Source organism: Ursus americanus, chromosome 17, assembly GCF_024610735.1.
Source record: "Ursus americanus isolate L20-20 chromosome 17, mUrsAme1.1.p, whole genome shotgun sequence".
Taxonomy (NCBI): domain Eukaryota; kingdom Metazoa; phylum Chordata; class Mammalia; order Carnivora; family Ursidae; genus Ursus; species Ursus americanus.
In genome coordinates, this window is record NC_142143.1 from 20,388,174 (window position 1) to 20,819,235 (window position 431,062).

The 431,062-nt window shown below is 37.7% G+C and overlaps 6 protein-coding genes and 2 pseudogenes across 14 annotated transcripts; 3 read left to right on the top strand and 5 right to left on the bottom strand.

The window, feature by feature from the left end:
- Positions 1–1,201: 1,201 nt before the first annotated feature.
- On the bottom strand, positions 1,202–65,683 carry NR1H4 (nuclear receptor subfamily 1 group H member 4). 6 transcript variants are annotated; one of them, XM_087868830.1, is made up of 11 exons: positions 65,428–65,683; positions 50,990–51,119; positions 50,181–50,300; positions 34,116–34,481; positions 20,770–20,922; positions 18,734–18,867; positions 16,997–17,095; positions 16,567–16,666; positions 13,224–13,370; positions 3,286–3,399; positions 1,202–1,819 (listed from the first exon to the last, which is right to left on the bottom strand). In XM_087868830.1, the coding sequence occupies exons 3-11, from the start codon at positions 50,257–50,259 to the stop codon at positions 1,581–1,583; spliced, it is 1,431 nt and encodes a 476-aa protein (XP_087724956.1). In that variant the 5' UTR covers positions 50,260–50,300; positions 50,990–51,119; positions 65,428–65,683; the 3' UTR covers positions 1,202–1,580. The 6 variants fall into 6 exon arrangements, with proteins under 6 accessions (XP_087724956.1, XP_087724955.1, XP_087724953.1 ...); XM_087868829.1 differs by having other exon boundaries at positions 50,181–50,334; XM_087868827.1 differs by lacking the exon at positions 65,428–65,683 and adding an exon at positions 59,306–59,466 and having other exon boundaries at positions 50,181–50,334.
- A 42,707-nt stretch (positions 65,684–108,390) lies between these two features.
- SLC17A8 (solute carrier family 17 member 8) lies at positions 108,391–151,277 on the bottom strand. Its single transcript, XM_045780041.2, has 12 exons — positions 151,142–151,277; positions 140,335–140,587; positions 132,751–132,869; positions 130,847–130,961; positions 129,434–129,521; positions 125,408–125,494; positions 124,903–125,042; positions 124,633–124,782; positions 123,535–123,667; positions 116,579–116,689; positions 112,071–112,198; positions 108,391–110,668 (listed from the first exon to the last, which is right to left on the bottom strand). The coding sequence occupies exons 1-12, from the start codon at positions 151,240–151,242 to the stop codon at positions 110,324–110,326; spliced, it is 1,770 nt and encodes a 589-aa protein (XP_045635997.1). The 5' UTR covers positions 151,243–151,277; the 3' UTR covers positions 108,391–110,323.
- Positions 151,278–165,062: 13,785 nt separating this feature from the next.
- SCYL2 (SCY1 like pseudokinase 2) lies at positions 165,063–224,397 on the bottom strand. 2 transcript variants are annotated; one of them, XM_045779548.2, is made up of 18 exons: positions 224,191–224,396; positions 211,217–211,421; positions 202,560–202,717; positions 198,323–198,467; positions 192,533–192,682; positions 190,722–190,943; positions 190,157–190,273; positions 188,854–188,979; positions 187,727–187,903; positions 185,407–185,529; positions 181,567–181,680; positions 178,066–178,198; positions 176,082–176,200; positions 172,171–172,271; positions 170,349–170,415; positions 169,460–169,552; positions 168,368–168,487; positions 165,063–167,309 (listed from the first exon to the last, which is right to left on the bottom strand). In XM_045779548.2, the coding sequence occupies exons 2-18, from the start codon at positions 211,391–211,393 to the stop codon at positions 166,665–166,667; spliced, it is 2,787 nt and encodes a 928-aa protein (XP_045635504.1). In that variant the 5' UTR covers positions 211,394–211,421; positions 224,191–224,396; the 3' UTR covers positions 165,063–166,664. The 2 variants fall into 2 exon arrangements, with proteins under 2 accessions (XP_045635504.1, XP_045635505.1); XM_045779549.2 differs by lacking the exon at positions 168,368–168,487 and having other exon boundaries at positions 224,191–224,397.
- A 1,575-nt stretch (positions 224,398–225,972) lies between these two features.
- Positions 225,973–246,984, top strand: DEPDC4 (DEP domain containing 4). Its single transcript, XM_087869098.1, is given in 13 exon segments — positions 225,973–226,006; positions 226,115–226,523; positions 227,096–227,241; positions 233,202–233,248; positions 233,250–233,390; positions 235,608–235,822; positions 236,962–237,106; positions 237,195–237,320; positions 240,433–240,457; positions 240,460–240,510; positions 246,800–246,852; positions 246,854–246,940; positions 246,943–246,984. Coding segments are annotated over 13 exon segments (1,521 nt in total).
- A 5,628-nt stretch (positions 246,985–252,612) lies between these two features.
- ACTR6 (actin related protein 6) lies at positions 252,613–279,157 on the bottom strand. 3 transcript variants are annotated; one of them, XM_045779765.2, is made up of 11 exons: positions 279,008–279,157; positions 276,870–276,987; positions 276,390–276,458; positions 274,409–274,532; positions 272,995–273,127; positions 272,848–272,904; positions 262,551–262,649; positions 262,378–262,456; positions 256,855–257,026; positions 255,266–255,404; positions 252,613–253,487 (listed from the first exon to the last, which is right to left on the bottom strand). In XM_045779765.2, the coding sequence occupies exons 1-11, from the start codon at positions 279,073–279,075 to the stop codon at positions 253,358–253,360; spliced, it is 1,188 nt and encodes a 395-aa protein (XP_045635721.1). In that variant the 5' UTR covers positions 279,076–279,157; the 3' UTR covers positions 252,613–253,357. The 3 variants fall into 3 exon arrangements, with proteins under 3 accessions (XP_045635721.1, XP_045635720.1, XP_087724957.1); XM_045779764.2 differs by having other exon boundaries at positions 272,995–273,130; XM_087868831.1 differs by lacking the exon at positions 262,551–262,649 and having other exon boundaries at positions 272,995–273,130.
- Positions 279,158–285,670: 6,513 nt separating this feature from the next.
- Positions 285,671–404,067, top strand: BLTP3B (bridge-like lipid transfer protein family member 3B). The gene is made up of 21 exons (XM_045780137.2): positions 285,671–285,958; positions 319,630–319,792; positions 321,327–321,365; positions 322,690–322,781; positions 335,907–336,096; positions 336,717–336,857; positions 337,776–337,946; positions 341,972–342,152; positions 344,156–344,239; positions 350,562–350,744; positions 351,271–351,389; positions 358,945–359,086; positions 363,086–363,279; positions 364,900–366,398; positions 366,573–366,748; positions 371,017–371,156; positions 371,845–371,995; positions 375,435–375,688; positions 376,034–376,142; positions 390,774–390,967; positions 392,633–404,067. Exons 1-21 carry the CDS (start codon positions 285,915–285,917, stop codon positions 392,750–392,752), a joined length of 4,386 nt encoding a protein of 1,461 aa, XP_045636093.1. The 5' UTR covers positions 285,671–285,914; the 3' UTR covers positions 392,753–404,067.
- On the bottom strand, positions 318,101–318,529 carry LOC123780928 (large ribosomal subunit protein uL24 pseudogene; annotated as a pseudogene).
- LOC148108639 (T-complex protein 1 subunit zeta pseudogene) lies at positions 377,243–390,764 on the top strand (annotated as a pseudogene).
- Positions 404,068–431,062: the final 26,995 nt, after the last annotated feature.

Below are 431,062 nucleotides of genomic sequence, written 5' to 3' on the forward strand. Positions count from 1 at the left end.
TACTTGTGCTTTTTTTTTTTTTTTTTTTTTTGACAGAGACAGCCAGCGAGAGAGGGAACACGAGGTGGGGGGGGGAGAGGAAGAAGCAGGCTCCCTGCAGAGGAGCCTGATGTGAGGCTCGATCCCATAAGGCCGGGATCACGCCCTGAGCCAAAGGCCAGACGCTTACCGACTGCGCCCCCCAGGCGCCCCTACTTGTGCTTTGTTAACATCTGCACAACTCACCACCCTGTACTTTTGCTCCTGCCACTCCTTTCACCTTGAATCCCCTTCCCACTCACCCTCACCCAAGGAAGTTCTGGCTACCCTTCCAAGTCCAAGGGAAATGCCACCTCTTCCATGAGACCTGCCCAGTGACCCCATAGAACTTGCCTCTGCACTTCTTTGTAAACCCTCCCAGGCAGTTACTGTGTCCCTTTAGGGATCTTGTTCTTAGGATTCAAGTCTTCTTGTAGCATGTGGAATCCAACTAATGCTAGCCCCATCTCATTCCCTTTTCCACTATGCTTAGGACTTTGGGGTTGCTCTAATATTTTAATACAAAAAAACTTTGCATGCTAAGCAAGCTCCATTTTGTCTGACTTCAGGAGAAAGGGACATATAAGTCCATTACTTATAGAAGGTGTTTTATTGTATTCACCAAAGGATAATGGGGAGAAGAATGCAACAGTGTAACAATGAATGAAGGAAATGAACTAATTCCTGCTTTGGGGGAAGTATACAACAGCTGTGCACCCAGCTGTAGGAGTGTTTTCCAAAAGCAAAACAAAACAAACCAAAAAAAAAAAAAAAAAAGATTAATTATATGCACTGAAGCCAACAGTGCTTTTAAGAGAGAAAAGGGAATATCCCATCATGGAAGTTGTCTGCATTTGTAAATGCTGCTTCGAGACCCTAACTGTGAGACCCTAATTGCTTGAGAGAATACTTTACTTGAGAATCGTTAACTTTTCTATATGTTATCTCTTTGAACTTCAAAGAAAATAAATGATCCAAGGGCTATTACAAATAAATGAATATTCACCAGGGCTTCTTCAGGGATGAGAAAAACACCATTTGTGTTGTGAGAGTTCATCTTTTTTGTAAATTACCCATCACCCAACCCCCCCCCCCAACACACACACACCAGGCCCAATAGGGTGTCATTCACCATTTAAAGAAATAAGTTTGCATATTTTTCAAACTTTGCTCCAGAAGAAAATCCTGTTGCCTTTATGTTCAGTTTATTGCCAAAATTGAACACAACGCTTTGATATAATATATGCAATAAGGTAAGATGAAGAGCAAAATAGAAATCATCCCTATTTCAAGGAGAGAAGTGAAGAATGATCAATTTAATTAGGCAAACAGGGCATGCCAATTAGAATGAAAGAGTCCCTGAGGCCTTGTAAAATACAATGTAAAGAATGTAATCCTATCTAGCTCTATATTTACAACTGTGGAAGTTATGTAATTACTGCATAAATATTCATCAAAATTCTTTGTGAAACCAGGTACAAATGAAATAAAAGAAAGTTATACATCAGATTTATATTATGAGGAAAATAAAGAGCTAGATGCAGTTGCCCCTGCAAAGCTCATCACTGCACATCCCAGATTTCACAGAGAAGTGGGGTAAACTTGTGGTCATTTACTCTCCATGACATCAGCATCTCTGCATGGTGATGATTGAATGTCCGCAACTCAGTCAAGCGACCCAGGAGACAGGCGAAATGTTGAGGATTTTCAGGCTGATAAATCTTGCACAACTTTTGGAGCACATCAAGCAATGGTTCCTGAAGCTTCTCTACCGCCTCTCGGTCCTTTATGTATTGTCTGTCTGTTTTGAGGTTTCAAATAAAATGACAAAATTCAAAAGTGGAGAAGTATTTAATTTGGCATAATTATAGCAACAGTAACTTGCTTGCAATGTAACTTATAAATGTGCACTTTTAAATGTACAAATTGTTTAACTTGATGAATTTACACACACACACACGTGATCATGACTAGTTCAAGATATAAAACATTTACTACCCCCCTAGAAGTCTCCCCAAATTCTCCTTCCAATCTGTGCCCCTAAAGGTAACCCATATGGTGGACATAAGCATCATTTCTAGTGGGTTTCTTCTAAGTAGCAGACTTGCTGGGTCATAGAGTATATATGTGTGTAACTTTAGTATGTATGACCAAAAAGTTTTTCTTTATTTTAATTATTTGTTTGGTTTTATGGTAAAACAAATAAAGTAACAACTAGCTTCTGCTTCGGTATTATGTATAAAAATGGTTTAAGGCTAACACTGAAATTATGATTTATAAATCATGAATGTGGCATCACTCTCAGATAATTAAAATAATCCAAAAATATAAGCATATTTTATGCAAAGAGATATTCATTTTGACATTGTTTAAAACAACAACAACAAAAATGGGAACATCCTGGATATTCAAACATGGTAACAATTAAGTAAATGATTGTACGTCAATATGATGGATACATATATTTCAACAAACTTTTACTGATATAATTTTTTTTTGAAAGAGGGAGGGGGCATGCATGTGCACTAAATCGGGGAGGGACAGAGGAGGAGAGAGAATCTCAAGTAGGCTCCATGCTCGGTTCAGACCCTAACAGGGGCTTGATCTCACAACCTGGAGATCATGACCTGAGCTGAAATCAAGACTCAGGCGCTTAACGAACTGAGCCACCCAGGTGTCCCATTACTGATATAATTTTTTAATGACATGGAAAATAAACTTTAAGACTTCCTCCGCTCGTTCTCTATTCTGTTAAAAAAGTATGTAATTCCATTTAGGTCCCTGTTCAAATATCAACCCCTTGGAAAGCCTTTCCTGACCAGTAATTATAGTAACGTTCTGCTATCACTTTCTTTCCTTATATCCTCATCTCTATATTTTTCTTTTAGCATTACCACCTCCTGAAAATTATTTTTGTTTCCTCATTTCTCTTTCTCAACTACTGGATTGCAAGCTCCAAGAAGCTGTCTCCTGCCTGTTTCTTTACTGTTGTAACCCCCAATGTCAGGAACCATGTTTAGTGCATAGTAGGGGTTCAAAGTGCAATTATTCAATGAATGAGTGAGATGTTTAGAAAAAAGGCCAAGAAGAACTACACTGAAATATTAACAATGATTCCATTTGAGTGGTGGGATTACAGGCCATTTTACTTTTTCTTTGTGTTGCTGTGTCTTCCAGATTTTCTTTAAGAAACGTTATTACTATCATACTGGAGAGGGAGTAGAACAAACAAATGGCAGAAAAATAAAAATGCAGCCACGAAATTACCTGGAGAGAGGATAACAATTGCTGTAAGCAAAGCATACTCTTCCTGAGTCATCTTCAATTCTGCAATGCTTTTATAAAAGCTAAACATAGGTGCTATGTACTCATCTGAGATACCTATGGGGGAAAGATGAAAAATTGCAGAGACATAATCGAATTTCTGAATGACTGAAAAGTGTAAAACTACAAACACGTTGTACATACATGCACATGTTAATATTTATGCACAAATGCGTAAATAATGACTATATATTATGTGTCCAGTCAAAGGCAGGTCATTGTAAAGAAGGTCAGTTAACAAAACCCTCAAAATACCACCTCATCAGTGATTAGTGTGTCCCTGATTTCAGCAGTACCTTTGTTTCAGTCACTACAGTCCGACAATAAACGATAATGTTCTCAAATTGCCCAAAGAATCCCCCAACTTCACCATTTTCTACATGGGGTTTGGTTAATCTTTTTCATATTAATATCTATAACCAAGGTATAGGTAGCATCTTAAACAACCAACAAAAAATTATTGTTCTTAAGCCCAGAAGTATAAACATCTCCACTTAGTACATAAGCTAGGGTTCTTCTCAGAGTTCCATTGCCTACTAGGGCATAGGTAGTTGGCTGTTCTCTTCAAAGACAGTATGTCCAAAATCAAAAATACCATGTACAGAACTAAACTCCTCATCATCCTCCAAATCCATCCCTTTCCTGGTATTTCCGTTCTCAGCGACTGATGTCTTCACCCATCCAGCTGCCCCTGCCTGACAACGGAGACTTGTCCCCCTCTCTAACTCAGGCAGGTGCCGAGTCTTATCATTCAAACTGCTGCCTCGCCCTGGGTGCTCCCTCTCCTCTCCATGACATCCAGAATTGACTTCATCTAAGTCCTTATTTCTCTTCATCTGGATTACTACACTGTCTCCTCACTGGTTTTCCTGTCTTCAGTTCAGTCCCAGAATCACAAAATTCAAATCACACCCTGTCCCCCCAATTCTTACAAACCTTCAAAAACTCTCAGAGGCCTTTGTCATAAATGTCCCCTGCCTATCCCACCACCCACTACTTACCTACATGATAATAATAGTAGGACCCACATTTATTAAGCACTCATTATGTATTAGGCATTGTTCCAAGCACTTCTTATGCTATAATTCATTCAATCTTCCTAATACCCCATGAGATAAGCACCGAGAAGTTATATAATTTGCCCACAGACACACAGTTGGTGAGAGGTGGAAGCAGGATTCGAACCACAGCTAGCAGGCTCCAGAGTCCTGGCTCTTAGCTGTCACTAAGCTGCAGGACCTTACTATCACACAGCCTTTACTCCAGCCATGTTCAGCCACTTGGAGCTCCCTAAATAACTCACACTGCCCAGTTTTTATATTCTTTCTAGTTGGAATATCATCCTTCTCCTTTAATCTAGCTTGCACCTCTTCGTAATTTAAGACTCCTTTAAGACTTCCTCCACTCATTCAACAAATATTAATTTTGTGCCTGTTCTGTACGTGGCTCCACTCCAGAAGAGCTTTGACTAGGGAATTATAGAGAAAAGAAGGAGGAGAAGAAGGAGGAGGAAGAAGAAGAGGAGGGGAGGAGAAGGAGGAGAAGAAAAAGACCATGGGAATAATAAAAAAAAAAAAAGACTGTGATGTGATTTATGGATGAATTAAGATGAGGATGAATTTCCCAGAATTGATCTACACTAAAAAGACTGCTCTATTCTAATCCAGACCAGACCGAGAGCCGTACAGCTTTGGCCAAACCAAACTAGAATACAGTTGGATTCCAGAAATAAAGACAATTATCATCTAATATTATGCTTCACAGAATCAGAAAGCCTTCAGAATCAGACAGTCTAAATCCTTACCTTTAGAATAATCTAGAGTCTTCCCAAACTGAATCCCTGGCCTTTCTCTCTTTTAGTCAAAATACCACACTTTTCTTCCCCTTTGACTTTTGATCTTTTAATCAATCCCTGTGGGCTGTCTTAACAACAGTGTCTTTGTTCAGCAACTTGGGTGTTACATCATGTGGAAGAGTCCAGCTTTTACAGATTGAACTGAATACTCATGACTAAACTAGATACAACTTAAAAATGCAGAAGGTTGAAGTATATGAGCCTGGAAATACCGGTCCTGGTTCCCAAAAACATAGAGGTTAAGAGTTAGTGAGCTAGCTCTGAATTTGAAATCTGACCTATGACTTGATGTTGGTTACAGTATGTAAGCTTCCATAAGCCTCAGTTTCTTCATCTGTGAAATGTGAATTATATCAATAGCCTCACATGAGATAATTTATGTGGCATGCTTAGCATAATGCCTGGTTGATAGCAAACCCTCAATATATGTTACAGCAATACTATTATTGTTATTCAAGAAATTGGATCAATTTTAGTACATTAGTTCATTTTTATCTCAGGTCATCTTAATTTTAGTTAGATTAAACTCACTTACTTTTATGTTTACAAAGCTATGTTTTTGTTCTGTTTTTACATTCTGCACTTTCCTAGAGATGAATACAAATTGGCTGATCAGTGATTTGCCTCGGTATTTTTCTAGGTGTTAAAGCTAAACTAAGATCTATATTTTCCTGGTAAGGTTGTTCTTTTTCACTCTAAAGAAGAAAAATGGCAGTATCTGGGCTTTCCTCGGCATTCAGGGACTACACCCACCATCTGTGACTACCTGACATAATAACTCATGACCATGCTGGTTTTTAAAATAGTATACAAGGATCCGGCGATAATATTAAAGGCAGCTGATTTGAAAATATTTAATTTTTAGAAATCATCTTTGACTACCTAACTTCCTATTCTGTCTTTCTAAATCCCCATTAACCTTCCAAAAATGTTACCTCCATTAGCTATCTAATTATAGCCAATACTTTTCAGGAAAAAAGAGGTAAAGATATTTGTTATGATTGTTCATGTTGTATGTATTGTACAAGCTAACAGTGAACATAGTGAAAATGTAGAAAATAATAGAATTTTTAAAAAAATACATTTCCTACAGTATAGATCAAATATAAATCTGCTTTTAGAATTGGAGTTAATAATCAGAATTAACCACAGCACCATCAACAAAGGGGTGTTTTAAGTGTTTATAAACCAGCAATTTCTAACCTGAGAAATGTAACAATAATATCATTCCGAAGGGACAATCTTTTCTTGTTTCCCTCTCTCCTCCTTTCTGGAGATTTGCTTCAAGTTTTTCTTTTTTTTGCTCTTATGCCCAATTAGCTAATTTTTGGCCACAAGGGGGGGCTATTTTCTAACTTAACGGCAAAGACTACTGTGGGAAAGGGCAAAGTCGTAAAAAAATAAAGTATGTTTCTGCTCCTCTGTTTCTTGTTTTGTCTTTTTTAAAGAAAGAGGTATGTAACTGATAAATTGTTCAATAACCATAAATAGCCTTTGAAGGAAAAACTATTTGATAGAATTAACTCGATGCTATTTTAAGTTATTTTGAATGTAAATGTCTTTTGGTTCTTAATTAACTTCCAAGTTTTGATTGGGAACAAAAAATAAAGCAGAGGGATGTGTGTGTGAGATACAAGAATACATATTATATAAGACACCATTCCTGGTATTTTAAATACCTCTATCTGATTTATTATAATTGATGGGATCGAGATAGACCAAGAATCTTACTAAAAATGATCCTTTTTGCTCAAAATCACTTAATTTACATTTTCCTAGAAATGACACCACCTCATAGCATAGAAGTTAAGGTATAAGTCTCTGACATACCCTACAAAGCAATGTTTGCCTTCTGCTTTCCTTTCAAACTAAACTCTCTCCATCCCAGTAGTTTCCTTATGAGCTAATGACACCAACTCTTGCTTCCTGAAGCTGATTCACATCACTGTCTATACAACTTCTCTACCTCCCCCTCCTCCCCAGTCTCATGGCCAATGTACAATGCAGAGGCAGACTGAAGCTCCAGCCCATTTCTCTTGTCAGAGGTTGGTGTAGTCAGCGGCAGTACAATTCTGGCCAATGAGACAAAGGGGAATCTCCTCAGGAGGTCTCAAGGAAGATTTCTGTACTCAGGAAGTGGCCATTAAGTGTCTCCATTAAGTTTCTTTTTCTTTTGGCCACCGTTGCATCTGGATGTGATGCCTAGAAATGCTGTGGCCAGGAAGAGAATCAGCCTGAGGGTAAAGCCAATCCACCAAGGATAGCAGAGCAGAAATTTGAAAAAGACCTGTCTTTCTGATAATGTGTTGAGCTCCTTCATTAACCAATTCTGCCACCATCTTTCCTCTGGGTTTCTCATTTGAGCTAATGTCCTTACTTTTGAGGCCATATTGAATTGGATTTTCTGTAATCATCAGCCAAGGGTATCCTAACAGATAGTTCCTCTAACAAATAAGATACATTTTTTAAGTCTTCCTGCTTTTTGCCTGAAATATAAGGCAGAATCCCTGTTAGGCTAGGACACACCACCCATGTTTCAAGGCAACATTCAAATTTAGTTGTTTCCTTCTCTAGGTTCATTTCTGTTGCATCTATCACAATTCATATCTCTCACTCCCAATAGAGTGTGAAATACCAGAAAAAATTCTATGAGAACAGGAACCAACGCTGTATTCCCAGTGCCTGGCATACCGCTTGACCACTAAAAGGTGTCCATAGATGCTTCTCATTCATCTCTGTATCCTCAGTAACCAGCATGCTGCTGGAGACATGGTAGAGATTAGCAAATGTTTGTTAAATTGGGCAATATTCTGTTTTGCTAGTTCCCTGCAACAAAGGTGACATAGTTTTGAGACAGGATGGGGCAAGGGATGCCCTAAAGACAATGGAAACATTCTCATGGTATTAAGAGATTGGACCCTATCCTCTATTTCAACTGCTAAATCCTACCCAGTGAATCATTTGTGCCATACTGATGGCCTTAAGTAAAAAGCTGCCATCAAATTAGCAATTCAAAAAATAACTACTTATAATATAAAACATTTAATATGAAATATTTAATAAATACCATGCTTCCCGTTAGTCCTAGTGGCTAAAGGTTATGTGGCTAAATTAGATCTCACTGGTGTTTAGGAGTTGCCGGGGTTTGGATTGTCAAGTTCCAGATTCATCTCAACAAAATTCACCAATTTTTGTACCCCAACTGTGTCCCAGGCACTGTGATAATACTGGGAACAACATTCTAGCAGTCAACAGATTAATGGAAGAAACAGACACATAAATAAATACATATTGTCCAATACTGGGCAAGTATAAAAGGCTTAGGGAATACAGCTGAGAGCCAATGAAAATGCTAACTCCAATATTAATTTAATTCTTTCTTTTATTTTGAAAATGCCTTTTTCCTACACTTTGAACCTCAAATTTGTCTATGCCAAAATTACATGACCACTTTGAAAAGCCAAATGGTTAAGAACTCCAAATTTTGACTTATGCATTTGCTTCTCTTATAAATATTCTTTTTTCTTAACTTTTCCAACCCCTTTTTCAACGTCAGTATCTGAACTGATAATCAGCTTACATCAGCTTCTTTAGAAAAGTTAGTTCTTACAATTGTTTTCATTTGTTGCCAAAGCTAAAGCAATGAAATCGTGTATATTTAAAGAGCAGAAAAATAAGCACAGTATACGGCACCGAGTACATTGACCATGCGACTGTAAACTCGCTACAGCTCCATCATGCTAACAAGGGTCTCTCATTTCTCTGACCTCCCTGATTCTATTCACTTTATCATTTACCTAAAGCCAATTTCAAATAGCTATCTGCTCCTTACACGCTCTCTCTCAAAGGACAGGAACTGTGTATTACTAGGTCTTTGCATTCCCTACTAGCTGATAGTAGAGCAAATGTTAGACTACGGTGAGTGACAGGTGCAACGTATAGAAAGAACACCAGGCTTTGAGTTGGATCACCTGCGTTCATCTCCTGGCAATCTGCTGATTAGCTGTGTGACGTTGGGCAGGTCAATTAGCTTCTCTAAGCCTGTTTCCTTATCTATAACATAGGAGCATAACACCCACCTCTAGGGGCCATTGAGAATACAAACAAGATGATGTGTATAAAAGCAAACCATTGCACTGTCATCCTGATAAACACAACTGAATTGAATATTTCATTTATGTCTGTTATGGGAATCAAAAAAAGTCCAAAAAATATCATAAATTTCAGAGGTTATTTATATTTGAAGTTAACAGAACAAGTTGCATTGGTCTGTGAAGAGTTATTGTTCATTTCCTTAATGTTAAAATGTAAACTCATTCAATGTTAGCAATTTCAGTGCTGTCATATTTTATGGTATCATATGATTATTCCTAGTTTTAATAAATATTTAAGCTTTAAAACCTACTTTGCATAATAGTACATTAGGAATAATATAATTGAGGCACTAGAATTATATAGAAATAGCTCAACCACAGGTTATGTCAGACATAATGTTCTGAAGCCTCAATTAACATAAATAAACACTATAACCCTCATTAAGGAAATGTATCTCAGGAGACAGTACTTTTGTGTATGTAATTGGGATTTAATAATAGCAAACAAAAGACTATGAATTTGAAGAACAAGAAAGGAAATTTCACGTTATATTCTTTAAAGAGTTCTGTAGGCATAGACAGGACAAATTTGAGATGCTATGTTTCTCTAGAATTAAATGTACAATAGAAAGAAGAATGTGTTATATTTGCATAAGAATAAAAAGTTACTCTGAAAGGTCATCTTGCAAGATCAGGTTTTTATGTGGTGTGTGGAAGAGGCAATGTTCTGAAAATCCATTGGGAGAAGCAAATTCATAAATATTAATAAATGGAAGCATCATTATAGATAATAAAACACGAAGCAGCATGTGAGTTTGGATGGTTTTTATTGTCACAATATGTGGCTGATGTTTAGGTAAAGTAATGTACTTGCGAACTAGAGGCATGCATATTTATTTATACAGTTTGTATTCTGGAAAACTTCATTCTTGAACTTTTCTGCAACTTGCAAAATCGCAAGTTCTGAAACCTATGTTAATCAAGCAAGGGGTTTTTTTTTTTCTATTTTATTACCTGTATTTAACCTGCAAGACCCTCACCACTTCTCACCTAGTTATTGCATTGATTTCTTTATAGACTTGTCTCAATCCCTCTAAAACTCCCTTCATATTACTGCTTGAAAGACCTTTCTATAGTACTCCTAGGGTCATGTTACATCTGCTCAGTACATTACAAAGACTCCTCATTATACAAGAACTACATTAAACTATTTTTATGGTGTTCGATGTCCTTAAATATCTAGCATTTACTACATTTCACCTTCAGAAATACTATTTTTCAGCAATATCAAGGTATTTGTGAGTCCAACACATGGACGCTCTCTCGCATCTCCACCACTTTGCACCTGCAATTTCTATATTATTATTTAATGACTATAGCTCTTGGAGTGCCTTTCTCAGATTTTTGTGGCTTGACGAGGTCTTAACCATCCTCCATGATTCACTTGTCAACTTTGTAAGCCTTTTCTGACTCAGCAAGTAGACTCAGGGGAGGCAAACACATCTTTCTGCTTCAATTTCATTTCATAGTCCCTGTTACACTGTACATTGTTTTGGAAACCTTTGCTTATACCTCTTCCCCATTAGTCTGTAAGCTCCTGGGGGACAAAGATCCTATTTCCTCATCTCCATACCCTCAATTATTATACAGTGCTTGGCACAAATCAAGTATTCAATGTATATTTGTTGAACAGAAAGATTTCCTTTATTGTGCCTATTGATTAGTAACTCATTTCCCCCTCCTACTCAGTGGGCATAAAGTTTCAGTTAAGCAAGATGAATTATCTGCTATACAACATTGTTCCCTGTAGGCAACAATGCTGAATTGTACACTTAAAATTTTGCTAATAGTGTAGCTCTCGTGCTAAGTGTTCTTATCACAATAAAAATAAATCAAGATACTCTAGGAGCTGCCCAAGTGACTGGCTAAACCAGCAGTCAGAAAAATTGATTAGTTAAGAGAAGACAAGCAGTAAGACTAATAGAACTGAATGGTGCCTTTGAGGTTACCTGATTCAACCCTTCTCCCTCACCCCTAGCCTCCTGATGGATGGACAGATGAATGAACACACACACACACACACAACTATACATCCCAGAACATGTAAAATAAAATCTTGTCCAGAATAAGAATCCATATTTCTTGATAATATACTGTCTTTCAAAGGGTGAAAATCTCCAACAATATATTTCTCAGACTCTTTCCCTTCTTTCCATTTCTTCCGGGAGCATGTCCTTGAAACTGAGAGCTGTCTCCCATCCTGGCTTATCCTGACATTGTTGCAAGACTCGTAAAACATGACTGATGTTTTCCCTCCCTTGCTCAAAAATTTTCAGTGTTTCCCTATTTCTTAGAAAATAAAGAATAAAGCCTTTAGCCTAGAATTGAAGGCCCTCAACCATTTGATTCTGACTTTTAAAAAATTCTATTTCCCTTTGATGTAACCCTTAATCCAATCAAACAACTATTCATTCTTCTTTGTGTGCATAACCTGAGCTTTCTTGCCTCAGTCCTTTGTTTCTACTGGTCCTTCTCTCTCGTATCTCCACACTGAATATTCATACCTAATATCATTCAAGGCCCAGCTTGCCAATGAAATCTGTCCAGAGCCCTACCAACTAGAAGTCACCCCTACCTCATTTCTCTTCCACATTTTATTATAACTATTAATGTACAGTTCATGTCTTCCTACTAGACTATAAGCTTCCTAAGAGAAGGAGCATGCCTGATTCCTCTCTTTCACTACCTCCACAGTACCTTGCCCTTAAATATATGTTAAACTAATAAATCAATGGCTATATATGAATAATGCATCTTTTTTTAAAATGTGTATTCTTTAAATCTATCAATGATGATAATTATGCTGTCAGTGCTTATGAGAAGAAAACACAACAACTACGGGATGGCTGCTTTTAAAAAATAATTTCCAATTTTTCAATTATTTTCCTTATATTGCAAGTGCAGGACTTCCTAAAAACTTTCCATCCAATCTCTATTCTAAAACACTGATTTTATAAGTATTTAAAATTGTTCTAGTCATTCATGAAAGGATACTACTTTGGGAAGAAAGGAACCTGAGCCATCATTTCATCTCATTTCATCATTTCATCCCTCCCCTCGCAATCCATGTATACAGTATCTCAGGAAAGTAAAAACTTATCCTATTTTAAGACTCTTCTAAGGTAAATTACACAGAATTCCTGGAAATTTATTCCAATGTTTCCTAGCCCGTTCTGTCACAGTATTCCTTGATAATAAGTTCAACTCATACTACTATTTCATTTTGTCTCTTGAGAGGTCATGTAGCATAGCAGTGTAGACACACGGCTTCTGAAGTCAGACTTCCTGTCTGTCTCAGGGAAAGTTATTAACAACACCCTGTGTCAGTTTCCTCATCTATTAACTTTGAATAATAATAGTACTTATTTCATAGGACTTTGCAAGGATTTGAAGAAATCATATAGGTAAGGTATTTAGAACAGTGTCTAAAACCTAGTAAATGTTGTATAAATATTGCTATTAATAATTCATTTTATTTTACTTTGAATACAGAATGGATAATAGTTTGATCCATATTCATTCATACATGAAGGTTTTGAACAAATGAATTTTTTTGACTGAATAATCTTAGCTCCTGTGTACTATGTTTTTTATCAGACTAATTTTTCAAACTTTAAAAAATTCCTCCTTTTGCCCTTTATCTTAATATAGGGCAAAGAGTATTTTTGGTATTTTGCTAATACAACAAGGATTTTTGAACCAACCCTCTAAAGATCTCGTCTATTTAACACATAGCTTTTTAGAGCCGTTCTCCGTACTAGTCGCGATGGACACATAACCTTGCATAGGATAGGCAAGAAGCCTGCCTTCATGTCATGTACAAATTCTTACTTGCAGGAGCAAATTTCTTTACCATTAACCAAATCACTTACCACTCTTCCGAACTCTTTCTTCCAATAGGTCAGCATGTCCAGCTGGAAGTTTCTTATTGAAAATCTCAGCTGAACGGAGGCACATAGCTTCAACTGCAGACCCTTTCAGCAAAGCAATCTGATCTTCATGGTCCAAAGTCTGAAATCCTGGAGGAAGATGATAATCAAATCAGTATGAGGGAATTGTGAATTCTATATAACAATATTTCATCATCACTATCATCCCCATTGATAAAGCATTTCCATAAAGTGATTTTATAATTGTTTTAAGATTGGTCAGATCAACACCAAAAATACATATTATGGCAGAACAGTCTGATCCAGATGAAGCAACCCTCAGAAATTACAAGCAAATAGATTCTCTTTGAGCCATTATGTTAGTCACTTCTGGTGTCATAAGGTCAACTCTGCAGAATGGAAGCATCCACAAACCAGAAAAAAATCTTTACATGTATCCAGACATTCAATGGAATATTTGTCTGACTCATTAGTCAATCTGGAGAATGGGGGCATTAACAACAACAAAAAAAACAACACCAAACAAACAAGGTCATGTTAAGATGTCTGTTCTGAGCTCCGCACTGTATCACTCAGGGTAGAAAAAAATCAGAGAAATATGGGAATGAATTGATAACCTGAAGGAACATAACACCACTTGGAAAATCCAAAGTCCTTATCCTGGCTTATATACCACAGTCCCCAGCAGCCTCTCTGACATCATTTCTTCCTCGTCCTTCCCCTCACTCACTGTGCTCTAGCTACACTGACCCTTGACTCTGCTGTGAACATACAAGCTTGCTTTGGGGGTAAATGCCCTTCCCCAGCTGTCCCCATGTCTCACTCCCCCACTGTATGCAGATCTGTGCTTCAAGGTAATCCTACTAAAATAATACTCCCCAGAATTCACTGGTTCCTACCTGCTTTATTTTTTATTCATAGAATTTACCACTACCTGACATAATACATTTATTTGCATATTTGTTAATTTTCTGCCACATTGTCACATCTAATAGAGTATAAACTTCTTGGGGGGCAGAGACTGCCATTTTGTTCACTTTTGTAGCCCCAGTGCCTGGCACATAATTGATATCCAAGAATTATTTGTTGAATAATTGGATAACTGAATAAATGGGAAACAAACACAAGATCCTATGTACAGGTATACACACATGCATACAACACATTAAGGATAAACTAATACTATCAGGGTCCAAATGATTAGAAAAGTATTAAATAACAATGGGAGTTTAGAGAAGAGAGTAATGAGAAGGATTAAGAGCCTAATGGCTCCTGCAAGGTCTCCAGCACCCTGGACAGTGCCTGGCACAGCTCACCTCTTTCTTTCACAAACACCATTTCATTTTTGGAATTATAGCACTATTATTACTATTTATAATAATGTCATTTCCATTATTATTGTTAAAATATTAATTTTAACTATATTGTTAGTATTGTTAAAATTTCTTTCTCAGGAGTTTTGGGTCTTTGATTTCCTTCTGCATTTTAATTTTTTCCTTTTTAAAAGGTTTTTTTATTTTTTAAATTTTTTTAAAGTTTAGTTTTAAGTAATTTCTACTCCCAAAGTGAGGCTCGAACTCACAACCCCAAAATTAAGAGTCACATGCTCTCTCAACTGAGCCAGCCAAGTGCCCTTGCTTTACTCATTAAACACACATTAATTGTACTCTATCCTCCCCTCAGGAACTAGTCTAAGCATGGGGAAAAAAGAGGTGTGTCAGTTATTGCTGTTGCCTTCACATAAGCTACCTTTTATGAATAAGATTTTTTTTCTTCTATTATTTTGTGGTTCAAGACCAACAGACCATTTGAACTGAAAAACTCTCTTTTCACAAACAGCCAAAAACATCATATTTCTCCCTTTCCCAATTCCTCCTCCCACACTTTCCAGTCTTGTATAATCTTGTTTTTGATCAAGATTGCCTTAATTAGCATATAACAAATTAAATCCTCCTTTCATTGTTAATAAAGAAATGAGAGAATATTAATGTTAAAATGATAATGAGAACTTTCTCCTCACATTTTATGAGTTTTATGTAGGCTTATGTCTACCAATGACACTTTAATAAAATAACAGCCTAATGCCAGCCAAAGAAGACAAATCAACCTGTCTAATTAAAATCTTACATCAGAAGTCACCTTCTATAATTTAATATTATAGGGCTATGCTGTTGTACAAGATATTAATTATACTCTTCTAGATCATGGAATTCTATTTTTTAATATATTTTTTAAACACTGAAACAAATGTATTGGCTTAGATAGCATTGATAATGTAACTGGAAGAGTTGGGAAGCTGGGAGCTAAGAATCTTGAATTCTAGTTTCTGTACTGGCACCATCCAACTGACTATGGATAGGTTCCTCTCCCTCTTTCCACAAATATAATTGTTCATTAAGCCCTATCAATTTTTGAATCTCTCTTCATTATGTTTTCTTTTCAGTCTCCCACTGTTATTGTTTTATTTCAAGCCCTCTGCCTTGACTGTAACAGTAGCATCCTAACTGATCCCTCCTCTCTGGTCCCTCCCCATTCAAATCCATCTTATATAAAACTGACCAAGTCATATCTGTATAATATAAATCCATTACATCCCTGTCAACACAAACAACAACAAAGAGATACCAAAAGTTCTCTATCGTCCAGGAGATGATGATTAAATTCCTTAGTTAGTCCCTTATCAGTCTGGTACCAACTACCTATGTCTAACCAAGGAGCCCGCCACACGATGCTGCAGTCACATTGAATTTTCCTCTCTCATCTCTAATAATCCTATTTTTGTTAATGTCTTACATTTTACATTTTCACAAGCAGATCTCTCGACTTGGAAGGTGCCTTCTCTTCTGTACCACCAGGAAAATTGCTTTATCTTTTAGATCCAATTAAAATACTATTTTCTTTGAAGTCTCCCTGTCTTTCTCAGATACAATTAGCAACCACTTCCTCTCTGTCAAACAGCACTTTGTATATAATTTTTTTATTATAGCCTTTCTTTAATCAGTCCCCTTGAAGGTAATAGCTAGGTACTTAGTATGAAATAAGTATCAACAAATGTTTATTAAATGAATAAATGGATGAATGACAACATTGCAAAGCCTCGATTTCTTAGTCTATCAATTCAGAAGAACTATTATAAATGATTTCACATATCTTATCTGGTTCTAACATTTCATGTCTGTAGTAGTTAGACACATTAATTAATTTATTTTTTTAAATTTAAATCAGATGTAAAATAATCCCTGCTTTACAATGAACAGATCTGACTCTCTCAATGTCACAAGAATATCGCACAGTATAACAGAAAAGTATCTACATGTAAAAATACCTGGCAGTTTTTTTGTGAATTCTACGAGAATCTGTACATGACTAGTTGCCATTTCAGTTAAAATGAGAAAGTTTTCTTCTGCACTGAATTCTTCTTTTAACTAAATTTTAAGGGAAAAAAACCAAATGATTAATAAGTAGATAAAAGGATAAATCAGTACAAAATCATTAGACTAAAGAACCAGATTTGGATAATAAAATTTAAATTCCAGCTCATATCTTTTAAATCCTTGGAGAACAATTACTATAACCTAGATAGACATGAGACTTCTTATTCTTTAATGCTGCTAAAAGTTTAAATGTATAAACTAAATTCTCAGCTCTAATTATTTCAAAATAACAAATGCATATATGAATTCTACCACCCAGGTACTAAAAGCTCCAGAAAATATTAACTTTAAACCTATGTATTTTCAGATATTTGTACGTACAATTTTATTTGTTATTTCCTGAGGCATCTTCTGTTTGCTGTATGAATCCATAATATAATGCAGAAGATTCTGTTGATCTGGGGTGAGTTCAGTTTTCTCCTACACTGGCAAAAAAATACAAGGTGTTAGGGAAGATGGTTATTAGGCATTTTTTGTATATGTGCAAACTAATCTCAGAAATTATTGATAAAAGCCCTAAATACAGCAGGAACTATGCTCTCTGATATAATGTGTACCATAATCGCTTAATCTGGGTCCTTGGGCAAGCCATATCACATTTCACTAAATGTGTCCCAAGTTGTTCATTTTTCTATCTGTAAAATAGGGATAACAAAATATCCATTTCATGAACTTCTTGGGAATATATCATAGTCTGGATATGAAAGTCTATCAAGCCCATTCATACAGAAGTCCAGTGAAAGTTCAAGATTTAGTCACTAAGGAAAAGTTCCCACATTTAAGAGCATTCATACAGAGCCATCAAACTGTGGCCGTCAACCAAATCCACCTGGTTTTGTGACTCTCTTGGAACACAACCACACTCACTTGGTTATGTGTTTTCTGTGCTGCTTCTGCGCTAAAATGGCGGAGTTGAATAGTTGTCATGGAGACTTTGTGCCCAAAGCCTAAAATATGTGACCCTTTACAGAAGAAAGTGTTTGCCTAGCCCTGAAGTAGAGTCATCGGTCTGGACAATTCAGACCCTGAACATCACTCTCTCCCTTACTAGCACCATTTGAAGAGTGTAGATAATTGTGTCAACTCTTTGCTTCCTTACACCAAAGTGTGACTGATGAAGTACCATGGCAAGATAATACGAAATTATTTTTTTCTGAAATGAATGCAAAATACTATACTTAGAAAACTAAATGTGGATGAGGAGTTCCTGGTCAGTAGTATAATAAGTATTAAGAGGAGTGTGACTTAAACAATCATGGACTTTTGTTTTCTCAACTAACGGCAAATTAAAGTTCCTCTATATACCCTATAGCTTATCACCATGCGTTTAACCAATCATCCAAAATGCTGTTCCTCAGTTTTGTCTCGAGTTGTTCAAAGGATTTCTTGCATAATTTGTGAGCTCGATGGGACAGGCTTTTCTCTATTGTTCCACATGTGTAGCCACCCAATGTCACCCATTGATAGGGACTAATCCAAAAACCTTTACTGAATACACTTCTTTCCCACCTTACGCTTCTTTTCCTAATGACAGAAAAGAAAATGGTCATCAAAACTCAACCTGAGGGGCGCCTGGGGGGCTCAGTCGGTTAAGCATCTGCCTTTGGCTCAGGTCATGATCCCAGGGTCCTGGGATCCAGCCCCACATCTGGCTCCCGGCTCTGCAGGGAGCCTGCTTCTCCCTCTCCCTCTGCCTGCCACTCCCCCTGCTTGTACTGTTTCTCTCTCTCAAATAAATGAAATCTTTAAAAAAAAAAAAAAGCGTAACCTGAAAAATCCATTTTCTACACTGAGCTGTTTCTACTGGCAACCTCTTGGTAGTAGGAGTGGAATGGAGCCAGGGAGACAGAGAGCATTCATTTTGCTTTATTTACTGCTATTATTTGAATTTCTACACAGGCATTACTTCCTCAATTAAAAAGAAGAAACCCACTTAATGCACAACTGGAATGAAGTTCTGTTTATGGCGGCTCTAATTTTAAAGCCTCCCAGCCAGGTGACTACATGCCTAGAAGTTCAGCTGCTATGGGCTTTAGCGGACCCATTGCATGTGATTACCCTGCATGACTTGGTTGTCGAGGTCACTTGTCTCAAATCCCGACCTTCGCTGTCTTCATGAATGGTCTGATCTGCGTGCTGCTTCACGTTTTTTCTTAGTCGTTTAGATTTACACTGAATTTCAGTTAACAAGCCTGGAAAAATAAAACACAGAGATTTCACCCCAGAGTCCGAATGGGCCTGTGGTCGTGAGGCAGCTGAGGTGTGGCTGGCTCCCATCTACACAATTTGGCACAGAGCTAATTCTAGCCCTTCTGAATTCTGAGGCTCGGCCTTGAACAAGAAATTTATCCCTCTGTGAGTCTCAGTTTCTCCATTTATAAAATAGGAAAAATATCTACCTCAAAGAATTTTGTATAGATTAAGTATAACTGGGTCTTTTTTTTTTTAAATGTACTTTGTGTAAAGAATTTGCAATACCAAAGCATTGTACAAATGCAAGGTATTCAGTCAATAAAAAAGTGAATGACACTCTCCCCATTCCTGGTCTAGGGGACCCTGAAAGCTACTGTTTCACAACATAGTGTTAATATGATTTCTCATCCATGTTTACATAACTGTATCATAAAAAGTATATTCAATTTCACATTAAACACATAAGTAAACACATGCTGAGCAAAACAAATGTCAACCTCCTTTAGGGAAAATTCTAAATCTCCTTAATTTTCAGAACTGTATACATTATTGAGAACATAGAGATGAAAATAACTCAAAGGGACTTTGAAATTTCCTTTTGAAGAGTCATATAATATCATTCATTTACACTTAAACAAGCTATAAAAATAATGCAGAACAATCTTCCATATTCCCATTTAACATCCTTATTCTCTCAGTGTTAAAGAAACTAAGTTCCAGGAATTTCTTTGTCCAGGGAATTTATTTTATAAGATCACACGAAACCTCTGCTCTGTTCCCGGACAAGTTTGCATTAACAGTAGTATAGACTCTTGTAGGTGGAATCATGGAAAATGTCCTCAGTGCTCCCATTGGAAGTAGTTCATATTTAAGTGATGAGCAACACGAAACCCCCGCCCCCATCAAAGTAACGGTTTCCATTGCAAGATTGGATTCCAGCAGTAGTCCCTACTGCAGTCTCTTGTTTCATATGCTAAGAGGAGATAGTGATCACCGACCATAAAACTTTCATCCACCCAGAGCTGGATTATTTACACTGACCTATTTTTCCCCCTCCTGCACACATTATTTCTCTGGGTCCATCCCAGTCGCCCGTACAGTGTGGGAACAATAGAATTGGAGTCACCTTCCAAAGGCTTTTATTCCATGTGGCATTCCCTCCCTGAATGTTATCATCCCCTTGGTGACATTTGTTTGTCATTTGTGTTTTGAGGAGGAATAGGACATATCTCAAAATCTGAGTGGTCTGTAGAATTTGCAGAATGAAAAATTAATATGTTATATACTAGCATGCATTCCAAATTGATGAAGATTGGGTTCCTCACAAAACCAGCAGTTAATACAGTGTCTCTTTATCAGATCAGAGGGCCAAATTATATTAAAACCCACAGTAGTTAATTTCCTGTGTAAACCTATACAAATTGGTTCAAAGCTGCACTAAGAGAAGAAGGACTTCTAATAAAATGACTTGGTTTAAAACTCTATTTAGACAATTCAGAGGCAGTTATACCTTATAAAACATTCTTAATCTTTCCCACAACTGTGAATTTTTATGCAAATTAAATAATAAGAAAGATATTAAATCAAATTTGGAGAAAATTTTTAGGCTGTTGTCATTCTTGGTAGCTTATTAAAATGTGTTATTTTCACTGTAGATTAATGCCACTCCACATATGATTCCTTGCAACAATGAACAACAAAAGCTACTTCTTTCAGGGGAATAAAATGCTCTTTTGCTGACACTTTGGACAATTGCAGTAGTTTATTACCCTTTTCAAGAACTTCGATGGCTTAGTAAATCCCTTTTTTAGTATGTGAAGTACCATTCTAATCAGACGAGTTACCTGCCATCTGCCTCCTTAAGAGATTTTTAGTGGAATTTAATTGCTTGATGTGAATACCTGTATACATACATTCAGCCAACATTCCCATCTCTCTGCATTTCCTTAGGCGACACTCTTGGCACTTTCTTCGCATGTACATGTCCATCACACAGTTGCCCCCATTTTTACACTTGTACACGGCATTTTTGGTAATGCTTCTCCTGAAGAAACCTGTGGAAGAAACACAGAAAGGAGTAAAAGGGCTAACAACTGCTACTCAGAAAAACACATTAGAATTAAGTGATGCCGGAGCATTGTCTCAAGAGCCTCTGGAGAGCACCCAGACCATCCTTGAGTGTACAGGTGACAAAGGTACTTTCAACCTCACTGCGTCATCCAGAAGGCTGTTCTGTTCAATTTCTCTGTCAAAGATAAAGACACGTTTGACTTATAGCCTCTCTTAAGAAAAACATTAACTTTTGCAGGGGGTGGTTAAAGATTCATTTGTTTGTTTGAGAGAAAGAGCAGTAGGAGGGACAGAAGGAGAAGGAGAGAGAATCTCAAGCAGACTCCCTGCTGAACTCAGAGCCTAGCTGGGGCTCGGTCTCAGGACCCTGATATCATGACCTGAGCTGAAACCAAGAGTCCGTCACTTAACCCATTGCACCACCTAGGGGCCTCCTTACTTTGTTTTTTAAGATAGGTTACTTTCCTTATATCTTTATTGGGAGACAACTGCGTGCCAGGGAGCTGTCGGCAACGGAGGTACAGAGGCGGGTAAGTCGTCCCTGCCCTCTTAGTGTTTATAGCCTGGTTGAGGGCAAAGCCATGCAAACAACCGAACAAGTGGAATTAAGTGTTCCTGGGCTGGGCTAGGCTGAGCAGGGGAAGCAGGGAACCGGTCAGTTCTGGGTGAAGAGATCAGACTCGGAAGTAAGTGTTGAGCCAAGCCTTGCAAAACGAGTTGCTATTTACCAGGCGGACTGGGAGAGGTCACATTGAAGGTTTCAATTCAGTACTCGATATGCCCAGCCTAGTGTAATAATACAAATGTCAACCTTGATTTAAAAGCAAACACCTCCCCTGAGAGGGTGTAGCCACAGCAGAAGCCTGCTACAGTTAAGCCTCAGGCAGGAAGGAAACACAATGGCCATTCTTTCTCTTTTTCCCCACTTGCCACTTCCACTCTTTCTCCTCCACCTGGCTAACTGTGATTTCTGACACTTCCAGAGTCAAGGTGAAGTGGTGAATAAGGAAAGGATTGTGGGAGGCAAGGGGAAGAAGTAACCGGAAAGTGCTAAGATGCCTGTACTGTTAGAAGCTGGCTTGTGCCCAGCAAGTTTCTGAAATTGACTCTTTCTCTTTTGGGTTGGGTTCTTTAGAGAATGCCCATCACGGGGATTTGTTCCTTTGCAATTCCTTGATGGGGGCAGATACATCTCTATTCTAGCCCATGACTTGTACCCCCTTCTTTTGCATCCAGGAATTTGGCAATTCACCACCATCCTCTTTACTCTGAAGTCCCTCCATGTGGCCTTCTTGTCATGAGCTTAAGATAACCCTGTGCCTGCTTTCTCTGGTCCAGAAAATCGTGGGGAGGAGAAATCTCTCCCATTTTTCCATAAACAGCTACCATACCTCTTGCCCTCTCAGCTTCTCAGGTGCAAGTCCAATGCCAGTCTCCTGTGTCCCTCAGCTGTAGGGATACATATAAATCTCCTCAAGTGATCCTGAAGACCCTTTCATTGGGCTTGGGGCAGCAGGGCCTCCCTAGTGTATAGATTACACCTGGGATGGGGACACATTTTCCTAATCCTCACAAAATTACCATACTTTCAGTGGTGGTCCCCATGGAAGATACCTGCATCCCACACCCCTGCCCCTTTGCAATGGGGATATGGGATTTATAGCACACTGGTCACATGCTCCAAAATCTTTAAAGACTACTCTAGAATTTCCAACTCCTGACCACTTCATACCCTCAAAGTAGGTGAGGTTTTAACTATTTCTTAACTACCCACTGCAAGATGTGCTCACTTTGGATATAGCAACTAGTGTCTTCATGAATGTTGAAATTGAGACAGCAAGAGTCCCTTCCTATTTTAACAGCCTGTTGGAATAATAACCAACATTTATTAAATGCTCACTGGCTGTTGTTCTAACCAATTCACCTGCATTTAGTTGTTTAACCTTCATAACAATTTTAGGATGAAGATAGTATTATAGTCCCCGTATTATAGATGTGGAAGAGAGACACAGAGATTGAGCATCCTGGCCATGATCATATGGTTAATAAGTGGATTATGAGGATTCAAACTCAGCAATTTCATCACAGACCTGGAGATTTGCACATTTGTTATGACAGTTTTTCCAGAAGGCAATAAAAATTGTTCTAGTAAAATAAGTATAATATGACAATGTCCCAAAAGCTAAAAATTGAGTGTCTTGAGGAAAAGGCATTATATGGCTAGGAATGGCCCTGATTAATTCTGAGTAGGGGAAATCAGAGAGAACTTCATAAAGGAAGTAGAATTTAGCCAGGCATTAGAGAATAAGTAGGGTTTTGAAACATGGACTGTGAGGGAGGAAGGACATTCCAGGAAGTGAGAAAGTTATGGAAATGCCAAGGAAGGGTAGATGATCTATTTTGGTGGGAGGGTAGAGTATAGGGAGAATTAGTGGAAGGTGGGTAAGGGCATGTGGTGGGACAGAATACGTTTAATGACCTTTAACATGAGGCAAAAGCCGTTGAGTTTTTACCATGCAGAGAGAAGTCGTTAGAGGGTTTTGGCAGAAGAGGGTGTGACCTAACCTGCATCTTGGGAAGAATCCTTGGTGCAAGGTGAAAAAAAGTGGAACAGCCGAGAGGTGATTTTTGCCTGAACTGGATGGTAGAAGAGGGAGGAAGAAACAGGGGAACTCAGGACTTGGTAACTAACTCAACATAAAAACGGAGGCTGAAGAAAAAGTTAGAGAGAGCAAGGTTTAAAAAGTCATAGAGTTGCTTGTGAATCTGTCAGCTGGTATACCTTCAGTAGGAAAGATCTTACATTTTCCTAAATGTCAAATCCAACCACACAAAGTCTAAAAAAAGACTGTGCTTCAGATCAACACTGATACTGGGAATGCAAATACCAAAGCATGCATTTTGAAAGAGTCTCTAGGCAAGAAAAGGAAGGAAGGGAAGAAGGAAGGAAGGGAAGAAGGAAGGAAGGGAGGGAGGGAGGAAGGGAGGGAGGGAGGAGGGAAGAAAGAAAAAGGAAGGAAGGAAGGAAGAAAGGAAGGAAGGAAGGAAGGAAGGAAGGAAGGAAGGAAGGAAGGAAGGAAGGAAGTTTTTTTTCTTGTACGAAATCTATGAGCTCAGTGATGTTTCTTAGTCAACCTGAGTCAATCTTCACATGAATATTCAGCCCCTCCCACGAATGACTCCATTCAAAACCATCGTAGAGACTGATAGCTCAATAGTTAACAGAAATAAACCTCCTTATTCCAAGATGAATCAAAGGAACAGTGCTAGGACAATTCTGCTGGGGTTTTTTTTTTTTTTTAAACTCTGGTACTAACTGAGAAAGAAATCATTATCATCTCAATAGCTGAATTAATTAGCTTTCACTCTGAGATGGCAACACAATATTATCATTATATCACTTAAATGTGGGTACGGATACTGTATCTAAACTTATGCAAATCTATCCATACACCTAGCTCGGCCTCTATCTTGTGCATATTCAACAATGCTCAGAAAAGTCATTTGAAAATGAATGGAAAGGAAATTCACTGAGCAACAGACACTCCCCCGTAATGAAAGATGAGTAGATGAGGGCTGGCATTGCCATCTGAGGAAGGTGTAGCACTCGGGGAATTCCTGTGGTGGCAGGAGAATGCCTATAGGATAGGAAAATGGATCCTTCAAATATGCAGAATATTACACATCCTGTTTCTCTGCTTCTTTGTACAGATATAACTCACATATCTTACCCTACTCTCAATGCATATATACATACGTGTGTGTGCACACACATGCACATACAAGGATACATGCACGTGCACACATCAGACTCCAGTGACTGACAGTAACTACCCATTAATTTTAAATCAATAAAATATTGGTTGTTTAAAAATTTTCAGGGTCTTGGGATGCCTGTGTGGCTCAGTGGGTTAAGCATCAGACTCTTGATTTCTGCTCAGGTCATGATCTCAGGGTTCTCAGATCAAGCCCGGTGTCAGGCTCCGTGCTCAGCAGGGAGTCCACTTGAGATTTTCTCCCTCTTCCTCTGGCCCTCCCCTGCTTGCTCTCTCTCTCTCTCTCAAATAAATAAATAAATAAATCCTAAAAAAAAAAAAAAAAAAAACTTTCGGGGTCTCCATACTTTTTAAACAGCGACGAATGCACAGAGCTGAATAACTCTTTATAACCTCAATAGAGTCAGACTTTAGGTCTATCTCAACACATTGTCAAATAAAAAGGACTCCACCACCCACTTAAAAAGAACTTACTTTGTATCAGGCACTAAGTACTTTGCATATGGTGATTCATTTAATATTCATATCAATCCTATGAAGTAGATTCTATTATTATCTCCCTCTTACAGCTAAGGAGACTGAGTTACACAGAGATGAAACATTTTGCTCAAGGTCTCACAGATAATAAATGGTGGAGCTTTGATTTGAACCCTGATAGGCTCAGTTCCAAACTCTATGTTCTTTTTTATTTTTTTTAAGATTTTATTTTATTTATTTGACAGAGAGAGAGAGACAGCCAGCGAGAGAGGGAACACAGGCAGGGGGAGTGGGAGAGAAAGAAGCAGGCTCCCAGCAGAGGAGCCTGATGTGGGGCTCGATCCCAGAACGCCGGGATCACGCCCTGAGCCGAAGGAAGACGCTTAACGACTGCGCCACCCAGGCGCCCCCCAAACTCTATGCTCTTAATCAGTACATTAGGCTGTTCTTCTAGTAAGGAGCTTACATTGTTAAACATTGTCTGTAGACATTAATCTTTTCAGAACTTAATTACAGACTCCTGATCACCTGGCAGAAGCTGTTTCAGACTAATATTTTCGGAAAAGCAACCCTCAAACTTCTGAGATGAAGTTGATGGAAATTATTATTTTTTTAAACTTTCACTTTAATTAGAATTAGTTAACACAAGTGTTATATTAGTTTCAGGTGTACAATATAGTGAGTGATTCAACACTTCCATACAACACCTGGTGCTCATCTTAAGTCCACTCCCTAATCCCCATCCCCTATTTCACGCATCCCCCCAACCACTTTCCCTCTGGTGACCACCAGTTTGTTCCCTATGAGTCTATTTCTTGGTTTCTCTATTTATCTATCTCTCCCTCTCTCTCTTTTCCCTTTGATCATTTGTTTTGTTTCCTAAATTCCACATATGAGTGAAATCATATGGTATTTGTCTTTCTCTGACTTATTTTGCTTAGCATAATACTCTCTAGCTCCAGCCATGTCGTGCAAATGGCAAGATTTCATTCTTTTTATAGCTGAGTAATATTCCATTGTATATGTATACTGCATCTTCTTTATCCATTCATCTACCAATGGACATTTGGGCTGCTTCCATCTCTTGACTATTATAAATAATGCTACTATAAACATAGGGGTGCATGTATCCCTTTGAATTACCGTTTTAGTATTCTTTAGGTAAATACCCAGTAGTGCAATTACTGAATCACAGGGTAGTTCTATTTTCAACTTTTTGAGGAACCTCCATACTGTTTTCCACAGTGGCTGCACCAGTTTGCATTCCCACCAACAGCGCAAGAGGGTCCCATTTTCTCCACATTTCTCACCAACACCAGTTGTTACTTCTGATGAAAATTATTATTGACTATTTAGTGCCTGCTAATAATTTTGAGTTTTCCCCCTCTTTAACCTACTGGAGAGCCACAGACAGACAAAAAAAATTTCACCTGACTTTTCCAACCCTTTTACCAACTATAATCCCTATTGATTTTTTTTTCTTAAATACATTTTAAAAGAACTGACTTTGAACTATTTTGGGAAGTTGGCTAACATCCTTTCAAAGTAGACAAATCTACAAACAATTTAGTAGTCAAAGGGCATTCATCGAGCTTCTACACTCCCTTCTGTCAAAAAATACCACAAAATAAGAGAAAAGTTCATGGAAACAGCATAGTCTCTAAGAGTTAGAATACAAATCCTTCAGTGTATCAGAAATGTTGATGAAACTCTGGAAATTAGGAAACAGAGTAAACTTATGAAAAACATTGCCCAAAACAGGTGCAGAGAATGCAGGATTAGGAGCAATGGAGGAAACTCCAAGTTCAGATACAAGATGCTGACAGTCTACAAGTATTCATTCAGCGGAAGCACTGTGCTAAGCCAGGAGTTGGCTAACTACAACATGCAGGGCAAATTCTACCCTCTGCTGCTTATTTCTGCATGATCTGCAACCTAAGAGTGGTTTTTACATGTTTAGTGAGTGAAAAAAAGTCAATGGGTAATTATTTTGTGGTATGTAAAAGTTGTATGACATTCACATTTTAGTGTCCTTAAATCAAGTTTTATTGGAACACAGCCACACTCATTCATTTACATGCACGTCTGTTTTCACACTACAGTGGCAGTCAAATAGTTGTGACAGAGACCCTAATAGCTACAAAACCTAAAATATTAACTATCTGGCCCTTTACAAAAAGTTTGCCGTCCATCTAAGCCATGGAGAACAGTGTATTTGCATGCAGTCTTAAGCAATAAATATAAACCAGAGTGGAAAGGCAATGCCCAGCAGGAATGGGGAGTCCCCATGCCTAGAAGATAAGGACCAAAACATTCTATCCAACCACACATCTTGTCCTTCCTCCAGATCTAAAAGCAGGCTGCACAAACACAAAGAGCATCTCAGAGGGGTGAACAGGGAATCTTAGAGGCTACTTAACAAAACCATTCTCCTTTCTAAAGTCACTAGAGAATTGCGTTTGTGTGAGTTTGCCTGGGAGGCAACTCTCAGTCTATTCCTACTTTCACCTTAACTTATTAATACAAGGTTCAGGGTCAAAGTATAAGACATTGCAAGGTAAGTTCCCACAAAGGCAATTCTTTAATTATATATTCTAATGCTCATATGTATCACAATTAGAAATGAAGATACTTAGATGCCTCATTCTTTATTTTTAAAAGTGATATGACTAGTGGTTGTCATTTCTATGTGTGAAAGGGGCTGACAACCCTACTTAGTTATTAAAAAGATGGTCTATTTTGTACACACGTGAGTATTGTTCAATAATTTTTAGTTGTCTCCTGCTTTTGTAAAGTATGTTGGTAGAGAACACCAGGAGATCATTCTGTCAAACAACCAATGGGTTTGGATTCCCATCACCTAGATTTTGTTTGTTTTTCTCTTTGTTGGTGTATTTTTTCCCTAAACACAGAACCAACTTTTAAAACACTCATTTTCCTTGCATATGCTTTAATGCTGTCTTTGGAAAGTCATCGACAGAAGGATACAAGGAAAGACAGCACAGAGAATAAAGTATATCTCAGGAGTCCTGACGATTTGACAACAATTCTACTCCACTCTTTCATAGCTGTGAGACCTGGACAATTTTCTGCGTGTTGGTATCTTTATTTGCAAAAGGGAGATGATAATACCATCTACTGGAGCCATTGTAAGGATAAATGAAATAAACAGTCTATGGCAGGAATTGCTCTGCCCATAACAGAGAGTCATTACCTTCCCCAATTGTTTGAGTCCATGAATGTGTATTTTTTCAATAACTTTAGCAATGCTAATATGAAAGGATAATTTATTGAGTGATTCATGTATGCTTTGTTCTTTTTCCTACTGGTTTTTTTTTGGAGGGTTATCCTTTTCTTCCCACCCCACCCCCCTTTATTTTTTTTTGCTTTTCTTTCCCATCCCAAGAGGGTAGCCATTTTTCTATATTCACTTGATAAAACAAAAGCTAAAGTTGTCCATCTCTAAAAAGCGATAATTCTCACATAGGGCTTTGTTTTCAACCGCTCATCGAAAGGGTTATACTGGGTCATCTCAAAGATGATGGAGGTGGACGTCAATGCTTTTAGACTGGGAAAATGAGGGGAGGGGTAAAGATGCTCTGTGTGAGCTTGATTTTGCACATCTTCAAGAGCCATTCAGACTCCCAGGTGGGCAAACTCCCAGGAACTGGAGGCTTAGGCAAACTAGAGGGGTTTTAGTCACTACTTTCATATTTACATATTGCTTATATATTTAGTTTAAACATTTTTTCTTGTTTAAATGTAATTTTTACTGTCTTAGGTTTGTCTTGCCTCGTTGCTATATATTTCTTTGAAATTTCAGTTTTTACCCACTGGAAATCATCCTTTTACCATTTAATTTTTCTGTATGTTCTTTTTAATACCATTTCATTGCTTCTATATTTTTTAATCTTTTTTTTTTTTTTGGTCTTACTGTTTTCCCTTTTTGTCTATTTTAGGTCAGTTATATAAACTGTTTCCCTGCTTTGCTTTAAAATGGTGACTAAGAGAGCTGGAATTTTGTCTGTTTTGTTCACCACTGCATCTCCTAGGCTTAGAATAGTGCCTGGCATATGGTTGGTACCTAATAATAGTTGCTGGATAAAGAACTGAATTAATGAACTCAAACTCTCAGGAGCTGGAGGCTTACTTAATTAATAGGAAGAGAGAGAGTTTTGAAGACTGCGTAGGATCAAAGTTTGGGAGGCTGGATGAACAGAAGAATAACAACAATAAAATAATAAGAATTCACCAACAAAGCAGCAATAATAATGCTTATTGAGCATTCAAGTGTGCCAGGCATAGAGCTAGATGTTTCAAAAACAATGTCTCATTTTTTTCTTCACAACTATTCAATGATAATAGGAATAATAATGGACATTTTTTGACGGTTCACCATAGGCAAGTACTGTGTTAATTGCTTTACACACATTATCTTGTTTAATCCTCCCACTAAACCCTAGGTACCTACCTCAAAGGGTGGTCCTGAAGATTAAATGAGTTATTATGGGTAAAGTCCCAGATAAAGCCTACACATAATAATCGTTAGATATATCTTATCTATCAGCAGCATCACCATCATTCCTCCTCATCTTTATTACTATCGTCATGTTATAGGAGAAAAGTCTGAAGCCCAGGCACATTCAGTAACTTGAAACATCTGGGAAGAGAATCAGCGGTGGGGGAAGGGGGTGTTGAAATCTGGGTTGTCTGTCATCAGAATCTGATTCCTCTTGTGATTTTTATAACACTTATTACAAGAGGCTTCCAATGCAGTGAAATACTTTAAGCCTTACCCCCTTGCATCCCACTGTAAGATAATTTGACCAATAGAATTCAGTAGGATCATTATCAGATATTATAAAATCAGACCTCAAAATCAAATAGGATTTGAGGAAGTTTCTGTGGGAGTCAGGGCACCTCAGCCCTGACCCATAAACAAAGGGCCCATTGGAAACATTCTGCATGTACTCTACAAACCAGAATAGTTTCAACAACTATGGAGTCTTTTCTAAGACTTCAGAACTAAGTCAGAATATGTTCAAAAGGACAAGAGGTCACCCATTTACTCATAAAATGCCTTTTAAGAATTCTACCATTCTCTTGTTGATAGGTGAAGGCTCTCCCAGCCTGGAGATGGATGTGACTGACATTGACCTGTTTGGAAATGTGGCCATTTGAAATTTCCAGTCAGATGCAGATCAGTTTTGTTAGTTGAAGCTTGAAGTTTGAATCAAAATTCATCCACACTTGAACACATTTTCATATGCCCCGCTGAAAAGTGAGAGAAAAGAAAGCTCTTGGTGTAATCTGGTGCCGAGCAAACGGCAGTCGCTGTCAGTGCGTTATGCTTGTGTTCTTACAATTATTACTTTTAAAAATGTATTGAAATTTCTCTGATTGATGCCATAAATGTCGACAATAAAACATTCATTAAAATTAAAATATTTCTAACAGAAACAGATATGAGACCAATGAAATCAGGATGTCTAACCATGATCTTTGTTTTGTTTTTAAGTTTTAAAAAATTTTCGTGTGTGTGTGTGTCTGTGTGTCTGTGTGTCTGTATGTCTGTGTGTAAGTATCACAGGTCTGACAGACCCACAGTGAGATCCTAAAGCAAGAGAGCTGCCAGGACCTTTACATATAAAATTAAGTTAATTCTACAAAGACCCTGTGAAATAGATATTACCTTTTTTTGTAGTGTGGGGGCTCAGAGAAGCAAAATAATACTTAAACTAAGAATTGGCTGGCTGGATACCCATGGCACCTATTTCTACTCTAGTGTATGTTCTCTATTGTAAAGGCAGGAGAATTGGACACAATCTTTCCCAGACTCCCTTGCAGCTAACATTGTGGATATGATTTAGGCTCTGCAAGACAATAACCTTGTGAGACTGTTGTTTCTGCAGGCAAGCAGGGCTCTGGAATTGTGCTGTGGCAGCATCTTGGTTTCCAGGTGCTAGCTTCAAGGGCATCAAAAGGCAAGACACAGGGCATCCCTCATGTGTCTATTAGATTTAGCTGGCAGCCATTGCTTTAGAGCCAGTAATTATGGTGGAGGCAACTTTCCCATGCCTAGGTGGCAGCTAAGGTGGAGTCCTTCTGGAGCCAACAGCTCTGTGTTAGCTTCCTGTTTCCCCATCTTCTTGACTGTAGCAGCTCCCTGGAAGCCCACCTCTGGGGTGTGACCCCGAGCATCTTCTTGGAGACTCAGCATCAAACCTGCTCCTCCGCCCTTCCAACTTCTCTTGTATTAATTCCTAATTGCTTGAAATTTTGGTTTCTGTTTTATTTCACTGAACTCTGCCCAGTATATTAAGTGACATGCTTACTCAGCCAAGAATGACAGTCTAGATTCAATGCATGCCTGTGAAACCCCAAAGTCCGCACACTTCCTTTGACGGAAAGCTACAGAGTTAAGATTCATTTTGAATCTGGTAAGCACAGATATCCAAGGGGTGTGGATGGGGGACCAAGTTGGCTAAGCTGTTAGGCCTGCCTGGCATTGGGTACCGGTTCTTTCCCTTGTACTCTACCCTGTGCTCTGAACCTTCTCCCTATTCACTAAGCTAGGGTAATTTTCATTTGTTTCCTCAAGAGAACATATACAAAGCACAAAGGAGCTGATTATTGGCTTTTTAGTCACCAAAGCCTAAGCCTCAAGATCCCAGACACTAAATTTCCCCAAGTTGGGGGAGATAGACAAATAAAGAGAAAGTGAAAAGAGCCAAGACGTGTTAAGTGCATGAGAAGGCACTGAGCTCTGTCCTTCCCTCCTTCATGCCCAGACTGCACCCTGGGACACATGGATTGAAAGATGATAGAATCTTCACATCGTTCGGGAATCCCAGGACAGAAGAGTTCTTGTGTCCTTTCCTGGAGACACCTGGAGAGACACCTGGGGTTGCCTGCCCTCAGGGCGGCATAAGAGCAGATGAAACGGTGTCTCTGGGCAGCCAGGCAGGCCAGCACCACACTGGAGAAACATCAGGAACCCACCCACCTGAGCCGCGGGACAGCAGGCAGGCCAGACAGGAAGGAGAAGTGCGCTCAAGGCCCCAGAAGAAGCCTCAGAGACCCTTCCCACTGGCCACTGAAGACCAGAGAGAATAATGCCCAGCAGATGCTGCACTGTGTTAACAGAGCTCCACCCGCAGCGCCCAACCCCTGCGTGACACTGCATACCCGTGAAATTGAGACAAAACCCCAGAGAAAGGTGGAGTGTTTTCTGGGGGGCAGGGGTGAGCCGAATAATCCTGAATTGAATGAAATAGAGTTTCCATGAATTCAGTCCAGCTACACAATCCAGTCCAGCTACACAAAATGAGTTTACGTGTCTCATACCCATGCCCTGAGTGTTGTACTCTCTCGCTACCCAGCTTCCAGTTAATTCTCACACTCACCCTCCAGACTCATTGGTCTAGGACACGGTCAGCGAACTACAGCTAGGCCTATGGGCCATATTCAGCCGACTGCCTGTTTTTGTTGTTGTTGTTGTTTTGTTTTGTTTTTTTAATTTCCTTGCCTATTTTTGTAGGTTAAATAAAGCCACGGCTCTGCCCCTTCTTGATGTGGGTGTGTTTGCAGAGTTGAGTAATCACAACAGAAACCGGTACGGTGCAAAGCCTGAAATATTTACTCCTCACAGAAAAAAACACTGCCAACCCCTGATGTGGAACACAGGCTCTTGCTGGCTCCATCTCAACTTCTCCCTGCACTCTGGTCCTTTTGCTTCCACCATGGGGGCAAAGTCTCAAGTCAGAATCAATGAAAAAGCTCCTCCTTTCTCTGCTCTTAAAAATTATATTTATACCCACATCCAGCTTTTCCTTCCTGAATTACCCCCAAGGATGGTTCTCTCTTGAGCACTTTTCTGTTCCCTTGTGTCTGATGATCCTGCACTTTCCTAAGCCCCTCCCATCTCTGGCTTCCTTCTATATCCTTTAGGGGCGACTCTTTCCCTGCTTGCTTTTAAAGTTAATGCTTTTGGGGGTTGTCCTAGACACACTGGTTTCACTCCAGTCACCCCAGATGTCCCAGATTCTTTTCAGGAGGACCAGGTTTCACCAAATGTTCACCTGTAAGGAGGTGAGCGGGACCAGATTACTGACTTCAGGGATTTATTCCCTTGGCCCAGACAATACCAATACTTTGTCCATTGGTTTGGTCAATATTAGCCTGGAGCAAATAGCTCAAAGAGTAGAATGATCACTCAGTAGGCAAGGATTAAAAGACAGGGTAGTCTGGTGGTTAACCCCTGAGGCTCTGGAGTTAGACTATAAGCTGTAGATTTGAAGCTCTACCCCTAATTAGCTTGAGTAAGTTCATTAACCTCCTGTGTTGCACTTTTTTCATCTGTAAAATGGGAATGAAGTATTAGAACTAATAAGTTTACTACTGAGGTATAATAAATACATCACATAATAAAGTCTTATTCTCCTCGATCTCAGTTTTAAAAGAGATGAGTTCAACAGTTCCTCCTTCTTTTAAAAAACAACAGGGGTGCCTGGATGGTGCCGGATTCTTAATTTTGACTCAGGTCATGATCTCAGGGTTGTGGGATCAAGAACCACGTCAGGCTCTGTGCTGGGCGTGGAGCTTGCTTGGGGTTCTATCTCTCTCTCCCTCTCTAATTCTCTCTTTACCCTTCCCCCCGATCGCTTTCTCTCTCCCCAAAACAAACAAAAAACCCATAATCCATAAATTTTTTTTAACCATATGTGAGGTTGTAAATAGGCAACGGTTTACTTCTATATAAGCGAAATACACTAAAAGGGTTTTCCTAGAGATTTATAGCAGGTAGGAGTGGAGGAAGAGAAAATGAGAAGTTATCTGGGAAAAGGGAAGAATCCAGTCTGAGGGATGTCAACAACCAATACGGTAAAACCTCAAGGAGAAAATGGCCAACCAGAGATGCTTACCTTTGCACCCCTCACAGGTCAGCGCATTGTAATGGTACCCAGATGCTCTGTCTCCACAGACAACACACAGTTCATCCCCTTTTATTCTCCCTGCTGACGCACCCGTTCGGGCCTTTTTCGTTACAGGAATGTCTGCTACCTCAATCTGTCCCTGGTAGAGAGTCTCCGCTGGCATTCGCCTGAGTTCATACACTCCAGGAGAATACCACTCCTCAGGCTGCTGGGGGTAGAAGCCCAGGTTGGAGTAATAGGATGACGAGGAAATCTGTGGTTGAACTTGCGGAAAAGGAACATTGTTGTATTGTGGGTATGGTTCCACTTCTAGATTCTGTCCCAAAGGTCCTGCTGCTTGCTCTGTTAGGACACCTGAACAAGAGTAACAAAACTGGAATTAATGTCTAAGAAAAGATCAAAATCTAACGATATAAGAAATGACAACTTTTTTACAGCCAAAAAAACAAAAAACAAAAAACAAAACCCTTTAAAAAGAATTTAATGGTGAATTACAAGCTCAGAAAACTATCTGCAACATAAAGGACAGACCAAAGACTCATACTGTGGATAGGTAAAGAGTGCTTGCAAACCAATAAGAAAAATTACAACCTCATGGGAAAAAAAAGATAAAGGATATGAATGGGCAGTTTTTAGAAATACAAACGCAAAGTGTTTTATAAACATACAAAAATGCACTCACCTTTATCAACAATTAAATTTAAATTTAAACTGCAACATAAAATATGACCATGTTCATCCTCAAATGAGTAAAGATTAAAAATGCTAGATAGAACACCCTTGGAAAAGCAAACGTTCTCAGAGGACAATTTTTCAATATCTTTCAGCATTTGAAACTCAAATACTCTTTTAACCCAGCAATTAGATTGCAAGGAAATTTATTTTAGAGACAGGCATGTATCTGTGTGAAAGGCTTCTGTAAAGATGTCCATGTGTAGGAACATCTGTAAAAACTATAAATCAGAAACAATTTAACTATCCATCAATAGGAGTCTGGTTAAATAAATTACATTATGTCCACGCACTGAAATACTATGTAGATATGAAACAATGATTCACATCTCTATGTACTGGTAAAGAAAGGTTTCTATTATATGATGCTATTTGAAAATATTAAATTATAGAATAATGTATATATGGGGTATTTAAGGGTATTTAAAGAACGGTGTGTGTGTGTACACGCACGTGTGCAAGGCAAATTTCTGCATGATACAAAAGAAACTGGATGATGGTGACTGGAAAGTGAGATTGTTGCATTGTTTTCTGGGGTGGGAGGTTGCACAGCTTTTATGCTGTTTGTAACCTTGCCATGTAGATTAGTATTTTAATCATGATAAGACAAAGAAGGAGCTTTAAAAAAAAAAAGAATGCAGTGCCTGGAATTGTGAGTGTGGTTCAAATCCCAGTCCTATTACTTATTTTCTGTGTGTCTTGGCAATTTATTTAATGTCTTTAGGTATCAAATTTCTCTTCATGAAACAGGGAATAATAGCTACCTCATTAGGTTAATGTAAGAATTAAACAAGATAATGCGCACCAAGCACTTTCTAAATGTTTGGCATGCAAGGAGTGCCTGATCAATTATAGTTGCTATTAAAATAGTAGTAATAATTAGTATTCCTACTGCCATTATTACAAAATGAGCCTTTTATCTATAAAACCTCTAGGTATTAGAAAGCTATCAGGTTGTGAAAATGCTTCTATTTCCTAGAGGTACAAACAAAGACTCTTTAGAAAATAAAAATATTTAGGGGCTCCTGGGTGACACAGTCGTTAAGCGTCTGCCTTCGGCTTAGGGCATGATCCCAGAGTCCTGGGATCAAGCCCCGCATCAGGCTCCCTGCTCCACTAGGAAGCCTGCTTCTTCCTCTCCCACTCCCCTTGCTTGTGTTCCCTCTCTCGCTGGCTGTCTCTCTGTCAAATAAATAAATCTTTAAAATAAAAAAAAGAAAAGAAAAATATTTAAACTATGTAAAACACTAAAAAATTTAATAAACATAAAGAAGACCTAGGAGAGTATACAAATGTGTCTGATTCTTCAAAGCATAGTCAGGCAATGCTCGACTGAAATTCCAGCTCCACCTCCAATGAACAGTGGGACTTTGGGCAAATTACTGGAACTACGGATGAACCCCAGTTTTGGTGGCAGCAAGCCTGGGGTGAAAATATCTATATCAAGCGTTCTGCTGAGGACTGAATGCAATAATACATATTCACAGTTTCTCATCTGAAACCTTGGGGTCACATGTGTTTTAGAATTCAGAACTGATAGTTTGTGTTTTAGAGCAGAATGCAGTGTTATTTCTTCCCGCGAGGTCTGGGACAGAACTCAGAATCAAACACGGCAGCCTTTTCCATGGTGAAATGTATAAATATTCATACGACACGGAATAAATAAAGGCCATAAATATCCTCACATCCATTCAGGTCAGGTTTTGCCACCAGAGACGTTTGCGTCAAACTTTGGATAAAATGTTTAGTGTGTAGAGCTTTCGGAATTTCGACCTGTCCGTTAGGGACTGTGGATTTACACATCTGTCCATTTGCAGTGCCCCCAAAATGGTTGTGGTTGTCATTGTTGCTACCACTGCTGTCAGAAAACTTTTAGAGACTCCATCCTAGTGCCAGGTACTTGGGTATTTTCAACTCTTTCTCACAAAATCTTCGGAGGTGGCTAACATTCATTTCCTCATTTACAAAGGAGTAGCCTGAGGCACAGAGAAGTGAGGCAACTTTACTCCTACATAGCTAAGTAGCTGAGATTTGAACTTCGACAGTTGGACTTCAAAGCTATGTGCTGAATCACTCCTCTCTGGGATCATTTCAGATGAGTGATGCTTTAAAGCATGAGAGTAAGTGCTTTTCTCTTCCTCCCTCTGTTCTTTAGTCGCGGAGTCCCTTCCATGCCTCTGCTTGCAAGTAAGCTGCTACCAGGTGTGTGAGGCTCCACACGATCCTACCTTTTCTCTTCCAGCTCTTTCTCACGTTTTGACTTCTCTAATCCTCAAATGTGCGTTGTTGCCTCCAGACTCAGCTGCGCTGCTTCCTGAGCCTGGAACCTTAGCCATTCGCTCACAGAGCTTCATCTCACTATTCTCCCCTTACCTATCTCTAAGTTTCCTTTGAAGTATTGTTTCTCTTGGGAAGTCTTCCCTGATTCTAGGTCCCTGGGCATCCTGAATCTCGTTACATGGTCCCTACCTATCCTCCCTGGGCTGCCCTTTGCTCGTCCGTAAAGAAAAGACTTCCTGCTAGATGACTTACAATTCTTCTTCATATCTAAAATCTCCAGAAATATATGACCAATAGACTGCAGGCATGAGAATTCAGGGCTCTTGCACAATGGCAAAGTGGAATACATGCTCAACAAAAGTTTGTTGAAAAGAATGCTTTCTGCATTGATCCAGAAAAAGATTGTTGAAGCACCAAGTATGCATTATCTGGGCAGAAATTAACTTCCTGTCTTTTATGCCTGACTTCTCCATGTAAAACCAGCATCGAGTCAGTATATCTGACAGACATAGTTTTCGCAATGGTGCTTTGTCTTATTTCCACAAAAGGGAAGAATATGAAAAAATATGATTACAGCAAAAAGAAGAGATAAAATATAAGCAAAAGCCTGATCTATTTCATAACCACGTATGACTAAAATTTGTGGAGTGAATAGGTTTAAAAAGAATTGAAAAGCATTAAAAACATTAGTTTCACTTACACTTATTGCTGGATTTTATTCCCCAACTGATCTTACCCCATCAATTACCTGTTCCCACCCCCGGCCCCGGACTCTCTCTGCCTCCACATCCAGCAAGGTGAAGCAACTTCCTTGAGGTCAATTGGTGACAAAATCTGGATTTTACAAAATCCAGGGAAATGTGTAATTTTTTTCTCCTCACGTGACAATTCCCAGATCTCAAAGCATTGTTTCAATAACATTGGCATTCTTGTAATCAACAGACACAATGTAGTCCCAACTGAAGTCAGATCATGGTACCAATATCATATCGATCTTTGGAATCATTTCAAGCAAAATGGAAAGCTTCCGCAAAGACACTGATAGTATTCCATGAGAACAAGAAAACATGGTAAGAATATGAGAACAGCACATAGTATTATTAAAGAAGGCTTCTATCCTCAAAGCACACCCTCCTGTAGTACCTCAGTGTCCCCACCAAATCTCCAGAGCATGCAGGCAACTCGTAATAAAAAACCCAGCCTGGTCAGCATCACCCAAAATAGTGGGATCAGAACAACTTCCATCATGAACTATGAGACTTTGAACGACTGCCTAACATTTTTCTGTTTTAATTTCTTCTGTAAAATGGGACTTTTCAGCCTTGCTATCTGCTAAGGTAGTTCTGAATATAAAATAAAGTAGTTGAGAAAAGGTTTTGATAAGTTGGATGCCATAAAAAGACATGTTTGTTTCCTAAAGAACCTAGCAAAATCCTGATTTTAATAGTTAAATGATAGTTAATTAGTGATTATGAACACTTAAATACCGAGCCCAATGCAGGGCTCACTCTCACAACCCAGATATCATGACCTGAGCCAAAATCAAGAGTTGGACAATTAACCAGTGAGCCACCCAGGCACCCCTAGGAAGAGCTTTTATTTTTTTTTTTAAGATTTTATTTATTTATTTATTTATTTATTTATTTGACAGGGAGAGAGAGCACAAGCAGGGGAGAGGGAGAAGCATGCTCCCCACTGAGCAGGGAGTCCAATGCGGGGCTCGATCACAGGACCCTGGGATCATGACCTAAGCTGAAGGCAGTTGCTGAACCAACCGAGCCACCCAGGGGGCCGTAGGAAGAGCTTTTAAATGGGAACACATGATTGGACGGATACCTGGGAAGTCTGAGACCCCCTGCAAAGGAAAGCAAAATTCTTCTGGGCAGAGAGTATCTAGTATTCAGTAGTTTCTCTAAAGGAGTACCAACTAATGGAACTTTCTGAGGTGATAGAAATGTTCTATACCACCAATATGGTAGCCACTAACCATATGAGAATGTGGAACACTTCAAATGTGGCTAGCGATATTGAGAAACTGAGTTTGAAGTTTTAATTTTAAATAATCAAATTAAAAATTACACAGCCACATGTGGCTAATGACTACTATATTAAACAGTACAGCTCCAGGGAGTTTGTTATCAGAATCCCTATGTACCCAAATGCGAGAATCGGGTTCATGGAGTAATGAAGGCACTCTCCCATGATCTCACAGTTCGTTTCTGATGAGCGTGGCAAGGGTTTACATAATATCAATTTTTTTGCCCCTGGCACAATGCTGACCATAGTAAATGTTTCATGACCATTTGTTAAAATGTTTCATGAATGGAAAAACTGCCTTCTCTGCCTTCCTTTATTTCCTAATCCATGGTTTCTTTTTTTTTTTTTTTTTAAGATTTTATTTATTTATTTGACAGAGAGAGACAGCCAGCGAGAGAGGGAACACAGGCAGGGGGAGTGGGAGAGGAAGAAGCAGACTCTTAGTGGAGGAGCCTGATGTGGGGCTCGATCCCAGAACGCTGGGATCACGCCCTGAGCGTAAGGCAGATGCCCAACCGCTGTGCTACCCAGGCACCCCTAATCCATGGTTTCTTAACTAGGTGATATGGCTTCATTTGTAAGCTGTTTGCCATTCCTGCCCTTTTGATGTTGGTGCCCTTCCCTGGCTTGCCAGCTGACCACCTCCTCTGTGAGGCCTGTCCTAGCTCCCCTTGGTTGATCTCACCTACTCTCTGTCCACACCCCTACTACAGCACATAGAAGCATATACAATTGTTTGGTCTGTTGTCAGGCTTGCCTTCCAGGCTAAAGTCGAAGTGGTATGACACACTGGTTACAAGGGCCCTGCTGCATAGACAAATCTGGATTAAATTCACCTGCAACTTGCTAGATGAATGAACTTGGCAAAGACGCTGAACTTCTTTAAGCTTCTCTTCCTTCCTCTATAATGTGGAATAATATAGTACCTGGGTGAGAGGTTGTAGTACAGATAAGCTAAGGCAAAGAATGTAAACTGCACAGTGCTGGGCACAGCATGAACATTCAATGCATTTTTTTATTGTTGCAGTTAGCCTGTGCACTCTTTGGGGGATATATTAGGTTATACTCCCCTCCACGCTTTTTTTCCCCCATGCCTGGAGCCTTACACAAAGCCTGACACAGTGTGCTTAATAAATGTCTGTTAAATCAAAATGATGGAAAAATTTGCTTCTCTTGCCTTCCAACTAATTTCCTAAATACAGTGTCAGTCACTTTTAAACACCATATTTAAATTAAATAGTATGCTGCTAAGTCTATGATCAAAAATAGGTTCAAAATTATAATTATTGTAAAAATGATTAGAGTTTCTCTTTTAACTGAAAATTTAAAAGGTAAGATTCTGTTTTGAAAAAAATATTAAAATAGACAATATTACATTATATGGTCTATGTTTTAATTTTAATCTACATTTTACTTCAGAGAAAACAAACAGCCTAAACCTGAAGCTGAACTCTTTACTCATCTGATTTTCCATCGATTTGGGAGAAATCTGCTATGAAACTAGTTCAGTAAATCAGTGTTTCTCAACCTCTTTTTATTTTTCTTGCCACAACTGATAGTTTGAGATACATCTTATAACATAACTCCGGTATACACTTAAACATACGTAGAAGTAACTGAAACAAGATTTCCATGAAATAACACTTATCCTTACTTCTTAAAGTGCACTCTGACATTTCTATTCTACTCTACTCTACTCTATTCTATTCTGTTCTAGTTTTCTTTCTATTCTACTCTATTCTTTCTATTTCTTTCTATTCTACTCTATTCTATTCTATTCTAGTTTTCAATGGTGGTCATAAGCCACAAATAGACTTCATGACCCACTGGGATCTGAGACATGCCATTTTTAAAACTCTGTATTAAGTAAAGTACTTCAAAGTGTTTTTTCAAGTGTCTACAGGCATTAATGTTAGAATTGCCTAGTGTTTAACTTGAAAAAATCTTGCTAATTTTACATAATATTTAATGAAGAATTTTAGAGAAAACATACTTAGATTTTTATCTCAATAAGATACTCACCGGCCTTGAATCCTCAAAAATCACCCCACCCCAACTTCTCACCCCAGTCTTCCGGTTCTGACCGAGGCATCTTTGACAGAGATCTGTCTCTAAAATCTCAAACAAAAGCCCCCCCACTTCCTCCATCCAGTTGCAGAAGTTCGGCCAAGAGCACCTGTGAACTGTGTCTTACCTTTATCAGGCTTCATGCTCATCATTTCCATGATAAATCCTGATGATGTGTGCCTATGGTGAGGACTACTTTGAACTGGATTTTCTAACCCCTGAAACTGCATTACCATTCTTAGCTTACTCACAGCAACTGAAAATGAGACCAGGTAAGGAGCAAAGAGGCCAGAGGTTGTATGGTTTACTGATTAACTTCATTACAGAGCAGAATATTTGTAAATGTTTATGAGAAAAGTCCTCGATGCCAAGTTGCCTAGTAAGCTGGAAACCAGTCTCTTAGCTAAATATTTTTGGGGAGCACTTTCCAGTTTTAGAACTCAATATGTAGAGTAGATTTATGTTCAGTGGCTCTAAAAGTGGATTTGGGTCAAGCGTCATACTCTGTGTCTTGACATTTGTTCCTATCAAAAGGCTACAGAATAATATAATTTTGTTATGTCAGGAAGCATTAGAGCATAATGCTTAAAGATATAAGGCCAAATGATCTGGGTTTATAACTAATGTTAGAGGAATTGTATACCCCCCTCCAAATTGGTATGTTGAAGTTCTAACCCCCAGACCTCAGCATGTGACATATTTGGAGAGAGGGTTTTTATAAAGGTAATCAAGTTAAAATGAGGTCATGAGGGTGGTCCCTAATCCCATATAACTGGTGTCCTTATACAAATGGGAAATGGAGACACTGAGATAGACAGACATTAAGAGAAGATGATATAAAGAGATACAGGGAAAAGGCAGTTATCTAGAAGCAAGGAGGGGGCCAGGAATAGACACGTCCCCCACAGATTTCAGAAGGAATCAACCCACTAACCCCTTGATTTTGGACTTCTAGCCTCAAGAACAGTGAAACAGTCCATCTCTGTTCTTTAAACCACCCAGTCTTGTCCTTCATCACCACCTCCTTAGCAAACTAATATATCCAGACTCCCTTGGTACTCACTAGCCCTGTGGACATGGACAAATTCCTGAACCATTTCCTCACCTGTAAAATGGGCTGATAACCATACAACTTCATAGAGTTACTGTGAGCATTAAATAAGATAATATTTATAAAATGCTTAGCACAGTAGATGGCTACCCACCATCGTTACATTGATGTTATGATTATGCGGCTTTGGACTGAGGTTGTAGGGTGGTTTGCTTACTGAGTAGGAATGATTTCTGCAGCATAACCTGTGGATATCAAGCTTGTGACTGTTGGTTATTTTTTGGAAGAGAGGGCTTTAGAATAGGATTCGGTAGGCCCAGTGTTAAGCTCACACTTAATGCAACCAGACGCCCTGTATAACCTTAGGCCAGTCTCTCAGCTTCTGTGGGCCTCATTTGTCTACATCAACAGATGGTAAAGCATAGATAACAACTCTTGCCCTACTTCCCTCATGGATGTGTTATGAAGATAAAAACACAATAAATACGAAAGCAGTTTGAAAGGCAAAAGTGACCTATGTAAATGCAATCATCATAGCCAAGACATTCTACAGCATTCACACGTTCACAAGTGGTTCCATATGCATTACATCATTTGATCCTACTTGAGTCCTCTGAGGAAGGCATTATTTATGATGCCCCCTCTCTTCTACCGTATTTTACAGACTCTGCAAGGAAACTTAGTGACGCTAAGTGATTTGTCTAAAGTCACGCAGGTAGGGAGGCATTAAGTTAGAACTTTAACCCAGGTCTTCTGACTCAAACCCCGTGGTTGAAACACTAAGGCACACTTGCCCTCATTGCCAAGAAAAAGAAAAAGAATGATGGTCCACGGTTCTATTTCAGTTTGGATTGCTAAATCAAGACTTATCGTTTGCAAAGCTATTCTCAATCCTCAGTCTACTGCTGACCTCATTCTCTCCTCCTCACAACCCCAGAGCTAGCCTTGCCTTGAGAGGATCGTGGGTGGGAGATCTACCCAGAGGATGTAAACCAGGACAAACTCTCTCTGAATTTTCTATTTTTTTATAAAGATTTTATTTACTTATTCGACAGAGAGAGAGAGCACAGCAGAGGAGTGGCAGGCAGAGGGAGAGGAAGAAGCAGGCTCCCCACTGAGCAAGGAACCCAATGTGGGGCTCAATCATAGGACCCTGGGATCATGACCTGAGCCGAAGGCAGACGCTTAACCAACTGAATCACCCAGGTGCCCCAATAAATCTTTTTTTTTTTTCTAAAAAGAGAATTCTCTATTGACTTTCTCAATGGTCAAAGAAATGGGCCTCTTGCCCTCAGAAACTGCTATACTAACAAGGAAATGAGTAGGACAATTTAGCTGATCCACGAAACTGTTGTTGCTGAGTAAAGTTCGCACAGGATATTCTCATAAGACTGACTTGACCGCTTTGTTTCTCTCTCAGTGATGACCAACTGCCTCATGCTATTTTTTTTCTAAAAATACATTTTCCCCTGTTCTGTGCATTGACATACTGGCCACTAGCCATATATGGCTACTTAAATTTAAATTAATTTAATTAAATTAGAATAAATTCCTCAGTTATGCTAGTCTTATTTTAAGCGTTTGATAGCCACATGTGGATAGCGGCTACCACATTAGACAAAGCAGATCTAGAATATTTCATCACCACAGAAAGTTCTATCGGTCCTGTTGTATATGGTACTTGGGAGCAATGTGAATGACGTGTCATTCCTGGTAAGTGGGAGCATCAGCTATGAAGCCATGGAAAAAGGGAAGTCCCAGAACAAATATTGGCAATGCTTTTCTGAAAACTATCCTTGAGAAGAGAGTTGGCCAATAGACTTTGAGTGATATAATCTTATTGGAAAGTCTTTCTCCACTGAGAAGGTGAAGAAGAGTGTTCTCTTTGCCTGGATCCTTAACCATCCAATTCAAACTGCTTGTCCTGATTATATCTTTAGATGCCACATATTACCTATGGAACCTTAAGCAGATTATTGAACATCTTTGAATCTCTACTTTTTCACCAGTAAAAGGGGAATAATAATGGTATGTACCTCCCAGGAGTGTTGTGAGAATTAATATCAATGGCAGATAGCTATAGAGCATTTATGATGTGCCAGGCATTCTTCTGAGAACTTGATTAAATAAAGTAAGTCATTCACATAAAGTTAAGGAATTTGCCTAAGACCACATACCAGTAAATGACAGAGATGGACTTGAATGCAGGAAGTCTGCTAACAAATCTAAAATGTACGTAAGCATGATATTCTGACATATAGAAAGCACTCAAGAAATAGTAGCTGTTACCATTATCACAGTTTTTTTTTATCCCTCTAGATGTATAAATTTGCAATCTGATTTTATAGTCAACCTTTCTCAGCTTGGTTATTCTGAATGTCCTTGAGATCTGTTTCTTAGCCTGCAAGGTTGAGAGCAAGGCCCTGGATGGCAATGGAGTTGCCCACCAGCTGGCCACTTGTCTATAATTCTTCATCTCCCTCCATGCTTTTTCCAAACTATTCATGCCTTATCAAAAGAAGCAGTAATACATTTTGTCATAAGTCTCTGTCGATAGTTCTTTACCTTCTTCCATTTCTTAACTCCACTAACAAGGGTTACCAGATCTGAGATTCCTGGGAGAGCATAAACCAAGCCATAGTAAATTAATAAGAATCTTAGATTCTGCATAAATTTGTGAAAAATATTTGGGTAAGAAACACTATTTAAATTATGCTAAAACAAAGCTTCCATTTTGTCTGAGCCAATGGTATCTTTCCATCTTCCGGAAATTTTCTGCTGTGATTTACCCATTAGATCAGAACTACACTCACTTGTGTTAAACCCAGTGAGATAAACCCAGTGACTTCAGATACCTGAAGTCAAATTCAGAAACATTCCACAAAACTGCATCTCAAGACCTTTCATTGTATTTTAAAACATCTGGCTGATTCTGTAACATCTGAAAGATTCTTTTAATTTAAGCAAAAAACATGAGCAAGAATCAGATTCCAAAGTGAATACCTTCTAATAAAAATAAAGCTTTACCCAGAGAAAACAGGCATAAGCAGCTGAAAGAAGCACGAAGTAATGAAAAATAGCTAAAGGAAAGGGATAATGGGAGATAGGCCTCCTGCCACTTGCTGGGCCTCATTCAGAATGGGTCTTTGGAAAGACTATAGATATGCTAACAAAAAATAATACAAAAACATGGATTCCACAGCTATTGTTAGCAATGCCATAATACCAAGATGAGACAGAACATGGGTTTCCTTCCTTAGGGCACCCAGACATTTATTTCCATGCCATCGGTTTTTGTTGGCTCCATGAAGATTCCATGCATTCAACAGTGTTAAGATAAATAGAACTTCCTTCCCTTAATGAGTAGAGTGGTGCTTGTCGTTTCAACAATTTAAATAGTAACAGCAATGTTGCAAACTCTGGATCTGATGCCTTCAAATTTACGGAACACTTTCCCACACAGCCATTCAATTCTCCCAACAGACTGTGACGTGTCATCATTAACCCTGTTCACAAGAGACAAAACTAAACTTCAAAGTGTTTCCATGGCCTCCAAGACTATTTCTTTCAATTTCATTGCTTATTTCCACTCACATTCAGTGAACTTTTCCCAATATCACTGAGCTAAGAGAACCAGGACTCATTGCACTGGAACAATAGATATGGGAGCATAAGACAGTACATTCTCTTGCTTATTCTATCCTACTGTTAGAATGCGTTCCTGTGAGTCTGAAATTCTACAATTTTTTGAGTTCTTAAAGCACAATTTGCTAAAAGAATACACAGGTTGTATTTAATATACCATCTCCTACCCTATTCACCATACCAAACCGTGGGAAGCTGTGGACTTTGCCATTATTACCTTTTATTATACACTAATTTCATAAAGACCCTGCCTTCTTCACTCATCAGAGAAGCCTTTCTCAATTCACTAAATTAATCTTTGACCAAGTTTCCTTGCTTGCAAGATGTCCCAAAGGAAAAGAGACTTATCTCTTTTGGGTCACCATGTCCTTCCATGCCGAGTCCTGTGTGTGGATTGAGTTACCAATGAGCTAGATTCCCATCTGGATTTATCAGGGATGCGTGGCAGCAGAATAAATTAAAGGACCTCACGAGGTCATTCCAGCCCCATCTCTACAATTCCATTCTGTCTTAGGCTTCTTTCCTTCTTTTCTGCAAGGACCAGCCTAAGAAAACAGAACTATAAAGCAAATCTGCACCATACTCCCCTCAGAATTGGAGCCTTCCTTTAAGTATTTAAACTGATTTGGGGGGAAAATCCCATTTATATTGGGTGGCAAACCCCCCTGGTGGCAGTATCACATCCTTTGCTATGGCTACAGCTGAAATGAGGGGTGGGCTAAAGGATGTGATACTGCCACCAGCCCACCCCTCATTTCAGCTGTAGCCATAGCAAATGATCACACATGAGCTCAGACTCACTTCATACTCAGCCTGTCATTTCAGGAGCATGCCACACATCTTTTTGCCTTCTGCCCAAAACTTCTCCAACATCACAGGAGAGAGACCACTTGGCCTGATTCAACTGGGAGGAGTAAAAGCACAACCCAAATGTGCCGGAGAGCTCATACTCCCAGGGGTGACCTTCAACCTGTTAGTAACTGCCCCAGTCCCTGGTGCCTCAGAAGACAATTCTCTGTGCTACTCCCAGGGGAGTCAAGTCCCCCCGTCCGCAGCAGTGACCCTCATAACTCATCTCGTGTTGGTTTTCTTCTTTTCCTGTCTCATGACCCCGGTCTTCTGCTTCCAAAACCCATGGTCACCTCTTACATATATTGCCTGCATATAAGTTCTTGCTTCGGGCTCTTCTCTTCAAGGTAACCATTCATACATGTGGAGCTGCTTCTCCTTCACCTGAAGCAAAGCCTTCAGAGAGTGAGGGGTCCATAGCCAGCTCTGGAAGACACTGAAAGGCCTCACTCCAGAGGTCATCACTGTCTCTGGTGCCCATTAGTGAGTGCTCATTAGTATTTGCTGAATAATCTTCATATCACCTTCCCAATGTCCTAACATGGATTTCATTATGGCCCTTATAGTTACCTGCAGGGAGGAGGACCATAGCCAAGGCCACCTTAAAAGTCACATTGTGTGCCAGATGAGTGCCAGTGAGTTCAAATCACCACTTTCTGGCACAACTCCAGCAATCTGTGGACTCAAATGTTAAAACTAGACAGTGGTTCTAGAATTCCTAGTCTAATAATCTCCTTTTACTCATGCTGGTTAATGGGAATGCAAGGTCCGGAGCCAGTTCTCTAGACCCTTTCAACTGACCTAAATAAAAATGAAAAGACAAGGCCCTTCCGAGTCCATGCCAGACTTTGAGCTTTTGCATTTACTATTTCCTCCTACTATTACATTCCACCTAGAATGTTCTCCTTGGCTTCTTGCCTTTCAGTCTCAGCTCAGTCGTCAACTCCTCAGAGCTCTTCCCCAACCACACGAGTTAGAGCAGTTACTCTGATATCACCCTGTCTTGTTGTTTTCATAGCACTCACCACTACCTGATGTTATTTTGTTTATTTATTTACTTGCATGTTTATTGTGAGTCTACCCTCCACTAGGATCTTGCCTGTCTTATTCCCTGCTTTATTCCAATGCCCAGTATATAGTTGGTACTCAACCTTTGGGTGGAAGGAATGATAGCTATCCATATGCTATACCATAAACCTCACTCTCCTATGTTGTAACAACATGATAGCTGTTATTCATTACACAGACCATTAATCCCACTCTCCAGCTAGTTGAGCCCATGTGTTAACACTTCCAAGTCTCTGGCATAGCTCAAGATCCAGGAGTGGTGAGTTAGGCACTGCTGGTTACTCATCCATGGGCCACAGTGTTTTCCCCGGTGTTCTGCATTCTAAGCTCAGGGTGAGAAGCCCAAAGAATCCATCAGTGTCATCAGGACACAAAAGAAGATGGGGAGGAGGAATACGGAAATTGAAATGCACGTCTTCATCCACCCCTTTGGCATACCTTTAGCTCGGGTTTGTTAAGTAGAGCGAGACCAGGGGCCCGGGAGGAAAGAGATGTAATAAAAATGCTTACAGCTAGCTCTAGAATTTAATGCATAAAAGGAAAAGGTGTCCCAGTGATCACACCGGATATTAGTTTACCAGGAGAGAAGACCAGATGAAGATTCGAGGAAACTGCTCCAGCCAGGAATAACAGCTGTGCTTGCAGCTCATGCGGCTTGTATTTTCAGAAATCTTATAAATGACAGTGTCAGGAAACAAGATGAGAATGTGATCTAGCAAAGGAGAGCTGAGGGAAAAGCAACACTGAAAGCATGAGTCACAGTGCTTCCTTAAGCAATCATTCCCAGATGCTTCTAACTTGACAGCACCCCCACAACCTTTTCTCTATCTGTTCACATCTTTTTCACCTCATGGCTGATGAGGTCAGCCTTCGGTCTAACATGCTTGCTTGGAGATCTTACCATGTCATCATAAAATTTCAGTGAGGTGAAAAAAATAATCTTATATGAAATTTAGTCTATGATATGCACTCACAGTTCTAATTATCCTGTGAGTTCTGATTATTAGGCAAAAATTATGAATATGTGTATGCACTGATTATTTTAAGGACTAATAGAAGGGTAGACCAGAAGCAAGTGGTCAGGAAGCTAGACATGGAGGTAGGGCCAATTGGCCTTGAATGCACACACAGGATGAAGAAAAGCCAAATGGAAGAAATAAAACAAGTATGTCTGAGAACTGGCATTCCGTAAATAATTACTACTACTTTGGTCTCTCTGAGAGTTACTGATAAATATCTCTTTTTTCCCTTAAGCCTCTTTTCTCCTTCCCTTTTGTTATTTATTACTTGATTTTTATTTATCGAATGCAAACTAGGGTTAATAAAATATGGTCACTGCCCTTAAATGTTCTTACACTGCATGGGGCCGGTAGATATGTAAACAGGTAATACAAATAAAGACCTCTCCTTGGAAATGACCCACTAAACCATTACCCACTAAGATGCTAATGACCAGTTGGTAATAACATAAGCTATTAATTAATCTCTTTCAAGGATGTTTGCAACCAAATAGGGGATCATATCTTTAAACACTGAATTTTTTGGAATTTCAAATGTTTGCATTTTCACTATCATAGTCTACCATGGTCCATGCATTAATGGAGAGCAGAAAACTGGGAGCATCTAAGTCTCCCAGCAGGGCTATTATACAGAAGGGAATTATTTTACGAGTGGCAGAAGGCTCCCTGCCTTATCCCAAATACTGCTGCTGTTGAGTCTATGCTGATGTTCTCAACTGAAACTCTTTATAATGAGAAGTTTTTTCATAAATGCATAAAGTGAAGCAATATATCATTTTATGGTATCATCTAGTTACAGATCTACTGAAAACAACTTAGAACAGTTTGTCCTCAATCCAATTTAAATGACTAATCATGACACTGTGCCATATATCCCCCAGCAGGAGATGAAGAGTGGAAAGGAAAGTATAATCTAAGTAACCTCAGTCTTTTATAGGTATAATATTAAACCATAAGAAGCATGATTTCATACTTTAGTACATGCTATAATAATATCAGAATTAGCCTGTAACAGGAATCCATTTCTACTCCCAGCTCTGTTAATTATCTAGCCTCATGGCCTTGGGCAAGTCACAAAGCTCTCAGTCTTACAGTCCTCGTCTATAAAAAAGAAGACCATTAGGTTCAATAAATTCAAGGTCTGATCTACCTCTAACCTTGCATGGTAGCTAATGTTTATTGAGTACTTAGAAGGAACAAACACATTTGCCAGGCTCTGTTGGATTTATCATTTAGGCTTTTTTCTCCTATATTTCCAAGTTGCACTTTGTATTTACTTATATTCGAATGAACTTGACAACTTACCAAATAAATTGTCAGAAAGAGAAAATTCTTCTGTGACAGGTAAGTGGGAGTGTTCAGTGAGATTCATTTTTGATCCCATCCAAACTGTTCTATTTGAGAATGCCCCTTCGTTATGGTAGTCTTCAAAAAAACAAAAACAAAATACAAAAAAATTCTGAAAGACAAATAAATAAGTGGAGAGTTTGAGGAAGGGTTGGAGGTGTAGATAGTTGGTTAAGACAGAGGGGGAGGGAGGGAGCAAGCTTATACACAAAATAGCAAATAGATCCCTTTGTAGACATTTTGCCATAGCCTTTCTGTACAGATCTGTTTTCAATATTTATCATTTTTACACCTCACTTGGACTCACAAATGTCCAGGATATGTGCCTTCTCTAATGTATCTGGGGAAACACCATATGTTTTTACTTACATTTCAGCACTTGAGAAATTTGGGCAAGATTTGATGAAATTTTGGTTATGTCTTTATTTCTTTTACAAGTAGAAAAAAAGCCAGAAAGAAATAGGAAGGTATTGACTAAATATGGGATAAATCAATAACTTATTATCTTAAAACTTATTCCAAAGTTGAGCAGGTATTTACAAAGACATAAAAGTGATTTAAGACCACTTCCTGCTGGAATCTTCTTGAACAGGCACTATGTCAGCAAATCAAAAATTCAGAAAGTGTTGTCTCAAGATCTTAATTTTTGCTTTTTAGAGAAAATTTCAGGGGCTTGCATTTTCACTCTCAGGGTATACCATGGTCTTATATTTATGTGGGCTAAAAAAAAAAGTTACAGTAAAAAGAAAAATAATGGTAAATCTCACCAAAGTGTCTGAAGTTTCATCCTGAGGAAATGTCCAGAATGAATCCAAGAGCCCAAAGAAGCAATGTCCACTTTTAGTTAAATTTTTAGGTCTTCTTTTCCTCCTGCCTTCCAATATGTCTCCTACTTTCCTGAAGAGGTAATTTGAAAGGTCAAGTAATGAAAAGTTGTGTTATCAGAATCTCTTTTCCAAGGTTGTTTTCTGAGAATGATTTTCAAACCTTTTTATCCTGTCTCTACCAAGAAATCATTTTGTTTACAAATAACTATTTATATTTGCTATTCAGGAAGAGAATATAGGGCTTCTGTTGGACAAATATTTATTTCATTAGACTGTCCCTACTATTTATGTCTTTATTTCTTTCTCTTTCACTCAGCGGAATGTTCCAGTTCAAGCAGAAGTGAGTTTCGGACACACTGGGCTACTGGCAAGGTAGTTTATCAAACTATGCTGTTGCATTCATTCCTTTATTCACACTTTCAAAAAACATTTACTGAGAACTTATTCTGTACTAAGCTCTGGACTGGATCTTTGGAGATAAAACAGTAAAAGGAAAAAGAAATGTCCATGACCGATGACATCAATCTTAATAAAGAAGAGAGCACTAAAAAATAATCACATGTATGCACAGATGATTACAGACTGTCATTACATATGAAACTTAAGATTAGGGTGCTCTAACAGAGAGGTCTGGGTGTGAAAAGGAGTCAAGATAGGGAAATAGCTGATGAGGGATGTGGTTTGAAGGGCAATTTCTAAAGATGGTCAAGACCAGGGCACATCTGAATCGATGAGACGACACCAGAGAGGGAGTGGTTGAAGAAGCAAGAAAGAGAGAGAAACTCCTGCTACCGGATACAAACCATGCCCACTGTGGGAATGCAGACAAATTTGGGTCCATCTAGTGAACCAATGGCATGCCCCTACCGGAATCTATTCTCTGGGAAGCCAAGGGGCCTGTTGGGAGTAAACCCATTCGTTATAGCATCAGGTGGAGCCAAGAACCATGACCTTCACCCTAAAGCAAACCATAGTCATTTGAGAAATGTGTAATTCTCACTGTAGTACAGCGTTTGGCTCATACCTACTGGATTCGAAAGGCCCTCCTACCACCGTAAGGTGAGAGGGAAGGTGATAAATAAAAATGAAATCTAGAAGCATTGATGTATAAAGTAGAGGTAGATACTTCCAACAGAATACTTCCAACAAGTAGGAGAGAGTACTCATTTCAGCGCCACCCTCGCTCTCACACAACTCTGTCACATATCACAGTGGAACTTTGACCCCAAGAGGACCAGGGCCTTTCTGGGGCAATTGTGTAATAGTAGCAGCACGCTAGGTATCACCATAACGCATGGAGAAGCAGAGGAATCATGACCACTGGTCGGGCACTGTTCTCACTCATGGACACGAGAAATAATGGAAGCAGCAGCCAGAACAAACCTGATCATGAACAAACATGAGGATACTCTAAGCACTTCTGAAATGCTTGGACTTTGACAGAAAGCTAAAGGTCCTGAGGAATAAACCAGTGAAAGTTGAGTTGCTCCTGTCAATGAGACCTCATTCCTACCCACAAGCTGGTTGCAGACGAGGGAAATTCAACGTTCAATATGCGTACATGAATTATATAGGCATATATTCACTGTGTATATATTAATATATCAGTTAATTATGTATAATAATTGTGTATACATGTCTGCATATTGTATAATAAATGGGTTGAAAAGCCTCCCCAAAATTCAGACAGCTATTACTCTAAGTAGAGTTCCCCCTCTGGAATAGGAAGTTCCACAGTTTCCCATAATAATAATTTCCAGGAACCCACAATGTACATTCAAGAATTTTTCCTAATATTCAATCCAATTGTATATTCTGTAATGTAAGACCCATATCCTCTGGTCTTTTAAAAAAATAGGAGATTTTGGTTCTTTGACTCTTCCTTTGGGTTTTCTTCTGCGCTGACTTTTTCTCATATTTATCTTTTTAATCTTTAGTCATGTTCATCAAGCTCCCTATTGTTAACTAAGTAATATTATAGGCAAACTATGAATAAATGTAATGATTGCTTGGGAGTATAAACCTATTAATATACATCTCAAAATAGTAGGGTCTATTAGCAGCTCCTTAATAGGACTGATGACTTAAGCCTTACTTGGCTTGTCATTTAATGAGCACCTACCTTGTCCCAAGTATTTGACAAGTGTTTCCATATATATTATTTCTTTAATCAGGGTTACTTCTATGTCCTCCTTTCTCTAATATTCTTCACCCCTTTGTTGGGGGAAGAACTGCAAGGGAAGACTAACTCCCAGGAGACCCCATATGTTAGTTCTGGAGGCTTTTTCCCCCCTCAAATCTTCCCTTCCATATAAGGAGTCATTTTATAGGTTGAGAATAAGCAATGGGTATTCTCTACACTAGTGGCCTGTGAATAGTTTTGTTCATTTACTCCCTACAAAAACTTTGAAAACCAATGTACTCCATCAATACATTTTTGGGTTTATATCTATAGATTTTCATTTTTAAAAGTTGCAAAAAAATTAACTTCTGACATATTATAAAAACTGACATTTTACATGCTGTTACATTACTCTTAAATCTATTCAATTACTGTCCAATGTACTCTTAAATACCACAGCAAGTTAATAGCCTCCCTCATCCTTCAAAGAAATGCCAAAAAAATGTTCTTTAACATCTGGAAAAAATTTTTATCATTCCTATTCCTCTGTGAGTTCACATTTCATTCCACTTCACTGCAGAAGTTTAATATAGCACATTTTATTCCTTGAATGTCAATTTTTGATCATCATATCCTACTTTTCTACAACAAAAACATACACATAAATTTGGATTTTAAAAAAAGTCTATTAAGATTTTTAATGTTTAAATAAGAAAATATTCTGGCTTGAGTGTATTAATAATTATTATCAGTATCCATTTCATTGAAACTACACATTGCCCCTTAGGCTTTCTCTGTGAATAGCATGGATCATTCTCCTTGGTGTCAAAGAGCACAGGCAGAGAGAGCAGTCCGTTGTGGATGAGAGAGCATGCAGATGAGAAAGGAAGTCACCACTGTCAGGCACCAGCCATAGCCAGCGTTGACTAACTACATGCCCCAGAAGAAGAACATCTCCTTAGAAATACAGTCAAGAGGTTCTGTTTAAATACTGAACATTGAGACACTGCAGCCAGAGAGCCTAAAAATTCTCCAGAGTTAGTCATCGAAGCCCAGATCACAGAAAGCCATCATTTCTATTCAGATGAATTCATGTGTGTGTTAATACACAAAGTTTAGAATCAGAACAAAGGAAGAAAAATATCGAATTTGCACACAGACTTCCCCAGCTCATGCCCTGTTTTCCTGAAAAGTTGTTAAATTTTTAAATGAAACTAGCTTTAAAATAAAGAAAATTGCAGAAAATTCAGACAATGCAAAAAAGCATTAAAGAATGCCAAATTGCATTCTATAATTTTTTTTTTTCAATTTACACTCCCACCAGCATGGGATAAGGGTGCCTTTCTTACCACACTTTCTTTAGCATTACTTTCAATAATCTTCTCTAATTTCGTAGGTGACAAATCCTATCTTACTGTATTAAATTGCATTTCTTTGATTGCTAGTAAAGTCGAAAAAATTTTTTACATCTTTATTGCCTATAAGTGATAGTTTCTTCCCATTTTCTGTTTATGTCCTTTTTTTCCTACAGAAGTGTTCATCTTTTCTATTGACTTAGAAGAGTTCTTCATATATTGAATGTATTAGCATTCTGGAATATTTACTACAAACATTTTTATTTGTCTTTTAATTATCTTTACCCGAAAATTTTTTCATTGTAGTTAGTTAAATATATTCAATTTTTTTGAAGCTCATTTTTATTCTTTTTTTATTTTTAGTTTATGGTACAAGGTGAGTTTTGTCAGAATTGCTTGTGGAATACTTTTTCCCATTGATTTATGCTCCTTTTATTGACACTGAATTTAGTTTCCCACTGATCATACAGCTCTATCTTGTACCAATATCACCCTTCCCTATTATCATTCATTCTTCTTCAGTATTTCCTAAGATAGTCTCATCTTTTTATTCTCTGTAATAAATCATCACATCTTGTGTCACATTCTTTAAAAAAAAGGGGGGGTTCTTAAAAAAATTTCTTTAGGAGTTTGAGATGGTTCCAAACCTAAATATTTAGGTAGGAAGATTTACATCTTTATAATATGTGATTTTGCCTTTCGTGGGCAAGGTATGTCTCCATTTACTCAAATGTCCTCTTAGAGCTCTTAGTTCTGTAGATTTTTTTCCACGTCTGCCCCAACTTCTTCATGATGCTCCTCCATCATTTATCTTTCTCCTCCTCTGGTGGTAATTAATGATTTCACTACATCTGTCATCTTCCCCACTATAGCACCAGATTATAAATTTGAAGAAGACAGGAATCATAATTATTTATCATTAAGTATCATATGTTTCTTCTGAATCCCCTTATTACACCTGGCAGTGCTACACGTACACAGAAACAACAGCTGTGGTCTAGTAGAAATGTCATGGAGGATGAGACGTGAGATTAAGATAGAGAACTGTGCTGACCTTTCATAGCTTCATGGATGACCTAGGACTATTCACTTAACACTCCCGTCCCCATACTATATAAGTTTTTACACATTTGAACAGGTGACATGGACAAAAATGCTCACTGCATTGTTACCAATAGTAAAAAATTGGAAACAGTATAAATGCCCATCAACAAGACAATGGATACAATAAAGAAATAGTATATGCGTAATGTTCTAAGTATATTCATAAGTGTTATGCAGCGCTAAGTGAATGAAATAGGACTATATGTATTCATATGGATAAAATTAAAAACATCACATTGAGTAAAAGAATCAGGTTGCAGAAAAATACAAGCAGATTGATAAAATGTAACTTTAAAGATATACAAACAACACTACATATTACCATTGATACTGTAATACACGGGTCAGTAAACTCTGATTCATGAGCCAAATCCAGCCTGCCAAAGGCTAATTTCACCCTTTTGCTTAGATATCTATGGCTGTCTTCACCCAACAATAGCAGAGTTAAGTAGTTTCGACACAGTCCACACGGTCTGCAAAGCCTAAAATATTCACTAACTGGCCTTTATAGAAAACGCTTATGACCCCTGCTCTAACCTATAGAGACATATATGGAAGTGTTGAACCCACAATCTGAATAGTGCTGCAGAAGGACTGGGTGGGTATATAGGGAATTTCCATAGCATCTGTTATGCTCTCCTTCTTAAGCTGAAGGGTAAATACAAGGAGGTTGATGATACTACTCAATTTTTTTTGCATGTGGGAAATATTTCATGATGAAGAAGATTGAATGAAATTATACATGTAAAAGTCTTCCTCATCTGTAAAGTTGTACAAGTTCATACAGGATTCTGTCCTTCTTACACATTCTTAAGGCTCTTAATAATAAAATGAAGATTTTATTTATTTATTTATTTATTTATTTATTTATTTATTTATTTATTTATTATTTATTTGACAGAGAGACGGAGAGAGCACAAGCAGGGTGGAGGGAGGTGCAGAGAGAGAAGGAGAAGGAAGCTCCCCACTGAGCAGGGAGACCTACACAAGGCTCGATCTGGGATCATGACCTGAGCTGAAGGCAGACACTTAACTGACTGAGCCACCCAGGCACCCTGGAAGTATTCCTTTTCATAAAATGTTTGGGGACTCTAACAGTGGTCAATGAGGCACTACTAGAAATGTTTAGTGGCACAATGAGATCTATGTTCTAGAGTACTCTAGTGAGAAGATGGAACGGGGAGGGTAAGCAGTGAAAGGCGGAAATTCGTGGCTGAAGTGAGGGGATCTCATGATTTGCATGGTGGTATCTGAAGAGATGGAAAAGAGGAGCCTTGAATACAGTAGGCATAAAGAAGGAGGGCAGAAAGAAAGAAGCCTGGTGATTCATAGGTTTAAGCCCGGGGTATTGGTGGAAGCAGGAACAAAATGTTTATTTTACTTTATGTTTATTTGTATGATGCTGTAAGCTAAATCTTAACTTAAGGACCCAGGAATAGTTCAGAAATGGTACACACTGTTTGTTTTTAATGTGATAAGACACATAATGACTGGTAACTTAGACTCCCACTTTCTGATTATCAATTTTACTTGTTTAGATACTATGTGTCACTGGAAGTTCATGGTGTGTGGAGCTTCTCTGATGTAACATAAACTATTTGCAAATAGAGACCTTGGAAAGACCCTGTTCCAGTTAAACAGCTTTGACTCTGATTTAGAAAACATCTCAGTTCTCAGAAGATGAAGATAAAAACCAGTTATATGTGCTGGTTCTCTATAAACTCTTCACACCCAAGGACACCATCCTTGGTCACAGTTTTCTCAGATGAACCCAGTTGTTGATGACAAAGTTAAATATGTAAATGATTCTTAAAGAGCAGGAAACAAGTAGACTTTTTCTAGCTGTCATTTCACGCCCGGGGGAAGCTCTTGTTTCAGCCCAAAGTCTGGAAGAATGTTCTTAAGTGAAAAGAGAAAGTAACTCTTAAAAAAAAAAAAATTGGTCTTCCCAGAAGCACTCAAACTGAAGTAATTCTTTTCAGGGCAAAAATACAAATTTAGGGGCGCCTGGGTGGCACAGCGGTTAAGCGTCTGCCTTCGGCTCAGGGCGTGATCCCGGCGTTATAGGATCAAGCCCCACATCAGGCTCTTCCGCTATGAGCCTGCTTCTTCCTCTCCCACTCCCCCTGCTTGTGTTCCCTCTCTCGCTGGCTGTCTCTATCTCTGTCGAATGAATAAATAAATAAAATCTTTTAAAAAAATACAAATTTAAGGTACTTAAATCCTTCCCAAAGTCCAGAGAGATGTATAAGACAATGTTTGGCCAGTACCAACCACAGGTCAGCCAAGGTGACCACAAGCCAGTATGGTCACTGTGACCACATTACTCTGAGAGCGGTGTCCTATAGTAATCAGATATTATTTATTACTATCACAGTAACTAGTACATATTTTGGGGGAGATAGATTAAAATAAGATCTACCATTTTATGAGTCCTTACTATGTGACAGCATCCAGGCTACATTATCTCATTTAATCTGTAATAAGCCAAGTAGGTATTAACATACACACTTTATAGATAAGAAAACTGAGGTTCAAAGTGATTCAGCAAACTTCTCAAGGTCCCACTGCTGGTGAGAAGCAGCACAGGGATGTAAACCCACATCTAACTCTGAATTCATGCTCACTAATGCAGCTCTCCCACAGAGACTCTCACCAACCACTCACCAATCCCTAGTGAGGGTGAATTGGCAGTTCTGCAAGGTCACTTCTGCCTAAGGCAGTCAATGTGTTCCTATGCACAAATTAATTAAGCCTGTACAGGGTTTGCCTATTATATTATTTTGTTTCTTCTTTCGTGTTTCTCAAGTCTCCATTTAAAAGTCTATTATCTTCAGGCATTGTGAACCAAAAATACTTAAGCCAACCAGACCTCTACAAATCTTTGAGTTTCTGTGCGTGGGAGGTTACACAATGGGGCCTACAGAGTGGCTGAGCTTTATTTCCAACTGGATATAAAAGTTGAGGCCCCTCGGGCCATGGACCTAACAGTGAGTAATCCTTCTATTCTGTACTTGGTCTCTTGCTTGTCTTGCTCAAGTCCCACCCCAGCTTCTCAACCACCTTGACTAGGACTAACCTCCAGGAGGTTTTCATACCAATGGGCACCTCTTCTTATCACAGTTTTAATTCTATCTTTGTTTTTGTGGTGATTGGTTGTCTATCTCCCCCACTGGACCATCGCTCCAGAAGAACTCACACTGGATCTCCAGTGCCTACCAGACTTCCAGGCACACATTCTTCCTTTCTACACACCCTTTTGCAATGTGAGTTTGTCCCTACCCATCAATAGATGAAGTCTATTCCCCAGCCCTTGAATTTGAGCTGGTCTGGTAACTTCCTTGACAAGTAGAATGGTAGATGCAATGCTATGAGACATGTGAGTTAGGCCACAAGAGGCCTTGGAGCTTTGCCCTGATACTGACACACACCAAGACTTCAGACCTATTAGTAAGGCCATCTTGGACCTTCCATTCTAGTTGATATTCTATCTGAATAAGCCACATGAATGAGTCCATGCAAAACTAGTAGAGGGACTACTCAGCTGACTCATAGAAATATGAGGATTAATTACGAGTAATTATGAGAACTAATTATGAGTAATTATTCTTTTAAGTTATTATGCTTTGGGGTAGTTATTACAAAGTAAAAAATAACAGATATAGAAAGCAGTACCTGGGGGGCGCCTGGGTGGCACAGCGGTTAAGCGTCTGCCTTCGGCTCAGGGCGTGATCCCGGCGTTCCGGGATCGAGCCCCACATCAGGCTCCTCTGCTATGAGCCTGCTTCTTCCTCTCCCACTCCCCCTGCTTGTGTTCCCTCTCTCGCTGGCTGTCTCTATCTCTGTCAAATAAATAAATAAAATCTTTAAAAAAAAAAAAAGAAAGAAAGAAAGCAGTACCTGGAAGAGGGAGGATGTAAAAAAAAAAAAAAAAAAAAAAAAGCTAAAATATGGCCAAATGGTTTGGGGATTGGGAATTGGGCAGAGCCTGAAAGAGCAGTAAGGAGACTACTCTGGAAATTGGAAAAACAGTGAAGAAATTACTATAGGAAGCTGGAAAGGGGATGGGTCATATTTTGTAATCATGAAACAATTGGTAACACTATCACCTGTGGTAATTCAGAAGACGGAGAGTTTCCTAGTGAATTTGTGACCTGATTAAGGAGATTTCCAAGGAGCATAATGAGTGTGTCACTTGGTGTATTTAGCTGCACGTGATAAGCTCCATAAAGAAATAAATGAATTAAGGAAGACACAGTTCATTTTGCAAACAGAATTTAAAGTAAATATGAAGGGTTCAAGACATGCTAAGTTGAAAAGTAGTACTGTTTTGCATTTTTGGTCTCTCCATCTGGCAGAAGATTCTCAAGTAAGAAATAGCCCCAGGGTAAATATCACATCATGAGTGTGGCTATAAGGTCCTTTGCTAAGAGCTCAAAAGACTTAAGGAGGTGCCTAGTAGACATATGCATCCAGGTAAAAGGGCTTCTAAGAATGTCAGGGGCATTATCCCACAGCATTATTCCACAATAACTTGACATGTCCAAAGTAAAAAGGAGTCTGTCTCAAAATATTATGGATATAAGTTTTCAGGTACAGAGGGAGTCCTAAAAAGGTTCATAATAAATCCAGAAAGAGTTACACAAATTGTTCTAATGAGACCAATGCCATCTTGAACCAAAAGCTGACTTTGCAATTTTTCCCATTATGCAGGGAAGTCTCTTTCCCCACCCCTTTAATGAGTTATTATTATGACTTGCTTTGACCAACAGAGTTGTTCTACTTCTGAGGCTAAGCCTCCAGAAACCTGTGGCTTCTGTTTTCACCCTCTTGGATTGATGTCCTGAGACCATCATGCCATAAAGAGACCAGGAATGAAATACTCCAGGCAAAAGAGACTTAGCCATTCCAAGCATTCCAATCAACAGCAACATCAAGGACCCAGTCGTTGGAGTAAGATCTAGTTGATCCTCCAGGTGAAATCAGTTGTGTGATTGAGCCCAGGAAAAACCAGCAGAACCACCTAACCAACCCACAGAATTATAAGAAATGATACATCATTATCTTTTTAAGCCATTAAGTTTTGGGGTATCTAATAGTATTAGATAGTTGATTATAATCCCCCAAATGAACAATATAGCATGTTGGCTATTGTCTCACTGGAATCTAAAGAAAGTATTTTCTTTAAAGTAATATGTTTTACTCTTTAAAAATGGCATCTCAATGTTACTTTCCAATGTCATGCCAAGTGAATTCATTTATTCACTTATTTATTCAGCCAATATACATTTATTGACTCCGTGTCAGGCACCAGACATACAAAGACCAAAAAACCACGATCCTTCAAGAAGCTTAGTGGAAACATCTGGCAAGAAAAACCCAATTAAAGGGGCGCCTGGGTGGCACAGCGGTTAAGTGTCTGCCTTCGGCTCAGGGCGTGATCCCGGCGTTATGGGATCGAGCCCCACATCAGGCTCTTCCGCTATGAGCCTGCTTCTTCCTCTCCCACTCCCCCTGCTTGTGTTCCCTCTCTCGCTGGCTGTCTCTATCTCTGTCGAATAAATAAATAAAATCTTTAAAAAAAAAAAAGAAAGAAAAACCCAATTAAAGTAGTCTGGGGGTTGTGAAGACAGAGGTAAGCACAAGTCCCTTTAGGAGCATAACCAAGGACATTCATTCATTCAACATTCATTAATTCCCCACTATGTATCAGGCTTTGATCTAGATCTTGGAAATAGAGTGAGAGATGAGACAGAAAAAAAAATCACCTCTGTCTTCAGAGATTTACATTCTAGGGCAAGACATGGATAATTTGCAAATAAACAAAAAGTGAGATTTCCACTGGTGATAATAAGAAAATAAAGGGGGCAAGGGATAGAGTGATGCCATTGGACACTATTTGGGACGGAGTGAACCAGGAAGAGCTCTCTGAAGAGTGGACGTTTGAGCTGAGAAGTGGAGGATAAGGAGTAAGCCATGCAAGAGGGAAATAAGACCAAAGGCTGAGTGGTCAGCAAGTGCTAAGAGCCTGAGCTTGGAATACAGGAGGAACAGCAAAAGCGCAATGAGGCTGGAGATGAGGGAGCAAAGGGACGGTACAGGAGATGAGGCCTGAGAGAAGACAGCTTTCAGATGGCCTCGTTGACTGTGGGAAAGAGTTTTGGTTCTACTCTAAATGGACGTCATTGGTGGGTGTCAAGCATACATGTGACTAGGAAATCTACCTGAGAGTGGAGGGCTGCCTCTTGAATTTGACCTTGAGTAGGCATTAGACTAGGCAGAGAGCATGCATGGGGATGGCTATAGGAAGGGAAATAGTGTGCTGTGTTCTGAGAAGCCATATGTTGTTCTTTACACTGTACCTGGTGGATTCAGCAGGAGCTAGTGGGGGAAGGATGACCTATTCAAGAAATAGTGGCCAGAAAATTGACTATTCCCTTGAGGAGGAAAAAAAACTAAAGATGTTTATCTTACATCATTCTTGAAAATAAGTGTCAGGTGGATTAAAAATTTTAAAAATTATAAAATTATTGGGAGAAAATACAGGAAAACACATCCATGACCTTTGTGAATGAAGAGGTTAAGAAGAATTTCTTGAACAAGAAATAAATAGGAAAAGAATAAATTTGACTATATCAAAATCAAAAAGAAATCAAGACACCATAAACAGAGCTAAATATATGAAACAAACTGGGAGAAAATATTTACAACATAAATAGTAGCCAAAAATTAGTACAAACAATACATAAATAACTCCTATAAATAAAAACAGAAAGGATAAACAATCCAGGAAAGAAATTGGCAAAGGATATAAAGAGGAAAATTCACCGAAAGGAAAAGAAAAGTGGCCAATAAACATACAAAACATTTGAAACTAATTAGTAATCAGAAAAATGTAAATTAAGATAACTAGATACCATTTCCACCTATCAGATTATCAAAAGTTTTTTGCATGGTAATATCTATTCTCACATACTGCTAGTGGGGGCATAGTTTTTCGGCCTTCTGGAGGGCCCTTGAGCAGTGTGTATTAAAATAAAATGCAATTCTAACTCTTAAATATCATCCCTGGATAAACCTTGGCACATGTGCACAGGATGTTCACTGCAGCATTGATTCGATTTAGAGGAGGAAGTAAAATCTCAAAGTTTTATTAGGATTTTATCTTAAAAAATAAAAATTAATAAAATTTTATATTATATTCACGCATACTAATTTTAGTCACCAGAACTCTGTTGTAATACTTACATCTAACAAAGTAAAAATGTATTCCTTTTTCTGTGCAGTATTTCACTTCACAATCAAGTTGTGTTATATTAGCATTGTATTGACACAAACTTACAGAAAGGAGAGAAAGGAAGAATAGCAGACACTGCTTTATTACCAAAATTGGAAAGGGGCAAACTGAGGGAGAAAATAACTCCCTGTAGAGGGCACAGGGGTTAGGGAATTGCACAGTGGGATGAGAGAAGAGAGAGGGGGATGGATATTTTTATAAAAGGACAACTTTTGCCTCCCCATGCAGCTGGGTAACTAAGGACACGTGTATAGTGATACCTTGTAACCACAATTCCACTGGCAGTAAATAATACTGCAATAAGAAATACCTGGGAAGAAGAAAATTGTTCTTATTTCTCTTAGCCCCTTCATGAACTCTGTTGCTAGGATGAAAGAGGAAAATGACTTTTAGCCAAACGAAGGGGAAATTCTCCCTATCAAGAAAAGAACACGTACCTCCATGCTTTCCTTCATCCACCCACCTAAGGACACCGTGAGCCTTTTCAAATCAGTCACATGGTAATGTGTATTCTCCTGACTTTCATAACCCGCAGACTCTGTGAACCACAGCAGTGCTGAGCTCTTCCTGCACATCCCTAATCATAGCCCCACGGTGGGTTCATGGAGTTTTTCATTAAAATGTTCATAACTGAAGTCTCCCACCCGCACTCCCAGACTAATCTCCAGGTTAAAGCAAGTAGTGTTGAAAGTCTCCACTTTCCCTGCTCATGGCTCAGTCACTAGAAAATGCCCTATGAGGCTATAGGACTCTTCACCACTGGGCGAGGGCTTAACACATCACGCCGGCTGGCTGAAATGTTTGCAAGCTGCTCTCCCTGCTCTCGCATTAGCCCAGCCTGCAAGTTTGCCCAGCTCCCAGCAATGCAGGGGTAGCAAGGAAAGGACTTTGGAGCCAGAGAGACCTGCCCTCATGTTCAGAACCTGCTACTTCCTGACTGTGTGACCGTGGATAGGTCATTTGTCCTCTCTGAGGGGCGCCTGGCTGGCTCAGGAGGTAGAACCTTGACTCTTGATCTCAGGGTTGTGAAGTCCTAGCCCCACGTTGGGGGTAGAGTCTACTCAAAAAAAAAAAAAAAAAAAAAAGGTTGTCCTCTTTGAGCCTCTGTTTGCTCATCTGTCGAATGAATATTAAAAGAACTCCCAAGCAGGCTTATAGTGAAAGGAAACAGGCAGTGTAGGTAAAGCCTGTGGAACGTTAGCAGACGCTCGGATTCAGCGACCTCCATTACACACTCATGGACACACACATTTCTTTCCTTACAAAGTACTCAGGGCCTCACAACTGTTGGGTGTTCCATCACAATCTGGCCAGATTTGGGAGGTGTGGAAGGTGTGGGAAGACCAGAGTCCATTCCTTCCCCTCTCAGACTCAGAGAGAGGGCAGAGGAGCCCGAGGAACACACAGCCGCAGACACTGAGGAGGGGTCTCGGGCTGAGAGTGTATCGTCCCTGGCTGGTACTCCTCAGCACCTCCAAGTTACATCAGCCACATTGCAACATTCTCAGCAAAACAGGAAAGTCCACGGTGCAAATGGCACAGGTCCATCATTTGGAGGAGGGGGTGACTCGAAGATCAAAGTGTTTATTATTTCATAAAATCACAGCTAGAAACCCAGCGACGGCTCCCTCGGTATCTTTCTCCCCTTCTCTTGTCGATACTGCTGATGTCCCACTATCTGAGGCAGCACCCCTGGCAACATTAGATTTCTTTAAAACTCAGGTGAGTTTCCCTGAGAAAGAATCCAAAGTGAGTCATGTGTATCCCCTCCCCCCTTCTAAATAAAAGCTCGGTTAGGAGAAACAATCCAGGCTCACCTTGTAGTTAGTTGCCTAATTCACTACGGCAGTAAGCAGACAAGGTGGTGCCTTATCTGTAGATTCAGACCTTGGACAATTTTAATATCAAAGTTCTTCCTAACATTTTCCCATCTTTTCTTAGTATTTCCATCCGATATTAAAATGGTAAGTGGAAACCAAATTTACAACCGAACTCAAAAGAGAAAACTTTTTAAACCTACCCTGCTTCTAGGAAAAACTTTTATTTCAGTTATGCATGGCTTAAACGGTGTCCTGTCCCTAGGTCCCAAGTCATTTGCGATTAGCAGTATTCCCAAATTCATAGCAAGACTTGATAAATCACCAAAATAGAGCACACTGTTCAGGTCAAATTGTCTATGGAATCAGAACAGAGACATTTCTGAAATTCACTGTCTCTGGTGATTCTCTTGGGTAACCACAATGTTTAAAAGATATCCCTAAATAAATTGTCAAAAAGGTAAGCAACTGTTGGACCCATGAACTCCTGCTTCCTCTTGTTTATTTTTAGAGTTTCTTTCTTTTTCTTTCCATTCTTGTTTTCAGGCTTTTACATTAGACTCTACTAACTTCGAATTCATTCATTGACCAAACTTCCTGATGTTAAAGAGAAATTTTAAATGACAACTTCCCCTCTGCTGCCTTCAGATAGACACCCGGTCCCAGAGGAATTAGGTACTCACTTGGACTGTCTCAGGTTGGAGATGAACTGTCAAGGCCCTGGGGGGATTCTGAGTCCAGTCTTCCTCTCCAAATCACAGCAGTTTTGCTACAAATGCTCAGAACCTGGGTTTGCATTGGGGTGAGTCCAGGAGACGGTGGTGTGAGGAGGAGGAGGAGAGGGTGGAGGAGGAAGAGGAGGGAGTTCTAGTAAAAGCTGTGGATGATCACAGGCGGCCTTCCAGCTAAGCAACATCTCTTCCTTGGCTCCGTGCCTCATGAACGCAGATTAGTCATTAACAATCCTTTCCCCGATAAATGATATAAACATAGAAAGGAACCTCGGGAGGGCCTCGAGATTCCCAGGACAAACTCCCAGAGCCGCAGAGTAGGGAATGGGACCGGGCTGAGGAGCCCTGAAGCTCGCCTTTTACAGTACTTCTCCTCAGCCTCCTTGGTAGGGTTCTGAGTCCCCAGGTTTCCACAGGCATGCTCTGAAAATGAACCGTCCTCTCCCCTCCCCCCAATTTCTTTTAATAACTCCACCACCTCCCAGAGACTGAAGTTAGCAACCGAGCCTTCTTGACCCTTCCCTCTCCTGGGCCTCCTATAACAAGTAATAACAGATCCATGTGGATTCTATCTTTGGAATGTCTCTTATTTCCAACTCACCCTGTTCCTCTGCGAATTTGGGCCTACCACAGCCTCCTTTCTGAAGAACAGCATTGGCCCCATATCTCTTTTCTCTTTCCTTTTTTTTCCCCTCTGTTTTTGAAGTTGCATAGCAGTATAAAGTGTGGGCTCCAGTCACATGCCTGTTTGTTTGGCACAACCCTGGGCGAGACACATAGCCTCTCTGAGTCTTAGTTTCCTCCTCCATAGGGTGGAGATAGAGTATCTCATGGGCTGTGGTGAGAATTACATGCATAGTTAAAAATGTGTAAAATGCTTGGAAAGTGCCTGACCTACAGCAAGCACCCAATAAATTTCAGCCATTATTATTTCTTTGCTTTATCAATTGAACTAATATTGAATAGTCAGCTGCATACTATGTACCCAGCAAGCACCTTGCTAGATGCTGTCCTAATCAAAATCCCCCAGTGGGTTCCCACTGCTGAAAAATAAATTTAAAATGCTTTGGTCTGACATTTAGAACTCCTTCCACCCTCTGACCATCTAGCCCTAACCTGTCTTTCTAGCATTTTCTTAGATCTTGTCTCTTCAGAGATCCTAACCTCTTACCGATCTATGTCAAGCTCTCCTGGCTCCATGCCTTTGTATAAGTTCCTCCTTTTACTTAGATCACCTTCCTTTCATATCCTCAGGTCTGCCAGGCCCACCACAAGTGCCAAGCTCTTCCTGAAGCCAGCCCCATCACTCATCTGTCCCTATGCTGACCACCAACCCTCCTCATCCTTTATTTGTAGTTCTCTTATTGTCCCTTAATTCTTCTGACCTTGTATATTATAGTTACCTACTTACCTCTTTTATAAGAACAAAATTTCTGGAGGAAAAGCATGGTAGCAACTTGCCTTTGTGTCCATCCCTGGTCTTTGCATAGTTCCTCTCATAAAAAAACTATTGCATAACTATTTGTTAGCTAAATCAATGAGTGAGCTGAGAAAAGAACAACTTTCCAGAGTAGCATGTGCACGTGTGTGTGTGTGTGTGTGTGTGTGTGTGTGTGTGCATGTGTGCCCGTATATGTGCATGCACCAATATTCCCCATCGGGAAGTTAGTGGAAGGTCTACATTCAAATCTCTAATGAATGCTATATTTTACTTCTCTTATTAAATAGTCTGAAGGTCCTACAGACTCACACTCCCTATGCCTATGGGCTCCCTATATACTGAAGCACACCCCCAGACATAACCTTCATCACAAGGAAGAGGGGGAACCCAGGCTTGTAAATTCTCCCCTCCTATTTGAAGAGTCTGGGATGGCACTCACCCTGCTCTGCAGCTCTGGGATGCCTGACGGACTCCTGCATGACTCCCAGACCAATTCTTCTTCATTGGCAAGAGCAGTGGAAGGTGATGGGTGAGGACACAGACTCAGGAGCCTATCACTTGGGTTCAAATCTGAGCTCTGCCACATATAAGCTGAATGACCTTAGACCTTAGGATTTTACTTAACATCTCTACGTCTCCTGATCTGTAAAATGGACATATAATTACTACCTATTTCACAGGGTTATTTTAAAGATTAAATCAATTAATATGTGCAAAGTGCTGGTACATAGAGAGTATCCGATACATAGACATGCTATTTAAGCCTTAGCTACTACTGTTTTTTCCTGGGCACTTCACACTATCATATCTGCCTCACTAGACTAGATCTGAAGGATCTCAGGTATTGGGAGTGAAAGGTATCGAGGAGGAGAAAATTTCAGAGTAAGGAAAAGGCAACAGCAAAGGCTCTGAGCCAGGAGGTAGTTTGGAGAAACTCAGGAAGTAAAGAAGGCCAGTGTTTTTCAACTAAGAGCATGGAGGGGGTGTGAGGAAATAGGGGTAGGGAAGTAGGGACAGTGGTGTACTGGGGAAGGTTTAACAACCAGCTCTCAGAGAGGGGCTTACACACACACACACACACACACACACACACACACACGCAGGTTCACATGTTTCGACTTTTTAGATATTAGAGATGTGTAATATGTTTCACAAATAATAACAAAACACAAAGTTTTTGTGCATTGTAAATTCCACATAGCCAATTGACCCTCACAGAATGCTTTCATTTAGCTTTGCTGAACTCTTGTATCGCTAGCCGATTTTCAACCATGATTTGATCAATGGAACTGCATTCTGATCCACGAATACTTTTCCCCATACATTTGTCGTCATGAAGTCGCATGTGTGATATACTGTTGAACTGCTACCCTCACACAAGTTATATTCATTAAATCGCACCCTCTTTCAGTTCCAACATATATGTTGGAAATTCATGTATTAACCAGTGACACGAGCAGCTTCTTTGTTCAGACACTGGTGTAGGTGTTCCTGGCAATGCACAGCTACAAGCAGGACACGCTTCTAAGTTTAATCTTTATGATTAACATTTTCTCCACCACCTGGGCCAGAGATCGCAAACTTTTCTCTCAAGGGCCAAAAAATAAATACTGTAGGTTTTGCAGCCACATCTGGTCTCTGCCATATTTTACATCCTGTTAAAATGTAAAACCTCGTCTTAGTTTGTAGGCTGTACCAGAATATCCATGGGCCAAATTCTGTCTGCCAGCCCCGCCTGCCTTAGACAATCGACAAAGCAATAAATCAAATCCTGATTCATAGATTTTTGCTCATTTCTGTAGTGGAAATATTCTCATCATGGCCAAACTATCAACGAGATGTTACTTAACACAAGGTAGGGAAGAGACGTAGGGTGGTACACCATTACTTAGTATTTCCACCTTACGGATACAACAGATATGAATAATAACCACAGGAGCATAGATAATTGTAAAATACAGTAAGATAACTAGGAGGTGATGAATTTTGAATATTTATTACATCTTTTTAAAAAATGTATTTAGGGGCGCCTGGGTGACTCAGCAGTGAAGTGTCTGCCTTCGGCTCAGGTCATGATCCCAGGGTCCTGGGATCGAGTCTCGCTTTAGGCTCTCTGCTCAGCAGGGAGCCTGCTTCTCCCTCTCCCTCTGCCTGCCGCTCTGCCTGCTTGTGTTCTCTCTCTTTCTATCTGTGTGTGTCAAATAAATGAATAAATAAAATCTTTTTAAAAATGCGAGTATATATACTTTAATTTTTTAATGTGGCTATGTTTACCAACCCACTCAGAAGTTCCTGAATATTTAACAAATGGCTCTTGTGAGCAAGCCAACTCAGCACCCCACTGAGGTCATGAAGGCCTCTTCCATCTAGCCCTTACAAGTTAGAAGCTGGGAAGTATTATCTCCATTGTACAAATGAGGAAACCTAGACCTAGAAATCAGTGACTTGTCAAAGCAACAAAGCTTTAAACTTAGGTTTGTTTTCTCCAAAGCTAATATAGTTCGTCCTATACTTTATTCCACTAGTAAGCCAGGCAAAGTGAGATCGAAATATTTATGAAATGCTTACCAGTCCTGGGATATTTTAATTAACTGCTGAATCGGAGAGAGGTGACGAAAGTCATTCACATGCTGTTAGTGATCAACTCTAGTAGACTAGTAGATGTGTAGCATAAAAGCCACTCTGCCAAAAAAAAGATCACTATTCGTAGAAATTCATACTTTTGATTAATGCTTTGGCTTCTTTATCTTCTTGAGATTTCCTCCCTTTTTTAATTGAAAAGTTCCCCACCCACCCTGATGAATGAGTTCATCATAGATCAAAGACAATAAAAGATCCTGAAGCAAATGGGAAGCAGAACAGGTAAACTTTGAACGTTGGAATAGCAAAGGTGTGACCTAACCGAGGGGCAGGAGGTGTGGGTGACCACCATAGTCAGGGAACAGAGACAGGACATTCAGCTTCCCAGGGCAGTGGCCACAAGGGGGACCCTAAAATAGAAAGGGAGGGGAGGAAAGAAAGGAAATGTCCTATGAGATGCCTTTAGTCCTCACTTACCCTACCCAGTACTGAAGCAACATGGGTATTCAAGCAGTGTCTTTTGAACTGTGTGACATGGCTCATTAGTGGTTCATAAAATCAAGTTAGTGGGTCATGACTAGCATTTGTTTGTTTTCAATGAAATACTGTATGTTTTAAAATAGCATGGCAAATATTTCTGTTGTAAGTAGAAAGGTACGTACCAATTAATGGAGCTTTTGTTTTACTTACACATGTGTGTGTTGATGAGGCCTAGATTTCAATGTAACACAATATAACTCAGCACTGGTTAGATCTAGACTAAGCACTGCTTAGTCAAAAGATCATAGAACCCGGGCTGATGAGGCTTGGATTCAGGGCATAATTTGGTAGGGGAAGGAAGCCAGGGGAACATAGAAAGGACACACATCCCATTTATATTCCCTGGTAGGAAAATGCTATTGATGGAAATGTGACAGAACTCTCAAAGGTACACAAAATTAGCTACTTTCAAAAAGTATAACATAAGTCATGGTTTTAAGTAGGTGAAACTATAAACTTGAGGGTGTGACAAGAAATCGGTACCTCTCTTCTCCACGTATTTTAGGCACATTATGTCTATAGTTATAGATCTGCCTCGGCTTCTCCCTACCAGTCTTTGGAGGGCAACTCATCTAATCTCTCTAAGCCCCAGTTTCCCCACCTACAAAATGAGGGTGTCCACCCAGATGACAGCCAAGGTCCCTTCCACATCTGTGGCCCCAGGGGTCCGTGCTGTGCCTATCCATTGCTGATCCTTGCAGTCCATTAACAGGGCTATTTATGAGCATGCAACATTTGTGGTCACAAGGGGTCCCTCACTTAGAAGGCCCTGTGTTTGGCTGAATGCTCTATTGTCATTGTTTTGAAAATTCCTAATAATTTTTTAACAAAGGGTCTCCTATTTTCATTTTCCATGGAGCCCCACAAATCATGTAGCTGGTCCAGTCTATTAACTCAGACATGAAGTCTTCCTGATAGGAACATGGCATTCTTTCAACCTTGGTGGATAAAGTACGAGCTGCTTAGAGGGTTTATGACCTACACTGTCTCAAAAGTGCTATGCACTAGGAAAACACATAAGGGATGCTGTTTAGAACTTTTGTTCTGCCCAAGGCTTGCGTTCAATTGTTCTAGCCCCAGCTGGAGTGGATTGCCAAACTGCACTCAACTCTTATTTAAAAAAAAAAAAAAGTCTTAAAATAGGATGACCCATTTAATGCCATGTGATGCTATACGGGCTAATTGGATGTGAAACATTTGCAGCAGGTTCTCAATAAAAGATACAATAGAAAGATGAAGGTCAATGTTGGGCCTGAGGGTTATATCATGCCCAACTTGCATTTTAAACCCAAAGGCTGTTAAAAAGATTATTAATAGGTAGAGCAAAGAACACATTTGGGGACACGGCCCATTTTATATTTGAAAAGGCCCCCATCTGTTGGGGAAATTCAGCTGATTGCTCAATGATAACCTATCTTTCTTCAGTGGGGACAAGGCTACTTATCAACAAGAAGGCATATTTTCAGAGCTTTACAGTGGTGGTGATAATGTATTTACACTACTCCTTTTGTGTTTCAGGGGCTGAATATAGGCCCTAACTATGGAGCAGAATCAGATATGATGAAAATCACCATGATGGTCTCCTTAGAAATGATTCTGAAACACAGGAGCCAACCAGGTTCTGAAAACATCAGCCTTTACACATAGAACAATCATTTATTAAACACCTGCCACTCAAAGGCTTTGTGTACCCTTCGCAGAATTCCCTAATCAGCATGGTCGCTATGAATGTTATCTCTTCTCTGTACCCTCAAAGCACCCCATGTTCACCCCTCTCAACGTACTGTTTATTCATTATTGCAACTGTTCATTTCCTCGTGTGTGTCCTTCACTAGTTTGTAAGCTCCTTGAAGGCAAGTCCTGTGGTGGTAGTATTTTTAATCTCTTTATCTCCAGTCCTAGCACAGCACCAAGCCTATTATAGGTGTTCAAAAAATCTCTACGGGTAAGTAAAAGAATGAATGACATATAATATATGAAGAGCTCCTACGAGTCAATCAGGAAAATCAAGAAAAAGATTAACAACATGAAAGAAAAAGGGGTGAACACGTGCAAAGATGATACATAGAAAAGAATGTACACATGACCATTACACATATAAAAAGACACTGAAACTCAATCATAATAAGAACTGTAATAAAAGACAAAAAAGACATATAAATGGCCGATAACACATAAAAAGACACCCACACTCAGTCATAAAAAGAGAAATCCAAGCTACACTGAGATATCATTTTTCACCCATTAGACGGGCACAGATAAGTCTGCTAACATCGTACCGATGAGGATGAAGAAAGAAGCACCTCCATCTGTTGCTGATGGGGATGAAAATTGGTACAATCTCTAAAGAGGACAGATTGCAAGTGTGCATAACCTTTTGCCCAGTAATTCCATTTCCAGGAGTCTATCCTAAAAGATAGACACACGCATGTGTGAAATGACATTTGAACACAGAGCTGAATTCACCCGGTATGCTCCAGGTGTGCTGTACTGATTGTTAAAATATTGAAATTCTTCCTGATGTATTGGTAAACACAGCTGTCCTGAGCCCACCCAACACCCTACTGCTGCCCTGTCATCCAGCCCCTCCCCCCACACCCCCAGACCTTGCTGTGACCCGGCAACTCAAGAGGTCACGCCTGATACTGCAGGGGCCGCCAGGACCATGCTTCAGCACTGTGGCCAGCCTCATGCTGATTGAGCAGTGCTTGCGCTGTAAGGGCTGTCAGATACTTGGATCTCACTCCTATGTTCAAGGTTGTTCGCTGCTGCATAGAACCCAATAGCAAAACTTGGGAAACAACCTAATCAAAAGCTAACATTTATTGAGAGCTGACTATGTGCCACACACTGTTCTAAGCACTTTACATTGACTCTCATATTTAATCCTTACAACAGCCCTAGGGAGGAGCTACTATTGTAATTCCCATTGTACAGACAATAAAACTGAGTCACGGAGAAGTTAAATAATTTACCCAATATCATAAAGCTAATCAGTGATGAGCCAGAACTCTGTCAAGGTAGTCTGGTTCCAAAGATTATGCTCTTAGAACAAAACATGCTTCAGTAGAGACTGATGACATTAATTAGGGTCTATCCATGGAATGGAAACTTATACAGGCATTAAGAAGATGGGGAAGCTCTTTATGAACTCATAATGAAATGGCATCCAAGCTAAACTACTCATTGAAAAGAAAGTACAGAAAAATGTGTGTAGTAGTTATCCAGTTTGTGGATCTACACACGTGTGCACATATATGTATTTGTAAACATATGTATATGTGTGCATACACACACACACATAAAGTCACAAATTGGATACATAGGATGTGTCTGGAATGATATATAAGAAACTGGTAACACTGGTTGCCTACCTCTGGGGGACAAGGTATTAGGAAAAAATGTTTGTAGTATGTACCTTTTGAACCTTTTGAATCGTAGACTATGTGCACATACTGCCTTTTTTAAATATTAAACTACAAGTTAGCGCTTTAAATGAATGATATATACATAAAGATTCTGACGCAGAAAGTCAAAAGAGCTTATAGAGAAATACAAAAGGTGTACAGCTGGTCAGAGTTGAGTGAGAGTCCAACCTGCAGGTCATCAGGCAGAGCGGAGCCTTTAAAGAAAGGGGAAGTTGTGAGGATATTCAGAAAGCAGGGGAGGGCTCCCTGGGGGTGGGGCAGAGGTAAGGAGACCTTGATAAATTTTAGCATACAATGAAGTGGAGATCCCTGGAGGTCTGTGTGTCCTCTACGGTTGTGAATGCATGCACAGGAAGCCAAGATCTGGGTGTGGAGGGACTGGGAGGAGCCCCTGAGGTTGAATGCAGATTAGAAATCAGCCTTGCGATGCCCATTTTAGGGAAATTCAGAGGAACATAAATTAGAAGTGTCCGAACCTCATCCTGGCTCACATCCAGGGCTGGTAAGGAGTTAAGCTGTGGAGCCATTCTCAAAGGACTGAACAAGAAACAAAGAAGTAATTGAAGGGTTGGTGGAAAATGGGGCTGAGGAAAAATGGTTCAAGGAGCTGACATTGTTGGTTCTGAAGGAGGACAATTACTGTCCCCTACTTGTCAGCACATCATTGTCAGTGGGATGGTGACCAGCTGTTCTCTGCCGCCACAAAGGAGACAAAGAGGGAAAGGGCTTCAACTGCAGCATGAGCAATCTAAATTAGATTCAGAGAAAATCTTTTCTTCAGAAAAAAAAAATGAAGTTGTTAAACATTGAGGGAACAGACTCTGAGGGAAGATAAGGTATCACTATCCCTCCCTCTAAATTAGACCTGATGGTGTAGACACCAAGCTGCGTCCACCTTAGTCATCCTTTGTGTCTCCCACGGTCTTCATCTGAAGCTCTGGGCAATAACACCAACCTCATAAAGTTGTTTTAAAGGTGAAAAGAGAGCCTGTGTGTAAAGCATTTAGAACAGGGCAGTAAATTCTGAACAATAACAGCTATTGTCCTTTATGGTAAAATAGACAGTGTCTACTAACCATGAAGGTCTTCAGTGATTGCGATGATTACTTGGGATGGTCCCAGATGGTCTTTTTAATTCAAGCAAACATCCCAAGTACTTCACCAATAGTTTTATGTCCACAGCTTTATAAGGACATTCTAACTTTTCTGGAATAAATAGTAGACCATTCATCTCATCTGCTTTGGTTGTAAGGAGTTCTGATGTCAGCCATGTTCCTAGAAGTCACATTTCTAACAACCTTATTCTCTGGGAGAGTAGAGACAAGTTTTTCAAATATTTTTGGATTGCAACCCATGATAATAAATAAATTTCATACCACAACACAGTATACAAACGTACACACACACACATTCACACATGCGTAACTGAAATGAAAGTTCGCCAAAAAAAAATGCTTAGGCTTTCTATGTGTTATCTATTCTGATGTTTTCTATTTTATTTTATTCTAATTTTTAAAACACTGATCTTGATCCACTGGATTGATTTCATGACCCACCCACGGATTGTGACACATAGTTTGAAAAATTTATGTCAAGTCTAAGACCATTGGGCAAGCTCCTGACCTGCTCTGGAGTCTACTAGCACAACTGTAAAAAGGGGATTAAATTATCGGTATTTGGTGTCTTATGAAGTTTAATTTAGAACACCGAGTAACACTGGGCCTAACATTTATTTAATAGACCCTCCTCAATTAAAGTTGATTATGCCATTAAAAGGGCCGCCCTGAAGTCCCTGTGTTAAAGGTGGGCATAGGTCCTGGCCCAGAGACCATTTGCTGTTACTTGGTACGTATCCTCCCCAATAGAGGTGTTTGGTCTCCCCTCCAATAACAAATGCTCATCAGCAAACCTGAAAAGAATGTGACAGCAAGGTGAGAGGTAGTCACAAGGCAAGAAACGAAAGCCTTCCCCAAAACATGAACAGACTGTGCTTAATATTAAAGCCCAGGTGAGAATGAGTGTTCAAGAGCTGCAGGGAAAGGTAAATTATGTCCTCTTCTTCCATTTAAAAGGCAGGGTAGAGCAGAATATACTTTAGGGGAAAAAAATCTGTTCAAAGTGGCAAAAATACAAAAAATAACTAATATTTTGCTTCTTAAAGAGTACATCTTGGGTGCTGAAAAAATTAATGGAAAGAGCTCTTCCTTCAACTAAGACAAATGAAATAAATATCAGTATCATTTGAAATAAATTAACAGAAAGAAGAGATGGGCATTTCACCTGTAAACACAGCCCCCTTTAACTAGGCAGTTATAATTCCTTGCCTGGATCCCGAAAGAACTAAATACAAACAGTTTTCAAATTTTGCTTCTGTCATGATTATAACTTCTTACCATGACCAGTGAAGCAAGATATTAATGGAATGATCATTTGTGTGGGTTGTCACTCTATTCTCCGGTCCCTCCAGAAAAGCCGCCATTCTACTAAGGGAGATAGATCTCGTGCGTTTCCTTTTCTTTGCCTACCCACCCCCAAGCCCCCACACATCCAACTGAGAAGAAAGTAGAAAATTCCTGAAAGACCTCTTCAAAGAGATTTTAGTGGTAACCAGAAAGTAGAGAGAAGAGAAGTGGTTTCGGGGCAAGATTAAGAATTTTAGAGACCCTGACTAAGAGGAACACGGTGGCAACATTACCATCCTCCAAACATAAATCAAAATAGAAACAATACTAACCCATAACATCAATAAAAAGAAATACAATTGAATTTAGATTTCTTTTGACCAATAAAATGATTTTTTTGAAATGTCAGTTATTTTAAAAGTGTGTGTGTGTGTGTGTGTGTGTGTGTGTCTGAGCCCCTGCATTATGAGTGCCCTAATTGACTATTTATTCTACCTTTGGGTTTATCTAACCCTTAATACTTGAAAGGAAAGAAGCGGAAGATTAGTAAGAATGCCCACTCTGCCTTGGGTAGTAGGGGCACTTCCAAGGGAATGGCTCCAATGGATTTCTAGAAAGTTTGGGCTCTATGCCCAGGAGTTCCAAGGTGCCTGCTGCCAAAGATTCAGGCACCCTAAGTGTGGTGCAGAAACTAGGGAGCTGCAGAAAGGGCCCCTGCAGGCTGGGACAATGGGCAGCCCAGTGGTGAACACTGTGGATGGTGTCCCATGATGGATGAAATTTGACTGTGTATAAGAGCTTGACACAACACTGGAGTAGAGTCCCAATAATGACCAAGATTGAATATCTTTCCAGTGTGGCAGAATGGGAAATAGGTTATTTTCATACACTTGAGTTTCTGGCCAGCAATTTAAACTTGATCACTCCTGGACCTGACACTGTGGTGGGACTTCTGCAGATGTGGCTGAAATCTTCCTTCCTGGACCATGGAGCCTACAACCTTTGAGAACACTTCTTCTACTACATCAGGCAATTTTCTCCCTTGGTCCAGCTCAACCAATCAGACCTTATACCTTGGGTATAAGCTGTCAGGTTGGTGTCTTACAAGCAAGACTGGAGCAAAAGGCAAAGATAAGCTGAAAATCTATACCCATCTCTGGGATTTTACATTTCAGAAATAAACTCCTGTTCCTACAATAATACATCGTCATCCATTATATTAAGAGGATATAAGACAAGGTGACACTTTGGGGAGATACATCTCACTGCAAAATGATAAATTATTTCAGACATAAGATGTTGTCAGCCCATCCCCCTCTTTTCTGTTTGTAGGCAGAGGAAGAGAGTATGTCAGTATCAGATTTGGGGATCAGATATCACGGATGAAGCTGAAAAGAGTGAATGCTTTGTGACTTTAACAAAGCTCATTTTCAGAGCTTTGTCCCTCTCTGCTACTGTACTTATCAGAAAGAATCAGATTATCATCAGAATGAGGCCCAGCATAATTTTATAAAGAAAAATAGATCATTGCTCATTGGATTTTAATTACTAGGTTTAATTTTGTCAATGCCACCTCCTTTCACTTTTTTTCCTCCAAAACACATCCTTGGATGTTTCTCCCATCTTTTCTGATTTTATGATTTCCTATCTATGAGTATTAAATACCTGGTTTATTAACATTTTTCTTAATTGACTTTTAAAATTCAGTTCTAAGCATCAGTCCCTATGAATCACTTTGGTAATATCTTCTCTGTGAAGATAATGGATAGCTTGTTAAAGTATTGCTCCTATAGCATAATATTAACAATGACATAATATTACTATCCACAAATGTAGGCTTCCCTTGGCTTAATTGCTGAGTGCACTATATTGAAAAAGCAAAGCTACTATCTACTTGATAAAATGAGCAAAATGTATCTATAACAACCACATTTGAAATCTAAAGTTATAATCAGAGCTGGAGTTCCTCTTCTCGCTCCTAAAATGTAAAAGGAAGTAAGACAGAGAAGGTGATTATGAAAATCAAAGGATCTTCAGCAATAGTAGAAAAGAGAGCATATGAATATCACTCAGACCCATGAGGTCACAGGGAAGGTTCAGACCCCAATCCTCAGGCACATTGTGATATTAGAAGGATGTTTTCCAGATCAGAAGCCTTGATGCATGGTGTAATGAAGATGAGTGTAGTTATGGGCACAAGCACTCCCCACAGTACCCTAATTCATTCATTCACTCACTTAGTCAATCATTCATTCAAAACACATATATTGAACCCCTGCTCTGGGCCACTCAATGGGCACACAACAGTGCACAATAATGATGCATTTCCTGTCTTCATGAGACATATTATCCAGTAAACTCCAAACCTACTTTATATAAACAAACAACATGAAAACAATGTATAAACACACAAGCAACTGAAACAAATTTAGACGCCCATGGCTGCAAATAGGAATAAAAAAAGTACTGCACAATAATCATCATTTTCATTCTGTCCTGACCTGCCATTCTACATGTAATTAGCCTAATACTAAAAAAAGTTTCCAAAGTAGATCCTGTTACCTACTTTACAGCTAAGGAAGCTGAAGTTGGCTAAGTGGCTTGCTTAAAGCCAACAGCCAGAAAGTCCAAGTGGTGGGATTTGAACCAAGACTCATCGACCTTCCAATACCACTCTTTCCCTGTATAGGGATGTCTTCTGTAGGCGGAGGGCTTTTCCTCCAAGAACCAGAATCATCATATTAGAACAACAGAAAGAACCTACCTAGAGCAGATTAGCCTAGCTCTTTCTAGAAGTGCTTCATAAGGATTTATCATCTCTTCTAAAGACCATTAGAAAAATAACTTTCATATATAGACCACTTCTGTTTCTTCTAAAAACTGCGGTTGAAGGTATCATCATTTACATTTACCACTGTTATTAAGGTCCACACAATAACTTGTTTTGCCAAGCTTACATGCTTTCTTATGTTAGATATAGAATTCATTACGTTTCTCTTTTTGCTCTAGCTTCTAGGAAATTCTAAGCTTAGAATCTCTGATTTTACTTTAATTCACTCATTTGTTCATTCAAAAACATTTATGGAAAATGATTACTTTAGTGTGATTATTTTGTCCCTGTCTCAAAGGGCTTTTGATTTTCTTTTTATCTTTATTGCTATTATATGCTTATTATAATGTATTTTATTACATGGGTTTTTGGAAGTAGTCAGGAGAGTATAAAAATGTAAATGATAGACAACTAAAATGGTTTTACTGCAAAAATGATAGGATCTGGGATACACCGTAATAGCAGTGATGAGAGCACAGAGCTTATTATCGTGTAGACTCTGAGTTCAAATCTCGGTTCTGCCCCACTCACAGTGTAAACTGAAATAAATTACACTTCCTGAGCCTCTGTTTCGTAAAATGGGACTAAATATTCCCATACAAGATGTCTATAAAGATTAAATAAGGTATTATATATATATAAAGCATCTGGCATGGCCTAGCATATAGTAAGTGTTTAATAATTACTATTTGGGATTAAAGCAGGTAAATATACAACAAATAATTCAACCCATAAACACCCAGTCTCTGAGGTGGGGTGAGCCTGGTTTCTATGGAAAATAAACGGACATTTTTAAAACCTCAAAATTTAAATTAATTTTAAACTGCTTCCTTTTGGTCCTCTCCAAGATTCTCGGCAATGTTCCATCACCCCTGGTTGTTGAGCCCTCTTGTCTAATTATAAACTAAATTCTGGCTTGTTAGCAGAAAAGATTTTCTCAGGCTCTGTTCTATAAACAATACCAGAGAAATCACAGATGCTTTGAAAACTGAGAAGGCCCTCCTAGTCTGCACTTTTTTCATCTTAAAGACCCCACAAATGACTTTGGCTTTAAAAGTTGTATATTTGCTACCAACAAGCACAGCACCTTATGCTTTCCTCATTGATGACAGAATCACACTGTCCTACAGTTTATTTCCATGTCTGCCTCACCCATAGGAAACTTCTTGAGGCCTGGAGGTATTTTTCATTCCCATTCATCCCACTTCCTAGCCCAGTGGCAGGCATATAGTATGTGCTCAATAAATATTTGCTGAACCAGTGAATGAACTAATGAATTAATGAAAAGCTACATGAGGCCAAAGACCATATCTAATGCATTGTGGTATCTTCCCACAGCACCTATCCTAGTGAATGAATATTTAGCTGAGTCCACTTGAGACACAAAGAACTTTTTAAATAATAACAATTTAAATAGAATTTTTTTTAGCTTAAGTCACAAAATAATAACTTTTTTAAATCCAAGAGTCAATTTTTAGAGAACTTTCGAAGCCATGACCAGCATTTAAATTTGGATTTCTTTGTGACTATTTTCATCAAAATTCTCAAGCAAAGCTTGCGAAGTTTTCATAATGTTCTGGTGTGGAGTCTTGGTGTTGCACTATTTCTCTTAGTGATAGGGGAAGCTTGGACAGAGGTGGGTGAATGGACTCCCCCAAAATCAGACGGAGTTTAGCAAGGCCCCCAGGTGGAGGCCTGGGTTGTGTTCTTCCTAGAACTCAGATCTACTTCATGTCTAGAAGACGTGAAAGAGGCCTGCCGGGGGTTCAATAACTATGAACAGCCAGGAGACTCTGGGGAAATAACTCTTCAAAATTAGGTTCAAGGACACCAAGCCCATGGAAAGGTGTGTGTGTATGGGGGGGGGGGTGATGTTAAGTACTTCCATTCATGAACTGTTCGCTTTCTCAAGTGGTCTCTGTCATGCACAATAACAGCATGCACCTGAAACTCGGCCCCTTCTGGATTCCCACTCACACATAGACCCAGCCTCACAGAGCCTTTCTTTGAGTGGTGACCTGATCAAAGTTTGGGGAGTCTAGACTTGTCAAGTAACTTGGGACCCCTCCCTTTCTCTTCTTCCCAATACCTTCATTTACTTATGCAGAGAAATATCCAAACTCCTTTTATTCTACTTCTCTTCCTAGTCTTTGCCCTGATGCTTATATTTTCAAACTCAAATGACTCATGAAGATATTTCCCTAAACAAGGCACTTCCTTCCCTAAGAAGAATCTTGCACCAGCTGTTAAAGAATGATTTTCACCACTTGGGCAGAGTTGCCTAATTGTTTCCCAAAATCCAAGCTTTCATAAGCTTAAGATTAGAACTCCTGAATTTTAGCTGGGTACATGGACACCCAGAATAAAGACTTTCTCAGCCTCCTTTGCTGCCAGGTGTAGTCATGGAATATGAGCAGAATTAATATCAGCAACTTACTAGTATCTCCTTACAAAGAAGGAGCATGTCCTCCACTTCCTTTGTACCTGCTTCCTATTGGCTGAAATGTGGACATGATGGGAAACTTTGGAGCAGCCATCTTGGACCATGAGAGACGGTTGTGTGTTGAGAATGACAAAGCAACAGGATTGAAAGAGTCTGGGTCCCTGCCACCACACAGCTGCTACTTCTGTCCCAAACCACTTACACGCAGACTATTATGTGAAGAGCAAATAGACTTCTCTCTTATTTAAGCTACTTTTATTTTGGTTCTTTGTGACAGCCATTAAAACTATATCCTGCCTAATATACCTCTTTACACAGATATTGGCAAACATAAGCAGCATCAGTAAATACTGTGACAGGCATTCTAATTAGATTATCCATTAGAGTAAGCCCCACTCATTTCCTTTCTATTGCTTTTTTTGTTTTCCTTTTTCATGTAGAATCATTCTGCCAACACTTATCAGGTTGACAGATCTCTATTGTTTTATAAATAAAAAGTTTAGCATTTTATATGCAACAGGATTTTTTTTAAACATTTCCAATTAACACAGCATGCTTCTGAATTTAGGTTAAGTTTACATTTAAGTTAAATTTGAATTTTCTATTTAAATTTCTACTAAATTTTCTATTTACTTTCAGTAATCTTAAAATTTTTATTTCTTTCAAATTTTTTCTTCTATAAATGTTTTACTCTGAAATCTTCAATAATACACAGAAACAACATATTTTTAAAAAACCCCAAGAAATCACTAACAAATCATATTTAAGAAATCTTAAGGTTTTTTCAGACTTGGTTCACTTAAACTTTATGTATATTATTCTACAACTTGCTTTTTCATTCAACATTAGGCTCTAGTTCATTCATTTTCATTCTCTTTTCTAATTCTTCTGCAATGTATCCATTCTCCCATTGATGAATATTAAGGTTGTTTTCGATTTTTCACTATTCCAATCAATGCTGAAATGAACGTTCTCACATCCAACTCTGGGGGCACAGGTTCAAATGTTTTCTAGGATATATCCCTGAACTGAAATGGTAGCACTGTAGTGTATGCACAATTTCAACTTTAAATAGACTTTACAGAATTTCTCTCCAAACTTGTTCTACCAATTATAATTTCATTTCCCTACATCTTCACTAACATATCTTGTCAGCTTTCTTACTTTTTGCCAATACCATAAGATTGAAATGATATTTCATTTTAATTTGCATTTCCTTGATTACTGGTTAGGTTTATTTGCCATTCAGTTTTCCTATTCTGTGAGATGCCTCTTTATATTCTTTGCCCATTTTACTATTGGGTTGTTTGGATTTTTCATTGATTTATAGCTAAATCTTCACATATTTGCAATCTTAAATTTTTCTAGTTATATGCATTACAAATATGTTCTCTCTCTCTCTGCGCTTTTAACTTTCATGCACAGAATTTGAACATCGTAATGTCAGTTTTTTTCTCTATAAATTCTGCTTTTGTCTTAAGAAATCCTTTCCTACCTGAAACCATAAAAATATTCTTGAATATTTTATTACAATAATTTTGACGCTTTATTTTTCAAATAGAGGACTTTAATCCATGGAGAAGTAAACCTAAATTCAAACTTAAATGTTTTAAATTCTGGGAATACCCAGTTATAGCTTTTGTGACAATTGAAGGACTGGTGAAAGAAAAAAAAAATTGTGAGAAAGTAGAAAATACACCAAAAAGAGTCCAGAAAAAAGATGCAAGGTAGCTGAAAGAACTCTGTCACATGTATTTTTTTCTTTTTATGTCACTTTTAAAGTACTCTTCAGATTCTTTCGTCCATTTCTCGTACAACATATGATCCTCAGCTTATGGACTGAGCTCAGTTTATGCCCCACTCCAGATCTGCTCATCCTCACATATCCTGCAGCCTTGGCCACTTGCCTTTCTTCCCAGGCTGGAGCAATCCCAGACATGGCTCACATCCCAGCTGCTGCCACCATCACCTCATATCCTAACATCTCCAATTTCCTCAGCCTCCCTAGGGATGAGGGCTGGGCTTGGCCACAGATTCCTCTCTGCGCCAGCTGTGTGGGAACAGTAGCAGGTCCAGGGTGCACCCCCAACCTGGTTTTCCCAGCCAGGGGTTGCCCAAAAGGGCAACATCAGGCAAGTAAGGGAAACTCAGTGCCCTGTAGGGCAGGCTTTTCCCAATGAAGCAAAAGATGGAAATAGGCTTGCAAATAAATGCCTCTATTCTTCTTCTACAATGGACTGTTCTAAGAAGAGGGGAATCCATGTGGCCACTCAGGAGATGTTCCACATTAGCTAGCAATGTTTTCTTGAAAAGGTGTGCCTAAGTGTGGCAACATACCAACTTGTATTGCTTTCCCTCCTTCTCTGCATTATTCCCGTTTTTCCCTCCCTCTTGCATTCTTAGGACTGCATCCTTTTCTCCAATGAGCATTGCATGAAAACTTTGCTTCATACTCTCTTTTCCAGGGATCCTACACTAAGAGAGTTTGCTTAAATTTTTCAAACATGTATTATTCATCAGTAACTAAAATTCATAATTTTTATCAAAACCGGTAAGCAGTTTTGAATTTGCATATATGACCCATTTCTAAGGCGAGGGAAGTTTACTGGGGAACTTCTAGGAGGGTCTTTTTCCCCTGATAAAACAGAGAGCAGCATGAGAAGAAAGCTCTCTTCTGCCTTCAAACCCCCTTCCTTCCATTCCCGATGTGTTATGTGGGAACCTGACGCTTGGAGCTTCAGCTGCCATCTTGAAACTCTATGATGCCCTTGCAAATGGCAGAGCTGAGGAAAGAGTCTTTGTACCTGATGACACCTCTGAACCCCTAAACCAACCCTGGAACAGACTATCTCCAGACTTCTTAATTCCATGAGATGACACTTAAAGATCATCATTGTTAGGCCGTTACTGGGTATTCTGGTGTTTGCAGTGAAAGTCTCCCTAAATAACACAGATATCTGCACACCCATGGTAACTGGAGCCATAGAAGTGGATGAGACCAGCAGAGAAGGCTTGCGGCAGGACTCTGAAAAATGCCATTGTTAAAAGGACAGATAGGAGGGAAAGGAACCTACCAAGGGTTGTTAGAAGGACCAGCTCAGACGTGAACACTCTCAAATAACAAAGGCAACAGTACTCATAATCTAGCAGCACCACAAGGAAGAAATGTAACTGAAAACTGTCGCTTTAGCTCTTTAATTGCAAATCTGTTCAAATATTTGATCGAGATAAGATGGAAAACAGGAGCAACAGGTTTTTATCTAAATAAACATTGTGCTTTTTAAAAAAATTCAGATAACTTAATTCTTTTTTTTTCACTCCATTATCTCAATCAAGAACTAGTATGGAGTCATTCATTGATATATAAAGTGAACATCTTCAAATTCCTTGCTTAAGAGTTTCCTATGGTGTTGGGTCATGAAATTCACTTGGCCCTGGAGAAATCATTGCTTGTCAGCGTGAAGCCAGGCTGATGAATAATTCTGACAACATCACACACCAAATTAGCGAACTGGCCAACTTCAGATTTCTCGACTAGCTACTGTTTTTGCCAACTTTCTAATTGTGAATGGACATGATAAGGTTATCCCTCTTCCTTCACTTAGAATAAATATTTGTACACTCACTGACATTACCCTGTCCATATAATGCATTTATTCGGTCATTGTGTTATTGGTGGTTTAAGGGGATAATACTTTGCTAGACCATAGCATAAAAGATGAGGTCGGGAAATACTTTGTGGGAGATAATAGTGCAATTTTAGAAATGTTTAAGGTAAACTAATTTAGCCCTAGAAAGAAGAAAGGGCCTGGGAAAGAGTCAGGTCAGAGTTGCTGTTGAATTTCAGCCTGTCACTTAGAAACTGAGAAATTAAGCAAGTTGCTTAGACTCTCTGAATCTCAGTTTTTGCTCTGCCAGAGAGAGATAATAATACCAACTCCCTAGGGTTGTTCTGAGGACTAAATCATGTCTGGAAAGAACTAGCACAGTGCCTGGCTCATAGTCCATTTTAATAACTAACAGTCTTAAATCAAAAAAATTTACAGGTTGTTTTTAATATTGGAAAACATTATTGAGTCTAACTATTAACTACATGCAAAAACATTTTCCCAAGCATCCTAAAGTTTCTTAACTTCGTACATAGTGTTTTTCTTTGGGCAAAAAATTTCCACTTTTATGTAGTCCTGTCTGTCCATTTTTTTCTCTTTATGGCTTCTGTGTTTATGTCTTGCTTAGGAAAGCCATTCTCATCTTTAGGATTTAAATATGTTGCCCCTTATTTTGTCCTAATACTTTCTTAGTTACATATATGTAATAATCTGAGACTTTGTGTTAGATTATGATCTAACTTTATTTTTTTTCCAAATCAATATCCCGTAATCTTTTCTATTGAAATGACAACTTTACCATAGATTAACTTCTGTAAATGTATGCCTTCGTTTCTAAACTTTGTCTTCTGTTTCATTGATCAATTTATCTATTTCCACATAAGTACCACATTGTTTTCATTAATACTGCCTTATAGTATGTTTTAATATCTGGTAAGACAAGATCATCATTATTCTTTTTTCTCAAAATATTTTTTATTCTAGCCCAATTTTTTTCCATCAGATGAGCTTTGGAATCAGTTTATTAGTTTTCTTTCAAAAAAAAAAAATCCAGGTGTAAACATTATTGAGACTGGATTGAATTGCTATGTTTATGAAATTCAGTCTTCCCATACAGATCTATTCAAATGTCTTTTATGTTCTTTAAAAGAGCTTTCTGCACATTTCTATTACGTTTATTCATATATATATATATATATATATATATATAAACCCAAACCCGTATGTATGCGTGTGTGTGTGTGTGTGTATATATATATATATATATATATATATATATATATATATATATATATAGTTTTTAAAGTACAATTCTTGTTGGGTTTTTTTGATGTCCATTTTAGAGTTTTATCACTAAGATAAACAGGAGTTTTATTTTATACTTTCGAATTGGTCCTCACAGCTGTGGTTTCTAGCTTCTTGTGTGATCATGTGTGATCTTCTGAGTCTTCTTATTAGCCTGCCTAGTTTTTCCATTGGTTTTCTTGAATCTCTAAAAATAGAACATCAGATTTTTACAAAAAGTGACAATTTTATCTCTTCCAATCAAATGTTTATACTTTCTTCTTTTTGTCATTATATTGCATGTTTTAAACCTTCCAGAATAATGTTGAATAATAACAGTGATAATGGGCTTCCTTGTCTTGTTTCTGACAGTAGTAGGAATTTTTCTGATTTTCACCGTTAGGTACAGTGATTTTTTCCCAATCCTACTTTTGCTGAGTGAGTTGATGAGGTACACATGCACCGAGTTTCATCAAATGCCTTTTCAGTATCTGCTTCCACCTGTTTGTAAATAGTTTTTCAAATAGTGAAGCATCCTTGTATTCCTGGGATAAACCCTACTTTTCTGTGAAATATTATTTTTTCTACATTGCTGGATTTAATAGGCTTATGTTTTAAGTATTTTTCATCCCTCTATCAATGGTGGGTATAAATTTTCCTTTGTGTGTGTGCTCTCTGTAATAGTTGTTGAGTTATTGTCGCTCAGGTCCAAACTCACCCTTCTATACTTTGACTCACGGTGCTAGAACTCTGCAAAACACATTTCTGCTCTGCCAGCTGGCTTTTATTAGGCTCTGACTAACAAAGAAGACTGCAGGGCTAGAGAAGGAAGAGGGGATTTGCTCCTTCCTGACAGCTTGCTATGATCTTCCTGTTCGCTCCTCTTCCTGTGTGTGGTATCTGGGCAACGCTTCTTCACCCAGGCAGCAGCAGTTCCTTCCCTTAGCAACAGCTGAGTCCGGTTGGTGGTTTTCTTCAAGACTTGCAGAACCAGCCTCAACATGCTCCACACCCCCTCCCCCCACTATATTCCAGACACCAGCACAAGTGGGACAGCAGCATCTCTTGAGAGATCTGAATTTCGGTTCATGGGGACCCTCCTCTAAACTTCTCTATATTAATAAATTTAAGTTCTTGCCTTTATTTCTTCATGCCCTGGGGTGAAGAACCTGGTCTCTGCAGTTGCAACAATGCTGATACCTTAGAGTTCTCTTTCCATCCTTTCGGTTACCTGGGTAACAATTTCATATCTAGTTATCAATTCTTTCCTTTATTTTATCATTTTTCAATAACTGGCAAGTTTCCTATCTCCTGACTGGACCTTCGCTCATCCACTCTCCTGTCTGACTTTGGTAACAGGGTCCGGTAGCCTCTTTGATTGAGTTAGAAAGTTTTCCTTTTTTATATCTGTTCCTTGAAGTTTAATAAAACTCTCCTATAGATACTTCTGGGCCTGGTGCCTTTTAAGAGGTATATATTGAAATTAATTTTTAATTTCTTTTGTAAATATAATTCTATTCAATTTTTCTATTTCTTCTTGAGTCAATTTTGGGGATCTATATTTTCCAAGAAGAGTGCCCATTTCAACTTTCTTTTCAAATTCATTCCTATTAAGCTGTTCACAATAGTCTCTTAAAATTCTGTTATCACTCATATTTTAATTTGCCTGGGTATAGAATCTTAGATTCAAAACCAAATCCTTTCAGGCCTTTGAAAATTTGGTACATTGTCTTTCAGCTTTCTTCCAACGAGAAGTCTGTTACTACTCAGCTTCTATCCCTTTAGTAGAGAAAGTCTTCCTTTCTATTGTATTCTTTCTTCCTCTATAAAAGTTTCCTAATTTTTTTCTTTATTCTTTTAGAGTGAAGAAATTTCCCGAGATGAATTTTGTTACAAAAAAAATTTCTGCTTGTAACTCTCTGTAAGAACGTCTATTTCAATGTAACATGTCTATTCAGTTCTAGAATTTTTTTATTGCTTGATAATCTTTGATTATCTCTTTCTCTGTCTGGTAATCTTATCAGATGAATGTTGCACCAGCTTTCACTCCTGCCCATGATTGGATAACAGGACTGAATTTATGCTTTTGCCTTATATGACTAGAAAACTGGACAAAATATTAGAAATGATGGGTATTAGACATTAGATAGTAGAATTTTGGACCATCAATCCTGAGAAAAGTGAAACAAATGAAGTGACACTTAGAGTTGGACCAGCTTACTATTGGGAGGCAGTTTCCAGGCCATAATGCAGGGAGGCTGCTGCCAAACAGAGATCCCTTGGCAATTTTGTTGAGTTGAAGATATAGAAATCAGATTTTAGGGAGGTACCATTGCTCAGCTATCAGATGGACAAAAATTAAAAAGTATGACAGGACTGTGAGGTAACAGACACAGACACCCTCATACATGCTGGTGGGAGTGTAAACCGATAAAACTCTTCAGGAAGGAAATTTGACAATATATTACAAAACTACATGTGCACTTGCCTTTTGGACCAGCAATCTCACTTCTTGAAGATACATCTTCAGTTATATATATATATATATATATATATATATATATATATATATATATATATATATATATATATATATATATATTCACTGCATCATTGTTTACAACTACAAATATATGGAACAACCTAAATCCTCATATACAGGGGACTGGTTGGATAAACTATGATACAACCACACCACAGAGTAAAATGCCACTATAAATAAGAATGAGAAGATTTCTATGAGCTGATAGGGAGCAATCTCCAGGATATTGCCAACTGAAAAAAAAAAATCCAAGTACAAAGAGTGTATATAGTATTCTTCCTGTAAGAAAGAAAAGTATATAAGATAATACACATTTCTGCTCATCTGTGCAAAAGAAATGCAAGAAGGATTAACTAGAAACCAATGAGATTATTACCTGTGAGGAGTGGGTGAAAATGACATGGAAAGAATGGGGGAAGGGGAACGGGGTGGTAGGGATAAGAAGATTAATGACACTTCTCTGAATATACCTTTTGGATAGTCTTGACTCTTAGAATCATGGTCATGTTTCATATGCCAGAAGAGGAATAATCAATAATGCAGAGGAGAGGGGAAGAGGAGGACCCAAAATGGGATGTAAACAGTACAAGTGAACCTACCTATATTACATGTAAATAATAGAACCACATTTGCTGCACCACTGCAAAGTCAGATCAGAGTCCAAACCGTATAGCAAGGACCCACTGAACAAGCAATCATGAGACTGCCTCATAGCCAGAGACCTAACTTTGTTATGCTTTTTTGTGCCTGCACTTATGGAGCCCTCTAACTGTATTATTGGGTTTCCGTGCCTGCACTTATGGAGCCCTCTAACTGTATTATTGGGTTTCAGTTATTTGTCATCATCCTTACCAACAATGTCAGTTAGCATGTGAAGAAGCCATAGGTTTAGGAAAACGTTCATTATTTTTAGATTTGGCTCTTAGTTTTAGAAATATCTGCTATTGGGATCAGGACCATGCCCTGACAAATAGGGGGGAGAGAATGAAAGAGATTGACTGGCATGGGGTTGGTGAAAAAGGAAATTCTCCTTTTGTGAAATAAAGAGCATGATGTTGGGTGAAAAGATTTCATAATCATCAGTTTCTACATGACTTTAGAATGTTCTTCATGCTCATTAACAAAGAAAGATTAATTATAGTTAGCCTTTTCAGTTTAATCAAAATTGGAAGAGAAGTAGGCACAGGTTTTAAAAGCCTGGTGAGACACTGAGTAAGTGAGTGCTTAAATGACTCACTATTGGGGACCTTAACTCTCAGCTTATCATGATGTGTTAGGTAAAATGCTGAGAAATAATCAATAATCAAGAAGTTATTATTTTACCTTTAAAAATATTGACCTGCTGATTTTACACTCAACTATTTCTCACAAGGATATCATCAGAGACACGCACAAGTGTTTATGTACAAAGATTGCAGCATTATTTTTCATAGCAATAATGGAAGGTACCTAGATGTCCAACAATAGAGAAATGGCTAAGGACATTATGTTACAGCTATGCTGTGGTATATTACACATCTATTTAAAATGTTTTCCAAAAAGTAAAAAAATAAAGTGTTTTCCAAAACCATCTAATGACATGGGGAAATACTCAGAATATTAGAAAATAATGCTGCAGGGAAGTTTGCCTGCATAATACTGTCTGCTAGCAGAAAAATGTTGGGTATCAATAGCTCAGGGGTATTTTCATTATGTTTTTTTTTTAAAGCAGGATAAATATGTGTGTGTGTGTACTGGTTTATATATGTATTTATATATTTTTATAAATATGTGTACATACACACACAGAGAAAAACCTAGAACAATTAACAAGGAAGGAAACAATGACTAGATGAAAACCCCAAATGTAACAATGTTTATCTTTAGGTAATAGAAACTTTGGGTAATTGTTGTTTTCATACTTATATTTTAGATGTTTTCCAAATATTCTGCACTAAACATGAGTTACTTTTGATAATTTATTTTTCCGGTTGCTTAAGCCAATAATCTTGGAGCTATTTCAAACCTTTTTTCTGTAAGATCCCATATCCAATGCATTGGCAACCTGTCAACACTACCCTCAAAAGAGTTCTGAATCTATTCACTCACTTACTGCCTCCCCTTATTATGGTCCAAATCACTGTCATCTGGCACCTAAATTTCCGTCATAGCCTTCTTTCTGGTCTTTTGGTTTCCACATTTGCTCTCCACTTCCACCCCATCTCTAGAAGGACCAGAGGAGGGGTATCGAGAGAAAATTATGGGGAGTAAAACGGGGTTCCATTTACAGAACAACAAGCCAAAGTCTAAAGAGGAGCATTGCAGGAAAGCCTGATGCATTTCAAGGAATAGTAGAGTCTGACATTGCATATGAAGTTATGTTCCCACTCTGTGATTAAATCACACACACCATCTACCATTATCCATTGAAAACACACAGTGAAAATCTCTTATCCAGAGTAAGGTTGAGTTAGTGGTGCTTTGGGTTGCTTGTGATAAATCTATCCAGATCTCCACAGAGAAAGTAGGAGACAAGATGACAAATGAAGAGCACGAAAGAAACTGGTGTGAGAAGTGACAGCCAGGAATCTTCAGAAAGCACTGAAGTAGGGTACTAAATTTCCCACAGTACATGTGACAGAGGTTTGAGCCATTTTATTCCCACGTGAAGAGAAATGGGACTTCAAAAGTCTGGAGAACATGGGGCAGTTGGTTGAGTGCCCAACTCTTGGTTTCGGCTCAGGTCATGATCTCAGGTCATGAGATCAAGCCCCACATTGGGCTCTGTGTTCATCGAGGAGTCTGCTTGAGATTCTTTTTCCCTCTTCCTCTGCCCCTCCCGCTCTTGCTTTCTCTATCTAAGATAAATAAATAAATAAAGCTTAAAAAAAAAAAGTCCGGAAAACTTAAGTACATCCACTCAGGCAATTTCATTACATTAACACAGTATCAGGGAAAAAATGGGTTGGACAGATGCCATTTTCACATTGCTTTCTAATTGGCTTCATGTGGAAATCTCCTGAGCAGAGGCAGTGCCTCATTAATCTTCATATGCCTGACACCTACCACAGGACCTCCCAAAAAACGGTGTCAGAAAATAGTCATGAGGGGCGCCTGGGTAGCGCAGTCGTTAAAGCGTCTGCTTTCGGCTCAGGGCGTGATCCTGGCGTACCGGGATCGAGTCCCACATCAGGCTCCTCTGCTATGAGCCTGCTTCTTCCTCTCCCACTCCCCCTGCTTGTGTTCCCTCTCTCGCTGGCTGTCTCTCTCTGTCAAATAAATAAATAAAAAATCTTTAAAAAAAAAAAAAAAGAAAGAAAATAGTCATGAAATGAGTGGATTAGTGAATTAGGAAGGAAGAAGGAAGGGAAGGAAAGAAGAAAGAAGGAAGGTTGAAAGGAAGGAGAGAAAGAGGGGAGGGAGGGAGGGAAAGGAGGAAAGAAGAATGAATGAATGAATTTACAGATAACAATAAATGCCTAGTGCTTCTGGAGCATTTACTACACCAGGTGCTCTTCTTAGTACTTTTATGTATTAACTCGTTGACTCAGGATTAGAACTCAGTTCCCCCTGGCTTTATGTACTTTGTATATCTTCATTATCAGCTTCACCAATGATCAGATTCACGGTGCAAAGAACTCTCTAATGAGACTGACTTATAAGAAGCAGATGTCCTTAATTAAAAAGAGGATGCTCATCAAAGCTGTTCTTATGTAAGTTGTCCAGGTGCTGTTGGCCTATGAAAATGTGTATGAGCACCAGAGGCTAGAAATGCCGAGGGATGTCCTCATTATTCCATTATATGAGCAACGAGAATTGACAGACTAAGTCAAAACAAAGTAATTATGCTGTAAATTCAGGCCTCGCCAAAAGGTGCTGGTCCCGGCAGTTGTCTTAGTTCACTAATAACAAACCGAACATAGATTTGTTAATTTTTCCCAAGGGTCTTTGAGTACATTCCCTTTCATTTAGTCACTTAACAAGTATTTATTGAGCACCTACTATGCACAAGGCACCACTCTAAGTGCCTGGGTACAGTAATAATCCAAACACTGTCACGGCTCCATGGACTTCACATGACCTCACAACTGAGGCAGCAGGACAGTAATCCCCACTTCATAGATAAAGAAGTTGAGGCTCAGATTGCTTAAGAGACTCTAATCATGATCAGAGATAATGGCACTAGATTCTAAGTCTTGCTACTTAGAATTTCAAACGTGATAACTTGTATAGAGAGATCTCCTTATATAGAGTTGAAATAGTTTACAGTATTTTGATTTCCCCTCAGACTGTAGAATATTTTTGTGTCTCACACACAATGTGAAGGTTGAACCCTCCATTCCCTAGTGGCAGTATTGCTTGCAGAATTCAATGGGGAGACTCCTGGTGGGAAAGCTGTCGGCCCCCTTGATTCAGCTCTTTCTATCAAATCCCACAGCAAATCTTATCCAGAAGCCCGTCATTGCTACACTCTGGCCTAAGCCCTGTTCATCTCTTGTCTAGGTGTCTACCCTTCTTTTTCTCTTCACTTCTGTCACCACAATGGCCAGAAGGATCCTTTTAACATGTAAGTTGGATCTTGTCACTGCTCTGCCCAAAACTCTACAAAGACTCCCCCATTTCAGTGATAGTAAAAGCCAGCCAGCATCTTTAGAGTGGCTGACAAGGCCCTGCACAATCTGGCCCCCATTTCACCTGAACTCATCTCATTCATTCTCCTCTTTGACTCACACTGACCTTCTCACTGTTTCTCAAACCCACAGGGCATGTTTCCATCTCAGGGCATTTGCACCAGCTCTTCTCTCTGCCTCAAAGTTTCACCCTAGATATCTGCATCTTCAAGTCTTTGCTCAAGTATTATCTTCTTAGTGAAGGCTGCCCTGGGCACTCTATGTGAACTTGCCACACTCTCAGATACTTCCAGTCCCCCTTACCGTGCTCTATTCATTTTCCATGTCGCACTTACCACCTTCTAAAAAACTATATAAACTGTTTCTATATCATGATCATGGTCTTTCTTCTTCCACAAAGTCAGGAATCTCGCTTCCTTTTATTTTCTTATGTATTCCCAGAAACTAGAATAACATGTGGCATATTGTAGGGACCCAGCATGCATAATCATTATAGTAATAATTATTATTGCTATTATTTGTGAATGTCAAGGGGCAGGAACTATGAGACCTTTAGAGAAAGAGATTTTCTCACTTGGAGACCCTAGACTTCAGAGAAGGAGATGAAAAATTTTCATAGTCAAAGATAATTAGATTTGAATCCTAGATCTGCCATTTACTTGGGGGCTTCCACCAGTTACTCAGTGCCTGTGAGTTTCAAGTCTCTTGAATGTCAAAATGGAAAACTAATACTTACCTCACAAGGTTGCAGTACAGATGAAGTGATATGATATATAGCAAGTATCTGGTGGTGCAATCCAAGCATAATTAATACTAACTCTCTCAAACTAATACTCAAGTAGCAGTTTTGTTTTACTGTGGCCAGATTATTACTTAACAGCATGGCTTTGAACACATTCCTTCCCCTTTAGAGCCTCGGTCCATAGAGCTATGTAATGAAGGAGTTCATCGCCATGTTCTCTCAGTAGGAGCCCATGACCATGGTTTGGAGAGTTCCAAGGGGACTGGTGGGAACCTTGGGCCTCACAAGACATTGCTTCATCCTTTCCAGCGGGTTAGCTAATGTGCCTCTGTTCGTTACCCAGCCCTTTAAAAGTCAACAGATAATAACAGGAGATAAATAAAACCTTTGTCACTTATTGCTGCCTCAGTTTTATGCAAGTGATGCAAAAGGAGTTGCAATAGGAACCTTTGAACAGGAGACCAGTCAAATGGCACATGCTGATAAACGCTTAGAATGCAGTCCCCCCCCCCCCCCCGCCACTGGAATTTCTCAAAATTAACCAACTGCACTAACCAAGACCCTTCTAGACAGCTGTTTAGAGTAGCTACTCCCAAACTTCTTACCACTAGACATCCCCCTTTTTTTCCCCACAGCCTCCCCCACGTAAGCTCAGGTCTCTGAAGTTCTTTCTACCAAATAAATTGGTGTATCAAGTGATAATTCCTGTATTTTACATTAGTCAAATTAATGAGTATAGTCAAAGACTTATGCTCATTGGAGCTTCCAATCAGCATGAGGTAGACATACTGTCACACTGCATGGTTATCATTTGAGCCACAAACAAAGAAATATGATATTTTACACAGCCTAAGCAGCCTAACTGGAAGTATATTCATTCATTCAACATATATTTAATGAACACCTATTATCCGTCAGACACTATTCTAGATGCTACAGTAAAGCAGTGAACAAAATGCGCAAAAATTCCTATCCCTGTGGAGTTCACATTCTAATGAAGATAGACAATAAAGAAGAAAAATAAATAAACTATATAGATAGCATAAATGCTAAGGGAAACATAAAGCAGGAAGAAAATGGGATTCTCAAAACATGGTAGTGTTGTTCTTTTTAATGGCGAGGTTAGAAAAGTTCTGACTGAGAAGGTGACAATTGAAGAAAGATCTGGAGGATGTGATAGAGTGATCCCTTGAGACATATGAGAGAAGAGGAATAGCCCCTGAGGAGGAAGCATGCCCAGTATCTCTGGGGACAAACTAGAAGGCCAGGACAGCTGAGACAAAGGACAGAAGCAGGAGACACAGGAGAAGAGACCAAAGAAAAGTCTTGGAGTTTGTGCTCAGGATCAGTTTTACTATTAGTGAGAAGGGAGCCATTGAAGGCTTTTGAGAAAAGCAATGGCTTGATCTTCCATTTTAATGGCATCATTCTACCAGTTGTGTGAGACAATGGGGTGTTTCCAGTAGTACCCTTGAAATATTAAAAAGGGTGCAGGAGGGGTGCCTGGCTAGCTCAGTCAGTGGAGCATGTGACTCTTGATCTCAGGATTGTGAGTTCAAGCCCCACTTTGGGAGTAGAGATTACTTAAATATAAAATCTCTTGAATAAAAAATTCCAAAATCGCTTTGTTAAAAAAATTTAAATAAAAAGGGCTCATGAAAGTAGTAAAGGCTATCTCAAAGATGCAGAGCTTAAGCATTACTAATAGTATGCCCAAAAGTGAAAACAACCCAAATGTCCATCAACTGATGAACAGATAAACAATATGTGGTATAGCCATATAATGGAATATTATTCAGCCATAAAAAGGAATGAAGTACTGAAGCATAACCACAGGGTTGAACCTTGAAAGCATTATGCTAAATGAAAGAAGCCAGTCACATAAGCCATATATGATCCCATGTATATGAAATGTTCACAACAGGCAAATCTGCAGAGACAGAAAGTAGATTAATGGTTGCCAAGAAATGGGGAAGGGGGAATGACGAGCAACTGCTAATGGGTACGAGGTTCTTTTGGGGTGACAAAAGATGCTCTGGATTAGATGATGATGTTGGCTGCATAACTTTGTGAATATACTAAAAGCTACTGAATTGTACATTTTATTTATTTTTTTAATTATTTTTTAAAGATTTTATCTATTTATTTGACAGAGAGACAGCCAGTGAGAGAGGGAACACAAGCAGGGGGAGTGGGAGAGGGAGAAGCAGGCTCCTAGCAGAGGAGCCTGATGTGGGGCTCGATCCCAGGACTCCAGGATCATGACCTGAGCCGAAGGCAGACGCCCAACGAATGAGCCACCCAGGCGCCCCTGAATTGTACATTTTAAAAGAGTAAATTTTATGGTATGTGAATTAATCTCAATTTTTTAAATAAAAGATTTTGGTTTTTGGAAAGCGGTGCCAAGAAAATGACTTCTTCTCACTGCTCTCTGCCCAGTCACCCTTCTTCCCTCAGGAAACATGCACATTAAGTAAAGTCAATTCTGTGAAACTAGTCAATGCTCAGCCAGAATAATTTAATCCAGGGGAGTGGATTGTGATTGTGACTTGTTTCCTTCTTCCAAATGCCTCTCGCACCTATCCTTGACTATATGTCGCTGTCACCATGACCCTTATCTACTTCCCATGGATAAATGCATCAGCCTGGCTGTAGTACCTATCTCTTTTTTCTTCATATCTCTAATCTCCAATATGTTCTAACAGAACAATCACAAGACACTGCTTTCATCACCCCTGTGCCCCACTTAAGAATCCAAAGTTGCTTACTCACTGCATTTCCCATGTCAGAGAACATATTTTCTAAAGAAAACAAACAAACAAACAAACAAACAAAAAGATTTGTCGTTTAACTATGATTTTGTATTGCTTTTGCCTTAGAAATAGAGTTTGGATGCTAAAATGTTAAAGGATGTTTTATTGTTTTACATGGAAAATGGAATACAGTATTTCAAATCAGAGCTAGCTTAGAAAATTCAGGAAGAATGGTTGATGTACCAATGGTTTATTGAATCAAGTTTACCAGCCTATTCCTGGCATTTTTATTCTGCAACATCCATTTCCTTTCTTCCTTGCTCCTCTTATGTCTGCTCTGATTGGGAGGCCTTCTTCCTCCCTCCACTGTTCTAAATCTTCTTTATAAGACCCAGCCCTGGTTCCTACTGCTCCGTGAAGTTTTCAGGCCAGGCCAGTGGTCCTTCACTTTGGCTGTTCTTTGGGATATGCTGGCATTACCAGTTATCTCGAGTGTAGTCCGGGCATTACTCCATACCCTCTGGGTGGATTTCAACTGTAGCCAAGGTTGAAACTCATTACGCTAGGCATATTTTTATCCTGGTATATATAGGAATAAACAAGACAGACAAAGCCTTAACTCCCACAGAACTCATACTGCAGTGGGAAAATAGGCGTATTTTTTAAAAGTAAGGTAATTACAGAGAGTGATTTTAAAAAGAGATAAAAGCAAATAGGTAATAAAATAAAGAGTAGCTAAGAGAGTTGGAAGAGGCAACTTTAGACAGAGTAACTTTAAATATTATGAGAATTCTCACATGTGAAATCTAGAACAGTCACACTCAAAGAAGCAAGGGGTAAAATGGTGGTTACCAGGGACTGGGCCTGGTGGCAGGGAAAATAAGCAGGTGATGGTCAAAGGGTACAAAGTTTCAGTTATACAACATGAATACGTTCTGGAGATTACTATACAGCTTAGTGCCTACAACTAACAATACTGTACTGTATACTTAAAATTTGCTAACTGTAGATCGTATGTTAAGTGTTCCACACACTAATAATAATAATAAAAACAATAGGGGATGTGAGGAAATTTTTGGAGACGATGGACATGCCTTTGGTCTTATGGAGGTGATGGTTTCATGGATATATACCTATCCCCAAACTCATAGAGTTGTACATATTAAATATATACAGCTTTTTACATACCTCAATAAAGTGGTTTTAAGAAGAAAAAAGACGGGGCGCCTGGGTGGCACAGTGGTTAAGTGTCTGCCTTCGGCTCAGGGCGTGATCCCGGCGTTATGGGATCGAGCCCACATCAGGCTCCTCCGCTAGGAGCCTGCTTCTTCCTCTCCCACTCCCCCTGCTTGTGTTCCCTCTCTCGCTGGCTGTCTCTATCTCTGTTGAATAAATAAATAAAATCTTTAAAAAAAAAAAAAAAGAAGAAAAAAGACTTTCAGTGACATTTAACTGAGACACGAAAGATGGGAGGAGCAAAGATTTGAGGAAGGAGAAATTCAGAGAGAGAATAACAAAGTGAGGCAGTTTGAGTGAGAAAAGAGGGCAATAAACAAAGGGAAGCATGCAACAATATAAGATGGGTAAGGAAGGCAGATGATGTAGCAACTTGTAGTTCATGACAAAATCGTGGTTCTTATTCTAAATGTGATGAGAAGCTGTGGTAGATTGTTTGCAAAGATGACCACTATAATCCTTTCATCCCTATGTGGATGCACCCATGCAAAATGATTTGGAGACTCCTTTCATCAAGAGGCAAAGTCTACTTTCCCTCTTCTTGAAGTGAGGAGGCTGGTTCTGGATCCACGAGAATGTGGCAGAAATTACATTGTGGGACATCTGAGACTTGACCTCAAGAGACCCTGCAGCTTCCATCCTCTCCTCCTTATAATGCTGCCCTGAGTTCACCATGTAAAGAAGCCCAGACCAGCCAACTGGAAGATGAGTCCATCCAAACACCATCAAACACAAGATGGCTGAAGTCACATGAGTGACCCCAGGAAAGACCATCAGAAGAATCAACTGCCTGAGCCCAACCCAAACTGCTGATGCATAGAACTGTGGGCTGTTACATAGTTTTGTTTCAAAAACATAAAAATTTAGTGGTGGCTTTTCTGCAGTGATAGACAGGCACTACAGAAATATTTGGAGTTTTAAATGAGTGAAATCAAATTTTTATCATTTAAAAAACCAGTTTCATCCCGAATACACTGATGAATCCATATGTAAAAACCATGGTCTTTGGGGCTCCTGAGTGGCTCAGTCGGTTAAGCTTCCAACTCTTGATTTTGGCTCAGGTCACAATCTCAGGGTTGTGGGATTGAGACCCACATCAAGCCCCTCATGGGCTCCATGCTGGGCATGGAGCCTGCTTGAGATTCTCTCTCCCTCTCCTTCTGCCCCTCCCCCCTTGCTTGCACAGGCATGTGCTCTCTCTCCCTCTCAAAAAATAAATAAATAAAAATAAAAACAAATTTTTAAAAAACCATGGTCTTCAATCTTTCTTGAAAAGATAAAAATATTATGACCTTTATTAGAGAGAATGCCACTTACAGGTCTATGTTGGACCGCAGGGGCCTTAAACCCTTCTCTTCAAAATGAAATCTTATCCTCAAGCATATTAAAACCATGTGAAACCACAAACACTAGACAAAAAAAGGAGCCAAAAGTCATTTGACTCTTTACCCCATTTCAGCTAAGAATAGTATGAGAAAAATTCTGATGAAAACCAGGATAGCACTTTAGACCAGAATTCATTATGAAATGTGTTTCTGAAGAAGATTAAAAAGGAAGTACCCATGAACCCTAAAATGTGGAGTTTTGATTCCATGTTATGCTGAAATAATCAAGGAAACATTACATCATTCTTAAAAATGTGAAAGATTAAAAGATGATCTTTGAACGTACAATCTTGGAAACAACTTTAAAACAACCAGCACTCTTAAAATACAAAAAGCTATTTTGTGGAAAAATCCTGTAATTAGTAAAAGCCAAGATGCTTGCTCTTGCTGTGCATAATTATTTGATCTGCAGAGAAATGGGATTCACTTTCGTTATATTAATAGCATGATTTTGTAAATGGTTCTTTAAGTGATAATATTTAACCAAGCTTTCTGGCTATTTATTCACAGTACCTCATAGTATTTTCCATTAATTTCTCAAGGATGTTAACATTATCTTCCTGGGGTGTTCATCATCATGGTTGATCACATATTATGGTCAAATGGTATATGGGCTTGAAAGAAAACTATGCATAGTACTTTCAAAATGAGTTTACCTATTTAATTCCAATGTCTTATAATCATATCTTATAAGAAGAGTGGGAAAGGATGGGAGAGAAATAAATTAGAGAAGTTCTCACCTACCTGATCCCCCCACCACTCCAAGCCAAGCTCCCCCGCTCGGTCTGTGACAGCGAAGAAGAAAAGGAGTGTAGAAGCAGACAAAAATGAAGAAAGGAGAGCCCAAGTGAAGGAAGGACCTAGGGGGAAAGTGATAGAGAATCAACAAAGGAAGTTAGATGAGAAAAAGAGAAGGCGAGTCGCGGCCAGACGCTTGGGCCGGAGAACTCGGCTTTCACAAATGACATGTCAATTACAGCTACCGTGTAACTATTAGGTGCCTTCCATTTAGCACCTGTAGCTCGTTCTGGGCAAACCTTAGCCTCTTTTGGATCATGGAAAACTTTGAGAATATGATGACAGCTATAAAATATAGATAGATCCTCTTTCTGGGCAGAAGTGAACATAAACGTTTACTCACCATTTCCTTCATTTTTCTGGGGGTGTTCTATGAAATTTGGAGTTCTATCCCAAATCGAGAAGTTTCAAGGTCTCACAGCAAGGCACTCAGGTAGCTTCTCCCACAACAACATTATCCGGAACCACAGTGGCTTTACTTTGCTTCAGGATCCAACTGTAATTGCTCCTCTTTCCCTGCTGATACTCCCTTCATATGAAGTTTGTGGCAAGGTGAGCGTTTGGCCAGAAAAGCTCAGCCTCCTCCCCTCGTTTGGGTAAACACGGCTACTTCTGCTCTGCCACAAGTCATGGCTGAAAGGTGGTGCTATCCACCTTAATTAGAGGGATTGAAGGAAGAAAGGAAGCAGAGTCACCTGGCAGCACCTCTCAAGCCAGTCTGCAAATCCTACAGATGCTACCCCACAGATGGCCGAACGAGTTGGAAGTCTCTTAAGTTGGTGGTAGGTCTTCGTTATTTGACTGAACTCAAACTTTCTTTCAGAATCCAGACATTATGAGTGGATGTGTGTATGTGGAATAATAAAGTTAATTCATATATCAGGACCCACAAATGAAGGCTGCCCTAGTGGCCCGGCCCACACCGCAAATCTCAACCCAACCCGGCCTGCACATACAGAAACAGCATTTGTCAGGGCAACCTAACGCACACCGATCACAGTCCCGCAACTCAGCGTTAGCCAGCTTACCTGACCCTAGAAAATAGGGCCTGCACGCCTTGTAGGAAATCCCCGACTTCCTAGCCAATCATGCCCTATTTCCATGTTGCCTCTTCTAATGCTCCCTAAACCTCCTGCCTGCCCCAAACCCTTGGGAACAGTGTCCCAACCGCTTGCGGGCACTGTACTCCCCCAAGCCGTGTGTTGTTTTCCCTGGAAAAAGGGACACCAAACTCATTACTGAATTGTTTTAGTTTTTAAAAAGTTAAAAATAAAAGTAAATAAATTGCGTACTTTTGTCATCTGACAGGAGAGAGACTAAAGGGAAAGGGAGAGGAGGGGTGAAGAAGGAAAGGGAAGGGAGCGATGAGAGAAAAACACTATTACTCCACGCCATTCCTGTGTTTGAAGTACTTTCAGGCCCTGGAATTTTAATTAGCTAGTCTCTTCAAATATAACTATTATCATCTGTTCTGTCGTTGTTGTTAATAAGCTTAACTGGTTACTTATTAAATGATAAATAGAAATGGAAAGTCAGGTTAATTTTCCCTGGAAAATAGCTCTTACAGATGAAGTCAAGGATTTATAATCAAGAACTATTATTTAATAGTGAAAATTTAGAAATTGCCTAAAGCATTTAACAATTGGTCTAGGCACATAAGATGAAATAATGTCGATCAACCATTTTAAAAAATCATGTTTTGGGGGTGCCTGGGTGGCTCAGTTGGCTAAGCGTCTGCCTTCGGCTCAGGTCTTGATCCTGGGTCCTGGAATCGAGCCCCATGTCAGGCTTCCTGCTCGGCAGGGAGCCCGCTTCTCCCTCAACCTCTGCCTGCCACTCCCCCTGCTTGTGCTCTCTCTCTCTCTCTCTGTCAAATAAATAAATAAAATATTTTTAAAGTAAATAAATAAAATAATTTTAAAATCACGTTTTCATCTGCAAGGCTGTAGAGCAATGGGAACTTATATTTATAATGATGGGAAAGTAAAATGAAGTATCCATTGTGGAAAAGTATTTGGCAGCTTTTTACAAAGTTATACACCTACCCTATGACCCAGCAGTCCCACTTCTAGAGAAATAAAAACATATGTCTACAAAAAACCAAGAATGTTTATAGCAGCTTTATTCACAGTAACCCCTTCCCTCTGAATTGGAAACAATCCAAATGGCCATCAATAGGAGAATGGATTAAAAAAAATTGTTATATCCATACAATATAGTATTACACACCAATTTAAAAAAGGGAACTACTGATAAACACAGTAACGTATATCAATTTTTAAAATATTATTCTAAGGGAAAGAAGTAAGATTCAAAAGAGTTGATTCTATATGGTTCCATTTATACAAAACTCAAAAACAGGTAAAATTAATCCACAATAATAGAAATCAGAATAGTGATTACCAGTAGGGGTAGTACTCAGGTGTATGTATACATAATAAAAATCTGTCGATGTGTAAACCTAAGACTTGTGCATTTTTCTCTGTGTAAAGTGTATCTCCGTGATTATTTTAAAATCATGTTCTCAAAGAATATTTAAAGACACAGGAATTTATTAAATAAGGTTAAGTGCAAAAAGCAGGACACAAAACTGTGTATTGAAGTATGATCCCAATTTGTTCAAAAATACGTATGTGTAGAGAAAAGACGGGGCCCATGTGCTGAATGGCAAGAATAATTAAATCTGCTATAGTATTAGGGTGATTTTTATTCCCTTCAATACATTTTTCTGTGTTTTTAAATGTTTCTACAAGGAGCGGATATTATATTTTTTAGGGAAAAAACTTTTTTAAATATTCTGTAACTGCCCTCCCCTCCCCCATCTCCATTGCTCCAATCCTGGCTCTGCCCTCATTTCTAAATTATTATAGCAGTCTCCTAACTGATGTCCCAGACTCAAGAGTTTATCTAGTCCAATCTGCTTCTCCGGATATTTCTTCCTTTTTAAAAAATAGAATTCTATTTTTGTGTCATGCATGCAATATTTTTTCTTCGCTTTTAGATTAAGATTTATTCTAATCCCTGCATAGACAATAAAAACCCACCCTTTATTTAACCCATCCACCCAGGATTTTGTCATTACCATGACATTGAAACTGCTCTAGTCAAGGTCACCAATGATCTTCATGTTGCTAAATTCAATCATCCATTATCAGTCCTCATCTTCCTTGACCCTCCTTTGACACAACTGATCGTGTCCTAACCCTATGTCCCCCTCTGAGACATGCTTTCTTCACTTGGCCACTAGGTTCCTCAGCCCACCCTCCCAACTCCCCTCTATCCCCCATTTTCCCATCTCTTCTGCTGATTCCTTTTCATCTTCCTGATCTCTCTATGGTGGAGCGTCCCCCCGGGCTCAGTCATGTTCGAATCTTGATGCTCTCATCTGGTCTCGTGCCTTTAATTACCACTGTGTGATGTGATGACTCACGAGTACACAGCTTCAGATCTGACCTCTGCCCTGAATCCCAGACTCTTTCCACTGTCCACCTCATATTGACACATAGATATCAATAGGCAAGTAAGATTCCAAAATCAAGCATGCCCCACTTCCTGATCCCTTCCTCACCAATCCTAATCCTCCCTAGTCCTGCCTCCCAGTAAATGTCCCATCTTCCTTCAAAATATGTCCAGTACTTCAAGGAACTGATGTTCTTTGAATATGCCAAGTGTGTTCCCCCTTGAGGGCCTTTCTACTTGCTTTTTCCTATTCCTGAAACTTTCTGCCCAAATATGTTCTGCCTTATTCCCTCACTGCCTCTCTTTCTCTGCTCAAAGTTCATTTTATCCCTGAACACTCAACGTAACCCAACAACTCCCATACTCCCTATCCCCCTTACCCTGTTTTATGTTTGTTATTAGCATTTATCACCCTCTGATATACTGTGTACTTGATTTACTCATCAACCTGCTTATTTTTTGTGTCTGCCCCCTAGAATACAAGCTCCATAAGAACAGATACTTATTTCGTTAACTTATTTTCTATCCCTAATTTCTGGACCATTGTAGGTACTCAATAATTGAGGTACTTTTTATCAGTGCTAAATAATTGTAGGATGAATGAATGAATGAATGAATGATGGGATTTCTATTCCCATGGCAGGACTCAGTGGATGGCCTCCACAGGGAGTGATTGGGTGGTTATTTTGATGGGGAAACAAGTCCCCAGATGTCAATGGCGGTAAGCCTTTCTCTTAGTGAGTTCTCACCCCTCACCCTGGGATTCCTCCAATCTCTTGCCTAGGGGATATAAACCTGACCACCTGCGTTCTGGAAGTTCCGCTCACAAAGGCAGTTGAAAGCTCTCAGTGTTCATTATGCAAACTGTTAATTAACTTCCCTGTGTTTAGTAAGGTTCATTCATTTATTCATTAGGCAAATATTTACCAAGCGACTATTAAAGCCAGGCACTGTTCTAGGTACTTGAGATCTATCGGCAACCACAACAGATGAAAATCTCTCTCTTTTGGAGCTTATTTTGAGCTATGACAGGTGTTCTTGAGTCCAGAGATCTCCTGTCCAGAAGATAAACCTCCTGTTTCCCACCAGGTATGGAGAGAAGCAGTTCTTCGTTTGAGCTGGTCAGGGACAGACTCTGGGGTTGTAACTGCCCCTTATATGTACTTTCAGCAGGATTGGGAAATCTGGCAACTCTCACTTTCAACCAGTCCTTGTCCTTTCAGGCCCCTTCCTCTGATCTCACTCTACCCCCACCCCCACCCCGTCCTCCAGAGGTACCTAGTGCTGGTGTCTTCAATTCTTCAGCTTCTGTGAGTGCAGTAACTTAAAACAGCTTCCTTTTTTTTCACTCAGTTCTGCTGAGGTCGTTAAGACTGATGTATCCCTATTCAACTTCCTAAATGCAATTTTCACCTCCTTTCTTTTGTGCTTGTGTTTCCATACCTGGGGTGCCTGGGAGAAATTCAGTCTTCTGGAACCTGCCCCCACCCCACTCCCCAAGACACATACCCAGTAAGCATTGGGTTCAAACTTTGCATGTTACTATTTGTGTAGTTAGGGAAATAGGGAAAAGACAAGGGTCTCTGGTTCTTAATCTCACTTTAGTCCACCAGTTGGTGAGAAGAGGGATCTCACCTGTTCATCTGCTGTTTCACCTGTCCCTGTGAATGGGCCTAGACTAAACTACCAGGGCTCATTCCATCAGCTGGCTCCTGCCTCGCTGAAATAACTGGGACCCTCTCCTGACTTTGAGAATCACCATTTTCTGGAATTACCGCAGCCAGGAGAAGCAGCGGAGAACAGATTAAAAATTAAGATTAAAATATGGCCACTAGAGTCTTGCATTTAAGTTCTGCTCTGAAATACCATTTATTTATTAATAAATGTTTGAAAATGAATAGTTGAACCTTCCTCACGGGGTTGCCATGAAAATTAAATGATCATGTATGGAAAGGCCTTAGCATAAGGTCTGGGACATAGTAACACATGAAATCTAAAGAAAGGCTTAGTTTTCCTTGTCCTTCAAATAGGTCCATGTGGTAATTAACTCAGGTTTGAATCAGGCCAGAATCTAATGAATTGGCATTTTTGTGGTCTGTCCTGGAGGGGGCTCAAAGCTCCCTCCCATACAAAATTTGCTCCCTATAACCTAGTTCAGATCTTCCAGAATGCCACAAAGCAGAGTCACATTATTTATGGCACTTGGAGTCAGGGGACTAATTCAACATGCCAAGTGAAAGTTCAAAAGAGCCTGAAGCTAGGCTAGAGCTGAATGGCAGATGTAATTAGCGTTCACTCTAGGGATCCACAGGCTCCCTTCATTCTGTAGCCCCCTCTGAAGTCAGGTTGGGACTATATGGCTAGTGTAGGTCGATGGACTAGAAGCAGAAATGACAGTGTCATTTCCAAGTGAGGCAGTGAAAAGCCAGTGTGCCTCCTTCCCCTTTGCATGGTGATATCTGAGATCATATGTCCTGAATGGTGAACTATAAGATGTGAGTGGAGAAAAAAACAAATCCTAGATACCTGAGTGACTGTCTGAAACAAGCTTCCAGGCCACCTAACTCAACCCACACTTGATTAGTAACATAAGAGAGAAATCAACATTTGCTGTATTAAGCCACTGAGATTTGAGGTTTATTACCACACTATCTCAAGGGATATAAATCCGTTCAAGATAACTTGTGAAAATAAAATTAAAAGGGACTTCAGTGTCCATTAATGACAGGTTACATAATTCAGGTGAACCTTCACACTAGAGAAGCTGAACAAAAAAAAAAAATTTTTTTAAATGTGTATTTAACAGCGTTGAGAGTTAGCATGGGAGTAAAGAGTTACCTGGCTACCATCTGGCCATCTGGGTGAGGATAAAAATCCAGAGAAGTGAGCCTGACATTTGAGGCCACCTTTCTCCTGGGAGCATTTGTTAATTATAACAAAGCCAGTGTTTGATAGCTGAGCAGTCTGATGGCTAGGTATGGAGACAAAAGTTGGACTCCTCTGATAAAGCACAGTCGTGTGGGTTGGGAGCCAGAAGTGCTGCACTCCAGGAATAAAGCTGAATTGAAAGTATAAGAGCCTTCATGCTGCCTGTAGCCCAGCTTTGAGTCATCTGGGTGGCCCAGAAGATCTCAGACTTAGCAACTGGAAAGTCTTTGGCCTCTGAGAAAAAGCAAACAAAAATCCTTTCTGGAGAAAGAGCGGAAAGAAGGCATTATTTTAAACCTAAAACCATTTCTACAAACAATTTTTCTTTTTTTTTTTTTTTAGATTTATTTCTTTATTTATTTGAGAGGGAAAGAGTAAGACCAAGCATGAACAGGCGGAAGGGCAGAGGGAGAGGGAGAGAGAAAATCTCAAGGAGACTCCCTGTGGAGCCTGACAACAAGAGCCAATCTCATGACCCTGAGATCATAACCTGAGCCAAAACCAAGAGTCGGACGCTTAACTGACTGAGACAACCCAGGTGTGCCTCTACAAACAATTTTTCAAATACAATTTTGGATACAGAGAAAACCAACTACAGACCGAGATACGATAATGTGAACAAGAATCAGCAAAACCCACAGAAAATAGAAACAGAATGATATGGTCTTCAGATATTGGCACTGATCAGACTTTAAAATAATTTGCTTACTGTGTTCCAGGAAATAAAATACCAGATTGACAATTTCAGCAGAGAACTGGAAACATTTTTTTAAAAGACATAGCAGAATTTTAAAAGAATCAATAAAAGTTCTCAAAGTGAAAAGACAATAACTGAAATTAACAACACAATGGATGGATTTTTTTTTTTACCAGATTAGATCTTGCTGAAGAGAGAAGTAAAGAACTTAAAAAAAATCAAAAGAAGATATCCAGAATGAAACAGAAAGAGGAAAAACCCTGGAAAATGTAGAAAATGTAGAAGAGATATGGAAGAGACTGCCCCACACACTGTCCAGCATCCATTTAACTGGACTCTTAGAAATTGCACAGAGATGAAGCAAAAGCAGAAGAAATAACAGCTTAAATTTTTCCAAAACCAATGTAAGACATTGATCCACAGACTGAAAATAAAGTTAAATAGATTTGGCAGGGAAGAGAAAGGGAAAGGATTACTTTTTTAGAAGTCAAAGTTGACCCCAAGATTTCTAGCTCTAGGAGTAGAGTGAGGTGATTAGCTGAGATAAGAGACAGAGGAGGAAGAACAGGTGTTCTTGGCGTCAGGAGGAGGCAAAGTGAAAGAGAACAGTACCTTCCAGTTTTTATGTGTTGAACTTAACATCCACGCTGGGATAGCAAACGTGCATGATTTCTTGAATAATTTTTGGGGGGGGATCATATTTAGAAGTCTCCAAGACTTGCATTCTTTAAAAGAGCTAGTCAAACCTTTCTTGTCTCAAGAATCCAACACTTTCAGGCTTTCCCTTCCCTTCTGCTGAATCTATGGTTTCCCTCCAAGAGGTGGCCTACAAGTGGATATTTGCTGCAAAACATAAATGGACTTGAAAACTGCATCTGCCTGGTGTTCAAATGTGATTATCTGTGCGAAGCAACCTTTGCAAAACCCATCACAACAACATAATGTGTTTTCGTTTTCAACACCATGATCCAGTGCTCCATTCTTTTTTCTTTCTTTAATATTAGAAGGGCAAGTTACAGGCACCTTAAATGCTTTGATTTCTGCATATGACATTGACTTTAAATGATGGAGTAAATACAACTTTGCATTGCAATCTACAATATTACCTTAAGGATCATGAGGTTTTTTTTAATGGTTATTTGGCTTTATTAACAGAAAAAAAAAACAAAACACTGACTACCATAAATTTCTCTCTCTCTCTTTTTTTTTTTTTTACTTAGAAAACAGCATAACCTTCATAATAAATTCTATGGCTAATGGATGAAAAGTAAATAGCATGCTTTCTTTTCAACTGAAAAGTTCCCAGAAAGGTTGCAAGATGATAATGATGATGATAGCTAATGTTTATTGAGCACTTTTTACATGCCAGGAAATGTTCATGGGATTTACATGCATTCACTCATTAAAGAGATCTAAAGATATAGGATAACATAAATTACATACCAATGACATATAGGATATTATTTACTAGAGAGTCAGGCAATTCTTTTTTTCTCTCAAAATTATTCTTTTTTAAAAATACACTGCAACTCTGCTGGTACAATTAGGGACAAGAAATGTATATGGGAGAACTTACAAAAAACACTTTATAATAAGCTATACAAGTAAATCTATAATTTTTCTTTGACATTATATTTTTCTTCTGAAAGTAGAAATAAAATTTTCAAAACCAATGAACAGGAAAATAATTTTATTTTCAAGCAACCCTTTACATGCCAACTTTAAATTTTAAAATATCATTAGACTTTAAAATATATCCAGAGAGTATCCATGTTATTGCCATTTGCGATCAAAGATGAATTCTTCAACATTAGCTATGGGTCTAGTTGTCACAGCTGCTTTCATTCATGCTTTCATGTCATTTCCCTGTATAGTTACTACTATATTATTGTGGTTTTCCCCAATAACATTCCAAATACGATCATTAGGAATACTTCAACCATAGTTGATCAAACTTCCAAATATCACTAGCAGAAATGGCTAAAGACAAACATTGTTTAAAACAGAAGACTCTTCCAAGAGAATTTTACCAAATAAAACATACGAACCAACTTCTTAAATTACTAAATGTCTTAAAGATGTAGAAGTAATTTAGGGCATTGTTTATTTGACTATATTCTTAATAACATGAAGCATCAAAATTTAGCCAAGCCCTTGCTTACCCCTCAGCCATTCTGGATATCAGATTCCTAAAAATCTAGCTATCTTACTTAGCTTTTTTCCTTTTTTTTTCTTTTCATTCTTTTTTTTTTTTCCCTTTTCCTTCTCCTTTCTTTTCTTTGTTGTTTTAACCTCTCAAACCCAGGATCCTTGAATCCAGCCCCTCATACAGTGGCAATGCTTTCACACCAACCCAGATGTTTCCCATCCCCCATGCCTGCCAAAATAGGGAATTCGCCCCAAGACAACCCTCTCCAGTTTCAGTTTTCACTACTTAAAAAAAAAAAAAAAAAAAAAAAAGTCTTCTCTACATTGAGGTGAAAACTTCTTCCCCAAAACTGCCACCTATTTTGGACCCCACCAATCTCAACCCTGGCCCTTGGGCAAACCAATATCTTGTTGCTTTAGCTTCCTTAGTTGTAAAATGAAGACAAGAAATGTATGTGATAGCGGCGTGGAAATGAAATGAGAATGTTTATAAGGCACCTGGCACAATGCAGGGCCTCCATGAGCAGTAGCCTCTCCTGGAATAGGAAACCCTGCTCTGCACGGCTGCCCTCAGAAATGTAGTGGCAGCTACTGTTTTCTCTGCTCCAGGCCAAATATGCCCAGTTCCTTCGGTTTTTCTTTGAACAGCATGGTACTGTCTCCCTTATTTTTCTGGTCATTCCTTTCTGAATAAGTTCAGTTTTTTGAGAACTGAACTCTGAGAACACTTCTTTGAGAAGAGTCAACTGCCAGTCCAAAAAAATTATATATTTATCCCCATTTTGTCAACTGAGAGCGAGCTCCAGACCCTGAAGTGTCATAGCAAGATAGTATTTTCCCTTTCTTTCTCTATTGCTGATTATATTTCCTCTCCACCCCCCTCCTACCTCCAGTGTCACTGTATTTGACCCTCTGGCAAGCCGGGTTATGGGGAAGGCAATAGGTATGGATACTTTCTGGCTCTACGTAAGAAGACGGAAGTGCCCCTCAGACATTAGGCTGTGTCTGAGAAGTTTCCCTCTTCATTCTGGTAGGATGTCAACTCTTCCTCATCGAGGGTCACGCCCCTCTGTCCTCTCCATTTCTGCTTCTGGACTTCACAATTCTGGGTGGTGGCACCGTAAGACATCTTCTTTTGGGGACTTGCAAAACTCTCGTGGTTGAGTTCTGTCTCCTCGGCTAATTCGTCTTGGTCAATGATTCCACACTTCTCCTCAGAGAGATTCTCAGGGTCAGCCCACTCCTGCTTCTCCCCTGAAGCAAAGATTCCATAGAAGATCACACCGCTGTAGTGCACCAGGGCAGCTATAAGGAACACATTCTGCCATTCCTCACGGGTCTAGACAAGGAAATATAGTACCAATTAATGGGGGTTAACAGTTTGTTCTAGAGGCTTCCACTGGGATAAAAATCTCCTGCCCACACCTAAAGGCAATGCTGTGCTTCTAGGGAAGGTAAGTGTCAGATGCATTCCCGGGAGCCAAACAGACTTGGAGTGTTTAAAAAATGAAAGTTAACACTACAGTGAATATAAAAATCAGAGACTACAATGAATGTGTGTTCTTTTAATTGAGGAAACTATTTTTTTAAATAAACAATATGTACCATTTCACGGGTCTTTTAAATATACAAATGGGGTTTCCATACAAATGGTAGGTTACATTAAACTCTCTTTAGGAACCCACCATTTTAAATATCAGAGGTCTACTTCTTGCTTGCTGTAGGATACATAACAATATTTGAACCATGAAAATGCTCACTCTTGACTGTCAAAAGCTTATTTATAATCCTATTATCTGTGAAAAATACGGTAAATCAAAAAATAATAGGAATTTGTGTTTAAAGTTAGGTGAAGTCAATATCTGAGATTTAGCGGTCATGTTACCTGCCCCGTCATCTCATGAGCAGAGAGGGAAAACATAGATCTTCTGCCTATAAAATCCCCAAATGCCACCTTCTTTTCTATAAAAATTAAATAAATAAATAAATAAATAAATAAATAAGAAAAGTTAACCTACAGTTTTTTCTCCAAGAAGCTGGGAGACTTTCTGAAATCATATTAATAATAGGCAATCTAAGAAAATAGTAGGGTAAAAACTCCATAGAATCAAAAAATTCTTATTTGTGGAAAGCAGCATCCTAAAACCTTTTCAATGACAGAGATGAAGAAAAACCACGTGGCCTGTGGTTGAACTCTGGGGAGGTCTGGGATCCCCTCATCTAAACACACGAAGGCTCAGTAATGGCTAAGTGCCCCACCCTCGTAGATTCTGAGGTAAGGCCATTAATGTATTGTTCATTTTCTTCATAATAAGGAAGTCTAACAGCACTAATATCTTTACACTGGAACATGCTAAGTAATAGGTGGAAACAGGCTATAAAGTTTAATTACTTAGAATTATAAAACAATCTTGGGTAAATTATTTATCCTGAGTTGATCACCTCAGTTTCTTCTATGTGTCTCTAAGTAGTCCCTAAGGTGTTCATTTCCCTTCCCCCACAACACACACCCCTTTCACTTCTCAGTTGAGGAAATGTGGAACCGAACATCGATCAGCCCTGTTGCTGTCAATAAACAATGATTTTTTTAAAAAAAAAGAAGGAAGAAAAAAGTTCAAATGACTCGGCCAAGGTCGAAGACATACACATTTACAGACTGGGGCAGGGCCTTGACATCTCAAGTTTGCACAGTAATTCAGTCCTCTGATACTGCAACCCAGAGCCCCAAAGGAGACCATTACCTTGTGCTTGGTCATTGCACCGACGATGAGGGGACAGACCATTCCAGAGAGGGTCCCCACTCCATTTGAGATCCCCATGAGAATGCTGGCATAGCGGGGGGCAATGTCCAGGTGGTTGACGTTAAAACCTACAGTGAAGCCAAAAAAACCTCAAAATCAGAGTCGAGAACATTTTGGGAACTACACTGCTTTTCCCAACTCTCCTCAATCTATTTGGTTTCCTCTACCATAGGGACTAATGGACACCTCTCCCAAGACAGCTGGGTTGAGGATTGTCAGGCTGTGTCTGCACATAGCAGAAAAACGTGCTGTGATTGATCAGCAATGGCTACCATGGGTCCTCTGCAGGGAGAATTACGACACCTGTGCTCCTAGGTAGACTCTAAAATAACGGTGTTTTGGGGCAATACTGAAAAAATCGAAAGGATCACATTTACCCAGAGTAAACAATCACACTGATTGTTTACAGTGTGATTAGAACCAAACGTGGCCTCAGAATACCCTCCCTCCCAGTCCTCAGCTCACTCCCGAAACGGCAACTGAGGTAAGCCTGTCTTAGTGGCCACATGGCACAAAATGGAAAAGGTCCTTTTTTGATAACAAATATTTGCACAAACATTGGCAGGATTCTCTGTAACTTACAAAAGACTTCCCCATAGGTACTTGATTTCGAGTCTGAGGATCTGGATTCGAATCTTATTTCCACCACTTACGTAAGTTTTAGGCCTTCGTTTTCTCCTCTCTAATGTGGGGCTAAAATGACTACTTAACTCCTAAAAATGCTGTGAGATGAGCCTCGGGGAACTGTGTATGCAAGAGCCCTTGACAAGCAGCTGAGCTCTGCTAACCAGCACTACTAAAACCACCAGGACACGGCCGCGGCAGCTGCCGGGCTGAGCCTCCCCCTCCCTTTGAGGTCTTCTACGGGATGGTAATACTGCTGCGAGTGGTAAACTAAGTTGCCGACCCCTCACTATTCATCAAGAGAGAAGAATGCATGTGTGGCTCAGTAAGGTTAAGGTTAAGCATCTGCCTTGAGCTCATGATCCCAGGATCCTGGGATGAAGCCCCTGCCTCGGGCTCCCTGCTCAGTGGGGAGCCTGCATCTCCCTCGCCCTCCGCCACTCCCCCTGCTCACGCTCTCTCTCTCAAATAAATAAATTACATCTTTTAAAAAATGAATGAATGGAGTGAAGGGGGGAGGAGCGAAGGCAGGGGAAGGGGCTAGGCTCTGAAAGAGGAGGTCACTGGCCCTGAGAACCAACTCGACCAGTGTTGCCCAGGCAAACATTCTAGAGCAGACAGACCTGCCTCTGGCAGCTTCACTGAGATGCAAACATGGACAAAGGATTTAAACAACGTCGGAAGCTCTGCTTCTTCATCAATAAGGTAGCATAACCATTCTTATAAAATTATTGTAAGAATTAAGTTAAATAATGTATGTTAAGGACGTGGCACATAGAAGTGAAAACCAACAGGAATGTTCTTTATGGCTGGTTATTCATTGGTCTTGTTTACCACTATCTTCCCTGAACTGGCAAAGAGTCCGGTGCATAGTACGCACTTGATAAATAACTGTTTAATTACGCATTTGAGCCGCTGAAATTACAGCAGGGGATTGTAGGTGTTGTTTATTCATGTTTTTGTTTTCGTTTGCGTTGCGTTTTAATTCTCTATTCTGTGCAAAGAACCTGAAAATAGGATTTAAAAAAAAAATTTTTTTTTCCCTAATCTAGCACATTGGTTGTTTTTCCCTACCTCCAATTCAGGGAGAATTTTGAGAAAACCTTTTTTGTAATAAATATACCTTCTCTTTCAGATCCAAGTGGCAGACAATCAGAATATAAAACACCTGCAAGATTAACTAATCTTACTGTTGATTTGAAAGCGATAAACACTTTATTAGGAAAGAACCCAGAGATAAGAAGCAATTAGTATGATCGTTGAGTATTATATTCTGATACAAAGCTGAGGCATCTGCGTTCAGCTAAAGATAATGTGAGAAAAGCCATTTAGATTTCTAGCTGCACAATCCTGGTGTTTAGGCGAAAAAAAATCATTAAGAAACTCAGATACTGATAGATTTTTTTGTAGTAGATACAAAAAAAAAAATGCATACAAGCTAGGAGAGTCTGTCTTCTCTACGTAGGACATTTCTCAAAGTAAGCATCACCCATCCCTCTATCTTCCTAATCTCACCTGTGTCAGCTCTCTTGTTGATAATCAGTTCCAAATGGTACCAGTCTTCCCTGACATCCCTATGAACTCCTTATGAAGTCAGCAGACAGCAGATCCTGAGAAATCATTGCCCCCAGGGCACTTGTCCCTCCCACAGTGTCACTGCTGGGTCAGGTAAACCTTTTTTCCAATCCCAGCCACTCAACTTACGTGGGCAAGTTAAGTCACATTTCTAAGCCCTAGTGTCCTCAGTGGTAAAATGGATATAGCAATATCCTTCTCATTGGGTTGGCAGGAGGATTATACGAGATCATGTCAAAAAGTCGCTAGCATTGAGTAAGTGCTTAAAAAAAAAAAAGGCAGGTGCTATTTTTTGGTATATTGGGTTTCTCTCCTTCCGATCATGGTGGAATTGGCAATCCAGGAACAATGTGAGCCTCCATATTTCGTTATCTCTGGAGACAGGATATGAATCCCTTTTGCATCACAGAGCTATCAGAGGAAGGTGTTCCACGTCGACTGGAAACAAGTCATGATTGCTTTATCTCTGCTCCTCAAAGTAGAGACCACAGATCAGCAGCGTCAGCAGCACTGGGGAGCTTGCTGGAAATGCTGAAACTGGGGCCCCACGGCGAAGCTGCTGAATCGGAATCCGCATTTGGCAAGATCCTGGGGTGATGTGTATGGACACCAGAGTCTGAGAAGCCCGGGGGCTAAAGTGAATAACAACTGAACAACACAATTCACAATAGTGAATACTTCCTAATTTTGTTGTGCATCTGGCTCTGGGCTAAGGGTTTCAAAGGCTTTATTTCTACTAGAATGTAAGCTTTATGAGGACACCATCTGGTTTTTTTTCCGCTGTAACATCCCTCCTGCTGCAAACAGCTGCTAGCTCACAGGAAATGTGAGCGAAGGCATGAGTTATCTCAAGTTCATGGCCATCTCCCAACCACCCTGTGAGGCTGCCATTCATTGTACCTCTCCAATTTCTAGGTGAGGAAACCAGGGCTTGAGAATTGAAATAACTTAGCATTTTTTCTTTTATAAATAGCAAATAATAAAGAGAGGCCTCAAAATCAGGTCTATGCATTTCTAAACCCAAGTTCTTAGTAGCTGCATGCTACTTTTAAAGTAGACCCCCCCCCCCCCGCCAATTTCACTATCCTACAGCTCTGTTTATTTTGAAAAGATCAAGGCTTTATTTTAGGGTGGTTTAAAAAAGTATCAGAGGTTCCATATTTTTCTGTCCTGGGATATTCTTACTCTGATCTTTCAGGCAGCCTAGAACAGTAGAAAGGGCACAGGCGTGGAGCCAGCCAGAACTGTGCTTTACTTCTTCCTTTGCCACCAATTGCATGACCGTAGAAAAATTTCTGATTTTTCTGAGTTTTAGGTACCTCATCAGTAAACTAGTGATGTTACCCACTTGCTTCACAGTGCTGTGAGATACACGCACTATATGTAAACTGTCCAGGAGGTGATCGTTGGCAGGTGGCAGTCTGGTTTAAAGGCAGGAGAACTAAATTTTGCTTTTTCGTCTGTTGTGCCTAGGGCGCGTCGGAAGCCCAAAGACCTGCTATGACAGCGCCCTGGGCTCTCACACACAGTAGGAGACTGGTCTCCGCTCCCGTGAAATGGGGAGACTGCTGCCACCTCGGGTAGTGGGAGAATTCCACAGAGGGCTTTGAGCGGTTCTAGGCACAGAGTCTGTGCTTGGTCAAGGTCAGCTCTCACTAGCACCATTATTATTCTTACTATCTGCTCTCCCGGTTGGGGAGGTCACTTGCCCTCTCTGGACCTGAGTTTCCTTCTTCAGAAAATGGAAGCCATGGAGAAGACAAAATTTAAAGCAACTTTCCACTCTAAAAAAAAACTTCAGATTTTATGACACAATGTCAAATGACCTCATCACATGACTTTTGAGCTAATAATAGCCATTCTCTAGTTGGAGGTGAGGATCGAAAATGTCACAAGAGCCTCTGTGACACCCAGCCCAGGCAGGTGACCTGGTCCTGAAGTATGAAAGGGCCACTTCACCCGGGACATGGGCTTGTGCCTCTGCCCATGGCTCAGGGGGACTGTCTGTACTTTGTGTCTTTTTCCAAGCAGGGAAGTAGGGACAATTCGAGCTCGACTGGGCTCCTAAGCCTAGTCCTCAGTGATCTTAGAGAGTCATGCCCACATGATGAAACTCTCTAGCCAGGAGCCTGTTCCCTGGGAATGGCCTGGCTACTAAAGGAAAGTGATACAATACTCCCTTTTCCTTCCTTCCTCCTAAGACTCGCTGAATCTGTAGGAAAGATTTGGAAAACCAAAGGACACCTCACCTGAAATAGCAAAGCCGCTAAATCCTACAGCAAGCACCAGAAAGGAGATGGCCACCCCTTTGGTATGGGAAAAGCCAACCACCAGGAGCAAGGTCGCCTCCATGCCAAAACCTGCAAATGGAAACAGCAGGAAAAATAGATATATTGTTTTCGTGTCAGTCAGCTCAGTTCATGCATTTATCAAATAAGAATCTATTCCTACTTCCACAGACCTAGGTTTTTAGTATCTACATTCGGGCCCATTGCTTACAACATTACCTGGGTGCTTCGTGACGACATGACTATGCTAATATTTCCCAGGGCTTCTGTGAGCCTTCCAACGTATACCCTGGTGCACTCTGAATACTGAAAGGTTCCAGCAGGTTCCAATGATAGCCCTGGGATGGGGAATGTTTATTATCAGTTGCTTCACGGGTAGTTGCCCTGCCATTTCTAGATACTAAAACTCTCTTCTATACTGTCAGTGATCCCCCTTTGATTATAAAGTCATGGCCTCTCACAGAAAGACAAAATGACAACACTCTAATACATATTGCCAGAAATGACCAGAAAGCTGTAGTGAGTATCTGAAACAAAAAGCAGCACCTCACTTCTTGTAAAGCACAAGGCAAAATTCTTCCCTTTCAGAAGTTGGCCAAGCTCTCAGGCCTCTTCATAAAAGCCATGAGATATTTGCACAGAAGTACATCAGGACAAAAGTACTTTCTGTTCCTTTCATTCTGAATAAGTGAATCCAGTACAATAAAAAAAAAAGGATGAGGAAATTATGAAGATGTTCCTTCTCACAAAACACACACACACACACACACACACACACACACACACGAGCTCAGTCAACAGCAGAGAGAAAGAAGATATAAGTACCATTTCCAGGTATATGAAGTGTCCTGGGAGGTAGAAGACAATGATGCTTCATTCTGGAGACTGTCTGCTGATTCCAGACATCACTGACTGTTCTGTAGTTACCTCAAAGACTACACACTCACATCAAATCTCTGTCCCCCTGTTTTTTACTTCTACACAAAGAACACCACCACCATATCACCTCCACCATGCTCTCTCTTCCTCTCTGAATTAATCTGTCCACCTGTGTTTAGAACCCAGACTTTAGAGTCAGACAAGCCTGGGCTCAGATTTCACAACACATCACGAATTATGTGACCCTGGACAAGTCACCCAACCCCTAATAATACAACCTTGTAGGATGCTGGAAGACAAAATGAAATTGAGTATATAAGGCATCGAGTACAGTGCCTGTCACATGAGCATAGCTCAAAGGTCAACCAAAAGTGGGGCACCTGGCTGGCTCCGTCAATGGAGCACGCAACTCTTGATCTTGGGGTTGTGAGTTCAAGTCCCACATCGAGTGTAGAGATTACTTAAAAAAATAATAATAATATCTTAAAAAGAAACAAGCCAGAGAAGTCAAATGTACAAATCTCAGAATCATCTTGGATATTTCTCACTCTTCCTCAGCTTTCACAGACAAATCTATGGGTGTCAGATCTGACCTCTGCTTTCTCCTCTGCCACTTCTTGTCCTGGTCCCATTACCTGTCACCTAGACAACTTCAACAGCTCCTTTTAGTCTCCCCATCTCTTCCTCCTCTGACCCATTCTCCACATCCTCTCTCTCTAAACCACAAATCTAGTCCATTGCCCCTTTGCTCAAATAAAACTTTTCGTCAAGGGTTCCACATTATCGGTGTAGTGCATATAATAAGCTTTTCCTGCTGCCCCACCTGCCAATCCTCACCTCCCTGCCCCCAGGCCATATAAAGCCCTCTGTTGTAGTCAAGCAGATCCATGAGCCATTTCCTACTCAAAACACTTGATTCATGCCCCTAACGTATTTTCACAGGCTCTTCCTTTGCCCAGGATACTCTTCTCTGGCCACTTACTTCTCTTTTTCTAGAGAAACCTCACTACCCTTTAAAGTCCAATTCAAACATTGCCTCTTCTAGGAAGCTTCCCCAACAACCCTGCCCTTCCCCCATGAGTGAAGCTGACATCTCTTTCTTCTTACTCATTTTACAGAACTTTTCAACGTTGCTTTGTAAGACACCAAGTATATAGCACAGAGCCTGACTAGCATGTAGTTGGCACTCAGTAAATAAGATTTCAAGATATTCATTTCATAATGCAAAGGAAAGAAAATAGGACTCAGGATCAAGATAGTTAGGTTGAAATACAAGCTAAAACACTTTTGTAGACCTTGGTAAATTGCTTACCTTCTGAGCTCATTTTCTGAAAACTATCAAAGAAACAGGGCAAGCATTGGTAATTGTTTTAGATGGTCATTAAAAGAGAATCAGATGATGGGGCGCCTGGATGGCTCAGTCAGTTAAGCTTGCAGCTCTTGATTTCAGCTCAGATCATAATCTCAGGGTCATGAGATGGAGCCCCACATTGGACTCCATGCTGGGTGTGGAGCCTGCTTAAAATTCTCTCTCTCCCTCTGCCTCTGCCCCTCTCCCTGCTTTCACACCCTCTAAATAATAAATAAATAAATAAATAAATAAATAAATAAATAAATAAATAAATCTTTTAATAAAAATCTTTAAAAGAGAATCACATGAAATGGAAACAGTGGTGTTTCTCAACTGTGGGCTTTATACCACTGCTACCTGTTATCAACTTTGTTTCAACATTTTAAATTAAATACAAGGGAAAATTGCTAGTGTTTTATACAATAACTATATGTGCTTTAGAAGTGCCCTGTCTTAAATAACAAGGCATCTGGCTGAAACTTCTTTTATCTTAATCTAGACAAAGTTGTGCCAAAAAATTAATTCCTCCAAACAACTAGAATGGAGACACTTTGTGAAGAATAAAACTTACAAATGACACATGAGTTCATCTGTAAGGGAAAAAAATGATCTTTGCCAAATAGGAGATTTCCAAAGGGAGGGGAAAAAAACCATTTAAGAGCTTAAATTGTTCCTAGTGAAAAAATGCTAGAGATAGAACTATATATTTCAGGATCTTGAGGAAAAAACTTGAACTTCAGAAGTGAACAAGAGACCTTGAAAGTGAACCTATCAGAGCTGACAAGAGAAACAGAACTAGGATTTAAAGGTCAGAGGAAAATGTTCATTTCATATTAAACAATCTGAACTTCACACAGGCAACTGATTCAGCCAGACTAGAATTTTTTTACCTCAGTCATGCTTTCCATGTACTATAGAGGGAAGTACACGGATTTGACATCTGTTTTTAAGGACCGTGGAAATGTGCCCCGACTGAGAATGAACTAGAACAGAGCTTCATGTCTTAGGTGATCTGTTTGCTTTAAATGATTCTAGCAGCAAACATCCCTTGCCTATGGAAAGAAAAGAAGGTGACAGACTCTAGGAAATGTGTGATCCTTTTCAGATGAGAAATGTCCTCTATATTTCCTCTTAGCGAACATGAAACCAACTAAATTCATGCAACTAAAGACATGCAAGTGCTTCATTATGTCCAAATCAATCTGGCCTCTTCAGTGATGGCACAAAATTTTCTCTTCATGTATTTATCTCTACTCTAGCATCTTTGTATATAAGCAAAATAGGACTACCATTTTTAAAAACATACAATGTAGAACTGCTATTTCAAAATATAAAATGACATGAAAAGATATGTGAGGAGGTTTGGGTTGGTTTTTGTAATTGTTGCTGTTTTGTTTGTTTGGTTTTTTTTAAGATGGGAGAGAGGCTAGGGAGATTCAATGTTTACGTTCTAGTTTCTGGAACAACAACAACAAAAAGATTTATTCTCAATAGTCACTTTGTTAGCACTTTAAAATCTTTGAGAATTCTCACCACCACCACCACCCAACACCAACACTATTGGTTACGGAGGAACAATGGCTGAAGTGACTGGGGCAAAATTAAACACGAACAAGACAGTCCCATAAAATATGTTCAGAGTCTTCAAGGCATGCAGCTTGAGAAGCGGTTGTGCAAATGGGGTTGAAATCCAGAATTTTCTTTCAAGTTCCAGGTTAAGAGGTTGCCTGTTTTTGGCTATGGGAAATACATTTGAATAGCAGACAGTTATCGAATGCCTCCTTAGAAAAACTTCTGTTTTGTCAGTGTCTTAAACACAGGAGAGGAAAAAGGCATTGACATATGTTGAGAACTTTTATAGGTGGGACCCATGCTAGGTGCATTTGTACCTTGTCCCATTTAACATCCATAACAATCATTGGAAGTAAATACCATTATTCAAATTTTAAAGAAGAAAGTTAGGCTCAGAGAATTTAGAAACCCATCCCACTCTCTCTACCTCCAATGATAACACTTTAGTTCAAGACATGATATTCTCTCAGCAGAATAACTGAAAAAGCGTTCTAGCTGGTCTCCCTTCTTTCATTCTTATGTTCTATGTTTTATTCTTCAGATTTAAAAACATAAATCAAATCATATCACTTTCTCTGCTTTAAACCCTCTATTTGCTTCCCAGGGCATTTCAAGTAAAATCCAAGCTCTGTGCATATCTACAAAGCCTCCCAAGATCTGGGCCCAGTCGAGCATTCTGGTCCCATCTCCTGTCACTCTCCATCTCACGTCTTAAGCTCCAACCATTCTGACTTTCCTTCCTTCTGCTCTCTGACATACCACATTCATGCCTGCCTCAGGGCCATCGCTCATGCTTTCCTTCTGCCTAAAACACTTTTCTGCAAGAGCTATAATTAGGTGGTACGTGATGAGTTACGACCCATGTGTATGCACAGGAAGGGCAGTCGCTGAAGGTTGATGTTGACTTCATAAGAGGCAAGATGAACCCATGTGGAAGGACATGTGGTGAGGACTAGCGTGAGAGGTGAAAGAGGACAGAACTCACAGTAAAGAGCAAGGGAGTGAGCAAACTCAGAGATGGAAAGAGATATCCAGGGCCTGGTATGAAGTGGGTTATTCAGCTGGGACAGAACGTGATAATCAGAGGACAGGAATTGGGCTCCTGTATTAGTTTCTGATTGCCGTAACAAATTATCACAAATGTGGTGGCTTAAAACAACAAAAACTTACTATCGTACAGAGCAGGAAGTCAGAAGTCCAAAATAGGTCCTATGAGCTAAAATCAGGATGCTGGGAGCTGTGTTCATTCTGGAGGCTCTAGGGAAACTCCGTTCTTGCTTTTTCCAGCTCTGGAGCCTGTCTGCATTCCTTGGCTTGTGGCTGTATCACTCTGACATTTGCCTCAACCATCACATCTCCTTCCCTGACTCTGACTCTCCTGCCTTGTGATTACATTGGGTTCACCCAGATAATCCAAGATAATCTCCCCATCTCAAGAACCATAATTTAAATACAGCTGTAAAGTTCTTTTTGCCATGTAGGGAAACATAAGCATACATTCTGGGAATTCAAATTTGAACATTTGCGGGGGGCCATCAATCTTTCTACCTCAGCTTCCATAAACGCAGTGCCCCACGGCTTCACCTCTCACCCACCAGAGAGCAGGTCCACACCTGCCAACCTTCAGTCTCCTGTAAAAAAGTTCCTTCAGTGTCAGGGTCAAACATCTCTGCCGGGGCCAGCAGTCAAACTGCTGGGACACCTGATGCCAACAGATTATTCCCAAACTCCCTGGTCAGACTTATACCTGAAATACTGTGGGATCAGATTATGTCTGCTCTTGTGCAACCTCCATATAATCTTCACTTCTGAGTAGCCTTGACCCATCTCATCTAGAGTGACAGTCCACCCGTTCCCTCCTTTCCAACGGACTAGCTGTTGTGACTTTTTACCCATAGATGGCGCTGTTCTCTGCCTCCTGCCTGCCCACCCTGCTCACCTGAGGACACCACCATTACCACCACAACCACCCCCCACCCCCCCACCACCCCCTCCACCCCCAGCCCCAGTCTCGTGGAGGAGTAGCAGCAGTGACTGGGACAATGGCAATGAGCTCAGACAGACTTGGGATCTTGCACAGCATCTGCCCCTTGAGGAAGTCACTTGATTTTACCCCTGTTTCCTCACTATAAACCACAGTGTGGTTATGACTAAATAAGATAATGTGTATAAAAGATGTCGCTTAGTGTCTCACACAGAAAGCATCCAATAAATGCTAATTTAAAACACAAAAACAAAAAGAGACAAGGAAAAAGTGGAAGGTTTAAAAAGGTGAGCAGTCATAAATATGGCAAGTGTTCACGATTACTTTTACCTACCTCTTTCGGAAAATCACCCAGCTTCCTTGTCTTTGCAAAAATCAAAACATAAAGCAGGTACTAAATAAAAGCAGAAAAGAGGATGGTGTGCGTGCGCGTGTGTGTGTGTGTGCACTCCATATACAAGCATAGGCTGAGAGGAAAGAAGACTATTCAGAGGAAATACTTTTCTTGTGTTTCTTACCAAAACCTGTATGTGTAGAAAGGGAAAAGGATAAGGGGATACACTACAGAAGCAAAGGATTATGTGTATGGGAGAAGGTGTGGGAAGGATAAACGATAAAGACATGTCACAGGAAATCAGTTTTGGCTTAAGAGTAGATGAGAGAAGCATTTCTGCAGTTGGGGGTGTGTACTGATTACCAACTAAGTTGTCCTATCTCAGGTTGCACCAGTATGGGCTGGAGGACCAGTTGGCAGGACTATGATGGACACTCGAGGATCCGCTGGACGAGGGATTTAGGGGCCTTTAAGATCCTTTCTTTCTTTCTTTTTTTTTTTTTAAGATTTATTCATTTATTTGAGAGAGAGTGTAAGCAGGGAGGAGGGACAGAGGGAGAGAGAGAGGGAGAGGAGCAGACTCCCTACTGACATGGAGCCTGACACAGGGCTTGATCCCACAACCCTGAGATCATAACCTGAGCCGAAATCAAGAGTCAGCCTCCCACCCGACTGAGCTGCCAAGGTGCCCCCAGATCCTTTCTCGTGGGTAGACATGACCTCCAAACTATGTTCTGCAGCTCAGTTTCATCTCATTCTGTAAAGGCTGCGTAAGCCACCTGTGAAATCCACAGTACCTCCACAGTTCATGATTTTTCTGACAGCCGTTGTGGTCAAAATTTTTCTGCTTCTTAAATAATCAGCCAATTGTCCTCCAATAGGCACAATGATGGTCATAACCATGTGTGGGACTGCTGACAGGAGACCCACCTGGAATGAAAAGAAACAATGAGCTATTTTTCGCTGCTTTGGAGAGATGCACTTCCCTAATTCCTTGCCTCCCCTCTCCCCCATCACCAAGTTTAATCATCTAACTACCTGGGACCCAGATGGGCCTGAATTTTGTAATAAATTATGAATGCATGAATGATTTTAAGTATAGCCCTGTCTCTCCCACCAGACTGGAAGCTCCTTGAGGACAGACACGGCTCATATTCAACACAGAGGCCCCAGCACCCGCCGTAGCGCCCGGCACCTGCTAGTCAAACACTTGGCGCAGAGTGAGTGCTTCGCTGACGGGAACCACTGTGCCTCGACTATGCTAGCTCCTCCAAGGTCACTTCAGACCGTACCTGGAGCTATGCAGACAATCGACCTCTATGAGGCCACTGTTCTTTCCCTTGTAGAAAGGAGGTTACGTCTTTCATGGTTTATGTTCCACCATCTAGGTCTTTCCTCCTAAAACACGGACAACCTAAGGACAATGGCTGGGGACACTGAAAGAGGTTCTTTGTCAACTGTACAAGGCAATGGCTGTTATTGCTAAAGCTACCATTACAGCAAGAGGAGTAGTCTGCAGAATGAGCTTTAAGGCTCTTACTGCTACTCACTGGGTAATTAAAGGGGGGAAAAACCCACAAAAACCTCTTACCTTCAAATCTTTTTATCCTCACCTAATATGCAGTCCTTGAATTTAGCTTCAAAACCACTTTGAGATCGAAGAGAACAAAAATCTTTAAAAGCAGCTTAATACAGCTCTGATCCTTATGAAGAAGAAATTGAATAGCTATGTATACCATGCCCAAAATGTAGAGCTTGTCTGACCTCTAGGGTACTAGGAGTCACAGAACTGTTATGAATTCTGACCAGCAATTTAATTATTTCATCATGCAAAGATTTTCTCAGTAGAAGCGAGATTTAAAGTTCAAGAACATTTGAAGCATCTCTGTGTTTACCTTACTTATTGCAAATCCAAAGACCTCTTCGAAGTAAGCAGGCTGACTTATTAACAGCAAATAAAAAGTCCAGCTTCTGCAAAAATTTGCCACAATGATTGCATAAACCGGCAATGATGTAAAAAACCTTTTCCACGGTGTGTTAAATTTCTAGAGAGTAAAAATACCATGAGATTTTTAGTGACTATATTGACATATTACTTTTCTTAAGAGGACAACACAGTCACTAAGAGAAATAGAAAAGAGACAAGTCTTTCCATCTATACTTACACTGAGGCTAACCACGTTGGCTCCTTCTCCTATACTTGTCTCTATGTAGGTCCTCTCCTCACTGGATATTGTTGGGTGAGCAGCTGGGCACTCATAGGCCTGCAATAGCCAAAACGTGTACCAAATAATCCCAAACATGCCTGCAGTAAAAAACAAAAGGCTTAATCATATGGTTTCCTTGTTTTCCGTCTCTCAATATTCCAGTTCTCAAAATATTCCCAGATGGCACGGTGTTCATCTAGGAGAAAGTATTTTGTTGCTTTTCCTATTATTGTTGTTGTTGTCGTTAACTGGTATTTAAAGAAAGATAATATTGTTCTCATTAAGAAACTCAACTTTAATAGAAGCATTAAAAAATCCTAAGTAGACAAGTATTCCATTTACATGATAAGCTTGTTTTAATAATCTCTATTTTCATATAGTAAATTCTTAGTCAACCTCATTATACAGTAAAATACCATCTCTATGAGTCATCCATGGGAACTCATGAAGTCAGATTACTCACCATAAATATAAAAGACAGAGGCCCATCCAATGTACTGTACCAACACCCCAGCCAGAGGCATGGCAATCACAGCCCCTGCATAGGAACCTAGAACAAGAAAACACGGAGGAAACTTGACAACGGCCACACAGGCCCCTCCCACCCATCTAGAGTTCCTGTTGTAGAGATGAAGATGAACCAAACTAAGAAGAGCCAAATGCCTCCCTGCAGAGGGACGAACTCCCAGCATGTCTTAAAATAAGGCTTCCAGGAGAGAAAGGTCACTGGATGCCCTTTAACTTTATCCAGGTACCATGGAGGGAAGGGACAAAGATTACTCAGGCACAGCAATTTCAAATCACATGAAAGAATAGGACAAAAAGAGGAGGAAAAATCTAAGAGAAATGGGAAAAATTCAACCAGGTAGAGTGTTAGGGGCTGAAGAGAGCAAACAATGGAGCAAATGATTTTCCTTTCAGAGCTCACAGTTCCGAAGAATTATCACCTCGGTCTTTAAATGAGGGACCTCAAACTATTAAGAAATCATACTTTTCAGAGTCTTGATTTCCCTTAAAAAATCAGGAAACAGTTCTATTCTAGGATGGCAGAATGAATGGGAAGGCTGGTCTCTCCACCTACCTCTGGAATGGGCCCATTTTTAAGTGTATTTCTTTGTAAAAACACTTAGCCTTGTAAATACTTACTTACGTGTGGATATTTAACTTGTCTAGACAAGATCACGAAGGCTAGAGGCAGTGGCCTGGTCTCCACCATCCCCTACAACTTCGTGATAATCTGCTATAGAAACACGAGCCCTAAAAACTCCCAATCTGTATTAACTCTATCCAAAAAAATTACTACCTGAAATTCTCTCTGGGCTGGGAATGAAAAAAATTCTTGGTCAGAAAAAGTGAGTAGCAACAGGAAATTCTGTATTGCAGACTCCAGTGCTAAGGAGACCTTCAAGAAATGGGAGTTTGGGAATCTTCCAGAGAAAGAGATGAAATCCCAAGTTTCCAAGCTGGGCCTGACTGGCCATGAAAGGCGCATCCTGGAATCTCAAATCTGAACCTCATGACACCTGAAGGAGTCTCTCAGTCACTCAGAATCATTATCCTCGGATAGAAGATGGGAATGACATCTCTATGTCAAAGAGAGGTTTTGAGAATCAAATATGTCCGTGAAGATGTTTTGTAAGCTGTAATTAGTGCCGTACAAACCCCAACAATCACATGACTGTAATGTACAGAATGACAATGCATTTTTCTTTCAGCCTCAGACTTCCTCAAACCAGTAAGACAAGCATTCCAAGGCATATTGTTTAGAAAGAGCTACAGGCCTGACTCTGCTGTGGGTGTGGAGAAGGTGGTCTTCTCTGGGCCAAATTTCCTAGAAGTGAGAGGTAGGGGAATGCCCGGGGCAGGGAGGGTCCAGGGATAACTCCCCCACCTAAGATGCACTGGGTGCTTTTTGTGTGCTCACTACTCTGTTGAGGATTCCAGAGCCATGATTTTAGTTAACCCTTTTTTCAACTAACCCTTTTTTCAACCTCTTCGTGGTGGTACCAATATCATCCTCATTTATAGGGGAAATCAAGGCTGGGGGAGGGGAGATATATTGCGTGAGGTCACACTGACAGGAACCAGGTCTGTAGGAAATCCAGAGCCTTTATCCGTAACTATTTAATAATTTGGTTCTGCCTCCTCCATTCCAAAACAGCCCGTTAATTCTTCCTAGTAGGAAACATTCTCTCACTGAGGAAATTTTATACTTGAAACTGTCCTTCCCTGTCTAGCAGACAAACTCTCCCTCATCCTTCCAGACACAGCCGAGTGTAATCTCCTGTCACACCCACAGCCCCTGAACATACCTCAGTGGGGCGTGCCACCCAGACTGCCCTGGGGGAGCTCTCTGCCCCTTGATCCCTCCCTCCGTGGGCAGACGGTGGAGGACAGAGGAGCCCTCCAATGCTTGTTGAATGGCGTGAGGAGGGGGAGTAGCTATTAGGAGTGGACGCATCCCCAGGTCTGTCCTCACTAGCTGGGAAAACTTGATCGGATATTTCCTAATGTCCCTGCCAACTCCAACATTTTTCGTGTAAGAACAGATTAACCCCAAATATGGGTTTCCTTCTAATGACATTTTTCCTTGGCTGTTCTTTCAAACCAAGGCCACACACCTTAGCTGGGAAAAGTAATAAAGCCTATGACTTTGATCAGGTAACGTTCCTTGAGAGTCAGCCATTTTTTAAACCAGCCCTTGAAGGGTTATAAAGACACTAAGAATGGGCACGGCAGCCAGTCATTCTCGCTTTGCTGGCAAATCAAAATGCAAAGCCTTATAAATAAACCATCCAAAGAAAATAAGATCAAGGATCTGACAGTTTGTAGGTTGGAATCTTATATTTTTCTAGAGTTGGCGCAAGGTCAGTAGTGAGGTGGAGATGATCTTGAACTACAAACAAGAGGACAGAAATGGTTTCTACGGACAAGAGGGGCTAAAGATTCAAAGGCATCTCAACTGAGCACGCCGTTCCAAGCTAGGCGTAAAATAGGCACATTGGTGAATACGTCACACCAGAGTCCCAGGGATTCTATATTATTATAATAATTATTATCATTATTATGCAAGGAGGTAAAGAGAAAGAGCAAGGGAGAAAGAAATTAAAATATTCACAGAAATTAAGAGGAAGCTTTATCTCTCCCTTTCTCTAAGAAATACATGTTGGTTTTTCCTAGGAAAGACATACTAGCTTAAAACACTAGGCAGAGCTGAATTCTGATCCTAATTTTGCCCAGTCCCCATTATGACTTTCATGGCCTTAAGGCACTTTTATCTCCCTGGGCCCCTTCCCCAATAAAAAAAATATTGGAAAATATATTTTACAACTGTGTTGATGGGGTCAGCATGCACTGTCCTTGTTAAATTATTGTTTGGTATCTAGGTACACCCTTCAAACACTGATTATTCTGGAGATACATAGAGGGCCAGTCCCACAGAGTAAGACAATTTTAACAAGGCGAAGTTTGGTGACCTAGGAATTAAAGTCACTTCACTACTTAAGGACCATTAATATACTTTCAGGTAAGATGGATGGCCTCCATTTTCATCTGGAATATAATGGCAAAAATTAATCAAAAATCTATATGACAATATGTACATAGTAGTGTGTAGTGGGGAAAGTTCTGAATTAAGAATCAGGTGGTCTAGGGGCACCTGGGTGGCTCAGTCAGTTAAGCATCTGTCTTCAGCTCAGGTCATGATTCCAGCTGGGATCAAGGCCCTCATGGAACTCCCTGCTCAGCGGGGAGTCTCCTTCTCCTTCTGCCCCTGCTCTCTCTCTCTCTCTAATAAATAAAGGGAAAAAAAAAAAAGAATCAGGTGGTCTACCTTCTGTTCCATGCCCAGTGTGACCTTGGACCTTGATTTCCATTCAATAAAACTCAACTTTAAACTTAGTTTCAGTTTCTCTGTCTATAAAAAGAAGAGAAGCAAAAGGCTTCGTGATTCTCTCTTTTCTGCTTTTGACCTCGGCAAATATCATTTGTTGGCTAATTCAACCACCACTTCCAACCCCTGCTTTCTGACCGTTCTCTACTAACGGTGCCGGGAAAGTTAGCACTTGGTTTCCTAGCTGCTTCTGCAGTTGGTAAAGCATCTGACACAATTAGGGCCAAGGAAATATGTGGAAGCCTGCTAAGGAGTTTCGGGAAAGCTTTTGCTTTGCTGATAAAAGGAACAGATGTGGTTAGGACAACCATTTCCACTTCTTCCTGCCTGGAATGTGGGCTTGATGCCTGGAGCTGTAACAGCCATCTTGTGAACCTGAGGAACAAGTGTGAGAGTAAAGAGCTATCACTTCTATGATAGTGGAACAGAAAGTCAGAACATGCTCAGGCCCTGATGGATCGCTGAGCAGTAAAACCAACATCAGCAATCACTCACCTTTGGACTTCTGTTACGAGAAAAAAATAAATCCTACATAGTAGGGTCTTCACTTAAAGACAAAGCATTCTTAAGTAAAACTTATGATTCTAATACACTTACCACAAAAAGAGGTTGTGGCCAGTCGGCTTCTCTCCAAAGGTGGTGCCCACTTACTCCACATTCCATGGCAGGCTGGGTAGGTCACACCCTGGCAAAACGGTTGAAAATAGATTATTTGATTTGACTCCAGTTTCTGTTTGTGTTTAAAACATGGATCCTGCTTCTTTAAGAGAGGCTACAAGATAAAAACCCAACTCATAAATACCAAGTAGCCTGTGTCAGCTATTTTAACTCACAGTACAGATGCTGCAATTTGAATATCAGTTCCAGTGTAAGGATGGTGGGGAATGGGGAAGGGGTCTTTATATTTCATATTATTATAGGATATTGGTGTAGAAAGGGATTTCTGCAATCAGCTGACCCTTCCCCTCATTTCCAGATACAGAACCTGAGGCTAAGAGCCATTAAGTGACCACATTCTAGTCTTTATGGCTGTTAATAGCATTGTTTTCCACCCACCAGTATTTTCCGAAGTCCAGTATATGTCCCTCTAGTGGAATGAGAGTTGGATTTGAGTTCCTACAACAAATGACATTTTTTTATCATAATTGGTGCATATATATTCGAATAGGCCTTAGAAAACACTGTAACTGACGCATGAAACCCATGATTTCAAAGATATTGTTGCTTACGATGAGATTCGTGTGTGTGTGTGTGTGTGTGTGTGTGTGTGTGTGTGTGTGTTTAATGAATTGATCTAGGGAAAAACTGTAGGTAAATTACAGTACAAATTGTACATGGATATGACAGAAGTGCTGGAGGTTAGAGGGGAATGACCGAGCTTGGGAAACAGTGGTCTACATCGGGGCTTGGGAAACTATGGCCTGATTTAGCTCACCATCTGTTTTTGTACTGCTCTTGAGGAAGGACTGGTTTTTACATTTTTTCCTAGACTCACATTTTTATTTTCTTCTTAAGTTTTTTTTTAATTCCAGTATAGTTAATACACAGTGTATATTAGTTTCAGGTGTACAATATAGTGATTGGACAATTCTCTGAGTTAAATCTCTGTGTAACACTACACCCTGGACATTTACAGATTTATTAATAAATCCATTTAAATTGCTTTAGTAGAAAGGGACACTGCTGTGTGAACTATAGGATTCGGGCTTCAGTTTCATTGTTTATTAAATGACTGGGTTTGGATTAGATTATCTAATCTAAGATCATTCCAGGCTCATGTGAAATTCTGCACTCTATGAAATGGTACTTTATTGTGTAGACGTTTGTAATCACACAGGCATTCTAATTAAAGTATTCATAATTGTAGGTAAAACCAGAGAGTGGGAAATAGCAGGACAAAGTGGAAGATCAGAAAACTAAGTGAAGCAGGTTTTCTTCAGAAGCTGGATTATCTAAAGGACCACACTGTATCTAGCAGTAGCAAAAGCCATGAAGGAAAGAATCTCCTACCTCCACGAGACCTTGCAAGATTCTGACGCACATGACACAGCCGTAATGCACTCTGGCCGCAGAAGGGATGAACATGTTCAAGGTTGATGTTAAGAAGATGGCAGCTCCAAAGACCCTGAGGGACCAAAACACTGTGTTAGGGGGCAGGCCCACCTGTGGATGTGGCACTTCAGTTAGACATTAGGAATGAACCTCAGCTTTCACGGACAAACCACCATGGAAATTAATAAAAAGAGAAATAGATGTTGTGTTAGGGTCTGGTGTATCCCAAGCTAGACTGTTGGGCGGCTTTGAATCCTCAGCCCGTCCCTGGACCAATTGTACAGGCAGGTCGTTGGCAATACAGGAATGTCCTTCCTGAATGAGGTCCCAAAGCTAGAGACTGACCAACGTGAGGTGAGCTTGCTGGAGATGCACCATTCTGCTTGGTTCTACCCAGCTGACTCATTCGATCACCACATGACATCAGCGCATTTGCATTATGTCTCCCGCTTCACAGTTCTGCTGTCACTTTACCAGAAGGCCATACTCTCTGAAAGCAGGCTGTGTCCTGGGACCGGCCAAGCATAAAATCAACTGTGTACCTGTCTGAGCCCCCAGCTCGCTCCCCAGTGCCCCATGCCTTCTCCTGCCTGCCTGGACCAGAGTGTTCTGGGAAAAGAGAGCAGGCAGCATTTTCTTCTTCTCTCACACATTAATGATGTTTCAGCCCTTTCAACATGATGGGAAACATTATGTGTGATTTTCTTTTATGGCAGAAGTGTAAGCAGTACCCCCAGAGACCAGGTGAGCCAGTATTTTATCACTTTTGAAAAAAATACAATAGGTAAGTGATAATAAATAAAGGATACAAATTAGACAAGAACGTAAGTAAGTAAAGTCATGCTTGTATATATTTGGATCTTATGGTATTGACTTTCAAACTTAAATAAAACAAAATATATTTTATATTGCAACTCAATACATAATCACACACTCAAATGTAACCAAGTTTCAAAAACCAATACTAAAGTGTGCAATGAATTAAGATATTTTCTATTCTATTTTATTCTATTTGATTATCCTCTCTTCTATTTTTCTCTCTTTTTTTAATAAAATGCTCATTGGTAAGTCACTATGTTGATTCCATTACCATCTAATGAGTTGTGTTTTGGAGTTTGAGAAACACAGCTCTATAAAATGTATGGCTCATGAAGTCCATACGTATACAGTGACACAGGACATACAACTGGAAGGAAACCAAAGACATTTGGTACACTCCTTTTCTGCCACATATACATCCTACATATCTTCCAAGTGGCTACCTTCTTCTGCTTGAATGCCTCTAGTGACAGAGAACTCCACTGCTCCTTGAGGCAGCTCATTGTCTTGGATACTTCTAATTGCTCAAACACCTACTGTAGAATTTCAAGGGCATTAAAGACATCTTACACTCTAGAGGCAAACCCCTACTACTCACATGACAAAATCTGTATGATACTGGACTGTACTAATATAGTACATAGAATGTCACTTGTCAAAGGAAACTCAAACATAATCTAAACCACGCTTTATTTCACAGATGAAGAAACAGACCCAGAGAAGGGGAAAAAAAAAAAAAGTGACTCAGTAGAGGTCACCAAGTAAGTTATTTAGGGTCCAGGAACTATTTCTTCTGATTCAGATTCAATTGCTCTTTTAGTGATTACTAAAAGAATTGCAAGATAAATTAAGTTAGGCAAAAAAGTAAATAAAAAGAGACTTTTAAGAACAGAATCATATCAATATCTGGGAATCACATCTATTGGAATGGCTCTTGTCTTTCATTCTGCATCTCTAAATTGAGAGCGAACTCTGAGATTTTATAAAAATACGAAACCGTGTTATGATCTGTACCACATTCATGCTATTTCAGTTCTCCTTACCTGTTAGCAGCAAACTTATTTGAAATGAAACCACCTGGAATTTGTGTCACGATATAACCCCAGAAAAAAGATCCATGGATAAGGCCCACTGTCTCTGGATCCCAGTTAAACTGTGCTGTCTGAAATGAAAAATCAGATATAGTTGTGTTTGTAAGAAAACACTTGACCACCATTTTTCACTGATGACCCTACATAACAACCCCACAAGGTCCTTCTTTCCTTCCTTTACTCGACAAATATTTGTGGAGGGCTTCTTGTATGTTTGGGATGTAGCAACAGACACGACAAAGTCCCTGCTGTCGTTGAGCTTGCCTTCTAGTGAGAGCAAGGAGAGATTATGAACAAACTTAAATACATACATATGTATGTACTATGTATTATGTAATACATACATATGTATGCATGTATTAAATATAAAAATATGTATTTAATAATGATGCAACTCTTTTTTTTTTAAGATTTTATTTATTTATTCGACAGAGATAGAGACAGCCAGCGAGAGAGGGAACACAGGCAGGGAAAGTGGGAGAGGAAGAAGCAGGCTCATAGCGGAGGAGCCTGATGTGGGGCTCGATCCCATAACGCCAGAATCACGCCCTGAGCCGAAGGCAGACGCTTAACCGCTGTGCCACCCAGGCGCCCCAATAATGATACAACTCTTAAGCCATTGAAAATGTGATTCTCCAAACCTAGACCCCCTTTCCTCCCTCTCTTAGCAAAGCAATTCATTCTGTTCAGACTCCTTGCAAATGTTCCTTCCTCTGAGGAAGCTCCCCAACTCCCTTTTTTTTTTTTTAAAGATTTTATTTATTTATTCGACAGAGATAGAGACAGCCAGCAAGAGAGGGAACACAAGCAGGGGGAGAGGAAGAAGCAGGCTCATAGCAGAGGAGCCTGATGTGGGGCTCGATCCCACAACGCCGGGATCACGCCCTGAGCCGAAGGCAGACGCTTAACCGCTGTGCCACCCAGGCGCCCCCCCAACTCCCTTTTGAAGTGGTCACTTTTTCCTGTACTTGTCCCACAGGCCTCTGTCCTTAACAGTCATGGCCCCTGCCTGGTGCTGTTCTCAAACTAGCCATTCACATGTCCATTTCCCACACTGGTGGAAAGCAACCCTAAGGTGGCAGCCATGTCCCTTTGACTTTATAGCCTGAGTACCTAAAATAAATTTCTGAAACATAGAAGGTGCAAGTATATATTTGCCAAAGGAATGAACACATGAATGGCTTTGTAAAGGACTGGGCCACCTGGCTGGCTCAGTCCCTAGTACACGCAACTCTTGATCTCAGGGTCGTAAGCTCGAGCCCCACATTGGGTGTAGCGATTCTGCCTGAATACCTCTAGTAGCAGAGAACTCAACTGCTCCCTGATGCAGCTCATTCTGCCTTGGATACTTCTAATTGCTCACACATCTACTATAGAATTTCAAGGGCATTAAAGACATCTTGGAATCTAGAGACAAGCCCCTACTACTCACATGGCAAAACCCATATGGTACTGGACTATATTAACATAGTCCATTAAAATAAGTCCATGTTACCATAGTCCATTAAAAATAAAATCTCTTAAAAAAAAAAAACAACAATGATATCGAAATGGAAGGTGTTCCTGTTATGGAGGAAGGGTTCTTAATTATCAACATATTATGCCTTCTCAACTTTTGTCGGTTTATTTTGCCATCAGAAGTTGTTACATATTTATTTGCTCATTTATTCAACATTCACCTAGTGCCTCCTGTGTGCCAGGTCAGGTGCTAGACAATGCAAATACTAACTCAAACAAGAATTACCTCTGTGTTCTAGGAGATCACAGTCCATGTAACATTGGCCTGTCCTCTATACCACATTTCCCATTTTACCAATTAGGAAATTGAAGTTTAAGAGTAAAATGAAACTGGGGTGTCTGGCTGGCTCAATTGGCAGAACATGCGACTCTTGATCTCAGGGTCATGAGTTCAAGCCCCAGGTTAGGTAGAGATAACTCAAAAAAAAAAAAAAGAGTAAAATGAAACTAACAATCATTCATTGAAATCAGCTCACCAAATTTTTATTTTGTGCTACTACGTGCCACATATTGTTCTAGGCACTGGGGATACAACAGTGAACAGAACAACAGTAATTGCTGTCTTCACAAAGATGCTGCCTTCACAACAGGGCAGCAGATAGGCAACACGTACAGACCGTGTTAGACAGTGATCAGGGATAAGGAGAAAAAATAAAGCAGGGAAGGGGTCAGGAAGTGCTGGATAGGAGTGAGGTAGAGTGCAATTTTAGAGAAGGAAGTCTTCATTGAGGAGGTGATTTTCGAGTAAAGACCTAAAGAAAAGAAGGAAACAAATCTTGCTGGTCATTATCTGAGAGAACTTTCAAGCAGAGAAATAGCAAGTGTGAAGGCCCTGAGGTTGGAGGAACAGCAAGATGTCAGGATAGCTGGAAGGTAATGAGTGAAGGACACGAGAATAGGAGTTAAAGTAAGAGAGGTTCAAATGTCACCAAGGACCTTGGCTTTTACTCAGAGAGGCAGAAACCATTGGAAGCCTGGAGCAAAAGAGGGACATAATTTTGTTAAGGCACTGTCCATATATTTCCTCCCTTAATTCTTATAACACCTAGAGGTAATTATTGGTTCTTCTTTTGTAGATGAGGAAAATAAGGCTTAGAGAGATTAATTTACTTGCCCAAGGTCATACAACTAGTTACAAGGAGAGCCAAGATCAAGATCTCATATCAGCTTGATCCAAAAAACTACATTCTTTGCACTGCTTGTAGAAATTTGACTTTCTTATTAAGAAAGAGAGACTAGACACCTTTGCCTTGAGTCACAGAATGACCCAAGGAACCAAAGATCCAAGGCAGAGGGATCCACTTCATCCCAAGGCTAATTAGCGATCACAATGTCCCTTGCTCATACTTTTTTCTCTGAGGGGATGGTGCTTCCAGGTATTCTCTGAAAGAGATGATACAGGACAAAGAGCACTTGGGCCTGCTGAGAACTGACCTTCATCATCACTTGAGGGGCATTAGAATCATAATGGCCCCATGAAGGTGCCATTACTATAGGCCAACCACTGTGTCAGGTACTGTGTTGGGTGAAGAACGGCCCCCAAAAGATTTACACACACAATCTGGAATCTCTGAATGCTGCCTTATTTGGGAAAAGGGTTTTGTTGATGTGATAAAATCAAGGATCTTGAGATGAGTTATCCTGCATTATCTGGCTGGGCCCTAAATCCAATGATATGTGTTCTTGTAAGAGAAAGGCAGAGAGAGATTTGGGACAGAAGAGGAGAAGGCACACAGAGAGGAGAAGCTCATGTGAAGACAGAGATAGAGATTGGGGTTATGCTGCCACAAGCCAAGGAACACTGGGAGCCACCAAAGCTGGAAAAGGCAAGGAAGGATTCTTCTGTAGAGCCTTCAGGGTGGCCCTACTGAAACTATCTCAAGTTTCTGGTCTCCACAACTGTGCGAGAATAAATTTCAGTTTTTTTAAGCCACCATGTTTGAGGGAATTAGTTACCACAGCCTTAGGAAACTAATATAGATACTTAATATATTAGCACCAAATTATCTCCTTTGATCTGCAAAGCAGGCCTTTTATTCCTATTTTACAATAAGGGCAACGAGGGTCAGCAAAGAATTGCTAGAAATGCTGGTTCCTGCCTCCCTGGTCACGTTTTCTTCAGAAAGCATTCCCCACCCTCACCCTGGGTCTCTCCCCTGCTGACTGGACATCTGGCCAATCAGGCTTTCTCTGTCTCTGTCTCTCTCTTTCTCTCTCTCCAACCTGAACCCAGATATCGTACTTAGACAGGACTGAACACTTGAACTGAAACAAGTCCCCTTTTAGTCAGCTCCCGAGCAAGACACTTCATCTTTGGAGGGCAATGAGAAGGAAAGAAAACAGTCCGTGGAGAGACCTGGGACAGTGGAGCATACTCAGAGAGAAGCAGATGAGGGACCGTGGGGAGCAAGGAAGCTTAAGGATTAGGACGTTAAGGCTTAAGGACGTTAGCTAAGGATTTCCTACTTCCCAGGAGGGCCAGCTCCACTCTGCCCTTCCTGGCAGAGCCTCTGTTTATGCCTTGAAAAGAATTAGGTAAAGACTCCTTTTCCACCCCTCATGGAGTACAGCCAGGATTTCAGTCCCACCGCAGGCTGGGCTCCCCACTGCCCAGGGCACAGACTGCACATCAGACCTGCTTTCTGCCCTTCACTCTCATGAGATCCCCTGTAGCCCCACCATAATTCCCTTTTTAACTTGACCTGGGTTCATTGCATTTCTCTTCCTTGCAACCAGCAATCCCTGACCAGGACGTAAGGACAACTTGTTCAAGGTCCCAGAGCTAATAAACAAAAGAAGTCAAGTGTGAAACCAGGTCTGGCCAATTCAAAAGCCCATCCTCTTAACTGGACAAGACTCATGATTCATGAGAAGGAGTTTGGACTTTTCCTGAAGGTAAAAAGAGATCATCGCAAAGTTTCTTAAACATCAGTCATTTATTGCTTGCCATATGCCAGATGATGTTCTAAATGGTTCACGTGTTTTAAAATTTATAATTATTAAACTAAAAATGAGTATTCACACATCAGCTAAAACTACTCTGTATACCACTAGTAGAGTATAAGCCAAATATTTGTAAGACCTACATATTCATACTGCTTACTTCTCTCCCTCTTTGGAAAAGGAGGATTTCAAAATATCTCAGGGAAAACTATCTAGATTCCCCCCCTAAAATGAAAAACCAAATAAACAAAAATACCAGTCATTCAGAGACTTAATACGCAGTTAGTGAAATCCTTGTCATCACGTTAAACAGATCAGCTGATAGGTAAGCTTTGTTCTATTTGAGGAAGAGAGAAGTGGCCTGCTATAAATTGGAGCTGTCCTGGAGCTTCTGAAAGGCTCCCAAACTCCTATTTTTGAGACCAGAAGAAATGATGCAAAGCATACTTCGAATCTCAATCAGCTTCTCTAAGACTCCAAAGGGAAAACCACAGAAACTGGAGAGCACGCACTAGCATTGTTCCTTAGGTTTATCAGAATGTCTTTTCCATATGCCTCCAAGCAGACTCTGTTGACCTAGGCCTATCTTTCCAGCCAACAAACAAATGCAAACCAGCATCTCATTTTGATCTGGGCCTTGGCAGACAAGGTTTAATTAGCTGGCCCTGCTCACAAAAGGCTGGGAGAATGCATGCGATACACATCTGAAACCTCACTAATATACATCATTCTTTATTTAAAAAATACATGGCTTGCCCCATCACACCTCTCCTGCCCTCCCTCCCCACCAACAAATAAACAACTAGCATATCCCTTTAGAACAAATTCAGCTGCGGCATCAAAAAGAGGCTCGAAGACTCTCCATTGTGCTCTTTTCATCTGTCAGAATAATCTCTTAGCTAAAGGGGAAGCAAAAAAAAAAAAAAAAAGCCTGCAGGGGCCAACTAAAGACTCCTTTTTAATGGATCAAAATCAAATTTTCCCAAACCAGTGCTGGGCAGGAACTGTTCCAGGTAACGCTAATAGATGTGGCATGAAAGAAAGTGTTCTACAATGAAGTCCGGGAAATAATGCATACCACAGCCCCTTCTTGGAGACTCTCACAGGACACAGCACAATGAAAGCTCCCATTTCCTACAACACCTTCTTCCTAGCACAGCCGACAGAACAGTGATGGGCCAAACACCAGCTTGAGAAACTCTGATGTGAATGTGTCTCCACATATGGGCAGGGACCAGAGGACCACTAGAGACTGTGCAATCCACATGTTCCTCCACACGAGTCATTCCCATGCGTGTGTTCGATGCAATGAAACTGTATCCACGGGGCGTCCACTGGGCGTACGTTTTTGGTTTTTTCCCCATAGCCTCCGTACTTCTCTAGGCCTACCATGTAAGAAACAAGCCAGATTTTATCTTCCCAGTGATCCATAAAAACAATGCTTTTTCTTTTATTTAAATTCAATTAGCCAGCATCTAGTACAGCATTCGTTTTTGATGTAATGTTCAATGATTCATTAGTTACGTATAACACCCAGTGCTCATCTTACCACGTGCCCTCCTCCATGCTTTCAAGTCACCATCAGAGTATGCTTGCTTTAGGACCACAACGGCCTTTGAACTGGGGCTCCTGCTTCCACTTGCTTCAATCCCAATCCCCTGGGAGACCACTGGCTTGATAGCGATCATTGTGGAACAGATTTGATCATACGGCCACTCTGCACAAAGCCCACCCAGGGCTCCCGACATGGTTTACCAGGCTTTACCTGGCCTAACCCCTATTTACCCTGGTGTCTCCTTCTCTTGATGCTCATTCATGCTCTACTCTCTTACAGGGGTTTTCAGCCTGGAGTCCAAGGATGGGATCCTGTGGAACTGTTGAACTTTGATGGGGAAAACCATCATTTTTATTTTCACTAACTGCTAGCTGAAATTTAGCATTTCCTCTGATTTTGAATGTAGGCAACAAACTACGGTAATATTATCAGTACCTGTGGTTCCATCACTAGTGGAAATTATAAATCTGTTCATATGACGGTTCTCACCACTATCTTAAACTATGGTTTATACTTCAAACTTACAGTAATTTTATTTTATTTTATTTTTTAAAGATTTTATTTATTTATTTATTTGTTAGGAAGAGAGCAAGAGAGCACGAGCAAGGGGAGCAGCAGGCAGAGGGAGAAGCAGGCTCCCCACTGAGCAAGGAGTCAAATGTGGGACTCAATCCCAGGACCCTGGGATCATGACCTGAGCTGAAGGCAGACACAACTGACAGAGCCACCCAGGAGCCCCAAAGTTACAGTAATTTTAGACTCGTTAAATTTTGTCATCTGATGTGTTCATAAAGAAGCCCATATGTTTCTACATCATTAATTTCATTTTTAAATACTTTGACATCTGTATTCCAATATAATTGGTTTCCTTTATAATCCCGTGCATTTTATTTTAAGAATTCAAAACATTGTTTTGACAAAGGGTTCCTAAGTCTACAGCAGGTTGCCAAAGGGGTCCATGGCTCAGAAAAGATGAACTCCTATCTCAGTTCCTAAACACGTAATTTTCTCTCTCTTCCCCTCCCTCTCCCTCCTTCTCTTTCTCTTTCTCTCTCTCTCTCTCCTTCTCTTTCCCTCCCTCCCCTTCTCTCCTACAGTCTTTCATACAAGATGTTCCTTTTTCTTCAAACACTCTTCTTCCCACCTCACCAAAACACCCTTTGTCTGTCAATTCCTCCTTATCTTTCGGAACCAGCCATCCCTTTCTCTGGGAATTCTTTCACGATATCAAAGTCTGGTCCAGCATTTTCCTATAGGACCCCAAGCATCTGAACACCTCCAACACAGCACCTACAACCGTGAATTATGCTCACTTACTTGTCCATCTCTATGACGACAAGGGCCCAGCCTGTGCTTTTCATCATTCTATTCCCTTAACCTTGCACCGTGCCTGGCACATCGTAGCCATTCTACATTTTTGCCACATCAATGGAAGAGGTGTGGTGCTTTCTTTCCTACAACAAAGTATTTGCACAGCTGTGGCCAAAAGAGCTCCCACCCAACCCAACGAGAACACTGACCTGAATTTCTGGTTTTCCATCAACATATACAGTGCTGTTGTTGACCATTTCCACAATGGCAACTCCAAGATTGCACCGTATCCCAAAGGAAATGCAGAATCCCAGCCCACTCATCATGGCAATGATGTAACGCTTGGGGAGGCCACAGCAGTGACAGTTGCAGAGTGGGGGCCTCTGCCTGGAGGTCTGCACTGGCCTTCCTTCTTCATTCAGCTCAGTGCTGTCTTCTTCCTCATTGGTCCCATCAATTTTTCTATAGTGGAAGAAAAATGGTTAGAGAAGAAAGGCCAGGATTAGAGAAAAAAGGAAATATATGAGGCAAAAAGAAAAGGTGTATGGAAGAAGAAAAAGGGAAACCCAAAGTAGGATGCAGACTGCCTTTTAAAAAGTTATTGTCATGACAATAAATAATAACGGCTAAAATTACTGATATTCTGGATATCATATTGCACTTTTATAGGCATTAGGTCATTTAAAGCTCACAACTCCATGGCATAGATGGTGTTATCTTGCCATTATGTAGATCAGGAAACTAAGTCATCTGAGGTGGGATGCAAGTCCAAGTCCAAGTCTGTGTCCTCAGCAATACGCTTTACTGAATTTCCTGCTGGAAGAGTATTGACAGACTTCATCCACATTGCATGACCTAGCTGACTATTGCACTTGACCTTGATTTTAGTATCATCTGGAGCTTGCTAAAAAGATACACAGTAGAAAATCAATCCATTTGCAGATTCTTCCTCTTTATCTAAATCTTGACAAAATATTAGGTAGAGGTAGGGAGGCACATCTTCTATCACAGCACATACCCAGTTGGTTGTATATCCTTTCTTCCTAGGTGGTTCTTCTAAGGAGGTGATCTGATCCTTTGGCACCTTTTAACCAGATGCTAGGATTTTTCATTGACTTCTATAGGTTCAGATTACGTATGTCAATTACAGTGAATTTACCCTTTTTTAAAAAAAATAAAAAGGAATTGGACAAATTGAACGCTGTCAATTAAACATCTCACATATTGTAACCCTTCTGAGGATGTTGCTATGGCCCAGTTAAGGTCCAAGTTTTTGTAAAAATGAGCAAAACTTCTAAGTTTTCATGAATATTGAATTCAGTAATAAATAGCTAATACGATGATTAACAGAATAGCTTGAAGCGCAAATAATCTGCCCAACCAATCCGTAGAGAACATGATATTGGTAGCTTCTTAAGACTCAAGCAAAATCAGGTTTAAAGTATATGTATAGAGATTCAATTCAAGTATACTAGATTCAATTCAATCATCAAATATTTATTGAGTGCATGCTGTATGGCAGGCACTGTACCAAGTGTTCGGGAGCAATAAAGAATGTGACATGTTCTCTGCCTCCCTTCAGCTCTTAGCTGGTGAGGAAGAAAGAAAAGGAGCCATAATTACTGCATGATTCAGGTTTTGTTGAAATCGAAGTGAAGAGCAATGATAAAACAAGGGAAGGAGATTTCAATATTTAACTGAGCTCAGAGCGGTAGCTTAATAAATGGGTGAGCACACTGAAGTAACCAGAAGAGAACTTCAGCAACTTCTCAACGTACCTAGCTACCCACCTGCACTTATGCTGATGCATTCTACCTTTTCTTTGGTAATTGTCCACACTTCTACCCAAAGCCAACCTCTCTTCAGATCTCACCCCCTCTCATCTACTCAAGGATATTGTTCCAGAAATTCCCACTCCCATAATTCATCAATTATTTTCTCCTCTCTACTGGATCATTCCTGTTGTCTACAAATATGTTCTTATTTCTCCTACATCAAAATTTAAAATAAAACACTTTCTTCTCCAGCTACCCCCATTCTCATCTTCTCTTTTTTTTACAAAATTCGGAAGTCACTTTCTTCAATTTCCCACCTCCCATTCTCTCTTGGACCCATTCCAACCGGGTATCCCCCAACCTGTCCATCAAAATTGCTTTTCTTAAGGTCATCAATGCTTTCCATTGACCTTTGGCTCAATCCAATGGTCATCTTAGGTCTTCATGTAATCAGCCTATCAACACTTAACACAACTGATCACTCTTTCTTCCTTTATTTTCTCCCAAGAAACAACACTCATGTGCTCTTCCTCCTAATTCTCTGACCACACTTTCCATTTTGTCTCTTAAGCTAATTCCCTATTCCCTTGACCTGTTAACACTGGGATGCCCAGGACTCAGCTCACAGATCTCTTTTATTTTCTATCTACACTCTGTAGGTGATCTAATCCCATCTGTGGGCTTTAGATACAGATTCCAATTTTCATAAATAGACTTATTTGACATCTCCTTCAGCACACAATCAGCATCTCAAACTTAAAATATCCAAACTGAGTTTCCCTAAAAAAATTTAATTTCTGAAATCTTTCCCATCCTAAGTAATGATAATTTTGTTCCTCTGGTTGCTCAGGCAAAAACCTTGAAGTCATCATCCGATGCTTTGTTTCTTCTCCACCCTATACCCAAACTAGGAGCCAGTGTGACTTAGTATGAATGTTTACTCTTCCACTTATTTAGCTGTGTGACTTTGGCCTAGTTAACCTCTCTGGGCTTCTGTTTCTTCATCTGTAACCTAGGAATTATAAAAGTAGTTTCTTCTTCGTGAGGTTCTTCTCAGGATTATCATAAGTGGATTATTATAGTTAGACCATTTGGAACAGAACTTAACACACGTTAAAAACTCAATATATACCAGCTACTTTTATTACATTAATCCCCACAATCGCTTAATGAGTCCATTGTGTTAAACTGAGCATTGATGCCATGTATTGTCACTTATATTGATGTTCAAGAACCATTTGGATCACAGGACTATTTATAATTTGTAGCCCTGGTGGTCTACTGTTGCCCTTGTAAACTTCCTAGTACTGGGTGTAGTCTGAGACTCTTCCTACCAAAATCTTTCCCTTTCTCCTATACAGATAACATCACAGTCCCATTATTTTCCCAGCCCCCTCAGCTCTTTCCCCATTTTCCCTCAATAAATCTTTTATGCAACTGTCCCTGTCTGTGTGCATGATGCCATCTGGGACATCCTGACAGTGTCCAGAAGAAGGACACAACGGTATGGGGGGCAGAGAGAAAGGAAAGAGTAGTTTGATAAAAAGGAAGATAAACCCCAAGGAAGGAGGTACGGGCTCCCCAAGCAGCAGGACCTACAGCCTCCTGACCTTGAGCACTTCCTACAGCACTCCCCAAGTTGGAGATAGGATGTGGGGAGCTGTGAAGAGGAGGCTTGGGCACTGGGTTGCAATTTTCCTTGCCCCAAGTGCTAGTAAAGTCACCAGACTTCAAGCCACCATGCAACCAGGAGCAAACATGGATCAACCACTACAGGGACCCCCTGAGTTGTTTGTGTGTCCCTTGCACAACCTAGTTGTGGCAGGAAGTGCCCACACACATCATCTGAAAGTTCATTTCCATCAGGCTGGGGCTCAGAGTCAGATTTGATTTAAGAACAGTAAAGTAGGGACACCTGGGTGGCTCAGTCAGTTATGTGGCTGTCTTCGACTCAGGTCATGATGTCCTGGGATCGAGTCCCAGCTCCTTGCTCAGCAGAGAGCCTGCTTCTCCCTCTGCCTGCTGCTCTCCCTGCTTGTGCTCTCTCTCTAACAAATAAATAAAATTTTTAAAAAATAAAATAAAAACAGTAAAATAGTGGAACATTTCTTGTAGAGCCAAGCTCAGAGAGGAAGATTCTGAACCCCCTCCCCCTGTATGATGGGACAAGTCAGGCTTCACTGCCATCAGTCAACCCAGGTTTGATAGCCAGCTCTGCCACTTATTGTCCAGTACCAGCTGTGCGACTCTGGGCAAGGGAAGTTGGCCATTCTGAAACTCACTTTTCCTCATCTGTAAAATGAATGCGATATTTATCTCACAGAGCTGTTGTTGAGATTAAATGAGCCTACACAACAATGAGTAAAACACTACCACCACAAATGAGTGGCAGTTGATTCAGTGTTAGTGCCTACACCATCCCTGATGTGTCCTAGGTCCTGGACACATTCCTCAGCTGGACCATTTATCACATTGAGTTAGTTATTTGCTTCCATCAGCATAGTAGGTGTTGAGTAAATATTTGTTGATCTGAGAATGTGAATGAGTGAGTGAATGCCTCCCCAGGAGACATGAGCATGTTGAAGGCAGGAACCATTTCTGACTCATCTTTATTCCCAGGGCCCAGCGTACGGCCTGGACATAATTAATCCCTATTCAACTGAATGGAATTGGTGGGTCAATTCCAGACTTCACTCCTGATTTGAAGCACTTACACCTAGAGGTAAAGATCTGTTCACCCCTGCCCAGAAACAAGTTTGTTTGTTTGTTTGTTTGTTTGTTTGTTTGTTTGTTTTTCTGAAGAGGGTTGGGGTCATAAGGAGAAAAGGCGACTCCTTTCTTAAGAAGTGGAGGGCTTTAATTATCCAAAAGAGCTGTTCATCATATTAGGTGTTTTGGTGTTTGCCTGCACTTGGCCTATAAGATCAGAGAGCGTCATTCTTGCCAGCGTAACATCTGTCTTGTTTCTCCAAACGCAGAGAGCTGCAGTCTGTGGGCTGCTGGCCCTTTACACACTAGGAAAGTACAAGCCCATTGTTCACAAACACAATTGTCCAGTAAACATTTCAGCCCCAGGAGTCTAATTGCTGACGATGTGCTCACTAGCCTTTAGGCACTTACAGAACTACTTACTTACTTCGAAGTACCCAGTAATTGTGGAGCAGGTTTGGTTTGGTTTTGTAGGCAATAAGGTCAACATTTGGAGCACAAAGTGAGCAGAACTTACGGATCATTTTGTGGCTTTTTAAAATCCATTCACTTGCTCACTTATGGTAAGTATTTATTATGAGCTGAATTGTGTCCCCACTGTTCCCACCCTACATTCTTACTTTGAAGCCTTAACCCTCAGGACCTCAGAATGTATTGGGACAAAGGGCCTTAAAGAGCAATTAAATGAAATTATATGGCTGGGCCCTAATGCAGTAAGACCAGCGTCCTTATAGGAAGAAATTTGGGCACACAGACATCAGGACTGCATGTCCACAGAGGAAAGACCATGTGAAGACCCAGCGAGTAGGTGGCCTTTAGGAGAAAGCAAACTGTCGACACCTTGATGTTGGACTTCGAGTCTCCAGAACTGTGAGAAAATAAATTTCTGCTAAGTTTCCCGGTCTCTGGTACTTTGTGACAGCAACTCAAGCAGACTGATACAGTATTCTAACTGACCTTCCAGAAGAAGGTCATTTACATATATATATATATATATATATATATATATATATATATATATATATATATATATATATATAATCATACTCTTCAATAAATAGGTCTCCCTTTAGCTGGTTTTGTTGTTGTTGTTGTTGTTGTTTTAAGAGAGATGCCTGAACTATTATGGCAGATTATAGAAAAAGTAGATGTGCTATATGGATTTACTAAATAAGGCAGAAAACCCATAAGCTAAATATATTCCTTAGGAAGCCTGAGGAATCACACTCCTTTACCAAGACAGTGAGGAATGGGGCCACCAGCACCACTGAGCCTCTCAGCAGTGGCTGTCCCAGGCAGATCCCATCTGACAGCAGGAGGTGCTATTCCAGAACTGGGCTCCCAGTGGCCGTCAGAAGCTAGAAGTCTGGAGTGGCAGAGGCCAGTGGCAGGACTTCAAGATCAGAGACAAGGGCAGTGAGGTCAGAATGGCATTTGAAGGATCTGCCTCACAGAACTGACAGCCATGAGATTGAACACAGAGCATGGACACAGAGTGTGAGATCGTGGGGTTGCTCATGAACACATACCAGAGAGCTTCCACTTGGAAAGAGGCACTAAACAGCCAGTGGATGGCTGGCTTGGCTGGTGGGTGGTGGCCAGCTTCTGCTCTCAGCCACCCAGGCCTGGAGCAGTGGCACGTGGGGTAGCCGTGGGAGCAGAGACAGAAGGAATGTCTGGGATCCCACTCACCATGACTGATGCAGCTACCACTGCTGTCAGCCACCAAACTAATGCTGAGCCCCTGATACGGGACGGTCCCTGAGGAGACAAACCAGCCTCATGGTGCCAAATTGTTTATATCAGACTCCTTCCATCTTGGAAAGGGTAGCAGTTCATCCTGACCGGGGCTGACATATATTCCACACATAAGCCTGCAAGTCTTGGCTAGCATCACCGCCTGAGGATTTGCAGAATCCTGATTAGCCAACATGGGATCCCACATAACATCACCTAAGACCCAAACACTCAGTTTATGGCAAAGGAGGTACAGCAGGGGGCACATGACAGTGGGATCCACTGGTCCAACCACGAGCCGCACAGTGCAGGAGCTGCGCCTACCAGAGCAAAGGAAGCCTCTTCAAGATGCAGCAGAGGCATTAGCTCAGAGAGGAATCCCCATGAAGATAGGGTGCCGTCCTTCAGGATGCAGTATGTTCCATAAACCAACAGTTATTATAATGGTGTTATGGCCCCAATAGGCTGAATACATTGTCTGAGAAACACAGGGTGGAAGTGGGAGTAGACCACTTACCATCATGCCCAGTAACTCACTTATGGACTATCTCATCTCTTCAACTTTAGGCTCTGTGGGTCTAGGAGTCTTGATGCCCAAGGAAGAATTCTTCCTCTTGGGAATACAATGAAAATCCCATTAAATATAGCTACAACTGCTGCCCAGTCATGTTGGGGTCCTCATACCAAGACCAAAAGGCAAGGCCATGGGTCACCATAGTGGCGAGGCTGGTTGGTCCTGAATTGGTCCTGATCCTTAGCAGGGGCAGCCTACAGTCAATGACTCACTGATGCACAGACATGAAAGACTCGCCCCTTTGCTTAAAGGGACAGCTCAGTGCCAGTGATGCCCCAGACCCTCCCACTGTGATCTGGCCCCTGTGCATACCTGAGATCACATCTTTGCTTGGTTTTCTCCTTTCCGATCTTGCTTTACTCCCTGCCTCGCAATTTCCGCCTCTGTAAATCACATCCTAGGCTCTCCAAATCCCTGTCTCAGGGTCTACTTTTAGGGAACCCTAGCTAAGATAGAAGTGGGGTAAAATGAAGCAGGGAAGAGAGATAGGGCGTGGGTGGGGGAGGGGGAGAAGGAGAGCTTTCTCTTTAAATAGGATGGTCAGAAAAGTCCTCCCTGGGAGAATAAGCCATCAGGCAATTAGAGAAAAAACTTTCAGGGTGAAAAACTAGATGCAAAAGCTGGCAAAGGCGTGGGTCTGGGGAGTTCCCATAAGAGTGCAGAGTGTGGCTGGAGTGGGGTGAGGCAGGAAAAGAAGGCCAGAGATGAAGTCAGAGTTCTCAAGTTCCCACAGATCAGGTAGGGCCTTAAAAGCCATTGAAAGGACGCTGGCTTTAATTCTGAGAGAGGTGAGAAACCGTTGGGAGGTTTTGAGCAAGGGAGAGATGTGACCTGACTTTGCTTTACTAGCCTTACCCTGGCAAGTTGGAAGCCAAGTTGCCTGAAGTTGTCCAGGCAGAAAGTAAATGCTGTCACAGCCATTAGAACCCAGGCTCACCTGACCGCAGAGCCCACTCTCACACACTTGCATTTGTCAATGGAGTAGACAGTGCATGCCTGGCACATAAGTTGAACACACAGTCACTGAATGCTGAGGAGGGACAAAACACACAGAGATTGACTCCATCTCTTTAAAGAGAAGATATAAATACAAGGAGACCAGGCACCCCTTCAGTTCCCTTGGGAAATCTTCAATACTACAACTCCCTAAACCTAAATGAGTCATTAAGTTTCAACACAGTTAAGTGGGAAGAGCAAAGACACTTAGGTAGAGAGGTCACACAGTGTAATGACAAAAGTGGGCAGAGAACATCTGGTCTGAAACCCAACTCTGCCACTTACAAGCTGTGTGACCTTGGGTAACTTACTTAACCTCTCTGTGCCTCAGCTTTCTCAACTAAAATGGTCCTTAACTGCAATAGTCCCCACCCCATGGGGTTTAATGGAATTTAATGTGTTTACAGCGCCAGGAACAGATAATGTTTTCCATTAGTATTTTATTATACATAAGCAATTAGAGGACATCCATATTGCATGTAAGTTGAATAAATCTACATGTCAATTTCTAGGTATCAACTTCCAAATTTAATGCCTTTTATGTCATCTGTTCCAATACTGGACTATACATGAACATATTCTTTCTTCCTATACTTCCGAAATATTATTGTACTTTTAGCTGATGAAATTGTTCAGCTGCTTTTTATCCATGACTCTTCTCCAGAAAGGCTAATAATGCCTGACTGTAATCAGCCCCATGTATGCACTTCAAAAGCTTCCCTATGCATCTGCCACTCCCCTGACCATGAGGAATGCTCAGTAATTAAAAAGCATCCCAAGAGGGGTACCTGAGTGGCTCAGCTGGTTAAGCATTCAACTCTTGGTTTCCGCTCAGGTCACGATCTCTGGGTGGTGAGACCAAGTGTTGAGTAGGGCTCTGCGGTCAGCGTGGAGTCTGCTTGAGATTCTCCCTTGCCCTCCCCCTCTGCTCCTCTCTCCGCAATGCATGCGTGTACTCTCTCTCCCTCAAATAAACAAATAAAATCTTTCTTTAAAAAGACACCCCAGGAATTCCAATTAGATGATGATTTCAGTATCAAGTATTACAAGACATCGGTGATTGACACTGCTTGCTTAAGTTCTAACTTCTGAATGTTCCTCTGCCTTACAAAACAGAAAACGTTTTTTTTCCGATTTTTTTTCCATTGGATTCTGCCAATTGGTTTTAGGTGAAAAATCAGCAAGGGGAGGGAATGTTCATTGTATACCGGGCTCTGGACAAGGCACCTGATATATAAATATCTTACAGACAAGGTGAACACCAAGTGTGTGTCAGAGTTGGTCTCACTGGAGGAACCGTAATTCTGCAGCTCTGCCCAAAGACTGTCAGAGCTTAGGGTCAACTTGGATTGCTAGTCAATTAGTGCCTTTTTTTTAACCTTCCTCTACCAATAATTTCCTTCAGGATCATGGAAGGAAGGGGTTCAAGTTTGGCTCTATTTTTTCTCAAGTCATTCTATTATTAAGCCAACAGCGATAACATCTAACATGCGTTTAGTGCATTCTGCTTCCCAAGTCCTGTTAGCCATTTTTCTATTGTATTGTGATTCACTTCCAAGGAAACCATTCAGAGTCCTAAACACATAGCTCAGTTTTGGGTTGAGGTCGTACAACTTGGAAATTGTGAATTTTGTTATATTCCTAAGCAAACCAATCTGGCAAACAAAAGAATTTTCAAGTGGATCATCTAATCAAACATTGCAAAAACCAGCTCTTACAGTAAGTCTCTTACCGAAGAAAGTGATTCAATTTCAAAAAAGCAATTCAACTTAATGTTGGAAAGAAAATTCCTAACTGCTTCCTTGTCCAATATTGTATAAACTAAGGCAGAGTTTGATGATTATAATGGTGGCTGTAGTCGACTATAGTCCAGAGTCACGGTTTTTGTTCCTGGCTTTATCAGATTCCTTTGTCATCATAGTTGAATATGCCAATCAAGCCATTATGCCTCCTTTTTCGTTTTTAATCAAATGAACACCACCACAGTAAGACGGATGTTACCTGGGGAGTGCGCAACACAAGGCTAAAACATTCTTAACATTATAATCACTTCCTATGTTTGGCTGGTTTATCCTGCTGTCAGCTAGGTTTTTATCTATACATGATAATTCAGTGTGGGTCTAATTGAACCTTTTTGTTTTTAACATTTAAATTAATAAAGGGCTGAACCCAGTTCTCTTACTATGAAAGTTCGTCAAGAGTGATACAGTGGAAATGTCACACTGACAGGAGCCCCTGTGTTATAAAACCCAAGGAATGGAATGAATCTGTGTGCCTAGAAACAGTCCTTTGCATGCTGAAGTTTTTTTAATTTAAGGGATATCATAAAAAGTTAAAAGGTGATGCCAGATGGCATTTTCACTCATCAGGATGAGAAATAGTCATTCAAACATATAAAAATATTATCAAGAGTATTTTTCACATTTATTTATATCAGAGGGTTTTAAAAAAATCACCTTACCTTGTACATAAGGACTGCTTACAAATTCATCTATAAAACCTAGAAAGGCTATGTCTATAAAAAATCACAAATTACAATGTCACATCAATTCATTCATTTGTGGCAAACTCTCCTAATAATAATGCATTTCACTTTAAAAAAAGATTTATTTTTTGGTTTGGACAAAAACATTCATTTTAATGATGGTACATAGTATTTTCTCACTGTAACCATGTAAGGTTTCTTTTTACTTAAATACTAATTTTTAAACATACTTTCTTCAAACTATTGTGTAACTATTCTCTTCTTTCAAAACCAATCAGCAACCACCTTATATAGTTTATATAACAAGATGAACATATATCTAATTTTCATTTGTAGTGAAAAATTCTTAAAAATTATTTCAAAAGCATAACCATGTAACAGGGTTCCTGATTTTGTCATTATTATTGAATTAACAGGAAATATTATCTCCCTATATCTTTTCTAATTCAATGCCGAACACACAATATGCAACATCACCATCTCCGGCAAGTACTAATACTGCCATATAAGCAGAATGCCTGTCTTGCTATTTTCCTAATTCAATCCTATATTTTTGATACATCTTTTTTTTTTCCTCCAGGCTTAGTGTGTTGGAGCTAGAAGGGGCTCCAGAAGCCATCTAATCTGACCTACCACTCCTTTTTTAAAAGGTGGCTTTTAAAATATGAAGCAAAGCCTTTCAAACATTGGCAATGTGAAACTACCCAGACATAAACCCAAAGTTTGCATTCAAACTTTACCTTTGTAAAATCCCCAACGAATCTCCCACGGCGTTCTTCACTCCTTCCTTTCCAGGTTTCAGAATTTTTTCTTTGAAGGTATCAAATGCTTTAAAAGGCATTTTGAATGGGTGAGGGGGACCTCCAAGCACTAACAGTTAAGTCTCACAAACTGTCATCGTTTTTCATTTCCAGCGTGGGGACCACTCTGCTCTCCTCGAGGAGTAGCCTGAAGTCAGTTCTCATGGAGGTAACTACTTAACATCAAAAAGGAGATGAAATCCAGCCCAGCTCTTCCAAGATGAGACACCCCTCCCAAATCCCCCCCCAACAGAGGCCAAGTAATGTCTGGCTGGGAGTTCAGTCCCTTGAAAGCTACAAGCTCAGCAGTGCCTGTGGCACTGTCTCAGGCAGCCACTCTCGGGCTGAGCGCAGCCTCACTCCCTCCCTGGGGCTGCAGCTGGAGAGGCTCAAGTGGGCTCCAGCCCACGAGGTGTCCTGAGACCAGCAACAGCAACTGCAGCCTCTCTCCAGCCCCTCCTGCTGCTTCTGACCGCATCCCCCTCCTGCCTCACTCAGCCCGAAGCTCTCACTGAGTGATCCTTTCCAAGGTGATGCTATAGTAACCAGCACAATACCTGCCCCTCAGCCGCTGGGGCTTATTAATGGGCTGTCAGCCAGAGCAGACACCCGGGGTGAAGTGAATGAAGCATTTGCAAGTCCTCTGCTTCTCTGAGGTCTAGCCTTACAGACAGGCTCTCAGCCACCACATTATGCCTCATGTGCCCCTCGTGGGAGCCATGAAACAGTTTTTCCCCCAGACACTAGTGTGGATGTGGTCCTTGGAGGAACACTTGCACTCCAGGGTGCTAAATGCAAGTACCTAGGAAGAAATTTATTTGCTCCTGATCAACAGAGCAGTATCTCTCAAGGTGTAGTGTGGAGATGTCATCGGGGCCGCCTAACTGGAGGTATCTGAGCTGGTCCTAGTACTCACTTAGACCTCTTCCCTGGTCCTCACTGTCCTCAGGAGAAATCCAACTTCTTTATCATTTATCATGGCTCACAGGCCCTCCATGGGACCCCAGCCTTGTTTCTTGTCACTCTGCTCTTCAGAGCAGCCCTTCACTGAATTCATCAAGCTCCATACGGCCTCTGGGGTTTGCTCAAGCTGTACCCTCTGCCTGGGTAACTCTCCACACCCTTCATCTGGGAAATGTCAGGGGATTCTTAAGTCTCACCAAGACATCTCTTCCTCTAGTACCCCTCATAGACAAGGTGTCCCTCCTCCATGCCCCCCAATCACCTGTGCTCTGCCCCAGTAGGACCTGGAAGATAGTGGGGTAAAACCTAAAGGGTTGTTGGACTGGGGTTAAAACATCACATGTTGCTCCCACGTTTATAGGCAGCAGGTGACACCTCTGTAAACGATGCTGCCATGAAGAAGCAGCTTTTATCTGCAAAGCTCCCGTGCTCCAATCTCCCAGCCTGCATGTGCCTGACAGATGCTGTGCTGTAGGCTCTCAAATTCCCCAAAAGTCATGTCCACAGGACTGGTCACTGCCATTTGCAAGCTGCAGTCCCATTCTTCAAGATTTGACTTAAGTTACCTAAATCAGAGCTGGATCCTTGGTAGATTCATAATAATAATATAATTAATATAATAATTATTATTATTATGGCTAATATTTTATCGAGCTCTCTCTATAGTATAAATTCTGTTAAGCAGACTTCATGTATGATCACAATCTTCCCAACACTGCTTTGTGATTAATAACTGATTTTTCCCGATTTCACTAACAGGTAACTAAGGCAAAGAGGTTAGACTCACCAGGTTTCAGACCCAAACAGCCTGGATCCAGCTGTTCTTACCTGTCTCTGTGTCTCTCTCTCCTCCCCGTCATACCCTCCACATAGCCTCCTCTGACTTTACTAAGGTATATTTTGTATATTATATGGTTCATCCATTTCAAGTGGACAATGATCTTCAGTAAATTCACCAAACTGTGCAATATGGTGGTTATTGTGTGCTTACACTAAAGCACAAAGCAGATAGAATGTGTCTATCACCCCAAAAACATCCCTTATATTCACTGTTAATCCCCATCTCCCACCCCCACTCCCAGTCCCAGGCAACCATTAATTTACGTTCTATCTCTATAGATTTGTCTTTTATGGACACTTCATATAAATGGAATCATACAATATATGCTCTCCTACGTCTGGCTTCTTCCACTTAGTATAGTAATTTTGAGGTCTGTCCAAGTCACATTCATATCAGTAGTTGTTCCTTCTTTTCTGTGCAATATTTCAGTATATGGACTTACCACATGATTGTTGACTTACCTATCCATTGACCTGTTGATGGACATTTAGGTTGTTTCCAATTTTGGGTCATTATGTACAAAACTGTTAAGAACATACCCGTGTAAGTCTTTGCATGGACACATCTCTTCATTTCTCTTGGGTAAATACCAGCAGTGAAATTGCTGGGTCATATCATAGGTATATGTTTAACTTTTTTGGAAGCTGCCAAATTATTTTCCAAAGTTGCTGCATTATTTTACATGCCCACCAGCGTGTATGAGGGCTCCCACTTCTGCACATCCTCACCAATATTTGCTATCTTTTTTAGTATAACCCTTCTAGTGTGTATGAAATGATATCTCATTGTTTTAATTTGCATTACCCTGATGACTAAATGACATTGACCGCCTTTCCATGTGCTTATTAGCCATTTTTATGTCTTTTTTGGTGAAATTTCTGTTCAAGTATGTTCACCATTTTTTAAATGAGATTTTTGTCTTATTATCGAAGTGTCTATGTTTTTGATCCTTTTTCAGCATATGTGTTTTGCAAATATTTTTTCTTGGTCTGCCATTTGCCTTTCCATTTTCTTCATGCTATATTTTGAAGTACAAAAAATGTTTAATTTTGATGAGCTCAAATTTCCATTTTTTCTTTTATAGACTGTGCTTTTGTTTATATACCTAAGTAATCTTCGACTAACCTGAAGTCTTCAAGATTTTCTCCTATTTTTTCCTCTACAAGTTTCATTGTTTCAGCTCTTACATTTAAGTCCATGATCATTCTGAGTTCATTTTTATATATGGTGTGAGGTACACAACTAAATTCATCATTTTTCATGTGGATATCCACTTGTCCCAGCACCATTTGTTAGAAAATCTATCCTGGATTAATTGCCTTGGCACCTTTGTCAAAAAACCACTTGAACATAAAGATCTATTTCTTGACCTTCAATTCTTTCTATTGATCTTCATGTCCGTCCTTATTCCAGTATCACACTGCCCTAACTGTAGTTTAATAAAAGTGTTGAAATTCAGGAATGAAAGTCCTTATTCTTTTTTTTTAAATTGTTTTGGTTATTCTAAGTCTTTTACATTTCCATATAAATTTTAGAAGCAGCCTGTCAGTTTCCACAAAAATTCCTGTCAGTCCTGTGCTCTTAAAAGGACAGTTTCTGGCCACCAACCTTGCCACCCACAAACCGTCAAGGCTGAGAATGCTAAGACCCCAGGACATCACACATCCGATCACCCCACCAAGTTTCCAAAAAAAGCTTGCTCATGCATCAAAAGCAAATATAATCACAATATGATAAGCACACTCTCTCGCTACAGAAAGCATCCACTGGTAGAACTTCTAACCCACTTCTCAGTCCCTAGATACTCTTAGAGTACGTATCTCTTAGAGCACACCATGGAAGCAGTACCAGACAGAGACCACATAAACACCTTTCTGAAAACACTAACCACACCTAAAGAATTGGCTTTCATGTTGTTCATGGAACACAGAGAAGTCTACAAAAGTTTCTTGGTGGTGATTTAGATGGTTGATAATGGTAATAACGAACCTTTCTGGGGTAGTTTCTAGTAGTAGTAGTAGTAGTTTCAGACTTTAAGCACTCAACTCATGTAACCCCCACAATGACCCTCTGAGGGAGGTACCATTACTGTGCCATCTACAGATGAGGAAACAGAGGCACAGAGAGGTCAGGTAAACTTGCTCAAGAGCACACAACAAAGAAACTAAGCAGAGATGGGAGATGAACCGAGGAAGTCTGGCATCAGAGCCTGTACTTTTAGCTTCCACACTAGAACTGTTGATAATAGAGACAAGAGAACATAAAGCCAGGCTTTAAAGAACTGAGGCTCATTTTATTTATTTGTTGTTTTTCTTGAAGGCCTACTACGTGGCAGGCCCTTTTGAGGCACTGTGAAAGGCTGAAATGTGAAACGCCTCTTGAAGGAACAAACCAACCAGGAAATGAGTCCGTGCAGCATAGTGAGTGCCATGTATGGAGTTATGGGAGCACAGGCAAGGACACCTCACTTGGCTTGCCAATGGGGAGTGAGAGAGGGCTTCCTAGATGAGGGAGGTGGTAGTGTTACTTTTCACGGATGAGAAAGTGAGGCAAACAAGAGAAAAAAATGTAGGAGCAAAGAGAGAGAAAATGGCATCTGAGAAAATGGCATCCCAACTTTCAGAATTGGGTGAGTGTGTCATGTGGTGGAAAACAGAGCCAGAGTGACGATCTTGAACTTTATATAATTCAGGTGTTAAACATTGGATCCCCATCTCAAATAGCAAATAGTGTAAAAATACAAGAAATGATGTGTAGAACAGAACCCCCTGAGGGCCACGAAACAAAAGCTTTGGTTTGTTTTGGGATATGTAGACTGAATGTTTATTAGAAAAGATTCCAGCCATCGGCATGTATTAGATGACTTCCTGGCATCATCCTGTACCAAACAAGTCTCTTCCCTTAAAGAAAATATTAACTAAGATCTCTTTAGAAATACTTGCCCAGATAATGGCAATTCCTCATTCTCAGGGAACTTTGGCCCCTTTTATGGTGCTAGGCCTCTGTATACTCTATAATGTTTCCTATCTCCCCTGACCACTGCTGGCTCCTAAGCCAAACTGAGGTGGTCAGATGCCAGATTCTCCTGGTAATTTAACTTGGGAATTGAAAGACTGCTAGTTCATTGTGCAGGACCCCAGGGCTGTAACTATGGAGTGGCTACATTCACCTGTGGACTGGAGATGCAGAGAACACTGGTCTGGCAAAGAGAGGAATGAAACAGAATGAAATTTTGCCAGGGAATGTCTCTGCTTGTAATGGCCTTCCAGTTCCTGTCTGTCTAGACCCAGCTGTCCTTCTACTCTTGGGTTTCATGAAATACCCATACCCTTATAACAAATTGACCTTTTGCAACATACTCTAGTTAAGACAGCTTCTGCTCCTCATGGATAAAGAATTTTGACTATTGCAATGCCTTAAAACCCAAATCCTATAATGCTAAGACTGCCTCTACCTACACCCTACAGGCAAGCCTGACTGTCCAGTGTAATGACAGGTAGGATTTCTAGTCCCCCACAGTGAAAAGAGTAGAGCTCATGGGCTGCTTATGAGCCAACATTCCAAACTACCTGGGATGGGGGGGAGGGGTAAGCAAACAAATGTCAAACAATCTGAAGAGAATTATTCAAGAACATAATTCCATCAAATCCAATCAAAGTGTTAGGTGGAGAATTTTAACCAGGCTTAGAGCTAATAACCAAGTTATTCACCTTTTCAGATAAGAAACTTTATAAGGTCATCAAAAACTAATGATGTACTGTATGGTGACTAACACAACATAAAGAAAAATAATAATAATAAAATAAAAAAGAAAACAGAAAAGAAACCTCATAAGGAAACAAAGGTAATGAAGAAAACTAATCATCTTGAGGTCCCTTCTCTCCTGAATTCTGTGCCAGCTTGTCCCGCCAATAATCCCTTTCTCTACTCCAACTTCACATTCCTCCTACCCATCCTCCATTACATACTGAGACCAGCATAAAAATTTCTATTTTTTCCAGGACTTCTCTCAACCTTTTACAATTTAAAACTATATTGTTGATAACTATCAGTACTAATCAGAATGTATATAAAATGATTTTTTATCACACTTCCATATTTAACATTCATTCTTTTATTAATAGTCAAGGTTATATACAAAGCAATTTCAAGTATCTCATTTGATTCTCACAACAGCCCTGTGGTACACATATGGATATCAAGACTCAGTTTTGCCCAAGGCAACCTGACTAGTAAAATGTGGAGATCTGGGGGTAGGTCCTTACACCCATTTCCTAAGCTTGTAATACCACAGTACACAGTACAGTGTGATCCTATAACCCTACTATGGATACTGAAGACTGCCTTTAACTTAACTCAGGAAACGTGTACTCAAAATCCTTGTACCTTTAAAATGTCATTGAGGGGTGCCTGGGTGGCTCAGTCCGCAAAGCGTCAGACTCTTGATTTCTGCTCGGGTCACTAGCTCAAGGTCTTGACAGCAAGCCCCGAGTCAGGCTCTACACTGAGCATGGAGCCTACTTAGGATTCGCTCTCTCCCTCTCCCTCTGCCCCTCCCCCACCTTGTGCTCTCTCTAAAAAAATATAAATTCTACCTCTGAAACTCATAATCTACTATATATTAAATTGAATGTAAATAAAAAATTAAAGGGGTGCCTGGGTGGCTCAGTCGGTTAAGTGCTGGCCTTCAACTCAAGTCATGATCCTGGGGTCCTGGGATTGAGCCCCACATTGGGCTCCCTGCTCAGTGGGAAGCCTGCTTCTCCCTCTCCCCCTGTCCACCCACCCCCCCCCCCCCCGCTCATACTCTTGTGCATACTCTCTTTCTCTCAAATCCTTTTTTAAAAAGTTAATTAATTAAAAATAAAGAAATAAATACATCATTGAGCACCTAACTATAGGTAAGCTTTGCTCAGCTACTGTGGAAATTTTAGAAATAAATAAAACTAGGTGCTGATTTTTGAAATTACACACTCAGCTGTTGGCTTTCACTAAAAGGTTCCACCAAAAAGTAGGGCCAACCAATAGTGAAATCAAGAGAAATTGACATAGAAACACCGATGTTCTAGCCCCTGGATTAAGACTGCCACTGTCCACCCAAGTGTGGTAAGATATCCTTTCTAAGGTTAATGGGAACCTTTAGCCCATTCTATAGTAATTGCTTCCTTATCTGACTTTCTGACTTGAGTTTCTTGATATCATTTTATTCTCACAAAGTAGAACGATACAGTATATACACAAAGTAGAATGGCCAAATAGATATTATCTCCATTTTACAAGTCAGGAAACTGAGGCTGAAACTCAATTAACTTGTTCAAAGTTACAGTTTGTGGTGGAGCCAGGATTTAAACCTATCTGATTAAAAATGTTCATTAGGCCCTGCTGCTTCAGGTCCATCAATAAAGCATTGTTGGTCCCGTTATTTCAGCTCATTGTGAGTTGGGTACTAGAAGTCAATTAATTTGGCTCTATGTTCGTAATTTATAGGAATATAATTTTATAACATTATAAAATAAAATACATCTCCATATACTTTGCTACTACATGGACACCCTGGAAACATATCCAATTCTATTTTTGGTTCATCATTGCAACTGCCTAAGTATTAGGTGTCATTAATTTTTTCCCCAATTAATGAAAATTTAAAAGAAGGTCAAATAATCAAAATATAGAAAGGCAGGATGTCCACATAGCATGGAATAATTTCTAAGTGTTTCACATTTTTCATAGAAGAATTTACTCATGACAATTCCTTATATTTATGAAGCACTTTTAACTTCATTCTTAACTGCTTCTTTGATCCCTGTAACTACCTAGAGGACCAGGTTGAGCAGACTAACCCACTTTACTATTGAAGCCAACAGCACGGAGAAGATCAATGACGTACTTAGCTCTTTTGAGGTACTGGGCAGAATTGCACTAGAAATCATACTCATATATTCATCTGCCGGCTGTCACTGGATGCCTTTAACAAATTATTTATCATTTCATCTCGGAGAATCCCATTCCCCACAGCCCCCAGCACAAGACACTTAATTATCAACTCTCAAGTCAGTTTTCTGGCTATAAAGATAATTTGTTTTTCTTTAACATGTGCTATTGTCTGGACACTCCTGAGTATATATTGGTTCAGACTCAGTCCGATGTCCCCATTTGTAAGTAATTAGGGAAATACTGGTTCATTTCATCCATGGAAACACTTTCCAACTCTGCCTTACACACAATGAATGGTGACTTGAAAAAAAGATTCAATACCTTAGGTCGTGTCCCAACGCCAAAATAACCTAGACAATCTGATAAATTAGCAAATGCAGTTGCATCATACTAAGACGACCTGAAAATGTGAGCAGAAATCAAGATCAGAGAGGATATTTTGAAGAATTTTTCACCACCTTCACTTTTCAAGTACAGATGGAACCCAGAGTGTCCACATAATTTCAATAAATGGAGTGGCTAACAGGGTTCATACTTAGGGCATAAAGAATCAAGATGAAACAAACCTACAAACCTTGGATGCGTACTTCTTGTGAGGTCCTATCCTTCTCATAAATTCAATACTAGAAGACAAATATTCTTATCAATCTATCACAGCCTGCTGGTGTTCAAAAAAACGTACCTGCAAAAGTGTCAATGGAATAGACCATTAATTGGGAGACAGTGACATCTTCTGGTAGTTTATAGACTAAATACATTTTTGCCAGACATTTTTTTCCCCCCTGGAAACCAGCCACTGTAATTTTAAAGGAATAGATTTACTTACCTATTTGGTATACCTTTATTGTACCCACAAGTACAAATTCTTAAATTTCTGAAATGAATGAAACATAAATTAGCCAAAAAGGTTATTAAAGCTCACTTACTTGCTCCTTGCCCTGTCATCCCTGGGTTCATCTAATATGGAAGGTTTTAAGCAGCCAATGTTAATTCCACTTTTCCTGGTAATCAAAGTCATTTAATCAGACTTTCCATAATTCAAGCATTTTCATAGAATCCTAAAATTCCAAAAACCCTGCTCACTATTCCCCTCTTCAGTGTACACAACTTAATTTGGGGAAATGTGATCCCTAAAGTAATCATATGATAACATCAAAAACAATTTTAAAAAGGTGGCATAAATAAATCACTGCAAGCACTGTTGGGGGAAAAAAAAGGGGGTGCATGCAAGGCTGACTTCATGTCCTATCTCTTGAGGAAGGCTTCCACACTCCTAGTCTAGGTTGGACTTGTCTCCTATGTAGATCTGTCACGTTACTGTCCTGTAATGGTCTGCTTACTCAGCTATCTTTATAACTACAGTGCAAACTCCTTGAGAGCAAGGCCTATATCTCATTGTATTTGTGTCCCAGAAATCTCACTTTGCCAAACCTATAACCTATTTTTTGGCTTATTTTTTGAAGGCTGTATTGAAACCATGCTAGGCAAGGTCTCTGTTCTTCATCAAACAAATATTATTTTAGAAGCCTATGTCCATCATTAGGAAAATGAGGAATAGCACCTACTACGTGCCTGGAGTCTTGCCAGGTACTTCACACACATTTACTTCATTTAATCCTAATAAGCCTGTAAAGCATGATCCTCGTTTTATGGCTGGGAAAACTTATTGTGGTCAGCTAGTAAAAGAGACAATATTTAAACTCATTCATTCCATATAGTTATTTATACACTTATTCCAAAATGAGAATTTCTAAAGAAATGATACAAAACTGCAAAGGAAAAAAAAAAGGAAATCAGAACAAAGGAGAAAGAAGAATTTAAAAAATCAGGTAGAACCAGAAAGCAAACACTAAACAGTGCATACTATTAATATACTATACATTTGCTACAAGTAGACTGCAAATTTGGCGGAACTTCCTAGCTGTTAATATGTGATTTGTTACATTATTCAGAAACATTCTTTCAAAGATAAGCACAAACCAGTTACTTAGAAGCTCATTTACTCCTGAACTGAAACCTGAAATTTCTCCTATGGGTTCTCAAAGAAGCTATTATATCTTAGAGTGAACCAGTGTCATCTCTGGCATGAATTTAAGTTTCACAATACAGTCCAAAGCTAAGTGTGGTAAAGGAACTTGATGTGTAGCCAAAGGTGCCCCAGACACAAAGGTCTCCATAGAGGGCTTAATTTCATTCACAATTTCTAGAGAAATGGACCTAGATTCCTCAATTTTTTGGCCTCTTCCATAAACATTTCTCAAAAATGAGATTCTGAACGTTGGGCAATAGAGTTAGAGGTTGTTCTCTGACAAGCACCTGGGGCACGGATATTTTTGCTGATTAAGGGCATGTGCATATATAATCAATGGTCCTGGGGGAGAGAGGACATCCCTTCTGAAAGTGAACACTCTAATGAGGCTACTGCTTCAGGGAGAGGCCTTTCCCCCTCTTCACAATAGTGATCATAAGAGTAGCTACTGTTAGAGACAAGATTTTCTTAAAACAAGTATGGATCTGTTTCAACACATGAACAAATGTATAAATCACGCCACCTCCATACAGCATGAATGCTATTGTTTTAGCTTGAAATTTTTTAAAAAGCGTACCCCAAAATACCCCAACTTTATCTGGCTCCAAAGTCCTATGCACTCTGTATGCTCCTAGTGTGCCCCTGAAAATGCCCTGAATTGGACTTTCATTTGATCATTGCATTTAGAAAAACTGGCAAGCTTAAGGACAGAGACTTAGAAGAGACCTGTATGAATGTTGATTCCTACCTTCAAACCCTAGACATTAAAGTCCCAGTCTCACTGACTTATTTATATGGAAGCCAAACGCTGACTCTCCTACCAGCCTAGGCCACCAACAAAGGAACATAAACAAAAAGAAGAAGGAAAAAGATAAAAATTGGAACTGCATCAAATAGGTATAATTAAAGTAGCTAAACTATATTTCCACTATGAGCACATTTCAAAAGAACTTTTAGGAAGGGAAGTTTTAATACAGGCTAGGTATATATAATCAAACCCATTATCACTTTTGCTAGCAGCATAAATATATAACATATGGCCCCATTTTTAAATGGCTTAGTAACAACAGTTGTCAAATCACTAAGTTGTATACCTGAAACTAATGTAACATTGGGTCAACTTCATAGTTCAATAAAAAAAATTGAATATTTTAAAATTTTAAAATAAAATGGCATAGATTCAGGAGTCCATCAGTGAGGGTGAGGTCAGGAGAGAATCCACACCAGGTATTTGAATGGGGAAATTTTAAAAATAATTGTTACATAGCAGAAGGTGGTTAGCTTATTAAAGGGATACAAGAGAACTCTAACCTTAGAATACAGAAGTAGCAGTTGCAGAAAAAAAGCAGCTACTACCTCTAGGCTGAGAGAAAGTGAAAAAAATAAGGAACTAAAGAGAGCTGCCTGAGGGAATGGCTGAGCTGTCACAGAAGCAGCCCACTGGAGCTGCTCCAAAGGGACAGTAAGGTTGGGAGAGCCTCACTGGGACACAGCTGGAACTCTCCTGCTGGGGCTGCTGAGCTCCTATTGTGAATTAAAACCGAGAACTTGGACCCAGAAGTGAAGTGTCTTCTTGCTGCTCTTGCTTTGCAGTGTTACTTCAGGGCCCTCTATCAATGAAGCCTAATGTTCTGCTAAGCTGTCGAAAGACACAAGTTTATCAGGTCCGGCTGCAGCATCGCAAAGCAGGGCAGAAAAGGATGGGTTTGGAGCTGGGAGATAGTTAAGCTAACTGCCATGGTTCACTCTTATGGCTACTTAGCTTCTATATACACCTACACTATGTAATACAGTTGCAACTAGCAACACATAGCTACTAAGTACCTGAAATGTAACTAGCCTGAATTGAGACGTGCTCAGTGTAAAATACATACTGGAGCTCAAAGACTAGGTACAAAACAAAACATAAAATAGCTCATTAAATTTTCTATCAATTCTATGTAGAAATACTTTGGCTCTATTCAGTTACAGTATATTATCAACAATTTCACCTATTTTTTTTAATGAGGTTACTACAAGATTTTAAATTACATACATGGCTTGCACCCTCTCTTGGGTAGCTGGAGACACTTGGCTGCTTTGGACAGAAAAGGTTTCTAATATCCAACACACTCCATTTCGGTGAAATGGTTTTTCCCACTACACCCCCCCTCCTCAAGGTTATGTACTTTAATTCTGCTACATATCTGGGTACTGCAAGCACTGCTAACCCGGCTCCCCCAGCCCTCCTCACCCACAATTCAGAGAAGGAGAGGCTGATTTTGACAGAACATTTGTCATCTCCTTCTTGTTCAGTGCCAGTTTTTTTCCACCATAAATAAACTTACGATTTCAAATGAGTACTGAACACATACTTGCTACACAGAATAGTCTCAACAAAAGCAATTCCAGAAGAATTCGTACAATAAAGGATATAAAGGATGCAACATGGTATAGAGCATCAGATCGCAGGTTAGGGAAAAAAAAAATCTAGCTTCTATTCCTGGCTCTGACCTCCTTGGGTTAGGCCATATAAGTATCTGGTCCTCTATTTCTACAACTGCTTGGAAAAAGGGCTGAATTATTCATTTTATTCAAACTACATCATGAAATTTTTTTAGAGATTGTAAAGATTTGTGGGGGGGGTTTCTTTGATGAACAGGACAGAATAAAAAAAATCAGAATACGTCACATGTATTAAAGACGTTTTCTGAAACTTTTGTTTCAGGTACGTTTTCTATACTGGTTTGCAGCGTAAGATATTTAGTTTGAAAGCCACCAACATAGAGGATCTCTTAAAATCCTACATAGTTTAAATTCTTACAGATTCATTTTGCTCAAAAATTATTTCAAGATCAGTAAATCACAAAGCATAAATCACAACTTAATATGGAGATTTTTATCAAAGCTAAAATTTATTTGGTGCATACTCTGTGCCTCTATCAGGTATTTTCACATATACCTTTTCTTTTAATCTTGTAAAAGCAACCACGTGAGGTATTTTACAGGTCAAAAAAATAAAACCTACTTCCTCAACTTGTTCAGGTGAAAAGGTGAGTTATAAGCATTCCAAAATAATAACAAAAACCAGCCAATACACAGTCCATTTTCCATCTCCTTTCATACATCTTCTCACACATCTCAGCATTAGAATAAGGAACCAACCCAAATAAAGGGAATCTTTCTTGTCATTTTTGTCCATAGGTACTTTTTAACCCACCAACTTTCTACTCTAAGCACAAGGGCTTAAATGCTGTCAATACCTGAAATAATTTTAAAGTGATCTAATATTTTGAAAATTTTGTTCACATAGAAATACAAGCCTAAAAATGGCACTATATTTCTTTCAGATGTAATTTCTTTCCCTTCCTTTCTTCCTTTCTCCCTCCCTCCCTCACTCCTTTCTTTCTCTTTCTTTTCTTTTTTCTCTTTTCTTCCCTTTTCTTCTTTTTCTTTTCTTTTTTCTTTCTTACTCTTCTCTTTTTTTTTTTAAAGTAAGCTGTATGCCCAATGTGGGGCTCAAACTCACAACCCTGAGATTAACAGTCAGCCAGGCACCCCTCAGATGTAATTTTTCAACAAGCAATGGTAACAGTTCAACTGATGGAAATGATTTAGATAAAACATCTTCAAGAAAACAGAAAACATGTAGGAAAAAAATTCTAAAAATGTAGCACCATTACCTCAGTGAATTAGCAAATTTCAAGATGTGAAAATTACCTAAGAATTATGTATTTTTCAAATAATCTATCTTTATATTTAGAAGTTCAAATTATATGTTGTTACATTCAGCTTTCCTTCTAATTAGGAGCTCAACACTGACATCCAGTTATTTTACAAAATAAAAAGCAATTTCCTAATAAACAGTGACTACTAAATTGTTACTAAGGAAATTCTTCGACCTTAGGCATTTATTCCATATGTGAACTTTTCTCAAGAGAAATATTAATATTGTGTTACAAACAAGACAGATAATCTGGTCAAGGTGTGAATGTATTTGACAGAAACATTTGCTTTTCTTAGTGCCTTTCATTTCTTAGATAAGTTTCGTCAACATTCCTATGAATCTTTTTTCTAAAACCATATAAATAACAAAGTACAGCTCATACAGAAAGCAGATGTTAAAGCTAAACTTTTATTTTTTTAAAGTACCCCCTTACTGAATAATGCCAGCAATACTATCACCAAATTACATTTTATAATCAAGTAATGTATATTCAATGTATGTTTTTAGTGTGTGTGTGTGTGTGTGTGTGTGTGTGTGTATATATATATATATATATATATATATCAATGACACACTAAACTTCATATGATTTATTTTAAATGATTGCTGGTTTCAGAGATTTAAAAACCACAAACTCTATGGCAGCAATTATAATGTATATATAGTTCTCTGAAAGATCATTTTTAAGTTATCACATAATGGTAGAATATAATTTAAACAAAATACAAGTGACATTTACAGCATAAGGCTCTGTGGTTGAACAATCAGCACATCAAAGAAAATGTATCAGAGAAAGGCTTTAAAAAATTAAGCATGTTCCCTGTTAGAAGAATTTTGTCTTTCTTTCCTAAAAATGGCTAATTGTGGACACAAAAATGTTCAAACAAAAGGTTCCTAAAACGTCTAGAAAACAATTAAACTTGAGTTGCAGTAATTGATGAGGTCAGACTTTTACCATGATAAACTGAAAATTAATCTGTTGGTAGCGAGAAGATACAACTGCTCATTTTTAGAGAAGTAAAGTTTATTACATTTGAAACAATACAGCAGAAATTTCAAAAGTTTACTCATTAAATATAGTTTCTTACAAATATCCTTTTGAAAATGCAATTCATATGTGCGGCTACCTCAGAAGTTTGAATTCCAAATGAAATATGAAGGCAAGAGTCAGGGAAATCATGTCAGAGGGCTTTGTCAAATATCTGTACAAATCAGTACATATTCTTCTGTCTGTGATACAGTAGGAAAGAAAGTGATTCTAAATATATCCAAATAAATGCAGAAAAATACATTACTATTTGAGGCAGACCATGCTAAAATATAATTTACAATGATTAGTTTGCATTTAAGATGGTTAATAATGTCTTCAGTTTGAACCAATGAAATCAACATTAAAGTAAAATTTTGCAGTATTTGCTCAGTCTTTTGTATTGAACATTAGTTCATCTGAGAAGTAAATAAGATTGGAAAAAGCAAGTGACCTGATCCTTTTCATTAAGTTTATCATTACCTCAGTCATACTAAATGCAAACAAATCAACAGCATCAAGATTTTTCACACATTAAAATGAAGACTAATGACTTGTAAAGGCAGACTGTGTACCATGTAGTATTTAACATATGAAACTTGCATTAACCAACTCAATTTTTTAAATAAACCAAGATTTACAAGCTAAAATAAACATTTGATTAAAAAATTCTGCTATTCAAGATACTCAGGTGTCTTTTTTCTCTTCGAGATTGGTACGGGTTGGGTCTTTTAAAAACTTGAAGAGGAGATGGTAAGAGGAAAAAAATCCTCAATGCTTTTAAAAACTCAGCTGTTAGGAGTCCATACAACTACTATGCTGGCATGGAAACAAGGTGTTTTCTGTCACAGAACCATTCACTTCCCCATAGAAGTAGTTCCTCCAAGCCAACTATATAAAGATGTAAATCAGCTCACCCATGATTAAAATTGAAGTAATTCTTCAAAAATAGAGCAAGACACCTCACCCAAAAAGATCTTTTAAATCATTGCTAGCTGAACTGCTATTGGTCATAGTAGTTGGTGGCTGTGCAAAGTTCTGTGGGTTAAAGAAAGGATTAGCCTGCATACCGAAGGCAGACTGTCCCATCATGTTCATCTGTGTTCCCATAACTGAACTGCCCATACCTGGAGACCCTTGCGGAGGTACAAATTGATTAAGCCACTGATTTGGTTTCTGTTGTGACAACTGGTTCATGCTAACTTTGGGTTTCTGAGGGCCAAAGAGATTATTAAGAGCAGACATATCTGTGGGTCTTTGTTGAGCAGGCTTTGCACCAGCAGGAGGAACACTCACAGCACTGAAGTTTGGCAAAGTGGAAGGTGTTCCCAGTGTCATCTTGGTCACTCCAGGTGTGCTTGGACTACCGAATAAGTTCTGATTTGTATTAACCGGCATGTTGAATCCTGAAGTCTGAAAGCCCATGTTAGCATTTAAGCCGTTGGTCAAATTTCTCTTGGTATTATCAATTGGTGTAGAAAACATCATGCCAAGCCCCATGGAAGGAACAGAAGTGAAGGTACTTGAAGCAGAAATTTTAGGGGTACTAACAGAAAGGCTGGTCAAGGATGACATGTTATCCATCAACGTGTCTGTCAAGTCCTTAGTCTGAAAAATATGAGGGAATTACTTTATCTCCAAGATTTCTAAATTAGTTAAAGTCAATAAATGACAAGTTAGAATTAAGCTCAACAATCTATATCAAGTTAGCAAACCACAACCCAAAGGCCAAATCCAGTTGGCCACATATCTTTACAAAATGGTTTTTACAGATGAACATTGAATTGAACATGAACACTGAACATGAAACGGAACTGCAACCAATTTGATGACAGGGAACACTAAATTTGAATTCCAATTAAACAAAATCCTGGCCTCCCCCACCGTTCCCCAAAATAGAAATGTGTTCTTCTCATCCATAGATCTGTATTACAAAAAGGATACTCTTTATATTTTGAATTGTATCACAATTTTATAGAAATTTGTTTTCTCTATTCTTATATAAGTACCTACAAAATATTTTTTATTTTGCCTCTTGGCCACTAAGATTTTTCTTGGAAAAAGAATTTTAGTGATTAGGAAATAACAAAAAATAATTTAAAGAAAGCTTTTAAGATAAAGTTATTTCTGCAGCCAGTAAGAGTGTAAACTCTCTACAAGCAGGACCCTAAAACAGTGCCTGAAACATAACAGGAAATAAATACTGGTCAGGACATATAGGGTAAGTATTCCTAAATCAAGTTACAGACCTGACTATAACTGCTTTTGCTCAAAAATATATAAATGCATGAACATAATATTCCTGATCATTTCAAGGTGAACAGAAGAGAGGTACTTAGTACTATTAAACGTAATATTTTTAAAGAAACCCTTCTATTCATTGGTAGTGGTTGGTAACAACCACTCACTATCACTATCATTGATAACAATCACTATCATAAAACATTATACATTAGGCAGGCTACTGAGTTGTTGGAAAATCCTTTTGCCCATACCTCTTAGAAACTGCATTATTGAAGTAGTCTTTGAAATACATTTTTACTCAAACACTAGTAGGTAGAATAAGTTATATACTTACTTCTTCAGTACAGTATGCTTGAAATTATACAAAAGTATAACCTGAAAGTAAGTATGTTTGAAATTATGCAAATGAAATGAATTCTGACCTGTTTGACTGGAGCAACAGGTGTGTGTACTTGGGGTTTAAGAGGCTGTTGGCTTTTCAACTTCTGTGCCTGCTCCTGTTCTTTTGCTAATTTTTGTTTTTCTTCAAGTGTAAGTGATGCCTCAAAACAAAACAAAATATCAACTTGCAACTTCATAATTCCACATGTAAAACAGAAGATGTCTTTTTTGGTAAAGTATGTCTTGGTATATTTGACAATACCAAGTAGTTTGCAAACTACTCCTGTGTTGGTGATTGCCACAGGTAAATTATATTCTGAATTATTATAAGATTTAACTTTAGTTAGAAACTCATAAAATCTCTGCTAAAATACTTTCAGTATAAAAACAGTTATTGTTTTAAAACCACTCATCAGATTGACCTTTTCCCGGACAAGGGAAATATGATTTGGTGATTTCATTTTATACATTTGGGAGACCTTGTTCAACTCTATCTCACTCCAAAAATATTTTAGGAACTCAACAAAAAGCTAAGGAAAACATAAACAGCTTCTTTCACTGCTAATGACTGAATCAAATTTGACATTTATCTTTTTATCAACCTTGCTAAACTATAAGTTCGCAGTATGTTCTTACAATTTTGTAAACCCAATGCCCAGTAGCTCCTGGCTTTGCAAATATAGGTACTAGTATTTGTCAAATGAACAGAAGAAAAATTGCCCTCAGCAGAAATTCAAATTTGACATATTTATTGCATTGAATACTAGCCAATATTTCAAATGGAAAGTATCACTTTATAATTTATCACTCAAAATCAGAAGCAGAGAAGAGACACAGTGGAATTTATCAAGAGATGTGACTGGCAAAGTGCAACAGAAAGGACCAAGAAGGCAGGCAATCTAGAAATGTTACCACATGGAAGGCTGAGTAGTAAAGGAAGTTAAATTCCCAAGCCTGTTTATTCTCAATGTGAGTGAGGTCATGCTCCCACGGTAATTTTTAAACTTCATAAAGATTATTAAAGCATGCTTCTTGTTAAGATGCTAAACAGTAGTACTTCCCAACAAAAATCTATAGTTTACAGTAAGTCCTATAAAATAAATCAGTGCATAAGAACAAGTAAAGAAACTTACTCTTTTATGCTTATTCTGTAACCCATCCTCTTTGTTTTCTGATTCACTGCCAGTCAGAAAGTCTGCTCCAATGTTGTTAAAGACTTTGTCAATCTGCCGAAAAAGAAAAATGTCAACCACCTGAATGACATCAAAAAATTGTGATTTTACTGCTTAAAGAGCAAAAGCCCCTCAAATGAAGCACATTGTCGAACTCTTTTTACAAAAATTAAAATGATCTAAATAAACTACCTTGTGACCCAGCAATTGCACTACTAGGTATTTATCCAAAGAACATAAAAATACTGATTTGAAGGAGCACATGCACCCCAATGTTTATAGCAGCACTATCAACAATAGCCAAATTATAGAAAGAGCCCAAACATCCATCAACTGATGGATAAAAAAAGAGGTGGCATATATATACAATGGAATATTGCTCAGCCCTAAAAAAAAAAAAAAAAAAAAAAGAAATCTTGCCACCTGTGATGACGTGGCTGGAACTAGAGTATATTATGCTAAGAGAATTAAGTCAGAGAAAGAACTACCATATGCTTTCACTCATATGTGGAATTTAAGAAACAAAACAGATGAATATAGGGGAAGGGAAAGAAAAATAAGTAAAAACAGAGGGAGACAAACCATAAGAGACTCTTAACTACAGAGAACAAACTGAGGGTTGCTGGGGGGGGGGGGAGGTGTTAAATGGGTGATGGGCATTAAGGAAGGTACTTAATGTAATAAGCACTGGGTGTTAATATGCAACTGTTGAATCACTAAATTTTACTCCTGAAACCAATACTACACTATATGTTAACTAACTCGATTAAATAAAATCTTGGAAGAAAATAGATAGATAGATAGATAGATAGATAGATAGATAGATAGATAGATAATCTAAATATCTTACCTGAGATCCAACATTTGTAACTTTTGCCTCCTCAGAAGCATTCATTTGATTTCCTATATCCAAAGATCTGCAGGAGAGTTGAATTATGACAAAGCCAATAAAAAGAAATGCTTACTTTGGAAATACTAATGCTAAAAATAGTTCATCCCCATGGGGTTTATGAGAACTTAAACAAACTGCAACTTTATTCTTTAAGGACCATCATAATCTTTTTTATTATTTACTACAATTAATGTCTGCTTACCCCCAAAAGTAACATTGCATATACAAGTCTTCTTTTTTTAACTCAGTATTTGAAATTTACTGGAAAATTTACTCAGTATGTCATAAAACTGGGCAAGCATGATTCTTACTGTCAGAGAGCTTATGTGATTAAATTCAGAATCTGATTTTCACAATAAATGCTATAATCACTATGATGAGCCAGATCTATGCCTTGAAAAATAGGTAAGATTTAGATAGGAGAAAAAAGGTTCATTTACACCTCAAGTATAAATACTAGATATTAAAATTTTCTCATAAATTAAATAATTAAAATAATTAAATAATTAAAAATTATTTTTCAGGGTTCTTATGTTAATAATCAATCCATCAAACAACATAAACGTATACATCACAGAATACATACAAAGGGCTATTTCATGTCATTCTACACCTGGTATGTTTATTTCCATCAGCCTTCATCTCACACTGGAACAGAAGCTACAAAATTTCTATCTGGGAACCTTGCTCATAATTGGTATCAATTTTACTGATTCTCTGATACTTTTTTTTTTTTGAGAGAGAGAGGGGGAGTTAGAGAGAGAAAGAGAGGCAAGGCAGAGGGAGAGGGAGAACCTTAGGCAGGCTCCACACTCAGCACAGAGCTCGATGTGGGTAGGGCTCAATCTCACAACCCTGAGATCATGAACTGAGCTGAAATCAACAGATGCTTTATCGACTGAGCCACCCAGGCACCCCTGATGCCTCTTTTTACTGATGTTTTTTGGCTCAGCATTTAACAGGCATCCTAAAATCATGTGTTTTTCTCTGGGAAACAAATATAGTGGAAATTTTATTTTAGTAAACTGGAGTTTAATAAACTCCAGTAATTTTCACTTTTCCCTTCTTCCTTTGAATACTAGTATTTTGCAAATAACGTAGAAAATCCTCCCTTACAGAAAAAAAGAAGTGGATGTTGTGGAATTAAATATGAAATGAGTGCTCTACAAATGTTTCTGGCATCAGGGAAAAGAAAAAGGGAGAAATCAAAACATCAGGGTTTCAAAGACTTGAAAAATATATTTAAGTGGTGCTCTTAGCAATCACCCTGAATTTACACCTCTAGTAGCTAATGCTAACAAGAGACTTTCTCAGAAATAGAATTTTCCCTATGTATAGAAAATGCTAAGATTATATCATATTACACTTTTGTACACAGAAATGACATTAATTTTCTACAACATTCTATTTTCATTCAGTTCAAGTTAACATATTGGAAATTTTTTTAATGTTTTACTTGTGATCAAACTGAAATCTATCAATTTTCACTAAGCAGAACAAACTGATGGTCACCAGAGGGGAGGTGGGTGGAGGGATAGGTGAAAACAGGTGAAGGGGATTAATGATGAACACTGAATAATGATGTATAGAATTGCTGAGTCATTACACTGTACACCAGAAACTAATACAACACTATACATTAACTATACTGGAATTAAAATAGTAAACTTGATCTAAAAAAAAAATCCATCAATTTTTCTAGTCCTTGTTCCAGAAAATCAATCATGAGGTAACTAATCTCACTCTGGGGCCACATACAATTCATATGCAACCTACTTACTTCTGCTGTTCCTGCATTATATGAAGTTGTTCCAGTTTAGTCTTATGTTCAGACTCCAATCTGTTAAGCATCTCTTTTATGACGGAAATGAAAGAATTGAACTGGTACAATAAGAAATTGAGACAGTTATAATGTTTCGAATTCGCAGCAAATGTAATCTAATAAAACAATTCAACAAGTTAATCATAATATTCCCTATTTTTACCAGAATATGACCCACTCATAGTAGTGATGTCACAAGAATAGTATATTTAAACTCAGCATATCACAGCAAGCTTTTACAGTATTTCTGAATTTGGTGAGAAAGTTGATGAGGATTTTAAGTTCCAGAAAATATGTCTCAATTAGTTTTTTAGCTTGATTTCTCTAACAGATATTATTCAGGGGTCTTATAAATTTAACCCCAGCAGTTTTTACATATTGATATTCCTAGAATAGTCCAAAATTGACCATCTGAATTTGTACATATCTGGAAACAACCCATTTAATAATGCATAACAAAATCAGTTTATTCAGATTGTTATAAAAATGACATGTTTGGCTAAAATAAATCTGTTTTCTAAAGTTAGTAGAAATATTAAATGTATACAGTTTAACTTTCAAATAATTATAGTTCCTAAAGTATATCTAATACTATGTCATACTGTAGTTTAAGCTTTGGGTAAATGATGATTCTTAGGGTACCTTAGATCGTCATGAACAATTTATTTAACAATACCATACATTACAGGAAGAATCTAGAAACTGCTTTCTTTCCCTCCCAAATCTTCTTTTTGTACTGGGTGCTTATACAAGTCTTCATTGTAGGTTTATTAATATTTCTATACCATAAATGAGGAAATTATGGCTCAGGGAGAGAGAAAGCAACTTAGTAAGAGCTACTAAATACATATGGTAGCATGAGAATTCATGTAAGTCTGTCTTCAGAGCTTCCTGCTCATTTCTACTTGACACTGCTTCTCACCATGCTCAATCGTCCCTTGTCTTACCATGAGAGTAACAAAAGGCATTATTTCCTTAGCAATTTACCTGGCAGGACACTCTGATCAGTTTTTTTTTTAAACTTTGTAATGAAGTATAACATGCGAACAGAGAAGTACACATATATAAGCACACATATCAAAAAATTCAAATTGAATTTAGCCAGTAGTCAGATGCAGAAAAAGAATACTGGCAGCACCCCACAAGCTTCCCTGTGCCCCCTTCTAGCTTCTTCCCACCCCCCTTATCCTATGAGTAAACACTAGTCTGACTTCTGGAAGTGTAGTTTTGACTGTTTTTGTACTTCATATAAATGGAATCATTCAGTAGATCTTCTGTGTCTGGTTTTACTTGCTCAACATTGTGAGATTTATCCAAATGTTGCATGTAGTTGGTTCAGAAGAATTAACACAGTGGGCCTGGACTGCTACCTTGAAAAGGCCTGCTTGCAAGGCTGGCCCTGGGCCGGTGTCCAGGAACTCAGATTTTAGGAGAGTTCCCGCCATTAGCTCATGAGAGTGGCTCACTAACCTGTACAAAGACTGTTTAATGCTAAACATCTGCTTTCCTTCTGGAAGTCTGGAATTTGAGTACATGACAGGCAGATGGAGCTACAACACTTCACATTTACTGTCACAACGCATTACCAGGGAGAGTAAGTTCGCTAAGGAGATGACTCGAAACTTGCATCTGGTTTCCTCCAGACTTTGCCCTATAAGCCTTCTCCCTTTGCTGATTTTGTTTTATGTCCTTTCGCCATAAAAAAATCATAGCCATGAATACAACTATGTGCTGAGGCCTGTGACTCCTAGTGAGTGAATCACTGAATCTAGAAGTGGTCTTCGGAACCCTCACCCAACACAAGTTGTGATATGTTTTGATTGCTACTTAGTATTTCCTGTTTTATAATCAAATGCAAAAAAATGTACTTTCTTAAATCAAGTTATCTTTTTCCATAATGCAAAATATACTTAGATTACTTTAAATCAGAACTGACAGAAGAGGGCAGTCTTAAATTAGGAACCCTCTCCATGAAGTGAATAGGAAAGCAGACCACACCCATGTTAACTACTGTAAAATACTAGAAAATATGAATCAAAGTACTTCTGTTGATGAAAATAGGCCCCTAAAAAAATCAACCATAAAGCTGAAGAAAACCAACACCACATTTCAAATGAAATTATATATTCTGAAATAAACATTTGGGAATATTTAAAAACATCCTAAATCATAAATAAGAACAGAAATGACTAAAAGTTGGACTCAGGCATATCATCATCCTATTTTTCCCCAATATTCACTGTTTCCCTTTTTGCCAATTGTAACCTCAACCCTGCCACCCAAGATATGAAGAAACTATCAAGCCAAAAATTGAAATTTAGGGACACAAACTTTCAGAGGCTTACCCTACCACTTCAAATGAAAGTTGGGGTCTGATTTTATAAATTTCTCTAACTCCAAAACTCCATTCATTCAGCTCTCTCCCTTAAGGCCAAAAGCTTCCTTAACTCTCAGCTTTCTGCTTCCTTAATTGCTCTAATTCACTTTCACTACTTAATTCCCAATCTTGTCTGCCATTCCATTTCTGACACTCCTTGGTTAACAGTAATCAACCAATCCCAGTCTTTCTTCCATTTTACTCCATTAAACACCAGTTCTACAGTGAACAAAATGACTTGTCATTACTCTAACTCAAATTTTCTCTCAGTTCAATAAACATTTTTGGTTTTAGCACTGTACTAAGTGCTGGGGATATAATAATGTATAAGGTATAATAACCAGCCTGGTGGGAAAGGCAGACACCTAAGTACATACCTGTGATAACTACACTGATAGAGCTATGCAGATAGATAATTGTATAATAATCTTTGATCAAATGTTTACCACATCTTGAAATTTCAAATACCTAAACCAGTACACCTGAAACTAATATAACACTGTATGCTAACTATACTGGAATTAAAAAAAATAACACAACAACAACAAAAAAGCAAATACCTAAATCAGACAGCAATTTAAAGTCTACCTATACTAGTCTCAATTTCTCTCTCTCCCATTACGCCCCTACTGTATTATAGGTATCTCTCAGTCAAACTGGATTATTCATTTCCTATGGCAGATAGGCTCTAAACTGGTTGCCAATTATCTCCTCGTTCTGCTGCTCAGGCCCTTGTGTAACTCCCTATCTTTGAGAGTGGGCAGGAGCTGTGACTTGCTGGTAACCAATAGAATTCAGCAAAGGTAATGGATGTCATTTCCTTAATTACACTACAGGATGCTGTAACTTCCATCTTTCTAGCAGATTCTCTTTCCCACTTTGATGAAACAAGTTGCCATGTTGGAAGGCTCATGAGGAAAAGAACTGACAGTGCATCCAGCTAACAGAGAGTTCGGAACTGAAGTCCTCAGTCCAGCAACCTAAAAGGAACTGAATCCTGCCAACAGCCATTAAGTAGCTTAGAAGCAGATCCTTCTTTTCCCCGATTGAGCCTTCAGATGAGACCCCAGCATTTGATGGTAGCATTGTGAAAACTCTGAACAGAGAATCCATGCCCTGGCTTGGCTGACCCACAGAAACGATGAAATAACCATCTAGTGTTTGGTGATTTGTTCTGTAGCAATAAATAACAGATATACACCCCTGACACATTACATTGATTTTTTTTTCTTTGTTCATGTCAACTTCCCAGCCCCAAATCTGAAGTAGCCAAAAATCCTACATATCTTTCAATGTTCTAGTCATTTACTATCTCCCAATGAGACCTTCAATAATCCTTCCAACTCACATCTCCTTACCTTGAATCCACAAACTTTCTTTATTGAACTCTTTGGCATATTTTTCCTTGTTTTAGCAACACTTAAATGTAATGCATTCATACCAAGAAAACAGTAAGCTGGATAAACTGAATAAAGCACAAAACTATTCCTACCTGATTGAGATTAAGATTATTTTCAATACTCAGGGGAATCAGATGAGGCAATACTTTTCCAGCCAACTGCTCTTTGGTGATTCCCAACTTCTTATGAGTAAAAGTACATTTGTAAATACCTGATAGAAAAGAATGAGACAAATTTTATAGCTCAATACCACACATTAACAGACATTAGGAAAATAGTATATCTACATGAAATCTCTTGATAATTAATATAATTACAAATTTTTCCTTGTCAGTGCCTAGAACGAGGATGTTCTTACATATGGATCAGAATGATTTCAGCTTTATCACCAGTTTAGATTTAAATACCATGACATATTTATCCTGAATTCTTTTGGCTTCAGAGCACACTTAATGTTAGCATAACATTAAAAGCCTTACCACACTGCAGCAGCAAGGTTACAGAATGACTCTCTATCCTGAAAACACCTGAATATATAGTTCAGACTTCTCACTCAAACTTGAGACACCTATTTCACAAGTGTGTGAGTATAGGTCTTACACCTTTATTCACTTCTTTAACTAATCGGACTTAACATGTTTGAAACTTTACTAATTTAACTCAACTCCACACAATCCTTCCCCATAGTCTCACCTATTTACTGGAACTTTAACACCCTGCTTATTACACCTATTCCACAAAGCCTTCATTTGGTAAACTGAGCACATTTGTTTCCCATTCTCTGAATGCTTTTGTTGTGTTTTGTATATAATCCATAGCCTTAGAACACATCATATCTTATCATTTTGCTGTTAAGGTACACTTCACTTATACACTCAAAGAGTAACTTTATGGAACACCTACTAAATGCTTATTCGCTAGGCACTTAATTGCTAAGCCCGTTACTTTTCCCTTTCCATTTTCTCACTGAATTCTCATGAGACTCCCATAATGATGCATTTCATCCTCATCTGATAGATGAAGCAACTTTTCAAAGTCATTCCAGAACTGACACAGCCAAGACTGGAGCTAGGGCTCTTTCCACTATGCCAAACTCTTTCTCTTAAGAAGACTAATTTCTTTGAGGCCAAAAGTTTCATACCATATCCCATGCCTACAGAGGTCCACAATAAATTATTTGCTGACCATTCCTACAAATATTTACTGAGGGCTTTCTATAGACCAGGCACTATAGTAGGTGTTAAAAATACATAGCTGAGTAATTTGGTTTTTCTTCAAAATAAACTTTAAAATTAGTAAAAAGTAAACTTGTTAATGATTTTGTGATTCTACAATTATCTCTGTTTCCATGAGTATAACAGAACATCAGCATTTCCAGACTGGACCATCAAAGCTTTAACTAATAACAAACAATTTCAGAGTTTCTTGACAGAGTAATTTGTAATTACGCTGATAGAATAGAATGTGCTGTAAGGCTAATATGCTTCATAAGCACATCACTTAACAGTGAAACACACTGGTTAAGATTTGAACATATATAAATTAAAAACCAGCTCTACCATTTATCAGTTGTGTTATCCTGGATAACTTACTTAAACTTTGGGCCTCAATTTCCTTACTGTAAAACAGAAATAACAGTACCCATCTCATTGGAATTTGGAGAGGACAAAATGAGATAATGCAGAGAAAATACTCAGCATAGCACCTTTTACAAATTGGGTACCAAATAACCATCAAGTATTACTATTAAGACTGGTATCATATCAGCCTTCCAAGCAGCTTTGTTTTCCTCTCTTATTTGGTATCATTTTACAGAGAAAACTACACGTGATCATGATATTTGTGAAGCTAGGATTCCCAAATGTCTAATGCTTTTGTAAACGTCAAGGAAGGCTCTACAGTTTTGCTAAAATTAACACACAAAAAAGTTATATCATGGTATTTATCCCACCATTCCTCAATTACTGAATGCTATATACTTGAAAAAAGGATACAAAGGTTTTGTAATTTGGAAGATTCATTTGCATGACTATAATACAATAAAGTAGCATCAAATGACATTAAATTTTCAGCTACCTAAAATTCCCATGAGGACTGCGGGTTCCTTGGATGGAATTTGTTGTAAGAAGGGCAGGATATCATCAAGTACAAACCACTTATCCAAGTATTCCAAAATCTTTCCTAAGCACACTAATGAATTTACACGAACCTATTAAAAGAGGTAAATTGCATTAGTCATTTAAAGTCTTTGCAATCTAGAACAAAATATTAACTATAAATTTAATCTTCATATAGATATGTTAAAATCTCAAGAATAAAAGTAGGTTTAAAAGCTTTCATCCTTTAATAATATAGGAAATCCGTGTATTTACTAACTCCCCTGGACTTGTTTCAGAAAGACTTCATGATTGCTTTACCAGGACACTAGTTAGCTAAAGGTAAGGAATGACTTCAATTTTGTATCCTTCTAAATGAAGTGATTAGGATTTGAGCAGCTTTATTATACGTGTGTTTACTAACAATATTTCTTCGGGGACATCGGAATTATAAAAAGGACTACATTCTCCTACCAAGTGATCAATTTTACTAGGCTTCCAGTACTTTTCTCTAACTCAGGCTTAATTCATTCTTAAATTAAATATTTCAACAACATGTAAAAACTATATTTTATCCTACATAAAGTTTCCTATTTCTAAATATATCTTTAACACAGATACTAAAACCTGATACTTAGGAGCGCTTTTATCAAAATTTTATCTATATTCGCTTGACAATTTTGATAAATATTTCACACCCTATTTTTTTAGCTTAAATATGTTAAGATAGAATATTTTCAGAAAAAAGGCAAAGCAAAAAAAAATATACAGCAGACTGTTAAGTACAAAAAATTGGTGGTTGCCAAAGGGGACGTGGGTAGGGGGCTGGGTGAAATAAAGGGGATTAAGAGTATACTTATCATGATGAGCACTGACGAAGGTACAGAATTATTCAATTATTATACTACACATCTGAAACTAACACTGTATGGTAATTATATTTCAGTTTTTTAAAAAAGAATACTTTGAGTCAGGATCCTATCAACAGAACTCTAGTTTCAAAAAAAACCAAAACAAAACACTAAGAAAAGCAGAAAATAATTTAGCTGGTTAAAAAAAGCACGTATTTCTACAAGAAAGATGGAAGAAATTTTCTGAAAAATAAGGTGTTAATTGTTTCCTGAAATTCAAACATAAGGGATACTACAAATTCAATTAATTTGCTCTTAGAATCAGTGTTACAAAAGGAATTGCTATATTTTTTATATGTGTGTGCATGTGTGTCAAGAGAAGCTAGAAATACTAGTTTAATTTTATTTTTAATATAAAATATTAGTCATGTAAGTCATGAAGAAATAGAACTCTTGGAGCATTTCACCTACCTCTGTGTAGAATTTATTTTTCTTTATTTTCAGGAAACAGTATTAAAATACAATTCTAACTCACAACTTATGTTTCACTCATTTCCCAGTTAGAATTTTTTAACCCTAAAGGTCTATGTCTATGAATGCAATTCAGAATTCACATTTGCCCCTCTGAAGATAGGAGCACTGTGCGTGGTATATAAAATGCAAATCCAGGGGCGCCTGGGTGGCACAGCGGTTGAGCGTCTGCCTTCGGCTCAGGGTGTGATCCCGGCGTTCTGGGATCGAGCCCCACATCAGGCTCCTCTGCTATGAGCCTGCTTCTTCCTCTCCCACTCCCCCTGCTTGTGTTCCCTCTCTCGCTGGCTGTCTCTATCTCTGTCAAATAAATAAATAAAATCTTTAAAATAAATAAATAAATAAATAAATAAATAAATAAATAAATAAATAAAATAAAATAAAATAAAATAAAATGCAAATCCATTCCAGAGTTACTGTTCTAAATACATTCATTATAAGTCTTTGCAATCATGTCTTTAATGGCTCAGTTGGCATCTTAAAAAGAGATATAAACATCCCCAGGTATTAATACAGATCATTTCAGTATCAATGCTTCTCACCTCACTCTGCATAAATACTTAGAACTGAACTAGAACATGTACTTTGACAAAATGTATGCTAAAATAGGTCTATGCTGCCATAAAATACAGTGTGACTTACATGATTTTTATTTTCTTTTTTTCTAAAGATTTCATTTATTTTACTTTCAGTAATCTCTACACCCAACGTGGGGCTTGAACTTACAACTCCAAGATCAAGAGTCACATGCTCTATGACTAAGCCAGCCAGGAGCCTGCAGATTTTTAAAGGGCATTTTGAAAATAAAATTTTTAGCTGCATATTACTACCATCTGTTTTGAAAATTCACTCATAAAATTTAGAAAATTTCAGAGAAAAGAACTGGATTTCAAATCTTTTTAATATTTATGAAAAAAAAAAGACTCAGAGGGGTACATTAACTTGCCCGATGGCACAGGACGGTTAGTAGTAGTGTCAGAATAAGAACTCGGGTTTCTGACTGCATTTCATCCTTGTTAATTTTGGTAAACAATGACATTTTTTCCTATTTTGGTGCTGTTTTCCATCTCAGGGCCTTTATACCAAAAAAAAAAAAAAAAAAAAACAAAAACAAAAAAACAAAAAAACAAAAAAACCCACCCATGAACTAAAATGGATTGGATCACTGTAAGGTAAAATCATATCATTTAAATTATTTTTCCCTTAAGCAAAAGCTTAAGCTACAAATGCTTATATTTATTTAAATTTACATTTCACCTAATAAAGATGGAAAAGTTCTCCAAAGAACTATATTTACAAAATGCAAATTTAATAACATGACCATTATCAAACATCAATATAAAGAACTGATCAGCTGAACGAAGGACATTTCTCCCTCATTTCTAAAGCTGCTGTTTGAAGAGATTATTCAATGTTACTTCTATAAAGAATTATCTGTGGGATAAATTCTTATGATCTACTGAGAAAAGGAGTTGGGAATATATATTTCTCCCAATATGAAATAATAAGAACTGTTATTTACTGCTATTTACTACTTCCTTGACTATCAACTGTGTTAAGATTCTGTATTCAAAGGAATCAGCTGCCTTTGACCTAGATTTTTGAGTACAACTATTTCCCCCACTTGTGTTCTTATTAATGTATTATTTTACTGTACCCTTAATTTTTTTTGAAAGTAAGCAAGTTGTAGATACAAAAATATAGACAGATGACTAAAAGTAAAGGCAGTTTATAAGAGGAAGCTGTTCAAAAAGTTTTTAGGTTTAAACACCAAGTTAAACTTTCATGTTTATTTTAAAACTACCAACAAAATAAATTGTGAATTAAAGCAGAAAAGTATTAAGAAAGAAAAATTACTCAAATTTTCTATTGAAGCGCTCAAAGTCAGGGGATGGGAGTAAGGTCAGGGATGTAATACTGCAAAATTATGTATCTGGGAAAACTACAGCTATTGATCACTTTTATAGCACTATATACGGGTTACCTATAGCCAACATGAAATATATGAACAAACTATAAAAAGGTAACTTAACAATAAGAAAATAATTTAAAACAATGAGAAGTTAAAGAAAAGCAAAAATTAATATGCAGTTACTTACGGCAAGGGAAGATGTTTGCAGACATGCATTTTTAATTCTTGGTATCAAAGCATTTTTCATAGATGGGTAGTCTATAAGATTTGCAAAGGTTGGAATGATGTTTAAACAGAGTTCCTATTAAGAAAATACACTGATTCAATCCTAGGGAAAGATTCTCTTCACCTTTTCTCTCACATATTAAAAAACATTTTGCATTTGCATGGCTAATTTGTCACACTGTTTCAAATAAACTTTCATGTATGTTATATCATTTGATCCTTTCAACAACTATTTGAAAGAAGAACAGTTATCACTAGTTTTCAATTTTACAGATGAGGAAACAGACTCAAAAGACCTTCCTCAAAATCATGCAAGGTCATGTAACCTAACATATGGTAACAACATTCCTTGGTCTCATAACCAATTTCTTTCCCTGACAACACAATTCATCATTTATTAAAGAATGGGAACATCTAAGATGTGCTATCCTTCACAATGAGTGAAAATCAAGTACGAAGTGACATAAAACTATTCATCTTAAATAAGGGATTTCTTAGCTGTTACATATATCCTTATGACAGACTATAACACAAACATTTTCTTTAATATATTTTAAAAGATTAATAATACCAGGGAGAAAATGCAGTAACACACTATTATACAATCCCAATTTTTAAACTGTGTAGATACATGTGTTTGTCTAAAGACTTATGGAAAAAGACATTAGGATAGATACGGAAATGTTAACTCTGGGCATCTCTAAGAGAGGATTTTAATTTTCTTTATATTTTTAAGAACTTTCAAATTCTGAAACTTAAGCAAGTATAACCCATAGAAACAGGAAAAAAAATTTTAAAACACTGTTAACTAATGCTGGCCATAATGTAAATGATTGTAACTGGGAACTCTAAATGAGGCTAACAGAGGAAAAGGGGGGATGACTAGGGAAAAGAGAACTAAATGAGTTAAGGAAAAGAACAAAAAATGGCTTGAGAACTGACTGACTGAAGAACATACATCTCAGATACCTTATAAGGGCAGAATGATCCTTGTAGCAAAGCATAGAAGGGATTACTGAAGAAAATGGAGGCATAAATGTGTATCAGGGAAGGAGTTAATATTTGGTATACTTAAAGATATTCATCTGTAATTAGCAGATAGAAATGAATTAACCACTAAGAATTTGTTATTAAAACAATGGTCACGTATTTTATTTGCTTTATTCCCAGATTTCCAAAAGGCAGATATGAGTTATATGTTTATATCCACTCAGAACTATAATAAATAAGTGGGTGACATAAATCGAGGATAAGAAGTACAAGCTACATTCAAGGGGCCATTTTCCACAGATGGAAGAGAATAGACAAGGGTGAGCAGTTCATGAGACACTACGCTCCTGTTACCAGAGGGCGCCTCCCTAGGGAAGGTCAACCTTTAATTCAAGAGAGTGAGCGTGCACATGCATTGTACTGTATAGCCTAGCAGTAGGTTAAAGACGCAAACCTTATTTTTTTTTTTAAGATTTTATTTATTTATTTATTTGACAGAGAGAGAGACAGCCAGCAAGAGAGGGAACACAAGCAGGGGGAGTGGGAGAGGAAGAAGCAGGCTCCCAGCAGAGGAGCCTGATGCGGGGCTCGATCCCAGAACACTGGGATCACACCCTGAGCCGAAGGCAGACGCTTAACGACTGAACCACCCAGGCGCCCCTAAAGACGCAAATCTTAAATTATGTCTAAATCATACAGCTAAAGGTAGGGAGGAAGAGCTTTTTCCTGAAGAGGAAATATGATGAAGAACTTAAAAACAGGAGACCAAAACTCAAGGAAGTCATTAGCTCATTCTCAGGAACTTCTGCCTCTTAGTTTATACAAGTAACTGGTGATGGAGAGGGGAGAATAAACATAGCCTCTATGTTTAATTTTAAAGATAAAATTTTTTTAAATTGGTTCACATACATATTTCTATTCATTCCTCTAAGCATCCTAACTTTTGTAAACCATCTTCTACTTTTCCAGGTATTTTTCTAAACTCTTTAGACTCTTAAATATTTTTAATCAAACTTCACTTTAAAAATATCACTCCAAAAATGAATTTCAGAAGTTACTTTCCAGCCTTCTACTTGCATGACACTTGAAAAGATTTTTGTTTCTTGCTCTTGCTCTAGTACTCTCCCAAAGCTTAGACAGTCTTTTAACTTTATTGGACTCTACCAAGCGATGCTGATACTAATTAATTGGACTGGTGACTAAAGACTTATATTGAATGATACAAGAAATGTTGGTTTATAAAATTCAGCAAAGCTGCACAGGTCAATCTGGATTAAATATTAACTATTTGAATAAATACTTATTGGCTAAATGAACCCCCTTAGGAAGAAAAATGGGCTTTCATGTCACTCAACCTTTTCTAATCTCAGGGACTATAAACCCAGGTTGGCTACACAGGGCCTGTGGGATATGTTTTAAGAAGCTATAATTCACAACTCCTTTGGAAAGGGCTAGAAAAAAGAAATAAGTACATCGTCCCCAATCATCCCATGTCATTTGGACAAAGGCAGCATATCCTCACCTTTAAGAAGGTTATCACCTTATAAGGACAAAACTTAACATCAACTTCACAACTTTGAGTAAACAAAAGAACTTAGACAAAGACTAAAATGAGCCAAAAAGTGACCTTATACATGTGGTACTAGGTTCACATCACTTAATTTTTAAGTAATCTCTACACCCAATGTGGGGTTCAAACTCCCAACCCTGCAATCAAGAGTCAGTCACATGCTCTACTGACTGAGCCAGCCAAGCGCCCCCGATATGAGGTTCACATCAGGAAAAAGACAGTTTTGGTCAATAACTTTTAAAAATTAAAGTTCTGAGGACACCTGGGTGGTTCAGTCGATTAAGCTTCTACTTTTGGCTCAGGTCATGATCCCAGGGTCCTGGAATGGAGTCCTGCATCGGGCTCCCTGCTCAGCGAGGAGCCTGCTTCTCCCTCTGCCTGCTGCTCCCCCTGCTTGTGCTTGCTCCCTCTCTCTCTGACAAATAAATAAATAAAATCTTTAAAAAAAACAATTAAAGTTCTGTTTTTCTTTACTAGAATTTCTATACTGGCAAAGAAACATTAAACATAAAACCATTTATGCAGTGAGATGTTCTTAACATAAGTACTTATTTTCCAAAGTAAAAAATCAAAAAAATAAATTACACTTTTAACAATGATCCAAAATTTTTTTCCAGGCAGCCCTACAGAACCAAATTTTTAATAGCAAAGCCAAAGAACTTAAAGTTTGGCAAAGTACATGTTTTAACATCACCTTTCTGACACACAAGCATGACTATAAATGCATTAGGAATGGTCACACTAAGTTACTGTCTGGTTTTCTATCTACTTGCTACACGAATTAACTTAAATAAGAAGGAACGCTTAGAAGACTGAGTTAGCAAGCATAAAAGAAAATTTTGAGTATGGGAGTACCTACTTAATGTTTTTATAAGAAAAAGGCATATGTATCTGACATTTTCACTCCCATGTTACTCACTCATTCAGAAAGAAGATATACTGATCCAAACTACAATAAATCAAATCTTCCAGAACAGAACATTTTTCATAAATAAAAGTAATGAATAATTTTACTTCGTTAATATAGTTATTTGTCAATTGATTCTTTAAATTATTTGGGAGCAGACACATTTTAGTAACAGTATACAATCCAATTCAATGGATTAATATATATCACTATTGAGTTTTATAGAAAAGATTTTACAACTCAAACCCAAAATGTACTTCTTTCTTTTGTTTTAAAAATAAAAATTTTTTTAAAAATTAAAATCATTATTAAAGAAAAAAAATCAAATATTATACCTGGATCTGAATGGAAGGAGCCTCTAGCGCTCTGTAAACCATTGGTAGGACACTGTTCTTTATCTCATCAGGAGGAGTTTTGGTTAGTAGCAAATCCATTTTTTGTAAGAAAATTAACAAAATCTGTGTAAAAAAGAGGAACAATGTATGAAAATTTAGAATCTTCATAAGATTTCACATATGACAAAATTTAAAGTATCTTCAAAAGAGTAAGTTCTATATTTTGACACTCACCATGTTGCTAGCCTGAAGGCATGGAAGACAAAAACATACAAATCAAGTTTCTTACATTTCCAGAAGCACAATATTTAATATTTGCTCTCAATTTAAATATTTAAATTAAGACTAATTTCCTAACTCTCATACATCTTTGGTAATGCATCACTCACCCATAATTACCACTATCTGGAAACCTACTGAATTGGGGGGGGGAAGCCTGAAAATAGCAAAGTCAGAGATCCCAAAGTAGTAAATTCACTTGGCTTCTAAGTTTAAGAGTAGAAGAAAAGGTACAGAAATGAAAGGGATTCCATTCCCCTTTGTTTTATTTCTTAAATTTCACATATGAGTGAAACCATATGCTAATTGTCTTTCTCTGAATGACCTATTTCGCTTAGCATACCCTCCAGTTCCAGCCACATCGTTGTAAATGGTAAGATTTCATCCTTTTTGATGGCTGAGTAGTATTCCATTTTATATATATGTATACACACACACTCACATACACATACATACATATATACACACATTTTCTTTATTCATTCGTCGACGGACATCTGAGCTCTTTCCATGGTTTGGCTATTGTGGACACTGCTGCTATAAACATTGAGGTGCAGGTGCCCCTTGGGATCACGACGTTTGTAGCCTTTGGGTAAATACCTAGTAGTGCAATAGCTGGGTCATAGGGTAGTGCTATTTTTAACTTCTTGAGGAACCTCCATACTGTTTTCTAGAGTGACTATACTAACTTGCATTGCCACGAACTGTGTAAGAGGGTTCTCAGAAAGGGAGACAAACCCTAAAAGACTATTAACTCTAGGAAACAAATTGAGGGCTGCTGGAGGGGGATGGGCAACTGGGTGATGGGCATTAAGGAGGGCACTTGATGGAATGAGCACTGGGTGTTATATACAACTGATAAATAACTGAACTCTACATCTGAAACTAATGATACACTATATGTTAATTAACAGAATTTATTAAAATAAGATTTAAAAAAAAGAAATGAAAAGGACTGTCACAAAAAATTCTAGAAAGAAACATTTTCAATTGTCCCAGATCATTTGTTTTCTCACCTAACTGCCTCACACCTACACTACAAGGAACAAACTGTGCCTTCTATTCACACAGAATACTGAGTGAACATGTGCCTCCACCACTTTGCCTCCTAACATCTTGACCATGTTTGGGAAACTCTGTTTCCCTCAGCTGCCCTTTCTTAGCCAAAGGAACTATTGCTTTACCACCACAGACTTCCTTTTGTTCCCCTCCTTTCAAAGGAAGGACCACAAATAGCCTGACATAAAACCATTAAATCAAGTAGTTGATTGTTTACTAATAAACCACTGCCATGTAGTGGCAGAAACATGTAATAATATTTACTATGTATCTAGAAATTTCATTTAATCTCAATAACCATTTTGTTTCAGAAATGAGCAAACAGAGGCTTTAAATGAGTAATGACTTGTTCAAGTCGTACTTCTGTTAAGGATGAAGATTAGATTCAAGCCCAAGTGTATAACCCTGCAGCTCTTAAATCCAAGACTACCTTGAGTCTGACAAATAAATATTATAATAGAGTCTACCTCAGAAACTAATTACATTTTCACTTACAATACACACACATATTACTTCTGCGGTGCTGTAAGCATTTTCCCTCTTCTGGTGAAACTATTTATTACCAGTAAAATAAAGAGAAACAACTGGATTAACTATCTACAAATTAAAGATCCTAAATAACAAAATAAACAAAAAGCAAATACTTAAAAGTGCAGAAGAAAAAGAAATACTTTTCCCAAACCTTTATCTTTTAATAAGGCCAATAAGCAGTATAACACATGCCAAATTTCTTACATTTTCTGAGATGGTAAGTTATGGAGAGTTATAGATACTTACTTGCAAAGTTTAATTATACTTTTAGGAATGGTTCACTTCAAACATATGCAAAACAGGTTCTGACTTGTGGAAAAGAAAGTCTCTTATACTTACCTCAATTTTTAAAAAGTTGCATATCCATTCCTTTAATCCTCAATGATAGTCATCATTAACTAACATCATTAAATAACAGCAGATAAATAGGAAAGAGCATCTATACACATACCTGGATTGGCTCCTGCTGTTTAAAGACAGGGCCAAGTTCAGGTAGAATTAATTTGACATATTCTTCTTTGGTGCATTCTTCGGCAATCAGTAGAACATTGGGCAAAACAAAAGGTACCATATCAGGGTTTACAAATTCTGAAGTCAAACAAGGCAAAATTCTCTGCACAATGACACGCTGAAAGGCAAAAATGTTTTCATAAAACTAAATTTAACTTTAGTCTTTAGTACAGTCTTAAATTACAGTCTTAAAGTTACAGTCTTAAACCTCCAATCCCCTTGGGGAAGATGACCTTATAATTTATGGTTGAAATTGGGACATTTTTGAGAGTAAAATGGGGTGCTCCTGCTATGTCAGGACAAAAGGAATAACGCGAGAATGTTACAGATAAGGGACGTATGGTCACCATTCCTTTAGAAATCCTTCCCTCACTAGTCGTCACTAAGATGTTTCTCTTCTTCATTACTTATGATTCATACCACACAACTTAAACTTACTACTTAAACTTAATACTTCAACTTATATACTGTTCTGTATTGTTAATTCTTGTTTCATGCATGTTACACATACTCTAAGAATCTTGACAGCAAGAACAATATTTTATGTTCCCTTTTATCTCCATAGCATCTAAGTAAAGGGTTAGACAAACAGTCCATAATCAATGAGTATCTGACAGATTAAACACTGGAGATATTTTTGTAACCAGGAATCACAAGTTTTCAACCACTGACTTCTAAAGCATTCGCCAACATTTTTTAGACTATATTACACTCATGATTTAATAAGCCAGAGAGGGGAGTTAAAGGAGTCGGAGAGGCTAGTATCAATACAGATGCATCCCCTTAATTGCTGGTGAGGCGATGATCTCCACGATGACAGTTTATGGACTTCTCTTCTGACATTTCATGTCCAGGTGCTACCTTTCCATAGGTAGTATTCTTCTAATTTTTTATCTAATTTATTAAATTATTTTTGGACTCTGTGAAAAAGGTCCACTAAACTTTCAGCTTCAGTCTGCAGCCTTCTATAGTCATTTATGCCCCTAAGGCAAAGTTACATTTATTTCTCTGGAAGAGTTATTACAGTAAATAAAAAACCTGACTATAATAAAGAACTGAACAACAAACCTTGGGCAGTTTTGGTAGAACTTTTGGCAGTCCTTTGAAAAACTGTGATTTCTGAAGATTATCTCTTTGGAATAAGGTATCAAAATACTGCAGCGTTACTGCACCAACATCATCAAAGAAGGGAATCTAAAAAGAGGAAAATAAAATTATTTTGAGAAATATTAAAGTACTTCTCATACCTGAAACTGCCATAATACAGTGAAAAAAAATTCAGAAACATTTAGCAAAATGTTTTTTGCTAGGTCACTTAATAGGTCACTTAATAATTCTAATTATAAAAATCAAAATAAGGAAGTAATAACCAAATTTCTTTTCAAGTTCAAATTTTCAGTCCCTACCTATAAAGTTAGCTGGGCAGTAACATTTTCTTTATCTAACTAGTAAATACTGAAAAATTAAGTAAAATATCTTGAAAGCAAAATGAGTACCATTTATCTATTAAAATCCACTTAATGAGTAAATTAGAGGGCCATGAATTCTTGTGTCCAGAATTTCTACACCTACATGACTGTTAAGACTCTGATTATTTGAGTGAAGAGAAGGGCCATATGCACCCCAATGTTCATAGCAGCATTGTCCACAATAGCTAAATCGTGGAAGGAGCCAAGATGCCCTTCAACAGATGAATGGATTAAGAAGCTGTGGTCCATATATACAATGGAATATTACTCAGCTATCAGAAAGAATGAATTCTCAACATTTGCTGCAACATGGACGGCACTGGAGGACATAATGCTAAGTGAAATAAGTCAAGCAGAGAAAGACAATTATCATATGATTTCTCTCATCTATGGAACATAAGAACTAGGATGATCGGTAGGGGAAGAAAGGGATAAAGAAAGGGGGGGTAATCAGAAGGGGGAATGAAACATGAGAGACTATGGACTATGAGAAACAAACTGAGGGCCTCAGAGGGGAGGGGGGTGGGGGACTGGGATAGACCAGTGATGGGTAGTAAGGAGGGCACGTATTGCATGGTGCACTGGGTGTTATACGCAACTAATGAAGCATCGAACTTTACATCGGAATCCGGGGATGTACTGTATGGTGACTAACACAATATAATAAAAAATCATTTAAAAAAAAAAAAGACTCTGATTATTTGAAATCTTAATTTTATATGAGAGCATTTACATACATAAATTATTTAACTGTTTAAGATTAAAAGAAGCTGAATATTTAACACATTCAAGGATAGAGATGCTATTTGGGGACTCCATCTGATTAAATCTTGCTTTAGAAGAACTTAATCTACTTTAACTCATTGTCCCTCCACCTAAGGCAGGAACTCATGTGTACTTACCTTTGTCATTTGATCTGCATCTGGTCTTACAGTTGGAGTGACATTTAACAGTAGTTTTACATGTTCACGGACTTCCTCAGGTATGTTTGAAAGTGAACTAGATCCTAAACGACTCAACTATATTTAAAGAAGTGATAATATTAAATATGAACATAAAATATTCAAAAAGACAATGCATTTATAGTCAATAGTCTATTTAAAAAACCTTTTTGAAATTTACTCAAAAATATATGTTAGAATGAACAAACTGCTAATTCTACTGTGGCAAGATAATTAAGACACTTATCTTCAACACCCGAAATTGCTTCTAACACTGAAACAAATGCCCAGCATTTTAGATCATATTTCAGTATTCACTCTAGTAAATAAATGCCACGATTAAAGTTGTGGTAACAAGCTTTAATCCTCATTATTTACAGAACTACTTTTGTTAAGTCAATTTTATGCAAACTTGAAATATGAGACATTATCTCATTTTAGAGAATTTTCTGAACACATTTTTTTAAATCAAAGAAACATTTAATACTTTTAATGCAAGCAATTATTTATATATAAGGTAAATTACCTGATCCAACTGCCTACTAAAACTCTTATAAATATCTTGCTTGTTAACTTCAAATATGGGTTTCCCTTTATTAAATACAGCATACATGACAGTTCCTAGTGAGTACATATCACTGGCTGTTTCGCAGCTCACAGAAAGTATGTATTCAGGAGCCAAATATTCAGGATTTGGAAGACACAATGATGGTAAATTTGGGTCCCACTCTTTACAAGGAAACTTAGGCTATAAGAAAACAGAAAAGAGTTTATATAGATTAAATATTTCAAATTAAAGTAAAAAACACTATCAAGCAGTAGCAACCTAGTTTTAAATTCATACTCAGTCATGTAAGTAAAAATATCATCACCACCTTCAATCCTGAAGTTCCAAATTCTCAAATATGGAAAGGGCACTAAACAAACTAAGAGATATGAATAAGAACTCTTGCAACCTGGGTGCCTGGGTGGCTCAGTCAGTTGAGCGTCTGACTCTTGATTTTGGCTCAGGTCGTGATCTCAGGGTCCTGAGTCAAGCACCACAATGGGTTCCGTGCTGGCCATAGAGCCTGCTTGGGATTGATTCTCTCCCTCTCCCTCTGCCTCTGCCCTTGCCCTCCTGCTCACTCACTCTCTCTCAAAATAAATAAATAAAATATTAAAAAAAAAAAAGAACTCTTACCACCTTCAAATTATTAGAGCTCTCTCCCAGAAGACAAATTATCACTCTAAGATGCAGTATGGATATGAAAAGGTATAGCCTATGTTCTATGATACACAGGCTTCAAGTCTTATGGACTCAGATTATTATTTGGAACCTTGTTCTTTCACTAACTGATTTAGTGGATTAACTGATTTAGTTAATAGGTTCAAAAGGTTGTTGTAAGATTAAACAAATATATGGGAAAAAATGGACCTAACACATTGTCAAGCAATACTCTTTCTGCTTCCCTTAAAAGTATTTACTTAAATTACAAATCTATTTTAGGTCAAATCATGGTGCTTTTAACAACTACATATATACAAAATATGCCCCTCCCTCTCTCTATATTAAAAAAATTTGAAATATTGCATTTTTTTCCTAAGTATAAATAGGTAGATAACAGTAATCACTACGTAACAGGTGCTTTGGAACCAGAGAGAACATGTTCAAATTCCACCTCTACCACTTAACCACCTGCCTAAACTTAGGTACATTATTTTATTCTATGAGCCTAACTTACCCATCTGTATTATTCCCATATCGCACAGACTGTGGTAAGGATTAAATAAGTAAACACATTAAAAAGTTCTTTGTTAGAAAAGTACTTCAATAAATGTTAGCTCTTATTATCACTGATACTGTTGTTATCATGCTCCCTTAAAGAAGATTCTGTGGTCTAATGTTGGGAAAACACTGTTAGAGATTCACAATGTTTGTTAGTATATTTGATATCAGGAGGAAAAAAGCCTCCTTAACCCAACAGTTCTCAAATTTGTTTAACTCTAGCATCCTTTACTCAAGTAACACTACTGTGGAATTAACGAGCTGAAGAATATCTTAGGTAAAATGAACATGAGAAATTTTCTATAAAGCTGTACATTTAAACAAACGTTGTACCACGTAGCCTATTTCTACACATTTATCAGACTTGCAAATTCTCCAGTCCAATCTGGATGCATCACAAATTTCCACAGCTTTAAAAATACTAGAAGACTGGGGCACCTGGCTGGCTCAGTCGGCAGAGCATGCAACTCTTGATCTCATGTTTGTGAGTTCAAGCCCCACGTTGGCTGTAGAGATTACTTAAAATCTTAAAAAAAAAAAAAAATTACAAGACTTAAAACCTTCATTACCTCTTGTTCAGAAGGATTGGTTGATGATACACAAAAATCAAAGCCCATTATTTTCCAGGCTCCACTTTTATTCAAAATTATATTTTCAGGTGTAATATTTCCATGGACCATTTTCACACTGCTATGCAAAAATGACAATCCTTCAGAAACCTGTAAATGGGGGGGGGAGACACTTTGACATTAAACAAAACTCCTTTCAATTACAATAATAAAATATCTCTTAAAAATCATAATTGTTGGGGCGCCTGGGTGGCTCAGTCAGTTAAGTGTCTGCCTTCAGCTCAGGTCATGATCCCAGCATCCTGGGATCGAGCCCTGTGTCAGGCTCTCTGCTACGCCAGGAGCCTGCTTCTCCCTCTGCCCCTTCCCCTGGTTGTGCGTGCGCTCTCTCTCTCTCTTTGTGTCAGATGAATAAATAAAATATTTTTAAAAAATCGTAATCGCTGTTTCTCCCAATAAAAGATTTTTTTACATGTCAGGGAACAATTAATTTTCATCATGAATGCAGAGTAGATACTCTCAGTTGCCACAACAATCCAAGCATTAGTGGGAAAAACCCAGTTAAAAAACCAGACTACAACTCTTTATTAAAGTTCCTTTCCATATGCATATAAGCAAAATCGAAGATAATTTAAAACCACTTTTCTACCCAAATTTATTCAGTTTCTGTGTTTGAAACGTGAAAGAATCTTCAATTCCCAAGTTACAGATAGTAAATATCAAGGGACTCTTTGTCAAGTTGATTCATATTCATAACAGTTTTATATATTTACACTTCATATTGAAATTCAGTTTTTCTAAATCGTACTATGCTCAGTTTTCATATATTAATTGATGTTCACGCATTCTCAAATTGGATTAATATTTGGTAATTTTTATATCTGTACCTGAGACTATCATGGAATTTGTTAACCAAAAATGAAGACCGATTTCTGTTTCCAGGAGTAGATTTTGGCAAACTAACACTCCCTGACTTCCAGAACACCACTCTCCCAGGCTTTCCCCCAACTCCACTGGTCACTGCTTTTCAGTCTATTGATTCTGCTGGTTCCTCCTCAGTACCCCAACCTCCTGGACTCGGTGTGTGGACAGCTGAAGTTTCCATCTACTCTTTCTCAGTGTTCTCAGAGGTTGACTGTTCCCAAATTATCTCCAGGCTGGGCCTCTTCTAAAGTCCAGACTTGATTATCTGACTGCCTTCTTGACTTCTCTCCCCTTGAATGTTTTATAAGCATCTCATTCTTAGAAGAATCAAAAACTGAGCTTCCCCTACAATTCAGTTCTTTCCTCCTGTGGTCTTTTCCCCATATCAGTTAATGGCCACTTCACTTTTCCATTTTTCAAAAACCTTTGAGTTATCCTGCACTACTCTATTTTTTCTTATGTAACAAAGCCATCTGCAAATTCCAATACCTTCACCATCAAAATGATGAAATCTGATCCTGTCTTACCACCTTCCCGACCCTGGACCATCCTCACCTCTGGCCTGTACAACTATAGCAGCCACCTACTTCACCTCTTTGTTTCTGCTCATCCCCTTCTACATAATTTAATTCTCAATAAGCAGCTACCAGATCATGTCACTTTCCTGCTCAAAGCCTTTCAGAAGCCTTTCCTTTCTCTCAGAGTAAAATTCAAAGTATTTCTCTGGCTTTCACGGCCTAACAGGACTTAACCACTCATTAACTCCCTGACCTTGTCTCCTCCTACTCATCTTACTAACTCCTTTCCACCACTCCAGGTATTTCACTATTCCTTGAACAAGTCATGCATGATTCTGTTTCAGGAACTTTGCACTTGCTGTTTTTTCTGCCTCGACCATTCTTTCCCTAGGTATCTAGATGGTTCACTTCTTTGCTTTTTTTCAGATCTTTACTCACATGTCCCCTTTTCAGTTACAGATTTCCTGACTACCCCATTCAAAAGTGCAACCTTTTCCTCCCCATCCAAACTACCTTTCTTCCTCCTCCCCTTATTTTCTCCACATGCATTTATCATAATCTAATATGCTATATATTTACTTATTTTATTGTCTTTCTTCCCCCATAAGAATATAAATTCTAAAAGGCAGGATTTTGTGTCCGTTTCTTCCCCTGGCCTATCTTCAGCATCCAGAACTGTGCCAGACATGCTATCCAATAAATATACGCTTAATGAATGGATATGAGAATAAATTCTCTCTAAAAAAACACACACACACACACACAAAACACAAAACCTTACAGTTTCAACATCAAGTTAAGTCAACAGTAAAGAATGTAAAGAGTACTGTTTTGGAAAATATCTGGATTCCTGTCCCAACTTTATTACTTACTAGCCTTGCAACTTTGAGCAAGGCAACTGAACCCATGTAGGTCCCAGCTGGTGAATTACTTCAAACGATGGTATATTAACCTCTTAATAAATGTAGGAAATCATATTAGATTCCACACCACTTCCAATTCCCATCCCCATAGTCAGTCAAAAGGGCCTATTTTAACCGCATAACTTCATTCCATCCCTCTAATACTTCCTATGATTTTTGAGCAAGACTTTTTAACTATCATTAACTATTTTTACATGCAGGCACTATGCTAAGTACTTATAAATTTACACATTTGATTCCAAAAATAACCCTACATAGTAGTGATTATTTCTCATACATTTCCCCTATGCCCAAGTTCCACTCTTCTAGAATGACACTTCTAAAATGCATATCAGACCAGGTCATTTACTCTGCTTAAAACCCTCCAGTGTTCTTTTTCTATCTTTCCAGTTTCATTTTTCACCACACCTTGAGATGCAATGTGCTACTTCTAACTGCCTGAATATTTATCCTCAGTGACTAATATAATAAGCAATTAGGGGCTTAATATTTCTCAAATGAATGTTCTCCAGTTCTAACACACTGGAACCTATGAAATTCATGTAAGATCTGCCTTTTTAAAAAGCTTATTCTGCAAATATAATTTATAAAATACACAAAGTTTTTCAAATCTAGAAAAGTCAAATGATTTTTGACAAAGGTACCAACACCATTCAATGGGGAAAGGATGGAAGTTTTAACAAAGGGTGCTGAGAAAATTGGACATCCATAGGCAAAACAATGAGGTTGGACCCTTACCTTAAACCATACGTAAAAATCAATTCAAATCAAACGCCTAAATATAAGCCTAAAACTATAAAACTCTTAGGAGAAAACATAGAGGAAAGCTTCATGACACTGGATATGGCAAAGACTTCTTAGATATGACACCAAATGCACAGGCAACAAAAGAAAAAATAAATTGGATATATCAAAATAAAAACTTCTATTCATCAAAGGACAAAATCAACAGAGTGAAAAGGCAATCCACAGAATGGGAGAAAATATTTGCCAATCATATATCTGATTATATATTGAGGTTAATATCTGGACTATATAATAAACACCTACAATTCAACAACAACAAACAAACAACCTGATTAAAAGACGGTCAAAGGACTTGCATAGATATTTTTTCAAAGAAGATATACAAATGGACAAGAAGTACATGAAAAGATGCTTAAATTCACTAACTCCTAAAATGCAAATCAAAACCACAACGATCTACCACCTCAACCCCATTAGGATGGCTACTATCAAAAACTAGAAAATAATAAATGTTGGTGAGGACAAGAAGAAATTAGAACTCTGTGCTGCATTACTGGTATAAATATAAAATGGGATAGCCACTATGGAAAAAAGTACACTAGTTCCTCAAAAAATAAAAAATAGAATTACTATATGATCCAGCAATTCCACTTCTGGGTACATCCCCAAAATAACTAAAAGCAGGATCTTGAAGAGACACTTCTACACCCATGTTCAGAGCAGTTATTACTCACAAGAGCCAAGATCTGGAAGCAACCCAAGTGTCCACAGACAAATGAATAAACATAACGTGGTAAATACATGCAATGGATTATTCAGCCTTAAAAAGGAAATTCTGACACATGCTACAACATGGATAAACCTCAAGAACATCATAATAAGTGAAATAAACCACAAAAGGAAAAATAACATATGATTCCACTTATATGAGGCACCTAAAGTAGTCAAATCATAGAGAATCAAAGTAGAATGGTTGCCAGGGGCTGGGGAGTGGTGAGGATGGGTATAGAGAGCTATTGTTTAATGGATACAGCTTCAGTTTTGCAAGGTGAGAAGAGTTCTGGAGATGGATGGTGGTATGGCTGCACAACAATATAAATGTACTGAACGCCCCTGAACTGTACACTCAAAAATGGTAAGATGGTAAATTTTATGTTATGCATATTTTACCACAATTTAAAATATATATACTGTTAAAAGAATAAGATAAACCAGACACTAGGAGAAAATATTTGTAAATCATGTATCTGACATAAGATTTGTGTCCACAGTATACAAAGAAATCTCAAAATTTAATAATAAAAAACAACCCATCCAAAAAATGGGGAAAAGAGCTGAACAGATATTTCACCAAAAAAATATTCAAGTGTATGAAAAGGTGTTCAACATCATTCTTCATCAGGGAAATGCAAATTAAAACTCCAACAAAATAACACTGCATACCAATTAGAATAGCTAAAATTAAAAAGACCAACCATACCAACTTTTGGCAAATATGTGGAAAAAACAGAACTCTCAGACATTGCAATAGGAATGTAAAATGGTATTACCGCTTTAGAAAAGTTTGTTGTTTCCAAAGAACCAAAATACATACATGCCATTTGATCTAGCCATTCCACTCCTAGGTATTTAACCAAGAGAAATTAAACCATGTGTATATACAAAAACTCATACATGAGTGTTCACGGCAGCCGTATTTGCAACAACCCCAAACTAGAAACACCCCAAATGATCAACAGATTACGGATAAACAAACTACGGTATATCCATATAATGGACTATAATTCAGCAATAAAAAAAAGGATTGATACACACAATATGGATGAATCTCAAAAGAATTAAGTGAAAGAAGTCAGTAAGAAAAACAGTATATTTTGCATGACTCTAATTATAAAATTGTAGAAAATACAAACCAATTCATAGTGACAGAAAGCAGGTCAGTGGTTTCCTGGGACAAGAGATATAAAGATGGAAAGCAAGAAGTAGGAAGGAGGGATTACAGTGGGTATAAAAAACACCTGAGGGGGGTCATGAATATTTGCATTATTCTGATTATAATGATGGTTTCACCAGTATACATGTCAAATTTATAAAATCATATCGTATTTCGAATATGTGAGGTTTATTGTATGCCAATTAATAATAAAGCTGTTAAAAAATAGTAAATAAAATGATCTCTGTCTCCAAGGAACTAAAAACCCACTGTATAAATTTACTCTATAGATCCAAGGATATTTTGGTAGGCAGGGAAAGGAAAAGTGGACATATATGAAAAGTCTAATAAGATCTCTTGATACCTATTAAATAATTAAATAAAATTAAATAAAAGATGTGACTTTTAATTTTTATTAAATACTTCAGTACTTCAACTAAATATTTTGTTTATGAAATGCATTCACAAGGTTTAGCACTCAAAAAAATCAAAAGGGAACCAACCCATCAACCAGTCAATAAGTACCCTTCTACAAAAGTTACCAATGTTTGTTTCATAAATTTAAAATATAATTTAAACCTAACAATAAACTGTAGAAAAACTGCAGAACATAAAAATAATTTTTAAATTACTGAGAGGATCCAAAGGTTTACATAACGCAGTTGATATTGCTAAGAAGTTTTAAATAGCCAAAAACAATTTGGAAGGATAAAACTCTTTACAGATGATGAATAAAAATACATACCTGAAGCAAACCATATTTAGTTTCTACATCATAAAGGTTATAATCCTTAATGTCTGGTGATACAGGGGAAGGTAGATTTTCCCAGTTACCTAAAACATTGGCTAAACTGGCAAAAACCGGTTCTGTACAAAATGCCAAGCAATCCCTGTTTTAAAATAGAAAAAGAGTTATATACTATCATTTTTTCTCCACATTATCAAAGTCAAATATACATAAAATATTAGTGGTCAACAAGAAGGTAGACTTAGATTTGTTTTCAGCATTCATATAACATTTAAGCCACCATTTTCAGAATATGCTCAAAGGAACCTGCAGATTTCCCAGACCCCTCTGGAGCAAAAGGAGTCAGAAAGAGACACAGAGCACGCTCCAGGTCCCCTGTAACTACTTCAATCAGAGCAGCTTTGCTTTTACCCTATTTTAGATATAATTTTAAAAGGTGTTGGGGGCGCCTGGGTGGCGCAGTCATTAAGCGTCTGCCTTCAGCTCAGGGCGTGATCCCGGAGTTCTGGGATCGAGCCCCATATCGGGCTTCTCCACTAGGAGCCTGCTTCTTCCTCTCCTGCTCCCCCTGCTTGTGTTCCCTCTCTCGCTGGCTGGCTCTCTCTGTCAAATAAATAAATAAAATCTTTAAAAAAAAAAAAAGGTGTCACAATTTTTAAATTTTTAAGTTACTGCTCTTTGATGTTTAAGAATATTTAGAAATTTAGAAAATGTTAGATATTAACATTCAGTAGGCTTTATGGAGTAATCATAAAGAGCTCAGGCTTTGAAGACAAATACCCAACTTCAAGTCCCAGCATCCCTACTCCCTGACTAGGTGACTTGGACACCTCGGCTCTGAGCCTCACTTTGTCCATTTGTAAAATGGTGATTAAAAAAACCAACTTAAAGGGTTACTGTGAAGATCAAAGGAGATAATGAATGTAAAGCACATAGCAGAGTCACTAGCATGTAAACTTAATAAATCTTTACTACTGCTATTATAATTACCAAGTGTTTGACACTCAAGTCCTAACATTTTATGCCTTGGGCTTATTTAGGCTCTGGCAATGAAGAACTACATACACGGGACTGTGGTAACAAAGCCAGACCAAGCCTCTGCACCTGGACTGTAACTGTTTAATGGCAAGTACACATTTTGCTGTTTCATCTGTCCACTATACCTGTGTAACTTTTCTTTCACCCTGAACCCATTTTTCAAATGAAAGCATATGCAGAAGCTTAAATATACATGAAAGATTAAGCCAGAGCTGCTTAGGCTGAGGAAGAGAGTTATTACACCTGCTCAGTTACCAACAAAGATGTTGCCTTGTTCTTTACTCTCTCACCAAGCTCATAAACACGGTGGACACCAGGTTTCCATTTCCTGAACTGTACTGGAGGAAAACATCAAATACTCTAAAGTCTTTTCTACAATTCTCTGTAATTCCCAAGTTTCACGTATTTGAGCTACTCCTATTTGTTTCCTCTCTGTCTTGACCCCAGTATCATCCATGACCCGTCATGGCCACATGACCATCCGTATGATTATTCCTCCAGCTGGAAGCCCTCTTATCTTTCATGAATATTACTTCCATCATCATTACAAAGAGTCACATACCAGAAGGGCTACATCCTCTTCTCAAGAACCACTTCCCCAACCACAGCTACTTACTAGCCATTATCTCCTACTCCTTTACTACCTCCACCAAATCTAGCTCCCCAACACCTTTATTAACCAAATTCAAAGTGTTCAGTCCTGACCATACATATTTGATTCCTTTCTTTCTCCCAACTATCACAATAACCTATCACCCAAATTACCCTTTACTGAGCAAACCTCTATTAACCCTGTAAAAATCACTACAAGTTTCTTTTACCCTCTTGCTTATATCGTAAGCACAAGAATAGAAAGCCCAAATCTTTTTAAAACACAGTGTTAAGTCACTAGTATACTTTAACATTGCTCTTTTTTTTTTCAACATTCAAGAACATTCCTTTATAGTCCTCTTCTTAGCTCCTCATTCCATGGCCCCCTTTACCCACTACTCACCTATTACCCACTTTCTACTTAAAAAAAGTATAAAGTTCATTCTAACATGAATGACCTCATTTCCCTAAACTTCACCTCAGTATTAGTGATTAAACTGTCATCCTAAAATTTCCTTTGAGTTCCTCCTCTGGGACTTTATTCACATAATGAAGTCTTCTCTGCTGGGCTCCTCAGTATCTATTTTCTAGCTTACAAACCACCATCCTACTACTGATGTTACTGAAGATCAGTAACAAACTCTCACTAGTCAAATGTAACAAACTCTTCTCCGTCCTTATTTTCCTTTTTCTCAGTGGTCCTTAGTGTTGGTGGTCCCTTCTCCCCTCTTTTAGCTTCCATGACATTCAGCTGCCTGTTTTTCTCCTGCCATGTAACAGTGATCGCTCGTTTCTTTTCCTGGCTCTTCTTTTTCCCCTACATTTCAAGTTCTATCCTCAGTACTCTGCTCTTTCGACTCATGCTCTTGAAAAATTCTTTTCTTCATGGTTTTAATTACTGCCTCCACGTTACCCTCAATACACATCACCAACTCTGAGCTTTCACCTGGATGACTTTACTATAGCACATTTCTTTTGGATAATTCCAGTGTTATTTCTACATTATTAATTCATTAAAAACTGGAAGTCATTTTTCCTTCCCTAAAGCTGTCCTATTTCTATCAATTTTACAGTTTTACAATTTAACAATGAAGATGCCTTAAAGTCATCTTTGAATTGTCTCTCTTAATGATTGCCAACAAATCCCTAGTTCCATAATATTTAAATCACTATAAAAGAAGCTGCAGGGACAGCTTCTGCCCTCAAGAGACGTGAAATGTAATGAGGAAATATAAGACACATTGATACAAGTTAAAATAACAAAGATGGTAGGATTCTGATAGGTGACATAGTAGACACTGAGAGAAAACACCCCAAAGGAAACAGCATCATTCAGAAAGCTCAGGACAAGTGTGGCAAACGAAACATCCCCTTCGGGATAGAGAGTTCACAATAGTGAATGTTACATAAGGGTCAACAACTATATTCATGGCTCTTCATGGAAAGAAGAGCAATACAAATATTATCATCACAAGAGATATACGGGCATATTTCTGGGGAGGCACACCATGATATAGTGGAATAAAGAAAACATGGGCTCAGGAATCAAGGCATCATAACTATGTGGCTTAAGTAATGTCTCTGATCCTCAGTTCTCCCATGTAATTGTGAGAACTGAATGAGTTAAACGTAAAGCATTAATGCAGTTTTCACAGTAAATATTAGGGTTTCTTTTCTTTTAGGTTGAAAGAAAGTACCTTGTGATCCTGGGGGAGAGGGATAAGTGACAGTGGGTTACTGAAGATTCCAAAGTAAGAATTATACAGAAATCCAATACATAAAAAGATAAAAGTAAAAGTGTCCCGGCTGAAGGGAGACTAGAAGCCTGGAATCTTGCCAGCTCTGTTTCTTCGCCTATCTGTTCTTCCCCTATCCTTAAAATTCTAGGGTCCACCGAACACAAATGGCAAACCATTTCGTTAAGATCTTCTGGATTAAGAGAGAGGAATACAGTCTGCTAAGTAGGAAGGAAGAAAGAAGGAAATTAGGGGTTATGAGTAATGTGGAAAAAGTTTACATAGCTAGGGTATCTAATGGACTATTAAAAGCACCACAGGCTTCAGGATCCAGTTAGGATTACACAATATAAATTTCATATTCTTGTCATTCTCAGCAACAGTTCCCAAGCTCATCCTTGAGAAAAATAAATGGTAGAGTAACTGCTGGCTATGGACTGACATGCTGAGCGTATCAGAAGGTTAAATGCGTAGAAGAGTACCGGAAACACACATAAAAAAAGCCCGCTGATATGTAATCAATGTACAGGGTAGAAAATAGTCCAGCAAGTTAACCAGGAGAGGTACTTCCAGATGGGGACTGTATGCTACACTTCTGCAGCTTCTACTTTGACTACTGTAGTGCTCAGCATAGAGTAAGCAAATATACACCGATGGCACATGTGAAGAAAGCTTTTACTAATATTTTAAAAAGAGGCAACTACATAGTATATACAAATAAATTTTACAGAAATAATAATCCATAAGAATTCAACACTCAGTTTCTAAGAATTTTTCACTGACAGCATGCTCCATGGTCAGAACTTTAACATACAATTATTAACTATTTGTTCAACAAGTCTTTTATGTAAGTTTCTCTAAAAATTTACCTGGATTCTTCTAAAGGATGCTGGACAGTAAGAAGTCGAGGGTGTCGTAGTCGAGTTAACTGTTGGACTCCTCGTTTTAGAGAATCAATGATTTGATCCTTTTCAAATTTTTGATATTTGTCAATCAGCTTTTTATCAAAGACAAAAACAGCCACTTCCTAATGAAAGAAATGTGCATCTAATTTTAATCAAGAATATACAAAAGCAATAAATTGTATTCAAGTGTCACAACAGTCTACAAACAGAAATAACCAAAATCTAATGTCATGGAAATTATAGCACCATTGTAATACTTTTCTGCTATCAAAAAGTTGGTCTCTTCATGATTAGTAAATCGAAATATTTTTAAAAGTATGAGACCTAGAATCCTATCTAAGGAGAACATAGGAAAATCTCCATCTTTGAACTCTGATACACACAAGGTGTATGTAAAGTGCTGTAGCCTATGTAGTTATCTTATTTAACCAGAATTCAAATAAAAGTTAAAATGTTTAAAAATTCAAAATGTGATATATAATGATAACCCTGGATAACCTGATCACCCTACAAAAATCTTGAATCATTCTTTGAAAGAAAAGTTGTGTATGTCAAGGAGTAACTTGTTTATACAAAAACCCATTTTGTAAGCAACTTTCGCATATGAATAACTTATACTCACTCTTTCCTTTCAGCCTATCCCTATCTCATTATGGGCAGTAACTGGAAATGAATGGTACCAGTACAAGAAGCTGCTCTCCCACTGTCTCTCTTTAAGATTATTCACAGCTTATTTATACTACTAAAAGCATACATTGCCCTTAACTACCTTCTTCCTTTCCTTTTCTGTTACCCACAGAAAAATAGTTCCGGTCCAGTTACCCAATCTTAACAAATCAATCAAAACTGTATTGATAGCTGATGTATTACCACTATGCAACACATCAGAGATGCTAGATCTTCATCATAAATGCAAAGAAAAATGATAAAGCCGGAAGCAAAAGAATCAATGCTAGCCTTCCAAAATTCCTAGACAGATTTTGAATGACTTTCAGAATTTTTATAAAAGTATCTTTCAAAAGCCTCTAATTCAAACTTACTACTACTAAACTATCAATATCCAAGACAGTATTTTTCCATTTTATTGTTCTCTTATTATTTCTGCCACATTAGAATCACTGTTTTTCACAAGTTAGCCTGGCAACCTAATTACCTAACAGAGATTCACTGCAGAATCCCAAACCAATAAATTTCTCAAACACAACTTGTTTTAAGGCTCCTTATATGTATAGAAGTTAAGGATTTTAGGGGATTGATCTCTGAAAAGTGACAACAAAGGGACTATCTAGTAACTCAAATTCAACATCCTATTCCCAAAGCATTTGTGTATTTTTAAGGAATTATTTCATTCCTCACAGCAATCCTACAAGACAAGATATTATCATCATTTAAGAGATGAGGACACTGTGGAGAAGGTGTATGTATTATCTAAAATCTCACAGCTGATGAGATCAAGATTCAAATCCGGTCATTTTAACTCTGAGGACCACATGCTTAGCCACTACACCATTCTGTCTCCCCAGAAATAATACAGGGACAACAAATACAAAGCACCACAGTAAAACATAACATATGTCTTCAGGAAAACAGTCATTTGAGAGATTTAAATAGCACCCATGTATAAATATATAATCTTAGCTTTTTTTTTCATAATCTTAGCTCTTTTGATCCTTTATGAGACGCAGGACTATCAAGAGCTAAGAGTGTTATGTAATATTAATTTGAACTAAAAACAAATGACCTAGAAGTTCAAGTTCCTATCTCACTATTCATGTGCACAATCTTATTTTAGTAAGTGTTCTGCCACAACACATTTTATAAATGCATCTAATTTAAATGTGTTTATTTTTTCAAGATGTTTTAAGTCCTTAAAAAAAAAAATTACATGAAATGGCTCTTGAGCTCTTGCAATTTCACCACTCTTAAGGAAAAATACTATAGTTCATAAAGAAAAAGAAACAACACAAAATTCTCTCTCAGATATTCATTTATTATTTTAAGTCACAGATAAAAAATTTCTACATAGATCAGAATAGATTATCAACCGTCTTAAAAAGATTTTCTCTTTGTTCTAATCAGTTTAATTAAAATTAACCAATTTCAACAAAGTTGTGACTAACTAACCCTCAGACCTCATACTGATTTCCTAAAAACTCTTAGTCTGCATCTCAACACTTTCTTCAGAACAGACTATCATCTTTAAATTTATGTTTTCCTTCTACTACTTCACTACCCACTCTGTTAACACATACCACTTATGTAAAAGTCCTGTCACCTTACGCATATTACAAGCTTCTTAAAAAAAGAAACCATGCCCCCCCAAAAAAAACAACAAAACGAACAAAGAAACCATGACTTAAGTGTCTCTGTATCCACTACAGGATCTACACCCAGATGACAGTCAGATCTTTTTTGCCTACAAGTCAATAAAAACAAGCAGTTACTGGAAGCTTTCCATTATCACCCTGAATTAAAACCTTTTTTGACTCTTTATTATGAAGATTTTCAAATATACAGAAAAGATGAGGTACTGCAATTACCCAAAATAGCTTCCACTTAAGAGTCAACTGTTAATTCTAATTAAATTTGGAGTCTCTTTTTTATACAAAAATTACTAAAACAAAATGTAAGCGTATTTGGCACTCTATTGTTCTTTTAGTCACTTCATAGTCTTTAAAATACACTGGCAAAGGAAGTTACCTACTAAAAAGTATTTTTTCTCAATAGCCTATCTTTAAATAAAAATGGCTACAAAATAAATCATTCTAAAAACTAATACTGGTCAAAATGGAGGCTACCTTTTGATACAAGTATAATTTATAACTTTTTAAAGCTACTTTGCTTACTACAAAGTTAAACTCTTGCTGAAAACAAGACAGTTTAAGTAATAAAATCTAAGTAGATATGTACCAATGTGTCTAGGATTCCCTAATAGTAATCATGACCTCCACTAACCTATCCCTCAAAGCCACCAGGGATGGTTTCTGAGACACGGATATTCCCTGTGAACTCTATTTTATAGACCTTTCATAACTGATCAGTGATGACTGACAACCATCATACTCTTCTTCATTTTTCATGTGATTTCAGGGCAAAGTTTCTTTTTAAAAACAATAAAACAAAATCAAATTTTTACTTAGATTAAGTTAAAACAACTTGATATTTGAGAAGACTGAGAGGTAAACAAGATATACTCCTTAAAATTATTAAAGATAGTCTATGATCATTATTGACCTAAGCAACTTGACTAACATTCAGCTTTCCACAGTGGTTTCTTTTATTTAAAACTTTTAATTTATTATACTCCAGCTTGTCATAATAATTTAATTATGCCTTTGCCTACACAATATCAGCAAGCCTCATCCATGAATACTCGCATTTGGATAACACAATGTAGATTTTGTAGTAAGTAAGGGGTATGTCCAAGCCTATATCTGGTAGAGTGGCTATAATAATGAATATCAGTTAAATATTTATTACATGATTTTAAAAATCAATCTATCTTCATTATCTTCATAGGAACAGTCATTGAACTAGGGGTGTTTTAAAGCTTATGCAGTAGTTAGAGCAAAAGAAACAAGCCAGCAAATGTGACTTTTAAGCCAAAATAAGACTAAAGCTGCCCTATTTAAGAAAAAAAAAAAGTCTATTTTAAAATAACTGGATAAAAACATAATCATAAATACGGAACACTAACTAGAAGACTACTAATAAATGTTATATTATTCATTTGAAGAGCAGTTACCTGGCAACAGACTCTTGTGTCAAGATAAATAGAAATACTTAATATAATAAATAAATGTTTGGATAGTAAACACACCCACACATATGCTCTTTTTTTAAAACATCTTCTCCCAAAATAAATCTCTTAACTTGACATAGAGTTGAAAGGTAGGTGTACAGATGGAACAGAAACTATATTTATGTAGTGCTTTCTTACAAATTACTTAAACATATTAGCAGCCTTGATAGTTACAATATTCCTATCTAATAAATAAGGTGATGGCACTTCAATTTTTAAAGGACATATATAAACAAAGCAACCATTTCTCACTTATGATTGATATATATAGACAGACAGTTTGGCCAAAAATTTCAATTTAAGAGCTTGTTTAAATTAAGTATAACTTAAAAATTAGAAAAGCTAATGAAATCCAATTGAGGACATTTATGTCAGAAATCTCTCTAAAGTAAATAATCTTTACAGTGGAAATAAGAATATGCCTAAAAAGAACGCCTATGTTTAGATACCATTTTAATCCTAAACATGCTACTCTGTAGAAAGACCTATGTCAGTTATAAAGCTATAACAGAAACACAGCAGTATAAATTCTGTGCCCAGCAATTAATTACCTACCAGACATTATAAAAGCTTCGGAGGTAGAGGAGTAAGGAGTATTTCACTGAATTTTCAAAAATTAAATAGACCCTGAGATCGTGCCATTTGCAACAACATGGATGGACCTAGCGGGTATTATGGCAAGGGAAATAAGTCAGACAGGGAAAGACAAATAACATATGATTTTACTTATATGTGGAATCTAAAAAACAAAACGAATAAACACACAAAAAAACAGAAACAGACCCCAAAATAAAGAGAACAAACTGATGGCCGGAGAGATGGGCAAAATGGGTGAAGGGGAGTGGGAGGTATAGTTATAGAATGAATAAATCGTGGGGATAAAAGGTACAGTTATAGAATGAATAAATCACGGGGATAAAAGGTACAGCATAGGGAATACAGTCAATGGTATAACAGTGGTGAGCATAGCATAATGTATAGACTTGTCAAACCACTATGTAGTACCCCTGAAACTAACACTGTGTATCAATTATACTTCAATAAAAAACAAAAAATAAGTCAAAGGAGAACCTCTGCTCAGGATGCCTAAATTTAAAAAGACTGACTATAAAAAGGGTTGGCAGGAATGTGAAGAAACTGTAACTGCTGATGGAAGTATACATTCATACAACCACTCTGGAAAAACTGGCACTGAACAAATACAAACACTATTACCCAAGCAATTCCATGTCTAGATAATGTGTCATATATGCCAACAGCACGTACAATAATGTTCATAGCAGTACCCTATATTTTAATGAAAAGAAAAACCGCTATGTTCAGCAACACAGATGTATCCCATGAACATACATCTAAGGAAAAGGAGGCAAACACAGGAGCACATACCACGATTCCATTTAAATAAAGTTCAAAAACAAACAAGCAACACAAACACACACACACACACACACACACACACACACACACACAGAAAACAAACAAAAAAAACTAAAGTTCAAAAATAGGAAAAATTACTCTAAAGAGTCAGAGGACGGGGCAGCAGGTACCACTGGAGAGAAGGTGGGGAGAGGTAATGACTATGAAAAGGCATGATGAATATGAGCAATGTTTCCTTGATCTGGATGTTGGTCACTGGTGTTCTCACTGTGCACACTCATCAAGCTGTACACTCATGATTTGTGCACTATTCCACAATAGTGGAATATAAGATGTGCTTATAAGCTTATATTTTAAAAAAACTAAATAGACACAATTTTTATTCCCTAAATGTCATCCTGAAATGTCTTACAACATTCTACTGAAATTCTAAAGAGTAATGGTTAGGAACTGAGAGCTGCCTCTAAATGAACACTCAAAAGGAAACTAAGTAATACACAAGCCTAAATAGTAGCTTCAAATGCTAATAGGCTATAATTAATGATCTCTCCATTTCAACATGTTTACATGTTGTGTTAAGTTTACCCAAATAATAACTTTTAAAAATCTTAATTCTGTATACAAAACTGGCCTAAACACCCTATTTAACTGTAAAAAATCAACTTTAAATTTTTCTTGAAGACTCTTAGGAATTCTTAATTGCACTTTCATAAATTACTCACTAGAATTTTCTTCAAAGAATGTCTTTCAAAAACAAAAACAAAGAACAACAGAAACTGGTTTCTAGAAGCATAAACCCAGAATAATAATAATACAGATGTCCAATCAGGTACAATGATGTTACCAGGCACACAAGTAAATTTTTATTTACCAATTCTTTTTATCTTGCTATACTCCAGGTCTCATAAATACGTACTTTTTTCAACTGTTCTGTAGGTGTTTTATTACTACTCCACTCCTCTCAGAGGCTTTCAAACATTTACATTAAAAAGGAAAAGTTGTACATGATCTGAAAATTTTAATTCTTCATGTACTACTGTGAACTTGAAATAACCCTAGCAAAAAAGTACACAGAGAGAATCTCCTACCCCTACATCCCTAACCTGATGTTACCTCAAAGTCAGATTTAAGATCATATAATCTGCTATAAAACACAAATGCAATCCAGTACACTGTATGCTAGATCAAGAAAGGCTGGGAGGGTTAAGAAAAATGCTCTCAGTGTCCCTTTATGCAAGGGGGAAAAAAAAGACCAAGAATATCCTTTTCCATGATATTTCTCCTGGTTCCTCTAAGATCAGTAGTGTCGTACAGAACTTTCAGCGATGATCAAAAGTTCTTTATGTGCATTGTCCAGTATGGTATATGTAGCTTGTGGTTACCATAGTGGATAGCACAGATCTAGATTATCTATCTTCTATGATTCCCTTTTATTAAAAAATGAGATAACTGAAAAAGAATTAAAACTACAATTAAGGGAAAAATTAAAATGAGGCTTCAAATGCCAAGGTGCTTAAAGACTTGGCTATTCTTTAAGGAATTAGCCAGTAGTCCAGATAGGATACTCAGGTCAAACACCTTAGGTTTGAAAGAAACAAAGAAAGAAGATTCAAAACTGTATCCACAGAAAGCACGGATATATTCCAAAACTATCTTTTTCCACAAAGCAATAAATTTGAGGGGGAAAATGTAGTAGTCCTAAGAGAACCCAATTCTGGCATTCAGCAGTTGAGAACTGGTGTATTATTGTGCAACATCTAATCAATTACCTATTATTTATCCCTGGTTTTCATGTCCTATGAACAGCAACAGAAGCTTCAACATTATCAGAGAATATGGACTTCTGATATAAACACAAACAACTAGAACTCTTCTGGCTAAGCACAAAGACACTATTATGTTACATCCTTAATAAATAATGTAAAATTTAGTACATTTGGTGTTCTTTCATTTTCCCCTTATATAATTGATTATAAAAGCTAGTGTTAGAGGTTGGTCATTTACATAATTCATGGCCTCATTACTAGCTTTTTAAGCATTCAATACTCAAGAAGCTACTTATTTTTTGAGCTCTTGAAAAAATGATAGAGAAAACAATGTTCAAAAAAGACAAATCAATCAGCATTTAAAATACAGATCAGCTCTGGACTTAAAAGACTTCCAACCAAATGGCAATAAAAACAAGATTTACAGGTCAGGTACAAACCACACACCAGCAATCTATCACAAGACCAAGATTCCTACTTCATAAAAGGATAAGCAAAGCCAATTCCGTCTTTAATATACTTGCTGTTTTGGGAAATAAGCTGACTTTGGAAAAGTCACAAATAATGCATATCCACAAGCATATGACTGGGACAGAGTCACTGGAAAATATGTGTAATTAATCCCAAACATCTTATAATCCGTATGTTTCACTTGTAGAGAAATAAATGTACTTTTGGAAACAGTGACTTTTCCTTTTAAAGAACCTATTTCTACAGAGGTTTTAAACCTGGAGGTTTTTCAATTCTTCAACAATTCCAACAGAAAACTGTTAGTGAAACTTAACACTAACAATCCTCCACATTTCTAAGAACCATCTGTTGGTCTCTTAAGTCAAATTTAAAAAATAAAAATAAAAATACAACTCATTCAAATGACTCTACGGAAGGAACAGTTAGTTTTAAAATAACTTTGAGATCAATATATTGTAAAACACATTACTGACTATTCCACAAATGTACTTCCTTCTGATAATAAAAACTATCAAGTTAAACACAAAAGAATGTTACATAAGTCTATTTTTCAGAAGGCTATAAAATAAAAGGGGAAAAAGAATGCACTAAATAAGAATGCATTTAATGTTGGAAAAATTTAATGGAGTATTTTGCCAATAGTTTATTGACAAATTTGAAAAGGAACACAATTTTTATTCTAAAAGAAACTTTTCTAAAAATCTAATATGCAGGACACGTGGATGGCTCAGTCAGTTAAGTGTCTGCCTTCGGCTCAGGTCATGATCCCAGGGCCCTGGGATCGAGCCCGGCATTGGGTTTCTTGCTCAGTGGGGAGTTTCCCCCTCCCTCTGCCTGCTGCTCCCTCTGCTTGTGCACTCTCCCTCTCTCTCTCTGACAAATAAATAAAATCTATTAAAAAAATTTTAATTTTTTAATTTAAAAAATAAAAATCTAATATGCTTCTTTGCTCAACAGATACATTAATTTTATTAAGTAAACAAAATTAAATTACAAGATGCAATGATATATCAAACAATATATTTGTAACCAGGAGATTCAGGGCATGCTGAAAAGCATTTATTTTTGTATGACTTCATTAGACAGAAATGAGAAGTAAAGAACTCATTACTTTTGGCATTTCTTAACATAAAAATGCATATGCACATTATGGTACTTAATTAGCATGTGTGTTTTTGCCAAATGGACTCTGAATCAAAACTTACCTGTTTTGTTGACTTTTTTGTGCCATTGAAAATCTTCCAAGCTAGCCCATTGCCACCACTGGCAATATGTCGACCAACATCAAATTCTCTAGTGACAGGATTTCCCATTACAGCACTAGTGACATCAGCTGTTACTTTTGTAACAGTACTCTTTAACTTATTAAGCATGGACTCCATGGCTGCAATATTGAGTAGTTATGGTTACCTAGAAACACAGGGGGGACAGGGAAGCACTGATCATTTGTTTTTAATTGCTTAAGCACTTAACATTCCTTATTTAATCTGAAAAAGTTAATATACCACAAGCAGTGAACGAAACAATCCTATAGAGACAAAAGCTACATACTAGTTTTGTCTTCAAAGAACCCAACACACCTGAATGCAAATTTAAACCTAGGAACCAAATTGTTCTTTTCAACCTCAGTTATTATAGACCATGAAAAGATATATTCACACTTGACACTGACATGAATGTTGTTCAACTACATGGACCCTCAAGACTTCAGTGGTGTAGAGGGTCTAAATCTTTCCTCACACTAAAAACAACCATATAAAACCTGAAAGGAGCAGGATGCCTCACTCAGTAGGTTAAGCATCCGCCTTTGGCTCAGATCGTGATTGCCAGGTCTTGGGATCGAGCCCCACATTGAGCTCCTTGCTCAGCAGGGAGCCTGCCTCTCCCCTGCCTGCCACCACCCCCTACTTGTGCATGCATGTGCGCTCTCTCTCTGACAAATAAATAACTAAAATTTTATTAAAAAACCTGAAAGGAGCTAATGCTATACTCAACAATAAATTAGTATTTTATAAAAGTTTTATTCACTACTAAAATAATTAATAATTGATTGGGGGCACCTGGCTGTTCCACACTTCCAGGCATGATGCAGAAACAAAGACTTAAATTTATCCTCTCACTTTGAACAACTAGAAGCTGGACAAATATCTGAAACAAATGTTTTCAGACACTGAACAGGCAGCATAGGCATATAAGCCCAGTGAGAAAGCAAACTAACACGGTGAACCCTACAAGTGCCCCAGCTTTCTGCCTAGAGGTACACTGCAAACCACAGAGCAGACAGCAGAATTCCAAGCAGCAGTCTAGCTGAGTTAAAGAGTTGAGAAGACCAATTGGAATTCAAGGATGCAGAGGTGGCTACAAGTTCTGGGATAGAATTTCAAGGAGAAGAGGGAAAATCAGAGAGAAAAAGTCAGTGATTAAGAGACAGAACTATGCCGAAGAAGAGCTCCAGAAACTTTCACAGAAATCTGATGCTTTGTTGAACACTAAGATGCCCATACATGGTGTGAAACTCAACCAGGTCAGTCAAGGACCAACTTGAGCGATAAGCTGAATAGTTCAAGTTTGCACTGGGCTGCAAATCACTTAATTTCTCACACGCTAGACTGGAGAGTCCTCATTGATTACTAAAGGCATTTAGCAGAAACCCCATAAGGACAATGCCATAATAGTAGGATAACTGTTCTCAGTGTAAAATATACTCTAAAGCTGCCCTAACAAACGAAAAGCAAGCCTCAAATGATCAAACTAATCATAAATTACTTAACTGCCTACCAGAATGAAACCTAATACTCATGAAAGACAAAAAAAATTCAGTTATCTAACAATGTAACATTCACAATGTTCAGCATGCAGTCAATAATTATTAGACATGCCAAGAAACAAGAATATGTGCTCATAATCAAGACCAAAATCAATAAAGACTCCAAAACAATAGATTATAGACACTAAAAAGCTTTCATATATCTATGTATTTCAAGGAAAGTATGAACATAATGAAAGAAAATGGAATACTATTTAAAAATCCTAATGAAAATTCTAGAGATGAAAAATAAAATATCTCATATAAAAAATTCAGAGGATATGATTAACAAATTAGACAAAGTAGGAAAAAAAAAAAGAGTAAAATCATGGGGGGCTGGGTGGATCAGTTGGTTGAGCATCCAACTCACCTCAGGTCTTGATCAAGTCATGAATTCAAGCCAAATATTGAGCTCCATGCTGGGTGTGGAGCCTACTTTAAAAAAAAAAATCAGTAAAACCTGAAGATAGAGTAAAAAGCTAGGGAAAAAAAATGAGCAAAGTCTCAGTGACTTGTGGGACAATATCACAGTCTAACATATATAAATGAATCCCAAAAATGAGAAGGAAAAAGGAGAAATAATATTTGAAAAGATAATGGCCAAATATTCCTGAATTTGATGAAAACTATACAAGTTGTCAAGAAATTCGATGAACCACAAACAGGATAAACACAAAGAAAACCATTCTTAGACATGTCATCAGTAGCTGAAAGTCAGTGATTAAGAGAAAAATCTTAAAAACAGCCAGAGAAAACAGGAAAATTACATATAGAGGAAAAAAAGATAAGAATTTTCCCCAGACTTCTCATCAGAAACTACAGAAGTCAGGCAAATAAATGGATGTCTCTAAAGTGCTAAAACAAAAATAAAACAAAAAACAATCAATCAAAACTTATCAACCTAGAATTCTACAAGCCATGGGGAAAAAATTTCAAAAATAAATGTGAGGGGCTCCTGGATGGCTCAGCTGGTTAAGCTTAAGCGTCTGCCTTCACTCAGGTCATGGTCCCCGGGGTCCTGGGATGGAGCCCAACGCCTGGCTCCCTGCTGAGCAGGGAGCCTGCTTCTCCCTCTCCTGCCACTCCCCCTGCTTGTGCTCTCTCACTCTCTCTCTCTCTCTGTCAAATAAATAAATAAAATCTTTAAAAATAAGAAAATAAAATAAATGTAAAATAGTTTCTCAGGAAAACAAAATCTAAGAGAATTTGTTGCCAACAGATATTCACTACAAGAGGTATTAAAAGAAGTCCTTCAAACAGAAGGAAAAAGACACAAGATGGAAATGTGAATCCACAAAAAGAATGGAGGACACTAGAAATAAAAATTATGCAGGCATATAAAAAAACTTCTCATGTTGTCTTAAAAGGATAACTGATTACTTAAAACAAAAATAACAAAAATATATTGACATATGAAAAAGTAAAAAAATATGACAAACCCTGAAGGACAGGAGAGGGGGAAATGGAAGTATATTTTTGAAAGATTCTTATATTGTATGTTAGGTAGTATAATATCAATTGAAAATAGATCATAGCAAATTAAAGACATAGAATAAATCCTAGACTAATAAGTAAAATAAGAGACAACTAAAAGGTCAATAATGGAAATAAAGGACTCCTAAAGTAAAATGAATACAAAAAGTAGGAAAAGAGGAAGAAAGGAACAAAGAATAATTGTGACAAGCAAGATAGTAGACTTAAATCCAACCCTATAAATAATTACATTAAGTGCAAATGATTTAAAATTCCAATTAAAAGGCAGAGATTGTCAAACTAGATTATAAAGCAAGACCCAATTATATGCTGCTTTCAAGAAATCCACTTTAAATCCACTTTACAAGATGACTTAAAACTAAAAGAACATGAAAATATACCAAGCTAGATGGCCATATTAATAACAAACAGAATAGGCAACATTTCATAACAAAGATGTCATTCATCAAGAAAACATAAAATCCTAAGTGTGTATATACTGAATAAAAGCTTTAAAATAAACACAGCAGGGACGCCTGGGTAGCACAGTCGTTAGGCGTCTGCCTTCGGCTCAGGGCGTGATCCCGGCGTTGCGGGATCGAGTCCCACATCGGGCTCCTCGGCTGGGAGCCTGCTTCTCCCTCTCCCCTGCTGTGTTCCCTCTCTCGCTGGCTGTCTCTCTATCACATAAATAAATAAAATCTTTAAAAAAATAAAATAAAATAAAATAAATAAAATAAAATAAACACAGCAAAAAATGACTGAAAGACAAATCTACAATTATAGTTGGACACTTCAAGGATCCTCTTTCAGTAACAGATGGACATAGACTGAGTAGACAAAAAAATCAGTTAAGGATATAGAAGACCTGAACAACACTATGAAACAACATGACCCAAAACATCCCACTTGACAACAGCAGAATGCATTTTGTTTTCATGTGTATATGGAACACTCAGTAAGACTGACTATATTCTTCCAGGCCATAAGACAAATCTGAACATATTTAAAACTACTGAAATATAAAACATGTTCTTGGACCACAATGAAATTAAACTAGAAATGAGTAATAGAGAAATATCTAGAAGAAATGCAAATATTTGGTAATTAAACACTTCTCAATAACCCAATGGCTAAAATAAATAAATCACAGAAAAATTTTAAATACTTTGAGGTGACTGAAAATGAAATATCTGTGGGATGTAGGTAAAGCAGTAAATAGTGGAAAATGTACAGCTTTAAATGTTTATATGAGGGGGGATATGCCATAATCAGTGGTGTCACCTTCCATCTTAGGAAGCTAGGGGAAAAAAAAAGAAACCTAAATGCAAAATAAGTACAAAAAAGGAAATAAAGAGTAGAAATCAATGAAGCAGACTGAATTTAACATAATACTCTATTTAGTAGAGAAATGAAAAAGAAAAATCAAAGAAGCCAAAAACTGTGTTTTTTAAAAAGATAAGCCTCTAGCTACATTAAGAAAAAATTTAGAAGACACAAACGGTCATTATCAGAAATACAGGAAATCCTACAGATTTTAATCCTATTTAAATCCCATAGATTTTAAGCAGTAAGGTATGCTATAAATTATCTTATGCCAATTAATTCAAGAACTTGAATGAAATGGAGAGAATCCTTGAAAGCCAAAACTACCAAAATTGACTCAAGAAGGAACAGAAAATCAGAATAGCCCTATAAAAAAGAAATCAAATTCATAACTACAATCTTTACTACAAAATAAACTCCAGGTTCAAATGACTTCACTGTTGAATTCTATCAAACATTTAAAGAAGAAATAATAACCAGGTCTGTATAAGCTCTTCCAGAACACAGAAGAGAACACATTCCATTTCACGTTATATAGTTAGTATTGCCCTAACACCAACAACAAATAACACAAAAGAAAACTGCATACCAATATACTTCATCAACAAGTAAAAATCCTTAACAAAATACTAGTACATCAAGTCCAATAAATCCATTAAATCCGATGACCAAGAGGGATTTATCCCAGGAATGCAAAGTTGATTTAACACTTAAAAACAAATTCAGGGGCGCCTGGGTGGCACAGTGGTTAAGCGTCTGCCTTCGGCTCAGGGCGTGATCCCGGCGTTATGGGATCAAGCCCCACATCAGGCTCCTCCACTATGAGCCTGCTTCTTCCTCTCCCACTCCCCCTGCTTGTGTTCCCTCTCTCGCTGGCTGTCTATCTCTGTCGAATAAATAAATAAATAAATCTTTTAAAAAATAAAAATAAAAACAAATTCATGTAATTTGCCATAATAACTGAATAATGGAGGAGGGACATATAATCATCTCAATAACAGCAGAAAAAAATTCTGACAAAATTCAATACCCATTCACAATAAAAACTCTCGGCAAACTAAGAACAGAAAGGAACTTCAGGGTACCTGGCTGGCTCAGTGGATCAAGCACATGACTCTTAATTTGAGTCTGTGAGTTCAAGCCCCACACTGGATATGGAGCCTACAAGGAAGGAAGGAAGGAAGAAAGGAACGAAGGGAGGAGGAAGGAAGGAAAGGAGGAAGGAAGGGAATGAGAGAGAAAGAGCGAGTGAGCAAGGAAGAGAGAGGGAAGGGAAGAAAGAACTTCCTCAACCTGATAAATGGAATTTTTGAATACCTACAGCCAATATTATACTTAAAAATTTAAAAACTGATCACTTTTTCCCTATGTTTGGGAACAAAGTAAAAATATCTACTTTTACCACTTTAATTCAATATTCTCATGGAAGTCCTAGCCAAAGCAATTAAGAAAACAAAAGAAAAGGTATGCACATCATGTACACAGAAAGGCAGATGGAATCTACAAAAAAAACTACTAGAACATGAGTTTAGCATTACAGAATACAAGAACAGAACATTTAAAAGAAGATTATTTAGATATACTAGAAACAAACACTGAAATTTCAAAAATACCATTTCAAGGACATGAAATACCTATGGATAAATTTAACAAGATATACAAGACTTGTACAATAAAAACAACAAAAAAATTGCTGAGAAAAACTGACAAAGACGTAAAAGGAAAGATTGTGTTCATGAATTGGAAGACTCAATACTGTTAAGATACCAATTTCCCCACTGATCTATGGACTCGATACAATCAAATCAGAATCCCAGAGGCTGTTGCAGAAATTGACAAGCTGATCCTAAAATATTACTACGAGGGGTCCACAGGTTTCACTAGATTATGAAGGGTCCATGGCACAAAAAGAGGTCTAAAACCCTCTCACTCTTCAAATCTTCCACTTCCATGTTTACTCCCTCCTAAAATCGATTTGTCTGACAAAGTCTGTGTCCTACAAATCTTCCTTAATCAACTCTTTCCTCACAATTTTTTCCCACTTGACCAAAGAAAAGTATTTTTCTCTGCCATCACAATCTTATTACACGGCATTATTCTTGGATATAAAAAAAACTTTGAATGGGGTAAATGCAATTTAGGAATGTATTAATACTGAAACTCTCTTAAGAATAAAGCAAAAAGAGAGGTGCTGAGTGGCTCATTCGGTTAAGCATCTGTCTTCAGCTCAGGTCATGATCCAAGGGTCCTGGGATCAAGTCCTAAGTAGTGTCCTTGCTCAGTGAGGACCCTGCTTTTCCCTCTCCCTCTGCCCCTCCCCCTGCTTGAGTTCTTTCGTGCTCCTGTGCACTCTCTCTGTGTCAAATAAATAAATAAAACCTTAAAAAAAAAAAAAAGAATAAAGCAAAAAGAAATTTGGAAAAAAATACTGAAAGAGGCTGTGCTTTATTTCTTCCAGGCCAGATATTAACAGCAAGACCCCATGCCTTATCTATCACAGAATAACAATTAAGAAATAAGTTGCCTGTCATATGGATATATAAGAACAAGTTTATTTCAGTTAATAAGCAAAAACTCCAAGGTTTTGATAAAAGTAAAACATAATCACAATATGCAACAACCTAGAAATTACATCCTTTTTAACTATCAAAACTCTTGGCAAAAAGTTCAGATACCATCAACTTAAAAACATGTAAAGGAGTACAATGTTTCTCAAAATTATTTAGAGAACACACAAGTAAAAGTATTTGGAAGGCCACTGGACTAAGGTAGCACTAGTTTGTATCCAGTTTTCTGTTAATTAAATTATATTTATGTAAATATGATCTTTCTTCTATGAAAGATTTGAACTGTCTGTAAACAGAAATAGAGACTCTCTTTCCCTTTTTAATTTATTGCTGCATTTCTGTGAGCAGTTAGAAAATGTTGCTATTGGCATCATGAAAATATTTATTGCTATGCCAAGTTGTTCTCTATAAACATCTGCTGCTGATTTTGATGGGGGACGTGAAGGGACATAAAAACCCTATTTAAAACCTACATATCCATTCCTCTAATTCTGCCTGAGTAGTTACATATTATGTGCCATGCACTAGTTATACATTGGGAATACAGATGTAAATGGAAACATTTCTGCTCTTTAGGGACTTAATCTGTAGCCAGTGGACTCAGACCTGCAAAGGTTTACAGCAATTAACAGAGAGGTACATACCATGCTACAGTAGGGGAGAAAGACCATGATGTGATTTGAGACCTACAAGTAGCTCAGTATGAAAACAAAGGATACTTTCAGAGGTAATACTCAAATTTGAGAAGTTCATCCATTATCTAAATAGAGCCAACAGTAGGGTACACATGGTAGGAATAGACATGGAAAGTCACCTGGTAAATTATTTAATATTTATTGAGTACCCACTGTGTACCTGATACTATATAAGAAACTGGGAGAAAGAAGGAAAAATTCGCCACGAAAGATCTTACCATCAAAGGGGCAAGAGACAGAGAAGTAAACCAACCATAGCATGAGCCCACAGCAATAAAATCTACAAAATATACATACAAAGTCTTATAGGAACAACAACAAAAAAAAACAAAAACAAAAAAACAAAAACAAAACAAGGAACAGAGGGAAAAAGGTTTTAGCGAAACAGTAATGCTAGAGATGTCTCTAAAGGTGAACAGGAATGAACTAGACAGAGAAAGGGAGAAGTATAGAAGTAAAGACAATGTAACAACAAACCAGTTCTGATAAAAGCTGGAGGAAACAGGGAAATACAGCAAAACAGGCCAGATCACCAAGAGCAATTAGTGGACATGTTGAAGTTGAGTTGCCTGAATGACATTCACATGGAGATATATCTAGTAGGTTTTTAGATACACAGGGCAAACACCTAGGAAAAAAAGTCTTGGTTGAAGACAAAACTTTGGGTACCATGAGCTTAGAAGCAGTACGGCAGTTAAGTCTGTAACCTTGAAAAAGGTTAGCCAAAGGGACCCAAGAATATCATGAGAGTAAAAGAAGGCTAAAGACAGATGAACTGAAAGAACTTTTAAAAGAAGACCTGAACTTAAATGAGATTTTGAATTATTAGCAACATCCCTTTGACATATAAGGAACCTAGAGTCCAAATACCTCTTCTTAAAATTATAAGCTTTTCAAATTTTCACTTGATTTGTTGAAGAAAAAAGTCCATCTTTCCCAAAGACAAAGTTATAAATGACAGAAATGTCCATTCGGATAAGCCATTTCCCCTTGTACACCATTTAGCAGAATTCACTTGAAACTCAATCATCTTTCCCTCCTAAATCTGTCAAAATAAGATTTGGGACAATTTAATTATGATTCCAAGACTATATCTCTCTACTATCTGGCTCAGCCATCACTTGGTTCTTTGTAGAACCAGAAGGTAAATCTGATGCAATACTAGATTTTACATGCACCTGCCAGAAGGTGGGTTGACTGTTACGGCACCTGATGGCAGGTAGCTGAAAGGAACTGGCAATTCCTTCAGTTCCGCCTACTCATAAACTCTAGAGATAGCAGGAATATAGTCGGTAAAATTAGATTTATGCTAAAAAAAAATTCCTGCATTTTCAAGTAACACAACTGCAAAGAGTCCCTTACTTCACCAAAAATAAAATATTAAAAAGTAGAATTCGCTTGCATTTATGTATTTATGTATTATGGAAATACTGTCATGCAAATAAAATAGTTACTATAGTTACATCTGATAATGAAATTATGTTTAGTACTTGTTAGTTTCATGGCACCTAGAAGAAACTAGTCTTTCAATAAGCACAAAATAATACATACTGACCACTAATGAACAATACAAATAAGTACCAGTGAATTCAAAATAGTTTGTTTTATTCCTTAAAGAGGCACAAGTGTCTTGAGATCTCTTCCTATGTAAATGTCTGAAAATAAAAGAATACCAATTTTTTTTTAAGATTTTATTTATTTGACAGAGAGATAGCCAGCGAGAGAGGAAACAGCAGGGGAGTGGGAGAGGAAGAAGCAGGCTCCCAGCAGAGAAGCCTGATGTGGCACTCGATCCTGGAACGCCAGGATCACGCCCCGAGCCCAAGGCAGATGCTCAACCACTGCGCTACCCAGGCGCCCCCTAAGAATACCAATTTATACAGTGACTTATATAGTTAAGTATTCATAAAATGAAATTTTGTGATTCAAAATAAGAATTACATTAACATAACACTTTACTTTTGGTAAAGTGATTCATAAAATTTGGGGAAAATGTCGTACCTTACACTCCCATATGCAGTGCTTATCTATTTACATCTAAAGTAAGATGATTCTGAAATATATTCTTGAAATTTTTTTTTTCTTGTGAGAGCACTCAGAGATTACTATAAGCTTTAAAAAGATATAGTTTTCAAAAAAAAAATGGTTAAGAGTATTCTTTGGCCTTTCCATCATGTTTAACTTATTTAGAGAACAAAGATTAAACCACCGGAGTACAATCATTCTCTTTACAACTACAAAAAGTATCTAATAATTACCAGTTGAGCTAGAACAGATTACTTACAGGAGACAAACCGATTTAAGAAAAACATAAAGCACTAAAGAGCCTCAGGAATGAACAGTGATGCACACATGTGTTCAACAAATTATTGGTTACCTACTACGTGGAAAGCACCATACGAGGTGCAGTAGGAGAAACAAGAAGTAAAACATTCCATCACTATTTACAAACTTAAGACCATTGTACCACTAGAGTTAAAAAGCAACATGAGAAATTATAAGGCAACATATGCTCAAATATCAAACTAGTAATCTGAACAATAAGATCTGAGGAGAGATCACATACAACTCGTCTGAAGGCACTTCAAGCCCAAGTACTTAGCGTAGTTTTTACTACAGGAACTCAATCAGATTCTTAAAATTACCATAATTTCAAAAAAGTAGCAGCATTGGGGTGGAATCTCACTATTCAGCCCCTTCAGCTGGAGAAGGAGGAGAAGGAATAACTGGGTAGGAAATAAGACTGACCAATAAGCTCCCTTCCTTAGGTCTACAGCTCTTCCTGGCTTTAACAACATACAAAATCTGAAATACAGTGAAGTAAAATGTGTGGAAACTCAAACTCATAAAGTACTGAACTGTTTAAGGCAATGGTTTTCAAACACTGATGAACATCTAATAACACCCAAATGACTGGCTAACTTGATAATCACATAGATGCCTACCTACTATCTCAAACCTTTGGAATCAGAATCTATAAAGTATGTCAGCGGATTTGTATTTTGAGCAGCTCCCCAGGTGTTCTGATGCACAGTGTGTGAATTAAATGTTATGCTATTAACTACACGATCTTCAGTGCCAAGAAAACCTGAGTTCAAATACCTGTTCTGATACTTAACTAGCACTGGGACCACCAACTACCTCCCTAACACTATTTCTAATCCATAAGAAGGGGGACATGCCACCCAAATATATCAAGTGGCTATTCAGAGGATTAAAGATGATGACACATAAAATGCTTAATATAATTCCTGGCACATTTCATAAGCACTGAACGAATTCATTCATTTAACAAACATTGATTTAGGACTTACACAGTATCACATGAGAAACATCTCATTAATTTATTAAGTATTAATAAATATGGCAACTCTACAAATGGTGTCATGTGAACAAAATTATGGGACTCTATCTTAACTAGGAAAGTCTTCCCTGAACTGAGCTGAACATGCAGTAGTAACTGAATGAAAAGGAAAAGAAGTGCATTTCCAGGCAGAGGAAGTATCATAAATAACCAAAAGCCATGTACTTGAAGCAGAACAGAAAGAGTGACTAGGGGAGAAAGCAATGCCAGAACACACTGAAGATGAGGTTGGAAAGGTAACCAGGGACCCAAACAGGTTTTTAAGGATATTAGCTTCTCTTAAGAACAAGGAAAGTCACTGAAGGGCTTTACACATGAAGACAATGTGATTAGATCTGAGTTTTGAAAAAGTCACTGAATCTGGTGTGGAAAACTACAGATCCAGCCACAGTAAATGCAAGTAGGCCATAATTAGGAAGCTAATTATCATTAGAAAGAGTGGACATATTTAAGAGGCCAAATTAATAGACTTCAAGAAAGATTAATATGAGTCATGCAAGACAGGAAGATGTCACACTTCTATAGAAAGGGCTGATGAAGCTAGTCACTTGAGTTAAACACAGTAAGAGGACCTATTTGGGGGTGGGGGTAAATAGTGAACTTCAAAAATGAGTACAGTAGTTATTCCCAATTATTGGGTTGAATTGTTCAGAAGTATTCTATTGTATGAAGTACAATCTGTCTGTTTTTAATGGGTGTTTATGGATCTCACAGACAAAAGAATAGGTTTGGCATGTGTGTAAAGTGGATCTGAACAGAATGAAGGTCCTTACCTTCCATTAGGCTCCTTTCCTTTACACAATCCTCCAAAAGCGCCTTTTATGACTAATTTAATACTGTCTCAAGAATTCTACTTATACACTCAGCTGATAAACCATTTTTAAGCTTTAACATTAATATTTATATTAAAGAGTAAGACAGGAAGCCAAACAAAAAAAAACCCTGCAAAGTCTAGAAGGAAGCTTCAAGTACCTGACTTTCAAGCCATGATCAGGTTTTAAAGTGACAGGCAGGTCTGGAGCATTCTCCTTAATTTTCCAGAATGGATAGGCGTGCGACACTACTTAGAAAACTTACTATTCACAGAACCCAATTTGTTAAAAAAAAAAAAAAAAAAGTCATCATGCAAATAATGCCTGAATTTGATCTACAAAAACTAGTTTGCACTTACAATTTTAAGTCACTACTGACATGGCACTTTTTAAGTCGCTTGAGTCCAGTCTCATTGAAGACTGTTATAGGGGTTGACATGATACTATTGGTCTCCTTAATTAGTGATCAGAGGTATGTATTTAGTCGGATCCCAAGAAGTTTTGCAAGCTTTATCGGTCTAAACCTTCCTCCACCCTTTCATTCCAGCTTAGAAAAACAAGTGTGGAGGAGCCACCGAGGGGGGTGTTAGTCTTCACAAAACATCTGCCCCACCCACCTCACACACAATAACCTTCCGTCCCAAAACTATAGCTACTGTCTGAAAAGGACGCCTGGCGGTAGGGCGCTGTTCGGTAACCCAGGTAATCAGGCGCAGACCTCAGAACTGACTGGCGCTGTCTCGCCCAGTCGCGGAGTAGTGTCAAATTTCCCAAAAGGGAACCAAGATCTCCACCGCGGAAACCGGAGCTCCAGGGCCTGAGAGAGGGGCTCTCCCTCCCGCAGATGACTCCGGCCCTGCTCTCCCGTCGCCTCAAGGCCTTTTCGGGGGACTCGGGCCTCTCGGATCTGCTCCCCGGAGCTCCCCGCTCCCCCAGCCCGGCTTCGCGCGGGCGCCCACCATCCCGACCCGCAGCCGGCAGGCCCGTCACCAGGCAACAGTCACCAGCTCTAAGGGCCTTGGGAAGGCCTACTCTGGGTGCGAGTCCTTCCACATTCCTTCCTCGCTAGCCTAAGAGCCCAGAAGGGAGTGTGGCAGGTGAAGGAGATCACCCTGTGCCCGTGGGCGGTCACTCACCTCTTCCCCTCTTTCCCGGGAGGGGCGGTGCTGGGGCTCGTTTCCCCCGCCCCCCCAAATGCCTCCTGGCTGCTCCTGCTCAGCCTCAGAGCCTGGCCCCTGCCGCCGGTTTACTCCATAACCTCCTCCAGCCGTGCGGCCTCAAAGGCTGGAGCCGGAGGAGGGAAGGGGGAGGGGAGGGGAGGGACTGGGGAAGAAGAGTACGGGAGGGGGAAGAAGACCGAAAGACCGACTGGCCAGGGCATGACGTCACTTCCGGCAGGTTCGGAAGGGGCGGGGCCTAGGTTCCCTGGGCCCCGCCCCAACCTGCCGCTCGGGGGCGGGGTTACGAGCCAGGGGAGGAACCGGAGCGGGAGCTGGTGGCGGTTCTTTTGACCCCGCGGTTCGGTATCCTTGGCAGCCAGAGCCGGCTTCCTAGGCCAGGACCGAGCGGGCCGAGTTTTGTGAGCCCTAACGGTGCCTTCTGCCGGAAAAGGAGGACCGAGAGCCCTATAGATCCTAACCAAATGTGTACTGAAGGGAAGGGCAGCTGAGAGGAGCCTCCCCTTTCCCAGCCCACCTGCCCTCTCTGGTCCTGGGTGAAGAATCCTGACTTCGTTAAAATGCAGTTTGGATTCAGGAATAGGGTCTGATACTCTGCATTTCTAGTAAGTGCCCAGATGACGCCAATGCTGCTGGTCAGCAGGCTACACTTAGAACAACAAAGGGTTAAAATACTAGATGGCAAGCATGAGAATCTTGTCCTTAACCCAGCCTACTTGCTTAATGAAGGTTAGAGAGACAGATGGTTATACCCTTGTCTGCACCGATCATAGACTCCTAGCCTTTTCCACCCCACTCCACCCTACCCTCTTACCTACTCGCTCATCACTCCCTCCTCTCCTCCCCTAATTCCTCCCTTTTCACTCCTCACCCCTTACTCCTGTCTCCGCACTATCCTCAGGGTCTTGGGCTAATATTTCAAGGATAAACAGATGGACAGTTTCTGTTATAAAAGACGTTTGAAGGTGATGGGGCTTTTATTTCTGTCATTCTGTTATAAACATCAGACTATTATGTAAAATTAAGAAGTTCACAAATATATAGAATAAAAAGTGAACACAAAGGTTAATTGTTTGAAGGTTAGCCTTCTAGACCTTTCTATTTATTTACATATATTTGTGTGTAATTCAGGAATTTATTTCTATATAACTAAGATGATAGTGTACACATTTTCTACTTGCTTTTCATTTTTGTTTTGTTTTTCCTACTTAATGAAATCCTTCCAAGATTTCATTCTTCCAAAAAAACTCATTCTTCCAAATTAGCTATTTAATATTTCACAGGAAGTCTATGACATAATTTATTTAAATGTTCCCCAGATGATGAACATTTTTATTGTTCTCAGGTTTTCATTATTCCTCACAAACTTTTTCTTACAGAACAACTGGCAGATAAACTGATTAGTTTTGTTCAGCTCCTTGGCCTAGATCTCTTTCATGAAGAGCTTGCCATTGGTCAAGAAAGGCAAAAAGAAGAAAGAAGAAGCAAAGAGCCTCATGAAGCCACAGCTCTAATAATCAAGACTCCAATGTGTGTGTACATTCCTTTTAAATATGCTCTAAAATAATATTCTTCAAGATTAAGTGTAGCTAGTAGTTAATCGAGTAACACTAAGGGTATATAAATTCACACAATAATATATTTCATATCAGTAAAACAAGTTCCTGGGTTTACTCTGTTTTTATTGGCAGACAAACAAACATGGTGCAGTCTTAGTAAATAGATTATTGTTTACATAAGATGGGAGGAGAAGAACAACTTAAGAGAGACGCTGGCAGCGGATATGCCATATAAAAGCATAAGGTTGTCAAACCTGGGAAACTTACAGATTTTTGTGTAATCTAAATTTGTAAGAAACATGTTTAGTTTTTTTTCTTTTCAGGATGCTGTGGTCCTTTTCAATCTACTCAGCTATGGGATGGTATTATTCATTCCCTTCAGACTCAAGTCGAAATAAAAAGGAGACATCATTTATGAACATACAAAGACTGTTTTACTGATTCTGTTGCTGTTGATGTAATATTAAGTCATCTTATTTAAAATACGTGTCTAAGTAGTAATGACACCTCTCTTCTTAAAGGAGCTTGTCTTTGCCATGTTCTAATGAATCATAAAGTATTTGAACCAGTAGGAATGAAGCTATTAAAAAATGAAAAGGAATTAGAATTTGAAGTTTCAAACAGTAGTCTCTACAGGTTTCTAGGCAATAAATCATCTTATATTTTTTGCGAAAGAAGAAAAGGATTCTGGGAATGGGTTAACTGATGAAATAAAAGCAAGGAATCTTTAAGGTTAGTGTTAGCCAATATACCGTAATATCTTGTGTTTAGACTCTTGACAGAACAGACTTCACGGAGCTCAACTTAAATGTTAAGCTTTCAGTTTTATTCAGAAGCCAATAAAAGAAAAGCCATGTGAAAATTAATCCATGTCTGTGTTTGCTGTAAAACCGCTATGAAAGACATTACCACATAAATTTTTTCAGAATTTATACAAGGAAAAATTTGTATCTTCTTTGATGAATTATATGCTTTACAATTTTGAAAAGTGACTTAACCAAAGTAAAAAGAGCCAAGGTTATCTGGAAACGCACAGTAAAAATTTTCTATTACATCATATTAATCATGTTAACTTTAGAATTAGTATATATTCTTTCTCTTTATTTACAATATTAATTAGTCCTCTTTTGGTGACATTCTATTATCTAATAAATTTATTACTTGTGTTTTTTATTGTGAGCTCCCTGAAATCCTTTTTGGAAATAAGGAATGTCTAAATAGGTTTTAATAAGTTAAAATGTATATTTGAAATTTTGATCCCACATAAAATATAATAGAAAAGTCCACATATTATTTCTTAACAGACCAGAAGATGAAATGATTTCAAATCCTCTAGCACAAGAGATTAGTGAGGAAAGAATAGAGGAATCTATTCATACAATGAGTGGAAATACGGCTTTACCTCCAAATATCATAGTTGACAAACCTATTCTTTCACTTTCAAAAGAAGGTAATTTCAGTTTTCATTATCTTTTTCCAGAAGCTTGTAAGGAAAAACTGATTTTTTAAATTAATTTTTAGAACAGTTTTGTGTTCACAAAAAAAATTGAGCAGAAAGTAGAGTCCCCAAGTATCGACACCTGCCCCCATAGGTATTAACATCCTGTACCAAAGTGATATATTTGTTACAATCTGTGAACCTACTTTGATACATCATTAGCACCCAAAGCTTATAGTTTACATTAGAGTTCACTCTTTGTGTTGTATACATTATACAGATTTTGACAAATGTATAATGGCATGTACCCACCATTATGGAATCAAACAGAAGAGTTTAATTGCTCTAAATACCCTCTCTGGTTCACCTATTCATCTTTCCCTTCCCCCAAACTTCTGGTAACCACTGATCTTTTTGCTGTCTCCAAGAATTGACTTTTCAAATATGATAAAAGTAGTATGTTTGGTGTATTGATTCTCTGCTCCTTTATTAGAGTTTCCTTCTACATAGCAATTACATCAGACGAGACAGGTGGGGGCACATAGATCCAATAACATTTATTTTTTACAATGACCACTATCAGGTTAACTGAGGTGCTACACTCCATACTACCAGAAAAAAAGACATGTAGACTCACTACCAGTCATTACTATTTATAATTTATAGACCATCTTCTACGAGCGTATCCTTTTTCCATTGTATAAACCCTTCCCAAACATCTCCCTACCCTTTATCCTTCAGGACAAACTAAGCAACCTGTTGCTCAACTCCTCTTTACCATTTGCTTCATCTATTTGTGGTTTTCTCCTTATGATGCCACTAAAGGTCTCAAGAAGAGCCCCATACCCAGGGCAGTTGAGAGGGATGCATACATAATTCATTAATGTTTACATCTTTTACTACATTTGGTCAAACTATTACAGAAGCAAGGCAAGAATGATTTGCACCTTGGAGGAGCAAAAGATAACAATAATTAGGAGAAGTGTGATACGGGAAAGACAAGGTGCCCAAAGAAAGGGCAGTAAGAAGAGAAGTGGGACTAGAAGAGAACTCTGAAGAAAACTAGTGGACCCTCAGAAGAAGAGGAGCCAAGCAAAAGTGATTCTTATCTACTACAAATAAAAACACAAGTTGTCCCATCATTTCCCCTTGAGGATATAGGGTACCTCTAGAAATTCCTAACTAAAGATGGGTGTAATTTATCAGTAAATATGCTAATAAAAAAATAGTTTCCAGTTATTGGGCCTTTCCCTTGCTAAACAATCTGTTATGCATTTTGTGTGTATTATTTATAATCTAACAATAGGCTTGTAAAGTAAGGGTTAAAACTCCCATTTTTATAGTTGGGGAAACTGAGATTCAGAAGGATAAATAAATACATAAGACACAGTAGGAAAGGAAAACTGGCATTCTGATGAACTTTTAAAAATGTTATTATTATTGAATGCAAAACATTCAAATAGTCCTTCAGATTTTATTAACAAAAACTAGGAGTTCCCTACCCTTCTCCTCTCACTCATTTCCCCCTCCCCAGAGAAAACCATTTGCAACTTGTAACTCGTATTTCTAAATAGCATGCTTATAATTCCATCTCATGATCTTTCAGTTTTAGGTACATCTATTAATTTTTTACAGAAGAGAATAGTGTTTTATGTCTCTTCCCTCCCTGATATCTATCTCCCAAACACTTTTTTTTTGAAGATTTTATTTATTTTAGAGAGAGTGAGAGCACAAATGGTGGAAGGAGCAGATGAAAAGGGAGAGAATCTCAAGCAGACTTGGCACTGAGTGTGGAGCCCACTCAATCCCACGACTGTGAGATCACGACCAAGAGTCAGACTCTCAACCAACTGAGCCACCCAGCTCCCCCCAAAATACTTTAAGTGGTACATATGTTTTTATATACTCTTTGATGTGTGATATATTTAACAGAAAATGTTAGGTGAAATTAGGAGGAATATATGTAGATTTAATACTATTGCATTTAGCCAGAAATTTTAAATATTAAGTAACAAAAGAATAAACTATCAAGTTTTGAAAAAAGAGTTTTTGTGTTAAAACAAAAATCAGCCAAGTCTGGGAACCACTGTTTTAGTTTAGACTGATTTTTTTTTTTTAAAGATTTTATTTATTTATGTGACAGAGAGACAGCCAGCGAGAGAGGGAACACAGCAGGGGGAGTGGGAGAGGAAGAAGCAGGCTCCCAGCAGAGGAGCCTGACACGGGACTCGATCCCGGAACGCCAGGATCACGGCCCCGAGCCGAAGGCAGACGCTTTAACGACTGCGCTACCCAGGCGCCCCATAGACTGATTATTTTATAGACAAAAAAACAGACTTAGAGAAATTAGATAATTTGCCAAGTTTCCACACTTAACTAATGGCATCAAGATTCAGACTTAGATTTCCGTACTTTTATCAGTGTCTTATCATTATTGTTGCAGCAAAGTATTGCTAACTCATGAAATGAGAATGAGTGAAACATATTTGGTATGTTTGCTCTTTGTCTCAACTGAATGTGTCAGCCTTCGGAATAAAGAAACAAAAATAATTTTAGTTGTTCTTTCTAACAAAAGCAGAGTTTTCAGAGGAGTTTTTAACAGGTTACTAGTAAGAAATCTCTTCATCTTCAAAAGCCTTTTAAATCTAGTAGTTTGCAGGGTTTTTTGTTCTTTGTTTTTGTTTGTAAAAAGGTTTGCAAAAGAGACCTAACTTTAAAATCGACTGACTGCTCTTATATTTAATGCAAAAAAAAAAAAATCACTTGCTTAGAAGATAAGTTTCCAAACCAAAATTTTTTGGAGAAAGCGCATTGGGAAGTTTCTTCAATTTCGAACAAATCAGGCATGAATGGGGTTTTTGCTGTTGTTGTTATCCGCTGAAATCTGATTTTTCTGTGATCCTCAAGCACAAAACGACCCCATCAGACATATTAACAGACATAAAATTAGGAATAAAACAATACAGACACTATCTGGTTTTATAAAAGTAAATAATTATCTGGCCAACAAGAACATTTAAGCCACTTTCTGTTTGGCAAAACATGGCTGATTAGAGGTCCAGGCTGGCCCAGTTGGTAGAGCATGTGACTCTTTTTTTTATGTTTCAAGTTTTTATTTAAATTCTAGTTAGTTAACCTATAGTATATTAGTTTCAGAGAAGAATTTAGTGTTTCAACACTCACTTAACACCCAGTGCTCATCACAATAAGTGCCCTCCTTAATATCCATCACACATTTAGCCCATCGCCCCCACCCACCTCCCCTCCAGCAACTCTCAGTTTGTTCTCCATAGTTAAGAGTCTCTTATGGTTTACCTCTCTCTCTGTTTTTCCCCCCATGTTCATCTGTTTTGTTTCTTAAATTTCACATATGAGTGAAATCATATGGTATTTGTCTTATTCTGACTCATTTCACCTTAGCATAATACTCTCTAGCTCCATTCACACTTTGCAAATGGCAAGATTTCATTCTTTTTGATGGCTGAGTAATATTCCATTGCCTATGTATACCACCTCTTCTTTATCCACTCATCTATCAATGGACATTTGGGTTCTTTCCATAATTTGACTATTGTTGATAAGAGCATGTGATTTTTGGGGTGCCTGGGTGGCTCAGTTGGTTAAGCATCTGCCTTCAGCTCAGGTCATGATCCTGGGGTCTTGGGATAGAGCCCCGCCCCTATTGGGCACCCTGCTCAGTGGGGAGTCTGCTTCTCTCTCTCCCTCTGACCCTCCCCCCTACTCATGCTCTCACTCCTGCTCACTCGCTCTCTCAAATGAATAAATAAAAAACCTAAATAAATAAATAAATAAATAAATAAATAAATAAATAAAGCATGTGACTCTTGATCTCGGGGTTGTTAAGTTCAAGCCCCACGTTGGGTGTAGAACTTACTTTAAAAAAAAAAAAAGGCTGGGGCACCTGGGTGGCACAGCGGTTAAGCGTCTGCCTTCGGCTCAGGGCGTGATCCCAGCGTTCTGGGATCAAGCCCCACATCAGGCTCCTCCGCTGTGAGCCTGCTTCTTCCTCTCCCACTCCCCCTGCTTGTGTTCCCTCTCTCACTGGCTGTCTCTATCTCTGTCAAATAAATGAATAAAATCTTTAAAAAAAAAAAAAAAAGGCTGTTTAAACGTATGCAATTGGCAACACATCTATATAAATTTCATCCAGGAAATAGAAGTATTAGTTCCTCTATTTTTGAGAAAAGCCATTTCTTAATTTCAATAAACTACAAAACCTGCTTCAGTTGAGTTGAGAACTCTGCCAGCAGTGGTAAAGCAGTGGGATCACTGCAGGCTTCATTGCAAATTTGCATTCGTTTGGCACAAAGAGTTAAGGTGAACCACCTTTGCTTTTTACAGTTATTTCGTTTTTTACTAATAATATCACGACTAATATTTCAAAAATATATGTGTGTTGTTTTAGAAATGTTAGGGTGCAGGGGCGCCTGGGTAGCGCAGTCGTTAAAGCGTCTGCCTTCGGCTCAGGGTGTGATCCCGGTGTGCCGGGATCGAGTCCCACATCGGGGTCCTCCGCTATGAGCCTGCTTCTTCCTCTCCCACTCCCCCTGCTGTGTTCCCTCTCTCGCTGGCTGTCTCTCTGTCACATAAATATAAATAAAATCTTTAAAAAAAAAAAAAAAGAAAGAAATGTTAGGGTGCAGAATACAACCTCTCCCTCATCTCTGTGGGGTAGGTCTCAGGAATGCCTCTATCAGCTAGAGCAACTCCACTGTTAATGTTTTACTTGACTTCCAGAATATGTTTGGACGTAGGTTTTCTCAGTGGAAACAAAGTTTGCATCCTACTGAACACACTGTACTCAGCTATTTTTCCTTTTCCCACTTAACACAGAGATATAAATATGTATAAGGAAATTGATTTTTACTAGAGCTAAGCCAACAGGACAGTATCAAGAAAATGGTAACTGAGACCCTGCCACACTGTTTGGGGTACAATGGAGTGATAGGATTTGTGGTGAACTGGAAATGACATGCCAGTCCAAAGAGAGTGTCCACTAATTCATACTAAATCTCTGTGATCAGGCATTTGAATTCAAGTCCAGTGCTTTATGAGATCTTGTGATTTTTTTACAGGGAAGCTTGAAACCCAGAATTTTACATGAAATCTGTCATTTTTATACAAGTTAATTTTATTCAAAATACTTTATAACCAAACAAACCATAGCTATGATCCAAATTTAATGCATAGGCTACCAGCTTGGGAGCTCTGCAAGAGATTTACTATAGCTACTCTTTTCATAATTTTGTTTGATTTAAAGGATAAACAAAACATTAATTATGACATCATGATTAGGATAATGAAAAATTTCATTAGCTCTTAACAGGAATAACCAAAAACCCAAGTTAAGATCAACCTAATACTATATTTTAATTTAAAAATAAGAAATATGGTCAACTGTGCTGCTTGAATAAAATTATAATTGGTAATTTCATATTCTCTCAGATGTGTACAATAATTCATAAGCTTGACTAGCAGTTTTTTATATTTGGAATTAACCTATTGTTGGCTTTAAACGCTAGATCAGGGACATCTGGGTGGCTCACTCAGTTAAGCAGCCAACTTTTGATCTCAAGGTTATGAAATCAAGCACCATGTTGGGCTCCATACTGGGCATGCAGCCTACTTTAAAAATATATAAAGGAATAAATAAATAAGTAAATAAATAAACAACTAAATAAATACAAGCTAGATCTTATCATTTTATAATCAATGTTAGCAGAAAATAAAATCAACATAGCTCATGACTTTAATGTCTATTTAAAGGTTAATTTTGAAAAGAAAAATTGTAATTCAGTAAATTTAAATTACACTAGCATTAAATTCATTCATTATATCACATTAAGGTAACTTTTCTTTTATATTATTTAGATATGGAAGAATTTTATAATATTGGTTGAATGTGTATAAGTTATTTATCAATTTGGTGGTTACTTACTTTTGTTTCTAAGCTGTGGAAGGTGCTTGGAAACAGCAGACATTGCTATGTATTTTTTTAACTGATTCACCTTCCATTCTTGGAAAATATTTTGGAGCCTCCTGTTAAAACACAAAATCTTCAATTAAGTAAAGCGGAGGATCTTATTCTCTCAAACACTTGTCTGGACAAAGAGGTTATTCCAAGATTATGTCTACCTGAGTAAGTGGTCATTTTGATTGTTAAATAATTTATAACTAAAGAATCCTTTCACATATTTTTCCCTTGGTATGTTAAGTTGTAAGAACATATCCATACATATAAGCTGACATCTCTTTTATAAATTAATTATTGTGAATTCTCATTTGATCTAACATAGAAAATCACTGGTTATGACCTGTGGGAAGATCATTGAAAATCAGAGTGGTTTCAGTCATATGAATTTAGTAATGATTTGTCAATCATCCATTCCCTGCACCACGCTGTTTTCCAAAGTTCTATCATTTATTTTATGACCCTAAAATAATATAACCATCACAGTTTCTACCAGTTTGTTTATCCCTGCCCTAAAAGAATCTATCATCTAGTAGGGGAGGTATTCATGGAACAAAACATTACAGCCTAGAGGGTATTATGCTAAGCGAAATAAGTCAATCGGAGAAAGACAGTTATCATATGATCTCACTCATGTGGAATTTAAGAAACAAGGCAGAGGATCATAGGGGAAGAGAGGAAAAAATGAAACAAGAGGAAACCAGAGAGGGAGACAAACCATAAGAGACTCTTAATCTCAGGAAACAAACTGAGGGTTGCTGGAGGGGAGGGCGACGGGGGAATGGAGTGGCTGGGTGATGAACATTGGAGGGTATGTGTTGTGGTGAGTGCTGTGTATTGTGTAAGACTGATGAATCACAGATCTGTACCCCTGAAACAAATAATACAATATATGTTAATAATAAAATAATATTAATTAATTTAATTTTTTTTAAAGTACAGTCCAATGAGATAAGCCCTATCATAAAATCAGCCTCATTTGTGAAGATATTCAGGGAACCATATAACCTGCATGAGATTCCCTTCTCCTTCCCCCATCACTCCTGAATAAACCAGCATCTAGGAACTATAAGTATAAAACCTTGGGTACTGTTGGAATTCCAGCAGGGAGACACTGATATATGATGCTTTTTCCCATATGGGCCAAACAAGAAAAGAACATTATATTCCAAGGCTGAGAGCCAGAAAGCTTCAGATCCTGAGAGGAGTTTGGTGACTGGGGACCTGTGGACCCACTTAGATTGTCACCTGTGGTCTATTTGCACACAGTTGGCTTCCTTAATTCATAATGGGCCAAGAAAGACCCAAACAAACGGCTGAGTCTTCTCCAGCCCTTGAGACAGGGAGAGTGTAGGGATATCATCAGCCAGTAGGCCTTATATCACTTGGCATTTCCAGGCAAAAAGGGTAGGCTATCTGCACGAGAAAAATAATTCAAAAGCCATCAATCTTTTCATCTGCACCATGAGGGTCTACAAGATAACTAGTCACACCTAAGAAAATATTTGAGGAAAGATTTCAATCAGATTACAAAGAATAGCTGGATGGAGACAGATGGAGAAGGAAGAAAACAGTGTAGGCAATGAACTCTGATCTGTGACCGCCTACTATTTTCTCTTCTCTCTGATTGTGCATCCGCATGCGGTATGTACACACACACACACACACACACACACACACGCACGCACGTATTGATTCCTAGTTGACACGGTAAGACTTTGGGAGGATGTATAAAATGTAAGGGCTAAATCAGAAGCCAAAACAAAATGGACCCAGTATTAAAGGAAATTAGAATAAATACCAACCTGTCTCTACAAAACCTGGGTGTTCAGATGGCAGTCCGTGAGGAAAAGGAGGAATTACAGACATCACTGAAGAGAGGGAGGAGTGAAAGGATCCTCAATTTCTTGTTTTACTCGGGTAGGGAGATAAGAAAGAGAAAACAGTGTGGGGAATAGAAGTGCATCTTGATTGGGGAAATATTTGGTATCTTTTTTCAAATAATGATAGAACCACATGCACCTAATTATTGGAGTGGGAAAAGCAAGGGAATCACTCATGGAATGGAACAGTGCAGATGAACTCCTCTGAACAAAATCTAAGAAAACTAGGAAAAAATGAAAAGGTGGCAAAAAATATCTTAATTCCTTGAATATAAAGGTACAGAAAGCCGTGGTGGTATTTGGTGAAGAAAAATGCTATTCCCTTTAATTTACTCCTGTAATCATCCAGCAAAAATTATTAAAATTATTCTCTCAAAATTAGTCTCTTTAGATTTGGTTAAATATAACCTAGACTGTTATATTTTATCAAACGGTGTTTTAGGTAGTTAAATGGAAATGCTAACTATTAATTTGTTTTGTCGTTGTTTTTTTTTATCTCTGGTGCTGACAACTGGTTTATTAATGCAGCAATTAAATGTTTGGATACTTCCCTGACTAATTATAGTTGCAGTTAATCAGCAGTGTACAAAACAGAAAAGACAAGATTGAGTATACAGAAGATACTCTTTGATGTCATAGTAAAATACTGTAATCAAGAGAGAGATTGCCTATTCACCGATGAGTAGTCTGACATTCAGTCAGGAATCATTGAACTTTTAGGAAAAAGAAGATATTTAAACTTTAGTTCTTTCTATAATAAAATATTTTAAAAGATTTTATTTATTTTAGAGATACAGAGAGCGGGGGTGGGGGAAGGAGCAAAGGGAGAGGGACGACAGGCTCAATCTCATGACTCTGAGATCATGACCTGAGCTGAAACCAAGAGTCGGACCCTGAACTGACTGCGCCACCCAGTCACCCCTAAAATATTTTTTAAAGATACAAGTTTCATGGGGCACCTGGCTGGCTAAGTTGGTGGAGCATATGAATCTTGATCTCAGGGTCATGAGTTCAAGCCCCACATTGGGTGTAGAGCTTACTTAAAAAAAAATAGCAGAATATTTAATAAACTGAGTATCACATTTTAATATTTTTCTTCAGTGGTGTCAAAGTACTTCATGAAGTATTTTTTCACTTCACTATACCTGCATGTAAATTGTACTATCAAATGTAACGGACGTAGTAGAGGACATTAGATCAAAGGTAACTATATCACAGGGGCATTGTAAGAAACACATTTTAATATAGTATAGGATTAGAGAGCTGAGATATCTGGAAATATTAATTTCTGATGTATTAATCTGGCAATCTTTTACCAAAATAAAAATTGAGTGTCATAAATCATGTCACTTTTTAGCTACGTTGGTAGCCATATAATTTCATGTTTAAAACAAAATACTATTTGATAATGCTGGATGTAATTATGCAGGTGTTTGGCATATAGAACTATAAAGATTAATTCATTTTTTATTTGAGAGAGAGAGAAGAGATAGAGTATGTGGGCACGTGTGAGAGCGGGGATTGGGGGCAGAGGGGGAGAGAGGGGAAGAGAGAAAGAATTCCAGGCAGACTTCTCGCCTAGCTCCTGCCCAGCAGGGAGCTTGATCCCATGACCCGTGTGATCATGACCTGTGAGATCGTGACCTGAGCTGAAACCAAGAGTCAACCACTCAACCAACTGAGCCACCCAGACACCCCTGGCCTATAGAATTATAAAAATAATTTCCTGTGTGTTTGAAATATTTCACCCTAAAAACGTTTTAGTGTAAAAAGAATCCACAAACCAAATAAAGCATCATAGCGTTATAACTGACTACCAAGTATTACAATCTCCATTTTTTTTGTAACCCATGTTACAGAAAATGAGAAAAGAACAGAAGCATTTGGAGCAACATAACTGTATCTAAGATTGTTACTGCACAACATTAGAGAAGCGTTATGATAGCCACTTACCTTTATGGCTACTGTATCAGAACCTAACACCCACAAGTTACAAAAACAGGTGAAAAAAATTACAATAACAGTTTTACAATTTTCTGGTCTTTTTAAAAAAAAATCATTCAAGCTAAGGTTAATCTTTCTGTTTACAGTATGATAACAAAACAGTGGTCCTGAAAACTCTTATCAAAGCAGTTTTGCAAATGAGATCATTACTAAAAGTATGGACAGAACAACTAGTTCGGTTTTTACTGGAGTATCACTCTGAGCTATTCAAGGTATCTCTGGCGTTTTGCCTGGGCACATTTATTACTAAGCTATTTGCGTCCAGCAAAAAGGCAAGTCATTCGCTTAATAAAAAATTTACTGAGTACCTGTAATGTGCAAAGTTTGAAGGAATGCTGTTTTCCTATACCCGCTAAAAAGAAGGAAGCAGCCTTAGAACAATGTCAATATTTGCAAGCATATTGATTCTTTTCTTCAACCCATTTCTGGTGCATTGCTATGTGCCAGACGCTGTAATAGGTGGTTAGAATCCATCAGCATACAAAACAGTGATGCCGGTCCTTGAGGAGCTTATACCCAAGTGAGGGACAACAGACAATAGAAAAAAAATACACACAATAAATCATCAAATCATATGGTTTGGTAAAAGGCAATACTTGCAATACTTGCAATAAAAAGGGGAAAAGAGCTAGTTAAGGGGATTTAGGGTGCTAGGGTGAGGGTGAACACACAGTATTAAGGTGGCCAAGACTGGCCTCACTAAGAAAGTAAGAGTTGAGCAAAGACTGGAAGGGGGAGAGAGAATCAGCCAAAGGGCTGTGAGGGTAGGATAGTGGTATTGGGCAGAGAATGGTTCCTAGTGCAGATGACCTAGGGGTGATGCATGCCTGGGTGCTGAGGAAGAGCAAGAAGTGGTGAGCAGAGGGGAGAGTAGTAGGAGATGAGGTCAGAGAGGTGGGGGCCATTGTAAGCCATTGGAGAGACATTTTTTCTGGTTGGAATAAAATGGGGAATCACTGGAGGGTTTGAGGAGAACAGTAGCCTGATTTGACTGACATTTATAAAGATAATCCTATCTTTTGTGTTGAGAATGGGTTGTACAAGGACAAAGGTAGAAACGGAAACACCTTTTCCAAGGCTCTTGAAATAATCTGGGCAAGAGATACGGTGACCTGAAGCAGAGGAGTAGCAATAGAATTAGTAAGATAGGCTCCGATTCTTGATTATCTTTTGAAATATCTTAGAAAAAGATTGTCTTTCAGCCTCACTCTGTATTTTAGTACCAGGCAGTGACACTTTTAGTGGTGTTATTTCTCTTAAAGCCTCTACAAAGAATTGTTCCTTCTTCAATTTCTTTGTTTAAAAAAAAATTCTGATGTCACAAGAAACATATTAGCTCAAATTTTGTAGTGGTTCTTTCAACCTTAACTGAAGCTTCTTTTCCATTATTTCAGAGAAAAAGATGGTATTAAGTAATACTTAATAGAAAAAGATGGTATTAAGTATTAAGTAGTCCCCCATTTATGAATTTTGTTGTTTTAAGTAAATGCTACACCCAGTGCGGGCCTCGAACTCATGACCCTGAGGCCAAGAATCGCATGCTCTGCTGACTGAGCCAGCCGGGTGCCCCATAGCCATTTATGAATTTTGAATGGAGTATATTCTAAAAGCCCGTTTTTAAGTCAGTTGTTATTCTGCACCTAGGTTTTCATCAAAATAGTAAAATAATAAAGGGAGGTTAGGGCCCAGTTTGCATAAATCTTTAATTTTACAGTCACTAAATGAAAATTCAGGCGTATGATTGTAAAAGAGCCCCCAGATTTCAACCAGGAATTGAGAATGAACATTTCCTCTGTCCCCCTCTTCCTTACCACTCAACTTCTGCACATTCTTCTTTCTCACCCTGCCTCCTCCTCCGGGTAAATAAACTATCTTTCCTACCTATAGCCGAGAAGTTAGAAAGAAGTTTCTCATTTTTTTACCTCCTGTCACGTCAGAACTAGTAGTGTCATAGAGAAACTCACTGGTTCGAATTTTGTAACAAACCACAAAAGAACTTGACACAGGCTGGAGGAAGTGGGGGTGGGATTCAGGAAGCAGGGGGAAGGGCTTCTGGAGACCGGGGTTGGGGTATTTCAGGAACGCTGAGATAGGGCTATTTATGACAGGGGCTTTCAAACATGCTAAACTTTTCCCTGATACACGGTTTACCTATCATGTCTACTGTCTGTCTGGAACATTTTTCTCCCAAACCTTATGGCTTATTTACTTCACATCTGTTAAGGTCTCTGCTTAAAATGTTACCCTCTCAGAAACACAGAAGCCTTCCCTAAGAGAGCTACCCATCTTCTTTGCTCTCATCTCTTACCCAGCTTTATGCTTTCTTGATGGCACTTAACCCTGCCTGAAATTATATTAAAAAAAGAAGAGAAGCCTCTACCCACGTGTTGTCTCTCTCAAATAAGTAAATAAAATCTTAAAAAAATAATAAAAAATAAAATAACATTCATGAATTTAAGTAATCAATTCAAGTATAGGGAAAAGAGTGTACAACATAAAACAGAAAGACAGTTTAAAAATTCAAGCTACAAGAGAATTTTTAAAATTCTCTTTATCTCACAGGAGAATGTAAGTTTCAGGAATTCAGAAACTTTTCCTTTTTTCTTCTTCTTCTTTTTTTTTTTTTAACTTCAGAAACTTGGTCTGTTTATTCATCACTTAGGACAGTGCCTAGAACACAGCAATCACTCACTAAATTTTCACTGAATGACAGAACAAATTAATAGGAACAGCTCCATGACTGGAAATTGGCAGGACACTTGAAGCTAATGGAAGTATCCCAGGGTCCGGGATAAAAGAGCTGCATGCACATGGAGGTTCAGAATTAGTATGTCTAGGGAGTGCCCTGTATAACAACATTAGCTGATGGATTACTTACCCAAGATACATATAGGAATCTGGGATTACCCAAACTGGAAAAGGATATTTATCTTTTTTAAGATTATAAAGTTTTAATGTATTTTAAAGCAACTATTTATATACAGACCATGTAATTACAGTGTAAGATTATTTAGACCACTGTTTTTATGGAAGTACAAATAATTTTCATTATAGGAGAGCATTACACTAAGGATTGGTTAACCTAGTTTCAGTTAAAGTACATACATGAAAGTAGAAAATAGAATTTGAAGAATACTAAAAAAGAATCAAGGATTTTTACCCTTTATAATTCAGAGGCCTTCTGTTACCCGCCCCCTCTCCCCATCTGCAATCCTCTTCCCCTACTCATTGGTCCAAAATATTGAGAGGTTTTTTTTTATGTTGGATTCCTGGCTAGAAAAAAAAATTCATATTAAATATTTGAAAATACCTGTTTTTATGTAGACTCCAGTTACTTTACTGGATCTGGTTGTAAGAAACCTAAGAAGCTTCTACATGCAGAAGATCCAGATGCCATATGAGGTATCGATTCAAATTTGTTCCTTCTTTATCATTAAGAGACTATTACAGCCGAGTAAGTTGGAAAGGAGCCAAGGGTGAGTATGTAATAAATATATAATGTTATAAAAGGTAGTTGCGTGAAGGTTATTTTTTTGATCCCCAGAGCAAGTTCTTCTGTAGTTCTTTTTGAAAGCCCTTTGTCTGATTAACTTTCATCTAAAAAGGCAAAAATTTTCTCTCTCAATGCTGCTTCCAAGTCTTGCCTCCCCTTCTGCCTATTACCTACCTGCCTGCTTCCTTGCTCCTGTGCTCTCTTCTCTTTGTCTGACTCTCTCAGATTCTTTCTCTTGTGTGTCATTCTCTCTCTCCCCTTCCCTACTCTTTTCTAGGAAATGACCTAGTTTTAGAGGGACCTGACCTTCCCGGCTGAATAGATGCCATGAATTGTTTCACTCAATGTCTTCTGGCAATCGATCAAATTCCTTAGTTTAGATTTTCTTTTAAACTATCAAATATTTTCAATATAAATTTCATAAGATTGTCATGCAAGAGACAAAATAACATAATAGATCTAAATGTAGGTGCCGGGGCCAAATTGCCCAGGAACGTCACTTAACCTCCTTGTGCTTCAGCTTCCTCGTTGACGAAATGGGAATAATAATGGCATCTACCCCACTGGGTAATTATTAAATATTTAATATTTATACTCAATACTAATATCGTAAATTAAAAATATTACCAATATTTAAATTGTATTATTATTATTTAAATATTAAATGCTACTAACATTTACTAGTACTTGATAATAATATTGAGCCCTACTATGTGTCAGACACTGTGCTGAGCACTAACATGGATTTATAGAATTATTTCTTCTACACAATATTTTTTGTAGGCATTAATATTATCCCATTTTATAGGTAAGGTAACTGAAGCTTTAGAGAGAAGTTAATTAACTTGGCTAACTAGAAAAGTAGGTGATAGTTTTTTCCTTAAATAAAAGTTTCTAAGGCATTACTAATTTTTAGAAAAACATTCATAGAGTAGGACATAAATTTATTTGTCGGACTTACTTGGAACTTTTCAGCTAATAGATTTTCTCTCATTCTCTTCTTTGAACACAAAGTATATGGCAACAGGTATGTTGCCACATGTATCCTGTCCGTTGGAGGCAGTTAAACAGCAATACTAATGAAGTATTCTGAACTCAGCATCTGGAATCTTTTCGGATTAATTCAACCATAGCTTACTAAACTTCATTTGGCTGCCATTACTACATTAGCTTTTTACATTCAATTTCTCATTACTTTTGGCTTTTGAGGGAAGTGGAGGAGTTGTAGGCATTTAATATTTTTTTCTGTTCAACAACATGCTTTAAAGAGAGATAATGAATATTAAGTGCTTGCACAGTGCTATGTCCTGCAAGCATTTGGAATGTGAAAAATGATCTCATAATATTTTCCCCTAAATAGCTTAACTATTTTTTCTCTTCTTGAAGTTTATCCCTCATTGAGTAAAACTTTCAGATTATATCATTATACAATTTAATTGAATTTTTTAAAGATTTTATTTATTTGTCAGAGAGAGAGAGCACAAGCAAGGGGAATGGCAGGCAGATGGAGAAGCAGACACCCCACTGAGCAAGGAACCCAATGTGGGACTCGATCCCAGGACGCTGGGATCATGACCTGAGCCTAAGGCAGGTGCTTAACCGACTGAGCCACCCAGGTAGCTTGAATTTTTAAACTGTCTTTCTGTTTTATGTTGTATGTTCTTTTCCCTATACTTGAATTGATTACTTAAATTCATGAATGTTATTTTTTTATTTTTTATTTTTTTTTAAGATTTTATTTACTTATTTGAGAGAGACAACATGTGGGTAGAGGGGCAGAGGGAGAAACAGACTCCCCACCGAGCAGGGAGTCCAACACAGGACTCGATCCCAGGCCCCTGGGATCATGACCTGAGCCAAAGGCAGAGGAGGCAGATGCTTAACTGACTGAGCCACCCAGGCACCCCAGGAGTGTTGTTTTAAAATGCTCATGATATCAAATATTCACACATCCATCTATTCAATTATTCACTAAACATTTTTTGAATATCTGTTATGTACCAGACTTGTATAAGCATCAAAAAATACAAAGATGTATAAGATAATGTCCCTGCTTTCAATAAGCTCATGTACCATTGTTCAAAGTAACTGACACATAGTAGATACTCAATAGGTATTTGTCGAATAAATTAATTCAGTGAAAGAATTGATGTATGAGAGAGATAACCATTATAAATCAATCATAATAAAATACAATAGGGATATGTTCAAACCAGAGGAAGTCATGGAAGACTGGAGGAAGATTATCTCACCTAGTTTGAGGGGATCAGGCTAAGTTTGTGGAAGAGAAAGTGCCTAGTAGGAGTCTTAAATAATTAGATGTTAGCTAAACCAAAAGAGTAGAGAAGGGAAGGATACTCTGGACAAAGGAACATTGTGAACAAAAATAGATAAGTGCTAGAAACCACAGTCAAGGGGTGGCAAGAACTGAAGCTAGAGAAATAGATAGATGTCAGATCTTGAAGGGCCTCATTTAGCAATGAAGAAAATCACTAGGCAGTTGGGGAGGCACTGAAACTTATTTTCGTTTTAAAAATTTTATTTATTTATTCATTTGACAGAGAGAGCACAAGCAGGGGGAGCGACAGGCAGTGAGAGAGGGAGAAGAAGAAGCAGGCTTCCCGCTGAGCAGGGAGCCCGATGTGGGGCTCCATCCCAGGACCCTGAGATCATAACCGGAGCCAAACACAGATGCCCAACTGACTGAGCCACCCAGGTGCCCCAAAACTTACTTTTAAGACAGTGATACGGCTAGCAGGGCTCGAGTGGTTCAGTTGGTTAAGCGTCTGACTCTTGATTTCAGCTCAGGTCATGATCTCACCATCGTGGGACAGAGCCCCATGAGGGCTCTGCACTGGGCATAGAGCCTGCTTAAGATTCTCTCTCTTTCAAGGGGTACCCTCTTACACTGTTGGTGGGAATGCAAACTGGTATAGCCACTGTGGAAAACAGTATGGAGTTTCCTCAAGAAGTTAAAAATAGAGTTACCCTACAACCCAACAATTGCACTACTAGGTATTTACCCCAAAGATACAAATATGATAATTCGAAGAGGTGCATGCACCCCAATGTTTATAGTAGCCTTGTCCATAAGAGCCAAACTATGGAAAGAGCTGAGATGTCCATTGACAGGTGAATGGATAAAGAAGATGTGGTATATGTATATAATGGAATATTGCTCAGCCATCAAAAAGAATGAAATCTTACCATTTACATCGACATGGATGGAACTAGAGGGTATTACGCTGAGTGAAATAAGTCAATCAGAGAAAGACAATTATCATATGGTTTCACTTATATGTGGAATTTAAGAAGGGAAAGAATAGGATCATAGGGGAAGGGAGAGAAAAATAAAATAAGATGAAATTAGAGAGAGAGACAAACCATAAGAGACTCCTAACTCCAGGAAACAAACTGAAGGTTGCTGAAGGGGCGGAGGATGAGGGGATGGGGTAACTGGGTGTGGGCATTAAGGAAGGCATGTGATGTAATGAGCACTGGGTGTTATATACAACTGATGAATTATTGAATTCTACATCTGAATCTAATGATGTTGGCTAATTGAAATTAAATTTAAAAAAAAAAGATTCTCTCTCTCTCCCTCTCCTGCTGCCCTCCCCCCACTTGCACATGCACTCTCTCTCTAAAAAAAAGAGAGAGAGAGAGACAGACAGTGATATGGCTAGATTTATATTTCAGATAGAGCATGCTTAGTATGTACAATGGGTTGAAAGCATTCTTAGAAGATATTACAGTAGTCTAAGTGAGAAATGATGTAGTCTTGTACTATGGTAGAGGCAAAAGGGATGGAGAGGAGGGGAGAGGTTTGAGAAATATTTGGGAAATATAATTGGCAACACTTGACTGCTTCTGGCAGTCAAAGAGAAAGGTGATTCAAAGCTGACTCTCAAGTTTCAGGTGGGCTGACTACTGCCATTCCAGACAGAAAAACAGGAAGAAGAACATGTTAGGGAGATGATCGAATCTGGTTTGGCCTTTTGATTTAAGATACGTATGGGACATCCTAGTTGATCTGTTCAGCAGGGCAGCTGGATGCGCACCACTGAAGCTCGGTGGGGAGGTATGAGCTAAAACTAAGTATCTGGGAGCGCGTGGAAATTGAGGTCATTTGGAGTACAGCGGGTAAAATAGGAGATCCAAGAACAAAACATGAAGGAACACCAGTAGTCAAGGGGCGAGTAAAGAGGAACCTATGAATGAGACAGAGAAGCAATGTGAGGAGGGGAATGAGGTAAAGTCCTGCCCATAAGGCCAAGGAGATGTAGCATTTTAAGGAGGAGGGCTCTGTGGCGGATCAGGACTGCACCGACTCTCTGGAGCCAGCTAGTGAGAGCTAATTCAGCAGTTTGAGAGGCAAAAACCAGGTTGCAGGGGGTTGAAAGGGAATGAATGGGTAAAGAAATTAAGAGTGGGTGTACGATAAGGGGAAGAGAGAAAAATGGGCAATAATTGGGGTGGTGCTGAGTCAAGCCAGAGGTTCCAGCATACTGATCCACTCAGAGGAGAGCAGAGGACATGTCCTCAAGGGCAGAGACCAAGGGTTTGCCTGGCCCACGAGGAGGGATATTGGAATAAAGATGACAGTGTGCGTAGATGTAAATGAATGTGTAGGTTCAAGGTGGAAAGTTGAGAGAGATCGTCAAGTGATGCACTCATTTTCCTTGACGAAGTAGGAAGAGGAGATATTGTCTGAGGAGTTGGACCAACAAATGGATCACGTGAGAAGAGGGGGATAGTTTGAAATAGACAGTGAGGGGAATGGGAAAAGCAGCTGAGAAAGGACATGTAAATGGATTGATGAGGAATTCTAAGCACCCGGATGACGTCAATAAATTTTAGTGGTGCTGGCTTGTTAGCCATGTGGTCCAAGCTTTTGTTCCTTTATCAGTAAGGTAGGGCTGATACTAATAATACCTACACATCTAGACCTGAGGTTACTGAAGACTTAATGTGGAAAAAACACAAAAAGTTTGGTACATGGTATGCACTCATTTTTAGCTACCACTATATTGTTATTTGAAGGATAGTAGATTCTGTATAAAGAGTTGGGTGCAGAAGTTTACATTTTCCAAGGCAGTATAATTCCAGGGTATCACCATAGGTGTGTTTAAGTAAAAGCCATTATAGTGAAGATAGACAAAAACCCTAAAACTGATGGCCTTCAGGATTTCAAGGGCTACTCTGATTGAGAATTGCTTTGGTGTACGTGGAGGCCAAGCCAGGTCTTCATCTGTAGACGAGCATTGGGAGAGGCTTAGTTGTACGTGCTAAGACAGCTCACAGAACAGTGAAAAAAGCACTGCTCGTGTTCATGAAATTGTGTTGTGGACATGCCTCTGATGGGGTTCATGACATGCCACCCCAAAATACAGCATTTGGCATATTGAATACTTTAAGCTGAAAGAGTCTGAGAAGATGGCAGAAGCAGGAAGTCACCGTGACCTCCTCCCCCTTGCCCGTCTTCCCTGATAAAGGCCATAAAACTGTCCTGTTAGAGGTGCCCTCCTTACACTCAAGGTCGGGCGCATCTTTATCTCTGAAAACAAAGGGACACCAAGAAGAGTCGGGACAAACAGGCCTTGCTAAGTTTTCCCCAGTTTATTACAACTACCTAATACTCAACCTATTATATTCTTTCACAACTGTCCCCTCGTCATCAAACCTAGCCAAAAAGTACAGAGGACTATTTCTTTGAGTTTTCATTTTCTTATGAAGGTTCCTGTGGCACACAAAACTTAATTTGTATGCTTTTCTCCCCTTCATCTGTCTTTACCAGTTTACTTCTGAGACCTCGCCAGGGACCCTAAGAGCATCAAGGAAACTTTTTCCTCCCTTATCCCTCCAGTTTATTAGCCATATCACTTAAATCCCTTGTATATTCGCCTTGAAACTGGGATGGGAGTTCCTTGCTTCTCCTACTTCATGGGGACATTTTGAAGATCAAATGAAATAATGAATGTAAAATAAGATAGTATGCGTTTTGCTACGGAGATCTTTGTAAAGAAGCAGTTTTATTACTCGGAGACAAAGAAAATATGAGCATAAGTAATATCATCCACCATATTCTGGGAAAAAAAGAAGGGGAAAAAAGGCCAGTTTGGATATGTACATTTCAGGTGTTTTTTTTGTTGTTGTTGTTTACTTGCTTTTCCAACTTTTTTTTTTTTTTTTTTACAGGTTTCACCTTTTGCCAACACTTGACAAGGAGTTTGGAGAAAAAAGGAAAGGACAATGAGGACAGTTCAGTATCTTCACCAGCTGGCTCTTCAGATTAATAGTAACCTCAGCATCTCTTTGCAACAAACAAACAAACAAATCAACTAAGGAATTTCAAAAAACACCCTCCAGAAGCTTTACATTAACACTGCTGGGGGCAAGAAACTACAATTTGTAAATACAAACAGCTCTCTGGTGGTTTTCTCAAATTGCGATACTTAGACTTCAGAGGGTAGCCTGAAGATTGTACGTGGGATTATGCTTAAAATACGTTAAGGAAGGTGGGCAAAAGGTACACACTTCTGCTTGTATAAATCACAGGGATATAATATAGAGCATGGTGATGTAGTTAATAATACTGTATTGCGTATTTGAGAGTTGCTGAGAGAATATACCCTTTAAAAGTTAAGAAAGTTTTTAACTTTACAAGGGAATACAAATTAAGTTAATATATGCTGATTCACTTAATTATTATGCCATTAAAATCACTTACTAAATGTGCTATTTTGGGGGATCTGGTACAGTTAATTTTCTTAATTTTTTTCCCACAGAAAAGGAACATTCATGCACTTGTTCTCTGAAGAAAGCATGCACTTTCCTTAGTAGGTATTATTGTTAAGTTACTCTCTTAGGCTACTGTGAAACATCTAAGTAGGGTAAGATTTTTTTAAGTAGAATATTTTAAGTCACAAGTTTAAAATTCTTTAATATCTAAAACCATGATTTTGCCTTCTTTCTCTAATTCTTCATTATGAAAAGTTTCCAGAGGGCTGAAATACAGTGTATTTTCTAAATTCATGTGCAATTTTTTTGTGTATATGTGCTTATGGTATTTTTCTAGGAAGTAATCCAGAGCCTCACTAGATTCTCAAAAGGTATTATGATCTAAGCACATTAAGAACCACCGAATTAGAGAATTAACATTATTGATTCAGTCTTCAGAGAATATACTAAAGGCCTTCACTGATGTGTATTTATATGTTTTCCAAATTTTGCCTTTACTTTGTGGATTAACTATTATTCTCAATGTTCAGATATTATGTTAAAATAAGGGTATTAGCTGGATGAATTCTAAGTTCCTGCCCATTTAAAACAGAACAAAAAACAAAGCAAAATAATTTTATGACACTGTAAGATGTAGCTACCCCAATCTGTGTATGGTTCTTTTGACTTGAGGAGGAAATTAATATACCTCCAGTAGAAGAGCTGAAAGGGTGGTTCTAGAGAGATCAGGAAGACACTGGAAACATGCAGCCAAATGCTCTTTATTGGAGGGGGTGCTGGGGAAAGTCTCATTAGGAAAGTCGCCATTTTAATGTTCTATGTGAATCAGGTGGGGGGATTGCTCACCATCACTGTGAAAGGCTGGCACTTCGAGAAACGCATGAAGGATATTGCCATGTCCTTGAATCTGTTGCTCAGAACATTATATACAACCTTAAGGAAACATTTTCCCTCTGAGCCTGTTTTGTTTTTAATTTCTAGAATAAAAAGGTACATGCATAGATTTGTATTTCTAAGATTGGACCAGAAATATCAAAGATACAAAGGCGAGTGTGTGGTATGTAGGTAACACGAGGAAATGGGCTCTGGTGTCAAGGACCTTGATTTACTACTTGACCTGTTTGAGTTCAGAAGGGAAAATGCTAGCAAGCGAGCACCCTGGATTTAGGTGAAATCCAATTTTGAATTAGTAGAATTACTAAGAGTTGTTCAGCAATGCGTGAAATGTTTTACTATTGTATAAAGTGAATGAAAATTTCTTATAACACTCCCTAATAAAGCTTACTTTGGTCAACATATATACTACTACTCAATTAAACTTGTTTACAAAGAAAAATTGACTTCTACTGAATGGTTTTTGGAGGTTCTGAGGCATGAATTCCTAACCCAACAGCTCCACTCCACCTAGTGACAACTCCACAAATTACAGTTACCCTGCTTAAGAATTCCCAAGGGTTTTCTCACTCATTTTTTTTAGGTTAAACTTTTTTTCCTTTTTGAGTGAGGACTTAGAAACAAAGTTTTTTTTTTTTTTTTGGCCTCTATAAATAAAGTCCAGCTCCAATTATCGAAAAGATTACCTCCTGTTAGAATATTCAGTAAATTTCTGTGGAAATTAACAGCCTGATTCATTAGTGCTTAAGACTCTGCTTAAACTTCTTATGCACAATCTCAGGTATTACCAAGGTAAATGAAGATTTTTTATTTTTTATTTATTTATTTATTTTTTTTTGGTGCTTGGGTGGCTTAGTCAGTTAAGCATTTGACTCTTGGTTTTGGCTCAGGTCATGGTCTCAAGATCGTGAGATGGAGCCCCACGTTGAGCTCTGTGCTCCTGCTTGGGATTGGTTGGCTTGATTGCTGCTTGGCTCCATGCTGCTTCTCTGTGGAGCCTGCTCGGGATTTTCTCTTCCTCTCCCTGTGCCCCTCCCCTGCTCCCTCTCTCAAAAAAAAAAAAAAAAAAAAAAAAGAAAGAAAAAGAAAAAAAAAGATTTCTAACTCCAAGAAATAAATGTTGAGACAAAACATACATAAGGAATGTTCAAGACTGAAAGGCATTCTTGAAACCTTCTTCTCTGGCATTCTTTTCTTCCCTGTACTCTTTACAAGTGTTTTTGGAAGTGTTTTTAGTACACGATTGCTAATGTGCTAGGAAGATTTTTGACTATAACATCCAAAAAGTTAGCATGGCAGTCCCGGCTCTTGTCACTTGACTCTGACCAGTGATATTAGGCAACACTTTGGTTGCCTGATTTATTCATGAGTGTAATAATTCAATAATTGATCTGTGCCAGCACTCTCTTTCTGGCTGGGACCAGCCATACCACAAGTAACCACCTGCAAACCAGGTTTGAATTTTTTCTCTGGTATTAGGTAGCCTCCATAAGGTCACAGAGGTGGGCTGAGGGAAGGTAAACAGTGTTTGCAGTGAAAGTGCTCTGAGCCTGAGCTCATGGAATTTACTTGTCCTGAGTTCAGTCTCGTAGAGACCTCTTCTGCTTGACGTGCTGCTGTGCATGCCTAACCTGCGGCGGGGAAGGCAAAATGCTCCCAGGCACCAGAACCAAGAACAGCCTTTCTTGTTCAATTTGCATGAATATATGGATGGAAGTGATGGCGAATGGTCTGACCAGACCATCAGAGACTAGAAAACTACAAGAAACCTGGGAACTAGAAACTTTAGGAAAGAAATACATGGATGGATGTCTCAGAATAGTCCCCAAGTGTGAGGACATTTGTGTTTTATGTGAAAGCTTGTCAAAAGGCCTTGCTGTAGGGAAGGTTCTTAGTATCAGGTGGACAACATAGCCCACACTGTGAACACTTGTCCCAGCCATCCTAGCGCTTGCTCAGTTGTGCTACATCTGGGAAAATTCCCTCAGTTTCTTCTCAGTCTTTAGTAGCGTCCATTCTGCTATTCAGCCCGCCAATTAAGCATAAGTAATCCTATTTTTTAATTGCTAGGGTCTGTCTTTGTTATAGTAACCTGTTGTGATAGATACAATTGCCTCATTAGTCTTTTAGAGAATACTACTTATAAAGTTTACTTTATTCCCTTAGGGGTTCGTTCTTGTTGGATTTAGTGCACCTCTTGTGGTGTTTTAAGTATCCCTCAAATGTTTGATTGTCCTTTTTCATTCTTTTACAAATTCCTGTTTACCTGTTGAATCGAAGTTCGAATTATGGTGCCTTTCCTCAGCAGGAGCACCTACGTGGCTAAGTGTCCCAGGGTCCTGCCCTGTCAGAATTCTAATGAAGTCTGAGCTCTTATCTTTAGCCTGAGATCAATGCCACAATCAGCTGTTCCGTTTAAGATTTTTTTTTCCTCTGATGTCTTTAGTGGATATAAAACTATTTTAGATTGTTTTCCTGTTCCACCGTTGCACTTCAACTTTCTGCTGAGCCTCAATTCCGAGAAAGCGAGCAAGGCTCAGCTGTTCCAATTCATTCTTTTAATGGCTCATCCATGATCTATTCTCTGCATTTGTCCTAAGATTAAAATATCTCTGCGATTGTTATGTATTTAGTAGTTTTCTCCTGCCCTGATCTGGGACATGGGTTTTCTTGTTCTTGATTCTCTAACAATCTAACCTTTATTTTTCATCTTTTAGACGTTCCTCCACTTTTGTTCATCAATAGCACCCTTGTGTTTCCTATCCAAATACAGTGTGAACCATGGCACGCACAGTAGAGATTCTACTGCATTGAACACCCACGTACCCACCACCCAGCTTAAGAAATGGCACCGAAATGTTCCCTGTGTAGTCCTCCCTGATTTCATTTACTTTCCTCCCTTCTCCACTAGAGATGTTTAATGGGATTTGGACATGAAGTAGGTGAACATGATTAGTTTGCTATGCCAAGCCAAACACCATCGAATTAAAAATTTCAAAACCAAGACAGAAAAGCGTTGACTGTTCTATCTTAATTAATCATTGATGTAAATCTTAATTCTTTACTGTCTTAAGGGGTCTACGACACGTGGCCAACACTGGAATGTGTTATTTCCACGCATGCAATTTGCAATAAAAAATTATGAACTCTAATGTGGCTAAGTTCTCATCCTACTTTTAGTGAATTTTAAATTAGCCCTTTATTAGTATCTTTCCAAAATAACTGATATCTTTAATGTATCACTTCAATGTTATTATTTAGAACTAATGGTAAATGTTCTATTTGAAGTCAACTTACTGCATAATATTAAAATAAAATCTCTAGCAATAAAGTTTCTAAATTAGGTGTTGAAATGGATGGGAGTTTTAATGCTCTAGAGATAGAGGATTAAGGTCTATGTTCATTAATTTCAGAAATGAATGTTTAGTGTCTCAAAGATGACCACTATGAGATGCACACCGCATACAGAAATTAGTTTACTGTAGCAACATTCTCAGCAAAACGTAACAGAAGGCTTCAAGGCCAGGACATGTTACGGGAATGCAGCTTTGAAGAATGCTTGTTCCTCACAGGAAAAACACCTGGTTGGTGATGATTAAGTATTCCTTCTGTCCAACATGCGGTGCTGACAAGTCAAGGAGAGCCCTTTAAATGGGGACTTACCTTTTTACCTCCAACCACATCATCTTGAAATTCTAACAGTTGCACTGAATGGCTGCCAAACCTTATTGTATGCTACCAGCACCTTCTTGCTACACTGTCCACAGATTGAGTGCTAGTAACCGGGTAACGCACAATTAATTTGCAACTTCCAGCCTAAGTCTAGGAAGCACTGACCAGGTCCTAACCCAAAAAAATCCAAGTAAAATTGTAGTGGACAGCTCTGATTAGCATCTGTCTCTTCACCTTAATTTTCCTTTAGGAAACTACCTACTTTTACTCTGTGCTATTTTAGTAGTACTGTCAAAGTCCCTGAAGGCATAGGGTAAATGCATGATCCTAACTAGGATAAAGAAACTGGTAGGAATTTGATTCATGAACATAATGACATCAAGATAGAAAACAGAGAAGCTGAGATATTTTGATGGCAGGGCTCTAAAAGGATTGTTTCTCAATTTCTGTAACCTAGATTCCTAAGGTTATCCTGGTTTTTTATCGTAAGGCTGTTGGTCCAGTTTTTGTGTTTTATTTTTCATTTTACAAAACTCTGTCCTACTGATAAATTTTGTTTTGCTTAGGATAGCCCAAATGAGTTTCTACTGTTTGCAAGCAAAGAAGCCTACCTGCTCCACTCATTAATGTCATTGCCAGCTGTTTCCTTAAATTGGAACTCTGTAGCTTTTAACACCTTAATATTTCCACTGTGAATTATATGAGGTTTTTTTTTTTTTTTTTGCACCCCTATGTAGGAGTTTTTAAAACAAACCACTAACATTTGTTTCAAGAGTTTTTGACCAACCCTGAGTTAACTTCAAATTTCTTTTCATCCTAAAAAATGGTATTTTTATGAATGAAATAATATATTTCTGCCAACACAGCACTGATCAAAAAGCACTTTAATAAATTGGTTTTAGTTTTCACCCTTTCCAACTTACTCTAAATAAAAAATAAGTGTAAAACACAAATAAGATTAGTCTTCCCAACTTTGGTATGTATAAATAAAAATGACAATTTTTAGATAAAATACTTAGTTCTATAAGAGAAATTATATCAGCCAGAAAACACGTTAGCCAATCCCTCCCTACTTATAGTCACACAAAACAGACTTCCAAAGAAAACTGACCAGTGAGATGGTTACGTTTGTGCTCTCAGCTATAAAGAATTAAATTTAAAATGCATTCACTCTTCCATCTTCTGATGAAAGATAACCTATTCTCAGGAACAGTGTGAGCACTGTTATGGTAGTCTAACTCTTAAGTGGAAATACGAGCTGAGATACAGTTTACTGTAATAACGTAGCTAAGAAACCTTTGAAAATTAGCCAAGGATCAAAGTATTTACGTAAGTTCAAGATCTTATCTTAGGATGAAAGGTAACACGCGTCCTTAACATACTTTTAAAAGAACATTGAAATTAAACCTTTCAGTCACAACCAGTCAAAACTTTAATTCAGAATGTTTCTTAAATATCAAATTTCTCTTCACAGACGCTATGTCCATTTTCTTCATAATCTTCTCTTGTTACTACCATGTCTTCAAAATCGTCATTCTCGGATATCAATTTCCCACCTTCCCAGGCATAAGTAATAGGGCTACAAATAAAGTTGAAGTAAGTGAACCCAGATGATTTTACAGAACTGAAATGCCAGAAAACATCCATTAGTAACTAAAACGTGGCAATCTCTACCCAACCTGATTTAACAGAAAATCACTTAAAGTGTGAAAATAAGCATAAGCTTCATAGGAATAAGGTAAACTAAAAAAGAAAAGAACCTTGGTCACCAGTACATCTAAGTGTTCTTTTTTTCCCCTGTGCCCTGAATTTATAGACCCTCCACCTCCAATAAAAAAACAAGAATACAAAAGGTCAAAAATGCATAAAAGGAAAAACACTGTCATAACTGGATCTAAATTCTGTATGTGGCAAAGATATGTCATCTATTTTGCACAACAACCCATGAAACAACTATTCTAACTCTCATTTTACATATTTGGAAAATGAGATTCAGGGAGGTTAAGTGTGGGACTACAATTTAACCCAGAACTACTTTAGTCTGTGCTTTTGCTGCTACACTGTTACTTCTAATAAATGAAACACTTACATGATAGGACATGGTAAGCAAAGCTGGAACACATAAAACATTTAGTTTGGCTTATCTTCAACCAAGGTTATACTTTGTGTTATGATGCAATTCTATTTCTACTGTTCCTCTCCCCCAAATCAGTTTAAAATCTCAAAAATGATGAAAAGTTAATAAATGTTTTTCGTATTCATTGTATTTCCTAACCTTTAAATATATATTTAGCTACATACATATAACATACATACATATATAAAACAGATGTACGATAGAGATTTGATGAATAAAAACTATTTCTGTGGATCCCTTGGCCTATAATATATGCATGACTTGCATTTCAAATGCAGGATAAAAAGCGCGTGGGGGGTAAAAACAAAACAAAACAAAAAAAAAGTGTGGGGAATAAAGAAACATGGTAGAAAAAATAATAATAAAATAAACACACAGGATAAAAATCCAGTATGCTTCACATTCTATAAAGTATATGAACATTAATGCGATAAAAATCATTCCAATACCCAACAACTGTTTATTCTTTAATCTGATAGCTATAAATTAAGTGAGGAGATGAAGGCCTTTATTCACTGCTATTGCTTTAGAAAAATTCTACTTTACTTTAAAACAAAACTCTAAAATAAGAGTCAGGTATACTAGGGGCGCCTGGGTGGCTCAGTCAGTTAAGAGTCTGACTCTTGATTTTGGCTCAGGTCATGATCTCAGAGTCATGGGATCAAGCCCTGGGTCAGGCTCTGTGCTGGCTGTGGAGTCTGTTTAAGATTCTCCCTCTCTCTCTGCCTCTCCCCCCAACCTCTCCTTGCTCTCTCTTAAAAAAAGTCAGGTATATGGGGTATTATTTGCAACTCTGCCACTTAAGACTGGGACAGCAGTGAGAAAGTGTTATTTAGACATATATTTGGTAAGAGACATGTATTTGTTCCCAACTCAAGATAAAGAGAACTAAGTTTTAGCCTGGTCACTGCTATTAACTTACTATAAGGCCTTTGCCAAGTCATGAGCCCTTGTTTCTATATTTACAAACTAAAAACGTTGAACAGAATGTGGCCCCACTAAGCTCCTTCCCAAGGAACAACATTCAGTATCTTCGCATCAAGCTGCCATAGCCCACTGAAATGTCAAGTTTATTATTTTAACTTTTGAGAAAGGGAAAATGAGGATTCCAAAGGTGAAATAAACCTGCTAGAACCAGACTTTAAGCTCAAGTCTACCTATTGACTGTTTTATCTACAAAATGATTTGTATGTTTTATTTCTATCGCAGCCAACACTTACTTTTCAGGCAGCACAACTGAAACATCGTAATCTGTTGGAGTGAGACATCGAACTTCTGAGTAAACCCGATCTCTAAATCCTGGGAAAAGGGAATTTCCTCCTGTTAAAACAATGTTCTTAAAAAAATGCGGCTGCATTTCTTTAAGAGGGGGGAAAAAAAAAGAAGAAAAGGCATCAGAAAACCTGTCTCCTTATCTTTCCAGAAAGACAGATATGAGGGCTTAGGCAAGAGCAAACAGTTACAGTTACTGGTTGGGAAACTATATAATTTTTTAATAACCATAAAAATTATTTAAAATTTATAAGATTTTATAATGAAGTTAAACTTTACACAAATTGACCCATTAAACAGAGTGAAATATGACCTCATATATCTTTAAAAGAAAGACTAACGTGAAGAGGCTGAACTACTGACTACTTGTATCCATATGTAAGCTAATACATAAATGAGTAACATTCCAGCAGCAGACGTTTAGTAATTATATTTGTCCTTCCCTAAAATGGAGGAGGTCTTTATGTAGGCTGCGACTGTGAGCTAGGGTAAGGCTAAAAAGGAGGGCCTTCAAGGCATTTTAACTTGGAAGCCCAAACTTCCATGTTATCTGAGACAGACCTATTTATTGTACAACATTTACATTTGATAGTGAAAAATACTCATGATCCATAATAAAGGATCTTATGTTCTATAGTCATTAAAGTTGCATGATCACAAACCTTATTAGGTGCCATATGGTTAGCTGGAGTTAAAAGCCACCATGGGGAAATCTATGAGGAATTAATAAATAATGGGCACCACACCTATGGCTTCCATTCACAATAGAGGCACAGGGTTCCCTTATACTGACACTGAGTCTCATGACATTAAAGCAGTGTAGTGTAAAATGCTGTATAACACTACCTTCAACTTTATATAAAACGTGAAATTGAGACATTAATATGAAAACAGCTGTGAAATAACTACATTAAGGTGATGGCATTACGTGATTTTTTCTTTTTCTTTTTTTTTTAAAAGGGAGGAAAGGACATTAAAGGAGCTAGATTTTCTCCAAAGCCTGGACTGTTCCTTATGAACTGGGAACACACTTTCAAGATATAAAAGTCCTCTTTAAAACTCTAGAAAATTATTTAGGTGAATTCTGCTTCAGGAAAACCCACACATCACTGGGAAGCACCATACTTCAGCTTTATTAAAATTAACTTCCTGTATATTAGTCCAAATAAAACTGAAAGGACAAACCAGTCCCATCAATAGCTAAAAACCATCACTTTGTTAAATTGTAAATTTCTGTTCTGTGTAAATCTGAGTTAAATTAAAACTTTTCTAAAACAGGTACAGCACTTTAATAGTCATGAAGAGATTAATTTCTTCAAGTTTAAGCAGACCATAACTTTTCCTGTATCAAATTTCTAATCTAGGACTAATAAAGAATTATTCAAGTGCATTATGGGATCTGGAAATCTCTGCAAATAAAAACAGGTTTGCCACTTGCCCGAAATTACTTAGAAACCTCAGATGATTTCTCTATAGTTCACAGAGCGTCTGATTTTTTTTAGAAATATCATTACCATTCAATACTTTAGTTATGTACCTTCAGGTAAGTTCTGAATTGAATAGACAATAGCTTCTGGAATACCCATTTCTTGAATGCCTATATCAGAAGGATTAAACAGTATTTCTGGAACAGCAAATCTCTCATTGGCCAGACGAAGAATTTGTTCCCCAGATTTATATTTTCCACTTAACACCATCTCCTCCCGTGGCTTAAAGAAAAATAAGATAAAAAAGTTTAAGCTACATTATCTAGTCCATATGACTAAGAACATTTAGTAACATGTTATTACTAATACAATAACCATGTTCTTGGAAGTTTCAGGATTCTCAAAAGTTAGAAAAATGCAGCCCCTCTCTGTTACCTAAACCACACAAATAAATAATTGCTCACTCTAAATGTAGCTATTCCCCCAAAGATGATCTCGCCTTACTCCTTTTTTTTTTCAAGATTTTTATTTATTTATTTATTTGACAGAGAGAAAGAGAGAGAGCACAAGCAGGGGGAGGCGCAGGCAGAGGGAGAGGGAGAAGCAGGCTCCCCGCAGAGCAGGGGGAGTCCGATGTGGGACTCGATCCCAGGACCCCAGGATCATGACCTGAGCCGAAGGCAGTAGCTTAACCAACTGAGCCACCCAGGCGCCCTGGCCTTATTCCTTACATTTTAAAACAGAAAGAAAGAAAAGAAGAGAGAGGGGACTTCTTAACCTGCCTATAATAACAGACTGACTTCAGTTCCTGGAGAACAAAGAACATACTCTAAAAAACATGTAGTGTGTCTTACGTTTTTATCACTACTACCTACTTTCACTCTCCCATGTATGCATGTATGTATGTACGTATGTATTTTTAAGTAAGCTCTACGCCCAACATGAGGCTTCAACTCATGACCCCGAGATCAAAAGCTGCATACTTTACAGACTGAGCTAGCCAGGCACCCCCACTCTCCTGTTCTAGATGTTTATTGGACGTTGTGGATGTATTCTATCAAGATTTCCCCTTTCCCAGGCAACCCCCTGAAGTCCCCTCCCTTCTTGGGAGCTCTGTACTATCACTTTGCTATCACTCAATAAACCTTGCTTTGCTGCCCCCCCAAAAAAAGATTTCCCCTTTCCCTTGCACAAAAAACCCTAAATATTTAAATTCATGTATTCAATCTTCGATTTAAAAATCTATGGACTTCATCAATGAAATTTTTTTGTTATTTATTTTCCACTGAGCTATGTTCCTGAAGGGGCCAGAAAAAATCACCTTCCATAACATTCTACATCATTAAAATAATGGTCCTTCCAATTTTACTAAAAATCATCAGCTCTTCTAGATTCACTTATAGACATTCGTGTGCAATTATATCTGCAATTTTCCTCCAAAACAGGGCATAACCCAATCTTTTATATAAGTAAAAAATACTTAAAACATATAAAAATATTAATAATTACTAAAGAGTAACGTATTTAAACAATATTATAGATCCCTTAATATAATCAGTCATCTGTTCTCTGTTCAGATTTCTGCTTCCTCAAAAAGGCTTTTTCTGACTTCCAAATAAAAGGTCCTTCCATTAGTCTCCACTATCGTTCTATATTATCCTTCATAGTTTATATTATTCACCATCATATACCTACTACCTAGCCCATAATGAGTATTCAATAAATTCTTAAACAACAGCATGCAAGTCAACAATGTGCCATTCATTGTATTAGGCATTTTATATACATTATCCCATTGAACTCTCACATAACCCCATGAGGTAGGCACATTTTCCTTTTATCAATGATGTAATTGGGTTTGGCAAGGTTACATGATTCGATCAAGATCATTCATCTAATAACCAAAAGCACATACAATATATTCCTTCCACTACATTGCCTCTCTTAACCTGGATATAATTCTGAATTCTATCATTTGGAATTTGGAAATTCCAAGTTCGAAACATTATTCTTAAATAAGAATATCCAAAAATTACACAATTTTCACAATACTTTAGAAAGAGAAAGGAAAACTCGAATCACTTTTAACCCAATAAACTACTGTTAAAGTAGCAAAGAGGAAAGCATCGTCTCAGAGTATTCTTCCTTCTTGGGCAGAAAGGAAAGTATCTCCTATAAATTTATAAATTCACTTAAAAGTGACACTGACTTGAGTTTAAAGGATATAACTCACTTTGTCAACACTTGAAATAAGCTGAAACAGACACAGACCTGGGAGAAATTCAGTTGACAAAACACTAGTGAGTATGTAGTCCATTACCCAGATTTTACAGAAGAGGATCATGTGATTGTCCCAGGCTCAGATATCTAAACTAGTGGAAAGAGCCAGAACTAGATATCCTTGTTGAATGTTGGCTCTAAAACCATTAATCATCAGTATGTAATATGGAACTACAAGTAGTTACTGTTTTAAGAATACAACTCCGAAAAAGATTTTTTTAGACATAGACAAAAGAAGGAATTTATAAGGGTTGCTTTGAGTTGCTATTTTAGTCAATGTAGGCCATGATTACTACACAGCCTCATAAATTTTGTTCTGAAAATGTAAAAGAAATGAGCAGTTTAAATTACAATGGCTCTGCAGAAACTGTTACTGTAATCATTAATCATGAGCCAGATTTTCTCAATTTAAGTCCATCAAGTACATTACATTTCAGGAGGCATCCCCTTTCTGATAAGAGATAAAACTGGAATTTGTGTCAGCTGTAATCAGTAACAATATTACATAGCTTATTATTGTTATTGTTACTATCATAAGTACTAGAAAAGGAAGATTGTACCTTTTCCCAGTTATTCAAAAATATTCTTGAATAAACTATCAAAGTCCAAGTTTTAACAATATCCTAAGTATAAGGGCTTTCAAATAATCATAATTTTTTTTCATTTTATGTAGTTATTGCTTTCCTAATTTCATAAACATATATCAACTTTCATCAAAGTTGTCGCATATCAGGTAACAATGAAGTTAACTAAGTACTAAATACAAAATATCATTTCTTTTTTTACTCTCCTGAAAATAACACATTTTAGGATTAATCCTAACATATACTAAACAAAATTGTTTCTAAATCTTAAAATTATTAAGATATACACATGATTTTTTTTGTTTGTACTTTTTGGTTATTTTTTGGTCTTTTCTTTTTCAATATACACATGGTTTAACATGTACAGGTGGCTCTTGAACATGGGTTTGAACTACATGGGTCCACTTACATGGGAGATTTTTTTACAATATGGTACTGTAAATGTATTTTCTTTTTCTTATGACTTTCTTAACATTTTTTCTCTAGTTTACTTTATTGCAAGAATATAGTATATAATGCATATAACACACAAAATATGTGTTAATCAACTTTATGTTATCAGTAAGGCTTCCAGTCATCAGTAGGCTAGTGGTAGTTAAGTTTTTTTGGGGGGGGGAAGGGAATGTCAAGGTATTCACAGGTTTTCAACTGCATGGGGGAGGGGGATGTCGGTTGGCACCCCTAACCCCCACATTGTTCAAGGGTCAACTATACTGTGAAAAAATTATAAATTTTAACATTAATTGAAAGTGAAGATTAAACTATTATTTTTGAAATAAAAATTCAATGTAACATTCCATCATCTGGCAAAAGTCCAGGCCAACTGACTCTGTCCACTCAATTGATAACAAGGAGTCTACACTGAGTTAAAGAAGCTTAGCCTATAACCAGATACTGATCACAAAGCCAAAGGCCAATAAAAGAGCTGCAAACAATATTATGTGGCTTCTGCCTTATTTTCTCCAAAGATGAGTAGTAAAACAATGGTCACTTGGAGAAATAACCACATCCCTATTGGCTCACTATGTAAGGTATGGGTTTGAGAAAACAGGGCTTATAATCTGGCAAGGAGAAAACTGGCTACGTTTAGTCTAGTAAATTGATAGGTGTCATTTGCAGGGCAGGAGAGAATTACATTAAAACAAATTTTTCCCCCCCAAAATTTTTTTTTCCAGACTTAGCTGACAGTGCAATCATCTGGAAGAGATTTTTAAGATTAAGTTTTCAAACACGGATTTCCAGGGACAGGAACTGAGAACATAGATACAGATTACTTTTCAAATGCCCTGGGTGATTCCAATGATCAGTCAAGTTTGGAGAAATTGGGAATCACTGAGACTTTACTCAGGGCCCATCCCTGTGAAATACAGATTACTTTACCACCATTAATTCTAGAAAATGCTGTAAATTATCCGTAAAGTATTTTCTATAACTGGAGTGTTTTAATGAGCAATAATATACAAAGATGGTGTTATCTATATATTTGCAGTTTTCGTTGTCCACAGGAAAAAATACACTTTCGATATCCTAAAGTGTGAGCTTCCAGTTCATGAAAAAGCAACCTGATCTCATAATCTGTCCCAACTCCCACTTTGGGAAGCCAACCTAGGTCCTTCCATAAGTATCTGTCTCTAAGAACATTACAAAGTGATTTCAATTTTATGAGGCCTCCTCAGAATTCTGATTTGTATTTCACCTCAATAATATGTTCAAAAAAATTTTTTTTAATTTCAGGCATATAAGGAAGTATAATTAAAATAAGCACAAAATTAAAGAAGTATAAAGCCCATATATCCATCTAGTTTGATACAACTTTATAAATTAACACTCCCCTTTTTAATTTGGTGTTATCACTTACATACAGTTTTATACTTCTACTTCATACTTACGTATTTCTAAGCAACATAAATTACTCCACACAGCCTGAAAATATACAGATCTTCCTAAAACTTGCTTAAAGACATTATCATATCTTTGATGTTTTATACAGAAACATGTTTTTGAGCTGTACACTTGATTATCATGTAGCTCCACTTCATTTTCACTACTGCTTATTTTATAAAACGAATATATTAAAATTTATTTATTTTCCTCCATTAGTGGATATTTGGGCTCTTCTCAATTTTTCACTCTTTTAAAGTATACTGCAATGAATGGTATCATACACATTTCCTTACGGAAACATGCTTACATTTCTGACCAAAGATTTTTAACTTCCCAACAGTCCTCCATCAAGCCCGCTAAAAGGGCAACCTTTACATTTACCGAAACAGAACTGATAGTTTACCTGAGCTGTTTAAGGAAAGGGGAAATTATTTTGACATCCAAGATAAACTGCTTCTCAACACTTTCAAAGTGCAACAGATTTTGCCCTTTTCAACTACAACCTGATCATATCAGACCAAACAAGTAAAATTCAGCCATGTCGGCTATATCAATAACTTTCACAACTGGCAAATAACCAACTTCTAACTGGATTTAAACTAATTCTTAAGAAAATAGAAAAGGGTTAACCAGAATATAAATAACGATACTATCTATCTCCGGATTTTTCCCATTTGCTATCATTCAGCTGACGGTTCTTTCTCTAAATAACTTTAAATGAGATATTTATTAATCATTTGTACACTTATGTCTACAGAAACAAACAGTCAGCAGAAGACCAGTTATCAACAACTCTGTAAGACTCTACCAAATCCAGCTAGATGTTTTTCAAATCTGACTGAGGTGGTCACGTCAAGCAATGTCATTGAGGATTTGAAAAATTACCTTACAAAAGCCCTTTTTAATTGTACTGAAGTCAGGCAAAACATAGTCTATCATTACTGTATTTTCTTCTCCTTTCAACCTAGAAAACAAAATAGGGACTTGTGAAAAAATTAACTACGTATAACATTACCCAAGAATCAACTTTCTAATTCTTAGATTACTATTATACATACTTTGCAATATCCATATCTCTATAAAAATCCTGAGACACATAGCACACATCTTCTTTCACTTGATTAATCACATGTGTTTCATCCATAACATGTAGCTGCCTAAACAGAAATAAAAACTGTAAAATTTGAAATGGAAAAATTAAGTATAATTTACAATTACTTAAAATATTTTTTCTGGAATTAAATCTTTGGGTAACTGATTTTTTTTAAATATTAAATTTTTGAATGTGTAAAATATTTACAACTTTATAGAATAATCATACTTCCATTATATTTAATCTCCACATTATCCCTCTGAGGGCAAATATTAGTCCAGTTTGCAGAAAGAAACTGAAAACAAAGGCTTTAAATTAGGTAACATCTATTAGAGAGCAAACTTTTTCCTCCTTCAACCATTCTGAATAAAATCTTGCTAAAATGACTTAACCCTCTGCACTTTCTTTTCTGATCAGAGTAGTGAGTTAGCATGCAGTACCTAACACAGTAGATGTTTAATAAATATTTGATGAGTGAACCCAAGAAACACAGGCTTAATGAAGAAAACAAAGATGCTTTTAAAAACAAACCTGAAGACAAAAACAAATGGAAAGATATTCCATGCTCATGGCTTAGAACAATTAATGTTTTTAAAATGTCCATACTACCCAAAGCAATCTACAGATTCAATGTAATCCCTATCAAAATGCCAATAGTATATTTCAGAGAACTAGGACAGATAATCCTAAAATTCACATGCAGCAACAAAAGATTCTGAATAGCCAAAGCAATCTTGAAAAAGAACAAAGCTGGAGGTATCATAATCCCAGATTTTAAGATTACTAAAAAGCTACAGTAATCAAAACAGTATGGTACTGGCAGAAAAATAGACACATAGATTAATGAAACAGCACAGAGGCCAGAAATAAATCCAGGCTTATAATAATCTATGGCAAAGGAGCAAGAATATATAACAGGGAAAAGAAAGTCTCTTCAATAAAGGGTGCTGGGAAAACTCACTCCGTACATAAAAACAAACTGAAAAATGGATTAAAGACCTAAATGTGAGATCTGAAACCATAAAACTCCTTAAAGAAAACATAAGCAGTAATCTTTTGGACACTGACTTTAGCAACATTTTTATAAATATGTGTCCTCACATAAAGGAAATGAAAGCGAAAATAAACTATTGGGAGTACACTGAAATAAAAGTCTTTCACACAGTGAAGGAAACCATTAACAAAATGAAAAGACAACCTACTGAATGGGAGAAGATATTTTGGATATCTTGGATATATTTGGATATATTGGAAATGATCTACCTGTAAGGAGTTAATATTCAAAATACATAAAGAAATTTTAGAACCCAACACCAAAAAAACAAATAATCTGATTAAAATGGGCAGAGCACCTGAATAGACATTTTACCAAAGACAACATAGAGATGGCCAGCAGACCCCTGAAAAGATCTCAACATCACTATTATCAGGGAAATGCAAATCAAAACAATGAGATATCACCTCACATCTGTCAGAATGGCTAGAATCAAAAAGAGAAGAAGTTACAAGTGTTGACAACAACATAGAAAAAGAGAAACTCATGCATTGTTGGTGGGAATGCAAACTGGTGTAATCACTGTGGAAAACAGTATGGAGGTTCCTCAAAAAAACTGAAAATAGGGGCGCCTGGGTGGCACAGCAGTTAAGCATCTGCTTTCGGCTCAGGGCGTGATCCCGGCGTTCTGGGATCGAGCCCCACATCAGGCTCCTCCGCTAGGAGCCTGCTTCTTCCTCTCCCACTCCCCCTGCTTGTGTTCCCTCTCTCGCTGGCTGTCTCTATCTCTGTCGAATAAATAAATAAAATCTTAAAAAAAAAAACAAAATAGAAATATCATATCATCCAGTAAAAAATTCCACTATCGGGTATTACCCAAAGAAAACAAAAACACTAATTTGAAAAAAATATATGCACCCCTGTTTATTGCAGCATTATTTATCACAGCCAAAATATGGAAGCAACTCAAGTGTCCAATGATAGGTAAATGAATAAAGAAAATGTGATATGTATACACACACACACATACACACACTGGAATATTAAGCAGCCATAAAAAGAATGAGATCTTACCATTTGTGATAACATGGATGAACACAAAAGGTTTTACACAAAATGAATAAGTCAGAGAAAGACAAATACCATACAATTTCACTTATATGTGGAATCTAAAGAACAAAACAAACCAAAAACAGACCCATACATACAGAGAACTGGTGGTTGCCGGAGGAGACGGGGAGGGGGGTGGGCAAAATAGGTGAAGGGGAGCGGGAGGTACAGGCTTCCAGTTACAGAATGAATAAGTCACAGGGATGAGAGGTACAGCATAGGGAATATAGTCTACGTACTGTCATAGCATTCTATGGTGACAGATGGTAGTTACATTTATAGCAAGCACAGGAGTTGTCAAATTCCTATGTTGTACACCTGAAACTAATGTAACATTGTGTCAACTATACTAAAATAGAAAACATACAAAAAAAAGATGTAACAAAAATGTGAAGTTATTTCCTTTGAATATTTATCTCTACACATATGTACTACATACGCTTTCCGTTTTAGACTAAACATAATCTCCATTTTCTTATGCTATCGTTCTTTAAAAATACGGTTATTTACTGCCCCATAATATTTATTAGAGGGAACTATTAAAATGTATTTATTAATGTTCCTAGTGTTGGAAGTTTAGATCAGGGAGGAAAGATACTTGTATGTTTATAAACGTGGACTTTGGTTTTGTTGTGTTTTGGTTATTTTTAGGTAGGCTCTCTGCTCAACATGGGGCTTGAACTCATGAGCCCACGATCAAGAGTCACATGCTCTATCAACTGAGCCAGCCAGGTGCCCCAAAGACTTTGGCTGAATCACAACTTAGCAACCAAGTTACTTTACCTCTTTGGGACTCAATCTCTTCAATCTAAAAGGGTAATAATAGTAAGATCACCAACTTAACACATCTGTAAAAAGTAAATGATTCTAATTATACATGTAAAGTGTTTAGCACAGTCCTTATACTCAATAAGTAAAAAACATTATTATTGCTTCCTTTTGCTTTTTGTTATCTTCATATACACCATATTCTACCTTCTTTAAAATTCACTGTTGCACCAATGAGAAGAAAAGATAATTAAACTATGACACTTCTAAGGTACCAACAATGGGAAGATGCATCCCAACTAGACATGTGAGAAAAGCGTAACTCAAAATTGATGCAATATAGGTATTTTTATCTGTATCGCAGATTATCTCATTATTCATACTCTAGGACACAGAATTTGAAATACTGTTAGTATCTTGGTGTATTGCCAAATTGTTTACCAGAGAAGTTATTTCAAGTTATGCTCTGATCATTAGCAGCCAGCACCACAATCTGCAACATCTTTTTCTTTTTTTGGAATATCACCTTTTGAAAAAAATTCTATTAATTTGAATTGTAAAAGTTGTGGTATTTTAATTTGCATTTTTCTACTAGGAAGTGCCATGAAAAAGAGGAATTCTTATTTGTTAACTCATACAACCCAATCTCCTAAATAAATGCTCGATAAATATTTTAACTGAACTTGTAATTCCTACAGATGTTTAACATTTTTTATGTCTGAGAATTATCCATTTATATCCTTTGACTGTATGTAATTCTAATGATTATCTGTGCCACTGATCATTTGTTTTCTGAGAATCATCTAGTAGCCATTTTATACCAAGGTAGTGCTTTTCATTTTCTAATTTTTATTTATTTATTTATTTATTTTAAGGTAGTGCTTTTCTTAAGGATTGATAAGAGCCCTCAGTATATTAAGGATAACAACCCGGCATCAAACTTGTTTCAAGTTTATTTCTCAGGCTTACATTTATATTAGTTGTGTTTACCATCAGTGGTTTTCCAGACTAGAAGAGGACAAAGAGGGATTAGAGTGCTGGTAATATTCTGCCTGAGCTGTGTTCTGGTTACTTGGGTATATTCTGTTTTTAAAAATTCACTGAGTTGTACATTCAAGGTTTGTAAACTTTTCTATATGTGTTTTACCTTGATAAATTTTTCTTTTTAAGTTGTATGTCGGGGGCACCTGAGTGCCTCAGTTGGTTGAGCATCTGACTCGGTTTTGGCTCAGGTCATGATCTCAGGGTCGTGAGATCGAGCCTCACATTGGGCTCTGTGCTCAGCACAGAGTCTGCTTGAGATTCTCTGCCTCTCCCCACCGTTGCCACTCTCTCTCTCTCAAATAATAAAACAAATAAATAAAATCTTTTTTTTTAAAGATTTTTAAAATTTTTATTTGAGAGAGAGAAAGAGAATGAGCAGAGGGGAAAGGCAGAGGGAGAGGGAGAAGCAGGCTCCCTGCTCAGCAGGGAGACTGACATGGGGCTGTATCCTAGGATCCCGGGGGTCATGACCTGAGCCAAAGGCAGATTTAAACAACTGAGCCATCCAGGCATCCCTAAATAAATAAAATCTTAAAAAAAAAAAAGATGTAGGAAAATTATATCCTTTATTATTTCTTCTACTATTTTTATTCTTAACAACTCAATTAAATATTTTCTTGTTGTGGTTTTATTTTTATATTTAAGCCTTAAATGCATTTGGACCTTAGTGTATGAGGCAAAGGAAAATTCTTCTCTAAACAGCCAACTTTCCCTGTATCCTTTCCTGAATAATCAATAGTATATATTACTTTTTCCTTTTATAATGTTTGAGTCAGAATTAACTATTCAGTCTCTTTGATCTACCATTTAATTCTCATCTAAGTATCACAATTTAAAATGCTTTATCATCTACTAGAGAAAGCCTCCTTTCACTATTCTTTCCCATAACTATTTCTTTTTTTTAACTTTTTATTTTTATTTTTTTAGAGAGAGCGTGAGTGTGTGAGTGGTGGGGGGGAGGGGCAAAGGGAGAGGGAGACAGAGAATCTTAAGCAGTCTCCACACTCAGCACAGAGCCTGCCACAGGGCTCAACATGGGGCTTGATCTCAAGACCCCCGAGATCATGACCTGAGCTGAAATCAAGAGCCGGACACACTTAACTGTAACTGACTAAGCCACCTAGGCGCCCCTCCCAAAACTATTTCTAAATATTTTTGCCCAGTTGTTCTTTCCAAATTCATCTTCAACAGCCTTCCTTTTTAAAATTCACGAAATTTTTTTCAGTCAGCATGGAGGAATGATTTAATACACAAGCCCTGGACTCAAACTGCCTGGGTTCTGGTTAATGTCCTCATCTGTCTCAACTTTCTCTGCCCTTCAAATTTGCTGCTTCTAATCTGATGGGGATAGGGGAACTAAATATCTAAACCTTTTGAAACTGAGTCCAATTCTGTTTGGTTCTACAATGAATAACATTCATATAACCTTAACATGTATATGCTATTTATGAGTCCTCCATTTTTAGAATTAATGTTAAGCAAGGCAAGAAGACTTAACTACAGTAAAAAATCACACATAAATGTTATCTTAATAATTAAGAAGAAATGATATAGCATTATGTTTAATGAAAAAAGTCACTGTCTAAAGGTTACACACTATAGGATTCTGTTTCTTGAAATAACGAAACTATAGAAGTGGAAAACAAATTAGAGATTGCTAGGGGAGAGGGACACGGTAGGGAAGCAAATACAAACGGGTAGCACAAAGGAGATCCTTGGGAGTGATGGAAGAGTTCTACATCTTGACTGTGGTGATGTTTACATGAAGCTATACATGGGATAAAGTCGCACAGAAATACACACAAATGCATGTAAAAAATGGTGAAAACTGGAAACAATATTGTACTAGTGTCAATTTTATCATTTTGATACTGTAGTAGTTATATAAGATGTTACTAAGGTCACACAAGGCTCTCTGTACTATTCTACAACTTCCTGAGTCTGTAATTATTTCAAAATAAAAGTTTACAAATGTGCTACAGCTGGGTAGATTGGATAAGGGGAGTGGGTCTCTCCTGGGAGTAATGAAAATGTTCTAAAAATGTTCTAATACATTAAAAACCATTGAAAATGTATACTTTAAATGGGTGAATTGTGTGGATATTTATTATCTCTCAATAAAGTTGTTTAAAAAATAATGGTATATCTGACAGAAGAAGGAAAACGTGGGAGGAAAGGAGGAAGGAAATGCAGATTCACTTATTTTCTCATATGACATAGAGGGGAGGTAAGAGATATTGACGGTGTCATACCAGCCAAAGTTAATGTAGTGAGAAATTGAAATTTAAGAATTCTATTTATAAAACAAAAAATCCCACTTAAGTTTTTAAACAAAATAAAATTAAAAATAATACCATAAATAAAATTTAGGAAAGGGAGAGGAGTTAGCATGCGGCTAAGTACACTAATTCCTCATCTTTGAATGATGGATAGTCAACTAATATTGGTTAATTCACAAATATCAATATATTATTAAGGCTCATAGAGACTAAAAATATAAAAGCTAAATACAGTTTAAAGACCATACTTTGCAACAGGACTAGAAGCTGGTTCTTGGAGAGAATCAATAAAATTGACAGACCACTGGCAAGACTTATCCAAAAGAAAAGAGAAAGGACCCAGATTATTAAAATTATGAATGAAAAAGGAGAGGTCACGACGAACACCATTGAAATTGGAAGGATTATTAGAAATTTTTATCAACAGCTATATGCCAATAAACTAAGCAATCTGGAAGAGATGGAATCCTTCCTGGAAACCTATAAACTACCAAGATTGAAACCGGAAGAAATTGATTTCTTAAACAGGCCAATTAATTATGAAGAAATTGAGTCAGTGATAAACAACCTTCCAAATAACAAAACTCCAGGCCCGGACGGTTTTCCTGGGGAATTCTACCAAACATTCAAAGAAGAAATAATACCTATTCTCCTAAAGCTTTTTCAAAAAATAGAAACAGAAGGAAAGCTACCAAACTCATTCTATGAGGCCAATATTACATTGATCCCCAAACCAGGCAAAGACCCCCTCAAAAAGGAGAATTACAGACCGATTTCCCTAATGAATATGGACGCCAAAATCCTCAACAAGATACTTGCTAATAGAATCCAACAGTTCATTAAAAGGATTATCCACCACGATCAAGTGGGATTCATACCTGGGATGCAAGCGTGGTTCAATATTCGCAAATCAATCAGCGTGATACATCATATCAACAAGAAAAGACTCAAGAACCATATGATCCTCTCAATCGATGCCGAAAAAGCATTTGACAAAATACAGCATCCTTTCCTGATTAAAACCCTTCAGAGTGTAGGAATAGAAGGTACATTTCTCAATCTCATAAAAGCCATCTATGAAAAGCCTACTGCAAATATTATTCTCAATGGGGAAAAGCTGGAAGCCTTTCCCTTAAGATCAGGAACACGACAAGGATGCCCACTCTCGCCACTATTATTCAACATAGTACTAGAAGTCCTTGCAACAGCAATCAGACAACAAAAAGGGATCAAAGGTATTCAAATCGGCAAAGAAGAAGTCAAAATGTCTCTCTTCGCAGACGACATGATACTCTATATGGAAAACCCAAAAGAAGCCACTCCCAAACTATTAGAAGTTATAGAGCAATTCAGTAACGTGGCGGGATACAAAATCAATGCTCAGAAATCAGTTGCATTTCTGTACACGAATAACGAGAACGAAGAAAGAGAAATCAGGGAATCCATCCCATTTACAATAGCACCAAAAACCATACGTTACCTTGGAATTAACTTAACCAGAGATGTAAAGGACCTTTATTCTAGAAACTATAAATCACTCTTAAAAGACATTGAGGAAGACATAAAAAGATGGAAAGATATTCCATGCTCATGGATCGGAAGAATTAACATAGTTAAAATGTCCATGCTACCCAGAGCAATCTACACTTTCAATGCTATCCCGATCAAAATACCGAGAACGTTTTTCAAAGAACTGGAACAAATAGTCCTTAAATTTGTATGGAACCAGAAAAGACCCCGAATCTCCAAGGAACTGTTGAAAAGGAAAAACAAAGCTGGGGGCATCACAATGCCGGATTTCGAGCTGTACTACAAAGCTGTGATCACAAAGACAGCATGGTACTGGCACAAAAACAGACACATAGACCAATGGAACAGAATAGAGAGCCCAGAAATGGACCCTCAGCTCTTTGGGCAACTAATATTTGATAAAGCAGGAAAAAACATCCGGTGGGAAAAAGACAGTCTCTTCAATAAATGGTGCTGGGAAAATTGGACAGCTACGTGCAAAAGAATGAAACTTGACCACTATCTCACACCATACACAAAAATAAACTCCAAATGGATGAAAGACCTCGATGTGAGACAGGAATCCATCAAAATTCTAGAGGAGAACATAGGCAGCAACCTCTACGACATCAGCCTAAGCAACCTTTTTCATGACACATCCCCAAAGGCAAAAGAAACAAAAGATAAAATGAATTTATGGGACTTCATCAAGATTAAAAGTTTCTGCACATCCAAGGAAACAGTCAGAAAAACTAAGAGGCAGCCCACGGAATGGGAGAATATATTTGCAAATGACACTACAGATAAAGGACTGGTATCCAAGATCTACAAAGAACTTCTCAAACTCAATACACGAGAAACAAATAAACAAATCAAAAAATGGGCAGAAGATATGAACAGACACTTTTCCAATGAAGACATACAAATGGCTAACAGACACATGAAAAAATGTTCAAAATCATTAGCCATCAAGGAAATTCAAATCAAAACCACACTGAGATACCACCTTACGCCAGTTAGAATGGCAAAAATAGACAAGGCAAGAAACAACAATTGTTGGAGAGGATGTGGAGAAAGGGGATCCCTCCTACATTGTTGGTGGGAATGCAAGTTGGTACAGCCACTCTGGAAAACCGTGTGGAGGTCCCTTAAAAAGTTAAAAATTGAGCTACCCTATGATCCAGCCATTGCACTACTGGGTGTTTACCCCAAAGATACAGACGTAGTGAAGAGAAGGGCCATATGCACCCCAATGTTCATAGCAGCAATGTCCACAATAGCTAAATCGTGGAAGGAGCCGAGATGCCCTTCAACAGATGACTGGATTAAGAAGTTGTGGTCCATATATACAATGGAATATTACTCAGCAATCAGAAAGAATGAGTTCTCAACATCTGCTACAACATGGACGGCACTGGAGGAGATAATGCTTAGTGAAATAAGTCAAGCAGAGAAAGACAACTATCATATGATTTCTCTCATCTATGGAACATAAGAACTAGAATGATCAGTAGGGGAAGAAAGGGATAAAGAAAGGGGGGGTAATCAGAAGGGGGAATGAAACATGAGAGACTATGGACTATGAGAAACAAACTGAGGGCTACAGAGGGGAGGGGGGTGGGGGAATGGGATAGACCGGTGATGGGTAGTAAGGAGGGCACATATTGCATGGTGCACTGGGTGTTATACACAACTAATGAATCATCGAGCCTTACATCGAAAACCGGGGATGTACTGTATGGTGACTAACATAATATAATAAAAAATCATTATTAATAATAAAAAAAAAAAAAAAAAAAAAAAAAATAAAGACCATACTTTGTGTGGAATGGAATTGACATGAGAGACAGAAAGGGGAAGTAGAGATTTATTTTCCTTTGAAACGCTTATTTCCTTAAATGCATTTTTAATTTGTTTTATAATGTGTAACATTTATAACTTCTTATAACTTCTAAAATTTTAAAATATTAAACTCCCTAGAATTTGGAAATATCCAAATTTTGATGGACACTAGCATTTTAAATGCTAGGAAGTTTTCTTTCTTCTTTTTTTTTTTAAAAAGATATTTACTTATTTGTTTCACAGAGCGAGAGAGAGAGAACACAAGCAGGCAGAGTGGCAGGCAGAGAGAGAGGGAGAAGCAGGCTCCCCGCTGAGCAGGGAGCCCGACGTGGGGCTTCATCCCAAGACCCTGAGATCATGACCCGAGCCGAAGGCAGATGCTTAACCGACTGAGCCACCCAGGTGCCCCAGCTTTTTTTTTTTTCTTTCTCTCTCTCTTATTAATGAGCTCTACACCCACTGTATGGCTTGGACTCATGACCCAGAAATCAAGAGCTGCATGCTCCACTGACTGAGCCAGCCAGGCGCCCCACTAGAAAGCTTTTCAATTTGAACATTATTTGTATTTATATATGTGATATAGTTTTCAAAGCAATAATACAAAATTGTCACCTGAAGTTACAATTAATGGTTAGAGAATAATTTTAAATTACTTTAAAAAATTCAGCAGCAGCAGCTGCCCCCCCCCCAGCACAAAAATTAAAGCTAAGTATTACCTGTAAGATATGATCTCCTTTAGATGATTGGTTAGGAGTTTTCCTCCCACATTTATCCTAAAAAGGGAGAATCAAATTTGGTTCAGTTTATCACACATTTCATTTGGTATTAACCTAAGAAAAACATGAAAATTGAATGCAACTCACCGAATAATTGCTTCTTTTTTCTTTTTACTTCTACAGTAAGGAACTATATGTGTAAAGGAATATCCACTATCTACAATGATACAGCATAACTCGGAAGGATTATCTCGAAAATACCTATGTGCACTGAGAGCACCTGCTATTTAGAAAAAGATTAAAGAAAAAAGTGCATTAAATAAAAATGTACTTAAAGCAATAAAGAAAGGCAACAAATTAAGGCAAACACAAAGACAAAAACTTTCCTTTATTTCTAAATGCTAATTTAAAATAATATTCATAATTGTCACAAGCCCTCTGCAGAATTTAAGCTAAAACATCACAGTTTTGTGGTAAATGTGATTAAAAAATTTTTGTCATCTATTTTTAAAGGTAAATATTCATGACTTAATTATTTTAACATCATAACTTAATTATGAGCATTTATTACACACTGGGCACTATTCTAAGAACTCCATGAGTATTTGTGTTTTAATCCTCACAATTCCATTTTATGGATGAAGAAACTAAAGCACAGAGAAGTTAAATAATATACCTAATGTCATACAATTAGAAAGTTACAGAGCCAAGATTCAAACCTGGGCAGTGTGATTCTAGAGTAAGGTTTCTCAACCTCAAAACTACTGGCATTTTGGGCCAGGTAATTCCTTGTTGTTGGAGGCTTTCCTGTTCATTTTAAGATGTTTGGCAGTATCTGTGTCCTCTACCCACTAGATGCCAATAGCACCCTCCCAGTTGTGACAACCAAAATGTCTCCAGACATTGCCAAATGTCCCCAAGGAGCAAAATCACCCTTGAAGAACACTGTTCTAGAGACTGTGCTCTTAACCATTATAGCATAATATCACTCACATAGACTTAAATTATCCAAGCTAAGTACTTTCATTGTACAGTCATGTAATATAATTCTAGCCTTTCATAAATTTACTTCCAGAGATATTTTCAGATTGTTTTCCCACATATTGGCAGGCTGAGCTATTAACATTATTTCAATCAATAATAATAATGATAGCAAACATATCAGTGGCAGAAAAGGTAACTACCCCAGAAACAATAATCTTTTAGAAATTAAAAATATGTGGCTAGTGGGGCACCTGGCAGGTTCAGTCAGTACAGCATGTGACTCCTGACCTCAGGGTTCTAAGTTTGAGCCCCATGCCACAAACAGAGATCACTTAAAAAAAAAAAAAAATGTGGCTAGTAACTTCATTAGGGAGAAAATACTGTATTAGTAAAAAGATGAAGTGAGGAAAGTCTGATTGGATAATCTCTAAGAGTCCATCTAATTTTTAAATTCCAAGTTTTATTTTCTTCAAATCTAAAAGAATGTCACCCCATTTTCTTGAATTTTAAGTGTTTCTCTTTACCCTATTCATATCTATATTCCCATTACTTAATTCCAATCAAAACTTTAACTCACCATTTACTCTTAAGACTGCTTGGAACTGATATTCTTCAAATAGGATTTCATTCATTGATTCTTGAATTGAAGTGAAGTTAAAGTATGGTTCTGTAATAATAATGTTGGTATCTAAAAAATCAACCTATGAGAGAAAAAAAATCCCACAAGTTTTATAATTTTGTAGTTATAAACACTTGTTTCACATATATAAACAAACGTATTAAATCTTCGCAATAATCCTAGAAGACAAGTCTTACTACTAACCCCATTTAATTGGCAAACTGAGGTACAAAAGAGTTGAGTAAGTTACCAAGGTTCATCTAACTAGTTAGGGACATAGCTAGGATTTAAGTCCAGAAGTCTGATTACAGAATTCATGCACTTTGTTTTTTATTAAATTATTTAATTTTACCTCTCTTAATGGCAGCATTAATAAAATGGTACTATCAAATTGTTTGAAGATCAGTATGCAAACAAAATGAACAATATAACTACAAGCATTAGATACTTTGTTTTCAAAGTTAAAAGGCCAGAAGCTTTAGCATATTTAATGTTTACATAATTCTCTCCCACACTCTTAAGAAGCATTAAAAACGAGTATTTGCTCACTATACCTAAAATTACACTACAGACATTAAAAGCACAAAATTCTCACATAATAGTCACAATTCAGGTATGTGGGCAAAAATATTTTATAGTGAAAATAAAAATGAGATAGTGAATTGGTCTAATAATAGTAGACATGTGAAAATCTTGAGTTTCATACAGACTCTCTTAACTGCAAATTCAACTTCTATTCATTTATACTTACTTAATATTTAAAAAATCAAAACTAAGAACAGTGTATTAGTGACTTAAATGTATACTAGAAACATAATCAAAAGTTAAAGCTAGACACCTCAATTACCTTCAACCCCAATCCCAGACTTATTCTCTAGAATCTGCCCTTGGTCTTTCCTCTCTACTGATACTGCCTTATCTCGCATGTGAAATAACGACACTGCCTTCGCAATGCCCTTTCTGCCCTGGTTCTCTTTTCATCCTGCTCTGTCTTCTGTACTGCTAGCATAATTATCAGCAAATATTTTTCTAATCAGAAATCTGATCATCCTCCCCAAATGTAGTTTTCACCACAGAAGTCTTCCCTTCTACGACTTGACATTGCCTATGAAATAATGTCCATACATTTGCAACCTCATCACTCCCTTCAATCCATCTTTTTTTTTTTTTTTAAGATTTTATTTATTTATTTGACAGAGAGAGAGATAGCCAGCGAAAGAGGGAACACAAGCAGGGGGACTGGGAGAGGAAGAAGCAGGCTCCCAGCAGAGGAGGGAGCTGGATGCGGGGCTTGATCCCAACACCCTGGGATCAGGCCCTGGGCCAAAGGCAGAGGCTTAACGACTGAGCCACCCAGGCGCTCCCCCCACCTTCAACCCATCTTACAGTGTATGCTGGTAAATGCTCAAGAACCAGATCTCTGAGGTGGGGCGGGGGGTGGGGGGAAGCCCTGATCTGTAGGGCTTACCACTTTCTGTGTTATAAATACTGTCATAATGGCTGATTTCCAGCTATCCTGAAGTCACCAAACTCTGAACACAGAGTTGGGAAGAGATGCACATAATTGGTTCTCATGAGCCAGTATGACCCAACTTTCAGCACGAGACTATTCAGTAAAAATTCTGAGTCTATTCATTTTCACACCATGCACTCTTCCCTACCAGATTTTAGCACAAGTAATCTCAAGTCTGTGTTACTATTCATATACATGCATATTTTGGCAGTATACATAATTTTTAAAAGTTAAAAATACGACTGATATAAATACACAGTGAACATGTGCAACAGATTTATTTAAGTCATATTAAGGCATAAGCTAGCTTTATATCCTATCATGTTGGTTCTTGCACTAACATGAGTTAATAATTCTTATTGCGGTAATTTTTCATTTGAGTAAGACATGGAAATAGAAATTTGAATACATACTCCAATTTGTTACCTGATACATTTCTTTTCCAAAAAGGTAATCCCAAACTTGTCTTTGAACATCCCAATTCACCAAATAGCCCTAAAAAAAATTCTTTCATAAATTATCACAAATATTTGAATAATTTTTAAAAATCATATTAATATATTCTAAACCATTAATTTTTCTTTATGGTTACTTACACTACTCAAACATCATTTAAGGAGATGCCCAACTCCATACTTACTTTTTTTTAATGTGTTCATCTCATTTAGCTTTAACATAAACAAGTAAAATTCAGTACCTACAATCAGTAACTAAGTCATGGCCATTTATTGCTAACAAGACAATTTAATTTCAATTTTTGGTTTTAATAAGATCTTATTTAAAATTTAAATACTTTTTCTTAGAGATCTAAAAATATTTCCATACATACAAAATCTTAATTATACATTTAAAAATTGTCTTTACATTTAGGTCTATATTGCTAGAAATGACATATAATTGAATTACCTTCTGAAAAGGAAGGATGTAAAAAAGTCCAGAAGGGTCCTTTATTTCATCTATCTGGTTAGCAGTAAAAGTTTTAAGACGTGCTGTTTTTGACCTGAACTGACAGTTAGGAATTACCCTATAAACAAAGAAATAATATAATTATTCCCTAAATACTCACTTCCAAAAAATACAATGACCTTAACTACCCCCGTCTGTGACAAAAAAATATCCACAACCAGTGGATTTTGTCTTCGAATAATAAAAAAATGTCTTTTTTTTAAGTTCTAATATGCACTAGACTCTACACTGGACCCTTTATCTTTCTCAAGTAACCCTTAAAAAAATCCTTCCAGGTGGGTATTGATCCTGCCACCACACAGATGACAGTCAGGGCTTAGGTAAAGTTCTTGGTCTTTCTGGCTTTAATGTGGAAATCTTTTTCTTTTCTTTTCTTTTCTTTTTTTTTTTTAAGATTTATTTGTTTATTTGAGAGAGAGTGCAAGCACACAGGAGAGGGAGAAGCAGACTCCCCACCCAGGAGGGGGAATCCCAGGACCCCAGGATCATGACCTGAGCTGAAGGCAGACACTTAACTGAATGAGCCACCCAGGCACCCTTTTAATGCGGAAATCTTAATATCATTCTGGTAAAAGATTTACAGGTTCAAAACTCTTGCCATTAAAACTAAGTCTCTAGGATGCCAAAGATTTTCGATTAGCAAGATGCTATAGGGTACACAAGTAGGAAGTAGTTTTAAATATGGTTGCTGCCCACCACAGGCTTACAGTCTGGTTAGGAAGATAAACTAGAGTCATCAGCAACCATACATGTATACGCATGTATGTGTGTGTGTGGAGGGAAGGAGGGGGGAGAGACGGAGGAGGGACGAACGGCGGGAGGGAGGGAGAGAGGAGGAGAGGGGGAGAGAGAGAGGGAAAGTATATTGGGATAATAGTGTAAAAATGTTTTGTTTCTGCTTATTTCATTTACTATGCTGTCATTTTCTCTCTGTTTAAATATTCTTTGAGGACATGATTTTTTTCTTTAAAGATTTATTTTAGAGAGAGTGCGCGAGAGAGTGCAGGGGCGAGGGGACTTAAGGTAGAGGGAAAGAGAGAATCTCAAGCCAACTCCCCTTTGAGCGCAGAGACCAACCGGACTCAATCCCTGACTCTGACATCATGACCTGAGCCGAAATCAAGAGTCTGATGCTCAAAGTACTGAGCCATCCAGGCGACGGGAGGACGTCATTTTTAAAAACTACACTGTAGTCAATCTTATGGTTATATCATAATTTTAGTCAATTTTCTATTCTTGAGTATTCGGCTTGCTTTCTTTCTTCCTTTTTTTTTTTTTTTTTTTACCATACACAATGTCTATAGTATAGAGCATCCTGTATTTACTCTTATCAAACACTTCTAACTTATTCCTTAGGTAACTGATAACAGACTTAACTGTGTCAAAGGATAAAAACAACGATACACATCGCCAAAACATTTTCCAGTAGACTAACAATTTACATTCCTGCGCGGTTTGTCCACTTTAAAAAAGAAAAAAAGGAAAGGAGGAAGCGGGGGAAATTCTCTGTAAACATTAGAGAAGAGCATCTTTTCTTCTCTCTATATACATATATAACTATATATTTTATGAATGCCATTGTAGTAATTTTGTTAAATCAACTCTATCAATCAGCCAAAGAGCACTACGAAGGGCATAGACACGAAGCCTTCGTCTCCAATCAGTACGACAACTGTTTTAAACTTTTTTGGGGTCACAGAACCCATTGAGGATCTGATGGAAGCCATAATTGCGCTCTCAAGAATATGCATATACACATAAATGTCCACGATGCCTGAGGGCTTATGAACGCTGTACGCATCCCTCCATCAGGAACCGCTTCTCTAGAAGCCTATTTTCCTGAGCTATTTCCTGTTACGAAAGGAAACGCACGTCCCACTTCCGGGGCCGCGTAGCCTAAATTAACACCAAAATACCAGTTCAAAGCATCCCAGTCGGTCAGCTCCAACCAGAACATCCTTCTGACGCAGGTTAGGGCCACGTAGGGGCATTTGCAGTTTACTGTGACACTGAGATGAACCGGAGTCTGTGAAACCACTACGCGTCTGTCTTGTCCTAAGAACCGAGAGAACACTTACGACACATTTTCATGGCTGTAACCGATTTTGGCATGGTAGGCTCCGTTATCCAGCACTAAAGTCGTCATTTTAACGTGAACCACACGGCCACCGCTTTCTTCTCCTGACACTTCGGCTCCCGCTTTTTCCGGTACTCTATGGTTTGCGTAGCGGAGCGCAAGGGCGCTTCCGGTCTCCCTTAGCAACTGAGGACGCCGGAAGCCGGAGACTGCGCTCCCTGCCTGCGGGTCAGGGAGTTGTGCAGTTCTCAGCCTAGCGGGTTTATTTACGTCAGGGCGAGATCCAACAAGGGTGGAAATGGCTCAGTGCTTTTTCGCCCATTGCACTGCGTATTTGTCCTCTACTTCGCATATTGACTCGCTCCTACAAGTTTCTTCTAATCCCTGTAGTGAACCTATAGCTTTGTACCTGTGTGTGTTCTCTAGTAGTATTGTTCAGTGACATTTCCTAAGGAATAAAGTGCAAAACCATACACAGCATGGAATTGGATATGAAGTCTCTTCAGCCTCATTCCCGACAATGCCCATTTGACTGTAGGGTCCAACCACCCTTCAATACAATCATGCTGTTCCGTCAACTGTCTTGCTTTTCTACTCATTCATATTCTTCCCCTGCCTACTTGTACTTCATAACACAGCTCCGTCGTTCCTATCTAAAAAGGTTTCTTGACATCTCACGCTACTCTGTCCTCTCTGCTCTTAAATTTAGGAGCTCCTATGTGTTCTTGTAATGCCTCGGGCTAACTCCTGTATATAATAATGGATTAGAGAATGAATTTTGTATTAGAATTCACACTCCACCACAAAATGGCTGTGTAACCTTGCCCGATGAAGATGATAATGTTTAACACAAAGTGCTTAATACCTGAGAATAAACTTTCTAAGACGTTTATACGTATATTGACTAACTTAATCTTTAAATTTATGAGTTATTATTGAAATCAAAGACTGATTAATAGTGCAGTCTCTGCATTCAAACTCCTGGGCCAAATGCTGGCTCTTACTAGATGCTGTGGACAGGATAGTTCATCTCTCCATGCCTTAGTTTCCTCATCTGTAAAGTAGAGTAATATTAATAACACTCCCTTGCAGAATTGTTTTATGAAGAGTAAATGACAAAAGCCAAGTACCTGGTGGTAGTAATCATATCATCATTATCATCTTTTTGTCATATAATCATTCTCCTTTTTTAAAGATTTTGTTTAAGTAATCTTTACACCCAGGGTGAGGCTGGAACTCACAACCCCAAGATCAAGAGTCACATGTTCCATCGACTGAGCCAGCCACCCCATATAATCAGTCTCTTAACTTGCACAGATGGCAAACTCCTTGAAATCAGGCACTCTATTCTGTTGGTGTTTATATCCTTTGTATCAAAAAGTCATTGAATGTCCAAAGTTAATTATGTCCAATTTTAGTCATTGTATTTTCTCTTATTTTTAAATTGATAAGATCTCTCACTACGAACATGTAAAGAATGTTTTATAAAACTTACATCATAGAGCTTCCATCATTTCTATTCATCTCTCATCTTTTAAAATATGCTCTTTCCTTCTGGTTATCAGCCCTTTCTCATTTAAGCTTCTCTTTTTGCTTTCCTCAACATTTACATGCTCCTTGATCAAGATCATTTTTGTTCTTGGTTTCAGCTGCCATTAAAGAATGATAAATCCTAAAGCAGAATTTCCACCCTCAACTGTAAACTGAATGTTTCTACCCAAGTATCCTAAGATAACTTTAATAGCAACATATACAAAACTGAATTTTTTCTCCAAAATGTCTTGTTCCACCTAATTACTTATCTATATTAATGGTGTGTCCCAAGCCCCAAGTTAGATACCTCAATTATCTTCAACACCAATCCCTCACTCTCTCGAATCTGCCCTTGGCCTTTCCACTCTACTGATACTGCCTTATCTCTCACGTGAAATAATGCCACTGCCTTCTCAATGTCCTTTCTGCCTCTGTTCTCCTCTCATTCTGCTCTGTCTTCTGTACTGCTAGCATAATTATCAGCAAATATTTTTCTAAATCAGAAATAATGTCCATACACATTTGCAATCTCATCCCCCCTTCATCCCATCTTACAGTGTGTGCTGGTAAATGTTCAACAACCAGATCTCTGGTGGGGGGGGGCTGATTTGTAGGGCTTACCATTTTCTGTGTTATAAATACTGTCACAATGGCTGATTTCCAGCTATCCTGAAGTCACCAAACTCGGAAAAGATGCAGATAATTGGTTCTCATGAGCCAGTATGAGCCAACTTTCAGCGCAAGACTATTCAGTAAAAATTCGGAGTCTAATTGCCTTCACACCATGCACTCTTCCCTACCAGATTTTAGCACAAGTAATCTCAAGCCTGTATTACTTTTGTTAAAATACAATTCAACTGAGTAAATTTGAAGATTTAATTGGCTTCCCCCCCGCCAAAAATTGGCTTTCCTGAAAGATTCATAAAACAGGCAGCATCTAATCCAGCAACTAGAGGGGAACTCCAGGGAGAGGACTTGTACAGAAATGGAAGGTTTTTATAGGAAGAAGCGTGGGGCAAGAAGTTATTAGCGAAGGAAAAGAAAGGATCGTTTTAGGCAGGGTCAAGTGTCCTAAAGGGGAGGGGCATGGGGTCTTATTAGGTGGATTACCTCATGTAACTTTTGGGAAAATGGAGAGGGCCCTTGTGACAGATTACCTCATTGGTGCTGATCAAAAAACTCCTAACAGTTAAGACTGCATTTCCGAGGGAGGTTGAAACTTTAATTAGGTTAGTTATTGAGTATCAGTTTTGTGACGTGGCCTAGCATAAATGACTTCATTTGGTGCTTCACTTTTCATATAACATATATATTTTGGCAATGTATAATTGTTACGTGAAACTGGGTTTGCCTCTTGGTAGGTGTTGAGCCAAAAGAGGCAATCAGGCCAAAAAATAGGAAAGGAAACGTTTTACTTAACAACAACTGAAGGAGAACACCAGGGATCTTTCCCAAAGCAGTGTCTCTGAACAACAAAATTGGGGAATTTGTAAGCTAAGTGTACATACGTATCCACGAAGGGGCTTGTGCAATGGGGAATATTGAATGGAATTGGAGCAAAAGTTATTTTAAGGTTATAAAAGGTTATTTTAAGATTTTCAGGTCAAAGTGTAAAGGGAGGCAAGGGTCAGCATCATCAATGCTCTGGCTGTACTTGGTCTGGTGTACAGGTGCTCAAAGGAGCTTAGAGCGTGCAAAGATGACTCAAGTGTATGAATCAGGTGAATCTTTACTTTTTCATTTTTTTTAATTTTTAATTTTTTAAGATTTTATTTATTTATTTATTTACTTGAGAGAAAGAGAGAGAGCCATGTGCAGGAAGGGGCAGAGGGAGAGGGAGACAATCTCAAGCGGACTCCCTGCTGAGCAGGAGACTAATGCAGGGTTCCATCTCATGGCCCTGAGATCGTGACCTGAGCCAAAATCAAGAGTCAGACACTTAATGGACATCTAACAAACCTTTGGTTTGTTTTTGTTGTTGTTTTTAAGATTTAATTTATTTATTTGAGAGAAAGAGAGTCAGTCTTCACTTTTGAATATGATTAGGCTATCTCCTTGCCTAATAGTGGCTATTTGTTCTCACATTCTTTCAGAAGATGGCTGGGGGCCTAAAATGATTCTTTCTTTCTCTCTTTCTTTCTTTCTTTCTTTCTTTCTTTCTTTCTTTCTCTCTCTCTCTCTCTCTCCCTTTCTTTCTTTCTTTCTTTCTTTCTTTCTTTCTTTCTTTCTTTCTTTCTTTCTTTCTTTCCTTCTTTCTAGTAGATGGAGGTCAGTGAAGGGCTTGAACTCAGGACCCTAAGATCAAGACCTCACCTGAGATTACGAGTCAGATACTTAAAAGACTGAGCCACCCACGTGCCCGCTAAAATGACTTTTCTTATGTGAAGGGAGTGATGTCTGTCTTTTTCCAGGGACCCTTAACTCCTTCTGCTTATATAATTTTAAAAGAGTTAAAAATATGACTCTGCTGTGAGTACATAATAAACAAGTGCAACAGATTTATTTAAGTCACTTTAATGAGTAAACTAGCTCTATATCCTATTTTGTTGGCTTTTGCATTAATATGAGTTGATAGATCTCTGGTGCGCATTCATTAAAAATCTGTAAGACAGTCATGTTGTTAACTTTTTGGAAATTATACTTTGATAATTAAATAACAATTAAGAAAAATGTAAAGGGGCACCTGGGTGGCTCAGTTGGTTAAGCAACTGACTTTGGTCCAAGTTATGATCTCAGGGTCCTGGGATTGAGCCCTGTGTCAGGCTCCCTGATCAGCAGGGAGTCTGCTTGTCCCTCTCCCTTTGCCCCTCATACTCTCTGTCTCAAATAAGTAAATAAAATCTTGAAAAAAAAGAAAAATGTAAATTAATTTAAAACACTGATTTTATAGTGGTTTTGACATATGTTCCCCTAAACCACAGAGAGAAAAATTGAAAATGTATTTTCTCAGTAAAAAGATATTGGTAAAAACCAGTAAAATCTACGGGCTCAGGGTAGAGTCAGTTGCCCACAGGAAACCAAGACTTAATTGCAGTTTTGCAGTTTCAACCTCTCTAGGTGTGGAGTTTTAAGCCAATGAGCCTGGAATTCTCTGGTGTGCACCAATGAGGTAATCTATCACATGGTCCCTCCTCATCTGAGGCATGCTCCCCACAAAGGATAAGGTAATCCACCTAAGAGGACTCTCGGCCTTTCCCTCTAAAGGAAGTTGACCTTGCCCCTTGCGTGAAAAAATCTTTTCTCTCTTTCTTTTTAAGCTAATAACTTCCTGTAAATTCCTTCCTATAAATACTTTCCATTTTGCACAACTCCTTTCTTGGGAGCTCCCCTCTATTCGCTATGTGGGATGATCTCAAATTCATGAATTGCTTAATAAAGCCAATTTAATTTTCAGATTTGCTCAGTTGAGTTTTAAAAAACTATTCCTCAACTATAATTATTAAGCCGTGAGATTCTTTAATACTTACTACCCTGAAAAGGAATCCATGTTTTCTTCTAGTCACAACATTAGGCCACTTTATAAGCCATGAACTTTGACAATTCCACCTGCCAGGAACATCTTCTTCTGGCTAGTGAATTAATAATAATAGCTTCCATGCTATTGTCTGGCACTCTCTTAAGTACTTACCTAACCTTCATTAGTTTGGTTAATCCTTTCAACAACCATCATGGAGGCTGAGAGGTTCCATGATTTTCTTATGATCACATAGCTAAAAACCTGCAGAGCTAGGTTTTATATCCAAATCTTGGACTTTAAGGTCAGTTCTAGTAACACATTAAGCTGATTTAGTCTCTATGAAATAACATCTCCACTGTAAATCTGTCTTTGACTTAAGGTGGAACGAATCACTCCTTCCTTTGTGTTCTCATAACAATTGGCGTCTGTTTTCAACAATGCTAATGATAATAATAGCATTTATTAAGAGCACTTTGTTGAAAACTTTATATGAATAATCTCACTTAGACCTCACAAAATTCTGAGTTAGAAACTATTATCTCCAGTAGATGAGGTACCTGAGGCTGACAGATTAAATAACTTGCCCAAGTTTACCCAGCCACAAAATGGCTGAGGTAGCATTTGACCCAGAGTCTAATGACATAGTTCAAGGTCTTAGCACTAAGAGACTACCTTCCTTGCTAAGCTGTGAACTCTTTGATGACAGAACAGGTTTTTGTTTTTATTTAGGCAACCCTAGATATTTGAATAGTGCCTAACTTATAGTGCATGAAGAATGGTAAGTGAGAAGTTAAAGCACTATCAACTTTCCTTTCTACAAAAAGAGCCAGATTGTTGGACTATATGTGAACTACCTCCTCTCTCCCACCCATAACCACAGTCTTCCTGATACATCCCTCAGAGGTAGTGTAATTTCTTTTCCTCCTTTAGACATCATTGGGTGGTCATTTTCACCTCTGAAAATGTTGGTTTGGGGCTGGGTGAGGTGGAGCTTCAAGCTGTAATAGTTCTATTTCAAGAATTTCCTTCCTTTTTTATAGAACCTTTCAAGTGAAATTTTACATTCTTATTTCCTTAGCTACAACAACTTAGAGAAGTGGGTAAAGAATACATTATTAACCTATTTCATAGGCTAAAACTAAGGACATTATTTTCTAGAGGTTAACACAGCTAGAATACAATACAGCCAGGACTTGAGTTTAGGACTTCTAATTCCCAGGTCCTGGACTCTTTTAAGACACGTTGTCAACTTCCACTTCCCTTACGATTGCAATCACCAGAAGAAAGATTAAATCTTAGCACTTGGTGGCGATGGGGGAGCAGCATATCTTAGAAAAGGAGAAGAAATTGAGGCAAAAATATAAAGAAAGCTGAAGTAGGGAGCAAAGCAAGCAGTTTGTGCAGCAAATTTTGAAAAATGAAAAACAAGTAGGATGTGGAAGGAGCACTCAGTGATGGACATCGGAACAAGACCAGAGTGGAGAGAGAGGATTACAAAGCACAAGAAGGTCCTGGGATTGGGAATCAAAGCACCCAGTAGCGCCAGGGCGGCGAAGGACACGCCACGGCCCGGGACAAGGGTGGCGGGGAAGCACACCTCCCGCGCGGGTCGGAGCCTGCGTTGCCCCGCCCCACGCCGAGTCCGCGCCGCCCCGCCCCGCCCTCCCCCAGGTCTCTTAGGTGATGCTGCAGCCAAGATGGCGCCGGCGGCGGCCAAGGCGGCCTGAGAGCGATGCGTCGGGTCCTCGGCAGCAGCGGCGGCGGCTGTGGCCTCGGCCGGGGCCTCCGGTCTCTCCCGGGCGTGAGCGCTCAGGCGACTCTCCTCCGGCCGGGTTAGTCCGGACAACGAGGAGGAGGCCACGAAGAGAGGAGGCAGGGAGAAACGCGGAGAGAGCGCGACGCCTCCTGCCGCGGCACCATGGCTGGGCTCATCAAGAAACAGATCCTGAAGCACCTCTCCAGGTCAGCTAGAGCCTCGGGCGTGGGAGGCCAGTCCGCCTCCGCCCTAGCTCGCCCGGGAGGCTGCTTGCAGCCTCGGGGGCGGAGGGACTGGCAGCCGTGCGGAAGGCGACTCGGGCTGCCAGGTCTAGCAGGGGCAGGGGTCGCGGCCCGGGTCTCCCGTCGCCTGTGGCTTCCGGCTCTGGCCTCAAGCGTCGGCCCCCTGGACGGGTTCTCCCCCAGCCGGCTCGCGGAGCAGCGCGGAGGGTGGCGGGGGGAGGAAGCGCGCTGAGATCGCTCCCCGACGCGGCGTCTGGGGGCGTCCCGGCGACCCCGCTTGGGCGGTCCTTTGCGGAGGCTGGGGATGGTTTATGTGGCAGGGTGAATCCGAGCTCCGTGCTTGCCTCGGTTCGGATCAGAGCGGTTCCGCTAACCGAGGGCATTTGGAGCAGTGTGGACTCTTAGGGCCGAGGCTTATCTTCTCCGTGAAATGTTAACCTTGTTATTTTCTGAACTCACCTCCACCTCGCCGTTCCCACTTTGATGCATTAGAGGGTGTGCCTGTTTGCACAGTTAGGATTTGTTTTAGGTAAATAGCCAGAGTTCCCAGCTTTGGCAAGTTCTTTCTGGAGTCGTTATAGTTCCACATCATTCTGGTAAAACAGTTTTTTGCTTTTTAAAATTTGAGATCCATAAATTAAGGTAGTCAACATCTGTGGCGATAAACACAATACTTGTCATTCTTTCCATTTCATAACGCGGTTTAGTCAGAAACATGACTCAGTAAAGCTGGCAGTTTGTTACTTCTGACTTCTCCATATTTGTCTCAAGACAGGCTAAATGTGGGATCTTGTTTCCGACTTGTTAACAGCGAATTCAAAGCACTTGGTTATGACCCTTTTCTCTGGTTTTTGTAAGTTAATGATATTAGGAAAAAACTTGGGTATACTGGTATGTTTATATGGTAAAAACATTTCCTTATTCTCCAGATCATTGAGTACCACAGGTTGTACATTGGGGAACAAAATCAATATTTCTGTGAATCAGCAAATATTATCTAAACTTAAAACATTAAGCTATAACATCTTTTTAAAAAAGTAGCAAATTATAGCAGCATTTATGAATATACATTTCTTAATATCACCAATTGGAAAGTTTTAATATTTAATATATGGTCCAATACTGAATTATCTTATTTTGGAAAAAAAACTTATCTTTTAAATTATTATTTAGGTAATATCTGACTTAATCAATGGTCCTCTCGCCTCTCTCATACTCCATTCCGTAAGAAAATTGAGACCTAAAGAAAACGATTTGACTGTTTTTCTTCCGAGGATGATGGTATATGACTAGTTCCATTCCAGATGCTTGGGTGGAAAGTAATTCAATCAATGATTGCCTTAGGGTGTTAGTTTAATTCTCTTGTAGAACTTCATTTGGGAAAGACTCTTAAAAATTAATAGCAAAGGTGATGACCTATTTCACAAAAGAGACCACAACTACATATTCAGAATTGAGTCCTTAGGAGTAGTTTTTAATCTGTATGATTTCTAATACCTTTGTGGTAAATAGTAATGAGGATTTTTGTTTTTGCACCTTTGGCCATTGGTATGCTTGTTTGCTTGCTTGCTTGCTTTCTATTGACTTACAGTTGTTACACAATGTGAACATTAGTTTCAGGTCTGTAACATAGTAATTTAACAGCTCTATGGGTTATACTGTGCTCACCAGAAGTGTAGCTACCAACTGTCACCATACAATGCTATTACAGTACCATTGTCTGAATTCCCTAATGCTGTACCTTTCATCCCTGTGACTTAATCATTACATACTGGAAACCTTTACCTCTCACTTTCCTTCACCCATTTTGACCATTCCTCACCGTTCACTCTGCCAACCATGAGTTTGTTTGTATTTATGAATCTGTTTCTGCTTTTTGTTTGTTTCCTCCTTTAGATTCCATATATAAGTGAAATCATATGGTATTTGTCTTTCTCTGTGTGACTTATTTCACTCAGCATAAAACCTGGTAGGTCCATCCATGTTGTTGCAAATGGCAAGATCTCATTCTTTTTTATGGCTGAGTATAGAGGTGAGTTTTTGAAAACACTAGAATCTTTAGTTATTTCATATTTCAAAACAACTCAGGTGATTTAAGAGTGTCAAATTCATATTCTTGGTTAATATATTAATCTTACTGTTATTGCTGTCAGCTCCTAAGAAAAATAGTTATTTATAAATGTAAAGGACAACAATAGATGAAACAAGGTGGGTGTTGTGATAAATTACAGTTATTGAAGTAAGGGTGAACTTTTGAAATTACCTGGGGTTAAGCTTAATTTTACAAATTATCCAGTAATAAAGATGTCTCTATACTGCAGTAATCATCTGGAGGACAATTTAGTAATTTTTAACAGGAAATACTTAGAACACATTATCTTGCAATAATAGACATTTCTTACGGCCAGTGGATGCCACTCATGACACCTCAAAGGAGGCCTTACCTGACAACCCTCTTCATCCTTCTCTGCTTGTTGTCTTCTTCACTTGAATGTAAACTACATGATGGCAGGGATTTTGTTTTGAGTCAAGCATAATGTAGGCACTCAACAACTATTTTTTTTTTTTAATGAATGGCACCAAAGGGTTGACTTTCCCTCACATTTTCTTAACTGAGGGAAGACTATATGCCACCAGTATTATCACGGGATATTGGGTATGACCAGTTTCCCTGTGGTTTTAGGAAAGTAACTGAATCATTGAATAAATGAGCCTTGTTGTCTTGTAAAGGAAAGACTAGGAAAATGACCCTTTCTATATGGGGGTCTTCCAGTAAGGAAGAAGACTTTATAGGAACCAACAGGAGTAAGAGAATGCTTACTCTGAGCCTTGAGGTTGAAGTATGGTGCAACTGTAACATTAAAACCAGTGTTAGGCAGGTATAGGGGCTTGAGAAACTGGTGTAGTGGAAAAGTATAAAAGAAATTCTTAAGAGATTAGTACTTTAAGTAAATGCTGAACTATTTGAGAAGTGTAAATCTGTATACTTGTTCCCTGCCTAATTGTTGTTTAGTTTGTATCCTAAGCATCTGTTGCATTATTAATAAAAATAGTTTGCGTACTTGGAACTGATCTGAAACTGAACAGGGAGGGAGGGAGAGAGAGGGAGCAGAGCTGGGTGGATTGGGCAAGGGGGCAGGGCAAGAGGGTGAAGGGAGTGTGTGTGTGGTGAGGGTGGAGGTTGGACTACTTACATTTTAAGAGAAGTGAAACAGGAAAAGCCTTTGAAGAGAAATTACTCTAATCTTTCATACTATAACCAGCACAGAATATGTTTTGGAGTCTTCTCCAGGAGAGTATTTTTTCACAAAGGAATGGAGAGTTCTAAAGAAAAGTTAAAACAAATGTAAGAAAGGAAATAAGAACAGGAGCTACCTTTCAAGGCCTCATGTTACTGTGGCATTTGTACTTGAGTGCTGGAGCAAAGGAGAAGAGGAGGAAAATAGAAAGTGGAAGATAGAGTATATTTAAGCCAGGACCTGAAAAGGAGTAAGAAAGATTCAGATACAAGTGCTTCCTCTTCCCTTCCCCCCATGCTTTCCCTTTGGCTCATACATACTATGCTGGATGCAGGGTTAACTAGAGGTGGGAGCTGGCAGGACAGACATTCACCACACCTGGGTGGAGTCTTTGTATAGTTTAAAATCCTGTTTTTTCCATCAGAGGTGATTTTGCCCCTTAGGGGACATTTGGCAACGTCTGGGTACATTTCCAATTGTCACAACTTGTGGGGCGGGGACAGAGGCTAGGAATGCTGCTAAACATGCTGCGTACACAGCACAGTCTGCCACAACAAGTAATTATATTGCCCTCATGTTAGTAGTTTTGAGATTGAGAAACTGGTTTGAAGTATACAAGCATGTCAGACGATTGAACTAGGGTACTGTGCTACTTAAGGTTATTTTGTCTGCAAACAACAAAAATCTCTGTTTAACTTAGGTAATAGGAGAAATGTGATAAAGCTGTTGGGGTGGGTCACCAAATCTGGGGAAGGGCAGGACCTAACCACCTCCTAAAACCTCATTGGACAAGATAATTCTTTTTTTTTTTTTTTTTAAAGATTTTATTTATTTATTTGACAGAGATAGAGACAGCCAGCGAGAGAGGGAACACAAGCAGGGGGAGTGGGAGAGGAAGAAGCAGGCTCCTAGCGGAGGAGCCTGATGTGGGGCTCGATCCCATAACGCCGGGATCACGCCCCGAGCTGAAGGCAGACGCTTAACCGCTATGCCACCCAGGCACCCCTGGACAAGATAATTCTTTATTGTGAAGCCCTGCTCTGTGTTTGTGGGATGTTTAGCAGCATCTCTGGTCTCTACCCACTAGATGCCGGTAGCGCTCCAGGTATTGCCAAATGTCCCCTGAGAGTAAAATCTCTCTTGGTCGAGAACCACTGCTTCCACCTCTCACAACTCCCAGTCTGTGGTCTTTCCTATCAATTTTGAGATTCCTGGGGGAGAGAACCTGTTTGGTCCAGTTCTGCTTACCAACATGGATCAGTTAACAATGGCAAAAGGTCCTAAAGCAAAGATATGGTCATAGGGAGAACTGTTTTGAGTGTGGCTTGCTCTTCCATTTGGTGTCTTTAATAGGCACTGAACTAAATTAGATTGCAGAGGGCCTCATTTGCTACATTAAAGAAATTGAACTTCATCTCGGGAGGTGACTGCTAATAAGGAATTCCAGACAGAAGAGGGACATGATCTTTAAAGATGCTTGGTTATCAGTTTGGTTTTGGAATCCAGGGTTCAGGAGCAGTCACTGTGGTAGAAATGTAAAGTCTACAGAGGGTCTCTGATTAACTTAAATAGAAAAGTAATGTACTGTAAAGATATCATCCTGCAGAGTTTATGGAAGGTTAGGGGACCATACTTGGAAAGGGATCGGATCCAGGCCAGTTTTAATGATCTAGGTAGGAGAAACCACTTGACAGTCTCAACAAGATATGGTCCCTAACCTGAAGGAAAAAATAGGGAGGGTGGCTTGAGAAGACTGTTGGATATTTGGAATATTTGTTAGGGAGATTAGAAATGGTTGAACACTTGCCAGGTCTTGTGACTGAATGGCAAAGTGATAGAGAGTTTAGGGTGCCTCATGGTGTGTTCATGGAATAGTTTACCCTGTGCAAGGAAGAAAAGGGGGGAACAGCAGCTGATAGGCTGGAAAGAACCATCAAAGGATTGGAAATTTTATCTGGGTGGGAGAGCAATTGAGAAAAACAAATGAGAGAACTGGAAGGATTGGAAGTTTTGTCTAAAAGTATTAAAGTTTAAAATTTCAAAGGAGAATTAGGCCTAATTTAGGGCAAGGTATCCATTAAGACCATGGAACTAAATTGCTGAAGAGAAGTTAAGGTGCATATAATCTTCTGGAGTGAGGAGTGAAGTAAGTAGAGGAAGATGAGATCAAAGAGAAAACCGGGCCAGACCTTGTGGGGCCTTGTAATGACTAGGTCTATAATCATTCCTGAATTAAACATTCTTAAAAGGAAACACAATATGATTTAGACCGCCAGGAATTATTTTTTCAAATGATAATTTTGTATAATTTTTGATAGGCTAATTACTTAATCTTTCACTTTTATGGTAAAGCTCAATAAATAATTTTGAGAGTTTATGTTTATCAGGTTCTTGACCACTGGACATTGGAGATACAAAGATGGGTAAGACATGATCTCAGCTCTTGGGAAACTTCAGTTATTCCTATTGTGGCATAGCAAGCATGAGTAGGATCACTAAATGTAACCTATTTCTAGGAATATACTGCCATATGAAGTTTGTGAGATTTTGATTTACTTGGGTTGGGCAACTGGGAAAAAATCAAGTTAATTATTACCTTTTAGGAATAGAAATAAATTTACTTTTGTAAATTTGGGAATTCTTTAAAAGTAATTTTTAGTTACTTAAATTGACAGTATTCTTTTTAAAATAACCCCCCAAAACTGTTGATTTTGACACTAGATACATAACATTTATTTAACAACTGTTTACTGATTGCTACTTTGTACCATGCACCAGTCCATAGTGCTGTGGCAAGAATCCCTGCCCTCAGTGGAATTTACCTTTTTTTTTTTTTTAAAGATTTTATTTATTTATTTGACAGAGATAGAGACAGCCAGCGAGAGAGGGAACACAAGCAGGGGGAGTGGGAGAGGAAGAAGCAGGCTCATAGTGGAGGAGCCTGATGTGGGGCTCGATCCTATAACGCCGGGATCACGCCCTGAGCCGAAGGCAGACGCTTAACCGCTGTGCCACCCAGGCGCCCCTGGAATTTACATTTTTAGTCAAAGGAGGCTGATAGTAAAAGAATGAAGTACATTATATCAGTCTGTGGTAAGTGCTATTAAAAATACAACAGGGAAAGGGATAGGAAGTGCAGGGAGGTAAGGGTGGAGTTTACAGTTTTCAATCTGGTGACAAAGGCCTAATTGAGAAGGTACTATTAGAGAACAGATATGAAAGAGGCAGTGGAAATAAATGCAAAGATCCAGAAGTGGAAGCTTGCTTGTCATTTTTGAAATATATGAAGGCCACCAGCATGAGTGGAGTGAGGAGTGAAGTAAGTAGAGGAGGATGCATCAAAGAGAAAAGAGGGCCAGACCTTGTGGGGCCTTGTAATGACATCAGCTTTCACCCTGAGTGAGACTGGAAGCCCCTGCAAGGCTTTGAGCCAAGGATTACTCTGCAGCCATGTGGGAAATAAATAATAGGAGGACAAGGGCAGAAGCAGGAGCCCAATTAAAAGTGTTAACTCTCCAGATGAGAAAGGTTTTGGCTTGGACCTAGGTTGATGCAGTGGACTTGTTGAGATATAGTCAGGTTCTAGATGTATCTCAAAGGTAGAAAACCACAGGATTTGTTGACAGGTAAGATGTGGATTGAGAGAGAAAGAACATCATGGCATAAGCAACTGAGAAGATGGAGTTGCTATTAACTACGTGGAAGACTGCAGGAGAGGCAGGCTTACGGTAGAGAGATAAGGAGTTTGGTTTTTGAATGTATTAATTTGGATGCCTGTTAGATATCTGAATGGAGATCCCTTTTATTTGTGAACTAATTTAGACTACACATTTTAGTCTGCTGTTCTGTGAAATGCAAGTGTATGCAAAGCAACCTTCAAGGGCCTAAGGAACCATGACTGAAGAAAAACACCAAGTTCAACTAGATGAGAAATGGTTTTGTAAGGGGACTTACGGGTAGAAGCCTGTCTTGGGGGGCTGCAAAGCGGGTAGATCTCCACAACCCTGCCTCTTCTGAAATCTGCTTTTATGGCTCTAGGGGCTGGGGAGTACATGCTAGGAGACCACCAGGGAGGGGCATGTTTGAGACTAGGAAGTATCATAGTCATATCTCCAGAGCAGATCCAGAATGTTACACCCCAAGGGTGTACTTAAGGGTGCTGTTAAAAAAAAAAAGAAAAGAATGGGAATGGGGGCTGTATTCAAGATGTCAGGGGCACCTGGGTGGCACAGCGGTTAAGCGTCTGCCTTCGGCTCAGGGCGTGATCCCGGCGTTATGGGATCGAGCCCCACATCAGGCTCCTCTGCTAGGAGCCTGCTTCTTCCTCTCCCACTCCCCCTGCTTGTGTTCCCTCTCTCGCTGGCTGTCTCTATCTCTGTCAAATAAATAAATAAAATCTTAAAAAAAAAAAAAAAAGACTTCAGATCACAGAGTAGCCATCATGGTGTTAGTCTGGTTCACATGTCTGGCAGCACCATTGTCAGGTGTTTTGGGTGTGCTTATCCTTTGGTTTATGCAGTACATAATTACAGCAAAGTGAATTGTGAGATGAATTTTAAGGGGTGTGCTTTATAGTGTTATATTTTTTGCTATTAAGTATACTATGTAGAGGTATCAAGCAGGTGCCCATTTCTTTCACACTAATTTCCAACTAAAACCAGATATTGAATCTTAAGAAGTTAGTTTCAGGAGATTGATTAGTACACTTTAGTTGAAAGGGGACTTGGATGCTTGGGCCATCGGATGTTGTAATATTTCCATTCTAGAATCAGAAGGGATTTATTCCAGTCTCTGAGAAGGAAATTATTAAAACGTTAAGATTTGTGACTTGCCCAAGGTTTGACAGGTAGTGTTGAGTGGTTAAGTCACTGATCCAGTACTTTTTTTTTTTAAAGATTTTATTTATTTATTTGACAGAGATAGAGACAGCCAGCGAGAGAGGGAACACAAGCAGGGGGAGTGGGAGAGGAAGAAGCAGGCTCCTAGCAGAGGAGCCTGATGTGGGTCTCAATCCCATAATGCCGGGATCACGCCCTGAGCCGAAGGCAGACGCTTGACCGCTGTGCCACCCAGGCGCCCCACCAGTACTTTTTTAATATGATTATTCAATGCTGCCTACTCCGGCTATTGTTCCTACCTAACAGTTTGCTTTTCTTTTACTCTATTTTCAGCATTTATTTATTATAAAATTTCAGTCTTACTACTCTTTCATGGTATTTCACCATCCTGTTGCATGCAGTATCCCTTAGGAGATTCTTTTATTATATGGAAATCCTTTGACTCTGTAGTCCTCTGAAGCTTGGGAAACATAGCCTTCTGACTTAGCAATTCTGTGAAGTTGGGAAAGCACAATTTCTCCTTTTCTTTATACTTGTATAATTTTTTTGCAATATTGCACTTTGCCTTAATACTGCAGTTGCCAATCTAAATATTTCCTCAGTAGATCTCTTATCAGTTATATATGTTCTAAACGCTGCACATTATTTTGCATATATTAGGATGAATAATTTAATATTTCTGTTAAATATTGGCATTTAACTAGTTGTTATTAGTGACTGGAGCTCAGATTAAATGTAAGTTATAGGTGTAACTTTATGACTGTTTCCATGAGTGACATATGAGCAGTTATCACATCAGGACCAAGTTATTAAAACAAAATTGAGAGCTGCAGCAAATATGATTCAGGATATAATAGTTATTTTTTTTTTCAGACATTAGATTTACTTTAGTCTGTCTGATAATTCATTGACTTATTTTGAAACTTCTCCCAGCCAAAATGAATGTTACACATAAATTTTGAATCTCTAGGTGAGTCCCTTCTTTAAGACTTAATTTTAGCTGTATGTGTATGTACTCTTTTCTACCCAAAAATACCATTAAGAGAGAGCTCTCCGGCTTCTTTTTGCCACTGCTAGCATGACATCAAGTGTTGTTTACCTCTACTGTTGTCTGTTTGTTAAACCTTTTGTTTGTAATTTTATTGTTAGGAATTAATATTTAGAGAGAAACTTAAAAATACCAGAAAATTCAGTCATTTAAAAATTTGCTGAAACTATGTTGTTAGATATTAAATTCAGTTCCTTTTCCAAAGTTTTCTTCTGCTGTGATGGAATTTATATATAAATGAACTATACTATAAAAAGGGACATTATAAATCTAAGATTTATATTATCTTTAAGGAGTATTATAAGTATGATTATTCCCATTGATAAATCATTTATCCTTTCCACCAATACTTACAGAAGATCTATAAGATATATAAATGAACTTAAGAACTATAAATGCCTTCTGAAAACCGTATGGTAGATAATTAGATATCAGGATAAAATGTAGGTCTTAAGAGATAGGCACAAAGTACCATATGCAACTTTAATGGAAGTAGAGACACTGAGACAGAGATGGTCTAAGTCCAGAGAAACTGTAAAGAAGTAATGAAATAAAAATACATAAACAACAGTTTATGTGATATAAAATGGATAGTTATTAAATCTCTTTGCTTGAACAGTGGCATGCATACCAAGGGAATATTTAAAGTGGTTATTTAGAGAAGTTAGGGATACTCAACTTTTTTAAAATTTAAAAAGATATCTGTATTTACCCTAGAGAGACAGCGAGAGTGTAGACACACGAGTGGGAGGAGGGCAGAGGGAGAGGGAGAGGATCCGCAAGCTGGTTCCCCAAGGTCAGTGGGGGAATTGGGCTCCATCTCAGGGCCCTGAGATCATGACCTGAGCCGAAACCAAGAGTCAGACACTTAACTGAGCCACCCAGGTGCCCCATTAAGGATACTTTAGATCCTAGAAACTTGGCTGCAGTTTTTTCCCCACTGTTTTCCAATGCTACACTTTCTGTCCTTTTTTCGGTTTTCGCCCATCTTTTGTTGTCTTATTACGGTAGCCAGATTGTCTACGTTCCTTCTTGCCAGTTCATCCTCTCGGGCTTCATTTTGCTTGCACATCTTACATAGGCAGCTTTAACTAAGTAGGCTAGTCTTCATTGGTCTTCATTTTTTAATTCCTTTAGGTCTTAAAATATTTTATTACAACAAAAATTTCATGTTTTTAGTCCTATAGATTGTCGTCTCTTTTTTTCTTTTTTCTTTTCTTTTCTTTTCTTTTCTTTCCTTTTCCTTTCTTTTCTCTTTTCTTTTCTTTCCTTTTCTTTTCTTTTCTTTTCTTTTCCTTTTCTTTTCTTTTCTTTCTTTTGTAGGCTCCATGCCTAACTTAAGCCTTGAACTCATGAGTGTAGGACTTGAACTTGTGAACGCCGTGCTCCACAGACTGAGCCAGCCAGGTGCCCTCTAGATTGTCAGCTCTTTAAGGACAGAATCACTCTGACAGACTGCGTTCTGAAGGCAGTGATTGTGTTTATCTTGTTCACTGTTGTACCTTTAGCATCTGGCACATTATTGTTACACGTAGTAGTTGTTCAGAAACATTTTCAGCTGACTAGAGACTGGATTAACTTTGGCCTTTATAGAATATATAGGATATAAATTGGTTGCCCTGAATACATTTTTGGCAGATGACTCATATCCAAGAAATTTAGATTAAAAACTTTTTGTTTTGATAAATACTCTAGTTCTCTGATTTGCTTTTGTATATATAGATATAATTTATTGCTGGATCTCTCTTTGGTTTGTGGGTTACTTTTCATAGCTAATTTACTTTTTAGTATTCTCCATAAAATGAATTGAAGATTACAGTTTTAAATGGGCTTTTTAGCAGTTAAACTAATTTGATAATTTTTATTTGTAAATCACTTGTCTTTTAGAGTGTTTGTCCTATTTGATTTGATTTAATGTTGAATTACAGTAAAGTCTTCGTGTAACTTGTATAACAGAGCTATCTCATTTTTGTTAATGTTTTTAATATAAACATTTTTTAAAATATTGTTGGAGTAGTAGTAATACCAGTGGTAGAGAGAGAATGAGGGAAAGCACAAATGATTAATTTATCTTAGAATTTAAGCAGTATTTGCCTTTAGTTATTCCAGTGTGAAATACAACTGTATTTTTTTAAGTGCATCACAGCTAAATATTTTTATCATATCATTCCTTTCCTCTTCCTTCCCTTAAACTTGCTCCCTCCTATGTCCCCTGTGTACCCATTCCCTGCAGCGATCCCTGCTGGCTGTGGTGGAGATTGGTGTGCTGTGAATTTCATAATCAAGGAGTCTAAGAAACCCTGGCAACTGACTACTTGCTTTCACCAGGAATTAGGGACCTTTTGTCTGAATTTCCTGCCCTCAGGTAATACTTCTATTCCCCATCGTTTTGGGTTTCTTTTTCTTTCTTTTTACATATGCAAGCACTTATTTTGCCCCACATAAAGATACTTTGAGAATATTTTTTAATTCTTACTGTATTAGTCAGATACTGATTTCTTTTTCTTATTCCTTTTTTTTTGTTTTGTTTTGTTTACCGTAGCTACAGGCTCATGCAGTTCCTCTCTTAGAGTGTCTTTTCTAATATGTAAGGTTTGGCAATGCACTTAAAGTTATAACCAACTCTTTCTGTTGTTAAAAGAGTTTTATAACTTACAGTCAGCTATTTGGAAATAGTAATTAGCATTTGATCTACTCTTTAATGAGTAAGAGTTCATCGTCTAATGTAATTAATGAGGTATGAAGGCTCTTTTGATAAAGAAAATGTTTTCATCACTTCTCATTGAAGGACTTAAGAGTTTATTTTGTGTATTTAATGTTAGTTATAATATTTATCAAAGATATTGAAGTGATTCTTATGAACAGTAGTGAAAATAGAGTTGAGGAATACAGGACTTGCCACCCCATTTATTACTTCTCCTTACCCCTTTTAAAAATTCATTATCAGGGAAAGTAATTATGTTATAAAACCAGATTCAAGGAAATGACACTGAATTTCTTTCAAGTTGGACTTAATGAAAAACCTAGAAACTTATTGAACACTTGTAGTGCTTGGGAAATTTATCTGCATAAATACTTTGAACCTATTCTAAAAGTCTAGTGAGAAATTGGTAATTAAAGATTAACCATGATTGGGGCACCTGGCTGGCTCAGTTGGTGGAGCATGTGACTCTTGATCTGGGGTTGTGAATTCAAGCCCCATGTTAGGTATAGAGATTACTTAAAAAAAAAAAAAAAAAGTCCTAAAAAAATGATTAACCATGAGCAGAATTATGCAACTCATTACAGAGGAGTAATGTGACCTTTGATAAACTTCCTGGCCATATGTTAGCAATTGTGTAGATATGATCAATTAAATATTGTTTTCCAGTATTCTTGTCTGCCTTGATTCTTTGCTATCATTTGGGTGTCTGGGTCTAAACCACAATTGCCAAGGGAAAGATGCCAAGCTTTAACCTTAGGTAGACCATTAGGGAAACCTTTGAGATTATCTTTAGGATATTGGTAGTTAAGAATGTTGTTTATAAAGGCATTCAAAGATGGTTCTGGTTTTGTATATACCTCTAGTAAATCCTCTGGGACCTTTGCCCCTGAAGTATAGCCATAGTTGTAATCCTTTGCTTTTTTTAGATTACACTTCCTTAACATACCTTTATTTGGCTTGGTTTGTGCTTAGCTTATTGAAGATGAGGTGTTACAGTTTTATTCTTAGTTTAAACCACAGCTATCCATTTGCTTATTCAAGTCACCTACGAAACTTAATTCCTTTTCTCTCTTTATCTTCTCATTTTATTCAATTATGATACCTTTTTATTTAAATAACTCTTAAATTTATCTTCCTTTTCCTGAACCTAGCACATAGCAGACTTCTTGGCATAATGTAGACATCAGTAAGACTTGAATATCTCTGTTGTCATGACCCAGATTTAACTTATCATTTCTTGTGTTACTCTTGCAAATAAACATTCTCATTTCCTTCTGGTCTCATACTTTTTTATTCTATCCTTGGCACTGTTACTGGAGAGATCTGTTCAAAATGCTAATCTTACCATTTAACTTCTTGGTAAAAATCTTTTTTTTTTAATTGAAGTATAATTGACACACAGTATCCCATTAATTCCATGTGTACATCATAGTAATTATTATTATTATTTTTTAAAGATTTTATTTATTTATTTATTCGACGGAGACAGAGACAGCCAGCGAGAGAGGGAACACAAGCAGGGGGAGTGGGCGAGGAAGAAGCAGGCTCACAGCGGAGGAGCCTGATGTGGGGCTCGATCCCAGAACGCCGGGATCACGCCCTGAGCCGAAGGCAGACGCTTAACCGCTGTGCCACCCAGGTGCCCCCATAGTAATTATTTTTTAAATTTTATTTATTCGTAGAGAGAGAGAGCACAAGTAGGGGGAGCAGCAGGCAAGGGAGAGGGAGAAGCAGGCTTCCCGCCAAGCAGGGAGCCTGATGCGGGGCTCGATCCCAGGATCCTGGGATAATGACCTGAGCTGAAGGTAGACGCTTAATGACTGAGCCACCCAGGCACCCCCATAGTGATTTTTTTTAAAAAAAGTTCTTTTATTTATTCATTTGAGAGAGAGAGTGAGCTAGAGCCCAAGCAGGGGGAGGGTCAAAGAGAGAGGGAGAAGCAGACTCCTCTGCTGAATAGGGAGCCTGACTCGGGGCTCAATCCCAGGACACTGGGATCACAACCTGAGCCAAGGGCAGATGCCCAACTGACTGAGCCACTCAGGAGCCCCCATAGTGATGTATTATTTTTAAAGATTTATTTATTTATTTTAGGGGGAGAGAGAGAGAGAGAGAGAGTGAAGGGGAGAAGGAGAGAGAAACCCAAGCTCTACTGAGCGCAGAGCCCAGATGCAGAGCTCAGTCTCATGACCCCGAGATAATGACCGGTGCTGAAACCAATTGCTGAAATCAAGAATTGAATGCTTAACGGACTGAGCCACCCAGGTGCCTCATCATAGTGATGTTTTTATACATTACAAAATGAACCCCACAATAAGTCTAGTTACCATCTGTCACCATACAAAATTGTTACACTATTGTTGGCTGTAGTACCTATGCAGTACATATATCCTCATGACTTAATTATGTTATAACTGGAAATTTGTGCCTCTTAATCCCCTTCATCTATTTTGCCCAGCCCCCAACCCCTCCCCAGTCTGGTAGCCAATAGTTGCTTCTTATATCCGTGAGTCTCTTTTTGTTTTGTTTGTTCATTTGCTTTTTTTTTTTTTTAGATTACACATATAAGTGAAATCATATGGTATTTGTTATTGTCTGATTTATTTCATTTAGCATACAACCCTCTAGGTCTATCCATGTTGCAAATGGCAAGAGTTCATTCTTTTTTATGGCCAAGTAATTTACATTATGTATTTATACCACATCTTTATCCATTCATCTATTGATGGATAATTAGATGGCTTCCATATCTTGGCTATTGTAAATAGTGCTACAGTGAACCTAGGTGTGCATCTATCTCTTTGAATTGGTGGGTTTTTTTTTTTGTTGTTGTTTTGTTTTCTTTGTTTTTTGGTTATATACCTAGAGGTATAATTGATGGATTGTGTGGTAGTTCTAATTTTAATTTTTTGAGGTTCGTTCGTTTTCTTTTTCTCTTTCTTTCTTATTTTAATTAATTAATTAATTAATTAATTAATTAATTTGACAGACAGCCAGCAAGAGAGGGAACACAAACAGGGGGAGTGGGAGAGGAAGAAGCAGGCTCCCAGTGGAGGAGCCCGATGCGGGGCTCGATCCTAGGACCCTGGGATCACGCCCTGAGGCGAAGGCAGACACTTAACGACTGAGCCACCCAGGTGCCCCTTGAGGTGTTTTTATATTGTTTTCCGTAGTGGCTGCACCACTTTACATTCCCATCAACAGTGTATGAAGGTTCCCTTTTTCCACACCTCACCAACGCCTGTTATTTTTTGTCCTTTTGATAATAGCCAATCTGACCGGTGTGAGGTGGTATCTCTTTGTGGTTTTGATTTGCATTTCCCTGATGATTAGTGATGTTGAGCATCTTTTCATGTGTCCATTGGCCTTCTGTATGTCTTCCTTGGGAAACTGTTTATTCACATCCTCTCCTCATTTTTAAATAGTATTTGTTTTTTTGTTTTGTTTTGTTTTTTGTTTTAAAAGATTTTATTCATTTATTCGACAGAGATAGAGACAGCCAGCGAGAGAGGGAGGGAACACAAACAGGGGGAGTGGGAGAGGAAGAAGCAGGCTCATAGCGGAGGAGCCTGATGTGGGGCTCGATCCCATAATGCCGGGATCACACCCTGAGCCGAAGGCAGATGCTTAACCGCTGTGCCACCCAGGCACCCCTGTTTTGTTTTTTTTATATATTAAGTTGTATAAGTTTATTATGTATTTTGGATATTCACCTCTTACCAGATACATGATTTGCAAATACCTTCTTTCGTTCAGTTAGGTTGCTTTTTCATTTTGTTGATGGTTTCTTCAGCTATGCAAAAGCTTGTAGTTTGATGTAATGCCACTTATTTATTTTACCTTTGTTGCCCTTGCCTAGGAAGACTGGTTCAAAAAAAAAATATGGCTAAGACCTGTGTCAAAGATTACTCTCTGGGGGCGCCTGGGTGGCTCAGTCGTTAAGCCTCTGCCTTCGGCTCAGGGCGTGATCCCGGCGTTCTGGGATCGAGCCCCACATCAGGCTCCTATGCTGGGAGCCTGCTTCTTCCTCTCCCACTCCCCCTGCCTGTGTTCCCTGTCTCACTGGCTGTCTCTCTCTCTGTCAAATAAATAAATAAATAAAATCTTTAAAAAAAAAAAAGATTACTCTCTGTTTTTTTTCTAGGAGTTTCATAGTTTCTGGCTTCACATTCAAGTTCTTAATTCATTTTGAGTTTATTTTTGTAAATGGTATAAGATAGTGGCCCAGTTACATTTTTTTTACATGTAGCTGTCCAGTTTTCCCAACACCATTTATTGAAGAGAACTGTTTTTCCCCCATTGTGTATTCTTTCCTTCTTTGTCATAGATTAATTGAACATATATGTATGGGTTTATTTCTGGGGGTCTCTTTTCTATTCCATTGATACATTTGTCTAAGTTTTCATGCCAGGACCATACTTTTTTGATTACTTACAGTTTTGTAGTATTTGAAATCAGGAAGCATGATAACCTCCAGCTTTGTTTTTTCTCCAGATTGCTTTTGCTGTTCAGGGTCTTTTCATGGATCCAGGCAGGTTTTGGGATTCTTTGTTTTAGTTCTGTGAAAAATGCCATTGATGTTTTGATGGGGATTGCATTGAATCTGTAGATTACTTTGGGTAGTATGGACATTTTAACAATATTTTTTCATTCCATGAGCACAGAATATCTTTCCATTTATTTGTGCTGTCTTCAATTTCTTTTATCGGTTTCTTACGGAGTATATAGGTCTTTCACTCTCTGGTCAGATTTATTCCTAGATCTTTTATTCTTTTTGGTGCAGTTGTAAATGGGATTGTTTTCTTAACTTCTTTCTGATAACTCATTATTGTGCAGCCCATTTCTGTATGTTAATTTTGTATCTTGTAACTTTATTGAATTCATTTGTTCTTATTAGTTTTTTGGTGGAGTCTTTGGAATTTCCTATATATTGTATTATATCATCTACAAATTGACAGTTTTATTTCTTCCTTTCTAATTTGGATTCCTTTTATTTCTTCTTCTTGCCTAATTGCTCTGGCTAGGACTTCCAGTACTGTGTTGAATTAAAGTGGTAAGTGTGAGCATCCTTGTCTTGCCCCTGATCTTGGAGGAAAATCCTTCAGCTTTTCACTGTTGAGTATAATGTTAGCTGTGGATTTGTCTTTGGGCCTTTATTATGTTGAGGGGTACATTTCTTCAATATCCACTTTGTTGAGAATTTTTATCGTAAATAGGTGTTGAATTTTTCACATGCTTTTTCAGTGTCTATTGAAATGATCGTATGATATTTATCCTTTGTTTTGTTAATGTGGTGTATCATGTAAAGATTGGTAGAAAATTTTTAATGGCTTATGTTCAAGCTTTTTAAAAAAATAAATTTCTTTATAACAGTAGAAATTTTGTCCAAAGAAATATTAAAATAGAACTTAATTGCATAAGATAGGCAGAAAGTAGGGCTCCTTGTTAATGGAACAAAGACCATCTAGCTCATAAATTACCTTTTAGTAATTTGGTTGAATCAGTAATTAGGGTGATCAGCTATTACATCTTTTCCCTTTTTATTTCTTCTCCCAGCTACGTTGAATCATGAGTCTTCTTAGGAGCATTGTGGGAACAATACAGATGTGTAGGATGAAACCTACATTCCTTGGCATGGGATGCAAGAGTCCTTCATGATCTTCAGTCCATCTTTCAAAGTCATTCCGTTTTTTAACAAACTACCCAATGCCTTATATTTCATCCATGCCTACTGTATGTGATCCTGTAACCTTGAACATGCTGTTGCTGTGCCTAAAATGTCCTCCTCTCCCCTATTCACCTGGCAGAAACTTAACTCTTAAAAAACATAGCTCAAGTTTGGCCTCCTCCATGAAGCCTTCCCTAAACAGTGTTTTTAACAGATGATCACTATTTCTCGTGTACCTCCATCTTATCCTATTCTCATTTTTATTGTAATATCTGTCACACAGTGCTTTGCACATTATAAAACTATAATGTACTGCCATGATTTGTTTATGTGCTTGTAGACTATGAGGTTTTTGAAAGCAGTAATTATGTCTTATTTGTGTAAGTTACCCAAGAGCCTAATCATTGCTCAGTTTTTGCCATGAAGGATGCATGTGTAGTTGTGTCAGATCTTCCAATATTTCAACAAAATTAGGAAACCCAGATTTTAATACGGGGTCTACTCATTTTAAATGTTAGCCACCCATTTAGGTTTTTTAAAACACTGTGCAGACAGACAAAATGTATTTGTGGGTAAAACAAAGCTCATAGGCTGCCAGCTTATAACCTCTTCCATTTTTTAAAACTTTCAGTTCTTTAAATGTGAAAAAACTGGCTAGACAAGATTGGTTGATTTCCTTACATGTATATTATAAAAACAACCAAGCCAAACAAACTCTGTAAATTGAGAATACTAATATATGTGTATATATATATATATATGTGTGTGTGTGTGTGTATGTATAGAACATAACTTGATTCTTATTCTATTAACACTATCATTTTCTTTGAAGAAAATAACATTTATGCCTTAAATATTTAAAATGCCTCAAATTGACATTGAAAGCTCCTTTAAGATAAGAATTGCCATATACTCCTATAATGCCCAGGAAATGTTTATTAAATATTGTTGAATTGAAAATCAATCAGTATGATAATGAAATAGTAATTAATCTTGAAATACCTTGTAAGTTAAAATTATACAAATTTGATTATAGTCTTGGCTCTGCCTTGGTATGACCTTAGCAGTTGACTTAAACCCTTTTGGGCTTCACATTTTACACTATAAGATGAAGCCTGGATTAGTGGAACTTTTCAGGTGCTAAAATTCTAAAATTATTTGATATTTTTTCATAGTATAAAGGCTACTTATTGATCTACTCGGTTTTTAATTTTTTAATTTTTATTTTTTTAAAGATTTATTTATTTATTTTGAGAGAAAAAGAGGGAGAGAACACAAGTAGGAGGGGCAGAAGGAGAGGGAGAGAGAATCCCAAGCACACTCCGTGCTGCGTGATCTACTGTTTTTTAACTTGGCCTAAAATTGCTTCTCATATCTTCAGATGACAAATTACGAATGGTTTTCAAAACCCACGGTTCATATATCTTAAAAATTCTGATTTCCTTATATTTTATTAAGTAACTAGTCCATTTTCTTTTTTATTAGGAAGTATATATCCACCAGTATACGTAGGGTTGGAGGTGTGTGTGTGTGAGAGAGAGAGAGAGAGAGAGAGAGAGAAGGTGTGCTCGTGATAAATTACCTTCTTTATTGAGCATTCTCAATTTATAGTTTGTTTAGCTTGATTATTTTTTTAATATATAAGTAAAGAAAATCATTCTTGTATAAGCATTTTTTATATATGACTTAAACAGCTTTATTGAAATATATTTGGTTTATATATAGTGAACTGTACATATTTAAGGTATACAGTTTGATGAAATTTTGACATATGTCCTTAAGTTTCCTCATGTCTGTTTGTAATCCTCTCCTTCCTCCCCTCCTGCCACATCCTTTATTATTATATGATCTACTTTATTTCACTTAGATTAGTTTGTATTTTCTAGAATTTTATATAAATGAATCATATACCTTCTTTTGGCCTCTTTCCCTCAGTATAATTATTTTGCAATTAATATGTTTTGTTGTATGCATTCTCTCTTTACTGCTGAGTATATTCCATTGTGAATATTCCATAATGTGTTTATCCATTCGCCTGATGATGGTCATTTAGATTGTTTCCAGTTTTTGACTATTATAAACAAAGCTGGTGTAAACATTATACAATGTAAACATTTGTGAGGACACATGCTTTTCATTTCTCTTGGGTAAATGCCTAGGAGTAGGTTGATTGGGTTATACGTGGGTACATACATAAGTGTTTAAGAAACTGGTAAACGGCATTCTGAAGTGTACGTTTTATATTCTCACCAGTAGTGTGAGATTTCCAGTTGCTCCGTATCTTCAACAGTCTTTTAATTTTCTCATTTTAGTGGGTAAATGGTGGAGTGGTTTTAATTGCAATTCCCTGTTAACTGGCTATATTGTACATCTTTTCATGTGCTTATCTGCCATCTGTATGTCTTCTTTGGTTTGGGAGTCTGAATCTTTTGCTTATTAATGAGTTGTCTTATTTTTGAATTATAAGAGTTCTTTATATATTGTAAGTAAAAGTCTTTTTTCAAACATGTTTTGTAAATATATTTCCTCCCCCTCTGTGGCTTCTCCTTTAGTAACAGTGTCTTTTGATGGGTGGGGTTTTTAATTTTGATAAAACATAATTTATTGGTTTTTTGCTTTTATGATTTGTGCATTTTTGTTTTGTTAAATCTTTGCTAGGGTCTGGGAGCCTGTGTGGCTCAGTTGGTTAAGCATCTGCCTTTGGCTCAGGTCATGATCTCACTGTCCTGGGATTGAACCCTGAATCAGGCTCCCTGCTCAGCAGGGAGTCTGCTTCTCCCTCTCCCACTCCCTCTCTGCCTCTCCCCCGCCCCCTGCTCGTGCTCTCCCCCCCCACCAAATAAATAAATAAATAAATAAAATATTGAAAAAAAGAAAAAAAGGATATCTTTGTCAGGCTCTAGATCACCAATATTTTCTCCTCTATTTTCTTAAAGCGATTTTATGGATTCAGTTTTTAGATTTTGGTCTGTGGTCTATTTAAATACATGTTTATGGTGTGAGGTAAGTATCAAGGTTCTTTTTTTTTTCTTGGCAGTGCCTATACAGTTGTTCCAACACAATTTATTGAAAATAGTATTTTTTTTTTTTAAATCTACACGCGGTCTTAAGCTCACAACCCTGAGATCAAAACCTGAGCTGAGATCAAGACTGAGCCACCCAGGCACCCCTATTTTTTTCTCATTGATTTGCTTTTGCACCTTTGTTGAAAATCCCCTTACTATAAATTTGTTTCTATTTTGGGACTTTCTATTTTGTTCCGTTGTTCACGGGTCTGTCTTTACACCAATCTTAACTATCTTGAATACTATAATTGTTTTTTTTTTTTTTTAAACTAAGCACTGTGCCCAATGTGGGGGTTGAACTCATGACCCTGAGATCAAGTTTCATGCTCTACCTACTGAACCAGCCACGTGCCCCACTGTAACTTTTTTTTATATATATATTTTTAAAGATTTTATTTAATTGTTTGAGAGAGGAGAGAGTAAATGAGAGAGAAGGAGCAGGGGTTGGGGGAGGGGCAGAGGGAAAGGGAAAAGCAGACTTCCCGCTGAGCAGGGAGGCCGATACTTGGTTCATCCCAGGACCCTGGGATCATGACCTGACGCTTGGTTCATCCTAGGACCCTGGGCTCATGACCTGAGCCGAAGGCAGACGCTACACCGACTGAACCACCCAGGCGCCCCCCACTGTAGCTTTTTAAGAAGTCTTGAAGTACAAGGCCTCCCAGCTCTGTTCATCTTTTTCAAAGTTAGTTTGATATTCCACATCTTGTATATTTATATAAATTCCAGAATCAACCTGTTTCTCCCAAAAAGCCTGCTGGAGTATTTGCTCAGTATCTATAAATCTATTTGAGGAGAACTGACATCTTAAAAAATATTGAGCCTTTTGATTTACTTATGTGTTTCTCTATTTATTTATGTCTTAAAATTTCATCAACATTTTATGGTTTTCACTATATAGGTCTTGCATACCTTTTGTCAGATTTATCCCTAAAAATTTCATACTTGTCATGCTAGTGTAAATGGTACTTTAAAATTTTTAGTTTCCTATTGTTGCTAGGATATGGAAACAATTGATATTTTTATTGCAATAACTTTTTAAAATGAAATTTACATACAGCAAAATGGATAAATCTTCCATATGACGCTCAAATGATTTTTTTAAATATGATTTTTTGGTGGGGAATACTTTTAGGTTTATAGGAAGGCAGTAAGTATAGTATAAAGAGTGTTCATATACCTCACATCCCATCTCCCCTATTATTTGTGTGTGTGTGTATGTGTGTCTGAGAGAGAGATTTCCTTTATTATAGATCTTTTTATTTTTGTAGAAGGATTACCATGTAATTCAGTAAAACACTGTTCATACATCTCATTTTACTAGGGTATACTGGTCAGCTTCTCTATTGAAAGTCTCTATTAAAAATATCTTTCTGTGGAAAAAGAAAATAGGCTTTGGATTTCTTGTTTGTATTCACTCTGTAAAAATCAGTACCAGGTTGTCAGGTTTGGAAGTATTTACTTTGGGTAGCAGTTTTGAGGCAGTCATGTATTCCCCTGCACAATGCTCTCTGCTAAGTTACTAATAACAAAAATCTGGATATAAGAAATTCTGAAAAATTTTATGAATCAAGAAATAATATTGGTTGAGAGACCTCTAGCAAAGATTTTTATTAGGCTTCTCATAGTCTTAATAAGAATTTACTCCTGTATTATGCTTTGGGTTTATGCTCTCAAACACTTTTCATGAATCATTTACCCCTTTGAAATAAGGTATGCATGACAGATTTTCTATGGTTGAGAAAAACAGATTTTAAGAATTAGCTATTCATGGACTATTTGAAAAAGTTGAAAAGGACACAGTTCACTAGCATTGGAGTCCATCCCTTATTAATATGTTACATAGTATGGTACATTTGTCACAATTAATGAACCAGTATTTATAAATTATTATTAACTATAGCCTATACTTTGTTCACATTTCCTTAGTTTTTTTTTTTACCTAATTTCCTTTTTTAGTTCTAGGATCTCATTGTGAATATCACATATTTTGTTATCATTTTGTTTTAGACTCCTCCTGACTATGACAGTTTCTCAGACTTTCCTTCTTTTTGATCTTGAGAGTTTTCCGTAGTATTGGTTAGATATTTTGTTCAGTGTCTCTCAGTCAGTATTTGTATAATGTTTTTCTCATGATTAGAATGGGTTATGGCTTTTAGGCAAGAAGACCACAGAGGTAAAATGCCATTTTTAGTATTTCATATCAAAGATACATACTATCAACGTGTCTTTTTGTTGATGTTGGCCTTTGTCAGATTCTCCACTGTACCGTTACTCTTTTGCCCACTTTCATACTGTATATTTTGGAAAGAAAAGCAGCCACAGAAAGGAATGAGGGGTTATGTTCCATTTCCCTGAGGTTGGAATAGAGAAAACCTACGTTATTTGGAAATTTTCTGTATGGAAGATTTATCTCTTCTCTCCCAGTTATTTATTCAATCATGTATTTGTATCTATATATACTCATGTATATTTATTTTATATTTTGAGTTATAATCTGATAATTTATTTTGTTGCCAAATTGTTCCAGCTTTAGCCATTGGGAGTGCTTTCATTTGGTTCCTGTGTCCCTCCAACTGATTTCCTTTTTTATATTGTTCATCTATCCTATAACCTCGCTACACTCATTTATTAGTTCTGGTAGCTTTTTTAAAGGATTCTGTGTGGTTTTCTATATAGATGATCATGTCGTTGGGGAAAAAAGGCAGCTTTATTCCTTTCTAAACAGAATGTCTTATTTTTTTCTTGCCTTATGCTAGAACCTCCAATACAGTGCTGAATAGAAGTGGTAAGAGCAGATATCCTTGTCTTGTCTCTGTCTTAGCGACAAAGCATTTTAGTCTTCCATCTTTAAGTATGATTTTAGCTGTAGGATTTTCATAGATGTCCTTTGTAGTTTGGAGGAAGTTTTCTTCTGCTTCCAGTTTGTTGAGAGTTATCTTCCCATGTATGGTGTTGACTTTTGTCAAGTGCTTTTTTATGTCTCTATTGAGATCATCATGCGATTTTACTTTTTAATATGGTGTATTATACTGGTTGATATTTGAATGTTCATCTGGTCTTCATACTCGGTCATGATGTACTTATATATTTTTTTATTAAGCTGGGAGTTATAGCTTACTTTGTGAAGTCTGTGTGGTATGTTGTAATTTTATTTTATTTTATTATTTTATTTTATTTTATTTTATTTTATTTTATTTTATTTTTTGAAGATTTGTTTGAGAGAGAGTGAGAGAGTGCATGCACATGTGTTGGTGGTGGGGAAGGTGTGGAGGGAGAGAGAGCCTGACATGGGTCTTAATCTCACAACCCTGAGATCATGACCTGAGTTGAAATCAAGAGTCTGCCGCTTGACTGACTGAGCCACCCAGGTTCCTTGGGATCACTATTTTAAAAGAATGAAATAGAATAGAAAATACCAGACTGTATTAAACTATTGTTCTGTGAAATTTTCATCTTAATTGTGTGTGTGTGTGTTTCTGTATGTACTAGGCTGTAACAAAGTATTTCTTGACCTAGCTTATGTCAACATTTTAAAAAGTAACTAGTTCACTTTTTGACCCTGAAGTTAATATGGCATAGAGTAGGGCAAGGAAGCAAGTAGCCCCAAGAAGAGAGTGCCAGATTAAAAGAGGTACAACTGGGGTGAAAAAATGTGGGCTTAGATAATGGAGAAAATGAGGAAATATGGGTTTCTTTAGAAAAGCCTCATCCATTTCTTTCTTTCTTTCTTTCTTTCTTTCTTTCTTTCTTTCTTTCTTTCTTTCTTTTTTAAGATTTATTTATTTATTTGAAAGAGAGAGAGGAACGAGCAGGAGGGGCAGATGGGGAGGGAGAATCTCAAGCAGACTCCATGCTGAGTGTGGAGCCCAATGCGGGATCAGTTCTGGGACACTGAGGTCATGACCTGAGCCGAAATCAAGAGTTGGATGCTTAACCAATTGAGACACCCAGGTGCCCCTGTTTCTTAGTTTTGAGTGGAGTGATCTTTATGTCTGCATGATGAAACCCATGGACTATAAAAGGATGTGATTAGTTGCAGGTTAATAATTTAATGTTCCTAGCCAAAGGACTTGGTAGTCTTTCAGATTTTGGGAAACATCCTCTTTTATTTGACTCTCTTATATGCTTAAGGTACTTTGTTCTCTTCTAGAAATACTGTTTTGAATAAAATCAAGCAAAAGCTGTTAAATTTGCCTAAACAAAGATAATTGGTTCTTATAATATCTCTTCATATACAGTGAGAATTTAATCCTTATAGGGATGCACAGTTTTGAGATACTAGCTAGTGATTTCAATTACTAGTTCATTTCATAGGTTTGAATTGGGCCCAATTTAGGAGAATGGAGCGGTGATGGGAAAAGAATCTTTATGGTCTCTTTAAGTTCTAAAGTATTGGATCTGTGTTTGTCTGGCAGTCATATTCCTTTATTATTTGTCATCTTGATACTAAGATAGTGTTGTAGTTTCAAATTTCTGTAGGAAAGAATCTGATTAAATAGCCTAGATGCCTTTTCAACTTCTAGATCAATCAGCTGTACACAAGGAAGTATGTCTTAGGTGTGCACTTTTCTCCTGTATTTACAGCCTTTCTCTGGAAAGATGGAATCAGTGGTAGCTGAGTAGCCATCCTAAAAGGGGTTTGTTAATAAGTTAATTATATTAAATAATAACAGTATTGAAAATCACCTTATAATACTGAAGTAATTTATTTATTTTTAATGGTTAAAATTAATCCTTTTTCTTTAAGTCAATGGTTCTTTTTTTTTTTTTTTAAAAGACTTTATTTATTTATTTATTCGACAGAGATAGAGACAGCCAGCGAGAGAGGGAACACAAACAGGGGGATTGGGAGAGGAAGAAGCAGGCTCGTAGCGGAGGAGCCTGATGTGGGGCTCGATCCCATGACGCTGGGATCACGCCCTGAGCTGAAGGTAGACGCTTAACTGCTGTGCCACCCAGGCGCCCCTAAGTCAATGGTTCTTAATTAGCCTTTTTTGTTCCTAAAAGCCCCATTTGAAAATAGGATAAAATATCTTGGACCCCTTGAAGTCTATCCAGGAACTTCATATTACGAGTGCCTACTTTAATTTTCATAATCAAACAGTTTAACATGCGTTGTTAAATTCCTTGTAAAATCTAGTTGTTCAAGCTATAGCATGAAATATCACAGAATAGAAATGATTATTTCTAGTTACAGCTGTTATTTGAGAAAATAATTATCAAGTAGCAGAGCCAGTTATTAAATTTAGAAGAATAGTAGGCACTGATGTGAATCTTTAATAACATGTACAATAACAGGAACCATAAACAATTTCAGGACAAGGTGAATAACTCAAGAAATGCATATTTACTGATGAGGTTTGAAAAGAATTTCCCAGGGTTTTAGTATTTGAATGCAAAGAAGTAAGTGTAGAAGAAGGATGGTAACTAGGTCAGAAAAGGGTCTATAACTGTGTTAAGATTCTTCTGAGCACTAAGATTTTATGATTCTACCTCCAAATAAGTGTATTTAGCCTGAATATGGTACATTTGAGAAGTCTGTTTCAGGTTGCTATAGCAAATAAAACAACTGTATTATCTTTGTTTTTATGATGTAGCTATAGAATGGATCTGATGAAAGTTCAAGTAAATCATGACTAAAATTTATAGTAACATTAGATATAAAATTTATGCTTTTTGATTTATGATCTGCATACTTAGTGTTTTATCAAGACCCCCAGTTTTTGGGGGGGGGGTAAAATTTCACCACCGGTTATATCAGGTCTCTGTGTTCATATTCCTATTTAACTTGTGTCTTTGTATTAGTAATAGCTAACACTGAGTTTTCCTGTGTATTAGGACAGTTCCTAGCATTTTACATATTCTAACCCAGTTACTCATCAAAACAGCCCTGTAGAAGCAGGTATTATTTTGTTATCTCCATTTCACAGACAAGGAAACTGAGGCATAGAGAGGTTGAGTAGTAAGCGGCATTTTTATTCTTGCAGAGCTGGAATTCTTAACTTTTTGTGCATTTGTAGCCTGTTACCTTAAGCAAATTATAAATCTTTGATTATGGACCTACTTTCTTTGTTTTGCCGTAAGTGTCTACTTAGCACAGTGCTTTGCATGTAATTTAGACTCTAATAATTATGTATTAATTATAAAATGCATAATCTAAGTCAAACGCGTTCTTTCCATTTGCTTGAAATTTTTATTCCTCTAGTTAGCTATTTCTGTTGTTAATACTGAAAAAAACTAGTAAGTGTATTTTCATGTATTATGTGTAATTAAAGAAGATTTTGGATAAAATGGAAGCCTGTTTTCATATTTTATATGTTTTCAAATTGTTACATTGTTAAAAAGATGGTAAAAGTTAACTAATAAAATATACACATTCACATTAAAATTTATTTCACAGGATACTAGAGTGAAGGATACGTTTATTTTAAAATAAACCTCTTTGCATGCCATAATGTACATAGTAATGAGTGTGTTTCTTAATTTTAAAAATGAAAAAAAATCAGTAAAAGTTGTGCCCTTTTTACATATCGCATGACTTTCTTCTGTGCTGTTGTGACTTTGATATATTCAGGTCAATCAGCTTTCTCCTTTATCCTCGTTTTGAGTCTTCATTAACAGCTACTTTGGTTTTATATATATGCTGTGCTTCATTTCTCCCACCCCTCCCTTTTATCTTAAGTAAAAAAAATAATTATTCAGAAGTTTAAATTCATTGACTTAAATTTCTGCCCTATTTTTAAAAGTTTGGTTTTAAAATGTTTGTATAACTCTTTAGAGCTTTAAATGGTTCTTCAGGGAGTGGAAGTGGTTTATTTCAGATAACAATTTATTCTCTTTAGGATCAGACCCTTCTCAATTATAATATTCAGTAGAGTAATACAATTATCTGGGGATTTCAGATGGCAATTAATTTGAAGAGCTGGAGCAACACTTGGAAAAAGTAGAAAAGGTAGAAAAAGGTAGAAAAATACCTCTTCCAAGCCTTAATGTTCTTTTGTGAGTTTCCCTCCCTTTGTTTGCCTAGTATACACTTAAAGTCTGCTTTTCCTTTATCAGTTAAATTATGAAAAATGTGGGGGCGCCTGGGTGGCTCAGTCAGTTAAGTGTCTGCCTTCGGCTCAGGTCATGGTACCAGGGTCCTGGGGTCGAGCCCCGTATTGGGCTCCCTGCTCAGTGGGGAGCCTGCTTCTCCTTCTCCCTCTGCTGCTCATGCTCTCTCTCACTCACTCTTTCTCTCATATAAATAAATAAGATCTTTAAAAAAAATAAATTATGGGGGCGCCTGGGTGGCACAGCGGTTAAGCGTCTGGCTTTGGCTCAGGGCGTGATCCCGGCGTTCTGGGATCGAGCCCCACATCAGGCTCCTCCGCTATGAGCCTGCTTCTTCCTCTCCCACTCCCCCTGCTTGTGTTCCCTCTCTCACTGGCTGTCTCCATCTCTGTCAAATAAATAAATAAAATCTTAAAAAAAAAAATAAATTATGAAAGATGTGGCTGAACAATCATTCTCCAGTTTCTGTTTTTGGAAGAAACATATTAGTAAATGATTGGGACACATTTGTGGAAAACTAAAATATGTGTAAATTAAAGCCTAACATGAATAATGGAAGATAAATAATTTGATATATACACTTTTTACCCAATGTAGGGAACAAGATGTTTAATAGCTGTGAATGTAAGTTACCAATATATCTTCTGCTTTCTAATTAAAATAGTTCAGTGATGAGCAGTATTAATTTAATATATTTTCCAGATTAGCTCTACAGCTTGACCATTTTGAAGTCCTTTTTGGATAAGCATGAACTTTTGATATTGCTTTAGCTAAAACTATAATCATTGTGTCCATGATTTAAATAAAAAGAGGGAAGGAAAAAGAGAACTCTTAATGAATATCTGTTTTGTACCAGATGCTTTACATATTATCTTTAATCCTCACTAAAAATTTTTTGAGATTGGTATTATTTCCCCCATTTTATAGATGAGCAAACTGAGACACAGAGGTACCACAATAAGTAGCTAATCAAGAATTCAGACTTGTGTGACTATTTAAGGCCCATGCTCTTTGCAGATGTTGTCCCTTTGGTATGAACTAAATTGAAGGTAGAATTTCTTGTTAATGACATGTCTTTTAATCTTTCCATCTTTCACTTTTACTCTTGCTAGGCCTGTCTTTTTGGGTTCTTGATGAACTTTTGTCTTTATAAAAGTGATATATGCTCCTTATTAAAACATTAAACAGACAGGAAAGTATTAAGACAGATCTAAAATTTTACCAACCATAGGTATAGGTACTCTTGATAGTTGACATTTTATAATGTATTTTTTACATAATTGAAGTCACAGTATGTAATTTTAAACCTCAAATTTTCACAGTATATAAGCATTTTCTTTATATGGTTGGCAACACATATTACTTAATATGTATGTAGCATGATATAATTAAAGGGATTGTTTCCGTTTGGACATTTAAGTGCTTTCACTTTTTTCCCTTTGTAAAGGTCATTGAGATGAACATTCTTGTATATACCGGGTCAAGATGTTGCTTGATTTCTTCACTAACCCCTCCCACATGCACACACATACCCTTACATCCCTTCTTGCCCAGCACTAAGGATATATAGTCAAATGTTGTTACTCAGATTAGTCTTTGCCCATCTGTCCCTCTGTCTGTCCTTCCTCTCTTCCTCTTTCCCCTTAAATATGCTTATAGTATTTCTGAAGTATAATTAGGTTCATTTGTTTCAGTTTGCTTTCTGTTTTAGGTGCTTCCCCTCTTCTCATTCTTTCTCATTTTAGTTTTTACATATATAGAGTATTAACATGCTTTCTGATGTCAGAACTAGTCAAGACCAACCTCTCCTCGTGTATACTGCATCTGCTGTCTTCTGATCATGGATTTTGCTCTAGCAGTTGTCTGTCCTTACTGTACCATCAGTAGTTTTCATTTTTCTGCATCATTGTCACCAGTTTATAAGCTTCCTGAGTTCTCTTACCTTATAAAGAAAACAAAACTCGAGAGCAACCTGGTTTCTCTCCTGCCTTACTGGTTCTTTTTAAATCTCCTTTATTGGTTTCTTTCACATTTCTTGGCTTCTTAGTGGTCTCTGACCATAGTCCTTGACCTATTGGATTTTCTGTCTCCATCTTGCAACCACAGATGCCATCTATAACATTGGTGATTACCAAATTTGTATCTGCAGCTGCTGAATGAGATTTGAATTTTTACCTAATTGGCATCGCTTCTTGGATATGTAATGGACATCTCTTAATTAAACTATTCAAAGCCTAAATTCTGATCCTTAATCTCAAACTAATTTCTCCCTCTATTTCTTTACCCTGATAAATGGTAACTCTGTCCTTCCATTTACTCAGACTAAAAACCTTGGAAGTCATCCTTGACGTCATTCTGTACAATTAAATCATGTTGGCTTTACTTTCAGAATATATCTCGACTGTTTCCTTTTTATCACTTCTTACTCTTTTTTTTTTTTAAAGATTTTATTTATTTATTTGACAGAGACAGCCAGCGAGGGAGGGAACAGAAGCGAGGGGAGTGCGAGAGGAAGAAGTAGGCTCCCAGCAGAGGAGCCTGATGTGGGGCTTGATCCCAGAATGTTGGGATCACGCCCTGAGCCGAAGGCAGACGCTTAACGACTGTGCCACCCAGGCGCCCCTCACTTTTTACTCTTCCATCTTGATCCAGGGCAGCATCTTTTCTTACCTGGATTATTTCAGTAGCTGCCTATCTGGGCTGCCTGCTTCTGTCCACGTCCTACCTTTCATATATTCTCAATGGAGTGAACCTTTGAAAATTAAAGTTTCCAAGGGCGCCTGGGTGGCTGAGTTGGCTGAGCATCTGACTCTTGATTTCAGCTCAGGTCATGCTATCAGGGTTTGGGATCAAACCCTGCCTTGGGCTCTGCACTCAGTATGGAGTCTGCTTGAGATTCTCTCTCCCTCTGCCCCTCCTCCCTGTGCTCATGTACACACACTCTCTCTCCCCTTCAAATAAAAAATGAATAAATCTTAAAAAAAAAAAAAAGAAAAGTTTCCTATTTTAGTCAAAACCATCTCCAGTCACTCTCATTTTTACTCAGAGTAAAAGCCAGAGTCCTCAGAGTGGTTTTAAAGATCCTGTGTGATCTGGCCCCTATTATTTCTCTAACTTAATCTCATTTCCTTGTACTCTTGCCTTTCTGCTCACTTCCTCCAGCCGCATTGACTTTCTTGCTGTTCCTAGACATGCCAAGCATTTTCCCACCTCAAGTTTTTACCCTTGCTTTTCCTTGGCCTAGAGCATTCTTCCTCTAGATATTTGTATAGCTTCTTCCTTCACTTCCTTCAGATCTTTGCCCAAATGTCATCTTTTCACTGAGGGTTTTCCTGTCCATCCTTTTAAAAATTAAAAGGTCCTCTGCTTATGCGTGCTATCTTACTATTTTGCTTTTTTTTTCCTCCATAGTCAGAATCTGACTTACTGTGAATTTAACTTATTTTTTTTTCATTCTCCACGAAACTCTGTCCCCTTAAGCCCCATGAAAGCAGAGATTTTTTTTATGTTTTGTTTAGTATCATATCTCCACTGTCTGTTAATTTATAAGTATCAATTAAGATTTATTAAATGAATGATTGAATGAAATGGTGAAGGCCTTGTGGAATCAGTCCCTTCTTTGTCCCTTCTGATTTATCTTCTACTCTTTTTGTCCTCTTGCAGCTCTATGTTATACCATGCTCCCTCCAGACTGAGAACTTTTCTTTGTGTTTTATTCCCTCTACTTGAAATACTCTTTCTTCCTGTCTCCCTTCTTTTCCTTGCCTAGTTAACTTCTACTACTCATTCTCAGATATCATCTCAAAAGTCCCTGTTTTCAGTGAAGCTCTAGATTAAATCCCTGTACTGTATTCTCTCTTAGTCATGCTTTTTGGTCTTCTGTCTACCAGCTGAACTGAGAACCGCACAAAGGCAGGGACTCCTTGAGTGTACTCCTTGTCAGTTTATGTGTCTGAATAGTGAATTCTCAGCAAGTACTTACTGAATGCTCCCTTCTGCCTCTAATAATCTGCCTTGAGGTAGTGGCAGGCCATTCCTATATGATTAGGGAAAGCCTGTCAGGAAACATCATAGTATTAAACCAGACATGATTGGTGGTCAGTATAATACAACCCAGCATCACTGGTCAAATATGGGTTAAATGCAAATTCTGTGACAAGATATGAATCCTGATAAAATACGGCTCAAGAAATTCTGGTGTCGAGTCAGTGGGAAGCATGAAATGAAGCATGTGTATATTGATATTCTTGTTGATGTGTAGGGCTTGTAAATAACCAGTACATTTTGTTACTGTAATAGTTTCAAAAAAAGTGAAAGACTGACTGATCACTCTTGTTAGCTGGTAGTTAATTTTGTCAGTAGTTTCATTTTCGAAAAAAGTACTTCCTCGGCAGAGTGAGCATTTTTTCATTTTTGTAGGGTTATTTTATGTATTTATGGTTTTCATTTGAACAGTTTTTATTTAAAGTCATATATTATAACATTACTTTATTCCTGCATCTTCTCAATTGTTTCTTCCTTATATTTGCCCTTTTCTTTCCTACTTGGCAAGTTTTGGGCTTATGTTCAAGGATCTTTTTGTAGTCTTCATCCAGTGATAACCACCTTGCTGGGGTGAGTGGCCACATGGACAGTTGTGCTGTTCGCCTTCTCTCACTATACTTGTTCAGTGTAGGTGACGTATTTCTTCCTGTAAACCCGGACTACTCTGCCAATCTGCTGACCTTTGTAGTGTCCTTGCACAACCTGTACTTCATTCTCCTTTTGGATGGGCATGCATCGAACGTTGTACTTCTGTCTCAGCTCTTTGGAAAGAGGGGAAGACATAACCTTCCTGTGAATGTGGGAAGGCGCATTGAAATGTCTTTTATGGTTCTTGCTCTGCTCAGAAGTCACAAAGGGATTGAACTTCATTTTGGCTGCTGTTCCTGCAGTAATGGCTGCAAAAGGAAAGAACTAAGATTGCTGTAAGGATCAAATAAAGTGATACCTATGAAAGTACTTTAATGTATATGCATTATTTATTATTATTACTGTTATTGTCTTTATTAGTTGTGATATTGGGCAAGTAAGTTAGTTTCTCATTATGTTTACTTATCAAAACAGTGGGAATAAAAATAGTATTGACCTTAATGGTTTATCATAGGAATTAGATGAAGTAGTAATGCTTGCATTCAGAGAACCTGGTACACGGTAAACCCTTGGAAAATGTCCAGTATTGTTTTAATTATTATCGTTATTTCCAGTCTCTTTTCTTAAATTTAAGAATTTTCATTTTTAATTCATCAGAGAGAATCTGTGTTCTTTAATTAGAATTTAGGGTCCAGTCTCCCATGTGACTTTTGCTACTTTCACTAAGCCCTTTATACTTCATTTATCTTAACTCCTACAGAAAGGATAAATGGTATTTGTACAGCCAATTTAGGATTATAAGTAATCAGTATTTTTAAGTCTCACATAGAAAACACCAAAATTGGCTTTCAAGTAGAGTTGCATAATCCCCTTCCTGAGAGACCTTTTAGAAGAAGATTTGTGTACTTTAATTTATTCCTGAATTATTTGGGTCAGTTTCTGAAGCTGGGAATCTCTGGATGATTCTAAAAGGAGTGCTAATATCCTTTGATATTGTTCTTGGGATGATGAGTGGGTAGCAGCTGCTATTGCTACTTCTAAAGGGCCCCCTTATTCCCTTAACCTTCCTTGTAGGTTGGTTAGTAAAATAGGAATATCCTTTTCTGTGATGTGGTCTGTAGCAAAGAGTTTTATATATGTGGAAATATGATATTCAAATATATGCTAAAAACACTGTAGGCTTTGTGTAAGAGAGCTATGTTAAGAGAGATCAAAACAATAATAACAAAACCTCATTGAAGAACATGGATTAAAGTAGAGCCTGTCACTGAAGTTTTGTGTTTCTTTGTGCTGCCGTTACATTTTTAATGCCCTGTATATTTGCAGGAATGACTGGGGTACAGTAAGTGACACTAAAATGAATATCAATGTATATTCTCTTTCAGATTTACTAAAAATTTATCTCCTGACAAGATAAATCTAAGTACCCTCAAAGGAGAAGGTGAACTGAAGAATTTGGAGTTGGATGAAGAGGTGCTCCAGAACATGTTGGATTTGCCAACGTGGCTTGCTATCAACAAAGTTTTTTGTAATAAAGCATCTATTAGGGTGAGACTTTGATACCTGTGGAAAGCATTTTCTGTTTTCATTTTTTATTTCATTCCTATCTCTTAAATATTTTGTTTTAGATAGTTCTATAAAAAAGTATTTTCATTAACATAATTTAAAAAGACAAATACCTGTGTCTCAGTAATTGCATCAGTGTGTGCCGGATAAATTTAACTGAAGTCATATACTAATATATTATTAATTTATAGTTTAATGTTTGCTTAAAGTTTAATATTAACATTTAAATAAAATATTGGCAGTTATTAATAAAATAATTGGTTAAATTTGGCACATATTCAAAGATATTTTTCATAGAATTTATTGTTAATAGAGACAATTTAAATTTGTAGTAAGTAAACAAAGACATGAAACTATAAATCCTTATCTTACTCTGTACATTATGCTTTTATTTGAAATTTTCTTTTCCTCATTTGTTTCTTCCTCAAGGATTTTTAAGTTTTCTATCATCATTATTATTATTATTATTCCTCCTTATTAAAATTTATTCCTGTGTACCTTTAACTCTAATTGTATGTCATATCACTTCTTGTTTTTGAAGACCAGTCTTTTTGAGAGTCTGCTCAGTAGAAATACTGCATGAGTAATCTGTTTCATAAAATTAAAATTGGACTCCAAAGAAAAAATTGTGAAAGGTTCCTATATTGTTCAATGGTCACCTTTAACCCAAATATCTATAAATATGTGACTTTTTAGTGTATGTTTGAACATTATTATTTGATATTGCCTACATTTTACATGAGTGGCCTTACCTTTGTATTTTTCATGACTATCTACAAAAAGATTGGTCAGAATTTTATTTTATTTTATTTTATTTTATTTTATTTTATTTTATTTTATTTTATTTTATTTTATTTTATTTTATTTTATTTTATTTTATTTTATTTTATTTTATTTAAAAACATTTTTTTAAAGATTTTATTTTTAAGTAATCTCACACCCAGCATGGGGCTTGGACTCATGATGCTGAGATCAAGAGTCATATGTTCTTCTAAGACTGAGCTAGCCAGGTGCCCCATGGTCAGAATTTTAGACTTTAAAAAACTTCAATGAGTAAAAGACTGATTATGCTTTGCTGGGAAATCTTAGTTTAAACTACAAAGTTAAGGGGCGCCTGGCTGGCTCAGTCCGAAGAGCATGTGGCTCTTAATCTCAGGGTGGTGACTTCAAGCCTCACGTTGGGCATGGAGCCTACTTAAAATTAAATCAATCAATCACGAAGTTAAAATGTATTTTAAGGTTTAGGAAAATAGAAACTTATGAGGACCTAAAATTCTTATTTTAAAAGATGACTAAGAAAATATGATTAGTAGTCTTATACAAAATAGGTACATCCGATTTCTAGAGTCTAAAAGAGTTGCTCAATTTATTACTTTGCATTTGAAAAAAAGTCATAAAATTTGGTATGTCTGTCACTATATTTAGAGAGCATCTGTGTTGATTACTGTTTTAAATTATTTTTTAATGATTTTAAAGAAAAAAAATTTTGTTTGTTGTTTTTTTTTTTTTTTGGTAGATTCCATGGACAAAATTGAAAACACATCCCATCTGTTTGGTGAGTCTGACTTGCCTCAGAAATAAGCATTTATATGTGCATATGATCTAACTACTCGCTAATATTAATTCTTTGTTTCATAAAAACACAATCTTCTGGCTTTTCTACAAATTGGCTTTCATTTTATTTGGATGGTACTTAGTTTTGTCAGCCCTTAAGTGAGAAGTTTGAACTTTAAAATGGGAGGGTCTTTAAAATTTTTCAGGTGTATTATGTTCTAAGTTGGTATATTTTTATTGTATCATCTAGCTCTTTATTGTCATACAATGACAGTTTTAGTAACATTTAATTCAAACTTTCTGTGTTTCTGATTTTATTGATCTACTAAATTAAATGAGTAATATGCACCTGAATATACTTTCCTGGTTTTTTTAAGATTTTATTATTTATTTATTTGAGAGAGAGAGCACACACATACAAATACACAAGAGTGGGGTGTGGAAGGGGAGAGGGAGAGGGATAAGCAGACTACCTGCTGAGCAGGGAGCCCAAGGGGCTGATCATAGGACCCTGGGATCATGACATGAGGCAAAGGCAGATGCTTAATTGCCTGAGCCATCCAGGCGCCCCAGCATACTTTCCTTTTTTAAGGAAAATTGAAGAAAGATTGGTCATTTGGTCATTTATTGATTCATTCATTCCATAAATATTTATTGAGCACCTACCCTGTGCCCTGAGGGAGCTTAATATTTTTGTAGAGGAGACCAACAACAAATAAGTATACAAGATAATTTCAGATAATAAATGCTATATTAAAGTAGAGAATGAAGAGTGACTGAGTTGTGTTAGTGATGACTACTAAGGACATTTGATCTTCAGGCAAAACTATTATCTTGAAAGAAAGTTTTTCATTATGGCAGTGTTTATTTTTTCACATTTCTTGCATATTTCATATTTTTCATTGTTGTATGTCTTAAATCTCAAGTCTTAGATTGGGATAAACTTTTATAGCTGCTTAAATCCCATTCTCTAACATATAATCTCATTTAGCAGTTAATAATATCCTACATTCTGAGATTAGAGATTGCGCTTCTGTAAAATCTGATGATTTCAGCAGCATATGGCTACTTGTAGTTTTTTTGTCTCTTACTCCTATATGCCCATAGCTTTTTTGTCAGATAGTAAGTGCTTTGAGAAAGGACTGAGCACATTTTCTGTTTTGGTATTTGTCTTTTTAGACTTTTAGAGAGACATTTAAAGTGACTCTGCTTACTTACTGTTTACATTGTTCCTAAAGAAATGAAAGAGAAAGTAGTGTTACATGATATTTTCATAAAATACATAAAATAACTAATTTTTTACATTTTTAATGGATTTTTATTAGTCCCTGGATAAAGTAATAATGGAAATGAGTACATGTGAAGAACCACGAAATCCTAATGGCCCATCACCAATTGCAACTGCTTCAGGACAAAGGTAAGCTATATCCATTAATCTGCATGACTTGCAAAGGGAGTTCTTTTCTGTAGTCACTCTGTTATCTGTAGTAATGGAACATAAAATAAAATTTCCTAACCTCACACAGTTTCTATTTTAGTCACCTTTTCCCATCAGACGTTTTGCAGTTTTGGTATTATGTTACCAAAGTAGTAGAATTGATTTTTAGCCTCTTTTATTCATCTTGCTTTCCTTGATATTAAATAGTAATGATCAACCAAAAGCATTCTATAAATCAGATAGTCTCTTAGTCTCTGAATAGTTTCTTTGCCTATCATTTATTCTATGCATCAGTGGAACTTTTATGACTCTTAAGGGTTAAAAGTTGATGCCTTAGAAAATTATAAGCCTTTTGGATTACTCTAAAATTCATGAAATATAGAATGTTCACACTTTATATAAATTGGATTTTGATAGATAAAAATCAGATGCTAATAAAGTAGAAGCATGGGGGCCATTTTGCAAAGTCTTCTTGAGAAGTTAGATCTTAGAAGAATAGATCTTTTTTTTTTTTTTTTAAGATTTTATTTATTTATTTGAGAGAGAGAGCACCAGGGCACAGGCAGGGGGAGGGAAGAGGGACAAGCAGACTCCCGGCTGAGTGGGAAGCTTGATGCAGTGCTGGATCCCGGGACTCCACGATCATGACCTGAGGTGAAGTCAAACACTTAACCAACTGAGCCACCCAGGTGCCCCTTAAAAAATAGATCTTTAAAAAATTGCCTGTTTATTATTGCATTCAGTAAATTTGGCTCTCATACTGTATATCATTTCTTTAAGGCAGGATTTCTGTACTAATTTTTGTCTATGCACCTATTCATGGAAAATGTTCACTTAGATTTTAATGTGATTAGTTCCTGATCAAGTTGTAGAACACAGCAGCCCTGAACATTTTATAGTATTCCAGGTGCTGTGTCAGACCAATGATAAAACTCTAATTTGGAATGAACGTATATGGGGTGCCTGGCTGGCTCAGTTGGTAGAGCATGTGACTGTTGATCTTGGGGTTGTAAGTTTGAGCCCCATGTTGGATGTAGAAATTACTTAAAAATGAAATATTTAAAAAGATAAAAAATAAAAAAGAGAAAGAACGTGCACATCAGATACACAGACACCCCCCCTCCACGCTCATTTCTACCTTCCCCTTTCACCAGGGTTGAACCACCTTTACATTAGTGCTTTCTCCGAGAATACCTACAGCCTGATCAGTAGAGTTCCAGAGGAATCTGATGGTGATCCATCAATCCACTGCTAAGAGTTGACTGAAGGCCAGATTTATCAGATGTACAGTTTATATTTGGCCTAGTGACTGGGAAAAGAGCTTTCACATTAACTTCTTTGTAGTTTATACATCATCCCGCAATTTGAGATTTTAAAGTTTTTTATTTCATCTGTGATAGAGTAGATTGGAGCAATTGGTCAAGTTGGGTAGAGTCAGAAAATTGGTGAAAAAGTAGAGATGTTTATAAGATTATTGAAAGTGGAAAAGAAGATCAGGAAAATTGCTGTTGTTGATAATGTTCTTCCTAACTCATGTTTTTATAGTATCAATAAGCTTTATAATTTTGGCTTTGTAATCATGTGATGATAATCCTTATATTTTTATGTATGGCAGTATGGTTAATCTATTTCCACATTTTCCAGACTTGCCTGATTATAGCAATCACTTAGGATGCTTATTAAATCTATATTCTTCTAGGTTCCTTTTTTTGAAATTATGATTCTTGCAGTCTAGAATGGTTATCTAGAATGTGACTATGTATTGTTAACAATTCTTTATACTTATACAACTTGGAGAAACACTGATTTATTTGATTTTGTCTCTACGAGATTAAAATACAGGGATATTAATATTTAACAGGCTGGCCTTACCTTCTGTGCAGGACCTGTGAGTTGATTATGTTCCCATAGATTAATGATTTAGTAAGTTTGTAAGTTCAGAAATTTGACTTTATCACTTCGTATAGAGGAGATCTACATCTATGTGAAGATTAATCAAACTTAGAATAGACTTGTTTGAAAACGGGAATTTCACCTTTTTAATTGATAATGGATGACATAGCCAGAAACTTGTAGACTTTAGTCATTGATTCAGTCTTCACCCCTTTGGTGATAAATCCTCCAATACAATTGTAACACTTTTTAATGCACAAGTTAGAACAGATGAGGTTGGATATTCCAAAGGGCACTGCCAGATAATTATTACAGAATAATATATTCTTTCCAACTCCAGGAATATTTCTAGCCAAGTGACCAAGTATTTGTCTTTGGGATTAAAGAAGCTTCTCCCTAGGATGCTGATGAGTTCTTCCTCTTTAGTTCTCAATAATACTGTAAATAATAGTTATATTTCATAAAATATCATCAATCAAGAGATGGGCTGTTTGGTTCATATGCATTATTTCATGTAACCCACATGTAACCTGCAAAGTATTACCTGATTTAAATGATAGGTCATCTGTGGATTAGGACGTTTAGGTAATTTATTCAGTAAGATAGTAAATCAAGAAGTTTAGCAGCAGGTATAGGAGAAGGATGTATATGATCGATAAAAATGATGGGTTCACTTTTATACATGTTGGCTTTGAAATGTATGGAGGCAGCCTGGTGAAAATATCTGCTGGGCATTTGAATTTTAACACTCTGAAGTTCTAGGGAGAGATCTGGATAGAGATAGATTTAGGAATAATGGTCATAGTGGTAATAATTGAAGTAATGTGTTGTTTGGACAAACTTTTACTACCCTTCCTGCCAAAATATATTGATAGTCTATATTCCATTCATACTGTACTACTCATTATTCTCAAAATGTGACCTCTTCTTTCCTACTTTTCTGTGCCTTTGCTTGTATTTTTCCCTAATATAAGATTTCCCTTCTTCCCATCACCCCCTGTAGAAAATACATTTTTCTTTCCTGGATAGATTCCCCAACGATGAACAATTTCTTCCTCTACCAAGTGTAGCGATGATTCCTTTTTTAAAGCACTAAATTACAGACTGCCTAATGTTTCAATTCCTAGGGTGTATGTGTTTTTCCTCTCCAAGTAACTAGTGAGCCCTAGAATACCACAACTGTATTTTGGTTTTCCTTATGTCCCAGCATTATGCACATGGTAGATTCTCACTAAATATTTGCTGAATTGGATTAGAGAATGTGAACTTTTTCTGACTTTATTCCCGAATTTGAGATTATATCATAGTTATAGTCTATAGCCTTCTTTGTGTCAGGAATTTAGTTCTCTTATTTACTTTATAGATTCCAGTTGTTTGAACATCTGACAACTTGAGTGTAGGCAGTTTTGATAGTGATTACAGTAACCTAATCTGAAGAGTAACCTTTCAGAGGGGCCTGGGTCACTCAGTTGGTTAGTGTCCAACTCTTCTTTTTTTTTTTAATGTTTTTTTATTATATTTTGTTAGTCACCATACAGTACATCTCTGGTTTTTGATGCAAAGTTCGATGATTCATTAGTTGTGTATAACACCCAGTGCACCATGCAATACGTGCCCTCCCTACTACCCATCACCAGCCTATCCCATTCCCCCACCCCCTCCCCTCTGAAGCCCTCAGTTTGTTTCTCAGAGTCCATAGTCTCTCATGCTTCATTCCCCCTTCTGATTACCCCCCTTTCTCTATCCCTTTCTTCTCCTACCGATCTTCCTAGTTCTTATGTTCCATAGATGAGAGAAATCACATGGTAATTGTCTTTCTCTGCTTGACTTATTTCACGTAGCATTATCTCCTCCAGTGCCGTCCATGTTGCAGCAAATGTTGAGAACTCGTTCTTTCTGATAGCTGAGTAATATTCCATTGTATATATGGACCACAAATTTTTAATCCAGTCATCTGTTGAAGGGCATCTTGGTTCCTTCCATGATTTAGCTATTGTGGACAATGCTGCTATGAACATTGGGGTGTGTATGGCCCTTCTCTTCACTACATCTGTATATTTGGAGTAAATACCCAGTAGTGCAATGGCTGGGTCATAGGGTGGCTCAATTTTTAACTTTTTAAGCGACCTCCACACTGTTTTCCAGAGTGGCTGCACCAACTTGCATTCCCACCAACAATGTAGGAGGGATCCCCTTTCTCCACATCCTCTCCAGCAATTGCTGTTTCCTGCCTTGTTAATTTTTGCCATTTTAACTGGCGTCAGATGGTATCTTAGTGTGATTTTGATTTGAATTTCCCTGATGGCTAATGATTTTGAACGTTTTTTCATGTGTCTGTTAGCCATTTGTATGTCCTCATTGGAAAAGTGTCTGTTCATATCTTCTGCCCATTTTATGATTTGTTTATTTGTTTCTCATGTATTGAGTCTGAGAAGTTCTTTGTAGATCTTGGATACCAGTCTTTTATCTGTAGCATCATTTGCAAATATATTCTCCCATTCTGTAGGCTGCCTCTTAGTTTTTTTGACTGTTTCCTTGGCTGTGCAGAAGCTTTTTATCTTGATGAAGTCCCACAAGTTCATTTTATCTTTTGTTTCTCTTGCCTTTGGAGATGTGTCATGAAAAAGGTTGCTTTGGCCGATGTCCTAGAGGTTGCTACCTATGTTTTCCTCTAGGATTTTGATGTATTCCTGTCTCACATCGAGGTCTTTCATCCATTTAGAGTTTATCTTTGTGTATGGTGTGAGAGAGTGGTCAAGTTTCATTCTTTTGCATGTAGCTGTCCAATTTTCCCAGCACCATTTATTGAAGAGACTTGTCTTTTTTCCACCGGATGTTTTTTCCTGCTTTATCAAAGATTAGTTGCCCAAAGAGCCGAGGGTCCATTTTTGGGTTCTTTATTCTGTTCCATTGGTCTTTGTGTCTGTTTTTGTGCCAGTACCATGCTGTCTTTGTGATCACAGCTTTGTAGTACAGCTCGAAATCCAGCATTGTGATGCCCCCAGCTTTGTTTTTCCTTTTCAACAGTTCCTTGGGGATTCGGGGCCTTTTCTGGTTCCATACAAATTTAAGGACTATTTGTTCCAGTTCTTTGAAAAACGTTCTCGGTATTTTGATCGGGATAGCATTGAAAGTGTAGATTGCTCTGGGTAGCATGGACATTTTAACTATGTTAATTCTTCCGATCCATGAGCATGGAATATCTTTCCATCTTTTTATGTCTTCCTCAATGTCTTTTAAGAGTGATTTATAGTTTCTAGAATAAAGGTCCTTTACGTCTCTGGTTAAGTTAATTCCAAGGTAACGTATGGTTTTTGGTGCTATTGTAAATGGGATGGATTCCCTGATTTCTCTTTCTTCGTTCTCGTTATTCGTGTACAGAAATGCAACTGATTTCTGAGCATTGATTTTGTATCCCACCACGTTACTGAATTGCTCTATAACTTCTAATAGTTTGGGAGTGGATTCTTTTCGGTTTTCCATATAGAGTATCATGTCATCTGCGAAGAGAGACAGTTTGACTTCTTCTTTGCTGATTTGGATACCTTTTATCCCTTTTTGTTGTCTGATTGCTGTTGCAAGGACTTCTAGTACTATGTTGAATAATAGTGGCGAGAGTGGGCATCCTTGTCGTGTTCCTGATCTTAAGGGAAAGGCTTCCAGCTTTTCCCCATTGAGAATGATATTTGCTGTAGGCTTTTCATAGATGGTTTTTATGAGATTGAGGAATGTACCCCCTATCCCTACACTCTGAAGGGTTTTAATCAGGAAAGGATGCTGTATTTTGTCAAATGCTTTTTCTGCATCTATTGAGAGAATCATATGATATTTGAATTTTTCCTTTTGAATAAAATCTAAGACACCGATTGATTTGCGAATGTTGAACCACCCTTGCATCCCAGGGATGAATCCCACTTGGTCATGATGGATAATTCTTTTTTTTTTTTTTTTTTTGTAACATAACATGTAATATACAGAAGTACACACAGACACACACGTGTGTGTGTGTGTGTGTGTGTGTGTGTGTGTGTGCATGCTGTGTATGCACGTGCACCGAGATAATGAGGGAAGGATCACTTTTCTTTTTTTTTTTTTTTTTCGATGTAAGGCTCGATGATTCATTAGTTGTGTATAACACCCAGTGCACCATGCAATATGTGCCCTCCTTACTACCCATCACCGGTCTATCCCATTCCCCCACCCCCCTCCCCTCTGTAGCCCTCAGTTTGTTTCTCATAGTCCATAGTCTTTCATGTTTCATTCCCCCTTCTGATTACCCCCCCTTTCTTTATCCCTTTCTTCCCCTACTGATCATTCTAGTTCTTATGTTCCATAGATGAGAGAAATCATATGATAGTTGTCTTTCTCTGCTTGACTTATTTCACTAAGCATTATCTCCTCCAGTGCCGTCCATGTTGTAGCAAATGTTGAGAACTCATTCTTTCTGATTGCTGAGTAATATTCCATTGTATATATGGACCACAACTTCTTAATCCAGTCATCTGTTGCAGGGCATCTCGGCTCCTTCCACGATTTAGCTATTGTGGACATTGCTGCTATGAACATTGGGGTGCATATGGCCCTTCTCTTCACTACGTCTGTATCTTTGGGGTAAACACCCAGTAGTGCAATGGCTGGATCATAGGGTAGCTCAATTTTTAACTTTTTAAGGGACCTCCACACGGTTTTCCAGAGTGGCTGTACCAACTTGCATTCCCACCAACAATGTAGGAGGGATCCCCTTTCTCCACATCCTCTCCAACAATTGTTGTTTCTTGCCTTGTCTATTTTTGCCATTCTAACTGGCGTAAGGTGGTATCTCAGTGTGGTTTTGATTTGAATTTCCTTGATGGCTAATGATTTTGAACATTTTTTCATGTGTCTGTTAGCCATTTGTATGTCTTCATTGGAAAAGTGTCTGTTCATATCTTCTGCCCATTTTTTGATTTGTTTATTTGTTTCTCGTGTATTGAGTTTGAGAAGTTCTTTGTAGATCTTGGATACCAGTCCTTTATCTGTAGTGTCATTTGCAAATATCTTCTCCCATTCCGTGGGCTGCCTCTTAGTTTTTCTGACTGTTTCCTTGGATGTGCAGAAACTTTTAATCTTGATGAAGTCCCATAAATTCATTTTATCTTTTGTTTCTCTTGCCTTTGGGGATGTGTCATGAAAAAGGTTGCTTTGGCTGATGTCGTAGAGGTTGCTGCCTATGTTCTCCTCTAGAATTTTGATGGATTCCTGTCTCACATCGAGGTCTTTCATCCATTTGGAGTTTATTTTTGTGTATGGTGTGAGATAGTGGTCAAGTTTCATTCTTTTGCATGTAGCTGTCCAATTTTCCCAGCACCATTTATTGAAGAGACTGTCTTTTTCCCACCGGATGTTTTTTCCTGCTTTATCAAATATTAGTTGCCCAAAGAGCCGAGGGTCCATTTCTGGGCTCTCTATTCTGTTCCATTGGTCTATGTGTCTGTTTTTGTGCCAGTACCATGCTGTCTTTGTGATCACAGCTTTGTAGTACAGCTCGAAATCCGGCATTGTGATGCCCCCAGCTTTGTTTTTCCTTTTCAACAGTTCCTTGGAGATTCGGGGTCTTTTCTGGTTCCATACAAATTTAAGGACTATTTGTTCCAGTTCTTTGAAAAACGTTCTCGGTATTTTGATCGGGATAGCATTGAAAGTGTAGATTGCTCTGGGTAGCATGGACATTTTAACTATGTTAATTCTTCCGATCCATGAGCATGGAATATCTTTCCATCTTTTTATGTCTTCCTCAATGTCTTTTAAGAGTGATTTATAGTTTCTAGAATAAAGGTCCTTTACGTCTCTGGTTAAGTTAATTCCAAGGTAACGTATGGTTTTTGGTGCTATTGTAAATGGGATGGATTCCCTGATTTCTCTTTCTTCGTTCTCGTTATTCGTGTACAGAAATGCAACTGATTTCTGAGCATTGATTTTGTATCCCACCACGTTACTGAATTGCTCTATAACTTCTAATAGTTTGGGAGTGGATTCTTTTCGGTTTTCCATATAGAGTATCATGTCATCTGCGAAGAGAGACAGTTTGACTTCTTCTTTGCTGATTTGGATACCTTTTATCCCTTTTTGTTGTCTGATTGCTGTTGCAAGGACTTCTAGTACTATGTTGAATAATAGTGGCGAGAGTGGGCATCCTTGTCGTGTTCCTGATCTTAAGGGAAAGGCTTCCAGCTTTTCCCCATTGAGAATGATATTTGCTGTAGGCTTTTCATAGATGGTTTTTATGAGATTGAGGAATGTACCCCCTATCCCTACACTCTGAAGGGTTTTAATCAGGAAAGGATGCTGTATTTTGTCAAATGCTTTTTCTGCATCTATTGAGAGAATCATATGATATTTGAATTTTTCCTTTTGAATAAAATCTAAGACACCGATTGATTTGCGAATGTTGAACCACCCTTGCATCCCAGGGATGAATCCCACTTGGTCATGATGGATAATTCTTTTAATGTACTGTTGGATTCTATTAGCCAGGATCTTGTTGAGGATTTTGGCATCCATATTCATTAGGGAAATCGGTCTGTAATTCTCCTTTTTGATGGGGTCTTTGCCTGGTTTGGGGATCAAGGTAATATTGGCCTCATAGAATGAGTTTGGTAGCTTTCCTTCTGTTTCTATTTTTTGAAATAGCTTTAGGAGAATAGATATTATTTCTTCTTTGAATGTTTGGTAGAATTCCCCAGGAAAACCGCCTGGTCCTGGAGTTTTGTTTTTTGGAAGGTTGTTTATCACTGTTTCAATCTCTTCATAATTAATTGGCCTGTTTAAAAAATCAATTTCTTCCTGTTTCAGTCTTGGTAGTTTATAGGTTTCCAGGAAGGCCTCCATCTCTTCCAGATTGCTTAATTTATTGGCATAAAGCTGTTGATAAAAGTTTCTAATAATTCTTCCAATTTCATTGGTGTTGGTTGTGACCTCTCCTTTTTCATTCATAATTTTATTAATTTGGGTCCTTTCTCTATTCTTTTGGATAAGTCTTGCCAGTGGTCTGTCAGTTTTATTAATTCTCTCAAATAACCAGCTTCTAGTTCTGTTGATCTGCTCTACTGTACTCCTGGTTCTAATTCATTGATTTCTGCTCTAATTTTGGTCAACTGCTTCCTCGTGCGTGGATTAGGCCTGTCCCTCTGTTGCTGTTCCAGCTTCTTGAGGTGAGAATATAAAAACTGCATTTTAGATTTTTCTATTCTTTTGAGTGAGGTTTGGATGGCTATGTATATTCCCCTTAGGACTGCCTTTGCAGTATCCCATAGGTTTTGGACCGTTGTTTTCATTCTCGTTGGTCTCCATAAATTGTTTAAATTGATTTTTTGATTTTCTGGTTTATTGAATCATTCCTGAGCAGGATGGTTCTTAGTCTCCAAGTGTTTGAGTTTCTTCCAAATTTTTCACTGTGGTTGAGTTCCAATTTCAAAGCGTTGTGGTCTGAGAATATGCAGGGAATAATTTCAGCCTTTTGGTATAGGTTGAGACCTGTTTTGTGACCCAGAACATGGTCTATTCTTGAGAATGTTCCATGGCATTAGAATAGAATGAGTATTCTTTGGTTCTGGGATGTAGTGTTCTCTATATATCTATGAGGTGCAACCCGTTGAGTATGGCATTCAAAGCTCTTGTTTCTTTGTTGATTTCTTGCTTAGGTGTTCTTGTCTATTGCTGATAGTGGAGTGTTGAGGTCCCCTACTATTAATGTATTTTTATCTATGTGTCTCTTTATTGTGGTTAAGATTTGGCTTGTGTATCTTGCTGCTCCCCTGTTGGGAGCATATATATTTATAATTGTCATATGCACTTGTTGGATACATCCTTTAAGAAGAATATAGTGCCCTTCTGTGTCTCTAACTATAGTCTTTAGTTTAAAATCGAATCTGTCTGATATGAGAATTGGTACCCCAGCTTTCTTTTGAGGTCCATTGGCGTGAAAGATGGTATTCCATCCCTTTACTTTCAGTCTGAATGTATCTTTGGGTTCAAAATGAGTCTCTTGTAGACAGCAAATGGATGGGTTATGTCTTTTTATCCAATCTACCACCCTGTGGCGTTATGGGAGCATTTAGGCCATTTACATTGAGACTGATTATTGAGAGAGATGATTTTAATGATGCCATGTTGCCAGTAAAGTCTTTGTTTCTATCGATTGTGACTTTCTGTTCTGTATCACTCTTGGGGCCTTTTTACTTTTATAGAACCCCCCTTAATATCTCCTGTAGGGCTGGTTTCGTGGTTATGAAATTAGTCAATGACTGGCTATCCTGGAAGGTCTTTATCTCTCCATCAATTCTGAATGACAGCCTTGCTGAATAAAGGATCCTTGGCTCCGTGTTTTTCTCTGAAAGAGCTTTAAAAATGCCCCCCCCCAACCCTTTCTCTCATTCCAGGTCTGTGTAGACAGGTCTGACATAATTCTGATACCTTTGCCTTGGTACGTGAGAAATTTCTTTGCCCTGGCTGCTTTGAATACTGTATCCTTGGATCTAATATTTGCAAAATGCACTATGACGTGACGTGGCGTAGATTTGTCGTGGTTGAGCTTGGGAGGTGTCCTCTCTGCCTCTTGGATGCGAATGCTTGTTTCCTTTGATGCTAGATTAGGGAAATTTTCAGCTACAATTTGTTCAAATATCTCTTCTAGACCTCTGTTTTTCTCCACCCCCTCAGGGATGCCGATGATTCTGACATTGGAACGTTTCATTGAGTCAGTAATCTCCTGTAACCTACATTCTTGAGAATGGATTTTTTTTGAGCCCTGATTCTATTTTAGCTTTCTCTTCTACTAACCCATCCTCCAATTCCCTGATACGTTGTTCTGCCTCATTCACCCTGGCCGTCAAAGCCTCTAGTTTTGACTGCATTTGGCTCATAGAATTTTTAATTTCTGCCAGATTCACTCTCATTTCCGCCCTTAGAGATTCTGTATTCTCATTAACATTTCATTAATACTTTTTTCAAGTCTGCACATCATCTTGAACATTGTTACTCTGAATTCCATTTCTGATAATTTGGTTATATCCATATCCATTAATTCTGTGGCAGAGGCCACAGACTCATTGTCTTTTCTTTGCTGGGGGGGATTTCTCCTTCTCATCATTCTGATGAGGGGAGGTTGCGGGGTTGTCCAGAGCCCAAATTATTGACCGGGACCCAGGCAGTGCACACTTTTTTTGTAGGGATCTTAGGGATGTGGGCTTCTTGATTTTTCGGCCTGCCTTCTGGGGGCGGGGCCTGCGCGCTGATACTTGGGCAACCCTGTTTGGGTAGAGTCACCGTGTCCCCTGCGAGGGGGGATGGGGATGGGCACCCTGTGAGCTGGTATTTACAGGCTTTTGTTCTCTGGTGGCTTTCCCTGGCGGTTTGCTGTGCCTCTTCTGAGAGTCAAAGCAGCAGTGGCCGAATCTCAGCCTCTGTCTCAGAACAGAGGGATTGCGGACCGTTCTCCACTGATGTTCTGGCCACTTAATTCTGTTTCTGTTGGTGCTGCTCAACCCTGCAGCGTCCTGGGATGTCTGCCCCACACCCGGCGTCCCAGCCCTCACTTCTAGGGCCGGTGCGTCTCTGTCCTTTGTGTTTCTAACACTGCCCGCCACCAGCCACCAGCCACCAGCTGCTCCCGCGCGCTCCGGAGCTCCCGGTCTCAGTCTGGTTCCAGTGAGCGCACTGGAGCTCCGTTTCAGTCTGGGTGCGCGCGTTCCCCGGCTCACCGGTCTCAGTCCGCTTTCTCGCAGGTGCCGGTCCGCGAGTCCGCCCGCTCCCCTGTGCAGGTGGCTACCGCTTCCTGGCGCCCGAACGCGGCGGCTCCCCCCCCCTTCCGTTTATCTTCCGATATCTGTGCGTGGTTTCACGGCTCCCCGCTTCGTACCTCAATACTCAGCGCTGGAGATGTTCATTTGTAGAGATCCAGATGTATCTTCTTGCGTCTCATGCTGATTCCGTGGATGTTCAGGATGTTCTGGTACCTATCCAACTCGACTCAGGGGACCGGCTGAAAAAGGGGTCCCCTACTCCTCCGCCATCTTAACTGTAATCTAAGTGTCCAACTCTTGATTTCTGCTCAGGTCATGATCTCAGGGTCATGAGATGGAGCCCCGCATCGGTCTTCTTGCTGGGCATGGGACCTGCTTAAGATTCTCTCTCCCTCTGCCCCTTCCCCTGCTCATGCATGCCTACCCTCTCTCTCAAAATAAATAAATAAAAAGTAACCTTCACTTACACCTATCAAGATGGCTACAATCAAAACCGCAAGGAACAAGTGTTAGTGAGGATGTGGGGGAAAAGGAACACTTTGTGCACTGTTGGAAGGAATGCAAACTGGTGAGGCCACTGTGGAAAACAGTATGGAGGTTCCTCAAAAAATTAGACATAGAATCACCCCTATGATCCAGTAATTGCACTACTGAATACAGCAACACTGGATACTACTGAATTGCACGAAAGAATACAACACCACCAATTAGAAAGGATACCTGCACCCCTATGCTTATTGGGGTATTATTTATAATAGTCACGATATGGGAGCAGCCCGAGTGTCCGTTGATTGATGAATGCATAAAGAAAAAGTGGTGTGTATCTACAATGCAGTATTGTTCAGCCATAAAAAGAAAATGAAATCTTGCCATTTGGAAGGACATGGATATATCTAGAGCATATAATGCTAAGCAAGATAAGTCAATCAGAGAAAGACAAATACCATATGATTTTGGAATTTAAGAAACCAAATGAGCAAAGGGGAAAAAAAGAGAAACAAACCAAGAAACAGACTCTTAAGTATAGAGAACAAACTAATGGGTACCAGAAGGGAGGGGTGGGCAAAATAGATGATAGAGATTAAAGAGTACACTTATAGTGAGCACTGAATAGTGTATAGAATTGTTAGATCACTATTGCACACCTGAAAGTAATATATTACTATATATTAACTACACTGGAAATAAAATTTAAAACTTACAAAATAAACAGTAACCTTAAATTTTAAAAACCTGTTATCATTTTGAGAATAACATTTTCATAATTTACATGTAATCGGCCTAGATTATTGTTTTAACCAAAAATTTTTTTACATAAAAATGAATAATATAATGTCCGTTTGTTCACGTATGTGAGAATATTAACAGGTAACCTTTTAATGATTTATTTTGGCTTTAGTGCATTATATTTTGTTTTGGTTTGTTTTTCCAGTGAATATGGCTTTGCTGAGAAAGTAGTTGAGGGAATTACTGTTTCTGTGAATTCCATTGTTATCCGCATTGGAGCAAAAGCTTTCAACGCATCCTTTGAACTTTCCCAGCTAAGGATCTATAGTGTAAATGCAAACTGGGAACATGGAGATTTAAGATTTACACGTATTCAAGATCCACAGAGAGGAGAGGTAAACATTTTTTTTCATTCTTTGTTTAAAAAATCTTTTAGTTACTAATAAATAAAAGAGGACATTTTAAAATAACTACTTCTTGTAGTTACCTAGATTCACATATTACATTTACTCTTGCCTTTTAACTATACTTTTCTCTGTATTTCTCTTAGTTATTTAATTTAAAAAGTGCATATTTTAGTGTTTTTACTGTAATGTTTCAATTTATAGAGTTAATGAACCCCATTTTTAATGAACCCCATTTTAACTTCTCAGCTACTCAGAATTGAATTTTAAATTTACAAAAATACACAAAACTAAACATACAAAATATACAAAACTAAACTGTTGTTTATATTTTTCTTGTTCACATTCAAATGCTCTTTGTACTTTATATCAAAATTAAAATAATTTTATAAATAATGACTATGATTGAAGATATGTTACTGAATTTGTGGTAACTATACAATTTTAAAAAATAAGAACATAGTGAATATATCTAGAGTGTCATAAGAAAATTAGTAAAGACACAAAATTTTATTTAGCTTCTTTATTTAGCTTTTTTGTTTTTACAAATCTACGTGTCTTTCATTCTGTTTTGCTTGAGTAACTGAAGCTAATCTCTTTGTTCTCCTTAGGTTTTGACGTTTAAAGAAATAAATTGGCAGATGATTCGAATAGAGGCAGATGCTACTCAGAGTTCACATCTTGAAATTATGTGTGCTCCTGTTCGACTAATAACCAACCAATCGAAAATCAGAGTCACACTTAAAAGAAGAGTAAGTCAGCAGGGTTACCTTTTTGGTTCATGTGATAATTGAGAGGAAATTTTAAATAATTTTCAGGTGAAACATTGGAATATTAAAGGAAAATAAAAGGAAATATAGTGCCTAAAGCAGTATTTGAAGAAATCTAGTGTAATAACGTTTTTCAGTTTTCTAGATTTAATACTTAGATTTTTACTTTTGGTAAATTTAATAGTTTCTCCATTGCCAAATATTTTTGAACATTAACTGTCTTATAATTTCATTTCTTCTATTGAATTTTATTTAGGAATGTGTAAACAGCAAAACCTCTATTATCAGTAGCCAAACTACTAGCTTTTAGAAGGTTATTAAGATATGAATGGTAATTTAGATAAATAAGGAAGATAGTTACTTGAAGATATCAGAAGTCAAGAGTTCACCATAGATTGTAATGAAATTTAATGAGGGAGTAATGACTTTTTAAAACATGGCTCAATTAAAGTCTCAACAATATGTTTTATATCATTAGACACAAATAAATATTCTAAATTGAAAAAATTTTTTTCAGAGTATAATGCTTAATACAGTATTGTGGAAATGTGGTTAAAATAGCATTTCAGTTTTTAATTTTTGTGCTTTCTGTACTAGAATTAGCACAATTAATATAGGTAATTTTATGATTTATTAGTTATAAATGCAGAATTAAATTATATAAGTACCTGTACCTGTATAATGTCCATCTGTTAAGGTACAGGAATTTATTAGTCTTTTTTACCACTGTATCTCCAATACAAGGAGATATTCCTTCTATAGGATAGGAGCACAATAAATATTTGGTGAATGAAGGAAGGATCCATATTTAATTTCATTCAGACATTTTAAATATTTTTAAAACAGTGCATTGTAAGTTTTATGTCTTGGCTTAATTTTATTAATCATTTTCTCTGACAGTTAAAGGACTGTAATGTTATTGCAACAAAGTTAGTTCTAATATTGGATGACTTGTTATGGGTTTTAACGGATTCCCAGTTGAAGGCTATGGTACAATATGCAAAATCTCTTAGCGAAGCAATAGAAAAATCAACAGAACAAAGGAAGAGTATGGCTCCTGAACCTACGCAGGTATGCTTTTAAGAGGAAAAACGCTTAATATGTAAATGGTTTAAAAATCAGAACGGTTTGTTGTTTTCTGTGTGAAACAGATTGTAAGACTTTGAGTCCAAGAATCTCTTATCTAGATATCTTACTGCATAATTTTCTACACATGGAATCTATATGGAAACATATATTAAGTGTGTTTCTGTCTATATCATGCTTATTTTGTTTGGAGTTCTGTACTAGGCACCATTGTTAATGATAACATAAAAGTATTTGATGTTATAAATACTTCTTTTCAGGAAGTAAAATACAACTTAAACTTACTAAAGTAAGGGCAAAAGGAAAAAACCTGGGTATAGTCAAGGGAGAAATGTGAGAATTAATATTGCAGAAAGTGTAAAACCCTGGGGAATTGCTGAAGTTCAGCACAAAACTGTTAGCATTGTATCTGTTTTTAATAAAAACAAAGGATATTGTGAAATCCTATTTCTACGAAGCTATTTCTTTGGAAACAGAGTAATATATCTGAGATATATAACTTGTTGGTGATCTGGTTTGGTACATGGAAGTAGCATACATTTTAGGCTTTCCTATGACTATTGAATTGGCATTAGTTACTATCTAGTTACTATTTAGGTAGGAACTCAGGGCTAGACACTGTAGATGTAAAAATGAATATTATCTGAACCTGTCCTCAAGAATCTCAGAGTATAATGGGAAGTCAAATATAAAACAAGTCATTGTAGTTCATCTTAAATACTAGAGTGCAAATAAAAAGGGGAGTGAAGGAACCATGGAAGCATAGAGAAGTTGTAGTCAACTGCCTGCATAGTTTGGAAAGGTTTCACAAAGAAGATAATGAAACTAAGTCTTAAGAATGAGAAGGTCACAGTGAGGGAAGGGGTATGTCAGATGAGGGAATGGAATCTGCAAAAGTATATTGTTAAAGAGCATGGTATTTTCTGATAAAAATTAGTTTAGCGTTACTAGAGAAGTCTTTTTGAGAGTTACATACACATGCCTCTCGGATGTACACCTTTCCAGGTTTTAAGGAAACTTATACTACTCTTCTCCTACTTGACGAATGAAAGGCCTTCTTACTTCTTACTCATTTTTACTATGATGGATTTGTCCAAGAATAGGGGGAGAAAAAACTAAAAAAGCTTGGGGTGACAAGATGGAGGTTATTTGAAATACTTTTATTCATATTGGAAGTCAGTGACTAATGACAAAGTAAAAAGTCAGATGGTTTCTACTTCCACTCTTTTGCTTTCAGTACATTAAAAAAATTTTTTTTTAAAAGATTTTATTTCTTTGAGAGAGAGTGAGTGACAGAGAGAGAGAGTATGAGTGGGGGAAGGTCAGAACGAGAAGCAGACTCTCCGCTGAGCGGTGAACTTGATGCAGGTCTCCATCTCAGAATTCCAGGGTCATGACCTGAGTCAAAGGCAGACGCATAACTGACTGAGCCACCCAGGTGCCCCTGCTTTCAACACATTTGAAGGAGGATTTATACATATCAGCTACTAGATTATTAAAAATAATTTTTAAAAAATCATTTCATGAATCCTGGCATGTTACTTGAAGGAATTCAAAGAATCACATCATATTGCTAAAATAAAATTTTCATTCCAGTTTACCTATTTATATGAATAATTTTCTAGAGCTTTTAGCCATAAAAAGAAATAAAGAATTAATGGTGAACCTTGTATCATTCTACCAATAAATAATATTTATCCAATGAGATATCTTTATAGTTCTCTGGGGGAACCTGATTTTTTTAAATTAATTAATTAATTAATTTATTTTTAATAATATTTATTTTGTTATATTAGTCACCATACAGTACATCCCCAGTTCTTGATGCAATGGGGAACCTGATTTTAAAAGTTTGATGAGCAGGGGCGCCTGGGTGGCTCAGTCGTTGAGCGTCTGCCTTTGGCTCAGGGCGTGATCCCGGCATTATGGGATCGAGCCCCACATCAGGCTCCTCCCCTGGGAGCCTGCTTCTTCCTCTCCCACTCCCCCTGCTTGTGTTCCCTCTCTCGCTGGCTGTCTCTCTCTGTCAAATAAATACATAAAATCTTAAAAAAAAAAAAAAAAAAAAGAAAGAAAGAGAAAGAAAAGTGTAGAGAGATTGATGTTTATGTTTTCGTTTATATCAGTATTTTTGTGGATAAAGAAGATAGAAAACATGGTTAAAGAAATACAGGAGAATTTTTTCCTTCAAAATAGTACAGTCATAAATATAAATAGTAGTCTGTTAAAACTTTGAAAGTAGAAGAACATAATAAGTGATTTGTCTTGGGGCACCTGGGTGCATCAGTTGGGTAAGTGTCTGACTCTTGTTCTCAGCTCAGGTCTTGATTCACAGAATTTAAACCCTGTGTTGGGCTCCATGGGGGGCTTGGCGCCTACTGAAAAAAAAACCTAAAAACAAAAATAAATGATTTGTCTTATGGAAATTACTTTGACAATTAGTAAAAAAAATTTTCTCAAGCCCTTAGAATTTAAGCCTTCACAATTATATTTCATCTTTCCTTTTCTTTAATTACTGTGGGTCTTGATCATTTTCTTTGAGAAATTCTCATTTACTGAGTATACTTTGAAATTCGTTTACAGGTAGTTCTTAATAGATAATGTGTATATATGTGTACGTACAAAATATATATACTTTAATTTTCCATACATCACTAACTGTGCATTTATTAATGAATTGTTCTTAATTAGAAACTTTTTAATATTTTTTGATGAAAAATTTGGTCTCTATTTTGTTAATTATTACCAAAGTTTCATGTACAGTTCTATAGCTTATATAACAGATGATCTTACAGTATGCTTACATATATAGAATCATTTTAGGCTGTTAGGTTCACATCAGTCTTTATAGTTCAGCAGTATCTATGCTTCTTCATTTTTTTTGTTGTTAAGATTTTATTTACTTATTTGACAGACAGAGAGACAGCCAGCGAGAGAGGGAACACAAGCAGGGGGGGTGGGAGAGGAAGAAGCAGGCTCCCAGCAGAGCAGCTGGGAGCCTAACGCAGGGCTCAGTCTCAGGACCCTGGGATCACGCCCCGAGCCGAAGGCAGATGCCTAACAACTGAGCCACCCAGGCGCCCCGATGCTTCTTCACTTCGGGGAGAAAAGAATTTGACTTCAGAGTCTATTATAAATCTCTTCTGCTTTCTGGCTGCTTCAGATATCCACATTCAAAGGACATGCTGCATCTCTTATGAGCGCTTACAGTACCAAACAGTATCACAAGCACTTTAAAAGAAGTAATTTATTTTTGCAGGATATATAACAGTTTGTACAGCTGATGTATACAGGGCTCACATTTGTTTCTCTTTTCTTTCTTTTTTTTAAAGATTTATTTATTTATTTATTTGACAGTGGGGGGTTGGGGGGCGCTGTACATGGTGTGGGAGGGATAGAGGGAGGGAATCTTCAAGGGGACTGTCTGCTGACTCCACACCTGATGCCAGGTTCCATGTCAGGACAGGTGAGATCATGACCTGAGCTGAAACCAAGAAATGGAAATGTTAAACCAAAATAACAAAATGAGGGATCCAGGTTAAGTAATAAGCAAAAGAATAGAGAAAAGTGTCTTCTAAGCTTTTTTACATTTCTTACTCTTTATACTCCCTCATAGAATAAGCTGAATTATGTTATTTAAGGGGAAAACTCCTCCACTGACTGAGCTACCCAGGCGCCCCTGTTTCTCTTCTATTATGTAGAACTGATATTATTTGAATAAGCTGCCTTTAATAGTTAATAAATATATTTTCTAGAATAAGGGCTATCAATATAACTATTCAGGTATTTATTAAAATACATTGGTTTCATATTCGAATTGTATAGTTCTCCAGTTTTTAGATTTAACTTTATTCTCATATAATTCAGAAAATATTTGGAGGAATTAAGTTATTGATAGAAAATATATTAGCTTATTTTTCACGACTTCATTACTACAGATGTTTAAGTTTTCTTGCTTGTGGAATTTCAAATATTTAACTTGAAGTGATAAGGCAGTTCAAATCTTTTAGAGCTCTACGGTAGCCCCATCTGCCCAACAAGTGAAGACACCACAGGCCTCAAACGCTCCTGATCTAAATGATGCAATTGTGAAACTATTCAGTGACTTTGACGTTAGAGAAACCTCTCATCACTTGGTGATTTCTCATCTAGATCTACACATATGTGATGATATTCATGCTAAAGAAAAAGGTAATAAAAGCTGCTTATTGCAAACTACTTTGGTTTTTCTCGGATTTCCTACAACACTGGATTGTTTATCATGTGTAATATATAGTATGTCTGGTATGATAACTGGTCATAATTTTATCATTTATATGAGACACATAGAAGAAAGTTGTAATTTTAAGCAATATGTATTGGTATGAAATTTTATTTTGCTGTAGTACTTAGCATGTCAGCACAATTAATTGTTAACTAGTATTTCACCAGATACTACCAGTAAAATTAGGTTTAAAAAAAAATCAAGGACTAAATAGATGACATCCTTGGAGGATGATGAAATATTAGACTTGCCTTTGAATTAACTTTTTCATAATTTTGAAATTGTCTATAAATTAAATTTGAGTCCATACTCAATTCATAATTATTTGTACACATGTTTTCCCATGGTGGTCTGTCTGCATTTTTCTGACCCCATGTACATGTAAACACAGCTGTGTGGCTGTTTACCATTTCTTGTGTCTCTTCGCCAGTAATCCTCCCAAAATTTGCCTAGGAAGCTAAATTCCAGTTAGTAAGTTTTTTTTCTTTACTTTTAGCTTTTGTTTTTCTTATTCTTCCTTATTTAGTAGACACAGGTAATGGAGTAAATGGGAAGCTGCTGTTGGTCGCTTTGAAAATCTGTGCTTCCGTAATATAGGCACTAGGCATTTCTGTTTCTCCATTGGAGAGTGTTCCTGCTCCATAGTGTTGGGAGGACTCATCAAATGGGCCCTCTCCTAGGACAGTAGTTCTCAGACTTTGGTGAGCTTGAGGATCAAGCTGAGGATCTCTTTAAAACCAGGATATTTATATCTGACTAGTCTACCTCAGACCTGATTCTCAGTCTGTATCTGTGACAATTGTTGCTCTATATTTTTAAAGTTGAAAGAGTAAATATTGAGACTGATCTGGATATTTAGCAGAAGTTACCCTGCCTTCATCAGATAAGGCAGCCAGATATCAGTGACTAGATGAAAGAGTGGAACAAATAGGTGAGGAAGGTTTGGAGTTTAGAGAAGGATTTGGTCTCTTTTCTTTTGTGTACCTTTGTGTCACTTGGCTTAAAGTTGTCATCTTCTGCTTTAGTTAGGTGAAAGGAAAATGGAAAAATTAAAATAATCCAAAATAATAAAATGAGGGGTCAAGGTTAAGTAATAAGCAAAAGAATAAAGTGTCTTCTAAGCTTTTTTTTACATTTCTCACTCTTTATAGTCCTTCATAGAATAAGCTGAATTATGTTATGTTTCCCAAGGGGAAAACTCCACCAAAATATTTCCCTTGTCATACAGCTCTGTTCTAAAATCCAGAAAGTTCTGAAATGAATTATATTCATTTGTACTTAGTTGTATATTAATTTGTATTTTCCTTACTTCCAGTTGACTTATTCATGCTGTTTTAAAACTTGATTTTTATGTTGGAGTCACACTGAGTTGTGATCCTCTTCTAATCATCATATAGCTGTGTTAATTTGGACAGTTTACCTAACCCAATGGGCTAAATTCCCCCTCAGTGAGAGATAGGATGATATGGTATAGTGGTTAATATTTCCTGGGTTCCAAACCAGCTCTATATTTCTTGGTTAGTATGACCTTGGTCTATTTAATTACCCTCTTTGTGTCTCAATTTACTTATCTAGAAAATGGGGATGACAATGATAATAATAATAGTATCTATCTCAGGGTTGTAAGGAAGAGTAAATGAGCAAGTATGCTTAAAGTATTTAAAACAATGCTTGGCATATGGTTAGGGCTGTAAATATAGAAGTTCTGCTCTTTTTGTATCCTCACCTTTTGGCTTGGTACCTTGCAAATAATAGGGGCTTAATAAACACTGATTTGATTGAATTGCATTTCCTGAAATCCTTAATGTATTATCTATGATAACGGAGAGACAGTTAACCACTGCTTAGACTGTGAATATGATAAATGAAGTGTTTCTGATACTTGCTTAATGTTTCTTTCTCTCAATTCCATTTTTTTTTCTTTTTCCAGAGTCAAATAGACGTATTACTGGAGGGGCTATGCAACTGTCTTTTACACAGCTAACTATAGATTATTACCCTTATCACAAAGCAGGTATGTATAACAATTTCTTTAACAGACGTAAATCTTGCTTACAAGTTATATAGACAGTTTCTCTCATTTCCTTTTGTATTTATTATTTGTCTTAATGTAATTAATTTCATTTTGTATTTTGTTATTTCGTTTTAATTTAATGTATATTTTTATTTTTTATTATTTTAATTCCAGTTAGGTAAGATACCGTATTATATTAGTTTCAGGTGTACAGTATAGTGATTCAGCAATTGCATACATCACTCAGTACTTATCACAACAACTGCATTCTTCAATCCCCATCACCTATTTCACCTAACCACCATCCACCCCCCTCCCATCAGTTTGTTCTCTATAATTAAGAGTCCGTTTCCTAATTTGTCCCTCTTTTTTTCCCCTTTGCTCTTTTGTTTTGTTTCTTCAATACCACAAGTAAAATCATATGGTATTTGTCTTTCCCTGACTTATTTTGCTTAGCATTATACTCTCCAGCTCCATCCATGTCCTTGCAATTGACAAGATTTCATTCTTTTTTATGGCTGATAATAGTCTTGGGCTGCTCCTACATCGTGGCTATTGTAAATAATGCCGTAATAAACTTAGGGTGCATATATCCCTTTGAATTAGTGTTTTTGTATTCTTTGGGTAAATACTCAGTAGTGCAATTGCTGGAGCATAGGGTAGTTCTATTTTTAACTTTTTGAGGAACCTCCATACTATTTTCCAGAGTGGCTTCACCAGTTTGCATTCCCACCAATAGTGCAAAGGGTTCCCCTTTCTCCACATCCTTGCCAATACATGTTGTTTCTTGTGTTATTGATTTTAACCATTCTGACAGGAATGAAGTGCTATCTCATTGTAGTTTTGATTTACATTTCCCAGATGATGAGTGATGTTGAACATCTTTCATGTGTCTGTTGGCCATCTGATGTCTTCTTTGGAAAAATGTCTGTTCGTGTCTTCTGCCCATTTTTTAATTGGATTACTTGGTTTTTGGGTGTTGAGTTCTATCAGTTCTTTATATATTTTGGATACTAACCCTTTATTGGATAGGTCATTTGCAGATATCTTCTCCCATTCCATAGGAATTGCTTTTAGTTTTGTTGATTGTTTGCTGTGCAAAATTTTTTATTTTGATGTAGTCGCAGTAGTTTATTTTTGCCTGTTTCCCTTTCTTCGGGAGACATATCTAGAAAAAAGTAGCTATGGCTGTTGTCAAAGTGGTTACTGCCTGTTCTTTTCTAGAATTTTTATGGTTTCAGGTCTCACATTTAGGTCTTTAATCCATTTTGAATTATTTTTGTGTTTGGTTTAAGAAAGTGGTCCAGTTTGTTTCCTTTGCCCGTTGCTGTCCAGTTTTCTCAACAACATTTGTTTGAAGAGACTGTTTCTTTCCCATTGGATAGTCATTCCTCTTTTGTCAAAAATTAATTGACTGTATAGTTATGGGTTTATTTCTAGGGGTTTTCTGTTCTATCGATCTATGTATCTGTTTTTGTGCAAATACCATACTGTCTTGATGATTACAGCTTTGTTATATAACTTGAAGTTCAGAGTTGTGATGCCTCCAGCTTTGCTTTTCTTTTTCAAGATTGCTTTGCCTATTCGAGGTCTTTTGTGGTTCCATATAAATTTTAGGATTGTTTGTTCTAGTTCTGAGAAAAATACCTTTGGTATTTTGACAGGGATTGCATTAAATGTGTAGGCTTTGGATAGTATAGACATTTTAACAGTACTCTTCTAATCCATGAACATGAAATGTCTTTCCATTTCTTTGTGTCTTCTTCAGTTTCTTTAATTAGCGTTTTATAGTTTTCAGAGTATAGGTCCTTTGCCTCTTTGGTTAAGTTTATTCCTAAGTATCTTATGGTTTTTGGGGCAATTGTAAATGGGATTGATTCTTTTATTTCTCTTTCTGCTGTTTTGTTATTGGTGTATAGAAATGCAACAGATTTCTATACATTGATATTCTATCCTGTGACTACTGAATTCGTTTATCAGTTGTAGCAGTTTTTTGCTGGAGTCTTTCAGGTTTTCTATATATAATATCATGTCATCTGCAAATTGTGGAAGTTTCACATCCTCCTTGCTGATTTGGATGCCCTGTATTTCTTTTTATTGTCTGATTGTTGTGCCTAGGAATTGCAGTACTATGTTGAATAAAAGTGGTGAGAGTGGATATCCTTGATTTGTTCCTGACCTTAGTTAGGGGAAAAGCTCTCAGTTTTTCCCCATTAAAGATGATGTTGTTCACTGTGGGTTTTTCATGTGTGGCCTGTATTATCTTGACGTATGTTCCCTCCAAACCTACTTTGATGAGGGCATTTATAATGAATGGATGTTGTACTTTGTCAGATGCTTTTTTTGCACCCGTTGAAATGATCATATGGGTCTTAACCTTTCTCTTTTTAATGTGATATATCACATTGATTGATTTGCAAATATTGAACCACCGTTGCAACCCAGGAATGAATCCCCACTTGTTCACAGTGAGTGATTTTTCTAATGTGTTGTTGAATTCAGTTTGCTAGTATTTTGTTGAGGATTTTTGCATCTGTGTTCATCAGGGGTATTGGTTTGTAGTTCTCTTTTTCAGTGGTATCTTTACCTGGTTTTGGTATCAAGGTAATGCTGGCCTCATAGAATGAATTTGGAAGTTTTCTTTCCTTTTCTATTTTTTTGGAATAGTTTGGAGAACAATAGGTATTAACTCTTCTTTAAATGTTTGGTAGAATTTGCCTGTGAAACCATCTAGTCCTAGGCTTTTGTTTGTTGGGAGTTTTTTGATTACTGATTCAGTTTTGTTGTTGCTTATCAGTCTGTTCAAATTTTCTTTTCCTGTTTCAGTTTTAGCAGTTTATATGTTTCTAGGAATCTATCCATTTCTTCTAGGTTGTCTGATTTGTTGGCATATAGTGTTTCATAGTATTCTCTTATAATTGTATTTCTGTGGTCTTGGTGGTTATTTCTCCTCTCTCATTTGTGATTTCTCCCTCTCCTCTCCTCCCCTTCCCTCCCCTCCCCTCTCCTCCCTTTCCTTCTCTTCTCCTCTCTTCTTTTCTCCTCCCTCCTTTTCTCTTCTTTCTTTCTTTCTTTCTTTCTTTCTTTCTTTCTTTCTTTCTTTCTTTTCTTTTCTTTTCTTTTCTTTTCTTTTCTTTTCTTTTTTCTTTTCTTTCTTGGCAGCAAATCAGAGTTTATTGAGTGCTAGTAAAGTTTATTGAATGATAGAATATAAAGCTCCCGAAGAAAGAGGGACCCAAAAGCATTGCCCTCTTTTATTTCTTCAAATGAATTTCCTGCCTCCATTTCTATCTCTTCTTTTTCTGTGACTCCTATAATATTATGTTTGATGTTACTATGTTTGATGGAATCACTGAGTTCCCTAAGTCTATTCTCATCTTGCATAAATTTTTTCTCTCTCTTTTGTTCAGTTTGATTACTTTTCATTAATCTGTCTTCTAGGTCACTAATTTGTTCCTCTGCTTCTTCCATCCTGCTGCACATTCTACCAGGTGTGTTTCTCATTTCATTCATTGAGCCTTTTATCTCTGCTATGTCATTCCTTATCTCTGTGTGAAGGGTCTCACTCATGTCTTCCACTCTCTTCTCAAGTCCAGTGAATACCCTTATAATCATTACTTTAAATTCTCTGTCAGTCATGTAACTTATATTTGTTTCGCTTAGCTGTCAGGCCATGCCCTTGTCCTGTTCTTTTACTTGAGATAAATTTCTCTATCTTTTCATTTTATCTAAGTCTCTGTGCCTGTTTCTCTGTGTTAGGAAAGTCAACTATGTCTCCTGTTCTTGAGGGTAATGGTCTTATGTAAAAGAGGTCCTGGAGTGCTCTGCTTTCTGGTGTTCCCTGTTCGCCAGGTCCTGGTGCTTCTGGGAGTGCTCTCTTGTTGTTTCCTGGTTGCTTTATCCATCAGGCCAGTTGTCTGCTGAGGCTCTCTTTTCCTGTTTTTGGCAGTGTTTTGTCCCTGGCCTGAATATGGAGCATTTTAGCTAGGTATGCTCTGGTCTGCTTGTGAAACAAGACCTGTTGCCATGACTGCCAGAACAGAGGCTCTTCAAAACTCCCATTTAGGGAGATGCAGTGTGAGCAGGGGTTTGGGCGGGTCTTCTGGGGAAGGGGGTCCACTGCACTGGGACTGAGGCAAGTATGAGTGAGAGGGGCAGTTCCACTGGAGTGTGTGGAGCAAGGTTTGATGTAAGCAAGTTGGGTAGTGAACGTCCACACTAAGCTGATTCCTGCAGGTTACCCTGTGCTTATGCTGAGCAGTGTGGGAGGGAAGTGGTGCTTGCCCGTTCTTTGTTCCCAGAGGGGTCTCTCCATGAATGCTTTCTCTCCAGGACGCAATCCAAGATGAGTGAATAACTTCTCTAACGTATGCTTCAGGTGCTCTTCAGATTGCTGTTTCCATGCTATATGTTTGTGGGTTCTTTGCCTGCCTTCTTCACAAGAGCTGCTTCAGTGTCCTCCGAGCTTTCCCACAGCCAGGCATGCTGACCTTCAGAACTCCAGGCTTTAAGCCTTGTTGGTTGCTAGAAGTCATGAAATTCGGCCCCTCTTGCTTTCCAAGTCAGCTGCTTATGGGGATTCATTTTTCCCATGTGCTCCCCTGTGTGGTTTGTATCTCACCTGTCTCTGTGACTGTGGCTCCCTCCCCAACACAGCAGCCACGATCTGTTTCTCTCCCAAACCCTGTCACCTCACTTTGTACCTTCTTCAATGTGGCCTCTTCTCTGCCTTTACTGTGGCATTCTGCCAGTCTTGAGGTCAATTTCTGGGGTATTTAGGATGATTTGATAGTAATCGAATTGTATTCATGGGTTGAGGTGAGCCTAGAGTTCTACTCTACTGCCATTTCTCTCTTTAATTTAATTTTTTAAGGAAAGAGACCAAGACATTTGTTTTTTATCTCCAGTAATATCTTAGCAAGAAGATATAAATGCCATAGAAAATATTTATGCATTTTATAGAGTTTTATGTGATTATTAGAAAGTTAATTGTTAGCATTTGTCAGTATTCTAAATAATTGATTAAAAACTTAAAATCAGACTATGGAAGACATCTTTTGTGCTATTTTATTCTGTTCATTGTGGGAAAAGTAAGTTATTAATATGTTTTGAATTTTAAAAATTAGTTTATTATTAGTATATTTAAAAAATCAAGAAAGAATATAAAGTAAAAGGATAACAATGATTTTAGCTACATTGTAAGATTCCTGGAACGTTTTTTTAACTTTACTATATTTTCTAAGTTTCATTAATAGATTTTTTACACTTGATTTTAGTGAAAAGCCTGAGAAGTAATACGTAATATACTTTTGAATAGTTGAATATTGGTAGGTTTTTTCTTCCAAATAATAAAATCAAAACGTATATATATTTATGGCCAAATTAAGTAATTTGACCATATGCCAATCTGCATTTGATGATATGTGGCTTTTTTTTTTTAATTCACAAAAATAAGAACAAGTATAATGAATTTTTCAGGACTTTACGAAAGTGATAAAAGTTTCTGTTCATGAATTTCCATCTCCTACTCTTTGTTATTTCTGTATCTGTACCTGACAGAATTTAAAGCTTTAACTATTTGTTTTGATTTTTGTTGGAAGACTTTGTTGTATATTCTGTTCTCCTAATTTGTGAGTTACTTACATATACATTAAGTATTTTTTAACTACAGAAATAATTCATATATTGGAAGGTAAAACTCTTAGTCATGAAGATTTTATTTTCTTAGCCCTTTTACGTACATATTACTTTTCTCAGTTTTTGCTGCAGAGAAGCCTAATAATCCTGATTTTTTATTTTTCCTCCAAAAAAATCTATATAGGTATAGATATATCTATATCTTTATGACTAATGTCTATCTTGAGATATTTTATTTGAGATATTTATTTAGTGTTTTAATAATATTCATCTTACCATTTTAAGGATAGGGTTTATTAGCCACTTTGTAATAAATCTTTGATGAAAGGACTTTTTTCTGTGATAGTATTTTCTGGGGTTCTTTGTAACGGAGGTATACCAGGTGGTTGAATATTCAGTGAAGGTTAACCAGTGGTGCTGTTTGTAATTGAAACTTTGAGTGATGTTCTACCAATGGTGGGTCTTGATAGAAACCTTTTAGATAATTTGCTTTTGACATTCTTTCCCTGTATTCTAAATGTTTTGCTCATATTTTCTGGGTAGGTTAAAAGCTCTTGTAGGTGACAGGTGCTCCCTTGAGAAAGACTCCCTTGGAAAATGAATAAATCTCATTAGAAGCAGTTCTATAATAAAACAAATGAAAAGTGTGCATTTTCCAGTGAAATACCTGTCATTCATTTTACAGGAGATAGTTGTAATCATTGGATGTATTTTAGTGATGCAACCAAAACAAAAAATGGATGGGCCAACGAGTTGTTACATGAATTTGAGTGCAACGTTGAAATGCTTAAGCAGGCTGTAAAGGATCATAATGTAGGTTCACCTCCTAAATCCCCAACTCATGCCTCTCCCCAGCACACACAAACAGGTATTTTACCTATAACAACATTATGGCATTCCCCTGGTATTAAGTGTCTGTGTGTGTGTTTGTGTGTGTGTGATCATAATATGATATTTTTTGTGGATAAGTATTATGTTTAATTCATATCTGAAACTTCTGAACTTTATTCGGAACATAGGATTATAGACCAAAGCACTTTTTAAATTAATATGACCAATAAGAATATTATCCAGATAGAATATCTGAGACTGTTAAATGGCTAATAGGTCTCTTTTTTTACCAAGAATTTCAGGTAAAGATTACTGTACAAGAATATCTTAAATGTGATGTAAGTATGATTCATGTTTAAGGAATAATCACACACAAGAAAGAGGAATCATTGCAATAACTTACATTCCTACATCAGTTTATATATAAAGTATTTTCACAGGTATTATCTTATTTGACAAATTATGAGTTCATGTATATTTCTAATAGCTGTCTTAATAATAAAAAAGTGACTGTTATAAAAATAATTTTGCAATAAATTGAAAGGTTTTTTCATTTCCCACAGAGAAAGACTCAGCTCTGAAAGGGACTTCCAGAACACCTTCAGTATTATCTCAACAATCCAAAGCTAAGTTAATGTCTAGTTCTGTTGTGGTTAGACTTGCAGATTTCAATATATACCAGGTATGCTTTATTTTTTAATTAGATCTTCTGATAAACACCTTCTGCTGGCATCTCTTATAAATTCATGCCACCATTTTATTTAAAAATATCTCGACTGGGGGCACCTTGGGTGGGTTAGTTGGTCAAGCGTTCTTCTCTTGATCTCAGGGTTATGAGTTCAAGCCTTGCATTGGGCTCTATGCTGGGTGTGGAGCCTACTTAAAAATTAAAAAACAAACAAAAACCCCACATCTTGACCAGTTTTATGAAATAGCTAAACTATACAGAAAATTTCAGTTCATTAATTTTTGTTTGTATGGTTGCGCAGAATTAACCAAACTGTGAGGTTAAGAGCGTAGTCCTGGAGACTGCCAAATTTGCACAAGCCTTCTTATAACAATTGCGAGTTCAGGAGTCTCCTCTAAACTACCTGTAGATTCAAGAATTAGAATAACTCGCAGAACTCACTGAAATTAATTATACAAAGAAGCACATTTATACTAAGAATTATTATTACAGGGAAAGGATATAAATTAGATTTAACCAAGAAAGAGAACCTGAATAGGGCTGGGAAGGTTCCAAATTGAAACTTCGTTCTCCTCAGGACATGTTAGCTTCCTGGCATGGATGTGTAACAATATGCATTAAGTATTACCCTCGTAGATGAACTCAGTCTCTACGTAGATTAATACCAGGTTACCCAAAGCCCCCACCCCCTAAAAACTACTAAGATTATCAAGTCTGGCCAGCCCCACTTACAGTCATCATTGTAAGCATAAACTATCAGTTGAATTTAGAATTACCTCCCAGCAGCAGGGATAAAGGCCAGACCTCTCTTTAGAAGGCCAAGTTCCTTATTACACAATGCTCTCAGTGGAAGAAACTAAAATACTTTTTTTGTCTTACTGAACTACCAAGTATTGGCTATTTTGTGAACATAACTTCATGGCTAAGACCTCTGTCCCATTTATATTCTTCAGGCTGTTATCATAAAACATGGTCTAATATTGCGATCCTTGATACCAACAATAGAATATATAACATTCTTAAGTAAACAATTTCAGATAATGTGTTCTCATCTGTGAATTGTTGTGGTTCATTTTGATAAATTTATTTTTATTTTACTCTGGTTTTCATCTGGGGCTGATTTTACCCCCTGGGGACCTTTGGCCATTTCTGAAAACAGTTTTGGTTGTCATAACCAGAGGGGGTTGCTGCTGATATTTGGTGGGTAGAGAGCAGTGATGCTGCTAAACATATTAACAAGGCACTGGGCATTGTTAGCAGTGCCCACAACAAAGAATTATCTGGCCCAAAATGTCAATAATGCCAATTTTGGGAAAACTCAGACAGTTTTTTTTTCTTGTTGTACAGTTGCTTCTTGTTTTACATTCCATGTATACTGCATCTTATTTGAAGCTAACTTTAAATTATAAGATATAAATAAATACATATGAAATTGGAGAGGGGAATCACCCATAATCCAAAGTAGTTGAGGATGAAATACAGTAAAGAAATCCCACACATACAAATACACCAAAACAAAATAAATAAAAATAACTGGAAGAAAATAGAATGTTTATCCCAATTTGAATAACTTTTTATCTGTTGAAGGAAACAGGAAGTAAGCTATTATCTATTACAATAAGATGTACTTTGAGTTGAAAAGGATTCGTTTCCATATATGCAGAGAAGAGCTTCTTAATTAGATAATGCAAGGAACTGACTTAAATTTATAAAGACTGTATAAGTATTCAAAAGGTTTATAAGCAGTTTAGCCAACATGAAATATAAACTGTTGAAAAACTATTCTACTTCATATGAGGAATATACATGTTTGTTGAATAAATGAAAAAAATTAACCTTGAATTACATCGCTGGGTATATACTAAATAAGTACAAATAAATGAAATTAATAAAACTATTGGTTGAACTTTGGGGAAATTGGTATGTACATTTTGTATGTAAATTTGCTGTTTTGTGGGAGAGAGTGAAAAAGTGCAATAAGAACCTTAAAACTTGTAGTCTTTTTATTTTTTATTTTTTTATTTTTATTTTTTTAAAGATTTTATTTATTTATTCGACAGAGATAGAGCCAGCCAGCGAGAGAGGGAACACAAGCAGGGGGAGTGGGAGAGGAAGAAGCAGGCTCATAGAGGAGGAGCCTGATGTGGGGCTCGATCCCATAACGTGGGGATCACGCCCTGAGCCAAAGGCAGACGCTTAACTGCTGTGCCACCCAGGCACCCCAGAACTTGTAGTCTTTTTAGAAAAAAAAGAGATGAAACTATTTGACAGAAGCATTTCGAGTTGTATTATAAGTTAATTTTTATTGTAGTAAAATATGCATAACATAAAATTTACCATTTTAACCATTTTTTAAGTTGAATTATAATTGAGAGGAGGGAGGCAAGATGGTGGAAGAGTAGGGGACCTCATTTCATCTGGTGCCTTGAATTTAGCTAGATAACTATCAAATCATTCTAAGCACCTATGAATTCAACCTGAGATGTAAGAGAAGAATTGCTGGAATTCTGCAAATAGAAAAGCCACCACTTTTTGCAAGGTAGGAGGTGCAGAGAAGTGAATCTGAGGTGGGGGGTGGGGAGGGGTTGGGTAGGGGAGGAAGAAGCTTCCATCAGTGGGCTGCCGGAAAGTGATGTAGCAGCAGAGCACAAAATCAGAACTTTTAGAGGTCTGCTCCAGTGAGAGATGTCCCTGCCTGAAAGGTGCTCAGTTGGTGAAGCAGGGCAGAATCCTAGATTGGACAGTATATTCTCAGGATCCCTGGGGTCACAGAAAGAACGGTAGGAGTGTGTGTGTGTGTGTGTGTGTGTGTGTGTGTGTGTGTGTGCCTGAGCCAGAAGATTTCCCAAGCACTGGAGCAGGAAACCGGCTACAGTCAGTGAACCTGGGAGTGGGCTCTCAGCTTGGTTTGCCATAAACCTTGAATAGTGGCTCCACAGGTCCAGTGCTTTCCATGCCAGGGCCCTGCAAAGGGCAGAAACGCAGCAACCCTCTGCTTCCCCCCAGAGGGGTGGCACTGGTGCACACATGATCTGGCAACCACTCTCCATGCAAGGCCCTGCAAGCGACAAGCCTGTTGGAACCCTCCTCCCTTTCTAGGGGATCAGTGCAGGTGCACACCACAGGAGTCTGCAGAGTTTGGTGCACACAAAAGTGAAGAGACTTTTCCCTGACGGTTTACTAAAGAGAGGAGGCAGCTATCATTGAGCTCTGGCCCTGGAGATCCAGGCGCGGCCATTTTTATTTTCATCCTCTAATGCGTCATAGAAATCCTTCAGGGGAGCAAAAGCCACATAGAGCAACCCAAAGCAGCTTAACATTGAGCCTGGCCCTCCCCCCACCCCCCGCAAGGGGCGGTGCAACTCCTCCCCAACAATGACACCTGAGAATCTGCTCAGCAGTCTTCTCTCACAGAAGACCAGCTGGAACATCAGGCGAATACCAAGTTTCCGAGAGCACACAGAACTGCAAAACTCCAGCACTAGGGGAAAATAGTACATACAATTTGAAGTTTCTTCTCCTGATTCTTTTATCTTTCTGTTTAAAATTTTCCTTTTCAGCTAGTTTCTTATTTTACCAATTCTGTTTTTAAGTCTTTTTTTAACTTTCATTTTTACATTTACATTTTATAGATATATTCTTCATTTTGGTTTCCTTTCACTGTATTCAATTTTATTCTTGTATATATATGTGTGTGTGTGTGTGTGCGTATGTATGTAAAGATACAATTTTGGAATTTAGTGTCTTCTAACAAACAGACTAAAATACACCCAGGACCAATCGGATCGCCCTGTTTTGTCCACCTGGGAGATTATATTCTCACTTTTCCCCCTTTTATTTCCTTTCTCTTTTCGTTTTTGGTTTCTGACCTCTTTGAATTTGTCTAGCGTGTATTTCACTTGGGCCATGATTGATATCTTTGGTTTTGTTATCACATTCATCCATTCGTGTCTGGGAAAAAATGGCTAGGAGGAGGAATTCACAACAAAGGAAAGAACGAGAGGTAATACTCTCTGCCACAGATCTAATTGATATGGATATAAATAAAATGTCAGAGGTGGAATTCAGGATAATGATTATAAAGTTACTAGCTGGGCTTGAAAAAAGCGTAAAAGACACCAGAGAATCTCTTAATGCAGAGATAAAATCCAATATTATGAACAACTGTATGCCAGTAAATTAGGCAATCTGGAAGAAATGGATGCATTCCTAGAGATGTATAAAGTACCAAACCTGAAACAGGAAGAACTAGAACACCTGAACAGATCCATAACCATCAAGGAAATTGAAGCAGTAAGCAAAAATCTCCCAACAAACAAGAGCTCAGGGCTGGATGGCTTCTCAGGGGAATTATACCAAACTTTAAAGAAGAAGTAATACCTATTTTTTGAAGCTGTTTCAAAAAAATAGAAACAGAAGGAAAACTTCCCAACTCTTTCTATGAGACCAGCACCACCTTGATGCCAAAACCAGCCAAAGACCCCATCAAAAAAGACAGTTACAGACCAATATCCCTGATGAACATGGATGCCAACATTCTCACCAAGATACAAGCCGATAGGATCCAACAGTACATTAAAAGGATTCTTCACCGTGACCAAGTAGGATTTATTCCTGGGCTGAACAGGTGGTTCAGCATTTGCAAATCAATCAGCATGATACATCACATTAATAAAAGAAAGGACAAGAATGATATGATCCTCTCATTAGATGCAGAAAAAACATTTGACAAAATACAGCATCCTTTCTTGATTAAAACTCTGCACAGTGTAGGGATAGAGGGAATGTACCTCAGTATCGTAAAAGCCACCTACGAAAAGCCCATAGCAGATACCATTCTCAATGGGGAAAACCTCAGAGCTTTTCCCTTAAGGTCAGGAACGTGGCAGGGATGTCCACTGTCACCACTGTTGTTCAACATAGTACCAGAAATCCTAGCCTCAGCAATCAGACAACAAAAAGAAAAGGCATTCAAATTGGCAAAGAAGTCAAGCTCTCAGTCGTCACAGATGACATGGTATTCTGTGTGGAAAACCCAAAAGACTCCACTCCAAAATTGCTAGAACTCATACAGGAATTCAGCAACATGGCAGGATACAAAATCAATGCACAGAAATCAGTTGTGTTTCTATACACTAACAATGAGAAAAAAGAGAAATTGAGGAGTCAGTCCCATTTACAGTTGCACCCAAAACCACGATACCTAGGAATATTCCTAACCAAAGAGGTAAAGGATCCATAATCTAAAAACTACAGAACTCCTATGAAAGAAATTGAGGAGGACACAAAGAAATGGAAAAACATTCCATGCTCATGGATTGGAAGAAAAGTATTGTTAAAATGTCTCTGCTTACCCAGCACAATCTACACATTCAATGTAATCCCTACCAAACTACCATAGACATTTTTCACAGGGCTGGAACAAACAATTCTAAAATCTGTATGGAACGAGAAGAGATCCCAAATCACCAGGGGAATGTTGAAAAAGTAAACCAAAGCCGGCAGCATTATGACGCTGGATGTCAAACTGTGTTACAAAACTGTAATCATCAAGACAGTATGGTACTGGCACAAAAACAGACATATAGATTAATGGAACATAATAGAGAACCCAGAAATAGGCCCTCAACTCTATGGTCAACTGATTTTCGACAAAGCAGGAAAAAAGATCCAATAGAAAAGGACAATCTCTTTAATAAATGGTGCTTGGAAAATTGGACAGCCACATGTGGAAGAATGAAATTGGACCATTCTGTTACACCATACACAAAGATAAACCCAAAATGGATGAAAGACCTCAGTGTGAGACAGAAATCCATCAAAACCCTAGAGAACCACAGGCATCAATCTCTTCGGCCTCAGCTGCAGCAACTTCTTACTAGACACGTCTCCAAAGGCAAGGGAAACAAAAGCAAAAATGAACTATTGGGACTTCATCAAGATAAAAAGCTTTTGCACAGCAAAGGAAAGTCGACAAAACCAAAACTGACAGAATGGGAGAAGATATTTGCAAATGACCTATCAGAGAAAGGGCTAGGATCCAAGATCTATAAAGAACTTATCAAACTGAACACCCAAAGAACAAATAATCCAGTCAAGAAATGGGCAGAAGACATAAACAGACATTGCTTCAAAGAAGACATCAGATGGTCAACAGACACATGAAAAAATGCTCCACATCACTCGGCATCAGAGAAATACAAATCAAAACCACGATGAGATACCACCTTACACCAGTCAGAATGGCTAAAATTAACAAGTCAGGAAATGACAGATGTTGGTGAGGATATGGAGAAAGGGGAACCCTCTTAATACCGTTGGTGCGAGTGCAAGCTGCTGTAGCCACCCTGCAAAACAGTATAGAGGTTCCTCAAGAAGTTAAAAAAAGAGCTACCCTACAGCCCGGCAATTGCACTACTGGATATTTACCCCAAAGATACAAATGTAGTGATCTGAAGGAGCAAATGCACCCCAGTGTTCATAGCAGTGTCCACAATTGCCAAACTCTCAAAAGAGCTAAGAAGTCCATCGACAGATGAGTTTATAAAGAAGAGGTAGTGTATGTATACAGTGGAATATGACTCAGCCATCAGAAAGGATGAATATTTACCATTTATATCGACGTAGATGGAACTGGAGGGTATTATGCTGAGGGAAGTAAGTCAGTCAGAAAAAGACCATTATCATATGGTTTCACTCACATGTGGAATATACGAAATAGAACAGAGGTTCATAGGGGAAAGGAGGGAAAACTGAATGGCAAGTCATCAGAGATGGAGACAAACCATGAGAGACTCTTAACTCTAGTAAACAAACTGTTGGTTGCTGGAGGGGAGGTGGGTGGGGGATGGTTATTAGGTGATGGGCATCAAGGAGGGCACATGATGTGATGAGCACTGAGTGTTATACACAACTGATGAATTATTGAACTCTACCTAGGAAACTAGTGATGTACTATATGTTGGCTAATTGAATTTAAATGAAAAAAATGAGCTATAATTGACATGTAACATTATATTAGTTTCAAGTATACAGCGTAATGTTTTGATAGCATTTCACTATTTTTAAGTGTTGCATTCATTGGCATTATTTATTCACAGAGTTGTACAGCCATCATCACATCATCACATCATCCATCGCCATAATTTTATTATCCCAGCTTGAAACTCTGTATATAGCTATATTATTTTTCATAATAATAAGTTGTGATAAAGTATTAATGTAAATACACACCAGGGAAGCAGTCTGTTCTTGTGGACTGTGTCGTTTACTTATTTCTGTTTTAGAAATATTCTTGTATTTTACGGCTCAAAATAATAAGTTTGCAAGGACTATTGTAAAGAGTTGATATGATAAGCCTTTAAAGAGGTAATAGTTTTCTGAATAGTTGGTATTATTAAAAATAACTTAATATGAAATTAAATATAAAAGTTTGCATTGGAAATTAACTATTAATTATTTGAAGTAGTTTTAGGAGTTTTATGTGGCATAAATTGTTTGGAAAGGGCTTTATTCAGTGTTACTTCAATACGCTTAATTATTTTTTCAGGTCTCTACAGCAGAACAATGTCGTTCTTCCCCCAAGAGTATGATTTCTTGCAATAAGAAATCCCTGTATCTTCCACAAGAAATGTCAGCTGTCTATATAGAATTCACAGAATATTACTATCCAGATGGAAAGGATTTTCCAAGTAAGAGAGTTTCCTGCTCTTTTATTACTTGTCCATTACTTGGGAAGTTGTTTTTTTTTTCTTCCTAAGTTTTTGAGCTTTATAAATGTGAAAAAAGAAAAGTCCATTGCTCTTTACTTGTCATTGTACTTAGTATATAACTATAGTATAGCTTTTTTTAAGATTTTATTTGTTTGAGAGAGAGAGCGAGCAAAAGAGTGAAAGAAAGAGAACACAAGCAGGGGGAGCAGCAGAGGAAGAAGCAGACTCCCTGCTGAGCAGGGAGCCCAACACAGGGCTTGATCCCAGGACCCCCGGATCATGACCTGAGCCGAAGGCAGAGGCTTAACAGACTGAGCCACCCAGGCGCCTGTATAGTATAGCATTTTTTACATACTCTGATTATTCATATTTTTTTCTCACTAGCTTGTAGCATCCTTTTTTTAAAAAAATCTTTTTAAAAAATATTTATTTGAGAGAGTGAGAGACAGAGAGAGGGATCGCATGAAGAGTGGGGAGGGGCAGAGGGAGAGGAGAAGCAGACTCTCCACTGAGCAGGGAGCCTGATGGGTGGCTCCATCCCAGGACCCTAGGATCATGACCTGAGCTGAAGGCAGATGCTTAACCAACTTAGCCACCCAGGTGCCCCAGGCTGTAACATCCTTAATGTTGGGAATCACGTAGTAGTCATGCTTCAATTTATCCCTGAGGTTTGACTCATTTCTTTACTTAGTAGCTGTTTGTTAAATGAAAGAATTGATGAAAGTTAGGTTATTTGTAGAATAAGGTCATTTTTTTCCCTTTAGTAAAAGCCTATTTATTTATTTATTTATTTATTTATTTTTTAAAAGATTTTATTTATTTATTTGACAGAGATAGAGACAGCCAGCGAGAGAGGGAACACAAGCAGGGGGAGTGGGAGAGGAAGAGGCAGGCTCTTAGCAGAGGAGCCTGATGTGGGCTCTATCCCATAACGCCGGGATCACGCCCTGAGCCGAAGGCAGACACTTAACCGCTCTGCCACCCAGGCACCCCTAAAAGCCTATTTATATTTCAGTTATATAAAACTATATTTCATTGAAAAATTAATGGAGTTATTCTTTTAGCTATAGAGAAATTTTTGCTTTTTTTTTTTTGTGCAGAAATGTATACTTTGGACAACCTTTGGCCCTTGTCTTTAGTTAGAAACATTGAGTTACATGGATTTTTATTTGTAAGCTATTTTGGGGTCCTAAAGTTAAAATAATTATACATTTGTGTTCTTTGAATGGTATATTTCTATACTATTGTCTCAGTTCATGCAGGAGTTCTGCAAAGTAAAATTCGCCTTTGTTTATGTGGTACCTTTTTGTTTAACTGTTTAAGCATTTAATCCTAGCTTGTTCCAAAGTTTTTGGATCTAATTCTCACCATCTTCATGCTTTTCAGCAGTCTTTTGTGTATTTCTCATTTGTTTCTCTTTTCTACCTTCCTGACTAAAACAATGAGGAAATTAAGACATTTGTTCAGCACCTTAGTAAGATGGCACAGCGGAAACTCAAGCATGGGTCATCTAAATCAAAATTAATTGTGTGTCTTCCATCCAGTCCCCAGCTATATCACACTGCCTTCCTAGGATATTCACCACCATTTGTCTATAATTGGAGAACCCCATTGTTTCCGGCCGTCCTCACCCCTCACAAATAATTGTTTTCTCTAAGTAATGCATTACTGAACTAGTAATTCTTCAGAGTTAAGACTAGTTTCCGGGATTTCTGATTTCTAATCTAGGTTTATTTATTTCTATCAGTTTTATTAACATGTGCCAAAGGAATATAATCTCATTTTATAATATATATATTTTTTCTGATAAAAATATAAAATTCCTTCTCAGCAATTTAAACCCTAGCCCCATAGATACTTAGGAGTGGAATTGCTAGGTTATGTTTAACTGTGTCTAACTGTTCATTATCAAAAACATACAGAACAATAGAGTACATTGAATCCCCATGTACAAAGATCCATTTTCAGTCCTTACATTTCATCTCTTTGTTAAGCAATCCAAATTTTAAAATATATCACTTTTTAAATATTGTAAATGTAATATATGTTATTTTTTTTTAAATGCCAAAAATAAAATATTGCTCAGAAGCCTACAATTTAGAGATGACTTCTGCTATAACATAAGTATATAAATTTGCTAGGGCTGTCATAACAAAGTACCACAGGCTGGGTGATTGAAACAAAAGAAACATATTTCCTCATAATTCTTGAGGCTAGAAGTTTTAGATCAAGTGTCAGCAGGGTCGTTTCTTCAAAGACCTCTCCTTGGCTTGTAGATTTCTCTTTTCACATGGTCTTTCCCCTGTGTGTGTTTCCTAATGATCCCATCATATTGGACTAGGGCCCACCCATATGAACTCATTTTTACTGTGATTGCCTCTTTAAAAGTTCTGTCTCCAAATACAGTCACATTCTGAGATGCCTTGAGTTAGAACTTTATTAGCATATCAATTTTGAGGGGACATGGTTCAGATCATAACCATAAGTATAGTGTTCCCTGTCCTGTTTTTAATATATTTCTATTATATATTTTATATACATCCTGTCATTTCCCCTTGATGATATGAGCATATTCCAGGTTTCTACAGGTTTATTTTAAACATCTTTAATAACTATAATAATCTATTTCCCCTCTTAGATACTGTGTAGATTTTTCTACTGCTTAGTACACCAGGTCTCTTTCTCTGTCCCAGATCTGCAGAGCCCAGGTTCTTCTTTTCTTCTGTACTGTAGCCTTGGGGACTGCATTTGCTTTCTAGTCCTCTCTGTAGGTGTCATCATCACTCAGTGTATACTTAGAGGCCTTCTTCCTTCTTTCCTTCCTTCTAGAGTGCGATGTGATCTCCTCAGCATCCCGCTGCCTTTCTATTTTCAAATACAAGTAATTGGCTGTCTCTGTTCGACTTGAATTACAATTTTTCTACCTCTGTGTCTGTCTTGAATAAAAACCTACACATTTTTTATTACTTTGTGCTTAATACCATACACAAAATGTAGTTGGTGTTCAGTGAATCTTTGTTGAAAGAAAATGAATGATGGAATGAATGAACAAACAGTCCATGAATGCCAAAAATGTTCTATTCAGGACATTATTATAATGCTCTTTACTGATATCCTGTACCTTGGGTTTATTTTCCTAAATTACTATTATCAAAAAGTTCTAGATGTGCATGCTATTTGCTTTACTAGAAGTAAATATGTCTGAATGTTTGGAATAAAAGATTTTTTATAAATAAAAAATGCTCTGTAATATTAATAAAAAATGACCTGAAAATAATAATGGCTTTCATGGTATAAACAAAAGGATTTCAGGAAGTGATGTATCCTATAATTGTGAATATTTGTTTAATATAAATTAGCACTAAGATTTATCCAGCCCCTAAGCATTCTAATATTTGGGAGGAGCTATAAAAAAGAGTATGTTCCTTTTATTATTTACTTGAGTTTTTATTTTGCACCAAGCACTATTTCTAGGGTTAGGATTAAGTGGAGAGTAAAGTGAATGGCCTCTCAAGGAGATCTGCCTTGTTTACTACTTTCATAAGATATTAGTCATTAGACTTGGTTCTCTTATTTTAGAGGATTCGGATTGCATGCATGTATTAAAAGTCCTTATAGAACTATCTGATTAAGGGCCACAGCTTTGATGTGATACTTCATCAAGAAGGTAAGTTTTTTTGAAGTTTGCTTCTTGGTGACTATAACATTAGGAAAAGAGATCTAAATAGTACTTCCTATTCATACAGATAGTTTTAGATTAAGTAATATATTTTCAGTTAGTTAAGCATGGAAAAATCTTGTTTTGTCTATCTAAAAGTGTTTGCAGTCATCCACATGTCACTTTAATTTTGTAAATAAAATTTCAAAACCTTATTATCTTAAAAAGAATAAAAGTTGTTAAAAATGTTTTCTCTTGGGGAAGTTATAGACTATCTGTTCATTAAAAATTAAAAAAAAAAATTTTTTTTTTCTCTACAGTTCCATCTGCCAACCTTTATAGCCAACTGAATGCACTACAGTTTACTGTGGATGAAAGAAGTATTCTATGGTTAAATCAATTTCTGTTGGATTTAAAACAGAGTCTTAATCAATTTATGGCTGTATACAAGTTGAATGACAATTCAAAATCTGATGAGCACGTTGATATTCGAGTTGATGGCTTAATGCTAAAGGTACCATATAAGCAAGTGGCTGTAACAACAAAACCGTTTTTCGTTTCTTTTTTTCTTAGATATTTACTTATTTACTTGAGATAGAGAGAGGTGGGGGCAGGGGCAGAGGGAGAGTGTCAAGCCATCTGTGTGCTGGGTGCAGAGCCCAATGTGGAGCTTGATCTCATGACCCTGAGGTCAGGATCTGAGCTGAAAACAAGAGTTGGATGCTTAACTCACTGTGCCACCCAGGCACCCCCCAAAACTGTTTTTAGAGAAGTTAATGGCATTAGAATTTCGAGGATTTAAGATGGGTACTCAAATATAAATCAACTTTATTGTAATCTTAATTTTGATTTTGAAATTTCAGCTTTAGATTTAAAAAGCTTTAAGAGACTGTTTCCCCCCCCTTCTTTCTCTACCTTCCTTTTATTTTATTTTGTCATGCTCATCCATTTGGAGGTAAGTAGAAATAAAATTTAAATCAGTCATTTTTTTTCCTACTTCTTACCAGACTGGATAAAATTTTTCTTTCAAAAGTGGTAATTAATACAAAGAAACTATTAAGTTAGATCTGGGTTTTATTTGTCCACAGTTATTCTGTTACTTATATCCAAAGATAATAGAAAGTTGCTTTGTATTATAGCCAAGTAGTTGATAATCTGAATCCCATGGATATTTAAACTCTAAAGGAGGGAAGTTTTTAAAAACAAAAGAAAAACAAAGATAAAAACAAAAACAAACCCAGCTACTATAGTGTAGTACATAGAATAAGACTTGGACATGGATGAAAAGTTTCAGTTTCTAGGTGTGTTGCTGGTACTCTGAATTTCTATACCTTTAATTTCTTCTCTGTAAAATGAGGTTATGAATAAAACTCATACATTGCAGAAATGTTTTAAAGATCTTCTCAAAGATCTTACTATATTCAATATAAAAAGACACATTTTTTTGAAAAAGACACATTTTATAACATTTACAGTTATACTTTAAGACAGTTATGTAATGATCTTTAAACTTTCTCAAAATGCACAGTTTAAAAACCAGTCATTTTGAACTCTTTGATGTGAATATTTTGAGGACTGAGGTTAATTATTTCTGAAAAATTATTTTAGTAAATAGTTTGACCTATACTCTTAACTTTATTTTCTTAATAGTTTTATCCCAGAAAAGTCATTCTAATGACATCTATCCAGTCATTCCATTTACCCATCCAGTCATCCTCCAAATCTCTTGGATTTAAAATATCCTAAGAAAAAGTTCCTTTTTCCAAACTTAGCACTTATGTACTTCGGGTATAGTAAGCTTTTAGTAATACTGATTTAATTTAGTTTAATTTTGTTGTTGTTGTTTGTTTTGTTTTGTGTTATGTTATATGCAAATATGCATATACGTTATGTTCACTATTATTTATGGTTTAAAAAAAATTTTTTTTTCTTGGTGGTTAATCAGTTAAGTCCCTTTTACTTGATTAATAAAAATACTTGGGGGGAGAGAGTTAGTATTTTATGTCTGGATAGAAAAGTAATGTTTTTGGGGGAAACACCAAAAAGAATTCCTGAGCTAAATTATGTTTCTGATTATTTTATCTTCAGGATGTATATGGATTTGTAAGTTAGATTAATGTTTCTTCTCTTGTAGTTTGTCATTCCTTCGGAAATGAAATCTGAATGTCATCAAGATCAACCACATGCAGTTTCTATTCAGAGTTCTGAAATGATTGCCACAAATACAAGGCATTGTCCAAATTGTCGGCATTCTGATCTAGAAGCTTTGTTTCAAGACTTTAAAGATTGTGATTTTTTCAGTAAAGCATATACCAGCTTCCCCAAATCTGGTGACAATTTTAATCTTTTGCATCCAATCTTCCAGAGGCATGCTCATGAACAAGATACTAAAATGCATGAAGTTTATAAAGGAAATATTACTCCCAAGTTGAATAAACACACTCTTAAAACTTCTGCTGCCACAGATGTTTGGGCTGTGTACTTTTCTCAATTTTGGGTAGATTATGAAGGGACAAAGAGTGGAAAAGGGCGACCAATAAATTTTGTAGACTCTTTCCCTCTTTCCATCTGGATTTGCCAACCAACAAGGTATGCAGTGTCGCAAAAAGAGCTATACTCTTGTAACCAAGTATCTCTGAATACATCACAAAGCGAATCTAGTGATCTGACTGGCCGACTGAAGCGAAAGAAGCTCTTGAAAGAGTATTACAGTACAGAGTCTGAGCCCTTGACCAATGGTAGTCAGAAACCTTCAGATACATTTTTAAGATTTTCCTCTTCATCGTCAGATGCAGATGTTCATGTCCTGATTCACATTCATAAACATGTCAGTATGCAGATCAATCACTACCAGTATCTGCTTTTGCTTTTCCTCCATGAGTCACTTATTCTGCTTTTGGAGAACTTAAGGAAAGATGTAGAAGCTGTGACTGGCACTCCTGCTAGTCAGGCATCCATTTGTATTGGAATTTTACTTAAAAGTGCAGAAGTGGCTCTTTTGCTACATCCAGTAGATCAAGGAAATACTCTTAAGTCTCCTGTTGCTGAAAGTGTGAGCCCAACGGTTCCTGATTATTTGCCTACAGAAAATGGAGAATTTTTGTCTTCCAAAAGGAAACAAGTTAGTAGTAGTATAAATCAAATTAGAAGTGTAACTGTTAATCACATGTCAGACAACAGGTCTATGAGTGTTGACCTAAGCCATGTGCCTTCGAAGGATCCTTTGCTTTTTAAATCAGCTAGTGATACAAATCTGCAAAAAGGTATTTCTTTTCCGGATTCTTTATCAGATAAAAATTTAGGGAAAATAAGTGAAGATGAAAGCAGTGGAATTGTCTGCAAAAGTGGATCAGGAGAAATTGGATCAGAAACAAGTGACAAAAAGGATTCATCTTATACAGATTCAAATAGTGTCTTAAACCACAGAGAAGATTCAAATTTGCTGTCCTTTGATAATGCTGGTAATCAAAATATACTTTCTAATAGTTTTAGTAGTGGAGGACATGAAACCATAGAATCAGTCTTTAAAGCTGAAGATTTGCTTCCAGAAACAGCGTCACTCTCTGAGAACCTAGAAATTAATCAAGAAGAAGCACCGACAGTTAGGACACTTACATCTCAGTCATCTTTAAGGTAACAACATATGATTGGAATTTGGGGGGTTTTTGGTTTTCTGCACGTATGTGTGTGGTGAGGGGCATATTTTGTTTTTTGGGCAGAAAACCTCATGACAAAATAAGGCATTGTTAGAGTTAATACATAGAAAAATAGGTTTTATGTGATGTTTTTCTAATAATTTTTTAACAGTGGAAAGCCTAAGGAACGTATCCCACCCAACCTGGCTCCACTCTGTGTTTCTTATAAGAACATGAAGAGAAGCTCCTCACAAACCTCATTGGATACCATTTCACTTGACAGTATGATATTGGAAGAACAATTGTTAGAAAGTGATGGAATTGATACTCATATATTTTTGGAAAAAGGTAAAGCAATACAAGTTTAAGAATTCATATTAAGTATACAAATCTTAGAAGTGATGTTTGAGTATTTTTAATTCTGTTCAGTAATAAATTATAGCCCCCAAAAGACTTATTTTATTTACATGCATACATACATATATAATACAAAGAGCATTGTACCTAACTTTCTAATGATTGTTCTGTTGCTTCTTTTCTATGGCCACGTCCAGCAATTATTTGTATATAGTCATTTAGAATGTAAACCAAACCACGTGAATGCTATTAGCCTCTTGTCATAGAGACGCCTTTATGTGAAATTTTGGTTAGGTGGGCTTAATTTGCTTGATGAATTCTCAATTATGTTGGTCCTATGACTGGAATTTTTCCAGACTGGATCTACTTATCTCCATAACCAGGATTCTGTCATGTACACAATTATGAATGATGGAACTACATGATTCCCCCATTTTACTCAGAGGCAACTAATGCTACAGTAAAGACTATTAGGAATGACTTGGAAAGTATTAAATGCATTCCCATCACTAAGACATTGGGGACTTTGTGAACAGGAATGAAAGCATGGGCCATAGCTAGAGATTAGTTGCCAGACACTGAAGTAGAAGAGACCAGAGGTAAATGCATATTACTTTATGAATGCAAGATAATAAGCCTATTGTTGATTATGTTGAAAACAGTTTAGGGTAAGGAAGTGCTCATAGCTTCAGAAACTGAAGCTTAGAGAAATTAGTATACAGTCAGGAAGTAATAGGGGCAGTTTTGGAACTCAGCTAGATGGACCCAAGAGCCTAAGATTTTAACCAACCAGTATGTTATACTAGATCCCCACACTTGGGAAATGATTACCACATGTGTAGAAGAGGTACCGATATGGGTCATAGAACTCTATTCTAGATTCACAGATAGCTCTGTTGCCTAGTTCCTCAGCCCCCTTAATGGTTTAAAATCCTGCCTTTGCAGATTTCTGCTTTATGATCAAAATATACTTTAAAAACAATGTTCCTATAGAAAATATCCCTAATTGTTCTCAAAAAGCATCAGTGATTTCCTTATTATTATTTCTAAAAATTAAATAATAAAAGTGACTACCACTCAATATAGAAAACTTGGAAAATATATACAGACAACTACAATTTGGAAAATAAAATAACCCAATGTCCCACAATTAAAGATACCATCATTTATTCTATGACTTTGTGTATGTATCATATATGTATGTATTTGGTGTCATACTATATATATATATATATATATATATATATATATATATATATATATGGTTTTTTAATCTGCTTTTTATCACTTGTAATCATTTCCTAAACTATTTAAACTCCTTTGAAAATGTTTTTAAAGTCTATATTAAATTGACATGAAAATGTACCATGACTTTTTTTTTTAAAGATTGTATTTATTTATTTACTGAGAGAGAGCAAAAGGAAGGGGCAAAAGGAGAGGGAGAGAGAGAAAGACAGAATCCCAAGCATGCTCCACCCCCGGCATGCAGCCCAGGGTGGGGCTCCAGACAGGCTCGATCCCATGAGTCCGAGATCATGACCCCAGCCAAAATCAAGAACTGAGCCACCCAGGCACCCCTGTACCATGACCTTTTAATAATTTCCCTGATAGTGAATGTTTAGATTGTTTATAGTTTTCTGTGGTTATAAAAATGCTGTAATTAATACCATTGTTCACAAATTTTTGCATTTCTAATTGCTGCCTTTGAATAGATCCAGCAGTGGACTGTTTTTTGGGTCTTCAAAATATAAGGGGATTGATTCTGTGTGTAACATTTATTACTTAGAGAGCGAAAGAGTGGGGAAGGAGAGGGAGGGAAAGAGAATCCCGAGCAGATTCAGCGCTGAGCACGGAGCCAGTCGCGGGGCTTAATTCCACCCCCTGACTGAGATCACAACCTGAGCTAAAACTGAGTCACTTAACCGACTGAGCCACCCAGGCGCCCCTGTGTGTAATAGTTAAATGATATTAACTATAAATTCCTAGTTCTCCTGAACCATAATGATTTTCTTTATGTCAGAGGAATTGATTTGCATTAGGAAAAGACTCTTGTTTTTTGTATTCTTTTGTTTTATTTTTATAAGAAATATATGAATACTTTCTCATTATAAAGAAATCAGGTATTATGGAAATATCTGGAATAAAAGTTGAAAGTGTCACTTTAATACCACCCTTACTATTCCCCACTCTAGAAATAACTGCCATCAACTTTTTGTGTATATATATTTCCAGACATTTTCCTTGTGTTTTTATATACATATATGTATGTTTATATATGTACACACCACACATATGTGTACAGATATACAGTACATATGATGCGTATACATGTTTTTGAATATATATATATATATATATATATATATATATATATATATATATATTCATGGACAAACATGTAGTTGGGCTGCCATCCCACCACAGGCTCCTAACTATCTTCCCATTTCTGTTCTTGTCAATTTCCAATTCATTCTTCGTTCCATAGGCACAGTACTCTTAAGAATGTAATTATCACGGCGCCTGGCTGACTCAGTCCGTAGACCATGTGACTGTGGATCTCAGGGTTGTGAGTTCAAGCCCCATGTTGGGTGTAGAGCTTACTTCAAACAAACAAACAAAAGTGTAAATACTATTACATTGATCCCCATTTTAATCCTGATAACTTCTCACTGCTATAAGACTATTAAGTTTAAAAATCATAACATTACTGACAATGCTCTGTGTGATATGGCCCCAGCTTAACTGGTTCTGCTGTTTACCCGTGTGTTTGCTATACTTCAGGTATACTATAGTACATATTACTCCTCTAAATTCACTCTTCACAGGTTCTTCACTGTGACAAACATTTTTCTACCTCAGTGTCTTTGTACCTGTGCCTAGAATGCTCTTTTTCACTTCAGTTTATATATTGTTTCATCAGGGAAGCCTTCTGAACCTCTAGAGCCCCCTGTGAAATGGGAATTGTATTTATATGTATCTTCCCTGGCCCCTAAACCATTGTTTTCTTTCATTCAGTAGATGAAAGATGGAAACTGTGTTTCCAGGCACTGGGTTAGAAGCTAAATGTATAGTCGTAAATGCAGTCGACCCTTGAACAACATGGGTTTGAATTGCACAGGTCCACTTATATATGGATTTTTTTTTCGATAAATTCAGTACAGTACTGTAAATGTAGTTTCCTTGTGATATTTTTTAATAACGTTTTCTTTCTTCTAGCTTTTTTTATTGTAAGAATTCAGTATATAATGCATGCAAAAGATGGTAATTGACTGTTTATGTTATCATTAAGACTTCAGTCAATAGTAGACTGTTAGTAATTAAGTTTTTGGGGAGTCAGAAGTTATATGTGGATTTTTTTTTTTTAAGATTTTATTTATTTATTCGACAGAGATAGAGACAGCCAGTGAGAGAGGGAACACAAGCATGGGGAGTGGGAAAGGATGAAGCACGCTCATAGTGGAAGAGCTTGATGTGGAGCTCGATCCCATAACGCCAGGATCACTCCCTGAGCCGAAGGCAGGCGCCCAACTGCTGTGCCACTCAGGCGCCCCTATATGTGGATTTTTGACTGCATGGGAGGCCAGCACCCCTAGCCTTCACACTGTTCAAGGGTTAACTATAATAATTTAAAAACTGAGGCTGTGGCATGACTTGGGCTTTTCTAATCCACTTTTTCAAGTAATTCATTTTTATGATTTTTTTTTTTAAAGTATTGGTCTGTGAGGGCACAGAATTTTTTAAAGATTGTCTTTGACCACAGAGTTTGAGAAATAATGAAATACAGCACACTGAGAAATTAAGGCAGGTAGGTAAGAATAGAGGATGATCACATTGGTAGTAGTGGCATTAATGTCATGTAGATGATAATTAGAAGTTACTGTAGGCTACTGAAAGGGGAAATGAAGTGGTTACACTGGGACTATTCAAAGTAGGATAGCATAGAGGGAGGCAAAAGCTGGTTGACCAGGAGCCTGCTGCCCTAGCACTGGACCGGCAATGAGGAAGCTGTGGTCAGCGTTGTAGATTTCTTTTCATACTAAGTTTAGGGCTTTAGTCTCTCTAACATTTTATTGTGGATGTTATTTCTTAATATTTGCTAGCTAATCTGATTTTAATTTTTCTTTGCTTATTGTCTTTTAAACAAGCCTTTGCTTGAGAAAGAGTGAAGGGATGTCCCATATTGGTTAGATAAATGTGACATTGTTGGATCACGTGTAAAACTGATTTTAATTTGTTAGTTTATTTCTTTATTACTTCAGGTATTAAAAAGAATGTGACTACAAATTACCCGAGCCTTGCAGAGAGTGCAAATGCCAGTGCAAATCTACAGAATTTTGGTGAAACCTCTCCAGATGCCATCAGTACAAATTCAGAGGGTGCTCAAGAAAATCAAGACCTGGTAATCATTTCAGAGAGATTCTGTGAAGAGAAATGCCAGCCACAAGGCTGTTTTACCTTTATTTCATATTTAATATGGGCACATTTTATGACATATATAAAGTGAATTGCGATAGTAGTGAGTGATTCATTTTGCTCTTTCTGCTCTTGAAACTTCTTCCTTCCCTCTTATTGAATTGTTTTTCTCTGAATTTCATTTCTCTAAATCTGTTTTTCTTGCACTGAGGAGGGGAGGTTCTGTCTTTTTCTATCTTTTATTTTTTGACCTTTATTGTAGTTCCATTTAAATACATTTTGAAAACAAGTTTGATGGTTGATGGTAGTCAGTCCTTATGAGGAACTTCCTACAAAAGAAGTATGCTACTGGTTTAACCCCTTCCCACCCAATCAGATATTCTTACAGATGACTTAGAATATATGTTCAGCCTTCAGTGAAAATAATTTCACATGGAAATGTCATATAATTTATCTTTGTGACCGAAAAAAATTCTCTCTTGACTGAATAAGAAGAAAGGAAGCTGAAGTTTGTCACTATAATGTATAACCACGTTTTGCTGGTCAAAAGTTTATTTTTGGTTATATTAGGTCACAGTTTTGTTTTTAGAAGTTATAGTAGTTTCCTGTGTCATTTCTTAAATTTTGTTTTGAATTATTTGGTATGCTAATATTATTTATGCAATCATTATTAGATGTCAGTTGTGGTGTTTAAAATTACTGGTGTTAATGGGGAAATTGACATCCGAGGGGAAGATATGGAAATCTGTCTTCAAGTGGACCAAGTGACACCAGATCAGTTAGGCAATATCAGTCTTCGGCATTACCTTTGTAATCGTCCAGTAGGTAAGACTTTAATATGACTTAAACTTTTTTTGTTTTTATACATATGTTTCCTTAGCAGTTCTGTCTTTGGTATAAATGAATTCAAGGAAGATTACATTTATTTATAATGTAAGAGATTCCTTTTAGATTACCTTATTTTCATAAAGTATTTTGGTTGTTAGAAATATGTGTTAAAGATGTATTCGCTAATTTCTTTTTGTTTTGTTTGTTAAGTGCCATCTTTTTTAGTCTTCTCATTCTTTGATATAATAGGTTTAAGAAAACTGAGCTCTTGGGGGCGCCTGGGTGGCACAGTGGTTAAACGCCTGCCTTCGGCTCAGGGCTTGATCCTGGCGTTATGGGATCGAGCCCCACATCAGGCTCCTCCGCTATGAGCCTGCTTCTTCCTCTCCCACTCCCCCTGCTTGTGTTCCCTCTCTTGCTGGCTGTCTCTATCTCTGTCAAATAAATAAAATCTTTAAAAAAAAAAAAAGAAAAGAAAACTGAGCTCTTTTTTATATGAAAAGAATGATAAAGTAATCCTAGAATGTCAACTTAGTTCTCTGCTGGAATAAATGTCAATTTTTGTATTCCATTATCTTGCTTAAAAGCAAACATTTCCTGAGTCCAGCATGATACTTGGTGTTTGGAAAAATCATATATCACGTTCTTGTGGTCCTTCATTCTAAGATCAACACATTCCCTTGGACGTAGAGGGATATGAACAACAAAACATGCAGTGTATGATGAGCAAACCACATAAAACCACCCCTTTTTCAAAGTTTATATGCAGCTATCACTCATGGTTTTCAGTCATTCAAAGAAATAGATTTTTTAGAATAGTTCTAAGCATTTAAAATGACAATGTTCAATTTTTTAAGTCTTTAAAAAGTCACTGAGCTGTAATATTTTTCTTTGCTATATATACAGAATGCTAAATCTGATACATAACATGTTGAAATACATAGTCCTGCATGATATCAAATAAGTTTGCTATCACCTCACATCCTGGGAATTGCAGGTAAATGTGCCATTTGTCTTTAAACCAGCATCATAGAAAAAAATTGTCTCCTGGCTTTTTTCTATGTATAGGCCTTTCAGTTTACAATGTATCTGTTAAAAAATTACAAGACTATTCTATTAGAAGTATAAATCCCAAAAGCATGCGAAATAGAGGAAGCTAAATATATAATTGGAAAGGTTTCGTAGTGGACAAAAGAAATTTCAAAACCTAGACCCTGTTCTATTCCCAGTCCAAACACTTTTCAAATTGTACACTCTTAAGATTATTTCCAGTTGCTCAGTTGTTTTTACTTATTTTTGTGGGTCACTTAGTTCCATGTCCTATTACTTTGTTTCATGTTTTCCTTACTGAGGAAATCATTTCAAAATGCCTAGTATGTATGGGTTGTATAGTCAGTGCTAATGCCTTATTTTTCTCAACTGTCTCAGTTGTTTGTTTAAAGATAAACAAAAAATAAGAGGAAGAAAACAGGGAAAAGAAAGGAGCAAGGGGAAATGGGATAAAAGGAAAGGGAGAAAAAAATAGTTTGGCTTGAACATTTCAAACAATAAGCCATATGAACAAAGATTGACCTACAGTTTATATCTGCTGTCACTCTGACATGACCAGTGAAAATTGCAAAGTTGTTTTTGCTTTTGTTTGTTTTTGTTTTCTATAATGTGTGGATTTTGGAGTCCTTTAGTAGGAAGACCTTTATATAATAGTTTCATGGCATAAAAGGTAGAAGAGAGGAATGTGTTTTGACTAATGAAGATTTTGGTTGATCTGTGCTCCAAATAAATACTCTTTTTGTTTGAAATTATTTCTGGCTCTCAGCTCCTTAGAGTGAGTAGGTATCTCTCTCTCTCTCTCTCTCTCTCTTTCTCTCTGTATAGTTATGTAGATAAATAGGTAAAAGGCAGAACAAAATCACTTTTACCAAGTTGTTTCTAATTGCTCTTATTATTAAATAGACTAATTAACTCTTGTTTGTCCTGATATAGGAAAGAACACTAACCATTATCAATTTGTGGCTATTTTACCTTTTATTTTTAAAAAAATCTGAGTTCTTAATTGTTTAAAATATTATTTAGAATTTTATTTGAACTCTTCTTATATCTGTATTATTTATTTTGAATGTTAATCTGTAGCACTAACATTGATTAAACATCCTTCTGTACCTGAAATAAAGCTATAAAAACAACTCTCCATTATGAGTTGTGTATGGAGTTCTGTCCTTGGTGCATTAATATATTTATTTTCTTACATCCCCTTCCCTTCACAAACATGTGTACATTTGACTTCTATAAGACAAGTATTCACATCCATGCTGAGGGAAAATAAACATCTCCCCATCATGAATTTAATTAGTTAGGGTCTTAAGACAACTGAGACGATAAATTAGATACTTCAATAACTGAAACAGTTTCACTTTTCCAGAACATTTAGTTTGTTCTTAACTCATGGGGTTCTGTGGATTGTGAAATTGATCATATTTTTCTCTTTGCTGCTAAGAAGTTCATTTTTAGTTCACCTGTGGCACAGAAAAGTAAATAATGTGTTTAGAGTTATTAATCTTACTACCCATTTCTCTTCTATCCTTTTCCATTGCTTACTTATTTTTTATATAATTATGCCATGAACATGTTGCCTCCTATTCTTTTTGGAACTGGGTATTATAAAATAAAATAGTTACCATGAGGGTCGGTTCTCTTAAGTGATTGCATTGGGAACTTTTTTTTAAAATCAGATATTCTGTGGGTGCTTTATTTAAATTTTAAAATTTGTTTTTGAATTCAGTGTTTATCTCTGTACACCACCTCAAATTCTTTTTTGGAGCAAGGCCAAGGCATATTTATACAAGTATAAATATAAATATATATATATTTGCATAAATTATATATATATATATCCTTTGCTATAATTCAGTTTTAAAATTGTCTTCTAATAGAGGCATTTTAATGAGGTCTTGTCTATTTACTTTTCTAATTATTTAAGGACCTAATTTTAATGAAGAAGGTGTAAAAATTCAGGCTTTTGTTACTTCTTGAGAAATGGCTTAAGAATCACTTTAAATGCCATGATTTTTTTCTTTATCACAGTTGTCAGTTATAGATGTATAGACAGGTACACACTCAGATGGATTGTATCTTAGATATGCATCATTTCAGATTTATATCATGGTGTATGTTTGCATGGTACCAAAAAATAGAAAATGTAGACAACTCAACATTACTGCAGTGGAAGGTCATGTATAAAAATTGAAGTTAGGGTTATGTATGGTATATTGTATACGTACTGTAAGTATCACTTAAGTGAAAGGTGAATATTAAAACTTTAAGATACTATTGCTTCAGCATTGTACAAATGACAATAATGTCTTAATGACAAATAATTGAGAGTGACACTTTTGAGTAGTGCTACAAGTTATAATTTTTGTGTGTTCTTTTTCCATAGGTTCAGATCATAAATCTATAATTCATTCCAAATCATCTCCTGAGATTACTCTGAGATTTGAGAGTGGGCCTGGTGCTGTAATACACTCTTTACTTGCAGAAAAAAATGGATTTCTGCAATGCCATATAGAAAACTTTAGCACTGAGTTTTTTACATCTTCTCTTACTAATATTCAACATTTTTTGGAAGATGAAACTGTTGCAACAGTGATGCCAATGAAGATACAAGTTTCTAACACAAAAATTAATTTAAAAGTATGTTTATAAGTATTTTTATATGTTCTTCATGTTGTAAATGTTCACTTTGCTTACCTGGACTTTGATTCATGTCTAAGAATATGTCATCTCTATAATATACACTCTGTTAACATATTGAAATGAATTTGTGGTCATTGTGGGGGAATGATGAAGAGATCCTTCTTAGAAATTAGAAAACGTAAAAACAGAAAGGGCAGTATTATCATTCTATCAATTGAAGCATATAAAGATAAATATCTAACTCATTAAAATTATTGACTGAAGTAATGTTTGTTAAGGAAATGATTAATTTTATCATTTACTTTAATAACAATATGCTGATGTTATTTCTCCTTTTTGTAGGACGACAGTCCTCGTAGTAGTACAATATCCCTTGAACCAGCTCCTGTAACTGTTCATATTGACCATCTTGTGGTGGAGAGAAATGATGATGGCTCTTTTCATATCAGAGGTATATATGAAAAACATTGTAACTGAATACTTGCTGACATTTAAAATTAAATTATTTATATGCTGACTGTTTACTCATACTTCCTGTTTATAAATAAATAAATAAATATATATATATATATATATATGTGGTAGTAGATGATTGAGGGACACTTTCAGTACTTTGCAATAAAATATCATCTATGTATGGACCTCTTACTTCAGAAATAACTCATCCACAGTTGATTTAATACCTGTTCTACAAAAGTGTTTTGAATGAAAGTGACAGAGGCTTTTATGGTCTTACATGGCTCTTGAGCTTACTTGGGTCTCTTACTTGATCTCCTTCTTTACTTTGTTTCCCACTATTCTTTTATATATAGTCAGGTAACTTGGTATACTCCCTGTAATGGAATTTTTCATGTACTTCTCCATCTCCATGTTCTTATTTGCCTTGTTATTTCTCAATAGAATTGTATGTTTCTGTCAAGATTATCTCAAGCTTCTCCTTTTCAGTCAACTGTTCTTATAACCTGATGTGACTGCTTATAATTCTTGCATACTTATTCTCCATACATTAGTTACTTATAGTATATTTCTGTGTATTTAGTTCTGCTTTAGTATCTTGATTTAAGAATTAGTATCTCCATTCTAACAAGATTTTTAAGGTCTCAAGTATAAGGGCTCTATCTTACGAGGTGGTGTGGAATAGAGGAAAGAGCTTGACTTGGTAGACAGGTATTTTAGTCTCACTTTGTTAATAGCTTCTTGAGAGTGAAATATCAGGGACTGATCTATGCATCTGTTTCATCTATCAGAACCTCATGAAATGACATGTTAAAAAAGGAACAAAGTCATAACAGTACTGCAAAAGAAAAATAAGTACCTTCAGTGGGTCAGAAATCCTTAAAGAGCACAAAAAGCAATCCAAAAAGGCAAAACCAGAAAAGTCTATAGCCATAAACCCATCTAAGAGAGAACTATTGCTAAGGTAGGAGCAATTCGTGGGGAACTCCTAATCAATGAGTCTACCCTTCTGGAGTTTGGGATCAACTAGAGCAAACAAAGAAGCCAGGCCAACAAAGATAAAAAAAGCTCACATGGAGCAAATAGTGTAGGAAGATGGATTTGCCGTATGTCTCTTTCCCCCAAATACTTTTGGTCTGAAAACTGTAGTTCTGTCTTGTAGAGAAAGCAGAATAGAAGGCATCCCTTTTGCAGGCAAGGCTTATACCAAAGTGAGGAGAGACTTAATCACACAAACACACACAATTACTTTTTCTAAGCTCATCAGTCAGGTAAGTCATACCTTCTCCCCTGTAAATAAGTGAGAAGGGGGGCCAAGAGAGTACAGGAGAATTTTCCCCTCAAAAACAGGAGAAATCTTCCCAACAGAATGCTGAAATTCGAATAGATCCCTGAGGTAATAGGGTGAACAATGTAGGCCTTTCTTTTTGGGACCCTTTCCTGTACTTCTACCAAGTAGCAGACTTCAGTGAGGTTTGCATATAGACTAAAACATGGAGGGTAGATTTTACCGCTGCCAGGCCGCAGGAAGGGAATGATTGTGTTATACCCAGTTGACAAACTTGGTATCTCTCACCCCGGCAGCACAACCTCTCCCTCCCCCCACCCCATCACTGGATGTCAACTATGGCACATCAAAACAACATCCATAGTAAGAAAATGGGTTAAGCATACATCCAGGAATTCTCAAACATTTGGTTGATTGTAAACAGACAGTAGTCATGATCGTAAGCAAGAAATATACTCTAGCTAATTAAGTAGAAAAGGAGTTTTATAAAGTATTGGAATGGAATAGAATTAAGAGACCAGAAATAAACTCTTACATTTATGATTAACTGATTTTTTACAATGGTGCCAAGACAATTCAATGTGGGAAGGAATAGCCTTTTCCACAAATGGTGCTGAAACTACATGAGAGCTACATGAATGAAGCTAGACCTCTTCCTTTTATCATTCACAAAATGGACTCTTTGTACAGAAATCTTAAAGTAAACTATGTAAAACTCTTGAAACATAAGAATAAATCTTAATGACTCTGGATTAGGAAGCCTTCTCGGATACCACTCCAAAAGCATAAATGACAAAAGGAAAATGTAGATGAATTGGACTCATCAGAATTTAAAACTTTTATGCCTCAAATGATACTGTCAACATGAAAAGACAGCCGACAGGATGGAAGAAATATTTATAAGTCATATATCTGGTAAAGGCTTGGTATTCAGACTATGTAAAGAACTCTTCTAACGCAAAACTGAAAAAGATAAGGAGATGGCTTTGGGCGCTCTTCATGCCTGGTCTCCTCCTCTTCCTGTGCTGGTTAGCTATGGCGTCTGTGAAGACTGAACTCCATGGCCTAGGTGGCCTGAGCCCAGGCGGCCCTGACCGTCAACATCAGCGCAGCCCAGGGGCTGCAGGACGTGCTGAGGACCAACTTGGGGCCTAATGGCACCATGAAGATGCTTGTTTCTGGTGCTGGAGACATTAAGCTTGCTAAAGATGGCAATGTGCTAATTCATGAAATGCAAATTCAACACCCAACAGCCTGCTCAGTAGCCAAAGCAGTGACAGCCCAGGATGACATAACTGGTGATGGTATCACTTCTAATGTCCTCGTCATTGGAGAGCTACTGAAACAGGCGGATCTCCACATTTCTGAAAGTCTTCATCCCAGAATAATAACAGAAGAATATGAAGCTGTAAAGGAAAAGGCACTTCAGTTTTTGGAAAGTCAAAGTAAGCAAAGAAATGGACAGGGAAACACTTAGAGATGTGGTCAGAACACCTCTGCATACTAAAGTGCACACTGAACTTGCTAATGTCTTAACAGAGGCTGTAGTGGACTCCATTTTGGCCTTTAAACAACAGGATGAATCTATTGACTTCTTCATGTTTGAGATCATGGAGGTGAAACATAAATCTGAAACTAATACAAGCTTAATCAGAGGTCTTGTTTTGGACCATGGGGTGTGGCATTCTGATATGGAAAAGAAAAAGTAGAAAATGCATACATCCTCATATCCAATGTGTCATTAAAATATGAAAAAATAAAAGTGAATTCTGGCTTTTTTTGTTTACAAGTGTGCAGAAGAGAGAAACTTGTAAAAGCGGAAAGAAATTCATTGAAGACAGTTAAAAAAAAGAACTGAAAAAGGAAGCCTGCATGTTTCAGATAAAGGATTCGTTGTTATTAATCAAAAGGGAATTGACCCCTTTTCCTTAGAAGCTCTTGCAAAAGAAAGCATAGTAGCTCTGTGTGGAGCTAAAAGGAAGAAAATGGAAAGGCTGAATCTTGCTTGCAATGGAATAGCTCTAAATTCTTTTAATGACCTAAATCCTGATTGATTGGGACATACAGGACTTGTCTATGAGTATACATTGGAGAAGAGAAATGTAACAGTCCTGGCTCTGTCACATTGTTGGTCAGAAGGCCAAATAAGCACACACTCACTCAAATCAAAGATGCAATAAGAGATGTTTTGAGGGCTGTTAAAAATGCTATTGATGATGGCTGTGTAGTTCCAGCTGTTAGTGCAGGAAAGTAGCAATGGCAGAAGACTTGATTAAATATAAGCCCAGTATTAAGGGCAAGGCCCAACTTGGGGCCTTCTGCTCATTATTACCATGGTTCTTGCTCAGAACTCTCGTTTTGACCTTCAGAAACACTAAAGTTCAAACAGAACATTCAGAATCAGATCAACTTGTGGGTGTGGACTTGAACAAAGGTGAGCCACAGAAGTAGACATATGGGATAACTATTGTGTAAAGAGACAGCTTCTTCATTCCTGCACTGTGACTGCTACCAACATTCTCCTGACTGATGAGATCATGTGAGCTGGAATGTCTTCTCTAAAATGCTGAATTGAAGCTCCCTTGTGTCATCTGAATGAATCATGAAGACTCTACAGAGTGATCCTAAGAATATAGCTGTAGAATTTGTCCAAGCTTCAAGTTTTCTTTTCTTTTCTTTTTTTTTTTAAGATTTTATTTATTTATTTGAGAGAGAGCACAAGCAAGGTGAGGGGCAGAGGGAGAAGCAGACTTCCCGCTGAGCAAGGAGCCTGATGCGAGGCTCTATCCCGAGACTCCAGGATCATGACCTGAGCCGAAGGCAGATGCTTAACTGACTGAGCCACCTAGGTGCCCCTCAAGTGATTTTCAAAAGTGTGTTCTTTTCCCATATGAAAAAAAGAGAGAACACTGACACTCAATTATAAAGTTCTGAAATTATAATCAAATGGTATTTTTTATATTGCACTGCAGTGTACACACATTAAGCAGACCCTTTTTACCCAACGAACAAGATGGTTTGCTTTAGCTTCAGTGATTTAAAAAATTTTAAGTACCATGTTAGATAAGCATATGTTATCTACATTGTTATTAAATGTTCCTTGAAAAACAAATGAACAAATGAACAGAAACTGAAAAAGATAAATAACCCAATTTTAAAATAGGCAAAGATTTGAACAGATATTTCTCTGATGAATATATAAAAATGGCCGGCCAAAAGCACATGAAAAGATGCTTGACATCATTAGCCATTATAGAAATGTAAATCAAAACCACAATGAGATAACACTTCAAACCCACAAAGATGACTAATCAAAAAGACAGATGATAACAAGTGGTGGGAGGATGTGCAGAAATTGGAACCCTCCTACATTGCTGGGCTTGTAAAATGGTGTGGGTGCTTGGGAAATAATTTGGCAGTAACTCAGAAAGTTAAACCATTACTTATGACCCAGCAGTTCCACTCAAGAGAAGTAAAAACAGAGGTCCACTCAAAAACTTGTACATGAATGTTGATGTTGACAAGGACAGTATTCATCATAGCCCAAAAGTGGAAACAACCCAAATATCATGCTATGAATGGACAAGGAAAATGTGGTATATCCATACCATGGATTATTATTCAGCAATAAAGAGAATAAAATACTAATACATGCTATAACATGGAAGCTTTGAAAACATTTTGGTAAATGAGGAAAGACAGTCATGAAAGACCATATATTATATGATTCCATTTACATGAAATGCACAGAAGAGGCAAATCTGTAAAGACACAAAGTAAATTAGCGGTTGCCTAGGGCTGAAAGGTGGGATAGAAAAGAATGGGAAGAAACTGCTTATATGTACGGTGGATTTTGAGGGTGGTGAAGACGTTCTGGGTGCCTGGTGGCTCGGTCGGTTAAGCATCTGCCTTCAGCTCAGGTCATGATCCCAGAGTCCTGGGATTGATACGCCTGTTGGGCATCCTGCTCAGCAGGGAGTCTGCTTCTCCTGCCCCTCCCCCTTCTTGTTCACTCTCTCTTTCTCTCACTCTCTCAAATAAATAAATAAATAATCTTAAAAAAAAAAAAAGAAAATGTTCTAAAAGTGATCGTGGTGATGATGGTACCATTGGTGAGTCACACATTCTAAATGGATAAATGGGACATGTAAATTATTTTTTAACAAAGCTTTTTAAATATATTTTAGAATCACAAGAGATCTGGAGAACCAGGCTCAAGGTTTACCTTCCAGATCCATGCCCCCAAACCATAGTACAGTGTAATCTGGTGTGATGGGAAACGCTGCTGCCTGACACTGGCCACTTGATTTTACATTTTGCACTACTGTCACTATTGTTGTGTAAGTTCAGCTTTACTGCAGCTGCTGCAGCCAGCAGTGTTTGAGCTTTTTTACTTAGGAACTTGACTTTGCCTCTACTGTCACTGCTGGTATCCCCAGAAAGAGAAAGTTCTCTTCCTTTCCTTTAGTATCTGAGGGAAATCTAGAGTGAGTACAATTTGATTGTACTGGGTCACAGGCAATAATATCTGGGTCACATGCATGAAAAGGAATCTAGAAATTTTGGTAGTATTTTCCAACATTTATTGAAGGAAGCAGATTTTACTCCCCAAAAAACTCATAAAGTATGAAATTCTTCGAATACGGAAAGGGATTCTGATGTTGGATGGGTGAGATAAATGACAAAATGCCTACTTCAAAAATCCGTAAGAGACAAAAAAATAAATGAATAATACAGTTGATGCTAAAGAAAAGTGGAGACTCTTAAAGATACATGATAGGATTTTGAGTTCATAAAATAAGAACAAGCTCTTATGGAAAATAACCAGTTAAAAATCTTTGAGAAAATAGCTTACCTAAAACCCACCAGATCTATCTTTAAGAGATAACCATAGTTGGACCTTTTCCCACCATCTATAACGCTAGCACTTTCAAAACTGCTTGAATTATTATAATTAATTCCTAAGTTGTGTGTCTGCTGCCTTTGTTTCCCTACATTGTTGTCAACCCAGCAACCAGAGTGCCATTTTTTAAATGTAATTTATATCAAATAACTTCTCAGCTAATGCCTCTCCACTGGCTTCCTTTCTCAAGTCAGTTAAAATTACTGAGGTCCTTCCAGGGACTTAAAAAGTCCAACATGATCTTATTCTTTGCTTTTCTCTATCCTTACTTCCTGCTATCCCTTTGCACCATTTACTCCTGTCACTTTGGCCTCCTGTCAGAGGCATACTCCTATTTCAGGGTGTTTTTACTTGCTACTACTTTTGCCTGTAATTCTCTTCCCTCAGATATCCCCCTGCCTCACTTCATTACTTTTTGCAAGTCTCTGATCAAATCTCCCCTTACAGAGATTTTCTTCCATCCATCCTTCTCCCATCCTCAGCAGCTCCTTTTCTCCCTAACCCTGCTTTATTCTCAGTGAATGATTAGAACCTTTTGATATACTATATTCTTTCTTTCTTATTGAGTAGAATGTGAATTACAGGAGAGCAGGAATTCATTTGTACATTGCTATCCCTATCTGCTAAAATACTGTCTTACCTAGTAGATCTTCAAAAGACATACTTGTTTAATGACTGGGTGAATAAAGACAGCTTAAAAACAATGGATACAGCTAAAGGTTGACTAGGTTGTCTAGAACAACAATGTACAGTAAAACTTCATGCTCATGGAAATGTTCCATAACCTATAATGAAGTGGCTATTGAGCACTTGAAATATGGCCAGTGCCACTAAGGAAGTAGATTTGAATTTTATTTAATTAATTTAAATCTTAATAGCCACATGTTTCCAAATGGCTGCTGTTTGGATAGCACAGATATAGAAGACTGAACAAAATATACTCTAAAGAAAGTGGGAGGAAGTAAAAACAAGCTTAAAAAATATGGTAAAAACATTGAGATAATTATTAAGAAAGACAAACAATAGGGAAAGAGTGAAAGGAAAATAGAGAGGCAAAGGAGCTCCAAGGTCCGTAGTTCTAGCAAAACATAGTTCAGTGTGCAGGAGGTATCTTGGGCCATGGGAACAGGGAAAGAAGTCTAGGGGAAAGGAATCTATAAAGATGTGGAGGTGTGTGGATAGGATAGGAGGGCATTTAGTAAGAGAAACATATCTTTTTTTATTTTTAAGATTTATTTATTTGTCAGAGCAAATGTGCGTGAGAGCACAAATAGGGGGAGCAGCAGGGAAAGGGAGAAGCAGGCTCCCTGCTGTGCAGGAGCCCGATGCTGGACTTGATCCTAGGATCCTGGGACCATAACCTGAGCTGAAGGCAGACACTTAACCAACTGAGCCACCCAGACATCCCAGAACATCTTTTTTTGACCTTTGGTGTTCAGGAGGCCAGATACACACACACACACACACACACACACACACACACGAAGGATAGAGCCAGAAATTCTAGCATGTATCTAAAGAGTTCCAGAAAGAACAGAATAAAAAGACGTAGAAAACATCATCAAAGCAGTAATGAGATGTCCCAAATTTGAAGGAAGAAATAAGCCTTCAAATTGATAGAGCCAACTAAACGCAGAGCCAAGTGAGTGAAAAACAACTCTTACTTAGACATATTGGTGACATTTCATAAACTGAGGATAAAGAGAAAAGTCTTAAAATCTTCTAGAGAGAAAAAGAAAAAGGATGAAAATCATTTATTTGCATCAGACTCTCCATTGGCAACATTGGATGCTAAAAGACAGTATCTTCAGAGTTCTATGGGAAAATAATTTGAACCTTAACTTTTTTTTAAAGGCAAAAATAAGGACAATTTGCTTAGTTAAAATGAAAAATTAATAAGGAACAATAATAAGTAAAGAAACCAGTAAAACTTGGAGTTAAAATATTTGTTCATGTATAGGGAAAATTGGCTTTATTGTGTAACTAAAATTCTAAATGACCTCTGTAATAGAGGTTGCAATGGGGGAAAAAGGAAGGGGAATAGGGAATAAAATAGTGCTAACTTTTTTGTCTTTTTTTTTTTTTTAAGTTTTTGTCCTTTTGAGGGGGAAATTACACTAGACTTTGGTAGAACAATGTGTGTTTAAGTAATATGTGCTGATATTGTATATATAACCTTAGATGACCAAAGATAATGAATAATCTTTAAACCATTAGGACTAGGGAAAAACCTGGATAAAAATATCCAGTTAATCTAACAAAAGACACAGGGTGCCTGGGCAGCATCTGCCTTCAGCTCAGGTCATGATTCCAGGGTCCTGGGATTGAGCCCCATGTTGGGCTTCCTGCTCAAAGGAGTGTCTGCCTCTCCCTCTCCCCCTGCTTGTGCTCTCTCTTGCTCACTCTCTCTGTCTCTCATAAATAAATAAATCTTAAAAAAAATATCTAACAAAAGGCAGAAAATTAAAAATGGAATAAAAAGGAAGCATGATAAGTAGATAAAATTAGAATACAGCAATGAAGTCATTGTAGTAAATATGAATGGTTTAAATTCCCTTGTTAAAAGATAGAGGCACTAAGATAGTGTTAGGGGAAAAAATTCCAGGTATGTGTGGCAAGAAGATAGTCCTTTTAAATAAACTGACAAAAACACTGAAAATAGGTGATGGAAAAAAATATATATACCAAAAGCTTAAAAAAAGGAAATGAGTATCAGAAACATTAAATTTAAAACTAAAAGTAGAGAATGGGACAGAGAGGTAATTTTTAGATGTTTTTTTAGAGCATTTTAAGGTTTATAGCAAAACTGAGCAGAAGGTATAGAGATTTCCCATATACCTGTTGCCCCCACAGATGCATAACCTCACCCATTATAAAATGTTCCACCTGAGTGATAACTTTTGTTACAGTTGATGAACCTACACTGACACATCGTTATCGCTCAACGTCCATAGTTTACATTAGAGTCATTCTTGGTGTTATACATTCTGTCTGTAAGTTTGGACAAACATATAATGACATATATCCACCATTATAGTAACAAACAGAGTAGTTTCACTGCTCTAAAAATCCGCTGTGCTCTACCTGTTTATCCTCTCTCCCCACCCCAACCCCAATGTTATTACTGTCTCCGTAGTTTTACCTTTTCCAGGATGTCATATAGTTGGAATCATATGGTATGTAGCCTTCCTAGATTGGCTTTTTTTCATTTAGTAATATACGTTAAAGATTCCTACTCTTTTTTTTTTTCCCCCAAGGCTTAGTAACTGATTCCTTTTTAGAGCTGAGTGATATTCCATTGTATGTACCACGGTTTATCCATTCAACCTATGGAGGAACATTGTGGATTCTTCCAGTTTGGGGTAGTTGTAAATAAACTACTATACACATCCATGTGCAGGTTTTTGTGTGGACCTAAGTTTTCACCTCCCTTGTGTAAATAACAAGGAAAGTGATCGCTGAGTTTTATGGTAAGAGTATGTTTCATTTTGTAAGAAAGTGGCTGTGCCATTTCATACTCTCACCAGCAGTGAATGAGAGTTCTTGTTGCTCCACCTTGTCTCTAGCATTTGTTGTCTATTCTGGATTTTGGCCATTCTAAATCATTGTTCAGTGGTAAGTTGTTTTAATTTGCATTTCCCTGATGACATGTGATGTGGAGCACCTCTTCATATGCTTATTTGCCATCTGTGTATCTCCTTGGTGAAGTGCCTGTTAAAGGTATTGGCCCCAAAGAAAGATTTCATATTGATTAGAGACCTCCCAAAACACACACCAGTCATAAACCTTGATCCATCTAACAACATAACTGAAAAATATAAAGCAAACCTGTTTGGAATCGTTCTTATTAAGATACTATAATCATATTGAGAAAATTTAACATGCTTCAGAGTACATTTAAAAATACTTTAGGGGCGCCTGGGTAGCGCAGTCGTTAAGCGTCTGCCTTCGGCTCAGGGAGTGATCCCGGCATTCCGGGATCGAGTCCCATATCGGGCTCCTCCACTGGGAGCCTGCTTCTTCCTCTCCCACTCCCCTGCTGTGTTCCCTCTCTCACTGGCTATCTCTCTGTCAAATAAATAAATAAAATCTTAAAAAAAACTTTAAAAATAAGTACATAAAAATCAATTATGGAGAATTTGAATAACGTATTAGCTTAAATTTTATGTATATATACATGTATATGTGCATATATCTATATGAGTATGTATTTGGATTAAAAAAACAGGAAATTTTAAATACTTATGAAACTTCTATTTAGTGAATCTCAAGGAAATATCAAAAAATTCTAAGCCATTACAGTTCATGCAGACCGTTTCTCTCCTTTCAGTGAAATAAGGTTTGTCATTAACACAGAAAAGTAGCAGAAAATAAAATATTTATGCTTGATAAATTTTAAGGCATCCTTGAAGTAGTTCAGGGGAATTATTGACAATGGAGTGAGATTAGATTCTTTTTCTTTTTTTTTAAATAATTTTTTTTATTATGTTAGTCACCATACAGTACATCCTTAGTTTTTGTTGTAGTGCTCCATGATTCATTATTTGCGTATAACACCCAGTGCTCCATGCAATATGTGCCCTCCTTAATACCCAACACCGGCCTATCCCAATCCCCCACCCCCTCCCCTCTGAAACCCTCAGTTTGTTTTCCAGAGTCCATAGTCTCTCATGGTTCATTCCCTCTTCTGTTTACCCCCTCTTCCTTCTTCCCTTCCTTCTCCTACCAATCTTCCTGCTATTTCTTATGTTCCATAAATGAGTGAAACCATATGATAATTGTCTTTCTCAGCTTGAGTTATTTCACTTAACATAATCTCCTCCACTCCCGTCCATGTTGCTGTAAATGTTGGGTAATCGTTCTTTCTGATGGCTGAGTAATATTCCATTGTATATATGGAGCACATCTTCTTAATCCAGTCATCTGTTGAGGGGCATCTCGGCTCCTTCCACAATTTGGCTATTGTGGACAATGCTGCTATGAACAAACTCAATACACAAGAAACAAATAATCAAATCAAAAAAAGGTGCAATTATCACCACAGTTTTAGAACATTTTCTTCACCCTAAAAAACCATCCTTACCAGCAGTCTGTCCCTAATCCTTCTCCAGCCCTAGGCAGCCACTAATTTACTTTTTGACTCTGTATATTGGCCTAGCCTGGACATTTCATATAAGTGAAGTCATACAGTATTACTGCCTTTTGTGACTAACTTCTTTCACTTGATATTTTCAAAGTTCATTAGTGTTGTTGCATATATTAGTACTTCATTCCTTTGTATGGCTAAATAATATATTTATTTTATGGGACATACTGCATTTTGTTTATCCATCCATTGCTTGATGGATATTTAAGTTGTTTCTACTTTTTGGCTATTATGAATTGTACTGCTGTAAATGTTTGTATAAGTTTTTGTTTCTCTTAGGTATATATCTAAGACTTATTGGGACATACAGTAACTATTTTTAATCATTTGAGGAACTGCCACACTGTTTTCCAAAGGGGCTGCACCATTTTATGTATTTACCACTAGCAGTGTTTGGGGGTTCCAACTTCACTTATTTGCCAACACTCATTATTCTATCACTTTTCGATTATAGGCATCTTGTGGGTATGAAGTGGTTTATCATTATAGTTTTGGGTTTACTTATTTATTTCATCATGATAAGTGTATTCTTTAATCCCCATCACCTATTTCACCCATCCCCCCACCCACTTCTCCTCTGATAACCATCAGTTTGTTCTCTATAGTTAAGAGTCTGTGTCTTGGTTTGTTTTGTCTCTCTTTTTTTCTTTGGTCATTTGTTTCTTAAATTCCACGTATGTGTGACATCCTGTGGTATTCGTCTTTCTCTGACTGACTTATTTTGCTTAGCATTATACTGTCTAGCTCTGTCCATGTTGTTGGAAATGGCAAGATTTCATTCTTTTTTATGGCTGGTAATATTCCATTCTCTATATAGACCACGTCTTCTTTGTCCATTCATCTATCCACGGACACTTGGGCTGCTTCCATAATTTGGCTGTTGTAAATAATGTTTCAATAAACATAGGAGTGCATGTATCCCTTCGAATTAGTGCTTTTGTATTTTGGGGCGGTAAATACCCAGTACTGTGATTACTGGGTCCAAGGCTTGTTCTATTTTTAACTTTTTTGAGAAACTTCCATACTGTTATCCACATTGGCTGCACCAGTTTGCATTCCCACCAACAGTGTACAAGTGTTTCTTTTTCTCCACATCCTCCTCAACAATCACTGTTCTTGTGTGTTTGGTTTTAGCCATTCTGACAGGTATGAGATGATATGTCATTGTAGTTTTGATTTGCATTTCCCTGATAATGATGAATGATGTTGAGCATCTTTTCATGTGTCTGTTGGCCATTTGGATGTCTTCTTTGGAGAAATGTCTGTTCATGTCTTCTGCCATTTTTTAATTGGATTATTTGGATTTGGGGTGTTGAGTTGTATCAGTTCTTTATATATTTTGGATACCAACCCTTTATCAGATGTGTCATTTGCAAATATCTTCTCCCAGAGGCCCCTGGATGGCACAGTTGCTTAAGCGTCCAACTTTTGGTTTCAGCGCAGGTTGTGATCTCAGGGTCGTGAGATCAAGCCTCACGTCTGGCTCCAACCTCAGTGCAGAGTCTGCTTGAGATTCTCTCTCCCTCTGCCCCTCTTTTTTAATTTAATTTAATTTTATTATAATAATATTTTTTATTATATTATGTTAGTCACCATACTGTACATCCCTGTCCCTCTTCCCCTCCTGTTCATGCTCTCTCTTTTTCAAATAAATAAATAAATAAATAAATAAATAAATAAATAAATAAATAAATAAATAAATCTCCCATTCCATAGGTTACCTTTTAGTTTTGTTGATTGTTTCCTTTGCTGTGCAGAAACTTTTTATTTTGGTGTAGTCCCAGTAGTTTATTTTTGCTTTTATTTCCCTTGCCTCAGAAAACATATCTAGAAAAATGTTTCTATGGCTGATGTCAAAGAGACTACTGAAAACTTGTAGTTTTCGGAGCATAAGTTTTATACTTTTTTTTGTTAGATTTATTTTTAAGTATTTCTAAGTTGATTGTTTATTACACGTGCTTAGAATAACAATTGAGTTTTATATATTGACCTTGTATCCTGCAACCTTGCTGAAATCATTTGTTAGTTCCAAGATTTTTTAGTGGATTCTCTAGTTCTATGTATGTATGTATGTATGTATGTATGTATGTATGTATGTATATATATATATATATATATATAGTCCTAGTTCTTTCTATCTATCTATCTATCTATCTATCTATCTATCTATCTATCTGATCATGTCATCTGTGAATAGAGATAGTTTCATTTTATCCTTTCTAATCTGGATTCCTTTTACTCTGTTTGCCTAATTGCATTGGCTAGAACCTCTAGGACAATGTTGAGTAAAAATGGTGAGAACAAATATCTTTGTCTTATTCCTGATCTTAGTGGGGAAATGTCCAGTTTCTTACCATTAAGTATGGTATTAACTGTGGGTTTTTTGTAGATGCCCTTTATCAAATTGAGTAAGTTCCTTTCTGTTCCTAGTCTGCGGAGTGTTTTTAATGGGAAAGTGTTGATTTTTTCAAAAGTTTTTTCTGCATCTACTGAAATGATCTTGTAGCTTTTGTTTTATTGTATTGATGTGATGTATTACATTAATTGACCTTTGGATATTAAATCACTCTTGCATTCCTGGGATAAATTGCCCTTGGTGATGGTGTATAATTATTTATATATATTGCTGGGTTCAGTTTGCTAATACTGTATTGAGGATTTTTATGTTCATATTTATAAGCATATTGATTTTAGTTTTCTTGTGGTTTCTTTGTCTGGCTTCATATAATGAATTCAGAAATGCTCCTCCTCAATTTTTAGAAAAGTCTGTAAAGATTTGTAGTTAATTGTTATTTTAAATGTTTGATATAATTCACCGTTGAAGCATCTGGGCCTGGACTTTTCTTTGTGGTTAGTTTTTTTGATTCTTGATTCATCCTCTTTACATGCTATATGTATATTTGCATTGTCCATTTCTTCTTGAGTCCATTTTGGTAGTTTGTGTTTTGGTTAATTATTCTGTTTCATTTAAGTTATCTAATTTATTGGCATACAGTTGTTCATAGTATTCCTTTTAATCGCTTTTATTTCTGTAAGATTAATAGTAACTTTACCTTTTTAATTTCTGATTCTAACAATTTATTTTCCTTTCTTGTCAGTTTAAACTTTTGTTGATTTTGTTTATCTGTTCAATATTCAAGCTTTTGGTTTTATTGACTTTATTGTTTTTCTATTTAATAATAATGTCTTCATACTAATAGAGATATATTTTTAAAAATTAGTTTTTCACAATAGAACTTAATATTTATCATGTATTTTACAATGTTATCTGAGCATTTTATTTGATCAGATTCTCAGATGCTTAACACTGGAAATGATTTGAAAAAAAAAGTCAAAAGTGATTCAGTGCTGCTTACCAGTGAAAAGTATGATCTGAAGAAACAACACAGTGTCACTCAAGCCACTCAGACGAGTCCAGAGGTTCCTTGGCCTTCTCAGTCAGTTAACTTTCCAGAGTGCTCCTTTGATTTTACTAGGGAACAGGTAATGGGAAAGCTAATTTATTCTCATTCAGTTTTGACAATTAAAAAAAATATTAGATACTAAAAAGTTAAAATGTTATTTATTTACTTATTTAAATGATGTTTCTTGAGTACCTGTTTATGAGTGCTTGCCCAGGCACTGTGTTAGATGCTATGGAAATAGTGTTGAGCAAGACTGGAACATTCCCAGTCTTCACAGAGGTTATAGTTTAATGGAAAGTAGAGGAGTGAATGTGGGACAGTACTAGTTCCTGGAATCTAGAAAAGATTCCTGGAAGATATATTCATTTTGTTATCTTATTGTTAAGTTTGCAAAAGTATTATAATATTTCAAAACATTGGAAAAATGTTTTTAAACAACTTTAATGCATTCTAACTTTCTGTGGTACTATCAATATATTTAAAAAAATTTTTCCTCTCAGGCTCTTTTCCATAATTTTTCAAAACAATATTATTCTAGTATATATACACTATATATTTTTTTATTTAACATGGTTTAACAGATATTTTTCCATATTGCTACATATGCTTCATATTTATTGTTAACGGCAGAGTAACATGGATGTGAATGTACTGTTATTTCTAATCCTTCCTCTTAATATTTGTTAACATGTTAACATTTGAGTTCTTTTTGTTATTATTATATCCAGCAGAATTTTAATTCTCTATGTAGAACCAAAGAATGAGTTCATTCATCTGTTCACCAGAATCTTTTGGATGTCAGCTTTGAGCTAAGAATATAAAATTGAACAATATATCATCCCTATCAAGAAACTCAAAGCCTAGTGGGAAAGTTGAGGGTGTGTAATTAAGGTCATAACATACTGTGTCAAGTGCTGTGCTGGGGATTGGAGAAATATAGGGAAATACCCAACTTGGTCTATAAAGGCAAGAATTCTTAAGCTGGGACTAAGAAGTCTGACAACTCTTTGAAATTAAATGTTTATATATTAGTATATCTATATAAATATATTTTTGGGGGGAGAAAGTTCTTAGTTTTATCATTAAATCGTCATAGATAGGGGTTAGGGAATAGTTCCAAGAGGATAATGTTCTTGAGCTGAGTCTTAATGTGGGGAAGGAGACCTATTGGCCATCTAGATGAAAATATTTAGTGAGAAATTCAGAATATGGGTCTGTAGATCGAGACGGAGGTTCATGCTGGATCAAGTTATGTGGTAGTTAGAACCATAGGAGTAGATGAGATCATCTAAGAGAGTGACTCAATTGATAAGATGACCAATTATGGAATCTAACAACATAGTAAAATTTAAGGGTTCTTAAACAGCAGAGGAAAAGAAGTAAAGTCTGTAGGTGGAAAGAGATAAACATGAAGGAGCTGAGGCATAAAAGGCAAAAGAGAGAGGCTTAGGAAGGAAGAGCAAGGCCAGCAGTGTGTAGAAACACAGAGAGGTCCAGAGAAACTGAAATTAAACAAAATCACTATTAGATTTGGAAACTAGGAGTGAATTCTTGTTTTAAATTGCTGGGTCAAATCTATGAATATTTTAAAGTGTGCTTCTCAAAGCAATTTCAGCTTAAGTGTACTCTCACCAGTATTGGGTATTTTTACTGTCCCAAGTGTCACACCTTTAGATACTATATGAATAGTCTGTGTTTTCTGAAAATGATTAAATTATCTTATTTTCCACATTTATCATTTCAGCTCATGGAAGAGAATGAATCTCTTAAACAGGAATTGGCCAAAGCTAAAATGGCTCTTGCAGAGGCTCACTTGGAAAAAGATGCTCTTCTTCATCATATAAAGAAGATGACAGTTGAATAGCAGGAGTGGCAGTCAAAAATTGAAATTATAGCTCTGGTGTAGGGAGGTTATATTTATGTTATGTTACCAGTTAGTGGAAGACTTTCCTTTTCATGAAAAGACAATAAAATAAAATAGAATGTGATGAAGTGGTGACTGTTCCAAAGCCAGTTTAGAAAGTAGGAGGTACGGCATTACAGTCTTCTGGTGGTTTTGTGTTTGGGGGTTTAACCAAACTCTTTTAAACTGGTATGAGAGAGGGAAGTCAACACATACTGTAAAATAATCACATGCCTAATGGAAAGAAGATGTCATTTCCTAATTTTGATATCACATTATAGGCACTTTTTAAAAAGAAAAATGGAAATCTGTTGTGTTCTCACAGATTGCTGATTTTGTTTATCACTATTTGTTAATAATTTACTATTATTTACAAAGATTCAAATGCTTTTAGGGCTAATGTAATTTAAAAGGAGGCTTACATTTTAAATGTTATTAGAATTATGTACTTAAATCTATAATTATTTAATTACTGTGGAAAAGTCCAATCAAGTTAATAAATTATATTGACTGGGTTTGAAAATTCGAAAATCATCACCCTACTGATCTTATAAAGTAACTTGAGAATGTGAAAAAGAAATCATTTAAAATGATGAATAAATTGTATAAGTTAAAGGTATAGTTTTCAACTAAAAGGATCATACAAATGTAAAAATAAAAAGCACAAACTGTAAAAAAGCAAAACATTACAGTATATGGCCAACTGATTTAAAAAGCATTACTTGTACATTCCTTTGAACAGTTATTGTTAGAACTGAAAGAGTAATTTATCCTAAATTTGGCAGCATTTGTAAATATAAGAATTTTAATTAATACTATTTCTATTATTTCTTTATCCTTTCTCTGTTTAAGGAGGGGAATGTTTTCAGAGAATTTTCTTTTCATATACGTAAAATAATTTCATACCATTCTTGTAGTATCATTAGGTAGATGTTTGCACATATTGTATTTATAAAGCTAGTTTTGATTAAAGGTGTATGTGACACAAATACTATCTTCTATAATAAGAATAATTGGTAAATTTTGAATTCTATTTTCCAGGGATTGTTAAGGTTGAAACCAACACGAGAGAGAAAATCATGTGTTATGAAATAAGTTTATGAGTGCTTAAGAAACAGACATTTTTAAAGATTTAAAATATATTTCTGATAGAATTAAACTAAGTAGGGTCTATTTTAACATTAACATTCTTAAAACATAAATATATCTAAGCTATAATATGAAACAGCTCAGACTGCTCTTTCTTTAAGATACTTGAAAATTTTAAACATTATGACACTTTATGGTGCTTTGCTTGTTTGGCATGACTTATATAGCCATTCCTATATCTGAATACTTAGATGCAAATACATGTTTCATTTACATTAAGTGTTGGAGTGATTTAGAGTTCACTGAAAACAATACTGGCCTTTTTTTTTTCCTTCTGTGACATCCATTTTCATTGATATTATTTAAAAATATAGACTCTGGGGCGCCTGGGTGGCTCAGTTGGTCGAGCGTCTGCCTTCGGCGCAGGTCATGATCCCGGGGTCCTGGGATCGAGTCCCACATGGGGCTCCCTGCTCTGCAGGGAGCCTGCTTCTCCCTCTCTCTCTGCCTCTCACTCTGCCTCTCACTCTGCCTACTTGTGCTCTCTCTGTGTCAAATAAATTAAAAAAAAAAAAATACTGACCCTGCTTTTGGAGCTAAGGATACAGCAAAGAACAAATTAAATTGTTAATTTTTTTACCTCAGAGTATTTTAAAAATCCCATTAAACCATGTTAATTTAAAACTATATCGTAGTCTTAGATTAAAGCAAAGGTCTGGTTAAAGATTTAAAACATACAGCTTGTATCTATAGTGTAGAGTACTTTTGATTTGTAGGTATGTATTCAACAAAACAGCCTCTTCTAGAAAAGCAGGATTGATGGGACATTAATGTCTTCAGAGCTGACAGTTTCTCAGGATTGACCTATTTGCTCCATAGAAGTTTTCAATTTATGGTGTAATCATTTAGCGTTACAGAAGCTGAATATTTTCCTTATTCCTTTTCAGTTTACTTGACCTTCTCAAGAAAAGTATATAAACAGTAGGGGTGATAATTAACATGGGTCTGAGCGTTTTGTATGCTTTGTTGGATTTTTTAAAATTTATAGTGAGTACTGTTTTTATAGAGATGTAAAATTCATTAAACACTTTCAGAAACATTATCTCATGTAATTCTCACAACAAATCTGGGAGGTAGGTATTACTGACATTTTAGAAGTTAAAAAAAAAAACCTAAGGCTTAAAAAGAACAAGCGATTTGACTGAAATCACAATGAATAACTTGACCTTTTGATTTAGATCCCAGATATATGCTTTTATTTTACCTTCATCATTAGTTCACAGATTTTGCCAGAGGTAGGGAGAGGAATCACTTACTTTCTTTTATCTGTTTTTCTTTTAAAGATAAATATATTTTTAATTGTGTGTGTGTGTGATGTGTGTATATTTTTTCACACTATTTAAAAGATAGTGGGAGAATTTTTATGTTAACCCCAACTTTTTTCACAGTGTGAGAAGTATAGGAATAACCCTAGGATAGACTTACCAGAGTTATTTAATGACCATAAATTAGAAAAAAAGTTGCCATATTTTGATTTTTTTCCCTAAATCTCTAGCGGAGATGTTAATGATCAGGGAAGGAAATGGTAATCATATTTTGCCTTTTAATTTTTTGTACATCAGAAACATTTTCTCGGTGTCTTGTCTTTTTTTCTTTTCTCGTTTTGTCCTGGAATTTCAGAAGACCACCATGTGACATTAGTTGTGATGAAGTGTTAATTTAAGCCACGTAGGAATGGCGATGTCTGATTGCACAAAAATATATGTGGAAAAATTAACCAGAAACTCCTTTCTGGATTTTTATTGTAGTTACTTGATATTTGTCACTACAGGAGTTCCACTTTAACAGGTTTTTTTAACCTCCACTCTAATCAACGTATTTCCTATTTCAGTGAATGGTACCAATATCACCCTGGTTCCCAAACTAGTAACCTTGAACTACTCTTGGACACTTTCCCTAACTTTTCCCCACACTATCAGTTCTTTACCAGGTTCTGTAACCTCTCAAATGTGTCTGCGTCTCTCCACTTCTCACCACCTCCCTCGCTATAATCAGCATCTTTTGCCTGTTTTACTGCAGTTGCCTCCTCACTCGTCTTCCTACAACTCTTCTGGCCCTCCTCTGATCCACCCTACTGCAGGCAGAAGTCTCTTTTGAAGTGCAGTTTTAATCAAGGCAGCCCCTGTTACCCCTATTCTCACCCCTAGCTTAAGATATTTTAATGGCTTTTTCTTGCTCTTAAGATGAAAACAAAAATATTTATGTGACCTATATATTAGAGCCACTATTTACTTTTTAGTATAATTCTGAGCATTAAAAGAGTTAATGTCTCAAAGGCACATAATTTTAAAAACACTCAATTAGGGCACCTGGGTGGCTTAGCTGGTTAAGTGTCTGCTTTTGCTCAGGTCATGATCCCAGGGTCTTGGGATTGAACCCCATGTTCAGGGGTGCCTACTGGCCTACATGGGGAGTCTACTTCTTTCTCTCTCCCTCTGCCATTCCTCCCAGTTGTGCTCTCTGGCTGTCTCTGTCAGATAAATAAAATCTTAAAAAAAAAAACACTCAGTAGAGGTTAGTTGTTCTTACTACCACTTAGCCTCATTGCATACCATGTTTCAGTTACTTATTGGTACTCATTGCCCTTGAAGTATATGGAATAAGTGAGAATTAAACTGCTTCTTCTACCATAGGAACATTGTGTTTCTTTGGCTTGAAATGCCTTCCCCTGTTCATTGCCAAGCTGAATTCTTATTTGTATTTCAGATCTTAGCTCATTCATCACTTCCTCAGGGAAGCGTTCCTTAATTTCAGTCACACAGTAAGACCCACTGTTGTATATTATCACATGAACACATACCTCTCGTTAGCATTGAACATCTTCGTAATTTTATATGTATTTGATTAATGTAGACTTTAGACTGTAAACTCCATGAGGACAGGAATTGTGTTTTTGTTGTCCGTGTTCAACTTTGTATTCTTTATGCCTCATACAGTGATTGGTACATAGTAGGTGCTCAATAAATCACTGAAAGACTAAAATGAATGGATAAGGTATCAAGGATGTTTTTAATGCATTAAGTTTTCCCTCTCAGTTGGTTTGAGAGGAGATGGGGCATAGGCAGAAAGTAGGTGGTGGTAGTTTTTTAAAGGGTCAGACTCTTTGAGTCCATAGGGAAAGAAAAAGGTGGGGAATGGAGAAATTTGCCGTACTGTTTTCTTCAGAATTTTTAATATCTGGACTTGTAGTTGATTTATCTCCAACCATCACAAAACAAAATTAGCACATCACTTCATAAAACTGCTACAGTGCCAAAATGTCATCTGGCTTTGATTGTAACATATGGTGTTGTGGCTGTCAAGATCTGACAGTCCTATCAGCTAAACAAAATGGAAATAAGGCCGAAAGAGTAGTGGCTGAAATAGTTTCCAATTTTGACAAATTGACTAATACCCAGGATGAGTTGTGCCTAATTCCTTAAAGTACAATCTCATTTCAGCTTGTGCCTAGAGATGCTAAGGAAAGTAAATTTTTTTTTTTTAAGATTTTATTTATTTATTGGACAGAGAGAAACACAGCGAGAGAGGGAACACCAGCAGGGGGAGTGGGAGAGGGAGAAGCAGGCTTCCCGCTGAGCAGGGAGCCCAATTCGGGGCTCCGTCCCAGGACCCTGGGATCATGACCTGAGCCAAAGGCAGATGCTTAACCGACTGAGCCACCCAGGCGTCCCAGGAAAGTAAATTTTGAACTACACTTCAGTTTACTTTTAGAAAATGTAAAATACTGAAAGCTGGATTACACAGGATATAGAAACTCTAAAGCAATAATTAATGTTTTAAAAATACTCATTTCTTTACTAAATTATAATAATTGATAAATTTTTTATTTTTGCTGCCTTTTTTAAGAAATATAAAAATTAAGGTAGCAGGAAGCAAAAATGTAGGCATGATAGTTTTTATCAACCATTAGATATTATCTAATGAATCATTGTACAGTGGAGGGAAAATCGTGTTACTGTTACAGTATTGAAATTTAGCATATGTGTTGCTAACAGTTGTATAGTTGTATCAGGTGTGAGAATTTGAAACTTAGGAAAAATATATGAAATCAACTTAATGCCTTTTTTCTATTTGTATAATAAAACTGTGGGATAATTTTTGTTCTTAGAAGAAAACATCACTAAATCATCAGGAAGAATTAACTGGGTTTTAAAAGATTTGAAACCATTTAGATAAAAAGTACTATAAAACTTATAAATTATATTTTATTTTCAGTTTGCTTATGTCATCAATCAAAAGTCAATTCATTCTTTAAAAGTTATACTAAACTGAATGGTAAGTAAAATTTCTCAGTTCTTTACTATGTATATGAAAAAATATTTGCTCCTTTAGTGAAGAAATAGTTGAGCATTATGGAGATTAGGAAAGTACAGTGAGGTGATTTAGTCTTTATCTTGTGGCCATTCGGCAGAATTGTGTTGGCTGATAAGACAGAAAACTCAAATACTGAATCACAAATGTCATCAAGAGTAAATGAGAATGAAAAATAAGTATATGAAAGCTTAAGTAAGTAGAGACCAGAAGCATCTCTAAAGGAGATGAGTGAAATTATAGGGGTATGATCAAAGCCCATCATTCACAAAATCACTCCAATTAAAATAGAAACATAGTATAATCAGTGCAGAAAATTTTGAAAGTAACCATAGTAAATTACAGTGTAAGGAAAAGCATTGGGCAGTATTCCAATAATAAAGCACTTGAAAAAGATTTATGGTAAAGAGTTCACTTGAATTAAAACCTAAAACAAAAAATTGGTATGGAAATTCTTAAATTTAATGTGCAAAAATTGGCACATGGAGAAATTCAATTCTTCAATAAATGATATGCCCACAACTGTTAAGATTCTAATTTTTTTAATGTTTATTACATTATGTTAGTCACCGTACAGTACATCCCTGGTTTCTGATGCAAGGTTCGATGATTCATTAGTTGCGTATAACACCCAGTGCACCATGCAATACGTGCCCTCCTTACTACTCATCACCAGTCTATCCCATTCCCCCACCCTCCTCCCCTCTGAAGCCCTCAGTTTGTTTCTCAGAGTCCATAGTCTCCCATGCTTCACTCCCCCTTCTGATTACCCCCCTTTCTTTATAAACCCTTTCTTCCCCTACCGATCTTCCTAGTTCTTATGTTCCATAGATGAGAGAAACCATATGGTAATTGTCTTTCTCTGCTTGACTTATTTTACGTAGCATTATCTCCTCCAGTGCCGTCCATGTTGCAGCAAATGTTGAGAACTCGTTCTTTCTGATAGCTGAGTAATATTACATTGTATATATGGACTGCAGCTTCTTAATCCAGTCATCTGTTGAAGGGCATCTCGGCTCCTTCCACGCTTTGGCTATTGTGGACAATGCTGCTATGAACATTGGGGTGCATATGGCCCTTCTCTTCACTACGTCTGTATCTTTGGGGTAAATACCCAGTAGTGCAATGGCTGGGTCATAGGGTAGCTCAATTTTTAACTTTTTGAGGGACCGCCACACTGTTTTCCAGAGTGGCTGCACCAACCTGCATTCCCACCAACAATGTAGGAGGGATCCCCTTTCTCCACATCCTCTCCAGCAATTGCTGTTTCCTGTCTTGTTGATTTTTGCCATTCTAACTGGCGTAAGGTGGTATCTTAGTGTGGTTTTGATTTGAATTTCCCTGATGGCTAATAATTTTGAACATTTTTTCATGTGTCTGTTAGGCATTTGTATGTCCTCATTGGAAAAGTGTCTGTTCATATCTTCTGCCCATTTTATGATTTATTTGTTTCTCATGTATTGAGTTTGAGAAGTTCTTTGTAGATCTTGGATACCAGTCTTCTATCTGTAGCATCATTTGCAAATATATTCTCCCATTCCATGGGCTGCCTCTTAGTTTTTTTGACTGTTTCCTTGGCTGTGTAGAAGCTTTTTATTTTGATGAAGTCCCACAAGTTCATTTTATCTTTTGTTTCTCTTGCCTTTGGAGATGTGTCATGAAAAAGGTTGCTTTGGCCAATGTCGTAGAGGTTGTTGCCTATGTTGTCCTAATTTTGACATGAAAATTGAGTGAGGATGCTCACTGCTAGTGGAGAGCAATTTCATTGGTATAGCAATTCTGTCCAAATTCAATATATTTGCTTCATAATACTTATTAGCATTATTAGCACAAGTATGATAATCATTTGCTGCTGTCTTCACTCTGATTATTTTTAGTTTCTTCATCCCTTGCAGTTGAACAAAAGATTTTCCATATGAAACATTAGAGTTACAAAGGCAAAAGAGTCTAAAGAGGGATATGGAATAAGCAAGGTAAGCAACTTTTTTATATCCCATTTCTATAGATTTCCAAAATCTAAGGCATTCCCATATTATAGTATCAATATAAAAACATGCCAAGGCCAAGTATATCTTTATTAAAAATGATAGGTTTTTGCTGCATTAGTACAGACATTTGAGAATTACTATAAACATGTATGTAAGCCTTTTCCATAATTTTAATGGGGGCACAGTTAATACTTTGCAATTTTTACATGTATCTTTAATAAGTCCCCTCCCCTCCTTTTGGCCTTCAGAATTCAATTTCTTGTAAAAGTATATTTTGCTGAGTAGGCTTTAACTTTAATTTTGTGGTTGTTCACTTTTTGCACAGCTTCGTTAATATGCCCAGAGGCCATTATATTGTGACCAATTTTAGAAATTGAAGCACAAATATTATAAAAATATACATTGGTGATTTTACATTCATTCTTCCTTCCTGCTTGTACCATCAGTATTGCAATATATTAAACAATAAAATTGTGGAAGAGTTGGAAGGAAACTTAGGAGTCCTCTAGTTCGGCCTCCCACCCAAAATCAGTCCAGAGTTTCCAACAGGGAGTCACCAAATTACAGCTGAAATTCCTAATGAGAAAACATTCTACCCCATAAATCTTTCTGTTTTAAGTAGTTCTAATTGGCCGTTTTTTTCCTATTCGTGAATTAGGATATCTCCCTCTTACTACATGTTGGTCCTACAGTTTTCACTCCCGTTACAAAAGCTGTTTTGTCTCTTGCCAAGTCTCTTTTCTAGGCTTAGCATCCCGAATCCCTTACTCTTCGAAAGACAATTTCCAAAGACTTCACCATTATTTGTCATTTGGATGTACCCAAATTTGCCAAAGTCCCTCTTAAAATGTCATTTAAATAAGTTTGGGTGCTTTTGTCTATAACTTAAAAGAAAACCCACCTAAAAGTAGTGATACCTTGAAGTTTTAAATAGAAGTGGTTTATTGTTTAATATTACAAAACAATACATCTGGAGATAGGGTGGCTCTAGACGCTCACTGATGTTAGCAAGAATTCTAGGCTTTCATTTCTGTCATCAGTGCAGGGCGTTTTAGCCTCATGCTTACCTTCCTGTGGTTGTAAGGTGTCACAGCCAACTCCAAGAAAACCTCTACACAGTCACACCCATAGGCAAGGGGGAAGAGGGTGTTTTTCCTCTTTTCCTTTTAAATAAAACTCAGAAATTCCTCAATAGATGCGCCCTTATATCCTATATTGAAATACATCGCATTCCTGCCTAAACCACCACTAGCTAAACTTGACCACTTTCAGGGCTTCCCTGAATATGTGGCCTCACAGAGGTGAGAACTTGGTTAAAAGGGGCTCTGCCTACCAGACTGTAGGAGAAGCAGATGGATTTGAGTAGGGAATCAACAGTACTAGTCACTGAAGCCAAATACTTCCCACCGTGAGGTCTGACTGGTGCATACAATGGGATTTATTAACACAAAATGTGCTTAAAAACTAGTACATGACAGGCAGAGGGCCTGGTGTTAGGATACCAGCTACGTATTCCTGCCCACATGGATTCAGTCTGGTGGGGGAGATTCACAAGTAAATTTCAGTTTCAATATGATGTGTTACGTGCCATGATAAGTGCATGTAACCCAGGGATCAGAATGCTCCCCAGAGGAGATGTCATCTAAGCCAAAGTCTGAAAGAAGTATCAATTGACCAGAGAAGTTTTCAGCAGAGAACAGGTTGGAGATGAGTATACATATATTGGAGCTTGGTTGCTTTCAGGAGAACCACACTACTAGTCCAGATGCTTCTTTTTAGGGTAGTCCAAGAGTATTTACTTGGTTTTCAAGACATTTTCTCCTTCCATATGTAATTTGTGCTGATTTGTAACCGTCAGGACTTTTCCATTCATGCGCATAACTATTGATTTAGGTCTCCTATCCTGAATATTTGTAATTTATTTCTTGAACCTGAACGTAAGTCTTTCCATTTACCTCATTCATTTAAGCCCAATTAGGCCAGGAGTGAGCACAATTTTTTTCTGTAAAGAGCTAGATAGAATTTTTTTTCCTTTAAATTCAATCAGCCAACATATAGTAGTACATCATTAGTTTCAGATGTAGAGTTCACTAATTCGTCAATTGCATATAACACCCAGTACTCATCATGTCATGTGCCCTTTTTAATGCCCATCACCGAGCTACCCCATTCCCCCACCCAATTACCCCATCCCCCCATCCACCTCCCCTCCAGCAACCCTGTTTGTTTCCTATAGTTAAGAGACTCTTATGGTTTGTCTCCCTCTCTGATTACTTCCCATTCAGTTTTCCCTCCCTTCCCTTATGATCCTCTTCACTGTTTCTTATATTCCACATATGAGTGAAACCATATGGTATCTGTCTTTCTCTGATTGACTTATTGCACTCACCATAATACCCTCCAGTTCCATCCCCGTGGATATAAATGGTAAGTATTCATCCTTTCTGATGGCTGAGTAATATTCCATTGTGTGTGTGTGTGTGTGTGTGTGTGTGTGTATACATACATACCACATCTTTATCCATTCATCTGTTGATGGACATCTGGGCTCTTTCCACAGTCTGGCTATTGTGGACATTGCTGCTATAAACAGTGGGGTGCAGGTGCCCCTTCAGATCACTGCATTTTGTATCTTTGGGGTAAATACCTAGTAGAACAATTGCTGGATGATAGGGTAGCTCTATTTTCAACCTTTTGATGAACTTCCATATGTCTTCCAGAGTGGCTGCAATAGCTCACATTCCCACCAACAGTGTAAGAGGGCACCCTTTGTCCACATCCTCGCCAACATTTGTTGTTTCCTGTCTTGTTAATTGTAGCCATTCTGACTGCTGTGAGGTGGTATCTCATTGTGGTTTTGGTTTATATTTCCCTGATGCCGAGTGATGTGGAGCATTTTTTCATGTGTCTGTTGGCCATTTGGATGTCTTTTTTGGAGAAATGTCTATTTATGTCTTCTGCCCATTTCTTGACTGGATTATTTGTTCTCTGGATGTTGAGTTGGATAAATTCTTTACAGATCTTTATCTGATATGTCATTTGCAAATATCTTCTCCCATCCCAGAGGTTGCCTTTTAGTTTTGTTGACCTTTCCTTTGCTGTGCAGAGGTTTTTATCTTGAAGTCCCAATAGTTCATTTTTGCTTTTGTTTCCCTTGCCTTTGGAGATGTGTCTAGCAAGAGGTTGTTGTGGCCAAGGTTGAAGAGGTTGATGCCTGTGTTCTCCTCTAGGATTTTGATAGATTCCTGTCTCACATTTAGGTCTTTCATCCATTTTGAGCTTATTTTTGTGTGTGGTGTAAGAAAATGGTCCAGTTTCATTCTTCTGTACATGGCTGTCCTATATTCCCAGCAGCATTTATTGAAGAGGCTGTCCTTTTTCCATTGCATCTTCTTTCCTGCTTTTTCAAAGATCAGTTGACCATAGAGTTGAGGGTCCATTTCTGGGCTCTCTATTCTGTTCCATTGATCTATGTGTCTGTTTTTGTGCCAGTGATGATTACAGCTTTGTAATATAGCTCGACATCCAGCATTGTGATGCCCCCAGCTTTGGTTTTCTTTTTCAGCATTCCTTTGGCTCCTTGGAGTCTTTTCTGGTTCCATGCAAATTTTAAGATTGTTTGTTCCAGGGGCACCTGGGTGGCTCAGTCATTAAGCATCTGCCTTAGGCTCAGGGCGTGATCCCAGAGTCCTGGGATCGAGCCCCACATCGGGCTCCTCCGCTGGGAGCCTGCTTCTTCCTCTCCCATTCCCCCTGCCTGTGTTCCCTCTCTCACTCGCTGTCTCTCTCTCTCTCAGATAAATAAATAAAATCTTAAAAAAAAAAAAAGATCGTTTGTTCCAGTTCTGTGAAAAATGTCGGTGGTATTTTGATAGGGATTGCATTGAATGTGTAGATCACTCTGGGTAGCATAGACATTTTAACAATATTTACTCTTCCAAACCATGAGCATGGAATGTTTTTCCATTTCTTTGTGGCTTCCTCAATTTCTTTCATAAGTGTTCTATAGGTTTTAGATTACTGATCCTTTACCTCTTTGGTTAGGTTTATTCCTAGGTATTTTATGGTTTTGGGTATAATTGTAAATGGGATCAATTCCTTAATTTCTCTTTCTTCTGTCTCATTGTTAGTGTACAGAAATCCAGCTGATTCCTGTGCATTGATTTTGTATCCTGCCACGTTGCGGAATTCCTCTATGAATTCTAGCAATTTTGGAGTGGAGTCTTTTGGGTTTTCCACATAGAATATCATGTCATCTGTGAAGAGTGAGAGTTCTTTGCCAGTTTGAATGCCTTTTCTTTTTGTTGTCTGATTGCTGAGGCTAGGACTTCTGGTACTATGTTGAACAACAGTGGTGACAGTGGTCATCCCTGCTGTGTTCCTGACCTTAGGGGAAGAGCTGTCAGGTTTTCCCCATTGAGAATGATAGTCAATGATTTTCATAGATGGCTTTTATGATATTGAAGTATGTTCCTTCTATCCCTACACTGTGCAGAGTTTTAATAAAGAAAAGATGCTGTATTTTGTCAGATGCTTTTTCTGCATCAGGAAGATCATATGGTTCTTGTTCTTTCATTTATTAATGTGATATATCACATTGATTTGTGGATGCTGAAGAGGATGTTGAAGCACCCTTGCAGCCCAGGAATAAATCCCACTTAGTCATGGTGAAGAATCCTTTTAATGTCCTGTTGTATCCTATTGGCTAGTATCTTGGTGAGAATTTTGGCATCCATGTTCATCAGGGATATTGGTCTGTAATTCTCCTTTTTGGTGGGGTCTTTGTCTGGTTTTGGGATCGAGGTGATGCTGGCTTCATAGAAAGAGTTTGGAAGTTTTCCTTCCGGTTTTATTTTTTGAAACAGCTTCAGAAGAATAGGTATTACTTCTCCTTTGAATGTTTGGTAGAATTCCCCTGGGAAGCCATCTTGACCTGGACTCTTGTTTTTGGGAGTTTTTTGATTACTGCTTCAATTTCCTTGCCGGTGATGGGTCTGTTGTTTTCGATTTCTTCCTGTTTCAGGTTTGGTAGTTTATACATCTTTAGGAATGCATCCATTTCTTCCAGATTGCCTAATTTATTGGCATATAGTTGCTGATAATATGTTCTTGAAATTGTTTTTATTTCCTTGATGTTGGTCGTGATCTCTCCTCTTTCATTCATGATTTTATTAATTTGGGTCCTTTCTCTTTTTCTTTTTCTCGATCTTATTAATCCTTTCAAAGAACAAACTTCTGGTTTCGTTGATCTGTTCTACTTTTCTTTTGGTTTCTAGTTCATTGATTTTTGCTCTCATCTGTATTATTTCTCTTCTCCTGCTTGGTTTGGGCTTTATTTGCTGTTCTTTCTCCAGCTCTTTTAGGCGTAAGGTTAGCTTGTGTATTTGAGACTTTCCTAGTTTCTTGAGAAAGGCTTGTATTGCTATCTACTTCCCAAAAGCTAGATAGTATTTTGCGGGCTGTGTTTTCTCTGTGGGAGCTACTCAACTCTGCCACTATAGAGTGAAAGCAGCCATGGACTATGTAAAGGAGTGGACATGGCTATGTTCCAGTAAAGCTTTATGGAAGGAGGTACTTGGCCATCGTCTGTCAACCCTGATTTAAACCTAGACTACCTGTGTTATTCTAGTCCCGGGATAACTTAAACACAGCACAGGAAAGTGAGATTCTATATGTCTTCCTAGTCAGTCTTGCATAGAGATGCTGCCTGAGAAAGAAGTGAGACAATGTGGATCGGTAATTAAATTAACCATACGACTTGATCAGAGTCAGTAGACAAACTACATTCCCAGATACTTAAGCTCACACGTTTGTTCAACATTTATATTTACAATCCCTTCCTTAGTTATCTCTCTTACTTCTACCCACATTCCCAAGCAGTGCCTTTATGGCTGACCAAACAGGTTTATCCCCTCATTGTCATTATATTAGAGGGGCTTGGTGCCTTTGACAAACTGTTTTGTCCCTTTCCAATCCTTCCTTGGTGATAACTCTACTGCTGTTAAGTTTTCTTCCAGAGTATGCATGTCCCTATGGTCAAAAATATGTGAAAACCTAGGGCACTGATGGCATTCGTTGTTTGACTGACCTCCCACGTTTCACCCTCTGTATTGGGTTTTTATTGCTGCCCTAACAAACTACCACAGAGTTATTATTTCGCAGTGGAGTAGGTCAGAAGTCTGGGTATGGTGTGGCTCAGCTGGGTCCACGTCTTAGGGTGACGCAAGCCGAAATGAAGGTGTCAGCAGGGCTGCATTTCTTTCTGGAGTCTTTGGGGTGAATCTGCTTCCAGGCACATTCAGTTTGTTGACCAAAATCAGTTCCTTGCACTTTTAGGGCTGCAGTCTCCTTTCCCTGCTTACTGCCTTTCTCAGCTGAGAATTGTTCTCAGCTTCTAGAGGTCACCACATTCTTTAGCTTGGGACACCCTTTCTCTGTGTTCAATGTCAGTAACAGCAGGTTGGGCCTTTCTCACACTTCACATCTCTCTGACCTCTCCATTCTGTCTCATCTCTTCTGTCTCTACCTGGAGAAAGATCACCACTTATAAGGGCTCCTGTGAATAGTTTGGGCTCACTTCGACTATACAGACTAATCTCTCTGTTTAAAGATTGGGGACCTTAATTATATCTGCAGCATCCCTTTTGCCATGGAAAACACTGTAAAGTTCTGGGGAGGGAAGTGAATCTTTGCAGGTCATTATTTCACCTATCACAACTATCTTGTAGTTTTGGTTCCTCTCTTTCTTTTCCTCCTTTCTTCCCTCCCTCTTCCCCCTCCCCTTTCCTTCCTTCCTTCCTTCCTTCCTTCCTTCCTTCCTTCCTTCCTTCCTTCCTTCCTTCCTTCCTTCCTTCCTTCCTTCCCTTTCTTGCATCCAAGTAAACTCTACTCCTAACATGAGGCTCAAACTCATGACCCAGAGCTCAAGAGTCCCATAACTCTACCTACTGAGCCAGCCAGGCACCCCTCCAATTAGTTCTAAAATATCTTCTGAGCATACTATTTTTAAAATGTTACTTCTCATTATTTTATTTTCCAATTATACAAATTACTTGACATTTACATTTATGTAATCATGAAATACTTTTTGTCCTTGATAGATCATGAGCATTTCCCCCATATCACTTGGTTCTTCATAATTTTAATTATTATCTAATACTTCATTGAACAGATATACTAAAATTTGTTTAACAATTGCTCTATGATTAATCACTTGGATTTTCCCCAATTGTCAATAATTCTATAATGAATATTTTTGTGCCCAAATCTTGTCTACATGTTGAATTATCTTCTTAGGATAGGCTTTCAAAAGTAGAGCTGCATTAAAGGCCATGAATTTCTTATGATAGAAACTACTTACCAAAAGGCTTAAACAAAGTTTGTGTCCTCAGAAGCACTCTTAACTGTCATGAATGTCATCACTAAAAACAAAGCAAACAAAATCGAAGTGAAAGGACGTTACACAGTAACTTAAAGTCATATGAAGAGATTAAAATCTCAGTAAAGGTAAATACATAGGCAATTATAAAAGCTAGTATTATTGTAACAATAGTGTGTCACTGTACTTTTTGTTTTCTACAAGATTTAAGAGACTAATGAATTTTTAAAAAACAATCAGTCTAAAAGCTAGTATTACTGTAGTTTTGGTTTATAACCCCGTATTTTATTTTCTGTATACTTTAAGAGACTAATGCAGTCAAAAATTATTAGTTTATATTTTTGGAGACACAGTGTATGAAGATGTAATTTTATGTGACATCAGCAACTGAAACAAGTAGAGACAGAACTGTTGAAAGAGCAGAAGCCGTGAGAAGTGGTTGGAACCAGAATATGATTTGAAGGTGCAGCCATTGGGGAATTACCATTGGGTTGGATGTGGTTAGTGAAATGTGAGTCTAGGGTTGGTCTGTGGTTTCTGACCTGAGCAATTTACTGCAATGCCTAGTGGAGTGTTCGACCTCTCTGGACCTGAATCATTCATTTGTGATCAAACACCCACATTCAGCAAAACAAAATCCCTGCAGATAACCCTCTTCCTTAGACAAAGTTAGGAATCATCTACTGTTCCTTGAACACATCTCTTTGGCGGGGATGGCATTGTGGGGAAGGTATAATGGATTCTAGCTTCTTCCCTAAGTAGCTTAGGAGAATGGCAAGGAGGGAAGGAGTACAGATAAAAAGCAGAAGAGGTTTAAAGACTAAGCTCTTTGCCACTCCAGTGTTCAGAGGTTAGAGAGGTGAGAAAGAACGAGGACAGGGGACCCAGAAGCAGTGACAGGAGGAAAATCACAAGAGTGTGGTGCCCTGAAAGCCAAGTGAAGAAAATGTTGAAGTGGGGAATGATTGGCTGTGTTAAATGCTGCTCAAAGGTCAAAAAGATGAGGAATGAAAATTGACCATTAGATTTAACAATATGGACATGGTTGGTGGCTTTCAAAACAGCAGTGCCATTAGAGTAGTGGAGGCAAGACCTATTTGAAGTGGGGCACAGGGGAGGATAAAAAGTGAGAAATTGGAAAGAATGAGCATGCATAACTGTTTGAAGGAGTTTTACATTAAAACATAGGCTGATCATGTAATTTACAATCCAAACAGGAACGCATTTGAAAAGAGCACCATTAATAATTAAGGCAAGATTTTCTGAAGTAGTAATCGAGTATAAACACAGAAGACAAATGATTAAATGTCATTTCATGAAGAAAGGAGAGAGGGTTATATCTGAAAGGGAAGAGGGATAGAAAAGTTTGGTTTGTTAGTTGTTTTCTTTTGTTGTTGTTGTTGTTGTTGTTGTTTTTTAAGGAAGGGAGAAATAGTAGCCAATAGGATTGATCTGATAGGGAAAGTTTTATGATGGAGGCGAAAAAAGACATTTTTGATTTTTGGAGCAATGTCTTTGGGGAAGAGGGGATGGTGTATGGTACACAAGTGCAAGGGCTGGTTTTAGCCAGTAGCACAGATAGAGTGCAAGGAACATGGGGACAAATGCAGGTAGATGAGGTGATGCCATGGGAGCTCAAAATTTTCTTATGTAGATTTGTATTTTCTCATTGAAGTAGATGGTGACGTCATTAGCTAAGAGTGAGGATTAGGGAGGTGTAGTTGGAGGCTTTAGGAGAGAGAGGATGTGAAAGAGTTTTGTAGGAGAGAGGAAGAATGAATGGAGTAGAGAAATACAATATGATTGCCAAACAGCATTAGGGTCCGATTGCAGTAAATAATCATGTATCTTAAGTGACACCAATGGTCGTGTATTTTACTCAAGCCAGGTTTTACCATACAGATATAGTCATACAGCTAAGAAGTAGATTTAATCAGGGTTTGTTTTTTTTTTAACCAAGTACAATAAAATAAGAGGAAGGCAAGAGAATTTAGAGTGTATGCAGGGGAATGAGTTTTATCATTTGACCATTTAATAATTTTTATCATGTGACCATATATAATTTAACCTGGTGTATTAGTTTCATAGGGCTGCTGTAACAGAGTACTACAAAATAAGTAGTTTAAAGATTTATTTATTTGACAGAGAGAGAAATAGAGCACAAGCAGGGGAAGCAGCAGAGAGAGAGGGAGAAGCAGACTCCCTGCTGAACAGGGAGCCTGATGCAGGGCTTGATCTCAGGATCATGACCTTGGGATCATGACCTGAGCCAAAGGCAGATGCTTACCTGACTGAGCCACCCAGGCACCCCAACTCTTGATCTCAGCTCAGGTCTTGATCTCAGGGCTGTGAGTTTAAGCTCCTCATTGGGCTCCCTTAAAAAAAGAAAAAAATAAAGAGCAACTGGAATGATCTTAATGCAGATATGTCACTCCTCTACTTAAAATACATCATTGGTTTTCAATATACTTAAAACTGCAAATCCTTAACATGGCTCCAAGGCTTAGCACAATTTGACCCCTGCTTAACCTATCTGGTGCTTACCTCCACTCTAACCTTAGGAAATGCTCACATTGTTGTTTCTTCTGTCTGCAATGTTCTTTTCCCAATTCTTCGCTTGTCTAAACACTTCTGTTTTCAATATCATTTAACTGTTTGGTTTTCAATATAATTTGTAGAGATACTTATTAAAAACAAATAATTACACTTTTCCTGGATTTGTTTTGTTGGATTAATTACCATCAGCTCTTTCATAACATGATTTCAAGCATGGTAACATAACACACTCAGCCCTTTCTGAGTTGTTTTTGTTCTTTTCTCAGTCATCTGTAATATTTTCAAAAAAATTTTCAGCAAGGGCATGTGGGTGGCATTTTTTTCCTAAGTATTTTTATGTCCAAGAATCTGCCCTCATAAAAAAATAAAATGATAGTTGAGTGGGTTTTTAATTTCGAATTACAGTATTTTCTTCTCTTGTGAAGGAGGCACTGTTGGTTGCTTAACCAACAGCCATTTCCCCTTCCTTCTTATTAAGAGAACTCTGGTTTTGTTGGGTAATCCACCCTTCTCCACCCAGCCATGCACTTTACTAAGCCAATTGCATTCCCCTTAAAAATGGTTGGTTTAGGAATGGGCATGTACCGACTCTAGCCAGTGAGAACTTTCTTCTGCTTGATGTTGTCATGTCTACTTGTAATGCCTGGTACTGTATGACCATCTTATGAACAAAAAGTTGAGTAACTCAGGATAAGACTGATCCCCTAAGCTTGGCAAAGCAGAATGATGGAAGGAATCTAGGTCCTTGAGCCACTAAATTAACCAATCTCAGAGCCAACTTAGAAATTCTTAGATATAATAAATCTGCTTTATTGTTTATACTGATCATGTTGGGTTTTTTATTTCTCCTGGTACACAACTTTTAATTTTATATGCTGTTTCATTACCCCTTCAGGGGAGAATGAGGTCAGCATGATACTGGTTTCTTTACATACAACTTGTTTTTCTTGATAGTTAAAATTATTCTTAAAATATTTAAAATTAAAAAAAACCTCTACAGCACATAAAATCGTTGGTTTCTATTTTTCTTGGCACTTGGCTTTTTAACTTGGCAGATTCAAATCTAATACTAAAAGTTTTCTTCAACTGTTTCAACAATTCTTGCTTCTTTTCCTGATACTTCTGCTTATCTTGCTTTAAATTTAAATAGATTCTTTTTTTTTTTAAGATTTTATTTATTTATTTTTGAGAGACACAGAGAGCATAAGAGGGGGAGGAGGGGCAGAGGGAGGAGCAGACTTCCCGCTGAGCAGGGCTGGATCCTAGGACCCTGGGATCCTGACCTGAGCTGAAGGCAGATGCTTATCTGACTGAACCACGCAGGCGCCCTGATCTTGCTTTAAATTTATAGCCACCAAACAACACTAGATCATCAGGGCTGCCTAGTAATCCCTTCGTATTCACAGTTCTACTCTTCAACTATTTCATGCTGCTTCTCCTCTTTTCGCAGAACTCCAAAACTCCTTCTCTCTTTCCGCTGAAGCCCATGTCTTTGCTTGTTATTTCACTGTGAAGATCAAAGTAATCAAAAGAGAATTTCTACATCTTCCTATTTCGTGCCATGTACCCACTCAGATCTGCCTTCAAGGAAGGATGCTTTGCCCAGTTGCTAGCTATGTGCTCGGCTCATTGCTTTTAGCTGTTAATGACTTTGGTGTCCACGTCAGCTTTCAACCTGAGGCCGTGGGCTTTTTGAATGGCCCCCAGTCAATGACAGAGCGAGGTAGTAGGCAAAGATCTATTCATTTCCATTCAAGGTGGGACTCCTCTAATGAGCGATCTTAGCTCTATAGAGCCTGGCCAGCAGAGATTGTCAGGACAGCATCACAGAAGTCTACATCATATCTGATGGCTTCCCCTGACCCTTGTCTTTTCCTTTTATAGGAGTCACTTCCCAATAATCATTTTAGACTCTTCATTCTGTCTCAGTGTCTGCTTCCAGGAAACCCAAACACCTTCTGAACCTGAAAGTCCCTAAATCAATCTAACGATGTCTATGCCTATATACACTACCTTGTGTGAGTGAATCCCACAGGCTTCCAACTTTGGCCAAATTCTCAATTCGCACACTGAATACTATTAATTCTAAACCATTCAAGACTTTTTCTTCTGAAATGTTTTCCTTTTTCTCCTACATAATCAATTTTTCTTTCTATATTATTATCAATATACAAACATGTAAATTTCTTTAACCTACAAAACAAACAAAATACTTCCCTTGGCCATACATTCCTTTAGCTTCTGCTAATTTCTTCTGTTCCTCTCTATGGAAAGACTATTCAAAGTATTATTTGTCTCTTTTTCATCCTTTCCCATTTTATCTTGAACTAACTCCAATTACGCTTTGTCCCTTCCATTAAACTGAAACTATTCTTGTCCTATCTCCGCTTTGCTTCAGGTCTCTGTCCTTGTCTGGTCTCTCAGAAGCATTTGACACAGTCTATCATTTCTTCCTTTATTTTATTTATTTATTTTTTAGAGAGGGAGAGAGGGGAGAGAGAGAGAGAGGATGAGAATTCCCAGCAGGCTCCAGGCTCCACACCCAGCTCGGAGCTCAACCTCACAACCCTGAAATTATGACCTGAGCCGAAACCAAGAGTCAGATACTCAACCAACTGAGCCACCTGCTTTATTTAGCATTCAGGACACACCCTCCTGTGTCTTTACTTTTACCTCACTGGCTGCTGGTCCTCAATCTTATTTAATGAATCTTCCTTATATTTTTAAGTGTCCCAAGACTCAGCCCTTAGTCTTCTCTGTCCATATTCACTGTCTAGGTGGTCTGTTCTGGTCTCATGGATTTAAATACCACAAATACATTGACTATTCCAGCCCTGTGTTTCCCCTGGACTCCAAACTCATATATTTGACTTCCACCTGGCTATGTCTAAGTTTATACTTAGTGTCACTCAGTTGATACTTAGTCTCAGTTTATACTTAGTTTCACTTCCACCTGGCTGTGTCTCAGTTTATACTTAGTTTTATGATTATTGCCTACCTTGCCCAGAGCAGGGCGCATCAATTCTATAATTTGAGATAGTTCTGTGTCATCTAGATTTTCTGTTTTTGTTTGGTTTTTTTGTTTGCTTGTTTTTAAGATTTATTTATTTATTTATTTATTTATTTATAGCGATAGAACATGGGAGAGGGGGAGGGATAGAGGGAGAGGGACAAGCTGACTCCATGCTGAGCACAGAGCCCAACTTGGGGCTCTGTTCCACAACCCTGAGACCACAATCTCAGCCAAAACCAAGAGTCAGATGCCCAACCAACTGAGCCACCCAGGCACCCCAAGATTTTTTGTTTTTTAAGTGTAGATTTGTACATATTTTTAAAATAGATTTTTTTTTTACTTCATTTCTTTCCTTTCTTTCCATTATGTGATTTACCAGAGAAAGCTTTGGTGTTGCTTTATTTTAAAAAAAAATATTTACTATTTATTTACAATTATTCAGGATCTGTGTTAGCATTTTCAGGTGTGCAATTTAAATAATCTAGTTTGGTGTAAAACCCATATTATTTTCTAGTGATCACTCGAAAAGATGTGTATAAACTATATGCTTCATCTGTTCTATAATTTTTCCAGCTTTCAGTGTCATGCTTATCAGCATTTAGTTTCTGGAGTCTATTTTTTATGTTTTGAAAATGGAAACATCTGTTCATCTTCTATCTTCTGGCAATTCTCGAGTTCTTCTCCATTTTTTAAAATTACTGACAATGATTCTATCATTACATTACCTAGTATTGTTTTATACTAATGTAATTCACCTGTGTTTAAGGGCGTGAACCGGTTAAAAGGAACAACGTATATTTTTACTATGCTTCAATTGTCCCATAGTCATGTTTATTCAACCCTCTTAAATTTGAAAATTTGAAAGTTCTGTTTTTTTTTTTTTTAAGTAGGCTTTATGGCCAGTGTGGAGCCCAATGCAGGGCTTGACCTCCTGACAGTGCAATTGAGACCTGAGCCAGGATAAAAGTCAGAGGCCTAACCAACTGAGCCACCCAAGCACCCCTGATAATTCTTTTTTCTTTTTTTTAAAGATTTTTATTTATTTATTTATTTAAGAGAGAGAGTGCACAAGCAGGGGGAGGGGCTGTGGCAGAGCAGGGAGCCCAGACAAGGGGCTTGAACCCAGAATTCTGGGGTCACGACCTGAGCCAAAGGCAGATGCTTAACTGACTGAACCACCCAGGCACCCCTGAAATTATTATTCTTAACGAATATAATAAGCAACACAGTAGTTAATAATAGTTTACTACCTCAAGCAATAAGTTTTTCCTTCAAATATTTTCTAGATCCATTAAAAAAAATCTTAAATGTTCTAATTACCACTTTTCTTTTAAACCGTGTAGTAAAGAATACATTTTGTTTTAAAGATTCGATTTATTTATTTGACAGAGAAAGAGGGAGAGTGCACAGGAGCAGGGGGAGGGGAAGAGGCAGAGGGAGAGAGAGAAGCAGATTGCCCACTGAGCTGGGAGCCTGACTCTGGCCTCCACCCCACGACCCCGACCCCGAGATCATGAACTGAGTCAAAGACAGACCCTTAACTGACTGAGCCGCCCAGGTGCCTCATGAATATGTTTTTTTTTTTAGAAATATTAATCATACTTGTTTGGCTATTATGGTATTTAAATTTTGATAAGTTGTATGCTTCAGTGGAAGGTATTGAACATGATTATTTTTCTCTAAATATTATCCTGTTCTGCAGGATTAAAAATGAAAGGATTCATAAGGATAGACATATAGGTCAATGAAACAGAGCTGAGAATCCAGAAATGAACCTATACTTATGTGGTCAATTGATTTTCAGTAAAGGTGTCAAAGAAATTCAACAGGAAAATAATGGTTGCTTCAAGAAATGTTTTTGGAATAACTGAATATCCATATGGAAAAGAAATGCAGTTGGATCTTTCTTTATACCATACACCTAAATTAATTCAAAATGGATCATTGACCTAAAGGGCAAAATCACATACATCCTACAGAATAAAGCATAGGAGAAAAATCTTTGTGACTTTGGGATTAGACACACACACACACACACACACACACACACACACAGGAACCATAAATGAAAAAACTAATAAATAGACTTCAAAAAATTGAAATCTTTTGCTTGTCTACAGATATGATTAAGAACTTTTACAATTCAATAATAAACAGCTCAATTTTAAGAAATAGGAAAAATATCTGTACAGGTATATAACAAAAAGCTGCTCAACTTCGTTAGTAAGTAGGGAACTGCAAATTAAAACCGCAGTGAGATACTACTAGACACCATTAGAATATCTTAAATTAAAAAGACTGGTGTGGCTCAGTCAGTTGTGTCCAACCCTTGATCTCGGCTCAGGTCTTAAGCTCAGGTCTTGAGCTCAGGGTTGTGAATTCAAGCCCTGCATTGGGCTCCATACAGGACTTGGAGCCTACTTAAAAAAAAAAAAAAAAAAAGACTGAAATGCTGAGGCACCTGGCTGGCTCAGTCAGTGGAGCACGTGACTCTTGCTGTCAGGGTTGTGAGTTTGAGCCCCATGTTGGGTGTAGAGATTACTTAAAAAAAAAAATCTTAAAAAAAAAAAAGACTGAAATGCCAAGTGTTGGAAAAGATGTATACAAATGGAACTCCCCTACATTGCTTGTGGAAATGCAAAGTGATGCAATTACTGGAAAAGTTTGTCAGTATCTTAAAAATTGAAACATAGACCTACTACATGACCCAGCAATTCCATTCTTAGTATTTACCTAAGAGAAATGAAAGTACATGTCCACACAAAGATTTGTTTGTTTTTAAAGATTTTATTTATTTGACAGAGACAGCCAGCGAGAGAGGGAACACAAGCAGGGGGAGTGGGAGAGGAAGAAGCAGGCTCCTAGCAGAGGAGCCTGATGTGGGGCTCGATCCCAGAACGCTGGGATCACTCCCTGAGCCGAAGGCAGACGCTTAACGACTGTGCCACCCAGGCGCCCCACCACACAAAGATTTGTACACAAATGTTCATAGCAGCATTATTCGTAATAACCAAACAATAGAAACAACTCAACTATCCATCAACTGATTAATGAATAAAAAAATAAGGCATATGTATTTGATAGAATACAACTTAGCTAATAAAAGAATATAACTATTGGTATATAGAACAATGTGGAAGGATCTCAAAAATGTAAGGGCAAGTAAAAGAAACCAGACACAAAAGACGTACGAAATATGAATACAAAATTCTGGAAAATGCAGAAATATAATAGCAGAAACCAGGTCAGTGTTTGCCTTGTGGCTGGGGATGAGGGACAGTTTGACTGCAAAGGTACATAGAATTTTGGGGGTGAGTAAACTGTCCTGAAACTCGATTCCAGTGGTGATTGCACATCTTGATAGATTTACCAAAACTCATACAGCCTTACACTTATAATGGATGAATTTTATGTTCTATAAATATGCTTCAGTAATGATTTGAAGGGTGTATACATTAAATCTCAAGGTAGGTTCTTTCTCTCTTCCTTTCTTTCTTTTTCTTTCTTTCTTTCTTTCTTTCTTTCTTTCTTTCTTTCTTTCTTTCTTTCTTTCTTTCTTTCTCTTTCTTTCTTGGATTTCTGTTTAGCAAATTAATTGTTGCTGATATACATCAGTTTAAAATGCGTATGGGGCACCTGAGTGGCTCAGTCGGTTGAGCCTCTGACTCTTGATCTCAGCTCAGGTCTTGATCTCAGGGTCATGAGTTTGAGCCCTACTTAAAAAAAAATGCCCAACAATTCATTTTCTATAAAACATAATTGTCTTTGTTCAGGACAGTTATAATATTTAAAAATCTACAATCATTTTGTAAATTTGAGAGCTATCATGATTTGAGTAATAGACTAGGAACTGTGGGATTATTAATTTAAAGTAATAGTAAACATAATAAAAAATAATAAATTAATAAAGTTTCCAGTAAAACTCCGTTTATTTGAAGTTTAATTGTTTCTTAATCTCATATATCTGTAACAAGTTCAGGAATATGTTAGTAATAAAAAAATATGTTTTGTTCAGCTAATTTTGAGATCACAATGTCTATACATTAAAATTACAGAAATATTTTTGAGGTAAGTTTTGGTCAAGTCACTGTGAAAAACATAGTACATTATTTGCCAAAACAAATAGAATATACAGGGAATAAAAATTTATAAATGAATAAATCTATATATTTAACCATTTATTTTCCATCAAATTTGCCACCACTGTCATCATCTATCATTAGAAGAATAATATTTTTTTTATTTACTTCTGATTCTGAGCCTAATCATATGACTAGGAGCAGTCCAAAAGGATGGCATTTCTGTTAAAAAAGAAATGAACACATTGCCAACCATCAATAATGCATTTCAAAAACGGTTTTCTGGAAAAATAGTTTATCAAAGTAACAGTCATTTAAAGAGAAATGTAACAATCATTTAAGATTTAAAATAACGATTTCCAAGGCTGTATATATAAAAAAAAAACCCTTTTTCCTTTTTAGATAAATATAAGAGATTAATTTGAAGTTTTAAATATTATCTTCAAAATGCCATTTATTTATGAGTATTGTCTTGAAAGAAGTCATTTGCCTCTTAGATCAAAATATAAAGCAAACTTAAAGAATTAGGAAAGATGAAATACATCTCTGTAGTCCTATGCAATGGCACCTCTGCAGGTTCTTTATCCATACAATGATACCTCTGCTAGAAGTTTGTTGGACAATTTATTTACAGGTATACAGACAGGAATATTTTGCATTGCTATCAGTTATCTGCAATTTATTGAGTTGTGAAATAGCTCAAAGGCAATGAAAGACACAGAACCTCCCTATAATCAGAATCGTACAACCTAGAAGGGTATGCTCTAAATGCTGCATAGTTCTCCATGAAAGCACGCATTTTCCCCTACAGTTTTAGGAAGCGGCTATTTACTCAGATGAGCAAACTGTTCAGTTAAATTTATTGTAACGAAGTCGCTGAAGGAAACACTGACATTATTTATTGGTTCATAGAATTATCTTCCTGGGAAAGAATTTCCTGGAGTAAAAATTTAAGTCATTTTGACACAGATGACCTCAGTTCTCAGTGCTAATAGTTAAGCTGTATGGGGGCAGGTGGTCTCAATATTCTTACAAATGTAAGTGATGTATATTTAGAGAAGAAAGTTACCCAATAGAATGAGTTTTAAATGTTTTATGTGAAGATATTTTAATTTTTTTTAGTTTTTAATTTTTTAAAAAAGATTTTTATTTGAGAGAGAGAGAGGTAGAGTGAGAGAGAGCAGAGGGTCGGAGGGAGAAGCAGACTCCCCACTGAGCTGGGAGCCCGATGTGGAACTAGATCCCAGGACTCCAGTATCATCATGAACTGAGCCGAAGGCAGTCGCTTAACCGACTGAGCCACCCAGGCGCCCCTACGTGAAGATGTTTTTAGTGTGCTAGTCTATTTTACAGTGTTTTAAGAAAAGTAGCTCACCAAGTCCCTACCTACCCCAGCAATCTGAATGTCTCAGTATTTTATTTCCTCATCCTTTCCTCATTCCCAAGATTCGTTGGAATTTTCTTTCTGCTGCCTCCATAATTATGGATACTAGAAAATAATTCCAAGCCCCCCCCACACCCCTATTTTCTAATCTCTAGATATTTACAATGTCTTTCTTATCATGCTGGGCTGTAATGATCTACTTTGCATGTAAGTTCCTTCACCTAAAACAACATATACCAAACAGGAAACAAAGAAGTGAAATGCTTGTTTCAGGTTGCAAGTTGTGTAAATGATTTAATTCTTTATCCTCTTTCATTCAAAATCTTAGACCAAATTTATTTGAATCAAGTGATATCTGTATTTTTCTATTAGTAAATGTGATGCTTCATAGCTACTGAAAGTCATCAAGAAACAGGGCTGATGTTTTTTTGAGAAAAGTAATCCAATGACTGGGGTATTGGGGAGATCGTTATCTTTCCTCTTTAATGCCTATAGTAGTTCCCTGCAAAAGTACTAAAAGGTTCACCTATTTTATGTATTAATGTAGTATTTATTGAGGTATTAATGGATTTATTAATACTACCAGAGTATTTTTCTGAACTTAAAGTTTTACTGTGTGTATGCATGCATACACACACACATACATACATACACATTTACACACATTTGGGATTTCTGAGTCAAGCAGTCAAACTTAAAAGTTTGACTCTTATTTAGAAATAAAACCTTGAGTAAATTTAATTCCAATTACTGAATGTTTAAAATGCTCGGAATTCCCCAAAAGAAATATTTATGATCTTGATGGACAATCTGATCACATGGGTACTGAAGGAAAGTAACTTCCCCTTGATCACTGCTGAATTTCAAAGGCAACAAAGGCATTAACTCAAGCATTTAAATTACTTCCTTACAAGATTGTAGTTGTGTATCTCTAAAGAAAATACAGGGTTTCTTATTTAATGTTTACCTTCAACACCAAATGTTTCTGCATAGCTTTACATTAGATAACATTAGAAATAATGGGTACTTCAAAAATTACTTGTGTGGATTTAACTAGCATTTATTGAACATCTACAAAGAAACAAATGCCTTCGCTTCTTTGGTTTGGTCTCATTTAATCTGATCCTAAAAACATCAATCAACCCTATTATGAACTGAATCGACACGTGTCCTCCCCAAATTCATATTTTGAAGTAACCACAAGATATCTGAAAATGTGAATGCATTTGGAGAGAGGGTCCTTAAAGAGGTAATTAAGTTAAAATGAAGTTATTAGAATGGGTTCTAACCCAGTATGACTGTTGTCTTTGTAAGAAGAGAAGATTAGGACACATGCACATAGAGGGAAGACCATGTGAAGACATAGGGAGAATTTGGCCATCTATATTATGCAAGGAAAGAGGCCTCAAAAGAAACTAACTAACCCTGCTGACACCTTGATCTCAGACTTCTAGAACTGTGAGGAAATAAATTTCTGTTGTTTAGGTCCCCAGTCTGTGGTACTTTGCTATGGGAATTCTAGCAAACTAATGCACCTGTAGAGGTATAAACACTTCTCCATAGACACAAATTACTCTAGAAGTTTCTAAGCTAAGAAGAGGTCACACAGGGATTGAAACCCAGGTCTTCTAATCACAATTCTAGTGCTTTCTCTAATACAAAACCATAATTTGTGGTTTAATGGAAAGAGTGTTTTGGAAAGCATTTAGGTACCAATGTAGAAGAAGACACATACATTAGTCAGATAATGTTAGCTACTGAGTCCAGGAAAACCTCACAATTACTCCCCTTCTGTTCTTGGCTGCAAATTCAGCCCAGCTTGATCCCCCAGTTGGCAGGCTTGGACCTCAGCTGGGTAACAAGAAGAAGCTGGCCCATGAATATGGAAGGTGGGAGGACTCTGGATTGTGGCAAATAAATAGAGAATTAGTTGCACATGTTTCTTTGTTAGTATAAGAATTAAAAAGCATATGCATGCTGGACAATTAGAATTAGAATTAATGGTTCATTTTTTCATATTCAGCTTAGCCTTGTTTTCAAGTTGTTTCACGCAGCTAATAACCTTGCTTATTCATTGTTCCATAAAGTATACATAGACATTTAAAAAAGTACAAGCCATGGCTTACTGATTTTGGTTTTCTTCATATGAAGAAAGAGGAAAGCTTCTGTGAAGTGGACAAATATCAACTTCAAAAAGGAGTTAGAGGGGCACCTGTCTGGCTCAGTCAGTAGAGTATGCAACTCTTGATCTCAGGGTCATGAGTACGAGCCCCACGCTGGGTGTGGAGCTGACTAAAAATAAACAAACAAAAAACCATTAAAAAAAAAGAAATTAGAGACCATACACAACTGAAAAAGCAACTTTATTTCATTTTTTGAAAGAATACTTGAATAATATCTTATATAATTTTGAAATTAAGAACATTCAATAACAATAGCAAGCTTAAATTTCATAAACAATGCAAACATGATTAGGAGATTTGAGTGAATAAACCAAGGTAGAAGTGGAGGTAAAGAAAGATGGCAGGAGGTAACACGGAGATTTAGTTCTGAAAGTATAATTGCCTACTGCCCTTTTAAAGGCAAAGCGTAGCGATTCTCACACAGCTCTTGCATGGAACGTTCTTTCTGCACCTCCTGTTTCCCTTTGCCACTTATCTCTCAGGTCCCAGTTTGACTATCTCCTTTGGAGACAAGTCTTTGCTCACCTCCCAGATTTAATTAGGTGTCCCTGTTATTCACACCGATAGCCTTTACGGCATCTTCTTTCTAACAGTTGCCACATTTGTTAGTGCTCGTTCCATGTCTCTTCCTGAATAGAATGTAAGCTCCACTATGGCTGTGACTGTATTTGCCTGTCACTGCTGAATCACCAGCATCTAGCAAACTTCAGGCACATAGAAGGCACTCAGTAGGTGTTGAGTGAATGAAAAGATGAGAAATTCATACTTTCATTGTATCCTCAAGGCTAAAGTAAGTTTACTTCTCAAAGTACTTTGTGAAGGCAAAACTAAGCTCCATGATATTTCCTATGCCTGCTTTCATGTGATAATAAATGAAATGGTTACAAAAGGAAATAGAGAATGGTGTACTTTTCCTTAATTACTGGCATTATCATTTTCTTGCGTTTTTAAAAAAGATTTATTTATTTGAGAGAGAGTGAGAGAGTGCACATGTGTGTGTGCTGGAGAAGGGGCAGAGAGAGAGGAAGAGAGAGAATCTCAAGCAGACTCTCTGCTGTTCAGGGGAGCCCAATACCGGGCTTGATCTCAAGAACCTGAGATCATGACCTAAGCTGAAACCAAGAGTCAGGCACTTAACTGACTGAGCCACCCAGGAGCCCTGGCATTGTCACTTTCAACTGAAACTCCATGAAGGCAGGGACTATGTTTTTACTCACTACTCTGTTACCTAGAGCAGTACCTGGCATATAGCAAGTTCAATAATACAGATGCACACATATCTCTTGTAACAAAAACATTTGGAGAAAATACTGCTAAATATCAATAGAAATCAAGGCAGAAATATTAAAGAGTAATGACCAGGATGCAAAAAGATCACAAATATGTCAAACTTTAATTTGACTTGGTTCTCTGGGAGCTAAAGTGGAAAGTGGAAGTCAATTTCTTAGTTATTACCAGAAAAAGGAATTCTGAGAGGTAGCAGAACTTTCCTAGTATAGTTTGATATCTTTGTAAATGTGGGGCTCAATATAGAATTCACTAAAGTATGGGACAAAGTTTCCAAGAACATTCCTACATATCATATGACACCTAGATGTCATATGGCTGCTGATAAAAGTCAAGACATGGCATTACAATGCAATTCAGTGAAATCTACTCTTTGGGTCAAGGGGCAGAATTGGTCAAATGGTAGCCTACTGGTTGCCCAAGGTTAGACTACCTAATGCAATGTTCCTAACGTTCCCTCCTGGAAGATGCTACATGAAGGAAAAAAAGCCTGCATTTTTTAGATGCCATTTTAGATGCATATATTTTGTTAGGATTAAATGAGAAAATCCATGTAAAATATCTGGCACATATAAAAGTTTCAAGAAGTTTTAGCCATTATTTCCCATAGAATAATCACCTGAAGGGGGTTTCTCTTACCCAAATCCTCAATATCATTGTACCTTAGTGGACTACCATGTCCACTTTACCACTGGCAACAGGATCATTAATGGCTTCATACCTAATCAGATCAGACAATCAGTTCTGAATAAACCAATGCAGGGAATCCACTCTTAAAACTCTAGTCTCCTGGGGCACCTGGGTGGCTCAGTTGGTTAAGTGTCTGCCTTTGGTTCAGGTCATGATCCCAAGGTCCTGGAATCAAGCCCCGCATTGGGTCCCTTGCTCAATGGGAACTTGCTTCTCCCTCTCCCTCTGCCTGCTGCTCCCCCTGCTTGTGCTCTCTCTCTCTCTCTCGCTGTCTCTGTCAAATAAATATATAAAATCTAAAAAAAAAAAAAAAAAAGACTCTAGTCTCCTGCACATGTCCAATAGGGTTTCATTAGGGAAGTAGAACTATTATTAGTGATACGGAATTACAGGATTTTTTTTTATTTTTTTTAAAGATTTTACTTATTTATGTGACAGACAGCCATCGAGAGAGGGAGCACAGCAGGGGAGTGGGAGAGGAAGAAGCAGGCTCCCAGTGGAGGAGCCCGACGTGGGACTCGATCCCGGAACGCCGGGATCACGCCCTGAGCCGAAGGCAGACGCTTAACGACTGTGCTACCCAGGCGCCCCTACAGGATTCTTAAAATAGAAATTTACCTTATATGATTTTGGGAGCTGGTAAATAAGTTTAGGTAAGGCTGTAGCCCAAAGTTATTGTAAGTTAGTAAGGCCAGCAGTTGGGAAAAAGTGTAAGTGGGAAGTGACAGATCAAGGACACACTGGAACCCATGAGGACAAATGGAACCCATGAAGACAAACAGGAATTTGCATCTGTCTGTCACCTTCTCTAATGTCAATGATGTGGGTGGCCTACAGAAGGATCTGGCACCCTTCGCCATGGAACTACACATGAACCTGGCCCAGCACTAATGGAATTTGCAAATAAGAGATATTGAAAAAGATACTGAAGGAAGAGTCTTAGTGGCTGCCTTATACCAACAAATTGAGACAGATCAATGACAAAGGGTGTGAGGTTCAATAGTGCATGGCTACACTGCACCATCCTCCAGAGTACACTATTTTACCTCTGCCTTCCAAATATCATGCAAATGTCTTTTGTGGCCACTCCTAAAATGGTACCAGGCAGAGAAGAGAACTTTAGGAAAGTTAGCTCCAGCTTTGTAATGTGACAGTACAAAAATACCATACCTATAATTGTACTTTAATTTATGAAGATATTTAAAATACTTTGGATATAGCTCTTGGCCTTAGCGCCATCTTCTTGGAAACCTCCGCTCCATGAGAGCCAAGTGGAGGAAGAAGCGAATGCGCAGGCTGAAGCCTAAAAGAAGAAAGATGAGGCAGAGGTCCAAGTAAACCGCTAGCTTGTGCACCCATGGAAGCCACAGGAGCAGAAATAAGGAAAGCCAGAGGCTAGGGATGCTGGTACAAATTGTTGGACTGCATGCCTACTTTCTAGAGCTTGATTCACTGGATCTAGAACATCCATTGCCATCTGATCACAATGACCACCTTTAAGAGACCTACCTTGCTCATACCAAAACAGTCCCTTTTGGTCCTCTGCCCTGCAACTGTGACTTTCAGGACTAATTCTGTTTTCATTTGTGGCTGAATGTAACATGTGTACAAGAAATCATCTCTTTTGCTGTCTTAGCTGAAGAAAAAAGTTCTCTGGATATAAAAATTTATTTTCTAATATTTAGATCTCTGTGATCAACTTTTTTTGCATTATTTCTATAAATATTTTGTCCTAGACAGTTCAAAGATAATTTTATGAAGCTCTTGGTTTAAAAATGAATTGGGGTTTTCTCCTACAAAAAGTAGTATAAAACTTATTTGTGTTGAAACACACTTGCCATATGCTGGCCCATTCACCCAAATGAGCCAATTCCTTTGAATATTTTTGCAATGTTTTTCAATTATTTGTTCTGCATCTAATTTTACTCCTAACCAAATGGAAGGCATTATTTTCTGGGTAAGGTTTATAAATCAATGGAAAGAATTGAGGTGATGATAGCAATATCAACTCAATCATGTTATATACAGTGTTCTTTTTATTTAAAATAATCCCAAAACATGGTCTCCACACACACCCCCTCCCTTAATGTTAGAATTAGTTATTCAGAATTAATTGACAAGAAGTTTCATATTTAATTTTTTAAATCCAATAAATTATTAGTACATTATCAGTAGTATTTTTTTATTTAAATTCAATTAACCAAAATATAGTACATCATTAGTTTCTGATTAGTGTTAGTAATTCATCAGTTGCCTATAACACCCAGTGCTCATCACATCACGTGCCCTCCTTAATGCTCATCACCTACTTACCCCATCCCTCCAACCACCTTCCATTCAGCAATCTTCAGTTTATTTTCCAGAGTCAAGGGTCTCTCATGGTTTGTCTCCTTCTCTGATTTCTTCCCATTCAGTTTTCCCTCCCTTCCCTTATGATCCTCTGTGCTGTTTCTTATATTCCACATATGAGTGAAACCGTATGATAATTGTCTTTCTCTGATTGACTTATTGCACTTAGCATAATACTTTCTAGTTCCATCCACATCAATGTCAATGGTAAGTATTCATCCTTTCTGATGGCTGAGTAATATTCCATTGTATATATGAACCACATCTTCTCTATCCATTCATCTGTCGATGGACATCTTGGCTCCTTCCACAGTTTGGCTATTGTGGACACTCCTGCTATAAACATTGGGGTGCAGGTGCCCCTTCAGATTACTACCTAGTAGTGCAATTGCTGGATCATAGGGTAACTCTATTTTAACTTCTTGAGGAACTTCCATACTGTTTTCCAGAGTGGCTATGCCAGCTTGCATTCCCACCAACAGTGTAAGAGGGTTCCCCTTCAATAAATGGTGCTGGGAAAATTGCACAGCCACATGCAGAAGAATGAAACTGGACCATTTCCTTACACCATACACAAAGGTAAACTCAAAATGGATGAAAGACCTAAATGTGAGACAGGAATCTATCAAAATCCTAGAGAACACAGGCAGCAACCTCTTTGACCTCGGCCACAGCAACTTCTTGCTAGACACGTCTCCAAAGGCAAAGGAAACAAAAGCAAAAATGAACTACTGGGACTTCATCCAGATAAAAAGCTTCTGCACAACAAAGGAAACTGTTGACGAAACTAAAAGGCAATCTCCAGAATGGGAGAAGATATTTGCAAATGACCTATCAGATAAAGGGCTAGGATCCAAGATCTATAAAGAATTTATCAAACTCAATACCCAAAGAACAAATAATCCAGTCAAGAAATGGGTAGAAGACATGACAGACATTTCTCCAAAGAAGACATCCAAATGGCCAACAGACACATGAAAAAATGCTTCACATCACTCAGCATCAGGGAAATACAAATCAAAACCACAATGAGATACCACCTTATACCAGTCAGAATGGCTACAGTTAACAAGACAGGAAACAACAAATGTTGGTGAGGATGTGGACAAAATGGACAAATACATTATTAATGGTATTTCTTAATGAGAATCAATATATTATTTAATTTTTTAACACAATTGCCTGACATTATTTAATTTCTTAATTCTCTATATTTCCATTGTTTTCCATATCTCTGATTCTCTCTTTAGTGTAAGCAGCAGAATGACAACTCAAAATGACTATGATTTGATGTGAGTTCCACTGGTAAAACCAGATCATACATCTCCCAACCACCACCCATTCACTCCTTCCTCTCAACATCTCCCAACCCTCCCACACAGCTGAATAAGTGTTGTGAAAAACAGCAGAGTAAACATTTAGTTATAAACTATTAGAAATTAATGAACATTAAGTCCACTGCTTCTAACCTGCCTTCTTGCCATTTTTCTTCTGGTTTTAATTATAAGGTAGACTGCCCTTAAACATTGGAGAAGCAGGAGAAAAATTGTACTGACTTAAAGAAAATCATCTGCTGAAATCATGATTCATTTTATTATGTGGAGGAATGTAAGGTACATACAAATAACATGTTATTTAATGTAAACCTTCCATTTTAACAATATGTCCTCCATGTGTTTCGTTCTACCAATAACTGATGACTAATAAAAATGAGATTCTGGAATAGTTTTCCACTTGCATCATTTGGAGAAAAAAATGTTTATAAGGGCTTTCTGATTTTTTAAATAAACACAGCACTAATTACACAAATTGATATGACTCTAATACAATGGTTGGCAATCCCTGACTAGCTTATTCTAATTTCCTAACAAAATGTTTATATGGAGACTGTATTATTAATTTCCATTTGCTATCTATTCTACATTCACATAATACTTTCAATAAATCTTCTTCCTAAGTTTCAAGCAGGTGCTTGTTAAGTTCCATGTTATAAATGCAATGAAATAATGGAAATATTATTCACCCAAATTAAGGGAGGATGTTTCCTCTTGGAAAACAGTAGGAATGTATTGGGCTATAACTGGACTATAATTCTCAGTTGGCAAGGGGAATCAACTTCTGGATTCAGGAGCCTTTAAACTTTAAACAGAGTATAGCAAAGACAGCTCTGATTGAAGAGATGAATAAAAGGTTTAGCAAGTGGCTGATGAAATTCTGTGAGAAACAATGGTCATTCTTCAAAATTTTCAGAGAAAACAATTGGAACCTAGTAATGGGTAGAGTTCTCCACTAGAGTGGAGTGGGAAGTAGAATTCAGGAGTGGACAGAAGACCAGGAGCCTGAGGAGTGAGGATAGGAAATCAGGAATTCTCTGAAGTTGTGGGCAGGACATTAGTTGTAAAATTAGAGATGATGGAGGGAAGAGTTGGAAAGTAGTTTAACCTAATTTTCAAGGGGCAGTTAGGCCAGTTATTTCACTATCGTCTCTTAACTTTAAACCCATTCTCATGTTCTGCAAACCACATTACTGCTGCCCCCAGGTCTCCATTAGGGTCTCTGGAAAGCGGGCACCTGAGGGAGAGTGCACTTCCTCCAGCTACACTTCTTCAACCTGGTATGGCAGTTTGTTAGAGAAGGAGCAGCTGAATCCAGTTTGCAGTTTTTCTAATATGCAGCATTTATTGCTTCCCTTCACACATCAACACCAACCAGCTGGTTCCCCCTCCTAAGAGGTCTGGGTCCGTGTCTGAGGTCAGAGATAACAGCATCAGCTCTCTCCTCATAGGCTGAGTTTCAGCTGAGGGAAGAGTGGACCTCCTCTAAGCTATTTGCTGTGATCCTGGCAAATAAGGGCACATCCATGGAATACCAAACAAACAAACAAACCAAAAAAAAAAAAAAACCCAAAACACAAAACAAATAAACAAAAAAAAACACTTTAGTAATATTACCATAATAGAGATTCTGAGAATGGGTCTTGAGATATGAGAGAATCAGAGAGGATTTGCCAATGGGAAGGGTTCCTGTCTGTCCAGGCTGGGCGTAGAGGGGACAATTTGATTCCAGCCTCTCATCTCCCTTCCCCTCTCTAAATAATCAGGCCAAGCAAAGAAGCAGTATCCCTCAAAGGGGCTTTAAAATAAATTACTCCTAAATCTGTAGGCTTATGGCTCGTGGGCCAAATCCTACCCGCAGCCTGTACGGCCAGTAGACTCAGAATAGTTTTTACATTTTTAAATAGTTGAAAAAAAATCAAAAGAAGAGTATTTTGTGACACATGAAAATTATACAAAATTCAAAATTCAGCATCCATAAATAAAGTTTTATTGGATCACAGCCACACTCGTTCATTTGGATGTTACCTATGGCCACGTTCATGCTATAATAGCAGAGTTGAGTAGTGTGACATAGACTGTGTGGTCCACAAAGCTGAAAATGTTATGTGGCCCTTTACAGAAAAAGTTTGTAAGCCCTGCTGTAGGAGAAAGACTAAAGAAGATGCAGTGTAAGGAGGAGACAGATTGGGATTAGCCTTTGGGGAAGATGAGTTAAGATGCCAAAAGTGAGTACTGTGTTCTCGTGTCTTCTTAGCTGCCCCTCTGAGAGATTGTGTAATAGGTTTACTAGAATGCTAGCTATTTTCCTCAGAAGAAAATAAAGAGACGGTGAGAATTTATTGGAATTTCAGGGGGCTCCTTTCTGTGAGATAACTAGTTTGAAGTGGAAACCAGACTACATTTTTCAGTGGGCTGTGTGCTGGGTCACCCTTGGGGCACAAAGGTTTTCAAAAGAAGTAGCAAGTAGGTGTGGTGGCTCTGAGAGAGGAGTGAGTTAATGATAGAATAAACAAGATGGTGATGGAATGTTGTATGGTGTGAAGATCTTGGGGGAACACTTATTCTTCCTCATCAAATTTCCCTAATGGGGAAGAAATTTCTGCTTATCTTTCCAAAAGGAGTTGTATTACATTGAATACTTTTTGGTTTCCATTGGAACCCTTTACCAATGGCTGGGGTTACCGTGCTTTCAAAACAATATATGTTCAGTTGTGGCTTTCTTTCTCTCTTGCCATGCCTGTCTCATGGTTCACTCAAAGGCAGTGGGTTTTCCTCTGCTTCCTACCCCAAGATGGTGAGCATACTTGGATCAGGACCTACCTCAGAATGCTTTCCAAAGGCAGTCTGGATACCCATCATTCTCTCCAGTCCTTTGACTCCAATGTGAGACAGGATTTAGCTTGGCTGGGTATATGAAGTCATATTTGTAATCTAACTTCCTTGATAGACAAGTCTCAGGGTGCAATTTACAGACAGCTAATTCCTAGTCTCATTTTCAGTCTAGTTTTAGTAGTAATCTCCACACTTTGTGGGATATTAGATACTAATTGACCCAGTAGAAGATGGGTGATTCACATTCCATGGCCTTCAACACTCATGACCATAAACTTAGAATGACTGCAAACATCATGATATGTTTGGTGTTTGGATTTCCTCAGGGAGATAAGAGGCAGAGTTTGTTCTAGGCATAGGAGACAAACTTAAATGGAGCAAGAACTCGGCTTCTGTTCAGATGTCTAGTATCTTCATATTCTGTAAGCTGGAACTGTTGACTTCTGTCCCACAGCCCATCATAATAGCCCCAGATATGCAGAGCTCGAAATGGAGAAAGTAGATAATTTCCAAACCCACTCCCTTAAATCACAGTATTACCTTATCTTAGCTCAGTTTATGTTATAAGGACAACATCTTCCTCACTGCAAACAGACTTTGGTGCATAGTTCTAAGACTCATCTGGATTTATGTTCCTTCATTTATTTTATATTTCCAAAGTCTTTTTTTGTGCATGTGTGTGTGTGTGTATACAAACACTGTATTTGCTTTGACTCCCCTTTCTAGTTTTAACCCCTAGTCCCTTCTTTTATTAATCGACCTCAAGAGGAGTGACTTGCAATATGTATATTGGAGCAGTAATTCTCAGCTTGTCAAAAAGTATAGAATTAGATCTGTGTATATCAGAATTTAGAATAAGGGATTCAGAGGTTCTGTAGGAATTATATTATCTACCTCACAGGATACATATCATGTACCTATAGGAAATATAATGCATATTATGTTATCATGTACTAGGAATGATACTAGATTCTTTGTCTCATTTAATCCTGACTGGTATGTGTGTATATGTGCACATGTATAAAACATATATACAATAATATACACAATGACATATATACAACATATATATAAATATGATATATATCATATATATAAAATGAGAAAAAGACTCTATTATCATTCCTGGACCATAATATGCATTTACTATTATCATCAATACTGTTCATGGAGAATAGTAAAGATAGATTTTTTTTTTTAACTTTTAAAGATTTTATTTATTTATTTGACTGAGAGAGAATAGGAGAGAGAGAGACAGAGAGCACAAGCTGGGGGAACAGCAGAGGTAGCCTGATGTGGGGCTTGATCCCAGGACCCTAGGATTATGACCTGAGCCAAAGGCAGACGCTTAACTCACTGAGCCACTCAGACACCCCAGTAAAGATAGATTTTTATGGAAAAAGTTTAAATTTAAAAAACGGAGGATAGTATATTTTTATTTTTGTAATTAAAGATAGAATAGAAATTGATCTCAAATCTATCACCTTTCTATCAAGAAATCTTACTTGATTTCTAGCTTCAATTATGCATATAATTTAATGGACTAAGTCCATATTTCATCATACGCATAAAATGCTAAGACTGTAAAGGCCAATGAAGACCATCAGATACAACTTTTGAATTTTACATATGTGCAAATTGAGATGCGGCCTATTTAAATGGTTCCCAGGACTTTCTGGCTTTTTCCACTTATACACAGATGCAAAATATTTTTTCTTTTCTTTTTTTTTTTTAG

Excerpts from the sequence above, each read along its gene's own strand:
- NR1H4 (XM_087868827.1), bottom strand. The coding sequence starts at position 59,391 with ATGTGGGGCTCGATCCCGGAACGCCGGGATCACGCCCTGAGCCGAAGG. Across the intron at positions 3,400-13,223 it reads AGAAAGAGTTCGGAAGAGTG|GTATCTCAGATGAGTACATA; the intron begins GTAAGTGATTTG and ends TTTCCCCCATAG. Across the intron at positions 1,820-3,285 it reads AATTGTTATCCTCTCTCCAG|ACAGACAATACATAAAGGAC; the intron begins GTAATTTCGTGG and ends ACCTCAAAACAG.
- SLC17A8 (XM_045780041.2), bottom strand. The coding sequence starts at position 151,242 with ATGCCTTTTAAAGCATTTGATACCTTCAAAGAAAAAATTCTGAAACCT. Across the intron at positions 130,962-132,750 it reads AATAAGTTTGCTGCTAACAG|GGTCTTTGGAGCTGCCATCT; the intron begins GTAAGGAGAACT and ends TTGGTCCCTCAG. Across the intron at positions 125,495-129,433 it reads GGCCACAACCTCTTTTTGTG|GTTCCTATGCAGGGGCTGTG; the intron begins GTAAGTGTATTA and ends TTCTTGTTCTAG.
- SCYL2 (XM_045779548.2), bottom strand. The coding sequence starts at position 211,393 with ATGGAGTCCATGCTTAATAAGTTAAAGAGTACTGTTACAAAAGTAACA. Across the intron at positions 192,683-198,322 it reads CTAAATATGGTTTGCTTCAG|GTTTCTGAAGGATTGTCATT; the intron begins GTATGTATTTTT and ends CCCCATTTACAG. Across the intron at positions 167,310-168,367 it reads CTGTTGCTCCAGTCAAACAG|ACTAAGGACTTGACAGACAC; the intron begins GTCAGAATTCAT and ends CATATTTTTCAG.
- ACTR6 (XM_045779764.2), bottom strand. The coding sequence starts at position 279,075 with ATGACGACTTTAGTGCTGGATAACGGAGCCTACCATGCCAAAATCGGT. Across the intron at positions 276,988-279,007 it reads TACAGCCATGAAAATGTGTC|GGTAATTCCTAACTGTCAGT; the intron begins GTAAGTGTTCTC and ends CTTTGTTTATAG. Across the intron at positions 262,650-272,847 it reads AAGGAGATCATATCTTACAG|GCAGCTACATGTTATGGATG; the intron begins GTAATACTTAGC and ends ATTTCTGTTTAG.
- BLTP3B (XM_045780137.2), top strand. The coding sequence starts at position 285,915 with ATGGCTGGGCTCATCAAGAAACAGATCCTGAAGCACCTCTCCAG. Across the intron at positions 350,745-351,270 it reads TCCCCAGCACACACAAACAG|AGAAAGACTCAGCTCTGAAA; the intron begins GTATTTTACCTA and ends CATTTCCCACAG. Across the intron at positions 375,689-376,033 it reads ACACAAAAATTAATTTAAAA|GACGACAGTCCTCGTAGTAG; the intron begins GTATGTTTATAA and ends TCCTTTTTGTAG.